Source organism: Cricetulus griseus, chromosome 2, assembly GCF_003668045.3.
Source record: "Cricetulus griseus strain 17A/GY chromosome 2, alternate assembly CriGri-PICRH-1.0, whole genome shotgun sequence".
Lineage (NCBI taxonomy): Eukaryota > Metazoa > Chordata > Mammalia > Rodentia > Cricetidae > Cricetulus > Cricetulus griseus.
Genome location: NC_048595.1, coordinates 362244738 through 362821453, shown reverse-complemented (window position 1 = coordinate 362821453; position 576716 = coordinate 362244738). Strand labels below are relative to the sequence as shown.

The 576716-nt window shown below is 41.4% G+C and overlaps 1 protein-coding gene and 1 non-coding gene across 2 annotated transcripts; one reads left to right on the top strand and one right to left on the bottom strand.

Annotated features, from left to right (window-relative positions):
- Positions 1-102807: 102807 nt before the first annotated feature.
- On the bottom strand, positions 102808-365909 carry Sema5a (semaphorin 5A). The gene is made up of 21 exons (XM_035439159.1): positions 365786-365909; positions 321717-321816; positions 306847-306892; positions 237089-237151; positions 227930-228028; positions 226202-226415; positions 212989-213274; positions 209543-209678; positions 203610-203814; positions 180106-180313; positions 171117-171234; positions 162099-162280; positions 160317-160460; positions 150454-150601; positions 121687-121912; positions 118404-118622; positions 112314-112484; positions 110163-110318; positions 108679-108726; positions 104340-104551; positions 102808-102927 (listed from the first exon to the last, which is right to left on the bottom strand). The coding sequence occupies exons 1-21, from the start codon at positions 365907-365909 to the stop codon at positions 102808-102810; spliced, it is 3225 nt and encodes a 1074-aa protein (XP_035295050.1).
- A 169726-nt stretch (positions 365910-535635) lies between these two features.
- LOC113833961 lies at positions 535636-535706 on the top strand. The gene has a single exon (XR_003482163.1). It is a non-coding gene; the product is annotated as a small nucleolar RNA SNORD123 (small nucleolar RNA).
- Positions 535707-576716: the final 41010 nt, after the last annotated feature.

The window sequence follows — 576716 nt, the reverse complement described above, 5'->3', positions numbered from 1 at the left end:
GCTCTAAAAGCAAGCTAAGGATGCAGATAAATGAAAGGACCAGACACGTGTGGTGGCTACTGCCTTTGAGACTGGCACCAGCATTGGCACGATGAATCCTGTCTAATGTCTGTCCTGAGCCCATGTTCTCTTCTATGCTGTCTATGCTGTCCAAGGTGCCAGGTCCGGGAGTAATAGCAACATCTGGACTAGGGCAGATGTGTCTTCTGTGTCAGCATCACTTTCAGGATGAAGAGACACACCAGAGAGCAAATATGGCAGAGAATGTCCCCTCACTCTAAGTAGGCAGTGGCATTTTGGAGAGTTCCAGGCTTTATGCCTCACAGGAATAGTTCATAGATAGACTCTCTAGTAACTCTACTTGAGTTCAGGGGGTAATGGGCATATTCCTCTCCCAGAATTATCTCTTATTTTAACAAGGAACAATTGGAGGACAGAGGCTGGCATGAGAAGAAACTGATAAGTGGACAGTGAGCCAATGATGCTCTACTTCCACCCATATCAAGGTATGGCCCTACGTGCAACCATGCTCTGCTTGGCATATTGTCCTGATAGGGACAGAATATAGCTGAGTACACCCAGCCTCTTCTTCCCAGAGTTCTCCCACAGTCTTCATGAGTAGGAGGGGTAGAGAATCCAGAAATCTCTCTAATGAGGTGTAAATCTGGGGTTAAAGAACCAGGATGATCAAAGGTATCCCCATTCCCATTTGCTTTATAGTTGGGTTCACCTGACCTTGACTACAGACCTATATCCATTAAAAGGGCAATGCTTGATACCCAGGGATCCTATTTCCTCACAAAAAGTTAGACAGGGAAATTGAGTAAAGGGGCATGGAATATGTAAAATACTCAACAAATGCTGAGCTAGTACAGGAACTGTCTCTCTGAAACAAATTTGTACCTAGTCAGGCATGTCCAACTGTTAGTTCCAAACATGTGAACATCTGCTGGTTACAGTTTCCACCACATTCCTACTGCATCCTTTCCATCTGTGGTTACTCAGATGGAATCTAGTGTCATGAGCAAGGATGATGGTCTGTCTGCAGTTAAGACAAGCATGTGAACCACGACGGTGCCCTGAGCAGAGCTGTTAATGCTAAGATTAAACCTGGAGGACCCACGGGGTGAGTTCCTCTGGAGTCTTTCCTCTTGAGATCCCTCTCCTCGAAATTCTTCTTCTTAGATCTGGTTTTGTGCTCCTCCTCTGCATGGTAAACTTGCCAAGCTGTCCCTTTGATTTTACCCTAGTCAACTTTGACTACTCTTTTGACTTTCTTAAAATTATTTTATACATTTTAAAATAAAATATAATTATATCACTTCCCCCTCTCCCCTCTCCTCCTTCCATCCCCTCCCAGGCTCTGCCCTTCCAAGTCCTCCCATGCCTCTCCCACTCTCAAATGGGGAGCTTCTTTTCCTTTGGTCACTGTCATTACCTGTGTGTATATACCACTAAGATCTTTACTTGTATCTCTGGCTTCAGAGCTGATCTCGTTGTACTGGATAAGTAAGCAGAGGCTGATTCCTAGGGGAGGGTAATCATCCCTCTCTCACCAGTCACTGGTTGCCTTACAGTTCTTGTCTAAGGGTGGGACCCTAGGAGATTTTTCTCCTTCATCATTAGCATGTCCATTTATATTGTTGTTTTTCTGGTTGTGTTTATATGGCCATTGCTATAAGAGACAGTCCCCAGTGGACTTCTTGGTATCCTGGCTTTTACAATCTGTCTGTTCTCTATTCCTCAATGGTCCCTGATCTATACATATAGGAGCTGTGATACAGATGTCTCCCCTAGGACTATGCTACCCATAATTCATTGGTCTTTGCATTGTGCCCAGTTGGAGTTTTCAGTGATAGGTCCATTTGCTGTAGACAGAAGATTTTTCGATGAAGAGTGGCAGCTGCTCAGGAAGAAATGATGAAGATAGTCCAGTCTTTGAAACTCGGTCTCCTCATTACTTGGAGCAACAATGGTGGTTTCCAAAGGAGTGCTGCACCCCAGAGGTGCACCCTGCTAGACACAGGCAGTTTTCATTTCGTGTTTTCACAATGGCCAGCCTTGACCAACAGTCTCAGAATTCTGAATCAAAAATGAAAATTATCAATTGAGCATTTGCTTTGTATGCATTTCCTTCCCATGTCCTGCAGATCCTTGTAGAAAGGGGGTAAGCACGTAATGGAAGTCGAGCTATCATGCATCCCAGAGCCCAGGAAAAGAGACTACCATTTTCCCTATGTTCCCTCAGTCTTTTGACTTAACCAAACCTAGCTTTACCAAGTGCGGCTTCTTCCTTTCGGCTCTCCTGTTTCCTGACTCCTCTACTTCATACAAAGCAAACTCACTCTGTCATCAACTGTGAAAGCCGTCCATCCCAGGTTTTCTTATCATTTCTCTTCCTCATACAGTTGAATGATTGCTACGCTTTCCTTTGCTTCAAATTTCTTTGTGTAATCAAACTTACACAAAGAACTTTGTCTTCACTCTTTTTACCTCCCATTCACTGATCAAATGGTACCCTTTGTTACTTTCTTGAAACCATTTTGATTTTGTCACATTCTTGGAATTGCATTTGCCAAGGTCAACGGTGGATAAGAGTTTATTAATGGAACTTTTCCTGTGAAGATTACAGTTTCTAAGTAGCTTGTCATAATGGTGGTAGTGGGGCATTGTTTGGCCTTTGGCAAGACCCATTCTCTTCTTTGACCTCTTGCTGACAGCTCATCCTCCATCTTGTATTTATGCTCTTGCTCCTCTACTCTTTCTCATCTAGTATTACTCTTAAGTCTGATGTGAGACCAAGTTCTTCTTAGTCTTCCACTTTAATACTCTGGCATTCCCATCTGTTTCCATCTCTTTTGGTACCATTGCCAGCTTCTAGATTTTTCTTCAACTATTCACTTTGTTTCTAAATCATATAGAACACGTTCTTTCTTTTTCATTTTAAAAAAGAAATCAGCTTATTGTAAGCTCATATAGAACATTTCCATAAAAATATTCTAAGACAATCAGTTTAATTTACTAAGACCTTATCTCATATTCAACAACCACACTTCTAAATCCTATATGGAAACATGGTTGTTAATAATTAGTCACTAAATAGTGAGCATTTCTGCAGTTACAGAGTCTTGTAATGATAGTGTTTCCTGATTTGTTTAAAACTCTTGAGGGGGGTGCTGATTGTAGGAAACTACCTTAAAAAGGTGGGCTTAGTAAATTTTTGACATCAGAGTTTTGGGAGCCTGGATACATTTCAGAAGGAAGGAAACAAATAGTATCTGGATGGGGAAGAGGAGACCACTAAAATTTTGGTCCCTGTATGGTATCATGTGCTGTGCAAGGCAAGTTGAGCGTTGCTGGTTAAGTATTCTCTATTTACTTTAGCAAGGGTGTTAGAAAAGGGGAGTAATGCATAGTCTGAAAAGATACCACAGCAGAGAGGTAAGGCCTTCCTTGAAGTACACAAAGGAAACTGAATTCATAGAGGTAACAATTTGAGAGTGAAGAGAAGAAAATATAGACCTGGTTTGAAGGTAGATTTATGGAGTGTTTCAGACTTCTGCAGTTGTTGGAAAGGGGCTAGACTTAATCTTTCTTAAACGTCAAATGGTCAAGAAAACTCCACTGCAATGGGTTTCCTTACAGTGTCTAGTATCTTGGTTGGTGACAGATGCTTGGGTTCCAATTTAGGTAGCAATATTCCTGTTGATGTACCCTCCTCATCCTTCCCCTGCCTCTCTCCATCACAGAGCTGCATTTCATAGCTCCACCTTGACAGGTTGTAGATAGAAGGCAGGTAGAGTGGAAAAAAGAACATCTAGAAAGGAAACAAGAAACTCGGGAATCCTTTTCTTCCCTTACTCTTAGGTTGAGTCCAGCAGCCAGATGGAATTCTGCTTTTACTCCTGCCACTGAGGGCACCTTCCACCTTTCACCCTCAGCCCAAGGGGCAGCATTTCCTTGCTGTGGCTCTATAAGCCACAGCTTATTTTGATTGTGACTTTTTACGCCATGTGTGTAACCAACACTGTTGAAATTTTTCTCTGTTTAAAACCCACAAAATGTTTTTCTTGGTGGATGCACACTGAAATTACTCAGTCCCAAAGCCCTCTATGGGTCATCATGAGGAACTTCATTGCAGATAATGTGTCCCAGCAATACCACTCTCTGAATTTCATATGAGAAGAGTATCTAGAAAATTAAGTATGACTGTATTCCAAACATGTTGAGTATGGAATAGCTTTAGAATATAAAATGTTTTATTTAATATTTGGAAAACCTTGGGGAAAGGAACGAAACTATTCAATCACTCATCTCTCTCTCTTTCCATTGCTGCCTCCATTTATTTAGCAAACATTTAGTAGTGCCCTCAACGAATCAGAAAGAATTCTGTTCTTCTCTTGGGGGCGGATGTGAGTAGGGATCTGTGATATTAAAACCACAAGCAACACAACTTTTTACCACCTCTAAGAGACTCAGATCCAATTGCACATAAGAACAAATGCTTTCCCTGGCTGATACCCTCCCACGAGGTTCTGCATGTGTGCATATTAGTGCCAGCTAGAGACAGAAAGATGACATAAGTAATTTTTCTTCAGAGATGCAGAAATGAGATTTCCAATAAGCATCATCTTCCATATGACTACTGTGACTGCAATTTCATTTTTCCATATCTGCTGTCTGAGGCGACTAAGCCTGTTTGCTGCTCACCATGGATGCCTTGTGTTTCCACAGCTGCTGGGGGACCCAAGCCTATGTTTTTGTGTTAATTTCATTTATCATATACGAAGTGAATGTATTCATTGCAAAATACCAGAGCTTCCACATAGCAAAACCTATTTTTAAATTGACTGACTCATACTTCTTCTCTCCAACTTATTGAATATTTCCCAGAGCAGAAATACATTTAAGTTTGACATTTCACAGATTTATCTGTGTGACACCAAACACGCTACCTCATTTAATTTAAAATTAACTGCAATCTAAGCTGAAACCCTACATCTTTCATGAAATGCTGCAGTGTGAAGCAAGCTTTAGAGAACCGCAGGCTATGATTGATGGCCTGTGAATCACCTCTCCATCTGGGGACACTGGAGAGCCAGAAAAATCCCCATGACCCATAGCTCTGACTTAATTGAGAAGCAGAGGGCACATTTTTAGAACCAGTTATTAAGACATTGGATGTCTGAGTGGATAGAGATGAGGCCACAGACAGAACCAGACACATGACCCACAGTCTGGAACACCCAACCTGGACATCGACAAATCTTCAGTGTGCTCTGGGGAAGTGAAAAACCAGACCAAGGACCTTAGAAAAGAACCTGGGGTGTCATATCTGCAACAACTGAGATTAAAGGGCCAGAACTTGACAAAAAATAAAAAGATTCCTTAGTTTTCATTACTCTGTCCAATTACAATCATCAGGAGAGAGCCAGATACATGCCTGTAAACATCCCACAGGGCACCTTTATGTGGCTGGCCTGCCTGCAACCCTGTACTGGGTAGCTTCATATCAGCCCCTTGCAGAATGTCCCTGTCTCCTGCCACAAAGCTTTCCCTCCCCTCTGCCTGCCTCTGACTCCTTGCCAAACAGTGCTTAGCTGTCTAGCTGTTGTGACAGATGAAGGATCAATAGCTTTTGTTCCTCTCGTTGGCTTGCTTCTCATTTGTTTTCACATACGATTTATCTGCTCTTCTTCCGACATGCATCCAGTTTGCTAGACCTGACACTCAGTGATGATTAGCGCTTCAGCAAACCACTTCTGAGAGAGGCCATGGAACGTCTTAATATACAGACTTAGCACTCAACCAGAATATGTCTAATAAGCCCAATCAAAGTACCAAAGGAGGTTCCTATTGAGTTTAGATCATCTGTGCCAAGAAGACAAGCACATTCTTATGAAGAAAAATGGTAGAAGAATGAGTTTAAAATTTGCCCACAGAGGAACTCTACCATCCAACAGATGTAACAAGAACAAGTACAACACCTTCAAGGAAGTAGACTGGGCATCCCAGTTGTGGGGTGGGGAGAGCACAAGTAGAAAGCACTAGTTAAAGCAGGTGAACCCTTGCCTCCATCCCAAGCAATGAGTTAAACAGCCATATGGCAATGCCTGCATCCAAGCACTCAGGAGGATAAGCATAAGAATTAGAAGGTTGAGGTCATCCTCAATTATGTAGAGAGTTCAAATGCAGCCTCAGGCACCTACCAAAAAGTAAAACAGACCACAGCTTTTAAGAAGAAGGGAGGGGAATGACCTCTGTCCATCCATATCAGAGGTTACAGGATATCTCACTCTCCATCACAGATGTATGGGATGGGAGGGAGGAGACAGGAGATCTTTTAAGTGATGCTCAGAGGTAGAGAATGTGACCAAAATGTAGAACAAAATAGAGAAAAATGCACACAACCTCTTTTTTCCCTGCAATTATTTCAGTGTGTCAGTGAGATGGCTCAATGGGTAAAGGCACCTGTCATCAAGCCTGATGACCTGAGTTAAATTCCCTGGGTCATGGTTATAAAGAGAGAAGTAAATCCCACAAATTGTTCCTGACATCCATATACACTTGGCCAGTGAGAACACATGTGTTCACACTCATACACTCATACACTTTGCTCAGGACCACAAATCAAGCCTTGGATCCTCCTGAAAAAGGATGCACAACAGACGCACTAAACCAGAATGTGAAGATGAAGGGCACTGGACAGAAGGAAGTCAACATCCCCATCACCAAAACAGACAAGTCAGAGGAAGACATATATATTCCTATAAGAACATTCTGCAATTCAGTCATTCCCAAAACTACCAAGGTCATCACAAACGAGGGGAGACTGAAGAACTGTACTTACCAACTGGAATGGGGAGAAGCCCAACTACTAAGTGTAACATGGTATCCTGGATGGGAGTAGGAAAAGTTCTTTGGGTATTCTAGTTACCTGTGACTGCCATCCTGACAAAGTCTAGTGTCACCTGAGATACAAAGCCCCAGTTGAAGAATTATATAGATTAAGTTGGCTTTTGGACATGTCTGTGGGGCATGATCCTGACTACTGATTGATGCAGGAGGACCCAGTCCACTGTGGCACTCCTGTCACTTGGTAGGCTGTCCTGAGATGTTTGCAAAAGCTAACAGTGCATGAACCTATGAGGGAGTCAGAGAGACAGAGAGAGAGGGAAGTGGAAGGAAGAGAGGGAGAGAAGGAGAGAGAGAGAGAGAGAGAGAGAGAGAGAGAGAGAGAGAGAGAGAGAGAGAGAGAGAGAGACACAAGCTAGCAAGCAGCATTCTTCTGTAGTGACCGCTTGGGGTTCCTTTCTTGGATTCCTGCCCTGACTTCCTTCAGTGATGGATTATGAGTGAATGCCAAATAAATCCTTTTCTCCCAAAGTTGCTTTTTTCAGTGTTTTTGCCACAGCAACAGAAAAGAAACTAGAACACTGGGTTAAAAAATTAGAGAGATTGGAATAAAGTTTGCAGTTGCAGTAATGTGCCAATATCGATTAACTATAACATGCTCACCATGCGAATGTCAAAGGAAGTCATGGAGAAACCATGTGCTGTCTTCTCCATCAGTCCTTAAGTCTAAGAAGAGAGCATTTTGCAAAGTATTTTAAAATACAGAAAATGTTTCCTCATAGATTTGAATTCATTTATCATTAGGTGCCTGAGGCACAGATATTGCAAAGGAAGAGGTAATTCTCCATGTCCCCTGGAATAGAATTTGCTTACCAACCTCCACAAAGATGCTGACTCCTCACCTGCAGAGCAGCTGCTCACCACACAAAGCAGCTCTGGTGTGAAGTCACAGATCACTACTAACAAAGCATTGGCAATATTTCATGCCCAGAGCTTCCATGGTTTGTGGATCTTCTCTGCTTAGGGCTGGGTCTGAGAAGACAGTCCATCCTGAAACAGATAATACTGTGAGAACCCAGTGAGTGCTGAAGACCTGAACACATTTACTGAAACCGATGGAATAAATCACTTCTCTCCATAGACGATGAGGAATGAAATGCAGTCAAATTAGATGTCTAGAGGTCTTTAGACACAGTTAATACTGGGACAGTCCTACTGTCACTGTTTGAGAATGATATAGGGATTCTTATCACTGAAATGTTCTAGAATATTGATAGTAGAGCATGGCAATAACAGCGAGAAAGAATGCAGGTCGTGCATCAGATCCAGGCCCCCACACCACTTACTGGGAATGTGACTAGAGCTAAGGTATTCTACCACACAGTTCTCCTGGTTTGGTCTTGATATTTATTTTTCTGTGCAACTGAGATGCAAAAAGCAGCAGCCTCACAGGGTTGTTTTAGCCTTTATCATAATTTAAATTCTAAACACATCTAGAATCTCACTGAATTTTTAAAGTTGGTTGAATTATTTTAAGTTAGTTTCCTTTTGAAGAAACTACAAGAAGAACGATTCAATCATTCACATACCATGTATGCCATTCACTGTCTCCTCCTGGATTCTTAGGCTTACTGCCGGCTTCCTTTCCCTTCAGTCTGAAATACAGCTGCTAACATCTGCAGTGTCCACTGGCTGCTAACAAACTGTCACAGCCCTTGTTAGAGCAAAGATGCACAGCTTTTGTTATTATGCAATGACTATTTGCTGTGGTTTGAATCTTACTTGTTCTTCAAAGGTTCTTGGGACAGCAGCTTAGTCCTGAATGTAACAATGCTGTGTAGCAGTTTCCTAGGTGACAAAATTGGCAATCTTGGGCAGGGGGGAAGTTCCTCAAGTGGGGGATGTTCTAAGGGGGTGGGGGTGGAGCATTTCATCCTTCAGGGGAGCTTGTTAAGCATAAATGTAAGTAACTCAATAGCTTCTGGAGCTCCCCCAAACGGACAAGATTAACCAGGCCCCTCGTTCCCCAAGTATATAGAAGTTGTAAGACGTGCTGAGGTGCTTGGAAGAGGCAGGGAGCAGCCATGTTACCTAGAAGAGGTTAAGATACCTAAGTTTCCTGAAGGAGACTCTCCAACCTGGCAAGCTGGCTTCTGGCTGAACAGTGTGCTCTAGATTTCCAGCTTTTGTAAGCCATCACTCATGGTGGTGATATGGCTATCTGAGACATTTAGGTTTCTGTAAGTGACCCCTCATTCACCCTATTAATTAATTAACTCTAAAACTCATTGGTTCACCACGTTTGGTGGTATCCTTACTTTTGGTCTGTGGTGGTTCCCTACGGGGGTGAGCAGACATGTTTTCATGTCTCTCCAGGAGTGCTTCCCCGCCCCACAGTGTGTCAAGAGGAGAAGGCAGACTGTAACAGGAGGTGAGGTCATTGGTGCTGTGCTTTGAAAGAGTAGAATGTTTCTTGCAGATTCTTCCTAGTTCTCAAGGAAAAATTGTTCTATGAGAACAAGACTGGACCCTCTGGGTCCTCTGGATTCATATCTTGGAATGTGTCCTGCCTCCCTCACCTGCACTGCTGGCATGATACTGCTCCCCATGATGGGTAAGGCACAGGAGCTCCCACGCATGCTGGGAGATCAATGCACACACTGCTCTCAACCTTTAATGCTGTCAGCCAAACTGAGCTCTTTTATTCATGAGTGGGGCATCCCAGGTACGTTTTCAGCCAGACCAGGGAAGGAATAAAAACAGCACAGTACTAATGCACAAACTGACTTAGTGCAGCTCATTCTATATGGAGAGATACCTTGCCCAGCCTAGACACAGGGGTATGGGGGTGGAGAGGTGCCTTGGTCCTGCCTCAACTAGATGATAGGACAGACTTAGTGGAATTCCTAGGGCAGCAGATGGAAGGAGGAGAGAGTGGGGGAAGTGGGAGGAGAGGAGAGAGGAGAACTGGGATTGGAATGTAAAAAATAAGTTAATAAAACAACAACAAAAAGGGCACACTAGTGTGAAGCCATTTATTCAAGGGAATGGTATGGTAAGCCGAGACCATTTGTTTGTATCAGGACAATGATGTCTAAAGTGCATCTCAGCATGGCTACTGAGGACCACTGAGAATTCTCCATGACCCATTGTACATACTTAATAGGATTTTGACTCCCACTGAAGCACTCCACCTCTGTAGCTGTGGTTTAGCTGGAACCCTGGCAGATTACCATGAACTTCCTATTTAAGTATGTTTGTGGTTATGGGACAATATGAGCACATGTATTGATTCTCATTAAACAGCAAAAACTCATATGTGCTTTAATGTGTAGGAGGCTCAGTTCTTTTTCCCTTACAGATGAATTTCTGCAGTAGGCAGCAGTGTCCTTCTGTAGAAGTACCCATACCCAGCTTCCTGCCTTATGCATCACATCCTCCCCTAGTCAACAACATGGAAGGAAAGTGGTGCTTAGTGCCTCCAGGCTTTGCTGCCTGAGCTCATGAACCCTTCTCCGTATTCTGTATTTCGTCTGTCCTCCAGCATTCCAGAGAAAGATGTGCCACCTGGCTGGGCTGTGGCATGAGAATGACAAAGATGCAAGGATAAACAATGACCCCACCCACTGAGGAGTGTGCTTGATCTCTGTAATAGGGTGTGGCTGTCATTTGTTTTAAAGTTAGCACATCCCAATGGATACCTTGGTTTGCATACAGATATATTCTCCAGTTCAGAAGGCTTCATCAGATTTCAAAGTATTTCATTAGATCTTGAGGGGGAGTTTATTAGCTCATAGAATAATTCAAAATAATAGACACGTCTATGTTAATAATCTTCTTCAGGCTCAGAGTCTGTCTTTCCAGTTATGTAAATCTTCCATAGGGCCATCCAGGGGCATTTTCATTTCTGTTACAGCATAATTTACTGCAACCTTTTCCTAATGAACAGTATGTAATTATTTCTATCTTTAATCTATTAATAGCAGAGTAATGAAAATATTTTACACAAATATTTGCCATGACTTCTAATTATCCTTCATTATAATTGCACGAAGCAGGAATACTAAATTAAAGTTAATCGTGATCTTGCACCTCCATCATTTTCAAATAATACACTAGAAAGATTGTGTGGATTTACTCTTGCACTGGCAGTGTGATGTATGCTGTAATCTTAATGCAGTCTTACTCATATTGAAATGTATATCAGTAAAATGTCCAGTGGGTAGACAGTGACAGAGACAGAAACACAAGAGAAGAGATAATATGTGTGCATTTGTCTATACATGTGTTTGTATGTGTGTGTGTATGTATATGCACGAATATGCATGTATGAATGTATGTATGTATGTATGTATGTATATGTATATGCTGGGAAACATCTCTCCAACATAATATATAAGATCTAAACCATATATTTAAACCTACAGTGAATATACAGACCTATACTTAACATACATTTATGTGTTAGTATAGACTTATTTTTTGGCCACCGATTTCTAAGGGGGTTAGAATAGCTGTAGGAATGGAGGGGTTTTGTTCAGTAAAGTTTGACACGATTAATATGGATAATTTTGTACAGTAGAACAGTTAATTTCTCCTCACGCTCTCTTTCAGGCATGTCTCAGATGTCCTGATCACTGATGGAAAGTCTTGAACATGTAGGTAGGTCACACTGCAACTCAGGACACAGTAGTGCAACTAGTCCTTCTTTTCTTCAATGTTTATGGGCTTTTTTTTTGTTCATCTCACTATTTCACTTTTCCACAAGAAAGTAATAATTAGCTTAATCAAGTTTAATTTCAAGGCATTAATATTTATATAGAAATACTTTTTAAATGTACAAACTAATTTGTATAAAATTAGCAGTTTTATTTTGGTTGTTCCCAAATCTCTCCATTGTATTCATCTTGTTTTCATTTTTACTATCATTTTATCCTTTTTTTCTACATGTAACTTTCATATTTTTTTATTTTTTTCTTAAGGGCCATGAGCAAAATTTTCTGCTTCTTCTCCAAACTCCTTCTCTTTCCCAGAGACATATTCAAGTAAGGTGTGGGTGTGAGACTTAATTTTATCAAAGACAGTCAGGAAAGTGAGTTTTTCTTCTTTTTGTTGGCCTATTTAAAAACAAGCACCCTTTACCTATGATCCTAAATATCTCATAGCAGGCAGTGATTTGTGGTCTTGTACATGGTTCTGGAAAATGCAGTTTCCAGCACACATTCTGAAAGCTGATATGAAATTAGGATCTGAAGACACAATCTGACAGTGAGCCAGTTAGAAGGAGTGTGTTGGTGTAGCATGATTTATTTTCATCATCTCAACATGGTACCTCCCTGACCTTTCCATTGTTGTGAATGTGACCCCAGTGTTAATACCATTATCACTTTGTGATATAGTAAAATAATTACTCATAGTTCACAGGGATAAGCTGGGTGCTTGGATGCATCCCTTGGTAAGCACACTATAGAAGTCTTTAATACTGACAATCAGCTTATAGATGCTAATCAACTCTCTACGTAGACATTAGGCCTATAGAGTTTCTTTTTTTGCAGTTTCCATACCACTTACACTGATATCTCTGTGCATTGGAAGGAACATTTCATGAAATATGCATATCTGTCAAAGATCAGGATGCTAAGGGACAGTGAGGTTTTTGAATTTATTCTTTGCTTCATTGAATGACTTATAACAGTAATATGGTAATATAAATAGAAATATGAGTTTCTTTTCTTTTTTATGAAGAACAACCATACTGAAGAACAACAATTATATCTTCCAAAAGTATGGCATTCAGTATGTGTCTGATAACCTGCCTTTACCAGGTAGTGGAATTTTCATTTTATTTAACAAGATTTATTTCTTATGAATGATGTTAAAGTCTATTAGGTATTCAATCTAACTTAATCATAAAGCTAAGACTTAGAATATCTTTTAACATCAGGGATTCATTGTATGTATAAGTCCTTTGCACTCCCAAACACAATTTATAGTAGACTTGGTGTTTCTACAGCAAAACTGAGATGAAGGAAACCTGCTGGGATTTTGAATCCAAATTTATTTATAGGGAGTCAGTAGAAGAGTTCGCTCCAAAGAGGACTCATCCCTTGTTGGGTGGACTTGATATCAGCTGACCTCCAGCCAATCGGGGAAGCTGACAATGGTGACATTCATTATATCAGCATTCTGGTTTTCAATAGCTCTAAGTTCTGGGGTTATTTCTGTTCTGGGCCTGCTTGTGTTAGTCAACTTAACATCACTGTGACAGAATGCCTGTGATAAACTATGTAAGAGAAGGGAAGACATTTTTGCTCATGATTTCAGGTTTCAGCCAACACTTCCTCCACTACTGTGGGCCTGAGGATGGCAAGGGAAAGGATCATGTGTGGAGCAGATCCAATTGTCTCATGGCAGCCAGGAAGCAGAAAAACAGAAAGAGGTTAGGGATGCAATATAATTCCCAATGCCCATCTCCTTCTTCAAGTGCTTTACTACTGGAAACAAAGCCATGACCATATCCCATTCCGGTATGAATGTGTCAAGTCAGTAATCCATTAATGAAGAGACTTCATGATCCAGTCACCTCTTCACCTCTCAGAATGACATCAGCAGGCAACCAAGACTATATCCTTGATCTGTGATGGGGACAGTGTGAGGTCATAATAGATCTAGAAGGACAATGTCTCTGAAACATCAAGGGAAGGCAGCTCTGCTCCCAAGCCAGACTTTGTCAGCCCAATGCTTAGCGAATATAGAGAGACACTGCCTACTTATAGATGGGCATGTCTCAGAAGCGTCTCACAAATGCAAGCCCTATGGCTTTTTATTTTCAAAGAAGAATCCTATTATCTATAATCTGAACCAAGACCCAGGGTCATACCCTTTCCAGAACTGTCAGATACCCTTAAAAAATCACGTTCCGCACACAGATTGAACGAAGGGGTCTTTGTCCACACAGAATGCCACTTCAGCTATTCCTTTACACATGGATTATCTTTTATTTTTACTCTTTGGCTTTATGTGATGAGTTTTTTTTTGTTTTCTGATTTACATGGCAGAGTTAACAGTTTGTCACTACTATACCTTGTTAAACACAGGAGGTTGGATAGCAATTTGGAATTAAACATTTGGCAATTGCCTAGAATTGTGTAATGATGGCAGGTCTTTTAGAGACTTCTGAGTTTTGAGGTGAATGTGATGATTGTCAGAATTACATAATTCATCAATACTTTCAATGCCAGCAGAATAGAGAAACTCATAGCTCTTTATTTTGTGCCGCTCCATGACTCATTTTGTTTAAATCTTCGTTCTTTTGCTTGTAACTAACCAGTGATTTATTTTATTGGCTTAAATATATAAATCTCTTTCCATCTACTTTCAATTTGTATTTAATTTCCAAATTTTATTGTATGTCTTTGCTTGAATGGCTTTAATGTCACCTTAGTGATTTTCTGTTGCTATAAGTGAATTCTACTGTATTAGTTGCTTTCCTTGTTGTCATTATGGAATACCCAAGAAAGCCATGTAAGGAAGCCAGGGTTTATGGGTCACACTTTAATACAGACCCACATGGTGGGAAAGCAGAGAGAGCTGCTCACACTAGATCTGCACTAAAGAAGCAGACAGTGGTGACTGTTCATCTCACTTTCCCCTTTTTCTCCAGACCAGGAATCCAGCCCGTAGAATTGTGCTGGATCTTCCAGTTTCAAGTAACTCAATATAGAAACTTCCTCGCACCAATACTCAGAGTCTCTCTTCTAGGTGATTTTGTATTCTGTCCCTTAATGTTAATCACCACAAGTCTACCCCTTGTCAAACTGGCACCCACACATATCACCATTCCTCAGGAGGCTGTGCAACAGTGGTTCGTCAGGTAAGGAAGTGTCTTTCTCAGGAGGGGAGTATGTATGTATGTATGTATGTATGTATGTATGTATGTATGTACATATGTATGTATGTATATATGCACACATATGTGTATGTATGTATGATTGCTTGCAAGCATGCCTGTATGTATGTATGCATGTGTGCATTATTGCAATTAAAGGCCCACAGTGTAAGCCTGATATCATGTCACTTGGTGGTCAGAAAGCTGCTCTTGGGCTCCCTCACCAACTCATAAATGTGCTCTCTAGAGCTGAAGGAGATTCAGGCTGTGGAAGCAAGGTACTGCACACTGAACATGTGTGCTAATTGATTGCAGTAGTCACTGGGTCACTGGGGAGAATATCCACATGGTCCCTCCCCAGTAGTTGATTTCCAATCAAATGTTTAGCAGTAACATCTCTTCATACACATCTCAGGACACTTGTCTGACATCTGTCTCTGGAGAATCCATGTCTAGGTCAAAGGGTGGGCAGAGAGATGGCCTTTGATTAACATGTTCTCATTTTTGGAAATATGCCAGAGTTCTTTCAATGTTCCAGTTGTTAGGTGGCTTAGATCATTCTCAGGACTATATGGCCTTCCCTTTCTATTTATCCCACCTTCAACTTACCAGGGCTCTCCCCTCCACTTCCTTTCTAGCTCCCACCAAGCTCCCACTGGCTTAACCCGACACCTCACTCACTCATAGCACCCATCCTCTGTGAGCCACCGTGTCCCTCTTTGTGGATGCGGCAAGACGCTGCTCCTCCAGTGGAAAATTATCCTCCATACCACAAACAACCCAGCACTTTATCTGTGGCTAAGAGTATGCTCACACACTTAATGGTCTCTCCTGCTCATTTGACAATGGCCATAGGACAAAGGGCAACTCTCCAAATCTCTGATGAGTTGGGCTTTGCTAACTTTTCCACAAGCAACACTCGATTCTCATAGTGAGTGTGCTCCATAATTTTCACGTTGTCCCAGAAGTTCATGAGTCAGTTGTATTCTAGAAAGCCCCTCATCCCTATGTTGGGTAGATGTGAGCCATTGTTCTCTATCTCTGGCCAGATATGTCACTATGATAGTTCCTAGACCATCCAAACACCTTGACAAGCCAGACTAAATCACTTTCGAAGGTTTAAGACATGATTTTCTAAGTTCTCCTATGATCTTTGTAGCTACATGTCTTACAATGATTTCTGTTGATTAAATTAGAGGCACTGTTTTTCCTTATCCTGTGCAATGCATTTAAGTCTTTCCTTTGGTCAGGAAGAAGAAACAGGGTGATGGGAGCCTGCTGAACTCCACTGGGTTACTTTTTCAACATCAGAAAATAGTTTGAGTCAAAGTCATTAAGAGAGCCATGTTCACGGACTACCAGCTGGAGTTCTCGCCACGCCCCACATGGGTTCTCAGCCTCTGTGTGGAGCACCACTTTCTTTTGTTATGACAGGTAGATATGAGTCAGTGCAGGTTCCCAATCAGGGTAATAAGGGTCAGGCAGGGCTTCCCAGCTGCTGTGTGCAGCAGAGGCTACAGGAAACAGCACAGCAGCAGAATTCTGTAGCCACGAAGCAGAGCTAGGACAACATAATGGTGGCTCATCTGAGTCTTAGAAGGCTCACTGTGGCTTCAGATGTTGGCACTGAGGTAACATACTATGGAGGCTGCCCAGATTCCTGTGAGAAGAGGAACCAAACATCAAGGCAGGGAAATACATCCTAAGGAATTATTGGCTGCTCATTCCAGCTCATATACAGCACTCTGCTGCCACTAGCTACAGCCACTCATCTAGACAAAGTCCAAGGACCCCACATCCAATGGTAGTACCTGTCACAGGTTCCTTACCCCAGTGACACTTGACAGCTGGCATTGCTATTGGTCCTTGATGCATATGGCCTGACCTATCTCTGGTACAGTGTAAAATCAAATACAATCATGCATTAGTTAGTCTGAATCTGGGCACCTCTACTCATGTGGGGATTATACCATGGCTACAGACACTCATTGAGGTCAATGAGTGTCACCTCTTTGTCACATACTCATAGTGGCTCTGAGGTATACTTTTTAATTTTTTGATATGAACTTTAGCTGTAACTGATCAGGCTGGACAAAAACCTATTGTTTGGATTTGGCTTTAAAATGTGGTCTTAGGAGTCATTGTCGTAGTGAGATATCCTGTGACCCTGCTAATGGCTTGAATATGTTTGTTTGCAGAAAGCTAAATAATATTTTGGGGGTGTTTTTCTTTGGAGTGATGATTTGTGGTTTGTTTGTGAACTGAGCAAGGAAATTAGGATTTTGTTATAGCAGGAAGGCATGTAAGCTAGGGAAACTACTCACAGGCTACTCTTGAAATCAGGGCTGAGGTTCAGTTACTGTGAAGACCAGCAACTTCCAGCCTGGAATGCAGTTATGATGATTAATTTGATGGCTGTTCCTTCAGTCTTTATACAGACACCACAAAAACCATATGTTCAGGGATTTGCCCCAGAATCTTGTACCGTGATGGAGCATTCCAGGAGTCAGTAGCTGGATTAATCCCATGGTTTCCATTTGCTTATTTTGAGATCTGGCTTGGAGGTTGGAATCCTAGGAACACACTCAGGGTTGTGGACCTGTGGTTTCCGGTAAAGCGAATACTGAGTAATGGACAGTTGTTCCAAGATTCTGTCATCATAATGCTAAGATAATCCTTTTGATATAAATTTTCTGATTTTCAGTTATCATCAAATGAATCCATTTTCTGGGTTAGTGAGATGCCCTTGCCTTTTTCCTTCTCTCAACACTGGGTTATCAAGACGTTTCCTCTCTACCTGTGTTTCCTACCACTAGGGAGTCTAGTGGCCTATTCACTATAGAGATTTAAGTATGAGTTCTCATGCTTCTTCCTAGAATAGTACAGTTGTGTCTTTCTCCCTTTCAAAGTGGGCTCACATGTGAGTAGATTTGGAATGTGAATGGCATCGACATGATTTCGAGTAGAGTTTTTCACAGAAAGTGCACCATACCCCAAATTTTCACTCACTTTTTTGGCAATTGTGGTGATGTATCCTGACACAAAGCGTTTGTGACTGTGGACATGGAAATATTACCATAGCCAGTATTTCCTCACCAGACCATGTTCTGTGTATAAACCTTAAATGTGTTAGACCTGAGCTTTTGGAATGATTAGAGTACTCAACTCTATGTTTTGTTTTGTTTTCTGTGTGACAACGCTGTATCTATACAGGCTAATGAAACGTCCCTGGGGACATTGAAAGTATCTTACACACTACCATGAATGTATCAGTCAAGCATAGTGATAATCATGAAAAAGATGATTCGAAGGAGTTACACACACGCACACACACACACAAAAAAAAAAAACCTGTTGTTAAATGTGACCACTACAAAACAATGACTTCTTTTGGAAACTTCTAGAAAATGTGATTGACATCACTCAAGGAATTTCAAAATTTTCTGAAACTGAGGCCATAAAATGAGCAGTTATATTTCTAGAATTATTTTCAGGATGTGGACTTTAAGCAATCAACTGAGCTGCTGTTGATATAGCTTAGTGGTGGTCAATGGTTTGGACATTGATGGTGATATATTGTAAGAGAAACTTCATGAGCATTTAATATACCCCTAGTGATTTTATCTTGTCAGGTTTATTGCTTCATGTTTGAAACTTATTATTAGTTTATATTTGCAACAATTAACTAGGTAAATGGCTGAAATTCCAGGTTAAAAATTACATTAAAGACAAAATGATGAGATTCATCTAAGACACCTGCTTGCTATTGAATGCCTTACTAATGAGGATGTTTATACTGTGGGAGGAACTTACCCTTGAGGCTACAGGAATATAGAAGAGGTGGGTAAGCTAAGATAAAGGAAGCATTACTGCCAATTGCATATCAGTTAGGTATCTTCTGAAGCTCACATGCTACCTTGGGGTTTTTTGTTCATTGTGTAGTGAAGGAACAGGTGTTTGGCTTCTGGAAAAATGCCACCCTTAACTAATATTAGTTGAAAATTGCCATTGTAACTTTAATAATATGCCAGTCATCTGAAAAGGAATTCTTGTATTTTTTGCTTCATGTATTCCGAAATAGGATGATTGCTGTTTGAGTTTGGAACATTCTTATATCAAAACCCTAATCAATGCCATAACATTGAGTTGGGGACTTTAGGAGGGACTTGGTATGGGAAGGCTCCTCCTTGATGAGTAGATTACTGTTTTGCAGGAGTGGAGTAGATATTCTGAGGAGGTCTTTCCTAGCAAAGGAATACCCATTCCTACCCTCTCACTCCTGGCTCTCACCATGCAATGCCTTCATCTTAGTCATTCTTCTCTTGTGAAGAGACAGCATGACCAAAGCAACTCTTAATAAAGAGAGGCTATTGACTGGGAAGTGGTGGCACATGACTTTAGTCCCAGCACTCAGGAGGCAGAGGCAGGTAAATCTCTGAGTTCAAAGCCAGCCTAGGTTACACAGTGAGTTCCAGGAGAGCTAGGGCTTCACAGGAAAAACCCTGTCTTGAAAAACAAGAAAAAGAAATCATTTAACTGGGGATTTCTTTACTGTTTCAGAGGCTTAGTCCACTATTATAGCAGAGCTATGTATACATCATGATCTTCAGACAGATGGGGTGGGGGTGGGAGAATAGGGCATACTGTATCTGGCATAGTCTTTTGAAGCCTCAAAGCTCACATCCCAGTGTCACACTTCCTCCAACAAGGACAACCTCTTAATCCTTCTAGTCCTTTTCAAATAGTACTACTCCCTGGTGACAAAGCATTCAAATATATGAAACTATGGAGGCCATTCTCATGTAAACCTCCACAACCTCCCACCACAGTGTTATATAGCAAAAAGACCTTTGAGAGGCTGGGATCTTCAACTTGGACTGTCTGCAAGAAACCCATCTCTATCCCCTATAAATTCTCAGGTACTGTATGTTAACAGATGGGATTAAAGAGGCAAGGGCAGAGGGAAATCAGCAACCACACTGTGATATCAAGTCTGACAGCAAAATGCACCCCCTGTTTTTGTTTGCCTTCTTCTGTTATGGAACTCATCCACTGCTGTTTCCCAGAATCAACGCCATGCCTGTCACCCATTGACAACTAAAGCCATGCCTTTGTGTGTATCACATTGCATTATGTGTACTTGTCTGACAGAAGTGACAGATAAAATTGAAGGGAAAAGAATCTCATGAGTATTTTCAGGAACGCTTTTCTGAGGATCCTGTACAGCGTAGAATGTAGAGAAATTGCATCACGGATGCTCCAAGGCTGGAAGCACCAGAGTGCAAGGGAATTAGGCCCAGAGGGGACATCAGCCCAATGAATAGGGAGAGTCAAATGCAAGGGAGGATGCCCAGCCCCAGGACAAGGTGCTTCAGAAGCTTGCTCAGCTGTAACTTGATGTCATGCACTCTTCGTTGCTCAAACAAAATGATTTTCCTCCAGCCATTGAGTATTATCCACAGTTTTGTTTGAATTATGGTTCTTCCTTCACAACAGTGTAAAGGATGCTTTAAATGCTGATGTTGTACCAGTTCATTAAGATTACTTGTTGTTTACCTATAAGCTAAGAGGAAGAATAAAGCAGATAACCAAGGGTGAGCGCTTTTATTAAAGGAGATAAGTGTGTTTATTCCTAGAGATTCAGGTTTTCTTTTATGGCTTCAGCACAGGTGCCTCACTATGCCTGAGTAAGCTCGGTAGAGGACCACACTGATACCACCCAGATCACACTTCTCGACAAGGTCTTCACCAAGGGAGCACTCCTTAGTTGTAGTCATAGGTGTTACTTACCACATCACCCCATAACGAAATGGATCAAATGAATCATGGAGGTTCTGTACCCTGGCATATTGCCTGAGTGGAGACTAAGGTGTAAGAAAAGACACACAGAGAGAAGAGATGTGTGATGTGTGCTCTCCTGCATCTCTGCTCTTGAGATTAGACATAGTAAGCCTGACATTCTACCTGAATCACAAGCTAGACATGCCTGAAAATAAGCCCCTTGTCAGTCAGGAGGGGCACCAAGAACTGAACAACCTACCCAGACAGTGTTAAAATGAAACAAAGGCAATATGCCTCTACATTGCAGATGAACAGGCATTGTGGTCTCTGTAGTCTGAAGGGCCATTTCAAAGACTATTGCCATTGCCATGGACCATGAAGGTGGAAGAGAACATCAATAGAGGCAGAGAGAAGGCATTTGGCTGACAGTATGGATGTTAGAGGTTTGCACAGTTCTTGGATGAGGAGAAGTTCCAAAGGGCTAGGACTTCAGCACTCTTCATATCTGTCCAGGTTGCCTTAGGCACATGGAGTGAAATATGGATTGGTTTATACCACAGACTTCCTGAAAATCCCACACCAGTGAGGTAGTAATGGGTAGGAAATCCTGGAACACAGAGGTGACATTGACCTGTGATCCTCTGGAACCTTCTCTCTTCTTTCTAGTCTCCCATTTCCCATCAGACATATGACCCTTAAGGGGACAGCGCTGAGCTCCTGCACACAGCAACACTATAATAAACAAGTTATTAGCATTAAAGGAGGGAAATTACTGCCCTATAAAATTTCTAAGAAAATACCCAAGTTCAGATGCCAGGTGACTCTTAGAATAATGGCATAGCATGGTATTCCATGGAGGACTGTTGTTTTTCTAAGGAGCTTTCTGATGTCCATCTAGCAAAATAAACACTAGGAAGAAATTAGAAAGCTCTCTCAATTGCTTCTTCATATCATTTTTTCAAAACACATAACATCATCAATATAAGCAAAGATTTTGAGTTTAAAAAATCCCATTGATTGTTGGATGGGGGTTTTAAAGGTACGAGAAAAAGTAAGGTTATAAACTTAACACAATTCATCTTGAAATATCCTAGTTTCTTCCTATAAAGCATGAATTGACAAAAGGGCAGATTTTCACATTTAATTAAATGTGGAGTTCATCCTTTTTACCTCTGCTCTCACTCCAAGTACCTTCTTTTCTTAACACGAAGCTCAATTTGACCTTCTCAAATAGCCATCCCAGTCACTGGAGGAAGGCCAGAGAGTACAGTATGATGAATGTCACAAGTCACCAGGGGAAATTCACTTCTGGATCTGTAAATCTTGCTAACTCTCCATCGTGTGAAAGGAAGATGGTTGGGTAAGACAGCAGACTAGAGGCTGTCTCTGTGTGAGCTGGTAAAGGAGTATAGACCATATCCTAAAGGGACAGGGAGGAAATGAAAAATGCTGGGAAGGATAGACAGAGAATAAAGGTCAACACAGTCTCAGCTGCCAAGTTTACTGGTTTAGGGGAAGGGAATCAGCTGGTCTTTTTCAGGCTGCGAGTGAAGGGGTGAAGTTGTGGAGAGTGTAAGGGTCCCTGGTTGACTAGCCAAAGTGTGCCCATGGAAGGAAGGCTCAGTTCACACTGGGAAGTGAACTCTGGAAGTACATAAGGAAAAAGAACTTGTCTGCAGTGAGCAGACAGATCACATTAGCTGAAAGTTGGAGCTTGACAGCTCAGGTTCTGAGGCCAGTAGGTAGATCAGAGATACCTATTTGTCCTTCATGGGTGTAGAGCCCAGGAACTCCAGGGTCCAGAGGTGAGCATTGCACTACAGCTTTGTCTCTCCAGCAGGATTGTTGGACTCTGGGGATCTTGAACATGTGGAGTTAGATCTTCCACTTGTAGGGCTCTTAGAACAGTTGTTCCCCACCCTCCTAACACATGGCTAAGATACCACTCAGCTAAAGGATCAGCACCCACTGGGGGTTGTACAATCTGGAGAACCTCAGGAGACTGAGATAAACTGAGGAGCCCAAGATTAGTACTGGAAGAAGAGAACTGCAGTGGTGGAGAGGGATCTGGAAGACATGAGATAAATGTCAATAACAGCATGAAGAACGCATTCCTTCCCCTTCCTACAGAGAACTGCTGTGCTCTCATCTCCTAAGATCTAGAGGAAGCTTTCCCAGCACCTGGTCACTTTTATACCTTCTTCTTCTTTTTTTCTTCTTCTTTTTTTTTGCAGATTTTTATTTACATTAGAAACAATATTGTTTTACATGTCAATCCCAGTTCCCTCTCCCTCCCCTCCTCCTCTATCACCACCCCCCAACTAAAACCCTACTTATCACATATCCTTTTTGCTCCCCAGGGAGGGTGAGGTCTTCCATAGGGTGTCATTAGAGTCTATCATATCCTTTGGGATAGGGTCTAGGCCCACCTCCATGTGTCTTAGTTCAGGGAATATCTCTCTATGTGGGATGGGCTTCCAAAGTCCATACCTATGCTAGGGATACCTTCTTCTTTTTAAACTACACTTTTAGCAGGATTTCTACTTTGCTCTGTTTTTAAAAATTGTGTGCTTTCTCATGTCTTCATTTAGTAGAATGTTGTGGCTTGTGTGTGTGTGTGTGTACTGCATTTGTATGCATGTGTGTATGTGTGCATATATACATACCTGTTACTTGTTCATGTGTGTGCATGAGTGTGCGTGTGTGCATGTGTGTGTGTGCCTGCATTTATATGCATGTGTGTATGTGTGCATGGGTGTGGACATGTATACATGCATGTGACTTGTGCATGTATGTGCATGAGTGTGTGTACACATGCATTTATGTGCATGTGGATATGAGTGTGTGCTTGTACTCATGTGTGCATGTGTGTGACTTCATGAGTGCATGCATCTGCATGTGTACACACATGAGTTGTGCATCTCTCTGTGTGTGCATGAGTGTGTATGTGTGTGTGCTTGCACTTGCATATGGAAACTGGAGGACAACCGATGGGTGTCATTGCTCAGGAGCCATCCACAGTTCTCTTTTGAGTCTGGGTCTCTATCTAGCTTGGAAGTCGCTAAGTAGGCTGGGTTGCCTAGCCAGTCAGCTCAGGATGGCCTCCCTAGCTCTGGTATTTTAAGAAAACATCTCTGCTTACAGGTATGGAGAGAGGTCTGGCACAGGGGAAATGTTAGGGGATCCACAGGGATGACCCCCACTAAGAATCCAAGCAGTGGTAGACATAATGCCATTGATGCCCTTCCCCTATAATGAAATTGGTGTCTACCTTGGTTACCATTCCTAGAGCCTTCATCCAGTAGCTGTTTGAAGCAGAAACAGGCACCCACAGCTAAGCACTGAATCATACTCCTGGAATCAAATTGTGGAGAGGTAGGAGGGATGAGCAAAGAAGCCAAGACAGTGCTGCAGAAACCTGCAGAAACAGTTGACCTGACCTACTGATAGCATAGAGACCCTAGTCACAAAGCTGGGGAAACAGCATTGGACTGAACCAAGCCCTCTGAATGTGGATGCCAGCTAGGAGGCCAAGACAGTCTATGGGACCTCTAACAGTGGAGCCAGTCTTTAACCCTAGAGCACAAATGGACTTTGGAAGCCCATTCCCTATGGAGGGATACTATTGCAGCCCAGATACAGCAAGGAGGGCCTAGGCCCTCCCCCAAACGATATGACAGACTTTGAAGGTCCCCCGTGGAGGGCCTCACTATCCCTGGGGAGGAGTTTGGGGATGGGAGGTTGGTGGGGAACATGGGAGGATGTGAGGGAGAGGGAATGGGGGGATAGATATGTAAATATGAGCAGTAATTAAAGAATTTAAATAAAAAAGAAAAGAAAATATCACCACACTAGATTTTTTTAAACATGGGCTTTGGGGATCACACCAAGGTCTTCATGTTTGCAAGTCAAGCCCTTTATTAACTGCCTACAGCCTTATCCCTAGTATTGTCTTGATTTTATATTTTTGTTTGAAATATTCATATTTTATTTTTATTGTGTTTGTTATAATTCTGGTGGGTTTTTTGTATTGAGAATAATTAGCTAGATTTGGCTTTCAGTTTTTCCAGTCTCTTAGTCTTTTTCTCTTCTACTTTATAACAGTTCTCTCCACTTTTCTTTTCCCCCATTTCATTTATTTAACATTTTCTGCTCTATTTCTCCCCTTTTCCTGTCTCTGTCTTTCTAAAATTGTAGTAAACCATTCTCAATTTTACAAGCATTCTATAGCTGTTTGCCAATGGCCATTGGTGATGTATCAGTTGGCTCTAATTGTTGTAAAGTGAATTTCTATTTCTTTTATGCTTTGATGCTGTTGCTGAAAGAGTAGTAGTTTTCTCAGCAGTGAATGATACTGAGTATTGATTCTTCAAGACAGGATGCTTGATAAGAAATCCTCTCTCCAATATAGAAGAAATAACAAAACCAATAGAGCACACATCACAACAAAGAAATACAAGAAACATGAAAAGTTCAGGCCACACTTCTGCAAGGTCATCCATAAGTCCTCAGCTCCTAAAGTCAAAGATCTTGAATGAGATTAAATGCCTAGTAAATATTTCAAAAGTTTTCAGATTAAAAAAGAATGATTAGTCACCTAAAGAGGATACAAAGAAGTGGATAAATTCAATAAAGGCATGGAGAGGAAAGTCAACAATGTGGGGGAAGCGGTCAGCAAACTGACTGAGGAAATGGGCAACATGGATAAAGATGAGTCAGAAACACAGAATAAATATTCAGCAAGAAAATTGAGATTTTGGTAAAATGTGTATTATGTATTTATACACATCAATTTTGGAAAGAAAAAACTCAATGAATCAAATACAAGCACAGTTGAAACCATGTACAATAGACCCATTCAAAGAAAAAATATCCATGGATTCCTGACAGGACAGATAAAACACTACATTCAAACACTGGTAAGAAAAAAAAACCCATAAGTGAGAATAACCACAGTGTCCAGAAACACTTGAGATACTGTCAAAATAGATATTACTAAAAGAGCAAACCTAAGGATCTGCAGGGAAGAAAATGGAGCTGAGATAAACACTACAGGCATAGAGAATCTATTCAGTAAGACTACTGCAGAAAATTTCCCAAATCTAGACAAAGTAACAGCCACTCAAACACAAGAGGCATTGGAACCACAGATACATGTGATCAGAGAAGAACTTTCCTTGATATTGCAGGGAAGCAAGCAGACAAGCTGTGCTAGGGCTAAGGCTGCATTATCTACTAGATCAGGGTGTGTCTAAGCAGTTAGACCCTTGAACCCCTGCACACAGCACAAGACTCAGCCCCTCCCTACCATCCTGAGAGGGAAACGCTGTCTGCTGAAAGAATTTTCGCTAAAAGGAGCAGAAATACAGTAATGGTTAAATAAAATGTCACTACTTAAACCCATTGTTTTGGAGAGCACACTGACAGCACACCGTGAACTACAATATTATTATTTCCTGTTGTTGTCAGTGGAAAGGTGAATAGAGTAGTGGTCAGTATTTGGATGATAGAAAAAAGTAGAGAAGACAGCAAAGTACATAGAAGAGGGGAGATTAGAAACAAGATAGGAGAGAATGAATCCCTGGTCACCTGCCCTTTCCTAGACAGAGGAGTTGACTGAGGATGAGAACAGAGGAGGTGGTATATATGTAGGATGTGGAGGAGAGGAGAGAGAAACTGTGGCCAGGCTATAAAATAAACCAACAAACAAATAAACAAATAAATGAATTTAAAAGGTAACAGTAAAAAGACAGATCTAAAGAAATATGGTCATCATCTGACAGAGGGCTGATCTCCAAAATATACAAAGAACTCAAGAAGCTAGTCTCCAAAACACCAAGCAATCCAATTAAAAAGTGGGGTACAGAACTAAATAGGCAATTCTCAATAGAGAAATCTAAAATGGCTGAAAGACACATAAGAAAGTGTTCAACATCCTTAGCCATCAGAGAAATGCAAATCAAAACAACCCTGACATACCATCTTACACCTGTCAGAATGGATAAAATCCAAAACACCAATGACATTTTATGCTGGAGAGGATGTGGAGAAAGGGGAACACTCCTCCACTCCTGGTGGGAGTGCCAACTTGTACAGCCACTTTGGAAATCAGTATGGTGACTCCTCAAGAAAATGGGAATCAGTCTACCACAAGATCCAGCAATTCCACTCTTAGGCATATACTCCAAAAAAGCTCATTCATACAAGGACATCTGTCCAACAATGTTCATAGCAGCACTATTTGTAATAGCCAGAAACTGGAAGCAGCCTAGATGCCCCTCAACTGAAGAATTGATAGAGAAAATGTGGTACATTTACACAATGGAGTACTACTCAGCAGAAAAAACAATGGAATCTTGAAATTTGCAGGAAAATGGATGGAACTAGAAGAAACCATTCTGAGCAAGGTAACCCAATCACAAAAAGACAAGCATGGTATGTACTCACTCATATGTGGATTTTAGACATAGAGTAAAGGATTATCAGGCTACAATCCACACTGCCAGAGAAGCTAATAAACAAGGAGGACCCTAAGAGAGACATACATGGTCCCCTGTGAAAGACCCCCGAAGAGGTACTTTCGTAGAGGGAGACCCACACCCAGGAATCAGCGAGGCCACGAACTGGATGCAAAAAACAAGAGGCTTTATTGGAGACGCGGGTACCCGGGGCGACTTAGCTTCTGTGTGGCTAAGCGCCCCGAGCCAAGGGAAAGGGGTCCTTATATAGGGAAAAAGGCGCAAGCTAGGAGCAGGGATTCTATTGGATAATTCTAATGAGGCATTATACAGAGCTATTCCCATTGGTCAATGTATATGAGGCGCTATACAGGGTTATTCAAATAAGGCAAAGTACAGAGTTATTCAAATGAGGTGAAACACAGAGTCTTTCAAATGAGGCGAAATACAGAATCATTTCCATTGGATGGTTCAAATGAGACACAGAGCCATTCCAGATCAGCATATTCTCAAGGTCTGGTGTCTGGTGTCTGGTACAGCAGACTCAATTCCCCCCCCCCTTCCTGATGGCTGACCTTGGGGGCGGAGACCTTGGGACGGAGTGTTTCTCTTCGGGCGGGGGCTCAGGGGCAGGGCTCCAGGCCGGCTCACTCGGTGTTTGTTCTCGTGCCGACCCACCTGGTGCTCGCCCTCGTGCCGGCCCACCCGGTGCTTGTTCTCGGGCCGGGCGTGCGGCGGGTGGCGGGGAAAGGCCGCCGGGGGTGGGGATCGGGGAAGCCGCCAACAGGAGGAAGAGGAGACAAACTTGAGAAAGAAAGGGCTAAGGGACAGGGGTCTTTCACCTGGAGAAGGGGAAAGGGTCAAGATGTCCTGAGCAATTTGGGAGCACCGAAAGAGGGGGGAGGGAGCTAGGAGAATAAGAAGAGGAGAAGAGGAAGGGTGCAGAGAACATGAGGGAGCAGAAACGTTGAGTCAGGGGAAGAATAGAAGATAACAAGAATGGAGATATCATAATAGAGGGAGACATTTTAGGTTTACAGAGAAATCAGGCATTAGGAAATGTCTGGAGATCTACGAAGATGATACCAGCTAACAATCTAAGCAATAGAGGAGATGCTACCTTAAATGCCCTCCCCTGATAATGAGATTGATGACTGACTTACATGCCACCCTGATGGGGGAAATACTTCTGTGTATGTTTATAAATAAAGTACTTGCTTGGCCAATGAGACAGCAGGTTAGGCTGGACTAGGAGTCAAAGAGGATTCTGGGAAATGTAGTAGAGAAGTGGTGTTCCAGACAGGAAGTGACATAGCAAGGAGACTCATATTTAAGAAGAGGAAAAAGGAAGTGTTGCTCTCTTTCCCCTCGGCTCCTGCTCCAGCGGCAAGATGTGATCCACCAGCTAGGAGGGACGCCAATAAGGCGTCCGATAAGATAAGTCTTATAAAATATATAGATGTATGATGATTGATACTGAGCTAACAGATGAGAATCCTAGTCATTGGCCAAGCAGCATTGTAACTAATACAAGTCTCTCTGTGTATTCATTTGGGCCTAACTTGGGCAGGCGGCTGCCATAAAGCTTACACGTGGCGGTGGGGCTCAGCGGCTTTTGGCAGAAAGATTTATCGTAACACCACCCGATAGCCCTCATCCTGCAACTGGTAGAAGTAGAAGCAGACACCCACAACTAATCACTGAACTGAACTGAAGTGGAATCCAGTTGCAGAGAAGGATGAGTGAAGAGCAAAGGGGTCCGGACCAGGCTGGTGAAACCCACAGAAACAGCTGACCTGAACAACAGGGAGGTCTTGGTCCCCAGACTGATATCTGGGATACCAGCATGGGACTGATCCAGACCCCAGGAACATGGGTTTCAGTGAGGAAACCTTGGAAATCTACAGGACCTCCTGTAGTATTTCAGTACTTATCCCTAGCATAGGTGTGGACTTTGGGAGCCCATTCCACATAGAGGAATACTCCCTGAGTCAAGACACATGGAGGGTATCTCAAAGGATAGAAGCGACTCTGATGACCCCCCTCCCATGGAAGGCCTCATCCTCCCTGGGGAGCAGAAAGGATATGTGATAGATAGGGTTTTAGTTGGGGAGAGGAGGTGGTAGGGGAGGAGGGGAGGGAGGGGGAACTGGGATTGACATGTAAAACAATCTTGTTTCTAATTCAAATAAAAAAATCTGCAGAAAAAAAAGAAATGTGGTCAGGTGAGCAAAAAATGATCCCACTCTCACAGCTGGCACACAGAGAAGCCCAATCAGGACAGCCTACATTCTGTGGAAAAATCAAAAGGAAAGTGAGAAAGAAAAGAATAAAGAAAAAAGAAACAGAAGAAAAAGTGGGGCAAAGGAAAGAGAGAATGAGGAAGGAGCAGGGCAGGGCTGGGCAGAGCTGGCTTGTTAAATTGGCATTGGGCATTAAATAAAAGATGACCGAGAGTGAAGGGGCAAGATTTGAATGAGTAGGAGGCAGAGTCTGATGAGTCTCCCTTGCCTGCCTGCTGGTTCCAACATCAGCCTTTGGTATTCTTTTCTTGGCTTCTAGGTCACCATGATGTTTTTCCTCTGAAAGTCATCAAATTAGAATTCAGTGTCCTCTCTTTATGTGAGTATAAGGCTGGGTAAGGGATACTGGGCCAGCAGTAGGAGTTTCATCCCAGTTTGACTCGTGAGTGAATGTTGGTCCTTTCCCTGGGCAGTCCTTCACAGCTCACAGCTTCTTCCCTGCGTTCATCCTCTCCTAAGGATTTGAACCAGGTTTGCTCATCACTGAACACTTCACAGCTCTGATTCAAAGTTTCTTCCCTTTGATCCAGAGATTTTCCACCGGCAGGTTTTTGCATACAGTCCCGTGACGATGAGTTTCCTGAGAGTACAATTCATATAGGGTCTAAGGCCAACAAGCCTGACTCAAGTAGGGACGTTGGTTAAAAAATTTCCATCAACTTTTAAAATGTTCTCATTGTTTGGGGATGTAGTTCAGTGATAGAGTACACAGAACCATTACTTCAATCCCTTGCATTGTCAAAATAATTTCCTCTCAAACAAAAATATTATATTCAAATCAGTCAATGATTATAAGTATGGGGAAAATGCATATCATTAAGGTGTTAAGTTCTTAAATGTTCCCTCATTGTTCCTTTGTGTATGACCTATTCATACAAAGGCAGTGTGAAGACTAGTCTTTTATGTCAGCTTGAGGCTAGAACACTGTCTCTGGGTGTGTATATAAGAGATAAAGGAAGTTTGAAAGCCTGTCATCTAAATTGGGAATGAATTCTATGATGCATTATCCTGTGGTAATCATGGCACTACTGGAAAGTGGCACAAGCAGCAACAGTAGGAAGTAGGGTCCTTAGAGAAAGTGGGCCATAGGGATGAATCTTTGGGGGTATATCTTTCCCTTGATCATTGCCATAGACTCCTTTCCTGCCGTGGTGTCCCGAAACTGTGACAGTTTGAATGAAAAATGTCCCGCATAGGCTCAGGTATTTGAACACATGGTCTCCTGTTGGTTTAGCCGTTTGAGGAGGGTGTGGAACCTTCAGGAGTCAGAGCTTGCTGGTGAAAGTATGTCACTGGGGTGGACTTGAGGATTCGTATCCTGACCTTCAGGCTCTGGTCCTCTCTCTGCTCCATGTGTGTGGATAGAAATGTGGTCAGTTAGAGACAACTGGTCAGTTAACTCACTGCTCCCGCCACCATGCCCTGCTTTCCCTGACACAGTGGGGTTCTAGCCATCTGGGACTGTGCACCCAATGAATTCTTCCACTCTCAAGCTGCTTTTAGTCATGCTGTTTCATCACAGCAACAGAAGAGCAACTTATACAGTGATGTAAAATACATTCCACCATGCCCGCCTTACATGGTGGACTTCCACCTCCCTGTAATTGACTTTTCAGTTCTTCTTTCAAAGTGACACGATGCCTGGCACTAATGGCATCTACTTCTTACATACATGAAGGAAATAACAATGACAAAACCCTGATTTCAGGGTCTTTGAGTTCAACAGTGTAGGAAAAGGAAACACACTTTGTAGTTGGCCTTTCTTGAGTGGGTATAGCCTCCAAGTCATGTTTAACCTAACTCCCTGCGCTGGCATCATGAACTCACCCCCACCTTATACCATCAGCAAATGGCATCCAAAGTTTTCCTGTACTCACATATGTAAGGGAACATATCAAACTGCACTCAGGGCCACAGTGACTTTCCAAAGGAAGTCATCACATTAGAGACAACTGGACCCTTCACATGATGCATTGCTGCTGTGTGGCTGTCCCCTTTACATTTGATTGGCCAGTAAACAAGTAATTGCTGCCTTCTATATGTCACTCAGGTGAAAGCACTACAAATAAGTGAGGAACAGTCCCATTGCTGTAACTCTGATAATGTGTGACCATCAGCCCATGTGACACAGGACACAACATTTAATTTTTCAGGTGATGTAATAGACAAAAAACTATTATACAACCACATTCCTGGTTCCAATCTTACAGCTAACTCATGCTTGGATGATGTTAGTACCCATTTTAATCCTATATCCCACACAACTCCTGGACACCCGTTACATTGTGAAGCCGTGACAGGAAGCCTTGTTCTGTATGAGTAGGAGATGCATGGAGAACAGGAAAATTGTCATCCCAACCCCTTTCAAAATGGCACAAGACTAAGAAAAAATTTACACATAAAGCAGTAATAATGTCCATCTACATATGTTCCTCTCAATAATATGAGACAAAGTGAGGGAGGATTTGTGTGAGTAAACACACCGACTGAGAGCAAAGTCAATATTGGCCTTGAAAATACTGTATTGTTTCTTTTTAAGAAGATTTAAAAAAAATAGATTTCAAACCAACAGAGGTAAGGAACAGGCCAATTTTGTTTAGCCGCAGAGGAAGCTGAGGGGTCATGCAGAAGCTGGGTTAATGAGACAGGAATAAAGCCATTTCCCACCTGTGAAAGTCCTCAGCCTCAGGCCTGGCACTCTGGAGCTGCAAGGCAGGGTGACCTCCTGCTAAACTTTCCAGCAGCGTGACCCAGAGCAAGCTGTGTCCTCCTTCATTTGTGTGAACTACACACCCTCTCACGGTTGAAGACACCGCATAGCATGGGCCTCCCATGAAGAGGCTGTGTGTTCCAGAGCATTTCTAATTGGCAGGACTGCTAGGAATCAGGGAACCATTTGAAGGCTGGTTCCCTTTCTGAGAACTGATGTCCATCAATCTTTCACCTTTGTCTGATGCTGTAACCAAAGGGAAGATGCAAAGCAACAGCAAATTAGGGGACTCTGAAATCTGAACCCCTGCCAGGTTCTGTCTGTGCAGGTGAGTTTCTTTGTTCTCCACAGCAAGATAATGAAGGTCTTTTAACCAAGTGGGCAGATCCTAGTGTTCTTGTAACTGATAACGAACACACTGAAGATGGATTGCTTAGCTGCTACATTGTATAATATTGGAATCTGCATATACTGTGAAGTTCTTCAACAGGAAGTAATCAAAACTGTGAGCAAGAAATAATTCTTGGTTGCAAGGAAGACAAGCATGGTGGCCATGGGAAAGCAAAACAAAGCAATGGGAAGCTACTTCTTGCTCTGGTTAATTGCACTAAGAACTCATGCAATTGGAAACAGGACTCAGAAAAAAGACTTAGCTCTTGAGGTCACTTCATCCTGAAGACCTCCAAGCTACTGAGAGGGTACAGAGTAGAGGGTCTTCCTGGGGCTTTTAAAGATCAGGTCAGAAAACAACATGACATCACTTGCCCATACCCAATTTGATGAAAGTCAGCCATGTAATTGCAATTGACAGAAATGTAGGCATCAGAATAGTTGCACTTTGGAAGTTATACTTGGGTCTTTGGTGGCTTGAGAGGTGTCTCTACCATAGACAACAGATCACCCTCAGAAAATTCATGCAGGACAACTAAAGCAGTACCTTGTTTTTAGGAGTCCAACCAGAAAGTCAAAATACCCAAAATAGTTAGCTTTGATTATCCAAAGATCAACTTTTAAAAGTAACTGCCTTTGGAATAAAATTATCCTCACATTGAAGGAAGAGCAAAAAGTAAAATGTTCATGTGTATGTGTGTGATACCTTAGGTAAGTTCTTATGTTTGTGAGTGAAATGTATAAATGTATTTTCATGAATAGTATTTTCTTTACTAAATGTGATAAATAAAATTTGCACAAATCTTAAGGGCTCATTTCAATGACTTTCACAGCTGTGAAACCAGCCACCTGACCCAGGAAAAGGAACCATTAATCACCACTTGGTCTTATTTAGATTTCATGGGTGCAGCATGTCATTGTTTCCCTGTCATTTCTAGAAGACATCATCTCATTGCAGACATCCTGATCTTCTGGCTCTTATCACTGTTCCAGCCAGCTTTACTGAGATGTTCCCTGAACTTAGGTTGTGTTACAGATGTAGTAATTGGAGGTGGTACTCCACAGTTGCTAAATTCTCTATATTTTGACCGTGTGTGGATGTCTATAGTGTCCTTCATCTGCTTCAAAAAGAAGTTTCTTTGATGAGGAGTGAGAACTAAACTTATCTGTCTGAGCTGGTACACAAACTGCATTATCCAAGCTAGATCACCACAAAATCTAATAGTTTTTAAGCTATTAGAATCCAGAAATTTGTGACGGTGTTCTCTCTCTGAACAGTTTCCTATACTTCTGCTTGGAGTTACATTCTAACATATACACCTCAGACTAGACTCTTCTGCTAATGACACCTAGGTTTACTTCATAGACACCAAATCTATGTTCTAACTCCAGCTTCTTCTGCAGGGGCGTGTGGCCCCATAACTACATTTAAGTCCATGGTATATGAGACTATATAGTGTCTAACGCCTGCAAAAAATGATCTGAGAAAATCTCTTTTGCAAATGCCCCTTATTTCCTTTCTGTCAGCAAGTACAGGACCTTGGAAGCCATAAAGTTCAAAGTGATGCTCTATGTCTAAAGTTCATATATGAGTGAGTACATACAATGTTTGTATTTTTGTGACTGGGTTACCTCACTCAGGATGGTTTCTTTTAGTTCCATCCATTTGCCTGTGAGTTTCAAGATTCCATTGCTTTTTTCTGCTGAGTAGTACTCCATTGTATAAATGTACCACATTTTCTCTACTCTTCAGTTGAAGGGCATCTAGGTTGTTTCCAGGTTCTGGATATTACAAAAATGCTGCTATGAACATGGTTGAACATATTTCCTTGTTGTATGAATGTGCATTATTTGGGTATATGCCCAAGAGAGGAATTGCTGGATCTTGAGGTAGACTGATTCCCATTTTTCTGAGCAACCACCATACTGATTTCCAAAGTGGTCTCACAAGTCTGCACTCCCACCAGCAATGGAGAAGAGTTCCTTTTTCTCCACATCCTCTCCAGCATAGATTGTCATTGGTGTATTTGTTTTAGCCATTTTAGCCAGTATAAGATGGTATCTCAGAGTTTTGAGTTTTGTTTTGAGTTGCATTTCTCTGATGGCCAAGGATTTTGAGCACTTTTTTAAGGGTCTTTCAGTCATTTCAGATTCCTTTGTTGAGAAGGATTACCAGCCTATAATCCTTTTCACCAAAGAAACTAGGAAACATGAAGGACTCTAAGGGATAAATGCATGGACCCCAGGAATGGGAAGGGGCAGGAACTCCTGAGCTAATTGGGAGCATGAGGGTAGGGGAGAGGGAGCTGCCAGAATGAGAGCAGGAAAGAGGAGAGGAGAGGAGGAAATGGAGGAGCAGAAATATTGAGTTGGGGGAAGAATAAAAGAGAGCAGGTTGAGAGATACCATATTAGAAGGAGCCATTATAGGTCCAAGGAGAGATCTGGCACTGGGGAGATTTCCAGAGACCTATAAGGATGACACGAACTGACAATCCAGGCAATGGTGAAGAGGATAACCTAAATGCCCTTCCCCTAAAATGAGATTGATGACTACTTTTTATGCCATCCTAGAGCCCTCATCCAGTGGCTGATGGAAGCAGAGGCAGACATCCATAGATTTACACTGAACTGAACTCTGGAACTTAGTTGCAGAGAGGGGGGAATGAAGATCAAAGGGGTCGGTACCAGGCTGGTGAAACCCACAGAAATAGCTGGCGTGAACAAGGGTGAGCACATCGAACCCAGACTGCTGTCTGGGAGGCCAGTACAGGACTGATCCAGACCCCTGAACATGGATGTCAATGAGGAGGCCTCTGCACTCTAGGGAACCCCTGGTAGTGGATTAGTATTTTTCCCTGGTGTAAGAAGGGACTTTGAGAGCCCATCCCACATGAAGGGATGCTCTCTCGACCTGGACACATGGGGGAGGGCCTAGACCCCGCTCAGGATGATGTGGTGGATTTTGGGGAGCCCCCATTGAGGGCCCTACCCTGCCTGGGGAGTGGAGGGTGGATGGGGTGGAGGGTAGGTTGGGGAGGGGGGGAGGGGGGTGAAGGGAGGGAGAGGGAGAAGGGATTGATATGTGAAACAAGCTTGTTCCTAATTTGAACTAATAAAAAAAATTTTAAAAAAGTTCTAAGTGATGGAGGCAAAATGAAGAAGAAGCTGGGTTTCTGAGCCACTGCATGTAGGAGGCTACTTGCCAAAGAGGAGCACCATCTCAGATTTGTGTGGACATGAAAAACAATATGGCTCTTTACCTATGTTTCAAATACTACACACTATGCAAGCATGTTGGGATAGTCTACTTTGTTTGAGATGTTCAAACATGCTCTTTTTCCCTTTTTCTTTCTTTCTTTCTTCCTTCCTTCCTTCCTTTCTTTCTTTCTTTCTTTCTTTCTTTCTTTCTTTCTCTCTCTCTTTCTTTCTGCAGAAGATAAGGTCTCCTGTACTCTTGCACCTACCTCAGATCCTGTCACAACTGTGTGGGTTGCATAGGCTCTCTGGCCAGGCCAGGTCCAGAACGGGTCCTGTTTCTCTAGCCCAGTAGTTCTCAACCTGTGGGTCATAACCTTTTGAGGGTGGAATGATTCTTTTACAGGGGTTGCTTAAGACCATCAGAAATACAGATATTTGCATTATGATTCACAACTGTAGCAAAAGTAGTTATAAAGTGGCAACAAAATAATTTTACAGTTGGGGGTCATCACAACAGGAGGGATTTCATTCAAGGGTTAAAGCATTAGGAAATTTGAGAACCACTGCTCTGGCTCAACTCAGTCTATTCCACTGCACTGATGGTGTGACCTGAAAGTCAGACTGAAGCCACCCTGAAGTTGTACATCTCTTTAACAGATCTGCTATACCCCCTTCTCATGTGAAGCCCCCCAGTATCTTCTTTAAGTAGTTACTATCTTTCATCTAAACCTCTGTGTTGCTTTTGAGCTTCTTGTAGAGAAAGCAGTTTCTATAGTAACAGTCTGAAGAGTCACTGTGAATTCTTTCAGTGGTCCTTAATTTCAAACTTTGCAAAATGCAAATATGTGAACCTGGTGTATTGCAGCATCTCCAGTATCACCATCAGGGACATCCCTTAGCATTTTTCCAGGACTTTATCATGCTGTCTCTATGCAAAACCAATGACCACATTCTGTGGCCATTCATATTTCCTGCACATGCCATCACAACTGCTTGGCCAGGGCCTTCACATACCAGCATTCTCTGCTTGGCATACTTCATGTCAAATTTCTTCAGTTACATGTGATTCTTCCAATAAGGAAACCTAGATACTGCAGGCTGAACTGTGTTCTTCTAAAATCCATACATTGAAGCCCTAGTCCCCAGAGCCATGATGGTATTTGGAGAGGGAGCCACTGGGAAACAATTCAGAACATAAAAGGTTACAAGGATCAGTCTTGTTGCCTTTATGCAAAACAAAAACAAAAGGAGACACCAGAGCCCACTCTTCCCATTATGTGACAATACAGTCAGGACACCTGTACATCTCAGTCTGTAATCAAGGAAAATGATCCCTCACTGAGAACCAACCATGCAGCACCTTGGCATTGGATTTTCAAAGCCCGGCTGTGAAAATATATCATAGTTATTATTATTATTGGTTTTTCAAGACAGGGTTTCTCTGTTTAGCTTTGGAGTCTGTCCTGGAGCTAGCTTTGTAGACCAGGCTGGCCTCGAACTCACAGAGATCTGCCCTGAGCTCACAGTAATCCATCCACCTGCCTCTGGCTTCCCAGTACTGTGATTAAACATGTTGTCTATGATGTGTTCTTGTGATGCCCCAGGTTAAGATACTCACAGGCATATTAGCATAGTGCTTAAAATACATTTTTTTATTTTTTATTTTATTGTATTTTACTGAAGCTTGCTTTTATCCCTCGTGTTCACTTACCACCTCATTTGTGCTTCACTTTCATGGTGGAACTAGACACACTACTGAAGTGACAGCAGGACAAGAATATTATGGAAGATTATCATGACATCACTGTCAGCCTGGAGGACATGCTCTTTATGTGCAGTACTGTTTTCTGAAGGTTCCTTTGTCTTACAGGGTCTGTAGACATAAGTGTTTAGCACAGCACATCTGAGAACTATGAACTGTGAATTAACGGACCTTGAATTAAACTTTAGTATACACATTGCCCTCAACCCTGGAGCAAGATGACTGATACAACAACAGCACCTGAACAGCATTTGAACGAAGGATTTGAGTCAAGCCAATTGCTTGAAAAATGTGGTGGCTGAACCAGTAACAAAACAGCAGCATAGGTAACATGGCCTTTCTGTACTTGAGCCCTTTAGATACCTTACTAACCCAAGATGAAGAAATACACCATAAACACAAGATGAAACATGGGTAAAAAGAGTAAAACAGTGGCGGTCCAGTGAAATTAGTTACCTCACAGAAGCCATGTGTTGTCTGACCTAGATTGAAAGACATCCACAGATTGTGCCACAGATTCAAGGACTAGCCAGAATGAAACTCATTCCAGGCCACCTAAGGCACCAAGCACACAGCCATAGGAGTGTGGAGATGCACTTCTTTCTTTTATATTATTTTATATAATAATAATTTATAATAATTTAATAATTTAATTAATAATTTATTAATAATTTTAAATAATTATTACTCTTTAGTTTTTATGATTTCATAATGTATTGTGATCATACTCATGTTGTTATCCTCTCTGGTTTCCTTCCCACTCCTGAAGCTCACAGCTTTTTCCTAGTACTCTCCCCACTTTCGTGTGTGTGTGTGTGTGTGTGTGTGTGTGTGTGTGTGTGTGTGTGTGTGCGCGCGCGCGCAGGGGGGTGGTTCTTGTGCAATCTGGCCTGCTGAGTACACTAGTGGTATAAGTGTTAGAGATGTAGTTTATAGGCCAAATGTCACAAGACCAACCCTTGAAAAGGAAGCCAAGGTTCACTCACAGAAGAGCATGGTTCTTAGTGTTGGGGACTTCCTTATACACAAATCTGGGGTTCCTCCATGGACTCCAGAGATACATCTGCCACCTCTGAGTAGCCTTGCGCCAAAGAAAGCAGTCCTTTGTCAAGTCACTTTTATCCTGTAGAAGAGTCATAAAACATGCATACACACACACACACACACACACACACACATATACATGCACGTGTGTGTGTGTGTGTGTGTGTGTGTATGTGTGTGTGACATTAAAGAAAAAGAGTTCAGAGGCTAGAGGACACAAATTTGAGAGATAGAGCAAGGAGGGTACATGGGAGGGAATAGAGAGAGAGAATGGAAAGGAAGAAATGATGTAATTATATTTTAATTTCAAAGTTTAAAAAATTTTAAATTTTAAAAACTAAGTCTCCATGCTGAGAATGTCTTGTTTTTTTCCACTCCACTCCTATTGTCTTCTTCCCCTTTCTATCCAAGTTTCAGCTAGGGTCATATTGCATCCCAAGCAAAGCTCGGATGGTTCTACCTCCAAAATTATTCTTAGTCAGTATTCCATAACTTGTGACATAGTTGTACTGAAAGAATGTCCTATCTCTAGCATCCATGAAATAAGACAGCATGTGCATTTGGTGGCTCTGTAAGTTGCTCTTTTGTTTGCAATTATCCTTGCCCACTGGTGTAGCTCAACCCTCTTTCTTATATCCCCAACTCACTATGTTCTCATGACAGCATCAAGGAAGAGTCAGTTTCACTGGTGAGGTGTGTGTTTCCTTTCTTCCCTGGTTTAGCAGTTAATAGGTTTCAAACTTAATGAACCCATTATTCAATATAAGCAATGTTTCATTTTTTTACATGATTCACACAGACACAGATTAATGAAATAAGTCTAATATTTTTCTACCTCATTACTGGGTTTATTTAGATAATTAGTTTCCAAGAGAAAGGCTGGTTTTGTACAGGCTACATTAACTTATCTTTATAAATTGACCTTGATGTTGTCTGTTTATTTTTTTAGACTGCGGAATGTTCTGCATATTTCTCATCTAAGTGTTATCATGATTTTATAGAGCTGCTCACTTCCAAATTATAAACTACAGAGCCAGTACACAATGGGGAATAGCTAAGTGCTTGTCACATCCACCACACACATACATACTATTAAGAGATAAAAATAAAATATCCATCTCTGTGTTTATAAAAACATGTACATACACCTAGTGATGGAATTGCCATTGTCAGAACAGACATGCTCTAGATACTGATTTTCCTTGCCATCTCCATTCATGGATTCACAGTTTCCATTTCCAGGGTCCTGTATCATGCACAATGATGCTGGGTTCAGGAACTTCCTTCACAGCCATTAGCACATCAGTGGGTCTTGAAAGACTATTCAGGGCATCCAATATACCAACACTTGGCAGCCAAAGCCCGGATGGACAGGAAATGATTTACCAAATACTTGGTTATGACTGTGATGTAAATGCAGTACCCAAAGAGCATGATGTTTAAGAGGATGCAATAGATGGAATCATATTGTTGTGTGTGTATAGATAAATATCTATGAGTTTGTTCAAAGATCATTATATCATGCATTCTTCCCCACAACTATAATATTTAAGTCTGGAAATCAAGTGTGTATGAGGTTCACATATTTCCCCCTCCCCAACGTTTTCCTACTAGCTAGCTGAAAGATACTTTGCTTACAGGGCCTGAGAATTGAGTTTTCAGCTAAGAGGCCCCCTTTCTCAAGGGCCAATGGTATTGCACAAATACAGCAATGGTTCACAAAACTGTAAAATAAGACTGCTATCTGGACATTTGATCTTATATCTCTGAACCAAGACATAAGATGAAGCAACTGTGCTGCTTGGAGGTAATGACCCTGATGACCAAGAGAAAATGCCATTGCTGCTGCACAAGGAAGGGGAAGAGAGACTGTGTCTAACATCTGCTGGTGTTTGGCACTTCCACATCCGACATTAACAGTTAATGGAGAATTACAGTAATTCAAATAGAAATCTTGAAGAATGATGGTTTGGACCGCCTCACTACACAGAGAAAGCTAGCCTGTTTTGGTTATTACTAAGGAGATGAGAAACATGGAAAGATTAGTAGAAGATACACAGAAAAGTACAAACAAAAGACATCAGTCACAAATGAGGCTGATTTTAAGAATGAGGATCACAGAAATTTTCTAATACTTAATGTTGTATGTTACCAACATATTTTATCTTTCACTCTTAAGTCTCTATTATGTACAAGTGGTTTGAAGGATCTTTTGCACCTAGAATTTACACATGGCAGCTCTAACTTTTCAGACACTGAGTCATGTGATCATGCATTCAGGTTTAAGGACATACAGAAGGTTGTAAATGCAAGGCAAGCAGCCAAGGGGTTTGTCTGTCCCATACTGACAATTTACTGGCCTTGGCTCAAAGCTCATCCTCTTCTTTCATGACACTGGATCTGTGGCTTTTAAACATTTGTTCACTGACCCAGAGGGCAGTGAAGGATGAATAGGAACAGAACAAGTTTCTGTCAGGGATGCCCAGTCCTGTCTCTAGCAGATTGCATTTGGAACTCGGGAGTTTCTGTCCAGCCCTACCCTATGGCAGCTTGTCGTACTGTACCATCAGTGAGTCAGGGTGTCTTCTTGTGTTGTGTCCCAATAGAGAGAATGAATACTTTCACAAATATGCTTTGTCAACAAAGTTCGGATCTCAGCCTTGGGGACTATTGCTACTTAGTCTTTCTTTAGATAGTTCTCCTTAGTCCCAGTCCTTCACTTTCAATAATGCATGGAACAACTAGATAGGCAATCAAGGATTAAGATATTTAAAGAGCAAGACAGCCCAACTGGTTCTAATAAACACATTCTTCCCTTGTACAGATGGAGTTTTCAGGATAGGCAATATTAGGCATAAAACAATTCTCAATGAATTTTTAAAAATTGAAGCCATACATTGAAAGGTTGAGATGCATTTTATAAGCACAGTGAACTAAAATGAGAAATCAATAAAGAGAAAAGTTTTTAAAAATATATTCATGTTTGAAAATTAGATATTCATAAATGCTTATCAAAATTTAAAGACGTCACAGCATATGCTTAAGTACTTAATTAATTCAGAGTTGATTTGTGTGAAGAAAGAACCAAACCTTATTCACCTGCTGTGGGCATTTAGTTTGCCCAAAAGTATTCAATTGAAATCAGAAAACACTTCTGATGATTGTAAAGATTCAGGCATTATGCTGGTGTGTCCCTGTCACCTGGCAGAATGCACTCAGGCAGCAACCTGGTCAGCCCAGGGTGTGCACAGGTGCAAAGGATCCCTTTAAAAGATAGACCCTCGCCGGGCAGTGGTGGCGCATGCCTTTAATCCCAGCACTCGGAGGCAGAGGCAGGCGGATCTCTGTGAGTCCGATACCAGCCTGGTCTACAAGAGCTAGTTCCACGACAGCCTCCAAAGCCATGCAGAAAGCCTGTCTCAAAAAAAAAAAAAAAAAAAAAAAAGACAGACCCTCACCCACTTCTACTCTTTCCAGCTCTCTTTCTTCTCTTTTCCCCGCGGTTCCCCCAGGGCAGTCAGGACTTTTCCCATCTCTCTCCTCTTCTGTCCCCTCTCAGTCTCTTTATCTCTTTTCTTCCACTTTCCTCCCCTTTCTAATCAAACTTCAGTGTATTATTCTAATATACTATAATAGGTTTTACTGTATACATGGCTGGGTGTTTTTGTAAGAACTATCCATTTTAGCAGCTTTTTTTCCTAAGTATAAAACTGCTACATAAAGTAAAAGATTCTAATGAACTAAAACATTTTAAACATGAGTGAATTATTTGAGTAGGCATCTCTCCAAAGAAAATATAAAACTAGGTCATAATAAGATACTCAACATCATTAATCATTAGGAAATTGCTGATCAAAACTAAAATGAGATACCAGTTCATATATAATGACTGTAATTTTTTGAAAAAAATGGGAAATAGAAATGGTTATCAAATTTGCAAAAAATATTGGAACCTTCTTGAATTCTTGGTGGAAAAGAGAAGTGATAATTCTCTGACGAACACCAAAATTTACACACAGTTGCCGATGATGTAGCAACTCCACTCTTTCATGGATACTACAATGAGCTGAAAATGTACATTCATACACGAACCTGTATGTTAAAGATACAGTTGTTCATATCAGTGAGAAAATGAAAACACCTTAGATTTCTTTCAAGTGAATAGTAAAGAAGTTTGATATATTTTCCAAACTATGAAATATTGTCCAGATGCACAAAGGAACAGTGCACTGGTACATGCTACAAACAGAATGAATGGAAACTATTTTTTCCCATTTTTTTAATTTGAATTAGGAACAGGATTGTTTTACATGATAATCCCATTTCCCTTCTCCCACCCATCCTCCCGTACCCCCCCCACTAAAACCTTATCTGTCACACATCTTCTCTGCTCCCCCTGGATGGTGAGGCCTTCCATAGGGTGTCATCAGAGTCTTACGTTTCCTTTGGGGTAGGGCCTAGGCCCACCCCCGTGTGTCTTGGCTCAGGGAGTATTCCTTTATATGGACTGGGCTCCCAAAGTCCACACCTATGCTAATGATAAATACTGGGCTTCTACAGGAGGTCCTATAGATTTCCGAGGTTTCCTCGCAGAAACCCATGTTCCTTGGTTCTGGATCAGTCCCATGCTGGTATTCCAGCTATCTGCATCTGGGTTCCAGTTCAGATCGGTGATTAGTTATGGGTGTCTGCTTCTACTTTCACCAGCTGCTGGATGAGGGCATATAAGTCTGTCATCAATCTCATAATCAGGGGAGGGCATTTAAGGTAGCCTCTCCTTCGTTGCTGAGATAGTTAGCTGGTATCATCTTTGTAGATCTCCAGACATTTCCCTAGTGCCTGATTTCTCTGTAAACCAAAAGTGTCTCCCTCTATTATGATATCTCCATTCTTGTTATCGTGTATTCTTCCCCCGACTCAACGTTTCTGCTCCCTCACGTCCTCGGCATCCCTCTTCCTCTCTCCTCATTCTCCTAGCTCCCTCCCCCCTCTTCCCATGCACCCAATTTGCTCAGCATTTCATGAGCCTCTCCCCTTCTCCAGGGGACCATGTATGTCTCTCTTAGGGACCTCCATGTTTATTAGCTTCATTGGCAGTGTGGATTGTAGGCTGGTAATCCTTACTTTATGTCTAAAATCCTCATATGAGTGAGTACATACCATGTTTGTCTTTTTGCGATTGGGTTACCTCGCTCAGAATGGTTTCTTCTAGATCCATCCATTTTCCTACAAATTTCAAGATTCCATTGTTTTTTTCCGCTGAGTAGTACTCCATTGTGTAAATGTACCACATTTTCTCTATCCATTCTTCCTTGAGGGGCATCTAGGCTGCTTCCAGTTTCTGGCTATTACAAATAGTGCTGCTATGAACATCGTTGAACAGATGTCTTGTTGTATGAATGTGCTTCTTTTGGGTATATGCCTAAGAGTGGAATTGCTGGATCTTGTGGTAGACTGATTCCCATTTTCTTGAGGAGTCGCCATAGTGATTTCCAAAGTGGCTGTACAAGTTGGCACTCCCACCAGGAGTGGAGGAGTGTTCCCCTTACTCCACATCCTCTCCAATATGAACTGTCATTGGTGTTTTGATTTTGGCCATTCTGACAGGAGTAAGATGGTATCTCAGGGTTGTTTTGATTTGCATTTCTCTGATGGCTAAGGGTGTTGAACACTTTCTTATGTGTCTTTCAGCCATTTTAGATTCCTCTATTGAGAATTGCCTGTTTAGTTCTTTACCCCACTTTTTAATTGGGTTGTTTGGTGTTTTGGAGACTAGCTTCTTGAGTTCTTTGTATATTTTGGAGATAAGCCCTCTGTCAGATGTGGGGTTGGTGAATATCTTTTCCCAGTCTGTGGGATGCTGTTTTGTCTTGCTGACTGTCTCCTTTGCCTTACAGAAGCTTCTCAGTTTCAGGATGTCCCATTTATCAATTGTTGACCTCAGTGTCTGTGCTACTGGTGTAATGTTCAGGAAGCGGTCTCCTGTGCCAATTAATTCAAGGGTATTTCCCACTTTGTCTTCTAATAGGGTTAGTGTGGCTGGGTTTATGTTGAGGTCTTTGATCCATTTTGACTTAAGTTTTGTGCAGGGAGATAGGCTTGGGTCTATCTGCAGTCTTCTACATGTCTGCAACCAGTTATGCCAGCACCATTTGTTGAAGATGTTCTCTTTGTTCCATCGTATAAATTTGGATTGTTTGTCAAAAATCAGGTGTTCATAGGTGTGTGGGGTAATATCAGGGTTTTCAATTCTATTCCATTGGTCTACCAGTCTATTTTTGTGCCAATACCAAGCTGTTTTCTTCCTTGACCCAGGAATGTTGCAAATGCATGTTGTTCAATTTCCATGAGTTGGTAGGTTTTTTGCATTTTGATTTGTTTTTTATTTCTATCTTTAAAGCATGGTGGTCTGATAAGACACAGGGGATTATTCCGATTTTTGTACCTGTTGAGGTTTGCTATGTTGCCTAGAATGTGGGAAAGTTTTCTTCTATGATTTTGTTGAATATGTTTTCTGCACCTTTGAGTTGGGTTTCTTCTCCTTCTTCTATACCTATTATCCTTAGGTTTGGTCTTTTCACGGTGTCCCAAATTTCCTGAATATTTTGTGTTATGGATTTGTTAGACTTCAGATTTTCTTTGCTTGACGAGTTTATTTCCTCTAGTTTGTCTTCAGCGTCTGAGATTCTGTCTTCCATCTCTTGTATTCTATTGCTTATGCTTGCGTCTGTGGTTCCTGATTGTTTACTAAGCTTTTCCACTTCCAGCATTCCCTCAGTTTGTGTTTTCTTCATTGTCTCTATTTCAGTTTTCAGGTCCTGAACTGTTTCCTTCAGCTGTTTAATTGTATTTTCTTGGCTTTTTTTGCTTTCCTTGATTTCTTGCATCTTTTGGTTTGTCTTTTCTTCCATTTCTCTGAAGGATTTTTTGATTTCCTCTTTTAGGTTCTCTATCATCTCCACGAAGTTGTTTTTAAGGTTGCTCTCTTCTGCTTCTTCTGTGTTGGGTTGTTCATGTTTTACTGATGTAGAGTCCCTAGACTTTGGTGGTGTCATATTGGTTTTCCTGTTGTTGGATGTGTTCTTATATTGTCGTCTTCCCATCTCTGGTTCCAGTGGGTACAGTTGGTGTCACTTCCTTTCCTGGTGTGTATGGGTGTGGTGTTCTCTTCAGGTGTGTGCAATTGACTTTGATACTCTGATGGGTTTCAAGTTGGGTGCAGGCAGGTCTGTGGCACTTGTTCTCCAGGTGGGAGAGAGCAGCACTGGCGCAGAGATGTCAGCAGACTCTGGGTTGTTTGTTCCTCAGGGGTCTAGTCGACCTGTGGAAGATCCCTGGGCAGGGTTTGCCTGGGCAGGCAGGCGGAAGTTGGGCCCAAGTTAGGAGCCCAATCAGCTCACTTCTGGACTCTCTGCACTCTGTGGGGGCCAGAATGGCCCAGCGAACTCAGCAGAGACAGGATCCCAGGGTCCTCAGGGACTGATTCAGTCAGCCTGCAGATACCGGGGCCTTGGAAACTATTTTTGATGAGAGAGTTGAATACAGCAAAGGGAAACTGTGTGATTCCATGACTGTGCAGAGCAGAGGGGGAGCACACATGGGGCAGATGTAGGGTGTGTGGTGCCAGGGTCTGAGCTTGGCAGAGGAGTTGTGTGGAAGTGCATGGCCATAGAAAAGGCTATGTGTGGGGAAATAGGAAGGGCTGCTTGCAGTGACATAGGAGACAAATTTTAGACATATGGAGACAGACGTGCTCAGAGAACATGGGGTTGAGAAATCCCCAAGCAGTTGGATATTTCTGCCTCTGTTCCAGTATAGCTACTTACACTGCAAATATTATTTTACCACTATAACTATGCAATTACACTTTTATGTCTAACTTGGAATTAGTTTTGTATCCATATATATATATATATATATATATATATATATATATATATCATACTGATTAACCAGACTTTATTCCAAATATATTGTCTAGCAAGTCAAGTTTAATAATCTGTTAAACATAATAATGGATTTTAAAATGTTATGAAAAAATATTTCAATAATAGCAATTCATGATTATGATGATGCAGTGAAACTAAGACTTAATCCATCACTGAGGATAAGTGTAGCTGGCCATATTTTTTTATTTAAAAGTTTGTTTTTCATTTTACATAACAACCACAGATCCCCCTCCCTCCTCTCCTCTCATCTCCACCTCTCCCCACTATCCCCTCATCTAATCCAATCCCCCATCCACCCTTCAGAAAGGGTAAGGCCTCCCATGGGGAGTCAACAAAGTATGGTATATCAAGTTGAGGCAGGACCAAGGCCCTACCCTCTGTATCTAGGCTGAGCAAGGTGTCCCACCATACGGAATGGGCTCCAAAGACCAGTTCATGCACTAGGGATAATCCTAGTCCCACTTCCATTGGCCCAACAGACTACCCAGCCCAAACATTTGTCACCCACATTTATAGGGCCTAATTAGGTCCTATGCAGGTTCCCCAGCTGTCAGTCCAGAGTCAGCTGTCTCTGTGGGTTTCCACAACATGATCTTGACCCCTTTGCTCCTATAATCCCTCCTCCCTCTTCCATCAGTTACTGGATGAAGGTTTTATGATGACAATCAGGGTGGTCACTAATCTCATTAAAGGGGAAGCCAGTTCAGGCACCCTCTCCACTAATGCTTGGAATCTTAACATGAAATCTTAGCACAGGAATCTTGTGGATTCCTGGGAATTTCTCCAGCACAAGGTTTCTCCCTAACCCTAAAGTGTCTCCCTCTATCAAGTTGTCTCTTTCTTTGCTCTCCCTCTCTGTCCCTCCCCCAACTCAACCACCCAATTTCCTCATTTCTCTCCCCCCTTCCCTTCACCCCTCCTTTTTCCTCCTACCCTTTCCCCCTCCCAATTTACTCAGGAAATCTTATCATTCCCCCTTCCCAGGGCCATTCATGCATGTCTCTCTTAGGGTCCTCCTTATTACCTAACTCTCAAGGGTTGTGGGTTGTAGCCTTAACCAGAGTTCTTTAACTCACCAGTGAGGCCTGCAGTTTGAATCTAGCTACATGAACTCTAAATGCACAGAATGTATTAAAATAAGAGAGCCTTAGAGGGTTGACGGGAATAAATACTGGCATTGAGAATACAGAAAAGGGAGCTATCAAAGCCTTGTGTTATCCCCAAACACATTGCTTCCTAGCTGTCTTTCTATCCTGTGCCATACAAAGACATATATATGCATGCTCACGCGAGGTAGAAAATTCTTTCAGAGCCCTTCCTTGCCCCAGCATCGAGATATGTTTTAAAACTCCAAGATGATCTAACGAGTGTTAGAAACAGTGGCTACTTCTGGGCAGTTCAGGGGTCTCCCACAGTGAGCAAAGTCCCTGTTGACCAAATTTTCAGGTCAGGAAGAAGAGCTCTACCATCAGTTCCTGGAAACATGTTGGCACCATCTCCATGTACACAGTGTACAGCCTTATGCGCATTTGTGTGTATAAAAGCAAGGGGGCATGGCTTTACCTTGCTCAGGCTAATCTTTTGCTTCATCCCCCTTGGGTGCCCTTATGCGAATTAGTATATAATCTTGTGTAAGGTCACTGCGTGATGAATTAAGATGGAATGAAAATTTTCAAATGCATTTTGCCATCTTACTATATTTAAGAGTGTTGTTCCCTTCATCTAACACAATGGCAAGGAAAATATGGGCAACATATACTCCAGGACAAGTGAAAGTTACACATTTAAATTTAAAAAGTAAGAACATAATGCTTTATGTTATAAAAAGATGGACTACTCATTGAAAATAATACTGCTGGAATAAATATTTAAATTGTTCACTAGGCTGGAAATCTACATGGAAATCATCCACTTTATGTGGCAAAATAGTTTAGATATATTCTTTCTTCCTAACAAAACCATAGTATTCAACACCTGGGTTTTATAAACAATAAATGTAAATTTTTCAATTAGAGATCAGAAGTGCTGTGTCTTGGGAGTCATTAGCATCAAGGCCATTTGTTACCGTTATACAGGTAGTAAAAAATCATCTTCCCACTTTCCTACTAAAAAGTTATTGCTCTGCGATTGAGTAAAAATGACATTTACAGGGGGAAATGTGTAAGAAAAGATCACTAATCTTGGGATTCAGTAACCTAGGCTTAAATTCCTGCCGAAGTCACAAGCTACTCAAGACAATACTCAATTTTTTCATTCTTAAAATGGCTATAAGATTTAACACTGTTCTGAGCAACCGCCTTTCATTTAAACATTCAGGAAATATGTGTGGGATCTGGCGCAATGGGGAGATAGCTCAGTGTACAGTAAAGTGTGAGCCTGAGGACCACAATTTTTTGTAAAATTCCATCACAATCCACCCTCCTTTGTGTGTGTATTCCCATCAGACTTCATGCGTACTGAGCAAGTCATAGAGTATTCGGAGCCCAGGTGCCCTTTAGAGACCCATGTTGGGAGATGGTCACCTTTCCCATGCTGAATCAGGAATTCTGTTGCCTCATTCTAGAGTGTATCCCAAAGGTAGCGAGAAGGCCAGGGTGGTGATGTCAATGTGGCAAAACAAGAGCCCCCCCCCCTTTTTTTTAACTGATATCCACTTCCTAATGCTCAGACATTTAGAAGTCCAAAGGAAGAGTCTCATGAAATAAATGATACATGAAGAAGGGGCCTTGTCCTCCCGATGACGGCCTTGCTCACCACCTCCTCCTCTACCACCTCCACCACCATCACCCCTCCCTTACCACCTCCATCACCCCTCTTCCACCACCTCCTCCACCACCTCCACCCCCTTCACCACAAGAAAAGAGAAATTCTCAGTGGAGTGAGTCTGGGAAGTTTACTACCAGTGAGCTGCTTCCCTTTTAATTAGAGGAAAATCCATTATTTCCCCTTTCTGTACATTGGCCTTTACTCTGTTTTAATGCTCAAGTAGGTAGGAAAAAATATTCCCTGGGACTTGATGAATATGCAAATGAATAGCAATACCAACATAGAGTCAATTATAATTAAATTTATCATGTTTCCAGCTTGGTCTGATTCATTAGGAGAAGGTAAGTTTTTAGGCAACCTTGAATTAATTCTAGAAAACAATTTTGGCTTCTCTTTCCCTCCCTAGAAACACTATTAGGAGTCAGCCTGTGGCTGTGATTTAAAATGCATTTGGTTTGGAAGCCTGACAAGAAGTAAGAGGAAATATTTGGCATTTTCATTGGCCTATTTCAGATGCTAAATCAGTGTGACCCCTTGAAAATGCATCTAAAATTAGCCTTCCAAATCTTGGTACTTCTGTGATCACATTGGCAAATAACTTATTGACCCAACATGCCTTCCAAGGGTCAAACAAGTATGTAAAATTCCAACAGTCTGAGAAGTCATGCAACAGTCGAGTTCAGAATGCTAGGCATGGAGGAGGGTCTGTGTCTCCCACAGGGCTAAACTTACCTGTGTTTTGTGTGAGTGAATTGGGAACATTATTTACAATAGCCACACCTTGACTCTTTCCTAGCAAAGTGTGGCTGTTTTTTTTGCTTTCTTCTTTCTCTACTCAAGAGTTGAAAAATATACATCCTTTGGGTGCATTAACCCATAAGCTTTCCAAGTTAGCTCCAGTGGCACCTTTAACTTCACTGTAAACATTGTCATCCTTCCTTCTGGAACCTTCGGTAACACATTCTCCTGTATTTATTTATTTATTTATTTATTTACTTACTTACTTACTTACTTACTTACTTAGTCCTTGACAGATTCATGCATGTCTGCATTTTAGTCATTTTCATCCCTGTGATCTCATCACCTTCCACACACTTGCTGAACCCATCCTTCTGACCAAGTTCCCTCCTACATCCCGGCCTTTCTGCTTTGTTTTGCTTGTTTGTGGCCCACTCTGTTTCATTAGTGTTGCTTGCATGCACATAGGCAGAGAAAGCTTTTCCCAATGCTGGTCACCTCTGGTGACCTCCCGAATGAATGTGCTACTGTCATTATGACCGTCCCTTCTTAGGTCCACTGTGCTTTACCCTCCCCAGAGCCCAGCTTCTTACTGGTGCACCCCTGGGTCGGCTTTCCTTGCTGAGACTATATCCTTCCTGTCCTGAGAGCCTGGACGGCTTGTTTCGAATGACCCTACTGGTACACCCTACTGGAGGGGGCAAGAAGACACAGCACCAATGAATCTGCAGAGCATGCTGCAGACTCATTTATTCGGGAAGTTAGGCCTGCCTTTATACCCCCTCCAAAGGTCCCATTTATTGATGAATACAAATGGAATCAGAGATAGGTTAATAACCGGTAATTTATTGGGGGATATACTCACACAAGGGAACCAGTGACCAGGTCGGCACCCAGAGCAGGTCGGACCTAGAATGCTTCCTCGTGGCGGCCTAGAGGAAGACGCAGTGCTGGCCCCCACTTGCTCTTATACACCATGCTACATACCTGTGACCACACCCAAACAGGAGTGGTCTGCAGTATCTATAATCAGGGTCTCTCCCTACACCCATTGGCTCAGGCAGCTGACTTTGCTGCATTGTCCTTTCCTCATGGGTGTCTCCCTGGAAGCAGTCTCGGGCATTGAGGCAGGCTTGGGGGCTTGGCTCAGGGAGGAAGCTCCTCCCCCGCATGCACAGGTGGGCTAGCCTGAGACCCAGGGGCAGGGCGATTGCAGCTCAGGTAGGCCGTAGTTTCTCCTACAACTGCCCACATCTGCTGTCTGCAGGGTTGCCTGGCTCCAATTGTTTGACTTCTCCACCAACTGCACACTGTATTTTCTGTGAGCTCATCTATCCCCACTGGAGCCTGGACAAATGAATTAATTTTCTTGAGATATATTTTGAAAGGTGAGCCACACAGTTCTATTAAGTGTGACACTATTGAAAGGGGGAACTTGGTTCTGTGTATTTATAAACCACAAAATAGTTGTGTGATCAAAACCTGTTTCCAAAGTGAGCAGGAGAAAACCGACTTGTGTTTCTGTAAGTCCAGCATTTCTGTGGATGGACACACTATTGCCCTGGGGCTGGCTGTTTATATGGCTAACAAGGGGGCCTGTGGGTCCAGAACAGCTGGGCTTAATGCCAAGTTCTGCCACTTTATCACCCTCTGACTTTGGAAAGTTTCCTCAATTAAATGCACCCCAACTCTGAGCATAATACTAGAGTCTACCTCACAGGTTTGTTATGTGTGACAGTCAAATGACTGGAGTCACCCAAAGCCATCAGCAGAGCAGAGCTTACTTGAGCTCTGCATTGTGAATCTTTGCAGAGAGATTGTCTGCAATCTCTCTGCAAAAGATTGTCCACTAGGAGAGAAGATGCCAACCATCTGAACACTAACAGGTTTAGTCATGCTCCTGTTAGAAGTCACTCTCATTGCAAATTGATTTTAAAAAAAAACCAACAACAATAGATATCAAAGCCAGGACATTTTATTTTCCATGTTACATGTGATATGACAACACCTGTTCAAGTTTATGTTTTAATTAGTGATGTAATCAATCAGGTAATCTTAGAAACTGGTAACTGTTTTAAAATAAATGGTCTCCTTTTAATTATATGACCTGGTTTATGCATAATAGCAGTATAATATTAAGTTGGACTCAATTTATGTAGAATATTACTCACCACAAAACCAGAATAAGTCACCTCCTTACAAAAGCCATATTGCCTGTACTGCAAACACTAGAGATGAACCACACACCTTTATTGGAAGTGTGGGTTAGAGTAGTTGATAAGGAGGTGCAGGAACCCTAAGTCACTATGGCAGTGAAAAGCCCTGCCAGAACTTCAACCTACAGCTTCTTACATATAGTTTCCTTGTGACAAGTACTCAGTGTGTCCAACTGTTCTGAGTTTTCAACCAACTGATTGTCACTTTCATTATGGTGTCTTCCTAGAATCAAAATCAAAGTAGCGTGGTATAGCATGAACTTTCCTTTTACTGATCCTTTAATTATCAATGAGTCAATATTGATGTGGTGTGTGTGTGTGTGTGTGTGTGTGTGTGTGTGTGTGTGTGTGTGTATAGGAATGAAGTACGCTACTGCAGATGTTGCCTATCTGTGCAGACACACCACAGAGAAAAGGCATCCATACCTGCCTGGAAAGGGTCTTCAACTGCTGTCTAGCAAGCAGCAGGAGTGACCAGATCTTGTCCCTAAGCATTTCTTACTCCTCCAGGGAACCTGTTCCCTCTCAGGTTTCTTTCTCAGGACACAAGAGTTACAGGAGTGTCACAGCTATGCATGTCTATGGTTTGCCTTCTGTACCAGGGAAAGGAGGTAAGAGGGTGTGGCAGTAGCTAAATGGTGCAGTTTCTGCTCCTCTTGGGTGCTCCAAGAGCCAATTAACTCTGGATTTCTGTTTTGTCATATAAGAAATGGAATGATGGGACCAACTTTCACAGTGCAGAGCAAACGAGTCAAGTAACACGGAGACTGGGGCTTCTTGGCTGAAGATGGTGGGACTGTGGAGAATGCCCTCTGTTGAGAAAGGACACATCAAAGGGCACATCTTCCAAGAGAAAACTTGCCCTGTAGGCCTGTGTTTTCTGTAAGCACTTACTGTGGAGGCAGAAGTGCCTTCCTGGGGTCAGTCCTGAGAGACCATGGGTTCTGCCTTTTCCTACTATGTGCAGTGGAGCGTGCAGATATGCTTCAGGGAGAAGAAAGATGAATGTAATTACAAGGTCTCCACCAACCTCTGTGGCGCTCTTCCTTTAGGAGGGACTCCTGAGAGACCAAGGCTTGTCAAACACAGAGAGAGTGCCCGCAGTGCAAGGCTGCTGGGTTCAGCACAACTGTCTTCAAAAGTCCTTAGCAGGTCTGGCTGAGGAGAGAAGTAGCTCAAATGCAGGCCCCTCAGCTAGGGATCCTTATTGTAGGCTGGGATGAAGCATAGGATTGTGGAGAGGCTATGGTCTGGATTTGGTTTAAGTGTGTCTTCTCCCAAGGTTCCTTTCTTGGGTCCCAGAGTAGCGGTAATGGAAGATGATATAGAACCTTTTGGGAGAGTGGCCTATGGAGAAGGCCTGCACAGTGGTTCATTGGAGAACAGCTCTTGGAAAGCAACAGCTCTTCCAAGGACCAAGTTGTTAGCCCTTCTGATGACGACCTTACTGCTCACTCTCCCCCACACTCTTCTGTTTTTTTCATGAGGCTGCAGGTCGGAACCTGCCCCACACTATGTGAACTTTGAGCATCTGGAATGTGAGCCAATGAGCCCATTCTCTGGGACTTACTCTGCCTCTAGTATTCACTGTGTGTGTGTGGATGGGGGGCAACCTAGACTTGTTTTTGTTGGTGTACTCGGGATCCCCCTATTGTCATCATCCTTACAACGACTCTCTTCAGGAACTTAGGCCAACCAGGGAATAAGAGCTAGTGGGGGAACACCCTGGTTCCCAAGGCTCAGAATTACTTGACACCTGGCTAATTGGAGGGGACAGTGCAAAGAAATGGCCTCTCAGCTAAGCCACTGAAAGAGTAAAACACTGCTCTCTCTGCCACATGCCATCATAGCCTTTGTCAAAACATTTCTAAGTCAGGTCAGCCATATGTCCTCTCTGCAGGGCTTCCCTGTCATTGCTGCAAAGGCAGAAAAGGAATGTTTGTCTAGTGTACAGGAAGCTGCAAAATGGAACAGGAAATCAGCCAACACAACCACACTCACTTCAAAGTTCGTCACAGAACGATTTAGGCTATTCTGCATATTGTCAGATGGTACTATCAAGAGAAAAATTCTCTTTCTGTTTTAAGTCCCCCTCCCCCACAGCACGCAGTTGTTGGCAGCTATGGAAGTCTTTAAACCAAGGGTAGAATGATTTGTAGCATAGCCAAGTTCAGAAGTCCTGTTTTGATCATGTGCAATCAAAGCCTGCATTGTTGTTAAATATTGTGCCTCCGACGGCTTGCACATCAACACTGACAGCAATCGCGCCATCAGTCCATGGCCATTAAACATTTACTATTGAATTACTGATTTAAATGCATTTAAGTTGCATGCACTGACGGCCATTTCTCATAAATGGGGAAAAGTAAACTCTGCCAAAGTCAGATATTATAGCATAGACACTCTAATAGGTCTACATGAATACTGTGATTTTTGTAGAAATGACATTTTAATGTCACTATAAATGGTGAATACAGTACTTTGGGCATGTTTTATTAGGGTGTAAATACTTAAATGTTAATGTAAGGTATTGGAAACTGGATTACAGGAAGAAAGGCTAAAGACACATTCAGAGAAAAGTGATGGTGCAGGAAACACGAAACCCCATTCGTAAAAGTCAGACAGATGTGAACTTCCTGGACATGAGGCCTAGTGCTGAGACTGTGACATGGCTGTGCCATCTAGTCTTCACACTTGCTCAAGAAAGGCAGCAGGATGCTCTGTGCCTGGAGAAACATCAGGCTGAGCGTGGTTGCTCCCATCCAGACCGTGACAAAGTTGCACAGCATTCTCTGCCACCCAGAAAAAAATCTGAAGTGAAGTGACTTTCTTTTCTCCTATCTCTCTTCCCCTCTTTTCCTTCATCCCCTTTCTCTTCCTACTCTCTCTTTTCTTGAAGTATATTTGGCAGAAGTGCTTCCAAATTTAATTTTTTATCTGCACTTAGCAATATATTACTCTAAACTACAGGATTATTTATTTACCTCAATTTCCTTCATGCTTAAGGACTAAGCATTGACTTCAGAAGATATTGTAAGCTTCATATTTTCAACCTATAGAATTAGTATGTCCTAACATAACAAAAAAAAGGAAAAAAGAAACTGACATAATAGAAACTGCTGAGTCTTGAGAGAAGGGATCAGGTTAAGTACAAGCAAACATACACATAAGAAATTAGTATGAAAACTACCATAATGCTGATGTATAGATGTTGGTAATTTACCACACTGCTCTTATGAAGTGGAAAATTCTTAACAGTTTTATGAGGTCAGGTAAGTTTTATTACTGTATTGAGATCAGATTTTCAGAGCTCCTAGAAAAATGGAGTAAATGCGCTAAACACAGATTCGGTGTGTTCCTTGAGATGCACAAACAGTTACAGAATTCCCTATCTGAGAAGAAATGGTTAACAACACATCTTCCAAGTGGCTATCTGGGTAGCTGGAGCATCTCACCCGAGGATGAGACACCACCTGCATTTTAGCAGGAAAGTGGTCCTGGTTTCCCTTGTGTGTTTTATACTGTGGGACACATGGTGGCAAAATTGTGAGTCAGCTGGTCCTGGAACATCAACCATCAGGAAAGGACTGGAGGGGACGACACAGAGAGATCCACACAGAGAGACAGAGACAGACAGACAGACAGACAGACAGACAGACAGACACACACACACACACAGAGAGAGAGAGAGAGAGAGAGAGAGAGAGAGAGAGAGAGAGAGAGAGAGAGAGGATTACTCATACTTGACTAGCTTTTTCTCTTTTTGTGCAGTTCAGGACCACTTTGTTCACACCTGGTCTGGCTGGGTTCCTTGTGGGTTTGTTTATTATATGTGACAATCAGATGAGGGAGTTCACCCCCAAACCCTTAGTCAGAGCAGTGCACACACAACCTGCTCCCTTAACGTATACTCTGCATTGTGCAATGACATAGACTGTCCACTAGGTAGCAAAACACATTCATTTCAAATATTAACAGGAAATAGGATGGAGATTCGGGCATTTCCTGTTATAAGACACCCCCCATACACCCCATCCCAATGGCAAATATGTTTCCTAAACAATAGACACCCCGCACAGAACATTATTATCTCTGTACGCTACGAGCTCTGACATGGTATGTTTCCCTTTGTATTTTACTTAGGGGTGTAATTGGATCCCATGGAATTATGCCACCTACACTTCAGGTGGGGTCTTCCTACCTTAATTAACTAGGTCTGGGAATTCCTTCTAGATGTGTTCAGAGACTTCCAGTATTTTTTTCCCCACAATAAACCCCAAGTGGGAGCCACTGAGCTTGCCTTTAAAATGCTAATTCCGAAGCTGTTGTACTGGCTGTTGTGCTTACAGTGGTCCAATGTGTTGACCACCAAATGATTGTTAGCAAATATTTTCTTCCAGGTGGAAATGCTGAAGCATTCAAGTTACCAACACCTTTGAATCTTGTGGTTCATCTATCCCAGAACAGTCTTTTTTCACAAAAGACACAGTCGCACCTATAATGGCAGAAACTTGCTCCTGTACCATCCTGTCCTAGACTGTTTCCATTACGCAAAAGAAACACAAGGGTGAGGCTCAAACGTGCTCTGGATAGAAATCCAAACTCATGTGAGCCCACCTCTCAGTGCCCATTCATCTTAAGATATTTTACCTTAAAGTTAGAAATGCAATGCTGTGGAATTACCTGGGGTTGCAAACTATATTAGTCTATTTTTCTGATAAGCATTCTTCATGTTTGAAAGGATAGAAAAATCTGCTATTCAGTGCATTTTTTTTTTAAATGAACCAGTAAGCCATTAGCACAGAGAGAAATAGCTGAAAAATTTTGTGTCCTCTGCTTTCTGTGTTGGAGCCTGGTATTTTGAATGAAAAATTAGAATTTAGATGTGATATTGATTTCCAAATCTCTAAGCAGCCCTTTGAGTGAGATTCTAGATAGAGTGAACTAAGGGTAGAAATCCATCCTAAATATAGGAGGCACCATTCCATGAGAGAGCTCATTACTAACGCACAAAGAGAGAACTAGGTGAATACCTACACTCAGCTCTCTCTGCTTCCTGACTGTTGATGCACCATGACCAAATGCTTCATGTGCCAGCCTCCAGGCCTCTCCCCCCATGATGGGCTGCGTCCTTCAATTATGAGCCAAAGTAAACCCATCCTCCCCCAGGTAATTTCTTGTTAGGTGTTTTGTCACTTCCCAACACTTAAGAGACATTTCTTATCAAACTGGAGGTCACATTGACAAATATGGTTCTTTTTATGTGCATGGCACTTATAATACTACATGCATGACTAAGTGTAATACTTTCAAACAAAATCATTTCTGGAAAATTCACTAAATATTTTCAGAGTATAATATAGTCCTGAAACCCTCTGTTTTGATAAAACTGAAACAGAAGTAAATAAACATGCAAGTGCCACACATATCAATAAGAGTAATTAACACTAGTGGGAACCCTTGGCCAAATTTAAGAAAATTACTCTGACAGTCAACAGTATTTATGTAGGGAGTCATTTAACATGGCTATGAGTGGACCCATACAATGTAAACTGAGATAACATAGGCTCAGTCTGTCCTAGAGGACCCACCCTGGCAGAGTGATGTGTTCTGGAGCAGTTTCAAGCCATGATTACGAAATAAGACACACATAGTCTCTGTATGTCCTGTCTCTGCTGCTTACCACCATGTTAAGTGACTCTTGTCAGTTTTCTCATGTTTAATGTTGGGGTCATAACGATGCCTACAGGGCCATGCACTGCCATGACAGGAACACAAAAAGAGAAGTGATGGTTAACAAGCTCTCCTGCTGATGACACTGAGGTGGCAAGTGAGTCATCATAAAGTCCTCTCTCTGGCATCAGTGGGCCTCAAACACACACGCATTCAGAAACCTCAGAAGCACACTTGAGGCCATTTAGCAACCCAGGCCTGCCTCTATTCCAGCCTTATCTTCTACAGCTGTGTGAGCAGACTGGGATCTTGATAGATCCCATTCCAGCTGTCACCATGCCTAGACTTGCACCCTTCTGTGCCTGTATTCCACACAGTCAAGTGCTACATTCTTTATCTGGCTTATTTCACTCAGTGTTACTTCCTGCAAGTTCATCTATGCTATCACAAACATGGTTTTTCTTTATTTGAAAGCTGTTTGGCACTTCCCTGAAAATATATACCATACCTTCTTAATCCTTTCCACCATCAGTGGGTACATAGGACTCTACAATGATTGTCACAAACAACATGAGCATGCAGATTGTATCCTCAATACACAAACATTACTTCCACCAGCTGTGTCTAGACATAGGATTGCTGGGTCATGTAATTGTTCTTTTGTTTTGTTTGCTTGTTTTAGAAAACTCTATACTTCTCCAAAGTGGCTCTGTCACTGCACATCGGCCCATTTCCTGCTTAAGTTGTCTCTCTCCTTCAAGCTCTCATCAGCACTATGATCTGTAGCTTAGTCTGTGATAGCTTTCCAATAGTGCAATATTGGTCTCATTGTGGAATTGGTGGTCAAAGGGTGCTATCTTGAATTTAGAAAATACACAAGTTCTGGGAACCTAATATACATCACAGGTATTATATATAGGTTTAGTAATTTGATGGGGACTATTTCTACCAGTCACCACCATGGTAATACTCAATATCTATCAATTACATCCTTTAAAGAAATAATAAATGGGTGAAGGAGTGGTAAAACAGGCGGAATGTTATGTATATGACATCAGGAAGCCTCCTTCCCAGACACTGCTTTCTTCTATGGACCATAATTGCAGGAAGGTAGTCTATTATGCAATTATTTGCTTCATACATGTCAACATGCCCAGCACAGTACTTGACACATAGATACCACTCTTAGAACTAATTCCAGAGTGAAGCTGAGAAAAGTTTCTCATTATGGTGATGTATGATCATGGAATAGGAATAATTGGTTCCCTTGGTATTTAAAAGTGCCACTATGAAAATGAGAAATATATTGCAAGAAGTCATATGCTATATAATGGATGTGGGAGAATATTTTAACAAGCAGTCATGCACTAGTGATGTAAGCTCAATGCAATGAGAGAACTGATGCATCAGTAACAAGTAGATTCCTCAAAAGAGTAATGGTTTTTTAACTTATATAAACTTTCAGGGTTACCCTCCAAAGTATGATTAAAGTAGAAACCTATATTATAATGACTAACTTCTGGAGCTAGGAAGTTATCTACAGGCCATTTTTTTATATCCATGAAAGCTATAAAATTAATCACAGCATTGTCTGTCTGTCTGTCTGTCACAGAAAACTTTCAGGGAGGATCATCCTTTCTTGAAAATAGGCAGCAATGGCAGGAGGAGTGGGAGGGGAGAACATGATAGGAATATATTGTATGAAAATATTTCACTTAAAATAAACATGGAAGCAATAAAAATAAATTTAAAGTCTCAAAAATAATAGGAGGCAATAACCATAGCAAATATGAAAGTCACATAAACAGAGATAAATCTTTTTTAAGTTCCTTGAATTGATAAAGTACATGCCATGGATTAATCTTGACCATTCAGAGTGGAAGAAAGAAGCATTTTGCCTCCCAGAGGAAGTATATTTCTATAGACATCAGTGGTTATCACACGCTTCTGGGGGAGAATTGGCCTTGTACTGGGTTGAAGGCAAAGCTACTCTAAACAGTGTTACTCAGGCAGCCTTCATCTATAAATGACTTTATGGTCCAAAATATCTATGTTACTGAGATTGAGAAACTGAGGTATAAAACACGCATTGAAGATTGACTTGGGAAGAAATTTGAGCACATGAATGTATTATCCTACTGACAAGTTTACAAGTAGTCTTAAATTCAATAGAAATGAACACTGAAAGATACATAAGAATTTCATGGTGACATCGTTTATAATGGGAAAAAATGTGAAACTACCTAAATGGACTATCAAAAGTAAACATCCAAATAAAATATAGGCTATTCCTTTAAATTGTGGGATGCTACTTAGCAATCCTGATCAATACACACATAGAAAAAAAAATAATCTAAGACTAAGACAGCCTGACCAACACAGAAGGAAAAAGGCACCTTGAGAAATATGCTTTATGATTGTCCTCATAAAAATTTCAAAAAATGGCTGAAGCAGAGCCAGAGTACACGAAATGAAGATAATATTTTCTGGCTGAAGGAAGGGAAAGAGAAGGAGGAAATCACTAGCGTGTAACTGTATTTGTGTGAGCATGGCAGAGAAAGCCTCCCTCTTGGCTGTCCTGAAGCCATGCTTTCAAATCAGTTTAGCTAGATTGGATTTGATGCATGTTGAGAAAACTGTCTCAGAATTAAATTTACAAAGAAGAATGGCATCATTCACATTTATGTCGCTGTCAGCATTATTTACTTAGAAATTTATGTTCCTTAGAAGAATAGTCAACAGTCTTCTTTTAGGTTTTAATTTTAAGTTAAAAATGTATATATTTACGGGACAACATATACTCATGTAGTTATCCACACATGCAATATATAATGTTCACATTGGGATAAGATATTCAAGCATTTATCTTTTGCATGTCATGAAAGCATTTAAAATCCCTCATTATGCTCCCTTGGAATACTCTGTGCATTGCTGCCAATGGCCATTCTACTATTCAAGGGAGAGCCAGAACTTACTTCTTCTAATTGTAGTGCAGCATCCATGGTCCAACCTTTTTATGATCCTTCCTCCTCTCATCTCACTCAGATGCTACTTATCATTTATCTTGTCCTGTAGCATTTGTCTTTCTGAGCAAGGTTTATTTCACATAATTAATATTCTTAGACTCTAGCAGGTTGTTTTGCATCAGAAAATGAACTGATTTTGAACCTATAACAACATAAATCTTCTTTTTGCACAGTATTTCTGATCTGAGTAGGTCAGAGCACACCTATGTTCTCTCCCATCCCTGATGAGGTATTCCTGATAGAGTGGTCAGAGCACACCTGTGTTCTCTCCCACACCTGCAGTAGAAAAGCTCTCGTACAGGAAGCTTCCTGCTGCTCCCACTGAGCACACCAGAAAGCCTCTCCCTCTTCTTTCCCCCACAATGAACATGAGCTCAGTTTCCCCAGCACATCCTTTCACATATTCAACTTTAAAATACATCCAATTTATTCTTTACCTAAAATGCTCTCATAGAAATTGTGATAACTCCTGGGACTCACTGTATTTCATGTTGACAAGAAAATTACCTGTTTATACGCAGAGCCCACATCCACAATACATGAAACAGGCATCTCATTCTTTAGAAGGCAATTTCGTTGTACTGATTGTGAGAAAGTGGCTCTGTACACTTAGAAATTGGCTTAGGTGTCTTTTAATCTTTGAATAATTTTCTACATCCCCAAACTTTGAATTTGGTGGAAAGATCCTCCCCCTTCCCATTTTCTTCATTTTTTTCACCATGGAGTGAAACTCAGAGGCGAAATTCCCTTTGTATCACAGACATCACTGTTCTTATTCCATCCTCTCCCTGAACAGATTTATGTCTCCCAACAATCACCACACTCCAGGGTCAAAAGCAGCAACTAATTGTCAAGTTCCCTTGTAGAAATCTATGTTGAACTAGCTTTGCAATCAAGAGAATAGAGATACATTCAGGTAAATTACTGCCGTGAATTATCGATATTAGGTTGACACCACTTAAGAGAATGATAAAAATAATATTCAAAGATTTGTCTTTTCTTTTACTTTCAAGGTAGAAGAAAAGATTGCATGTTTGTTTGAGTGATAACAACGTTGCCATTAGAGGGTCTTTATCACTGTGGCAGTTGGTCATGAGGGGATGCTACATGAAGGGGGGTTGAGGTCTGGTCACATGGTTTGAGGTGGGCAGTCACCCTCTTGGAGGGGAAGGCAGTGTGGTGAGGGTGGGAAGGCCCAGACTGAGCGAGCACTGTCTGGAGTCATGTGTTTCAGGATTTCACCTCTGTGATGTGGAGGAATCTTAATGATCCCCCATGAAAAAAGCTATTGGTATGTCTACCAAAAATTAAGACCAGAAAGACAGAATTGTGAAGTTTCCAGTATTTATTACTGAGAAACCAGGAAGGATGCACAAGTGTGCTAAAGCCTGGGGGTCAGGAAATACACATTGGTTAATATAATTTAAAAAAAAAATCTAAAAGCAAAGTCCTTCAGAACGGTAGACAAATCATCAGATTTCTCACCTAGTACTTAAAAAATTGTTTTGTGTACAATCAGTAGGAAGTTGAAGAGACTCACCTATTGAAGAACCCACAACAACTTCCCCAGAATCTTATGAGAAGCATGCAGGATGAGGGGAAGCCACTGGAAGAACCCATCTGAAAGCCATAGTGCCCTTCAGTGGCTCTGTGCCCTTGGTGCCGGAGAGGAGGACACAGATTCCCTTTTTGGTTATCCAGCTATGTAAGATAGCTAGCTTGTAATGATATAACACAACACAGCACAGCAAAGTACAGCATAGCCCAATACAACACAACACAACACAAAACAAAAACAATATTTACCAGAAAAACAAAACTTTTGTGATGAATTCCAGAAGATGCCATGTGTAATGACTGTAGTGTAATGAAAACTAGGAAGCATAAGTTGTATTGTACTGTAACTCTGATATGACATTGTCTCCTAAGGCATTAACCAACTCTTCAACCAACAGTTCAACATGGTTGTCATTTTACTGTCAGTATCCACAATACTTATGGCATTTTCAGGGAGTTGTCTCAGGGCATCTGAGTAGTGATGTCATGGTGTCTGATTTAGACAGAGAATATTCTGAGCCTTCATCCATTTATCTAAGTTCAAGTCACACACCAAGAGTAGTGGAGTCTGTGATCATGATGGGCAACAGGCAAGCTCAGCATGGCTCTAGATCTCTGCTCTCTAATTACCCATTGCTGACCACTTGAAATACTCTGAAGCTGAAGTCTCTAATCTGCCCCTACTGAAGACTTTCTTCATATAGACTAGAAACCTCCCTCTGGGAGTGTCTTTCCACTAAGAGACATTTAAATCAACACTTGTAGTAAGGTCAGCAGAGAGATGTCCACACAAACAGGCAAAGGCAGCATGTGAATTCCTTGACTATTGGATGATGTAACAGCAAAGAGCACTGTACACCCCCCCACACACACATCACATAACACACACATCACACACACATCACATATAAGACACACACACACACACCCCACATAACACACACATCACACACTCATCACATATAAGACACACACATACATCACACACACACACACACCACATACACACACAACACACATCACACAACACATATCACACACATCACACACATATCACACACACACTCATACACCTAACACACACACACACATACACACACACACACATACACACACACACACACACATACACACACACACACACACACACACACACACACACACACACACACACACACGAACTCATGAGACATCACACACACCAACCCAGGTATTCAAAATAACAGTGAAATACAGAGCTCACCAAAATACGGATTGCCCTTGGCTATGCCAGAGGAGCAGTGAGTTGCAATTGAAGGGAATCCTCCAATGAGCCAATCTCATTTAGGCAAGGCCATGGGACTGCAGACGCTGGAATGTCTTTTGCTTCTGTGTTTGCTGCAGCTCTCTTTCTCTGGTATCTAGCACAGTGTGAACTGATGTGGGGAGATCAACATGTTGTGGGAAGCCCAGCCTCAATGGCTACATCTATCTACACGGCGGCTCAGCATCTATAGCTTTAGAAAGATTATAGAAACCAGAAGAGCAGGAAGTCTGTGATGAAATGGTCTCTCTGAGAAATGGCTGCACAAGGTGTGAAGAGCAGCAACATCGATGGGCATATTAACATGGAAGGAAGAGTTTCCATTGGTCCCACCCACCTCCAGACAAAGGACGACAGCCAAGTCATAACTGCTAGGAGAGGGGGAATTAGCCTCTCCCAGCGATGAGCCCCTTACCTGTTTTTCCAGTACAAAATGGTCAGCCCTGAAACCCCCCCCACACACAGATAACAAAAATTAACTCAACATGCAGTATTTATGTATTCGTACATACATATACATACACATTGACACATATGTAACAATAAAGAAAAAATGCTATCAATTTGAGAGTGAGGGGACTTGGGAGGGGTTGGGAGAAGGACAGCTAGGAGAGGCTGAAGGGAGGAAAGAGAAGAGGGTTAATGATGTAATTCCCATTTTAATTAAAATTTTATAAAAGTTATTTTTAAGTGTAAAAATAAAAGAATATCCTTTTGAATAAGTGGGTTGTGCCAGGGAAATATTTCAAACACTTCAAAGGAAAGCTATTGGAGTGGAATAACAAAAGTGTGTTATAATAATGAGTACCAGTGGAGAAAAATTAGCAATGTGAATAGTTCCAGTGAGATGCATTTTTGAGTGCAATTACTGTTATAGAATTCTAAACTTTCAAAGGTTAAAACCCTTTGTTCTCATCTGATGCGGACAAGCTAAAAATGTTACAAAATGAAAAATTGGATTCCAAAATGGATTAATTTATGCTAACTAGGAGAACATTTAGAATCTATTCTTCAGCGTGCTTACTGAGGAAAAATTAATAAGTCTAGCACTATGGCTCATCTGTGTAAGCTGACCATATTCTGATGTTAACTAAAGACAGCTGGGAAACAGATTTCCAGCATTGAAGAATGTTAACACACAATGTAATTGTGGACCTGAGGTTGGCATGTCCAAGATCAAGAGATCTTTGTTGTCAACTTGACTATATCTCAAATGAATTATAATCCAGAAATGGAGGGCACACTTGTGATCCACATCTTAAGGCGGGGAGACAACATGGTCTTTCATCCAGATCTTGAGGCTGGAAGACACAGGGTTTTGCGCTGGGTCTTGCTTGAGTCAGGATGACACAGGCCTTTAATCCAGATCTTGAGGCTGAAGGGCATACTTTAATCTGGACCACAACTTCAACTGGGGGGTCTATAGAAGGAAACTAGAATAAGGAAGGCTTCCTACTTCTTCCCCTGCCTGCTGTCTCCTTGTCAGCAATCCATCCCTTCTGTGGCATTGGAGCCTATGCCTTTGGTTTTGCATCACATACAGAAGACCAGCTGAGAAATGCAGCCTTTCGAGACCGAGCAACTACTAGATTCTTTTCTTTTGTTTTACAATGTTATGTTTTGCTAATTTTTGAGAATGTTACACATGGGTATTATATATTTACATCATGTTCACCTGTCCACCCCTCCCCCTTACTTCACATATCTACCTCCATCTCCCACTGGCCCCTAAATTTGAATTTTCTTTTTGTCGTTTTTTATAAACCACCAAGTTCAATTTGTGACTTCTAGATTCTTGGACTTTCCATATACAGCTAGCCAATGTTGGACTGCCTGTAAGTCATTCCAATAAATTCCTATTGTGTATATACATGTACACACACACACACACACACACACACACACACACACACACACACGCGGAGAGAGAGAGAGAGAGAGAGAGAGAGAGAGAGAGAGAGAGAGAGAGAGAGAGAGAGAGAGAGAACTGATTCTGTAAGTTCTGTGACTCTCGAGAACTCTGACTAGAACAGACTTTGGTACCGGGTGTGGTATATTGTTGTGATAGACCTGACCATGCTTTGCTTTTGTTTGTAGGAATATAGACCTTGGGACACTGAGTTAGAAAAGCAGTTGAATGCATTAAGTGGGACTTAATGGGGTATTCAGATAGGAACATGGAAGACAGTGGTGCTGAGTGTGATTTGAACTGTGGGGCCTGGATCAAGAGGTTTCAGAGTAGGAGAATGTTAGTATGTTGCCTAGAGACTGGTCTAGTGATATTGTGGTGAAGAAAGTGGCTGCTTTTTGCCCTTGTCTGAAGACACTGTCTGAGGCTAAAGTGAAGAGTTTTGGATTATTTCCATTGACAGAGGAAATCTCAAAAGAGCCTAGTGTAGACTCTGATGTGTGGTTATTAGTGGTAACTCTAATGAACATTTATAAAGAAAAGGGGCAAGCTGAGCAGGGTGAATTATAAAGTGTAAAATTTGAGAAGAAATGGAGCACCAGGAAGTGGAATGGAGCTTAATCCTTTGTTCAAGGAGATAAGCAGATTAAGAAATGGAATAAAGAGATTAGTGACCTCAGGGTAAGATCATACCCAGCTAAATTTCCAACCTGTGAAAAGGAACTAAAGAAAAGACTGGAGCCAGGTGTGGTGGTACTGGCCTTTATTCCCAGCACTGGGAAGGCAGAGTCTGGTGGATCTCTGATTTTGAGGCCAGCTTGATCTATAGAGCAAGCACATCCAGAACAGCCAAGCTGAAGCGGTGAGGCAAACCACTGAAAACAGAAAGCTGGTGAAGATGTTATTGAACAAGGGGGGCATGTTCCAGACCTAGGAAGCAGCAGAACTTGCAGCTTTGGTTCTATCTTTGGAGTCAAAGATAGAAGAAAGGCATTATGCCCTCTCCTCAGAAAAGCCACTGAGGCCAGGCGTGTGTCAGAGGTGTCCCTGAATGGAGGCCTAGTAGAGAGGCCAGCCATCTCATGAAGCTGTGAAGGTGAAGCCTAGATTGCCTTGGGAACCCCAAGATGTTGGAGATGCAAGGGCTATGGGATAACTGCTGAGGAGAGCTGCTAACAGGGGGTGGGACCAGCCCAAGAGATAAAGGTGTGTTACAGTCAATAAAGCTGAGAGGAATTGGAAATCTGAAGAGCATTTTGACATCAAACATGGAGATGCAGAGTTTGGAGTTGCCCAGCTGGTCTTTGTTCTTGCTTTAGCCCAGTATTTCCTCATTATGCTTCCTTCCCTATGTTTTGGAATGGTAATATATATCCAGTGCCATTATATCTTGGAAGTATGTGACCTGCTTTTTGTCTTTTGACTTTACAGAGGAATATTAAGAGAATGCATCTCAGAAGAGACTTTAAACTTTAGACTCTTAAATAAGTTTGAGACTATTATAGACTATGGGGATTTTTGAAGTTAGACTGAATGCATTTTTATATTATTATATGACTATAAGTAGTTGTGGGCCAGAGTGTGGAATGGGGTAGTCTGAAAAAAAAATGGCCTCCAAAGGGAGTGGCACTATTAGGAGGCATTAGAGAAAATGTGCCACTGTGGGAATGGGCTTTGAAGTCTCATCTATGCTCAAGCCTTGTTCAGTGTCTCAGACCATTTCCTGTTTCCTGTGAGTCAAGATGTAAGAACTCCAAGCTCTTGCTCTAGCATCATGTCTGCCTGCATGCTTGTTGCCTTGCTTCCCACCCTGACAATAATGGACTAAACATCCACACTGTAAGTGAGCCACCACAATTAAATGTTTTCCTTTATAAGAGCTGCCATGGTCATGGTGTCTCTTCATAGCAATAAAAACCCTAAGACAATATCCATATGAATAAGGGGGTGAAACCATTAGGAGCTGTATTTGTAAATCAAGGGAAGTCAAAAGTCAAAAGTTGTGAGCAAACTAGAAGCTCACAACTTTTGTTGTGGGCTAAGAGCAAGTCACTCATGGGCTTTGACAGAGGCCCTGGAGCTTCCAAAATGATGGGTTCAGAACTCTGTCTCCTAGAATTGCAGGGCAATGATGTAAACCATGAAGTCCCTGGTACTTTGTTAAGGAAGATTGAGGGTGTGCCTACAAAGAAGAAAAAGAATAGTCAGGAAAACAATCGTGTCCACCTGCCTGAAACATTCCAGCCTGCTATAATTATTTCCAGCGAGAGGACTGCATTCGTTGCTCTCACCTTAACGGAGTGAGAAGTATTAGTGCCCCGTTCTATGCCTCACATCCAGCTGGTGTCAAGGATGTTTTCCTCATCTTAGCTATGTGTGAATGGGGGACAAGGACAGCAATGAAAAGAAACACAGTGGACTTTATTCACTGCTGGGTATATAAACTGATGTAGCAACTGTGGGAGTCAGTGTGGGAATGTCTCAAAAATCTTAACATAGATTTCTCATATCACCCGGCTATGCTGCTTTTGAGAATATATCCAAAGGACTCTCTATATATTGCTTTGGTGATTTGGATAAGAATGGGCCCCATAGACTAATAGATTTGAACACTTGGTCATCAGGGAGTGGCACTATTAGGAATTGTGGACTTGTTGGAGGAAGTGGGTCACTGTGAAGGTGGGCTTTGAGGTCTCAGATACTCAGGCTTGGTCCAGTGTCACTCTCTCTTCCTGTTTCATGCTGATCCAGTTGTACAAATCTCAGCTACTTCTCCAGTCGGTCTGCCTGAGTGTCACCTTGCTTCTTACCAGGGTGGTAATGGACTAAACTTCTACATTGTGAGCCAGCCCCACCCAATTAAATCTTTTCCTTTATGAGAGTTGCTGTGATCAATAAAACCCTAACTAAGATGGCTTCCACTCAGATACTTCCATATCCGAATTTATCCTTTCTCTATTTACAAGACCAAAGATGTATAATCAATTTACATGGACCCCAATTAATGAATAGATAAGAAAAATATGGTACATATGCACAAATGAAATTTTACTCAACCCTAAAGAAAAATAATAATAATAAATTGAAGAAAATGCAAGGGACCGGGAAATATTGCATCAAGGTTACACCGGGGCTCAGGAAGGCAATGACCTCATTGTCTTTCTCATATGCAGATCTCAGCTTCTTATGCTTATAGTGTGCATTTGTGGGAGAGTTCTGGGGTAGAGGTCAGGAACCTCAGAGGATCCCGGGACAGTGGAAGAAGGGTTATAGAACATAGGTGATGTGGAAGTGGATAAGGGAGCACTTGGGGGGGGTGGAAGGAGGAGCAGGAGGAAGGAGGAATGAACCAAAACTAAGTATTATAAAAATGCCATAGTAAAACAAACCCTGCTGCTTCTTGAGCTAAGCTAGAGCAAAATATAAATAAAAGAATCCTTAAATGCAACGAATGTCAAGCAACACGTGATTATACTTGATTAATGCTTATTATTGTAAGAAAGAAGCAAAGTGAATAGAATGATATGTAGTACCTTTCACGGTCTTTGAGATAATAAATGGGCATTTATTTCAAGTGCAGGTATCTGCTTGCTTGACTCTTCCTTCAGACAATCCATGTGTGAATGGTTAAGCTTCCAAATTACCCAAGGTAGTGGGCAGAAATGCAGGTAAAGACAAGGTACACACCACTCAGAGCTGTGGCTGAACCTTGGATGAATACATTTCTACTGGCTTGAGAAATGGGCACAAGATTCTAGGTTAATGTGGCAGCTAGAAAGTGAGGAGGAATTGCCAAATTTTGTTCATGAACTTGGCAACCCTCTCTAGCCAGCTGTTCAACTAGCCACATGCAAGGAAGAATAACTACATTGAGGACGTTGAAGACAGCAGAAATTATAACTGATGCCCATTCCCAGTGAGAAAATGAGGGAATATTTTACTAGTTGCCAAGAAAGAAAAAAAACATTAAGGAATATATTATAATTTCATTTCTATAGTGGTTCACTCAGAATATTTGAAATACATTAAAAAAAAAAAGCCTTAAGCCGGGCGTTGGTGGCACATGCCTGTAATCCCAGAACTTGGGAGGCAGAGGCAGGCAGATCTCTGTGAGTTTGAGACCAGCCTGGTCTACAAGAGCTAGTTCCAGGACAGCCTCCAAAGCCATAGAGAAACCCTGTCTCAAAAAACAAACAAACAAACAAACAAACAAACAAAACACCATAAAAGAATCATGGGCAGTGAGGAAAGCTGTCCACTGAGCCTTTGCTGCCTGCAGATGTTAGCAAACAGAATTCGAAGAGGAAACTGGCTCAGTCACAGCCATGGGTTCTCTTGCCAGCATGGCCACCAGGCTCCCTTCTCTTTTGCACAGGCCCCTCAGCACTCCGTGGTTCTTGCTTCATTCCCTCATAGACCCACACATTTGTGTTCCCTATGAGAGCAAGGGCCAGGAGAGTCTGTGAAAACAACGAGAGGCAGGGAGGCAAGCTGTTTAATTTCCATGGTATCTCAGTCCTTTATCTTTTCCAGTTTGATGGTTCAGGGTTTAAGGGAGCTGTTTGGAGAAGCTCCTGGGTTGTGGTGCTTCAGCAGTTCATTTGTTAGACTTGTGTAGGGCTGAGGAGAGAATGTAGCTGTGTGCACCTGCTGAAATGTGAGCATTGTCTCGGCTCACCTCTTGGACTTACTCTAGCTATTCCAAGAACTATAGTGCTCTTAGGAGGTCAATAATTTCATTTCCATTTTCTAAGAATTAGTTCCAGAAAGTTAAATACACAGAGAAGCTTAGCAACACACCATGTCATGATTCCCAGCTCAGGGTGTTTTACACATCTACATCTTCCCACCAATTCCGTTATTAATAAAGTTAATTTTATCTCATGCCCACAGGTTCCAGGAATTGCCCAGAACTGAAGTATGTTAATGAGCATGACAGAAAAGGCCACTGCCTTTAATTTATACTTGCTGTTCTGTCTTGGAAGTTACATATCTTCTGATCTGGAATTATAATAAATTAATATGCATATTAAAATTTTCCTTTATGATAAAAGCATTCCATTTGCTAATTTTCCTGACCTGCTGTCTCCCTAACGACAAATGTCTGCTGACAGTAGTGACAACCAAAGGCACTTCCAACCATTATTTTCTTTCATCTATAATGTCTCTGTCTGTCTTCCACTCCTGTGACAATCAACCCATGGGAGAAAACTTGAAACAATGCCTGCTACATTCTGCTACACAGTTTATATTCCAGAATCCTTTAGACATGTTTTTCCCTCTGCTCTGTACACAACAGAGAAAAAAACACAGGTGAACAGCATTGGCCACTGATCTTCTTCTTTTTAATTTTGTGGTGGACTTCATCATTATCTAATAGAAATTCATTTCTCAAAAGTAAAAGTTTTCTCATTTTTTTCATAATCACTTTTGAGTAATTCGTAACAGCACTTACAAATGCTACAAACATTAAAACTTCATACAGCTAAATTCTAAGTTCTGGCAGTAATTCTAATCACTAAAATCCTATGATTATTATTTAAAATGAATGATTTTTAAGTGTGAGTTGTATTTTATGTATTATATCATCAAAATATTAAAATGGTGAAATGAGCTAATGAGTAAATTTAGTACTCATTTGTACCTAAAAATCATTTATTTAAGTTTGGTCTTTTGTGCTATTCAATACTCAAGATCCAAAGATTAAGTTAGGCAATACTTCAAATGCCTATCTATTATATCACTTTTCGATATATTTAGTAGAAGAGGTTTGTTAAATGAGGGACTGTTGAATCTGCCAGACTGTTAATCTGCATAACAATAGACACAAGCCATTTCTTAGCCATCTTTTAATCAAAAGCCAAGGGTGATTTTAAGATTCTCTTAAAAAGCTATTCTTTCCAATGATTTTAGATTCCTAAAATGAGTCGTCATTTCTGACAATAGAGTTCAGTCAAAAGATTAGAGTGTACCCACAGCCTCTTCTATCTGTTCAAAAGTAGGACTGAAAATGAAGATCAACACTCAAATGCCCAAATAAGGAAGGAACATATACTCACTGAATGGACCCAAATATTTGTGCCCAAAGGACACTCCAACTTGGGACAAATGGAGCCTATCTTTCAGCAGAAGCAACAGGACACACCCACTTTCTCTAGAACTCCCTGGAGCTTGGATTTGAGATTTTTAAAGTCAGAAATGACAATTGCTGGTTCTTGAGGTGTCATCTGGGAGTTATTTTTTTCCTTTTGACAGGGGAAGAATCAAAAACTTCCACACAGCAGGTCCAGGATTCAGTCTGAGGGCTGGCTCCAAGACAGAGAGATACCCTGAGAGGAGTCCCAGAGTCACTAATACAGGAGATGGCTCTGCCCCAGAACAGTGCTGTCTCTACTTCCTCAGCAACAGTGAGTATGAGAAAGAAACGGAAGTCACAAAGAAGAGAGCATAAATGGGAGAATGTCATCCTTAAAAAGGATTGATATTTGAATATTCAATCATTAAAAGCCTTGTCATCTAGAGAATCAGAAGACATATGCAAATGAAAAAGCAGATGAATTGAAAAACGGATAAGGATGTTCACACAGACACAAAAAGAATAGTAATAGAGAGGAAATTAAAGGAGAAGGGAGGGAGGAGGGAGGGAGGGAGGGAGGAGGGAGGGAGGGAGGGAGGGAGGGAGGAAGGGAGGGAGGGAGAGGACTGAATAAGATTTGAAGACCCACCTATAGTACTGAGAAGTTCAAGACAGAAAGGAAATGCAGAACAAATGGGGGCAGAGAAAATGAGCAACAGAGAATGTCTTAGAATTCTCCAGAATTAGAAAACAAATACGTTAATTTTTAACAAGTGCATGAACACTGTCAATACCAAATAGACTTTAAAATAGATTTAAACATACATAAAACGTTAGCTGTTCTTCCTAAAGCATCAGAAATTGAGGCTAGTGAGGAACTGTTTCCAGATACCAATGAAAAGGAACAGTTAGTTATAAAAACACACCAGGCAGTGGTGGCATGCACCTTTAATCCCAGCACTCGGGAGACAGAGGCAGACAGATCTCTGTGAGTTCAAGACCAGCCTTGTCTACAAGAGCAAGTTCCAGGACAGCTCCAAAGCCACAGAGAAACCCTGTCTCAAAACCACCCACCCCCAAACACACACACATACACAAAACAAACAAACAAACAAACAAACAAAAACAAAAAAACACAGTGTCTTGATCACAGAGCAAGGAACTCCTAGCTTCTCCACTGCAAGGCAGAGGCCAGCTTCAGCTTCAATGGAGGTTTGCAACTTCTATGTGTTTAAGGTAAATAGTTGTGTAGCAAAAAATGTTATGCCTAGCCAAACTACAATCCAAAAACTCAAGTGAAATAACGAATTTCAAGTCTGTCAAATGCAGTATTCAATGAGTATAGACACTAAGCTATGTGAGAGATGTATGAGATAATTTGTCAGAAAAAATAGCTGCTAGGAGGAAAGACCTGTCAAACACAGTTTTAAACCTCAACCACTTGTATTTGCTTATCTATGACTAGGCACTTTTATTGTCTGTGGATATTTTTATTTTATAATTCAATAGTCATTTCACACTTTCCCTTTAGCTCACAGTGGAAAAACTAAAGAAATATCAATATACTTCATAGATAGATGTTGGGTTCCTGGGCTTCTCACCCATCACACAGACTTTGGATTCAGGTAAGTAAGTCTCCTCACAGAGTATCTGAAAATGGCATTGTATAAGGTGCAAGGCTGGGCTACAATCTTTCACTTCTCTCTCAACCCAGTCTGATCCTATGTGGCACTAGGCTTGCTCTTAGAAGCCAGCAACATGTTTAAGGGAACCCCAACAAGTCTGCTCCCCCAGTCCCTAACAATAAAAAGACCAAAAGGAGAAGTCTTCATTCAGTTCCTTTTCAGTTTTCAGATGACAGCTAAGAGCTGAGGAAATGAATTTTCAGACAACTTTGACCTTTGGTCCTTCTGAAGGGGGACCTGGATATTATTCAGTAGAGACCTGGACATTGTCCCTGATGTTCTTGGGTTGAATTCCACACTTGCAGAATCCATGGAAACTGTGAATCTTTACTTTTAGGGGGCACTTTTCTATAAATGTGTAACTATTTGTGATTTATATTTCTTTATAATTTATATAACATGGATTATTTTGGTCTCAAGTATTTAGGACAACAACATGATTTATTGCTTTTCTTCTAACACTTTCTTCTCATCAGGGAATAATTTTCCAATGACCTTTACTTTGGCATCTTTTGGCGGAATACATTTGATATTTAACTTCATGTAAATAAATTGTAGGCATTTTTCACACCCATGGTTTGTGGGGATCATTTTTCATTAAGATTTATCGTATCTACTAAGTCCAGCTGGAGCAGCATCTCTTCTCATTTTATACTCAAGCCCAGGGTTAATTCGCTTCTTTTCTGAAGGTGGCTATGCACTGATGCCCAGCCTTCATCCTTACAAAGTCTAGTCTCCAAATAACTACATTTCCACGACCAAAGCCAAGCACTCCAGTTATCAACCAGACACAGGGAAGTAAATGTGAAGTGAACCCCAGTCTGTGTACATGAATATTTAAAATTCTAAAAAATGATTTAAAGGGAGGATTTTGTATAAACTCTAGTTCTAGAAAGAGCCATGCCAAGGTGGTTTGGGCTGGTCTTACTTGTGAGAACAGATTGCTAGAATTTTGTTTATTATGACATCTTCCTTGAAGTCTGTGTGAAGATGCCACCATCTAAACATGACATCAGCAACAGCTCTATGGCTGCTGATCACGACTACATCACACCAGTATTTCCTTTTCATGGTCTTGTCTCTACATCGTTATTTCACACTTCAGGGACTTTTTATTTCCTCACCTGACCTATCAAGCATGCATTTCCAGAAACAGCCTAAGAGCCAGTCCCTTATGGGAGGCTTCAGGGGGTAAATTTTAATGCTGTGCTTCAATTATGATCACTACAAGTTCTGCTGTGGTCAATTAAATTTCTCTGCTGTAACTTAATTTCTTTGCTAGAAATCATGATACAGAATTAAGATCTGGTTGAACACCTGGGGTGCTAATCAGACTGATGAAGATGAAGCATCAAGATGAGCTTGGTACTAGGGAAGCCTGGACAGTTAATTCCTCAAACTCTATGGTGAAAACTTTTCTGTAATGCCCAGTAGTGTTCTTTCTTTAGTGAATAATTATGCTATTTTCAACATTGAGAGATGTATGCATTTTCCCATAAATTCTTCTCTTTTTTAATATAGCTCTAATTTCTTGACAAAAAAGTGTTTCTCCGTCCCTTTACACTTTCATATATGTTTTCTTCTTCACTTTTGCTCTCTTCAACAAAAACTCTGGAAACAGAGTATTGCTGTCCTTCCTAGTTTTAGGTTAGCTTAGCACAGTTTAGATTTACCTGAAAGGATAAATCCATATCTCAATTGAGAAAATGCCTCCATAAGATCCAGGTGTACCAGTAACTGATAGAAGCAGATGCAGTAACGCACAACCAATTACTGGATTGAGCTCCTTGAGTTCAGCTGAAGAAAGGGAGGAGGGATGATGTGAAAAGGGGGTCATCAAGATCATGATGGGGAAAATCACAGAGACAGCTAACCCTAGCTACTGGGATATTCATGGACTATGGACTGACTGACAGCTGGGGAATCTTCATTGAACTAGACCCTCTGAATGTGGGTCACAGATATGTGACTTGATCTGTTGGGTTGTGGCGAGGGGTGGGAGGCTGGCAGTGGCACCAGGACCTAACCCAGGGGCATGAACTGGATTTTTGGAGCCCATTCCTTATGGTTGGATAACTTGCTCAGCCTTGATCCAGAGGGGAGGGGCTTGGTTCTGCCTCAACTTGGTATGCCAGATTTTGTTGACTCCCCAAGGAAGGCCTTACCCCTATAAGGAATGGATGGGAGTAGGAAGGGGAGAAGTGGGGGGAAAGAGAAGGGGAGGGTGGTAGAACTGGGGTTGGTATGTAAAATGAAAAGTAAATTAAAAGAAAAAGATCCAGTTGTACAGCATTTTCTTCATTAGTGTTCATGGGAGGAGGGCCCAGAAAATTATGGGTGGTGCTATTCTTGGACTGGTGGCCCTGGGTTCTATAAGAAAGCAGGCTGAGCATGCTAGTAAGCTGTACTCCTCCATGGCCTCTGCATCAGCTCCTGCCTCCAGGTTCCTGCCCTGTTTGAGTTCCTGTCTTGACTTCCATCACTAATGAACATCGACAATGGGAGTGTAAGCCAAATAAAGTGTCCCCTCCCAACTTGCTTTTTGGTCATGGTGTTTCATCACAGCAATACATACACTTTCTTATTTAAATAACAAGCAGATGCTGCTTGTTATTTCAGTGGCTATCCAAGTCATGCCATCTGTGGTGTGTGAGGTAGGCATGATAGGACACTCTAAACCTGCATGCTGTGTGTCTAGTTAATTACATGGCACATGCAACTTTTACATTATAATGGCATAGCAAAGGTCCTACTATCAAAAAGTGTTTTAAGACCTGTAAATTGCCTTATTAAGGGCTAGGGAGATGGATTAGTGGGCAATAGCCCTTATTGAAGGCAAGCATGAAGACCTGAGGTGGATGTCCCCCACTGGGGGACATCCAGGAGTAGATACATACCCCTCTAACTCCAGCACAGTGGGGGACAGAGACAGGAGTATTGCTGAAAATTGCTGGCTCCAGCTTCAGTAACAGACTTGTCTCAAAGGGATAAGGTGGAGCATGACAGAGGCATCATGTCTTTGCCACTGTTCCACTCAGGAGGCTGACTATGACACCTCTTAGGGCTTATTTAAACCTTCTTCCTATCAGTACAGACATCCTTTCTTGAGCTCTCTATCTCATTCCTCTTGGGAACTAACTGAAATAGCAGGCATGCATCAATTTTCTGAAATTGATGGCTTACAAATAGCGGTAGTTTGCTGGCACCCTCGTTCAGGCAGATCCTTGGACAGCATCAATTTAAAAACTAGAAGAACACTCACAGTGTTGTAGAGAATATTAACCATGGTCTCAAGGAAAATAAATCCAAAGCAAAATGGAAACATGTGCTATCATGTTTTCCTTAGGCTCAGACTTTGTTTTGTCCTTCCTCTACCTACAGAGTTTGTGATAACCTATTCTCTCCTTCTGGCTATGCAAACTGTTATATCAGGAGTCCCCAAGAAAGAATATATTTAAGTGTATTCTTCAAGGTACCATGCAATTTAAAAGCAGCTCATTAGCAACAGAATGTTAACTAGAATATTAAAGAAACATTTCAAATTATTGACTGTACTCACTGTCTCTTAATTTATGCCACTATAAGAAAAGCCAAGTCAATGGTTTCTCTTATAACATAATCAATGATGGCCCATTTATAGACCTGGAAAAATCAGTGAGTGCTAAAAATTGATACTGAATTCGAGAAATATTTAAGGAAACATTTCACATTTGTGACCACATCATTTTTACTAACAAGGGCATGTTTACCTGCTGTCGCCTTAGGGGAGAGCAAGCTAGAAAATTCTGAGCACGGTCTCCCTTCTCTCACTTCTGACAGCTTCACATTCTGCAGAAGCACTCTGAGCTTGCAAATTCCAAATGGGTTAAGGTCACTGTTAGCATTCAGGCATCTGTACTGGCCTATCCTTGGGGTTCTGACAGGATACGCCCTCAGCAGCAGCCACTAAGAGCACATTCATTATGTTCCCTTTTAAAAGGACCCTTACCATCTCTCTTCCCCCCCTCTCTCTCTCTGTTCCCCCCTCTCCCTCTTTCCCCCTCTCTTTCCTTTCTCCTCTCCTCTGCTGCTCTTGTCTCCGGAAGCTGGTCTCTCCCCTCCCCTCCCCCCTTTTTATGATCCCTTTCCCTAATAAAAAACCCCTCTGGTTCAACCCTGTCCCATGGCACCTTTCTCTCATGGGTCATTTTTCTTAAATCACAACAGTCACAATGCATAAACCAAGTTATCAGGTGCTCCTCCTTCCTCACCCCTACCTCTTGCTCCATTCCTTTGAAGGTCTACTCACCTCTCTGGCTTGCTTTTCTGTAAGAATTTAATATGCTTGCACCTATAATTAGTATTTCTTTAGAGAAGAGGTAGGGAATTGGTGAGGGTAATTTTTATATGTGTTCTCATGAAACCCATAGCTCAATTGTTTTAGGGAGATGGGGCAGAGAAGGCTGTGTACAGGATATGGTACCACGTAGAACCCTCTATACTACAGAAGAGCTCCTATTTACTTTTCTCTTAAATAAAATCAGGCAAGGATGCAAAAGAGGAAAAATTAATTTTGAGTTCACCAGGAACACATTGGTTCAGAAAGCAGCAGAGGAGGATGAGCTGCGGAAGAAGACTCAGATGGGTAGCACTGACTCCAAGGTTCCCCACACACTTCCTGCCTCTCTGAGGAGAAACCTAGTCTTCTGCTTCTAAACTCTAGACACACACACACACACACACACACACACACACACACACACACACACACGAAAAAACTGGGACAACACAGGACTGTGAGGAGTTGGAGGTAAAGACATTGGCAGGCTGAATGGGATGATAAGGATTTGTTCTTAGTCACTGTCACAGTCACTGCTGTATGTACTGATGGTGATGTCCCTGCATTAATACTGTGAATATTTGGGCTTCAAAATGGTGGCTTCTCACAGGTTGGCTGGATTTAAAAAGTGTTGTCACCAGGATGAGGTGTCATTTGTCATTAAAACGGATTCCAATGGTTTTTGTGATCACAGGGCCATTCATACTTCCTGGAGAGTTAGAAATTCATATTCAGATTGTCACACACCCAGAGTTACATCCACAGATACTGATTACTGCCCATGCTTACCCTGACTATTGCCATTCCTTTCCCAACACAGTGGACTCTGTTCCTCTGGATCCATGAGCCTGAAAAACCTTGTTTTTGTCAAGGTTTGAAATGTAACTAATACAGCATGATTACATATAGATCAAATCACATGATTGGATTCATTTTGTTTGTTGTATAATAAAATCATAGGCTTTCTCTAGTTATAACCTATCAGCCCACCATTTGTTCATGATAAGCAATTCTTAGAATAGCTTTGATTGAGATGCACTTTAGTAGCATTAGTTGCTTCTATAACCATTACCTGGTATTTCTTAATGGAACAGAGGCAATGTGCATGGCAGTTTTAAAACTTTGCCCATAATATCTATGAAACAATGAAGTTGAGTTTTAGTGACCTGTAGAGAAACTCTTGAATTAGGTAAACTACTAATATTACCTTAAGAAGGGGTTAAGAGAGAAATAAACCATGTCCACCGATAAAAGCTGTGACCAAAGCAATACTGAAGAAGCATGCTCCAGACATGTAAGGAAATCTGTTTCTGGAGAGCCTCAGGAACAAGTGGTTTTCACACAGTTGCCTGCCTGTCTGGAGGATCTCTGGTCGCTATCCAATTAGCAATGGCCATTTGCTTCCATGATCCCTCAGAGATCCTTGATTCAGATCTCCATTCACTGGACATGTGTCAAGACACACATTTATACCTGTGGATCAGTACTTTTCTCAGACCTGGTGAGAGAAGTTTCCTTTTGCAGTAGACAGTGGTTAATGCAGAGACACATAGCTGTCAATGGGCCAGGAGAAAGATGGCAATAGTGAAGTGTTTGCCTCGAAATGGAAGCTGGAGGATGTTGTAAAACAATGTCCCTTGGATGTGACCAGCTTCTGTCCTCATGAATCCACAGCAACTGTAGTGACCTGCACACAATTCATCAGGGATGGGGTAGGAGCTCCCTGAGAGGTTACTGGCAGTTGCTGATTGCTGGAAAAAGTGAGAGATTTCTTCAGTGGTGTAGCCACTTGCAAGTTGCCCATGATCCCCTAAGTAGCCTCCCACCCAAATTATGCAGGAATCCTAATCAAACTCACTGAGTCACAAAGACATACTCAAAAGATGTGGAATTAAGAGGGGGACTTGCTTTTGAAGAAGACAGTTTCAGCAGGGGTAGGGAGGATGGATGGGACAGGGCAATGGAGGGTGTGAATACGATAACTCATTACTTAATGTATGATGATTATGAAATAATTAAAAGATAACAGTCTATATCTATTGTATTGTCCCCATTGCCATTTGAGGTATTATTTATTTATTTATTTATATTATTCTCTCATATATTACATCCTTGCCATAGTTTTCCCCCCTCATCCAGTTCCCAGTCCCCTCCAACACATTCCCTCTCCATCCACTCCTTCTTTCCCTTCAGAAAAGTGAAGGCCTCCCAGGGATATCAACCAAACATCACCCCCAACACCACCTAGTATTAAGGCTGGATGAGGCAACCCAGTAGTAAGAAAAGTAAGCAGGAAGAGTCAGGGACAACCCCTGCTCCCACTGTTAGGAGTCCCACAAGTAGACCAAGCTACAAAATCATAACATATATGTAGAGAGGCTAAGTGAGCCCCATCGAGATGTTATTTTAGTTGAAAAAAGTAAATAAAGGTCAATTTACAACATTTGAATGCTTACAGAAACTGGAATTTCAGGCTTGTGCCACTACACCTGATTTAAAAGGCCCTGGGCTTCCAACCCAGGACTTTGGACACATTTCATAAGCATACGAGCACCACAGCTATTCCCAGCCATAACCTCACTGCAGCGCTTAAGTCATCCCCACTGAGTGCTACTTTTTGACAGCCAGCCACCCTCCTTCCTCACTGTCTTGAGTCATTTATTTCAAGGAAAGTCTACTAAACTCTTCCCTATTGCTGCTCCCTGATTGCCTATCTGATCATCATTCTCAGGGTCAAATGTTGCCACGAGTTCCCAATTTCCATGGAAGGAACTGGTGAATTGAGGACGAACCATAGTACACTCACATCTTTTCAAACCCCTGCCCTGTTTCACCTAGGGGACTCCCCATATCGTTCTCGGTGTTCCGTGTTAGAAGCGATTGAGTATCCTTTACACTTGGACTTATTCCTACTTTCTCAGATTTTTCCTGTCACTCTCGGCTCCATGAAGAGGAGTCTTCTGTGTTTCTGACTCAGATAAAGCTTTCTAATTATCATTCCTGTGATGCGCCTGACCACCACTCACACCTCTGGATTGAACGTGCACATTGGTGTGGTGAATTGGGAGAAAAGGAAAATTTACATTTCTTCCTTCCTTACTGTGCCCTTGGGTGATCCCATTTTATGTCTTTGTTAGAAAATTCAGGATATTATCACCCACCCATTTCCCTCCCATGGATCTGTGGAGAGGATTCACAAAGGGAATGTCTAAGAATGAACCACAGAGGCAGGGAAGCACTTTCAGAGGACCTGCCTCTCTCTACACTGCTTTGTGGTATTGTTCTCTGTGCAGCCCCTCTGGCAGGTTATCACCCCCTCAAAGAAAAGACAAAGATGCTACACACCTTTCAATCACACAACAGAGCAGGATGTGGAAGCAAAAGTGGCTTGTTGCAACCTTCCGTAGCTGTGCTGGGATTGTAGGAAGAATAGTGAAAAAAATAAAACCCTGCTAAATCTTTTGCATAACAGCAACTTTAATTTAGAAGTCCAATATTTGTATCTTTTAAGAAAACTTAATTCCAAGTCAGCATTTGTAACATTAGGAAGAAAAGACATCTGAAGAAAACTCAGCACAAGGGAAAGACTTTTTTTTATGGTTCAAGGGCAACTGTGTGGTGAGCATATGTGGATAAAAGTTTTTTGATTCTGTTACCTTATGATTTTTCTCCTGGATTTCAATCTAGACTAATTAATTTAAATGGATGAAAAAGTCCTCCTCCAGAGAAACAAATAAAATAGCCACAGCCTCACATCCTTATTTCATTGGCAATAACCACTCAGCTCTGGCTGTGCTTTATGTGAACACCTCCCTAAGATGGCTTTCCATAATAAGATCTGTGCTCTCTTTGGGGGGCATTCTGGGCCATGTGGCCCCTACATTACTGTGATGAGCTGTTAGCATCCATCATGGGGAACTGAGGGCAGCTGTGAACCATTGCATCTTAACCCCTCTCCTAGAGATAGGCACATCCTCCAGTTCCTTAAAAACTATAAACTCTCAGATATCTGGTAGATATCAAGATAACTGGTGCTTGTGTCTAGCAGTGTATGTATGTGTGTGCATGTGGGTATGTGTCTATATGCATGTGTATGTATGTGTGTATTGTGTGTTTGTGTGCATGTGTATGTAGGTATGTGTATAATGTATGTGTGTGTGTGCTTGTGTGTGTGCATGTTTGTATGAGTGTGTGTGGTATACCAGAGGATGGCACCTCATGTGTTCCTCCATTGTCTTCCATTTTGTTTACTTTTTGGGATGTCCTCACTGGTCTTGGTGCTCACTGATTCTGCTAATCTGACTTCCCAGTGAGCGCCTATTGATCTGCTTCCCCCAGCCCCCACTGCCACTTGCTGGGTAGAGATGCACACTGTTTCTCCTGGATTTTTATGTGGCTACTGGAGATGCATACTTTGGTCCTTGGACTTCTACTGCAAGCAGTTTACCAACTGAGCCATCTTCCTAACCTCTGTTTCTGACATTTTGAGTGAAGATAGAATCCAATCTAAAGCACCCTTGTGCCTGATATAGCTCCCTTTCCCTCCCTCTCTTACACGAGTGGCAAAGTGACTTCCCACAGTCGGGGATGGCACCTCTGTCTTCCTGTGATCACCAGAATTTCCTCTTCTGTCTTAAGGCATACGATGACATCTCACCATCAGTTTATCAGCCTGTTTGTGCAGGCCCGCTAGCTCTGCTTCCCTCCAATGTTGTCTCTCACACCTCTTAAGTATCCTGCATCCTGTAATCTTCCAAACGCCTCTTTGTCACAACCTGTGCCTGATACTTCATTCTCACGTCTGTTGCTGACATACAAACCCATCCTTTTCTCAGGATTAAGGAGCAGTGTCACCGTTCCTGTGTCTTGCAGTCTCACTCAAGTTCATGGTGCACTGTTACATGATGTTGGTTTGAGGTGAATATACAACAAATGTGCATGTTTATTTGTTTATTCATATAAAATATGCAATTTATATGATGCTTGTGTAAATATGGAGACTGGGGAGGTGAAGGGAGAGGGAGAGGAGAGGGAGAGAGAGTGAGGGAGTTAGATAGATAGATAGATACATAGATAGATAGATAGATAGATACATAGATAGATAGATAGATAGATAGATAGATAGATAGATAGATACATAGGAGAAACAAGAGGGCTAAGAAAAAAAAAAGAATTCTTCAACAGAAGCCGATATTCTGGCTAAGCAGGTCTCCAGGGCTTAACTGTGAATTTTGAAAATAAAATAAGAACACCTTTTCACACCCTGGAAAATTCTGTCTCATTAATACAGCAGGGACATGCACGGGCTGCTATTACCCTGCTGCTGATGGAGCTGACAATTAAATGCCTCTGAGGCTTCTGCAGTCATTTTATTCTTTTCCCACCCAGTAGCTGCTACCAAGATTTCCCATGGGCAAAATCCTTCACCTCAGCTAGGAATTATGTCGGCCAGGATTTCATCATTTGTATGCATTTCAGTAAAAATGCAAGGGGAGATATGATAAATTCCACAAGAGTGGTTGATGTGACCTCCTAGTTCAGGATAGAGGAAGCCATCTTCCTCAGAGATCCACAAGGAGAGAGACAGATGACCACATCTTCATTTCTTCTGAAGTCATGTTTGTGTCTTACTAGTAATGGCCAACTCCACACTTGAACCGCTCCTGCCGCTCAAGAACTTATGAAGGTAAAGAGATCTTCCTGCTTACACTGCATCACAAACATAAATCCATCCTATTCCCTAAAAGTCAATTTTCCACTTGACTATGGTCACCCTCCGCCAATCTAAAATAATGATTCCTGTGAAAGTCTTGTGATAAAAATTTGGTTCTTAAAATATTTTCACAGATATAAAAAGAGGTCTTAATTTTTAAGACTTTAAATGTTAAGGGGGAGTTTGGAACACTAATCTTGATTTGGCTTACTGAGTCTCAAATGTGTAATTTTTCCCCCGTGCTCCTAGGCAGGCCTTCATCCCTTCTTCATTATGGATCCTTATAATCCATAGAGTTACTATGGAATGTAGAGAATTGAAGGGGATGTACAAGGAAGTTTTAACAGATTATTTATGGTCTCTCTAGTTAGCATGCAATTTTCTCATTTAGAGTGCATTTATAGATAAAAACACTTTACCTTATTTTCATATCTGTCATATTTAATACACCTAGGCTATACAACAGGTCTTTAGATTAAAGGGGGTGGGGAAATGACTCAGTGAGGGTTAGAATGCTTGGGAAGCAATCAAGAGGACCCAAGTTAAATTCCAAGCACCCACATAAAAAAGCAGGTAGGTCCTGTAACTCCAGATCTGGGTTCAGAGAAAGGTGGATCCTAGGAACTTGGTGGTCGGCCAGACTAACAAAGTAGTGAGCTTAAGGTACAGAGAGAGACACTTTCCAAAAAATAAGGTGGAGAACCGTAGAGGGAGGTGCCCAGTGTTGTCCACCATGTGCCACACACACACACACACACACACACACACACACACACACACACACACACCTGCATACATATCTATTTGTTTTTCCATTTGGAATCTCTCTCTTTTTTTCCAACTTTTTTAATTTAAATTAGAAACAGGATTGTTTTACATGACAATCCCAGTTCCCTTCTCCCACCTGTCCTCCCCTACCGCCCCCCCAACTTAAAACCTTATCTGTCACATATCTTTTCTGCTCCCCCTGGATGGTGAGGCCTTCCATAGGGTGTCATCAGAGTCTTTCATATCCTTTGGGATAGGGTCTGGCCCACCCCCGTGTGTCTTGGCTCAGGGAGTATTCCTCTATATGGACTGGGTTCCCAATGTCCACACCTATGCTAGGGATAAGTACTGGGCTTCTACAGGAAGTCCCATAAATTTCTGAGGTTTCCTCACAGAAACCCGTGTTCCTGGGGTCTGGATCAGTCCCATGCTGGTATTCCAGCTATCAGACTAGGGAGAAAGAGTTCCTGGATGTTCAGGTCAGCTGTTTCTGTGAGTTTCACCAGCCTGGTTTGGACCTCTGTGCTCTTCACTGGTCCTTCTCTGCATCTGGGTCCAGTTCAGTTCTGTGATTAGTTATGGGTGTCTGCTTCTACTTCCACCAGCTGCTGGATGAAGGCATATAAGTCAGTTTCTCTTTTCCCATCCCGTCTCTGTGTAGTATATATGCCATGTGTGTTTCCAACTATAGATACATGCCAAGGTGATGGGAGCTGCTTCCACACTCTAAACAGACATGTGCAAGGCACATTCTATACAACAGGAAGGAGCAGATGGGGTTTGCATATGCAGCCTTCTGGCTTCAGGGTTCTCTTCAGAGGGAGTCCTCAGAAGGCAGAAAGGATATGATCTTCCTACTGAAGCTGCCAACTTCCAGAGGCCAGCTGGAAGTTAGTTAAATCTAATTTGAAGCAGTGTTGCCGAATATTAGTTAAAGACGTGCTACTTTCTTTTATGCTGTGGAATATTTGTGTAATGATGCAAAGACATGTTGCATTCTTTATGTTGCATTTGTTTAACCCTGTGAAGCTATGGTACTTTGTCTGTTTAAAACACCTGGTTGGTCTACTAAACACCTGAACAGTCAGTAGCTAAGCAGGAGGAAGGATAGGCAGGGCTGCCAGGCAGAGAGGATAAATAGAAGGAGAAAGGGGAGAAGAGAATAAGTGAAAGAGAAGAGGGAGGATCGAGAGGAGGAGGAGAGAGGACAACAGGAGCCTACCATCCCGATGCACAGCAAGGCCAGGAACTCAGAAGAAAGAGTAAATCTCCAATGTTTATTTGGGAGATGGGTAGTGGGTCCTCAAAGAGGAAAGAGGAAAAAATAAACTAGCAAACCAGTTTCTCTAAATTAAAACAAGATTCCTATTTGGGAAGGCTAACATTGTATTCATAAAACAAGGTGTAGAACAAATCCATTTTCCTCATGTGCAGTGCTGGCGGTCTTCCTGGACACATGGTGTTCTTAAGGTCTGGGTTCATTGGTAACCCCCATCTGTGCTTGTTGAAGAGAACATCTGTCCCTCCCCCTCCCTGCATCTCTCACTTGGCTATGTCTACAGAGTTCTCTGCACTACTTCACAAATCGAAATCTCTTCTGTCTCCTTGGAACAATGTCAGTGAAGTAAGAGCTGAGCATACCATAAGTGCCCACAGTTGACACTCTGCATGCTTGGGAGAAGTGAAACTGTGTTTAAGTGCATTCTCTCCTCACAAATGCCCATGGCGTGAGTCAGCTTGAGAAAGGTGGTGACCATGAACTCTTAGTTTGAGTCAAGCCCATTCCTGTTGTGTGATCATGGGTGCTGGTGGGGGTGCTTTCTTATAGAACCCAGCACCACCAGCCTAGGATTGGGCCCACCCACAGTGGGCTGCCCGCCCACATCCATCACTAATTAAGAAAATGCTTTGCAGGCTTGCTTACAGTAATTAAATTCACAGGTGGCTGAAGTTCCAGGGATGGAGCCCACAGACATTCAGACAGACTGTACATCCTTTTTCATGCATCACATGGTAGGCAATGCAGGGGCATTTTTGTTGAGAACTCCCTGCCTCTACTTCTGGCACAATTCCAGCCATGGGTTCAGAAAGAAAAATAGTCTGTTGCAGGACCACCTTGGCCTCGTCGAGAAAAATAAGGCAGAGAGCTCTCTTCCCAAAAAGAGCAGAAGAAGGGCCGAAGGGGTCTATCCTGAGCAGCTCCGTGCTGGCCTTGGAAAGGCAGTTTTCAATTTTCTTCTGGGAGGCCCACAGTCTCTTGTTACTTTAAGCCACCTTTCTTTGCAAATCTGGGATTACCCTCCATTCCTAACTGGCGCATTTTGGCTAATATCAAAGTGCAAATCCATTTGAAACTACATCCACAGGCATATGCCTGTAATAAAATAGTTCAGAACTCATAAGCGGCAGGATGATGTGTCTAGACAATCCCAAGAGAAGATTAACGAGTGCTGGCTGGCTGGCTCTGGCCTCTTAGATGCCAGCCTCTGAATGGCATCATTCCCCTTTCCAGGAAAGCAAGTGATCCAAGTCAAACATCCGTTCCCCATTAGACCTCCCTTGGGTTTGACTACTTTGATTTGTCAGTTTCCCCCCTGCACCCAATTCCTTTCTCAAAAACACAACCTGCACTTCTCACAGTAGAACACAGTGATGCATCTCTTTCTTACCTCTTAAGTCCCATCTCTAGATTTGAGCTTCTGAGCATTAATGTGTGGACCTTCTCTCTTCCTCTGGACCCATCCATTCACCATCAGAGTCTTGTAACAATACTCCTGAAGTTGCTGGTGCACTGTGACACTGACCTCTTCTCAGGTTAGGACTACAGTAATTCCTACCCCACCCTCCATCCTTATACTCTGTGTCCATGTCCTTATTTTCAAAAGGATTTTTCACCAGTCATGTCTAAATACAGACATTATAAGTCCTTAAAAATCTTTAATAAAAAGCATATTTTGATACTGGGAGAGGGGACTGGAATTGAAGGGCATTTCAGGGGCAAGGAAGAAACCTAGTACAAGAGAAACACCATGGAATTTATGAGAGTAGCCCCACAAAAGATTCCTAGTATTGTGGGACATAGAAACTGACCCAGGCAACTTCTGAACCAAGCAAGACCTCAAGTGGAGGGATTGGGACCCCAACCCAGCCACAAAACCTCCAACCTACAGCTTGTCCTGCATTCAGAGTGTTCTGGGACCACAGCCTAGCAGAATCCTCATCAAAGAGACCAGAGAGACTTCATCCAGCAACTGATGTAGTAGATGCAGAGTCCCACACTAAGAACAATTAGGTAGAACTTGGGGGATACAGAGGAGGAGGGAGAGGAAGGATCGGAGGAACCAGAGTGGACAGGGACACCATGAGAACACAGCCCACAGAATCAACTGACCCTGACTCATGGGGGCTCGCAGAGATCAGGGAGCCTATAGGGACCTGACCTAGATCCTCTACATGTATGTTGTGGCAGAGTAGCTTGGTGTTCTTGTAGGACCAAACAGTGTGAGCAGGGTGGACCTCTGACTCTTCTGCCTGCCTGTGGGACCCTTCTCCACCTTCTGGGTCACATCCTCCAGCCTATGATGGTATGTGCCTGGTCTTATTGTAGCATATTATACCATGTTTGGTTGATGTCCCTAGGAGGCCTACTCTTTTCTGAGGGGAGACTGGGGAGGAGGGATGGGAGCAGATAGTGGAAGTGTGGATCTGGAGAAGAGTGGAGGTAGGGCTACTGAGGGAGGGGAGGAAGGGGAAAACCAGTCTAGTTGCAATATATGAAAGAATATAAATGAATAAATAAACAAATTTTGAAAGGGATTTATACATTACCTAAAATCCCTTTGCTAAGTTTAACTTCTAAGCATCTAATTTTTTCTTGCCAACCTAGTGGGCTGGGAATAAAAATCAGGCATTTCTGTGAGCTTATTGATCATCCTGGCTATTTCCAGGTGTATTGTTTGAGAGGCAAAGATGTAACATGAGTAGTCTGAATGCCCTTTTCTGGAAATACAGAACCACTTCAGGAAGCATTGCACAGTTACATCTAAAACTTGGGAAACATCATCCTTCAGATTAAGATAAGAAGAACACTGTAATGAGGAAAAGGAGAATGTATCCACTGGCTGACTGCCCTGACATTTCACACATACATACAAACACTGTTAGGTCTTTACCTTCTCTGTGCCCAGCTGGCCTCCCCCCAGGAATAACTTCCACGCACATACCTGCTGAAGGCTGGAATGTGCTCTCCTCAGGCCACACTGACTTTATTTAAATGTTTTTATTTCAACGGGACTGGAGACTAGTCATGATCTGGCTTTTTAAACAATTGTCTCAGTAAGTTTTTGCACATAGGGTCAGCACCTTCTGTAAAACTGTCACAACATCATTTTATCTTGTCACAGCGAGGACAAAGGAGAAGAGGCTCATCAGTAACGGTGACACTATGGCTGTCAGTGAATGGAGAATGGAGTGACTGAGCAGGCTCACTGAGTGTCATCAATGTTTCTAGAATCTCAAATCATAACTTCAGCATTTCAAGGGTTTTCTTGGAGGAGAGACTTGGCTTCTTCTTGGGAAATATTGAAACTTTGTGTTGATTTCTCTTCCATGCATGAACTCCAAGAATCCAAATAGTAGCACTCACAGGTGCTTGACAGTACAAATCCAGTAAATTTTCAGAGTATTTTTGACTTTGAGATGTTCAAAGACAACATGGAAACTGGCACTTCAAGGAATAATTTTTTTTCTAGTAAAGTTATTATTTAATTACTTCAAAAGCAAACTCTATGCAAGTTCAAGTCCTCTTATGAGTAAGCACCATTGGAGCCCCTCATCTGTGAGGATTCAGGGCAACCAACTTACTGGATACACAGCAGTAGACATGAGATATTATAACATAAATCAGTAGACTGGAGAGACATTATAACATAGAACATTTTATATCTGTAAGGTAAGCCTTAACAAATAGATGTCAAATTTTATAATGGCTCAAACACCTTCCATATTTGTTTGTTGTGTTGATACTGCAAACCCACAAATGAATCTGGAGACAACTATATTGAACCTTTCCGTCCCCTTGTTGGCAGTGCAGGAGCCCTGGTCACCAAGTAGTTTCCAAGGACACAGAAGGCACCTCCTGGTAGCTGGAAGTCTCCCACTGGAGATGCCAACATCATGTCCTATTGCTCACACTTCTTTACCCACTCAGTAATTTGCCTCCCTCAACCTCACTTATAAAAGGAGTATCAATGTGTGCTTGATATTGCAGCACCTTTTAAATTTTATGTTTAAAGGTATATCATTTGTTCTTTCATAGCCCACACTGTGGCATTGACACATACCCTGAGTTTTTGCTCCTAAATGCTTTACTCTTTCCCCCAAATACATAATCCTTTTTTTTAAAAAAAAATTAAACAGATTTAAATCTACATGAGAAAGTCCAAGATGATGCTCAGATTGCTTTTGAACATTGCTTCTCACTGCTTATATTCTCATGTCCACTAGTCAATATATATTAAAACTTCCCATTCTTTTCTCACCAACTCTAAACTTCATGATTTCCATTGGTGTTGAGTGTGGTGTCTTCCTTCAGTTCTAGCTGCTAATCTTTGTCTTCATCACTAATCTCCCGCTTACTACCTAATGTTTGTAGAGATATTTTCCCAGAAAAATTTGTCTTTTTTCCAGATTTTAATGGTTTCTTTTAATTTCCCCTTTACAACTTCCTTCCTTCCTTCCTTCCTTCCTTCCTTCCTTCCTTCCTTCCTACCTTCCTTCCTTCCTTCCTTCCCTCCTCCCTCCCACCTTCCCTCCCTCCTTCCCTCCCTCCTTGCCTTCCTTCCACCTTTCTTTTTTTTAATTTTTGTGGCATTAAGAATTGAATCCAGGGCCTCAGGAATGATAGACAAATATTCTATCAATGAGCAACACACCCAGTCCACACCATCATTTGTTTACTTACTTTCCAGACTGTGCCCTTCCTCTTAACCAAACTTATTGCTATGGTATAATGTAGCTTGTGTCCTGCCCTCACCCTCTGTGATTAAATGCTACCCCAGGGTGGCACTGATGCCTGGCTGTGGAACTTTTGGGATGTGGAACCACCTAGAAGATCCTTGTGTTGTTGAGAGTCTGGGGTAACTTGTGTGCAGCCGCTTAGGAGAGGAGAGTTTATAAACTGAGCAATCTCAGCTCTGTTATACCTAGTTCCTTACTGTTCAGAATCCAAACTATTGGGACTACTCAGTGATGGGGCTTTAAATTTCTACCCTTTGGTTTTTTATTTTTACTTTAATTTTTAATTTGTAAAAATTAAAACCTAATTACATCACTGTATCCCTTCCCTTTCCTCCTTCCATTGTCTCTCATGTCTACTCCCAGACAATGCCCACCCCCACCCCACTCGAATTGATGACTAATTTTCTTTGACTATTATATATGCATAAATATGGAAATACAGTCTATTGAATCTGTGTAGTGTTGCTTGTTTGTGTTTGATTTCAGGGCTGAGCACTTGTTAGTGGATAACCTTTTTTTTTTTTTTTTTTTCAGGGGTGGGTGTTCCTCCTAGGGAGAGATGAATTACTTCTTTGCCATCAACAGTCATAAGGTGTAGTTCTTTGTCTAGGGGTGGGACCCTGTGACATTTTCTCCATTTGAGATAGGCACTGGCATTTTCAGGTCTTGTTTAGGCAGTTGTGCTGTGGAGGTATCATGTTTGTAGCTTAAACATCCAACATTTTGAACTAGATTTCTTTTATCTTTATAAGCTAGCTGCTTCGTGCATTATTATAGTAACACAAAGCTAACACATTTGTTTTCAGTTTTTCATAGAATTGTGGCTTCAAATTATATATAATCTAAGTGATCACTCTGAATCTTGCCAAGATGGATAGTCTCCTTTTTCCCTATTTCAATCGGAGGCTGTAAACCAGGAGACAATTTGTCCTCTTTGGCATAAATTGCTTTATTTTGTTTATGAGGGAACAGTCTAGACTTTTTCTTTCTTACTGTTTTCCCCGTCTTTTTGAGACAGGGCTTCATTTTGTATTCGAGGCTGCCTCCAACTCACTGTTTATCCAAATCTTGTTTCAAATTCATAATCCTGGTTCCACCTCTCGAGTCCTGGGGTTGTAGGCAAACATCAGCTCTCCTAACTTCCACCTGTATTACTGAAATTTACAAATAACACAAGCTAAAATGGACAAGTAAATTTTAAAATAAATTTTAGTTTTGCCAATTTAAAAAATCACAGCTGCGACAGCCTAGTTCTGCTACTGAAAACATTTCCATGTAGTTCTTGTGAAGAGAGAATATTTCTCTCCTCCCACCCCCTGCATTAGGCAAGCCAGAATCTCTTTTCTGTCACCATAGTTTTCTCTCTTTCAGAATGCAGAGAGTCACAAGGCATACAGTTTCTTCTAAGGGAGACTGGCTTATTTTACTTGGTAGAATACTCTTGGCTTCATTTACGTTGCAGTGTGTGCCAGTATTTTTTCCTTTTTATTGCCAAGGCATGTTCCATTTTATGGTATACCACAATCTGCTTACTCATCCGCTAATGGCTGGACATTTGGACCCCTTCCAGGCTTCTTCTTCCGTGAATTTTATCCTATGCATTTGGCGTACAAATCTTCGTGAGGACATATGTTCTCGTTTCTCTCTGAGTAAATATTTAAGTATTGCAGAGCTATGTTATAAACATGCAGCTTGATAAGAAACTGGTTTTTAATGTGGCTATTCCATTTTGATTATCGCCACCAATCTGCATTGCTCTGAGATTCAAATCTCCAACCATCAGTATTGTCACAGAGTTTAAGCGCTGTAGCAGGAACACAGCAGTATTTCCAGTGACTGAATTCACATTCCCCAAATGATTGATGACACCAGTCACTTTCTCCTGTGTGTGTTACAGGTGACTGTCTTATTTGGTAAAGGCTATGTTCAACTCTTGTGCCTTACTAGTTGTATTAAAGAGATATGCTTTTTATACAACCTGGACACAGAGTGTTTACAGTGAAGTTGTTGTTTTTCCAGATCATGGTTGACTTTTCTTATCTCTGACAATTTTTTTCTGGGGCTAACGAGATGGCTCAGGGTTTAAAGGAGCTTGCTGCTTTGAAAAAGACTTAAGTTCAGTTCCCAGCACCAACAAGAGGCACCAAACAATTGCCACTAACTCAGCTCCATTTATTAACAGATATACAAACACAGACACATAGTCAATAAAATATAACAGTATCTTTCATACAGCACAAATGTTTGTTTTGTTTTTTTTATCATAGTTTTCCTTTATGGGCTATGTTTCCTGTATTGTCTGACATCTTTGTATTCCAAGGCCACAAAAACTTTAGTTTGGAAGCTTTATGCTCTCAGCTTCTTACTGCAGATAAGATGCTTTCTGAGCTAATTTATACACAGAAGGTAATGTGATCATTGTATTATTATTGCTTTTTTTGGTTACTGTGATAAAATATCCTGACCAAGGCCACTTAAGAGAGAAAGGGCTCTTTGGCTCACAATTCCTTGTTACAATTCATCATGGCAGGCACTTGAAGGAACTGGTCACACCCCATCCACAGCAAGAGCTGTGGTAGCCTGTCTGGCATTGAATCAATGTGTACATGTTAGTGCAGATATCACGTTCTCCTTGCTCATTCCAGGGTCTCCTGTTAAATGGCTGGTGCCACCACAGTAGGGAGGATGCAGGGAGTGTCTTTCCATCTCAGTTGGCATAATCAAATTAGTCCCCATGTTATAACCACAGACCAACCTGATCTAGACAACCTCCTTCCTCCACACTCCTTTCTCAAGTGACCCTAAATGTGTCAAGTTGAAAATTAAAATGATGGATCACAATTTTGTTTATATATATATATATATATATATATATATATATATATATATTTCAGATTCATATTTGAAATAGGATCTTTACATCAATAAATCACATCTAATTAGCAGTCTCCTGTTTGGAGAACACATTTATTTTAAGATGCTTTAAGCATTTTCTGAGAACTTTCTGAGTGGTGACCTGTTAGGCAGTACTGCTCCTGTCAAGGTATTTTTCTGGATTTGGCTTCAGTGTGAGCAGTGTGGATTATGGGGCTACAGCAGGCAGACTTTTACAGCGCAGTGCACACAGCCCTCGAGTAACAACCAAGCACTGTTTCTAGAAAAGTTCCTCACCAACACACCTCCTTGTTCAAAGACTAACCCAATGCCGTATATGTCAGCCTTTGATCAACCCAGCTTAAAGTGGACAGCAATTCCATTATTTTCTAACAAATCTATTGTGAGTCACAAATCACAAGCTTGAATTTGCTTTATGTTTTGAGAATTTTGTCAATAGCGGTGCCCAGGTCTGGCACAGTATGGGTATGGGATTGAGACTAGCCACAGAATTCCCCCTAAATCTGTTTCCTCTGTTGTTTCTATTAATCTTACCAACCTGGGCATGGTAGTGAGCTGTCACCCATGAGGTTGCCAGAAACAGATACAGATGCATGTCTGCTGAGACAAGGCAAGATCTCATTGTCTCACCAAGCCATTCACAAGCCTCCAAATGTTATTATACCACTGAGCAAAGGGGTTTGTTGTTATCAAGGTTTTACTTTTAGTACCCTGTTGAAACTTAAAGTAACCTGATAAATTATGGAATGTACAATGATGGACTTAAAAGTACACCAGCTCATCACTAAGCAAGATCACCCAACAATATCCTGATTTCCTGGATTAGCAAGCTGACCTTGGCTGGCCCCAATGTCACAGTGTTCAGAGCCAAAGTGCCAGGCTCCTGACCAAGGGGCGTTACTCTCTTTGGCACACCTCTGGTGTCTTCTTCTCACTCTGTAATATTGTGATGGGCTGTGGTTACACATCTGGACTGTGAATGAACAGCCTCTCCCACTGGTGTCCTCACAGATGATTCCTCTAATTAGTGAGAGGATTTGGAGGTTCTATGGAAGATTCCAGCCCAGCCCGGCATCATTGTTCGGAAATAGCCCTCTATACACTCCACCTCTGTGTGATACTGGCCATGGTAGGAGAGAGTCGGCCATTAGGGGATGCATGACTTCTGTAGGGGCTCAAAGAGATCGTGTAATGTGCATGTACTAACAGGAAACAGGTGGTGACTCAGCAGCTCGTAAGTGGAAGAGAAGACAGTGCAGAGGGAGAAAACTAGAATGAGTGCTTTTACTTCATTCCGCATTCAAAGGAAATCTAGCCTGTGGAATATGACCTCCATAAACAACCCGAAAGCATACCTTCACCAATACCTGACTCACTGAAGCCTGCACATAGATAAAAATCACAACTCCGGCTGTCCCTCTGCATTTAACGCTAAAGACTCTGTTTTAAAATATGAATAACATTCCTTGATACTAGAGATTTCCTGGGAGCTCTGGTCGGTTGCATGGGGAAAAGCTTAACGAGGATTATCTCCAAGCTACCTTTGTCCTTATCTGTCTGTAACACCCAGACTGGACTTTGAAAGTGAAACCCTGTGGCTCTGTTCCTAGCTCTGGGATTGCTGAAATGGGGAGACAGCTTCAAGGGAAATGCACAAAAAGCAAATTAACGAAGGAACTCTCTTTCAGGCATTGTTTTCAATGTGATTTAATGAAGGCACCACTTAAAATAATAATTTCATGAAGTGATACTTTCAGAGACTATTTTAAGGTTAATTTGCTCTTCCATTAACTATTTAGAGCTGTGGAGGCCACACATTCCATCATTTCTACCATTCTTTTCAACTGGCCTGAAGAGACACTTTAAATAGAAAATTACATTATAAATTTCCAGGAGGTGCAGAGTTATCTAAATCCTATTTCAACTTTAGTTTTTAAAGATTGAATGAAGACAATTCTAAGAGAGTGTGAATACATGAACAGTGTGAGACTATCTAAATATCAGAATGTGTATTACAGAGATCACAAGTGATAAAAATGCAAAAAAAGAAAATTGAGCCATAATATGTTTTTCCTACTTTAAAAACTAATAGCTAAATAGAAATTCTTCATGGGATGCTTTAAAGTTTAGAATAGTTTATTACTTGGCCTAAAAACAGTTTAATCTTTATAACTATTGATAGCTTGAATTTACATAGCTTTACTGTACTATGATACTATTTGACCTCTATATTAACTGATCTGTCCTGGGGATTTTGATCCATTGAAATATATACACATGTTTATATAAAATAATCGGAGCAATGTCTGTTTATAAGTACATACCATATGTGCACATATAAGATACATAACTACATGTGCATATTTTAAATATGTAGATAAGTGTAAATATACTGAAATATTATATGGATATTGATATATGGTTATCTAGCTATGTTGTGCTGACTGTATGTCATCAGTTCATTCATCAAGACCTCTTTAGGCAGCAGCGAGTGAGTAGCATCTGATGTCAGCCAACCACTGTAGACATCCATCATAGTCAATGCCTGATGATCACGCCTTAAACAGAAGGTTGGATTGACTTTCCTTACCACACAGCTCCAAATTACCACAGGAATATGGACAAATTTTGGTTCCCACATCTGTGTGAGTCTGCATGGTTCTGTTCTGTGTATCATCAAGAGACAGGAGAAGAAGGCCAAACAAGTATGTTGTGCAGGTTCACCCAGCAGGTCATCCACACCCTTCTGATGAAATCCGATCCTCCAAATAGCCTTACCACATTTTGGGGAGACTATGGAAAGAAAAATGCAACTAATTGTTTCCTAAATGGCAGAGTTTATTTCAATACTCACATACAACTGAATGAAGCAAACTATTTACACGAAACATTAAGTACAAAAAATATAATACAATTTATCTGTACATAATTACGACTCTCTTAGTTTCCACAAAATGTTGGCAGAGAGATGATGATGGGAGGGGGTTGTGCTCTTGGCAATACATGGGACCATTTTACGACTTCATTGTTAAAAGAGATGAAGAAGGTGAAGATGTAGAGCTGGGAATGCGCCTAGGGCAGTTATACAAGATGACATTTCCACTGTTATAATAAGTGCAAGTGTCACCTTATTAACATGTTTGCTTAGACAGGTGTGAGTTGGTTTTGGCTGATTGTTTGGGAAGTGCCCCTGTCCGCTGCCCCTTTTTGTAACTTCCTTAATTGGTTTAGTGACAGATAGAATGAGTTCCCTGCCTGGGCTGACACAATGAAGGTCTTAAAGTGATTTCTGAAAACAAGATTTCTACCAGGTGTCATAAGCAACAATTTGAGGCAAGGACCCAGCCGGCTCTAAGGGAGAACATAAAACCAGTGCATTAACAAGTGAAACAAAAAGATGCTGGCCACAGAAAGCTACCAAAGTGTGTGTCTACTGAGTGTTCAGGAGAAATACTGACAGCCAGAAAGGACCGACTAGTGTGGGCTGCCCAGTGTCTGAGGCAGAAAATAGCCACCAGCCCAGGTGCATTGCCAAGAAGACCCAAGTGGCTGCTTTCTCTTGGGGAACTGACTGGCGAATGCAGAGCTACTTCACTCTTGAAATGGCTGTATAGTAGCATATATATATATATATATATATATATATATATATATATATATTGCCTTTGAAGTTTAAATTTTAAGATCAATAATAGTCTGCAAATTTACTAAGGATTGAAGTTGGCATAGGAGAAATTTCAATGAATGGGAAATGAAACAATTCCAATAAGTTGATTTTGTATCACAAAACAGACAAGGAGGCATAGCAGGTGTGAAGTCGAACCAAGTGGGGTAGCGCAGGTTTGGTCCTATGTTTTGCAGAATCTTATTGACAGATGAGGTGAGCATCCTGGTGAGCTGATGGTTGGAGGCTTTCACTGTGCATCTTTTTAAGCAGCAGACCTCAAAGCTGGATGTTAGTCCACAGGGATGGTGTAAGAGATGAGTGGTCAGCTTTAGCATAGAAGATACTGCTAACATTTTAAACCCAAGTGGAAAGTATCAATTGTATTAATTTATCAAGCAGTTCTGATATAGGAGTTGCAAAATAAGACAACCTACACAACAAACAACCTAGTTGGTTCTCATTCCACACTCTGTGTCACTGCTGGTAACCTGCATCTGTTTCCCTTGTACCCACCCCCACACCCCCACCCTGAAGGTCAACAGAAACAAACCTTGACTTCTACATACACCAAGTGGTCTTTCCTACCACAGGACAGGATCTAGCATGTTTCCATGAAGATTTGAACATTAAAGCAACAGAGGTTATTTGTTTGTTTGTTTTTACAGGCTGGAATAGGGTCCCCTCATCTGGACACACCCTTGCTCCTGTTGGGAGAGCAAAACCACATGGGAACATGAGACACTTCTCTCTCATTTTCTGTTTCTAAGTTCAAAGAGACACACAAGTAGCTTTCCTCAAAGCGTATACAACCAACCCTCAGCTTCTGATTGGAACGATCAATAACCAGGAGCAACAACAGCACAGAGCTTATAAAAGTCACTGGCAACTTTGTAAGGAAAGTCAATCATGTCCTGCAGATAACAGACTTCCTTTAGTGTCATAATGGAAGAATAGTTTCTGCTTATCACAGCCCAGGCTTAGCTTTCTGCTTGCATTTATCTAACACTGGAACCATCTGGTATTAAATTACCAGGAAGCTGAGAAAGATAAGGATTATGGCTGACCTACCAGCCTTAGGTTCTTGACTGATTATGAAGGGATGGAGATTTTCCTGCCCAACTTACATTTTAGTGATTTCCAGCTCTGATTTTCTCTTTCTGATCCAAGAGTATCCTTGATTAGTTTAGTTACCTGCACAATGTCTCCCAGTAAAGCATGTTGATACAGGCTCTGGCCATGGAAAATAAGCTTAAATAGCAGAAGATCATGTTTTGGGGCTGGGATCTCATTATGAGCTATACCATTTGTATCAGGCTCCAGATTGGTGTTTAGAAGGCTGCACATAATTTACACATTCTATTTTAAGAGATCTGTTTCCATCAATGATGCTTCAGTAGCACGTATCAAAATTCTGATAATGCAACGTTACAATGTGAATGCAACTTCAATTTAAGTTCACAAGGAAAAGTGACTTTTGCAACTTCTGTCAATATTTCAACATTGTATATTATCTACAGGGTTTCAGTTTCTCAAAGGGAACAGTAGCAAACTGGAAAATAACACATTTACTTTGGTTGATGAGATTACGCATAGAGACAACCTGAAGGCCTCAGTTTAGTGTTTCTAGAGCTGTAGAAACTTCTTACATCATTTAATGATAATATGCTGGAGATATGCTGGAGACAAAGATGATCCCTGGGCTCTGGGCATTAATCTCTTAGGTCAACAAGAACATTAACTTAGCTTTTCCCATCTCACATACATTTCTCAAAAAAGCAGAAAACTCAGGATGTCCTTTAGTGTTTGATAATATCAAATACCCATGGCTAATAAAGGGTTTTGAGATATTGACAATGATGTATCAACCATGAAGTAGTGAAGGTATAGGAATGAATGGATGAGTTGGGGAAATTCAATACCATCTTTAGGCTCTAGAAAGACAGCAGAGAGTTTGCAGAGGAGTTGATCTAAGGTCACTGTTTTGAGACCTCCATGGAAAGTGATTTTGGGGGCCATGAGACTCAGACACAACCTGTCACTTGAAAGAGAGTTTGATTTGATGCTGACAGAGTTCACTATGTCACCCATTGGCAAATGGTGTTTGAAATTTCTGGTTGGGGCTCTCAAACTGTCTTTTGAGACAGTAGTGCTGAACTTAGTGAACCCCAAAATGTGACTTAAAACATGAATGGCTCACTGGAGAGTCTAGGTTCAGAAAGTGGATGACCCTGTGGAAAAAAAATGATGAGGAATTTGGCTAGATCTATTGGGGAATTATTTGTGGCTTATCCTGAAAGCAAGAAAATTCAGCAAAGAAACATGAGTATATATGCAGATTCATATACCAGCAGACTGTATTTAGACAAAATGACCAAATGCAAGCCTGATGCATCGTTAGGGAAACATTTCTTGGGCTATTCAATCACACAATAACGTAGCCCTTAGGTGAAATCCTCTTTGATGAAAAATTGTCCACAGTATTGAAGGCAAGATTCATGTGGAACATTTGTGGACACAGGTGTCAAACTGGGTCATTTCCATCCCTTTGTAGATAAGCAAGGAGGTAACATTACCCTTGACTAAGACTCATGCACCCAGGAAATATGATTATAGTACTGGGTTGTGGGCCAGATCCCTGCCAGGGACTATGCAGGGTATTCATTAGAGAGTAATATAACCCTCACCTTTTAATCTCACATGCCACATCTGTTTTTCTTTTCTTCAGTATCACCAGTGAGTCAATAGCATTCACACCAAACTATGTTAATTTCCCTCCCCAGTGACAGAGGCATCTCAATATCAGGCACCCTCACAAATGTTTACTAATTATGGCTTATCTTCAATTCCTTTAGTGTCTCTGTCACTCCACTGTGCAATGAGAAACCCTCTTCTCTTCCTGCAAGGTCAATGATTATTCTTAGTAGAATCTTCTTTAATATGTGTGTTGATGTATCCAACAGGACCAGGGATGCTTGGATACCACCAGTAAGTTTTAAGGGGCAGAGGCATAAAGATGCCTAGCTTGCATTGGGAAGTTTTGAAGAAAAAGCCTAGAACTATGACAGAGGCTTCTCTGTGTGTGTATGTTTCACTTAATGTCCCAGAGTTCCTTAGAACTCACAGAGTTAGCTTCAGTCAGTGGTGACAGAGGCCCCAGTTCCAAGAAAGTCCCCCGAGTATTTGGAAATGTCTCAGGCTGTGCAGCATGCAACGATTCTGCTTTTCTCTCTGCAGAATGTCAGCACATAGCAGGATTGACGATGGTCTAATCAGAGAGAGAACTCTAAACAACATCAGGACCAACTCCCAAAGTATGCAAGCAGGCGATTGAAGCCAGTTTCCTAATAAAAACCAGCCAAGCATGAACCCCAACTCTAGAAAATAAGCTGATTAATGTCGTTTGACAACAGGTTCAGCCAGATGGAGCATAAAAATATGAATTCCTTCATGTGATTCTTGTATCAAAGGGCAAAGGAAGCAAGGAAAGAATGAAGGAATAAAGGCAGGCAAGAAGGGTCGGAGGGAGGGAAGGAAATGAAATTGCCCATCTGGAATTTAAAACATGACCCACAGGTTGCAGTCTAACCACAGTCAGAGTCCCCAGGTATAGCAGATCTACTCTGAAAAGGAGGTCACAAAGAGGGTGGCATATCCTCTGCATATCATGCATGTGTGTGTGTGTGTGTGTGTGTGTGTGTGTGTGTGTGTGTGTGTGTGTGTGTGCTGTGTTAACAAGAGGCCTGGAATATGGCATGTACTGTACCAGCAGCAACAGTACGCATTTAGAAAAGAAGAAACATCACTGGAGGTGAAAACCAGAATATAGCACATGGCATTCCTAAGCAATTGTTCCAATTGTCTGGCTAAACAAGAGCAAATGCCTGGGTGGTTGGGGATGGAAATTTAAGAGAGAAAGGAAGCCAAAAATGAGGCTTTAAAAAAGCAATAGCAATATCAAAATACAGTCTTGTTTCAAATAAGAGAATTCTAGCTTGGGGTTACAATATCAAACTGATACAGACCAGGTTGGAGGCCACTTGGAAAACAGTTCCTATCAAGTTTAGCGACAACGTCTTGAAACATTTACACCCTCCTTCCCAGTGGAAAGGAAATGGACTTCCACGTTAGGGAAATATTCAAGAAGGGAAGCTTATTTTTAAAACAGGACAATTTAGGGCGACACCAGGAGGATATATTCTTTTCTTAAGAGAAAGTTTTGAGATGAGTTGAGGCATCCAATGAAAATCCACCCTAGTGACAAGGAATAAATAATCAGACACAGCTATCTGTTGAGTGTGGGTTTTTAAAATGTGTGTGCAACGGAGGCCATGTACACTGTAGAAGCACTGTGTGAAATGCCACACGATGTCCCACTGGGATATTCCCATATGCCATTTCTTCACAATTTGACACATCTCCCAGAGCCCATCTGCTGCTTTAATTTCAATTTTAACATAGAGTTATGTCTGAAAAATGTGTGATTAATCATGGGATTTTTTTGGGGAGGAGACATTTCCCGAGATTGCCTCTTTATATTTGATAGGGGAAAACACACTCATAATACCCTGTAATCTTTACCCCCGTGCTATACATTTGCATAGACATGAAAGTTTATTTACTTATAAGAACACGTATGAATGCCTACTCAGGCCTTCATCATAGTGACCAGTGGCACAGACAAACCGTTTTGTCTTCGCTTTTAAAATGCATTAAGTCGGTACCCATATACTCTGTATCAGCTGCTAATGAATCTCCTTCACTCCTCTGAAGACCCCAGGAATGGTCTCACAACATTCCATCATGACTGAGAGCAGGTGGTTCACTAAAGCCCCACCCCTCTAATCTGTTACCTCGCAGGGTACATCTGGACAGCTACTGACTCAGAGCAGAAGTGGGACGGGCTAGGCTGGGTGCACAGGAAGGCAGCATTGAGGTAAAGACACCAGAGTTTCTCCCTCCTCTGGCCTGGGAGCAGGAGGGGACAAACAAGGGGACTGTGGTACTGCAGTGTCACTCCAGTGTGACCATGATGAGCTCCAGAGGGACAGCTGTACACACCTTTAATGCTCTCGATAGGGGCCTATTGATGTACATTAGACACATCAAAAATGCTGAATACAAACAATGCTTGTCATTAAACGTTAGTTCATTCAACACTGCATAACACACACACACACACACACAAAATAAAAATAAAAAAGAGTAGCTTTCAGTTACAGTTTGGTACTTTCATTGTTTTCCATAATTGGCATTATAATGTTCAAGAATTTTCTCTGCAGGGAGGGACAGAGGGGTGGGGAGTCTACCCAAATGCTAAGACTGGCTCTTCAGCATATTCCCACTGCCCAGGCAGGTGGCCTTCAAGCCCACAGCATAGCAAGGAGCTCCCTGGAGTGCCATGGAATCCGAAAGTCAGAGTAAGGCTAGTTTCACTGCAAGCTGCAGAACACTGCTGTCTCACTGTCTGTTCTCTGTTTCATGTGTTCACCACACAGTGATGACAGTCACTATCCCAGGCCATAGTAAAGGGTGGACCATGACTGGGCAGGTCCAGGGCAGGTCCAGGGCAGGTGAAATCCCTGGGCTTCCCTGGGCAGGAATCACTCCAAGTGCAAACAAGATCTGTTCCAAGAACCCACAGACTTGGGGGAGTTGGCCATAGCCATATCTTCATTCTTTGAGTAACTCTGGACCCTGTGTGTCGGGGGGGAAGGGATCTCTCAGATAAAGTGCCTGGCTTTGCTTCTTTGTTTTCAAATTAAAACATCATGAAGTTCTACACTCATAAGCATGAAGATGAAATGTTTCTGAAGACACTTTCTAACATGGTTGGCACATTTATGAAATAAAACTCATGAAACAATAGACCAGTTAGAGTTTTGGATGAACACAATACAAAACTTCATACCATGGCTCACTGAGCAACAATCAAATGTTTGCTACAGACCAGATTATCACAACACCACATTTATGTGTTTATGGGTGTGTGGTTTATTTTTGTAGCAATGGGAAAGTCCTGGCTTGAAATGCACTTGCAATGAATCCACACATCATCTCTGAAGTCTCAGAAATAGGGACAGTCATGGAGCACAGCTTCCAGGAGCAGAGAGCTTACAAGGAGCCAAAAATATAAGAGCGGCTAGTATTCATCATAATTGTTGAGATCTGTAAAGTAGGCGTTGGAATAGGTCTTCCCAGTGAGATGTGGGTTGAAGTATTTGTTTCTCTCCTCTAGGATCAAGTTGTTTTTGTTAAATGCCTGTAAAATATGTTTGAAAAGATTTAGAATGTTCAGTAAGTGGTGTTTTCAAAGCGGGGAGGGAAGGAGAACTCAGGAGATGCTGTGCTGAATTTGAGCTCTCTCTGAAGGCTCTATTAGTTTGGAAGGTGTCTTCTCATTTACTGCCTCTTCAGCTCATTTGTCTCAAGGAAGACTTGGCTAATAACTAGATGAGCCTGGCTGTCTTCAGTAGCATCTGGCCTACTTTAGCACTTTAATCAGGAAGGAACCAAGGGAGACAGGACCAGAAATCCAAAGTCTGAATTTCTAGAATGCCTCTAAGATTCATGCAAATTTATATACACTTCCCAAGTTATTTTCCATACCTGAGGATATACTAATATGTGTCTATACTTCCACAAAGAGCTACATTTATTATGTCAATTTTACTAATTCTTTGAGAATTTTATAAATGTATTTTAGTTATAATCACATCCCATGCCTTCCTATTCTTCTCTCAGATCCATTCCTACCTCCCAAACCCTCACCTTAATGTCTTATATTTAACTTTTTAAAACATATAATCCAATGGTTCCAATTTATGCTACCTATAGACTCCTGGGTATGGGGCCACTCTCTGTAGAATGGAACAGGGGTCACACTCTTAAAGAAATCAGTCTTCCTTCCCCAGAAGCCATCAGCATTTGTCAAAGGCTATAGAACTTATTTAAGCAAGTGAATCTGGCTCAAATGTTATAGTCTCTTTTCACTCTGCACTCATTGAAAAATGTCCGCTGTGGCCATCTGTGACACAGATGCCCTACCTCATTAACTGTCATTAAAGTCACATGCAACTTCAAAGAGATAAATTATACCAAGTAGAAAGTAAATACTGAGATCAACCAAGATAAAGATGAAACAGGGTAGGTGGAAGCTAACTTCAAATAATTAGTTGAACAAAGTTCTTGAAGGATTCATTGTAGACTAGGCAGACACTGGTGTTCTTTTCCCTCGTGGCATTAACATTTCTAGTATTACCTCAGAATGGGAGACTGTACCTGAGGCGAGAACACAAACCAGCTCAGCTACCTACCACTGACTAGAGTATCAAGACCACAGATAAGCTGATGTGTTGGCATCAAGCTATAGGGGCTCTGCAGTTTTGTTTAGAAGGCCAACTGCTCACATTTTCTGATAGACTATGGACAAGTCCTCTGTCTTTCACTTTAACCTTACTCCATCATCTAAAAGGTGGGAACTAGTGAGAGATCCAAGGTTCTGGTTCAAACTGAGTTGATAGGTTAGGCAAACAAACCCAACCAACACCCAGAGGTCTGGGGTACCCCAGCTCTGTCCATCACCAGGGCCACCACCACTGAACCTCGCTGGTAGCTCCACTGTCACATGCCTTGGGGCCTACCTGACTGTAGCTGTCACTGTCCAGTCCTTACCTTGATGGCCTCCACTGAGTCATATTTATCCAGTTTGTTGATGTGGTTAGTTATGCTGCTGTTGAGAGCGGCAGGAGAGACAGGGTGGATGACAGTTGCATCATGAGACTGTTGCTGGTACCGCTGGCAGTAGGTATAGACAAGCAGGGTCAGGAGGCAGCCGAGGATGGAACTGCTGAGCCCCACGGCCATCATGTGGAACATGTTGAACTCTGTGAAACAGGGTCAGTGTCATACTGCACTTGAGAACAGACTACTTGACTCTCAGAGTGTCCCAGTGAAAGGGAAGAGAAAAGGTGGCACAGCTCCAAGGTACAGACAGCACAGTAGTTTTGTTCTTAGAAATGTCAGGGCCATGTAAGAACTTCTTCATACTGAGAAGCCTAGTTCACATTAGTGTTCTTTACTCTTTACCCTTGAACATTGTTGGTATTGTACCCGAAACACATTTGCTTCCCTCTGAAGCCCCCAGAGAGCCTTCGAGAGCACAGTGACTACTGGCCTGTCGGTTTTCCATGGATGGTGTGTCTAGGAAACCTAACAGACTGAGCATCCATCTATCCACCATGACTGCAGCCTACGAAGGGAGAGTTCACCTGCAGCTCTCAGTTGCTGCTCTCCTATAAGCCAGGCTCTTTCTTCCTCTGTTTCATTTTATTTAAATTGTTTTCTATTTACTTGAATTCTGTTGTGCACTGAATTTTTGTAAATACAAATTTTGTTCAATAGTGGAAACTTTTGAAGATTATGAATGAAAGAGAAGTCTTTCTTCTTTCTGTAGTTTTGGCTGTGCCCTTCTAGAGATAATGCAGACTTAATCTCTCTCCCTGTTTCTCCCTCCCTCCCTTCTTCCCTCCATCCATCCCTCTTATTTGTGTATTAGCCTGTGAACCACTTTTTCTAACTTTCATTTAGTAATCATATAAAAAATGTCTTACCCTAAGAAATAAAAGATTTGTGCTAAAGGGATTAAATATAATCTATCTGGACACAAATGATTCTCTCTTGATCCATTGTTTGTCTATTTAATAGGTTTCTACTCTCTTTGACTTTTTCCCTTGAGTTATGGGTAACAGATATTTCAAAAGTGAGCTGCAATGATGTGTCTTGAAAACAGGAGTGGTTTGATTGGTATCCTGGCAGCACACCAAGAGTTACAGAATGCCTAAGAACCATCTGGAAACCTCCATATTTGTTGGGGAAACACTGCTGTTGAAGTTCCCAACCTTTCTGCAGTGTTCAGATGAATGTCACATGAAGCAGAGGTAGCCTCCTTTCTCCTACTCTGCACTGGCACTAGAGGACTAACTGTGTTCAGGTCAGTAGCCTTGTATCTTCACAGTGCACAGAGCATCCACGGGACCCCACTGTCTTCCTATGCATCGCCAGGAAATGTAATGTCATTCGGTGGTCTCCATAATCTGTCAACTCCAGAGCCAAGTGGGACTGAGGTGAAGCTACTGAGCATCAATGTGAACATGGAGTGACATCCTTCACTGTAGAGGAAGCCCTTGAGAGTACTAGAGTAGACAAATAGATCTGTCTGAAATCTTCAGGACCTGAGATGTTTATAACTGACACCCCCTGTCCCTGCTTCCTCCCTGGGAGTCTGCAAAGACACCTTCCTTGTGCTCTGTGCCCATTCAAGGTACTGACAACTCAGCAGAAGCTCCATGCTAGCACCAGGCCAGCTCTGCCACTTGTCAAAAGATCACTTGCTACTCTTTATCAATGTACACTAGAACTATGGCCCTAGGGCTCTGTCAGAATCCCATGTCAAGAAGCCCAGGATGAAGTTCAGCATCAAAATATGATACCACGTGATACATGGTAGAAGTTGAAGATATCTCTCACATGCCCTCTGACCCTGAGTTTTCTCCTGTAGTATACTTCTGTCTGTGTCTGGACATTGTTCTAAGAATGCAGATCCCTCACTGGGTTCACTGTCAGCAACAATCAATACATACTCCTAAATGCACCAATAGTGTAGGTCCTACCATAGAGTCCACAGAACTAACAGCTGGATAATCTATTGAGGACATTCTACAAGAATCTGCCACTTCCTGACAATTGAGTGAAGAGTCAACTCAAATCTTCACTGCTAGCTCACTTGTTCAAAGGTAAGATCATAGAGAGACATTACAAGCCTTGGATGTTTCTTGCTTTGTCATAGAGACTGTGATGGGTCAGGACTTGCATCGTGTGACTGTTATATAAGCCATTTCGCACCCTTTGCAACAACAAACACTAATATTGTGTTGTTTTTGTGGAAGATGGAGGCTGTAGTGAAGATAAGCAGGGCTGATTTCATGTGAGCTCTCCTTTTTTGAACATTTTCACTGCTAGGACTCTCCTGAGTCAGTGCCACACACTGCCAAAAAATACTTTCTACTGTACTGATAACTCATATTTCATTGCTGCATATGGAAGATGTACAATGGTCTCCATATGCAGATGTATGTCATCAGTCATATGAATTATTCCTGCAGGTGCCTGGGGAAACTGCGGCCAGCTGACATCTTTATGATGAGATTATTCAGTCTTTGTGTCTCCTGCAACTAAGAATAGCTAAGCTGAAAGATCTCAATGAGAGCACATTCTCTGCAAAGGGGAAAATAGTACCTATAAAATCTCTTGGGATTCTGCACAGTGTGGCTCTTCCCTAAATATGTGCATTGTCTTTTTTAACATGTGTGTGTGTGTGTGTGTGTGTGTGGTGTGGGATGTGTGTGTATGTGTGTGTGTATCTGTGCATATATATGTGTGTTGTGTGTATGTGCATGTGTGTGTATATCTGTGTGTATGGTATGTGGATGTGGTGTGTGTGTGTGTGTGTGTGTGTGTGTGTGTGTGTGTGTGTGTGCATCTGTGTGTATGTGTGTGTGCATGTGTGTGTGTGTGTGTGTATGCATGTGTATGCGTGTGAGTGTGTGTGCATCTGTACACATGCTCATACATATGAGCAGGTAGCATGACAAGTACATGGAGGTCAAAGACAGTTTCTGGAGTCAGTTCTCTTCTTTCACTACATAGGACCTTGTCATGGCACTCAGGCCATCAGTCTTGGTGACAGACATGTTCCCCTACCAATTTCTGTTATAAGCCCATTTTGCCTGGTTTTTGAAAATCAAAGCTAGAATAGAGACCAGCCATTTAGTTGGTTCAGTTGAATTGCTTTCTGTGCAACATTTGATTGATTTTTAACCAATGGAGATAAAACATCTCTAAGCCTCCCCAAACATTCTTGCTGTAAATCAGTTATGCTAAACCATCAGCTTTAGCCTAGGATCCGTCTAACTTGCTTATGCTTGAACATCAATGCCAGTAGCTTGAAGGTTAAAGCAATCAGTTTCCTAAAAAATTCACAGTAATTACACTTTCTGAGACTTAGCCAATAACATCACCAGGTTAGATGCTGGGCTTGCTCAAGGCCGTTAGAGGACTTGCACAGACCCAGCTATCCTGCCAAATGAATAAAAAGTTGAGAGATTCTGGTAGCAAGCCTGGATGGCCAGTCAACTCCACTGAGGTGCTACCTATGTGACCCTCAGGTCTATCTGGACTACTCTAAAGACAGAACACAATTTCTACACTGTTGCTTCCCTAACCCTCAGTTCCTTAAGGTTAGCACACAGTCTGGTCTGTGTCCTGGGGCTGACCAAGAGTATGACCCAGACACAGCTGCTGTGGAAGCCTTCCACACATCTCCCAGGGATCTAATGGGCCCCTTTTCCTATGATGTTTTTAATGTAAAACCCCTGCTGCATTGTTTTACCAGCATGCTATCCCTGAATCCCATACTTATGACATGCGGGCCTGAACCAGGAGCCTCACCTCATTGAGTTCCATGGCCCCCACCTATTCAATACAGATGAAAACTGATGCTTACTTATTCTTCCTTTAGCACAATGGTCAATATAAAGTCTTTGGAAACTTTTATTCTTTACTCAGCTGGCAGCAGAAAGTGACAAGATGACTCCTTGGATCCAAGTCTGATGACAGCATCCCTAGAGAGGCTAGTTTTGAACAGCACCAGAGCCCATGGTGGTCAAACATGTTCTGTGTCTCCCAACTGGGATCTGAAAGTGTTCACTTCCAAAGCCTGTCTCCAAGTGTCTCACACAAACAACTGTAGACGGTGGCAGCTTTGTGAGATGCTCATAGGATATGTCTGTCTTTAAAAGCATTTAGTAACATGTCTGGCATATCATGACCAATATGAGGGGTTGCTCAGGGGCTTCCCTGCCCAGCCACCCATGTCCAACAGCAGAACATCCCTGGAAGAGGAAGGTGGCAATATGTCAGAATTCCAACAAGAGTTCCATTACACAGAACTCACCTCCACACCTTTTCTCTTCTACGCTGCTGGATCTTGCCACAGACACTTCTGGGGAAAAAAAACAAAAACAAAAACAAAACAATCACTATGCATAGTGGAGGTGGGAGGAAAACTTATATCCATGCTTCATTTACAAACACTAATGATTGTGAATTCAGTATAAATCTACGGTTCAAAAGCTTTGTTAATTATCAAATTTGTTGTCTGTTGCTTTATTTTAATAAACCTGTGGTGGGTTTGGCTATGTCACCTTGACTAAGAGAGTATGGTATTCAATACCAATAACGAAAATGCCATGGTCCCTCAGGCTTGAAAAAGAGCAAGTATTGATTTCTGCTATGACATCAGCTAGGGAGCCCCAATCATGTCATCCTGTGTGGTTTTTCTGCTGTTGCATTCTTTATGAACTGAAGGCTGAATCACCAGAGCTCAAGGCAAACTCTACTCAGAAGCCCAGGCGTTCCCTTTCTTGAGACACATGTGAAATCCACAAGCAGGATGTGAATAAGATGGCAGGCCTTCTGAGTGTGTTATCACTTCCGGTGTTTAGAAATGCCAGACTCTCCCACACTGACTGTTCATTAGATAAGAAAAACTGAAAGTATGCTCAACAAAGAGTAACAACACTCACAGGCTGTATATGGTTGAGGTGCCTTCTAAGGGTAGGCTAAAGCTAACTGTTCTGTGTAAAATGTTACTATTGCTTCCACAAGTCAAAAGAAATGAATGAACTGTGCTTCTATAATTTATTTTTTTATTTGAATTGGAAACAAGATTGTTTTACATGACAATCCCAGTTCCCTTCTCCTTCCCATCCTCCCCTACCACCCTCACACTAAAACCCTACCTATCACATATTCTTTCTGCTCTATAATTTAATCTCATTATTTTACACAATAGTTTGGTCTTGACTTTAGTTCACATTATATCCCACAGATGCAGGGTTGTGGTTGTGTTCAGGGAATTATACATAAGTAGAATACCACCCTACAGAGTCATTGCAACAAGTGATTGTCCCCTGTAATAACTAAATGTTGATTTCCCATAAAAAAGACTGTGGCAAGAGGAGCCACCAACCTTATTTTCAAGGTAACATTAATGACAGACACCCATATTCACCAGTATATTGAGTTACACAAAGACAATGACCCTTTTCTCTGTGCAAACAAGCATACAACATTGCCATAGTAAAGTATTTATGCTGATATAGAAACAAGCAATCAGCTGTCAATTTTTGCAATGAAATCCTCACACCACCATAGCATCAATAAACTATATAAGACATGGTGGTAAATTCCAGTCTAACTCTGCAGGTACCTGGGAATCTATATCCCAGTCCCCTTGAAACCACAACAGTTGATAGGATCATTTTTAACTCAGGAGAGGCAGCCTTAAGGAGCAGATAAAAGTCTGATCCAAGGGGTCATTTCCTTTCTGGGTGTTGCAATGACTCAGTTCACCCTGATAAACATCTCTGCCCTTACCTGGGATGAAATTAGAGTCAAACACACATGGCCGACTCTCAGTGGTATTTCCAGAACACTGGCTGCCCACAGGAAACAGAAGAATACACTGCCGAGCACGGACTTGGATGCCAGAGGCATCACACACAGACCAATCGGACCACTCTGACCAACTCTCTACAGAGATCAGAAGAGGAGGAGAGGTGAGGTTACCTAATGATGTCAACAATCACGGTCAAGCCACTCTGTACTCCAGACTTTCACATTGTGTTTTTAATGGCACTATGAATAAATAAGATGTGGTCATAGCTTCTTAGCAATCCAGTAAATTAAATTCACACAAGGATGAGTAAAAGTGCTAAAAATTTTAATCAGATATAATATTTTAAAAGTAAGTGTTCTAAGTCAATATCATTTCAATTCTGTGAATGATTTTATCTAAAATAGTCAACAAGGTAATTCTTGAGACAAACATGAGCTCTGAGAGTCAGAAATCATCAATGCAGACACTGTTTCTTACAGAGTAGCTCCCCTCTCCATTCCAAAGAGGCGCTCTGATTATTTCCCTGACATTAACCCCAGGACCCATGCTAAAACCCCTGATTTCTGAATGGGAATTGAAAGTACCCCTATTTCCTCAATAAAACCAACTCTGCAAAGTGACCAGGCCAGCCAGGCAGAGTTCATTTCACTCCAGGCCTACTGACATGAATCAAATCGAATGCTACATCCTTGGTCAAGGCCAAAAGAAGAGCAATTACAGGAAGTTCTTCCCTAAGGTAGAAGACTTTCTGGAATGCTTTTCAGCCCATCCAGGTATACAGATGCCTAAGTCTCATATATTAAGTTAAGGACTGAGCTCGCCATATTATTTATTCACCAATGTAAGGAGGATATTTTTCTTTTTTAAAATTTTATTATTTTTTTAAAACCTAGAAATTCAAGTTTTGCATTGATCCTCACAAATGGAATGACCTTTTCTCTCAAAGACATAAAAGAATGATTTTTGGAATGGTTATAAGAATTCAGTTTTGAGGCCCATTTTAAATATAGATGGAATTTTCTAGAAAGATCTGTGCATTCACACTGATAAAGTGCTTCACTATCAAAGTTAAATATAGAAGGGCAACTCTTTTTCATCCTATGAGGTCCTGTCTGTCAGAATGCCAGGTTACCTCTTGGGTAAAGGGCTGCCTGGAACATTCTACATCAAACACAGGGCTCAGAGCTCCCCCATCCACAGTCCAGAAGAGGCTCACTTCCTGCTATCACCACTTCTGGTTGCTTGCTTTGCTTTGGTCCTCTGATAGCTGACTGGACTTCAAGCCTTAAATTTTCTGCCCTGCCTTTGAGAATAGCCCTGGCCCTGAGCAAAGTATCCACCTGCAATGCCTCCTGCAATGTCCTCCCAGTCCCTCCCCACCATCTCCCCTTTCTCCTAGATCTACTCCTCCTCTGTTTCCCTTCAGAAAAGAGCAGGCCTCCCAGGGATATCAACCAAATATGGCAAGAAGTTATAAGATTAGGCACACATCCTCAAACCAAGACTGGACTAAGCAACCCATTAGGAGGAAAAGGACCCCCCAAATAGGCAAAAGAGTCAGAGGCAGACCCTGAACCCCTGTTTTTAAGGTGTATTATATTTTCCAAATCATGTAAAATAATAGGTGCATTCCAGGGGAACACCCTGGAATATTTATGGGCTAATCCCAAGCATACAACAAGTGCTGTGCCAAGATAGGCTGTGAGACAAGGAGCCACAGGTGATTCTCTATGCACATCAGGTGGGGGCTCTACAAGTGTTTACTTACTTTCCATTTCTTCCAATCTTCTCTCTCCTCCAGCAAAGCAAGGTGCCACCTGAGAGTCATCCGTGTCACTCATTAAGGTCAAAGGTGGGTTGGGGTATATTTCCCAGGAAGGTAGTATAGATAGATACTCCAACATGTATGCACTTTCTCATTTGTGATGAAAACAGACTACAGTGTGAAAACCATTTTGTTGTAGAGCAAAGTGCTATTAGATCACATTGGGACAACAGTGTGAGATTGACTTTCCATCCATTCCTGTATTTCCAGTACCTACTGTAACTTGCAGTCTTTAACTTCATCACTCATAATTAAGAAAGGTGAGTTTGCACTAAAGCTATACAGTTCCGAAGGCTTTGTGTACCTGGACAGGTCTGTGTGTTGCAGAGGGCCTCCTCTGTGTGCAGTCCCAGGCAGATGTCTCCTCCATAGGCTGGGGCTGGATTCGTACATGAGCGGGTTCTCATGTAGTGTCCACCTCCGCAGGTTGCTGAGCATTTTGACCAGGATGACCAACAGGACCACATGCCATCCACTGGGAAAGGACACAAAAACAACATGTCTAAAGTCCCCACCAGACCAATATGACACAGCTAGAGATAAGATAAGACACATACAAGACAGTGGTATAGCGGGGCATTGGTGGTAAATGCCTTTAATCCCAGCACTCGGTATGCAGAGGCAGGCAGATCTCTGTGAGTTCGAGACCAGCCTGGTCTACAAGAGCTAGTTCCAGGACAGCCTCCAAAGCCACAGAGAAACCCTGTCTCAAAAAAAGCAAAAAAACAAAAACAAAAACAAAAAAACAAAAAACAAGACAGTGGTATACACACCAAGAAGCCACTCATGGTGTGGGGACATCCGAGGTTTCCTATTTGGTGGCAGATGCAGATTTATAGAATCCTTCCATTATCTAGTACCCTTGTTTGTTTTTCAGAAAATATTTCTAAACATATGATTATAAGCAAAGGCATGGCACAGACATTCAAAGTATGTGACTTGAAACTTTTAGTTCAGGAACCATGAATTATGTGCTGTAATAATTAATATGAAACACTCAGCTAGTTCTCACCTTGGCTGGTTTTACTACCTAACTGGCTTGAAATGACCTAAAGCTAACAATCAATAGCTCAGGCAACAGACCTCCCTACAACCCGCATCGTGTCTGCCATCCATGTTGGATTCTGCCCAGGGCTTGAATCACCATTTAATATATCCTAAGTAAGACTGGTTCATGAGAAGATCAAACACCCTGAAGCTCTAGATGCTTATTTCTTCCAAGGAAAGAAAGCAATTAGTTACACAGAACTACTTTTGCTGAAATGAAATTTATATATTAAATAGCTCCATGGACAAGGAAAGAAACTCACTGCCTTTGCAATTCTAGCTAGAAACTCAATGGCTGCCATAAGACAAAAATAGTGATGAAGGAGAGCAAGATAAAGCTGCTTGATTAACCCCCAAATACCACTCACACTGTGGGTGGTCCAGGGGACAAAGTGGAGCATTTACAGCCTCTCAGCTCATGGGAACATGTGGTGCTGACTCCTCAGCCTGCTGAGCCTGGACCTCACAGGTCTACACTGAGGAGCAGTAATGCTTTTCCTCCTCTCAAGGAACATTGAGCAGTCTCTTGAACTCTCTGTCTCCCCCTGTGGACACCGAAGGATACTGCAGATAGAAAGCACACTGTCCTCAGGGTACCATAGGTCTCTCTGTTCTTCTCTGGAGAAGTCACATCTGCCAGAGTCCCCAGTGTGATTCTCTGTGCCCTTCCATCATATGCTCAGTGTTCCTTTTCCCTGGGCCTTGACGAAAGACAAATGGAACGCGCCCAGTTAAATTGGATCAAAAGAACCTACATTTACTGCGCTGGGTTTTATGGGTGTATCAGTACAACTCAAAGTTGCATTTGTCTTATGTGAATACACTTGGCAACAAAATTGCAGCTATTGTCTCTAGCTTTGCCAGGCAAGGTTTGCAATCTAGAGTCTTCACTGATGCATCAAATGTGCCAGGAGGAAAAGTGATTATGAGAAACAGTCACATGCCTCTCAGTTTTGAGATAAATCGTGCAGGAGCAGGTTCAGAAGGGGAAGAATAATCATTTTAGCAATCACTTGTCTTTACCATTATTTACTTGCTTCTTTACTTAAATTAGTGCCACAGGCAGACCCAGAGCATCCAGAATTTGAGATAAGCACTCCATTGCTCAGCTGTATCCCCAGTCCAGCTAAACCCTCATGGGCATGCATATAAAGACCAGAGTAGGAAACTGGGTGTCTTCTACTATCATACTCTCTCTGTCTTATTGTCTTGAGGCAGGGTCTCTCACTGAACCACCATGCTGCCTAGGCTTCCTGGTGAAGGAGCTTTTGGGACCTGCCTATCCCTGCCCTCAATGTTGCTGCTAGAGGAATATGCAGACATGTCCATTCATGTGGATGCTGAGAATTCAAATGCAAATCCTCATGCTTTCATAACAAGTGTTGTGACCACCGATCTGCTTGCAATCTCTGAGAATCTTTTTAAAAAATGACAGTGCGCCTGGCAGTCTGTGGTGGCACGTGCCTTTAATCCCGGTACTCAGGAAGCAGAGGCAGGCAGATCTCTGTGATTTCCAGGCCAGCCAGTTCTACAAAGGGACACAGAGAAACCAAAAATAAATATATAAAAAATGACGGTGCTTTTTTGTAATAGTTCATTAGAACCCAGTACAGTTGAAAACATCACTTTATATGCAAGATGTGCTCTAAGTTAGGTAAAATTATCCTAAATATGGCTTCCTTTGGCCATATAGCTCAACCCCCACAGTGCAGGGGGGTTTCCTACCACCTCATACCTGAGTTACAGGCTATCACATTTTTAGGAATTTTATGGGCAGGAGACGAGAAAGCTGATGCTCACATATGCAACCTCGAATTTGTTAGTCCCTTGGGCAAAGACATGAACAATTCTACAAAGGAATCTTTGCTTTTAAAAGAAATTAGGACATAGTTATTTTAAGATATTCAGGCCATGTACACATAGTCCTGGCTCAACACAAGTCAACAACAAAAAATTTAAACTACCCACAGATGATGCTATCTGAGTGTCCTAAAGATGGACAAGAAATATTTACCCTCAGGGACCAGGACCACATCCAAGCATCTCTAGGACTCCACATGGGCTACTAATGGGCACAAGAAATTAAGTTTGGAGTCTAAGGAAGACAGGGTGATAGAGGGAACTTGGCATTCCTATATCATTCTCCTTGGCTCCAGTTCACAGCCCTGATTATTGTGATATCGCCCACGCTGCCTCCAAACACTCAGGGGAGGAATTTTTCTACATGGGCTGTGGGAAAGAACAACTCTGTGACCTTTCCCAGCATCTTAGCATCAATTTGGCTGGGAAAGTTGTGCAGTCTGAAGAGGAATAGCCTAAGGCTAGAGAAATTCAAGCATAGAGGCCTCTTGGGAACAGCACAAATGCAGAAGCAAAGACATTGAGAATCTCGGCAACAGGTAAATGGAAGGAACTAGAAAACATCATGTTGGGTGGTGTAACCCAGACCTAGAAAGTCAATGTTGCATGTTGTCTCTTGTCTGATGTTCTTAGCTACAAATTGTTAGATGTGAGTGCATAATCTGCAGTAACTATAGAAACCAAGAAAGTTAAAAAGGGACCATTGTGGAGTGGTTGTAATGGGGAGCAATAGGGAAGGGGATCTAGAGTACAAGTGGGAGTGGGAAATAGGGACTTTAAGTAGGGAGAGGGGAGGGAGACAAATAAAGAAGGAATGTAAAATAATAGTAAGATGTCTGAAAAACTCATAAGGAATCATAACTATTAGCTATGTACCTACAAATATCTGCAATACAGGTAAGTATGTATACATAAAATGCAAACGAAATTTTCCCAGATGGGCTGACAATATTCCCTCAGGAGCCATAGACTATCCAACAGAAACCCAGTGACAGGCCTTAAAAACAAAACAAAACAAAACAAAACAAAAAAAAAAAACCCTCTTTTGAGTTGTTGGTCAGGTTGTCCAAGATAATTCCCAAACATTATAGGCTGGTTTTGTTGACCCTAGTTGCCTTCCAGAGATGTAACATAAGTCCCTATTTCTGAAAATACCCATTTACTTCAGACACAGGATCCACAGGATCTGAGCTGATCTGACCCAAAAGCCTGCTTCCTCAGAATGAGTTTTTATGATACCCAGAAGGTAGAAGGGATGTGTCCAAAAGAGACAAGTAACCAGTAGTCCTACTCATCTACGATGCCTATGAACCACAACAATGACTTTAATGATTCTCTCATCCTTCGGGTACAGTAGTGGTACACACACTTTAACAGTTACCGACAGCTCTCTCATTGGACGTCAGGCTGACACAACAAGAGGGAAATCAGGCCTGGTATTGGAAAGCTAGCCAACTACCCAGGACTAGTGAAGTCAGGGATCTGGAGAGTAACATACAACTGTTACTTTATTAAACCAGCATAATTCCCAACTATATTCTAAATATATATACTTAAAGCCATAGATGAGTGCAGTTCACTCATCAAGGGTATTTCTCTTTGTAACAGACAGACACTTGATGGGCGAGGTCCTTCTTTGTATATGTTTGTCTTATTGATTGATAAATAAGGCACTGGTTGGCCAATAGGGAAGCAAGTTAGTTGGGACTAGGAAAGAAGGAGGATTCTGGGAAATGTAGGAAAGGGAGAGAGTCGCCATATGATTCCAGGAAGAGAGGATGCATAAGGACGGCGTCCTTGGTAAGATAGGTCCTTATAAAAATATATAGATTAGAAGTTATGGTTGATAATTAAGACTGAGCTAGCAAATAAGAAATCCTAGTCATTGGCTAGCAGCATTGTAACTAATATAAAATTTTTTGTGTTATTTGGGGCCCTAAATCTGCAGCAGAACCCAGGCAGCTGGCAGAAAGAGTTATCGTTACAGGCACTATTATAGAAAACCACAAGAGATGAAAATACAGAATTGTGGAGTCCAGTCATAGTGGATAACATCTACAATACAACTGTGTACTCAGGCTCAGGTAGAATGGTGGAAGAGGAGGAATATAGGCTATAATAGTAAGATGATTGGGAGTTAAGTATGAGATCGGGAAGTTAAGTGTGAGATCTGGGAGTTAAGCATGTCCTAATAATTTTACAAATTACATCCATAAAATCTCACCAACAAAATGCTATTCACAGGGACAAGGCTATAATAGCTTTAGGACTCTGTGTTAAAGAGCCTGAGACTATGAGAAGGCCAGATGACATACAGCCCTACTAATCACCAGAAGAGAAGCCTGTCCTTAGAGGGTTTCATTCATGGAAAGGTGGGCCCCTCTATGCAAAAGGTGAGATGGAACAGAGCTGGCTGGTGTCACTAGTGTAACACTGTGGCAGCCATGACTCTATGGACTTGGTAGAGGTCATATTGGAAGGGCCCGGTCTATCTGCATCCTGGAAGTAACTAACATGTATTTTGGGAACAACACATATTTCTGAAAACTAGTTACCAGGCTTAGATTGTAAGATCTGCGTATATGCTGCATAGTTTGATGTCAGCTTGACACAAGCTGAAGTCATCTAAGAGGAAGGAGCCTCAATTAAGAAGCTGTTCCCATAAATTCCAGCTACAGACATGCCTGTAGGGCATTGTCTTAATTAGTGATCGATAGGGGAAGGCCCAGTCTATCATGTGTGGTGGTGCTATCCAGGGGATTTTAATCCTGGGTTTTATAAGAAAGCAGGCTGATCAAACAAGGGAGCAAGCAAGGAGGCAGCACTCCTCGAGAAAGCCTCTGTATCAGCTCCTGCTTCCATCAGTTCCTGGTTCCAGGTTCCTGGCCTGTTTGAGTTCCTGCCATAGCTGCTTTTGGTGACAAACTATTATATGGAACTATGAGTGAAATAAACTTGTTCTTCCTCATCGTGTTATTTTGATCATGGTGTTTCATCATAGCAATAGTAAAGTGGTTTATGGGAATTTGTGGTTTCCTGTAAAAAATCAAAGGAGCATAGACATAAATCATTCTACATTTTGTTTCTCTTTGCACATGGAAATATGGGAGGGGAACCTTGCTAGCACTAAGATAGATGCATGCGTGCCTAAATAGAGACCAGAAGAGAATTTTAAACTAGTAGGAATGATTTGGGACTAGACATCAAGGGTGGCTTAGGAATCTAAGCCTCTTCAGTTATACCTGCTTCTATCATCCTGTCTAGTTACCAACAGGTACCACCATCACCCCACACATTTTCTTAAGAACATACCTCTCATATATATATATATATATATATATATATATATATATATATATATATATATATGAGAGAGAGAGAGACGAGAGAGAGAGAGAGAGAGAGAGAGAGAGAGAGAGAGAGAGAGTTCTCCAGTGGCTACATGCACACGACTTTCCCAGTCTTTTTTACACCGTGATCCACTTACCTGGGCAAGGTAAAATGTTGCATTCCTGGAACTCCAGGGATGGGCCAAGGCATGGCATGCCCCCATACTTGGGTTCTGGGTTGTTGCAGACACGCTTCCTGTTCCGAATGCCCCTGCTGCAATCTCGGCTGCATTGCGACCAGGAAGTCCAGGCTGACCAGGCCCCGTTAACAGTATGGGCAGAGTATCTGCCAGCTCGTAGAAAGTCTGCAGACAGTCCTGCCAAGGAAACGCAAGATGTGACTCGCAGGAGTTCTTACTCCTGTATAGTCTGTGTGCTTCATATCTAGAATTACTCTAATAGTCACCTGAATCCTCTTCACACCTCACAAGCCCAACACCGCCCCCCCTTTTAGCAGAATGGCAGCCTCCTGTAACTCAGGCCTCTTTCATAAGTTACTATCTAATTAGGATGTGCATGGCATTTCATCTGAGTGTGCTACACATTTGTAGCCTGCAAGTCCACACTGGCAATTCTCCTCTTTGTAGACACCTCTAAAGAACGCCCCCTGCTTCACTTCCTTTGGGAGTTCTAGTGAAAACTATCTTCATGCATCATGGGGCTGGTGCTACAGGAAAGACACTCATCTGGAAAAGGGACACAGCTTAGACTTGCTCCTTCGCAGTTAACCTTTTCAGTGTGGAGCCATGCTGTAAAGTGAGCAGAGTTCATCCCTCTTGAATCACAGGCCATGGAGACAATGATTTGCCCCTGAGAGCTGACCCAGATCCATCCCTGAAGAAGCTTGCCAGGTGTCCTATGATGTTGCAATTATGCTTGCTAACAAAGAGGTACAGTAGGGAGTCGGGTGCTGGTGGGGGGTGGGGTGAGGACGGATGAACATTATAAGGATACATGAATTGTTTTTTGAAGACCCTTTGCATGTCAGGACTGCTCTGAGCATTTGAACCTATTCAATCAGACTCAGTCAAAATTTGCTTAAAGAAGATGCAGCCTGACTTACAATATTAAACCCAGTCAATGTCTCTCAGATAGTGATATTTTCACACCTTGTTAGCTCTTTGGTGAGGTGTTGGGAAATTGCTCTCCCAAGCAAGGAACACCCAACACCCATAGCCATTCCTGAGCAACTCTCTGGTTTGGTGAAGTGCAAGCAGGATGATCTTCTGAGACAAGGCATTAGGAGCAGATATCTGAAACCAGCCAGTGTCTTGTGGGTTATCAATAAACAAACAATGATGGACAATTATGTCTCCTCTTTTGTGGTCAGAAGCACATGAGTCCAATTTTCAGTTTTCAAGACATCAATAACACCATGTGAAGATTAATAAGAACTCAAAGCCATCAAAACATAGACTATTTGCATTTCTGTATACCATAGTCAATGCTTACAGTTTTAATAAAATAGAAGCTATCTTTTTTATAAATGTGCTTTGACAAAAATTTATACATTTTTATAAAGTTTTTTAAAACATAAAATTTTTCATGAATAATCTATGTTATTAACATTTAAATGTACTAGCTTTGGTTTTATTTGTATCTGAGAATGAAAAGATTAAAGAAATACATGTTTGGAGAGGAAAATAAAGTCAATTGAAAAGATATACCATGCTTCATTTTCAACATTTCACTTTGGTGGCACAGTAAATAAATGTCATGGCCTGCATATAACGGTGTAAGTAAACTGGTAAAAAAAAGGTTGCCATACTCAACAAGTAAAATGAAGGAAGATCAGTTAAATAACTTAAGATGAACAATCAGTAATATTTTAGGATATATGTGTTTTCCACTTAGACTTCACAAGACTTTGTAGGGCATAGCTGTTTTTAAAACATTATATGTGATATAATTAAGATACTATTTGTGATATAATCATAGGATATAATGGGAAAACACTGAAATAATATCTGAAATTCATCTTCAAATTCTCATATTTTATCCTGCAATCTTGATTAAAATGAGATGACCCTTTACAGAATGTGCATTTTTCACCTGGGTCTCCTGTTACCCTTCTCTTGGAATTTCTAAGTAAATCTTTTCTTCCAGAAACAGCAGGTTTTTATAAAAAGAAGCCAGAGTGGATGTTATTTGCTGCTCCTATTTCAGGTGATGGTTTTAGTTTTAAGTTGTGCATTTATTTCCACAAGACCCTTCTTCAGAGTAGAACATTTCCCTTTTAAGAAACACCTGTATTCTGTTGTTCATTAAAACAACCGTGTCAAGTTGAACTGTAGCATGGGCAATCTGAGACATGTCAATACCTTCACATACAGAGGATGGAGTGGGGGGCTTTGGAAGTGACTAGTGCTTGATAAGAAATGTTGCTCCTCAGGTAGCCAGGCAGACTACCTGCTCACAGAGAAGACCTGGGTACCTGAGACACAGGATGGGCAGTGTGGCCCATCTCTTAGAGCTTGATTGGGACAGGACAAACCCACAGAGTCCTCTACCAATGCGACTTATCCGACCCACCCTGTGTCTGAAGTCAGTCTATGGACACCAGCACTCATGCTGGGAGAATTAAGTAAGATCACACTCACGGAGCACTAAGAAATGTTCGTGAATGTTTTGTCATTGATGTAACTGTCTTTCTTACGATGCCTTCCTCTGGACTCTTTTCTATGAGTGTCTCTTTCCTTTTAAGAACTAGAATATATTTTGTGCAATGAGATAAAAGTATGTAAAAGAAGGAAGAAGAAAGCAAATAATGAAGCATGGGGAAAAGGCTCAACCATTCCTGCAGTGTCCAGGAGTGAACTCCAGAAGAGACCTGCTGGAGATGCTGTCATGGGCAGTGTCCAGGCTAGGCAGGGCACAGGGCTGGATCTGCGTTGGCTCTCCACACCCACATTCCAAGCATTCACAAAACCACAAGGACAGAGAATTATCAGCATAGTTGGATCCAATGTTCAATTTAACAGACAAATTACTTTATAGTCTACTTTAGCATCCTCTTACCTGTTGTCAGAACAGGGTTTCTTAGTATAATAGCCTTAGCGTCCTGGAACTCACTCTGTAGACCATGCCTGCCTTGAATTCACAGAGATCTGCCTGCATCTGCCTCCCCAGTGCCGGTGTTAAAGGCATGTGCCACTATTTCCTGGCCTTTTTAAAAGGGGAAAATCTAATTTTCAGCTACTATTTTTATGACAACTATGCTTTCATCATATTATCTTATACTAAATCAATCTCACAAAACTATTCTGGATCCACCATAGGCAAAACATTGTTTGATCTGGGGCTCCCCCTAGTCTTCCATTTCCTTAGAGACAAGGTCAATGGCTTTGCATGGAGTGGCCAGCCCCCACAGAGCCTCCTTACCATCTGTGGAGCAGCCGCTGGTGCCATCACTGGAACAGTACCGCATCTCAATCCTCTGCCTCCCCACTTCCAGCAAGTTTGGGTCTGGCAGGCGAGCTTTACAGGTGTATCGGAACCGTTGCTCATAGTGACCACCATTGTCCGAGATGTTGACAGGTGTCCATGGGGTCCACGGTGTGGTCTTCTTCAGCTCTGGGCATGCATTGGTGTTACAAGGCTGGTACTCCTGGAGGAGAGGATGGATAACACATCTTACCCTCCCTTCCCTGCACCCAGCACACAGCTAGCTCAGGGGACTCCTTTTATGGTATGCCCTGGGTCTTCAGAACTTTGGGGCCTAAGACACTGGAAGCTACTTCACAAAATCAAAACCGTATTTATGTTAAGCTGTCACTTAACAGACAGAAACCTGTGGTTTCTCCTGTATAGATAATGAAATTGAGAAAGTAAACAAGTTTGCATGTGAAAATAAAAATAAAAAACATGGCAACTACCTAAAATGACATGTTCCCTTTTTCTAAAAGTTACTCAAAATGCTTTTTGTCTCGGTTTTGGTTTAGCTGTCTTACTAAAACCTTAGGACCAGAATATGCTGTTTGGACTGCAGGTGATTTAATTTGAGAATAATGGACACTAGAAACCTTGGGAGAAGATTGACAGCATTGTAGTGTGGAAGTACCCACGCAGCACAGGGCATGCCGGGCACCCGGTAAGGTTTCCTTTCTACTCCCCGTATGACTCTGTGACGTTTCTCAGCTTCTCCTCCATCCTGCCATGCCCACATATAACCACAGCTTGAGGGGTTTGGGAGCTCAGTGGAGATTTGAAGATCTATAAAGTGAGACGCACTGTGGGATGGGGTGTAAACAGGACACAGGGGATAGAAAGGTGTCTGGCGTACTTACTTAGGCACTGTGCAATAAATACTATGGATACCGAATGCATAGTAAGGGTAGACCCTTGAGGCAGTTCTCTGTCCCAATTCCTCCAATGAATACTAAGGTTATTTCACCAGGAGAAAACTAACAACACAATGCATCTACTTATGGCCATACTGTAAAATTTCAAATTTAGGTTAAATTAAATATAAAGTAAGAGCTAAGCCATTTCCAGGACATAACAGCAGCATTGCACTCACAAACTCGCAGTGGCTGTGGCTGTGTGCATGAGACCTGCACAAGATCAAGCCAGAATGGATAACAGAGAGGCTAGTGAAGATCTATTGGAAACTGATGGCTGTAGGGGGAAGGAGTCAGTTTTTTCAGGGATGTGACTCTTGAGAGGCTACCCATGTTCCTGTGGATGCTCCTATACTCACATGTATGTAGCAAAGTCCACATTAACTGGACACAGCAGGCTTTTCTAAAAATGGAGCACGTGAAATTTGGGGGTAGAATGAGGTGGGGAGACAGGAAGAAGTGAAGGGGAGGGAATTTGGGATAGATTAGATAAAGAAACATAACTCTCGTATGAAATCCTCAAAGAAAAACCAATGGACAAGCAAACATAGGTACATTGTATGCTCTGTATTTCTGGGCTAGGCCTTCCTTTCATTTTTATTTCTTGATGGGGACATCATCATTTTTTCTTAGATGGCTTCCTGTTTGCTGCAGTAAATTCTGTACTGGCATTCTTAAGTAAGGTCACCTTCAATACAAACATCCAGGCTTTGTTACCCTCACATAATATCTGCATGTGTTAATCTATGCGTAAAAAATCCACGGTAGAGATTTTAGGTTGAGAATGAATTTCCTTCAGAGAGGAACATTTCCTGTGTTCCTATCTTCCAGTGACACAGCTGAGAAGTACAATGTTAGCTGATCAGCTACCTGTGTTTGCATCATTTTGCAAAACTATTCTAACTTATAAACTGATTTTAATTTATAAAACCTTATAATTTTTTTCATGTTTTAGAAATTTTCTTCATGGCTTTGATATGCAATCTCTAGCCCCCTCCTTTGTTCTTGTTGGAATTTCTATCATCATTCAACTTTGACTATCTCATCTTTTATCTCTTATTTTTTTTTTATTTCATTATCCCCGCTTACATTTTAGGGGAGTTACGAATTCATTCCTTTCTGTACTGTTTCCATAAATAGTTTGGACATAGAGAGCCAACTTTTCTTATCAGCCTGGACATTCCTGAAACACAGTTTCTAAATGCCAACCAATAGGCAACTGAGGAGCAGGTCCCTCTAAACTCGAAGTCTGGGTTGGTGGCCATGTTAACTCTTTTCTGCACAGGTCCATCTCTGTCAGTCTAGATTCATTTACTTTTTCAGTGAAAACAATGAAGCCTGGTTCTTATTTTTACTGTGTTTCTGGGGTTAGGGCTTGGAAAACCAATCTCCCTAATATAGAACTAGTGAGTTTCTAGCAATGGTCACCCCTGCGTGCCCGTGACAGTAGCTGAAACTGAAAGGCTAATACACTCTCATTATTGTTCTAATTATTCTAAGTAGTCTTCTCATCATTTTCTTCCTTGTCTACAGTGAGAAATACTCAGGAGGTATGCTTTTAACACAAGAGGAATTTAACACAGAATGTTTAAAACCACTATAGGTGTTTCTCTGACTTGATCTCCATATCCATTCCTACCAGTTCACATCAGCCTCACTCCAACCAAACTATAAAGATGGATGACTTAACTTTTCTCTGTGGATGGAAAATTTTGGATGCTGCCTCTTAAACAGATGAATAGACCCAATGAATTCTCTAAACCCACTTGGGCAAGGAGGTGGATGCAGCATGTGCAAGTTCTGTCTTGAACTTGGCATAGAGGTTGTCAGACAATGGGGAATAAGCTTGGTGCCTGTCGTTAGGGGTTGCTGGATCGAGAGAACCATACAACACTATTGTCGGATGCCTCATGTCAGCTTGGCTGGGTAAGCATTCAGGAATTACCTTGACTTAAAAAAAAAACATGGGGGTGTTGACTTGTGACCTGTGCAGTTCTTAAGCATTAAGAGCTTCAATGCTGCTTGCAGAACAGTTATGGTTTTATACCCATGAGATTACTCCCAATCAATAATCCCTAGCTTCTTTTCATCAGATGATATTCAACCTTTGAAATCGGTGCCTGGCACTTGCATTGGAAAGTGAGTGCCGGTGTCTGGGCTGGCATGTGTCATAAGGACAGAATGCCACACATCCGTACAAGTGAGTTTGGCTGCTCAATTTGGATTCATTATACCCAAGTCTCCAACAATGCATCTGTCTCCATGTTTGTGTCTCCTCAAAAATTTAGCATGCAACTCAGAACTTGGCTCACCTGCCTCTGAGGCTGGTTCATGCTTTGCATTTTGTGTGAATTATCTGATTATAAAAGGCTAGGAAACAGTGAGACCAATCTGTTTTATCTTAATTCCCCAAATTAGCCAGCGATTCAATTTAATTGTAACCCTGAGATGGTTTAACTGAATTTGCATGCTACAGTTTACTATGGCAATGACTCTCCAAATTTGAAGGCAATGTGAATGGCTAGCATGCCAGCAAACAGTAAAGAAATATTGACTGTTTTAAAAAAAACAATTTAAGGAGTTGTTATTATTGGCCGAACACCAGTCTTACCATTCTGGTAGAAATTAATAGATAGGAATAGCTACTAAGGCAGTTTTTAGAAACTCCTTCTAATGTGCCCCCCCCATGATTCTCCCAGTCAGCAAGAATAAAACCATCCATTTAAAATTTTAATCCAGAAATCTGTGAGATACTCAGTGCCCTCTGCCCGCTTGTCTGCTAAGTCTCATACGAGTAGCCTCCTGAGTTCATTTCCTGACCCCATCCTAACCACCTCTCTTCTCTTTCAGGAGAGGATGACCATCGCTCATCACTTCAGGTTCCTGTTACAGAAAAAAGGCATGCACTCCACTAATCCTTAATTATCTGTCTAAATTCTGCCTCCATTGCTACACCAAAAGTTTTCAGGGAAAAAAGAACCTTAACATTTTTATCTCACACTACCAGTTTCAAGCAATTAGACAATTTGCTTGGTGAATGGGCAAACCATATTGAACATGGTTCAGACAAGCCTATTCAAGGGGGAATTTGCATAAATTTGGGGAGCAAATACAGATGGTTAAGTGGAGCCTCCTGTTTTGCTGTTTACTTTTCCTTTGAAAAATCTAAAACAGCTTACAGATTAAAAGTGAAGTAGAAAGATGGAGATGATCCAAGAAGCAGTTTCATGCCGTATGCACAGCACAATGCAGGAGCAGGATCCTTGAAGTCATTGCATCAGGTGCTGAATATACAAACCGATTCATGCTCGTGTGGGATACTTGTGGTTTCTGTGTGCATCTATCAAGTTCTCATTCAATAACTTAACTTGGCATGCAGACACAGAAAGCCAGCCTTCATAAAAGAAACAACAAATCAATCCAATTGTGTTAACAAACTGCCCAAGTGTGGGCACCTATGCAGGCCAATAGACCTGAGACCACAAAGAAAAGATTAAAAGGGAGTTCTGAGAATTAGTTTAGTGGTACCTAGGATGGTAGGCAGGTAAGGAAAGTCATTGATTCAGACAAACATGGTCACAGAGTGGCCAGATCACCACCAAAACAGAGCAACAGAAATTAAGTCTTTTGTCAACATAGCCCAAGGTAACATAAAACAACAATTTTTGGAATGCTAGGTATCAGTGAATGTGAGAATTATTACCACATGATGGTAAAAAAAAAAAAAAAAAAAGGAAGGAACTTCAGGTGGACAGCAACAGTCCTGAAGATGTTTCCATATAGGGGCACAGGAAATGGAAAAGAATCTCAGGTTCAGACCTGAAAAGAAGTGGAGGGGATGGAGATGGGATCTGGGAATGCTAAAATGGCTATACCTAGAAAGGAGAGATATGCCCAGGAAAAACAAAACAAAAACAAAAAGCAAAAGCAACCAACCAAAGAAACAAAAAACACCAGAGATACAGACAGCTCCTCTTCCAACCATTCATTCAGATGAGTGAAAATGAGTAACAGATGGTAAGAAAGATCAGAGGTAAGGAAGACCTAAAAAAAAAAAAAACCCTACCTGGGAAAGAATGGCATATCCAAAAAGATTGAACACAAGCTGGGGTGGATAAGTTTTGACTTCTCAGGCTATTTAGGTACCAAGGAGAACCTATCTTCTTCAGGGAGGAAAAGTTCCCCGAGACTAAATGTTGCCCTGCTCCAATGAACAGTTGTAAAAGGAAGAACCCAAACCATCAAACTGGATTTGCATAATTTAACTATATCCCAGCAAAGGACTCTGGTAATTTTTTGTAATAAAAACAGCACAGAAGTAGGTCAAACTCATAATATCAAGCATCCATTCCAAAAATTAGGGTTTAAAACAAGTTCAAACCCCACAACCTATTATGAAAATCAGTCAGTTGAAACTGATGCAGAAACAACGCAGGTGACTGCACTCGATAACACTGATGGGCTCTTAACTTTGTTCCACCTGCTTCACATGCAAGGAGAAAGACTGAACATATTAAGCAGTGAGCTGAAGGGCATGAGGAAGTGTGATGGCGGCATGCTAACTGCTTACAGCACTTGCAGATTATTGCAAAGGACAGAGAGAACCCTGGATTACTTCATCAGAGCAACTGTAATATGACATCAAAACCAGACGGAGAGTCTGCAGAGAATGAAGTTTCAAGCGTGCATCATCAAAGATGCAGATGAGAAAGTTCTTAACAAGACTTTACTAAATCAAATGCAAACATGCCTGTGTCTACATACTGTGTGCATGCATAGCAATTCCTTGCACATGCTGACATCACAGTATTTTTCATGTCTTTAGTACTTGGATGTTTCCAACTGAATAGACCCATTAAGTCATCGTAGGTAAATGCTTCATAAGTATAAAGCCTTGACTATCCTTTCCACTGTCATTTGGACAAGCACCTTTGGTGTGTCATGTGTGTTCCAATGATAATATCTGACCTTACATAAGTGGCACTGTTTTCCACCACCTAATCAGCCAGCATTGCAACTTCATGCCACAGCATGTGTGTGTATGTGCATGCATGAGTGAACACATTCCTTATCCTTTAAGATCACATAATTCCTTTGTAATCAATTTTGTTGTCCACTGTGAATTTGCATGCTGGTTCAGGCCCTGAACACGAAGGAGTCACAATCACCTTCCATAGGAACTGGAGTGCCACACAAGTCACTGAGTGGAGGTAGAAGAGCAAGCCTTCCGGTAAGTTCTTACTCCACATATAATATTCTTCTGTCATTAGACATTGGGAACTCCTCATCACCTGCCAACCGAGGACTCAGGCATGTTGGTCTCCTAATACCTAGAAGCTTTTACACACCAAGTCTTGGGTTTGGATAGCTGCTCCAAACACCAAGTGCATGCCTTTTCATTGGGCTCAGAACATGAAAGGACACCCAAATGATCAACACTAACACTAAACCCAGTGCCCACTGGTCACACACAGTGGTGATGTATAGAGCCTAAAGGCTGTTCAAGCATTCTTGCTACACTGTTAATAGCCATAGAAGCACAATGGAAAACAAAGAAACTGTGAAGATTGCATTGTGGCTGAAGTGAATGGTTTTATACAGGGAACAACCCACACTTTGCCTGTCCCTCACAGCAGTGACATTTCATTGTAGTCTCTCTGGGTAGCTGTATACCTTATAAAGACTCATAGGCTTTATAATTTAAAATCAGCACACAAAGTGTTAGGTGTCATTATGGCATTTTCAAATAGTGTGAATTAGTAAATTCTCCACCCTCACCCCCCACATACCTCCCATTTGTATCTTCCCCTAGTCTCAATTCCACTTTTAGTGGAACAAACCCATAGTCAGCACTATTCTAAACAGGGGAAACATAAGCTATTTGCTTTAAAAGCAGGAAAGAGAACTGAGTGCCCATTCTGATTTCTCTAATTCAATTTAGTGATTGGAGTCTTAGGTACAACAGTAAGGCAAGGGAAAGACATGAAAGGAGAAACAAAAAGGGGCTTGCTAACAAAATAATTTTACTGTTAAGGATTCCACAAGAAAACTCTTGAATATAATAAACATCTTCAGTAAAGTTGCAAAACAACACACAGCCTATACCACACTAGCCCTCCTAGGTCTTCATTGTGTCACTTATCTGCAAAGTAGTCTCACTGGCCTGTTAGCTTCCATGACACAACTGGGGAGGGATGAGCCTCATAGCTATTCAAGCATGCTACACCCACTTGAGAGTCTGAATTGAGCCTAACATCTCAGGGGCTTCCATGGTAAAACCTGGGAGTGATGGGTGTTACAATGGCCCCGAAACAGGTATGATGTAGCCTAGAATTCACTTCCTACCAGCATCCAGTCTGGATTCTTTCAGGTGCAGAATAGCAAATAATAACTGAATTTATTTCTTACAGAGAAAGGATGTAGACTGTGTGTGTGTGTGTGTGTGTGTGTGTGTGTGTGTGTATCTGTGTGCAGCAGAATATATATGTATGCACATAACAGTAAGCTGGTTTTCGTTCTTCCACAATGCTTTAGACATTCTTTTCTGTACTACTGTGGTAGACAGATCAAGAGAATAAGAAAATCAATGATGCTGCTGGAATCCTTCTTTATTGCTAAGGCTGTGATTTGTAGGTGCTTTTGCTTCTACAAAGTTACATCTCAAATGAGAAGATCTATCTATCTACTTTATTCTCTCACTGAAATGGCTTTAAATTCTTAGTCTCCAGGAATGGAAGTCAAAGATGCAGACATCTTGCAATGAGGTGAAAAAGTCCCTTTGGGTAAAAGTGAACACCTAGCCTTGAGGGAGGTAATTGGTGACCTTGAGCTCAGTTGCCCGTCCTTTCCTTGGATGCATGTGTTCTTTCAGGAGAAATATTTAGCATGCTACACCCACTTGAGAGTCTGCACAAATTTTAATCATTCATATGCAGAATCTTGAGGACTTGTGAATGAGATAAGGTGAGGTTGCGTTAATGAGATGAATCTTTGACAGGAATCTCTTGGATCTTATCTTTAAAAGAATACCTAGGAACCATCATCCCAGATTATTATACGGAAATAAATGAACCCAGACCAAAACAAAAGCTGTGTAGTTTCTTACCAGAAAAAAAAAGATGTTGGCTGTTCATGGTTCAACATACTTAAAGCCTTCTTCATTTATAAAGTTGTGAATGGCTGTATGTTTGGATGCAATGGGTTGGACAATCCCACATGAAACCATAGAAACAGCTTGTCTATAATAGTTCATCTGCCATAGGCCCCTTGACAACCTGATTATTGCACCACAGCTCTGATCTGAAGAGAGCTTTCATGGTGAGCAGCCACTCACACAGTGTGAGATGCAGGTTCTAAGAAGCCTTCAGGGTTCCTATTCCATAGGCCCCACAGTCTGCATTACCCTCTTCCCTAGAACATTGGTGAGATCTGTGAGATGATGGTGGGTACTAATGTCCTCTATTAGGTCATACAACCTATGGTCTCCTAAGAGTAGACTGGAGGGAGATTTTTCTGCTTTCTGAAGAACCAAGCTTCCTTTAACAAAGCTTTTCCTGATTTGTGTCTCTATACAGAGCTAATTGGTGCCATAGAAACACTCAAAAAGATTTGCTTTTCTGACTTTATTTGAATTTATCAATTGTAAGAAACATTTGTCTTCATTATGGACATCTCACACTATACTCTTACCATCTTAAATTCCCTATTGTCATATCCTGTCTCCTGCCCCAGCTGTTCCCCTTCTTCTACCTCCAAGCCCCTTCTATCCATAAAGACAACTTTTGTTAAGAAAGACCAAGAATGGTGGTGCACGCCTTTAATCCCAGCACTCGGGAGGCAGAGGCAGGCAGATCTCTGTGAGTTCGAGGACAGCCTGGTCTACAGAGCGAGTGCCAGGATAGGCTCCAAAGCTACACAGAGAAACCCTGTCTCTAAAAACCAAAAAAATAAAAAAAAAGACCAAGAAACTCTGGCTTAAACAAAGATACATGGGATTCTTAAAATGAGAAATAACAGAGATGGCACAGGAACTGTTGGTTCTCAGAGACACCCATCAGAATCAAATCAGGACCATGACTACAGCAACCCAGCTAAGAGCCCCCAGACATAATGCTATGTTAGGATAAACAAGTTCTCCAAGGGACCAGTGATGCTGTTGTAGGGCTGATTTCATTGGTTCAAACAAAAAGTAGGGCTATAGCCCTATAGAGTGAGATTGATGGAAGTTAGTGTTTTCTGCTAAATGCATGTAGAATTTCAATATTGAGAATGGAGCCATTTCTTTATAAAATTTTTAGCCTATTAACTCAACATTGTGATGCGGAAAGCCATCTAAATCATCTTCTCCTCCTTCATGACTTCCCAGTGAGTGAGGGATGTGCAGGGAAGTGGTAATCTTTCCAACCAATCGGTTTTCTCTTCTGAGTAAGTTTTTTCCAGTTTGCCAAAGAAGAAAGGTTGGCCAGTCTTTACTCTGAAATTTTGTTCACGTGTAAGTTTATCTATGAAAGGCAGGAGAGCTTAGCAGGTTCTATCCAGCACTCTATTCCACTAAAACCTCAACATCCTAAAAAAAGTATTTGTGATTTTTATTTGTCAAGTACAATAATGATTTTATACTAAACATCAGACTGCCCAATATATATGGTGCCTTTGCTCTGCACAGCTGCCTGGAAGCAGAAACATCACACAGAATATGGAACTATTGGATATTCTCTAGACATATTGACTAGAGAAGCAACTATCTCAAGAAACTGTAGGTTAGATTACCACAATAACACAGATTGTCCCACAAGGGTTACATATCACAAAATGTATTTATCTAGCTGGGAAAGCAAGTTTACATTTAATTTGTACCCAAATTCTTCTGAGAATCATTTCGGTCTATCAGTGATGGGATCATGTGGTAGAAATTGATTGTCTTCTAAATTGACTCTCATCTGGGTTTACATAAAACTGTCTTTTTATGGGTTTGTAATTTGGATAAAGATTTCATGCTCTAAGAGACAGCAGTAGGAATATTTATTTAATCTAGAAGCCCACATCATGAATGATGCATCTTGAGTATACACAGCTAGGGTCAAGTTCTTGTTACACTTCATTTCATTGTTGGAAAACACTTAGAACTTTTTTTTGATGCTCTAAGCTAGAGTAAATTATTTGGGAAACTTAAGAACATACTTTAAAAATCAACATATTTCCCCATTAAAAATTCTGTGGAATTACATTCCTTTTTGTTCTTTAGGAAATTTTACTATGTTCTTTTTAAGTAAGAATATTTAAATGACCTTACTTTTATAATTGACATTGATGAAATATACTCCCACCTCCTAGGCAGTCTTTCCTGCCAGGACTTACAGATAATGATCTAAATACATAAGCTTAAGCTTTTATATTTTTTCAAACTAAAAGCCCAAATAATATTGCCTACATAATACTTTCTTTAACAACACTTAAGAAAATAAAAGTTCATGCTTTCCAGGAATAGACCCATTATACGTCTCTCTTTCATCATTTTGGGAAGCCTCTATTATGACAAATGCTGCACTGCATACTCAAAAGGTTTTAAATATTAACAATAAAAAATTTAAATATATGCAGGTGAACTGCCACACGAATGTGAGCATGGAAGATCTGGCCCTGCCCCTCATCTGCCTTATGGTGACGTGGGCTGGGGAGAGATGTCCTCTCCCCACCACCCCTCACCACCTATGGCAGGTGGGAGAGCTGGCCCTGAGGTCATAAGAGTGAGAGAGCTGTCCCTGCCCCTCACCAGCTGCAGTATTCTGGAGAGTGGGCTCTGTACCTTGCCTGGGAAACACAGTGGAGCTGGCTCTGAAGGTGTAGGTATGGGAGAGCTACCCATAAGGATGTGAAAAACAGAGAACTGTCCCTGCTCCTTCCTCCATGCTGCTAGGGGTGAACTATCCAGGGTAATGCAGGAGAACTCACCCTGGTGGTGAGGACAGGGGAGAGCTGGTGGGCTAACCAACCCTGCAGCTATGCAGGCCCAGAACCAGGTATATGAATTGACCTACTCCAACATTCATCCCATCTGTCATCTGCTGGAGCACATGAAGGGACTTGCAGACCCAAAGCTGCAGCATAAGTAAGAAGGAAGTTAATATATTGTATATTATGTTTCATTGTTATGTTATATATTATGTTCACTATATGTACACACACACACACACACACACACACACACACACACACACACTCACACACATATATATAGTGTTCCGGGAACATGTGTGGGAGTGTGGTGAGCAGCACAGGTATGTGTTAAGTAGTCAAGATGGAAGAAGCCTTTGCTATTGTAGTAATGAAAATTCCAGAGAATCCCATGCAGTACTTCTCCCAGGACTGTGTATTTAGCAGGCAGACCTGTTTTCATATTAAAGTGAAAAATTCTTCCTCAATCCAAACAGCCAAGATGGGGTGCAGTCAATATTTTATTTGCCTTAAGCATCCAGTTCTAGGTAAGCAACCTTGCCATGACTGATACTAACAAAAAAAAAAAAAAAAAAAAACTAATGGAAAAACCTCATATAATCTTTGGCATCTTGAGAAACCTTAATGTCTTTATCTCAGAAAACAGGTTTCTCTAACTGAGGTCAAAATAGTTGAGATTAATTATTACTTTTGTCCCATAAGGATAAAAGCATTAGGGATCAGATTTCTATAAAAATTCAGGTTGAGGAATGTCCATGCAGAGACTGTAATGGAAACTCTGAAGTGTGAGGGTGGCCCACCCTGGTTACAGTCACCACAGAGAGTCATGGTCAATTCCAAGACCACTGTTCTGGGCGGGACTCCCTCTCTACATCTGTGAGATGAGAGCAGATTATGATATGCCAGCAAGAGATGTTTTTTTGTTTTTTTTTTTTTGTTTTTTTTTTTTTTTTTTTTTCTTGACATCAAGTAGTCTGCATCCAGGACAGGACAGCAGGAGTGTGAATCTGGTGTGTGCTGAGGGAGCAGAGACACCACATTTCATGCCTACACAGCAAGCAGAGAGAGAGAGAGACAGAGAAGAGGGAGTGGGGTGGGGCTACAAAACCTTAAAGTTAGACCTTGGTAATGCTTTCTCCAGCAAGGTTTTGTCTCCAAGAGGCTCTATGGACTCCCAGATAGCAGTACCAATTGGGATCAAGGGTTCAAATACAAGAATCTACAGGGAACAGATTCCATTCAAACCATCACACTAGGAAAGAGATGCTTAAGTCTACTGGAGGAAGATTCAAAAGGAAAGCCAGGTAGCCAGATACGAGGGCACCTGTTGAGTGAGTCGGCAAGATTCCTGCCAATCACCTGCTTCGCTCACCTAACTGGTGACAGCTGCCATGTTTGCTGCAGCTGCTTCCCCACAGAGGATACACCATATGTAAGATGCTCAGGATGCCTCACTCAAATTTATACACTAAGCACTTCCAGACTTTAAAACACTCTGCATATGGCGATGATATAGATCAGCTTATTGATCTTGACATTTCCTATATGGTAATTGCTCAAATTAGTATATAGAGGCTATTCCACAAGGTGGATTTTTATGTTTAAATATGACTCGGAAAATTTTCCACTCTATTCTCCTAAAAGATAAAGTGGTGATTAAATAATTAAGTAAACTCCTTCCAAATCCATATGCCAGTCACAGGTATCTATCATGTTTGCTTTAAGTATGTTCCTAATTTTCAGATGTATATGACTTCTCCCTTATCTTTACTCTACACAAACACACACACACACACACACACACACACACACACACACACACGGGGGTCGGGAGAGGGGGGGAAGGGAGAGAGGGAGAGAGAGAGAGAGAGAGAGAGAGAGAGAGATGCATAATACAGGAATTGGTTCTAATACATGTCAGGCATTGGTGTCAGTATTTATACATCTCTGTGGCTTCACAAAACCAGTGAGGCATAACCCAAACTGCTTAACAACCAGATAATTCAAAATGTCTGCTTAACTACATCCCAGTCTTTCCTGCCCTCTTGACCAGTATGTGCACTGGTGCTACCATCAAGAGCTCTAGGACATGAATGCTGTGGTTTCAGGCCTCTGAAACTCTGCTGGTGTTGCTGTCTTCTCTGTACTCCATCCCTTGCTTACATTTACTCAAAAAGATTGTACCTTCTGCATGCTACCACTGCTGTCTAGACCACTGGGAAGAAACACTGCTCAGTGGTCTGTCTGGACAGGCATCTCCTTCGTGGATTTTGGAGATTCAGATAGTGACAATCTGTTTCTCATTCCTTTAGTTCTAGCCAAGCATTGCATACTTGCTATTTATCAGCAGACACTTGGCAAGCATCGGCACTCACAGCTCTCCCTTCCTCAGTCCAACATGACAGTAATGTGGTCCAGACATCAGCAGACAAATCGTAGTTCAACGGGTGACTTATGATGACTTCACAATGGTACCCACCAGCTTGGGAAATACTGAATAACTCTTCAGATGATCAAAAGAAACAAAGACAAAGCTCCTGTGGGTCAAATAGGAAGCATCAAGAAGCCCTTCCATTCAGAAACCCCTTCCAAACTGTGACATGTTGAGGCTCAGCACGTTCCTATTCACCAGAGATTACAATATAGAATGACACATGGCATTTAATGAACAGCCATTACCTAATACTCTCCGACCTTTGTGATAGGGTAAGAGAGCTAGCAGAAACCTCTTGGATATGCTATGCACATCCATCACACTCTTACTCCTTTTAGTTTGCCTTGACGTACTGTGCTATCAGTGGTCTCCAGTGTTAGCAGTGAATACCGACAGTGCTAGCAAGAAACGGCATCTCTTTCTTTGCTTGAATTGAAAGGGTTCTATTGCTGTAAACTTCTCATAGGCATCCTTCAAGAGATAGGAGAAGCTGCTTTCCCTCTTTATTGTGCTTCTTTGGAACTTCTTATGAATGAGTGTTGAATTTTATCAACTGTTTCCTCTGTGTTTATTTAAATTAGCACAGAATTTTTCCTCTCTTAGTGTTCTTGCTAGAAGATATAGTCTTCACAATAACACCCATTTGTCTACTTGGTCACCCACAATATATAGTGTGGATATGACTACATGTGAAATGTGAACATATTCTGTGTATGTATGTATATACACTTTTGTGTGTGTGCAAAACCTGGTGAATTTGTTTTGTACAGGAGATCTACAGTCTGTGCACTGCATGAAAGGAGATCCATGCGGAGATATATGAGAAGGCAGGAGCTAGAGAGCCATGAGATTTGTGTAGGTCCATGTGCACTCAGAGGACAGCGCATTTAATCTTTGTTCTAGAACATGCTGACTGCGGCCAAGACCTAGATCCAGGATGTTGGGACACTTAGCAGAAGAGATGTTTTAATACATACAATCTTGCAGATTAGGAGTACTCCTGACCCTATCTCCTTCTAAACACCTGGACCAGCATTATTTACTTAATCCTCATGCCTCAGTCACTGGCCAAACCCACACTTGTTATAGAAGCCTTTGCTTTCAAACACAATTCTCTCTGCTCAGGCTCCTGCCACTAGCTTTGTTAATTGACAATACTAGTTTTTCAACATCTAATACATTAAGTCCAAAGGTGACCAGACAAAGGCTTCTAACAAGGTAAACAAGGCAGCTATGCAATACAATTTAAAATGTTGCAGCAATTGCTGTCTGCAAGCCTTCTTACAAAGACAAAGGCTGCTTGGATACTCTGGAAAGACAATGGATTGGCTCTACTGGTCCCATACAAGGGGCATTTTGGCCTTAACTGGAATGATGTCACCTTCTCATTTGATCCACTGTGCAGTTACCTTATGCTAGGAACTGGGAGATGCTATGGGTGTTAAGTGAGCCATGGAGACCAGGTACCTGCACCTGGGAACCTGCACTCTCTAGGTGGTCCTCACCTAGTGGTGAAGAACATCCCAGAGTTTGGCTCTCTCCTACCTTCTGTATCTCCACTTTCTCCAGTGAACTAACCTGGAAACAGTCAAAGGCACAGGGTTGTGATTTAGAACAGACAAGCAAATGCCTGTCATACAAAGAGCCAGGCTGGGAAATCAAAGTTATAGATGTTGCAAAATCAAGTTATAGATGTTCAGGTAGAAAGTCCCTCCCCTGTTCCTCTACATTCCATAAGTACATACACCTGAATTTAACTCAGCTGCCTTCCAAAGAACAGCAAAGGAAGGAGGAAGTGCAGTAAACTCAGGTATCCTGACAGACTCCCTTACTCAGAGGCCTCTGCTTCAACATCAGTCAACAGCAATGCCATTTGCTTAAGTCAAGTTACAAGGCCCATCAGTTACATTTTTGGCAAAAACAAAACAAAACACAACAAAAATCAACCAAACAATCAAACAGTCACAAAAAACAAAACACAACAACAGCAAACAAATCCCCCAGTCAGGAAAAAGTATCAGGCAGTTGGCAGAAGTTTACACATTTACTGCTGTGTACCATTGAAATGGGCAATTCCCCTGGCCATGCTGTGACTATGGGCTGAAAATGACAGACAAGGCCTATTGTAGATCAGGGGAGCTGTGAGTACTGGAAAAAAAAATCTAAGTCAGCGTGGATTACAGAACATAAAACCAGTCCCAATGGGGTAGTATTTGTATTTCCATTTTAAGCACTCATTTGTTAAATTCTGGCTAAAAGATATTTTGTGATTTGTGTGACTTGTTTGTTTTCAGCAAGATGAGCAGAACATGGGAAACCTTCATGAAAATTCCTATTCTGCAAACCAGAGGAGTTTCTCAGTGGACACTGACTGGACCCATAGAGGCAGATTACCCTAAGAGATTCCTGGTGGAATACTAGTGATGTAACCACCTGGCTTCCAGTGCCAGCACCTCAAGGGGCACCAAATGCCTGAGCAGAACATTGTGGGAAAGACCCCGGGGAGCCCCTGTAGTAAAGAATCTCAGCCCTCATGTAAATGCAGCAATGGGGACCTGTTTCGTGCACTATAAATATGAAGGTTCTAACTTGGACCTTCCGGCCTTACCTGGGAACTGTGACCTGCACCTGTTCTCAGCAGGTGTCCCTTTCACTGAGTCCCTGTTATTCTTCCTGCTCCCTCAGTGAAGACACCTTCAGATCAGAGTTGACCTAGCCATACTCCACGTTCAAACATAGGTATGCTAGGACTTGTCCTTTGGTTGGGTAGCTGTACATGGACTACAGTAAGGGAAGGTGATGATCCTCTTTGGAGTGGGACTAAGTTCCACTGCATATGATGTACGCTAGAGGAGTATTTACCGTAATTTTTTCTTTTAATTTTCAAAGTACCTTTTAAGGAGGCAGAGATAGAAGTTGTAAGTGAAATTGAGAGAATGGCGGAGATAAAGTGTATATTGCCTACACGTGTGTGCCCAAAATGAAAGTACACACCCATTTATATATGCAGACATGAAAGTACCTATGACTACATGTACACCACCCACCCACCCACACATTTGATAGGTTCTTTTAAATCCAACATGATTTTGTAATTACTAAAATTACATTAAAGATAAGACAGCTTGCAAATGCTGAAAATAGGAAAGAAGTTATACTCTAGAAACACTAAGCAGGGAAAGCTCCAATGGTGTAACTGCAAGAGTATCCTTGCTGTGGGCAGGTAAAGGGCCTGCTTGGTACCTTCATAAATGTCGTGAATGACTCTCCAAGGGTGAACATGGAACATTCCATTGTGTATCTCAGAACTGTACATGAGCTATAGCTCGTGGCCTAAATCTCAGGGTGGACAGACCCTGCCCACACACAGGGTCCTTGACTCTTCAGCCATAGGAGACCCATCCTCTCAGCTCTCATGCATCTCTCTTAATTGTTCCACTGCATCTGTGACTTTACTCTTTTCAAACTGTTTGACTTGTAATCTTTTCTCCGAAGCTGGAAAGGATGCTTCTCGATGCCGAATAACCTTCTTTTATCCACTAGCATCGATCACACAGCACCAATTCTTTACAAAGAGTCAGTCTAAGGACTCTCCTGGTGATTAAACACAAAGAGGCTGATCTCAACATTATGCACAGCACAGGACCAGGAAAACTATTTATAAGGGAACAGTAACAGGGGAGGTCACTCTGAGGAGTAGATAATTTAATTTTCAAAGAAGGAACACATAGCAGGCTGAGTTCTTTTCTTCCTTTTTAGTTTCAGGTGACAAGGCCTTATCACCAAAAGCTATTAGCAGTTGCAAAAAGATAAGAGGAAGAAATCCATTAAGTAAGCCTACTGAAACTGCCTGGCAAATGTGAGCGCTTCCTGCTTGACATCTGGATTCTCTTTGCTGCTACTCTGCTACTCTTGGCCCTCATGCTGTTAGCTTTGAGAAAGCTCTGAGGCATAGGCTTCTGGCTTCAGAGGTGTAATGAAATTCTGGGAAGATTCCAGAATTTCCTTTCTGAAGCTACAGCTATTTCTTTCTCCCACAAGATGACAACAGTGTCCCTTCCTCCATGGACTGTTTTCTAATAGCCTTAAATTGAGCAATTCCTGGGATTAGTATAGCCTAGGGCCGATGTGGAAGATGTTTCACCTCATAACAGAAGCAAGATGCCAAGTCACCAAGTCACCCTGTGTGGACGCTCCCATCTCACACGGCGTGACTTATAAAATAACGCAAGAATGTAATGTGGAGTGAGCCAACTCCATCTCCAAAGGTCTTTGTTGCAGCTGTTTCTTTCAAAGCAGAACATAATGAAATCTTGCCAGTAAGACCTAGAATGCCATGGTGTGAAGTGACACAAGGAGACACCTGATCTCAGAAACCTGGGTATCATGACACACCACCGGGCCACAGAGTAGGTCAATTAATCATTTGGATTTTAACTGACAAAGTTTAATTGCTTCTAAAGGTTAACTGGGTATTCCAACTCAAAAATATTAATGACACAAGCTAAATAGAGCAGCTGTTGCTAGACTCTCTCTCTGTGTGTGTGTGTGTGTGCATGTCTGTTCACATTACAAATATTTGGAAGCAACTTTGGGTTGTTAGAATACTTTAGGATTATTAAAGTCAAGCATTAAGAAAGAAGAAACAATGGCATCTGTGAAAAATATTCAGTGTTTTATAGCATTTTTTTTTTACGATGCAACATCTGTTGCTTCCTTCTTTAGTTAATTATAAGTTGCTTTGAAAATTATTATGTATGTGAATTACTTTTAACAACTGAAATTATACATGTTAAATAGTAGCACAAGAGGCACAGAAACGAAATAAAAACAAAGATGAAAACCTTAAGCAACATGCATATTAAAGTGTATTGTGGTTGTAATTAAACTTTGAAGTTACTTCTACAACAGAAGAGTGCTCTGCCCCGAGCCAAACCTAGACCCTTCTACAGTGTGATCAAACTTATTTTAAAGACCTCTGGGTCCACCTGCATTTATGGGCATGATTGTCCAGCATGACCTCATCTGTACTAATTAAAACTAGTTCTAAACAACAGCGCTCACACAAAACCTGTCAAGACCCTACTGTTCCCTGGGCCACTTTAGTTGAAGATCAGGAGTGGGTCTTTCTCTCTTATTCACCCTGGTTCTAAGCCCAACTATTTCTGGACAAACAGCTTAATATCTATTGTGTGAATGACAGAGAGAACATGGGGAAGAGTCATACTGCTCAGAATGTAGGCACAGGAACATGAAGTTCAGGCAAACGTCTACTAGGATTGTGAGACACACAGGCCTTTCCAAGAGGAAGTTGAATTCAGACTACAATGCAGGCAACACAGTCTCACAGGGGGTGACAAAGCTCTTATCAGAGGGATGGTTGTTTGCTTTGCTTATGCTTGGTTGTAGGGATGTGTCCATGAGGTGATATGCTGGCCCCTACAGCTTGGACCCTAAAGAGGTCATAACTTGCCTTGTCTACCTTTTCTGTATGTTGGTTGAGCAGAGTCAGTATTCACATCTCTGATGGGACCACACAGTCCAGGCTACCCTAAAGGCATGAAAATGCAGACTAGCATCATGGCCCCTGTGAGTGTAGTGACAGGATGCACTGAAGTATTTAAAGATGTAGTCTATTGAGAATGAATTCAGAAAGCATCCTCTGTATTATAAACAGAACTTCCTGTTCTTCTGAACTATGCACAAGAACTAGTAATTGGAGGTCTACTTGTGATGTATGAATGATTTCTCAGATACATGTACCAGAAGCACTGCAAATGCAATCTTTTAATTTAATTAACAAATACTCAGTAAGGACAGAAACAGATGAGTTGAAAAAATAAGCTACCAACTTTGACATGAGACATTAAATTGACTATAAGGTCCAGTGAGTGGTCTACATAGATCATCTTCAATCAGTGTGGTATCAGCAAGGACTATGTCAAAAACAGAGGACACAACTGGAAAATAAGATAATTTGGAGGTGTTTAAAATAACTTCTTTAGGGCACTTAAACATAGAACAAAAATACTTCACCTCCTCATGTAAAATAGTCATGAAATCCCACACATTCTTAAAAAGTTATTGACCGTTGATGGCTGCTACGACAGAGACACTCAATTTTCTTAAAGGGTGTGGTCCTTGGTAGGTCAGTCATGTTCTAGATGTTCTAGTGGATGGCCTCATACCCACACATATATGAGACAGGGGAGGGATGACTAGTAGAAGGAGTTAAGCGAAGAAATAGATGAATATGATCAAAATACATTCTATGCATGCATGAATTGATAAAAAGAATGAATAAAGATTATTTTAAAATAATATGAATTCCCTTTAGCTGAGCATTGTATTTGTTATGCTTTTATAAGAATCTATTCACTCTGTAGGTACTAGGTATGCATGAGACCTCAAATAGTACTCAAACATGAGGAAATACTGTTGGCAGGCTTTTGCAACTGAACTTTAGGTATTTTAATATTAAGTATTAGAAAATCTGTACCACATAGTTCATTGGTGAACTCTAAAGAGGAGGTGTGTGTGTGTGTGTGTGTGTGTGTGTGTGTGTGTGTGTGTATGTGTGTTTGTGCTAGCATGCACATGCAAATGTGTGGGTGTGCCTTTTGTGTGTGTGTGGTGTGTGTGTGTGTGTGTGTGTGTGTGTGTGTGTGTGAGTGTGTGTGTGTGTGTGGTTTATATCTTGTATACACTGAAAAACATTTTCATCATGAAAGTCTTTTTAATTAGTTTTTCCCTCAGTATTTGGATCATGGTAGACAGAAAAGAAAAAAAAAAACAGCTTTTTTTTTTTTTTTGCAGAGTGAAATCTGTTCAACAGAGCTTTCTAACTCTATAAATAAAACATTTTTTTTTTGTGTGTGAAATACTCCAGATCTCAGTACCAACAGCAATTTCTGAGATTGTAGACAATTATTTATGTGTCCTCCAGGCAGAGTTGTGATGGATTAATTCCTGTAATCCATCATTTTTCCTTTTCTCTCCATCTGTATTATGCATCATTCTTAAACTTGATTGCCAAACTTGGAATGCTAGATTTGAGAAAACATATAATTCTGTGGCCATCTGCCCCACCACTCAGTTTTGTGTACTGACATTAACTTTTACAAAATGCTCAAGCCTCTTCTAACAACACGTGGCAGTTTCATTCTGACAATCTTTCATATTTTTAGGCTTTTAGCTGAGCTATTCCCTAATAAAAGGAAGCAAGTTTTACATCCCCATGCTTATGAAGATGCAATTTTCAGTTTCAGCTAGGGATGTCAATCATTTCTCTTGTGGAGAATACTTGCAAGAATAAGTGAACGCCCTTTACCAACAGTACAGTGGAATAGTCCATCATCCGATCTTCATGAAGGGCAAGACCATCCATTTGGCCTTCTTAATAACACATTACGTGAAGATCCTTGCACCAGCCCATTCAGTTACAGTGGTTGTGAAGGAACCACATGCTTTGTCTTTTCAGTTATTAAGTGACATGAGAAGGGGAGCTTCTTTTAAGGGAAAGAGAAGGACACAGCAGTTAAAATGAATTGGATTCAAACCAGCTGAAACCACAAAACATTTGACCTCAGAGGTCAAACTTCATCCTGTGCATAGCAAGGCCAGCTTCTAGGAAGAAAGGCCCCTTACAGCCCTCTGTTCCATCTCCCGGCTTTGCTCCTGACCCCTTCAGGATGCCAACGAGTGGGCAGCAACTATAGTTCCACTTCCTGGCACCAGCTTCCAGAATAAAGGAGCGTCACCTTCATGTGTCTCTTTCTAAGACCAAAGTGACCTTGTCTGGAAACTCTAAGCAGCTTTTGTTTTTCATGTAGTCAAGGAAAAGAAACAGTTCCAAAGGATGGAGAGAATCACTGTGATGCATAAAAATGTCTGCTGGAAAATGAAATGATATGGCCTAATAGTAAGTACTCACAACTCTTTGATGGATGGAAATTTCCCAGGGGGTCTATGGGATGTCTTGCAAGGCAGGAGAGCCCCGGCAGACTTTATTAATTCCAAGCATTGGATAGTAGTTTCAGGAACTCTGTTCTCAGTGGTTTGTTCCAGCAAGCTTGGAATTTCATTTGATAAAGTCAGATGTGGCAAATAACTTGAGGCACACGATCTCTCTCTACTGCTTCAGGAAAGCAGTGGATAGTTTACATCCACTCTCATCCACTAGGATACAGGTGGCTCTTCATGTTGGGTTTTCTCTCCAGTTCCCGGAGACCATGGGATGCAGCCCGGTAGCATCCTTCATTCAAGTGATGCATGAATCCCAGTAACTTTTAAGAGGCACTTTTTGGCTTCTCTGACGCAAAAGGCAATCAGGCCTTTGCTGTCTACATCAGTGACCTCAATAACAGGCACCCAAAGTGACTTTTCCTTCCTTATTCCTCTCTCCCTTTTTTCTCACTCTCTAGTGTAATTTTATCTCTCAAATAACCTTTCTTCTCTAAGAGCTTGTCTGGTGTCCTGTTCTACTTTACACAGAGCTCAAGCCGAGATGTGATACTTGGCACCTCACAGTAGCTAACTGTGAACCATAATAGGATTGTAAAAGAAGGGTGGAGCCAAGATGTTTCTGAGGATTTGAAGAAGTCAGAACAGTACTGGAGTGGCACCCTTGCACACTGTCCATCTTCAGGGTTCTGCTGATGTCCATGCCTCCTTGGAACTATGCACAGCATGCCTGATGCAATTCAGTAGCTTCTGGGAGACTGAGGAACTCAGTACCCGGTGGTTCCTGACATTGATGCTTTCCCTAGGAACCCCAGTTATGGGGATGATCTTTAGCCACTGCATGCTTAATGGCCTTTCAGCATTTAACATCGCCCACCTCATCAAATTAGGTGTTGATCATACTCAAGAGGCAAAAGTTGACTTCTCTATGTTGGATCCAAGAGAAAATCCAAGTTCTTCCCTCAACAATTACTTTTAAGATATTAGACGAGGTCACGCAGTGCAGAGGAGAAACACGTGAGCTGCCAGCTAAAGTAGCTGGTCTTGAACCTAGACACACAGCAGGACCCAAGCCACTTTCTCTTTTGGTACCAAGCTTCAAGATACTTAAGATAGGTATTCTAGCATGAATTCCGTGTCTCTGAGTTATTAAAATCAGTAATAAAATACCTCGCAATTCCATTAGGTAAAACCCACAATAGCAATTATGATGACAGATAATAATAGAATATTCTTTTTATCTGTAATTTTTGTTTGAATAGAATTAGAATTAACTAGTTGACTGTGGGTATCAAACTTTAGGAAACTTGCCTTTTTAGGTTTATAAAATGGTGCTGTCCTAAATGATAGATAAAATTTGTTATATCAAAACCAGAAAAGTCTTTGCCCTGGTTGCTAGAGGCCAGTGCTTACAGTCTAGGGTTGAATCTGTAAAGGTGATCCAAGCAAAGAAGTGTGTAGGAGAATACTTGCCAGGCATCTCCTTGCAGGGCTTATCTTGTCCAAGCCAGGACCAAGATTCCCTGGGCAACCAACGATCAAGATGAGGAAGCACCTAGCATCATACAAAAGACTCAGCTCACTTTCTCCTATTCCCTGGGATAACCAACTGACTCAGAGCAAGGGATTATATTAACTCATAGTTTCAGAGATTTCAGAGCCTTGTTAGCTGGTCACTCTGGGTCCTGAGGTGAGGCAGCACATCTCAGCAGAGCAAACAGAAGAGCAAACTTCATGTCACCGAGGGGAAGTGGAAGAGGGAAGAAAAGAGGGGTCCCCAGTATCCCCTCCAAGGGCACAACCCCAAAGATCTAACATTGTCTCATAAGCCCCACCTCTTAAAGGTTCTGACTATGAGCTTGGGGATGAGTCTTCATGACACTGACAATTTCAGGGTATTTACGACCCAAATTATATTACTGAACTCACTAAAAGGAGCCAACCAAGCAATGTTCAAACTCTGTTTAAGTGTATAACTTCAGTCTCCCAGGTTCTCTTCCTGACTATCTGTGACACAGGGAAGTGGCCATGTCCTAGCTGAAGAAAAATAGATAATGTTGCAGAGAAAATGTTGTAACTCGATGATATTGTAGCCCCCAAATGTAAACAGGTGCTACCAACCATTTCAGCACCCTGGGAAGAAGGAAGAGATTTGTCTTAATATGGATATTGACTTGCCTGCACAGCACTGTATATAATGTTGCTTCCTGATCCAGGTACCATTGTCCCTGACATCAAAATTCTATCAGAGTTTAAGAAACTATACCTAAGAATTCTTGGAAAATATCTGATGAAATATACTATAAAATACTCAATTCATACTACCAGGTTATTTACACCCAGCAAAATGTTAGTAGTGTCAGAAGTTGGGATGAAAATATTTCAAAAACAAAATTACAAAGATGGTCTCTAGTGTCCTTTAGAATATTGGCAACTTGCAGACAGCACAATTACCTTATATTTTTAAGGTACACAGCAGGTGGCCTGGTTGTGAACCCTAACCCTGAACAAGCACAGAAGACAAAGCTGGTGAAAAGGTGGCACTTCGTGCAACTCAGATTTAAAACCCAATCACAAACATCTAAAATAATTTCTGCTCTGATCACAAGGCCCCTTAAAACTGAACTGCTGATATATTTCCAGCCTGAGGGAAAGTCTATGGACACTCAAGAAATAAACAAAAAACTAGAGTTCATGGCAAACCTAGAATGTGTCTATTTAGGCCCTTTTCCCTGGACTGATGGGGTGGGTGTGGGATAGGAGCTAACACCCCCCCCCCATCCCCAGCCTCAGTGATGTGTGCTCTGGAAGGACCAACACACACAGGGAACTACTCAGGAACAGGGTAGAAAGGCTAACAGGGTCTTTCTCTCTCATCTACTGGATTTCCATGGTTCTTGATTTTCTCATTTGGGAAATAGCGAATATATGAGGTGTATTTTGTAGATTCCTGTGTGCTAACACAAAAACAAGGGATATGTAATCCTGTCATCATTTTGTCCATCAAAACCCACCTACGTTCCACTTGCCAATTTCACTAGCTTCCAAATTTATTCACAGTGACATTCCTGGATAAAAACACACCAGAGTGTGTTCAACCATCTCTGATTAACTGTCACAGAATCTCTTTGGATGGTATTGATTTCAAGGCCTTTCTTCTAGACACCATAGGCCCTTTGTGACCCCTGCTTACATCTCGGACATAAATACGTCCTTTGTGCCCTGTTGATATTTTAGATCATAGCTTCTGGCCCATTGCTTCATTCTTTGTGTGGTATTCCAGTAAGAAATACAATGCCGGCTACACTCAGTTTGTTTTACTCTTTGAATTATTTTTGCTGTATGTGAGGCTGCTTTTACTTCTCCCTTATAAAGCATTTACTTGCTCTTTCAGGGGATTTGGGTTGCATTAACTTAGGAAGCGACTGTGCTAACACAATACTAGCCTTTGGCACTTTGTAAATTCTTTCTTTCCTGTGTTTTAACCTTTAGGCAGACCATCAGATTGATATTTTTGATGTGATTTCATTTCTTTTTCATTTTTATTCTCACAGTAATCTCCTTATAATGTTGGTAGGAAGGGAGAATCAGGCCACTATTATTACTAAAACTCAAGAGTGTCTAAGGCATGGAGTTATTGGAAGTGGGTAGTTACTGGTAGTTTTCCCTTACTCCAGTGGATGGCGCCACACCATGCGCATATGGGCAACAGTGACTGAATTTAGTAGGCTACAAAAAAAAAGGACATAATTTTGAGAAATGAAGTGTATTAGGGAATATGGGAACAATTGGAGAGGATAAATAAGGGGTATATATTTTTCATTGTACATGTGCATGAAATTCTCAAAATAAAGAACATATTAAAAAAAAAAACAAGGGTGCTTATAAATGATAGATCAAAACATAAACACAAACCAAAAAGAAAAAAATCCCCTTTCTTTCTTTTAAGAACAAAGAAAAGTCAGGATTTTTCTCCCAAAACATTATGTAAATGAAGTCTTTAAATTCTATTTATGTCAGAGCATTAGATCTGGTCTAGTTATCTACTGATTTACTGGCATCTTGTTATTGGGCAGGTTCATTAACTTTTCTCAAGTTGAGCTTGCTCATCTCCAGGTAGAGGCATTAATGAAAACCACCTCTCCTAATACAGCAAAAATAGAGTGCATTTTATTTACCTTTAGTGCAATGCGTGACATGTGGAAGGTGCTTAGTAAGAGAGAACCATCTTATTATACAGCAAGATTTCAGGTAACATTAGATTCTAAAGAATGACTCCAATGTGTAGAGTGTGATTCAAGGTATATAGTTACCATTTAATTCAAAGGTGTCCTAGTTACCTTTAGCTGTCAACTTGGCACACATCTAGTGTCACTTTGGAAGAGGAAACCTCATCTAGGAAGAATTGCCTAGAACGAATTGGCCTGTGGCCATGCCTGCGAGGTATTTTCTCAGTAAGTAATTGATAAAGGAGAGCCTAGACACTGTGTGTGATACAGGTAGCAATGCACAGGTAGGACTGAGTGGTAAGGTTTCTAAGCAAGCCATGGGGAGCAAGCCAGCAAGCAGCATTCCTTCATGCTCTCTCCTTCAGTCCCTACCTTGGCCCCGACTTCCCTCAGTGAGGGACTATGATCTGGGAGTTGTGAGAGGAAGCATTATCTTTTCCTTCCCAAGCTGCTTTGGTCATGCTGTTTATCACAAAAAATATGATTAAAATGGGAGTGTACAGTAGGCTGGACTTTGCAAGATATGAACTAAAAATATTGTGATCACTAGTCATTATGAAAACACGTGGACATAAGGATAAATATGGGAAAGACAGTCAACACAAATTGTTACTATTTGTGTATTAACAAAGTATTTATATGTGTATTAGGTTGAGATCATTTAAAATGAAATGACATATAAAATGTGTTCTGCTGTTGTTATAGTATTAAATGACACATTTTGTTTCTTTTCTGATTAGTTGTTGCTGACAATAATGGTGTTGACATTACTTTCTGTTTGATTGATGGCTATGTTGGCTTTGGCACTAGACAGAACAAATGAAAACATGGTGTATTATATGAAATCAAACCTCAGTGTTTCTCAGATGCCAGAGGCCTATGGTTCAACAGGAGATGCCTACCTGAATGTGCACACAGCAGCACTCAGTCAGGTCTCCAGGGAATACAGAAGCAGAGGCTGGGTGGGAGGGCTCTAGGCATACACTTAGCTCTCTCACTTGCCTTGAAAGGATCAGGCATGTAGAGAGAGCCCAGGAGCCCCAGTGATGCATTGGCCTGGAGTGGGGTTCTAACTGCCTACTGTCCTCAGTAAGTGTCCTAGTGTCTAAAGTTACTTCACATTCCAAGTTCATCAATGAGCTTAGTCACCAGAGAGGGACACTGTTGGACATGGACAGTCATTCTGCTGGAAATGTGTGCCCCAGGGTCCATAGAAGGGGTGCTGGAGTCACAGAAGCATTCCAGACACCGACTCGATCCTTGAGGATACCGAAACCCAGAGGCCAGTGTGCATGACTCAGGTACACACATGAGGTGTAGGCCTCCTCCTTGCATCAACAATCTGTCCCTCAAATATTTCCAAGTTTCCATGACCACCATGCTGTACCATACAAATAAACACATGCCAATATTTTGGAGAGCCTTCAGTATTTGCATTTGCAATCAAACCTACCACATACACAGGACCCTTCACAAGGGGTGTGCTTTGCTTCCATCCACAGGCCTTTCTGAGGATCAGTCTGTCTGTTACTGTCATTATTGGCACCAACCTACAGTAAGAACGCTGTACACTGCTTTCTGAGTTCTTGGGTCTGCAAAGTGTTTGGAATGTAGTTGCATGATTAACTCAGGGCACTCCTTTCATGCTTTTCTACAGCAAACATTATGTGTAAGGACAGGTCCACATTGATGGCACAACAGGAGATGAGTCAGTGCAGCAGAGACTGAAGGTTTTCCATCAGACATGCAAGTCTTCAGGGATTTCATTTATGTATAATAACTAGTTTTAAATTTTACCACCTGGTATGAAATCTATCTATCTATCTATCTATCTATCTATCTATCTATCTATCTATCTATCTATCTATCTATCTATCCATCCATCCATCCAATCCAGTCATATTTATCAACTGTATCTGTCTGATCTATCTATCTATCTATCTATCTATCTATCTATCTATCTATCTATCTATAATCTATCTATGCAACTTACCTATACTATATGAAGAGTTTTATGGTCTCAAGTGAGCTCAGGATCACTTGCATATTGGTTAACATCATTACAATAGCTTTATCACTGTGAGGGCAAAGACACTTACTGATAATCCTAGTAAGCAAAGCCTCCTTGTTTGGTGTAAGACCTGATACAGCACCTCATAACCTTCTGTCTGTCCCATTGGCTCTCTGGAGTTTTTCTGGTTATATATTTCACAAAATGAACTTCACCGTAGCATAAAAGATATTGGCTAGCTTCAAGACACAAGGGGTGGAAGTATCAAAAACCTAGTGCCAAGGTCACTCAGAGTACACCAAGACAGCACTTCCCATAGTGAGTTTCTCCACCTAACACTCCCCACCACACCTCATCCAGACTGTGGCCAGCAGGGACTCAGTGCATAGCCACCCTAAGAGAAAAAACAGGGTGCACAACAATGGGTCTTTGGAAAAGAGCCCATGCAAGTTAAGTTTCATTTGTCAGTTTAAAGTGTTAAAAGAAATACAGGCTCCTAAGGCAGAAGAAAAACAAAACCATTAAGTGGTCTTTTACTCCCTCTGATGTGTTCCAACTCACCTTGACAATGGTGCCAGTTTCTCTGTCACCACACAATGTCATGTCCACATTGTATTCTGTGTGCCTGGGAGCCCAGCACAGGGTAATCATTCCTTTCCTTAGACCAATCAGAGTGACCAAAGTTTGCTAGGTGCAAGATTTTTCCAGCTCTGTATTTAGAACTGGAAGGTTTCTCAGTTTATTCCATATGTGAATACTTGATTCAGGAACTTTAAGTTTCCACCATGCCCTCCAAATTCTCATTACCAAGAGGTCCTTGTACACCCTCTAAAATTTCAGAGCCTCGGGGACCAGGACAAAACTGATCTAGTATTTAAGGAACATTTAATGTTTATAAAATATATAGTGTCTGCAGCAGAATTGACATTTAAAGAGGAGCTGGTGTGTGAGAACACAAAAAAGAGCATTCAATGTCTGCCCATTTCATGCCTATACAACACGCAGGTTCAGCAGAGCACAAAGGTTTGCAGGCTATCCGGTGTAAAAATGCATCAGTGTTGGCAGTGGCTCAAGTGTGAGCATAGTCACTATGAGTGCAGATGCTTTAGTGCTAACATCTAGTGTGCTGGGAGCATCTCACAAGAATAGAACTTCCAGGAGGTTTCAAGTTTGGGTACGGGCTCTGGAATGTGGTTTGGGAGGGAGGTGGTAACTTACCACATTACATCCTGCACAGTCAGGCCCATTTTCACAGGTCCTACGGCGGGCTTGAATGCCACCCCCACACTGGGCCGTGCATCGTTCCCATGGTCCCCAACCTGTCCAGAACACGTGTGGCGGGCAGAGCAAATGTTCATTGCAGTATCTGTAATACGGAAAACCCAGAGGAAAAGGAGACTGTTGAGTGCCACAGGAGGCCACCGGTCATGTTGCTTCCCATCCCTGTGCCAGATGTTGGACAGATGGGCATGCTCTGCATGAGGGGCTTTCTGTGTCTGGAGTGCTTGCACCATACAGGAGGCAGAGGGGTGCTGGCCATGCTGAGTGTGCACAGACAATGGGAGACATGGCAGACGGCAAAGAGAATGCTGAACTCACAATGCAGGATGGAACTTCCTGTGCAGCCAAGTAAAGGAGAAACGAGACAGAACAAAACCCTTCAATAGACACCCCAAAATAGGAGCAAACAGAAAATATCTACGTAGGGTATTCATCTTCTAGGCATAAACATCAAAAGATAATGTCGGCTATGAATTCGAAGTCAGAACAGCTTTACTTGGAATTTCTTATCTTTCGGTCAACTAAGTTGACAATATTCTGAAGACAAAGAAAGCATAAGCTTGGTCTGAAGGCCCATGACACTGGCTATTGAGCTTATGTTTTTAAGTTTTTCGTTTAGGGTCTCAGAATTGATTTGATTTGACTGATTCAAATTGAACTTGAATTGATTTCCAGTTAAAAGAGCACAGATGACTAAATATCTGATTATTATATTTTTACAAATGCTAGAACTATTTTACAGTAGCTAATTTCTGAACTTTTATACAGACGTCCACTTTGCCAATTTTGAATTTAAGCATCCCACTTCTTCTCTGGTCCTGTGATGACTTAATTTTTCTGAAGTCTTTGAAATTGCATATGAAATGGAGTGAGGTGAAACAAGCAAACAAACATGAGAGGAAAACGGACTGGCATTCTACAAGTAGTAGCACACATGGAGGAAGAATTTAGCTGTGAATGTAGCCAAATTTAATGACAACTTTGGCGATTTACGGGATTATTTACATTCATTTGTCTGTCTACCGAATCTAACTTAGCATCTCAGGATTATCAAAATATAAGACTTTCCGCACATCTTTTTCACTTACAAGGGCATCTTCCTTAAGAAGTAGGCAACAAAGATTCAGATTTTGGGCCTACGCCAGTGACCTTCATGTCACCATTGTGAGTAACAATCCGATGTTGTAGAGTGTTATGCACCACGAGTCACGGAGAGCTTACTGAACAGGTGCTCACAGTCGCAGATGAACAGAGAAAGCAGACACACTCTCAAAATGTGCATGGCATAAGACACCATCATGCTTCACGGTGATACTTTTATTATTTAATGTACATTGAAACTGAACTTGACACTCCAGTGGAAATGCATTTAGAAGTGGAAGAGATGAGAAATGGTGAGAAGAAATCATGAAGAGGAATTGTGTGATTTCTCAACAGATACTCTGGTAAGGTCCAGTTGTCTTCCATAAAACGGATGGAAGCCTGATGGAGGATGGGAGACTTTGGCAATGAGCACACAGTGTGAGGAGGAAAGGTCAAGGTGGAAGATGAGGGTGGGATGAGGTGTAGGGAGTACTTGCTGGTGTTTGGGATTTTAAAGGCACAAAGGGGAGTCAAGCAAGATAGGGTAACAATGGTGAGAGGAGAACAGAAAGAGATGAAAATAGATGGGATGATCTACCTTTGCCAAATAGCAAAAAACTAAAGAAAGCCTCACAGAACTCCATAAGTGCAATAGCACCATCAGAATGAGACCCAAGACTCCTCATCTATGACTGGTACCTCATCCCACTGGTGGCCAGAGCCCCAAGACTTGAGAAGCTCTCTGAGTTCATTAGGAGTCTGGACCTCAGGGGAGGTCACAAGCAGGAAGTGCCAACATAGTAAACACTAACCATTGGAGACTGGGTTGCAGCAATGAAAACGAGAAACACTCTAGGTTAGATAGGGTGGTGTGGACAGACGGAGAGGATGAGAAATGGTTGCCACTGGGCATTGTGGAAACATCATAAAGCCATTGTGTGAATGAACACATAGAAGAATAAGCAGTGGGGTCCAGAGCCAGCATTTCACTTCCAGGGAGAGGCAGTGGACAACGTCATGAATGGAGGAGCCTCTTCATACTTAAGTACAACCCACCAGAGCAGGTTAGCATCTACAAACTTTGACATATCGAATAGCCAATGGCTCTGTGTATTTGTCTTCTCAGAGAGAGAGAGAGCGAGCTCTGTAGTTATGGTAAGTAGATTTTCATGTATATGCTTGTCCTTGAAGAGTCCCAGGAAGGAGCTGATATTTATTTTGAGAACAGGTTTTGAGAAATCAAGAAAATTCAGAACATTTCACATTTAATTCAAAATATCCACATGTAGCTCACAAGAGGGAGAGCAAGAGAATGAGGACATCTCATATTAATAAGCCAACTCACTGATATTTTAAATGTATGGTCTCTTCACATTGCTTTCCCCTAGTTTATGTTTTCAGTGAACACAGATGTGGGTACATGCACACACACACGCATAAAAACATACACACATACACACACACACACACACACACTACAACATACACACCACAACACACACACACACACACACACACACACACACACACACACACACACAAGAAGGCAAAGGAAATCCTGCTAAAAATGCCTATAAAACTCTTGACTTTCAATAAAGAGCACAGTAGCTGTGCTGCCACATCCCCAGAGCCAAATAAATCAGCGTGCACAAATACTTTCTTGTATTTGCTTGCAGCAGGCTGCCTCTGAGAGCGCTCAGCTTGTTATTAAAGTTAAAAATCTCCACAAGGTTACCTGTACATGGAGCTCTGGACTTTGAACCAATGTTAATCAACTATCCCTTGGGCTGGGGCTTAAGGCCACCAACAACCCACCTCACATTTCCTCTCTTTCTTGCTCTACAGTTCTCCTGTGAAACAAGTCACATGGAGATTTGTAGAGACAATGCCCCTAACAGGAATGGTCAGAAGGAAATAAAAATGGCTGGGCTATCTCTTTACGAAGAATTCCAACTTAGTGGGATTGGCTAGAGTCTGGACTCTGTCAAAGCCCTCAGTCTGGATTCTCTTCAATGATGAGAAACACATTTTCTTTCTGAGCCCCCTTGTCTAACCCATACAGGCAGCCTCCTTAGTGAGTTGTACAAGCAGCAGTTATGGTGGTATCTCTGGTTGCTTAGACCATTATTAACTATGGATAAATATTGCCCAATGGGCCAGCATTTGGTTCCCATTTCACCAGTATTCTGGCTTTTTAAAACAACAGGCTAATGCCTTTAACATATTACAGTCTCTATTGGGTCTTCAGTATCTGAAAGTCACAGGCACATTTTATGATGCATTAAAAATTAAGATTTTAATTTTTCTCATGACTGCTGTTATTTTACATTTAAAATCTAACTAATAACCTAACATTGTCTTCCTATAAATCATCCATTTTTCCATAAATGGATGATTCCCACTTCCCACTTTCTCTAAAAATGCTGGCATTCTATAATCCCATGGAGGCTAGATTTACAGTACCGACTGTCTTCTCATATTTCCTTCTATTCTGGTTGAGTCTATGCTAGTTCCTCATGACAATCTGCTAGCCCCACCTAACTGCGGCCTATGGGGGAACTATTTCTCTTGGTTCACAGGACCATACTGGAAGAATTAAGTCTTTTATGGTACCGGATAACTGTGTACTCATTAAACACACCATGCTCAAGATAGCGCACCAGGGGAGAGTAGAAACTTCCATGTTAGGCATCACAGAGCAATAACATTTCCAGTAAGAGTAGAATCAGATACAATCTCCTTAGTCCCCGAGACCCTTAACTTGATAACATATTGGGCAATCTCTGATATGAGCCCTTGCTGTTTACCTTTCGGGACTCAACTCATGGACTCCCCTGAATATGGGTGTCACTTACAGGGATCAGGACAAGCAGATGTCACTTCTGTGGTTATGGTTGAACCATAAGGTTGAGATAGCTTTATTTCAAGAATACCTCCTTTTCTGACTTCAAGAAAGCAGACAATAGGGTAAGTCAAGGACCTCGTGGTGGCCTTGAATTCAGATGTACCAAGAAACTGAGGCCCTCAGTCTGACAGCCCTTCAGACATGAAGGCTGCCCACAATGGCACAAAGATGGAAGCAAACCCTGGTCGAGGTGTTACTCAGAGGACAAAGCCATGGCTTCTTTACTGCAGCCTCCTGACAGACTGCTTCCAAGGAGGTGGGAAGACTGTGTCCAGACTAGGAACTCACAGACGCACAAACAATTTACACAATCAAGTGTGTAGTCATAATGTGCACTTTGAAACAGACCAGGTACGGTGGAACCCAGTGCTAGTGTAAGAGGCACCAAAAAAAAAACAAAACAAAAAAAGCACTGGAAATGGGTCTGAGACCCAGAAATAGGTGCAAGTGGGAATTCTGAGAAGCAGAGGCAGAAAAAATTCTAAATCACTTTATATGGAGCATTAGAAACTTACACATTATAGAAACTGATGGGAGCGGGGGGCATAGAAGGAAATAGAATGAAGAACTACAACAGAACAACAAAAAAGATAGCTCAGTTAGAAAGTAGGCAAACAAGAGGAATAGAGATATCTTTCAACCAGATATACAGCAAGCACAGGATAGGATGCTTAGAATCGTGTAGATGCTGGTGGAATCCAAATCCAAACTCTTCTTCATATCAAGTAGAAAAGTACAAACCTTACCCAGACATAATAAGCATCAGCAGGAGTGTGGAGAAGCCAGGATTCTTGTGCTCTGCGGTGGGAATAGGCAATGGTGAAGCCAGAGTGGACAGTAGCCTGGCATCCTTCTAAAGCGGTACATGCAAGCATCACTTCCACTCATGGATATTTGTCCAGAATAATTGAAACTTCAACAAGTCAGTGTTCATTCTAACATGGCTTAAATAGGCAAGGGAAGGAAATGCCATGAGTGCATTGATGGGCAACTGAACACATGAAATGCAGCTGTATGCCATGCAAGAAAAGGGACTCCATTCTGATATAAGATGCAACATTGATGGAGTGTGAAAACATTATGCCAAGTAAAGCAAACAAGACACAAAAGGGCAGGCATTACAGATTTCCAAGTACATGAAATACACAGAATATGTAAATGAAGGGACTGAATGGTCAGCACAGTCTCCAGGGGGCTGGAGAATGATGGTATGGAATGTTATTACTTAGTGGTAATGAGAAAGTTTTGCAAGTGGGGAGTTATGATGTTTTTGCACAATAATGCAAGTTTAATTAATGTCAAAGAATTCTGCACTTAAAACCGCTAAGTGGCTAATTTATGTTATTTATATTTTACCATAATAAAAAATGAAAAAAGAAGATGGGACAGGTTTTTTTTTTTTTTTTTTTTTTTTTTTTTTTTGTTTTTTTTTTTTTTTTTTTTTTGAGACAGGTTTTCTCTGTGTAGCTTTGGAGCCTATCCTGGCACTAGCTCTGGAGACTGGCCTAAAACGCACAGAGATCCACCTGCCTCTGCCTCTCGAGTGCTGGGATTAAAGGTGTGAACCACCAACGGCCAGCGGGACATTTTTTTTTTTTTTTAAGTAAGTAGTTAGTAGAATGTGGCTACAGAATGCTATAAAGCTCCCAAAATTATTAGCTATAGGGATATGAGAAATAAGACGTAGAAGTGTAGAGGAAGTTACACAGATAAGGACATTTCAAAGCAAAGTGTTAAGGCATTACTGGCTTCTTGCAGCTCGCAATACAGAAAGAGTAAAAAACAAAACAAAACAAACAAACAAAAAAAAACAAGGGGTAGACTGTGAAAAGAACAAGGGCCAGGTGGTACTTGAGTTAGACTTTTGCCGATGGCAAAAAAAAAAAATCTAAAATTAAGAAATAGCTCCCAAGCACTGAAGTGCTGTGTCTTAGTCACTGTTCTGTTACCAGGAAGAGACACCATGACCAAGGTAAATTATAGAAGAAAGCACTTAATTGGGGCTGGATTGTAGTTTTAGGGGTTTAGTCCATTACCATCATGGTGGAGAGCATGGCAGCATGCAGGTAGGCACTGGGGTCATAGATGAAAGCTACATCCTGATCCATAGGCAGGAGAGAGAGAGGGAAAGAGAGAGAGAAAGAGATAGGCAGGAGAGAGAGAGGGAAAGAGAGAGAGAGAGAGAGAGAGAGAGAGAGAGAGAGAGAAAAGAGAGAGAAAGAGAGAGAGAGACAGAGACAGAGACAGAGACAGAGACAGACAGAGACTTAGCCTGGCATGGGCTTTTAAAACCTCAAAGCCCACCTTAAGTGACCAACTTCCTTTAGCAAGGTCACACCTCCTAATCCTTCTAATCCTTCCAAGAGTTCCACTCCTTGGTGACTAAGCATACAAACATACCAGTCCACAGAAGCCATCCTTTTGCAAACCACTATCTGGTGTCAGGGAAAGCTGGGGCATGCCTGGGCAAGACTGAAGAATGGGGGCATGTGTGAGCATGCACAGAGTCCAAGGGAGTCCAAGAGCAGGGACCTTCTAAGTCACCCAGAGAGAACCTAGCAAGCTGCCGGCTGTGGTGTTCTAGCCACTTCAGCAGGATGGCAAGGCAGAGAAAGGCTGTCTCAAAAAGATCTGAGACTGTCTTTGATTTAGAAGAGCAAATTCCAAGGAGGCTTACATAAGTCTTTTAAAGTCAATGAGAGTAATTTAAGCAATATGGATGGAAAGAAACATGGGAAATGCAAATGAAGTGCTCTTGTGTAGCCCAAATCTACTGGTAGGAACAAGGCTGATGCAAGTTTCACCAGCTGCAAACATCTGCCTTTATGGCAAAGGAAAGACATTTCAGGAAACCCATCTAAGAGCCCACAAGGCCATGGAGCAGGATGCCCATATAATTAGCAACTCCCAACAGTCACTTGTCCACACTGCAGGATTCCTGTGGAGAAAAGATTTAGTGACTTCCATTTGCACTTTGTTTTTTTAAAGGAATGGGCACAGCTGTCATCTCTTGACCACCCTGACTGCTGTATAGTGTGAATGTTGATGGCAGGTAACTTATCTTTTTGGATGGAGACTGACAGACCAAGAAGAGCTACTGCAAGAGAACCTCATGCACATCTTACTTAGGCAGTGGCACTTTGAGCTTTTGGGGTATCATTTAGCTGGGTATGACACTAGGAGCCCTGCCAATAGATGAACAGCATTCTGCAGATGAGAATGGCATCAGTGACTTGAGGATAGAGAATTGTCCATCATAGATTCTAAAGTGACACCAGTGACACCAGCTCCATTGCACTACAATCCCCTGCACTGGAGTGTGGGCAGAGCCCATGATCTCCATCTTACCAAGCCACTATGGCCAGATGAGGTCGTGTCTTATGAATATGGTAGTTAGTCCATGAGTTCAGTTTGGGATGAGATGGAGGCCACACTTGGAAGGCTCAGTTGTCAAGGGCTTCGGGTAGTATCTCACTGAGAACTTCGAAACCTTGTCATGAGGCTCCTCTGACAGAGTGGGGGCACTAAATTGCATGTTGTTTGTGTTTGAGTCAATGGAGCCACAATGACAGAGCATTAGAAAAAAAACCTCAATTGTATTTTGGTACTTGTACCAAGGTCTCTTTCATCCCACCTTGTTGGTGACCTCTGAACAAATGGTTGCTCTAGTAAGCTTTTGTGCCTCAAGCAATCCATTTCAAAGAAATACCAGAAACAAAAAGAGTATTCATGCATTCTTTAACATGTGTAATAAAAAGTGATGTGGAAATCCAAGGAGATTTTTCTTGAGGCTAAGCTCCCATTGGATTGAGTCACACACTGAAAACTTTTTGTAGAAATCATTAACTATGTTGCTATCATTAATTGAATTTGTGGAGAGAATCGATTCATTCAGATGCTGCCATTCTGGACTTCTTTGAATTTAATGCTATCTAAATATCATAAAATGTAATAATTGTTTCATAGGCCTGGCCCTAGAATCCTGTACCCAGCCCTCCCTTAATCCAATCATCAAATATCTCCACTGCCTGGATCAGAATGAGTTTTCTCTGATGTGTGATCTCCCCATGTAACAGGGCAAGAGATTTAAGAGCTGTTTGTTTAACAGAGACCAAGGTACATCAAGTATTTGGCTTTCCTGTAATTCCTGGTAGTCCTCTAGAAAGCATAGCCACAGAGAGGCACCAGTTCATATAAACAATATACACTACACATCCTTACTGTCCATCTTTTTATTATTTGAAGTAAAAAAAATTCCTCTAGTAAACTATGTTATCTAACACCCCATAATATGTCTCCTATAAATGAAGAACCTAAACACTCTAGTCCTAGCTTTTAAAATCCTTTTCTGAAAGTGTGGCTTTATGAAGTCAAGTGTACAGATGGAACATGGTGTATTTGGCCATAGAAGTATGCCACCTCATTCAGCCTGGGGAAGGAGAGGGTGTGTGCAGAGTGTCTAGATACCAGAGAAGTGTTTGTACACAGCCAGAAGTGGCTTCATCCAAATGGGATACACAATGTGACAATTTACAGTGTTAAAAACCTTCCTACTAGTTTAAAATCCTATAAGCCTTGGGAAAAGTACTAAGAATATTTTTCTATATTCAGCTTTCTCACCTATCAACTGGTGTTAGATGGAACACTACAGACCGGCCCAAGACTGTTTCAGGGGAATACTTCAAAAGTGACAAATCCGGTCTGTAAGTGACAGTAACCTTCCTCTCTTTCTAGTCAAAAGGAATGCATTCTCAAGTGGTAGGTAAGAAACTGGGTGGAAGAAGAAGTGAACTGGTCTTTCTAGTTGCTTTTAAGATGTATTCAACACCTTAAAACTACATGAAAACAAAACAGTGAGTCTATTCTCTGTTTCCAAAAGTACATGCCCACATAGGGATAAAGAATTCTTATGGGACTCCCTGAATCTGTGACACTGAATAGGAGCTCACATAGTTTATTAAAAAGCCCTGGAAGTCATTCAGTAGAATGGTGGGGAGGTATGTGTGTGTGTGTGTGTGTGTGTGTGTGTGTGTGTGTGTGTGTGTACATGTGTGTAAGTGTGATGTCCTAAAAGTGACAAGAACTTCGCCTACAAGTTTTCACTCCCAATAGTGACACAATGGAATACACATTCAGTAGGCAAGGGAGAGAAAAAGAACAGTGAGTAGATTTTGGAGTCAGGGCAAAATGGTTAATTCTATAACAAAACAATAAAAACACCTTGTTGCAGTCAAGTCTAAGGTGAGATGTCCTGATAGAGCCCCCAACAGTGAATGTCTTCAAGGAAAAAGCAATTTCTTCTGTGGCTGGTACTGCCTGCAGCTCAGGTGGGATGTCTGTTCACAGACGAGAGGGTAGACAGATATAGCCTTCCCGGCCTTTGTCCTTGCTTGCCTGCACCCCCAGCCTGATGAGAACTTCTTTATTTTACCTGTCCTATCACCAGGACCTGCTGGGATTTGCAGCCGCAGAACCAGGGCTAACCTAATATCTCAACAGTCATCCTCCAGCGAACTCATGTTCTGGATGCACAGAAGCCCAGAAACAGAGGTGCCCTTGGCTCCTGAGCATCCAGTGACTTGAGGACGGATTCCCTGAGCCAGTTCAAGCATGCAGGGACACAGGACCAGCATGAGGCTGGTTCACGGGAACCTTAGGTCAAAATGGAAGGATGTCAGAAAAATAAGGCGCAGGTTAGTTTAACAAGAGAGGAATGCCGTAGACAAACCAACTAGATCCCAAAGCGAAACTGGCCATACTGGGATGGCGGGGAGCATGAGGATGCTGGTGCAAGAACACGGCTGGCACCTACCTTTCCTCCCGGTTCTGACCCACACACACGCGGCCTCCATGCCTGGGTGTGGGGTTGCTGCAGGAACGTTGACGCACCTGGAAGCCAATGCCACAAGTGGTGCTGCAGGGTGACCAGGAGGTCCAGGGCGTCCAGCCTCCATTCCTACAGAAGAGGAAGTGATTCAATATCTCAGTTAGGCCAGCTCAGACTCTGAGCCCCGCCTGCTCCTATTGCAAACAGCCCTACATACTGTCAAAGTAACTCTCTAGATTACTAGAACTTTACAACTTAACTTCGACCTCAATAACATATTTCAGCTTTTAAATTTTTTCTACCTATGAAGACAATCGTTACATAACACAGAAATTCACTGATTTTAATATTACTTTTAAAGTTTTAAAGTTTTACTTTCCTAAGCTTTTAAAAAAAACACATGGAGCTTTATGATGTATGCAATTTATAACACGAAGAACATGTTGCATATGCAACAATAAGTAAATAAAAGTGTCTAAAGCTGGCAGGACTATATGAAATTGGGAAATAAAGGAGGCAAGTTTCTAAGTAACTCTTTATTATATGAACTTAGCTCTGCATACTTGTGGAAGCTGCTGAGATGAACTTTCAGGTAATCACAGAGCCCCATGCAGTAATGACAGAGAGGGTGGCAAAGGCTTACAAAGGAGTCAGAACATGGCCACCTGCTTACACTTTCACAGCATCAGTGAAGCAGGCTGACTTACTGATGATTTTAATCTGAAATAAGCCACACTGTAAGCTTGTTTAGAGGGTGACCCTCCAACAGGGACTGCAGCCTGAGGGACAAACAATTACAGCTCCAGTCTTTCAGTAATGAAATAGCAAGAAACAGAATCCTTGTCATCTTCAAAATTAAGTCCAGTAACCTGTATGAGGTCCCTGTCAGGCACTCTTGGAATCCACCTCCTTGAATACAAGTTATATGGAGCAAGATACAATGTCGACACACCTGAGCTCTCTGTTTTATTATACAGTCTTATCATTGTGGCCCTTGTTGATTTCTTTAAACTTTATGGGGTAATTGGACCCACCCTATTTTTGTCTGCACACACTGCTCTGACCACCCTTCCCCAGCATTTTAGGTCTTCCTGCCTTTCATGACATTCAATTACCCAAACCTATGGTCAGTTAGTGACTCCATAGACAGTTTTTCCCTCACTGTTTCTGCATTTTAGGCTTCTGAGAAGCAGGTAAGATTTTAAGAAATGTCCTGTTAAGAATCAAGTGAGGAGGGGACTTGGTAATGAGCTTACGAAGCTCTCCTGATGGTATGGTGTACAGGAGAAGCAGGCAAGACAAGCAAGTGTGGTGAGAAACGAGCATGAGGAAACTCAAATGATCTCAGTGGATCATGACATGTGGATTGTACAGGTTACCAAGGGTCTGAAGTCAGTAGAACTGGGGTATGTTGAGCTCTGATCTACCACTGAGTAGACCAAAAATTCCTTTTAGTTAATGCATCATGCTTCACCAGTAGGGATTTTTGGTCATATATTTCATTTCCCTCAAAGAAGTCAATTATATTGGGTAAGTTAGTAATGTTTGCCTATCCAATTGTGAGCTGATAAGCAATTTTAGTTTACAATTTAACTTACAGTTTAAAAATTTCTTCCAAATGATTGAATAGATAAGTGATGGATATCCCTCCCTTTCTGCCACCTTCATCTACTAAAGGGGTGGCTTGTATTAAGAGTGACTGCCCAGATCTCACAACAATATGAGGTGACTTCATGACTTCACATTACAGCAATCTGAGACACTAACCTGGAACAGTTGGTGATTTCCATTCTGGGACCCTCACACTGCCAGCCACCACACTGTGGAGCTGGGCTGTCACAGGAACGGGACCGACAGAGGCAGGATCCCACAGCAGTGCCATCCGTGTGTGTACATTGTGTCCAGGAAGACCAAGGGCCAAAGCTCCCATCCACAGTGAGGTTTCTGGTCTGGAAGGCAAATTCAAACAATGGTGTTAGAAAAGGTAAAGCTGCCAAAAAATGACATGAAAACACAAGATCCCATCCCAAGTGGCAATCATAACGCTTTCAAAATATTAAAAAAATTAAAATTGGCAGTTTGTGTGGGAATATTTTAAAGTCATGTAGCATAGGTCACTGGAGAGATGATTAGAAAGATGGAGTAGAGAGGAAGAGAAAGAAAAGGAAGAAGGAATGATAAACAGAGGGAGAGGAAAAGAAAGGAGTAAACAGAGGAAGTGGTGAAGTAAAGGCTGATGACTCCAGAATGGGGATTTGGCAGAATGGCCCACCAATGTGGGAAACCCAAGGAATAAGGAAACCCCACAGATGTAAACATCTGATACATGGTTTCATACACCTTAAAAACAGCAGAAGTCCACGAATGATTTATTCTGGTTTGGCCCAAATGTTACCTGAAAGTGACAATGGTTGATGCCAGGCACATCTTACTGGCTCTGAGTAATGAGACAGCTATAGTTCACAGGCTTATTTTTTTCCAAGGCTATGCTGTAAGCACCATTCAGAGTTTATGTGCTGGCCAGGATGGGCTTGGCACGTATTTATGACCATATGTGACAGCTGCTAAGGGCATTGGAGGGCTGTGCTGCCAAGGATGGACAACAAGCTTGTAGGGTACTTGTGTGGAGCTGTTCAGAGTGGAAAGGGACTGGTAAGGTATCTGGACAGGAACTTGGACCCCAAGGACAGCTTGGGTAATGACTGAGGAATAAGCATGTAGGAAGATCACAAGGGTGGGCTATTCCTTGTCAGTGAGAGTCATTGGTAGGTGCTTCATTGTCATTGGGGATGTAAGAAGGAGTTCAAGGCAGTGACACTGAAAAAGAGCTGAATGCACAGTGGTGGAGACTCTTGCACAGTGGTGGAGACTCTTGCACAGTGGTGGAGACTCTTGCACAGTGGTGGAGACTCCTGCATAGTCATGGAGACTCTTGCATAGTGGTGGAGACTCCTGAACCATGGTGGAGATGTCTGAACAGTGGTGGAGAGTCTTGCACAGTGGTGGAGACTCCTGAACAGTGGTGGAGACTCTTGCACAATGGTGGAGACTCTTGCACAGTGGTGGAGACTCCTGAACCATGGTGGAGACTTCTGAACAGTGGTGGAGACTCTTGCACAGTGGTGAAGACTCTTGCAGGTCAGTGAAGGCAGAACACTGGGCTCTGGCCTCATCTGGCATGTGATGATGTGTTCCCATGTGGCTGGGACATCAGTGCCCTCAGAGAAGAGTGAGCAACTTTTTGAAACATGCTATAAGAGATCCCTTGAGAAGAGAGACTCATGGGGACAAACATTAGGCTCCTTGTCTAAGTTCTTCTTTCCAAAACTGAGTAGAAGGAACTAAAGTCCTAGCCTCTTCATTTTAGTACGAAGACAGATGAGTCGTTCTTTGCAACAATCTGATGATGAGCAAACCGTATATTGTCTCTTAGTACTCTCTCTCTGGGTCCTGACTGTCTTCTCAGCCAGTCAATATGTGAAAGGTACCAGCATCAGAAGGAACAGTATTTTGATGCAGAATTTCTTTAAGTACCATGGGAAATATTTACACATTTTCATGGTGGTTTTCTCTGATATGTTGGCTAATCACAATCTATTGTAACAGACATGGCTCCACAGTGTAGTTCTCTATTCCTTCTCCTTTTTAGTCAACATTAATGGTTTTAATTTCTTAAGGTGGGTAGAATGAGAGCCCCCCAATTTCCATTGTTTCTATATTGGCTGTAGCCAAAGGGAGGGCCTGGAGCTGCCCCATCTGAAAGCAGGTTTGAACATGAGTAAATAAACAAAGGCATGTTTCCCAAAGGGAAGCTCCTTCCTCTCCAATGTCCCTGTAACACCCCTGGCCACAGGCTCTACTTGGACCATTGGGTTCCATGGAAACCATGCACTTCAGAGGAGCAACTTGCCTTGTACAACAACATGACTCAGACCTCTGAGCTGATAGACTCTCTTGCTAAATCAGCAAAGGCCCTCCTTTGGATATTTTCCACATTCGTACTCGAACCTTCTCCTTGTACCCATCCATTATGTAACTAGGTCTATGCTAATAACCTACACAGACTCTTGCCTGCTACATAAACACTGATTCTTGTTGTTAATGTGAAAATCCTAAGTCTCCCATTCAGGGAACAGGCATTGACTAAGCGTGGTGACTGTGCCATTTCTATACACACAGCCCACACTATCCTGACTATTCATATAGGTCACCGTTGGCATTTCTAGAAGGTACTGACTGAGACAGGTGGAATGCCCTGGGAGTCTGCAGAGTCAGCCTTCTCCTCCACTGTGCCCTAGGGCAATGAACAGGAGCGAGCATCTCACTGACTCTACCACATGCCTGCCCAGGTGGGGAGATTCCGTCAAGAAAATGAGAAGTGATGACAACTATCTACCCGGGGGGTATGCTGGGGGCTAAAGGAAGTGGCACACATGTGTTTGCACAGCCATTAGCCCATGGCTTCCCTGAGTAATAGACACATCATCAGGAAGACGGCTGCTGTCCGTCCTGGTTTTGCAGATGAATGAGGAATGCATGCTTCTGCACTGGCATTTCTGTGAGCGTCTCAAGGCAGACCAGAACTGGATGACAGAAAACTCTTCTCAAGTGTTTACAGAGCTGGCTAGAGGCATTTTCTGGAAGGGGAATCCGGGACAAAAAAATGTTACTGTAGGTAAGATAAAGGTAAGATAAAGCTATCGTGGGTATTTTCACGTTGGAAGTATTGTATAATTTTAGAAATCATGGATGGGTTTATGCCATTGGCTAGCATTGTTCAGGAGTGGAACAGGGGGCCTACTGAGCTATTGGTGAGCAGATAAAATATGAAAGAAAGACCTGTTGAGTCAGAGAGCATGATGCCTGGTGGGGGTCTAAGACTGCTCTGTGCATGACAGACAGGTGCCAGGCCCTCTTAGAAATATAAAAACTATACCTGAAAACAGTATGTCATAGCTTTTCAAATCGGATGTAAAAACCTAATCAGTGAATCTAAGCAAATGTATAAGTCAAGACAACCTGAAAAGCTACAAACAGTAATTCACAGAGCACCAACATTCAGGCAGTTAAAAAAATTACCCCAACTATAACATTTTATATAAAATAGCTCTTCCTTGTGTAAGGCCTATTTTTCCATTTATTAGACTCTGACCTAGTCCTGCTGTGGGAAAAGGAACAAGAAGTCTCCAGAACATAACTTCTATGTCAGAAAAAAGCAAGCCTACAAACAAATGAACAAACAAAAAAGCCCAGAAAGTAATGTAGCTACATGGTAGGTGGGGCATCACACTGAAGAATACACACATGTGACATCTGTCATGACCCTGCCAGGAAATAGAATGACAGGGAGATGACAAGACCAGAGAGATTTAGGAAAATATCAAGAGATGCTGCAAAACCCAGTACCAGCTGTGCAAGGAGATTCGGCTATCCTAAGCTTGGGCATTAGAATGTGGGTAGGACTGATGGAGCCAGGTGAGAGAGCTATCCAGGCACTACCGTGTGTGCACTTGGGAGGCAGAGGCAGGTGGATCTCTGTGAGTTCATGGCCAGCCTGGTCTACAGAGTGAGTTTCAGGACAGTCTCCAAAGCTACAAAGAAAAACCCTGTTTCAACACCCTCCCACCACCAAACATGGATGGCACAGAAAAGGGGTACCAATGAAGCACGGTAGTCATTTTCATAAAACAGTAGAGGGGAAGGAGTTGCACTGGGCAGCCACTGGTCAGAACACACAGGAGGTAAGAATGTAGCTACAGTGACTAATCTGCAAGGAACGAAGATGGCTTTAGTTCTGCCTGGCAGTGAGGAAATGGAAGACAGGAGAGGCCACATCTTCAATCCAGAGCTGTTGGAGTTTGTCACATTACATTCTGGAGTCAGAAGAACTTGCAAGCCTCAGGGTAGCATGAGAGCAGTGAGTGAATTCCTTGCATGGCAGTTAGCCACATGCCTGGTTGGATTCTGAATGCCTTAGATTGAGGATCTGCCTAGAAGACAGGACTAGGAAAAATGGTGTTCATCCTGGGCACTCAATTTTGAAATCATGATATTTTAAGATCTTCATAACCTTCCTTAAAAGGATATCTGGCATAAAGGCATATGTGCTGGCGGTTGTTACCATGAGCGGATACTTGGCTAGCATAGACCAGGCCTGGGGCCCATCCCAGCACTGGGAAACATGAAGTAAAAGAAAGCACTCTAGAATGAAATGTCTGAAATTCTCTCTGGATTTCTCCCAAGTGACTTTCTTCTGGAAACCTGTGCTTCATGCTATCAAGTACTAAGCTAGAGAAAAACATGCACAAGGCATCCAAGGACATGAGAACCATGGGGGATTCAGTGTGTTGCCTTGAATTCTCATCATACCCCAAGTGAGACGTGTGTGTAAAAGACCCAAGAATCAGTGCAGCAAAATTGGTTGGGGAACCTGTTATGTGCTCTCAGCTATCCTTCTATAATATGGTTTCTGTTTATCCTTTTCCTGCAAGAGCCTACAGAGAGTCAGGTGTATGCAACTTTACCTTCCCGGATACTGAGGAAATAGTTTCCAAGCATTAGCTAGAGAGGATCCATTTTTGTTACTGAGAATTATCCTTTTATGTTGACTCTTTCATTCACTAGTTCTCCACTGGAGCAGTGTGCATGCACATTAGTTGATATCACAGGTACATCTTTATATTCTTACATTTGACCAATATTCCTTATTAGAAGATTTAGTTTTGTTTCTTATTAATGTGTGTGTGTGTGTGTGTGTGTGTGTGTGTGTGTGTGTGTGTGTGTGTGTGTCCATGTGAGGCCAGAAGAAGATGTTGGATCATTTGGAAATAAAGTCACTCATTCAGATATGGGTGCTGGAAACCAAGTTCACACCCTCTGGAAGGGTAACAAGTGCTTAAACCACCGAGCCACCTCTCCAATCCCTCCTACTATTTTTCTTTTATGGCAAAACTGGCCTTAAGTGTTTATCTGGACATCTTTGTTTCAGAATTACTAGAACTTGCTTTATTTCCATATTCATTTATATTTGCTTCCAGTGTCTGCATGAAGCAGGATATTGGATAAGCTCCTCAGGAAGCTTTGCCTCATGTTAGGACATCAATTTAATATCTACTGTAAGCTTATCTCTTCAGATGAATTATAAGGAAAGAGTGTACCTTTCCAAAGGACTTGGCTGCATTTCCATATGACACCTAGGGCTGATCTCTACCTAGTGCCTGTGAGTCCCAGTTAGTTTATCAGTAAAACAAAGCAATAGTGCCTGTCTCTGGATATCACCATGGACATGAAACAACCCACCGGCCAAGTAGGAGGCAACACTTGCAGAGTCAACAGCACAGTTCCTAGAAACAGAATGACACTTAAGGGGAATCCCTACCCAGGAACACCACAAAAGATCTCAGTATCTGGGGTAATGAAAGCAGTGAAGGAGCATATGGGTCCTGTCCTGGGGGTCACACCTTAGAAAAGGCCATTATCGAGACGTGCCTTCCAAAGTTGGTTGTGATCAGGAGACTGGCCCAAGCTCAGGCATAAGTAAAAAGATGGTTTACATGAACAAACTCCCTTTCCTTGGCCAGGGACAGATGTATGTCTCCTCTCCTCTTCTCTTTTTTCCTTCCCTCTCCTCCCCTCCCCTCCCTTCCCCTACTCTCCTCTCCTCATCTCCTCTTTGTCTCCCATATGAATTTTTATTGCAAAATGCATAAACGATGTCTCATCTGCTCTCCGAATATATAGGGCAGGTTGGGCCATTCTTCTCTTTATCATTCCATCATTTAAGAAGAGGCTGAGATCTGGGAAGTCTTATTTCTCTATATCAGAGCCTACCAGAAACTCTAGATATGAAGCCTGGCTTCTTTCCTAATGGTTATAGACCCCTGGGGAAATACAACACAAGTTTATCTGTTGCCATCTAAATGTAGACTTTGGTTCCAGCCACTGCCTAAGTACTTTTTGATCTAGGTTCCTAATTACACAGTTGTCCTGAGTAGAACCATCAATGGGAGACACTGAGAGGCTTATCTGGTCCATGGGTTTTGCTGGTTCTTGCAGGGCATATGTTGAAATCAAAGATTCATTGTATTGCATCACATGATATAGTGCATCTACCCCAAAGGACATAAGTGAATTTCAGGTAGATTCCTAAGACTACAGGACCCCTGGTTTACAACATTGCAACACAGGCAAGGACATGTACTTGATCTTGGTCTGCATATGACAGATTAAGTACATTACTTAAGCACCTCAACTCTCTTAACTGGACAGAAATATTTCTAATTATATTTCTTAAGGAAATAGCATATTCTACAGCATGTCAGCAAACTATTTCACAGTCTTTTAGAGTAAAAATGTGTAGGCATTTTAACACTGGTCCTCTTTAGTGGAAAATAGGTGTGCTTTTCAAAAACAAAAGCCCTAGAGAACTCCTGGTATGGTTTGAGGTGCCTCTTCTAAACTTCAAGTGTTGCCATGGTGATAGCATAGTTCTGCTTGCTGTGTGTAAAGATGGAGGCAAGCATCCTTCAGAAGGAACAAGAAACATTAACTGATTGCAAAATCCTCTTGGTATTTACTATGTCTAAAACCATTTGGCATCTTAGAACCCATTCCACACTGCACCGACCAGGTCAGACACACCCTGATGACACAGCCCTAGCCTACCAAGTGTGCATTCCTGGGTGTAGGCCTCAGTATGGAAAGTTCAACTAAAGAGACTATATTAAAATGACAGCAACATATAAAATACACACTTTAGAATCAATATCCTACCAAAATCATGAAATGTGCATATCACAGATTTATCTTATGAATGAAATCTTTCCTTTTATTGAGATAAAAGAGCAAATAACATAGAAGTATCATTTAAAAGTAAAAAGTTTAAAACCTAAGTAAGATAATTGTTGATTTTTCCCTTTTAGTATTCTTCCCTTGTCAAATCCATTGGGAAGGAGGATGGGATTCCATAAAATAGACACACCCATGTCTAGAAAAACAGATCTCGTTATGTGTAACTGACACTAGGAATGTGGTCATATCTTCGGGCTGTGATTTAAGTACAACGGCATGTCCACACTGTCTTTAACTATCATTTTGGTCATGCCTCAAGCATTGGATCCCTCCATTTCACAGTATTTTTCCTGTAGGACACCCAAGACATTCAGCTATTATAAAGCAAGTACATGGGGGTAAATTTCCTTCTGCATAATTATGTGAGCTGGAGATTCTCACATATCTAGCCATAGGTGCAGGAGAAATATTCTTACTATTAAGACAGACTGCAGTTATGTTATCTGCCTCTTACATCCTCTTTAACCATTAAAAATCCAGGACATCAGGCTGCAGGAGGATGCACTGACTGACTATCCATGAGGACACATCTGCACAGACTGACATTTGGGATGCCACTCATTGCATTTTTTGCCTTCTACATAAAATTTAAGTTGACTGTCTTTGTGCTCTTAACGTGTTTAAAACTGAGAAAGATTTCCTCAATTCATGGTATTCTTTTCAAACCATTTTCAAGAGATATGGAAGAGAAATTCACTTTTAAAATCAAAGACCTAGCACTACAAAGACAAAAGGTCTAAGTCAATGGTTCTCAACCTTCCTAATACTATGACCTTTTAATAGAGTTCTTTATGTTGTAGTGGCCCCCAACCATAAAATTATTCTCCTTGGCATTTCATAACTATAATATCGCTACTATTATGAATTGTAATGTAAATATCTGATATACAGGCTATCTGATATATGACCCCATCTTATGACCCCTTCAGGGGTCTCAACTCAGAGATTGAGAACCACTGTTCTAAGATTAGAATCCCTGTTGGGAGCACTGAACGCCTAGACACTATGATGTCCACACAGACTCCTTTGTATGAAGGACTCACCACCCACAGGAATGTTTTGGAAGGAGGCTGATCTTCCACGTTTTACTCTGCTTCATTTCCTTACAATCAGAAGGAAGGACAGACTTCATTAGCACATGGTTTAGATAAGGAAGGGGCACTTTCTGCAAGTTGTATTGGCCACTGAGAAGCCTGAGGTGCATTTAATGTATCCAGGACAAGTAAAACCCCTGCCTTCCAGTGGTGCTCAGAACTAGGTGGAAGAGACCCACAGCTATGTGACACAGAATGAATAATGGCCCCAGCACTTGGAGTACATTAGTCTTGGTAGTTACTGATCATATGCTAGAATGTCAGAAAGAAGACAGAAATAAAGGAAAACTGGTTTCTCCAAGTGGTGGTCCAAACAGACACCCTGAACAAACAGTGAGATTTGCTTTTCTTGGATTCAGGGCTTGGCTGTAAATACAGGCCAGTTTCTCTTCATTCCTCGGGGTCCCATATGGGAATGTGCACAAGGCTGCTTCTTCCAGGCCTTCCGGTGACCCTGACCAAGGTCTATGAATCTGCTCCACATGGGGCCACAGTAATATGCTTTAATTTAGTCTTCAAATCTTTACTTATGTCAGCTTCTGGAATTACAGCCCCCTGGGGAAATGAAGGGGTGCGGAAGTTCACATTTTATTGGTATAACAGGGACAAGCGTCCACACCGAACTCTACCAAAAAATAAAAACTGTAAAAAGCAGGATCTTATCATGCTCAATAGTGCTGTTGTATCTTAAGTACTTTAAATCAATATAAAGTGGGTAAGATCACCTGTGTGTCCTATCCTGCAAGCCAGGAATAGAAGAAAATTAGAAAGCACAAATTCGTTCCCAGTTTACGACAGCAGATCCACTTGCTTTTGGAAGCTGGATGGGGTGGGCACGTACCGGACAGGTAGTGATGCTCTGCTCCCACTGTGTCATGCTCAGACTCTCCTCCAGGCTCGTGCACTTCTTCATCACCACATCCCAGCCACAGTAAGGGTCCTGGGCACCAATACAGGCACTGAAAACACACATGAGGATACACTGACTGTGCAGATCAGTTACTGTCGGAGAACACCCACAGGACATTTCTGGGGATATGGAGGTCTTTCAAATGTGAACTATGAAGCAGACATAGGTGAGGTGGGGACTCAGGGAGGGACTGAAAGTCCCATGCTTCCTGATTTGACGTTACCTGGCTGTGGTGGGCTAACTGGGATTGAGCTGGTATTGAACTAGCTCAAGTGGACACACCATGACCCTAACCCTAATCCTAACCCAACCCTAACCCCGTTTTCATCATTATGTGTGACTACAGCACAGCCACGGTTAGAGAGCCATTCAAAGCACTCAAGTTCCTTCTTCTTCTTTTGTTGTTGTTGCTTTTATTAAAGTAACATGACCACCAGGTAAAATCCAGCTTCCCTAAGGGAAGACTTCTGATAGACTTCCTCTTCTGCTCAGGAACCTCCTCTCCTGCAAAGTCACAAGGTTTCTGCACTAGAGTGAAGGGTTTGGGCTCAGAAACTCTGCCTATAATAACAGCCGTCTTTCTACAGTGCTGAGTGTTCTGGTTGTTTTTTAATGTTCCATCTCTTTACATATTACAACTGCAGTCCAAACACAAATACCCATTCAGTAGAAAGTCACCAAATTATAATTTCCTCCTTTTCTACCCTAATCCGATCACTATGACTTCTTATTTTTGGAAGGTGAATGTTTTAAAGAGGCCATATAGAAAAGATGAGTTTCTGATGGATGTAGTCCAAGTGGCATTTCTTTTTTATATTTTCATTTCTTTATTCTTGAACTCAATAAGAATACAAGAATAAAAATTAAAAAAACCCAATGTGTTTGAGGTACTTGATTGGAAACAATCATATCAACATGATGAAAAACTTGGGTAAAACCAACTATTAGTATGATTTTATCTGCTCTTTTGACAATAATTTTGTTCCTTAGATTTAAATACTTGCTATCCTAAGACAAAAAATATTAATGTTTAATATACTACAACATAATTATCAAGTGTAGAATTGTTACCGGGCAAAGGAAACCATATCAGCAGAATCATTTTAAAATAGTTCTGTCAGTTATGAAAACAGTTATGAAAAACTGTTGAACACAATCATTTCCCCCAAATCTTTATTCCTCCCTGCTACATATAAAAGACAGAAGGTTCTGGAAAAGTCTCATTTGGGAAGTGCTCATGTGGGTGGGATACCAGAATTTGAAGCAGTAGAGGCTAGTCTCCAAAGCCTAATGGGATACCAGAGTTTGAAGCAGTAGAGGCTAGTCTCCAAAGCCTGATGGGAATACCAGAGTTTGAAGCAGTAGAGGCTAGTCTCCAAAGACTGAGGACCAAGTCAAGAGCTTTTGAGAACCATTGAAGATTAGACTGCCCTGAAAATCCTATACACCTCAAAGGGCAAATCAAACACTGAGAAGAAATTATTTTTTTTGCACATATTCGAGCCTCTTCATTTGCTCAGAAAGATAAAGCGCTTGGCGAAGAATTTGTGGCAAAGAGCAGAATCTTGTCCAATTGGTGCAGCTGTGTAAAAGCAATCTATGAACCTGCCAATTCATCTTCAGTTTGGCTCAGCCTGCCTTAACTTACCGTGTTTTATGTGTTTTAGGTTGTCTATATGTTGCCAAGCCTGATCTTGAATTGGATATCCCAATTCCTCAGTATTCCAGGTCCTGGGACATTAGCAAAAACTGCCACGTCCAAGTGGCATGTTTGTTTTTTGACTTGCAGGTAAAAGACAGGAATGTTTTGTAGCCAATTTTCAAAGGAGTGTTCCTATAGTTCAAAAGATCACTCATGGGCAATGTCATTGCAGAAGGACCTAACCCTAATGGACAGTAACACTTCAAGGAAGAAAAGGAACCCTGTTGTCCTGAATTCTTACCATGTGCTAAACTATCAGTCTCTGCTGTCACTGTTATGACCACAGACCCAGAGATTCTGCGAGTTCTTGCCCACTGTCACACACTGATGGCTACATAGGGTCCAAATGAGTCCCAAGTTTATAATGTTTTCATACTTAAGATGTTTTCATGGGAATGGTTCTATCCTTAAAATCATGAGTTCAGTAAATTATACAGCAAAAAAAAAAAAAATCTTAGTGGGAGCTCGATCACGGCTGCTATTGACAATTGTGGAGCAGGTTGGGAGCCAAGGATGCTGCTGCAGCTTGGGTTTTTCATGGGACTGTTTGCACAGCTAGAACCTGAAGCTCAAAGATAGGACGACAGTGGGGTAGCCATTAGGTGGACATCTGTATTCTTAGTAGGGCCTTTCAGCTGTGTTTTTCCACTGACGAATGAATGAAACTACCTAGATGACTGGTTAGAACACACTGATTGCTTAGATTTCCATTTAGACCAGCATCATCATGTCTTTATTTTTTTTTTGCAGTTCTTTTTTAGTTAATTTTTTATTTATTTTACATACCAACCACAGATTCCCCTCCCTCTTCTCCTTTCGCTTCCTCCCCCATCTTCTTCTTACCTCCCATCTACTCCTCAGAAAGGGTAAGGCCTCCCATGGGAGTCAAAAAAGCATGGCATATCAAGTTGAGGCAGGACCAAGCTCCTCCCACTGCCTCAAGGCTGAGCAAGGTGTCCCATCACAGGGAATAGGTTCCAAAGAGCCAGCTTATGTACCAGGGATAGATCATAGTCCTACTTCTAGGGGTCCCACAAACAGACCAAGCTACATAACTGTCACCCACATGCAAAGGGTCTATGTCGGTTCCATGCAGGTTCCCTAGCTGTTGGTCTAGAGTCTGTGAGCTCAGGTCAGCTGTCTTTGTAGCTTTCCCTGTCATGATCTTGCCCTCCCCCTGCCCCTCCTCTCATATAATCCCATCTGCTTCCATCAGTTACTGGGTGAAGATTCTATGATGACAAATTATGGTAACCACCAATATGATTACAGGAGAAGACCAGATCAGTCACCTTCTCTACTAGAGCTGGGGGGTTTTAGCTGAGGTCATCTTTGTGGATTCCTGGGAGTTTCCCTGGCACCAGTTTTCTCCATAACCCCCAATGGTGCCCTCTATCAAGATAGCTCTTTCATTGCTCTCCCTCTCCATCCCTCTCCCAACTTGGCCACCCAGATACCTCCTGTTCCCATCTGCCTCCTCTCCTTTATGCCCCCATCCCAGTTCCAGTTTACCCAGGAAATCTCATCTAATTCCCCTTCCCAGAGCATCTTTAAATATGCAACAGGAAAGAGAACCCCAGAATGTTGGCTAGCTAAAGCAACTAAGGGAAACTCAGAGCCTATAGGAGTCAATTTTACCTGTAGAGTATTTTTAGCACACTTGACTGCTCTTAGAAACCTGTTTGCTGCCCCACAACTATAGCAGTACCATGATCACACAAAAATAGTTCACAAATAAGAGACAAGGAAGAAAATCACTTGTGATTCAGAGATGTAGGGAGGAAATCTTGGTCCTGGAGAAGACAGGTAGTCCACAGTGCCTCTATATGATGTTGTGCATACATTTGTTTTCACTGTGAACCTGGACCAATATTTGTTATTGTTGCTGGAGGAAGATCCATCTAGAAATGGAGGCTTACTTCATGAGACCCAGTAAGGAGATCAGTCCTAGAAATTTTGCATGTATAACACTACATTACTTTTAGTGAGATGACTATTAAATAGTGCATGCTTCATATCCCGCTTACATCAAGTCTGTGTCTTTTCCCAATCCCAATCACAAGGCACGATAAGGTCATGTGTAATTATTAGCACTGGTGGAGGTCAGAGAAGTGTTTTTTCTGGTTTACAACACATTTTGGAAACTTCCTTTTTACTTTGGTAAGGTTCATGGGGTGTTACAATAATGCTAAAAAATATTTTGTTCCAGCATGAACCGACCTGAGATCCATCTTACAGAGAGCTTTGTGCCACTATAAATAGCATGTGAGTACATGTGACTTCTGCCCCCCTCTTTATTTAGACAGTTACAATCATGGCAGGCATAGAGAAGTTGCCACAGTCATGATTTAATGGCTTCAAAGTAACACACTGTGTGAAAAAGCGATTGAATGTGTCTGTCATGTCCTGGTGCTTAGTTCTAGAATCTGAGAAAACCAGTTATAATTCAGATATGGCTTAGAAATAATTGGACGTCAGTTGAGAGGATTAATTCCTAGCATGGTCTAGGATCAGGTTTAATGATAAATCCATTTTGAAATAAAATGTAATACAACCCCAAGAACCTTTGACTCTGTTCTACATTAGATATTCAGATAATTTTATTTATGGCAGAATTTCTCATTAGACTCCGAGCCCTACACAGGCAGGGTCAGGGATGTATCATCTGTCATCATACACTCCGGAACTGGCTTCGTGTTTGGAATGGATTAAATGCTATAGATACTTTGTGAATGAACTGCTGAAGGAAACACACAGATCTTACAGGTTAAGCGAATGAATGCCACTGTAGTTAAAACTTCAGGACACCGAGACTTGGAAATCAATAAATTAATTGCAGAAGGAGAGTATTTACTTTGTAAAGTGAGTGTTCATCAGAAGGTCCTCCTGGATGCTTGTACAATATGCAACCTGTTGACTGAAGACGTATCACTGGGCCCATGGAGGATGCTGTTATTTTTCTCCGCATGCTATATGCTTTCCCACAGTGCACATAGTGTCTTCAGAGACCATTTAATTAATAACAGTGACAACCTATTAAGTCTACCTTTGCAAACTTTGTCCTTTAAAGCAATGAGTGTCCTATAGTATTTAATTTCCATACTAATTTCCTTAATGAGGTATTAATCCTTTAGCTTAATGACACTATTACACACTAACTGAATTAATAGTGACCAGATACAAGCTCTGCCCAATGAAGCCTAAGACTTTTTCTTAATGGTCCCATCTTTCTTTCTAGTTTTATCCAGTACAATTCTAGAGGTGTCCATTTATCATTTCATATATGAGCTGTGTCTGATCCTGGGCCGACTTTTCTCTTCTCCACAATTATGTCATACAACAGAAGGACCAAAGGGTAATGGCTTCCATTCTTCTTGCTATTTGTATCACCATACCTTTCGACAATTTCAGAAAATGTACCCCCCCTCCCCGCGCCCACTAGGTTATGAAAAGAGCAGAGGAGGCAGAAGCAGGGTCTATGTGTGAATTCATCAAATACATACTGAGACTCTTTTAAGGTGCACATAGAGCTCGAGGCCAAAGGAACCTAGAACCAGAGACCAACCAGGCCTTCGGGTCAGGCCTCTGCAGCAAGATAGAACCTGTGCTCTTCTTAGTTTCTGCTCCAAGACTGCAATCATTGCTGCTTACACACGTTCTCTTTGATTCAGATGGATCCCTCAAATCCAGAATGCAAGCTCTATGACTGGTGGGCTAATCTTATCTCACAAAGTACAAGGAGTGTCAAATTAAAAAAAAAAAAAAGCAATGCATGGGAGTTTCCCAAAGTTTCAGGATTCTACAAGATTCAGTGTATATTAGGTTTTGTATCCACAACTTTATCATTTATTTACTAAGTTTAGTAACACACATATATATATATATATATATATATATATATATATATATATATATATATCATCCAGTCAAAAGACATGCTGCTTTAACTGAGGAATTAATGAATGAAAGTCTATAGACCACATGTACCCTGACGAGAAGGCGCCATATGGAAGATGGTGCCAGCATATGAGGGTAAGAAGATATGAAGATCTCACTGCCAGCAAGTTCTATGTTCCTGGTCCTATACTTTCTGTCTTGACTCCAGCAGCTCCACATGAAATCCACCCCTATCTGTGGTGACTTCTCTGCACCAAGAGCAAACCGTCAATATCACATAGTTTTGGGGGGCACACAGGCTGGCCCTGATCTCCATGTGTCACTGAAGGAGGTATGTGACTTTAAGCAGGACACTGACAGCTAGACTTCCACAACTTCATCTGAACAATGAGAATGGAATAGTGCTTTACTTTCAGAGTTGGCTCAATAATCAAGGAAACTGTGATAGGAATGCAAAACCTACTGTGAAATTGTATGAATTGTCTTTGGAAAACAGAGAAGCAATGAAGGGAAAATATAAAGATTTTCTGATGCACATTTCCTCTTCAAAATGTCATATTTACATTTCAGGCACATTATTTACATAATCTGACTTTCTCTTTTTAAATATTGCAAGATTTCATTTCTGAAATTGATTTCCTAAAGCTAAAACCAAATTATTGATATTTTACTACAGAATGGCGTTTGGCAAAGAAATTATCACATAACCCTGTTATTAGTCTATTACCAATCAGTGTACTTCATTAAGCATATTTCTGGAAAATTAAAACTGTTTCTCTAAAAAAATTCTATTTTTCCTATAATTCATTAATAAATTCCCAAGCATGTAGTGTTTACAAAACAGAGTCTTCTTGTGAGTTTTAACTGGGTAGGCTTTCTCATGCTTCCATATGAAGAGGACCCTTAGAGAAGCCCGTTAGAAGACACACAGAGGGATGCTTGGTTCACAGTCTTGAGTTTCCTTCTCAGATGGAATACTAAGAGCCAAACAAAAGCCTCCCAACTGTGGCACACAGAAGCCCAGTATATCAGCTCACAATGGAGCTATGATCTCTTGCTGTCTCACTCTGAGCAAGTGAAAAATAAACAGAGGAGAGATTCAGCTAAGAGAGAAAAAAGAGTGTGTCCTCTCCTGTGGGGACTGATGAAGACACACACGTGACCTTATTCTCCTCAAAGGAAGCAATAACTGCTCACTTCTGGCACCTGCACCTGGTGGCCCCAGCCTCTGAGGATTCAAGATGGTGTTGATGGACCATGGCATGAAAGACAGTGGGCACCATACCTCTCTTGGTAATAGGACTGTCCTTTAGGGGTTTTAGTGCTATGAAGAGACACCATGACCATGGTAACTCTTATAAAGAAAACATTTAATTAGGGTGGCTCACATATAGTTTCAGAGGTTCAGTCCATCATCATCATGGCAGGGAGCCTTGCAGCCAACAGGCAGATGCAGCTGAGAGTCCTACATTTTGCAGGCAACAGGAAGTCAGTTGAAATAGTGGGCAGTATCCTGAGCATAGGAAAACTCAAAGGCCACCCCTACAGTGACACACTTTCTCCAGCAAGGCCATACCCACTCCAACAAAGTCATGCCTCCTAATAGAGCCACTCCTTGTGAGATTATGGGGGCCAACTAATATTCAAACTACCACACTGACCCACGATTTAGTTTACCGAGTTGAAGAGAGCTGAGGTGACCTAGACTCATTTAAGGCAAGTGTAGAGAAAGCAATAGATTATGTCATGCTTTGCAACTGCACTCCTATTTAGTGCCAGAAACATCTCACATGACACAGGTCCATGTTGTCCTGACTGTTATCCTGTTCTGTCCCCAACAAGTCCCCAGGAGAACTTCGTTCTAACAAAGCAATCAAGGCTTGGAAATTTGGTACCCTTTCAGCCATACTCATCTAGAATATTGCTCTGGGCTAGTCCACAATGTCCCTGTTATCCACTGAATGCTCACCATTTAGGAAGTAGTGGCATCCACCTCAGACTAGACTTAAAGAAATTTACACAGGAACAAGTTTCAGATGACAGCCATTGGTTAGAAAGTTAGAAATCAGACATACACAAAAGAGGGTGGCTGATAAATGTCACTATCCACTAACAAGGTTCACACTACAATTGCTCAATAAGAGTACCCTGATAGTATTCTTTAACTCTTTCCAATACCAAGGAATGTCATACAGATTTCATTTTATGAAGTAATCCTGGATGGAAATGTGTAATAGTTACACATAAAAATAAATAAAAAACCTTTCTTCTACATAAGAACATGCAAAGACCTTGAGATTTTACAATCTATACATCATCCCATTTGATTCTATAGAAAGTCACATGTGTGAGGTGAGACAGTGAGGCTAAAGTACTTTCGGAGTCATGGCCAAAACTATCTACATCAGGTATACTATGAATTTCCTGCCTCAGGCTCCCTGTATAGAAACAGAATGACCTGTATGTGGCAGAGTCTTACAAGAAGTACAGTAAAAATTTCACTTCTACATAAACCTTCAGGTATGCCTTACTCAGGGGGATGGACATGAACAAAGCTTCCAAGCCCCCCTAGAGCAGAACTGTGCCAGAGGCCAGGATACATTTCCAGTTACCAACACGTTAAACATTACAGTACTAGTTAAGTTTACGAAGTTCACAGTCCCCACCATTTCTAAGAATCCGGGCCTGCATGTTTCCAAACAAAACTTCAGAGCACACTGTGGTCAACACTGGACACTCCTTAGTGAATAAGAGGACAGGGCATGGGGTGTGAAAAGCCCCGAGGACACTTGGCTTTCCCTGTACCTCCGGGATCTCCATCCCTTCACTGCTGCCTACATGATGATGGAACCTGAGGAATAAACTGAAGCCAAGGCTGCAAGCGAGCAGGATGATGAGCTGCCGATGGTCTACGAAGATGAAACTTTTTGGACCAGCATCAGTGCTACTTCCCAGCAGGCTCTAAGAATAAGAGCACCGGCTCCCTCTATCTCACATTCTCTCTCTCCTCCTCCCTCTGCCCACCTCACTCCTGCCCCCACCCCATGTGTGTGCAGGCATGTGTCTGTATTCAAATAAAATATTAAATTATGCTGGGACATTAAGGGTTATTATATACTGACTAATTCTTTTTCACATCTATGACTGATGCCAATTACTACCTGCAGGTTTCCTCCAATGACAACCAGGGATTAGCAGAATCAGAGTAACCCATTTCCACGAAAGACCCTGTATCCTGGAATGTAAGATGCACACACTTCCGGTTTTAGGGTATTCAGAAGGCTTCTTGGCAAAAGTGTTCCCACCCTGGGGATTCCTCACCTGCGTGTTTGGTGGAAGTAGCACCTCTTCAGGGGGATCTTGGCCACATGCTCCTGCAGCCCCACGAACAGGACACTCTGGCTATGGAGGATCTGCAGGCTCCTGATGGGCTCCCTCCTCCTCTCTGGGAAAAGCTCAATTTCTTCCAGCAAGCAGCTGCCCGAGGTCTGACTCAGGGGAGCCCGTACTTTCTTAATGGTACCATAATCTGCAAAGACAAGACCGGAAGGAAATAAGGCTTGCAGGTAGCAAAGCCATGCTCGGATAAGTGGAGTATGCACACAGCCATGATCATCAGCCCATGACATCATCTGAGCATCTTTCAATAATGCAGAGACCACTTCAATGGGCTGATGACACGGATATAATTTCATCACTAGACCCAAGATAAAAGAGAAATGGGTGTTTATTGGGGAACAATTACACAGAAAAATGCAAAGAACCACCTGAGCATTTCAATGCCCTTCCTACTGGATCCGCTGACATCAAAAAGAGTGGGCAAAGGAAGGCCACGCCTGAAGTTCCTCTCTTTGTGCTTCTGTTTGCCTGAAGCCACACCCAAAGGGGTGTAGCCACTGTTAGAGGTCCACAGACCAGAAGCCTACAATGGGTCCCTGTGGACAAAGGGTTCAAGGTGTTGTCAAAGAGCTGCAGTGGTACAGTGTGAGAACAGCTCATCTACCACTGAGCTCATCTACTACTGCCTCCTCAGTGGCAAGCCCAGGAACTAGGGCCATGCTAACCCTCATAAGAATGGAGAGGAAAGGAAACAACATATATTTGTTTGGAATCTTTTTACATAGATCGAGTCCTTGGCCTGGTTTGTCTAAAATGTTTTTGTTCTGAAAGTGCAGGGAGAAAGGCAGATTATCTCTCCAACTATCTGTTGTTAGTCACTGAATGCCAGCTGAGAGGGAAGAACCTCTGGTGAATGGTGACTACTCAAGACACAGCTGAAGCTTAGTTTGGGGCCTGTGCTTGTCTCTGGAACTCTCTACAGGAAGAACAGACACTCCTATGATGCCAACCCCAGGGCATGTCTGACTAACCCATGGGCAAACGAAGCAATCAAAGCAAGAAAACCACTTCAAAAAGAAAACAAAGAATAACACCACCACCCCCAAACCAAAGAGAACTACTTCTATGTCATTGTAAAAAATCAAAGACTTAAAGATTTGTATAAATACTAAAGTTTACAATAAAATACAGCCTTTATGTAACCATTTGCTCTGATACATAAGGTGTAATGTACAAAATTTAATTATTAGTGACAGATTTAATTGTATTTTTGCCTTTGGGGGAAAAAGCAGATCTTTTCTGATTTTCAGTAATTTCAAAAAGATTCTATTTTTCACTTAGACAGCATTAGCCAATTTAAATACAATCAGTTGTAACCATCTCTCCCTGGTGAGCAAGTATGGCTTTTAATAAGTCAGGGACTTCTATGAACCCAGCTGCATCCACCCAAAGTGATTGAAGTCTAGGTTCTCTGTACCTTGGGATCAACTGTGTTTGGAGAGACAGTGTTTTAAGATGTAATTGAGATAAATGTGCTCAGTGTAGGTCCTCCTCTGATGTGACCAGTGTCCTCACAAGAACAAGAGGCCAACACACACACACACACACACACACACACACACACACACACACACACACACACACACACACACACACAGAGGAGGACCATGTGAGGACTCAGAGAAGAAGGCGTTTACATGTGAAGGATACAGAGAATAGGATAAAGGAAGCCTGGGGCATTTCACCATTGACCCCGGGCCCCCACAGCTGTTGTCACACTACAGAGTCTCTAGGATTCCTTCTGGTGATCCCAGAAGATTCATCTATCTATCTATCTATCTATCTATCTATCTATCTATCATCTATCTATCTATCTATCCATCCATCTATCCATCCACCTATCTATCTCCAAGTAAAAAGTCAAGAAACACAAAAAGTAGAGTTGGTTATCCAGATAATTTTTTCAGAGCAATTTCAAAACTTTATTATTTTTCTAAAATACTATAATTCAAATTTTAATCCACTTTGTAAAGTTTACATTAGGAAATGGGAATACAACATGGTGGTAGACACCTCCTAAACATGCACAAGGTAACCCCTGTACAGCAGAAAGAATAAATAAATATGTTAGATTAAATTGTTTTAACCTTGTATAATCACATGATTCATATTGTAAGCAGACTCTTAGTTTTAATTATTTTCATATTACTGCATATATGAATATACACATAATACATGACTATGGATATATTGACACATACATAAATTACACAATTACACACGCACACCTGTGACATAGAGAAGTTATAGTTATATGTAGTTATAGGACAGGTAAAATTTTGATAATGTGTTTGGTTTAAAATATAATAATTCCCATAGAAGATGTTATTGTTCAGACCTTTGTTCTGATGTCTCTGCTGGGCTTTGGGGAGAAATCAGTACTAAATGAGTACTCACCAGTGAAATGTGAAGAACCCAAGGAAAATGTCTGTTTATAACATTTGTGTGCGTGCATATGTGTGAGACAGACAGGGGTTGCGTGTGTGTGTGTGTGTGTGTGTGTGTGTGTGTGTGTGTGTGTGTGTGTGTGTGTGTGTGTGTGAAGAGAGAGAGAGAGAGAGAGAGAGAGAGAGAGGCATGAGACAGGGGTATATATGCATGCATGTGTGTATGTGTGACAGAGAGAGAGGGGTGTGTGTGAGTGCATGTGTGTGAGAGAGGGGGTTTATACACATGCATGTGTATGTATGAGAGAGGGTAGAGTGTGTTTGTGTGTGTGTGTGTGTGTGTGTGTGTGTGAGAGAGAGAGAGAGAGAGAGAGAGAGAGAGAGAGAGAGAGAGAGAGGGAGAGAGAGAGACAGAGACAGAGACAGAGACAGAGACAGAGGTGTAGGTCAGCAAGCTCATGGGCACATGCAAGGAGGTTATTAGGGGATCGGCTCTATCCCTGTCTGCTTGCTTTCTTGAGTCAGGGACAAGGTTTCTCACTGAATCTGGAGCTAGACTGGCAGCCACCAAGCTTGAGCGCCTCTCCTGTTTCTGGTGACCCCAGTGGGGTTACAGACATGTGTGACCACACCAACTTTTCACCAGTTTCTGGGGATTTGAACACAGGTCTTCATTCTTCTGTAGTGAGGACTCCATTTCCCCATCCCTATATTGAACTTTTTAGTGCAGAGTTTCTGGGATTTAGTTTTGCAAGCATTTCAAAAGTAACATAAAAACATATTTTGCAGCAAGGGGATGAATGATGGAGAGGAAAAAGGTAAGGAAAAGAAACAGTCAATAAGCAACATTTGTTATCATTGTGTGGAAACAATTCTTGTCTTTTATTATTTGGGCATGATCACATAATCTTCAACTTACTGCATCTTAACCATGATGAAATGGAAGCTCAAGGCATACATGAAAGTCATATGTTATATGAAAAAATTGCCTAATCTTAATACACCTATGATGAAAGATGACTCAGAAAATTTAATATATTTTAAGAACAGCAGCCAAACACTCTGCTAACGCACAGGAAGGATACACATGTTTTGCCTGAAATGTAATAATGATTTTAGAAGACAGAGATGTTCAAGACACAGATGCATGGCTTCACTTTATAAGTAAAGGACAATATTCCTGCCAACAAATAAAGGTAAATTTTTCTGGGAAGATGGATAAAGATGGAGATATTCTCACAAAGTGCTAAGTCTATTATTTGTGCTCTGTTCTTTATCACATCTCTAAAGTCTGTCATATTTTAAGGGGATGTGTTCTAGTTAAGTTTCCATGCACTGAATACAGAACAGACGTAAAGGCACGAGGCATCTTGGACAATAGACCCCTGTGATGGACAGAGATTCACTGTGGACTCCAGGACACTCACCCAGGAAGCTAAGTGACTTTATTTCTCATTGTACTCGAGGCCTGGTCTGCTATTATGTCGCTGTAATGCAGAGGCATTTTTGTCTGTGTGTGTTTGTCTCATCGACCCAGTAACTGCAAAGATACAGGAAGCCTTTGTATTTGCATCTGCTACCATCCAAGCATTACCAGTGCGGTAATGATGAAATACCTCCTCCCACTCACTGGGCAGCCTGTTACTATAGCAACAGATCATTATATAAAGTTCATTAATTTAGCTAGCTGCTATCCCAATGTGGCAGACACCTAATACATTACCAAAGTTCTTTCTCTTAACTTGAAATCTGAGCAAATGGATTAAATGGCTGTTGGCACTAAGAATCAGTATTACGTTTATATAGCAAAGGGGAATTCAGGCAAAAACATAGGTCTTGGTGGCCAGTACAGTAAAATCTGTCTAAAAAACAGATTTTAATTAACTTTTTTTAAATCAGATTCAAATTACTTTTCCCTAAGAAGAATATGATCACCAGCCGAGACATTTCAATCATGTATTACATGTAATACTCGTTAATTTCAAATAATTCTATTCAACCACAGTCTACAAAGCCAGATGTCACAGCACACAGGCTACCTTATTCATTGTATCCTTTCTGACTTGCAGAACAGTGCTTGACACACAGTAGGTACTAAGTTAGTGCTTGAGGCTCACTAGGTGCAATAGACACCAACTGCCCAGACTGGTCAAACAGCTCTAACATTTATAAGCCTATGTAACCCCTGTCTCTCAGCCAGTACCCATTCCACAGTGTTGGGGCCACTAAGTGAATTTATAGAGAACACTGAGCCATCATGCCTTCCTTGCTACTGCCTGGCCTGCTGTGGAACATACAGCCCAGCCAGCTACCTAAACCCATTAGTACTCACTCCACATAAGCAGAGGGAAATGATATTTCTTTTATAGCAACTTTGATTGCCTTGCAAAACACAACTTCAATGGCCCTTTCAGTAGACTGAATCATAAGCTGGTGCTCACAGGAAATTTACCACTGGAGTTTCCTGTGAATAAAAACCATATTACATTTAAAACAAGAATGCAATTAATGGAGTCCCACGGGTATCCTTTCTGAAGCTCTCATCTAAGCTCACAGCTTAAATCTAACTCCAGCCATTCTGTTAAGGAAGCAATTCGGGTTTCTAAGAGGAAATTACTTGCCTTGGATTTATTGTATCTGAATTACCAAACAACCACCCAGTTGGCAGCCCTTGTCTGACATGGACCAGGCAACACTGCAGTCTAAATTATCCCCTCACCCCCAGTGGTAAGATTTACACTGTGTCTGCTCCCATTAGTTATCGATTAAGATAGTTAAGAAAATCTGTGCTAAGCGTTTTTGCACCTATGAAACATTAATTTAAAAGAAGAATGATAAGCCTTTCCTCAACAAAATCGGAAAATTGTTTTGTCATTCTTCTCAGTTGCTTCTTTACACTCATTATAAAATAATGCCTGATGGACCGAGCGGTTTGGAAGCTCGAGTCTGTGATCTCTCTTCAAGCATGGTTGTATCCATCCCTATATCTATAAGACAAGCTGAGGTCTCTACTACTGGACTAGAGCTCTCCACCCAGGTTCAAAGAATTTGTGCCTCACACTGAGACCGACCATGCACAAGAGCTCAGGATACAAAACAGAACTAAGGGTCTCTTCTTCATACCTAATGTGTCTCAGCACCAGAGGGTCTCCCCTCTGTACCTAATGTGTCTTAGCACCAGATGTCAAAGATTTGGGTGCTAGGATGAAATGCTCAGTGGGGCCATCCCACCTTTCAGCTTCATCTCCTCCCTCCCCAGCCACAGTTCCAGTGGCTTGATTGCCTGAGCTCAGCTTCCCAAACACGCAGACCCTCTTCTCCAGCCGCATGCATTGACTATTCTGCACTTTCCCGAGAAGACCCTCCCTCCGCTCTTTCTCAGGGAGCACCTCTAGGAGATGGTACCTCTCATCTCTACTCCAAGCTGCTTCTGACCTGTAATCTGGGCACCAATGCAAGGTAATTCTTGATTCAATGCAGGCAGTTTGTGAGATCAAACCACAGAACAGACATCTGTATTTTTCTATGGTGTCAGCTTCCCTTGACATCAATTGGTGACCTTCTTTCCCATCACTGATATCCTGTCTGTTGAGCACACAATAAGGTGCCAGGTGGGATTTACTGAATGAAGGAATCTTCAGGGTTTCCTATTTCTTCGCTAGAAGACATTCCTCTAAGTTCAGCCTAGAACTTCCCATACTTCTGTTGTTTTTAATCCTGGATAATAGCAGAGAAGCATGTAATTAAAATTCTGCCATTTGTTTGAGGAACTCTGGTAAATACATTGTCCATTGATTTCTATGCACCTCTTTTGCTATGTTTGTCCCTGAAACACAGCAGAAAGGCAGAGAGCTGATATGCTTATGGGGCAGGAATTTGAAAGGGAAGTTGTGATGAGAGCAGCCCTCTAACTGTAGTAGGTTGGTTCCCAAGGCTTATAATATCAGCATGCATACTCAGCTGTTCTTAAAGTGGATATTTCCAGTGCAGCACTGGATACTGGGATTCAGGAAGGATGCAATATGGCAAAGACCAAAGTGACTACTGCCAACTCCAGGTGGACCTATGCAAGGAGTCTAAGATGGAACTAGTGATTAATGGCTACTGATTTCAGGCCACGTTACTATGGATGGCAACAGGAGAGTCGTTCAGTTGAGGTCAGGCTTCTAGAAAAGAGATTTCTTGGACATCCCTGTGACCCCAAGGAAGCATCATATAAAGCACTGGGCTCAATTATTGTACCTTCTGTATATTCACCATAGTTATGACACTGATGATGGGGAGGAGAAGGGCGACAGGGCCAAGAGTATTCCCTCTATTCCAGAAATAATGTCTTGTATGTTAAAACTCCCACAGAAACAGGAAGGACCAGTAGGCAGGGTGTGACCATCTAGTTCTGGGTGGCAGGAAATGGACAGGCATCTCTTCATTCTAGTGAGAAACTGTGCAGCAGACAGTGTGGCGTGGATATCATCCACAAGCTTGTGTGTTTGAACAGTTGGTCCCCAGCTGGTGGCACAGTTTTGGGGAAGTTGTGATGTTGCTTGGATATGAGACCCAGCTGGCAGACATAGGCTTCTACAGGTGGAACTTAAAGGTTAAAGACAAGCTTCATTCCAGACCAAATTCTCTCTCTGCTCCCTGGCTGCCACAGGGTCTCCCAGATATGCACTGTAGCTCAAGCCTCATGCAGATTTGAGAATTCTTACTTCTTTTAGGTATTTTGTCACACAGTGGTTATAACATTTCCCATTGACCTCTAGCTCATAAAGGGGAGGGATAATGTTAACTCAACATATGCTTGAAAATCAGGCTAAAATCTTACTCCAAGCCATGTGTCCATTTCTTTTCTATAAAGACCTCATTTAGTACTAATTTCCTCCTGTGATTAGGCACATTAGCTAACATCAGAAGAGTTGTATTTAATGTGGATTTGCCCCATTATCCAGAGATTTGTGGCAAATCTCTCTGCAACTCAGCTTGCAAACTCCTTCAAATCAAGGGACCAGTCTTCAGTTGCACTTAGTTGAAGACTTACAACAATAATTAACAGTTGGCTACTTGCCATTCCTCAAGAAGCTAAGAATCACATGTTCTCACCATTTAACCCCCAAAGAAAAGGCAACAGGCATATTTATTATCCTGATGGTGCAATTTCACAGTGCACAGAATATATACATGTCAGAGTATCAAGTGGTGCACCTTACACACAGGTTTTTCTAAAGTGCTGCAATGGAACCTAAGGCCTTAACCATGATAGTAAGAAAGTGCTCTGCCACTGACCCAGATGTCTAATGCATATAAAATACTCAGGCATGCAAAAAGTTCACTCTGTAAAAATGCTTGCCATACAAGCATGCATTCCCCAAAAACCACTTTAAAAAGCCGGGAAGGAAGATGCTTGCTGAGAATCCCAGCACTGGGAGGTAGAGACACAAGGATTTCTGTGTCTTGTTGGCTAGCAAGCCTTGTTTGACTACCAAGTTTCAGGCCAATTGGCTTCTCAGAAACAGAGTAAATACCACTTGAGGAAGAAAACGAAGTCTGAACTATGGCATCTGCATGCATATTCATGGATAGATGTACACAAACACACACAGATATCTCCGACATAAACATGTGTACCCCACATGAACACACACACACACACACACACACACAGAGAGAGAGAGAGAGAGAGAGAGAGAGAGAGAGAGAGAGAGAGAGAGAGCGAGAGCTTAGGTGTCAACTCTGATCAAGACTGATAGCCTAGTTGTCACACCTGTTAGTATTTAGGCATCTGTACTGGCCTGCCTTTGGAGTTCTAACAAGATAGGCCCTCAGCTGCTGCCATTAAGAGCACCACCTGTGCCTATTCAATATGTTCCCTTTATGGGCCCAGCATGTTTCTGCTGTGCCACCCTGCTGATACAATATGTTCCTTTTAAAAGGGCCCTGCCCACCTCCTCTCTCTCTCTCTCTCTCTCTCTCTCTCTCTCTCTCTCTCTCTCTCTCTCTCTCTGCCTCTCTTTACTCTTTCCCGATGCTTCTGTTCTCCAGAGGCTGGTCTTCCCTCTCCCCTTTCCCCTTCTGATGATCATTTCCCCCTAATAAAAAACCCTTCCACTTGAACTCTGTTGCATGGCATCTTTCCCTCTCCAGTCGCTTTTTAAAAATTACAAGGAAAGGACAGCACTGTTCTGTAACAAAGGACCTATAGATTGCTCAACTCCTCAAGCCAACCACTCAGTATTGGTTCACCACCCAACAAGGCCTACTTCATTTCTGACACAGAATGGCCAAGCATTTGCATTACATAAGCATCAACCAGTTCATTTGTTTATTTACTGGTGGTCTGGGTCTTGCAACTGCTACAACAACTTCAACCTACGGAGTCTTCCTGTTGTTTGAACCCTCAGGTCTGTGCCTCCTGATTTCTTGGAAGCAAGAAAGGTGTCACCTGGCAGAATTACTTTTCACTGTATGTGGGAGGTGTGAACTGCAGTGAATGTGTTAGACGGTGGTGTGGGGGTCAATAATGGAGCGGAACAGTTTTTATTATCTAGTCCTTCTCCAAAGGTTTCTGAGGTCCATATGAACAAATGGTCCCTAGTGTTACCATTGCCTGCAGCTCAGTACAGTACTGTGTCATTGTCAGGGTCTGTGGGCCCCATGTGTAATAGGCTATTCCATCCAGGTTAATCTATCTACTGAAGGATAGTGTATAATAAAGTGTGTATATTCTTTGCCAGTTGTCTTCCTAGGACACTACCAGCTTTGTATAATATTGGCATAGAGTCCCCATACCCCCCCTCCTTTCTCATCTTCAGACGGGGATTTAGTTTGAGGGTAAAAAGTTTTGAGGCAAGAAAAGGCTCCATATGGAATATGGATTGGGATTTCATTGTTGTCTTTCTAAGAGGAACAGGACAAGGGAATGGAAAAGGTAGAAAAGAAAAACAAGAAAAATGGCAGACAGCTACCCATACCTTAGGAAACCCAATGTGGCAAAGGACTCATCTTATGTGTGACCTTCAAAGAAACACCTTCACCAAATGTGCTGGAAATTCTGAACACAAACCAGAGGCTTAATTAGTATAAACTCTAGGGAGCCTTGTGCACTTGCTAGGCCTGGAATCAGGAGCTTCCAGAGGTGAAATGAGGATCTGAGAGTCAGGAAAGCCATACCGCTCCCGGAGGACAGGCATGACACGTGAGCTTAAACACATCATGTGCAGAATAGCTCTAAAGTGTGACCCCACTACCAAGATGAAAAGCTGGGATGTTGACCCGCTGCCTACTACCCACAGAATGGACACAATTTCCTGGGCTCTTCTGGCCACTGATTTCCGAGGTGATTTCCAATCTGGTTCTGTAAATCTTTCTATGTAACTCCAGTATGTGACACTCTAAACCAGGAGCACTTAGAAGGCAAGTTACAAAGTCTTAAACAAATTTGCTGTTTTCTTTAACCAAAATGTGCAATTTAGGTGGCTGTTCAAGTTCCTTTGATTCAAATCAGACATATCTGGGCATCTTTAGCATCAAGGCAGAAGAAAATGGACCAGGAAATAAGATGTAAGGGTCAAGAGATGGGACCGGAAGGGTGGCATTTCCCACAGGCTACAGGAATGGTCCTCTGCTAACTGACATGGTGTGAACCATAGTTCAAAGGACAACATGGAATTCACAAGTACAGAATTTTCCACAGGCCCATAGTACACAGGGCAGAAGTCAAATCCAGGTCACTGGAATTGGGTAAGAAGTCAGAGATGAGTGAAGACAAACGTTGAGTCAGTGCTGAGTCTGGCATCTACTGTATACTGTGTACCGAAGGCCAGGAAGGTTCTAGAATCTGAGGAACTTGACTGTAAAGACCACAGAGTCCCTGAAACCAGCTGCCAGGACCTCTGACACATGTCAGATCTTTAATAAAGCCCTACCTAGTCAGCTCTTAACTCAGGCAGAGGAAGGTGAGCCTCCCAGAGATGCTGTGAAGTGCTGACAATATTTAAGCAATTCTGAATCAGAGGAAAGAATTATACTTTATTTCAAGGAACAGCCACTCGTTGTAAAGACTGGCCTTTAAAGACCCAATTTGCCAAGGGCAAGTCCAGACCTCTGCAATGGAAACATTTCCTTCCACTTTTAGCAGGTGCTCTGATAAGCGCAAGGTCAGAGCTTTAAAATTAATCAAATGATCATATCACTGAGGGCCCAAGGGAAGCCCTGGCCCTAGTAATTAACTTAGGAGATCTCTTCAAATGCTGTGAGAATTCCATGAGGATGTTCGAATGTTCAGATAATGACCAGATTTTCATTATTGTCTTAAATAGATGGGGAAAGTCACACGAAAACCCCTGCTCAGTTCCGCAATGCAAACACTTTTTTGTTTGGGTTTTGTTGTTGTTGTTGTTGTTATTTGTCTATTTTTCTGGGCTTAGCTAGGAATCACTCTCATGGACTTTAACTAACTACAGACAACTGTGAGTAATTGATGTCCGTGTGGTAATAATGCCACTCATTCACTTATGATTCCTAGAGATTTCTTTACTTACTGGCAACTCTGACCCAAAATGAAATACTCCTCTTCAAGTTTTAATTTTGTCATTCCATTCTATCACAGCAACAACAACAAAAACAACAACAAAATAATGAAGAGCTTCTTTCATTGTTTTCCCTGTTCATAGCTCCCTTTTGCCTGATAATTTTTTACTTGTCTATAGGTGTCTAAAATATGTATATGACTCAAACATTTGCTGGTAACAAATCATGAAGATTTTTGGAATGTGACTCCTTGGTATACATATAAGTTTTACTAATTATTAATTATAAGAGTAAGATTTGCATAGGATGAGTTAGATATGCTTGTTTATTTTTTATATAAAGTACTAAACCATAGCTGAAATTTTCTGCTACATCTTCATTTCCTCAGATATTTTGACTTTATAATTATCCATTTCTAGAACATTGCTTCTCATAAATATGCAGTACAAAATGGAAGAAGTATGTTTAGGGCCATTTCAGAAATTATATTTTAATGGTTTCTTATAAAACCCCAGTCAGCAACTCAAATAACAATTTTTCAAATATTCTATCACAATACAAGCCAAAGATGTACTGAAGAAGGCAATGTGTAAGAGAGAATTAAAATAATTTGCTTTCCATAATTAAACCATTAGGTTTTCTGTATGATCAATGCATTTCATAGATATAGCAAGATCACTATAATTTATAACATCTAATATTCTCAAATCTATATGGCAGTGTTTTGGAAGCATTCATGGTTGTATATAGCATGGCACAGTGCAGCGCTCTCAAGAGATGTGTTTGGAACCTGGGTTGTATTTAAGCTGTATAATGTGACATGGCAAGTGCTGACGAAATAGGAAATAGGTCAGGTTCACAGCACATTTGATTTTGAATTAAATTTTGATTGCATGTTCAGAAAACTTTTTATCATCACAGCACTTTCTATGACACCTACATTCAATTCTATGGTGCTACTTATAGTTTAAGAAGCTAGAGTCTAGCCATGAATCAGGAAACGGAGAGCGAACGTATCGCTAAAATGTACCTCAGTACTTGGAATACCCAAGGGTCACCTCTTCACCAAAGAGTCCAGTTCAGATTGAGCAGAACTATCCAGTCAAAGTGATAAAGGCTTGCTTCCCAGGGTTTGGATCTGGGAGTAATTGCCGTTCCAGCAGCAACAATGACAAAGTGACAGAAGCTGAGCCAGGAGCCAGGAAAAGAATTGCTAGAATCACTGGAATAACAGTGCTGAAACTCTATTTGGTCAAATAAATAGCCATGTAAAAACTGAAAAAAGAAATACAGAGCAAGTAGAGATGGGTCACGTATGTTTTTGGGCATCATTATTCTACAGAGAGTTGAGAGTTGAGGATGTAATTTCTATGGTAAAAGAGAAAGATGAGAGGGTGTGATGGTTCCCTTTCCTGGCAGCTTGGGGGGATGGGGAACTGGCTAGGGAGGTGGTGGAGCACAGCTCTGGCTTTTGAGGCCACTCCCACAGGTGGATCCTGAGAGCTTTGACCTCAAGGGACTAATATCCCAAGAAACTCAAGACACCACAAGTGTCCAGGGGAGGCAGTGAAAAACGCGAAGTAGGGAGTGGAGGAAGTATGTCAGTAGGGGAGTGTCCTTGGGACTCCATCTTGCCCTAACTTTATCTGGTCTCCTCCTTTTCCTGTTTCTTGTGTGCCAAGAAGTAATGGGTAGCCTCTGTCTCAACAGGGCATCCTGTGTGTGCTTTACCTTACAGATGCTCTCATCAAACTATGCCATGCATACTCCTGTCTGATCAGAGGCATATCAAAGGGAAAACAAATCATAAAGCAATTTTTAAAACATGTCAATATTTCCCATGGAAGAAACAGTCACCAAATGCTGACCATGGCAAATGGACTAATGGGACCTTTTACTGGGACATCCTTGCTACCTTTGAGAACCTCTATTCTCAAGAACGTGAAGAATCTTTTCATCATATTATTTTGTACATTCGTCACTAATAGTTTACTGGGCCTTCTCTTTGAATTATCTCAGGATAAAACATGTACTAAAACTTCTTGGTAGTGTCTTGCCATATGGACTCCAATAACTGGTGCATTGGAGTGGAGCTACTTTCTATAATTTCCACAAGAAAAGAGCTTAGAATGGCCTTTCACAGAAGTAGAGATCTAGATTAGGCACATCAGGGAAATGGGGTTGTGGGGGGAGCTGGGACATTGTATGAACGTCATTAAAACTCTTCAGAGTCATGACATCATCTCACACAGAAACACAGCATGCTAACCAGGTGTGTTGATAAGCCAGGGACAACTGTTTTGGAAACAGGAAGCCACCCCTCTCTACTGCTTAATTTCTATCAATATGCAGTAAGACTAAAAGGGTTGTATGAAACTATCTACCAAGAAAGATCTATAGGAGTAACAATTTGTATTTTGATTTTTTTGGTTGTTCAAAGACCAAAATCTTTACTACTTGAGGCAATACTCAATCAACATTGACCATGTGAAACATGAAAGATACCAAGCACCTGCCTTAGGCTGACCTGAAACGCAAGGAGGGAGAAAGCAGACCACAAAGAAAATAGCAAAAACGCCTTTTCCATAAAGGTAGACATTATCTACATCCTGTATAGAATAATACACTGAGAAAATTACTAACTTGTAGCTAACAACTTCATATTATTCTGTTGTTAGGAAACTAGGCACAAGCTACTAAAATTATATAGGAAACATGCCTTTAAAATCAGACATTAAAATCAAACGAGTAATGTCTCCATATTTAATCAAAACAATTATCTGTTTACATAGTATTTTAAGTGGTTTGGCATGTTTTACACTGTTTTCAGTAGTAGAGTGTTTGTTCTAATTGGGCCTAACACAAACTAATTTTGTTCACTGAGTGTAGGGCATTGTACAATACTGTGGGGCAAAGGGCAAAGAGGAAAAGAGAAGGAGGACAGCCAGTGTGCACTTGAAATTTGCCTCTAGGGACAGTTATAAAGTGGCAGTCTTCATGGACCTATCAGTGTTAGCTTTGGTGCTGGGCAGATGGCTCAGCAGGCATATTACGCACTTGCAATGAAATCATGAAATTATGAGACTTCAGATTCCTAGTCTGTTTGTAATCCTAGTGTGTGCAATATAGAGGTGGGTCCCTGAGGAAGATGGGGAGCTTAGCCTAGTCAGCAAGTTCTGGGTTCAAGTGAGAGACCCTGTGTATGAGGGATGGGGTAAATATCAAGGAAGACATCTCATGTCTCTGGCCCCCACTAGAGCACCCAAATCTACACATGGCCCCTATATGCAAAAATGCATACACACCCATTGCCATCACACACAAGCAAAACATACCAAAGACAAACATACCACATTCTGGGGGTGTTAGTGTGACAGATACTTTCTCTCACAGTTCTGGATGCAATGATATGGAAATGAAGTCTTCAAGGATTCATTTAATTGCCCTGAAGCTCTCATTGTCATACACTGGTAGTGTTCTTGCCCTGTAGCTGGGACACTGTTGCTTGAATCATGTTGTTTTTTGATTCCATCCTGGCCCTCACTTATCCTGTAAGCAATCCAGTCATGTTGGATTAGAGGTAACCTAAAACTCATTTAACCTCATGCTGCCTTAACTGAGAACATCCTCAAACACCCCATTTCCCAGTGAGGTCACACCTGAGACTGTGGGAGTAACGTGTGTGTGTGTGTGTGTGTGTGTGTGTGTGTGTGTGTGTGTGTGTAGAAAACAATTTGACTCAATCCTTTTTTACTAGGTTTCTTTTCTGTACTATTAATTGGCAAAAGTATTCTCAATAAATTCAGTCTTCTCCATAAAATAGACACTCATACCAAACAGTGTCTTCTTTTAATTGCTAAGAATCTCTTGCATAAAAACCCATAAATAATACAAATTATTTGTAGATTTAGAATTTCTAGTATAAAGGACAGAATTTTTAGCCCCTTTAGAAACTAATTTCAGGGTGACTGTTGAACAAACAAAAGCTCCTTAAGTAGTTGTCAATTGCTGATAAATACTAAGAGTATTTATCTCAGCAGTAAAAGCAACAGTAAGTGAATTAGTTAATTTCTGTTACCCCAAAAGAGAAGGGAAGGGAAGAGAAGGGAAGGGAAGGGAAGGGAAGAGAGGGGATGGGAGGAGTGGAGGGAAGGGAGGGAAGGGGGGAGCGGAAAGGGCATGGAAGGGAAAGGAAAAGGGGATGGGAAGGGAGGGAAAGGGAGGGGGAAAGGGCATGGAAGGGAAAGGAAAAGGGGATGGGAGGAGAAAGGAAGCTTGGTCTCCCCCAGTGAGGCCCAGGCCAGGCAGAGCTACACAGAGAAATGGTGACTCAAAAAAGAAAAATAATGCATGCAATGGTCATTTATTTCACTGTAGCCTAGCTGCTAGCCATGCCTCGAAAACCCACTTCCTCCTATATTGTTTAGTTGTGAAATATCCTTGTTCACTATCTTGTTTTCATTATCCAATTCAGTATAGGTACATCTAAAGTGCCTATTTATTTTGCATAATATTCTAATTATGGCAAAATAGACTGGCAGACTAGAAAATACTTAGCAGCTCTATCCCACAGTTCACTTTGTGTCTACAGTTACTGTTCCTCAACTTTTTTTCCTGGGGATTACAAGTAGTTGCCAGACTCTTTCTTTATAAAATTTGTCAGTTATTATTAAACTTGGGTGAAAATATAAGTTTATTAACATGAGTATAAGTCATATGTTATCAACCCTGTTCACATAAGAAGCTATGTCACTCTACAGGGCCGCATGGCTTATAGCCATTTCTGGATCCCTTATTGAGACTACCTGTTGCTGTGCCAATATTAATGCAAGCTTAGGGCTGTATGAGTGAACAGAAAAGGGATACAGTACAGGAGAGAATGGGGAATGATGCTACATGCCTGAGTATCCACCTAGATACTCTTTATGGTGAGCTACAAGGAGGCATTCCACTAGGAATTTTGACTAAGACCACACCTTGGGAGAAAAAGAGATGTACTTGCTGGTCTACCTATCATTTGCTCAAGATCACCTTATCAGGAATTCATCCATGTCTTACATATCCCATGCCCAGTGTGCTGGGGTGTTTCATCTTTGGTCAAGAAAAGCCAGACTTCTGGCCACCAGATAGCCAGCATCATCAGCTGGAGAGGTGTCATTTTTGCCAGTCCACAGTGGAGGCAGAGCAAATAGCTGAGGGTTAAAAAGAAAGGGATGGAGAGAATCTGAGGACACCCTTACAGTGAGCTATGCTTGGCTATGCTTCTGTTTGCACTGTAATCATGCCAGCCTGCAGTCATGATCAAACACAACTCCTTACTTCTTTGTCAGATGCTAAAACAGACTGAGCTACCAACCATCTCCCTTCTTTCCATGACTTACTTGCTGATTGTTGTTGTGTTTTGTCTAGAAATAGAGACTTCCTGGCTTTAAAGGCAGCTATAGGACAGGTGTTATGTCCATAATTTCTCAGTGTGTATTTACTTTTGAAAGAAAGATTAGCTTATAATAAATCACTTGAGAAATGTTCATTTCTGTGCTTTGAAATGTTCTGTTCTGCTTAAACTCTGGGGCTCAGTTCCCTTAGTCTTGCCTCTCAAATCTCCATTTCTGGCTGAATTTAGCCACTAATTAGTCTCGATTCATGTTCCTAAAGAAGATCTGGATATTGCTTTGTTTAAAATTTAATTTTCCTTCCTGTTCTCGTTATTCTTGGGGTGATCAGAACATTTTTGAATCACATTTTGGTTTTCTTAGAGATTTTTAGATGTTTCGTGGACTTAGGCAGCTGCAGAATATTCTGAGACCCCTCTAAACTGTTTTTTTCACATTGGTAAGAATTTTATCTCTTAATGTGTCTATAATTCTTTACCCTTCGAATTTGAAAATCTCTTCATTTACTTGCCATCTTTATTAGTGAGATGTGGTGTGTATTGATATACGAAGACTCAGTCCTTTTATCTCAGGGAAATTTTTGTTAATGATGACTTTATGGATAATTTACTGGCTCACTATGTGGATGGGGTATACATTCCAGAGAAATGACCTAAGCAGCCATTTTTTCAGTCCTAAAGGAGTGAGCTTCCCAACTCAGCAAACCAATGTAGAATAATAAATAGCAAGTAGCAGGCAGGCAGGGAGGTAAGCAGACAGTTGTCTCTATGGACATGGCTTTGAAGGAGAATGTCTACCATAGTCCCATGTACTTGAACACATGGTCCCTAGTAGATGGCATTTTGGGGGGAGGCTTAGGAAGAGTGGCCTTGCTGTAGGGAGTATGTCACCAGAGGCAGGTTTTGAGAGTTTAAAGCCGTGGCTCTCACCCTTCCTAAAGCTGTAACCCTTTAATGCAGTTCCTCATGCTGTGGTGACTCCAACCATAAAATTATTTTTGTTGCTACTTCATAACTGTAATTTTGCTACTGTTAGAAAGTAAATATATAGAGACAGAGGTTTACCAAAGAGGTTGAGGACCACTGATTTAATGACTCATCCCAATCCTAGTTTGCTGTCTCTGCCTTGTTCTTGTGATTCAGAAAGGAAACATCACATTCTGCCTCAATCACCATGACTGCCACCTGCTGCCTCTGCTCTGCCACCATGACTCTAATCCTCTGGAACCTTAAACCCAAAAAAATCATTCTATACATCATGGTGTTTCACCACAGCAACAGAAATGTAACTCAGTCACCAAACCAGGCACTCAAAATATTCATCAGAAGTCAAGTGGGGAGGACCCATTAAGGCATTCAGCTCTGATTCTCCATAGAGAGAGTCTCAGGCATGGCACAGCATCCCCTCGGGTTGTCCCAAGTAAAGAACAAAGAGCACCAAGGGACACATAATAGACACTTCTGTGGGAAATGGTGCACTTTCTAGCTGCTCAAGGGTACATTTTTTTCCCTCTGCAGCTGGTCTCTCCTCCATGTGAGAGTTATGAGGGAGTACCACCCATCCTCAGATAAGGTCTCTTAAAAGACATGTAAAGACAAACTTGCTTAGCTCTGAAAGAGGGTGGGGACAATCCCACCCCCAGAGCCAGCTTTTCAGGAAGTGCAAACAGAACATGACAATTTGCAATGTCATAGACATTACAGTGTGGTTTTCCAGGCCAGATACACTGACTGTTCTAATGCCACTTGGTCTTTGTGTCCTTCCTGTCTAGAATCTGTGTTATTTCTCATTGTATCAATTCACTCCGGCCATCTTCACCTTTGCATCTGTTGCGATGGTTTTAGGATAGAATCATTTACCTCCACAGTAGAATAGACATTCCCTTCTCTCTGTGAGCTTGTTTTCATCTCCTCCTGTGTGCTTTATCATTCTATTCATGGTTTTTCTCTCTCTCTCTCACCCTGTCTTACATATTTAGCAAAGTAAATTTGTGGCCAGTGGGCTTTCAATCCTTTAGTGGAGGCTTGGGTTCAGTCTATTTTTTCCATAGCCTGTTGAACTCAGGCTTTCTCTGTTAAAGGTGTTAAAGGTCTTAGGCCAGATCTGTTTTATCTTCATTCTGAGACAAAAATCCACAGCTGGAGAAAGCAGGATTATACTGCTAGTACTCAGTTAGAAGCATTTAAACCTGTGTGTAGAGGCCTGGCGCTTCCTCTTTATGTCCATCTGTTGCCTGCTGTGAGTACTCTAAGGGAATTCTGAAAGTTCATAATGTTAAAAGAAAGTTTGAAAATGTTTATGTATTTTCTTAATTTTCTTTTTTGGTGGGGGGCGTTTCGAGACAGGGTTTCTCTGTGTAGCTTTGGAGCCTATCCTGGCACTCGCTCTGGAGACCAGGCTGGCCTCGAACTCACAGAGATCCACCTGCCTCTGCCTCCCGAGTGCTGGGTTTAAAGGCGTATGCCTCCAACGCCCGGCCTTAATTTTCTTAATCAGGGTCTTTTAAATAAATGCTTGTGAATAATCCATTAATGGAGTACAATTTGCATGCCAGGAAATTGAATCTGATTTTCACACTATTCTGAGATGTACAACAATTACTACAATCTAAATTTAACCCATTTTAAAGGTACCTACAATTTAACTTCAGAATAACTTGAAGACACCAGAACTGAGGTTAGATAAAAATAAAATGGGCACAGCCAATCCTAGAAGGAAAGAAGAAACCATGAGACTGAGAAGCATCGTCTAAACGAGGAATGTGGAATGAGAATACCCATAGGCCAAGGCCAAAGCTGAGCATCAGGTCAGCATGAGACAATAGGCAAGTGAGGTCTGCAAAGTGCCTTCAAATAGTGGACTGGGTGTCAGGGTGTGTGGTGTGCTGTGCCCAGGGGAAGAGGGGATTCCAGACTACTGTACCCAGGGGAGGAGGGGATTCCAGACTACTGTACCAAGGGAAGGAGGGGATTCAAGACTACTGTACTCAGGGGAGGAGGGGATGCTAGACTACTGTACCCAAAGGAGGAGGGAATTTCAGACTACTGTACCCAAGGGAGAAGGGAATTCCAGACTAATGTACCCAGGGGAGGAGGGGATTCCAGACTACTGTACCCAGGGGAGGAGCATGTTAGAATACAATGCTCAACAGGACTTGGAAGCTGATGCACTCAAGACTTAGCCAGTTAAAGAGTTCCTATCACAAGTAATCTAAAGGATCTGCCATCAGAAATGTACCCTCAGCTCCAACATAGACCACCTTCAAGGAAGTGGTTTGCCGTCCAGTCAGGCCCAGGTAACAGGCTTCCCTTTGGCTGAGGCAAAGAAGGAAGAGATGAGTGCACAAGAGACAGACTATGAAGGAGCCTGGGGCGCAAGGCAGCCAGCAGGGAAATGGCATGTGGGATGTACTGCTCAGCATCATGAAGAAACTTTGTGGATCTCTGTGGATAGCATGATGGGACTAAATGAGTCAGATTCTCAAGTGGCCACTGCCAGCAGGAGGTCTATTTACTTTTATTTGAGTATATTCATGCTGGGAGAATATGAACTTCCACTATCAGAGTCTGTTCTCATTTGAAGGAAGAACTCAGCATCAGCTCTGATACTGTGAGTGGAGTAGCCATGTTCTTCCCTTGAGAATCTACTGTCATGGTGAAGTAAGGGAAACCTCACCTTGAGGACTCTGGCTTTCCTGTCCAAGTACACAAGTGCCCTTGTCTTCACACATGGGCAAGGCATAAACAAGACACGATATAAGCGTTGCAGCTTGCTTTATAAATAGTATTTCTAATAATCCATTTATATGTTTCATTACCATAGAAATAAGAGCAGTAGCACACTAGAATATGAAAATAATATGCATTAAAAGTAACTTTTATTGTGAATTAAAATTTTAAAGTTTGAAAATACATAGGCATGCTGTAAGAGTTAACAAGCCTTCTCAGAGGTTAACAGAACATCTTTGCAATTCATAGAAGTTCCAAAGCTAAACTTGTCCAGCTAATCTAAACAGACCTTTGTCTTTTAGTGGAATGTTCCATGATTCTTCCTGAGTTGTGTGCAAGGCTTAGAGCAGGATTATCTGCAGGATCCCCTCATTCCAGGCTGGCTTCTTACTAAAATTGTCTTCAACCACTGAAAACTCCTTCTGAGAGAAACAACTTACTACTGCACAATGGACTCTTCAAGATCAGTTACAGATATGGTACCTTCACCTACCAACAGGACCTGTGATTGCAACTAATAAAACTTAGTTACACAGGAGGACTGGGCATTTAGATAGCAACAGATTAAAACAGAAAAAAAGTAAGGTCAGTAGAACAAAAAAGGTCATCACAGTGTGCGTCATTTGGTACAAAGGAGTGCACTTGGGTACAGAGTCAAAGCCTGGGCTTTCAGCAGCCCACAAGCCTAAAGATATTATGGGTTTGGGCCCAGACAATTCACTAAGGAAATGCCACAATACAGCAAGTCATAGACTCATGGTTTCCCACGAGTCTATTATTGTCAAAGTTGTATTGCCCAATAGTCTGCTAAGGGTACAACAGCACTTGTCTTGAAAACGCATAAGCTTAATTAAAACACTTTATATGATGCTGTTAATCATATGAACTGTGAGAACAAAGTCACAGGTAGACTCATTCAAGGCAGGACTGCCAAAGATAATCTATCTGTGGGTGTAAAATTAAAATGCAATTAAGTGAGGTACATTTATGACATGGGGGTGATGGGGGCTGGGAGTAGCAAAATCAGGAAATTATTCAAATTAGACTTCTGTGTGAAAACTTCTAGAAACAGTACCAACTGCCTTTAAAACCATTTAAAAGTATTTAATAACCAAGTGATGTAGGCTATGGTTTCATTTCCATAATTTCACCATTTGGACTGTTTTCACTTGTGTTCAAAGATTTTATTTGTAATAAAGATCCTCAAATATCATACTCTTTTGGGCAGGGAGTTCTCTGTGCCACCTGAATTCATATGTTGATAGTCTCAATCCTAACATGATGACATTAGGAAGCAGAGCCTCCCAACGGTAATCAATTCATACGATGAAACTTTCATAATCAAATTGTTGCCCTTCTTATAAAAAGATGCATCCTGGCTCCTGGGAAGCTGGGGCAGGAGGATCACAAGTTTGAGGTCAGCTTAGGCTATGCAGTGAGCTTGAGGTTTGCCTGGCTATACCAGACTATTTTTCAAAACATTCAAATAAAGAGACACAACACAGAACTCTCTCTACTTATAAGGATGGCATGAACAAGTTACTATCTCTGAACCCAAAAGAGAGCCCTTCCTGGACATCATATAGCTGACACTTTACTGTTGGACCCAGCCTCCAGAACCAGGAACTAAGGGTTCCGGACATTCATCCTCCCCCATCAGTGGTTCTCCACTATAGTCAACAACCTGAGATGATGGAGGCCCCCCTCACAATCACAGTGGGATTCCTCCGAGTCCTCAGGAGAGCTCACAGATGGCCATAGTGAACTTAAGGAAAGAGAACAGGTCAGAATTGCCTCCTTTTGGGGGGAACAGGACAGGAGGCTCACCCTTCAGCATCTCCTACCTCAGGGACAGATGAGCACCTCAGCCATCTCTATAAGGCCAAGGAAAAAATTCATCTACACCACATTAACCTGAAGCTTTATGATGGAAAACCAGGAACACCTTTGGGAAGATCCAGTCCACTTACTCTACAGATCTACCATGTGTCAGGCAGCATTCTGGCTTTTAATGACAAACAACACCATAAGGAGATATAATCCCTCAGGGCCAAGGAATTTCTTTTATTCTCTTAAGACAAACACCAAGAAGAAAACAAGTCTTATCTTGGCTTCCCATGAAATCTAGGAATCAGTCACCCTCTTCTGAGTCAGTTCTGCCAACTGCTGCTCCTAGCTGCATGACTTTCTCTTTAAGATCCCTCTGATACTCCCCAGTCTTCCTCTGACTGGTGTCTACCCATCCATGTCCCCATCCAATGGTGGCATCTCTCTTTGTGTTACTGACCACTCAACAGGACTGATCCATGCTAGCCAACCCTACATCTCCTAGTGTTCACAGCTTCTCCCTAAAGTGTGAAGCATCCAATGATGCTGGCACTGCGGGACACTGTCCCACCAAGAGACAGGAGCCTCCCAGGCATATCCATCACCACATCCCTCTGCTGGCACCCATCTCATCAGCTCTTCGTCACATCTTTTTGGTGATGCATTTTACTTACCTGCATGTCCCTTTAAGAGTGTGAGCCCCAAGAGCAGGCTGACACCAGTCAGCTCACCATGTGCCCCAGTGTGCCAAATGAATTCCACAGACAGTGGAAAAACAATGAGTCATTACAATTTCGTGAATACAATAAACCAAACTATTAATACACAATTGCAAATTGAGAAATCCTGCAAAGGAATGATACAGTATTCATAACCACATAAAAAGGTAACCACGGTTTGTGAGGAATTGCCAAGTATACATGACACTATACAAAGAATGGGAGGCACCCATTCCACAGTGAAATTACACTGTCTGGAGAAAGGCAGGTGGAGCTGAGACAGCCCCTGAGGCAGGGCTGTGCACCCTGCACTGTCAGAGTCATGTAGCGAGTGAGAGCATGCTGCTATTCCTTACTTAATTTGAACTCTGAAGAAGGTTCCTAGTTATCTACAGTTTGATAATCACCATATCTTGCCCTATATATGAAACACTGTGCTTTGTGTGCTCCATTCCTCAAATGTTTCTACGGACCTTTGTCAGGAACAGCTGGCTAGGAGCACTGCTGTGCACCCATCAGAAATCAGCATGAAATTCTCCGGAAAACATTTCACCCGGCAGTATCTTCTAACAAAACTTCTATAGTCTTAAACTAGCCAAATGTAGATAAATGGTCATGCCAAGAACCCTTGGAGAGAAAGAACAGCTAAGAAAGAATTGCCTCTCTAGTTAAAATTCTAGTAGCACAGAAAGAATGAAAGTAAGATTTCCGAGAGGAATAATAATAACAAGAATAAGAATAAGAATACATTATGGGTTTTGCTTGTGACGGAATACATGGCTATGCTTGGAAGTGAGCATTGGACTTTAAGACATGGCATGAGGAGAGGGCAGAAAGAGTTCCTACCTGTGGCCAAATAGATGATGTGGACAAGTGTGTCCCTGCCCTGCACCACGTCGACTGCCACATGGGAGAAACGGCTGTTGTCCTCCATGAAGGAGGGCACCGTGGTCACCGGCTGTACCACCTCATGCATCAGAATGAACTTCTGAGCGTCCTGTAGGTTTCTTTCTGTCAGGTTTACATACAGACCCTGGTCCATGGTGCCACACTGTAAGGGAAGACAGGCCATGTTACAAAAGCTGGCTACCAAGATGCCCATAGCTCATGTGCCTACCAGACAGAGAGGTAGACAGACAAGCTACAAGACAGAGTAAGCTGTGATGCACGAGTGAGTGTGCAAGTCAATCAATCCCTCCATCTCCCTTAACCTTCTCATCCCTCCTTCTCTCCCACTGTAGATGGAAACTCATCATATTTGGAATTTCTCAATGGATGGCAAAGAGAATTATGAGACCTTTTAAAAAGGAGTGGGCACTGTTGTTGACCCTAATTTGAACAGCAGATGCAGAGAATCTCTTCATGGTCTGGGAGATGTCTGTTGGATTGTAATAATATCTGGTGGAGGAGGGGAACTGACATTGACTATGAAGCGGGCGAGCACATATAGACGTATGTAATTTCTTGCTATCAGAGTGGGCTCATAAGCAACCGTGAACTCCACGGCAATGCTCTGGTATTTATCTTAATCTGCAAACAGTATCACTCACAGGGGCTACACAAACAGTGTGACTTGTCTAAATGTATTTGGATTTCTTGTTAGAGGAGAGTTTCTAGGGATAGGTTAGAGCCTGAGAATTTGACACATAAGATGGCCAATTGTTAATGGGAGAAGAAGATAAAGGCCCCGAGGAAAAGAGGGGTGAGAAAGGGAAAGAGAAGGGGAAATGGAGGATGAGGAGAGAGGAAGTGAAAATATCATGAAGGTGATCTAGTATACACAGCAGAAAGGGCAGGCCAGAAATTGCTGGAAATTAAAATCAGAGTTGTGCTGGTAAGAGGGCAGGTAGGAAAGACAGCAGGGCATTCTCAGAGTCCAGCTCAGAATCAGAAAACTACCAGGGCCTTTCTCAGTTTCTTTATAACCCTTAAAGTCTGGTACACGGAGTGAGGCTCCACAGCAGCACTTCATACAAGCAGGTTGATGGGGTCCACATGGCCCGAAACTATCATTTATAGCATGTCACTCCCAATACTTGGTTTCTATAACAGGTTAGAGGTCCAGAATATAAGATGGAAATTGCTTTTTTTGAAGGTAAATTATATTTTTGTAGCATTTGAGAAAATACCCTATAGACCATAAAATGATAGGGCAATCGCGGAGTTAGAGAAACCTGGCGTTAAATGGACTGCACACAACTAGCCTGGTGATTAATTTAATGTTTCATTTGAGTTAGGAGCAGCTGGGCATCATGTAGAGGAAGTGCTCAAGGTAACATAGGGTCTGCAGCAGATGACCTGTGGCCTCAAGGGAGGCCTGGCCTCTCAGCTTGTTTCTTCAAATGCTAAAGGACTGCAACACACCAGCTCCGCTCCTGTCTTCTGTCTCCTGATGTGAAGACTGAAGTAATGAAAGGAAGCAAAGCATTTAGAAATTACGTCCTTGTAAATGCCAGGGAAAAGACAACATTCCTGACATCAGATTGCAAATGCATTTGTCTAAAAGCAGGCAGGATGTTCATGGTCTGTGGAGCTTTGGTGTCCAGTGGGAAATAAGGGGATGAATAATGGGACAGACAAATGAACAAGTAATTCTACATGCAGTCGTTTGGGGTCTGGGAAGACTGTACCAATAGATTTTTATATAAATAGTATTTAATAATAATACTCTGAGCATAGACACATTGCCTATCTGGAATGTGCGGGGTTTTTTTTAACATTTTAATTATTATTACCTTTAAGTGTGTGAGTGTGTGTGTGTATGTGTGTGTGTGTGTGTGTGTGTGTGTGAGAGAGAGAGAGAGAGAGAGAGAGAGAGAGAGAGAGAGAGAGAGAGAGAGAGAGTTTACAGGTACCCAGGGAGGCCAGAGATGTCAGATTCCCACTGAAGCTGGAGTGACAGAAGGGCAAATGGGTGTGGGCTACTTGATAGGGGTTCTGAGAAAGGCAGTGTGTGTTCTTAACAGCTGAGCCATCTCTCCACACCCCTAGGCACATTTTTTTTTTAAAAGCAAGAAAGATGGCCACCTGAGCTTGGTCTGAAGCCTTTCCAGGTGAGTACTAGTTCTGAAGGTGACTGTGTGTGGTGGTCAACTTGTATTGACATCAAAGGCAACACTTGAGGGATGGGTGGCAACAATGACCTACTTGCTGGCTTCAATTGCATAAAGCTACTGTTTATATTGCTGAAAACCTGGAGGTATACTCTAAAGGCAATGACCTCCTACTGCCCTTGTAAAACAGATATAGGTGACCCAGGGGGCAATTAGAGTACTAGGATCGACAATAATTTTTTACTATATGCAACAGGGCCATGTTTCCTGTATGTTGTCTGACTTTGTTGTCAGGGACTGTATTTGAAGTATTTTCTACCATTTTTTCCTTTTGTCATTCTGTAATGAATATCTCACCCAAGGATTCTGTTTCCAGTATTTTGAAAACTATTCAGATTTACTGGATGTATTTCTTGCGGTAAAGCAGCTCACTGAGCTCCCTAAGGGCTGTAACTTCTCTAGCTGAACCTTATACAGAGACTGGCCTCCCCTAGTTACAGTCAGGTACTGTGCTACCCTGGGGACCGTGTAGAAGAAGAAACTAAAAAAATGGAAAAAGCATAGCTTATGTCCTCATATGGCTCACAGCCATCAACAGCTGTCATACAATGCATGTTCCAACAAGACCAGTAATTCTATTAGTTGGCTAGGAAAATAATAAACGCTTGCGTGTTATCTGTTTCAAGCACAGTAAATCTATCCTTGTTCCAGCACATCCATGCTTGGTGGTCAAGCATAAAATGGGCTAGCTCTGTCCTTGACTACTTATCTTCCAGGGTCTCCACCCACTGGTTCCCCTTCTCCTTCACAGCTTGCTGCCAAGACAAGTGTGTTGTTCATGAACCCCCAGGATGCAGCTAAATCTCAGCCTGCATTTCTCAAGCAATCTTCTCACCTGACTGCTCCTGCCCTCCCATGTTTCCATTTTGGCTGCTTCATTTCTGATTTTTGGTAATAAAACTCGTGAAAGGTTCTGGAGCCTGTAGCCGAGTTGTTCTGCAGCTGCATCTGGCTGTGTTTTAAGTGGCTGAAGATCTTATGGGGCTGAAGATCTCCTACCTCTACCAGGGCAGACAAATATGGCTGAGGGTGTGGAGATTGGGGTTTGTCAAGCAAGGCTGGTGGTTTCTGTTGTTTTGTGGGTTTTAACTGAGGTTTCTATTGATCTTTTTCCTAAACCAGTGACTCCAGTTAGTTTTTTTCCCTATTGTATATGTGCTATATAGATTCTGATTGTAAAGAGGAAAACCAAAATGACAACAATAATGTTAACAATAATAAATATAAATATCACCATTGGTTATTGTCAGTGTTGGGATACCTATACATGTCTAATGGAGGGATCTCTGGTACAAGATGAGTTTGCGCTCTCTGCCAGTCTAGGTGAGTGCTAAAACATCAATCAGACACCTATGACAATGGGGATATTAAATACAATCTAGAAATGAAGCTGTCTAAAGTAGGAGATGGACACACACAGACACACATACACACACACACACCACACCATACCACACACCACACACACACCACATATATACCACACATACACACCACACCACACCACACCACACACACACACACACACACACACACACACACACACACACACACACACCATAGTTTTAAATCTATGCTCAGGGGATGATGTCAGTTGAGCTAGCATCTTGCCTGGCATGTGTACCAGCTCCACACATGCTTCCTTCACTAATCAGGAAGGATTTATTTTACCAATAGATGAAAGCATCCTCTCGAGGTGGTGTGGGCATTGGGACACTAGGACATGAGGAGGCTTACTATGTGTTACGGATATATCTAGATGCATAGCCTAAGATACACAATGCCTGAAGTATGAAAAGGATCATGGAGCTGCTTGACTCACTCAGTTCATTGTGAAGAGTTGCAATCCAACACAATAATGCAATGGAGGGTGCTATAAATATAAGTGTCTTTGTTTTTCTAAGCTTCAGGACTTAAACACTTTTTAAGAAGGGACAATATGTTTCTTCTTTATCTCAAAAAGAAGTAAAACAGTCAAAACATACAATTGCTCCACATGGAGGACACAGAAAACTCCGGAGAGATGTCTCCCGTGGGTCCTTCCAATCAAACACTCTGTACAGTAATGAGGCACACTGACTGATAAGTCCAAGTCTACTCGTATCCCTCCTTCCCCTTTCTATCAAGGAAGTCATGAGAGGATGCCAACAGTTTGCCCAAGGAAAGTAGTAAAAGCCAAATATGACATGCAAAGTAGTTATCTTATTCTTAATCCCATAATCTGTCAAAAAATCTTAAAAATACTGAACAAACGAAAAAAACAAATTTCAATTGTAATTGATAGATGCTTACCAAAATCTAAGTGAAAAAATTTGAATGTTTCCTTAAGCCCACTTTCTTGGAAGTCCTGAGTTTTATGGTTTGGGATGACAAACCAACCAGAGCTGGAAAAAGGACTCAGCTCTATCACTGATCAGTGGTTGCTACCAACAGAACTCGGTTGGATGAAGTCAGGGTTTTTCCTCTTTTGGTAGAGGTAGGAGCCCAGCTTGGTCTCCAACCAGATGTGGCCCTGGCTATCTTACCTGAGACTCCATGCCCCTCTCTGCACATAGAGCCATGTCACTCATGTGGGACTGATGCCACATGGAAAGTTACAAACCTGACACATTAGACATAGTGTCCAGAATTGGTGATGGTAAATGTTATGACTGAGTTGATAGTAACAGGGCCTACAGGGAAGGCTGCTCTTGTACATGCTGCAGCCAAATTCACATGTGCAATCTATCTCTTAGGATGGCAGTAGCTGCAGTTGCTGTAAACAGGACCTCTAGGAAGCTTTCAATGTCATAGGAGTCATGCACTAACCCATGGGATGGAGGAAGAAACACCAGGGATGATTCTTTCTTCCAAGGGAGGAAGCAAGGAAAGCTGGTCATCTTCAACAGCCCATCAGAGGAACAATAATCCTGCTGGCTTATTGCTCTTGAAGGTGTAGGATACAGAATTGTGATAAAATATGTCTCTCTCTCTCTCTCTCTCTCTCTCTCTCTCTCTCTCTCTCTCTCTAAGCTATGGAATTCTGTTACAACAGCCCAAGCAGATGAATACACCTGCTGTCCTGATAAACAAAAATAAATAGCCTCATCCCCAGGTCTCTGCTGCTTCTGGACATGGGAGCTGGGATGGCTCACAAAGGCCATCACAGCTTGACCATTCTTATTGGGTGACTGAGAGATGAATTAACACCAGCCAGGCTTCTTTTCTCAGCAGCCACTGCCACAATCCACCCTTCCCAACAGGAAGCCTCACCATACTTGCCAATTAGAGCTCTAATTCTGTTTGTCAAGACCCACTGCTCCATGCCCTGGGCCCCTATTCATTGGGACATCATTCATTAGGGATCAGAGATTTGGGGAACACAGTACATCATCATTAGCAGTAATTGAAGCCTGGATTCCTAGCACACTGCAGCAGATTGGCCTTTTTCAGTTAACTATCCGTCATCATGGCTCACAAAAGGGCCCCTTTTCTTGTCTGGGCGCCATAGTCCACAAAAGGCTGTGTTCTATTGACATTAGCTAAGCAGAGGGAAGTGGTGTCCCCAGGGGCCAGGAGACTGCAGCTGCACTGCATGCAGCCAAGGTTTAATTGCTTAGGCTCCTTATGTTGGTTTCTACATTCTTAATGGAGGACACTCACGATGCCTTCTTCCCCTGAAATTACCTGAAAATTGGGGTTGGGGTTGGGATAAGGCAGCCAGGCTGAGCGAGAGTTCTCTTGGTACTTGAAAGGTCCATTGAAGGCCTGTGAGATGGCACTCAGGTTGAAGACACATACAGCAGAGGCCGCAATGCTGTTCCTGGAGAATGAGAAAGGAGAAGGAGCAGGCTGGTCAGAGCCCACGGGCGACCACTGACCTCCACTGATCACAGGGCTAGCATCAACCTTTAGCTTTTTCAAGTTCAAGAGTCTTATACATACCAAGGGGATGGAGTCAGGGCCATACCCTGGACTGCCTTGTTATTTCTTCATGTAAAAATCAAACATTCAGATAATGAAATAAGGTTAAGTATATGACCCTGCCAGCAGGGGAATGAATTCATTCAGCTACAACAGGAGCAACAAGGGATTTTGAAAAGCTTCATGAATTTCCAATTCTAGAGGGAAGGGGTTTCATCTTCTGGTGGGAGGAGCCATCCATCCATCTTGCATGGCTTCTGCTTCCACCTATCTATCCAGTTGCTCAGGTGGCTGCAGCCAACCGTTTTTTCTTATTAAATCTATAGGTATTTGTGTTTGTCACTCTTTAAAAAATAATAATCTGAATGTATTTGGCAAGGAATGACTGTCAGATTCATCTTATTTATTATTTAAAAAGGACTTTAAATCTAAAGGGTCAGCAAGAAGAGGAAAAAAAAACCAACTAAAAGAGCACCGACATGAAATTCTGAAGCCTTGATTTAGAATTCACGTTCTATTAGAAAACTGTAAGCAGAAAGCTCTGGAAGGTCAGTGCCCTTTGACTAAGCACAGGCCCAGCAATCGTTTTTTCTCAAATTTGCATTTCAAGCTGAGCTATGGTTCTCACAGGAAAATGTAGACCAAATGAGGGGTGGGAACCTATTTTGCATATTAAAACTCTGAGCCAGTATTTTGTCAGGAATAAGTCAGCGTTTTCCCTACTTCATAAAAAAGTAAAGTCACGGGGCTTCTAGAACTTCACATCTAACTTGTGTTTACCTGGCAAACAATGAAGATGGAAGGACACCACCCTAAAGACTTCCCTAATCCCAATACAGTCTTGGAATCTTCAAGCTAAAAGACATGCCCATGTAAGAAAGTGAAGTCTGCTCAGTGAGATCCTGACATCTGGCCATAGACATGGGGCAGTATCCTGGCTACTTTGCAACCAAGGTCTGGATCTGAGTCCTTTGTGAGAGCTCTGTGAGAGGCAGATGGCACGAAAGAATGTCTTATAAAAGGTGAACTTGTTTCTAGGAGTCCAGCACTGAGAACAGAGTCCCATGTGAGACCCAGGTGCTTCTGCTGCAGGACGTTAAAAAGAAGTGGGCGCTTAATGTGGATGTATTCATTCCACCACTTTACCCTTCTTCTCATTGTCTCAGGGAAAGTAGAACATGAAAGTCTGCTATGTCCCTGTCTGTCTGGAGAGAAGCTGATGCTGGGGTGGGGGCTTCTGACACAGCAGACATTGGTGATCCTGAGGTGCAGTGACACATTTTCACTTCTTTCTAAATGGCTCAAGCATAGTACTTATAGAACATTTGAAATGGGAGCTTTGGCTGCTGTTATTTCTGGCTTAGAGCCAACAAACGGACAGCTAAGTAAGCCAAGCTCCCATTGTGTATAAGATTGATGTCAGCCGAGCAACCGAACATTCCTCTTGTGCAGCCAACACTATTTCTTAAACACGGTTTTGGGGAGCAAATCAACTTCAGAATCCATAAATTGATTTTTTTATATATGAAAGAAAAATCCTCAAGTAGTCCAAACGACCTCTAGGGTTGAAAAGCAGATCTACAACAGGAATGGCCACCGTGAAGGGGGTGATGGCAAGCCATCCACACTACAGTCTCCTAACTTCATGCTGAAGGAAGACAGTGCATGGAATGTTCATAGCCAGAGAACATGAACACTCATCAGTAGTGGCCAGAGTAGAAAAAAAAAAGGCTGTTGTATAAGGGACTCTTCAGGAATGCTATTTGTAGGCAGGTTTCTGATACCAAAGTGATGTAGACAAAAGAGTATGGTTTGGTGGATGAAGTATTTGCTGACCTAGTATGAGACCTGGAGACTAGAACCCCAGAACCCATGGAAAACCAGGCAGCCGTGGTGGCCACCTACAATTCCAGCACTCAGAAGGTAGAAACTGGGATCATGGGGAGAGACTGGCTAGCTAGAATGCCTAGGATTGGCTTATTCTAAGTCCAGTATGAGACCCTGCCTCAGCAAATAAAGGAGAGCAATGGAGGGAGATATCCAACATCAACTTTGAGCCTCCAAACTCATATACATACACACAAAGGAACACATATGTACCCACACATATGTGAACACATATATGTGCATGTATATACACATACCACACATACATATATATATATATATATACACACACATAAATATTCAAGGAAAAATACAGAGACAATGGAGCGAACATCACAGGATAACCCATTATCTAGTTTGGATAGAAACAAGATTTCCCAGGATGCCATATCAGCTATCAACAGTGAAACAAGAGTGAGGTCAGAGACATGGGTCAACACCCCACTCTTGAGCAATGTTTCCATGCATCTATCTGACTTGAATCCTTTGCTTTGGAAAGGATTGCTTGACCTTTGTCTAAATTGTTGGATCTCCAGGTTGGAGCTCCAAACCAGAACCTGTACTATAGAACTAAACTGTCACTGCTAATAGAGGAGTACATCCCAGCATCCCCACATGGTCCCTAGTTCCCAGACAGGCAGGAGATGCTCTTATGAGGTCTTCTCACAGTATAACAGCCGAGGCCTTGGAAGCCAATGCGGACTCCTGAGGCATTCCACCTAGGAAAGACTGAATGAGAGCGCTGGAAACTCCCCAAGCTTTGCTCAGTCAAACACTGTTGTTGAGGCTAGGAGCATCTTCCCAAAGAAACACAAGGTACTAAGAGGGGAAAACAGCAATTGCATTGCAAGTAAATGCAGAGGTCCAGGGAAGAATGATGTGATTGCAAAGCTCAGACTTTCCAGACAATGTTGTTTATATTATGCAAAAATGCATGAGTTTTCCTACAGAAAAAAAATGCATCTAACATATATGTGCACTTCACAAGGAAGGAGCAATTCATAATACAATAATCTGATACTACTTTTTCCTGAGGACAAATAAAAATTTTTTTTTGAATTAGCTTTCCTGAAGGAAGTCCAACAAAGCATGTATCTTTACTTAACATTTAATTCATACTGAAAAGACTCTTTCTGTCATGCTTTGGCTGTTAGCCCAGGAAAATAAGAAAAACTTTCTCTAAGGCAACTTTAAACTCTCAGAGGTTGAAGAACAAAAGGCTCATTCAGGAAAAGTGGAAGAGAAGGGAGAGAGAGAGAGAGAGAGAGAGAGAGAGAGAGAGAGAGAGAGAGAGAGAGATCACATCAGCTACAGCTACTTACACGTTGGTGGTGAAGATGCCATAGATCAGGTCCAGCTCAGGCAGGAAGAAGGTGCCCTGTAGCTCGTTGTAGTAGAAGGGCACCTCACCGGGCCGGGAGCAGTTGAGGCGAGCCTTCATGAAGGTGGTCCAGGTGTCCTCCAGGAGAAATCGCCCGCCAATGTCGTTCTTGCAGACCCGGGCGGCCCTGGAGAACACTGTCTTCCCACAGTCATGCTCCACAGCATTTTCTCGGAAGAAGAAGTAGGTGAAATTGGCAATGTCATAGGAAGACACAAAGTTTGGTTCTAGAAACAAGAGGAGAGAAGAAAACATCAACATCATATGCTACACCTCTCTTGGAAAGTCTCCTCTGATAATGTTTTCTTCCAAGGAAAGATGATTCTGTTTGACAACAACTAGACCTTGCAAGAAAAAAGAGAAACATGAAAGATTCTGCAAGCAGCTGACTGATAAGTGCTGCAAGAAAATACATGGTTGTGCATGTGTCTTAGTAAAAGATCAACAGTGTGGTTCTACCATCAATCACCCTGCTAAATCTATGCTCAAGTTCTCAAGGCAATAGCACCATTAAAAGCTCATGTATTTAGAATATATGCATACACATGTGCACATATACAGGCAACAACAATTAATGACAAAATAGGCCATGGATTTGAAAGACAGCAAGGAGGGGCATATGGAAGAGCTTGCAGTAAGGAAAGGGAAAGAGGAAATGATCTGATTGCATTATAAAATAAAAAAAAAAGAAACAAAAAAATTTCAAAAATGAAATAAAACAATTTAATAGCATAGGTTCTCAGATCAGTGAGTGTTGTCCTGTTTGAAAATCCTTAAACTTTAGAAAGAAGAAGAAAATAAGGTACAGAGGACTGATTGTGTTGGGGAATATTGGGCTCTAATAGCGTATGAAACTGAAACACACTTGCATGTTACTGGACATAATCTATAAGCTTTCACTAAGGTCCATAAAATGACTTTTGATGGCAAAAAACAGAATCAAAACCTCATACAGCAAGGTTGATACCCTGAATTAGCTTTAGCATCCGCTGTTACTATGGTGACCCTGCAACTGTGACAATCAAGCCTTGTTTTCTGATTTCTAGGTTACCAAGGGAATCGACAGAGAGGGACAATGAGTGTTGAAATAGAGTCTGAAATCTTTATAGTCTCAAAATCAGCTGAAATATAGGCATCTAGAAATGCTAAAATCAAGGCAAAGCCTTTATGTAACCGACAAGCTTATTAGGACATTGGGAATCAGAATTTTACACGTACCATTTAGAGTGTTATCTTCTTAATTTGAGGCTGAGCCTAATAATGGAGATGCTAGGTTTTTACACACTTACATGCCCTAATTCTTTTCCTTAAAAACTCCAGTAGCCAGTTCCACAACCCGATCCTTCATCTATTTCCAAGGCAACTCAGTTCATTCAGTAAACATCAGAATATTGTGATTACAATGACTATGGCAATAACCTTTGATGTTCAGAATGAATAGGAAGACACAGCAGTTACATATACAAGGATTCCCTTTTAGGGACAATTTGCTTTGTTGTGGGGAAACTCACCTGGACTTGTGCTTGACAATAATTGATTGATTGCACCAGTTTGCCTTCTATTGACAGAATGGCTGAGAACAGCCCTGCCAGCAAGATAAGCCTTTGGATGTTAATAGGACACAAAACAGCTCACCTAGGATCTGGGATAGTCAGGACATAACATCAATGCTGATCCTACCTTTAGTATGTCCAGCAAAACTGCCACCAATTTTCAGTCATCTATCTCATCAAAAAAGTCTTAATATGACTACATTTTAAAAATAAATAAATATCATAAATAGCATATCTATTCTGCTTTTCCCTCTAGTTTTCTTCAGTTCTCTTATGCTAATTAAGTAAATCAAAGGATACATAGAAATCTTGACAAGAAATGATTATAGTTTCTATGCCACCAAGCATTTGTTTTCTAGGTCACTGCTGCTTTAACCTGAAACAGATACATTAGCAATAAACAAACTGAACTGCACTAGAGCATATGACCTGGATAAAAGATGTGTGCACAGTTACTGTATGTACACTTCAGGATCCTGGAGAGATGCTCATTAAGTCAAGTGTCTGCACAGGACACAATTAAAATAGTGAGGGATTTTTTAAGTGATAACAACTAAGAATCTCCAAGAGAGAACTACTGCAGAAACAGACACTAAAATGAAAGATAGGGACTGATGACAAAACTATAGTTAGTGTTTAAAAAGTCATCTGCAGAGCTTCACAGAAATGACTTCTAACTCATTTCAGAATGTATCCTGCATCCAGGTTAAATGACCAGATTACACTTTGAGAGTTACAGCCCAAAACAAGCAAACTCACTCATCACTACCACCTTCACCACCACAACTACCATTATCACCACCACCACCACCACCACCACCACCACCACCACCACCACCATCACCACCATCACCACCACCATCAATAACACCAATAAATCCTGTGTGAACTGGAGGAGATATGGGCTGGAGAGAAGGCCTAGCATTCTGCTCTTCCAGAGTGTCCAAGTTAGGCTTCCAGTATCCACATCATGGAACTCATAACTACCTGTAATGCTAGCTCCAGGGCCCTATAGCCCTCTTCAAGGACTTTATTACCACTGCACTCACATGTAAACATCCACAATCATTCGCACATAACTAAAAACAAAATGAATGTTAAAAAATAAACTTGATAAAATACAGACAACACTAGACCAGAATGTGTCCTGCCTGGGGCTAAGGTTAACAGTACTCTACTGGAAAGAGTGTGGTAGAATTCACCAAGATTTATCAAATACACTCACAAACAGTCACTTCTGCCGTTAATAAGAGATGAATGTGTGAAAATGCGTGCTATGTATCTCTAGTACGTGAGAATTGTCGAGAAGCAGAATAACAGCAAAGGATCCATCCTTGTTTTTGCATTTGAGTTTATAATAAAAATAGCTGCACTCAAAGGAACTAGTTCTTGAGCTAAGCTATTTCTGTGCCACTGAACTCACAAGGACCAGAGAGATGGGTGACATATTAAGATGCTACTTCATAGTGGAGGACACTAAAAGGTTTAACAACTCATCCAAGCTTACAAAACAGCATCGCGGGTGATGAGAGAGCCAAGGAAGCCAGGAATCAGGATGTCTAGGGTGGTGAGAGAGTCTAGGAAGCCTGAAATCAGGATGTCTAACATTAGAACCTGTATATTCATTAATAGTTACAAAGGAGTGAAAAAGAAACACTGTTAAAAAACAAAACATGTTATTCTATAAGCTCTTCAAAATTGTATTGGGGGCTGAGGAGATATCTCATGGAATAAAACACTCATTTTGAAAGTAAGAGGACCTGAGTTCAAATCTTAAGCCCCCCTGAAACAGTCAGATATGGCCATGTGTCCATTTGAGGGAAGAGACAAATGGGTTCCATGAGCTCACTGGCCAGGCTTCCTAAACAAAATGTTGAGTTGCAGGGTCAGCAATAGACCCTGTTTCAAAAACTAAGGTGGAGAGCAAGAGAATAGACATTCTAGGTCTATTCTACACATGCACAAATACAGACCTGTGTAGCTTCACAGTTATGTGCACACACACTGCACACATAGTGTATAAACACACACACACACACACACACACACACACACACACACACACACACACGATAATAGGAGCAGATTTTTGGTCAGCACTCTTGTATGAAGAGCCACAACCTTCAACTGATAGTGCTAAGTAGGTTTAATTGGGCACAAGCTGAAGAGGATTTAGAATGAACTAGAAAAGATGGTGAAATGACTAGAGGAAACACTACCCCTCCACTCTCAGGAACACTATGGATGAAAAAGGAAGAAGGAACTGTGTGAATAAGAGGTCAGCTGTTCAAGGGCTTCATGAACAAGAATGCCACTGGGAATGAGTAAGCAGCCCCAGAATTGCAGGTTTCAAAGGAACATCTACAGCTGGCCATTAGGTGCTCTGCTAGCACACTGTCCACTATGTCTCATGCAGTTTTCCCATGGAAAAGGTAAGTATTTTGGGCCACAGCTTCCTTTTTCCACAGAAACCCCCACTAGTTTTCCAATCCTGAATGGCAGTGATGCCTACAATTAGAAATGCTCAAATGCGCCTTTCTTTCTCATTGGAGGAAACAGAACTTGTGTTGAGCCTGAAGTAACTGTTACTCTCAAGTTTGCTACCTGCAGGTCATCTGGCATGAGGACTGAGTCCATTTGGAAACAGGTCCTGCTGCCCTACAGCCAACCTGGGGACAATGATGGGCACCAGTGTAACCAGCTGCTAAATTAGGAAGCTCCATTTCTTGGAAAGCAGGTATTTTGAAATTCATTTAGCATCCTGTTCCTTTTCCAATCACAATAGAAACACCAAAATACTGATCAGACAGGCAGCCAAGTATCTTCTGTGTTTATAGAAATAGATCAGAGAAGAAGACACCAATCTCACCAGGCAGAATCGAAAGGTGCACATTGTTTTTCCCACCCTTGTCTCTTGTTAAGACACAATTCACTGCAAAGTAGTACGTATCATTCTTGAAGGAAGTGGAACAAGCCACAAATCAGACATCACTGCCTTGCTTATGATGGTTATTACAAAGAGCAAGAAGAGAGATCATTTACATGTCATTACTCTCAGAGCTACAGATGAACAGATGCTTTCCTGTTGACTCATGCAGAATAGGAAGAGACATGGCTCAAGGTGAGCATGTCTATAAATATGTAAATGGAGAAGTTGACTTTTTTCATATTTTTAAAACAGTGAACTACAGATTACAGAATATTATGCAACAATATTATGCCAGACAAATGAAGAGGGTTAGCCATCATGATATAGGAAGAGTGTTACATCTTCCAGAATGATGACTGTAGCAAGAAAAGACTCAATATAAACATACATGGGTGATAAGAGGAATGGCACAGCAACAAGCATCTCAAATGTGTCCGGCCATGTAAAGTCAAACAGTGACTGTCTGGACGTCTCCTAACCTATACCTCCTACTCTAATGCACTCACTTGGGAATATAGTATTCCCAAAGGGCATAATCTGGGGATTGCTACACTGGTAGTTGCTGCCATAGAAGAATCAATGAGAATAGATATGAAAGACATAAAAGAACTCTAATTTTTCAAGCTTATGAAATTATTACTAGACTCAAAATCCATGAAGAAAACCACTTATAAACAAAATACCACCCAGAAAAATTAATGCCAAAAGCAGAGTTGGTATAACCGGGGATATGTTGTGGGGCACTGCTCTGGACTGAAACATTGGCATGTGACATAGTCTGTCACTCTGAATGACTACTGAGGGCACTGAAGATAGAGTCTGGTACTTAGGAAGATCACATTAAGTGGTGGCCAGTACCATTGCACCATCCTTTATTTTTTTCTGTTCCTTTCAGACTAATTTGCTTTTGACAGCACTTCAAATGACACGAATGATGAATGAGCCAACATATCCCACATGTATCAAGCTTAAAGATGATCAGGGTTTGAGAAGCATAAATTCAGTTAGGTTGCCTTTTACCAACAGGGGGGCAATTTCACAATTAAGAAAATGCCTTAATGGAAACACTCTTTACATATGACAAATAGCAAATTGCCCTAATCTATAGGTGTCACTCATTATAAAGCTATTTCCATACCCTTTAGATACCCCCTTATTTTTGCCTTTGTTTCCTTCGTCATAAGTACAACAGAACATCCTGCATAAACTTCCAAAATAAAATTTATTTTTTTAGGTATTTAGACCAGTGAATTTCATGTAGGTACTTATGTAACTCAACTAAAACTTAGCTAAATGTTCCTTAACCCTTAATTAGTCACTACAGCTCTTTTCCTGAGATTTGAATTAAATCACAGATAGATTATCCATGGAAGACACACATCTGTGCGCGTGTGTACATGTAGGGGCATGTGTGTCACATACATGCAGCACTGAGGTGTATATATACACAGCTCAATACTTCCACCTACTGGCTGCATGAACTGTTTTTTAAATTTAGTTAACTATTATTTTCTCTGGTTTAAAATGGCAATAATGATATACCACTTGAAATACCATTGTGAGATTCAAAGGGAATGTATGTTAAGTGCCAAGCACTTGGTTGGCAACAATCAAAATACAGGACAGAAACTATAACTATCTCATTATGTAGACTGAATCAACACATACATCAGTGAACAGATCATTTCTGTTCACTTATCAGCCTTACTCACAAAGCAATCCTTCTGCTTATGAAATTAGGCCCCCACTGCTTTCAATTAGTCTGGGGCAATATGGTGGCAGGGACTGTGCTGTACATGGAGCCTTCAATGTCAGCTGTAGCAAACCTCCCTCACTAGCTTGCTGAATAGCTCCCATCTGTCCCAGGTAATCCTGGGACCCTCTGTAAAGAAGTAGACACTGCCCATTTCCTGGAAGAGAGCCAAGGAACCAGCAAGACAGAGCCCGGTGAATGATTGCAACTAAACTGATAACTAAGTCCCTAAATATCAATAGAGCACTATGAACTCAAGGATTGACCAGAAGGAGGTAGGGGAAGGGCAGGAGTGAGGTCAGAAACAACCACAGACCAAGGGCAGGGTGAATATGCACACCTGGATGAGGAGACAGCTTGAGGGAGGACAGTGAGGGTGGAGAGGAGCCCGAGTCAGGACGGAAGGTCTGGGACAGAAAAGCAGGACAAATGAATAATCCAGAATGAAGAGTTGGGGCTTTAGGTTCATGTGGGAATACTCCCATTTCTGTGGACTTTGAGGCCTCAGTGAGGTGTGGAAGCCCAGAGCAAGCATATCCTTTGTTATCCTGTCTAGTCATGTGACCACTGCCATCTCAGGAGCTCAATCTCAGAAAGCAAGTAAGAGAACTGAAACTCTTCTCTTCCCCTTCGCGGACAATGTGACCCGCTGTAATACACTGTTTTCAGGACATTGCTGATTCCAGGAGTGACTGTGCTGCCTTCTTACTAAGGAAGAGTCACACACACCTGAGGCCAGCCATGGAGAGAACAGCTGCTCCTTCCTGGACTTCCCCTTTTGGTGCTGGGATGGGAGCCTCAGTATCTGGGTATTTGCTGAGATATTCCTTCTCAAACACAAAGCTAGTGGGGTCCACTGTGCATCTATCTTCAGTCCAGACACATAGCCTCTGGTGGCTTCACCATCACCCTTATCACCAAGTCACATGTTTTTGGGTTTATTAGCTAGAACTAATTCCATGAATAGTTCTAAACACTTAAAGTTGAAAATTTCTATTTGCAATGTCCATTTTTTCTGATTTTTTTTTTTTACTTTTTGGATTCAATTTTTTAACAGCTGATAACTTAATCTGCAATGTTTACTTGGAATGCTTAGTTGAATTAAAAGACAACGGGGAATATGCCCAAAGTAAAACACATGAAATTCATTTGGAAGATGATCTCTGCTGCAACATTGTGCGGTTTTTTTTTAATCAAATTTCTTTCTGACAAACTACAACAGAATAAGTAATACCATATGATGGCTCAATCTTTGTCTCCTGATTTGGTTGGATCCATGGAAAAGCACAAACAAAAACAAAGATAAAACCACAAAGGTTTAGCTGTCTGATACGTAGCTATGAGTTAACTAAAGCAAGAAGCCATCCACCAGGAAAACAAAATCCTTAACAAAATGAGACGATTTTCTATAACTGGCAGATCTATGCATCTTACATCAAGAAATAACATGATTTGGATCTAGGAGATGCTCCAAAGGAGTACCCTTAGCAGATTAGAAAGGAAGCAATATTTACAGTCAGCAGGGGAGAACCAGGAGACCATCACAAGGAAGCTGCTACAACTGTGAGACAATGAGCTTGCAACATTTCTGTGATTTATATCAGTGCTGGTAAATGTCTACATATTTTCTCTGGAGAGAGATCTCTTTCTTCCAGTGTGGATTCTAATTCCGAGTTCCATGTAAATCAGCACGCACTGTTTGTGCCTTTACTGAAATATATCACCCTTTCTCCTTTGAGATGTGCAAATCAAAACCCACAGGTTCCAAGTGACTTGCTGGCAAGTAAAGGAACTCCCGAGGCAGGCAAGGACTCTGAGACTCCTCAGCTTTCAGACACTCGGTGCTCAGTTAATGTCATATTATTTTCAAAAAGCAGTATCAAATTGATTTCTTACATCCCATAAAGGACTGTGTTAAATCAACCTGCCAGCTTGTCTTCTTTGGTTGGGTAATTTCAGTTCATTATTATCTTTTTTTTTTCTTGCAGTGCTTCAGCAATGAAGAAAATTCTCAACCTTTTCTCAAAGTACATATGCCCCTCTTCCATGGCAGTTTCGCTTGAAGATATATGTATCCCTGGAGAGGAAGAGCCCACATATGTTTCCTAGTGTGTAGTCTAGTGTTTCCTAATGTGTAGTCTAAGCACAAGGGAAGATGGTATCACGTGGTGGGCATGGGATACAGGCTATGAGGTGGGATCTGTTTTCAAATGTGAGGTTGTCATTGGTTGTGGTTCAGGTGTCATTTCGACATCAAGGGCCAGAATCTCCTTTGAAGATCTGCAGGGAAGACTGCCAATCAGAACGATGTGGGGTGTCCCTTCTAACTGGAGTGTTCTATCTAGCCTTTGGGATTCTCTCATGTACCTAGTGGGGTATCAAGTTTTCGGCAGGTGAACACCAAGAGGCAGGTTGTGTGGAAAGAGAATCTATTAAGGTATTTGTGTACGTTATAAGGATAATCATATATAATTTGCAGGAATTTCCAAAATATACAGATTCTGCACAGCACATCCATCCTGCTACATTCGCCTGATGAATAAGATTAGGCATGAACATTAGAAAAATTCATTGTATTGTTGTGTGTCACATATGTGGCATACATTGAGATCCTCACTGCCTAGTTTAAGTTTCAGGAGTCACATGGCTAAAGATAGAGCCCTGTTCACAGCAAGGTCCATTTTAAACCCTTCCCTAGGCATACATTAACAACTCTATAGGTGACTATGGGATCTGTTCTTATTCTTGCTTTACAGTGTTTTTCTTTCCCTTGACAATAACTTGACTTTTTCATTTAATTTTACCCAAACTCTCTTAGTCTTCATGTTACTTGGTTTCTATACTCTGCTCTTTTGGGGGATTTGTTAGCTGCAACTGGGGACGTTAATCTAGAACTCATTCGAACACTTCACTGTGTAGACACTACAAGGCAGACCTTCATTGCTCCCAGAATGGAGCCTAGTCTACCCACACTGGCTACCAGGAGCTGGTACAGAGTTTAGAGGGCAGGCATTGATCCTTTTCAAGGGTAGGCAGAAACTATTACTCTTTGACATATGTATACAGATCTCCTTCCCCAAGAGAATTATCTTTGATTATAAAATTTAATTGCCATCTTTAAAGTCTCCAACGGGTCTCCTGAAGGCCTGGTAAGCATCATAAATGTATCCCAATGGAGAGCATCACGGATATATACCAAACCAGCATGGCTCAAGACTGTTACCCAAAAAGTTTTCTGCACTAGAAACATGGCACAGCACAGAATATGATACTCTCTCTTTGAGGATATTTGTGGCTCTCAAGTGAACTCTCCAGAGGCAGCAGGCTTAGTTATCTTAGATCAGAGGAAGCTCAGGAATTTGCATGTCTACCAATTGGGGCAGGCAAATGGCTCCTCAGAGGAGGAAAACCAGTAAGTCCTTGAGCGTTAATATGATAACATCCACACGGAGCCTCCTGGTGTCTTTTCAAAGCCCACTCAGGAGTTTGTTTTCCACGTTCTCACAGAGGCACTAAGCTCCACAAATACACAACTGGCTCAGTTTACAAACACAATAGCATGCATGGTATTCTTTTGGACATACCCTCTCCTTTTCCTAGCTTTCCTGTTTCCCCAATTTGACTGTCACTTTCATGAAGGCAAGTTTTATAGTTTCTATTTTAAGCTTTGGCTATTAAACATTTATTGCCCTGCCTTACAGTAATCATTTAATAAGGGTTAGTAATGATTAATATTTTAATGCATTAAAGCTGTTAAGAAATTTCTCTAAACACATAAATTTGTTTTAAGAGTAATTCTGGCACAGAGGGGAAAGAATCTGGTTTTGAAAATCATGTTCAGTATGAAGCACATAATTTAATGTTCCAGATGCCTGCATATGGTTATTCAGCCAATTACCCTGGCTATGATAAGGGAAGACACAATGACTGAAGCAGAGACAGATGAGATGTGGGTGAAAAGGACCATCTTCCAATGTTTGTAGCTGAGTCACTTGGAAACATACAAGTCTTGTTTTGATTGTTGTTGTTTTGTTTTGTTTTTAGTGTTTTTTTAAATTTCTTTATGACTGTGGGTTACAACTGAGATATGTTACCTATGTAACAACACCATTCCTTGTTCTCCTTGACAAATGTTCTTATCTCCTACTCATTCAACAAGCACTGACTAAGCCTGAGTTACTGAGCCCACAAAGACAACGCCTACCCAATCCTGTCCCTCAAGAAAGTCACAAACTAAGCTGGGCATTGGTGGTGCACACCTTTAATCCCAACACTCGGGAGGCAGAGGCAGGCAGATCTCTGTGAGTTTGAGGGCAGCCTAGTCTACAGAGTGAGTTCCAGGATGGGCTCCAAAGCAATACAGAGAAACCCTGTCTCAAAATAACAACAACAACAACAATAATAATAATAGTATTAATAATGAGGGAAACAAAACAGCCAATTATCCCTTTTACTTTTCCAGTCTGTCCGTATTGCTATGGCAAAAACAACAAGTGGGGTATTATAAAGAACAGAAATTCTTTTCCAAAGGTCATCATCCAAACACTCACAGTCAAGGTACCAGCATACTCATGATGGATGGCGGCTTACTTCCAAGTTCATAGATCTCACATGATGAAGAGGTTAGACAGCTCTCTGCATTGTAGTTTCTTTTAAGAGGGCACTAAAACCTTCATGAAGACCCCACATTCAGGACCCAGTCATCTTGCAGACATTTCACATGGGGGAGGGAATAAGATTTTTATCTGTGAATTCTAGAACATAGACTATGGCATCCATTAATTTATGTATTCAAATATCATCAACCAAACATTTATTACATGTTTCTGCAAGTGAAAAATAAATCAATACACAAGAGAGATTAACTCCAATGATTGGCAAATGCACCTTTTGTTGAAAGATGGAAGCAAAATGGTAAAATACTATAATGGCTAAGGCTAAAAGACAGACACAGTAAAGAGTCATGAGGGCTAGAGAGGAAAGGATGTGATTTTTAAATAACATGGAGAAGGTGATGTTTGAAGAAAGCAGCTGGCCAGCAGGAAAAAGTTAACTGATTTTCAACTCTATACATTGTTTAGCTAGTAAAAATTGCCAATACATGGGAAAGCAACTTTAAGACATCCCATCAAAAGCTTAAGGGACAAGAGGGGGCTTTCCACAGGGAGGAGGTTGGTTAACTTGAAATAAGTTCAAAAGAAGAGGTGTCAATGAGGGAAGTCCAGTTACTGTTTCAGTTCATAAAACCATTCTCATTGCCCTTTGGAAACAGTAGACCAGCCAAGCTTCTAGAGGCAAAGTGATGGTGGCACAGCTTTCCTATGAGGATGCTCTAAAGGAAAACTGTGATGCTAGGCTTGACTGCCTTATACAGCAATTACTTGTGAGAGATAAATGGCAGACAGATGATGGATGATGGAAAGATGATGGATGGATAGGTGACTGGTAGATGATAGATATATAGATACACACAGACAGATGGATGTTAGATATTCCTAAGTAAAAGCCTATAGTTCTCAAAAGGAAACAACATCCCCTGGGCAATGTTTGAGAATGTATGTATTTATTTTTGTTTTATAGCTTATAGGGGGGGAGGAACAATTACTAGGCTATAATGAGCAGAGATCAAAAATGACACTAAGCCACCTTCACAAAGACAATGCCTTTCCCACAAAAAGAATTGCCTGAACACATAAGTAGCATCAATGAGAGGGAGAGGGACTCGTGTGTATGTGTGTGTGTGTGTGTGTGTGTGTGTGTGTGTGTGTGTGTGTGTGTGTGTGTGTGTGTGTTTGGTTTTTCGAGACAGGATTTCTCTGTGTAACAGTCCTGACTGGCCTCGAACTCACTGAGATAGATCCTCCTGCCTCTGCCTTCCAAGGCTGGGATTAAACGTGTGTGCCACCCCCACTCCCCAGGTTAGGGAGAGGGACTCTTATTTACATATATAATTTGTGGAAATGAGTGGAAAGAAGGCCACTAAATATTCATAGATCTTGAAATAGTAAAAAGGAGTATTATACTACAAAGTCAAGATTACACCTTTGTGCAAACTGTCAAGTAAAGGCTGAGGTGATGAATTACACAGTGTGCTAGACACCATCCTTGTGAGCATAGCCACATTATACACATGAAGTGTTTATGCTGGCACCCAGGACTTTCATACAAAAACCCACATCTGTGCAGCTGCCTCTCTTCATCCTTTGGCTGGTTACTTAATAGGTGATTTGTTTATTGCCTGTAATTGACTGGTCCTTTCCTTTAGTTCCCAGTTTTTTAAGAGACAGATAGACATAAATGTGGTACTTCACCCAGGTGGTACTGCCAGATCTAGAAATAAGTCTGAGGTTATAGTGATGAGCCTGCATCCATGAGCTGAGCAAAGCTGCTCTGATGGTCAAATGTCATGCTGTGGTTGGCAGAATCTCAAGTGACAAGACTTGGGTCCTGACGAACTCTCAATGCTCTGAATTAAATTCTGAAGATGCTTACCCCAAAGTGATAGACACATACATTTGACGACAGTTTTTAAATTGTCAAATTATTTGGAGTTACTTATAGGCAAAGGAGTTCTTTATACTGTCTGAAAATGTCATGAAATAGTACTAATTTCTAGTTCAAAATATATTAAGTAGACATGAAGAAAGAATACACATGAGACTATAGCAACATAGGCAGAGACAGCTTAACAATGATGAGTAGTCTTGTCAGCATCAGCTGACAATATAGGCCTATTATTGTGGCTTATAATGTTGGGGATATCACTCCTCCTCCTAGTACTAAAGAATATACTGCTAATTATCAGTCCTAAATGTGTTATACCTTGAAGATGAATGTTTTGTTCTTCTTTATTTTAAAGCAACAATTAGCCAGGCATCACAAACACAGCCATTGGAAGCTAGCTGAATGAAGGACTTACCGTTGAGCCATTTGGAGTTGTACTGTGCAGTTCGAAGAGGAGGTAAAGTGCCCAGACTTCGGTAAATGGCTGGATCTCGCCCCGGGAAGTCCATGGCTGTGGCAGCATAGAGCTCCCCACTGGCTGTGAGCAGAGCTGTAGAATTGTGCTGGGGGCTGTAGGGACAGCGGGCCATGCCACTGATCTGATCGTGGATCTCAGTCAGGTTACTTAACTATTGGTGAAAATAAGAGGTAAACCAGTTATCCTTGGGAAATCCCATTCAATGCACTCATGACCTCTGCTTTATGCCATTGCCAGTCAAGTGTGTCCCAGGTACACTGGGTTTTGTGAGATGAGAAAAGATTTTCTAACTCTGACTTGATAGAAACAGTTCTCTACCAGAGACTCCATTCCTGTAGTTAACAGAATTTCATCATGCCAGTGATACCATATCTTGCAAGATTATATATATATATATATATTATATATATATATATATACTTTAATTTAAGAATTATATGAAGAGAACCATGGAATCAACTTTAAAAAAAAAAAAAAAGGCTAGTGTTCAATACTAGTGATGAGCATATGCCAATATTCTGTACTATCGAGCATGCATGTCTTTTTATTTTTTTAAATTTTCCCCTTTTTAGTCTTGAGAAAGCTGAATGTATGTTAAGTATCTGCTTGGCTTGCCAAATGTTGGTTGCCAGCAAATACAACATGAGAAGAACTGTTGTTTGTTTGTTTGCTTGTTTGTTTGTTAGTTGTTTTGGTGTTTTGATGAGGCTCAATTTCAATTTGATTCTTGACTTTTAACTGAATTAAAAAAAATAGTTAAGATGACTTATGTAGGAATATCAAGCTCACTCTGTCCTCTGCTGTTGGAAACATAGTCCTGGGAAAGTTACATGAAGTCTTTATGTCTCAGAATCTTCCCTCTTCAATACTACTCCCCACGGTAACAACCTCATATTTTGGATGTTGGGGATGTGGTGTTTATAATGGGGTCACATGCTGACAGCTGCATATGGGAAGTAGGGAACTGTCTGTGGCCACCACTTAGCACCCTCCTCCTGTTCTTTATGTCCAATAACTGAACATAAAATTTAAAATAATGAACAGTAAGCCTAGATGATAAGGTAAGGTTTTAAGAGAAGTTGTACTATCCATAAATTAACATAATGGTGTTTCCTACTTATATTTCTCAAGGAAGATTAAATTAATATCTTGAATTAAGAAGATAGCATGCATAACTAATGACCCTGTCACGCTTCTACAGAGGGACTTGTTAGATGACACTCCCTGTCTACAATAATAGTTATACCGTTACTTTGCTTATGGATATGTTTGTTTATTTTATTTTTGGCATACCAACTATGCAGTTTATATATATTTTCTTCCTATATGAATTGTGATTGTAGAGCATTTTGGTACTTGATAATATTTCAACCACAATGAAAATAAGAAAGAAGTACATGTTTATGAATGGTGCTAAAGCCCATTCATTGAAAAATGCTGACTGAAATAATTTCAAAGCATACCCAAGTATGTAATATGCAACTAATTTCTGTTTCTTCATATACATGACAGTCATGACTGATTAGAAGTTAACAAATCAAGCATTTACTCAATGGAGCAATGTTGCAAAAGGTTCTTGCCTTTGGTACACAGGAACACATTTACATGGGGCTTTGAAGGCCGCTCCTGGCATAAGTTTATTGAAGTCTAGCGTGAACACCTTACCGAGCGGATGGTACAGACAGGTGTGAACGCATTGGTCCCGCAGGTGAATAGCCGGTCCCCGCCCACTAAGAGCACTCTGATATAGTTCTGACATTCCTCCTGAAAATCAAAAGCACAAGGAGCACTTTGAGGAGTCCTGAAGGCAAGAGGGATGGTGAGCACGGATACACAATGTCTGCCAGGAAAAGAAAAAAATTAGTCCTTCCCTAGTGTTGACTAAAGTCAGCAGTGAAACTGCTGACCCTGACATTTGCTTAGTATTTACTAAAGTAACCATGTATTATTTTATACCTTCCAAAGATGTCTTCTTTTGACAAACATGAATTCAGTTTTAATTGTGCCACAAACTTTAAATTTTATTGGATACATAGAAGAAAATATATAAAATCAACCTGTTTGATGCTTCTCAAGAAAGCACTAGCTGCCTTAGAAAGATCAACCCTATGCAAAGAACTTTGTGCAGCCAATGAATACAGAGAGAGGGAGAAATAGTCTCCCCAGGAAAGAGCACACCAATTGGTTGCCTGATACCAAATGGTCAGTCCTGAACACATTTATGCCAGTAACATCACATGGACTAAGCAGGTGGTATTTATGTATTTAGGAATATACTCACACACAGACACAAACACATATATGTAAATGAGTTAATAAAAACTGGCCATAAATTTGAAAGATAGGAGGGGTACACATGAGAGTTTGGAGAGAGCAAAGGGGAATGGGAAATGGCATGATTATAATCTCCAAAAAAATAAAAGAAATAATTTTAAAAAGAAAAGAAAATACACAGGCCTTTATTAAACAAGTAGTTGTAACATTTTCTCACTAAGACGTTGCATATAGAAACTACAAATTGGAACATGGTAATTTTGCTATGGACTCAGACTAATCAAATCATGTTATGTTTATACATGAAAAGTATTATAATGAAATCCATTTTTGTATAATTAATATATATTAAAACTACATTATGTAGCAAATATCCATGAACACTTTCAACTTCTTTACAAGTAAACATAATGACTAGCAAGGAGGTGTTGTTCAGAACATTTGGGACAGAAACCCGGGCTGAGGAATGACCCTCAGAGCTTTCCTAGCAAAGATCATCACAGTCCCACATCAGTGGCACGTGTTTGAGCAAGTGGTAACTTAGCAGAATTAGAGGAACAAGGGAAAGGTAGAACAGTTGGAGGAGCAAAACCAGCTTTGTTCCCAAAGGGAACAGGTCAGGTCGGGAGAGTTCCATGGAGCAAAGAACAACACTAAAGACTTCAAAGAAACATCCCAGGAGTGAGGGGACCAGGAGTTTGCAACAACAGTATCAAAGGGAGGACTAACACAGGAAACCAATGCCTGTCTGTATGCAGCACCTCCACCAACACCTTCCAGAACACAGGGCTGAGTGTCCTTGATGGAATTAATGGGTACACTGCCATGATAATGACCCTGTAATAAAGACTGGGATGGGAAATTGCAAATAGTGTAGAGGGTGGAGTGCTGCCTTTTAAATTCTTTCCAAGAACAATGTAAAATGTAAAAGAAATTTTCTTCTGGAAGCAAGAGGCTACCCCAAGGAGTGAGTCTCAAGACAGGAAACTGCTGTGCTGTAAAGAACAAGCCAAGGGGAGATTGTTCCCACTGAAGAGGAGACCTGATCCACTGCTGATTCCTTCAGACCTGGCAAGAAGAAAGCATGCAATCCAGTCAATTATGAAAGAAAAGGCAACAACAGAGATAACAAGTGGTGTTTATGCAAATCTCCCAAATCAAAACACACTGCCAGTGACAGAGAAGGTGCCACCTTCTTCAGGCTGAAGGCATGTCACAAGCATGACAGGGAAGTGGAAGATTGGCAGGGCTGTGTGACACAGAAATGTGCAGAGAGGCACAGAAAGCTCAAGTGGTCCTTTAACCAAAGAATCCAGGATGAGAGAGCACAGGGCATTATTTCAGATGGAGCAGCAGGCAAACGAGCATGCTCTGATAGTTAGGACTATCACTAGGCCTTGACCAGTTTCTCCAACTGAGTGTTGGAAAGGGAGTCATGGAAAGGACCAAGATGGTCAGAGAAGGAGCCACATGTATCATCTTTCTGACAGGATTGGAAGACTTGGACATAGCTTCTAGAAACCTCAAAGGGCTTGCGATGAGTGGAACCTGTTGAGGGTAGTAGAATATGTTCTAGAAGACCCCAGTCATATGGATGTCCATCATCATGGAATAGAAAAAGGTCAGTGAGTAGTCCCCAGTTTGGCCAAATCAAGTTCATCCATAGGTCCTTCAAACATGACACCCAGAGGAAGTCACTGCATGTCTTTGTCACCTGTGGTTTACTTAGCTCAGCTCCTGACCTCACTGTGTGCCTCCCTTAATGATTCTCTCCTCTTCAGATCACACACTGCCACCTCTGATTCCAAAAGAATTGGGAATGAAAAATGTATTCTTGAAACACCTCATTTTCTTAAAGAAAGGCTGGGGCAAGTTCAAACAAAATAACACACACACACACACACACACACACACACTGGAAGGAACACAATAGCGATGCTTAGCTTTGGGGTGTAAGACACATTTTGGTATTGGAGAGTTGCATTTAAGAATAGACAAGTTGGCTAGAGTGCCAGAGTGGTAACAGACAGTCCTGTGACAATGATTCTAAATCATATATTATTGATGTTAATGCCAGTAGCAAACTCAGTTTTTTATAAGTTACTTTGACTTGCTCAAAACAGTGTTTAGGATCACCACTTTGAAATATGGCAGATGTGTGGGTAAAAGACACTTCAGGGGGTTCTCTTACAAATAATAATATTTAAATATTTATGATTTCTACACTTCACCTCCTTACCCCCTCTGATCCAATTCTGTATTGTGAAAACAGACGAAGATGACTTATTGAATTCTGACTCTCCAGCTGTCATAGGGTACAGCTCTGAGGCCCCTGGAAGCCAGCTGCCACATGGCCTTGTGGTTGGTAATGATAGTCATCTATCTATGTTTGGATAATTCCACTTCAACATTAAAATGACCCATATGTGCCTGTAGCCCTCAGGTGGGTCAACTTGTCCTTCACTTCCAGAAGATCCCATTTCAACTGATAGCTGAGAATGAGATCAAGTCGCAGAAAAGACCTCCTGATGGCAAACAAACAATGCCTACTTGTCATTATGGACACATCCTCCAGCCTCCAAGAAAGAAAACACGTGCTGCGTTTTAGGGACTTTTATTTCTATTTACCTGGTTTTGCCTTACAACATTTCATCATTTCCTCCTCCCCTATCAAATATGTTCTGTTTATCAAAAAATTTGTAGCTATGTGCAGATATGACTATAGAGCAGGATAAACCCTCCAGTGTCTCTTAGCAACACATGGACTACTCATCAATTTCAGGGCAGTGAGAAAAAGATTGGGATGTTGACAGCTTTATGCTACCCAGCATGATCCTGGTAAAAACACTGTGTCTTCCTTTTAATGATACATTACCTTTATGCACATCTAAGGTGATGAAGAGGAGCAATAGATGTGTGTGTATCCATATTGGTGTGCATATACAGACAAACATGTATGCATGTTTATGATGCAATCCAGAATAAATCCCATGTTTCTGTGACTCTTTCTAGCCAACAAAATATAAGGATGCTCAAACCCCTCAAACAGAAATACATAGAATTTGCCTCTAAGCTGTACATATTTTACTATGTGTTTTTCATTATCTGTAGATTAGTTCTAGTACCTATAGAATGCAAATGCTATGCAAATAGATCTTGTGTTATTTAGGGAATAATGAAAGGAAAAAACTTTTAATTAAGAAAAAAATCACACATACACACAGTATCTTGTCTAAGATGAAGGGTCTGAGTTCCCAAAGCAATTGTGCAGCATACAGGCACATCTTGAACATCCTTTGTGAGCTGTTAAATGCATAACCATTCTAAACGTTGACATTATAGGTAAAAATGTCAAGCTCTTGCCCTCCAGCACCAGCTTCCCAGGCAGAAGGCGCCATGTCTTTCTTTCCTTAGTCACTAGAGTTGACCTGTTTACAAGCATAATTTGTCAGCCCTGGAAGTAGGACCACAGGACACAGAATGAACAATAATACACAGAGCCTTAGATTCTAATCCAAATTCTTCCACCGAGTAGCACAACAATTCTAGGAACTTCGTGTCAAAAGTACTGAAATAAGATCATGAACAAGAAGGTTTTGAAAGTTATGAAATGCCATAAAAGCACAAAGCCATTCTTTCATTCCTTTAATAATGACTTATGCTTCTTCCTTTGTGTGGTCCCTAAATACCATGTGGAGGCAGCTGAGTCCAGACAGACGAACCAACAACAGACAAGGCACTCTTGTTAGATGCTGAGACAATTAGCTATTTGTGTCTAAAATAATATTTATGTGAAATGTATTTAAAGTAAGTGTTCTAGAGTTTTATTTCAATAACACATATTTCAAAGACAGTGAAATGTAAAGGACCTTGTTGTACTGTTTCTGCATCAGTAAAAATGGATTATTTCCCTGGGTTTAATGCATTTGGATATTTACAGCCTTTCAGCCATAGTGGGCAGAAACTTCTAGAAGTAAATTAAAACCTGGACCTTACTTAGGATCCTTAATCTCAGCACCCACTTTTCTTGCAAGCCTTGATCAAAGGTTTTGGTAACTTCTTGTGGCCTCGACTCCCTAGGTTATAGATTTCATGACCCCACCACACGAAAGGACATGCTTGCACTTGACCCAGTAACACAGGAGGAAAGTTAATCCATTTATTATCCCGAGCTCTGCAGCCAGTCAAGGAATGCTCTCACTAGACAAGAAGTGAGTGCAGGCAGTAGCCCCCCTGTAGGCTCAGTCACCTCATTCCATGCATCACATCTTAATGGCCAGGCAGTGTATTCTGTATAGAACACACAACTTTCGAGGATGGTAGGAAAGAACTGAGCTCAGTTAAAATGTCTGCATTGTTCGCATTTTTAAAATGTCACATTTCTGCATTGTTCTTTTCATTGTAGTGAGAAGGAAGACTTTGGAATTCTGTGTACATTCTCAGAATACCACAGCACAAGCAATTTATTAAGTATTTGGATTTTCCTCATAAATTCATGACCACTAAGAAAAGCGTGAATCCATTCCTCTGAAGAGACACTCTATTCTAGTCAAATTGAAACATTACTTGATTTGGATTCTAGGAGCTGTCAGCCTGGGGATCTTTGGAACGACTGAAATCTGACTTCAGGGCCTGCCTATTTTCACCACTCTTGGTGTGCTTTCTCCTATTCTCACAAATTATCTTGTTCTCTCACTTTTTTGTGTCCCAGGAGCTGGGCTTGGGTTCCCCACTGGATGGTAAACATTCCAGTGCCCCTTTGAGGGAAGAACAAGAGACAGGAACAAAGGAAAGAGGACTTTGAGGTGCAGTAGGGAAAAGGCATCAGTTGCTGTCACCTCCTAGACCAGGCTACAGTGTTATCTATGTTATCTAGAGTGTTCTAACATGTTAGTGGAGCTAGCAACTCATTTTATAAACATGAGTTCCTATTGTACACAGTTCCTGATCTCTTGTTTTGTTTTTGAGATAGGGTCTCACTGTTACACTAGGCTATCCTCAATCTCTGGAACTCTAGTCATCACCCTGACTTAGCCTCTCCAGAAATTAGAATCATATGCAGAGATCAACTCAACAAGCAGCACCATTAACTAAATTCTATTTCAATGGAACACTGCTTTTTAAAGCTCTAGGTAAATTTATCATTATACTTAATGCAACCTAAAATAAAATGTGATTTATCTTGCATCCAATATATGGTGTTTGAAATTTATCTTCATTTGTTTCAATATATTAATCTTAAAGATCTAGCACACACAGTTATAATTAACTTAAAATTACCAAGACTTAGTTCTTAGTTCATTAAAAACCCAAATCATATGTGCTATACAGAGATGACTTAATATGTGGACATTTGTTTCCTCATTTCCATTTTTGTATTAGAAAAACTCAATTTAGCGTGTTGACAATTTGTCCCTTCATTGGATCAGGGGTATATTATGCACTGGGCACGGATGATACTATTCAATCAAATTAATTTCTAAATACAAATTAACCAAAGGTCACAGCTTGAGGTGAGATGTAGATTGACAGGTTCAGCTGAGCAATTTCCCCAGTAGTCATAATACACCAGGAAAAGAAAAGTGCCTGGATGCTTTGATTAAGGGTTTGTAGACTACACTACAGAGAGACCTCTGGATGGCTGAGCAGGTCTTGGTGTTCTAACTCACGAGGACCACAAAGAGCTGGAAATCCAGGAAGGCAAATAGAGTTAGCATTTTTTTTAAAAAGGTTGGAAGTGAAATATGTAAATAGCCTCCTGGTGAAATACAAAACTACTCTCAGGGATTAAAAAAAATGAGCAATGTAAATACTGTCAATGTATATATCACATGATAGATTAAAGCACTGATTCTCAGGAAATGTCTAGAGCAAATTTGGTTATTTTTGATTGCCATGTCATGGTGGTCAGAGGCGGATAAGCTGCTAAACCTACTGTATGAAAGAAAGAAAGTCCCCTTAAAAATTATCCCACTCCTACCATCAAAAGTGGTGAGGATGACCAGCTGATCAGATCCACTGGAGTGAACTTAATGTGTTCATTCACTCACACAGCACTGCCAACTTCCACCCTGCATGCTTCAGGAAGGCACTATAACATACAGAAACCATTGGCATAGCTCCTGCGAGGTCCAGGGATGGATAATTAACACAGCATGAGAGGGCAAAGACAGATGGCTACAGGGGCTTTCCAAGATGGAGTGAGGATCAGAACATATAGCTGTGCCCAAAGAGCTGAACAAGGCATGCTGGGAGCAGTAGTCATGCCAAGAGGACAGTATTAAGGGGATGCTCTCAGGTCTGAGAGGTTAGCAAAATCTAAACAAACAAACAAACAAACAAACAAACAAAAAAACAAATTTACAGACCCAGTCTCTTGACAAGTATCAACATACTCCATTATAGGGTATCTGCTTCCCAGTGCAACTACAAGTCACAGGAAATAAGAATGGAAGTGAGAGACACTAGCCAAAAGTAAAGCGGAAATAAAAAGGGGAGGGGGGAGGAGTAGAGGGTCACATCCCTATGGAAGAGAAAGAGCAGCCAGGTTACCAGCCAGTCTGAAAGGAGCTATGTCACGAGGCCAAGCACTGTGTTAAAGCTGAAGCCCTGGAACAGAATTCAGTGTGTCCCCCAGTGAGCAGGGAGTCTTGCTATTTCACTAGCATTCTCCCCACCCTGTGTAACCTGCCTCCCTCAGAAATTGGTTGACATGATTTACCAAAAGATATTTAATCATCAAAAATACCACTGAACTAAATCATTAAAAATTTACCAAACTATACTGCCAATTCCAGGTTACAGATTGCTGCTCAGGATGGGGGGTTCAGGGAGCTTTAGGAAAAGGCACCTATCTCCTGGAGATTGTAACCTTCCCTATTCATGATTCCTCCTTGTAAGTGACTCCTCATGCTCCTAAAGGGAAATTTAGGATTACCAAGTGGTTTGGGTGAAATCATTTCTTCTGTTTGTTGATGGCTCTCTGTCTAGGGTGAATGGATGTTTGTTCATGACTCCTCAGGAAAAAAATCACACAGGAGAATAGTGTGTCCCTTGAATACGTGGTTGGTAGAGAAGAGTAAGAGTGTTGGGATGCCTCCAATGCATGGAGCCTTTAAATCACAGAGTGGCAATGGCGATGGAGACGTCCTATCTCCAAACCTTGCTATATGTTTTACAGAACTCACCAAGCAAATTAGAAAGTTCTCTGGTATTTTTTTATTTATATCATTATACACCCATTTATTTGGGAGTGTTTCATATTCTGGTTCTTTGTAACCTGGAACTGCCAGTATAGTTTGTTAAATTTTTAATGATTTAGCTCAGTGGTATTTTTGATGATTAAATATCTTTTGGTAAACCATGTCAATCAATTTCTGCGTTCTCTCCTCTACTCCCTCCCCTTCTTCTCTTCCTTTTTTTCTCACTCATTCTCCCAGTCCTCCCTTCCCTTCTGTATCCATGTGTTTCACTTTAGCTAAATTTGTAATTTATTACCACCTTTTTCCTTCTACACTCTGAGATCTGCAACATCACCAATTTCTCAGAACCATTCTCCTCAGGGAGAGGGATCAAGCTCTATATCCTGAGGAAAAGACAAACCATCACACTCGTTATCAACACACGGATGAGGGCCACTTGCTACTGCTCACTCCACTTGCTGTATTATTCCACATGCTCTTGGCCCTGAGGCCTACACTGCTCAGCCTCCACCCCTCCGCATGTACCAGCATTTCCCTGAGGACCAAAGTGCAGTCAGCATTGGGAAAGTTTCATGCTCCTCTTTCTGTCACTGTGATCTGCCTTTACTGGCATGTAGACTTTTGCAATGCTCACTGCACTGTGAGCATCTGCAAGGGAATTTCCTCAGGGAACAAAGGACACATTTCCTAAAGACAGACAGAGTTCCTGGAAAGATATAGTCAGGTGTGTGCTGCCAACTTGTGTGAAAGGTCTGTGTGTCAGTACTAGTGCACACCCCTATCCTCAACCATCGGTGCTCTTTTTAGGAGACACTGAGAGTATAGATTTCAGCATTGACAGAGATAGAGCAAATCACAAGGACATGCTAAGGCCATCAAGAGTACATCTCATGTCATTTTGGTGCAGTGATTTTATTGGGCAAATGCTGAATATTTGTTTAGTTTGTACAAGGCCCTGGTTTGCATCTCTGGTACTGCAAAACACAAGATAATACAACTACTGGACTACTGTCTGTAGGAAACTGCAAAATATAGAAGAGACAAATTAAATGCTATTTCAAAATTATTTCCTATATTTTCCTAACCATGTAATAGCTAGTTTGTTTTGAATCTTATAAAGTGATTCAAAGTACAAATTAGGTCTTAGTTTACTTTCTGACCCTTTGTGAAATGACTGTTTGCTGTGACTCATTTTCACTGAATGATAAAACATGGAACATTTAATCTTCACATACATCTAACCTTTCAGGGAACCCTCCTATCAGGAATCTAATGTTTTATGCACAGTTCCCAGGGCAGGGTGGGGTACCTGTACCCACCCCGGCACCCCTCACCCCATTCTCCTTACCTTTGATTTGCCCTTGCTGTAACAGGCCTTCTTGGTAGCTTCATCACACTCCCACTCCACAGCCTACAAAGAGAACAAATACAAATCTTTAGGGCTTTGAGGAAATAAGAAGGTCCTGGTGGCTAGATCAGATCACTGTTGCATCCCTGTGCCAGCCCCTTCACAGTGGTATAGAATAAGCACCAAATACACGATGTCAAGTTGTGGGCTTGCATTTAACTTTAAAATTAAGACATTTAAGAGACTTGTCCTTTATAATCTGCTTCATAGTCAAAACAGCAGGGCATTCAGATGCAGTTATTGGTAAACAAGACTGGTTACTAGAGGGAAACAACCAGGATAAACACCCAGCTTAGGAGAACTGAATCATTCAAACCCACCATGTGTCATGCATCAACACTCATGGCTAATGCCAGGGAGGACTCTGCATATTCTAGCTACAACAATATACACATACATGACAACCAGTATGATTGGTTCAGGCACAAAGCACTGTGACTATTTCCCTTCTCCACACGGCTACTACCTCTATTAAGAACTATGATATTTAATATTTTTCAAACTTTTCAAACCTAACCCATGCTAATCCAGTTGACAAATGTGTTAGCACATCTATTCACAAAGAGAACCTGTGATACTTAAGATGACAGTGCTGTTTCACAAACAGAGGCAATTCACAAGCTATGCTTGCAAGTCATTTAACACCAGTTTAAGCATGGAAGTACTGTTCTTTTCTACTACTTTCTGGTGTGTCGACTTTCCCATGGAAAGTATTTCTTCTATTTTTTTCATATCTACTTGTTGTAATATTTTCCTAACTACTAAAATTAGATTTCTGAAGATTCAGAGTTACGGGCCAGTGAAATTATTATTAGGAAAACACGTGAGGAACAATCTTGTTAGATTAGAAAGTGTCAAATAATAAACTAAACTCAATTTCAAGCAAAGTAAAATAATATGTAGGAAAATACCGCCTCTACCCCCTGAGCACCAGGTAGAGATGTTTCCCAGTTCTCCAAAATGTAGAAGAATATACAATCAGGCCACTTTGGCTAAACACTGCTGCATAACAGGGAAGTCATAGCAACTGTGTGCTGGAAAGCTTACCCCTCTTGACAAACATGAGACCATGAGAACGTTATCCATAGAGAACCACCCTGGTGTTCCCCCAACAGCAAGTGTCATGTCTGTTTATGATTTTGTGGAATTGAGTCAGTATCGACCTCCAATAAGAGGATATGTTGATTCTGTGACACTTCCTGGGTCAATATTGGGTGGGGGCAGTGAAGGTACAGCTAATCCATGTCTGATGCAAATAACTACCTGGAATTCCATCCTGGATGTCAAGTATTTCCACAAACAGTGAAGACACCACACAGGCAAGAGCTTCACACGCTGCACTGTGACATGCAGATTCAAAGAATTAAAATATCTTCACTGTGAACCCTGTCGGACCTTTATGTGTTCCTTTCTTACATCTGTTTATAAAAAAATCTCCCTGTGCATCTTTGCTCTTATTTAAATGTAAAACAGAATTGATACACTGACACATTCCTTCAGCAACAAAGAACTCATTACCAACTGAAGCTTACATTACTAAAGGGGTTGGTGTCTTTTAACAGAAAGAGGTCAAACAGGGATAAGCACATCTGTACAATGGAACACTTCAGCTGAGGAAGTACTCTCAATGGCTCTTGTTGACTTGGTGATATTGTTAAAAGTTAAAACTTAGGGAATGGAGTGACAGATATGTTAGTAAAGTCCTTTGTGTGAAGCCAAAAGGGCCTGAGCTTCAGTACCATTTCAAAAAATGCTTAAGGAGCACAGATCTGAAGAAGTGGGGCAGGAAGGACCCTGGAGCTGCTTCTCTGATGGTCTAGCCTCATAAGTGAGCTTCAGGCAAGTGAGAGACCCTGCTGAAAAAGAACCAAGACCCACCAAAGTTGGCCACACAAAGAAATGATAGCCAAGGTTGACTACACACACACACACACACACACACACACACACACACACACAAACACACACACACACACACACACACACGTTCATATGTATATACACACATATGTATACCTGCATACATCTGATTCATGTGCACATCGGAGACACTCAAGACTTAAACACTAATATACATTAGGCCAGAAGGATCATGCGTTTCGAGTCTACCTGGGCTGAACAGGGGGTATGCTAAGCCTGGATGACCTAGTGTGTCCATAAAGCACAGAGCTGAGGATGGAGCTGTTGCCTACCAAATGGGAAACCTGAGATTCGATGCTCAGTAATGCAAGAAAAAAAAGTAAAGTATTCATAGTCTCCTGAATAAGCATGGGAGGTCTGGGTAGCAGGGTGAGCCCCAGGATTAAGGGAGAATATTAATCAAATGCCATCAATGTTGTTAGACTTCACTGCTGCTGCCAGTAAACAAACAGTTTCCCAATTCCACCTGGTGCCCAAGTAGCCTTCACATTCCCAAGATAAATATTGGCCAAGGACCAGGAGTGAAAAGAAATATGATAAAAGAGAACGAGTTTTCATAAATATTTTATTACTTTATTCAGAACACTGAAAAACAGCCACTGCTCACACAAGTTTATTAGATGAGTAGTGAAGCGGTCCACATCTAAGGCTTCTCTTATTTTAAGTAGAGGAGTGACTTCTGGAGTCATTTCACCTCTGTATCACTAGCATGGCAACCATATTCAAATCCAGAATTAATTTCAAATCGTGACTGTTTAGCTTCACATTATTCAAGAAAAGAAGGAGAAGGAAATTTTATACTAATGGTAGGATTTTACCAAGAGAAGGTAGTGAGGGAAACATTTTGCTAGGTATTGCAGAGCTGTATGAGAAATGAGTTGGTAAAAGAGACTTTTCTAGATTTACTTGAGAATTAAGAGCTCTGGATTAATCTAACAACATTTTCCTTCTCATCCACCAAACCAGACTTTGCCTTGTGTGTCTTCTGGCAGCTATGAAAACATGTTTCCACAAGAGAAAACCACAGGGGTTAATGGAATTATCTTGCATTAGATTTGACTTTTCAAAGTTTCTACTCTTTTGTTCCAGTACAGCTTTCTTTTGAGCTCATTTATAATGCCCTTTGTGTAAGGAACCATCTTTGTCGATGAAAGGCTTCTGACTCAAACTTTATATCTAGTCTCATCGAAACTGGTTATTTGTACCTGTATCATTATTTTGGAGCAAAACCCACAATTGGCTTAGGAAGTGTTCTATGTACTTGTCTTCACATTCGTTCTACCTACTTTTCAACCCACTCAAATCTATTTTTCAGGCAGGCAAAACAAATACAAAGGTGCTGTACATTTCCAATCTCAGCACAACTCAGTCTTACCACCTCAATTAAAAAAATAATCTTTACTTTTTTGTTATCCTTTGTTTTTCTACTACAGGAGAGAAAAGAAACATGAATATTCTATTATTCAGCACTTAATATTCAGTAAACACATCAGAAACAAACATAAAACTGTAAGAGTGGTTACTTGAATCCTTAATGAATCAGTGATTTTGTAGATAAATCAATCTACATTTATAAAGAATAAGGATTCATACATGTAACCCATTTTTATAAAGGCACATAAATATCTTCTGTGATATTAAATAGGTTTTAAAAGTTTTGCTATAGTTTTTACATGAGACCTCTTTTCATTTAATATTTTACTAATTATCTCTTAAGTGTAATACATGGTTAGACAATGATGGAAGAAAATAGAGAATATTTACATACATCAAGTATTAATTTGAAATAAAAATATTTTTTCAATATCTTGAAATAAAATCATTTCAAAGTTTGAAAAAGTGTTTACTGCAGGATGGATCAGATCACACAGCAGCACACGTACTCTTTTCTTGGTACAATAGCTTCAGGGTGGTGCATTTCAAGTCCAGTGAAATGCTTGGGCATTCTCAATATCTGGTAAGTCACAGTGCTACAGTCACGTCAATAAAGAAGCATACAGGACAACAGAACACTGCTTTTAGAACTACAGACAGCCAAGGATGCACAGGACTTCCCATTGTTTCTTGGAATACAAGGCATGCCTCACCATTCTGCAGGAGGACATGCTCCAGTCATGACAAATGAAGCTGTGATCTCAAGAGTAAGTCAGATGCTGGAGAGAAAAGAGATTGGCTGTTTTTATGGACTTGATGCATACATATAAATCCACAGTTCTCAGAAGTGTATAAACAAAGCTGTGTATTACCACATTCCACAGCAAGAGAAGTTAATTAGGTGGGGACTAGCAGTGGCGGATGCTTTTCATAACAATGAAGAGAACAACATTCCAGGCAGATGGGCCACTGCTCTTTCAGCAGATGGCTCTGCTAATTAGATACTGGCAAAAGATAACATTTTTTAAAAAACTAGTTTAATTACACAGCACCAAAAATTAACAACCACCTGAGGGCTTTTGTTTTTGTTGTGGTTTTTTTTTCATGTGTTTGCATTTATATTCTTATGTCATGTTTTTCTGTGACACACTGGAGAGTGTTACATTGTCACCACCATTATAAACAAATTGTCAGGGAACATGAGGCCATATCTTTGTTCAAAAGAAAAAAAAAGTAAAACTCAAATGAAACCCAAAGCAAGTGGGGATTTCATGGTGTTTGAATAGATCGTCAGTCTAGACAGCCTTGAATATGGCTGTCTTCACTAGTTACCTTTATTTGTCATTCATGTCTGTTACAGAGTGACACAGAGCTCATTGTGCAAAGGTAAAATATTTTAGTGACTTTGGGAGAGCTGTTTAATGCTCATCATCATCATCCTTATGTCTCATGCTAAATGCAATTGTTCATTTGTCATGTGCATATGCAGGATACCCGCCCTCCTGATTATGGCAAGACTCCAGTTGTGTCCTGTGGGCAGTCTATCAAGATCATGAGGCTAGGAAGGAACTTCCTTGAAACTTCACTAATGTATATGTGTGGTTTGTTTTAATTCTTGCTATACAAACACCAATATGTAATTCACTTATATATCTTAATCTTAGAGAGCCTTTAAGTCTTAAAATATTTATAAGCACTATACTAAGATCTATATTTTTTTTTCACATAATACCAAAACAAAGTCACTTTGGATAAATGTGTAGTGCCTCCAAACATGTTGACTGTCTTTTGTATATTTGGCTTCTTAATTAGAATAGATAATGCTGTAGTTTGCTAGGGCAGTATGACAAACTTTGATTTTAACAATATAAATGAATTACAGATTTGAAGGCTGGGTGTCTTACATGAGGGCAGTAAGAGGTAGCTCCTTGAGAAATGGGAGGACTCTGTCTAGGCCTTTGTCTTTGCTTTAAGTAGGGAAAGGGTTTTGATATTCCTTGGCTTGTGCTTATAGCAAGCCTCAGATATCACAAGGGCTTCTCCTGTATATGAAACAAAATTCCCTCTTCTTGTAAGGTCACTAGCCACTGGATCAGGGCCCAACACATACTGAGGTTGACAACTTAGTTATAATGCACATACTAATTATAATACCCACACAAGATTTATTTCTATGGTGACACATTGTTTATAATCTAATAATGCTTGCCTAGAGATCAGAATGCAAAGCTAGCCACAGCCATAGAGGCCTGGCAGTGGTAAGGCACACCTTTAATCCCAGTACTCAGGAGACAGGCAGATGGGTCTCTGTGAGTTCAAGGCCACCGAGAGCTACATGAGAGTGAATCAGTCTAAAAGAGAAACAGAGTTCACGCCTTTAATCCCAGATTTAGGGAGAGTATAAGGAGCTCAGTGCAGACTCAGGAGCAGCCTGGGGTTTTCAGTAGAGAGCAATGCCATCTGGAGATGCAATCTGAGGACACAATCGCCCCTTTGCTCTGAGCATTCATAGAGGTGAGAACTCTCTAGTGGCTGGCTGCTTTGCTTTTCTGATCTTCAGCTTGAACCCCAATATGTGTCTCTGGGTTTTTACAATTCATGCTACATATTTCTAAATAAAGCCACAATTGAGATTCACGGTTGGCTTGATTGGGATGGGCAATAGGAAACCCAGTACTTACTGTGTCACATTTGGACTGACAATGGTACACCCAGGGCCATTGCTCTGGGTGAAATTAATTCTTAAATCTAATGCAAAAAAGAGACAATTCTTTGAACTTGGGTGTGTTAGCTACAGTAGCAAGGTTTTTGTTCTCGAATTTATCTCACTTAGTTGTCTGTAATTCATGTGATAAGTAAAATTACTTAAGATTTCAGATGAAGATAACATTTGGGTATTTGCCAAAGCCCTAGTGATTGCACATAATTCACTAACTCTGAAACTTCATGGCTTAGATTTGTGCCTGTCTTATCCTGCTACTGAGACGGCAAAGTTAAGTGCCTCTTGATTTCTTGATTCTTGTGGTTTCTTTGTTTCCCTTTGCTGTGATTCAGGAAAAACACACACCCGAAACACACAGATTTGTACATGTCGAAGGCCAGAGCTGTTGGCATTCAGTATATTATTAATCACAAAATCCATTGATTCACATGTCATGGAAGGTATTCATTTTTAAAAACTCTGGACCCACTCACAGCCTGAGTATTGATTTTAAGCAGATCGTGATTCATGTAGTGCAACAACTGCACAGACAGGGTGTGACCTACGAAAGCTGGGCTGGTTTTGAGAACTCAAACCCAGCCTTCTGTCTACATAATAGTAGAGTTCTATTTCTTCATAGACTGGAGGTCACACCATTGCTGTGCCCATGCCAGCAGCAATACAAGCCAAAGATATCTAGAACATTCTATCATCTTTCCTACTGCCTCTGTTGACTCTGTTCCAGGTGGCTTATGATGTTTACCATAGTCATGAATGCAGACCTGATTTGGATGGCATGATATGTGGCTCATGGACAGCCAAAGAAGCCAATCTAGCCATTGCCCATGCCTCCTGTACACCTGTGCTCAACTGTTTATAACCATACATGCAAATTTCTCTCTAGGATGGGGGATTTAGCATAGTGTTAATCACTGGTGAAACTTGTGAGAAACCTTTAGTTCATTGGGGGAAATTATCAAAAACAAGCCCTAAATCCCAAAGACAAACAAAACCTGCCTCCCCTGTCTTCCAAGAAGCAAACTGGACAGAAGGCCTGTTGCCTGGTTCACTTAATTGTTAAGTGGCCCATAGAACAATGATATATGCCTACAACCGGCAGATACTGTACAACGGTGAGAAAAATAAATGGATATCAAATGTTCTACATCGGTGACCAAGCTGGCTCCAGAACATCCCACCAACTCCCAACCTCCACCACAAGGAAGAAGCACATGGGACTTGAAGCCTGGGAACTGGCTGAGTGAATTCATCACATACAACCACCAAAACAGTTCCTTCTGACTGTGGGCAGAGAGGACACAGGTAGCTCCTGTATGAAGGGGGGCGCAATGATAAAGCAGTAATTTCATTTATTTAAATAACATTATAAACCACTGATAGAAAAGAAGACGATAAAGCTAGGATAAAGTTGGCCTGTATGTCTTGAGTTACAATAAATCTCTAGGGAAGTGTGGGGCTAAGATGGCACTTTTGTGTCACTTATGCTCTCCACTTACCGGTTTGCTTTGTTCTGACTGACTACTCTTGAAAACATACACATTTATACCCCTCAAGGAGGAGGAAATAAGGCTACCTTGAATCTCATTCATGTGGGGGTGAGATCCAAGGAGATATTAGAGTCACTTTCCACAGGCAGTACAGTAAAGAAAGGCCCCCAGATCATGCGACCAAAAAACTTACTGAGGGATGCCTAAGTTTAAAATTCTGTACAACTCATCCACGGGTACTCCTGGAAGCACAAGTGATAAAGCAGGGCTTTTGGAAACAGATGCCCCCAGTGACTGACATCATCTGTGTGGACTGGACTAGGAGCCAGAGGAACGGAAGGATACAGGGTGAGTTCCACAGAACCTCCTAGGGTGGTGCTGTGAAGGAAAGCAATAAGTAGATAGCCCCACATCAGAAATCCTTACACTCTCTAGGATAAAATCTGACGTTATGGTGGACAGACATGGTGGCATCAAACAGTTGCTGCACTTTGGAAGTAGTGCCATTCGTGAAAGCTGTATTTGGAGGTAAGAATGCCAACAGAAGTGACTCTTGGCTACAGGTTCACAGAAATATTCTTAGCTCCAGAGTTTCAAATAAATTATTTCCATGGATTCAAGTAGGAGTGCCTTGAAATATGGCCTTGTCCATTCTGTAAGCTTTAATTTAGTGAAAATCCAATTATTAGAGGAACGAGTAGCTTTTATACACGAGTTCCTGAAAGTATTACCAGGTATATAACCCAATGGGAACTCAATCAAGCATGGACATAGTACTCACATCGTTGGGTACCAGCGACAGCTCTGCTTATCTTAACAGTTCTCAACTATATCTGGTTGTAGAATCATAGTTTCTAGTACTTTCCCTTAAAACATTTAATTATGCCCTATGTTACAGATAGTATAATTGTGATATTTGTTAGAGACTAGCAAATGAAACTCTGTTTTATCTGAAATAATATTCTGCATTGATGAAGAGGTATCCTGAAAGGATTACCTGAATACGACAACGGGAATGAACACAAGGCCTCTAAAACAATTTAAAAAAAAAAAAACTACCCAAAGCAGCATATTGGAATGGGATGCTTTTAGGGACAAGTAACTTGGTCCAAGGAAGCCTGCAACAGGGTTGTGTTCACAAAGGTGTTTGTTGGGTGGTTTTGGTCAACAATTTCTTTTGCAAATCTGATGACTATCAGCAATCACTATCTAACACTGTCAAGAAAAGAAGAAATAAACCACTTGAGCCATGTGATGAGGTTCATTTCAGATATGGGTAAAGAGTTTCAAAGGGACTATATCTAACAAGAAATCTAGAGGACCCTTGTTGGGAGGCCAAATTAATGAAGCAGACATGGGAAGGGATATGACAATGTACAACACGGGGACAGGGTGTCTGCCTGCCTCTGTTGGTCTTGATGTTTTATTTTACTGATGCTATTAGAGTGTCTTGTGTTCCTAGGAGGATTGTCTCATTTCTCATTTTGTGTGATCATTTCTCAATTGAAATGTAAAGTCACCAAAGCTGTGGCCACCAGTTTGCTTTTTTATTATCAAATATCCTGGCTAAATCTTAGCAAAGTACTTCTGTCATGAACTCTCAGATCAATAGCCAATATAGATGCAAATATATGGGGTTTTGTCTCTAGCTTTTCTGTGAATCTCCTATATTCTTCATTTTGTCTGTGTCTGACATTGGTAGCAGGCAAACAAACAATCCTTGGGATCTCATTAATTTTTCTGCAGAGATCTGGGGTGGAGTGGGCACTCCACATCCACCAGAGAGAGAGTGCCTATAAAGACAAAATTATGCAACTTTACTGGGGAATTATTTTATGCTCAGCTAACCACTCAGAATTCATTATTCTAGTCCCGCACACATACTTTTTGAGACACATATTCTACAAAGATTGACTTTACTTCCAGCTTGAGAACATATCGATCTACTTGCTCTCCGGATATTTGGAAAGTATCTCTCATGAGCTTTATACTGCATTGTTTATTTGCTTTCAGCTAAGAGACGTGAACACTGAAAGGTGCCTTCTGGTTATATTTGGCAGTCACATTTTACTCTTGTTTTCTTTTTTAAAACAATACATAATGAGTGACACATTTCTGTTAAAGGAAAGCATTGGTTACAATTATGTAACAATGTTAAATGAGAACTTTATGACAAATGTGGATATATCCATTACCAAGCTAATATTTAAAAAGTTTATGAATATTCACTTAAGCTTACTAAATCAAATGAGTCAAGTACAATTAAAACAATTTTGTCAGTTACTTTATCAAATATTTTTTTTTCTTTTTTGTTTTTTGAGACAGGGTTTCTCTGTATAGCTTTGGTGCCTATCCTGGCACTCGCTCTGGAGACCAGGCTGGCCTTGAACTCACAGAGATCCACCTGCCTCTGCCTCCTGAGTGCTGGGAATAAAGGCGTGCACCACCAAGGCTCGGCTTCCAAATATTTTTTCATTTATATTGTAACCTGATTACTTTTATACCATGTCTTAAAATATTGCTTCTACTAGCAAATTTTGTTCTGTTTTCAAAGAGCACTTAAAAAACAACTGTTTGAGTCAAAGGAAATTAGGACTTGGTGATTTTTTAATATTCATGTCTATTATATTTCTATTGACAATACATACACTTTTGTTAAATTAAACCTCTCTTTCCTTCTGTTTTTCAGTTGATCTTCTCTTATGTGATGGGTCATATTTGACAATTAATTGTCAAATTTCTCATCCTTACCCAACTTCCCATGAAATGAATTTAATTTTGGGGTAAATGAATTGTTTGGTTTAATGAACTTTGGTGTGTGGATAGGAGTAGACTCTTAAGGAACATCTACCTTAGGATCTGAGAGTGTAAAACTGTTGAGCTAAGTTAATGTCTTCCCCACAAAACACCCCCACCAACAGCGTGGGTCTATGAATGGTACTGAGAGGGAAAGGGAAGGCTTTGCAGATGGACTGGAATACACATTTTGAGTTGGGACAGTGAGAAATGTAATTTGTATGTAGGAGAAGGCAATGTGGACACAGACTGGTGTTCAGATAGCCACATTCAGAGAAGTCTACCAGGCACTCAAAGCTAAGAGAAACCAAACAGGAGCTCTACTAAAATCTCTGGGGACACCACCCAGCTGCCACCTGGGCTTTTTTACCACAAGGATCATTTTTAAAGGTCTACTAAGGTCTACTAAGAATCCGTTCATGTTGCCATAAGCTTCCAAATGTGTGTGATTTGTTACAGCCACTCTTAGACATGTGGGCTATGATTGTTTTAGAGTCAAGCAAACCTTCCCAGGAGTCACTTAAGACCATCAGAAAACATAGATATTTACATTGCAATTTATAACAGTAGAAAATTACAGTTATGAAGCAGCAACAAAATAATTTTATACTTGGGGGTCTCATCATTAGGAAGGTTGACAGCCACAGGCCTACCCACTTACATAGGTGTAGACCTTGAATTATATACAATAGGTATTAACACAGTTCTATGGATACAAAGTAGGTGTGTTTGCCTTTGTGTTTCTTCCAAATGTCAAAGGAATCCCTGCTACCAATTAAAATATGTCACTCTGAAGATGTGCCTCTTTGGCACATAAGTATTATTTTGAACTAGATATTTTGGAAAAAATTGAGAGGAATTCTGAAAGCAGAGAAACTGTTCTTTTGTAATAAGAACTTGCACATATCAGCAGTCGGCTCTTTGCTGGGTTTAGATGAAGACACTTTCAAAACTCCAATCCCCAGCCATTATTCAGTTATTCTTTCCAGATACCTCCCATGTATACATGGGTTATACTTGGTGCTAATCTTTTTGTTGCTGTTTTTCAATCTTTATTTTATTATAGGAATTCCAGGAAACAAATTGGAAAATTAGAAGAGACTTTATATTTTTTCTTACTTACACTATAAATATGAAAGACAAAGTCACTGGTATGGAGAACTCCTACAGAAAACTATGTCATGAGGTTGAGACAGATGAAGGGGTATCTAATGCAGATGGGAATATGTAGAAAATGGGTAGAGGGCAGTTGTTTTTTTTTTCAAGCAAGTATGATGATTAATCTCAATTATCAGTTGGATGGGATTTGGAATAACCATGGAAACAAAACCCTGGGTGTATCTAGAATTACCTAGATTAGACTATTTGAGGTGGGGAGAGGCCAATCCTAACTGTGAGCTACATCATTGCACAGACTGAGGTCTCTGAAAGTTGATTGTCAGCTTCCATTACTTGTTGCCCCCTAAGTTTAGACACATTGTTACCAGATGCTTCAAGCTCCTGCTGCGTGATTCTCCCCAGCCCCACCCCCATGACTACTGTACTCTAAACTATGAGCCAAAATGAATCCTCCCCTCCTGAATTTGCTTTTGTCAGGTATTTCCTCATAACTATAAGACAGTTAATTTATACAGCAATAACCAAAGTGTCCTAGTTAGAGTTTCTAGTGTTATGATAAACACTAAGTACAGTGTAGGGAGGGAAGGGCTTATTTCTGCTTGTAGCTTGTAGTTAGGGGAAGAACCTGGAGGCAGGAGCTGATGCAGAGGCCATAGAGGAATGCTATTGTCTTGCACCTCCTGGTTTGCTCAACCTGTCTTCTTATAGCACCTAGGACTGCCAGTCTAGTGATGGCACCACGACTGTAGGCCCATCTCACCCACCGTGGTCATCAGTCAAGAAAATGTACCAATACAAGCTTGTCCCAGGTCAGTCTGATGTAGGCATTTTCTCAATTGAGGATTCCTTTCTCAAAATGGTTCTGGCCTGTGTGGAGCTGACATAAAGGCTAGCTATTGCAGGCTTGAGAAGGTCTAAATGACCTGATCAGAGAGTAAACAAATAGAAGGGAAATTGTTTGAGCAAAGAATTCAGCCATTGCACTGGGTTGAAATGAGCAATAGCCATGAGTGTGCCACCACAGGCAGGCATGAAGCCTGGAAGAAGTTGCTGGGCCATTCAAGAGGTGAGGGGTGTGTGTGTGTGTGTGTGTGTGTGTGTGTGTGTGTGTGTGTGTGTTATGTATATGTGTGTGTGTAGGAGAAACTGCAGCCAGCCTACCCAAGCCGCAGGTGCCCAGGCCAGCCCATGTGAGCTTGTGCAGCAAGCAGTTCCTTCCTGAGCCAAGCCTGCCTCTAACACTCAGAGACTTCTGATGAAGAGACACCTGACCAGAGACACCAGTGAGGAAAGGACAACATGGCAGAGTCAGCTGCCTGAGCCAGTAGAGCCTTGGGAGGGGGTATAAAGGCAGGTCTAACTTCTTTAAAAAATGATTCTGCAGCAGACTCTGCTACTCAGTGACTCCCAGTGCTTGAGTCCCTGGTTCTGTGTCTTCTCACCCCCTTCCCCAAGGGGTATCCAAGCAGGGTCACCCGAAACTGGTGTGTGTGTGTGTGTGTGTGTGTGTGTGTGTGTGTGTATGTGTGTGTGTGTGTAATGTGTATTTGTGTGTATGTGTGTGTGTGTCTGGGGTGTGTGATTTGTGTGTGTATGTGTGTGTATATGGTGTTTGTGTGTGTATATGTGTTTGTGTATATATATATATATATATGTATATGGGGTGTGTGTATGTGTTTGTGCGTGTATGTGTATGTGTATAGGGTGTGTTTGGGCATGTATATGTGTTTGTATGTGAATGTATGTGTATATGGAGTGTGTGTTTGTGTGTGTATATGGGATGTGTGTGTATGTGTGTGTATATGTGTTTGTGTATATGTATGTGTATATGGGGTGTGTGTATTTGTGTGTGTATGTGTTTGTGTATGTATGTGTGTGTATAGGGTGTGTTTGTGCATATATATGTGTATGTGTATGTGTGTGTATATGGAGTGTGTGTTTGTGTGTGTGTATGGGATGTGTGTGTATGTGTGTGTATATGTGTGTGTGTGTTTGTGTGTGGATGTGTGTGTATATGGGGTGTATGTGTGTGTGTGTTTGTGTGTGCATATGTGTTTGAATATGGTGTGTGTGTTTGTCGGTATATATGTGTTTGTGTGTTTGTGTGTAAATGGAGTGTGTGTGTATGCATATATGTTTGTATATGGGGTGTGTGTGTTTGTGGGTATATATGTGTTTGTGTGTGTGTGTGTATGGAGTGTGTGTGTTTGTGTGTGAATATGTTTGTATATGGGGTGTGTGTGTATCTATGTGTTTGTGTGTGTATGTGTGTGCATATGGGGTGTGTCTGTATATGGGGTGTGTGTGTTTGTGTGTGTATATGGGGTGTGTCTGTATATGGGGTGTATGTGTTTGTGTGTGTATATGTGTTTGTGTATGTGTGTGTATATGGTATGTGTGACAGTGAGAGCAGTAATTGAGAGAGTTTCTGGAGAAGACCTGGGACAAGGAAGGGTAGAGGTAAACAGGAGCTTGCATTGAGGCCACAGTGAGACATGGAGGAAGACAAGAAGAGGCAATAGTAACAGACCACTAGGTACCTCAGGGACAGAGGGGAACTGTCTTTTGAAAAGCTAGAAGCATGGACAGAGTGAGAAAGCTCAAGTCCAGCAGACATGAATTCCCACCCCTCCCATGCCCAGCTCTGCAGACTGGTTCTGAGTGACAAGCACACTGTGCCGTCCCTCCCCATGAGTAACACACCTCTGGTCATAAGAAACTACCTTGTAATTCTTTCTATAGAAAACCCGGTAGGAAAGCAGACCTACTTCCAAAATGCTTAATTGAAAAAGACCAAATTCAAACATATTTACCATACCTTTGGAACAAACACACTTTAGTATTTGGTAATAAATTCCAACTTTCAAGGAAATGGAAAACCATATTAATCACATGACAGGTACCTCTAACATCTCAGGAATTCAAAAGAGTTCCACACAAGACCTTTTATTCAAAGTCACACTATAGTGATTTATTTGCTTGGAATTTCATGTCCTAAGTCAAGCAAATGAGATGATATAAAAAATGACACAAACCAAAATGAAAAATGAGGGGAAACTTGTAACTCGCCATCTAGGACATGTAGCAAAGCTAAAGAGGTTGAAATTTATGAGCAGAAAAATAAGGAAAGCCGAGCAGCAAATTGTGTTTTACATCTGTGAGTCTTGCATTTCTCTTGAAATTCTGAAAAGAAAATGTTACTAAATGCTAATATTACTTTCTTCTGCCTCCAATCTAGTCAGGAAAGGGCATTTGGCCTTAGCCAGCCAAAATCACAGTCCTCACTAGAATTCAGGATTTCAGCTAAAGTATGTCCCCGTGACAATCCTGAATGTCAACAGCAAAAATTCAACGCTTGTTATGATCCTGGGAGTTACGCTGACTCTCAAATTTGGACTATGAATGGGATTTACCTCTATCAACTTTCATATCAACATTATGGATTTAATCAGATTCAAACTACAGATTGTGAGACAGAAACACCCCCACTTGAAGATACCCTTGCTCTAAGGGCAAATGGACAAAAGGAATAACAGAGGCTGGCTACCAAACTAACAGTCCAACACCAGACAGTGCTGGTGGAAAGATGCACCAGAGAAATTACTCCAGACTGCCCTTGTATCAGAGGACTAGAAATGACACAGGTGTCCCTCTGCCCATCTCCATATCGTACCCTCCCACGTCTCCTATCTCCATTCAAATGATGCATGCAGGTGGAGAGATAGGCCTCAAGGTGACTAGGCTACTGTCTGAAAAACAAAGACCTCTGACCAAGGCCAGTCTGGCTCAAGGATCTGTTAGCCCACATGCAATAGCCTGTTCATCAGTGAATTGCCTGGATATGCTTTGTTCCTAGTTCCCTCCCATTTTAAGGAAGTCCCGTTGAAAGGTTGGGTGTGCCGGCTTTGAATGTGCTTTAATAAGGAACACATGCTGCTTTCTCTTCTCAGTAAAAGAAAGACAGGCTCCAGCTGAGAACGTGGCTAGGGAGACATGTGCCTTCTTGTGCTTTCCTTTCTGAGATTTTGACAAAATGGTGGTCATGCATCAATGTTGATTCCTCCCCACCCAAGCTCTCAACATTCATGTAAAACACAAAAGTAAACTTGACTGAGATCATTTTGTGATGACAATTCTATGCACTTATCCAAAACATTGACTTGATATGACACCCAGCTCCAAGACACAGGGAACCTATAACTGTGGCTTTGTGGGATAGTTTTGCTTATCCCTTCTAATGATACATAGAAACTCAGTTTGGGAATAGACTTCAGCTTGATTTTCTATCTTAAGTTTTGTAATCTTTTCTCAGACATGACAGGTCATCAGATAGGATCCTAATTGGAGCTGAAAGGATGGTCAGACAAAGACAGCCCACTGGAGTTGCAAGTTCAGATCCTGAGACTTTGTATTCCTCCTATGTGATGAAAGTCAGGTGTCTGCATCCCCAAGGGGAAGATGATTGCCACATCCGTTCTCGAACAGCACAGAGCTTTGATACCCTGGGGCTGTTGCAAAGATGTTCTCTGAGAAACATCTTGTTCCTCTGGCATTTGCAGTGTTTCTGCCCTCCACACTGGAAAATCTCCGGCTATCATGCCAATGATCTCTTAATGCTCTGGGCAAGTGCTATTATACTCCACGGCTGTAGCTTGGGGATGCTGTAGAGACCCAACAGAGTCTCTAAGAGTTCTTTAATGCAAACATCTGTCTGCCACATTCCCTAAGAGTGACAGTCTGATTAAGATGGATCGTTAAGAAAATCTGCATAAAATTCTCAAAAATAAGAAGAATAATGTGCATTTAAAAAGCTAATTTTTATGTCCAAATAAGATAACTTTTCTTACATATATTTACATATATATTTTCACTCAGTAGGAATAACTTAATGAATTTTGATGACAGATAATTTGGTTTCTCAATTATACATACAGAATAGTTGTAGCTATGGAAGGCAGACTGTTCATACATAGGATCAAATATCAACTATGAGATATTTAAATGCTTTTTAATTTGTTTTCTTTACTTTAAGAACATCATACATATATTCAATGAAATATGATCATGCCTGACCCCATTCTCCTGTTCCAAGTCTCTGCATCACACTCCTCCCAACTTTGTGTCTTCATGATGATGAGGATAATGAAGACAATGATGATGATGGTAATGATGACAATGATGATAATGATGATGATTATATGCTAAGTCCAGCTAGTGCTGACAATAAGTGCATGTGTGGGGGACCAACCACTGGAGCATGGGAAACCTACTGGTGGCCACAAACTCAAGAAAAAATGATTCTCCCTCTCTAGCAGCTATCCACTGCCAAAAGCACTTCGATGAGGTGTGGACCCTAGACATTTTCTACCCTGTTTATGCTGGGATTGTAGGTGTGATGCATTGGGTTTATGATGGTCTTGTGCAGCTATCACAGCTACTGTCACTTCATGACTGGGATAGTAGTGTCATGTGCAGAGACAGGACTTCACAGCACTCCCCCCCCCAGTACTCTGGTTTTAACATTCTTTCTACCTGCTCTTCCACTGTGTTACCTGAGCCTTGTGGTGTGTTAGGGTTAGTATAGAAGTCTTGCCTAGGGCTGAACACTGACTCTCTTAGTCCTAGAGCTCTCACCAGTTAAGCATCTTTCTACAGGCTATTGTTTATTGTAGAAGGAACCTCCTCGGACTGAGGGTGAGAGATTCTCCAGTCTGTGGGCATAAGCAAAAAGATTTGGGGGGTGATTTAAAAGCATTGCTGTTTAGCTAAATAACAATAATAGGTTCTAGCCTAGAACCTAAGACCTCCAAAACCAGGGGCTTTTGACCAGAATTATAGATCCAGGCATGAAATTGCTTCCTGTGGAGTGGACCTCAAATCTAATCAGAAGTCAGTTACCTCATAACAACCATGCCACTACTGTACCAGTGAGTACACACCGTACCTGGAAAATTGGTATTGTGGCAGGAAGGGTTGAGCATTGGATAATGCCCTGCCCCACTTTTTTGCCGGAAGCCTACATAGTACCTTCATGGATCCAGGACAATTAACCAGAAGGGAGGAAATTCCAAGTCAGTTTAGAATGACTTCTCTATGTCTCACAGGCAGAGCATGTGGTGTCTTCAGTGGAAGAATTTCACCATACAGTTATAGTATGTCAACTCAGGGCAGTGGCAACTCGTTGTGTTTTGGAGACCTCTGAGTCTTTTGAAATGATGTCTGGTTTTGCAAACTATCTCGGTCCTCAATGTTTTCAATGATTTCCTTTGAAAAAAGGCTTTCCAAATCTTTAACTATTCTGATCAGTCTACCTTCTATGGTGTTTGGCCAAACACCATAATCATCTACTAGATTTATAGTCACACTAATATACAATCCATATGCTCAATTGCCCAATTTTAAATGAAGCTATAAAATAGAGATCTGGCAATTCCAAATGTGGCATTGAGGAAAAAAAAACATCATAATCTCACCATTCTATATTTCTGATTATGGCTAAGGCTAAAATAACCTTCCTGGGCCATCTCTGTCAATCTCTGCATGTCCTTTAAATAATCATGACTCTCGGAGAAATACATTCTTAACATGACAAAGTGGGTTAGGCCTTTATGTCAGTGTTAAAAAATTATTATAGTGTAACACTCCTAAGATGTAAAAGCAAATCTAAGCTTTACCACAACAAATAGCAATAAAGACATTCCTTGAGGCCCATCTATGTTTAATATTAAAATACACTATATGAAACATAAATAAAAGCCTATGCCAACCTTATCTCATCATTTTATGAGTTCTATGCTGAGAAAATATCACAAAACAGGCACTGTTAGCTATTAGTGAGTATGGAAGTGTGTGTGTGTGTGTGTGTGTGTGTGTGTGTGTGTGTGTATGTGTGCTCCTCTCCAAACTGGAAACTGCATTCAGCTAGTATTTACCGAGATCCTATTATGAGAAAGGATTCAGGACTTTACAAAAGCCATCTAAAGCCTCCTGAATTTTAGAAATTCTCAGCCTTCTGAAGATAACAGACAAAAAATTCCAATACAACTTGAAAAGTAAAGATATAGCCTTGTCCTTCGGAATCTGAGGCATTCCAGATTCCCTGTGAATATCCAAATATGCAGATGCCCAGATCCCTAGATAAAACAGTATCATAGTTCCATGCAGTTACATACTTCCCCTTATGTTTTAAATGTTCGTTAGGTGACTGGCAGCACCTATGGGGTTGCAGTAATTGTTACAGTACATTGTTTAGGGACTAATGACAACAAGTCTGAACACATTTAGGATAGATGCCCTTCTACAAAGGTGTTTTCAACACTCGGTTGAGTCTAGTGATGCAGATCCCACAGACATGTGGCCTGGCTGCATTTCATGAACACAGAACACTCTGCAGGAGAAGATGGCAGATACCATAAGTGATCTTAGGATGAAAACCATCTGAGCAGGACTGGAGGGACAAGGGATGCTGGTAGAATAAGAATGCAGATAGCTGCTGTAAATTTAGCAACATCACTGGCAAGGTCTGAAGAGCAGAAAAAATATGTCACATTCAGAGAAACAAAACATATCCATGATTGAAGCTCAGGCAGGATCGGATGGTGGGGGCATCAAATCTTGAATCTGGAAAGTCATGAAATGGGAGCCCCAAAAATCTCTTACATGATGTACTACTGTAGAATTGGATTTTAGAAATTGTTTAAGGGTTTTAAGCAGTAATGTGATAAAACAGTTTTCATATATTAAGTCAGCAAACACTTTGTAAGGAAGGAGAAACTGAGGCACATCATGCACAATTATCTGGGTCAGAAAGTACTAGGAAGAGCCAAATTTCTAACAGAATAACGGAGGAAATTTATAGGGAAAGAGCTGTGTTCAAGAAACAGAGAATGCAAGTCATAAGCATCTGCAGATGAAGTTCCTGGGGATAAAGTAGGAAGCCTATGAATTTACTCTGTTATTCTGTTAGAAATTTGGCTCTTCCTAGTACTTTCTGACCCAGATAATTGTGCACAATGTGCCTCAGTTTCTCCTTCCTTACAAAGTGTTTGCTGACTTAATATAGGAAAATTGTTTTTATCACATTACTGCTTAAAAGCCTTAAACAATTTCTAAAATTCAATTCTACAGTATTGGGGGTGTTGGTGGGGAACATGGAAGGATGGGGAGGCGAGGGAATGGGGGAAATGGATATGTAAATACGAGTGGTAATTGGATTTAAATAAATAGATAAAAAGAAACTTCAATGAGACAGATCACACACAGGCTGGGCAGAGTGGAATAAGGGCACAAAAGGTAGCACAGGTTGCAAAGAGAGCTGGCAAAGGCATCTGTTGTTCCAGAAAGAAGGGTCTGAATCCCACCTCTGAGGTGAGTTTGAAGTATTCCATCCAAATAGGGTGGAGGTTTAAACTAGCCTATAGTTTAGGAAAGAACCTGAATAGAAGATATTGGTATACTGTTGATTATCTTCATTTTATTTGTACTTTTGCTTGAGAACAAAGAAAGTCTACTGATGTACATATGGCTCATGTGGTGTTTATTTGGCTTTATGTTTCACTCATGTTTGGGGGAGATGGAAAAGGAAAAGAAGTCAGTCAGAATAGCTCACAGATGGATGAAGTTGCATCCACATGGCTGATCAATATATAAGCCTTACATCAAGGAGCTGCCTGTATCAAGCACATAATTAATCCGAGAATCTCATATGAAACTCTTGGTCAGAGGGACAAACGATTTATCCAAACATCTATCATTAAGTTAAAAAATCCATTATCGTCATCACCACCATCATTTTTTGAATCCTGGGGAACAGAGAATGATGTGGAACCAGGCATTTGACTATAAAATGAAACAATTTATTAAGGATCTCTTTTTTCTCCATTTTTTATTTGAATTATAAACAAGATTGTTTTACATGTCAGTTCCAGTTCTCTCTCCCTCTCCTCTTCCCCTGCCTCCCCAACAAACACCATAACTATCCAATATCCTTTCTGCTCCCCGGGAAGGTTGAGGCCTTCAGTGGGGGGTCTTCAGAGTCTGTCATATCCTTTGGGATAGGGCCTAGGGCCACCCCTGTGTGTCTAGGCTCAGGGATTATCCCTCTATATGAAATGGGCTACCAAAGTCCATTCCTATGCTAGAGATAAGTACTGCTCTATTACAAGAGGCCTCATTGATTTCCAAGGTCTCTTAAGTGACACCCACCTTCATGGGGTCTGGATTAGTCCCATGCTGGTTTCCTAGCTATCAGTTTGGGGACCAGGAGCTCTCCCTTGTTCAGGTCAGCTGTTTCTGTGGGTTTCACCAGCCTGGTCTGGACTGCTTTGGTCATCACTCCTCCTTCTCTGCAACTGGATTCCAGTTCAGTTCAGTGTTTAGCTGTGGGTTTCTGCTTCTACTTCCATCAGCTGCTGGGTGAAGGCTATAGGATAGCATATAAGTCAGTCATAAATCTCATTATTGGGGAGGGCATTTAAGGTAGCCTCTCCTTCCATTGCTTAGATTATTAGTTGGTGTCATCTTTGTAGATCTCCAAACATTTCCCTAGTGCATGATTTCTCTTTAAACCTATAATGTCTCCCTCTATTTTGGTATCTCTTAACTTGCTCTCCTCTATTCTTCCCCAAACTCAACCTTCCTGCTCCCTCATGTCCTCCTCACTCCTCCTCTTCTCCCCTTCCCATTCTCCTAGCTCCCTCTCCTCTTCCCCTATGCTCCCAATTTACTCAGGAGATTTTATCCCTTTCCCCTTCTCCAGGGGACCATGTATGTCTCTCTTAGAGTTCTCCTTGTTTCCTAGCTTCTCTGGTGGTGTGGATTGTAGGCTGGTAATCCTTTGCTGTATGTGTAAAATCCATATATGAGTGAGTGCATAACCTTTTTGTCTTTTTGTGACTGGGTTACCTCTCTCAGAATGGTTTCTTCTAGTTTCATCCATTTGCCTGTGAATTTCAAGATTCCATTTTTTTTTCTCCCACTGAGTAGTACTCCATTGTGTAAATGTACCACATTTTCTCTATCCATTCTTCAGTTGAGGGGCATCAAGGTTACTTCCAGGTTCTGGCTACTACAAATAATACTAATATGAACATAGTTGAACAGATGTCCTTGTTGTACGAATGTGTTTCTTTTGGGTATATGCCTAAGAGTGGAATTGCTGGATTTTGTGGTAGACTCATTCCCATTTTCCTGAGGAACCGCCATACTGATTTCCAAAGTGGCTGTATGAGTTGTCACTCCCACCAGCAGTGGAGGAGTATTCCCCTTTCTCCACATCCTCTCCAGCATAAACTGTCATTGGTGTTTTTGATTTTAGCCATTGTGACAGGAGTAAGATGATATCTCAGAGTTGTTTTGATTTGCATTTCCCTGATGGCTAAGGATTTTGAACACTTATGTGTCTTTCAGCCATTTTAGACTCCTGTATTGAGAATTATCTAATTAGTTCTGTACCCCACTTTTTAATTGGATTGTTTGGTGTTTTGGAGACTAGCTTCTTGAGTTCTTTGTATATTTTGGAGATCAGCCCTCTGTCAGATGTGGGCTTGGTGAATATCTTTTCCCAGTCTGTGGGCTGCCGTTTTGTCTTGCTGACTGTGTCCTTTGCCTTACAGAAGCTTCTCAGTTTCAGTAGGTCCCATTCATTAACTGTTGATCTCAGTGTCTGTGCTACTGGTGTAATGTTCAGGAAGCTGTCTCCTGTACCAATTAATTCAAGGGTATTTCCCACTTTCTTTTCTAATAGGTTCAGTGTGGCTGGATTTATGTTGAGGTCTTTGATCCATTTGGACTTAAGTTTTGTGCATGGCGATAGGCTTGGGTCTATCTGCAGTCTTCTACATGCCAGCATCCAGTTATGCCAGCACCATTTGTTGAAGATACTTTCTTTATTCCATTGTATTACTTTAGCTTTTTTTGTCAAAAATCAGGTGTTTATAGGTCTGTGAGTTAATATCAGGGTTTTCAACTCAATTCCATCGGTCTACCTGTCTATTTTTGTGCCAATACTAAGATGCTTTCAGGACTATAGCTCTGTAATAGAGCTTGAATTCAGGGATGGTGATGCTCCCGAAAGTTCCTTTATTTAACAGGATTGTTTTGGCTATCTTTATATCCGCCATAAAAAGTTGAGCATTGTTCTTTCAAGTCTGTAAAGAATTGTGCCAGTATTTTGATGGGGATTGCATTGAATCTGTAGATTGCTATTACTATATTGATACTACCTATCCAAGAACATGGGAGGTCCTTCCATTTTCTGGTATCTTCTTTAATTTCTTTCTTTAACACTCAAAGTTCTTGCAATACAGGTCTTTCACTTGTTTGGTTAGCATTACCCCAACGCATTTTATGTTGTTTGTGGCAATTGTAAAGTGTGATGTTTCTCTGGTTTCTTTCTCAGGGCATTTATCATCTGTATATAGTAGGGTCACAGTGCAGAATTCTACCAGAAATTCAAGGAACAGCTAATACCAATTGTCTTCAAAGTATTCCACACAATAGAAGAAGAAGGGTCATTGCCAAACTCTTTTTATGAGGCTCCAATAACCTTGGTACCCAAGTCACACAAAGACACAACTAAGAAAAAGAACTACAGATCAATATCCATCATGAACATTGATGCAAAAATACTCAATAAAATACTGGTAAATCAAATCCAAGAACACATCAGAGAAATCATCCACCATGATCAAGTAGGCTTCATCCCAGGGATGCAAGGATGGTTCAACATACGAAAATCCATCAATGTAACCCGCCATATAAACAGACTGGTAAGGATCTCTTAACTATAGCATCTGCCTAGGTTTTCTTCCTCATCCTCAGGGGCAGCTTCCCAGCCTCCTTGGCCTGTGGCATGCCCCTGCCTGTGCCCAGGACTCTTCTTTTCCACTTTCTCTGTGGCGAGCATCACTTAGTCAGAACTATCAATTCCAAATCTCTCCTGGACACATCTCTTGGTATGTGTATCAAAGCATCCCTCCATGCTTCCAACTTGTCTCTCCCAAGAGTTGATTAGATAACCATCCCTTCCCTGGTTGTTAATCATACCCTAATAACTCTTGATACTCTTGTTTTTACACTGCCAGCACCCCTCCCATTATGTCATTCTTCCTTCTATCTACAATTATTTCCTTTCTGGTACCCTTCTTCCAGTCTTCCTACATGAAAACACTTTTCTAACTTCAAGTATGCCTTGTGTATGGAATTTAAATGATGTTCAAGGCCTTCTAGCAACTTTCCACCATTTAGAGATGAAATTCAGAACCCTCAGCTTCATTCACAAAGCCTCATATTTCCGTTTGATGGCACTCCTCTGCCACGTTAGCACAATGAGGTAGTATTGAAAAACCCTTTAGATGCTTTCAGATCACCAGACTCATTCCCTGCCCCATCCTGTGTATTTACTGGTTCCTTCCCCAAAGGGTTCTTTCCCTCACCACTGCCCAACTCACTATCATTCAGACATAAGCTCAAAAGCTATATACTGAGAGTAGCCTTGTAGCATTAGCCTCTTTAAGAGATACCAGGGACATTCCTGCCAATTTGCATTCTTGGCAGCATGCTCACACTCATTACTCATCAATGCTTTTCTTAATTACTGTTAATTGATTAAATGTTTGTCTGACTATACAACTTCTCATAAAAGAATCCTGTAATGTAATTCAACAATTTATTCTTGAATGTTAAAGATCTGGCCGCCCCAGAACACAGCTTTGCTAAAACCATTCTGAAAGAAAGGCAAATCTGGTAGCTTGAAAGGACCACAAAACTCTACCTGAAGGTGGGTGGCAGAACCTGAAGACTTGAAAATGAGAGGTCTACCACATTGCTCAGTAGAAACATTGGGTTTTAGAGTTCACATTCAAGCTGGGTGGTGTGAGGTCTGGGTGAATCCATTTCCATTTTTGAACTCACCTTGAACTTCTACAGAGCAAGAATAAAGCCTGCACTTGTTTCCTAAGGTCCTCGTGGGACTTAACAAGGTGCAACTGGTTGTACTCTATAAACTCTAGGCCAGTGTATCGAAGGAGGAATCCTCTAACCTAGAATTTTTGTTCTTGGCAGATGAAAAGTTCCATAAAAGGACTGGTGGATCTACTTGTTTTCAATAGATAAACGGTACATGGCCTATTACACTGGGGAAATGGCCACACACACATAGCTCTTCTAAAGATGGAGCTCTGCCCATCGGACAAAACAGTTCAAGCTACTTATACACTGTTTTTACCAATCCTTGGTTAATTTTATTCTAAATATTCAAATAGGATATAAACATCATGCTCTTCCCTTAAAATACACATCTGAACAGCTATGTGAGGGGGACTCTGGGGATCTAAACAACTGGGAAGTCTTCTTGCTGCACAGGCAGCCAGTGAATAACAGTGAAAATAAACAAAGTTCTTCTCACCACCTTACTCTCTTTCCTCTCTGATGAGAGGCATCACAAGTGGTTCAGAGGCCAGTTCTAGAATTAGGTAGCAATGTGGGTGTGGTTAGGGTTAAGGTTACTTACAACAACAATGAGAGGGATACAAGGTTCAAAAGCAGCTTGGAAATGAGCAAGGGAGGGGTTCCCCTAGATTTTTCCATACCAGAAACCAAGGCCCTGGGGACAGCAAGAAACTTAGGCCCAGGTCAGAGATTGCTTCTCCATCAGAGGCTGCAGATAATCCAGGAGTGCTGGAAGCCAAGCAAGAAGCAGACTCCCTGCCCTGCAGACTGTTTATCTGGACTGAGTGTGGAAAATGAACTGTGAAGGACCAAGAAGGGCTATTGGGGAGATGAAATGCCAAACAGATGTTATGTCACTAATGGAAAATAGAAAGACTCTTATTGATTTGCAAGGAACATGAAAAGGATAAGTTATAGACATTTCCATCTTCCCTTCATATACATCTACTTGAAAAAGCTACTTTGAGGCATAACCACATTTTCATGTACATTCTTAAACTAAAAGGCTCACTGAAACAAAATTTTACTATGTAATAAAAATTTTGGCATCTCAGATAAAAATGCATTGATCAGACTTGTGAAGTCTTGAGACTGGTTTTACATTATCTAATGAAGATGGATAGAAAATTGGGCAAGTTGTTGATAAGGAAGGCTTGTTGATCAATCATCTTCTTCTCCCTTTCAAGCTCAATAGCCAGGCCACTAGCATCCTTGGGGACTTGACGTTTATAAAGGACATGGGAAAAGAAATGAGACCATAGGACCCTGGGGTGACTGTGGTTGGAGGGTTCGGCTAGATACCAACTAAAAGGATTAGTCTGATCTTTTTTTTTTTTCTGTTTCCATCACATTTTTCTCATTGGCTGCTGGATACAATGCATAGCAATGACATGGAAGGGTCTTGGTGAGGACTAAGGAGACTATACTTAGCATTTAGTACAGGGTCTATACATAATAAGCTTGCAAAGTTGTTAACCATGCAATTACTTTAATTGTTTAAAGAAAAACCCCCTTTAATCCCAGTCTAATCCTTTATTTTATCTGTCTGTAACTTGGAAGCACAGCTATAGTGGGAGGGAGAAAGGCAAACTGCTACTGGGAATGATTTGGTTTTAATATTCACAGAAGGTCCATAGTAACAATATCTCCACACGTGTTCACTGAAAAATTAGTCTTTGCTTTGAGGGAGCTTTAAAAATAAAATTCCAAATAAACGCCTGTGGGATTCCAAATGACTTGAAAAGCTAAGTCCATTCAATCAGGAGGGGGTGGGTATGCAGATGTCTGCCAACCAAAAAAAATCTTTTTGGAATATTAAGTTCCTTATTGCAATATTTTGAGAAAGCTGGAATACTGCCATGCATTAAGAATTTCTAAATTCTTTGCTACCCATGAAAGGAATAGAACTGAATGCTGGGTTTCTTCTCCATACTCAAGGTTCTTGAAGTCATTAGGAGACTATATAATATATAACCCCCCTCCCTCTCTTGTGTGTGTGTGTATGCGTGAGTGCGTGCGTGTGTGTGTGTGTGTGTGTGTGTGTGTGTGTGTGTGTGTGTGTGTGTGTGCACAGGTGCACATATTTGTGCATCTTGAAGCTAGAGGTCAAGCATGGTCACCATTCCAAAGGAGCCAACATGGTTTTTTTTTTTTTTTTCAAACAGTCTCTCATTAACTTGAACCTCTGCAAATAGATGAGGCTAGCTGACTAGCAAGCTCCATGGATGCCCCTGCTTCCATCTCCTCAGAGTGAGGACTGTGAGCGCACACCACAACTAGTTGTATTTTTTTATGCCGATACTGGTAATCAAACACAAGTGCTCATGGTTGTGCAGGAAGCATTTTACTAACTAAGCTACTTCCCCAGCCTCCAACTCAGTCTTTCCCTATGACTTGAATTAGGTTCTAGCAAGACTCTAGAACAGTGCTCTTTACCAACAGTGATTGCAGGATTGCTCCAGATGCTTGCATGATCAGATTACGTCATCCTCACAGAATACCTATGGCCTTTAACCATCACAGCTGCTCGGAAGCAGTGGCCTCCCTCAGACTAGCCTTTCCCTATTTCTGGTGGTGATTTCTCTGCATGTGTCCTTTTGAAACAGTGATCACAAAAGGTAATGATTTATCTTTTCTCAAACACATCCTTGCCTCATCTCAGAGGGAAGACATCTCCCCTGCAGAGTGTGATAAGAACCAAGCTTAGCTGGTCAGTCTATTTTTGTGGTTTCTGACTGTTAAGCTAATTTTAAAACTGGAAACTCTTAAAGGGTGGCTTTGTGCCTAGTTTCCCTTTAGGAAATGTGGAATTACAATGGCAGATATAAACAAACCTAAACTGAAGACTATTTGGAAGAACCATGTTGTACATACAACCTGAAGAAAATAAAACATAGCACTAATAGCCCATTACTTTCAGTGTGGTTCCATTGTTTCCCAGTTAAGAATAATGTACATTTGTGGAACACACTTCCATAGCCTAGAGTAACCCAAGTTTTAAGACCACTAAGAACAAGTAAGGAGGTGAAAGAGGAAAAGAAGAGGCTGGAATGACCAGTAGAAATGGACATAGAGAAAGGAACAGGGTTTAGGGAATTTGTGAAAACATCAAATCCTCTCACGTCCAGTGAAACCCACAGTTTGCTTCAATGATATTCTAGGTAAATCCCAGAACTGTGCCCCAAGGTCTTATGATTAAAACAAGGCCATTTTATTTTATTTTTTAAAAAGAGGTAGTCGATGTTTGTGCAAATGAAAACATTCTCAGGCTTGCAGCCTCAGAGTGTGGTTGGGAATGTGGTTTCCTCACACCGGTGCCTCCCACCATGGGTTCAGCTCAGGGTATGCTCATTACAGGATAAGAATGGAATCACACAAAAAGAAAGCACATATCTGAGTTCCTAATTTTGTACATATATTGGCAGACAGGGAAATCTAGATATTAAGTAGATTTTAAGTAATGGTAACACACCTAACCATTCACTATTACCGGATGTGTGATCTGCTGTAAATATTTGCAGCTTTGGGCATGGAGAAGGACAAACCAAGATTTCAGGCAATGTGGACAAGAATCGTGTAATGTTCCTTATTTTGAGCCCTAGAGAGGGAATTTGAAAATTCCCTCATCTGAAATTCTTTCTAACTTACTTCTTGGGATTCTTCTATATATGCTTGCGAATGTCAGGAAGAGCAAAGGGAAATACTTATCTGTGAGCCAAATAACTGAAGCTGTTTCTGTTATGAATATAAAGAAGCCTACCCCCCAACACTCAGCTCTGTGATGTGTGCCTAGGATTAAGGCCCACTGCTAGGTGCTGCTTCATACTTGTGAGAAGCCAGGAGGATCTCAGAGCACGACCCGTGGAGGTCCTTCCTAACATTGATTCCCTCTGCATGCTAATGTCTGTTGACCAAGTAGTTCTACTTGTCCAAGGGACAAAGTCCAGTTGATTTTATTCATGAGTAGAGAGCTTTGGTCCTGACCCAAAGCTGGGATTTCTCTAAACAAATGACTTACATCTCCCACTGGAAATGAAGGCCTGCTCACAGAACCTCTTCTGCAGCTCCTGGGTGTCCCCGGAATTTTCAGGTATGACTGGCATGTGTCCACGCATGGTGTATCTCCTCTTCCTGCACCAGGACTCCAGGCAGTGTGACTAATAAAATGTCCATCTTACTGGTTCAGGGTTGGAGGTCAACTCATCCATCCCTGTGACCTGAGCAGGTGACTATCCCCACATGACTAGAGGATCAAGTGAGCTGCCTGCTTGGCTTCTCCTCGGCTCATGGCAAGAGTGCTGTCAACCTACTCTGCATGCCCAGGATCTACACAAAGACTCCACTGAGGAGCGAGGTTTGCCTGGTAGGCTGTGAAGCACTTGTTGGCCATGCCCTGCTTTCATGTTCAGGCCTGGCATCTGAGAAATGCTGGTAGGAGAAGGGCAGATTTTTGTGGAGGAAGATTAAAGAGGAGTCACTAAGTTTTAACATTCTTTGCCCTCCCCCGTGCCCCACCTTCCAAACCACTCCCACATCTCCTACCCTCACAAAACGTCCACTCAGTGCACACTTCCCAATCTGTGAACAAGAGGCATCAGTGCCCTGTGCCACCAGGAGAGAGCTCTATACACCAATGGCTCACATCTGCCCTGGGGGTATCCTAGGATACTGGGGATCTCTGCTCGGGATGTAAATGTAGGTGATGCTGCCGAAGGAGAGAAGGCATGTGTGTGTTTCTACATTTGCTCTGCTGTTTCACACCACAGTGAATCTTAGGTGATGAGGACTCATTTTGAAGACATGGGCTCCTCTCCTTCCTGAGGATCCTGTAAATAGAATGCCTGTGCAAACCTCTATCTTGAAGCTCTATTAATAAAGAGAACTCACAGAGACATGGTTCAGGAGAGTGCTGTGCTATTTGTAGCAATCTCCAAAGGGCTGTGGCTCCACAGATTTTAAATGACTCCGTCATTATAATGATGTATACTTGGTTGAATAAAGCATCATTGTTAGTGTAAAGTTATATTAAAATAGACATATTTATTAGGTCAGTTAGGGTAGTACAAGAAAACAATGTTTCATATTCTATGAAACCCCTTCCTTAAGAAAAAGAATGCAAGATACTTAAGAGATACGCAATAATTATGACTGTTCTCCCTCAATGGAAAGAGGTTGGCATAGTTCAATTACTTTCACTAGTGTAATGAGGAGATAGCTATCTCAACACAGAACCTCTAGCACTGTAGAATAAATTCACTGAAATTCATCTAGACCAAAGGAGTTTCAATGTGCGGATCTTGGGAGACTCCAGCTGTGAGCATGCAAAGGCTGAGAGCCACCATGAAGCACTGATTGCAGACCAGAGGAAATGAGGGAGACTTTAATTATTGCTCTTAATTTAACATCCAGACAATTCCTTAAAAATCCCAATTACAGATTAGGGAGCTGAGATTCAGTGAGCGCTTATGCTTCACTGAACAGGGGCAATGGTAAAGCTGGCACACTGCCAGATTTAGGGAAGTCTCAAGGTTATTGGCTCAAGTTCCAGATTCTTCAGGCAGCACCCTGTCTTCACACCACAGAGACGAAGGCTTTTTACATGATTTTAATATTCACAACATTCTAGATTCTTCACTTTTATAAAAACTGAAGACTTGAAACTGAGCCAGGAGATTGGATGATCAAGGCTTGCCAGGGCTTCAGCAAAACAAAGACCTCTGGGCAACTTAGTTGAAGCCTTGTTTCAAAATATGTGAATTGGTTATCCAATACCAAATGGACAGGCCTGAAAACATATATACAAGCAACACTATACAGACTTCCTGTGCTGTACTTATTTCACTGTGGAAATCAGTATGGCGACTCCTCAAGAAAATGGGAATGAGTCTAACCACAAGATCCAGCAATTCCACTCCTAGGCATATACTCAAAAGAAGCACATTCATATAACAAGGACATATGTACAACCAAGTTCATAGCAGCATTATTTGTAATAGCCAGAAACTGGAAGCAGCCTAGATGCCCCTCAACCGAAGAATGGATAGAGAAAATGTAGTACATTTACACAATGGAGTACTACTCAGCAGAAAAAACAATGGAATCTTGAAATTTGCAGGAAAATGGATGGAACTCGAAGAAACCATTCCAAGCAAGGTAATCCAATCACAAAAAGACAAACATGATATGTACTCACTCATATGTGGACCTGCTTTGTGATACATAGTAGTGACCATGCTTTATCAGAGCTGTTTTTAATGATGTTGCTCAGAATGGTTTCCTCCCAGATGATGACTGAGAAGCTAATTAAAAAAAATGGTGCCAAGTACCACAAGAATAACAGAACTGCACTGATTTCTCTGTTTTCTGGGATTTTGTTTTTTCTTTGTTGTTGTTGTTGTTTGTTTGTTTGTTTTTTTTTTTTTTTTGCTTTTTAAATGGAATGTGCTGGCTGTCTCTACAATTTTGTTAAAATGACTGCAGAACATCGACCCCAGATGCTGTCCAGGAGGCCTGTACAAGACTGATCCAGACCCCAGAACATAGATGTCAATAAGGAGGCCTCTGCACTCCAGGGAGCCTCTGGTAGTGGATTAGTATTTTTCCCTGGTGCAAGAAGGGACTTTGAGAGCCCATCCCATATGAAGGGTTACACTCTGGCCCTGGACACATGGGGAAGGGCCCAGGATCAGCATAGGAAGACTTGGTGGACTTTGCTGAGCTCCCGTTGAGGGCCCTACCCTGCCTGGGGAGTAGTGGGTGGATGGGGTTGGGGGGATGGGCTGGGGGTGGGGGAGAAAGTTTGGGGGTGAGGGGAGGGAGAGGGAGAAGGGACTTGAAATAAGCTTGTTCCCTAACTAGAACTAATAAAATAAAATAAAATTAAAAAAAAATGACTGCAGAACCTGGAAAAGCTGTTGCTGCCATTGATGCATAACATACTGCCATTATTGCTCTCTCTCTCTCTCTCTCTATATATATATATATATATATATATATATATATATATATATATATATATGCTAATTGAAACTCAAATATGTGATGAATCCAAGGTGTTTCAGAGAGTGCTCACTGTGCATGTAAATTTGATTTCATCTTTAGTAAGTAGTAAAGTTATATGCTTGCCAAAAAAAAAATAAGTGACACACTGGAAGACAAATGTCACACAATTTCAATTTTATGTGTAACCTAGAAATGATGAACTTATGGGAACAGAGAGCAGAATTGTGGCTATTAGGCTTCAATGTGGGTCTTTTAACACTGGGGAAACGATTGGTTTAAGGATATAAAACTGCAGTTGGACAAGAGGCATGGACTCTGTGAAGTCTTAAGGTCTACTGAGAGCATGATAAATATGGTTGATAACAATGTGCTATATTTTAAAAGTTGTGAGATAGTATATTTTAAGTGTTCTCAAAGCAAATATGATGAATATGTGTGATATATCATGTTAATTGGTTTAATTTAGCCATGCCATTGTGAACATACTGTATTGTGCATCATAATTGTGCATGACTTTATTTATGAGCTAAATAAATGAATGAAAAAATATATGTATAATGTATATAACAACAATTAATAAAAAGGAGCTATGAATTTGAAAAAGAGGAAGGATGGTATATGGGAGTGTTTGGAGGGAGGAATATGAAAAATGATAATTATATCATAATCTGAAAAATTAAAAACAAATGATGTATGGGAGAGGGTGACTCTTAGCTGGACTCAGTAGAAGCCAACTCCTTTACTGGCTTTTGGGAACCTACTCCTCATACTGAGTCACCTTGCCCAGGATAATAAATGGAGAGGTGTTTAGTCTTACTGAAACCATGTTTTGTTCATACCATGAGAGATCTGTCCTTTCCTAAACAGAAATGGAGGAAGAGTTTGGGGGTGGGAACATGGGGTGAGGGGGAAGGACTGGTTGAAGAGGAGGGAGGGGAAACTGTGGCTGAGATGTAATACAAACAAAAACATTGATTTTTTTTAAAAATCCCAGTTATTTGAAAACACTAGTTCATCATTACTCTCCATCTTGAGATAAGCAAGCACTTTCTTACCAGAACTGGTATTCACTGCTCATGCTTTTTACTCATGATTTCTCTTCCTGTGCCTTGAAGATACAGATGAATTCTTTACCCCCACCCGTGTTTATGTTCTCTGCTCATCTGTGTGTCCTTAAATCATCCTCTCTTCCTCCATCTAAGTACACCCAGGATCTTCCTTGAGTTTCTCATACTACAGCAGCAATTCCTGCACCTGTCCTGACTCCTTCAATCTGATTGCCTACACTTTCAAGTACAGAGGCCAAACACACAGTAAACCAAGCAATGCCATGTCATCGCTGATGTGTTCCTGGGTAGCTGGGGACCAAGGGTGTGTACAGAAATGAGGCCAGATTTGCAAAATATGACATTGACAAGATTTTTAACTTGCTGCTGAGTACATAGACTTTCAACATAGATAATATTCATTTTACTTCTATGTACATTTCTTAAAATAGTAGTCTTTGGTGTGTCATTCAAAAACATGAATAATCCTCCAGATCTGATAGGTTCTACTATAGAATTCGAACATAGCATATTCAAAATCACAATAAGGTACTTTTTGTGTATATAAGGTGTAGGCAGAGCTGGTTCTATATGGAGGATGCTTGGACAAACACTGATAAGCCTATGCATTCATTGAAGAAAAATCAGAGAAAATGGGGTCCCGAGACTCCCAGACAATGAAATATAAAACATGTGTTTTATCACTTTTATTTTACAATGAAGTCTAGACTCTGTCAGTAGATGGTAATATGACAGTACCATACTGGAATGTGAAAGGAGCTTAATTACAATGGGAGTAAAAATGTCATCATAATAAATATCATTGTCCCCAGCAGTTAGAGTCAACACAAAAGTAAGACATATTGAATACAGAAGCAAGAGAAAGATAATTGGCTATTAATAAGGAATTTACTTTCCTTCAACTACAGTGAGTTTCATTTACATCACACTTCATAAATAATCACCTCCAACACTTCAAGGGATTACAGCAATTTATCACAGATTCTGAAATGCTACTTAGTATAGATAATTAATCAGCCACAACAGATTGATTTGTAACCATTTAATACGTTAAAGATAAATTTTGTTTGTGTTTTAAGCATCGTAATTTATTTTTCAAGAAGGTATATTTCAATTCGTTTAAGAAGTGATGGTGACTTCATGGTACAGGAGTGAGTACAGTGTGCATTTACACCCAGAACTATCTTTGTGGATATTATATAAAAAGCACTGCTCTTACTCCCACTTGAAAGAACTGCATACTAAAGGGACCAAAGAAAATCAGCTAAAAGTAGAGAGGGGACTAAGCATATGGAAGTGTGCCATAGACTTAGAACACCTCTCCTGCAGCACATCCGTTTCCCCGCAGCCCAACTCTTCCTCTGTGTGCACACAGACATGTTGGTGCTTAAAGACAGAGGAGACACGGGTAGATGACATGGTGGGGGGCAATGCCAAATGATTCCTGCAGGGGTTGGTTTCAGGATCTTGAAATATAAGGATGCTCAGGGCCTTTATATATAATACACACACACACACACACACACACACACACACACACACACACACACACACACACACACACACACACACACAGGCACGCACGCATGCAACCCCTTCCTGCACACTCTGTATTTTAATTTATCCTCACTGCCGATAATTCCTATAATGTACTTGCTATGTAAATGGCTGTCATCTTTTCCTCATCTGCACTAAGGAGAAGAGAATGATCCATACATAGTCAGCACAATTCTGTTTGTTTGTTTTTATTCTTGAGAATTTTTAGTCTGAAGTTGGCTGAATAGACAGATGTAGATTTTGAAAATATAGAAAAGACCGATTGTGTGATTTTTTGTGTGTGTATACTTGGGAACAATGAAAAATGTGTACCGAGGAAAACAACCCACTGTGTTAAAGGTATGGCTTGTGTCTTTCTCAGAAGCCAGACTCTGAGAAAGCTGTGGGATTCATAGACATAAGAATGGTGGCTGCATTCTGCTTTGCTTTGATCAGCTACACAAACTTGGGGCAATGAATTTCTTTGCTCACACAAAAATATGGTGAAAGTAACAAGGAATGTAATGTCCTTGAAAATGTCATAACACAAAGATGGAGCAGAAATACTCTCAATATAATTTCCCCCAAATGGTAACAATATAGGTATAGATTTGTCTGATAATAATCTCAAGGTTTCTTTTGGATCTATCTTCTTACATACTGGAAGTCAATAGATTTTAAAACATGTTAGGGCTCCACAGACATAAAATAAGGATTGGGTCTGAGGCTCACTTTTACTGTAGGAAACTAATCCCATCAATAACACAAGACACTGAGCTCCAGCCATTAGATAGCTGTGGAGCATTGTCAGAAGAGAACGCTGGTACTGCAGTCCTGCTTGCACAGCTGGCCCTGAGCTGGTACCTGGAGCTGGCATTTACAACCCTGTCTGTCTAAATGCAAATTAGATGGTTCTACAACATGAAAATTTAATACCTTCCAGGAAAAGATTTCCAGTGGAAGTCCTGGCCATGGGATATACCTGGGAGACACTACTCTAATTTTGCTACTAGAGGCACAGAGTACAACTCTTTGACCATACAGCAAACTTGGAAACTTGAGCCTGTTTCTTCTTCCATCACCCAACTTTTTCTTCATCACCCACCTGTAAGACCAGTCATAGAGATGTGATCCATGCTAAAGTCTTAAATTCTCTAGAGAATCATTAAACTGTGGCATGGACTCTGAAGCTTCCAATGCTCCCCAAGACAAGATCAATCCACATGAAAGAGAAATTTTCAGAGAGAGATGCTCCCAAAATTGTACAGAATAAGTCCCTAAGTCCACAACAGCTCTTTCTAGACTTTGGGCAGAGGTGAGGAACTGTTGGGACTGAGGGCATTGAAAGTGGACAGTGGGCAAAAACACAGCACTCAACCCTTGGTTCCTTCAAAGTTGACTGGAAATATTTGTGATCGGGAGCTCAAGAACAGCCCCTGGTGCACGTGAACCCCTGAGAGAACTTTCTCCTGGATGAGACTATAAAGTATTGTTTAATCTGGAACTTCTTGTTAGAAGAGAGAGAGAGAGAGAGAGAGAGAGAGAGAGAGAGAGAGAGAGAGAGAGCAAAGTAGGAGCCAGAATGCACACAAAATTGAGTGGGAAGACTTTGCACCATGGCTCTTGCAGCAAATATGCATTACCTAACTATTTTTAGATTGCCCACTAGGAATGGTTTGAAATTTAAAAATCATCATTGAGGTCTTTGTATAAACTGCCTTCACCTTTCAGATAAAGAGATATCTTTGGTTTTACTTCTTGGTTTTCAACTTCTGCAATATTAATGTCCTGCCCTGGAAAGGGTCGAGGGAACCCTCATGTAGCCTGACATGTGACAGAGGGTCAGGGTTTTTAAACTGTTTCTTTCAACATGTACCTTCTTCTCAGAGGATTTCCAGGTGAGGAATAAGGAGGCAAGCACACATACATCCCAAACCGGTCCTAATTTATGCACTTTCTATATTGACACATCTCAAGTTCAGGATTGCAGGGACGGGCCTTTGTTATACCTGCTATAACAGGTATTCCCTATTGATATTATCAGGTACATTGTCAATGGACTTATCAAGCACTGCCCACTACTCCACATCAGCTCTTCCTAGATTCTGGCCAGATATGTAGAAATTTCTTGTGGTTGTCACTTGGAATCAATGAATTATGGAAAATTCAAAAAAGAAAAGATCTTTAGGACCACCAGCCAGCACTAGTTTCTCCTAGTGAGAAAATCAAATGCATTTTCACATGATCTAGGCAGGTCACAGAGCCATGCTCAAAGCTGAGACACACTCGCCTGAGGCTCTGCCCTCATCATCACCAGTGTCTGGATGGAGGATTCAAAGCCTTATCTATGGGACCAGCCTCAAAACATGCCAGAGATAGAAATATAAACATATCACCCAAAATCTAATCACCAATTGTAAAAGTATGAAGTGCCTAAGACTCCAGTAACTTTGGTGGGCTTGTAAACCAGACACCGCTAAAATACACAGAAATTAGAATACAAGAAAGCAAAATAAGATTGTTAGGTGGAGAACACAGAATTTAATTCAGTTTGCTACGATGAGATGTTATCAGTCAGAACGACATCTATCCATCTTCCCCAGACCTGGATATCGTTCATCAGATTGCTAAAAAACATACTTTTAAAAATAAACAATCCATCTGTGCAGTATCAACATTTATAGTATGTGATTTCCTTATCACTCTAACTCAGTTCTTCATGATCAGTATTAGTTATGAACTGAAAGCTTCCAGACACCAAGGAAGAAACCTTAAAAGTCTTGTTCTAGCTGAGTAAATATCCCGTGGGGTATGCGTCATTATCATCTCTGTTTTCATAGAAGGCCAACTAAATTTATTAATACAACTGAATTAAGAAGAGTTATCAAAATTTAATTTCTAATATTCCATGCTCCATGCAGGATTAAAAATACATAAAACACAGAACAATAATTGTACTTTGATATTGTATCTTTATTAACATAAAGATAAAATTTCCATTTTTCCCTCTAGCACAGACTTTATCTGTACTAAAAATAAGTACCTTGACTTCATTGAAACATTTAATTCAACCCAGCTGACAGCTCCAATTCAAAAATCTGCTTTCTCTAGATTAAAATTAGGTTTATACTGGTAGTCCCAAGAGTAGATAGGTGATTTGTCCCTCCCCAAGAAGATATTTGCCAATGTCCTCATTTTGTTGTTGTTGTCACAGTTCCAATGACAGGTGGATACTGCTAACAGTATGCAGTGCTGAGAAAAAACTGTACAACAGAGGATCAATCAACCTCCATCGTGAAACTGTCCTCCTTTAACTTTGAAACTTAGGCTGGTTCATCAGGTGGGTCCAATGTTATACAGATAGTATTTCACAGCAAGGCAGTTTGTCTCTTCAAGGTCAAAGGCAGAGTGCCCGCTAGGTAGAAAAAACCTACCCAGAAGAATCAATCCTGATCATCGAAGTGTAGTATCAAGCTATATTCATTGGTTCTGCTCACACTCAAGGAAAAGAACTCTAGATAGCTTATCCAGCAAGGGCTAAATCCTGGACAAAGTCAGATTTCTGCACGCCACACTCTTTAATCAATTACTTCAACTCATGCAAGTTAGTGAGTTCTATGTTCTGACACAGACATGCTCAGTGTCAGACAGAACATGTTCAAATAAAGGCATACCTCTCAAGCCAGTGATCATTCCTCAGTTACTCTTCGGCCACCTCTTAAGTTTCTAAGAGTAATAAAACATTACCTCATGGTCACAGTAAATAGCACAGAACCCCAGAGGTCATGTGACTGATTGTTACCAAGAGCAGTGAAAATAAATCATGCTGATACATACTTGCACACACAGACAGTATACATACATACCTACATGTATATGTATAATGGCTTTATTTTTCTGAAATTTATTTTCCTGACTGAATACTCTGACTCAAATGAAATACATTTCAATGAATATAGCAGTAATTTTCAGTTGACTATAAAACAGTAGCTAATAAAGAAGTCTGAAGGATCTAATTGTGACAAGGCCAAAGCAAAGGACCTTCATTTTCATAATGTAAACTCAAACCCAGATTGGCTTGCTTCAAAATTCTCAATGTAGACACATCCTGAATGTATTACGTTAAAAAAAAAAAAAAACTACCATTTGCAAGTGAACAAAGAGCCTGTGAAAATGGAACTAGGAGACTATAATTACTTCCATTCCTTTTAAAAATTAATTATTATTTTGATTTAAGAATCTACCCTATACATCAATTAGTTTTAACAATCATCAGTGGTTGAATTTTTCCCCTATATTTTAAAACTCAAGAACTCTTTCTTGGGGTAAAACTCTGAGACAATCACAAATGCTAAGGACCTAATCTCAGACCAGGGTCAACACAAAGTTCTCTTATAGAAAAGTAGGAACAGCTTTCTTTTGTTTTCCCAGTCTTAGCTACTTGCACACAAAGGATACACTTAAATGAATGGCTATCCTCATGTCAGTCCCACACATTGCTTTAATTACTGTTCTATTCTAGGAGTGGGGGAGGGAAGGTCACTGTCACAGCCTGAATCAGGAAGCAGGACCCTGGCACAGGAAAGGGCACTCTCTTTCAGCCAGATGAACTCTATCAGTCTAGGGCATAGTGCCCATCAGGACACTCATCTCAATCCTTCTATTCCAATAATAGCACCAAAGCAAACAGAGGAGGAAGAGCTGTCTGATGCTGTGTGCTAAATTCCTTGTGCTCCCAACACAATTGAAGACTTCTCTCTGCAATTACAAGTATTTAGACATGATTCCATAGTCTCCTTTTCCTTCCAACTACTGTCTAGGATGCTTTTTGATGCAGAACACATTTTGTGTTGTTTCTTGTTTGAAAATATCCCTGCCACCCAAACCCCTTCAATTTACAAGACAAGTGACCGCACTCTAGGGTGTAGGATGGCATTCTGTACCACAGGGACCTCATGCATCTTCCTGGGCTGTGAGCTGACATACACCATCCTCTGTGAAAGTCCCTTAAAAGATGTGAGGTACCTGGAGCCCTTCCTTCCCAAGGAGGCACGCCACTAACAAGAGAGCCTCTCAACAAACACACTAGCATGAAAATTAAACACAGCCTAGTTAAAGCCAGCCATGAGATTCAAAACACCTAGACTCTGAGCTTCAACTTACTAAACTGAAGCAGTGCTTGGCACATTCCCATAACAGCTGTTTCCAGACACCTGGTCAATTAGGGGATGGATCATGGTACCTTTGGGGGATTCTAGAATGTACATCTGTAGCACAAGATGAAGACCACCAAGATGGGGAGGGAAGCTTCTCGACTAGCATAGGTGGGTGGGACCTTATAACGAACCTTGAGCTAAGTGCTTTTACAGACAACACAAAAAGTGACGATGAAAATGCACAGAAGTGGCCAGGAAAACTGAGGCCGAGGTCCAAGCTTTGAGAGAACCACACAGAGTACCATTTGATGTCACTTACTTTTTTTGTAGAATGCTTACAAGAAAAACTGAGGTCTGCTCCACCTCCTGACCACTGCAAATGTAAAGGTAAGGTGTTGACATTCGGCTAGAACATCATCGGAAAGACAAGTGTGAGGAGTGCCTACGGAACCAAACCTGACAATGTGCTATGCATATCCTAGGTGGGCAAGTTACTTCTGCTTGGGAAAGATGCACTCTCAGATCATAACATTCTAAAGATTGATAGCCACACTTATATTACACTGAATGCTTTCTTTCTTGCCATGTATGGTTAATTTATTTTCTTCAGACTCTGGGCCCGGATCCCATTCTTTCCTCTGTCTATCTAGAAATACTAACTAGCTTCAGCAATATTTACATGTCATCTGGGTTCCATCTCCCATGTGCTTCCTTGGGCAAAGGAAGCAGACTTCCAAGGTTCTCTGCACAAGTCACAATACTCAAGGCCGGGAGATGCTCCTCTCTAGGAGCCCCTGGGTCATGGTAGCACAGCTGGCTTCCTTGCTCAGCCCTGGGAAGAGCAGGTTTGCTCATCGAACTCAGTATCTCTCACGCATATGGGTCAGGATCTCCCCCTCCTTTACATACATATTCACGAGAATATGATTAAGCACCACGAATACTGAAAAACAGGAGATTAATTTCAGCAAATATCCAAAGTAAAACCAGACAGCCTAGAAATCCTAGTTCTGAATCCCAGCAGGGGCACCGCCTGGTCCTCACTCTTAGACTGTTCAGTCTTTCAACACAGCTTGGCATGCTAATTGCAACCCAAGTAACAACGAATGGCTGCATATTTCTGTTTTCCTTTCTACATTCACCTTATACAATGAGGATGATGGTGTGTTATCTCTGCAGGCTCTCATTTCAGAGGACAAGAATCAGTTACCAAATTCTTCTCCTTTCCCTCTACTCATTCTTCATACAGAGACATAGGCAAATGTTCACACGTACATAGACCCTTACACACTGTCACACACATAGACATATACACACACTCACATGCATACTCACAGGTACATACAGAGACATGCACATACACATGCACATACACAGACACACATACTCACACACACTCACACACACACACACACACACATACACACACACACATATATGTATATATATGTGCACATATAATCATCATACCATATACATGTACACAGTCAGAAACAAATGCACAGACAAGCACACACACTCACAATGTACACATACACATGCATTTGGACAAACCTTCATGCAACATATGCACAAACTCACACTTGTACATACATATGTACACACATTTGTACATACACATGCATACATATGCACACAGACACACTCACAGGCATTCACACATAATATACTCACACATTTCACACACTCATACATATACACATACACACGTGCATACATGCATAAATCCACACATACACTCATACACATGTGTGTGCTGAATGACTATAGACATCTATTTCTCTGCAAGCTTAAGTATTAGTACAATTTATAAAGTGCTATGTAGTGATACTAGCTAAGGTTAATTACGGACTTCCTAAGTATTAACTGTATCCAATCTTCTTTTAATACACAGCCTATGATTTAATTCGGTTTAATTCACAAAATAGTACTTAATTCAATCACAATAGAAATCTCAAGTCTTGCCAGGCGTTGGTGGCACACGCCTTTAATTCCAGCACTCGGGAGGCAGAGGCAGGCGGATCTCTGTGAGTTTGAGGCCAGCTTGGTCTCCAGAGTGAGTGCCAGAATAGGCTCCAAAGCTACACAGAGAAACCCTGTCTCGAAACCCCCCCAAAAAGAAAGAAATCTCAAGTCTTTTTATATACAATATATTTTACAAATAATTCACACAATATGATATGTATCTGCTGGCATATTTTTAGTGAAATATAATATTTTTACTAACTGATTTAAGTAATTTAAGTATTACAGGATTTTTAATTTTATTCATTGTATAGATTTATGATATATACATCTTTAGAGAGACATGCCCATTTTTTTATTCTTACCTCCTTATAGGAATTGGCAGAGCTTAGCCAGGAGGAAAACCCTGCCCACCAGCTATGACAAAGTGTTACTGAAACTCAACCTTCTCTACTCATTTACATGTTGGCTGTGTGGGTGTTTTTGCCTCATTACAGTTTAGTTCATCTCAGATCATGCCACTTTCAACATACACAACATGTTCCTCTACAGATCAAATACGGTAAAGTGCTTGGAAAATAATTTTCCCTCAAAGTCTAAATAAAAGATGATGCCATCTTGTTAAAAAATGCTGCATTATTTCTGAATGCCTCTTTTATTTCTCTGCAGAAACATTGATGGAAAAGATATTAGCAAGAGCTATGAGACAAATTTAAAAGCAGCACATAGCATGTATACCACCTAAAAACACTTTCAAAAACCTAGGGCAAATTAGAATATATTTATAGAATACTTCACTGCTCCAGGAGCCTAAGAGCATCATGAGATGATTTGAAGATGTCCTAACAAGAAGGCAATGCACGAAGATACAAGTGGGGAGAAGGAAAAACAAAGGTTTCCAGGAACCCTATGGGACATTTGGAGGACTCTGGTGCCTTAAGAGAGGGGCCAGGCAGAGAGCAATCCAGGCCTGCACCCAGAGAAGCCGACCAGTTAGAGACCACAGCAAACTTGAAGTGCATTTGTCAGGGAAGTTGGGAGGGATCCCAACCTCCAAGGAGGCCACAAAACTCCCCATCTTTCTCTATTTTTCCTATCCAGAAACCTGGGGCAGGATCAGGGCCATGGCCATAGAGGTTGTGTGTGGAAGAGGGAGAGGGACAGAAGAGGGGACATTGGGGTGAAGGTATCAGAAACAGTAAATGTGAAACTGTTTCGGAGGTTTTACATTTGCAAACAAGTGCAGTTTTGTGGATGAAGCTCATTTTCCACAGTCCGGGTAGAGGGGAGGATGATTCTTTAAAATATTAAAAATAGAAACAAATGTAGCAAAAGGCAGTTGCAGGATGAATAGGCTGGATGCAGAAGTCCTCGCAATGCGATAGGGATTCAATGGATCCAGCAGCAGTTAAGGTGGCTGTTTAATTTCACTGAGGACACACAATGCTGAAACTGAGCTGAAGTGAGAAAACAAGGCAAAAGCAAACCACTCAAGTTTTTAATCATACTCTCCAAACAAAGGCTGATTCTTTTTCTCTTTTTACTTTCTACAAATTACATACATTTGTGCCGGAAAGAGATTCTTAGCCAAGTGGCATTTTCTGCAATTGTGAAAGCTCACAGGGGACAAGTTGATGGTGGACATAACACATCATTTTTATGAGTCCTGTTGCACAGATATTTCCTCAACTCCATGCTTCACTGCCCTTCACACTTGACATTTGCTTTCAATCAATCTATATTTCCTTATCGACATAGCACATGTGCCTTTAATTGTATAGTTGTTCAGGTACACATACAACCGGGCAAGTATTTGTTCATAACCTAGTGACAGTGCATGCCACTTTAAAAGAAAGATAAGAAGATAAAATGGAAGATAGTACAACAACATAAATATTACTTTAGAGTCTAACAAACCAAAAGCTTTTTAAAAATGTTCACTTAATAGCGTGATAGGATGATACAGTGACTTAAAATTCTACTTAGTAATTTTGAGTTTACAATCAATTTGAGTTTAGTTTAAAAAGCAATTACAAGTAGATGCCACAAACAGACATGCAGATGTAATTCCATTGTTGGCAGTTTGCCTTACATTACAATAAACTAATTTCTAGTGTTATCTACAAATATATAATTCTTCTTGTCTAAAAATGCCTAATGTATCCCAATCCTCAAGTGACATCAAAATCTTTAACATCAAAATTTATCTGATTTTTACAAAGATGAGTTTAAGATACACAGAAACATTCCATTTGAGCATTAATAACACAGGTAAAAGCTAACATGAAATATTTGATACAATAATTTCACAAATTTTTAAATGTGGTTTTCAAGATTGTTATTATCATAGCACCTGCCATTTTCAACAATGGATTCTTTTAAGTCTTGAAACCACTGACGGCTGTGATTCCTCCCCTATCTTGCTCTGCCCAGCTGCCTAGAACGCAAAGGTAGTTAAGTGACATCAAATGTTAAAACAATAATATAGTTTGTGAGCCCCATCTCTCATTATCAAATGTTATTCCTCCACGCTTGCTCATCCATTGTACAACTTTAAGCCATTCACCACCCCTTCCTGAAAGTGAATCAGGGGACTCCACACTCAGCAGCGGCTAGTATAAACCTCCTAGATGAAATTCACAAATTTAACAAATGTACTGAGGACAAAACCGCACAAAAGTCTTTATTATTCCAAAGAAACAGATTTGGTGAGTTTAAGAATTAATAAGCTGCCAGGCGTTGGTGGTGCATGCCATTAATCCCAGCACTCGGGAGGCAGAGGCAGTCAGATTTCTGTGAGTTGAAGGCCAGCCTGGTCTCCAAAGCGAGCGCCAGGAAAGGCTCCAAAGCTACCCAGAGAAACCCTGTCTCAAAAAACCAAAAAAAAAAAAAAAGTTAATAAGCTGTCCAAAGCTATGTGCCCAAGAAATAGAGGAAAAGGGAACTCAGGGAAGAAACTGTGCTTTATTCTAGTGCTTTCTCCCCCCCCCTTTTGTGTGTGTGTGTGTGTGTGTGTGTGTGTGTGTGTGTGAGTGTGTGTGTATGTGTAACATGCACAGTGCACCTGTGGAGGTCATAAAATAACATTGTATGTCAGTCCTTGCCTTCCATCTTAGCAGAGACAGGATCTCTTTTTGTATCCCAGACTAGCCATCCTGCAAGCTGACAGGAATGCTCAGGTCTCTGCTTCCCACCTTACCTTCTAGTGTTGGTATTAAAACCTCAATGCTACCATGTCTAAGTTTACATGTTTTCTGGCATTCTGAACACAGGTCCTCATGCTTGTATGGCAAGTTCCTTACCCACTGAGCAACTTTTTCAGTCCTCCAATGCTTTCACTTTGATTGTCTCTTGTTATTAGCAACACACACACACACACACACACACACACACACACACACACACACACATACATATATATATATATATATATATATATATATATATAAATGACAGATGAATTAAAATTGCTTCATTCCACAAACCAAAGGGAATTTACAGCAAATTAACTGCAGCAGAATTCTAGACTGGCAATCTGTTTTCATGGTGATTTATTAACAGAAGCTGGTGTGGAAAATCATATTTGTTTGAAAATTTACACTCAATTCCTTAGCAGTGAAAAGAGTAATCATCTGTGTGAATTAATTGTATGGATAACTGAAAACAAAAGATTTCTGGTGTTAGCACAATTCAGTGGCTCTCAAACAGGGGCAACTTCATTCTCAGGAACACATGGGCATGTCTGGAGGCGTCTTTATCAAGGTAAGTGTAGTGAGGAATTACAGGTACCTACTGGATAAGAGCCACAGATGCTGATAAATATCCCATAATTCATAGGTATTCCACGAGAGCCAGGAAACTTCAAGCCACGATCATTTGAAAGGTCCAGGCTCTGGAGAGTATTTGAGCTACATCTACCCTGCCCCACCATGACCAGTCCTGCCTGTGACTACAGGCTGTTCTCCAGCTTCTATGGCACCATGTCATGCCACACTCTGGAAGTTAACCACAGAGTGCCCATCAACAGCACCCCCACTACCACAGTTAGTGTCTAACCTCCTAAATCTTGTTTATTAGGAAAAGGAGTGGCTTGCTGCCTTAGCAGAATGCAGTCTATTTGCCAAAACAACTTACTTTATAATTCTTACATTCTGGAAGACTGCATACAAACAACTTAAAGGAATTCAGGAAATCACTTCCTTTTGAGAAAACACCTTTTACTTTAAAAGTTACCATTTACCCGACCTCCTTGCATAGGGCCAGGAGAAAAACAAATGTTCTCTCATGTCAAATTGCAAGAGAAAGTTGCCACAAGGAGGAACACAGATGTGAACTTTTGAACACGGAGCTGTCAACATTCTAGTTTCACAGTGACTGGGTGTGTAATCAGCAATTGCTGCCTTTAGCAACAGTGTGAATCTAATTTGTGTTTTTAAATTCAAATTCTACATGAATCTGGATCTCAGTTGGTCACAGTGTGTATAAGTAGATTTTTGCCTCCCTATCTCTTGGCACTGTTTAATTTTATATAATACTTTTTACTATATTTCTTTCTTTGTTTCAGTAATTAAAACCAATGCAAACCTGCTACATGTACATTAGCTACAGCTCATACTGAATCCATAAGATTTAAAGAGGTTAACCTAGTTTAAAGTATCTCCAGAGAATCACATCATATATATTCAGAAGATTTGAATGGAAAGCAATTTTTAAAAATCCAAATATCACCCCATACTTTCTATGATTACATGTAAAGCCAGAAGAAAAGATCATAGTCTCCATTTGCTAAATAACAATCTATATCAACCCATGAAATACATGAACACTGACTCCTATTAAAGGGAATTTCAATGGGAAGATTGTTGTTGTGAAGTGTTTAAACTTACAAATACCACCATGGTATTTTTAAAAGGGTTGTTACTGGGACAAGAAAACAGAAGAGTAACACATGAGGAAATGAAGTTTACAAACAGCAACATTTCCAAACATTATGAAAATACTAGCAAACAAAATAGTCATTTTCTAATCTCTATAGTTATATAGAGGCTATTAATATCTTTGGGAATGTCCAACTGATCCTCAAACACATTAGCTATATAATATATGGCCATCTGCATCAAACAGATTAGGCTGAACTGGTAAGATACCATTTCCTTGGAAATAGATGTCAAGATCATGATGGAGAAATCTAAAGACAGCTGAACCAAGCTCATGGGAACTCATGAACTCTGGACTGACGGAAGTAGGCCTCCATATGTGGGAGACAGTTGTGAAGCTTGAACTATCTGAGGAGTTCCTTGAAATAGGACCAGGACCCTCCTGGTGCATAAGCTAGCTTGTTAGAACCCATTCCCTATGATGGGATGCTATGCTCAGCCTTTATGCAGGGGGTGGGGGAGGCTTGGTCCTGCTCCAACTTAATGTACCAGACTTTGTTGACTCTGCATGGGAACCCTTTACTAGTTGGGAGGAGTGGATGGGGACTGGGCTGGGGGGAGGTGAGCTGGGTGGGAAGAGATGGGGGAGGGATAACTGTGGTTAGAATGAAATTTAAAATAAACAAAATCATTAAATTGACATATTTATAAACAGAGTCCTCCTAATATCAGGCTAAGTGTATGTGTGATGAAACTCTAATTACGATGTTCAGAGTTTCTTTGCAAGTGAAACAATTCTTTGTATTCTTATAAAAATGTTCTTTCTAATAATGTATTTTTCAAAAATTAAAGTATTGAAATACTCAAAAAATAAAAATAAATGCAAAGAAAAAATCTTTTAGCCAAAAATGAGCTCTCAACACACAAACTCTACTTTCATGTTGAACTGTCTTCTTAACAAATTCTGAACTAGTTGCTGAGGAGTTAGCAGTCACTAGCCACTAGCATCTTATTAGAGTAGACCTAAACCACCATGACGAGCTTCCTTGTGTAAAAAGCAAGTTGGAGGCAGATGTACACAAGACAAGATGGTATGGAGACACTCTAAAAGGAGTTGGCAGAGTGATGGGAGTTCTGGGTCTGTAAGTCATACGAAAAGCAAAAGCTTGCAGCCACTGGTTGAAGGACCAAAGGACTGGCCTGAAACCCCCTGGGAGGATGTGATCCTAAGTGAGACCCAAAGTGGCCACCTGGGTAATGAGACAGTGAATTCCCATATAAGTGATCTAATTTTTGTTCCTTTATTATAGCTTGCCTAGGATCATAATATAGATGTGTAGAATAGAAGAATCATAATCCAATTGTGCTACTTTAATCCTTATCAGCACTTTCCCAAATAAAAATATAAAATCTAGGATATCAAACAGTGCTGTGGTAATGGTGGGCATTAAATATGAGGTCTGTTGTATTTGGCACAGATTTTGAACAGGATTTTAAATAAAAATATCTGAAGATTAAAGTTCACTTTTAAGATCTCTGGGATAGTAGCTGAAATGTGTATATAGCATAGGAGCTTTAAAGAGAAATAATAAAATTCAAATACTTTAAAATTGCCTTGAGACATGGTCTTCAAATGCCATTATCATTAATACCTTCATAACAAACTTCTGTTCTGCCCAGTATTGAAAGAAAGCTACTAGCCCAGGTAAATTCATCCCTTATGGAGCTACTCAGAGTGTAGAACACATTCAGTGAGCCATTTAGACAAACGGTGTAAAGCCAGCCCCAGACAACCAGCCATTAAAAGCACACAGTGAGTTAGAATTACTTTAAACTTCAACATTAGTTAATCATTGATGGTGACCCTGACTGGTAAAGGCCCGAAGGGAGGGCACACATTGATAGCACCTGGACACTCACGTCTCAACTAAATGGGCCCTTAGAGATCACCTGGCAATCACAGTTAGCCTTACTGGGGTACAGAAAAGCTGATTAGAACACGGACCAGGAAAACTCATTGATTAACCAGTCTGTCAAAAAAGGGGTTAATAAACAGACTGTGTGGCAGAGCTATCAGCAGGGTGATAGCCGAAGAAAGGCCAAGGAAACACAAATTTGAAGCCTGAGTGTAGTGAGATCAGGCAAAAACCAGGTCAGAGTCAAGGTGGGAGGGAGAAACTTAATGGAGTCTTCAGTGAAAACTCTAGGTCCCCTGTTGGTAGCACTGCTTAGGGGAGGTTATGATACCTTTAAGAGGTGGATACTTGCTGAAGGAAGAACATCACTAGGGGGTGGGATTTAAAGATTGAAGCTTTATTCCACTCCTTGCTCTGTCTCTGTTTTCTGTGCATGGATAAAAATGTGATCAACCAGCTTCCAGCACCTGCTACCACGGCAGGCCTTCCCCACCATTGTGAACTGCCTATCCTTCTGGAACTGCAATTTGAAATAAGCCCTTTCCCCCTTAAGTTACATGCTCCCACAGGAGTTTAATGGGGGGTTGTCCTTCTATATATATGCTTCTCTTATTGGTTGATGAATAAAACAAAGGTTGACCAGTAGCCAGGCAAAAAGTATAGGCAGGGCTACCAGATGAGGAGAAAGCTGGGGAGAGGACCCAGAGAGAGGCCGCCAGGAGACTCCATGTAGATGAGGAAGGAGTAACATGTCCAGACCCTTCTCTGGTAAGATAAGACCACATGGACATAGTTAGATTAATAGAAATGGGTCAATAATTAAGAGAGAGGTGGCCAATAAGAAGCCTGAGCCATGGAAGAAACAGTTTATAATTGGTATGTCTCTGTGCGCTTATTTGGGGCTAATCAGGGGACCAGGCTGGAAAGAAACTCCATCTACAGTAGTTTATCACAGCAACAATGTAACTGATACAGCAACCTTGCTGGTTGGAATTTTGTTAGAGATAACCTCTCTTTATATCTATATGGACACTGAGCAGGAAGTAGGGAGGGTCTCTGCAGGAGGAGTTGGCAGGAGAGCTCCGCCAGTATTTCAAGTCAACCTTGGCAGGAGCCAGGCTCCAGTGTCATCAATGGGCACCCCTTTATGTACAGACTCTGGACAAATTGCATTATTTGCAAACACTTGTCACTAGAACAGATTTGGGGAGGGAAGGCATTGCTGGGTGACACGTCTCTCTGCCCTCTTGGCTGAAAATGTAACAAGACAGCTGATTCACAAGGAAGACCCAGAGATGTTCAATGTGAAGGTCACAGACAGGAACACTGAATATGCACTTCTTCCCTTGTGGGCCTTAGCTACAGTTGCTCAAAGGCAGGTCAAATGTCACTGGAGAGTTCTTGAGACCCATCAAGGGCCCTGTTTGGGTGATAATCAAAAGTTCCCAATACTGCCACAGTATGGAAGCAACATTCAGAGAGAAAAGGGAAACTTGCCACTGCCAAAGGCACTTAATACAGCCCCACCCTATCTCAGAGACTGGGAAATGCTGTGGTACCCTCTAGGTTGTAGATTGAGCCCAACCTTGTCTCCATTGTGAGGGCCTTCTGAATCACGTTCCAAGGTGTGTGATGCAAATAGGCTCTGAGACATCATTAGTCAGAGAATGCATCCAAAGAAAGGTCCTGGGTGGGCTGCAGTTACACTCAGATTCCACAGCACTCTGGTTTATCCAGACTTCATGCCTCCTACTTCAAGTCTGAAGACCACAGAATTCATATAGAATTCACATAGATTCCTGTGCCCTCCAGTACCCTGCCTCTCTTGTCTGACTTTCTCCCAGCAAGCACTTATTGCCTTGGTGATGGAAGACCCACACTTCACCTCCAGGTGTTGCTTTGAATAGACACTGACTATATCTGTACAGATAATTTTTTTTATGTAACAATGGCATGAGGGATGTTGCCTCCTCTACCTTATATCTCACAGCGCACACAAGAGTCCCCAAGAACAAAAGAGTTGTCATGCATGTTCATGTTGGTGAGGGGACATACAAAGAGGAAAAACTTTTATGTATGTTCTTGTAAGCCTGACCCAGAGAGAAGCCTCAAGTCACCAGAAGTTGCTCGGATCTCTTTCAAACAGGTAAGCATAGAGCCAAGAGAGGGTTCCTAAGGACTGTCCCCCATATTGTCTGAACCAGTGTAGAGAACACCTCCCAAAGATCCACTCATTTGGAACCTGTCCATGTGAGCCTACTTTGAGGAAGTTGCATGGTAGTTATACAAATGGCCCCACGGTAAGATTGTTGTGGCTTAATCTGATAGCTCTGTCTCCAGTGACTTGTGTCCTAAAAGGAGAGGAGGTTTGAGATACTCAGACACAGGTAGAAGTTCCTGTGAAGATGATAGGAGAGCTGGTCCAATGAATGAAACAACAGGCCAAGGAACACTTAGAGCTGAGCAAGTCAACGACAACCTCCATCCCGACGTTAGACTTCTAGTGTGTAGAACTGTGAGAGAACAGGTCTATGTATTTGTTAGCCACAGACTACGTGATATTTGTTAGGGCAATCGTAGGAAAATATCCCATAATGGACATTGTACTCAGATTTAGTTTGTATTATTTCTTAAAATCAAAACTAGCTTGAATATGATTTCCAAATAAACTATATTTACATGCTAAGTGTGTTGTTATGAGCTAAGTGGCTCCCACAACTAATGATGGATTCCAGGGAAAGAAATTCACACATGGCACATAGATCAGACCCAGCAATGAAGACAAGGCCTGATTTCAAAGAGTTGACAAATTACAGGGAGCAAACTCACATTTCTAAGTTATGTGAACAGTGCCAATAAAAAAAACCACCTTAGGGAATTTTAATGTGAGTGTCTTTCAGAATAAAAAAACATATTACCCAAGCCCTCAAGCATCCCTTTCTGGCAGGTGTTAAAAACTTCAAATGGAAATAGCATAAGCTAATAATAATAATAATAATAATAATAATAATAATAATAATAATAAGTAACTGAAAAGCAGAACTCATGAAAACAAGATTCAAGCCCAGACAAACCCTTGTAATTCAAAGTATCCCTCAAGGATTCCTAGTGGCCAATTCCAAGAAACAATGACCTCTGTTGAGTTTGACTCCAGAACAGACTCCACATGGTGACAAGAAGGCTGCAAGTTGTCTACAGCTGCTACCAAAGTTTCAGCTCAGGTGGGCGACACCAAGAGAGCACTCCTGGTTTTGAAGGGCATGTGGCAGCATCATTAACAAGAACTGACTAGGTAATTTTGCATCATTTACAGCACCCCCAGACCAGGAAAATCTGGGTAATGCTTTTTTCACTGACCTATCCAACTGAAAAAAAAAAAAAAACATGAATGTGAGTTGACAGTGGCCTCTGTGATAAATTACCATAATCATGATGTCGTCAGTGAAAGTAATTATAGTCTTTTGCAGTTCTGGGGAGGAGAAGTCAGAAATCAGTATTACAGTGGCAAACTCAAGGTGCTGACAGAGCTGTATTCCCTCTGGACACCTGAGATGATGACCCTATCTTGCCCCTTTAGGGTCTAGTTGCTACTGGGGCTACCTTAATGTGGACCTATGATTCCAGTATTCATGCAATGTCTCTTCAAGTCTCTGCTGCATCTTCTCCATTTTTGTGTGTAATTCAGTCCTGCAGAGCTTTCAGAAGTACTACTGAACCATACTTAGGGGCCACAGAGGTACCCCAGGATGCCCCTTGCATCTCAAACTCCTTAATTGGGTCCTGACTGGCCCACACACAGTCGAATTCCAGATCCCAGGGACTTGGGCACAGTATATGTTGGAGAGCCACAATTTTCCTGTCTGCTTTAGTATGTCCTTGGTAATACTTGCAACAGCATAGGAGCCTGAACATCCGGAGACAGGAAGAACAGACACCCTAGACAAGCTGAGGCATGTGTCTTCACTCAGTTAACCCTACTGCTGCAGTCTTCCAGATACAAGGATATCCTTACAGATGTGAAGCAGCCCTGGGGGCTGTGCTGAATTCCATGCTTTCTTTTCCTTTGCAATAGGGCCAGAAAGCAGATGAGTGAGAAAACACATCTCACACCCCACTCATTTCTATGCTCCTAACAGTTGTGCTCACGAACCTTGATCATTCACAGTACAGATGTCACGCACCACCAAGACATGGGTCTCAGAGCAGAAGCAGAAAAACGACCATTGGTACTGGAAACATTTGGACAATGTGAAACCTTTATAAACTACTGCAAAATCAATTGCTGCAAAGATTTGAAGACTCAGGTTGCTTATGGAGGGGGCATGGGCTGGGACAGTAAGAGGCAAAAGACACATATTCATTCAGCATTTTTGCCTAGAACTAGATGAGAGGACATGAGCCTCTGACAAACTATAATTGTAATGCATAAAAAGGTTTCAAACTAGGCATGAAAATTTTGCATTTCTTTATAAACTTGTAAATTATGCATCCATGTGCATATATAACAACACAGATGGATGACAATTTGAGAAATTATAACAAAATATGAAAAGAAAATCCAAACCATGGAAAACATGGACATGGCCTCTTAACATTTGCTTTAGGAGAAAGAGAGGGAGACAGGGAGGAAGGGAGACAAGGAGAGGAAGAGGAAGGGAGGGAGGAACAGAAAGAGAGAGCGGGAGTAAGAGAAACGGTGAATACACAGGGTCAAGTCGACAAGGGACTGCCTTTTGTATTTCTTAATCATACACATCAGGTCCTAAAAAGTTTCCATAAAACACAGTAAACAAAAAGAATCTGACACATAGGGGTTAAATCATCGAGGACACAGATGATTTTTTAATCGCATTTCCATATAGCATACATTTATAGTTGATATTCAGTTGGTGTTGAAAGAAGCCAAAAGCAAACATTGACAACTACATTTAACAAACCCTGTAGACTTACAAAAGGAAATACAGAAGCTTGCTTGCTCTTAGCAGGATGCTGAGAGAGGCACAGAGGGGAAGGCTGTGCCTGGCTGAGGTAACACATCCCATTCAGAAGACAGAAATCACTTGTTGGGGAAAAATAAAGTAGACATCATGGAAAATTGATAGCATCACAAACTACAATAAAGCCCAAGAAGCCACACACAGATAAATACTGGAATCTTTAGAATCTGCACAAATTTGCTCTCTTTGCTTATATCCAAACAAATGTTGAACATTAGCACCTGTGAAATTTGCATTTGGGGCACACTTTTCCAGTGTGTCTACTTTCTCCGATATAGTTTACCATCCCCATTTTCCCAGGGTAATTTCTAATTGCATTTCTGTGTTTTGTATTGATAAAAATAACCTTTATATAATATGCTGCTCTCACATTCTGAACCTAAGACAACGGTGAAACATACTTTCTTCATTTCAGAAAGCATCTAATTTCTTTTAATTGTTTTGATGAATTGCATGCATTAGATATACTTCATTTTCTGCAAACCCTTCTTGGATGTGTTTGTATCATTTCATCTCAGTCTTTGCATGTCTTATTGATAGAATATCTTCTCCATCTTATTACTTTCACTAATGTTAACCCTGTAGTTAATTGAAAATTAATCTACATGATTTAGAATAAGCTGTGGTTCATATATTATTGCTTCACAGTACAAACTCTGACTATTTTACTGTTTAGTTTTCATATTTTTCTTGAAATCTAAACAATAATGCCGGCCAGTATGTGTAGGTTTTTATTAAGTTAGAAATATCACTTACTCCTTTAAAAATCAATTTCATTTCCCTATAAACACATTCTCCATTTCCCAAATTCTCAATACTGATCTATCTTAATTCTGTTTATACACCCTGTGTTTACCCACCTGCAATGATGTACTGTAAATATTGCACACAGATGGTCTTGGAAACAAGGCATGACTGCATTCTTCTCAAAATAAATTTTCTTCCTAGAGTTAATATCCATGCTGTATGTGTAGTCACTTCTGGTCTGCCTCACGATGCCCACTTGTGAGTTGCTTTTTCCTGAACATGTGCTAAATCCTCAGGTATTTACTGGTTCCTGAGAGTAGCCCTAGGTGGTTCTGCCACCCATGGTGTCCTAGGGCCTACAGTGTACCCCTCTGACTCCATCCTGTGTACAAGCCAGCTACCTTCTTTCTTTGCCAATGGAGTCTTTATGTCCTGGACTTAATATCTTAATCACACACTGTTCATACAGGTCCCTGCATTTTCTTTACTTTTTTTTCCATTTTATTGACAATGTTTTTTTTTTCTCACCTTATATATCCTGACTACAATTTCCCATCCCTCTACTCCCTGTTCCTCCCCACCTCTCTACCTCTCTGGATCCTATTTATGTCTCTCATTAGACAAGAAATGGGCATCCAAGAGGTAATTAATACAATAAAGTAATATAGTATGATATAAACAAAACTAACACGTTAGAATAGGAAAGAACAAAAAGAGCCCAAGAAAAGGCATAAGAAACAGATATAGATGCAGAGAACCACTTATTCCCACACTCAGGAATCCCATAGAAATAATGAATTTGAAGCCATAATTTACACACACACACACACACACACACACACACACACACACACACAGAAAAAAAGAAAAACAAAAGCCCTGACTGCGCTCTTTTTCTCTTGGGCATCTACTGCTGGGCAGGCAGTCTATCTCAGGAGTGGTTAGTTTCCCTACGAGACACTTTTAGAGAAAACTAAATTTTCACTTGCAGTTGGTTATCAATTGGAAATAGCTCTTAGGCTAGGGATGGGGCTTGTGCCCACTTCTACTTTCGTCTTCAGGATCCCATCTGGTGCAGACCTATGTAGGTCCTGTGCATGCTGCCTCAGTCTGTGAGACTGTATGTTTGCCCATGGTGTTGATTTTCTTGGTGTCCTCATCCCCTCTGGCTCTTACATTCTTTTTGCCTCCTCTTCTGCCAAAGTTCCTGAACTCTAAGGGGAGGGATTTGATGGAGACATTGCAAGTATAACAGGTGGTTTTAAGGTCTTCCACTCTGTGTCCTTTCTGGGTGTGGGTCATTGTATCTGTTCCCAGCTGTGCAGGAGGGAGCTTCCCTGATGAAAACTGAGCAAGGCAATGATCTGCTTCCTGGCTGGAGTGGAGTCCCTTGATTTCCTGTCCCACAATTTTTTGTTCCTCGTTTGCAGTTTTATTGAATTCACTTTCTACATTTGCCATCGGTATTGTCAAGCTCATGCTCATATACTTTAAATTGGTTTCTGAAGGCTTTTCAAATAAACTGAGTCTTTAGTTTTCCCCCTTGCTTCATGAATGCATTTGACTCTCTCTCTCTCTCTCTCTCTCTCTCTCTCTCTCTCTCTCTCTCTCTCTCTCTCTTTGTGTGTGTGTGTGTGTGTGTGTGTGTGTGTGTGTGTGTGTGTGTGTGATACTTTTCTGGTGAAATTCTCCATTTTAAAATCAGTTCTGTCTAAAATTTACTTGAATATGTTGAACGATGTCATTTGAAGCCATTTTCTGCTGACTTTGCTGGTTGAGTTGAATGCAAGCATTGTTCTACTGTTTGTTTAAATCTGACTGTCACACTGTCTGCATGTTCTTGCATCCATTCTGCCTTCCTGCACCAACACAGTAAAGATGAAACACAATGATACATTGACTTTTCTGGGTGTGGGTGAGCTGAAGATGGGGCACAATTACCTCAGTCAAGTAGGTGCTGAATGAACCCCAGGCCAAGGGTTTTAGTTACATGAAATCATCTGTGGTTTGAAAATATTAAATTGGAAACTTCTAGAAATACAAATTAATGAGTCTTTAAGGAATTTAAAAAACCCCTTTTCTTAAATTTTAATTTACTTTATAAATTAAAATATAATTTAATTTTATATGTACATGTGTAACCTGTCTAATTAGTGTTGCTTATATGTAGAATTTTAAGAATTTGCAGGAAGTCTGCTCCAAGACTGTGTCTACTATCTAACCATAACCAAAAATTCCCAATGATATGTCTGCTTAAACAAGATCTCACCAGTGACAGACAATACCAGTGACATTCTGACATGGGTGGGGAAAACTTCATCAGACTGAGCCCATATGTGCTCTTCCTCTACAGGAAGTTAACAAGTGCTCGTGGGGGGGAATTAGACTTCCCCAGGGATAAACCCGCTACATGAACACAATCATGAAATCCACGCTTTCTCCCAGGATGCTTCTATGACATGATTTCTCCTACATACATGGGAGTATTCTCCAACTTCTGAGATGCTTTTTACATGTCTCAGTTATGTCACCCATGAAGAAAGGGAGAGACCATATACTTCACATGCTTTTGTCACTGCATATCCTTACAATTGTATAGATTCTCATCTGGGTGTGTATGTAGACTAGTGTGTGATGTATCCATGTGTGTGAGGGAGTGCAGGGGAATAGAACTTGATATGCTCTTAGACGACAGAACCCACTATCGGATACCCTACTCCATCACTTTTCACCATGTTGTATTATTATTATTTTGTTTTCTAAGCTTGGTTGACCTGGGTTCTCCCTGTCTCAACTATAAGTATTGGGATCATGAGCACATGCACAAGCCCAACTCTTGTGTGGGGCCTGGGGTTCCAAAGTCAGCTCTTAATGTCCATACAGCAAATACTGTAGCCTTTGGGTGATCTAGCGAGACAACTGCACTATTCTGTCAGTGCTTCTGCTAATCACTTGCTATGACGAATTTATGAGCTAAACTTGCTATGATTGTGTACATGTGGGAAAGCATGTACTTGCAGGATTTGTCATGTGCAGGTCAGGCACTCACTGGGTGATTCAAAATGTATTTCATGGGGAGAAGGCATGTTAGTAATGCTTTTCATTCACCCTAGTTCCTAAGGTCTGGCTTTTCAGTTTTCAATCAAGAATATGCTTACAATGTATATTTTCAGAATCTCAGTAACATGGCTAACTAATTTTACCCTGTTTTAGACTAGAAATTCTACAGCTGAGCACTCATCATTTCAGAGTTTGGTACTTATTACAAGAAAGTGACATCATGTGTTCATGATGAATTGAGATTCTGGTGTACAACTTTACCTTACTGCCCCTGTCACTATATGGTTTCGCTTTGTCAGAGGCAGCAGGCTCATCAAGGCTTAGCGTCTAAGAAAACTCAATAGTTTTATTCCGTTTTTAGTTCCCTCAGTAAGGTAATGACCTTTAAATCTTTTCTATTGCTCCAACATGACACATCTGGTGAGAGCCACAGTACTCCCTGACATTCCATCTTCCATCTTGCACTGAATAGCTGGAGCACTTTGCTGAATGCCATGCAATGCAGGGCTTTTAATTTGTGCCACTGTGTATTCTTTATGCTGTTTCTCTGTCTTCTGAAGTAATTATCTCTAGCTGTTATCTAGCATTCTTAATGCATTTTAGTTTACAATTTTCTGCATTCCATTTACAAAGAGAGGATGCTTTCTGTTCTTGAAAATCTTCACATCATCTATCTGTCTATCATCTATCTAGCTGGCTAGCCAACACCCCCTTCTCTTTCTACATGTATAGTGTATATACTCAAAATGTGAAGACTTCTTGAAGGATATACATTCACATATGTCTATATGTAAACATATGTAAACATGTTCCCTTTCCTATGTTCCTAGATGATTCAGAATTAAACTACTTGCTGAGTGGTCACACATTTTTTGCACTATCTTCAATCATAGATATATTTTATTGAAAATCATATATATATATTTTAAATTTAGCCATCTCTTCAAATAGTGATTGAGATTATTTTAGTGAAGAGCTATGTAAGTACTCCAAACTTTAATATAAAACCCTCTAAATATTTATGTCCATGTTTGGACAGAGTACACTACTCTCAGTAAGGAATTTCTCCATTCAAACTTCTCTGTGTGTTTTCTAAAGTATACCTACAGAAAAGCTGAGTATGTCTAAAAGTTGAATATGACTTTATTAAAATAAAAAGTTAAATTGCTCACTCAAACCATATAACATCATGCGGTATTATTACTCAGTGTCTTAGTTAGGATTACTATTCTTGTGATGAAACACCAAGATCAGAAACAACCTGGGGAGGAAAGGGTGGATTTCACTCACAGTTCCACAGAAGAGTTCATCATCAATAGCAGTGAAGGCAAGAATCTGGAGGCAGGAGTTGATGCAGTGGCCATGGAGGAGGGCTGCTTATTAGATTGCTCACCATTCCTTGATCAAGCTGCTTTCTTGTAGAATGTAGGACCACCAGCCTAGGAATGCACCACCCACAATGGCCTGGGCCCTCCCCTATCAGTCATTAATTAAGAAATGCCCTACAGCTGGTCTTATAGAAGCATTTTCTTAATTGGGGTTCCCTCCTTTCAGATGACAGTAGCTTGAGTCAAGCTGACATCAAACTAGCCAGAACACTTGGGGAAAGGCTGATAGCGCTTAAGACAGTGAGAGTTGGTGTAAACAGACCTAGAATTTTTATCCAATAAAGAAATAGTCTGAATAGTCTTAAAGCATCAATAGAACATATGGCAGAAGACCTATTTGACAGATGACCTAAGAAAGAACAGTGCCCAGTACAGTTGTGTCCACAGTTGCTCTCTGTCCACTTCTATCATAGTTCTGAGTAAATATAGGATGACCAATGACTCATGTGTTCTCAGTCATCAGATGAAGAGTTTCAATTCATTCACTCTAAAGAATGTGAGGACCATGGGACCCATATTTTTTCATTTATTTTTCTCTGGGGCTTCCTTTTCATTTTTTAACTACCCTCTAGGCAACAGGAAACCTCTAGCTTCCACAATATATAGTTTCATACACATATAAGATGTACATTATTTAAGTTGGAAACAATGAAGTTTCCTTATGTGTCAGTTTATCTATCAGTGTCAGCATTTGGGGAGGGGCAGGACAAACAAAGGAAATGGAATCAGGGTAGAGAAGTCCAAGCCTGCACACCCTTTAGCAGTTATATCAGGTACAGGGTCATTTCTAAAACTGAAGCAGAAATGCATTCAGATAACTGAATCAACCCTCTATCTACTGCCTGGGGATTGTCAGGCAGTGTTTTCTATTGGCTTATAGACATTTCCTGACCTCATTTCATGAAACTAAAACATTCACATATATTCAACTTATCTATCTATTCATTTGCTTATTTGTTTATTTGAGACTTCTTGAAAATCAGAAATTCAAAAATGGTCAGAAACAAAGACATCAAAACACTTCATTGACTTCACTTATTTTTTTATATATTTGAATTATAAACAAGATTGAATTACATGATGATCCCAGTTCCCTTCTCCCTCCCTTCCTTGTTTTGATGTGGGCAGTTTTATTCTTTTGTGTGTTTGTTGTTTTGAGCACAGGTGACTGTGTCCTCAGGGTCTAGAATACTGAACAAATTTAAATAATATTCCTGAAAACTCTGAGCAGTATCCATCATACTGGATGAGTTGGCACCCTGTCATTGGCTGAGACTCCTCCTTTTCTGGGGAGCCACTCTTGTCTGGTAAGAGTCAGGGCACTGGAAATTTGTGTCAATATGTCTCCAAACAATGCAGGAAGTAGGGTTAATTAGAGGGCATCAGGAACTGGGGCTAAATGGCTATCCTCTTTGCCTCAATAGCATGAACCTTGGGAAGATTCTGGATACTTAATTCTCTGTGTGATATGACCAATGGTGAGCTCCAGCTCCGAGAGCAGTTTGGCCTGTTCTTTTCTTGGCAGTCTTCTCCAGTTCCCACCTCCTGAACCCTTACTTTCAACAGACCGCACATTGTGAATCCTTGTGGTAGCCAGGGCTCCAGTGAACCTTACCTTAAACTACAGTCTAAATGACGTTACAAAATAACATCTGTAGTCATTTATAAAACAAGGGTCAATATAGGTAGTATCACAGACAGTTCCAGTGAGTAAAATGCTAAGTAGAGATGGAGCAGCCACTTTCTGCTAAAGTCTTCCACACCCTGGCTGAAACTGAGCTCGACCACATATGAATCGAGCTACCTGTGCCCTGAGCCTGAACTAGTCAATGATTTTAAATTGCACCCAAACCTTAGTGATTTTCTACACCCGAGACATTGCTTTCTAACAGCTGAATGCAGGGGAGGGGTGCAATAAATGTGTGGTGTTGTTAAATAATTTCTTAGTGTTGTTATTGGCATTATCATTTCACCATGGATTACAACATTAAAACTCCACCAAATAAACACCACACTGAGTTAATATAGGGACCACTTTTCTAAAAGATACAGAAGCAGGGGCCATTGAAGCAATGACTGAAGGAAAAGTAAGCAAGATGCTTAAAATTCCAATTCTGACAAGGACTTCAGGGATAATCCACAATTCTTGAATCTTGTCTTCAAAATAGACTAGACAAAATTGAGGTCCAGAGAGGTTAAGTGGCTTGATCAGAGTATCATGCATATTATTCAGAAAATATCTGAGGCATGAATAAATCTGTTTGTATACAGTACAAAAATTAAAACAGGTAGGTATTTTGGAGGAATGGAATACAGAAAGACATTCTTGGGGTCTACCTTGTTCTCCTAGCTCTGTTGTTATTCCCTGTTCATGTGTGATGCCTGCATTTTCTGTTCATCTTAGCCAGTTAGAGAAGTGACATTTCCCAGCCTGCCTTGCAACTGTTTCAGAACATGGGGCTGAGTTACAGCCAGTGGAATTTGATTGAGAAAGGACACTCATGCAAATATCTGTTCACTCTTCCAGGCTACTCTGAAAAAGGTAGGATGAGGATGGTGTCACTATCAACTAAAACTCATGGTGCTCCCAAATGGCAACATGAAACAGCTCCACAAAGCCTGCCCTGGGATGTCAGACATGGGGCAATGCATCTTATGTGTATTCAGTGAGTGAGGGGGTAGAGGTTGTCTGTTCATGGGAGTTTACCCAACTTGGTGAGCATATTCTGGAACTGGTGAAAGCTAGACTCCGTGTGAAGCACACTTACTCAAAGGCAAATCTTCCAAGAAGCCACAAAGGGAGGGGGATGAAAGTATTTGAACAAACTGGTAAATGCATAGTGTTTGGCAGGAATCCTGACCAGTGAGCAAGACAAAAGAGACTAGGAGCAGATAAGGAAGGAGGGGCCACTTGGATTCCAGGCTGCTGGCCAAGGTCTTCTTCTGAGTCTCTATCATGGAAGAGAGCTCAAAGAAACTCATCAACCAAACACTGTGTGAGAACGTGAGGCAACAACAGCAAAAGCATAGGACCCTAACTCACATTGCATTCACTCAGCTCTCTAGTCAGTCAGGAAATATCCATTGAAAACTTGGTCTCACTCAGGAATGAGAATAAAACACATTGTTGAAAGATGAAAACGTAAGTTCTTCAGGCACTCATGATCTATGCTGGGACTGCTCAAGCCCTCTGATTAGTAGCCTCAGATAGCCAAGATTCCATGCTAATGATATGCAAATGACCTTTGCAAGGATGTAATCAAATCCTTCTGCTTCCAGAAAAGTATGATTTTTAAGAACATGTAGTAAAGAAAGACAAATGGGAGATGATGCTTTTGAATCATGATTTCTCCAGCCATGGGGGAGATCAAACTCTCCCAACTCAATAAATACAAAACATAATTTAAAAAATTAATCAATGTGACTATCTCTTTGCAATAATTATTCTAAATTATTAATTAGTTAATCATTCTTTAGATTCTAGAGCTTCCCGGTGGAGGGTAGTTATATCAGAATATTATGACCCATTAGAGTGCATGTTATAAATTGACTTAATTCATTTTAAAATCTACTCTCATATTTATAAAAGGAGGCAATTTAAACCCAAAGAATCACAAGAGATTCTTTAGGCATGGTCACCAAGGGTTTAAACATGTCTTGGATTGTATATATAAAGAAAATCTAAAAAGATGAATTTCCCAGACGACCATAAATCTTCTAGATGCAATGAAGTAATAGTCATTGATTGATGGATCAGAAATCTGGCATATTCAAAACATGTGATAACTGAGGTAGCAGCCAAGGGGTGCAGTGTCGGCGGTGAGCCACGCAGAATGAAAGAATGCTTTGATGGGTGGGGCGGCACTGCTCTATGCAGAGCATGATTTAGACAATCATGACCAGGAAGAGTGATCCTAGACATTGTCAAATACCTCAGCTGGCTTAGATATTGACACAAGTTGAAAGTCAATTTCCAATCACAGATACACAGAAAAAGAAGTGAACACCTGCCATAGCTTCTGACAATGTTTTCTGCCCATAGTGACTTTGGAGTGAGAGAGATCAGACATTAGAAGTCATAAGAGGCCAGTGGTGAGACAACACACAGATTTCTGGTTTTCTGCCTATCCTTGATGTTGTGAGAAACAGCCAGGGAATTTGTTTCTTTTGGAAACCAAGGTCACAAAAACAGATTTTGAGCTATTTCCCTGAAGATGATGAGGGGTGAACTGATCTTTCCCTTTGTAGTCTTTTGGACCTGTCCAATGGGACTCCACCACAGGCTGTGGTGGCAAAATTCCAGACTGGCAAATATAGATATTCAGTTCTCAGGGAAGCTGCATTTTTCTATTTTTCTGAAGCAGTTCTTCCCCTAAAACAAATGTCATCATTGAGGCAAGAATAAACATGATGATATAATATTAAATCTCTTATGACAACACAAAGTGGAAGAGACAGAAGCATATAATGCTAGACTCTTCCAATGCCAGGGAATGACTGGTCTTCAACAAGCATGGCTGAATAACAGCATGCCAGGACATCTGCCACCATATCTAGGTTGAACAGGTGACCTGTAAGGGATATAACACTAATGCTGGATTCTCAAGTCACTGTGAAAAACAGGTTTAATTTCTGTGATTAAAAACAGCTCTTGGTTGCTTCTCTTTGTATATTAAAGTATGTATGCTTGAACTAATAGCAAACAATCCACATGAAGCAACTTCTAGGCATATATATGTATATATGGATGGATATTCCTGTGTCAACAGTGAAGATTTCATCAAACACACCATATTCACTCAGAGTATGTAAAGGAGTGACTGTATCCCCATCTCTACTAATGGTTTTCAAAGACTTCATTGCTGATACCTCTGTTAACTGGTGCAATGAGGCAGAAGTGTCCTCCAATTGGCAGTATTTGTTTACTCTGTTCCAGATCCCTGGTCCAGACCCTGGCATCAGGTCTCTGAGGAAATATGAGCTCATAAAGAGGTTTCTCGGTGTAACAATCCCACAGAATACTTAGAATTTCATCAGGGGTCCACAAAGCTAGATCAATACCTATAACTGTAATGAGTCTTTTTCTAACTAGCTTCCAAATAATTAATTATGAAATCTTCACCTCTTGCTTAGACATGTTCCTCACTAGTTCTTATAACTTAAATTAACCCATTTATATAAATCTACGTTCTATCACATGGTGTTTCCTCTCTTCCACCTTGCCCCTCCTATGTCCTCTCCATGTCTCCTGGCTTCTCTTGTGTGCCTATTCCTTTCTCTCCCCAGAAATCCTGCCTATACCTCATTCCTAGCTATTGGTCATTGAGATTTTTATTACACCAATCACAGCAATACACCTTCACACGATGTAAAAATATCTCACGGCAAATAATCATGTTTGCCTGACACCATACAGTACAGAACACCCTGCCCCTGCTGGAGTTTCTTGAACTCTGTGAAACTCACTCAAGAGAGGAGGAGAGGAACATCCTTCCACAGATGCTGGTTCAGCATTGATGCTTATCCAATGTCAAGACTTGACTGGAATCTGAGATAGAGGAACTGTATAGAAGAGGGGAAAGCATAGAGACTGCAGGAGCCTTGTGTCAGGGAGAACATTTCAGAGCCTGTTCACCCTAGTCCTGAGATAGCCACAGAGCTGAGAGAGGACATTTTCAAGTGTGATTTAGGAGTATTTCTGAGTCTACCTTATAACTCAGTAATATGAACTTTAAAAAGACAAAGAAGGAACTGGCAAAATGGATCAGGGCTTGCAACCATCTCTGAGGATTGACTTCTATCCCTAGGACCCAAACATCAAAGGAGGAGAACTGACTTCCTGGGATTTCGTTCCGATATCCCCATAAGTCATAGTATGTAAGCAAATACCCCTACCCTGTACACATTGTAAATAAATGTAACTTAAATAAATGTAAAGAAAGAATGAAACACACTGCATGTCAAGAGGTTAGAACATGTGTGATAGTGGTTTAGATGCTGTCTGGTATCCTAACATAGTGAATAAGTATACTGAAAGAAATAAAGCCCAGAATGATTGCCACATGATGAGTGAATACTGATGAGAAAGAAAAGCTATAGTTCTAAGACACCCTTAAGGCCACCAGCCAGCCTTTCCTAGGTGATGGGGGAATGTCCTTCGGCATACATGTTTCTTTTATTGGTTGATGGATAAAACAATGCTTGCCAGTAAGGCAGGAAGATGGACGAGACTAGGAGATGAGGAGAATTCTGGGAAATGTAGACAGATGGATTTGCCATGTGAAGACCAGGAGGACAGGCATTCTCTGGTAAGATAAGGCCATGTAGATATGCATAAATTAGTAGTTATGGGTTAATAATTAAGATGGAGCTAAACAATAAGAAGCCCAAGCCACTGGCCAACAGCTTTATAACTAATATAGCATCTATGCATTTATTTTGGGCTCAAGGGCTTCATGACTAGCTGGGACAGAAAGCTGAAGCAACACTTAGGATGATGGAATCCAAAGCAAATGACTGAAGTGAGGATGGAAGATCCAATTATTTTTGTCCATGAAGAAGGTGAAGTCAAGAGAGGGTTGCAAGGAAAGTTACATGAATGTGGGAAACACTAGTGTTTGGGGAACCAAGAAGCAGCTTGACACCATCAGAAAAGGTAGAAGTGTTGAAGGTAATGGGAGAGATGAGTAAGAAACCAGCCATGTGAAGGAGGCCATGATGTCTAGCAAAGGGAGCAACAGCGAAGCCCTGCCGGGTCATGCATAGAGGCTGCAGAGGAGCCAACTTTATCAGAATCCCCTTGACCTTGACTTTTCTTTTCCTTTCAAATTTGGTGTCCTCTATGGTCTCAGTTCTCTGTTTTTATAGTGCTGACTTTTTAAATCTTTGGAGAGGAGATGGAAAAAACGATTAACCTGAGGCATAGAATTCAATCCTGTTATCCCCTAGCAGAAAATAATCTTTGTATAAAGTAACCAAAATCACAGAAGTTATAAATATCCTTCCTCACAACTGCACTGTCCAACAAGAGCACCGAGCGCCCAAACATGGCCAGTTCAGTTGAAGTAGGCTAGAGACACAAAATGTAAGCAAGCCTCAATACTTACAACATGAATTCGGAATATGAGTCACTTCCTATAATGTTAGAATGGCAATATTGGGTTAGTGTGTGTCTGTGTGTGTGTGTGTGTGTGTGTGTGTGTGTGTGTGTGTGTGTGTGTAGATTTGCCAAGTGATTCCTGAGATCAAACTCAGGAATTTGGGTCCATCGGCAAGTGCCTTTATGGGCTGAGCTATCCTCAGACTTCTCAGATGACCCATTCATAAGAACAGTGCAGCCCTTTGTTTGCCAGTGTTTATTCCATTATTATTTTTTCACCCTTGGAAATAGTCATTTAAATAAGAATAAAATATTCATAGAATTCAACAAGACCTGTTTCTTGGGGACACACGAGAAACAAATAAGTGTTGAAAAGAATTATTAGCTTTATCTCTAGTAACACTAAATAAACAACAGGCCACTGTCCTGTGGCATAGACACATTATAAGAGAATTTCACTGTGTGGCATGAGCTACTGGGGGTAGATGGAGGCTCCTGTTATCAGAGCAGCTCTGTGAAAAACACCATTCCGATGTCACTGTCTTCCCCAGTCTGTGTGAGCAGACTGAAAGTGCTGCAGGTGACAAGAATAAAAAGCTCTACTTTTTCAGGAAGACTTTTCACTGCTGTAGGCAACATCTATGCGACCCTGGCAAAGGTAGTCCTGGCAAAAGGAAGTGATGGCTGGAAAGACAATTAGTCTGCTGGCCCTTGTAACATTCTGCTCTCAGTTTAACAGTAACTACATGCCTGGAGCTCTCAGCATTTATTATGACATAGAGTCAAGAAATCTTAAGAACACTTATGATTTTTATCCCAACTTCCCCATTATTACATTATGAAAGTATTCACTTTGTACGTGTTTGCAGAAACTGCATACATACCACTTAAGTCCCTCAAGAGTAACTTACAAATGAAATGCTCTTTTATCCCTTGATTAGTTACTTTTCATTTTGCTGTGATAAAATACCTAACAAGATGAAATTTAAGTGAGAAAGGCTTTATTCTGGCTCACAGTTCAAAGGACCACATTCATTCCCTCATGGACCATGGCAGGGAAGCCTTGGTGGCAGGACCAGGAGGTCTGCAGTTCATGCAGCACCCACAGTCAAAAAGCAGAAAGTAAACAGAAAGTTGAGCTGGCTTTAAAAGCCCCACCCCCACCTACACCCTCTAGCTCATTGTTGTGGCTTTCTTCCTCTGACAAGGCCGCACCTCTAAATATTGCACAACTTTCACAAACAGAACCACCAACTGAGGACAAGTGTCCAGACACATAAGTCTACAGAGGGCTCATCATATTCAAATCATAGCAACCCTACACATTTTGTTACGGTTTTCCAAAGAATATGGGTATTCTCTTCCATAACACTTGCCATTAAAATTTTAAAAATTAAGAGAATAACATTTGTATAATTATAAAACAATAAGATTCTATCTTATCTACTGACCTTCAAGTTTTTGAGTTGTCTCAAAGCTGTCACTTATGGCATGAAAATGTATGTTTTAAGAATCAGTTTGGACTAAGAATTCACTTGATAGACATATTTATATGTTCTCTTTTTGGGTGAAGAAACTCTTTGTTCAGACACATATACACCACATGACTGTAGTATCTAAAAGGTCAAAACCTGATTTTTGTAAGATGTTTATCTGGGCTTGAGTAATGCTTCTATATGATGAGATTGGTTATAATTTTTGGTGGGTTGTCATGGAAACCCTGCTGCATCCTCAGTATAAAAAAATCATAGACACTTGGTCCATTATTATTGAAGTCATGATACACTGCTTGGTTATAGGTTCTTAGTAGTGTTCTTTAGTGTCAAGGTGCAAGTTTTCCACGCAATTAATAACTATTATCTTGACAAATGACTTGAAAATGTCAATGTCCTGGTTGTCATCAAATCCCATTGATACATTTACCACCCAAGGATTATGTTTATGTCATGGAATTTTCAGTGTGACAGTTGCTAAATCCTAATTTTCTATTAGATTTCCCATCAATATTTTAGCTGCTTTTTTGTCTCATTTTTTAAATTTTAATACCAACATATGCTCAAGAATTCTTATCTGATTCAATGTTCAATAGTCTGCTACTCTAACCATCTCCTGGCAATCAATTTCTCCATTTCTGCAGGGAGCCCACTCCCAGATGGTTCCTGTGCCCTGACAGATCGTCATCTGTCTTCCACCACCTCCTTCCTTTCTAAAACTAGCTCCTTCAATCTGATGGAACATCACCCTTTCTCCATCTTAGAATCATCACTTCCCTAATAAATACTGGCTTCCCACAGTGGGGGCCTCTGTTGGTAGTTGTGCTCACTTTGCTGGAATTTAATGTTTCCAGAACTCCTAAAACCGAGAGCCAGGAAAGGAGGAAATAAATGAACAAATGCGTTTGTTTCTTGAATGTTTCTCTGCACACAACTGCACACCTGTGCTAGCATGTTTATACATATTCATGCCTGGGCAGATATACAATTCTGTGAGAGTCCATGGTTTCATGCGTGTGTACGCATGTGGAAGACAGGGGACCACCACAAGCAGAATTCACCTTTTATTTTTAACTGGCGGCAGGATCTCTACTGGTCTGGAATTTGTCAAGTAGCCTAGACTTTCTAGGCAGCAAGCCCAGGCCCTGCGATCCCTCCACCTGACACCACTTCCCTACCATTGAGATTACAAGTGCAAACCACAACCCTGCCTTAACACACTGGCTCTGCAATTGGATGCAGGTGTGAATGAGCCACTTCCCCAGCTCATGGCCCATGTTTCACAGATGAGAATCTAGATACTGTAGGATGCCATGAGAATAGAAATAGACATAAGATTATTGATAATACTTAAAAAATTCTGTTTAAATTCTTGTTGTAAATTGTCACTTGGTTTTCAGTAAAAAAATAAAATTATATATATATATATGTATATATATATGTTATATATGTATATGTATATGAATAAAACATGATTTTATTATATGTGTACACATTGGGGAACAGCTCCAAGCTACATAATCTGGTATTATCTGACACATTTATTATGATTCTGTGGATAGAACAGTTAAAAATCTGTTTTCAACAATTTTAAAGTACACAGTACAGCTATGAAAACTTCAGTTATCAAGCTGCATGATGTGTCTCTTTAGCCATTCCTGCTGTCTACCTGGAAGTGTGCACTCTATGGCCAAAGTCTTTCCAACTCCTTCTGTATCTCCCCCTAGCCTTCAGGAGCCACCATTCTATTCTCTGCTACTTTGAACTTTTCATTTTTAGATCTATATATTGGAGATATCCTTCAGTCCCTGTATTTCTGCGACTGTTTTGTTTAACTTAAGAAGTGCCTATAGCTTGCTGATCATTCTGGTTTCCTTATTAATAACCTCACAACTTTAACAGCCTATCAGCTCAGCCAAAGTTATATACTAAGCTGCTGTGCGCAGGCAATTTGCTATCCAGCACTATAAAACTTTTGTAACAATTTATCCATTGTTACCACTTAAAAATCAAAAGCTACACACAACTGTGGGATAACAGCAGTGCTCCCCTTCTTCCAATGATTTCCGTCATTCTTGCCCAGATAGCACATGGGTAAGGTAACTTTCCATTTTGTCAATGAAGAAACTGATAATTTCTGATAAGCCTGGATCTGAGTGGCAAGTCCAGGGATAAGGTTAGCGATATCAGCTGCTATGGAGTTGTCATATTTTAAGATTCTGGCAAAATGAAAGATAGATCTGTTTTGGAATGTTCACAAGAACCAACATTATAGATGGAAAGGATCGACTTCTCTCCAGTAACTCCTTAGAGCCTATGATGCTAGAGTATTGCTAAAATTGTTTCAAGCCTCTTTTTTCAAACGATGCAAATCCCAGGGATTAAAACACAGTATTCAGGAAGCCACAGAACACTGCTAGGGGAGTTGTGTGTATCTCCCTCATTTTCCTTTCTAGAAGACCATGCCTGGCACAATTTCCTAAGAGACTGGAGGGAGAAAAGAAGCTTTGGTGATTAGATCTGTCACTAAAATAAACACCCAAGCACAAGGACATCAAGCTCGGTTCTCCAAGTGACAACAGAAATAAATTTCCTTTTTAGTAGTTAATATTTTCTCTTCACATTACGTGGCTTTTAAGCTGTGCATTTGTAGTTATGTAATGATAAACAATGGCAAAAAGGTGTTGCATAAGGACATGATAGCTAGACACATCAAGCTGAGCAGTCAATACCTGCTCTAACTAGAGGGAAGAGAGGCTTCTAGAACTCGAGGGATGTGCCTTGTGCTGTTATCATCTAATGAAGAGAAAGTCAGGATGATGTCCAGGGAGTGAGAAGCCCACATGCAGGAGAAAATGGCTACTTGGAAATTAGAGGTGGTGACCACACCAAGCAAGGCAACTGGGAGTCCTGATGCCTGACCACTGAGAAAATGAACCCTATTCACTGTGATTAACAACTTTGCATGCATCTTCCTTCAGTTCCTTGAGGTAGAAAACAAAAGGTTAAGAAAAATAAATTGCACCTACCTGGATGAGAGACAGATCCTCAAGCTGTAGTCTGAAGAGATAGTTTCTGCAAAATAGAAATAGAGGACAGGTTACCTTTAATAGGTCCCAAAAGTCAAAGTCTGTGAGTATCATGAGAATGACAGGTTAAAAAAAAGGTAACAATATGGGGGACAAAACACCATCCTGTTACCGACATGGGAAACAACTCTCTGACTTCTCAAGAGATGTGCGTCTGAGACTGCTGAGAGGGCAGTGGACTGAGCAGTGTGTATGTGAGAGACAGATGCATGCCCCCATTGCCTGCTAGAGTTGATGTGAATTAGGAGGAAGACGTGGGTACTTGATTCTGAAGATAAGTTTACTGTAAGGAAGATGAGACCCAGCTCTCCTTCCAGGGTCTACTCTCACCTCTCAACAGCATTTACTGGGTTTTCTTCTTAGACTCTGACTCCTATCTGTTCCCCAGCATCTGCTTTGCTGGTTGGGTTCAGCTTAAAGGCACAAACTTATCAATTTGCCCAAGGAAACGGATACTGCCCATAGTTCCATCAGCTTTGCAGTTCATATGTGATATAGAAATCGGAGACAAGAGAAGTACCAATTTCAATAAGGAATGTGCAAGGGACACAGCAGAGCACAGACAAAGGACAACAGCCATATGAGGTACCGTAGCCTCTGGATTTGCAGTTTTTGGACAACAATTGATTGGCCTCTATAACAAGTGGTGCCTCCAGATAAAATCATGAGAGCCTCAACAGTATCAGGAAGAGGAGGCACTGAGGCAGTCAAACCATCATGAGGAGAAAAGATTGTCAACCCAAGCATAGCTCAGGAGAAAACAGAACACAAAGGAAAGTCCCCCTTAAGATGTAAAAGGTCAAGAAGACTCAGAGAAGTCAAAGGACAAAGATGTGTAATGACAGCTTGGTTTAAGGTTGCTTCTGTGGCATGAAGAGAAAAATAAGAAACAACATTCGCTGTTGGGAGGGAAGAGTGTCATGTAAATACAAGCTATAAGAAATAGATACAACACTCCAGAAACGAAGACAAGTACCAGCCAAAGAAGGTCATGGGTATTTTGAGAGGACTGCTCCTGAAACTGTACATAGAGACAGGTAGACAGAACACTGAGGAGGAAGGCATCCAGTTACATAGGTACTGGGGGAAGCAGGGGCTTGGGCTACTGTCATGAGTGCCACACACGAGTCACTGACTGCTACCAGGGTTTTCAAATGGTTTCTGAAAACTGTTCTTCAAAACACAACAGTAGCCTGTTCACTATTTTTCTCTAGATATGCTGTGGAAGAAAGTTCTAGAAACCTTGGGTAGTTTATGCGCCCATAAGCAACATCAGACTTGAACATTTTTGAAGACAGGGAACACCATGTATGTGCTATGAAGAGACCAGAGACCAAAAGGAATGTCCTATGAAGGGGGCAATGAAGACATCCTGCATATGTGTAAAAGGAAAAGGACTATGGAAACATTCAGATATGCCAAGCATATGATCTCATGTAGTGACAGTGACAGCAGGACAACAGTCCTCGGAAGGAAGTTGGGAATCTACACAGAGTTGAGGATTTTAGATGAGAATTTTAGGCAAGGCCCAGCCGTACCACACCTCTGGCCTCTCTAAGCACTCCCACTCTCTGCCGAACAGGATCTCTCAATTGGTGCTCTGGCTGAAGAAGGCTTCCCTTCTATTACTGAAGTAACCTGTGCTTTAGGAATGCTTACACTGCGATCAATCAAACTTGCCAACAAAACTGAATGACTGCTCCAGTCTCCTTGCCTATAAAATGAAGTCAATAATCATCTTCAGTCCTACACTTGGGAAGTTTTAAGCCCAGACATAAAACAAGAAACCACGACTGATCCTTTGTAAGCATACAGTTGGCCGTCCAAATGTCTAATCTGGTTATGAAAGTGATTAATAGTTTTCAAAGCATCAAAGTTCTCAGCATATGTCCCACTGTGCAGGGAAATGGAGGGGGATCAAAGGCAGAGGACTGGCAAAGCCAACAGTCTTCTCTGCCTGGCTCCCTGCTGAGTTGTTGGTCAGAAGGGCAGTGGTATTCTCTTGCCATTGGTCTGAGACTCACCAAGTTTTTTTTCTTTTTTTTCTTTTGTCAACTTAGCAGTCATTTTAAGAAATAATTTCAAGTAAGTATCTTCAAGTATTAGTAATATTGTGAGGATCATCATGTACACAGACATCTTCATGTTCATAGTGCAGTACTGATCTCAGAGGATGTTCCCGAAAATAGCCCCATACCCAAAGAAAAAGTGACACATATCCTTGGGCCAGGGAAAAATGCAGATGGCGGTGCCCATCTGATAATCTGAAGTTTTGGGCATTATGGCTGGGAAGAAAAGTCCAAAGCCTTTCTCTATTTGAGGTAGGGATGAGAGGAGTACCAGGATGACTCACTACAGTCTCTGGTTCTAGTTTTCAGTGTTTTCCATATCAGAAGACACCCAACATAAGATGATCACCCATATTACTCCAAACAAATTCAAATTTCTAACCAGTGTTTCCCTTGCTTCTCACCTGTTGGTAGTCTTTAAACTTAGCCCAACTCCCTTCAGATACTGCCAATTTCAGTATGTATTTTCTTTCAAAGTGCCTGATGACTATGGCTCCCTCCCAACCATCTCCTAGATAATAAATTTATATGGTAGAGGCACTCAGAAAGTGATGTAAGTAGGGGCAGAGAGGAGATGATGTCTCCTAGGAACAACCCCACAGTCCCTGTAAGTCCCATCATCATCACCACCTCTACTCTGCTGTTCCGAGAATTCATTGAGGAAGAAATGACTTGTCCTTGGGTACATCCTGAGTTATAACATGAGCACTGATGATTTTTAACTCATTTTCAATCTAAAAGGTACCCATTGACTACAAATTTTCTGGAAGCAAGCCACTAAGGGATAAACACCTCTAATTTGTAGAGGAGAGGTGTTCTGCAAATGGAGAGATGCAGTACAAATGGCTCAAGGTGGTAGAGAGTCAGAGAAAGACCCCATCTTTATTTATATCTGTGTCTGGTGGCCTTGACAATCAACCATCCAAGTTCCTCTTCCTCATTTTACCTACACCAAACAGAGACCAAAGTAGCAGCCCTTAGGATGTAGTCAATTCTCATCTCCAATTCACACCCACGGACACATTGACACATCACTGTAAGATGATCAGGCCCCAGTGCTGCTCATAAATGCATTACTTCTAGACCATCGACCTTCACCTCTGTGACTATGGTCTGGCTGTGACATATGTCTCCCCATTGAAAGAGAACAAGTTGGCCTGACTGATTTGATTACATGGAGCCTCTCTCTACCTTCATTATTTTCTTGAATTCTTCTCTAAACTACCTGCCTACGTTTCATTTCATGAAGGACCAGGCTCTACACTTACAAAACAGGAAAGTAGAAGTATACAATCTGCCAACAAACTCAAATAATTGACAATCTTTAGATGTTACTTTTTTTTTTTAGATTAAACTATAGCTGCACCTTTTCACCTTTCCCTTCCCTCCATCCCAACCTCCCCTTATATATCCCCCTTGTTTTCTTTCTGATTTGTGTTTTTTCCTTTAATTGTTACTGCTGTTGCTGATTTGTGTGCGTGTGTTTCTTTATTCCTAAATCACATTCTTTTTATTAAAAGGAACCATAGTGCATAGGTATAGGATGGACAAAGTGTCTGTTAAAGTGCACAAGCATGAAGACCTGGGTTCAGATTCCCAGCAGTCATGCAGGGACCTGGGTGTGGGACTGTATTTCTACAGCTTTCAGTTGGTACGGGAAGGGGAGGAGTTTGGAGATGGGATTCCTAGAACTCATTCATCAGTCTAGCCAATTGGTGAGCTCTAAGCTCAGCGAGATGCATAATCTCAAAAAATGAATTGGAAAGTAACTAAAAATAACTTCCTATCAGTTTCTGGCCTTACATACTCGCACATACACACATTACACACACACATACATACATACACACACACATACACACACACACACACACTAATTAAATAAAATTAGTAACTAAACAACTATTGAAGTGACTGAGTTAAGGGGTCACAGAGTTGTATGAACATCTCTGTAATTGGGACAGGAAGTTTATTCCTGGGCCCATGTGCTGAAGCCATGGTCACCAGCTGTGGCACAATTGTGAAATAGAGGAACTGTTAGGGAATGTGGTCATGCAGTAAAAAGTTAGGCCACTGTGGGTGTGCCATTGAAGGAGCTACTAGGACACTGGCCAGCTTCAATTCTCTGTCCCTTTGTTTCCCAACCAACAAGGTACAGAAGTATCTACTACAACCTCCACCAACACAAAAGGTGAAAATGGGCACAGCTGAAAGTTCTGAAGTTGTGAGCCAAAGGAGAATTGTCCTTAAACTATATTAATGATTTCAAGCAGTTTGTTATAAAGCAATGGTGGGAAGGTAGCCAACATCTATCTAACAAAAATAAAATTAAAACTAAATATATCAAACAAATTTCAGTAACTTCTGACTAGTTTAAATGGTTATATTTCCCTAAACCAACATTTAAAAATAATATTATCAGATATTATTGAACCTTATGATCTAAAACAGGGAAGATGCCTTTATTTGCATAAGTTCACTTAATAAGTACTAATGACAATATTTATAATCCATAGTGTTTTCTTTTGTGTTTGAAATGGTAATATAATTATAACATTACCCCCTTTCTCTTTCCTCCCTCCAAATCTTCCCATTATAGCCATCTTTTCTCCCTTTAAAATCTGTATGGTCTCTTTTTCACTAATTTCACAAATTATTGTTGTGGTTGCTGTTGTTGTTGGTGTCTGTGTGTGTATGCGTACCCCTAAATATAACCATAACCTGCTTAGTCTGTATAATGCTATTTATATGTATGTTTTCAGGGATGACCATTTGCTACTGGATAACCAACTGTAAACTATATTCTTGATAAAAAAAACAAAAAACAAAATACAACCCGACATTGAGAATTTGAAACTGATGTTACCTGAATTATGTGTAGCCTTGCATATTACCATTATCTACTTAAATATATATTTGTATGTTAGTTGATTGCATTTTGGTAGGGTCTATTTCTTTTATTGTGCTTTTTGTTGTTGTTTGTCTGAAAGGCACAGTGTAGTAGTTGCTTTTAAATGTTTGTTTAATAAATAATGGATTATAGGAAATCCAAGTAATTACTCAAATACTGTGATGGTTCTTTCTATCCTGCAAATATGTATCTTTGCGAATTTTAGTGCTCTTCAACAACAATGCCCAATTATTTGAAAGACATTTCATCAGACAACTCCCAAGTGAAGTGCTGATGGGATTCCTTTAATCCCTTCCCCCTGGACCAAAGGATCTGAAATAAACACTTTGGACCCTGCTAACCTCCAGCCTCTTTCTCAAACTACTTTTCTTCAAGCATAGACTTAAGTCTATGCTTTTGGCTGCACAAAATTCCAATCCCACTAAGCATCAAGAAGGACCTTAAATCTCTCAAGACAGCTTGATCTATTACAGTTTAGGTCAGTGACCTATGAAGTTAAAGGCTACGAAAAGAAAGAAAATCTTCTAAAAGGAATAAAAAATTGATACTCCCAGATGTTGGGCCACTCACACCACAAAGTAAGATCTATGTCCCCTGCAAAAGGCTGTTCTCCAGGGCACTGCCGAGGAGGCACACACTTCATCTTGCAATTGTGTGAGCACAGAGGTGGGAAAACAATATATGTGAGGTCCAGGAGAAAGGCCACCAACCTTTCCAACACGAAAGAGTAATGTGTTGGGCTCCCAGCCAAGCAGGGATGCTAACCAAATGTTGCTCTTAGCATCTGTTTCTCTAATGGGGCAATTTGTGAGAAGCTCAGGGCTTTAAGTATCTCCATTGATCTTCATAACAACTCTAGATGTAAACGGACAGTAATGAAGACCTCGGTTGTTCTTCAAGGGAGATGAGCATTGGCACAAAAGATGAAGATGTTAGACTGTCCTGTGTGTGGTGACACAGTTTAAGGGAACTTTAGTTCTATATTTTCTACTCATGATAGAAATAAGAAGCCCCAGTTTGCTAAGTGGTAAACTTGGTTTGGTTTTTATGGCCATACTAGATAAAAGGATGGTATTTCCAGAGTAAAATTAGACATTTACTCCCAAGGTCTTGGAATAAAATTAGATATTGCACATTGAAATGCAGTAAACCAGATCAGTTTATAAGTAATATTGTTGGAGGAGTCCATAGATGCAGATGACTAACTCAAATCACAAAGCCATTGCCTTTGACAGATGGTAAACAGCAAAGCCAAAGCCTGCCCATCCTTTCCCCCAACTAGATGTCCAAACAAGTTTTCTTTGTCGCTACTGGAGCTTTTATCTTATTGACTCTAGGACTGAAAACTCATCATTGGGCCACATCTCATCACCCAGTGGAACAAATTAGCAACAAATCATGAAACACAACAATCCATTCTCTGAGGAAATAGTGCAGTCCCCAAAAGATGAAGTTGAATGGGGTCATCATGTAAAGTACTGCGATTCAAAGGCCGTTAAAGAAAAGGTTGAGCCAGCAGGAGCATATTAACTGAACGACTCATTTCATCTAGAGACACCGTAAAATGTAACTGTGACCTCCATTAATTATGAAAGACACAGGTGTTTTAAGATGGCATTCTTCTAGAATAACTCAATTGGCCTCTGATGAATATGACTATAAAGGCAAAGAAAAAACCGTCTAAATTCTTATTTAATGTGTTAAGGCAGAAGTTGGCTTGTAACTGAGAAGACAGTGAGTGAGGGAAGAAGACATGGGAATTCCACTAAGCAAAATGGAGACTGAACTGCAGACGCATACATAGAAAACAGACTAACAATGGGTGCATGAAACGTTTGCTGTTTATCAAAAGTTTAGACTGAGGTTGACCATGGAACAATTTGAAGACCAAATGCATGTCCTATAAACAATAGAAATACCAGTAAAGTCTGAGAAGCTACTGTTAACTGAAACTTCTCCTGGCCTGGACCCAGGTCAAGATCTGTGTTGGCAACAGCACATTTTCCTTGGAAAGGCTGTCAGTGACACACCAGTGCATGGCTTGATGCTGTGTTATTTGACAAGATGCCCAGATTTTCAGTTGTATTAATAGATGTGAAGTTTTAAAAATGTGCAGTGGCTTGAAGCTGAAGACCAATGGTAGGTATGCAGTATGAAACACAAATGATCCATAAAAATTAACTGGGCCTCACATACAACTCACATATGTTCACATGCAAACACACACACCAGAAAGAAGTAACAAAATAATAGAAGGTGCAAAAAGAACGAATAGTTAGAAATCTTTCTTAAAACAGACATAACTTGTCTAAGCACATTCTGATAGGCCGCATGAATTCATAGAGCCGGGACTAATTCAGAGGAGGCTGAGTCTTGGAGGAATTTATCTTTTGGTACACTGATATTTAGTAAATACTGGATGAAGGATAATCAAGTCAGAAGACAGACAAACAGAGAGAGAGAGAGAGAGAGAGAGAGAGAGAGAGACAGAGAGAGAGAGAGAGAGAGAGAGAGAGAGACAGAGACAGAGAGAGAGCGCACAGGGGAGCAGGGAAGAGACAGGGGGAAGGAAGGAGGGAGAGAGAGAGGGAAGAGTGTCCAGAAATCAAAGCTGGGCATCTTTAGGAAGAGTCATTTATAAAAATCATGAGTCTACAGGTGAAGTTAATCAATCAAACAGATTATGCAGAAAAAGAAAGGAATAGGTGCAAAGGTATATAATTAAAGTTTGTTGGTTTAGCTGGCTGGTTTGTTGGTTTTTCTGTCTGTTTGTTTGCTTGATCTGGACAAGACAAAAATTACTCTTTGTCAGGAGAGTGTGCTCGGGAACAGTGAACACACACCATGACAGGGAACAGGAAGTACAATTTTTTTTTTTATTCTAGCTCAGATAGTGACTGTATCTTTTCCCCATTGGATGGGGTCCTACCTCACAATCATGCTCAATCAGGCTTTGGTGAAAGAAACAGGCACATAGGAAATGGAGGAGGAAAGGGAAAGGAGTCATTGCTCCAAGGAGAACAGAGTCACTAGTCCAAACCATTGAATTCCTAGAACAGAGATGGAAACAAGGGTTTTACTGGGTGGGGATGATTAAAACATTTGAATAGAAATCTGACAAAGTGGGGGATATAAAAACGATTTTAATTTCTTGTCCCACACATGCGTTTTTGGTAGAAAAGTTTCAAATCTGATATTTCTTACAAAACCTGTCTCTTTAAACAAACAAACAAAAAACTTTCTTTTCTTTAAATTCTTCAAGACCTTGACTCTTTCATTTGCTCCTATCTTCGAGTAAGAAACTACAGTGGGGAGGGAATGCCCGTGTGGTGACTCTTGGTTTAATAACCCAGAGTTAGGTCCCTAGTACAAAGAATTAATTATCCCACTTATCTCAAGCTCAAGTCACCCTGAAAACTAAATCCTCTGCTGGCCTCAACAGTACAAAAATAAATTAATTTTAGCCACCTGCATGGTCTTAAACCCTCAACAGCAAAATGTAACTAAAGACTAAGAGAACTGGTAGTAATCCAAAATATTCTACTCTGTAGATAAGTCTACACAAGCTGTCATTTAGACAACTGCATCTTACTAATATCACCTAGATAGAAGTTTTCAGAACTTGGTGCAATGGAGCACCTGTGTGCAGCCAAGTGGAGACAGACCCTCTATTAGTTCAACCTAAGAATTAAATGATGGATCATCTTAAACCTTGTTAATGAAGTAAAGCATCTTAAGCCCCAATGCACGTAATACCAGCTCCAAGGAAGAAAAAGATAGGGAATAAATGCAATTAAGTTCAAAAGTAAAGGTTCAGGTGGGGTCATATAACAAAAAAAGGGTAGGAATGAGCGGCATTGTCCCTCTTTCCATCTTGCTTCTCCTAAGTCATAATTAATGTGAACACAGCATCCTCACAGTCATCCCCTCCCCTCAGGTTTCCTTGCATGGTAGCACCTCTGCTTCTTGGATTCATGCCCAATCACTGATTTCACCCTCTTGGCACATTTTACCTTTAGTTTCATAAGCCTGACTAAAATGCTTCCTTCAAAAGCAGGAAGTGATTCTGCTGCTGGAAGCTGAACTATTGATCCTATAAGCATTTCTAGGTTTTCTGTTAATGGCATCTGTGCTTCCAACAGGTTAAATCTTGCATAAAATTTCAAAGCAATCAGGGATCATTGCTACCTGAAAAGTTGAGAAAGGCATTAGGCGGCAATTTTGGAAAAGTAAAGTTTATCTGAATCTAAAATACCCCCCCACACACACACACATACCTTGATTTTAAGCAGTAGAATATTTTCTTTGTGAGGGAAAAACTTGTTTTAATTCAACAGAAGCCTGGCTTCTTATTTAGCACAGTCTCAGGAGAACAGGAGCTCTTTCCAAACAATTCATGGTGAGGTCATTAGGGAAAAGCAACTCCAGAGTCCTGGCTTCCTATTCGAACAAGCCAGAACCAACTCAAGGCAAACCATCAAAGGAACTGCTCAGCCTTGTAGGAACTACAAGGTAGCCACTGTCTAGGAACATGCAGTTCAACCAACTATATACATTGTTTTCTTGCTTCAAAGAACAACTTATAAAACTGCTCTTTCATGTCTCCCCAGCCACACACAGGGAAGAACTAACTTGGTGGTCTGTGATGCCCAAGGCATGAATCTATAAGTGTCCCATGCAAACCCAGAATTTGAACGCCTTTAAGATTTTCAGCAGGTCTGAAATTCAACAGCAAGGAAAGTGTGTAACTCTTTCCTTGCTTTAATCCTCAGGTTTACACAGTTAAACATAAGGAAAGGGTTAAAAAAAGTACACGGAAATTGTTCAACAACTTCGCTCACTGTGATTTCTGAAGAAAACTGAGCCCTGTGTTGGAAGCACTTGGTTTTTTTAAAACTAAAGTAATACCTATTTAGTTCTCTTATTAAAAAAAAAAAAAAAACCTATGAAACAAAACAAAAAGCCAGGCTGATTTTAATCTACACTGTTTCCTTGCAGGAATATAAGGACATATCACCTGCTACACAGGAAAATGTTTGCTGGTGAGAATGATGAGATGATGCAGTGGTTGGAATGATGGAGCAAGTGTGTAAAATATGTAGCACTAGCAGGGGTGCTACATCAGTCCGGTGCACAGCTACGGATGGACCTACACTGAGGTCATCTCCGTAGGCTGTGGCATTCTTGGCTGGTCCTGACTCATACATACCCAGTATCTGTCTACTTGGCATAGTCATAGTGTCACCATTTTGTGCAAGATCTCTGATAAAATTAAAACCAGATATTTCCATAAAAGTAAATCACTAAACTCAATCGTTAAATCATGATCATTATCTGACCCACATATAAACACGGATGGTTGAGTCATCTAGACTGTGGGTTGGCCTGTGAGCAGTAACAGGGTCTTTCCCGAGTAAAACACCACAGGCTACAAATATGCCCATCACATAGAAAACTGTCGATGAAGAATAAGAGAGTCAGAAATTAAATATGAAAAGAAAATAAATGACAGCACAGGAAACAAGCAATTTAAAGAAAAGACATCTGGATACGTATGGAACTGTGCTTTCATTTAAAAAGTCACTTTGAAGACAAATGTCCAAATATCCCCCAAAGGAAACCTCAAATTCTTCCCTGTTGTTCTTTGGCAAAGACACTTTGGGCACTTTAATGAGGCTCTCTTTCGTGACAAGGGCCCAGCATTTTGTATTATTAAATGTAGCTCACTTGCAAATGACTGCTTCCACACATCATGCTGCGTGCACCAAGTTAGTTGTCATTTGCAATCGTCGTTCAAATTCAACACATGGCACAGATCCCTGTGACTCGGGACCATCGCTTGCCATCCCTAAGATTGAATCTGAGGCACAAGAACTCATTTGCAAAAATAAAAATGTTGTCTCTCTCTCTCATACATCTGTCGCTACGATTCCATCCACAGCAAACTGAGGCTTGTAGCTTCTGAAGTATTGTCACTGTCATTCATTTTCACAATTACCCACACAAAACCCTAAGCAATCGCGTGTTCTTTTGCTTTGATTTTCTTTTCGTCTTTCATTCCATGCAACTGATGTAGGTGGGTATTGTGACAAGAAGTACACAGTCGCTTGAAGCATATTATCCCAAGAGTGGAAATGCATGGGAGTCAAATACCACAAGCAAATAACTGAAAGGTGGATAGCAGCTGTCTCTGTGAGTGTTGATTTCCTTGTGTCCCTTAAAAGGAAGATGGCCAAGTGTTGTGGCTGTAAACATGAACATTATTACATTTTCAAGGAGCAGGAGCAAAGCAGGATTTGAACACCAATATGTTTAAATTCATGTGAAAGTCATCACCATACACTTTGAAATGGTAAAGGAGTGAACCCTTCTAGAAATTGCATGGATTTCGATTCAAATCACTTTAGGTACTGCAGAAGCACAAATAACCTGAAGAGGTATTTTTTCTTCCCTTACACCATAAGCTCTCCTTACCAAAGAGTGCTAAGCATCTTTAACCAGCTTCACTCTGGGGGACATGAAGCAACACTGATAGAAAGAGAAACTGGCCTGGAAATGGTCTCAAAATACCTAGTGCCAACTATGAACAAAATAAAGAGACCTGTTCTATTTTTTTTCCACAGCTTGTATTTTTAAACCATTACTGGTTTCTGAAAAAGACAAAAAGACGCACATGTTATCCAAACTTGTCTTGCTAGGTCATGCCTTCCCGAAAAGAACCCGAGGGCTGGGCTATTTTTTATAGTTTTATAAGGGGTCAGACTACCTCTCAAATGTGCTGAGCCTAATCCCACCAAATTTCCTAGATGAATACAAGATTCCTGCCGCACTCCTTACCTGCCTGACATGTGTATGTGCATGAACATGGATTCATCAGGAAAGTGCAAGCTTCGTCACACTGTGGGTTTGCTGGCAGTGTGTTACTGTGGCAACAGTATGTCATGGACTATTTCCTTAATCTTCACAACAGCTGGACGGGGTGAAACTATTATATCAACTTTAAAGATAAAGAAAATGACACTCAGAAGCAGGCTCTGGGTCACAGTTTGGGAAGCCCAGCCCATTTCTTCCTTCCTCATTTATCAAGTACAGACAATGTACTAAACATTGTTCTAGAATGGGAGATACACCCTGTGTCTTTAGAGTCTCCAGGCTAGCAAAGCATGTTTACTATAAAACATCATGGTTTGCTTCTCTGAAATTCAGGTGTCACCGAGAGTACTGCATTCTGTCTGTGTTCATTCTGGATACCACCTGACACTGCCCACCAGGGTGACTCAGGCACTGGTCTGTTCTCTTCCAAAGGAACTGGGCTTAGTAAGCAATGCTATCAAGACTAGCACAGCTGCTCAGACAGGGACACCTAAGGACAATTTTCCATAGAGCACTGTCTCTAGCTACTACTGCACCAGAATAGGCACAGGAGACAGCCTATACCATCTTCAGTTTACTCCGTGTCTTCTTACTTCTCTAAAGGGAAGCTGGTTTCTTGACAAAATGCCCAAATGTTCCAGTCCTCCAGAGATGGTGGAGAATCTTGAGTCGAGCCAATGGAAAACCCTTAAAAAAGGTTTCAAAAAAGAGTGGGAGATGCAGGATCAACACTGGCTGGAGCCATGTTTGCTCCTGCTTTTGAGGACGTGGCCTCTTCCCATTGCATCACAGTCAGAGGCAAGCCGTAAGGTGTACAGACTGTCACCTTCTCATGCTCATTCCAAATGTAACTATCTGGAATAAACCTAAGGTCATTCTAATCCTGTTTTCCTGAAATTTCCCCACAGATGCATAAAGGAACCCATCATGTCTTAAATTAATCATGTTGGAAAGTCTGATATCTTCGGGTTTCTACAAGCAGGAAGACACTATGCTACATTTTAATGAAAGGAACTAACAAACAAAAAGGCCTGCCGCATACTCTGCTACCTAGGAAAAAGATGACTCTTGTGAAGAAGCAATACAATACCCTCAACAGTGCAGTCATCACAGTAGACCCTTGGGAATAGTAAACTGGGCAAAGTGGGCAATGTTCGTAATCAGTACAGGATATTGAGTCAGGCCCTTCTATGTGAGAAGGATGCATCCAAGAAGGCAAAATTGGCATGGGTTGATTGAGGAATTAGCCAGTATTAAAGAAAAAAATTAAACCTGATCCCAGAGGAAAGAAAGTTACTGCATAGCTATGATGGGAAACCTGAATAATTCCATAGGCCTAGACCATATGGGAAATTATGAGACATGAGACACAAGGCAGTGTGTTGGCAGTCACACTAGAGACTCAATTCATGTCCAATGGGGTTCCCAATGCAGCCATTACATAAAAGGAGGATGTTAGTTATGGTTACAAAAGGAGATGAAAAAATCTAGAGACCAGGAGGCCGATTTAAAACCCTTGCCACGTACAGCCCACATTCTGAGCAACGGAATTCGATAAGATCAACATCGGAAACCCCCTTGTAGTATCAACCATTCAAAGTGAGAAAAAAAGACACTAAGAATCTGTCTGGTACTGTGACACAGGCCACCATCTCTCCAGCATTGTGACCCAGTCCACCTCCTCTCCAGCACTCTGACCCAGGTCACCTACTCTTTGGTACTTCACTGACAGTTATATTTGCGTATCATGCTACCTGCATATTGAAGGCATGCCTTACTTAGGTTTTCTCACGAACCACAGATGAACTGTGGTCTATAGAGTTGAGTCAGTGACCCTTTATGCCCTCCCCAAATGCTCTGACAGAGGCTCTAGGAGACATTCTATGTTTATCTGGAAGAGCCAGAACACAATTTAAATTGAGCTTCACTCCAGTTTATGGAGGAATTTTACAAATTTTCCTTCTACAAAGTATGTGTTTTATAATGTAGAAATGTGCCTGATATAAAAGATGCTCAAGGTGCCTTCCTCAGGTTCCAGAGGCATCCATATTTACATATGGCATGTTTCTGAATATAGGAATTACATTTTGGTTGTGAGCCTAGCCTTTAATGGCTGAGCCATCTCTCCAGCCTGGGAATTATACACAATTTTAATTAATTAATTATTTTTTTAAACTTTGGTTTACATTTCAACCACAGTTCTCCATCCCACTCCTCAGCTGCCCCTACTCAGACCTCTTCACACCCCCATCATTTTCAAAGCATTTATCAGCCAAATGACGGAGACAACTCTAAATCTGTGGGTTGGGTCCCTGTGCCCAGATGCACACAGGTGTTGACTACATGCAGGTGTCTGATCATCCCCAGGAGAGACAAGGTGATATCTCCCTTGAATATCAGCTTCCTGGCAATGGGTTATTCAGAGTCATGAGCGTGCATGCACACACACACACACACACACACACACACACACACACACACACACACACACACTACCAGTAACAGTGGGTGTTAGAGGCACAAACCAATGAAGGCTTATGGTCTCTTGAACTCTACTGAAAAACCTACAGCAGTCAAGAACATATTTTCTTAGATCAACATGTCTGGCTTTGAAACTGGGGCCATCTTTCACAGGGTGTATGCTTTTGAACAACAAGTTTATTTATTCACTTTCCTCATCTCTAAGGTAAGAACAGAACCCAAAAAATCCTGCTTGGGGATTAAGGTCTGAACAATTCCATGAATTCAGGTCTGAAGACTTGCTGCAGCAGGGAGGGGTTGACCCATGCTTGCAGCAAGGAGCCCGCCCCCTCCCTTTCTTCACATAACACTTCATTCTCAGATGAAATCACATTATTCAGTGCACATTGATTTCAGCCAAGAAACCAGGGTGTCACGGCACAGATATACAGTGAAGTCAGAACATATCTGTGGAGGTAAAACACGACGACTCTCACCTCGCTCCCACGACAAGTTCTTTCTGTCCTGGGTCAAATGTTAACCGCGAGAAATCCACAGCGTTTTCTGCTCTGAACTCCCGTAACCAGGGGCCAATTTCTAAACATGAAAAAGAGAAACAAATACAAAAGGTAAAAATGAATGATCTTCCTCCACGATGACATAGAGGGCAGATCAGATAGCAAACAGAGCAGCAAGGGCTTGGGGAGTCCCCTGGTACAATCATTAGCTGCCACTGGAGGCTTTTTATCAAGATTTCACATAATCCATATATTAACCCTGAAATAACACAGAAGGCAGCCAGCACTCAATAAAAAGCATTGCAGACTCTTGGTTTGGCTGTGACTTAGGATGGGCATGTTGCTTTTGATTGCAGGAGGAGCATCCACAGTTCACACCACCCATCCAAGGAGTAGGGAATGATAAGGACCATTTGCCAAGACTCCAGGGTGGAAGCTAGCACACTGAAAAGCCCCACGAGGCTTAGAAGCAAGGACAAAGCACGGGCACCTCTCCCTCTTTCAAATGAGTATTTCCATTCTGGGCCAATTAAATTTCTATTTTGGCCCTGTAAAAATTAGACTCATTAAACACATTTGGTCCTTTATGGATGAGAAATTTGCAGCTACACCTAGGGCTCATTGGCATTATTTCTAAGGAAAATCCAGGGGCCAGGCTCTTTTTTTTTTCCAAGCACTGTTAACTCTTATTAGAAGTTAACTTATCAGAGCCTATTGTGATGAAATGACAGTGTGTGAAGAGAGATGTAACACTGCTTCTGACATGCCTCGTTCCTGGCACTGAAGAAACACTCAGCACATTGCTTGCCAGTTTCAGGGTACCTTCTCCTCTTCCTTGGCAACCAACCATATAATCAGATGTTCTTTTTCTTTGCTTTAGTGTTTGAGTAATATCATAATGACTAAATGGACATATGCTAACTGTCAAACCAATGCTGTTGTTGGTTTAAAGAAAGGCAAGAGTCTCTTTGAACAGACACTGAAGATAAAAACAGGTCTAGTACAGGAAACTCTCGTCACATAACATGTGCAACAGAAGTAACCTCATTCATGGAAACCAAAATGTCTTCATTATCAGTTACTGGGGAATTGACTGGAAGTTATTTTCCTCTTAAAGAAAACCAGGTCTAAGCTTATACATGGACTTGTTTTGAAATTTTAATATATACCCTACCCTGGTTTCTTCTTGGCATTTTACACACATTTTTTTCATATTTACGATAAGTCAATTAAAACAACTACTCATTTATAACTATGTATATACAAGACATCGGTGTTGCAATATGTTATTAGTAAATGATACTTCTAAGAAATATAATGCCATTAGGGCAATAGTGCTAATGTCTCTATAAACATAAATATAATTCATACATGTCTATTGGGCTATAGGAATTATACAGCTACAGAGAGGAGAGGCTTGTGGGAACAATGGGAGGGAAGAGTCATACAGAATCACAGGATAGATGTCATAAAGGAGCAGGCAGGGGGCTAACATGCAGACCACAGAGCCTCTATGAACCAACTTCATAGGAGACCACACTTTTTAAAAACATACTTTGCTCTTGTCTTGATTATCCAATTTAGTTTTATTTTGTGTGCATTGGTGCTTTGTCTGCATGTATGTCCACATGAGGGTGTCTGGTCCCCTGGAACTGGAGACAGTTGTGAGCTGCCATGTGAGTGCTGTGAATTGAACCTGGGTCCTCTGGAAGAAAAATCAGTGCTCTTAACCACTGAGCCATCATCTTCCAGCCCATCATCTAACCATCTTTCTTCTAACATGAGAACTGTGGTTTCCCTCTAGCCCTACTCCATCTAGACATCCTTATCCAACATGAAGACCGACCATGGTTTCCTCTCTATATCTCATCCTTGCAATGACAGTACCTCCAGGTGATGGGAGATGAAGACAGAAGTTCTGCTGCCTACAGCACAGAAGTTGTGCCTTGATTGTGGTGGCCACTAAGTCAGGTGTGAAAGTTAAAGGTTAGGAATTTGTGATTCCTTTCCAGAGACAATGAATTAAGAAGGAAGGGAGAAGGAGGAAGGATGAAGAAAAGGAAAGCTAACAGCAGCTTAAGAATACCTGGAGTGAAAACAGAAATGCAAGAGGAGCTGGGATGGTCTTAGTCAGACTGGTGATTAGAGGTGAGATCAAGGATTGGGGAATTAAAGAAAATAAATATTTTTATACAAGGAGTCAAGAGTCAGAGGGCATGACTTGATTCACTGTAAGGTCATGGATTCAAGTGCAACCAAAAGAACATCTCCAGCTAAAGCAGACATGTAGCAGGTGGACTGTGGGGATAGATTTACATATCACTCAAACCAGAAGAGCTGATATAATGCTTAAACTCAAAGACATCACCATTTAGATGAGAAACCACAAACAAAGAGCCCTGATCTGAACTCCAGGCTACAGGGAGTGCATCTCCAGACTGACTCCAGGCTGCAGGGAGTGCATCTCCAGATGGGAGTGCATCTCACTTCATTCATTACAACTTGCAGGCTCCAGAGGTGAGAACTCAGGTCCTGTTCAAAATGCAAGAGGGAAAGATCAGGGAGCCAAGGCTGACCTTGCTTGCTGGTGGAGAAATGCAAGGCATGTAAGAGCAGAAAAAATTGTCACCGGTATCAGAAAATAATCAGCTAGCTTGTTCAGCATGCATTAAAAGGGAGAACAGTGGAGACAGCAGGAGGAGGAGGAAAAGAAGCACTTCATCTCTAGGCTTCTATTCTAAGGAAAACCAACAAAATCAAAACAAAGGTGCTTCTGAAAACATCCCCAAGAAGTAAAAAGAAGCTGAGTAAGGAAAGGAAAATGAAGTAACACTATAGTGGTCAGTGCTGTACCATTTCATTAATTGAAATTCAAATGTGCCTCCCCCCAAAAAAAATCCTGTGTACTTTTATGAGGGTAACAGTTAGTCAAAACTCAACCAAACTATAGAATTATTTCATTTAGAATGGCTGTTGCATTCCTCATCAATGTTAGTCTGCCTCAACTTTTTGTATCATACACCCTTACTTCTTACTGAATCTACAAGGTCTCCTTGTGACAATTTCTACATAGACCCAACTCTCCAACGAAACCCCACATGCATAAACCACAATTCTCAGGGTTCTCCATCTCTTTACCTTTCTTTATTCTATTTCCTATGTCATCCCCTTTGCCCTTAAAAGTCCCCAGTATAACCAAGTCACCACCCTTGAAAATACAGAACTCATTAAGAAATGTTTTCAAGCTTATTTGGGTTCACTATTTTGTTATTAAATGCACACAATCTAATTGCATAATGAGATCCAACATATGCCATGCTAGAGAAATGACAAGATTAGATTCGTGTGTATTTTGGCCAAATCCATTAGGAATATATAATGTAAGCATTTCATAAGTTATTTCAGACAAAAAGGGAAAGCTTCCCAACTCAAGCTGAGGTTGTAATTATCATGAAAATCTAAGTAGTAAGGTTGAAAGAGTAACATTATAAGAAATGAATCTCAGAGATCAACTAGAACATAACTTAAATTATGTTAAACAAATGTACATAGTATCAGCAAGTCAGATACATGTGTGATGTACAAATACACATGGAAACATACACATATTCATGGACATGCAAATACATATATTCACATGTACATATATACATGCATGCGTTGATATGGGACATAGGTAATTAGTCTTATCTCAGAAATGGGAGAAGGACCCTGTGATTCCAGCATCAGAAAATATGTAATTTGCCTTCATGATAACATATGTCAATAATAGCAGTAAGTCATTGTCAATATTGCCTTTCAAAATTCATAAAATTAACAGAAGTTGTCAAGCTAGGCAAGTTCAAATTGAGGAGGGGCAAGAGAGGACCCTCCAGAAATGGGAGAGTTGGTAGAAAAACAGTCTCTGTGGCTGGTCAAGAAAGGTGAAGAATAGAAGAGACTGATGAGGTGGTTCAATTTCCTTCATAATCTCTATGCTCACTAATTTTCTTTCTTCCTCCTCTGATACTGCTGAAAGATACTAATGATGGAAGGGACCTTAAAAACAACAGCAAACAAGACCATTGCTTGGAAGTGAAGTGACACAAAACTTGAAAATTGCAACCACATACTGGTATATCATTTATGACACCTGAAGAACACCCTGCAATATCCAACCTTTGCACAAGCATGGTTATTGACAGATGTAATGATTTTCTGCCATGAAGACAGGTGAGTTGACTTTTGAGTTCTTAAGACAACATGAGTTCACACATTGTATTTTGCCAATATTTTACCAAAAGTATACAAATTCTGCTTTTAAAAGATATGTGGCTTGTACTTTTAGGATATCTATTTCATCAGTGTGAGTGATGGTTAATAAATTTGGTCAAAAGCAACTGGGAGCTTTAAGCGGTATGCTGGCTGGATAGATGCAAGTCAGAGCCCCTTCCTTATACAGGAGAGGTAATTGGAAGAACTCTTATCTCAAGCAAAAACATTCTAGAGATAGTCCAGGAAATAATGCCTTAAGCTGATATCTGAAAATATGACCACAAGGGGATCTTGTTGCTAAGGGACAAGAGTAAATTCAGAGTAGGTGGGCTGTAGCCTGCAGCACCAACTCTCAGCAACCCAACTTGGCTTGATTTGTCAAAGTTGTTAAGGATGGATAAGGACTGGCATGGCATAGTTTCAAAATCACACCACATTCTTTCACTCTTCAGTGGGGATTTGAATCCACACTGAAATCAGAATCACAGTGTACAGTTAGTGAGGACTGGAGATGGTAGGAAAATGTTTCTGAAGCCACAGACGGAAAGCAACGTGCATCAGACAAAGAAGTTGAAGCACAAAGCAAAACCTACTGTTTCTATGTCTCATGAAGGTACATGGCTAATTCTCTGCCATTGGGGCTATGCATGGAAAATACACAATAGGACCACTGTCTCCAAACGGGCTAATACACAATATAAGCAGGATGGTGTGGTTCTAGGTTCAGATACGAGCATCTCACACATCTGAATCTCCACATTTCTCTTCATCACAGGTGAGAGTATTGAAGCATGCTGAGGGGAGTCAGATCAAAAGCCAATGACAGAAACTCAAGTAGTCATGGAGCTGTATTATGAAAACTCAATATACATAAAGATGCAGCAGCCATTTCCAAAGTTGCAAAACAAAAGGAAAAGCAGCAATGCTGCATTTCAAGAATAAATTTATTCGTATTGATATATTGTTAAGCAAAATCAATACCCTCTTGGTTCTCAACTGCCTACTACAGAACAATGAAATGCAACCTTAGAAAGCTGAGCTCACCAAGCCAATATCCCCTCAGCCTGCACACAGCATCTACTGCTTTTGCTATTGTTAATATTAATAATGATCTGCCTATCAATTGTGATCTGACGGGGAACAGTCCCAGAGCTGCGGAGAAGGTCATGCAATTCTGACAACCTGCATTCTTCTGACTCCCAGAATCCACATGAGAATTCCTACACATCAGGGCACCCATCTACTGTGCCAACACTCCTACAGGAAGGCAAGAGGGAGAGGCAGAGAACCTCCTGATGTTTATAGGCCAGCTTGGCCAGCAAACAGTGTTAAACACAGGAGACACTTTCTCAAACAATATGGAAGGCAAAGACTGACCAAGGTTGGACACTGATCTCTACATAAATGCCATGGCACACACATGCACACACTCGTTCATACACAGGAACACACACACACACACACACACAAAACAAGAATGCATACACACACCCCATTTACCATGTCCACTAGCCAGGTTCTTGGATCCAAATGTCTTTTATAAATATTAAGGATGAAAATGCCAACCATCTGAGGATCTGCTTTACTGTGAGGAAGATTCCACAATGAAAAGGTAGGGACTGAATGATTTGAGTTGAATGGCTAAAGATCTATGCAGTCAGCCATGAAGTGCAGATGTGTGAATGCATATGAGGGTGTGTGTGCAGTCAACCACAAAGTGCAGATGTGCATATGAGTGTGTATGGGGGTGCATGTGGCAGTCAACCATGAATTGCTGATGTGCATATGAGTGTGCATGTGTGAAATGGACACTGTTTTGAAGAAGTAGGGGCTGGCTCTTGACTGTTGTACATGGTGGAGTATATAGAACATTTCTTTTACTCCCTTTTTCTAAGGTGTAAAAAGATAATTTTACCTTAAAGTTAGTTAATACTCTTTAAAGTTGCCCAGCCTTCCTTGTGGGCTTTATTTACAGCATTATTGCATTGCACAACCTTCTCTATCAACATAATCTAAGACTATGATTAAAAACCTGGGGAGTGAAATATTTTAAGCCATACCAAGGATAGGGTAGCAGGTCTGTACTGGTTTGCTCCATTGTTTCCTGCTTGATAAATTTTACCTATCTTTCCCTACAGCCCCCTTTCTAGACATCACCTTGTGTCATATGCAAAATTCAAGTTCCCTTTGAGTAGCGGCCAATAATCCATGCCAAGAATCAATTAGACTCACAAGGATGTCAGTCCCCAAGTTTCTTCTCAAATTCTTCAAGAGACTACAGAATATTTATTTCAGACCCCAACCCTCATGTGTCTGTATGTCTAGCACCAAGTCAAAACAAAACATTTCACCAGGGCCCAAAGCATTCATCACCGAATCTACTGCCTTCTGCAGCCACTCCAGCTCTGAGATTCCATTCGTTTCTGTAATTTCTCTGCCCATATGGCAAATACTTGAACTATACTCAGAGCTAAGGGTCAATAACAGGAGAGTTCCAAGAAACTATTGGCCCAGGTACTTCTGAGTTATACATGGTTCCCTCGGACACACCTGGTAAAAAGTAATAATGGGAAGTTCTCAGAACAGGGCTTCAAGGAATACCTTATGGATGGGTGTTGCCTTTTCTTCAGCTTACAATGGTTAAGACCTTTGTAATTTTCTAATTTACTAAATCCTTCATCGAAATTTCCTTAAGATAAAGACCAAAGTGTTTGGTCAGCAGCCGGCTTTTATTGCTGGTAACTCTTACAAGAAGCAATGTATGCTCCGCATTTCAGAGAGAAGTGGCAAGGATCCACATGCAATGCAAAATCTTGAAATTCTAGGTTGGAGTCATCTGGAAACACACACAACCCCCATGACTCTAGTGCCCAGTCCACTCTATCTTAAACTTGTGAGTTTGTCTGGCAGAAGGGTCTTCATCTTGCATTGTGACCCATAACATATGACTGTAAGCTATAAAACCTAATTGCAAAATCTTAATGTTGTGCCAGGGGACATTAAAAAGTAATTTCATTTAGATTTATGACTTTAGAATTACAAATGCTGGTAATATGACTAAAATCAGGAAAAATGAGTACTTTCTATTCAATGGGGACTATCTTCTCGGCCACTTCTCTCCCACCCCCGACCTCCACCCCTAGTGCCAAAAGTAGCCAAATAACCTGCCATGTTCCACGGCCATGTAAGCTACAGGAACTTAAAAGTTTGGGAAGTGGTAAAAGAGGCACTCAGCTCTAGGTAATATTGTGGATTGCAGAAAACTGAAGACTTCTTAGTTCACATCATCTTCTGGCACATTCACAAATTTGTCAGATCTTGGCTTTAAAGACAAAGTTTAGTCATGTAAGCCATGGTGGTCTTCTTTGACCCCACTTAGGACCTTATGCTCAGTTTCTATTCTTTCTTCTGTTACCTGAAAATCACATTCTAATGTAATCTCCCACCTCTGCAGAATTTAGAAGCCAGCTATGAGAACTCAAGAGACATGCCACATTATTAAAAGGCATCTCCCTGCTTGGAGAACTGTCTAATAAGTCCCAAGGTGGCCTCTTTGCAGGAGTAGAGACTCCAGGCAAACAGCAGAACCAGAACATGTTTTCCAAGACAGACTCACATTTTCCTCAGAACTTATCATTACAACAATGTGCACCAACAATACTGGGAGCCCAGTTATTCATTTATGTGGCCAGGAATATTTATTAAGTCCCTGCACTTACTGACTGGGAAACAAAGACATGTTTATAATTTAGCTTCGAAAGAATAGACACACATACACACAAGAAGGAAAGAAAGAAGAAAGATAGAAGGAAGGAAGGGAGGAAAGAAAGAAAGAAAGAAAGAAAGAAAGAAAGAAAGAAAGAAAAGCTGAAGAAGACATTAATGAGTCCCATGAGGAAAAATAAAGATAATAGACTTTGGTGACCTTTGTCCAACAAAGATCTTATACACATCATTTGGAAAGTTTTAGTGACCACATTTAAAATGCAAAAATGTAGGTAAATTATATCCTATACTTTAACTCAATTTACTATGTTATTTCTACTGCTTATTTACAACATCTTTGAATTTCAATGTGTATACTATCTGGGAGAAGAGGGAGAGAGCACGCTTGTGTGAGGGTTTGAGGCAGTGCACCTGTATGATGGTGCATGTTGACAGTAGAGGCCAGCCTTGGTTGTTGTCTCTTAGGAGCCATGCACTATTTTTTAAGGCAGAGACTCTCAACAGAACCTGGGATTTTCTGATTAGGCTAGGCCTACTGGTCAGGAAGCCCCAACAATTGATTATCTCTCTAGAACTGGGATTAAAGCACACACCACTATGGCCAGGTTTTCACACGGGTGCAGGAGATCAAACTGAAATCCTCATGTCTGTACACCAAGCACTACCGACTCAGCTGTCTCCCCAATCCCATCTATGTGTTTCCTGTACTTCTTTAATTCTTCAGTTAGAGTGGCTGCATCTCACTCAGCACATAGCTATTATCTTTCCTGTGGCACAGCACACATCAAAGATTCCAAAAGCAAGCTCCCTTGATAGCACAGTTCTATTATTATATGAAGGATGAACCAGGCCTCCTCTGAACCAACTACCATTGAGGCCAATACAAATGAAATAGAGGCCGATGCTAATCATAGTTTGCCCCACTCTCCACCCACATTGTTGAAACAGTTCATACAGATGCCCAGGTACAGAACTTTATATCTGGGGGTGAATTAATCAAATTAGAAAAGGTTTCTTAACATGCTGGCTCAACAGATCAAATGAACTAAAAAATAATCTACATGTTTTAGATTGAGTCCTTGAAATGGCCTGCCTGCTGGGCGTTGGTGGCACACACCTTTAATCCCAGCTCTCGGGAGGCAAAGGCAGGTGGATCTTTGTGAGTTCGGAGCCAGCCTCGTCTACAACGTGAATTCCAGGACAGCCTCCAAAGCCTGTCTGTATGTCTCCTGCACCCGTGTGAAAACCTGGCCATGGTGGTGTGTGCTTTAATCCCAGTTCTAGAGAGATAGTCAATTGTTGGGGTTTCCTGACCAGTAGGCCTAGCCTAATCAGAAAATCCCAGGTTCTGTTGAGAGTCTCTGCCTTAAAAAATAGTGCATGGCTCCTAAGAGACAACAACCAAGGCTGGCCTCTACTGTCAACATGCACCATCATACAGAGAAACCCTGTCTCAAAAAGCAAACAAACAAACAAAAACATAAAGAAACGAAAAAAGAAATGACTTGCCTGATGTGATCTTTTTCCTTTAATTTACCTGAAAAATTAATCTGATGGGGGATGTCTTTCTGTATATATGTTTCTCTTATTGGTTGATGAATAAAACACTGTTTGGCCATTAGCCAGTAGAGGCAGGGAGATAGGAGGGGCTAGGAGACGAGGAGAATTCTGAGAAAGGAAGGCAGAGAAGCCATAAGAGTGACACCATGAAGAGACCGGGAGGATAGGATGCGCCAGGTGTTCTCTGGTAAGATAAGTCCATATAGACATACATAGATTAGTAGTTATGAATTAATAATTAAGACAGAGCTAGCCAATAAGAATCCCTAGCCATTGGTCAACAGTTTTATAATTAATATAGCGGCTCTGTGTGTTCATTTGAGGCTGAAGCAGAAGGACCTGGAGGGACAAGAGAACCTCCAGGTACATTAATCCACTCTATATACCCTACATTAGCAAGATGGACATGGTGTCTTTGGCCATGTTGTCTTAGTATGGCCTCTGGAGGGGTTCAAGAGATATGAACATAGATCTGTCAGGCAGAAGCCCCACGCACAGTAGATAGACCTTCACTGAAAACACAGGCTATCAAAGCAAGATGGGTCTCTCTGTTTGGCATTTTATAAACACACTGTTAAATGTAACTTCTGGGAGAATTTAGTGCTGTGTATAGAATTCTATGTGCATCTCCTGGACATTGTCATATGTGTCTGTGCTATTTAGTATTTCTCCACAAACTGAAGAAACTCTGAAAGAAAGAACCTCCATGAGAAGAATTGCCCCTCAGACTGACCTGTTTGCATGTCTGTGGGCCATTTTCATAATTACTGATTTATATGAAAGGGCACAACACAGAGTGGGTCATACCAGCCCAGGACAAATGGCTCTCAGAGGTGTAAGGAAGGTAGCTGAATGAGACAAGAAGCAAGGTAGCAGCATCCCTCAACAGCTTCTGCCTCTGCTCCTGAGTGAGATCCTGAACAGTCTTTCCTAATTTGTGGACTGTGATGGGGACATGAAAGAAAAATCCACCCTTTCTTCCAAGACTGGGGGGTGGTCATGGTATTTATCATAGCAATAGAAAGCAAACAATAACAGTAATTTTTATCTTCAATAATTTCAATCAACATCATGTCAATTTAGACATGTTTGAAAGATTAACAGCTTTTTCTGGTTTTGCTAGTCCTTCTAGTCAATCAAACACAGAAGTCTTGGAAATTCCTGTAGGCCACACCTTGTTTATATGATAAACACAATACATAATAAAAACTGCACATGAATTTCTGGATGATATGCAAATAGCAGTGATTGGTTTAGATGACTCAGAGAGATATACAAGTTACTAGCTCACCTTAGTGATTATTTAAATTATAAAGAAGAGATATAAGTTCTCTTAATTAGAATCACCTGGAAGATTATCATGTTAGGGGACATAAGCCAGATGCAGAAAGACAACTATTGCATGTAGAATTACTTTTTTGTTGTGATAAGGGACCACGATCAATGCAACTTGTAGAAGGAAAGGTTCATTTGGGATTATGGTTTCAGAGTGATAAGAGTCCATTGCTATAACTGGGAGGCAGAAAGCATGGCAGCAGGGATGGAGGCTAGAGCACCTGTCTGAGAGCTCACATCATGAATCCACAAGCACAAAGCAAGAACATGGGCTAGAAATTCCAGTCTTTAAACTCTCAAAGGCAACACCCAGTGACATTTTTCCCTGCAAAGTCACAATTCCTATATCTCCATAAATAGTGCCACTAACTGAGTACCAAGTCTTCAAATACATGAGCCTATGAAGCACATTTGCATTCAAACCACAACATGGGTTTTCTCTCACATAAAGGACAGGATATATGTTCAAAGGAAGGGAGTTAAGGGGGTACAAAAGCAAGTCACAGGGGTTCAAAGCCTCAATATCACACATTTTCTTTCATTTGGAGATTATATATATATATATATATATATATACATATATATATATATGTATATATATATATATATATAATAGATGATGATGAAGATAGACAGACAGATGGACAGATGGATAGACAGACAGACAGACTGATGGATAGATAGATAGATAGATAGATAGATAGATAGATAGATGATAGATATATGACCGATAGATGATAGACAGATGCAAACATATATCTATGTATGCATGCATACATACATAGACAGAGGGACATAGACAACATGAAAACAATATGGTGACTGTTTGTGAAGCAGAAGGATCCAGTAAGAGGTTGGAAGGTAGAGTTGGAGAGACAGCTCAGAGGTGAAGAACACATATTACTCCAGCAGAGGACCTGAGTTTGTGTCCTAAAACACAGCCACATGTAACTCCAGCTCCAAGAGACCCAGCACTCTCTTCTAGTTTCTTCTTATTTAATTATTGCATTTTTTATTTAAACTTATGTTTTAAGTTACATACCAAGCCCAATTCTCCTCCATTCCTTTCTCCCCCTCCTTAATTTCCACCTCCATCTACTCTTCAGAGTGGTAAAGCCTTCCTTGGGGAGTCAACAAAGTCTAGCATACCAAGTTAAGGCAGGACCAAGCCCCTCCCCCTGTTATAAGGCTGAGCAAGGACTATCCTATCCCACCATAAGGAATAGGCTCCAAAAACACAGTTCATGACCCTGGGTTAGGTCCTGGTGGCCCCCCACCATCTCCAACAGATCAAGTCACACAACTGTCATCCACATTCAGAGGGTCTAGTTTGGTCCCATGCAGGTTCCCCAGCTGTCAGTCCATAGTGCCTGAGCTCCCACTAGCTCATGCCATCTGTCTCTGTGACACATTTTCCCCATCATGATCTTGACCCCCTTTGTTCAGCATATGCAGTCTCATTGCAAATACCGGCATACTCATACACAAGCAACTAAAAAATCTTAAAAAGAAAAAGTCAGATAGGAGGTAGTACAAGTAAAGACCAATATTATGTGTGTGAGAAGATGACAGAGTAAAATCTTTTATGTTGAACATTTTAAAAGATACAGAAAAGGAAATATTTTTAAAATTAAAAAAAGACTAAATCTTAAGTGGCTAGTCCATAGATTTAAGAGACTCCACTTTCTTTTTTAGGCCCAAGGTTGCCACCTTCTTTGCAGGGGCAGTAATAGGTTTGTTACTGGAAACCAGGGCAATGTCATCCACCATGTACTTAATAGCATTCATTGTAATTTCTCTTCACATAAATTATACAACTCTGGGTTTCAGGAATGATGTATGGCGGATTGGACATTCATTTTTACTTCAGACATTTGCATTAAAAACCAGTAAATTACACAACAGACTACACAAATTAACAAACACTCCATTCCAAACACCCGTTATTCTCTTAAGTACCACTAAGACTCAAGTAGAGCAAGCCAGACTGCAGGCTGAGATGGATAAATCTTTCAAGGGAGTTGGAAAATAATCCCAGTGACATCCACGGCCATGTGGGTCCCAACTCACTATGGAAGCGACACAGACAGAAAAAATCACATTCCAGGAGTCTGGTTGCCCCATAGACCCTCCTGACATATGGACTTACTCAAGACAGCCAATCCCCAGCAGCCAGCCCACACCCTCTGCTTACACTCTCTTTCTTTGTTCTCCCAGTTCATGCTGACACCACTGTCTGGGGTTCAGTGACTCTCACAGCTTTATGTCATTGCCTTATAGGGTAGTTTAAATGTCTCTTGCACCACCCCCCGCCAGAAGACCACTTATACAAGCTAGACGGTAAAGCATTCTACTATTGCTACTGCCTGTTGCAGTTATGGCATGGGTGATAATGTGTAAGTATCTGGTTGTTGGGACTCTTTCTGACTCTATAATGATTCCTTACTGTGTGAGTTTTTAGTAAGCCCTCATTTCTATCAGTCACTAAAAAAGGAATTTGAGTACATATATTCAGAGCTCTATTTATTTATTTATTTATTTATTTATTTATTTATTTATTTAATCTTGGGCTCTGTTGCTACAAAATCAATTATCGGTCACAATACATGTAATTACTCAGCAATCCTGCATAGTAAGAGTCTGTGGATGTGCATCCTTTTCTTGTTGTTTTGGTATAAGATTAAAATAGTAAATTCTAGGCTTTGCATACCAGAGTATCCCTCTAACGTAGTATAAACATAGCCATGGCAATCTATGGGCATGGCTGTTGTCTCCATAAAACTCACTCAGTGAGATGCCACTATAAGTCAGTTTAGGAAGACCCTTAGTCACCAGACACATATGAACTGTCACATACCACATGCCGACAACTGGGAGTGGCAATGCAGAATCCTTTATGCCATTGGTTTAAAGGCATAAAGATTGCCTTTAAGTAGTTTTAAGTGTCCTTAATCAGCTTTGAGGAAGACATGGCCAGAATCATTACTCTTTTCACTTAAACAATTGTTGAGTGTCCTCCACAGTCACACACAGGATCATTTCAAACCTCAGTTAATTACTATTGTTCCATTTCTTCTGGGAGAAAATAGCAAGCTGTCTGGGGCTCCCAGTTTGGCCTGTTGGATATGTTATATGTAGTCACATGAGCTGCATGCTTTGCTCCCAGGTTTGCTTGGCAGTAGCAGCCACAAACTAAACACCCCAGATGCTTAAAAAAATTTTGAACATGAAACATAAAGCTGATATTTACAACTTCAAAAGTTTTGTTTCCAGGAGGGGTAGATTTCTGCCATTGCTTAGCACCCCCAAGAGAGCTCTCTGACTGCCCCACACCTTCAAATGAATGACTACCAGAAAGAGATGTGGAAAGTAAGTGGGATTTTGTTTTTGCTCTGCTCTTTAGGTTTATTTTGGTGAATCTGTGGTTGTTTTCATTTCCAGGGACTAACCTGACAGGATCCATAAGCCTGGCCTTATAACAGCCACTCATTTGTCCCAGCAGACCACACAGCCATTGTGAGGACCAACTAGAGGCTGTATTTATGGCATCCTTGAGCTCTTTGGGGTGCTGTGAATTCAATGTCACAGTCTCAGTCCAAAGCTTGTGTTTAGTACCTTGACACACTCCTGTACTTATGTCCTGACATATCTCAGAGGATGCCACAACTCCAAGCTTCTTCTTTTATTGTGCTTATCATGGTTACTGCCCCACCCCAGTACCATTTGCTCAGTAGACCAGGCCCCACCAGACCTGACAGCCAGGCATGCTTCCTACTTTCATGCAGTCAATTCTAACCAACTCTAGGAACTGACATCACTGTAGAAAGTAGAGACAACACAGGGAAATAAGTAAAGGCTACTGTTCCATTCACAGCCCCAGATTCCTAATGAGGGAGGCAGCTCAATAATAGACAGCAATTTCCACAATAACAATGAGGTAGGATGTGAGTTCACAGTGTGCCTTGGATGAATGTGAAACAGTATACAGGGAGGGCTTCTGCAGGTGACACTCAAGATGGAATGAGAATGGGAAGGAATAGCTGAACAGAGGGCTGAGATACATGATTCCAGGAGGCGCCCCGGGCAAGTGGATCCAAGGGGAATTGAAGAAGTGTAGGAGCACATTGAGAGAAGAGCTGAGAGGGAAGCAAGGCAGTCCTTGCCTCATCTTACCAGCCAAAGTGAAAGTCTCTGGCTGCTGTCTATGACAAAAACACAGCCTTACTGCTACAGGGTTATGTAATATCTTTATGTAACAGGGATATGGTCATGACCATGACTACTCAATTATGCCGTTGCAATCTTGAATGGCTAGATCTGATTTCTAAACAAAAAGATTCATCATAACAAGCAGCAGGCCGGGACTGGCCATTGGCTGTGTATTTGTCTCCTACTCCTGCTATAAGTTTCTGGGATGTCAAGGTGTGCAGATGAGGACAGGGAAGACCTGAGCTGCATGGCATTTTCAATGGTTCTGATGGCTCTCCTGTGAGGTATAATCACAGAAGACAGGATGAGGGAGGTGGAGCAGCAAGGAGTCTGGGGAAAACATGAGGGTAAGGACCAAGTTTGGGTGTGGGGTTACTCTAGATAAGAAGAATGGAGATTTATGGGTGGCAACAAAGGTTTGCAGTACAACCTTTCAACCTACAATCTCTCTTCTGAGATGGGGCAATAAAGGGAGAACAGGTTGGGGAACAATTCAAAAGCTCCTTCCTATAGAACTAAATGGAGCATCCTTCTAGAAATACCAATAGGTATATAACTTACAGGTGCAGGCTGCTTCTGGAGCTCCCGGGTAGAGACGTGAGGAAAAGATTTGATAGATGCCAACACACAAATGGCCTTTACCAAGGGACTACACAGGCTGTCCATAGGGGTAGTCTAGCATGAGGACAGACTTGATGGGTCAGGAAAACTGACATATGCATCACTCAGTAAAGAAACAAGGGAATATACACAAAGATGAATAAACAAACCCCATACTCTTCATGAGAGGGGTCAGTTTATCCTCTGGAATTATCCACAATGTCTACAGTCCACAGAAGAACTTCACAATGAATAATCACCATGGCATTGATCTAAGAATTAATCCAATTGTGTAATCCCACCCGCAGACCAGTATGTCATTTATCTTCATATGTGCATTTACAAGCCTCCAAATTGGATCCTGTTTCTAAACATAAAAATTCTGACATGCTCCCTCACCCAAATTATTTCTCCAGGAGTCACATTCCCAGCCAAGTCCTAGGCTACCTTTACAGTTGTGTTTCTTGCCCCCTGGGCTCCCTTGAAAGGCAGGCTCCAGTGGTGGTAATTAGATGCATAACTAATAGCCTTTGTGAACCCATTGCTAGACATTTGTTCCGATTTGCTTCTGTCTTTTAGTCAAAGCAATTTTCTATACATAAACAAAAAGAATTTGGGGGTTTCAAACACAAACTCTGGTTTCTTCCTCCCAGTGCCTCAGGATATGAAATTCAACAGATAATTTTTTGCAGTTTAGAAAAAAGAGCAGGTGAGGTGGGCTGACTTGTTGACACTTTGGATCCCAAATCAAACCCAGAGAAGAGTGGGGAAAAAAGAAGAAAATAACTCCATACAGAGTTACAAGAAAGTATAAGTGGAAACGAACCCCCATGGAGTTCAAAGGGACTTGTGTTTAATCAGACAAAAACAATTTTTATAGCCTCAGGAGCCCATGTGGTGTGCAAGAAAGCTGGGCCCCAGGATGGCTTGGGCATACAAGCCTGCTTGCATTGTGCTATTTTCTTCTTCCTTTGTTTGCAACCAGCCTTCAAAGAAAGTCGAAGTACAAACCAGACCCTGAAGTAGATCAGACACACTAATTAAGATTATCATGAAAAGCAGCTCCATATTATATGCACAATTACAAGTGGCCCATCAAATAGAAGTATTGAGTAACAACAGAACATCTTTCTTCCAGGGATTCCAGGATGTCACCTGCTCTGCCTCTTTCGGTGACTCTGGTGACTTGGTAGGGCCTCAAAGCAGTCTCCTTTCCTGGAGGATGGAAGGCAGATCTAGCAAGGAGAGACTCCTTTACTTCTGCAAAAGAATTCTCCTCCTGAACCCATTCACAGACAATTTTGTATTCGTCTTACCTGAAGGTCACAGATATGGCCAAATCCCCATCTCATTAATTATAACTCTTGGCAAGCCATTAAAAAATCTCATTTCATTTCACCATTCACCCTCCCTTTAACTGACTTTCCATAATTATAATTCTATTTTTGATATACTAGCCCTATTAAATTTAATGCAACACAGAGATCTGAAAACTCAAGTAAAGATGAATTCTGGATTGTGTCTACTGAAGGCGAAAGAGAACTCGCATAGGACCATGACATGGGCAAAACTGCTGAGCATTCTATTTTCATGAAGAGGGAGAAAAGTCCGGTTAATTACATATGGTCGGTATAATAATACAGCCCTTGCGCAAAGACTATAATTAGCAAACATCTTCTTCACAAACAGAACCAACCAAGCCGATGACTCCAGCCTGCATTTGTTATTTTTTCCTTTAGCAGTTATAAACATTTCTATTTTTGTTCTTTTCAAAACATAAACATGACTACGCTAAAGATGTTTGGGGTCAGAGTATCCTGACAATGTGGCTTTACCCTTTGAGGACAATGACAGCTAGCTTCTCTGCAAATCCTGGAGCTGTTGGCAGGATCAGGTAGACAAAACTTGGAAGGAACTGTTGCCAAGAAGTAGCCCCACATTCAGGTGAAAGTGTCCAGCTGAGTGAACTTCTGAGGCTGTGAGCAGCCTGACCCATAACGGACAGACAAGCGAAAGCTGTGTGCAGTGCAGTGAGAAGACTGACTTTCATGTTCACAAGCAATTCATGGGAAAGTTATTAGACCATAGTTTATGTGGCACATTAATGATGAATAATGGAGAAAATTGTAGTATTTTTTTAAGTGACATTTCTAACTTGGATTATTTGGGCAGGGATTATGAGAACTGCCCTTTCTGGGAAATTCAATCACATTGGACTGAGGATATAGATGGTCCTGAGCATATCTCAGTGATACTCCAGCAACATGCATGTATATGCCTCTCTATCGCACTGCCAAGATGGTGGTTTAGGCCATCTATACTCTCATCACACACTGAGCACCAGACTGCAATCAAGAAACTCTTCCTTGGTGCCTTGGCCCTCTGGTTCCCTATCTCTGTAAAGTCTCCTTAGCATCCCTCTAGGTGAAATCTCCCCTAATCCCACACATAGGGCTTCTAATACCCATTCCTCCTCATTGTCACCCAGGGCATGCCTTCCTTCAGTGATATCAAGTAACTTGAGGCCAGAAACCGCCCAGAGAGTCCTTCAACTCCTGTTCCTTACCTAGTGCTCCATAATCTGTTATTCAGACACCACCTAGCATGGCAACTGCCATCAGACAAGCCAGACAGACTGTAAACATCTATATAAATAAGAGACAGTCAGACAGACAGACAGAGAGACAGAGACAGAGAGAGACCCTTTGATACACATGAAGTGCCTACAATTTGTCTTACTGAGCCTAGAACGCAGTGTTGTGTCCACTTAGCTGTTTGCACACATCATTTTCACTAAAGGTGAGACGGACTGCCATGCCATACTTGCCCAATAAATAATAAGATGGGATCAATAAGATTTCTATAAAACAGGCTAGCAATGCAGCTGCATTTCAAGAGTGGCTTTTAGGCTGTACACATTTGTGGCTCAGTGGTTAAAAGAACATAGTTCTCTTGCAGAGGACCTGAGTTTGATTCCCAGAACCCAGTTCACAATGGCTTGCCACTCTGACTTCAGAGTATCCAATGCTCTCTACTTTCCTTACGGAACACAGCACAATGCCCCTGCCAACCCCCACACACATGATATGCATAGATAAAATCTTTAAAGGGTGAATGGATACCATCTCAAAGACAACTATATAAATGCATATTGACTACATGGATGACCAGTTGGCATTACCCAGGGAGTCCCCACTGTGTGAAGAAAGAAATGAAACTGGGTGTTGGGCCAGAGTGCTTCCAACTAGATTTTGGAATTTTTTCCTGCAGTTTCACTCATTCATTTGTAACCCAGAAAATGGTATCTCTTGCCTTAGGCAATGAGGTCTGCCAGACCTGTGCAAGGAGCAAATCACTCACTGATTTGAGTTCTCTTGCAAATATTTCAGCCCACGGGTAAATGGGGAGTCCTGGGAACCTGAGGGGTGAACACATGTAAGTTGATTAGGGTTTAGTACAGTCACCTTCTGAAACATGGCCCTGATTACCTACACCATCAACAACACCCTCTGCTACCCATCTGCACACACACACACACACACACACACACACACACACACACACACACACACACACACACACACACCACAATGGCACAATGGCAGCTCCTGTCTATCACAACTAAATGGCTTTTGAGAACCTGGCCATCAGACAAGCCAGTATTTTGTACCCTGTCCCACTGACAGTATACCGTGGGCTGGCAAGCAGATAATGACTCCTAGTTTAGATTCTCAGCTACATAACTGGAGCAAAAGACAGTCACCGGGGCACAGGATAGAGAATATGCATTCACTGGGGGAGGTGAAGTTATAGGAGTGTGGGCATGTGTGTATGTGCACACATTGTAAATTGTAATAGAATAACTGTTAATTTTTGTGAAGTTGTTTACAACTTCATAGTGATGCATGGGACTTTAGATCCTGACCCCTCCTTTATTTTTCTCTTGTGTGACAGGTAGCCAAAGAAGGGGTTTCCCAGTGTGTTCAGACTTAAGCTGAGCTGGCAATAGGGCTGCTGAGGATGGAATCAGAAATGACTCAATCTCTCCTCTCCTGGAGGTTTTCATGTAACTTTTTAACCAACAATCAGTATCACCTGCCCCCACTTCTAGTCTTGCCCATCCCTTTAGAGAATTCAAATCAAGTTAGTCACAACTTCCTTGCTCTTTTATATCTTGTACCATACTGTTGCCATGTGGGTGAATAAAGTATTCATGTTAGCATGCCTTTTAAATGGTTACTTCCTGGGCAGTACAAGAGGGGATGAAACTAGTAAAGTTATGTTTTAAGAGCCAAGGGATAACGTAGTTTCAAGATCGACACCACCGAAACGAAAGGAGAGAAACGCTGTGGGAACAAGAACTGTGTTGACCTGAAACTTCTATTTTGGATAATGCTGGGGAGTTCCTTTTCCTAAGATTATGATGGTAGGATTTAGAGTTTCTGGGAATCTCCTTCTGCACAAGGATAATGAGAGGGTTCTGTTTGTTTATTTTTAATTCAAGAGAAGCAGTAAACTCCACTATGACACGGTCTCTCTCAGGAGTAGTCATTGAGCCTTGTGTATGTTTCAGTGAGAACCCTTAAATGAACCTCCATTTACTTCAGTGTTGGGCTCTCCTGTCTCACCTGGGCTGTGGCTCATTCACCAAAGGCAAGCATTAAGCATGCATACTGCCCTGGAGGTAAGGCAGGAAGCACTATGCAGAGGGATGGGGTTTGCTTGATGCTCACTGAATGCAGCAGGCGATCTGATGAAATTTCCCATGGAGTATGCTGATATGCATCTAATATTCTAAAAATTGGTAAAAGTGTTTTGCCAAATACATATGGTTGGAGAAATTAAAGTCACTATAGTAAAGGGAAAGTAGGTTAAGGAGTAACAAGAACAGTTGTGGCATCACCGCCCCCCCCAATTGAATTTTTATCAAGTTCTGCGACTTGTTACAATAACTTTCAAAGAAACACATAAACTTTGCATCTCTACTTATGAGGGCTACCATTCAGATTATGGTAAAGGTAAAATGATGATGAACATAACACCAGCAATCACTGGATTGAGCCCATGTGGAATTCAGAATTCAATAACCACATGGGTCATCTACATGTCAACATTTTTGGAATCTTCACCCATGAAACAAAAGGCCAAGAGGAGCAGGAAACACACTGCAGACTCTTGCATTTTGTTTGATAATTTTGTTTAAAGGCTTATGATTTATCTTGTGAATGCCAAATGTCCTATGTGCTTTCCTCTATTGGAGAGAGCAATATGTTTCTCAGCAGTGGATAATTTAACATGCAACCATTCTTTCCACTTACATCTATGAAGAATGCCTAGAGGAGAGCAAATAAGACAGGAATCTCACTTATAAGTCAAACGTGCAGATCTAATCTAATCTGTGTACATACTTTTCTCCTTGACATGAGAGAATTATGGTTTTGTTTGTAGAGAAGAGAGAAGTTATTTAAAATATGGCATGGCCTCTCCCTTTTCCAGTGTCTGGAACTGAGTCATTTATTTTCACGAGTGGTGAGACTTAGGTAATGATTGTGTAAACATTGAACTCTATATTCATCTACAGGCTAATCTGTGCTTCTCTAAGTGCTTCACGCCAAGACTCTTCAGCAGTTTCTTCCAACTCACGAAACGTGTTTCCCTGGGTTTGTTTTCATCTGCATCTCCAATGACCATGGCTCTGAGGACCCTGATTGTACATAGGTATGTTTTGCACTTCAAACCTATTCAGGGCTGGTATACCACGATGGTGTTCTGTCCTCGATGCCTTTCTCTCTAGGACATGTGCTGTCCAATAAGCATATAGTCTTCAACTTTGAGCCAATCAGCACAGATCTGTGCTACCACTGTCCCAGACCCAGGAACCATGAAAGCACTGCCATTGTGGCATACACTAGAGGGCTTGCTCTCATTCCACAAACGTGTTACTCCTGGCTTGGTCCTCCTTCCTGGAGAGCACACTGGCTTTGGTTCCCTATGGGGCTCCACAGAGAACTCACAGTGGCCCAGTTTCTCTGCATGTGATAATTTCTACTACAGTCATATTCCTCTCCTCTTCTTAGGAAGTCAATAGGCAGCTCTTGTAAACTTCCAGTTTGCAGACAGAACAGTCAACTGTGGGTTGGCATTCTATAGAAAGGACTGAGTTTCTACTGTCTGTGGATGCCATGCACCCCTCCCCCCCACACACACATACACAGTCATACAATCATGGACATACATGAACACACATGCACACAAACACATACATGCACAGAAAAACATAAATGCCAACACACACACACACACTCACACAAACACACACACATTATATATATATATATATATTATATATATATATATATATATATGCACATTCTTTGTGGTTATGAACACACACACTCACACAAACACTATATATATATATATATATATATATATATATATATATATTATTATGCACATTCTTTGTGGTTATGAACACACACACACACACAATGCTGCTCTAGTCTCTAAACATGTTTTAAAACTCCAACCACTAAAGTCTTTGAATTTGTGTTCCTCCAGAGATTCTAGGCTTTCTTCTTCTCATCTTTGGGTCTCCCAGGACTTCCCTTACCAGGCGTTTTGGACAACTCTTTACATTTCTTTGATGACTGTGATTTAAGAGATTCCCCCACTGCCTTTCTGGCTATCATATATGAGAATTGCCTCCTTGTACTTCCAGTCAATCCCAGAGTCAATCCCAGAGTCACTAGCACAGTGTACCAAATGGATAGAGAGAATTAATCCCCATGCTATTCTAATGTTTTTATGTTGATAAATAATCACATTTTAAACCTCATGGGAAGAGATACATGTTTTTTACTCCCTACTTTCTATTTCATAACTGATTCCTTAAAATAGAGCATGAGCTATTAATAAACCACGGCTAACAGTTCATTCTATCTCAAAGGGAAAACTGAAAAACTACAATGATCACAAGTGTGTCTACTTATCTCCTTGAGATCCAGCCCACACATTTTCCAGACTCTTTGGCATGTCCCCATGCTAGAGATAAATGTAAACTATCAGGTGATTTCTGTGGTCCAAAGTTGCAGCTAAAGCAGAAATGGTTATTCTCCACCCAGGTACCTATAATATCCAGCCAAAAATTTGCCAGGTCTCCTGGAAAAGATCAAATAATTCAGGTGGCCCCCAGGGTTTCCTGGTAACTGTCTCATCATTTGGGTAAGCTTATTTTTGAACACAATAAAAATTTTGGTTCATTTTTAAAAATCATTTTATTTTATGCATATAGAAATTTTGCCTGCATATATATCTGTGTACCACACCCATGCCTCTGGGGGCCAGAAGAAGGCATTGAATCTCTTGAGACTGGGGTTATAGACAGGTGTAAGGCTCCATGTGGGTGCTAGGATTTGAACTTGGGTCCTCTGGAAGAGCAGCCAGCGCCCATCCCTGCTGAGCCATCTCTCCAGCCTTGTGTTTCCATACTTACAATGTTAGAAAGCTCTCAAGTAAAGACTGCGGTGTTCCAAAGCACATCGGACATTCACAAGCATTTATTGTCATATTTTCTTTGCACACAACCTCATGTGGTCAGGGAAGTCTGGTTTCTGACTACAAAGGGAGTAAATCGTTTATTGTGTGAATGAACACATACAGCAAAAAGGGAGAACCATTTTTGCTTTTACTCTATCTGATGAAAACCCCTGTCCAATCCACACACACCTAAGAGCTAATGTACAAATGATAAGAAAAAAACAAAACAAAATGAACACAAGAAGCAGATTCCTCATGAACTGATCTGCAGTTAGGGACTGTTACCCCTGTTACCCCAGGGCAGGATTATTCTCTTAGGGGACAAAAATAAGTCTGAAGCTAATTCCACAGATGAGAAAAGTTCTAGAAAGTCACATGGTGGGACTGACTGGGAAAAAAAAAGAATTTCCAGAGCATGGAAATATTTTACTTTGCTCAATGGCATGGAAATAGTCACTGCTGCACAACAGAATGACACATCCTTTGGGAGATACCTTCCTCTCACTTGAAGTGTGAAATTCTTGGTGATATCAACTAGAGCTTCACAAATATGTGGGGGCAGAGGAAACTGGAGACTCTGAGAATTACAAAGCAAGCCACAGAATACCATCCAACTGTATCTCTCTCTCCCACCCCCCTCAGGCAACAGTTACAAGGCCCTTGCCAAGAGCCACAGTGCTGCAAAGGGTCAGTGGCTCTGTTGCAGCCAAAACTATTTTTAATTTGTGCACTGGGTGGCTGAATCAAAGAAAAACAAAAAAGGCATCTCAAGAGGCCAGGGGAAAAATGGGGCATATGGAAGTAGGCAGGGTAAAGCAGGATATAGCTAGAGAAAACACAGTATTTCACTGGCTGCCTTAGAATTGGTGCTAAAAAAAAAAAAAAAAAAAAAAAAATGAAAAAAAAATCCCAGGATGTCCACGTTTGGCTCCCGAGCAAGGGAAGTCTTAAATAAGAATGGTAATGATAACCACGTGTGAAATTCACCATAGACTTTCCACTCTTATTTTCACTGCTGTGTAAGTTAAATTTTTTCATAGCAGGCATCTTTAATAACCAACCATATATATTTATTATTTCCATATGTTCTCCTTTTTCCTCTAAATTCCAAACATTGCCACTCTCAAGAGCTTTCAAATTTAATTAAATCAGAGAAGACAGGGAGCAATTTTGCATAAACACCTTGAGAATAAGAAATCTACATGTATAAATGGTGTGAACAATGCATCTGATCCCTCATACAAACGTATTTCATACCTTGCATGTAATTCTCCTTCTGTATTTGTATCAAACAGGCCTCACAAATGTAGGTAAAATATTTTTCCTATAAATCTTTCTTGAGAGAGCATCATATATTCACAAGGATTATCCCAATAGGATTTTGAAACTTTTCCAATAAGAAATATCTTGCTTTTTAGCATACCCCTTGGGGGAAAAACAGCTTAAGAGGTTTCAAATAAATAGCTTATCAACATCAAACAGTATTTAATCAGATCAAAGATTTAAGCGGTAGAAAGGGTAAATTGCTTTGTATTGGCTTCCACATTGTTTAATGATAATATCCACAGTTTTATGCCCTGAGATCTTTGAGAATATGCTTAGCTGTTTTCCATGAGTCAAATTCCCAAAATCCCTTTCACAAGACTGCTGAAAAGCACCCCCAAATCATTCTGTTCTATTCATGTATAACCATTGGAATCTCCAGTCATTCCTATTCATTTTAACATATGATAAAACACAAGAAGGGGAAACTATTGCTTTTCTTTTGGTGTCTCACATTTAGTTGTGAATCAGCTGGCTGGGTGGTTTTCTGGGTAGAGTTATTTGTCAGTCATTCAGTGAAAATGTACTAAACTGTCTTCTCAGAAAAGATCCTGTGTGAAATGTGAGGTACGGTGTGTTTTATAGACCCACCAGGGTTCAGAAAGAAAAGGAGAGATGTGTGTATTCCAGGAGACAAAAAGACACTCACTATGAATATTCACCAATCAGGGACACCAGAAAATACACACACCAGCACAGGGCTGGGAGCCAAGCTTAGGGGCCTCAGAAATTATCTAGGCTGATAACAGAAATCAATTCAGTTAAACAAACTGGGCTGGTTTAAAAGCAAGGCTGAAGACTTCATCCAGAGGGTACCATGTAGAGAGTGCCCCCAAACACAGTGACCAAGATAAGCAACATTGCTGTAATATTATAAAGATGGGCATTAGTGCATGAGGACCACGCTGAGCAGTGTATGATGAAGGTTTATGGGGCCCTGGAGCTCGGTAGGGCTCGGTAGACACCTGCACTGACCCTGTCCTTAGTGAAGTGGTTCTAGCACCATCAATTTTCTCACATTATTTTTCATTCTAAATAATGCTTAAGTTAAGTTGCTGGGTGTTTTGGCACACAAAACAGTGCAGCCAGGGAACTGCCTCTCCTGTCTCACCTAAAGCCCAGACTACTTGGATTTAGAAGACACAAGAATAACTATTCCCATTCCTGCTTAGCAGACACATCCTTTCTACTTTACACCTAAGGGCAATCATGCATCATAGCTCTGGCCACTTCCAAGTAAGCAATCCTGTTTCCAGGGGAGATCTAGCTTTTGATGACTAAAAACATTGGTGATCCCCAACATCTGCTGATGACTGGCTCCAAAGGCTGTCAGCCCCCATCCAAATTACAGAGCTCGAGACCTCCCTGTTGAAATTATGATCTAACCACAGACACACTGTCTTCTGTTCAGTTAGGGGTCCACCCCTATGTATGTGATTGAGATTGCTGTTAAATCAGTTACACATGACTACAGCCAAAACAGGTCTAATAGATATAATAGCTCAGAAGCCAGAGGGCATGCAGGCCAAGAGTTTATAAACTTTACTACATTAATGAATTAAAACATATGTGTCAGTACTTCAACAATGTATTTTTTGAGGCTAGATAAAAAAAAAAGGATGGACTAACTTTAGAGTGGAATTTGGATCTCTTTATATGTAATTAATTTGAAAATGCAAACAAATGAAAGATCAAACAATCTTTCATATACAAGACCTTAATTTCCTATTAAACATGCCAGTATCAACAATGTTAATAAAATAGAAATTTATATTTAATTTTACAGTAGAGAATCTTGCTGGGGAGAAAGAGATGAGGGAGTTTTATTACAGAGACAAGCTGAAGAACATTACAAATATCCCTTGAAATTATTTCCTTAATTTACGAACAATAAAGCATTCAAGGTGGTCAGTCCTTTTGCTGTAGTAGTGAATATGCTATTGCTTCCTCTAAAAAAGGAGACACCAAGAATGAGAACATGAGATTCCCTTTAAACCAGAGGAGACATGAATAGCAGACACATAGCTATCACCCTTCCTTCTGCCCAATACAGAACTATGTAAACATGAATCCTAAATAATTCATTCAGAAGATGTCAGGACACGGTAGCCCCTAGCCAAACACTGAAAGAGAAAGAGCCCGTCAATACTCATTGAATAGTTCTGGTGGAAGAGGTCTCTATGCAGAATATGGTTCCTGATGAGCAGTTGATGACTATTTAAATTTAATTAAAATTCAATAGAAATAGAGTAGCATTCAGTTAAAGATCCATTATGTTAGTTAGTTCTTTAGCCACTGAGAACAGTCAATGACTGCCATGTTTGTCAGTGTAGACCATGAGCACCAAAGGGTCACAGGGATTCCATTGGCTGGTGCTAGTCTACACCAATGACTCCTCTTATCAGTTATTTTCTATTAGCTACTTTCCTGTTGCTATAATCAAATGCTGAAACCTGGGAAGTGTATAGAGGAAGAGTATATTTTGTTGGCACACAGTTCCAGAGGGATAAAAGTCCATCCTGGTAGCAAGTGGCAGGAACAAGCAGCTTAGATTTCACACCTTTTACCACCTAAAAGCAAAGCTAAGAGAGTGAAACAGAAGTGGGGCATGGCTATGGACTCCTGAAGCCCACTACTATAGATGCATGTCCACAAGCAAAGCTTCACAACGAACCTAAATAGTACTGGAGATGACATGTCCAAAAGCCTGAGCCTACAGGAGACATTTTCATTCAAATCCCACATGGCCCCACTGAAAACTCAAGAAATTAGAAGCAATGAAAGCCTAACTACTGAAAATGTGCTCCTCAAAGCCAACAAAGAATCATCTATTATCACTACTAAAGATCACCACTGAAAAACAATAAATAAATAAATGTGTGTAAATGTATGTGTATATGTGTGTCCTTGTGTGTCTGTCTGTGTGTGTGTGTTTGTGTGTGTCCTTTGCAACTATTTTAATGTCTAGCTTGATTTCCCAAGCTTGAAGAGCAAATATTTTTAAGAGTAATGCCATTAAATTGTCAAATTTGATTTTATGGAATTCTTAAAAATCAAGCTAAGAAATCTTACCTATCCCATAGTTTAGAATAATTCTCTTATGTCTTTTTCCAGTTCTATAATTTCAGTTAATTAAATCTACAGTTTAAGCCAGGCAGTGGTGGCACATGCCTTTGGAGGCAGAGGCAGGCAGATCTCTGTGAGTTCAAGGTCAGTTTTGTCTGCAAAGGGAGTTACAGGACACAGAGAAATAAATGCTGTCTCAAAAACAAAAACAAAAAATCTACAGTCTACATCAATTGAATTTGTACATTGAGTTGGCATTCATAGACCACTTTCTATATATATATATATATATCTGAATATATATTCAAGAGTATATATGTGCATATATATGCAAGTGTGTGCTCAATGTTCTAGTATCTCATTGTTAAGAAAATGAAACTCTTATTTCTTCAATGAATGACCAATGAACACCACTGGAAATTAATTGACAACACGTCTATGGCTCTATTTCATGTCTTATTGTTCTGTCTCATAATCATCTTTCTGGAACCTGTCACACTGTGTGTTGCGTTGAGAGAAGTGGAGTGTGGGCTCCAACCTCATTATTACTGTTTTCTCACCTAAAAGAATACCGACTGTATTGTGACATCATAACAATTTCACAGAAATGTTTAGGTCATTTTGCTATTTTCTTCCAAAGGTATTGGGTCAGGTTGGAACCCACATATTTCCCTGGAAGTTTAGCAACTAGCATTTAATTTCTATAATGAGAGCATAACAAAATTTTATTTGATTTACAATAATCTATGTAACACAATGCATAGAGTAGGTCTTGCTGCCTTAAGTCTTAGCTTATCAACTGTGTGCTCATCTCTATGGATCAACATCATTTTCAGTTTGGTTGGCACTTTATGACTTCAGTTCATAGCACCTGCACACACCTTCATGAATTCACACTTGAGATGCCAGTGAAAATGATTTAAGTTGATCTCTATTAATGCTTGATATCATAATGCAGAGTAATTGAATATCTTATGTGTACTTTGTACTCTGGAATTATGAAAAGCTTATTTGCTTCAAAAGGTTCTGAAAAATGTCAATTAGGATATTCCATATAGCAAATCTTTTAAAACAAATCTTAGCTTTAATGTTTCCTTCCTAATCTATTTTCACTTACTTAATTATCCACGATTTTTATGTTGACGGTAACAGCAAACATTAATACCAAAAGAGGAAACTCTGGGGAAGGAATCAGTTCCTCTACATCTGTTCCTGAGACCCTGAGAGTTTCGTAAGGGCCTTTCCAACTATCATGGCAACATTTCTGATCCTTGGTTTCACTACTTATGTGTTGAGAATTTTAAGTTTTTCATTGGCTGTGATGAATTTTACTATAACTTTAAGTCAAACAAGGTATTAATTGCATTGGTTTCATTCTCAGATATAAATCTTTGAAATACTGCCCATCTGTGTTTTTATTGAATGAAACCAACTTGGGAAGGTGCATGGTCCTTTGTACAAATCTCTGGGTTCAGTGGTTTAAATGATATTAAGGATTTCTGTGCCTAAGCGGATAGGTGATACTGCTCTGTGGTTTTGCTACTTGGGGTAACTTCTCTGTCTTGGATATCAAGTCAACACCATCTGCTTACCATTCTGTCCCTCTCTGTACTCTTGAAGATCTTGTGGAATTGATGAGTCTTTCCTCTAATTTCTAGGAATACCCATGATATAAGTAAGTCATAAGAGTTTTAAGTTATGTCTATATTTTTTGTGGTATTAAAGTTGAACCCAGGGTTTCACACTGCTAAGCAAGTGCTCTATCGTTTAATTATATCCCTTGCTCTAATTTTACATTTTATTTTGAGACATGGTCTTACAGACACACAGTGATCTCCTATTTGCTCCTAACAAAGGGCTTGAAATTAAGCTCCTCATGCTTCAACCTTCTAGCTTCTTGGAGAATTCTGAAGTATCAATTTATTTCTTCTAATATATATTTAGGACCACTCTATTGTATGGGATCAACTCAAACCCCTGGTTTAAGTGATCCTCCTCCTTCAGCCACCAATTAGTGAAACTGCAGGTGTCGTTAGTGAAACTGGTAGACTATATCTTACAAAGAATTTTTCAGTTTTACCTAAGCTGTCAAATAGTAAGTGACAGGTTTTGCTGACTGTTTTCTATCACTGTCCAGTAGGACTCCATCCTGGTGCCTCTGGGAATTCCTAATTTTAAATAACATGTCTCTTCCATGTTTTTGTCTCATCAATTTGGTAAGAAATTTGTTTATTTTTCTGGTCTTATCCAAGAAGTGTTTAAGTTCCTATCTCTCTCTCTTTCTGTATTTACACTTAGCTGGTTTATACTCTTACATTTGGTGTGTGTGTTCCACATATGTATATGAATATGTGTGCATTGTGTGCATATTGGTGTAAGTACAGACACATATGGACTTCAGAGGACAACCTCAGGTATCAGTCTTTGCATCCTACATTAATTGTAATAGGGTGTCTCTTTTAGTTGCTCACTGCTTTGCATTCCAGGCTGGGTGACTCTCAAGCTTCCAGGGATTCCCTGGTTTCTGCCTTCCTTCAGGAGAGCTGGGGTGACAACTTTGAGTTGTTATGACCTGCTCTTCAAGAGTTCTGGGATTTGAACTTGAATATTTACATGAGTATTGCAAGCTCTTTACCCACCAAGTCACCTCTTCAGCCTTTGCTTTACTTAAAAAAAAAAATTCTTCAGTTTACACGAGTTTAATTTGCCTTTTAAAATGTCTCGGTATGGGAGCCTAAAATCACTGATAGAAGCAGCTGACATTGCAGACCACAGATTTGGATAAATGATGTTCCTATTGTTATTCAGATGGGAACAATTCAGAATTTCCCTTGAGATTGTGCTGAGCGGTGAATTATTTAGAACCATACTTATTGTGAGATAATTGCACACTGTGTGAAGATATATTGCTGTGATTGGCTTAATGAAGAGTTGAACAGCCAATAGCTAGGCAGGAGGTATAGGCTGGACTTCCAGGCAGAGAGGAATGAGGAGGAGAAAATCAAGGCATAGGGACTCACTCAGGGACAGAGAGAAGAAACAAGAAGTACAATGTGGAAGAGATGTGATGTCACATGATAGAATGTAGATTAATACAAATGTTAATTTAAGTTATGAGATCTAGTTGAAGCAAGCCTAAGCTATAGGCTGAGCTTTTTCATACTTAATAAGATGTCTCCATGTCATTGTTTGGGAGCTGGCTGATTGGTTAATTGTGAAAGTGATTTTCACATGCTTCTGTGTAGTTTTAATCTGACTCTAACGTGGTCCAAACGCATGGTTCCCACCCACTTGTGGTTCTATCACACTTTCACATCCCAACAGCTCACTTCCATGTTTCTCCTCCGGAGTGATCAAGACTCCCACTGGTCATGTGTCATCTGCCTGCTGCCCATGGTCTATACTGTTTAGTTTCTAACATTTTCTAGTTTCCCTTTTGTTCACAATACACTAAGGTGAGACCCCTCTTTCCATCTCACCCAGATGATAAAGTCCCCTACATCATTTTCTGACTTCAAAAATCTACATACCAGATAACCAGATCTTGAACAAATAAGAGGAATGTGTTATGGGATTTCTCTGACAGTCTGTCCTCAATTTCCCAAATACTACTTAGAAAATAAAAGATTCTGCCACACACCCACTCCCCAAAAGGAATTCACACTTACATATACCCTTCATTTTACATTTGTGCACCCAAAGCTAATAATTTGGGTTTTGGTTTGAAACTTTGATCATAGTTTGCATATATTCTGTAAGAATTTGTTTATCTATTATGGAATGGAGGACTAATTACCTTCATGCTTGATTATTGTAGATATGCTCTTTTTAAATGATAATTTATGCTTTGGAATAAAAATAAAACAATTCAAATGAGTTTTAAATTAAAATAAACATGATTATATTACTACAGCCTTTTAAAAAATTCAGGTATTTAGATAGATCTAACGACCTATGCACACAATGATTTTAAAATTTCCCTTTACCACTAAATGAGACATCTCCAACATATTGTTGTATTTGAGAGTGACTAACATTGAAGCACACAGAAAAGTCATTAAGGCAAACCATATTCTCCAGTTTCTCTTCCTCATCATCAGTGATGGGTTCTCAATTTATTGCACCTCACAGAGTTTTCAAAACTTCTTACCTTTAAGAAGTGGCTCCATGTGAGATCAGCGCTTTCTGGTTTTAACAGAGAGTATACAGTTGTCTGTTATATCTTTTCTGCCTTTCACAAATGCACAAACAGATACAGTCTAATTCCACCTACTCAATGAACTGCAAACCTTATGTTCTCATCTTGTTTTTGTTTTGTTTGTTTGTTTGTTTGTTTGTTTGGTGAGGTTTTCATTGTCTGTTAGGTTTTTATAAGTGTAAATCGTCAAGCAGAACTCTTATGTCACTGCACAAGTTCACACTCTGACTAAGGCAGAATATAATTCTAATACCTCCCCTCCTAAGAGCATATTTTTCACCACTCCTTAAGATCAGCTTAAAAGTGACAGTAAGTGGCCAGACCAACATCTTGAGATTATTTACAAATAAAGATCAATGGCCTGACCATTAGCAACTAAAGTATTTGAAAGATGTTCATCTGCAATAGAGTTCTACCATGGAGGTAGACCCATTCCAGGCTTAAAGACTGTCAGGCAGGCACTTTAGTTCTCATTTCCATCAGGTAATCCTTATTGGCTTCCTGTTTTCTCAGGCTGAGATCCAGGTCTCCCGTTTTTAGCATGGTGAAAAATGACCCAGTTATGCTTCCTCGTCACATTTGCTGCCTCATATCTCCAAAATCTATCTTATGAATTGGACCAGGGTCTTCTCACCTCAACTTTTCTCACTGATCTCCACTACTTTCCCTAGGTACCACAACCAATATTAAGACTTAAAATGACAAATATCTCCCACAAGTCTATCTCTAGCTAAGATTGCTCTTCAAAACTCCAGGTGTGTTTGTAGCATCTTGAATTTAACCCATCAAATGCTGAGCTCTGAAACACTCCACACAATACCTCATTCAACATTCTGTGGCTCAAACAGAAAAGGCTAGAATCAGTCCTGCCCAACTTCTCTTACAGCACACATATATAATGAATGCTAGTACTTTTCATTCTGCCTCCCAAATAAACACTACAACTGCTCCTCATGGTGCCCTCTCATATCCTTATGTAAACCAACACCATCTCCAGCAAAGATTAACTACCATCACCCAATAATCTCCCTGCTCTGCACCCATTCGTGATGGGAGATGTCCTTCGGTATCTATGTTTCTCTTTTTGGTTGATGAATAAAACAACAATTGGCCAATAGCCAGGCAGGAAGATAGGTGGGGCTACCAGACCAGGAGAAGTGGGGAGAGGAAGGCAGAGGGAGGCCATGAAGAGATGCCATGCTGCTGAAGGACTAACATGCAGATTTATGGATAAGCCACAGGCCTCGTGGCAATACATAGATTAATAGAAATGGGTTAATAATTAAGAGAGAGCTAGCCAGTAAGAAGCCCTATCCATCAGCTAACAGTTTATAAATTAATATAAGTCTTTGAGTGCTTATTTGGGGCTAATCATCTGTGGGATCAGGCTGAAAAGAAATTCCAACTACACAATCATCTTCATGCAATCTGGTCCATCTTTAGCAGACCATGTGATCCTTTAAAAATCTCAAAAAGTACAACATTACATCACCCCAATTCTTCCATGTAGTGTCGGTCTTTTTAAAAATAAAAACCAAAATAGTGAGCCGGGCGGTGGTGGCGCACGCCTTTAATCCCAGCACTAGGAAGGCAGAGGCAGGTGGATCACTGTGAGTTCAAGACTAGCCTGGTCTACAAGAGCTAGTTCCAGGACAGCCTCTAAAGCCATAGGGAAACCCTGTCTCAAAAAACCAAAAAAAAAAAAAAACCAAAAAACAAAATAGTGAATGATCCCAATCAACAGGTCCAGAAATTATAAGCACTTCTCTGCTAGTATTTTCTAGAGATTGTAACACAGACAGGAACTGTTGAGTCTAGAGTCAGCCTGCTCCCGGAAGCACACGGTCTATGCCTCTCTGTCCTTGTCAGCTTATGTTGAGGTCCCACACCATTCACAAAGACCAACAGGAACCCAGAAGGTATGGAATCCATGGCTAACGCCCTTACCAGCTTCCAGAGCAGAAAAACAACTGCAAAAGGGTGGCACAACAATGGACCCTGTATTGTATAACAAAAAGTGGTTTGCCCAAAGACATGGTAAAAAGTTTAAGGAGAGGAAAAGGTTAATCACACACTATGAATTTTTTAAATTTTAACACAGTACACAGATATGTACAATAACTACCCATCAGTTTTAAGGAATGAATAACCAAAAGAAAAGATCAAATGGAGGCTGAGAGGCAAAGGGAAACCATCTGATACACCTAGTTACCATGGTGACAGCTGCAAAGCCCTCTTTTTAACCCATCACTGCTTTACATTCTCTCTCAGTTACACAAGGGAGTCCACTCAATATCAGCCTATTATTGGCTGTCTCCCTGATAGAGCAGAAAGTCAGTGTGGGCCAGGATTTATCTCTACATTGCTGGCTGGGATAACCCCCATGACTAAAACAATTTCCAGGACATAACATACACTCACTAAATATCGATTGAATTATTAATGAAATGGACCTCTGCTTTTATCTCCAAACAAGCAGAAGCTAAAATGCTCCCCGTGCTAAAACCAGAGCATTGAGTGAAATAAAAATCAAAACTGCAAACAAGAATAATAATCATTAATCACATTCTGATGGCCACTAGAAGCACTCATCCAGGCCTCTCTGGGCATCAGGGTCTCACTCCATTGATTTTAGCTAATAGGCTTTGCAGTCTATATAACAGGCTGTCCAGCAATACTTCCAAGGTGAGAATGGTCAAATAGCAACACACAATCTTTGTTGATCTTGAGACGGGAGGAATCTGTCCATTTGGCTCGAGAGTATACATCGTCATGAATGTTCTCATGGGCTAAGTAATGTTCTCCATTATGAGTAGGGCAAGTCCCTCTCTGAAAGAGGACCCTGACATTATAAAAGCGAAACTTATTGTTTCCAAAACAATGAGTCCACCCCATAACTCTCCTTCATTCCGATTTGAGAGAGACCGAAGGATACAAGAGTTAAAGTCTTGACTGAATTACACAACAGGCTAGCAAATATTTAGGTAGTAGCTAGCTAGTCCTTTCCTTGTCATTCTGGTAACACGGACTTTCAGCACTGTGGTGGGCACAGCGGAATAAAGCTCTGACTCTCACTTGCAACCACAGCTGCTTATTTTGTTCAGCTATTATAAGAAGAATGACAGGATCCAAGAAAGGTACCTAATTAAAGCTTCCCCTCATTTATCCCCAGCTCTGCCCTCACAGAGCAGGAAGGCTGTGTTTCATCCTTGCTAAAAGAAACAATCCAGCTGCCCACTCGGTGCTTAGAAAGCGCATAACGTGCTTAAAGATGAACAAAATGCAATGCTGCATCTAAGTCAAGGGAAGTCCTTCTGAATCAGAGTCCTGATGACAGCAATTTAAAATCTTCATCCCAGGGCGCATTCGATCGGGAGGAAACAACTTCACTTACAAAGCAGTGTATTGGACGTCATAACATAATCCAAACTCTGTCCTAGTGATAGGAAGTAACCAGCTATACCTCAAATTGTGTCTGAGGATGGAAGAGAGAGGCTTGGACTTAGCAGTTACTCATCGGGGGTGAGGGGCATCAGATGCAAAGTAACGTGACAAAGATCAATCATCTTCAAGACTAAAGCCTGGACAAGTGGTTCTTTCATCCAACGCCTCCATGGTTATGTCTCAAGTGCTGGGTCTGAGAAGCTGCTGGCTTTCTGATACTCCGTTTCTACAGACAGAATACTGACATGTTTGAACATCAGACGCACTTTCCAAATAGCTTCTCCAAGGGCGGTGCACTTATACCTTAGTGTCTTCATCTGCTTTGTACATGTTGACTTCGTGAATTTGACATGGTGTCGCATGAAGCATTCAGTACTGCACATCATCACAAAGGAGAACCTATTCCTGGGAAGAAGGGCTTCTTAAGGGTCCTTAGTGATTGTGCCCCACTCTTAGCAAACACTTACGTCCTGTACTGACACCAGAGAACAAACATGCTTTATGAAAACTTCATTTCTACAGGGAAACAGTTCCATTTAGGACAACTGTCAACCTTAAGCAATCTCATATTTTAATTCACTTCATATGAAACTGCTATGTTATACATTTGGAGAGTCAGAATTTTGTTATTCATCACAAGATGGTCTTAAACCTTCAATTCTCCTGCCCCAGCCTCCCGAGCTGTGAGGAATGCAAATAGGCGCCACTACTCCCAAGCGTATACAAATGATAAGGCATTAAAATCTAATACTGTGATACATTTTAACCAAATAAAATTCCCAATTCCTCCTCCTATGGAATAGCATCATCATACACCCTCCCACCTCCCCATCACACACATACTTCTAAGGGCCTGAGGCTGAACAGGGATGAATACTGGCTGTAATCTCACCACTGGCTTATCAATTATCAGTTTCAATGTGATGAAGCTTGTGGTACAACATAGGGGATCTCATCTGTGTCAACCCCTTTCCTGGCCACAAAGGCATTGGATTCTATAAGGGAGGCTGAACCCAGGCAAGACCTTAGACTCCAGCCATATTTTGTTTTGGCATTTTTTTATTTATTTGGTTTTATTTTTATTTTGTTTTGGAAAGATAGAGATGAAGAATATGAAGAGTTAGTTGGGTGTACAGGGAAGATCTGAGAGGAGTTTTGGGAAAGAAATGGATATGATCAAAATACGATTTTATATTAAAGAAATAAATCAGTAAAGACTCCAGCTACCCAAACCCAGTGAAAAAACAGAGCATTGATGGATACATTGGGAGTTGTAAGACATACATAAAACCATGGGTTATTCAACAAGACACAGAAAACACAGAGTCAAGGAAACATGGAGATGAGGAAGTCGGCAGGTATGGACTCATGGAAATATGGAGCCAGTGGATACACAGGGACATGGAGTCCAGGAAGCAGGAGAACATATATGTACATGTGGGACAAACATGAAACCATTGGACACACATAGATCCAGGAACACAAACAGAAACAGGGAATGTGCACAGAACATGGGACACACAAGGAGTCAGTTGGGAGCAGAATCAGGGACACACATGGAAGTAGGGTACATGCATGGAGCCAGGTTATGGGAATGGAAACAGAAGACACACAAGAAGCTGGAGCCATACACGGAGTCAGGGGACACAGAGGGAAATAAGGCTCATACACAGAGTTAAAGAACATTTGTGAGCTTCTAAGATACACATAAACAAGGAAACACATGGAGCAGGACGCTCATGGAGGCCAGCACAAAGCATCCATCTTCTCATATCTGCTATTCATACTCCTGTTTGCTAACAGAATAAATTTTGTTTTACTCTTGAGTGTAACTGAGACTAACTGGGTTACATCTTCTCAAGCCATAATCGGAAGACAAGGCAGGTCAGCCAGTGCCAGCAGTCAGTAACAAAAGGCCAGCCAGGACCAGAAGCTGAACAATCTATGGTGATGCCAAGGCAAGAATAGGAGGAGGTGGAAGAGTGGGCAGCAAAGTTAGTTAATACAGGCAATGGTAACTGGAGCTCAGAATCATGGGGAAAGAGAAGAAAGTAGCTCTCAGAGGAGGAGGGCAAGAGCCTCCCAGTCACCAAGCATGATAAAAACAATGCTCTGTATTTTTCTCATTATCATCTAACAAAGCAATGCTTCCAACACATACAAAAATAGAAATAGAAGTATGATGATTCAGAAAAAATACAGGATCCATGAAAAATAATCACCCTCACTGTGGTACAGGAATAAAAGTCCAATTTTAAAAACATTTGACCACTTAAGGCCTCATGCTAAGGCAAGGGACAATTCATTCCCCAGCTTGGTTCCAGTAATGACCATGGCTGGAAAAGACAACCCCTTATTGCCCTTCCGAAGCTCTTGGGGCAAAGTATGACTAATCCTCCATCTAGCATCCATAGGCGTTTCTATAAATTCTGACATAATTTTTAGCTCAATCAATACATTTGTAAGTAGGAAGACATTCTACAAGATCACTAAAGAGTTAACGATAAAGATCGTAGGGACCTGGGAGATGAAATCAATAGTACCCTGCCTGGTACTGCAGGCAGAAGCAATCTGAGCCATTAATAGCAAATGCATCCAACAAAGACCCTGACAAAATGCCCCGAATCAGTCATGATTTTAAGGCCTGAAGCTCTGCAGAATATGGAATGTCTCACTCATCAGTGGTCTTTCTTCTTGTATAATGGTAAATTGCTTGCCGTAAGTCCATTTCAATCAGTAGATCTCACTCTCTCTATAGCTAGCATGCTGGGTAAACTTTAATCAATAAACAAACGAAAACAGAATAAGGTACAATTGCCTCAAGTCAACTTGAAACATTTAAGGCTAATTCCGATGATGGTTATGGTTCTTGGGGAGCATGCTGAGAAACATGCTGCTTGAAGGGTCACTATTTTTCCCATTTATTGGAACAGATGTTTAGGGAAATGACAAGCACATCAATGTGAATGGAATGTTGGCAATCGGTCTGGGTATTTTAGTCAACACTGAATATTCGTGGATAAATCTTGTAGAGCATGTGGGGGGGCAGTCTTCAAACCCAGAAAGCCATTAGGTCATGTGAAGCAAAGGACTCAGTGAGAGAGGAGTGGGAAGTACTTCACGGAGGCTGGGAAATAAAATTGTATTAGAATTTTCAGTCTGTCCAGATACTTCCAATCAAGACCCTGACAAAATGTGCTTCATGACATTAAGCATGAATCAATGTGTTGGCCTATGATTCACTTCACCAAAAGCCTCTTAGGCAGAAATTTCCCAAAGTATAACACTAAATCATGATGTTTAAAAGAGCCATGTGAAAGTCAAGATTTTAAAACAAGACTATCCAATTCCTTTTTTTTCTCCCTGGTCAATGTTTTGGGACAAGTTCTCAAACTTTCATGCACAGTTGGTCCTACATTCCCAAAATGGATTCATGTGATAGATAAAGTGGTGACCAACTGTCATCTCCATTCTGAGCTATTCTCATAACATCCACGGGGCATCTTTTGTGTGTTTTATCAGCAGTATTATCCTTGGTTCAAAGCATCAGTTCCTTCCGGGAGCCCCCAGTCTCTTGGGCATCACCTGTCTACAATGCAGGAACTCTTACCCCACCTCAACCCACTCTCTGTCCTGTATCCTGGGTGCCTGGCCCCCTCCCTCCCTCCAGTCTAGCTCACTGGAGGTGGAATCTGTTTCCAACTAGAGAACCTCTTGCCTGTTCCCAGGACCCCGCCCACTCCTACAGCTCAATGCCTCAGCCACACTGATTCTCTCCCCCTCTCTTTTCTTTCTTTAGCCTCTTCCTTCACCTGGCTTTCCCCCCATCTTCTCTAAAGGATTATTCAATAATGCTCTTTTCAAAGGTATTTCCTGTCTTCCTGTTCCTACACAACTAACATTTTTTCTCTCTTTGGAGCCACATATTTATCTTTACATGAAATGTGTTTTACTTTCTCCTACACAGCCCTGGCTAAGTAACACAAAATGGGCTGTGCTGGGGCCACACAACACCATCTACTTGAGTGTTAAACAAAGGCTCCTACAGATGTGACACACTTTGAAAATTGCTTTTTCCAGATGAACTGTTTGAGACCAGGTGATGGATTTGAGTTATCCCTAATACAACGAGACATGGTACAGCAAGAGAAGACAGAAAGATACACAGGGAGATTGTGGAGAGTATATGCCTAGGAGACTGAGCAATGCAACTGCAAACCAACACAGGTCACAAACTGCTGCTGAGTGCAGGAAATGAAGTCTTCTCTAGAGTCATCACAGAGAGTATGGCCTCATTCACATTGTCACAGTGGACTTCTGGCTAACACATTGTGAGAGAAGACAACATGAAATTACCCAGTTGGTGGTCACTTTGCAACAGCCCTAGGAAAGCAATACCCAGATACACCACTACTATGAGAACTGCTGGAACACTTATCAACTGTTCAGCTCTTCAAATGCACAAACTTCCAACACTGAAAGACCCAGGACAATAAGGGCAAGGTGCCTCCTCTGTCTTCTCACCCATGCTGAACTTGGACACTATGTTATCAGACTTCCATGACCAGCCCTGTCTATAAAAGAATCTATCACTGAGATCTGGAGTGTCTTGCTCTCAGCTAGATCCTTCCTTCTGGGGAATCACAGGCTTCTCAGTCAACAGGTATTATATCTCTCATTCTGTCTCCATTGTTGACCATACTTGGAGTAAAGATCCAAGATCCTAGATATCAACAGAGCTTCCCAGTCTATTTGGTTCTCTATCTATTATGCCATCAACTATAGATCTCTCCAAGTTCTAGAACCACAGCCAATTATTCTTTCCTATATTTGTGTTACCATCTGGAGCTCAGTTTCTCCTTCTTGCTGCCTTTGATCACAGCAGCAGCCCCAGAATGATCTTGCCTGATGGCTACAACATTTCCTTCCTCCCAGTGGAGGCTAATCTTCAGGTATGTCACCATGCCATGCACATCTCTGCCCTCCCTATCTATGATAGCCTTAGCCACTTCTCCTCCTCACCTTTAACCTAGAGTATGTGACTCATTCTGTACTGTGTGTTTGCTAGGACCGGTGGTGCAGCGTCCCCCACTGCATCACTTAGCTCTTGTTCACTTCCTTTCTTTGGAATATCTCCCCTTTGTAAACTGCTCATAAACTGCTGACAGCCATCTGGGACTTGGCCCTGCCATAAGCTTTTCCTAGAAACCTTCTTCCATAAATGGTTCTGAAGCGGTGGCTTCCTCACTTCCATGTTCCTCTCATGGGTTCCATGTACATGACACAGACACCTAACAGTGTGATGTGAAGGCCCTGTGGTTCTAAGGGATTGGACCTTGGCTGCTGTTGAGTCAAAGTTTAGAACCAATGTTGGTGGCAACAGGCACTCATTAAATGTTTGTTACATGTTCACCCAAAACAAAAAATAGACAACTAAGAGTTGGGGAAATAACCCAGTGATGGAGTGCTTGCCTAGGACTGGGTAAAAGATCATCTACAATAGTCTGACGTGTCATTTGTCAGCTGTGGGGTGGGCTCAACTCACAAACCCTGAGAGCACACATACCCCGCTGGCAAGGCTGCAGGAAACAGATCCTCAGGCAATGATACATCCATCAGGCAGAATCTGAAATGTACATCCAATGCACCCAGGCATTTTCACCCTTTAACGTAGAATTCCAAATTCATGGAAAATCTTCCAATGCATCTCTCAGCAATGGGATTTTAATAGGACTAGAGCACATAGCAGAGAACTGCACCACAAGAGGAACAATGGTGTAAATGTGGACGTTCTGATGCCAGGGTTTTCTACATTGTGCGGAATTATACACACACCACCTTTTATCAAGGATTTCGAGGTTTGATTGTGTTTGTATGTGTCTGCATCTCTGCTTGAGATATGAAAGAACAATATACCGCGAAGTATAAGGAAAGCTTTATAAAAATGTAGAGCAGGAATCCAGAACAGAGAACATATACAAAAGTTAGATTTCTGTGGACAACTCTCATTCCATTGATTTTACTTTACTCCATGAGAATCAAAAGCAAAACCTAGGAACTTGAATAAACTGAGCTCAGGTATGCTGGCACAACTACATAGAATGAGATGGCTTTCTGGGACTTTGCAATGGTAATTTGGCTTAAATTCCTCAGTGAGATACATAACCTGAAGACCAAAGAAAAGAATGAACTATCATCTTAAAGGGTTTTCAATGACTCCCAGGAACTATGGGTAAAATGGAGCTGCTACTGTGGAAAAGACAGAGTGGTGGAGCATTCATTGTAATGCAGAGTGCAGTGATTCGGTGGTGGGGCTAGCACTGTATGATGAGTGATGGGGTGAGCACTGTATGATGGAGTGATGGGGTGAGCACTGTATGATGGAGTGATGGGGTGAGCACTGTATGATGGAGTGATGGGGTGAGCACTGTATGATGAGTGATGGAGTGAGCACTGTATGATGGAGTGATGGGGTGAGCACTGTATGATGGAGTGATGGGGTGAGCACTGTATGATGGAGTGATGGGGTGAGCACTGTATGATGAGTGATGGGGTGAGCACTGTATGATGGAGTGGTGGGGTGAGCACTGTATGATGGAGTGATGAGGTGAGCACTCTATGATGGAGTGATGGGGTGAGCACTGTATGATGAGTGATGGGGTGAGCACTGTATGATGAGTGATGGGGTGAGCACTGTATGATGGAGTGATGGGGTGAGCACTGTATGATGGAGTGATGAGGTGAGCACTCTATGATAGAGTGGTGGGGAGTGCACCAGAGTGGTGGAGTGGCAGGGCATGCAATATGTAAAAGGAAAACAATTAAGTGTTGTCCTGCAGTGGCACAAAATTTCTGTGCACAGGAAAAAGAAACAGAGGGTAAGGTGGCAGATTTTAAGTTCCTAGAGCCTAGAGATGACCGGGAAGTAGCAGACATCCATAGGGCGTATGTTCATACGTCTTTTCCTTAGTGCTGTCCATTAAGGAGCCCTAACCGCTAGTGCTCCAAGCAGCCAGGAAGTACCATTCCCAGAGTGGCATGAGGAAGCAGGTAATAGAACAGCAGCATCTTGCATCCAAGAGACTGAAAGTTATCACTGAGCTCAGGACCCAACTTTAAGATTCTGTCCTAGGCTGCAAAGGTATCATTCCAACAACCACAGGAGCAAAAATGTGGCCATCAATTAAAGTCTATCAATTACATTAAAATGCATGTAGTGATATCAAGCTGGTCAGCAGAGAAAGAAAAACAACAGAAAATATAACTTCTCAGATCCCCTGGAATGACAAATGGATGAACCGCCAGATGCCAGGGAACCCACTAACCAGAGTAAATACAAAACAGAACAAAAGCTGGCAGCAGCAGGGAAACTCAGCTCAGCCTTCCTCTCCCAGCTGCACTGCAGTGGTGTTCAGAGAGCAGGCAGAGGACTGTTGGTTTATATGGAAGTGTTCTAACTATGGGATGAAGAAAAGGTGATAAAAAGAGAAAATGGGCTTGCTCCCAACAAATAACTGCCAACTGCCCACTGGACACTGGACACTGCTTCACAGTGAGAGTCCACAGCTACTGGGAAGTCAAAAAAGATGCGAGTGTGATTCTCCTCAGGACTCATGTCACTTCAGAATTACAGGTTTTCATGGACACAGGACAACTCAAATGACACAACCAGGATGCAGTGAGCAGAGGCCACACTGGGTGAGTGATTCCATTTCTTTAAAATGGGAAATGAAAAAATAAAGCAGTAAGAGATTTCAAAACATCCAAGAACTACCCAAGAAAACTGTATTGTTTGGAATTCAGATAGATCCTTGGTTGACCCTACAGAATTCACGTCTTCATGAGACCATGCACTTCATGGTTTTAGGATAAGTTTTATTTGGCCACTTCTCCATGTCTGGTATAACAATAATATCATAAAGTCCTTTTCATTAACAGCTACAGACTGAAATAGCACAGATAAAATTATATAATATCCTGAATTCGGGTCAATATAATTTGCTAAATGTGAGACAATTAAGAGGTAAAAATGAGAAAACAGTGTGAAAATTGGTAAATGTGGTTCTTAGATAATTGTTCATATTTCATATCAACATATGAAGTCAGTGACACAAAGCTTCAAAACTAATGAGAGGCTGTTGAAATGAGTTAATGACATTCGATGTCTGATTTTGACTGATAATAGTGGCATTCTGAGGACAGACACATGGTATTTTGTTTTGTTTTGTTTTGTTTTCCTCACTGTGAATTGTTCAAGTGTTCAGGCCATAAAGACCTTACATAACTTTTGGTAGAAAACAGAAGAGTGAATATGCCTATGAACTAATGAATGCCACTACACTGAGAAGGCACTGCAGACACTAATGGATTCCACTGCATCATGATGTTAATGAGGACCACGGCACCTGTCACGGCAAGACCTTGACTTCGTCAGGAAATGCCAAAGAAGAATTTGTTTTCTTTCCTGTCTTTTTACTGTTTACCGCAGTGCCAGTGCCATAGTTTCAGCCTCTGACTTGAATGTCTGTGAGCCTTGAAGCACCTGTTCAATGAAGATGGTTCAATAACACAGTTAGCATCCACAGCAATCCCATCTGGGATCCTTCATGAGTAAACACTGCTGCTAGACCTGAGATTCTTATGTGGAAGAATCTTCATGTTTGTCTTCATCCCAAACAATTACCAGGTGAAGTCACAGAACAAAAAGGAGCATCCATCTTCTATTGTCCTGTGTTAAACATGGGATTTGAATTCACACTATGGTCTTATTTCTTTCCCTTTATTTCTTATTTACCTTTGTAGGATACTACAGGATGCTCAGCCCTCTGGCACTGGGCTGGATCCTGGGACTCAGGGCGGGCAAGTCTCCACACTCCCAGGCTTGAGAACAGCCATGCAAGGATGCAGGCTCCCTTCATGGTGGGCAAGGGGTCTCTGACTCTGGGACCGTGTCTTCTACGAAGTTCACCTTCTCCTCATGTGTGAAACGTACCTACAACACACAAAAAAATGGTCTCGTGAACATCAGTTCATACTTTATTTCATGGTGGATAGCATTTTGTAAAAGTCCCATCACTAACTTTTAAGGTTGTAATAAGTGAAGACCAGGGATGTTACAAAATACAAACAGATACCCTTGATAGTAGATTATGCTTCAGAGAGTGTGGGGAGGAGGTGTTTGTACATGCATGTAAGGCTCTGTGTGTGTAAGGGTGTGGGGGTATATGAGGATGTGTAGGTTAGTGTATTGTTCTGTTGTAGTTGTGCATGCTTGAGCCTATGTGTAGTACAGATTGTGTGTATATGGGTGTGAATGTGTGTGTATAGGTATGGGTTGTGTGTGTATTATGTGTATATATATATATATGTGTGTGTATGTGTGTACTAGTGTGTATATATTGGTGTGTGTGGTAAGTGGGTATGTGTGAATAGTATAGATATGTGTGCAATGGTGTGTTGTGTATGCTGTGTGTGTATAGAATAGATTGTGTGTATGGGTATGGATGTGTCTGTATATTAGTGCATTTATTGAAGTGTGTGGGGTGTATAATATCAGTGCATTTTATTTGGGTGTACCTATATGTATAGTGTATATATCTATGTATGTATATAATTGTGTGCATATGTGTGTGTGTGGTGTGTATATGGGGGTGTGGGCATGAACATATTATAGACTCTGTGTGTATGAGTATAGATGTGTGTGTGTGTGTATGTGTGTGTACGGGTGTGTGTGAACAAATGAACTAAATCTGAGGCAATCCAAGTTTAAGCAATTCTAGGTCATACCCCTCCCAAACAATGGTGATTAATCTCTGTGATCATTGTTGGGGCTTTCCTTGTAGGTCTGCCTTGGCCTACTTGTGCAAATCAAGAGTTGACATGCAGTGACTCCATCACTCTTTATCATCCCTAAGACCCTGCTTTATAAGACTATAGCCTTTGCCTTTTACCAACAATCTCATTAGCATTATGGCTCAAATTTCTGCCAATCATTCTAATGACAGTATAAATTTAAGGATAATCTATCTGCAAAACCTGTGACCAAGGGTGAGTCAAACAGAGCATAAACTGAGCAATACTAGGCAGAATAAAAGGATGAGGCTAGAAACTGAGACTTTCGAGACTATGAACAAAACACTCTCTAAAACAAGACAAGCTTGTATAAATAAAATAACCCAGGCTCTTAGCTTTAAAAGAAGTAGGAGTGCCTTGGGAGTGAAGGGAGGGTGCCCTGCCATTTAGAGGGATCAAGGATAGGCTCACAGGGGGTCTGATTTGAATTTAATATTGAAGGATAAAGAGGATTTCAAAAGATAGGGATTTCTGGAAATACATTCTATACCAAGAGGAGAGGATGAGACAGTATCCTGAGGAGTAGGTTAGCAGGAGAGAGGCAGCAGCAAACATCTGTTCTAGAAGGTTTTACTGCACTTGGTACAGACACCAGGTAATACAAAGAGGGCAGAGGAAGAGTTGGGATAGAGGTTGTGGCAGGGAAGTAAGTTGTGGAAAGTAAGTTAGACCACAAACTACTATAGTTTATTCATCATAGGAGGAATATATAAGGAAAAGGAAAAATAAAGAGGGAATTGCAGAGAGAACAACAGAGGGGCACATAAGTTGACTTAAAGTTACTGCAGCTGTGGCTTTAGGCTTTGTCCATCACGAGCAAAAAGCAGATGCAAAGCATAGCTAGTGAGTATGATGGGTCAGAATGGTCACAGAGTCCAACTTTCACCCCTGCCCCATCAGGATGGTGCCCTCTACCCTGTGAGTCTGGGCTGCTCTGTGGTGGCACTACTCAGCAACCACACAGCAGAAGTCACAGCTTCTAACTACCAAGCCAGGAACTACAGCATGATGGCCATTTCCTGCATCCAGAACACATTCCTCAGAGAATAGAGGCAGTGGATCAGAAGTCTGACTCCCTGTGACTGTCTCAGGAGAGAGACCAGTTAGGTGGTATGGAAGCTAGAACCGATAAACCCCAGCTTTGCAGTCATCATTGCTGAGACTGACCCTGAATCACACTGAGGGTCTTTAGCATTTGTCACAAGCACAGCTGAGCCCTGCCCAAATCCCTGAACATGAATATGTGAAATATATTAAAATGGTGATGGTTTTAATCCATCAGATTTTGGCAACAGCGACAAATAGACTCAAAGTGATCTAAATGACTATCAGGATATGACTTATTCATTTGAATAGTATCCACTGAAGGACTGGTGTATATGAAACTATGATATTTGGTATTGTACATGCTAGGATTATGATGCTGAATGGATCATTTGGAAAATCTTATAAACTCCAGGTCAGGTGATGAGGAAATTAATCAGAAGGAGCACATAAAGTTTGGGAAGGTTGAAATGATAAATGAGGTTGATCTTCACTTAGGGGGAGGCCTGAAAGGAAAGGAGGAGGCCACATTAGATGAGAAAGATCACTGGATGCTGCCCAAGGATAGTTAGCAGGCAGCAAGTGGGGTCTTCCGTCGAAAAGGAGACAGAAGCCGCAAATCAATAAATTAGTGGACAGAGAGACGTAGAGCAAAGTACAGCTCCCTCTTATATAAGGTGGTCAAAGAAAATGCAATGAAAGTAAGATTAGCAATAGAAGATTTAGAATTTTTAGGCCTGAGAAAGCGATTTGGCAAATAAGCCTATGCTGGCAAGGTGGTGCTCAATGGAGCAGTACCTGAATGGTCGTTCAGGAGTAATTAAGGCTGTTTTCATGAGAGGAATTGGTTGCACTGCCAGTGGGCTGCTAGAGAGGCCACTTAAACCTCTGCAGCATTCTTGCCTCAACCTCCCATGCATGCCACCTTGCCAGGTTATGAACGCCACAGTGAGATGATGTAGCAGAAGGGCCCTCATCCATCACCACCCCTTGATTTCAGTCTGCCAGCCTCCGGCACTGAGAAAAATAATTTATTTTCTTGGAGATGTGTCACCCAGTTTCTGAGATTATTTTACAGTGAAGGGGAAAAGACTATGTCACAGATAATTACAAAACAGTCTGCTTTCTGAGAAGGTTGAATGGAGAAGAGCTTTTAGATTTAAGAGGGAAAAAGTGAAGGTGGCCCCTTCCTGCCACCCTAACACTTAGGAATCTTGGTTGGAGGATTATGAGGTCAAAGCTACCATGGGCTGCATAGTGGAACCCTGTTATAAAGGAAAAATAAGTGAGAAAAAGGTATCCTATGGTAGAAAACCCAGAAACACTTGAAATGCAAAGCTATTAGAATAAAGAAACTGGTTATTAAAGGGAGGAAAGGTTTCATCTTTAAGAAGAAGTACATATCTACATATTAAATACACACATGTTATACCATATTATATTAAATGATTTAGAAATAGAGGGATATATCCAGTGGGTAGTATAGCCAATGTAACAGCTCCTAAATTTTTAGTCAAATAAGAATTATTTCTGAGGGCTAAAGAAGTGAGGGTGAGAACTTTAAGCAGCAGGAAATGTAAAGGCATTGACCTGGTGCTGATAAAAGTAACTAGATCTGAGTGTCTCTCAATCACTCATTGTTTACTGAATGCCAACTACACACACAATGGTCCATGCGTGTATGAATGTGTAGAGGATGCAGAGAACACAATGGGGAGGAGGCAAGCCTTCGGGCATCAATAATGCCAATGGGGACATAGACATGAGAAGACATAGCAGTAAGATTCATGAGACTAAGAATCCAGAGTATGTAAAATGTTAGGGTCAAAGGTTAGGAAATGTAAAGGATTCTAGATGTTCTCTTTGGATACCATCCATAGGTAGAGTGGAGAAGCAAGTGGAGAGACTACAAACCAAGGCAGTGAGGAAAGAGCTACTGGGGAGGATGAGGTAAAGAAAATGTGTAGGGACATAGAGGCGAAATGGGTAGGGAAACAGGCAGCCAGAAGCACAGCTGTCCCACAGCTGATGATGCCTCAGACACAAAATATTGTACTAGATATGGTCCATAGCTGCTAAGTTTTTCTTTGATCTTCAAAATTTACAAAGAACTCAAGAAGCTAGTTTCCAAAACACCAAATAATCCAATTAAAAATTGGGGTACAAAACTAAATAGAGAATTGTCAATACAGGAATCTAAAATAGCTGAAAGGCATATAAGAAAGTGCTCAACATCCTTAGCTATCAGGGAAATGCAAATCAAAAAAAAATTCTGAGCTAACATCTGACTCCTGTCAGAATGGCTAAAATCAAAACACCAATGACAGTTTGTGCTGGAGAGGATGTGGAGAAAAGGGAACACTCCTCCACTGCTGGTGGGAGTGTCAACTCGTACAGCCACTTTGGAAATCAGTATGGCGATTCCTCAGGAAAATGGGAATCAGTCTACCACAAGATCCAGCAATTCCACTCTTAGGTATATACCCAAAAGAAGCACATTCATACAACAAGGATATCTGTTCAACTATGTTCATAGCAGCATTATTTGTAATAGCCAGGACCTGGAAGCAACCTAGATGCCCCTCAACTGAAGAATGGATAGAGAAAATGTGGTACATTTATACAATGGAGTACTGCTCAGTGGAAAAGAAAACAATGGAATCTTGAAATTCACAGGCAAATGAATGGAACTAGAAGAAACTATTCTGAGCGAGGTAACCCAGTCACAAAAAGACAAACATGGTATGCACTCACTCATATATGGTTTTCACACATAGAGCAAAGGATTATCAGCCTACAATCCACACCACCAGAGAAGCTAGGCAACAAGGAGGACTCTAAGAGAGACATACATTGTCCCCTGGAGAAGGGAAAAGGGACAAGGTATCCTGAGAAAATTGGGAGCATGGGGGAAGGGGAGAGGGAGCTAGGAGAATGAGAATGGGAGAAGAGGAGGGGTGAGGAAGACATATGGGATCATGAAGGTTGCATACGGGGAAGAACAGAGGAGAGCAAAATAAGAGAAACATCAGAGAGGTAGACAGTATACATTTAAAGAGAAATAAGGCACTAGGGAAATGTCCAGAGATCTACAAGGATGACACCAACTAACCATCTAAGCAACAGTGGAGAGGCTATTTTAAATGTCTACCCCTGATAATGAGATTGATGACTAACTTATATGCCATCCTAGAGCCTTCATCCAGCAGCTGATGGAAGTAGAAGCAGATACCCACAGCTAAACACTGAACTGAACTGGAATCCAGTTACAGAGAAGGAGGAGTGATGAGCAAAGGGGTCAAGACCAGGCTGGTGAAACCCACAGAAACAGCTGACCTGAACAAGGGGGAGCTCTTGGCCCCCAGACTGATCACTGGGAAACCAGCATGGAACTGATCCAGACCCCATGAATGTGGGTGTCAGTGAGGAGACCTTGGAAATTTACGGGACCTCTTCTAGTAGATCAATACTTATTCCTAGCATAGGAATGGACTTTGGGAGCCCATTTTTCATGGAAGGATACTCCCTCAGTCTAGACACATGGGAGAGGGCCTAGGCCCTATCCCAAAGGATATGACAGACTGAAGAACCCCCATGGAAGGCCTCACTCTCCCTGGGGAGCAGAAATGGTATGGGATAGGTAGGGTGTAGGTGGGATTTAGGGGAGGAGGGGAAGGAGAAGGAACTGGGATTGACATGTAAAACAATCTTGTTTCTAATTTAAATAAAAAATGGAGAAAAATATTAAAAGTATGTTTTCTCCATTAGAGGACAGACTAGAGCGCCACTGTGAAACAGCCTATCTTCACTTTTCTTCCTGGCATGAGACTGAAGCCATGAAATGTCATCAACTGGTGGATTTTAAGATAGACATGACTGAGTAGGCGTGCCCTAGGAATCGGCTAACCTCAAAGGCCAGGGTACTAGGTAGACAAAAAAGATCTTCACCTCTCAAAAGCCAATCCCCAAGACACACACTCAAGAAGACTGCTTACAGAGTCTCCCTTTCTGCCCCATCTCTAGCATGACACACAGATCTAATCCACCAACCTTCCTTCCCCATCCATTCCTTCATTCCAGTCTTCATCTCCAGCAGGCATCCCATGGGACCCTCTGGCTACACAGGCCAGGAAAAGAGGTAGGATAACTACAGATCTTCACCTCTGCCCCCCCTTACTCCAAATCCAACCCTGCAAATTCACACCCAGCACAGTGACAGAACACATGCTTTAGCATCATTTCCCCTTGTGCCCCATCTCTGGGGAACTAGATCTTCCCCTTCAACCTTTCTCCCCACACGCCGCTTTGTCTCAGCCCCCAATTCCAGCAGGCTTTCCATATGAAACCTCCCGCCAACCTTGCCAGAGAAGAAAGTACGTTCATGAAACAGGTAGGAGAGTTTCAGATCTTCACTCTCCCCCAGTGCCTCCATAACCAAACCCCTAGTGCCATCACCAACAAACCACCTGATGTGTCCTTTCCAATCTCTCTGCCTCCATGTCCAGGGTTCTCAGCAGATCCTAGTGGAATACCCTGCTTCCCTTCCTCCTGTGAACCCTCTTCCAGCCCATTCATATTCTCATGAATCAGCCCCCAATATGCAGAAAAACACTGTACCCAGAACCAGAACCCACAGGAGAAACACCTAGCAAAATTCCAGAAGCATTCCCTACCAGGTAACACACAACCACCTTATCTTCCTAAGAACCAGAGAGGGCAACAGAAACCAAGAAACAAAATGCCCACACAACAAAGAAAAGAACAGGTAGCCGCAACTAGAAATACAATCATCTCAAACCCAGAAGCCTAGATAGCAACGTATAAACACAATAACAGCCAGGACAAAATGTCCCCACAAGAGCCCAGAAAAGCCTACTACAATAGGCTCTTAGAAAGACAATATAGCTGACGCACAAGATGAGGACCTTAAAATAGCCTTATGAATATGATAGAGGTCCTTAAACCAGAGCTGAATAAATCCACTAAATAAATCTTTGAAAACACAAACAAAATGTGGAAGGAAATTTTAAAAAATAGTTCAAAACCTTCAAGTGAAAATAGAGTCAATAAAGAAAACCAAAATTGAGAAAAATCAGGAAATGAAAATTCTCGGAACTTGAACAGGAACCTCAGAGGTACCAAACCTCACCAATGAGCCACAAGAGATGGAAGAGGGAAGTGCAGGCACTGGATATAAGACAGAAGAAATGGATATACAACTCAAAGAAAATTTTAAATCTGAAAAACAACAGGCAAAAAAAAAATACAGGAAATCTGGGACACTATGAAAGGACCAAATCTTTGAATAGTAGGGATAGAGGAAGGAGAAGAAACCTAGGCCTATGACAAAGAAAATATTTTCAACAAAATCACAGAAGAAAATTTCCCTGAACTAAAGGAGATGCCTATTAAGGAATAAGAAGCACACAGAACACCAAATATACAGGACCAGAAAGGAAATTCTCATGGCAGATAATAATCAAAACACCAAACATATACAACAAAGAAAGAATATTAAAATTGCCAATAGAAAAAGACTGAGTAACATATGAAGCCAGGCCTATTTGAATAACACCTGAAAACTCAATGGCTACTCTAAAAGCCAGAAGGTCCTGTATGGAGTTCTACAAACTCTAAGAGACCATAGATGACAGCCCACTATAACTAGAAAAACTTTCAATCACAATAGATAAAGAAGAAAAGACATTCCAAGGGAAAAAAACAAATTTAAACAGTATCTATCTACATATCCATCCTGACAAAAGGTACAAAAAGAATATATCAACCTCAATGCAAAGGGATGTTAAAATGCAGCCGTTTTAATATCTAACAAAACAGACTTCAAACCAAAACTGATCAATAGAGATAGAGAAGGATACATACTCAACAATGGAAATATCCACCAAGAGCAGATTGTAATTTTTAACATTTGTGCACTAAGCATTAGGGCACCTAAGTTCAAAAAAAGAAATGCTACTGTAGCTTAGATTACACACTGACTCACCTATAGTGAGAGACTTCAATACCCTATTCTTGTCAATAGAAAGGTCATTCAAGCAAAAACTAAACAGAGAAATGCTAGAGTTACCTGATGTTATAAACCAATTGAACCTAACAGATATCTACAAACACTTCCCTGGGACACAAAAGAATACACTTTCTTCTCTGCACCTTATCGAACTTTGCCCAAAACTGACCACTTACTTGAACACAAAGCAGGTTTCACCATTTACAAGAATATTGAAATAACTCCCCACATCCTCTGTGACCACCACAGATTAAAGCTGGATATCAACAATAAAAGAAACAATAGAAGGCTTACAAACTCATAGAAACAGAACAACTTACTACTGAATGAAAAATATGTCAAGACAAAAATTGAGAGAAGAATTAAAACCTTTTTAGAATTGAATGTAAATGAAAACAGAACACACCCAAACTTATGGGACACAGTTAAAACAGTTCTAAGAGGCAAGTTCTTAGCACTAAGTGCCTCCATAAAGAATTTGGAGAAATCTCATACTAGTAATACAACCGCACACCTGAAATATCTAGAAAAAGAAGAAATCATGCCTAAAAGTAGATGGGGAGAAATAATCAAATTCAGGAATCAAATCAATAAATTAGGAGCAAAAAACAAAAATAATACATGGAATCGATGAAACAAAGAGTTGGTTCTTTAAGAAAAATTAGTAAGAGTGACAACTTCTTAGCTAAATTAACTAAAAGAGAGAGAGAGGAAACAAATGAACAAAATTATATATAAAAGGGGGAACATAACAAAAGACCCTGAGGAAATCCACAGAATCTTAAGACATACTTTTAAAAACCTATATGCCACCAAGTTGAAAATATAACATAAATGGATAATTTTCCTGATAGATGCCACCTGCCAAAGCTAAATCAAGATCAGATAAGTAATTTAAGATGTATAACCACTAGTGAAATACAAGCAGTGACTAAAAGTCTCCCAACCAATAAAAACCAGGACTAGATGTTTTTAGCACAGAATTCTAACAGACTTTCTGAGATAAGTTAATATCAGTACTCCTTAAATTATTTCACAAATTATAAACAGAAGGAAGATTGCCCAATTCATTTAATGAGGCCATAGTTACCCAGATACCTAAACTGCATAAGGATCCAATCAATTAGGAGAATTACAGAACAAATTAACTTATAAACATAGATATAAAAATTCTCAATAAAATACTTGCATCCCAAACCCAAGAACACATCTAAAAGGTCATCCATCATTACCAAGTAGGCTTCATCCCAAAGAGGCAGGAATAGTTCAACACACATAAATAATAAATATAGATCACTGTATAAACAAACTAAAAGATAAAAACCACATGATCACCTCATCAAATGCAGAAAAGGTGGTTGACAAAACTCAACACTCATTCATGATAAAAGTCCTGGAGAAATGAGAGATACAAGGAACATACTTCAAGAAAATAATGAAGAGTTTACAAACTACCCAAAGCCAATATCAACTTCAGTGGAGAGAAACTCAAAGCAAGTCTACTAAAACCAGGAACAATACAAGGTTGTCCATGCTCTACATACTTATTCAATATAGTAATTGAAGTCTAAGCTAGAACAACCAGACAGCAGAAGGAGACCAAAGGAATACAAATTGGAAAGGAAGAAGTCAAAGTATATTTATATGTAGATGATATGATAGTGTACACATAAGTGATCCTAAAAATTCCACCAGGAAACCCCTACCTCTGACGAATATGTTCAGGTTACAAACTTGCCTCACAGAAATCAGTAGCCTTCCTATACACAAAAGATATACACAAAATGGACTGGGAAAGAAATCATATAAGCACCATTCGCAGTAGCCACAAAAATACAAAATATTTTAAGGCAACTCAAAACAAACAAGTGAAAGACTTTTAAAAATGTTAAGACATTAGGAAAGAAATTCAAGAAGATATCAGAAAATGGAAAGATCTCCCATACTCATGGATTGGAAGGATTAATACAGTTAAAATCACTATCCTACCAAAAGAAATCTACAGATTCAATACAATCCCCATCAAAATTCCAACATAATTCCTTACACAGTTTGAAAGAACAAATTTTCACTTATTACAGAATCACAAAAACCTCAGAACAAAAGTAAGAATCCTGAAAAATCAAAAATCTTCTGGAGGTTTCACCATCCCTGAACACAAATTTTACTACAGAAATATAGTAATAAAAAGAGCACAGTACTAGCATAAAAAACAGACACATTGATCAATGGAATCGAACTGAAACTAAGACATTTAATTCACACACCTATGACACCTGCTTAATTTTTATAAAGTCAAAAATACACACTGGAAAAAGACAGGATTTTCAACAAATAGTGACAGTCAAACTGAATGGTTCAGTGTAAGAATACAAACAGATCTATACTTATCACCCCGTACAGATCTCAGCTACAAATGGATTAGAGACCTCAACATAAGACCAGATACATTGACCCTGATACAAGAGAAAATGGGAATAAACCTGAGCATAATGGCACAGGAAAAAGACTTTCTGAATAGAACATCATTGGTAAGGGCACTACAATGAACAGTTAATAAATGAGACCTCCAGGTGTGTGGTGGTGGCACATGCCTTTAATCACTCGGGAGGCAAAGGCAAGTGGCTATCTGTGCATTTGACACCAGTCTGGTCTACAGAATGAGTCCCAGGACAGCCAGAGCTATGAAGAAAACCCTGTCTTGAAAAATAAAACAAAAAACTAAAACGAAGAAGAGGAAGATCAGGGGGAGAAGGGAAAGAAGGAGAAGGATGAGGAGGAGAAGGATGAGGAGGAGGAGGAGAGAAGGAGAAGGGGAGGAGGAGGAAAAGGAGGAGGTCTCATGAAACTGAGAAGATTATGCTTGTTTGGACAAAGTGGCAACTATAAAACAGGACAAGATTTTTACCAACTACACCTTAATGGAGTAATATCAAAATAATATCAAAAATATACAAAACTCAAAAACTACACAGAGAAACCCTGTCTCAAAAAGCCAAAAAAAAAAAAAAACCTCAAAAACTAAAAACAAATAACCCAATTTTAAAATAGAGTACATATCTAAACAGTGAATACCCAAAAGATGAAAGTCAAATGTCTGAGAAGTATTTAAAGAAATGCTCAATCTATATCATCAGTGAAACACAAATGAAAACTACTTAGAGATTTCATCTTTTACAGATCCGAATGGCCAAGATCAATAAAATAAGTGACAGGTTATGAAGGCAAGAATGTGGAATAAGTGGGAACACGCATCCATTGCTCGAGGGAGTGCAAACTCATACAACTACTGTTGAAACCAGTGTAGCAGTTCCTCAGAAAGATAGGAATCAATCTCCCTCAAGATCCACTTATAGTACTCTTGGGCATATACCCAAAAGACACATCATCCTGCTTCAGAGACACTTGCTCAACCATGTTCACTGCTGCTGTATTCATAATAGCCAGAAGCTAGAAACAACCTAGATGTCTGCAAGTGGATGAATGGACAGAGGAAATGTGGTATATTCACACAATGGAATATTACACTGCCTTCAGAAAAATAAAATCATGAAATTCACAGTAACTGGATGAAACTAGGAAAAGTAACCCTGAGTGAGGTAACCCAGACACAGAAAGAAAAAAACATGGTATTTGTTTATATGTTTTCATTAGCTGTTAAGTCAATGATAAGTTCTGTAGAACCACAGAGGTTAGACATAGAGTAAGGGACTGGGGAGGACACACACCCTAGGAAGAGGAAATAGATGTTGATGGATAGGTAAGAAGTGTGGACTGGAAGGGGAGGCAGGGAGGAGGAGAACAAGAGAAAGAATACAGAGAGGGACAGCTAAAATTAAGGACCATTAAAGAGGGCATATGGAAACCACACGAAGGAGAAGTTTTCCTAAATTATATACATATATAAAGGTGATCTAAATGAAATTGCCAAATAAAAGGGAGACATGGCCCCAATTCGACATCTCTCATCACCAAATGAAGCTTTGGCACTAATAATGGATTACATCTAATCAAGTTGTTACCCACAGGGATCCAGTGGGAACCTCCAAACAGTCCAGGCTGTTATCAAGGCTATAAGTTGTTCTCCAAAGACAGAGAACAAAACCTTATTTCTGAAAATAGCACCTACACAACTTGCTGAACACGGACAAACTGAGCTGGTCCCTGTCTGGAGTCTTCACCCCTACTGACTAGTATACTTGGTAGCAGGATGTACTCTACTCACTATCAAATGAGAAACATAAACACCAACCCAGCTTCAAACCCTTCTGCTTACAAAGGTATCCTGCTTCAAGAAATGCTAGTGCAATAGTGACACAAAGCTTAGAGTAATCAGCCAATATTTGATTTGATTTAAGGCCTACTCCTTGAGATGGAACCCATATTCAATTCTGTTTGGTGGTCAAAGAACATGAGACTACATATCTCAGAGACTTGTGGTAAAGCCAAATAATACTGCTGTACAAAAAGAATGTAGGAATGAAATGACTCCTAATGACCTTCTACTATACTCATAGATCAGAACCTAGCTCAGCCATCATCAGAGATGCTTCCTCCTGTATTAGCAGAGGACATACACAGAGATCTATTGCCAGACAATTTGCAGAGTGTAAGAGACTTGGAGCATTCAGCCCTAAATGGGATGTCTCCATCAAATCCCTCCCCTCTGAGTTCAGGAGGCAGAAAGAGTATAAGAACCAGAGGGGATGAAGAACACCAAAGAAACAAGACTTTCTAAATCCAAAGGATCAATGTACATGTGAACTCACAGAAACTGAGGCAGTATGCATAGGGCCTGCTAGGGTCTGCACCAGATGGAGTACTAGGTCTAAAAACGAGAAGTGGACACATGCCCCAGACAAACCCAGAAGCTATTTCCAATTGATAACCCCTTGCAAATAAAAACTACATTTTCTCCAAGGGAGTCTTCCCAGGAAAACAAACAATTCTAAGGGTAGACAGCATGGCCAAAATAAGATGGCCAATAGAGAATGAGCTCAAAGGCATCTTTGGAAGTTCTTTGTCTCATAGTGTGGTGTCAGAGTTTTTCTTTTCTTTTTTTAATTTTCACTTTGATTTACTTTTTACCTATATATATTTGGTTTTGTGTTTTTATAGGATTCCTGCATGTGCAAAAGAGTAGGTCTTGGCATCTATATCTATTTCTCCTGACTTTTCTTGGGCTCTTTTCTTCTGTTTGTTCTGTCTTTTCTGGTTTGCTTGTTTTTGTTGTTTTCTATTTTACTGCATTTTATTATCACCCCTTAGAAGCCTGCTTGTTTTCTAACCAGAGACAGAAAGTGAGTGGGGATCTGGATGAGAGGTGAGTTGGGGAGGAACTTGGAGGAGAGGGGGAAAACCATGATCTGAATATAATATATGGAAAAATCTATTTTGTGTAAGTGAAAAATAGACATGATTTAGACATAGCTTGGTTCTGTTAAGACCAAGGATGTTTGGGGCATCTATGGTGGCTGCCCTGCAATGGTTGCAAGGAGTTGTAACAGCTCTGTCTGAAAACAAGCCCAAGTTAGCAATAATAAGCTAAAACAAAGGAGATGCAAGTGGTAACAACCCTCAGTCTACTCTAACACCATAGTAGGTATAATAGCATTTATAACCATGCCTGCCACACAAAAGAGGGACCTCTCACACAGCACACTCCTCATAGCATTGCCCTTTTTTACCTCCAAGATGGAGCTTAACTCCATGAAATGTTAAGACCACAGCTGGTCAGTCTGCCAAGTCTAAGCCAAAATGCAAGCGTTTAACTGTTAGGTCAGTCAACATCCTATTATTATGACAAAATGTCTGAGAAAATCCACATAAAAGAATAGTATATCTTGTCTCGTGTTTTCAGTGGTTTCAAGTCTGGAGACTCAGTTCTACTGCTTTCATTCTGTGACAGCAGGACACCTTTTGGTATGAACTGCTAATAGAGAGGACTTCTGACTTCATAGCAGCCAAGATGAGGCTTTCAAGAAGCCAGGGACTAAGATCCCTTGTGAGGATGTATACCAGCATTTAACTTCCTTCTATTAGGTCCCAGTTCCTGAAGGTTCTACCACTCCCCACTACTGTCATGGGCAGAGAGTCAAGTCTTTTATGCATGGGACTTGAAAAAAGTCAGGATTCCAGCTCCATCAATGAACAGAGCAGGTTTTGAATATCTTCCATATCTACCGGCATCCTTTGTGTATAGTAAATCTTACTGAGCTAAAATGAGCCTTAAAATCTTTGCCTCCTGGATGAAAAGTAGGACAGCAACAACTTAAGTGGCCACATACTGTTAGAGACTTGAGGAGTGAGAGAAATTGCATGGAGATGAGAACAAAGCTGAAAGGAACCTGGAGTAGGGGATAACATGATGAGAATATGAGCTTGCCATGGCAAACTGGAGAAACACTTTCGATAATAGGTACCCTTTGGGGGAATGTGATTTTCAGAATTTGATGTCCCCTTCTTTTTTCTAGAATAAACTGCTACACATTATCAAGTGGTAAAGTGACAAAGACATTCACCATGTTCATGTAGAATTTGAAATTTCTGAGCATCCACTGTAGAAAGCCAACTCCTGAGAGATCTCATGCTGGGTAGCCCCAGCTTTGAGTAGCAGGTAGGTCTTCCTTCCTAAAGGCTGAAGTGTCATCTAATAAGGAGCTATAGGCTCTCTTGCCTCTGTGATTGGAGTGCTGTCTGTTGCAGGGTGCATTAGTTCTACTGACATTGCAGCAAAATGATTCTCCATCCAGGGCCACTAGACACATTAACCAACATCCCATGCCTCTACCCATTTTTGCGAAGCAAAAGCACTTCCAAGCATTGCAAAATTGTCCCTTGCTCATGACCCCTCATTTAGATTTGTCAAACCCCCTCTTCTTACAACTCAAACTATCGTCACTGCACAAAATATACTTATGTACATCCCCCAACAGAATTTGTATTGCATCATTTCAGTACTATGTCAGGAAAGTTGAAAGCCACGTTAATTATAACTATTTGCCGCATTTTGAAAACTTTATTTTGAAAGCCTTTTTAAAAATTTCTGTCAAGAAAAGTTTTTCCCTTATACAACACTACCAACCCAAGAAAATTAAATAGATATTAAGCAAGTTAATAAAAATGGCTTTGTTGTTATGACAATGTGTTACAGAAGACAAATCTTGACTGTGACATCCATACATTTCAGAGAATTTACTTCCAAATCCCTGAAGCTTTTCTTTGGTTTCCTGGTGTGGGAGGATCGTTCTATAAGCTGGATCTAAATAAGCACAACTCTGTATAGAAGTGTTTGTGCACTAAATAACATTTCCAGATCTCACCCACACTGCAGCTGAATAGACATGGGGGACAGAAAATAACTGTTCCTTTTAGAAAATAAAAATGCTGTCAGATCAAAAAGAAATCAAAAGAATTGAAAGCTTGCATGGGGAGCTTTCCTTAGGGAATGGCATCTAACCAGTTATTAATAAAAACAGATTCAACACAAGCTCAATGTATGTCCTTTCAGGAAAACCCAAGCAGCCTTTAAACCATATTGTAAAATTAGATGTGGCCAGATCTTCTGGCATGATTCAGAGACATGAAGCCCTCTGTGACATATGCCTTACCCAGTAGCATCCAGCATCTCCCTGGTGAGAGGACAAACTAGTCAAGATAGTGAGTTAACCCAGAGAGGTGGCTTCAGCAAGGACTGAAGCCATGCCCTAAGCTTGTCCAAAACACAGCAATCCTGTCACCAGATATTTGAAACTGATGAGTGAGATTCTGTCAACCCCTGTGGCGCATAACTGCAAAGCTACAGATCTTGTCGCCTTGGAAGCACAAAGAGGCAGATGGATAAAAGGGGACAGAGAGAACTGCTGAAGTGCCTACATTTCAAACAGTCCCTTGGCCATGTCCAAGGGGATTGGGTGAACTGTCCATCATGCACCGTCCAAAAATGCCTCCCAGTACAAGCCCTATGCCTGTGTCACAGCCAGACATGGGGACTCTTGCAGTTGGCAGCTGCTGTTAGGGCATGAGCCTGCCCTATCTCAAATCCTCCAAGTTCCTCTCCTGCTTCTTTGAACTTTTCCAAAAATTTTGCACCTTTCACTAATAACCACATCCCTGCAAACTGCATCTCATCTGAACATCCTGAAAGCCTCTCTAGAGAAACTCACAGGAAAAGGTGTGTCCTCCTTTGTGTGTTGCTGATACCATGCAGCTCACATCAGCTCAGGTTACCTACGGGACAAGGAGAGAATCTTCCACCTCCACATGGGGCACCTGCCCACACCAGTCAGTCGAGGTGCTCCCATCTAGAACCCCATCATAACAACTCAGTGCCTGGCACTTAACCACCAGAGATTTATCTGGACTGTCTCAAAACAGTTATGTATCTATGCTTCTATTCCTTTTTATCAGAAGCCATGGTGTTGAACTCATGGTCCGGGTGCCAACTTCACGTGCTCCTGCATGTTGAATGGGCTGCATGGGCAAGTCAGACAGAACTATTCTTTAGTTAGGAGTCATGGTGCCACCAATGGAGTTGCACTGTGAGATGGCTTAGTCTCTTGGTCCACATGAGACAATAATGAATCAGTCACTCCCAGAAGTCGGGAGGTCAAAGGAGAATTCAAACACACCTGCTTGTCCCATTCCCTTTGTATCTGATAAAGCCAGACCTCAACCACATTCCATAATACGTAAGATCAGATGTGAGTGGCAAGTCACATCAGAACGGGTCCAGAACCCAGCGGCTTTGTGCTGATTAAGCTGGCCTCTCGGTTTGAGCCTGTAAAGCTACCCACTTATAACCAAGAGTTTAGATGGACTGAGTCACTTTGGTCATGTCGGCAAAGTAAATACCAGGAGGTGAACCATAAGCCCAGAGAGGAGAGGTACTCTGGGGGTATTGTTAAACCAGGTGGCCATATTAAAAATGTCCCCTCAGAATTGTACTCCAGGCCTGGGGTGAGGGAGAAAAGGACAGTGTCTCAGTACTCCCACGCAGGGTTTACAATTTTGTCAAACAGGTGAAAATTTGTTTATTAGGTTTCGTCTTCATCTTTTTAGAATAGTTATTTGTGCATACTTTGGTAAATATTAAAGTTCGAAACAAAATCTGTCCAGAAAGGGGTCCCTTTGAATGTAAACAAAAGACAGAAGCTGTGGGGGTTTTGACAAGATTGAAATGAAAGCTTGGGGCAGTAGGAAGAAAGGAACCAGGAAACTCTTGCTCTTCATCCTCAGCATAGGAGGACGATATCAAATGTATCCAAGGATTCCCTGCTTTCTCTTTGCTGTGGTGTCAGATATTCCAGGTACTCAGCACCAATCAGACTAAATGAAGAGTGCCAGAAGCATAACACAGTGTTCAAGCCAATAGACATCCTAGCACTTTCCCAAAATCGTGACTGGACACGAGTACTGGGGAAATTCACCAACATTAAAGATTCTTGTTCCTTATTGAACCTAAACGGGGAATCAACACAGCCTTCATACATAAGATCTTCAGTTTTTATATCCATATTTTAAAATTTGTATTGCTTTAATCCCCATACTCTAACTGTCAGGGTTCAGCCAAAAGCAATTTATCATATGTGGATTAGTGCAATGATTTTAAGGATATGATAATGAAAACACTTGTCAGAGTTACATGGAGATAGACAACAGGCTGCAGCTCTCAGCTACTGAATAAGAGTCAGTTGTTATTTGGAGTTCCACCATATCTGAACTCCGATGAGAAGGGATTTTATAGCTGTATAAAATGACCTCATGGTATAAAATGAGGAAAAGCAAACATTAAGCTATTTTATACAATTCAATAATAGTTCAGCTCCAGTGACCTTATTTTATACCTCTCTTCAAATGGAACTGTTATTATGCTTTTGCCTTCTTCCCCCTGTTTGGCTCCAGATTGCCCTGAGGAACGATAAAAATAAATGAAGTCCATTAGATAAAATTATTATTTGCGCAAAGACAATATTAATTTTATCTGTCAGCAGGTTTTAAAACTAAGTGAAAGTTCATTCATTTTATTTCAGTTAGCTAAACCAACAAGAGCGCTTCCTACAGGGAAAAAAAAAGTATACTTAAATAATGGAGCCTTCAGGCAATGCGATTATATGAACGATTTCCAAAGGGCTTACATGGAGACATTTCCTAAGTTGAGAGACTCACAAGGCACACTACAGTAGTCAAGTTGTGACTCTCACTCGTGAAATATTATAGATCACTGGTCACATTTTTTTCAAGTTAAGACAGCATTGGGGACAGCACCTTCTTTTGACAATCACTATGTATATTCTCTATGGGAACATGCATGCCCAGACAGCCATGTTTGGTAGAAAAGGCCTTTGTGGGGTCTTTAGGTCATACTATTGGTTACTGACCTTCCATCCAGTGGCCTTATGCAACTGGTCATCTCTACGTCCTGGTGATGTTCCTTTGCTGAGAGATAATTCCTAAACCTTTAGCTGGTATTCACAGTGCCATAATCTTACTCTCCTCCTGCTAAGTCTAAAACTTCCCTTCTCAGCTTCTCAGCCCTTCCTTGAATGAAAGTACATACCCAGCACTCCCTTGTAAGGTGCCTCTTCAAGTTTTGGTGGCTTTACATATACTGAATAACTAGGAACCCAACTATAACCTCACTCCATATAATGCATGCCTATAAAAGATGGGGGGCATCTTTAAATAAATGTGCCAGCAGGACCTCATCTACTAAGGACCCTCATGACACTATTTCTTTCACTCCTGCTATACATAACAGACAAGAACATGTATATTCAGGAATCCAACTCACCATCCAGGAAATCACCCACCATTCCCATTCTTTCTCTTTCCAAAACCCCAGCCATGCCCCTCTGTCTCTTATCGCTGGAATTTCTTCTGTTTGCTGGGATTACTTCCTCTGGCTCCAGTCCTTAAGTGTCATGTCTATGTAGCCATTCCTGGTGTTACTCTGCTTTTTTTTCTCCTTTTTTTGCTTCACCCACTTAAGTACATTAGCACTTATTTCTGCAATAGGCTTCATTATCCTGAGCTACAATTCCTGTGCTGGCCTCATTCTAAATCAAGGCTGTGAAGCCTCAGTTTCTGGGCAGTACTGAGTAGACACTCAGCATCTGATGGCTGAGTTAGTGGAGACATACATATAACCATCGCTAGGATGCATATGCTTCTATTAAAAAGCTATGCATGCTTGCTTTCTTCCATGACTCTGCCATTCATTGTCACAGATGTTTTATACCCTATTAAAATACTCTTAACATCTGGTCCAAATACATGAATTCCCATGGTTTTGAGAAATGTCCTTTCTAAATGTCATAATTTTCCAGTTAATGGTCAAAGGGATGAAGGGATTATTACAGGCAGATGAGCTAAAAAGAGGAGTTCTCGTGGGGGGGGGTTGGAACTGTGAGAACAGAAGGGAGCTGTGGCCATGTACACAAGCCCTTGGGGTCCAGAGAAGTAATTCCAGTTCTCATCCTTCACCAGAACCACATGAAACAATGGGAACAAAGAAGAGACATTAGCATTCAGGGCACAGTCACTTTATTAAAGTAATTATTCTAGGTTGGAATATAAATATCATGAAATATTATCAGATAAAAACAGACTGCTAATGCACTTAGAAAAATAGACTATTTAGTGAAAAGTCACCTTACTTGGTGTTTTCAGATTTTACCTAGGAAGGACATTGTGCCCACCTGATACCAGACATTGAAAGTTGATACATTGTTTATTTGAATCTGCTAACAATCCTGTCTGTCAAAATTAAATCAGACCTCAATAGCATTAATAAGCTTTTGGCAAGTATGAACAGAAAGAATAAAATGTGCATCATGAAATGAAAACTGATGATATCTTAATCAAAGTTGGGGATTCTAGTGGCTAATGAATAATAATGTGTATGAAATGGCAAAATAGGATGTAGGTGGAATTCATACATGTGTTTATTATACATACTCTTATAACGTGCAGTCACCCTTTCTTATTTTTCAAACAGAGATATAAGTCAGTGAAGTCTCACAGCTAAACAGAAAAGCTGAAAGGTTTAGGAAGTATGTCTCCCGCCATGCTGCTATCCTGAAAGTGTGGTCCCCATTTCCACAGTCAATATTGGTTTCACTGAGGATGGAAGTAGCCACAGGATCATTCATTGATCTGGAACCAGAGACCTACTTGACCAAGCTTCAACCTAGAGCGACCTTCCAGAGTTCCAGCCCTTGCAGGGTCCTACAAGGGCTACCTTGTGGTGATAAATTTATTTATAATTTATTAAAGCTTGCCTGAGGATTCAGAAGCAAAAGTCAGCCTCAAGCTATAGAGATCAGGCAGTGGTGATACACATCTTCAATCCCAGCAGCCAGACACTAGGAGGTGGTGATACACACCTTTAATCCTAGGACTCGGTATTAAGAAGTAGATGGATCTCTGTGAGTCCAAGGCCACCCATATATACACAAGATTGATCGGTCCTAAAGAGAAACCGCTCACACAAAGATGATCTCAGCACCTGGGATTACAGGCCTTTAGTCCCAATACTAGGGGATATAAAAGATAGGATCAAGATTTTAAGTAGTCAGTCTCAGGCATCCATTCTCCAGGCACATTGAGGATAGGTCAGACATTGAAGTCTCAGGATTCTCCAGCTACACTGAGGAGAGGCAGCAGTCTGAGGTTTGGTGGATCCAAGATCTCCTTTCAGAGTAAGTGCTAGTGCCCCTCTGTTTTGCTTTTCTGATTTCAGCTTTAAGTTTGAACTCCAATATCTGTCTCTGGGTCATTAATTTATCATGTTACACTACCGCAGTGTCCTGCTACCTCCTATCATTTGGTGACCTATGCCTGAAACCATGCCTATCTACTTCTTCACTTGTACTTCCTGAAGACAAAGGGGCGTCTCCAAACTGACCCAAACAAGCCACTGATACCACCACTCCTCAGCCCAGTTTTCTGCCCAAGTCTCTCAACAGAGTTGGAGTCATATTTTTACTGTTCTAATATGCCCTCTAATATGCTAAACCGTGAAGAAACATGGTCATTATTGCTCCAAATAGACACCAAACTGCACCCTTTGCTCACCTCTGTGGCTACAGTCTCACTATGACCCTGTTCTCTCACTTTCACTCTCCCAGGTTTGTAGAAGCCTTTTAATTTCTCACTGCACTTTTTACTCCCCCCCACACACAAAAATGCTTCTTTGTTTTTGTTTTGATGCTAAAACCAAAGAAAAACTACAAATGAATTTGATGAAGTGATTATAGTTGTTTAAAATCCCCCAGGGAATCTCCAAAAAGTAGAAATTGTTGACCCCAGCAAAAGCCCCTTTCTGTGGCCAGCCCAACCATTCCTGCATCTTTTCCATGCCTCTCATTCACCCTTGGCTGGTCATACACCTCCACATATATGTACGTGATCCTCCTCTTACCTCTATGTCTACTGGTCTTGCAGAAACACTGGTTGATTCTTAGACTTAAGTCAAATCTTGTCTAGGCTCTCCAAGTTTCTTTCCTCATGTGACTCAAGCCAAGCAACTTAAACCTTCCTGTTACTCTTACCCAACTTGGTTAATATCTTAGTCTCATATCATTTGAAACTATATGAATCTGCTTGCTTGATGTATCTGTAGGGTATTTTACAACCTGTCACATAATATTTATTTAAAAAGAGGTCATAATCCCCATACTTTATCCACATAATATATGTATATTAAAACATTATTAATAATATATGTATTTTAAAACATTATTTTCCAAATCAAATACATGCAATAAACAATAAAAAGATTAAAATATCTCACAAGGACATAAAAAAAAACTACTCAGTATCTTCAAAGAAGGAAGATCAAGCCAGGAAGGATACAATTGAGAGAGTAAATCAGAATAATATAACAAAATATTTCCCAATGGCCTTGTCCTTAGACATATCAAGGATGCTGAGAGGATCTATGAAATTTACATTTGGAAATCAGTTGATATCTTCACTTATACACTATTTAACACACTGGAATATAAACAAGGGGATGGGGACAAAGACTTGCTTTTATTCTTTGTAGCTCTCTAGGTCCTAGAGCACAGTAGCACACATGTAAGTATTATGAACTGATTCAGTAGTAACTGAAGGAACTCATTATCAAGATATCAAGCTGTTGGGTTATCTCATTGTGAAGGTCTATGTTCTACCAGGTGAAGGCAAAGAAACCTGGTCAGTTTATTTCAGTCAATGGATTATACTTACAATGAGTTTCACAGTAGATTCTACAGAAAACTGCCAGATCTCTAATGGCCTAGAGGTGAGACTTCAAAAGCAGGTCAGACAGCCTGAGTGGCTACAAAAACATCTAATTATTAGCCCATTTATGCAGTGCTATGACATCTATATGTGCTGGGACATAAGGCACTGTGTTCTTCAGTTATTATCCTGGAATGTGGAAAGGTCACATGGATATTGCACTAAAGGTCATTATGATTTAAAAGTAATTCCCAAGTATTTTTGCATCCATATTTCAAAATATTCAAAGCCAAATGATGGTGTAGAGGTTAATGAAAATACAAAAAGGGTAACTCAAAGATCTAATTCTGGAAGAGGCGATGAAACAGTGCATGGATTGTAAGGGGTGGGGCATAAACATTGCTGCAGGATGAACGACTGCCTATTTATGGCACCTAAAGGTTTGGGACCATCGATGGAGTAACATAGTCTGCAAAGCCTCCTGCAGTACACTGCCCTGCTTGTGAAGATTGGTACAGACAATACCAGTGAGAACAGACAACTTCAGGTGCAAGGTCACTGTTGCTGCTATCCTCCAGTCTCAGTACCCATCTCCTATAACATATTTTTAAAGAACACGTAATTTAAAATTGTATGAGCCAACTTTTAAAAAGTCAGGCTACTCCTTAGCAATTAGGAATCAGTAAAGAAGATTTGATAAATATAAACAAGAAACACTATGGGTGGAAAAGAAGAATTCTTTATAAATTTCCTAGGAAACAAATTAGTGCCCTCCTAAAAACAGACAATAGGAGCGATTTGGTGTTTTGCAGCAGCTGTGAGTGTATACTGTCTTAGTGTTGGGAAAATTCCACATCTGCCCAAGAAACACATAGAAATTCATAACAGTACTGTTCATAACAGCAAAATCTTAGATGCAGCATCAGAGTCCCCCATCCACTGGAAGCACAGACACTGTTTTGGTGTGTTACACCACAGTCAAAGGATGGGCAACAGCTCTGTGGCACACATGTAAATGCCCCAGACATATAACTGCCAGAAAAAAATAGTCACACATGATACAACAAATCAGTAGTTAACAAAAATAAAAAGAGCCGGTCATTGGTGGGGCACGCCTTTAATCCCAGCACTCAGGAGGCAGAGGCAGATGGATCTCTGTGAGTCCGAGGCCAGCCAAGATAGACTCCAAAGCTACACAGAGAAACCCTGTCTAAATAAATAAATAAATAAATAAATAAATAAATAAATAAATAAATAGAACAAAAAGCTAGTAGTATTTGAATTCAATAGAGCTATACAAAACCAGAGGGGATGCAAATAAAAACTGAGTTTGCTATAGGAAGAGATGTGTGCTGTGTGAACAAGCAGCAATGATCAGAATGAGGCACAGTGACAATGCTGTCCTGATAATGGTTCTCAGGTCTCTCACTCTCCCTTCTGCCCAGGAGACACACCACCAGGTCTATAGCCATTCTTGGAGGCCCAGATCAGGCACAAACTCCCCCACCTCCATTAGAGCTCATCAAGCACCCCAATGAAAAGTTTTTATGGAACTAATGAAGGAGATGCTCTATCCTCTGACCCGTAGAAGGTGCATCCATGTAGCCCAGCTTCTTCTGGCTTGTGACTTAATGTCTTCTTAACATGGGAAGGGCCCACTCATTACAGTGAACCTCACTGTTCAGTATTTGCTGAGAGAACCAACCACACAAGCCTCAACAAAGACAGAAAAGAAGGCACGGACTAACAGAAAAGGAGGGTGTAGAGCCAGTCAGCTTTGTAAGTATGGGAACCATGTCAATGGGCTGAAGACAAAAGTAGCAGACTCCTAGCAAAGGGAAGCCGTAAAGCCTCAGGTCTGAAGTTACTGGGGTAAGTGGGAGCAAGCACACTTACTTGTTTGAAATGAATAGATCAAAGTTCCAAGTAATGAGATCCAATAAGTTATGATATATCCATACCATTAAATATCATGCAGTTTGTAGAACCAGTGCAGTAAAAGTCGACATTCTGGCATATAAATCCACTAACAATATAGAGTGAAAACAAAATGTGCACATTTATCAACAGATGGAGAAAGAGAGAAAGAAAATTCCAATTTTTTTGGACTGAAAGAAAGCAAATAAATATTTTACATTTATAGGTACAAAGTCAATCATGGTTACTCCATGGTAGCAAGAATATGCTTTAAAATATTCTTATATATTGACTGAATCTCAGTGAGCATTCATTACTTTTATAATTTAAAGGAAAAAATTATTTACTTACAAATTAAGTGAGTGAGGAGAGATTATTTTATGAGACAGCTTAAGGTGATATTCAGATTCAGTTCAAACTTGCCAGGCTAGTATGGGAAATTGAGTCATGGAATGAGACTTACTGAAAGAAAGATGAGAAGGCTGAGTGGCTCTGGAGAAGAGTGGCCAGTGTTGACAGGGCAGAGGCAAATCATGCACTCTCCAGACAGAGTAGGGAATTCCCACTTGCAGCTAGGTGACAACTAGTTTAGAGACTATCTACCATAAAGGTGGAAGCTGAGTTCCAATGGACCATATTCCCAATACCAAAACCTCTTTCTCCTTGCTCATTAGCTTCATCCTGCCTGAGTGAAAAGTTCCCCTTTACTGGAGGAAATGAAACTGGTTCATCAGCCTTGTCAGATCAACAATATTATGTAAAGCCCTGAGGTCCTATGAAGACACACACACAGTCATACAGGCACACAGGCAGGAACAAGCATTTCCACTGACATGGCCATACCTTGCTTTGATGCTCAGAGTTGCCCCTTCGGCATGGTAAATAGCAAACTTGCTGTAGAAAACACAGCACACAGGTTTACTTTATCTGTGATGTAGGCTTCATTTCCATCAAAAAGGTAGTTAAAGGCTAGGCAAGGCAGCATGACTTTAATCCCATCACTTGGGAAGAACAGGCAAGCAGATCTCTGTAGGGGAAACATTAGCCACGTCCTCTTGGGACCTGGCATAGGTGAAGCAGACCATGCACCTTAGGGCGTGGTCAGTGACATAGCAAGACCTTAAATATGAGGGTGGCATGAAGGCGGCTGTCTCTCTGTTCCATGGTTCAGCTCTCTCTCTGTTCCATGGTTCCCCTGGTTTAGAGGGCTGACTTGTTGTGTGAGTACTTTCCTATTAAAACATCTGTTCGTCAAACTTGGTCTGACTCCTTTGAGGTATACATTATTTGTGCCACATTTTAGATCTCTGTGAGTTCAAGGCCAGGCTGGTGTATATAACAAGTTCCAGGACAGCCAGGTCTAAAAACCATGTCTCATAAAAACAACAATAGCAACAACAACAACAACAACAACAACAACAACAACAACAACACACACACACACACACACACACACACATACACACACACACACACACACACACAAAAAAAAAAAAAAAAAAAAAAAAAAAAAAACAGCAAATTAAGAGCCACAGTCACATGCCTATTAGAACATCTGGTTAGAAGGTAGAAAGAATGTTGGGCTGAGTCTTACCCTTCAGGAAAGTACCTAAAATTTCCTTTGATTATGGCCACAGCTACACAAGGAATGACTTATTAATCACAAAGAGGACAGTAGACACAATCGTTTCTGCTTTCAGGGGAGGCTTTTACTCCCACAGGTCACATGTTTCACAAACACAAGTGTGACCCTATGAGGTCACTCCTTGAACAGGCAGATAAATTTAGCATCCAATCCCAAGGCATCTGCCTGCCTCTCTCACTTCCATTCCTTAGAAAGCCTGATCAAGGCTTGGGTGATGGTCTATTCTGTGCTGTTTTCCTTCTCAGTGGTCCCTTCCCCGTGTGTCCCTGCATGGACACAACCCTATCTCCTGTGTCTTCAACCTTCCCAACAGTCATTTCCTGTCTCCTGTCTCACGGTAACTGATTAAAAGCAAGCCCAGGAACACTTTTCACACAGATGCCAGCAAATACTTAAGCTGAAATATATCCATCCTTGTCCAATTACATGGTGCCAGCAGGATCTGAAAGCATCTGAAAGTTCAGAATGCTGATGGTATGGCAATGACTTTTTAGTGCTACAATGGTACAAGAAAGACATGGAGTGAAAAGAAGGGAACTTTGTATTTTGAATTTAGATTTTTTTCCTAGCTATAGACATTTGGTCCTATCCTCTCACAAGATGCTGGTAAACAGTAGTAACCTGTATGCCTAAGACAGCCCACAATCATCGGGGGAAACAACCAAGATGTTATAGTGTACATATTGCTAAGTGATGGTGCTCATTACTTAGGGGTATTGAATGTAAGTTGGACTGACGCTGTCTTCAAACACAATGGATTCACTGAGCCCTGAATACGCAGAGGAGTGACTAGGTGAGGAGGCACATAAAGACAGATACTGTTATAAGATAAAAATATTTTTTGCTTATACTCAAGATATAGTATTACATTTTTAAGTTGGAAAGCAAACACTGTATACAGCATATAAAAAAATCTTATTCTGGATGGATGGTTCAGTAGGTAAGAGGGCTTTCTTTATAAGAAAGAGGAGGTGGAATCTCCTACACCCGAATAAGAAGCTGTACAAAGCCATGTGAGCCTATAACCAAATGCACTGGGAGAAGGGTGAGAAAGGGATGGATTCCAAGAGGCTGATGGCCTATCAGCCCACTCCTCCCACAAAGAGCACAGTCCCAAGTGACCCTGTGCTGAGGCAATAATGTAGAAAGTAATAAAGGCATGTCGAATAGCTAGCTGTCTCTTCTCTGGCCTTGGATGAGTACAAATGGGCAGATACAGCTGCACACTCAAGTATGTGCAACACACATACACATTAAGATAAAGATATCGTCATATACATATCCAGATGCCCACATGTGTATGCATATACAAACATTCTTAAAGAAAATTTACACCTATGAACAGCCGGCCTCAAGTCTGTAATACCAGCACACAGAGGCTAAAGTGTGCAAACTCTTTTAAGTTCTAGGTCAAGGAGGATGACAGAGTGAGTTCCAGAATAGCCTAGCTAGAGAGTGAGACCATATCTCAAAATCCTAACAACAAATTCTTTTGAATCCTAGAGTCCTGGTCTTGGGCAAATTCCAGCTCAGGCACTAAGTGGTTGGGTGTCTTCTGTTTCCATCTCCAAACACAGATAACCTTTGAGCTTTCCCCTGAGCATAAAAGGATCTAAGTAACAAACCAAGTGAAGCACAGACGTGCAGGGCCCACTGGAAAACCATAGTAACTGTTAGATGTGACAGGACCTTTATTGTTTTGATTAATTTCGGAAGAAAAACATGCCTGGCCATCAGAATGTTTTAGGATATGCAATTCTGTATAAGTTTTGGTATTTGGGAGTGTTTTTGCATATTTACTCCAAGTGGAAAGGAGAAAACTATTATATTTATATGTAATTATGACATAAAATATATGACATTGTGTTTCTATGAAAATGCTACAAAACATAACCGTGAGATAACGGGATCCTATGTACACTCACTAATTACCATTAGAAGGTGGAAGACAGTGCTGCTGATTTTTTTTACAAAGAAACCGAGGATTCCATTATCTTTCAAAGATAGATCATGAACCCAAAGAGATCATCCTAACTCAATGACACCCAGACAGGCAGGAGCTGACAGCTTGGTTGGTATCTAATCGTTTTGAATCTGAGGGGGTGCGGGTCCATTATCAGCAGAGAGGGGTAAAATATAACCACATGTTATGTCCTCTCTCAAGAAATCCTGCAGGAATACAGTGGGAAACTGGAATTTAAATTAGTGTTTTTTTCACCCAACAAGCACACTGATCACAGACCCACTCAGAGAAGTAAAAGTAGAAGTACACAAATCAAGGGGAAAAAAAACATTGCGAGGCTCAGAAACCTAGAAAAAAATATGACTCCTGTGTGGCATCAAATTCCAGACCAAATTAAGTACATCAGTGGTATCTATTTGTAACTCCCCTAAGTAGAAGTCAGAACTAACTTGCTCCAAACACCACGGCCAGCATCTCCATTTATCATGTGAGTTTTCCCTACACATCATGCTGTAAATAAAACACAATGAGATCAGAAACCTCAAAAGTATTTTATTGTCCAGCATCTATCTCCAGTGTTTAATGGTGATTCTTACAGATTAGGGGGGTGAGATTAAAGGAAAAAAATCAAGGCTGTACGTGTATCGAGAAACCAATCTCTTATAAGAGTTAGTTACAGTGGGTACAGACGTGAGTTGTGGCTGCAACTCAGGTATGTCAGCTATAAACACCTTCAGCCGTCCAGGAGAAACGTTTCCTCCACAGGAATATTAGAACATTATCATTTTATACACAAACACACAAATAAATAAATACATAAATAAATGATAAGTAAAATTTTTTAGGGGGCAGTCCCTATAAACACAAACTCTAATGGACCCATAATTCCACTCCTACGTCCATACCTAAAAGAAAGAAAATATTCCTGCAAAAGCTTTCCTATGGATCTTCATAACAGCTATTGATATATAAAGCAGTAAGATGGCCATTTAAAAGCCAGTGCAAACTTGACAGCCTTATTCAATACTTTTAGCTCAAAGTCCTTTTATTTATTTATTTATTTATTTTTGGTTTTTCGAGACAGGGTTTCTCTGTGTAGCTTTGGAGCCTATCCTGGCACTCGCTGTGGAGACCAGGCTGGCCTCGAAATCACAGAGATCTGCCTGCCTCTGCCTCCTGAGTGCTGGGATTAAAGGCATGCGCCACCAACACCTGGCCTCAAAGCCCATTTTTAACTGCATTCCATCAACCAGTTTGTTAACTCATACATATTCATGAAGGAACTGATTTTACCAATTAGTTTAAGCACCTTGCAGTACTTTAAATTGCCAAGTATGTTACAATTTATATTATCTGACATTAAACATTACTTGATAATTTATGTTAGCTATTTTAATCTTTTTCTTAATAGTTGTGCTGCTGGAGACCAAGAAGCTTTATGCCCAAAAAGTCATCTCTCAAACAGGTGCCATACAAAGCCTATATGCAGACTTCTCCATCAAATTCATTGCAGTAGAGATCTCCTCTTTCCTTCTGGCCTTTTTCCTGGGTTCAAAAAATTAAAGCAGATAGGTAATATAACCATTTTTTGGTACCACATGAAGAGCAAAATGGGAGAAACAATAGGTATAACAGCGGAGAAACTGTACCTACAAAACTGTACCTAAGTCTCTAGACATACAACATCTTGTATGAATAAATCACAATGCCGGTCTTTATTGGTACAGAGGACACAGTGCCATTCATTAGGCAAACAGAATGTTTCCTGCTGTGGCTACTTTTGAATCCTACATAAGTTCTTCCGGAATTATTGAGCCATCACAAGAACCAAATGTTTTTTCTTCTTGATTCAAAACCCAATCACATGGCCTATACATGGGTAAGGGCTCACAGATGTTCAGGGCCTTCTGTCCAGCTCTTACCCATGGAAAACCACCCATCTCTCACTCTTCCCACCACAGGAGGTTGCAAAGTGGGTCAAAATGCCAAGAGTAATTCAGATCATAAAACACACATGCCCTAAATCACCAGCCTATGAATCCTTAAATAGCATCTCTTCACAAATTAATGCCTTGACCACTGGGCAGGATTTCTGGCTGTATGGGAATATTTCTGAGAAAGACTCTCATCCCTTGAGAATTTTCTTGAGGAATTTAAAGGATGAGAATTGACCCAGAGTTTCTATCTAAGCCAAATAGAGTCACAGTAAACAGCTGCCTTTCTCCTGTCTCTTGACATCTCCCACATACCAATGCCTCTGAGCGGGTCAGCAAACTAGCTGCCTGGTTTGGCATTTAATAAAGTCAAATGTAAGCCTGCTTCATTAGGATCGAGCCTCATGTATTAATTCTTTAAGATAGTTGTCTCTCCTGACCTATAACATGGAAATCATTCACTTATTTGTACAGGCTTACAATAATTAACCCTGCGTCTCTCTCTCTCTCTCTCTCTCTCTCTCTCTCTCTCTCTCTCTCTCTCTCTCTCTCTCTCACACACACACACACACACTGACTGACTCGTATACCCTTATACCTCCCCCCCACAAAAACTCCCATGTCTTCCTCTTCTTTACTGTTAGTCATGAAAGAACACAGATGAACAGCCTAGCTTTCCCACAATAAAAAAGGTGATCTAGGTCATGGCACGGACTAATTAAGTGCATTATAAACATAAAAACAGAGATCTTAAAGGAACTGACTTGAATAGTTTCTTGTGCATATATAAATACTATTCTCTAAGTTTCCCCAAAGTGTCATATCTTAAAATTAATTAGCTGGAGAGATTACTCAGTGGTTAATAGGTCCTCTTCCAGAGGACCCAGGTTCAATTCCCAGCACCCACATGACAGCTCCTTGCTGTTTAGAACTCCAGTTCCAGGAGACTCGACAGTCTCACACAGACATGTATTCAGGCAAAACACCAATGCACATAAAATAATTTTTTAAAAAAACTAATCAGACATGGCTTAAAATATAGCTTGTTTTCATCTTTTCTGTCTTGGGAGAGTTACTAATCTTTGCCAAACCTCTGGCCTCATCCAACTATATGGACTTTTGTAAGGAACAAATAAACTCATGCTGTTAATAGTATCAACCTCCCCAAAAAAGGTGTGTAGTAATTTACATAAATATATGCTATGTATATATGCTATTACACTTAGAGAGTGACATCATAAAAATATTCTCTGCTGCTGTATCCCTTCGATCACAAAAGAGCTCAGGTTCTGAATGTCACATCCACACAGTGGATGTTTGTAAGACAGAATGGAGGACAGGAGAGACTGTGGAGGATAGCTGTCTATCAGTGCAGCTAGTTTAATTCCTTCATTGTCTCTTGCTGGACCTGTGATATGCATGTGTTAATTCGCTTTTGTCAAGCTCAGTCGCCTGATTATGAAACTAGGATATTATTTCTCTTTCCCTGTAGGCTGCTGGACAAATATAATAGTATTCTTCACATGCATCATCTCATTGTGACTAGCATGCAGTGATTAACCCACTGCCATAGTGCAGTGAGGATTTGAACCTTTAATTTCAAACTCAGGCCCTGCTTGCTGGACAAAAAAAAAAAAAAAAAAACAACCATGGGGCATTTCTCTTTGAAAAACTCCTTGTCAGTGTGGAGAGGGTTAAGCCTTAGAAACAAACAATTTAATGAAGCACAAGAAGAGATTGGATCAGGAACTACACACACAGCTCTCCTGCTTCTGTAGCTGGTAAAATCACTACCAAGTCCAAGGCATGACCATGTGGTGTCTGTCTATGCAACACAGAACAGTCTAATATTCCCAACATGTGTATTCATTAGCTACCCAACAGGAGGCTAAGCCAGAATCAAACAATGATTACTTTTTTGTAATTTAAGCCGAAAAATCAAATAGTTGAAAATAAATTATTTGTAACATTTATTATATTACACTACATTATGTTAACATTTCAAGAAAAATAGACTACAAATTGTAGTTTAGAAGCCCATAATCTCCTTATACCAGCAATAAATGTTTCAATCAAGGCTAACCATTTACAGGCTCAGCAACACAGATCAAACCTCTAAAACTATTATCATCAAGATCCTTTTTTTTAATCAAATTACCTCAAAATGCATTTGCAGTGGTGAGTGACTAGAAACTTCTCCTTATGGAAGACCCTTTGAAGAGCTACTGGCAGCTAAGGAGTGCTGAGAGCGTAGAAATAGCCTTTCCCGAGGAAGAGCACACCAACTGGCTACTGAGTAGCAAATAGTCAGCCCTGAAAACATATATACGAGGTAACATTATATAACCTGAGCAGGTTTGCATTTAGGAATATGTATGCATATACATAAATGCATGCAATAACAATTAATGAAAGGAGAGGCCATTAATTTGACACAGAGCAAGGAGGGGCATATTTAAGGGTTTGGTAGGAGGAAATGGAAGGGAGAAATGATGGAATTACACTATGTCCTCCAAAATGAAAGAAATCATAAACAGAGCATGTGAAAACAATTTCTTGAGGTCAGGCTATTCTGACAAGCCTATGTGACAGCAGCTTCTCATGGCTAGGTCACAGGTCACAGGGTGGAAATAGAGGAAGACAAATTAAAAGATGCCATCTAGGTGACTGGTCTAGGTGATACCAAAGGCTAAGTAATGGAGGTAGACTATTCTTTTATGACTACAAACCCACAAGCCATAAGCCTCCCTCTCTCTCAACAGGTACCAAATTCCAGAACAGACTATCTAGCCACCCAAAGAAAGGGTGACTCAGGTAAGCAGTTCCCCAGGGCATGCTCTCTCACCCCATTTAATGAGGAGCCCTGTGGTTTGGAAGCCAATCCTAGAGTCAGAGAATGTTAGGCAAGATACTATTTTACCGTTCTATGAAACAACAGGCCCCAACACTGAGTCCCGGAATGTTCTCTGAGACTCTGTTTATGCATGTCTGGAAACAAATCAGTATGCAAAACAACCTCCTCACTAAAGCATTTCTGTCCTTTGCTCATCACTGGCCTCATGGAAACATAGACTCCCCAGGGTCTGAAACACCCACCCTTTGGACTGCACAGGAATCCTCGTAAATGTTGTTCATGATTGTTAACTCCCAGCTTCCCAGGCTTTCCATACATCCACAACACGTTTCCGGATTTTAACAAGAGTTAAAGTCCAGTTTTCTGAATGGCCTGGGGTAACATGTCTGCTGGTCTGGGCCACATCCATCCTCATCAACCTTGCTGGCTACAGGAGATTATGTTCAAAGGCTGGCTGGCTGGGTGTGCAGCTGATAGTCAATATTTTGAATCTGTTTCCATTTCCCTTTTAAAGAGAGGATTTCAAACATGCTTGTTTTGTGGATGAGTTGTTTTCTTCTCTGTGACAGAATACCAGGATCAAAAGCGGCTTTATAGAGGAAACCTTTTGTCCTGCTTTTGGTTCACAAGGGAAAAGCCACCATGGCTTGTGTGAGAAGCTGAGAGAGTGCATCTTCAACCACAGCAAAAGCAGAGAAAGTGGACCATAAGGGGGGTGAGAAAAAGATGCTCAAAACCTTCCCTAAGTGCGGTACTTCTCTCAGCAAGGCTCCTTGCCCCAAAAGTTCCATGACCTCTCCAAACTGCAGCACCAGCTGGAGATCAGTTTTCAAACATGAGCCAGTGGGGGACATACCTCATTCAAACCACCCCAACAGATCACTTGCAAGATATGTGGGACACAGCCAGAGTGAACACGCTGAGCCATTGTCAGACAAGAGAGGCCAGTAGAAATGCAGAATCTAGGGGTTCACTCTGTGCCCGTCAGGAAGCAAAGGAGTTTTGGCTTTCAACTCCCACAGACAGTGACATTGTTATATTTATATTGCATTATTTGGCCAATGAAATAGTAAGAACTTGCTAGAATGAATAGAACATAGCTAAAGCATCATCGGCAAATAGGTTCTGTCTCAAAGGATCTGCAACCATATCAACAGTATTTGTCAAAATGTTAATATTTGCCTAATAGCAATCTCTTATTGTCAAGTTCAGCAGAGAAATCGATATTAATTTAAAACATGTTAAATAAGATAGCATTGGCTTCTGCAAGGTTGGCTATAGGGAATATTCTTATAGATTGTACTCTGGATTTATCTTAAACTAAATACAATAATTAAAGTCCAGGAAAGTCTAAAGTCAGAATTATTTTCTCAAACACAAAACAAAATCACTTTCATGTCAGTAATCAAATCCAGTGAGATTTGAATTTATTTCTGCTTTAGGAAAAAAAAAGAAAAAGAAAAAGAACACCAATTTTTCTTCTCAATGAAGAGAATTCTAGATATAAAAGCAACATTCTTAAGTTACATATATAATGGACTTAAGCATAAATATTTACTGGCTATTTAATGTATGTATAACACTAGGCTGCATGTAGTGTAAAGGTGAGGGATGAAAAGATAGCTTGATGGTTAGGAGTTCACACTGCTCTTGAAGACTTCAGTTCCCAGCAGCTCACAAGAAACCCTTAACTGGCATAGAAGCCTACAGGAACCTTTTAGTTTTCTATACTATCTGAGTGGCAGGTACTACAGAAGTCATTAAGGGGAAAAAGGAGAATCTTCAGTCCCTCCCATCATCACTATCAGCATCACCAAATGGAATACTATCTTTATCTTCATCTCCATAGCCACTGTCATCCGAACCATCACTGTTACTACAATCACTTCTACTAACATCATCACCATCACCATCAACAACACCATTGCCATTCCCGCTGCCACCATCAGCATCAATATCATCTCCACCATTACCAATACTGCCCCCATGGTACCAATGTTACCACCATGACCATTTCTACTAAACTACCTCCACCATGACTATTATCAATGTTGCCATCATCATAGCCCTCACTGCTAGGCACAGCATGAACCACAGCCCAAACACACCCCTCAATGCGCATACATAAGCACTCAACAGCACACGGTTCCTAACTGTGCCACATGCCTCACTTCTGGGACATCTACACCTCTAAAGCTTGTCCAGTTGTTCTGTTGGTTCACAACAACATATTAAATGCATCTTTAAACATATTGGTTATGCAGTAAACATTTGTGCTGCTCACATATCCAGACATTATTTCATGTTGTGACATGAAATAAGACCTTCAGCAGATAAACATATATCTACTTAGCTCCTATATAGTGTTCAATGTATGCAAACACAGTTCTAAGTACTTTATCATTATCAACTAATTTAACCCAATAACAATGGAATAAAAGGGGTATTAATAATGTTTTTGTCATACTGATGGAAAAAATCAATGTCATGAAGCTTTAAGAAGCAACACAAAAGTCACAGTTACTAAAACAAAAAGCAAAGTTCAGGGCCAGGCACCTGAACCATCAAGCTATCTTTTCATCCCTCACCTTTACACTACATGCAGCCTAGTGTCTTCTAAACTTTGGAATCATTAGATTTATAATGTAATCAAATTGCAATAACTACAAGATCAATTAAAATGAAAACAAATTTGGTTTAAATTATGTCTTAATAAATAAGTGTTTTTAACAAGAAAAAATGTTGCATGCCCTCCTGGAACAATCTGTTCTTGACTTTCGACTTTCTAATAACAAAACCCCATTTTCAAAGCCCTTGGGTCTAACTTGTCTTTCCTCCAAGCTTATTTATAGAAAATCTGGGGCTATGTTAAACATCATTTTAAAACCATTCATTTGACTGAAATAGGCCAGGTGTCCTGATTCTAAACGATGCTCTCCAATTAGCCTTTGACAGTTCTCAGAAGTATAGTCTCATCTCTACCACTGAAGATAGGTAAAGACACATGAAATTCACCAGGAAAAACAACATCTCTCTCTCTCTGATTCTTCAGTGCAATATCCCATGTGGAAATCTGAGATGTAGATTGTACCTCTCGCAGCCCTTCATAGAGAGAACCATGGTCAACAATTAATTCACTAGGCAAGTTGATATAAAAGACACTATGTAAAAAAATCATTGGTAATCTGCCAGGAGGAGCAGAGTTAAAAACCCAAGTCTGTGTCTGTGTACTCAGGTGCACAACTCAGCCTCATCTTCTCCCTCCCCACCCTTACCTGTAAAAGGACAGTCATCCATATACATGCATACATAGAGAATACCTCATCTTCTCCCTCCCCACACTTACCTGTAAAGGGACAGTCATCCATACACACGTACGCATACAGAAGAGCTCATCTTCTCCCTCCCCACCCATGGCTGTCAATGACAGTCATCTATCTGTATGCATGCCAAGGAAGCTCCCCACTGGCAGATCTGTAACTGATTTTCTGGCTGACCTTTAGACCTTAAATTCAGTGACTAAGTTTCTCCCTGTGGCAAAGCATACTTCTCTCTCTGGGGACTGAGAACTCATTAGTGCACCTGGATGCAGATTAAGACTTGCTCAGCCACAAAGAGAAAAATTAAATAGAGACACCCCACCCCTAGCATTCAAAGGGCCACCCAAACCAAAGCCTCCAGGCGGAGAAAAGGCTTCTGAACACTGTAATCTGAACAAGAGAGATCCTCCACTGCTCTGGTTTCATATTAAGTATGCAAGGCTACCCTCCACTCAGTGTTCTTACTGCTCTCAATTCAGGTACGCGACAAACCTGACAAAACAGTTTTCCTAGCTGTCCTAGGAAATACCAGTAATAACACTTAATTGGGAAAAGATAGTTTAATTTTAACTTGAGTTTTTATTGTGAGAGTTTTAATCCTCCAAAAAGAAGTTAAAAGTTAACACTTGGACTATTGTTTACCAGTTCTTTATAGCATTATTTCCTTTTGGGATTCTTAAATCTTAAATTTTCAGTTTTATACAAGTATTTATTCTACAGGGAATCCCCCCTTTCCCCACCTTCCCTCTATCTCCTGCTCTCTCTATCCTTCTGTCTCTCTCTGTCTCTGTCTGTCTGTCTGTCTCTCTCTCTCTCTCTCTTCTCTCTCTCTCTCTCTCTCTCTCTCTCTCTCTCTCACACACACACACACACACACACACACACACACACACACACACACACATCTCCCTGTAAAGAACAGACAGCCCCACAAATATCCATTATAATTGGATGCAAGATGTTACACAATGGGTGGGTCTATTATGAAAGGAAAAATCTAATGAGGAGAATAGTAGCAATACACCCCAGCTAGCTACTGAGAGAGGATTAAAGATACAGAAAATATAGCATGAAATTTTATTTGATGACACATAAAATTTAAGAGTTGGGTCCTTCGTTTTATTTACTTTTTGAAAGCATTTTGTTCCATGCGCCGGAAGCTGTTTTACTGACTGATTTCCCTGGGCATTCAATCTCCAGACCAGGATTTTGCTTTTTCATTTCCTTGGTCTTTAACTTGTAAAGAATCCAAACTCCTCTTTTCCATGATTATAAATAAGTAAACAAAACAATCTGTAAGTACAGTGGAGACATACGCTCTGCCTAAATCCCCACTACAGAGCATTCTGCACCTCCTCACTATATTTATTTTTGAGTTATTAAGAATGACAACTTCCATCTGGACTTTTTTTTGTAAAGGCATTTCTCATTTCATTCTGTGATAATTTGAAAAAGTATGTATATTTTGTAACCATAAATAAAGTAACTTGCAACACTACTCCAAAAATTATTCTCAATTTCCATGCATACAAAGCTAGTTATTTCTGTCCAAAAGAAACAGGATTGGATGGTAGCACAGTAGAGATGCTGAGATCAAATAGCGTGTCTAGCATGTTCTCTGAGCTACTGATTATCTGGAAAGGCCCCCGGATTTAATAAATCTTCTTAATTGGAAAACCACTTAGCTCAAACATGAGGCTAAAACAAACACATAAAGTGTGATTTGCACATGGGCTCCATACTCTGTCTGTACTGCAGTAACCCTTACTTCCAGCCTTGACAAAGGCATTGTTTCTTGGTCCACAGTCAGCAACCTTGAACTGCCTTAAGTACATACAAAAGTTGGTCCCTAGCTTCACATCCATGAAGCACTTCCAATACCCTTTACAAAGTCCCCAATCTATATAGTGTCCAGCTCTCCCAGATCACCCACAGAGTCAAGTGCCCTCTCCAGAATGCATAAATCATTGCTATGAACATGCCTGAATGCAAGTTTAATGATTCAAATCCTACTTCTGAATTATTATCAAGGAAGTGGTGGAAGAAAGAAGAATCTAGATCCACAGAAGAGAAAACTCAAATTAAGTATGCTGGGGTTGTTTGGATAGGTATAGCCCCTGTAGACCTATGTGTTTGAATGCTGGGTCCATAAGTAGTGGCTCTATTAGGAGGTGTGGCCTCCTTGGAATAGGTGTGGCCTTGCTGGAGGAAGTGTGTTACTGTAGAAGTGCACTTTGAGGTCTTCTGAATTTAGGCCTAGTGTGACAGTCTCTTTCTGCTATCTGTGGATTAAGATGTAGAACTCTCAGCTCTTTCTCCAGCACCATGTCTGCCTGCATGTCACCATGTTCCCACCATGATGATAATGGACTAAACCTGTGAAACTGTAAGCCAGCCACAATTAAATGTTTTCCTTTATAAAAGTTGCTGTGATCCTGCTGTCTCTTCACAGCAATAGAACCCCAACTAAGACTTATGCCATCATGATTAGCAATGATCGCCATTTGTAACTCATAGGAGGGCAATCTGAGTCCATCTGATTAACAAGGAAATTCTGGTGTAAGAAATTTCTAATATATGAGACAGGTGGTCTGAGCTAAGTCCTGGCAAAATACCTTGAAAGTTATTTTCTCATCCAAGAAGGTAGCATCATGTCCCTATAAATCCCAGGCAGAAAAGCAAACTTATCATGGATTCCAGGTGCCCCCCTCTCCTTTTCCTCATACTTTTTAATGACTTCTGTAATTAGGCTTATAAAGCTATTTCAACCAAATAAGACATTATTTACCATTTCCTAGATTATCATATATAACTATAAGCACAGTCTTTTGCAATGGTTTCTTTGATTGACATAATGTTATTTAGCCTGCCAGATCAGGAAGTCTATAAAGAAAAAAAGGCCTATTTTAATTATTTATTTAATATATTGCTTTTTCTTCATCCAGCACACCAGTTTTTTTTCCCTTTTAGAAATAAAGCAAGTTACTCTAACAGAGCACCTGTACAGCCAAACATCAGCAGTATCTGCTGTTTCAACCTTTTATCATTCCAAATAATCCGCCATGTGAAATTCACACAAATTGAGTGTGGGCGTGACTTTAAACAAAGCCAGAAATCCCAGATAAAGGATCATGGTATAGGCTCCTTGGAATAGAGGCTTTAGGAACATTGGGAAAACTGCCAGGAATGTTCCAAGAAAACAAGACAGGAATTAACTAGATACACACCATCTATGGCAGAAATAGACAGCTCTGCCCAAGATACATACAAGGCAAACAAGAAATGGGGAACTGAGCAGGGGACCAGTAAGAAGGATGCAACTGTGTACTCAAGGGTTATGGAAGATTATCTTCTAGGTATCTCAGTGTACAGATGAAATCCTAGCACTCGGAATTGTAACTTCCAGGCCAGCTAGAGCTATACAGTCAGACCCTTATCTCTAAAAAATAAAATAAAACATGTGAGAGGGAGTAGAATGGAGAAAGGGAGCTGGGAGGGGTGGATACAGGTTGAGAGAGGTGGGCAGTGTTTGAACGTGTATACAAAGCGATCCTAGTGTTGGCAGAGCAGAGTGAGTAATCTCTGTAAGAGACTGGTGCACTGACTGACAAGGGCAGAAACCCTCATGGTGCATCAGAGAGGATCTTCACAGAGAAAGTTCTCTAAGCCCTGAAGTAGCAGGAATTGAGGAGAGTGGTAAGCTTTCCTGGAGTGTGTGGCTGAAGCCAGATGAACATGGTGCAGTTAGGAGAAAGTCCCAAAATGAATGTTTGAAATAACTACATAAACTGGGAGAGATTAAATTGCTACCTGTGCTTCCTTTTAACTAAGTTTCCACAGTGACAGGAAGGGGGCATATTTTACAGGACAGGATTTGTCACACTGTCATATATGGACAACAAAAGCCCAATGTGCTTAATAAAAATGCAATCCTGCATATTTCTGAAACATTCCTGTGGTCTATGTAGTCCTGACAGCTTAGCTATCACAGGAAGTTCCGTCTCTGCTCAATTAAATGAATCCTGATACGGTCAAATATGACAGATACTCAAACAGCTGTGTGAAATCCTCACAAAAGCAAGGGGACCCATCAGAGAAAAATAAGAGCAAATTTGTTTTCTTAATCTAAAGGATCGGGTTTGTGATTATCATCTACTCTATTTCTGACCTAAATGGGTGAAAGTTAAAGAAACTCTTGAATCTTTCCTCACTGTGATATGGAAATTGACTACGTAATTATTTTAAGAAAACACATGTTATATTCATAAACACATCTTAGTGTAATCATCATATATCATGCTAATAATATTTGACTTCCAAGGATATTCTTGAGCTAAATTAATTTTCTTTATAACAAATGAAACATGACACAGAAAATTATTCAGCTGCCTTCAAGATCTAGTTATTCAACTGTATGTAAAATAAAATGTTTCATATATGATCATTTTTCTTTGGTTCTTTATACTGATATCTAGGCAATTCAGTCGCACTACATGAGCATCAAATAAAAACAGGGCCCCTCTGATTAGATTATGAGATCTATGTCAACAGAGCACTGGATATAGATCAGTATCAGTTAGTTCAAATACTGGTCTATACTCAGTGCTCTAACTACCAAGGACTTTACATAAATATCAGCAGAAAGAAACAGGTACATTTGCAAATTATTAGAGGACATTGACTCTGCCCCTTCTTCCACTTTCAACCAATCACACTATGAGAACCTTGGGTCTTTCTTAGAAATATCCATGCACATACAACAAAAGCCTTATCCAGAACTTTAGTATAACCTACTAGACCTGTTAATCAGAACAGAATATCAACAGTGAATATGTCAGAACCAAGAGAATCGAAGTGCTGAGCATCTTCCATTGAACCAAGAGCACAGCCCTAGGGTTAGCAGACAGAGGGATGAATCCCTGCTGTGCAGGTCTACCTTGTGAGTTACCCGACTTTTGTGCCACAGCTTCATAGATTAAGGACAGAGCATCTTTGCCTTACTCAGTTTCCATGATGACTGATCCAGGGCATGCATGAGGCACCTGCACTATATCATTGAATCTTTCACAGACAATGACTTTTCCATCTCAGAAATGGCTCCTCCTGTCTGTGAGAGCCTTGACCTTTTTTATACTTGATTAAAAAAAGACACAGGTTAGATGTTTAATCAGGTATGATATTTGACTCAACCGGTTATTAATTTCAAATGGTAAGCTTACTATTACCAAGGAATTCTTGGACAGAGTTACTGTGAAAACACAGGGTTCTGAAGCCAGTTTTGTGTCAGAGAGGACAAAGAGTTTCTGTGCAGAACAGAAGCTGCATTGCTCCACGCCTGGACTCTCAGCTGGACAGCTGAGGCTCTTTTGGAAGACAGAGCACACCTACCCTAATAAAGCAGCTGAGCTGACTAAACACAGACAGATGTGCTGGGCACTAGAGGTGTGAATTGAATAACCCCAGCAAGGAAAGGAATTCAACTGCCCCTTCACATAAGGAGGACAAGTAACTACATCAGAAGTCTTAAGGCAGCTTAATTCAACTCAAAACATACTCTGGAAGAGGAAAAATGCATTTCATTTTTACATTAATTGCATTAAATCAGTATTTTTTAAAATAATTTTCTTAGCCCCTTTTATTTTTGCTTTTGGCTGGCCAAGTGTGCAAAGTCAAGAAAAAGAAGTATTTCCAGATGGTTGATCTAAGCAAATTGAGTGGAATTTTCCCTTAAAGAAATGGAAAATATATGTAATAGAATCCCCACTGAACACCTATCAAATCAAAATGACTACCGTCGGCATCGTTATAATTCACTTTCTGGTTTATAGCCTCACTGTATTTCAAAGAGTTCCCCCAGCTTATATAAGGTTCATAAAATGTTCTGTGGTGCTGGAACTGGCATTGGATCCCAGACTTAGCTGGGAGATACAGACTGTGAAAGCTTCTATTGTTGTACAACTTTCTTCTTTGGGGCATAATTGAGGAAGTTGAGCAAAATCTAATGTGCCACATCAAAGGCAACTTTAAGTTGCACTCAAGTTCAGTAAGAGTCACTACCTCAGGGGTAAGAGAATGCTTTCCATTCACTGATCCAAGCACACACTTTTCAGGATATGGTGTGGTGTTTGACAGAACTTTCAGACAAAGATGGCAAATAAGGTACAGCAAGAGGTGTCATCAGACCATAAAATTAACTCAAACTTCCAGAGTAAGCCTCTGGACTCCTCTCATTAAAGGTGGACTCCATTTGTTCTGCTTTCCCACTGCCCAGGAAACTAATAAAGAGCTATGAGCAGGTGCTGGGCAGTGATGCTTTGGGGTCTAGGTAAACTTACTACTGATTACAGACAACTTTAGGAGAGAGCTTGGAATCATCCATCAACGTAATGCAGCCTTCACTCTTCCCAGCAGTGAAGTCCAGAGGGAGGGCACCATCCACAAACCTAAGAGCAGACTTCACAGGGAGACCCCACTTCTGCAGCAGCTCTCCCTGCCTGCCACTGTTGCACAGTCAACATGACAGATGTAGTATCTCCAGTCCATGACTTGGCCTTCACAGGTATATGATAATCCAAATACATACATCTTCATGACCAGCATCTTCCCTTGTCTTAACCTCATAAGGGCACTTAGGCTAATGGCTCAAAACAGAGACTTCTACTTCTTCTCCAAGAAGAGTTTACAGTATCTAGAAACATTTGTGTCTTGTCACAAACGTGGGTGCAAAGGCAGCTAGTGAGCATGGGTTGCAGGTGCTGAAAAATAGAATACAGAAGAAATTTCCACACAAGAAATTATATAACCAAAAATGTCAACAGAGGAAGAGTTAAAAGCACTACATACATGCACACACACTCATGCACTTGCAAAAGAACACTCACATGTGCACACACTCACATACATGCACACACACACACACACTCACAGGCACACAAGCACTTGCATGCACATAAACAAGCAATGTGGGTAATATTTTGCTGTATAAGAATGGCGGGAACTGGAAAGGCCAGGCTCTTAGCCCTGAAGTTTTTTCCTGGCTTCTAAAATCAGAAGCCTGGCCCAGTCATTGAACAGCTAAGACGCTGCCTCTCTTTATTCTCCTATGAAAAAAATAAGAAAGTTGATACTTAGCATAAGAACTCATAGTGTGTGGTTGAAACATGCTACAACATTTACTTGTTATCCAGAAGTTTCTGTAGGATTTGTGACTGGATGCAATTCTCAGACAAATGATATAAAAACAGTATTTCTAACATTATGTTCTATAAGTTCTAATTAAATGTGTAACCACACTGGCTTTTATATGCAGAACTTATTTACCACCTACTTATACACATCATCTGCACTGCTTTTCCTTTTTCATTTCTCATATAAATCCACGTCTTTAAGAATGTACATTTTTTAACTTACACACCACCCTCAATCGCTGGTTAGATCTGCCTCTAATTTGCTAGGTAGGTACCAGGGATTACTGATGGATGTTTGCAAAGACACGGGAAACAAAAGTGGTCACAAAGGTTCAGTTTATGACTCCAGAATCAACCTTTCCTCTGAAGACACCCCCACTTATCTTCTGTGCCATGTCTTTATCATGGGTGTTAGGGTCTATAAACCCTTTGCCTGTCCACCATTCTGTCAGACAGCGGTATAAGAAGAGCTTCTGTAGCAAATGACCACAGACTGAGTGGATTGAAGACATAAATGCACTTCTCAGTTCTAAAGATTGAAAGGTCTAGGTTCAAGGCACAGGAAGATTCAAACTGTTGCTGCCAGGTTTGGAGTTGGATGTCTCCTTTCATCTTCACAGGGTAAAGAACAGACAGCAGACAGCACAGTCTCTCTTCTACAGGTGCTGTTCTTGCTATGGAAGTGCACTCTCAGGATCAAATCACAACTAAAAAATAAAATTAAACAAATATCCACATCTCATAATTATCAGACTGAGTCTGAGAATCTCAAAGTCTGCCTTCTGTGAGGACAACAGGCACTTGATTCACTGTGACCCTACATGCAAGACAGCAGAATAAGGGTTTGCTGTCCACTTCCCAGATGCTCTCCCTCAATAGCAGCAGTATTTAGTCCCAGCTAATCATAAGCTTCCCTTCCCCATGGTGAGTCAAAGCCCTGGATCTTGCCAGCAATTCCTACTGGCCTCTAAAAAGTATTCTTTATCCTGTACATCTGAAAATCCCTCCACAGTTCACAGATACCAAGGGGATACCAACTGTAAGTTCCCCATATTGAACTAGAACAGGAGTTCTCTTCTCTTCTCTCTCTCTCTCTCTCTCTCTCTCTCTCTCTCTCTCTCTCTCTCTCTCTCTCTCTCTCTCTCACACACACACACACACACACACACACACACATCAAAGAGAAAGAAAGTTGAACATGGTTTTGATATGGATAAGACAAGTCACAGTACATTAAGCTCCCTGTGTCTTAGCCAGGGTGTGTGCCCTCAGTTATGGAGGAAGAGTAGAGGCAGAAGAAACATGCAACCACACTGAACAACATAGTCAGTGAAGAAAAAGTTGCAATTCTGAGTCCAGAAGAAAAGGGAACCAGGAAACAACAATCACTAGGTGCTGACTGTCCAGCTACTGTCCCTCACAGTACCCACTTAAAACATGAATACACCTCTTCCAATGGTGCAAACCTCCAGGTCCTGCTGGCTTCATCTCTCCCTTTAGATGTTCAGATACACACAAGCATCCAGGAGACAGGTGGTATTATAAATGACACCTGGGTGAGTTTGTGTGTACTCATCTCTGAGTTCTTCATTTTTCTTAAGAATGGAGGTGTGGCAAGGATTCAGGTTGGTGGAATCTACACATCACTGATAAAGTCAAACCAAGGCAAAGACACATCAAAACAACTTCCATTCACCTGTGGTGTCATGGAGAGAAATGAAATGTCTGGAGAAGACACTGTTTGATATATATCCCCAACATCCTATTGGCACATTTGTAGCCAGACCAACAGCCTCAACACATTCTCTGTGGGGCCCTTGGTGGCCACATTGGTTCCAGATGCTAATGAATAATGAGGGGTCTTTGTAGCTGGGCCAAGGCATTTTGCTACTCTGTGTTACTTGCTGGGACACATGCACACAAGATGCCCCTGCAGGAGTCACATGAGATACACAGCAGCTTGGCAGAAGGACCTGTGTCAATCTAATAAGCCTCATGGGTTCCACCCCTTTGTGAGCTATAGCAGCAACATTAGCCAACGAAAGAGCTATGATCTGGGGTAAAATTAGAGTCAATCTTCCTGTTTATCTATCTTTTGAGTAAACCCTTAGGTATTTCCATTATAATTTACTTTAACGATAATATTCATCACTACCCATAACATGCAAGAGAAGGTCAGAATGTGACACAGGAAGCTTTCTTGATTTGCACAGGGCTGCTCCTGTGAAGGAAGGGGAAGTATCAAATATCTTACCCTTAATCCTCTGGGATGACTTGGTCTTCTAAGAAGGAAATGTTCAAAGGAGAATGCCTGTTGTCAGAAAAATGACTCTTGACATGGAAGCAGCAAGAGTCAGAGTAGAGTCTATGCCCCTTATGAAAGTATCTCAGACCATCCGAAGAAATGGGAAGGCAGTCTGGCAAGCTCACTTCTAGCTAGGCCTCTCTGAGCCAGAGCATAGGTAGAACCACAGCCCCTTGCTTCCTATGCCCTCATGTGTTTGCAACTTCTCTGCCTAGTTCAGGGCCGTCTCTTGGAAATCACTTCACCCTTTACCCACATAAGACATGCTTAAAGCATAATGGATACCTTTTGAGATGTTTTCCAAGTTCATGTGGTCACATATAAATGGAGAATACATACTTAGGGAGAGAACTCATTTGTAATTACCAAATGGGAAAATGCAACCCTTTTCAGGAAGTCCTTTCCTTTGCATGTATCTTTTAGGGTACTGCTTACATTTTCTCCTAGAATCTTTACTATTCCAGATGTCAGAGTGAGGCCTCTGGTCAACCTGTACCTAATCTTTGTGCAGGGTGATAAGTACAGGTCCGATTTTATTCTTTTGCAAGAGGACATCCAGGTTTCCCAGAGCACCATTTATTGAAGATCCTGTCTTTTCTCCGGTCTGTGTTCTTTGGTCTCTTTTCAAATATCAGATGGTTATAGTTAAGAATATTCACATTTGGCTCTTTAGTTCATCCCATTGGTCTACATGTCTGGCTGTGTGCCAGTAACATATTGTCTGAATTACTACAGATACATATATTGAAATCTGGAAATCCCTCAAGTATTAAATTTTGTGCTCAGGATTGTGTTGGCTATCTGTTTTCTTGTACTGTTCCAATGAATTTGACAAGTTTTCCCCCCAATTTTGTAAAGAATTATGTCAGTACTTTGATTGGGATTGCATTGGATCTGTAAATTGCTTTTGGTAGTAAGGTTATTTTCCCAGTATTAATTCTACTGATTCATCAACATTTCCTACTGTCTTTGTCAATGTATTTCTCCAGAGACATGAAGTTTTATTTTAGAGGTCGTTCATCTCCTTGGTTAGGTTTATTACAAGGTATTCTATTATTTTTGATGCTATTGCAACTGTTTTCTTGTGTAATAAAGTTAGGACCAATGATTTAAACTATTTTTTAATGGATGCATAACTTCTAAAGCAGTCTTTTAGTACGCCTACTGTAATTTATTGATAGCTGTTCAATGTAAAAGGTAGATTTGGGGAGACAGAAGAAAATACTAAACACAAAACTACCAGACATATTCATACACACACACATACATGCATGCACACACACAGAGAGAGAGAGAGACACACATGTTTCTCTTGGAATGTCTAGCTTTATAATCTATATTTACATATACAGGTGTTATTATTTCTGTGGTCTGTATGTTTATAGTAATCATTGGTAAATAAAGGACATCATAGGTATTATTAAACTGCTTTTCCAAAAATCTAAGGAGTTCATATTTCCATCAGTTTCAGGACAGGATTTTAGTAAAATGGGGGCAAGCAGTAGGTGCTTGGCTGTTCATCTTTATGTGTTCGTTTTGCTTGTGTATTTGTTTTGACCAATGAGAATAACAACCAGGGAAGTAGTAGATCCTGAAAGACAAGAAGGTAGCCATATGTATGAACTGAGATGAGTCTGGAGCCAGCCATGTGTACAAACTGGGATGAGTCTAGGGGTAGGGTGAAAACTAATTTTTAAGGAAAAATCTGTACACATTTGCATATCATTCTTGCACAGGGCTCATGATAATCTTTCCTGTAGTGTTCCCATTTCAGTATAGAGTCTATTTCTTAAAAAGGGCTACGTCACAACAATGCTTTCTCCACTAACAAGAAGGCATGTGGAATTCAGTCAACCAGGAAATCGACTCTCATGTGTTCATTCCATCATGTAGATCTGTTGCCTCCCTGGACTTTACAAATAATAAATGCTTTTAGTAAAGTGGAAAGAACAGGGCGTGGGTTACTCTTTCTCTCAGGTCTTCCCAAGCATATTGATGTGCTGTTCCCACATACATTCTGTTGAATTTTTACCAGATTATTATTGATAGTAACAAGAAAGAGGTAGCCTGTGGTATTTGTGATCCCAAACTAGGAAAAAAAGTAATCTTTAAAAGAATATTGAAATCCCCTTTCCTTTCCCTGATCCCATTCAAAGGAATGTATTAATTCCAGAATCATACTATGAAGAGAAATCAAATGGGATTCACCTTCTGTATCTCATAGGCAGTAGAAAAGTCATTACCCAAACCCTGGCCAGTGGAGGCAAGTTCCATCTCCTTCATCTTGTCCTCAGTGAGTTCACCATCACCAGTGACAACCCATCAATTTCATCTTGCCCTCAGTGACCTTCACACTTGTCATTTGTGCATGCATTTTCTGGGACCTGAATGCCTCCATGCAGTAGAGACGGGGAAAAAACACTTTGAAAAATCAGACTAGTAAACATAGGACTGCCTCATATATATTCATCCAAATGGATTTGCTTAATATGATTCTCAATTTCTAAAATATTAGACATTAAAATATTTGTTTTATTTTCTGTGTATGGGTATTTTGCCTGAATGACTGTCTTTTCACCAATGTATATTTGTGGTGAAAATATATAACTCAGGGAAAAGGTGTTGGATAACCTGAACTGGAATTTGATGAAGTGAACCACTTCATTGTGTTGAGAACTGAACCTGGATCTTTTCAAGTAGCAACACTTTTAACCACTGAGCCATCTCTTCAGCTCCATGTGTCATGAATTTTTGAAGGAGATCTAAAAAGTTAAACTCTGCAATTGCCTTTATCAATGGCATTATCCAGTTGAGATAAAATTCACTTAATACTTCATTGTCTTTTGATTGCTTGGTTCACTAATACTTGTTTACATCTTTTTAACTGACACATAATACCCTGAACATGTTATGGGGTATAGTACCTTAATACAATTCTCATAAACGTATATAATGGTCAAATCATGTTAATGGACATTTTCAATTTTTCCCAAATGGTTTGATATTTGTGTACTTGGAATCTAGGTCTTCCTAAAATACATAATGTTGTCAATCTTAGATGCCCATAGTATTGCAGATCTTATCTGCTGTAACAACTGCTGTTAATGGATCATCCTATATTTCTATCTCCCCACCGCCCAGTCATCACTATTGTACTCTTTTTTGAGTTCAAGCTTTATTGATTTTACAGATGACTGAGAATATACAGAATTTGTCTTTGGGCCCTGAGTTACTCCACTTAATATCTTCTAGTTACATTCATATTGTCACAAATGAAAAGATGTCTTTCTTTTTTCATAGCTGAATAATAATGCACTTCACATTTTACATATTTTTCTTTATCTGTTCTTCTGCCACTAGACATCCCAACTGATGGCATGTCTTGCCTTGTGAATGGTGTGGCAATCAGTAGGGATGTAGGTACCTCTTGGATAAGCTGACTGATTGTTCTTTGGCTTTCTACAAAGGACAGAGGTTGATGGATGAAGTCATAATTCTATTTCACCTTCTTAAGAAACATCCATAATGTTTGATGTTATGGAATTTAGATTTGCACCTATAGTATATAAGTTGTTTTTTTTTCCTTATGACTCTTATCCATTTGTATATTTTCTTTGAATTTCTTTCTATTTTTATCATTTGTTCATTTTGAATCAGATTGTTCATTCTATTGTTTTCATTGTTGAGGTCATTTTATATTCTAGTACACCCTGGCTATGGGCCCCTTGCCAGACTAATACTTTCCCTTTGTTTTTTCTTCTAGTCTGCCAGTTGTTGCTTCATTCTTTCAGTTGGCTGTGTAAATGCTTCATAGTTTGATTCATCTCATTGTCTACACCCATAATTCAAAGTGTTTCCTCTATGTTTTCTTCCAATGCTTCCATTTTTGAGACTTCGAATGTAGATCTTTGAACAACTTTGAGTTTATGTAACAGGGAAGAGATATGGGGACCCAGTTTCATTTTTGTGCTTCTGAACATCCAGTTTTCCCAGGGATACTAACTGAAGAGCAATCACTGCACCGTACAAATGAGGCCTATCCTATTTTCAGAGCACTTACTGTGGATTCTGGAAGTTCACAAGCCATTACTTCCCATCGCCCTATAGTCTACTTCACTGTAAAGTCCATCTGTTTCAGGGACTCAGTGGCCAGCACCGAGTCTCATTTTCACTAACAATAGGAAGTGTGGGACATTGGCTTTACACTGATAGAATGGATTCTGTGATAGGTTATGCACCACTGATGAAACCCAGGTGGCCTGGCTTTGCAGAATTGATCTTCTTATAAAGGTGTGGACAATGTAAGCAGGGTTAACAAAAGCCCTTGTAAAAACACAAACTCCTGGCCTCCTGCCTGCACTGCCACGTGCTACATTGTATTAACAACACTAGACAAAGCCTCCAACCCATCATATTAAAGCACCTGTGGAGATTTACAGAGTCAGCTGCCAGAAAGAAGATCACTGACCACACTGACAGCATTCATCAGACCTTTCCCCACTACAGGGTAGTTTGCAAAGGAGGGGAGACACAAGAGGTCAAAAAGCCATACTCGGGGGCTTGCCATATTCAGGGGCTTGAAAGATGGCTCTGTAGTTAAGAGCACTAGTTGCTCTTACAGAGGACGCTGGTTTAATTTTCCATCATCCTCTTGGCAGCTCACAACTATCTTTATCTTCAGTTGAGGAATAGATGTCTTTTCCTGGCCTCTGTGGTCACCAGGCAAGGAAGTGGTGTACTTAATTAGGGTTTCTGTTGCTGTGATACAGCACCATGGCCAAAATAAAGGTGGGGAGGAAAGGGTTTCTTTCACTCAGACTTCTACATTATAGTCCATCATTAAAGGAAGTCAGGTTAGGAACTCAAGCAGGGCAGGAAGCTGGAGGCAGGAGCTGATGCAGAGGCCAGAGAGAGGCTACTTACTTGCTCCTCCATGGCTTGCTCAACCTGCTTTCTTATAAACCCAGGACCACCTGCCTAAAGGTTGCTCCACCCACAATGGGCTGGGACTGGGCCCTCCTCCATCAATCACTGATTAGGAAAATGCTGTACAGACTTGCCTATAGCCTAATCTTATGGAGGCATTTGCTCAGTTGAGGCTCCCTCCTCTTCAGTGATTCTTGCTTGTGTTGACATAAAACTGGCCAGCACATACACAGACATACAAATAAGCAAAACAACAACATATATATTTTTTATTTAAAATTGAAAACAACTATAAAAGAGTGGTATGCACTAGACACTGATATATGATACAAATGCAAGTTGATAACAAGTTGACTGGAAAGGCCGTTGAGCTTGGGCCTTACCTTCACCACTGTCTCTCCGGACACAATGAGAGCTGATTAGTAAAAGGGGGAGCGATGCTAAAAGGAACTCGCATTAAGATACTCACTGTAAGAGCCTGTTATGTCCCTTATAACCTGAATGGGATCTAGTGGTAAAACAAAAGAATCCACTACCAAGTTTTTGAATGACATCTCTCAAGAAGAGAGTTACTTCTGGGGCTTTCTGTCATGTTTGGGGTCACTTCAAAAGGACCCAACTTCAAATAAAATGTTATCAAGAGCTTTCGAGCAGATGTCATGCTCTAATTACAACCCCTAATTCTAATCAAGGCACAAGGCACACTGCTCTTCCACAGTGACTCCTAGATGAGAGGTCAGTGTGGTAATAACCACAAATATGTACTTCAAGCTCCAATAGTTTCACAACAGCCCACACTCACTTGCCCTAAGTGCTTACTCCACATGGATGAGAAATGAACACCTTCAAATCAAAACTTATCAAGGCCCAGGAAGAACTTTTATCTTTCTTTACAAAATCTGGGCTTTTCTGTACCAATAAATGGTCTACATTTTACTCATTTGAATCAAAACTTAACATTCTGAGGGGACCCTGCAGGTAGTCACAGCAAGCAGGGAAGTGAACAGTGAAGAGATGAGAAGAGAAATTGAGTTCAGATTGACTTTGTCAGCCTGGACAATACTTCACAGAGTCTGATGTCAGGCAGTACATCATCAGTCTATTTAAAATATTGTATAATTCAGGAGGGGAATTTTCCTGGAGTAATACAACTCCTGGTGCATAGGAAGCATAATTACTCCAAACTCAACTCAGGGTACATGTCATTTCTTCCATGGTTCTAGAGGTAGGTTACCTGTATTAGATTAAGGGCCTAAGGAAGGGTATAGCATGGTCCTGGGCATGAAGACAGTACAGAGGTCATTTGGGCTATTAGCCACCAAAGGTCCTGGTTGTGGGAGCTTAGAAGAGTCTCTCGCTGTGAGGGTCTTTTAGATTCCTAGGTATCTCTGGTCCTGGTTGTAGGAGCTTGGTATAGCTTGGCCCAACAGGTATTGCAGATGGCCAGGCTATCAATCACTTAAACACAGCATTCTGTGTGGAAGAACAAACTTTTTTGCATCTTTCCCTTTGGAAAGATAATCATGCATACTTAACATTCCTGGTACCTCCGGAGATCTGTAGGGGCAAAAACCTTCTTGTGCTCCCAACAACATTCCATGCTTTATTTTCCCATCTGAATACTCAGCCAGAGTAATACAAATTCAGTCCCTAAAAATGTCAACACTCACTTTCTTCCATCTCCAGCAAGACACACATCCATCTTCTGCCATGCGGTACAGAATGAACAAACTGTGTTAAGACTTTCCCTAGGTCATCATGCTTTCCCTCCTTCTACTTTATGAACCATTGTTCCAGGGCTAACCATGACTATTTACATCACAAATTGAAAATGCCAAGGATTCCTGTCCAACCACCCTATGCAAGCATTTCCCAAAACAGTAACACAGTAAAAATCTTAAGTTTCATGTCCTGGCTGACAAAGTCCTCCATACTGTGAGTACTTCTTTTTGGTCTAATTCAGGTCATTGCCTCTTCCTTCTCTGTGAGAAGATGGCCTTTTATTCATGCTCTACCACTCAAATCCAGATATGATGCATCTCTTGTTTATTGCAATTTTTACAACTGTTTAAAGCATCCTGAAATCCAGGAGTCCATCAGCTTCACTCACCACTGCATCCCCAATGCCTACAGCAGACTCTTACAGAGTGTGCTCAGAAAACATCTGTTTGGGGAAAAGGGATAACAAGGGTTATTTCTCATTGTGAGTTTGCCTATAATTTTCAAGAAAAGTGGTTAGTGGTTTACAGTAATAACAGAAACCTGATTTCCAACCAGACATTAATTGGGATGCCTGCAAGTCCTTGGTGACCCCCATGTCCAGGAAGAGATGGGCCAGAAGCATCATTTGTTTACACAGATGTTTGTGCATGTGGGATTTTTATGTGAAATCAACCACCAAACTTATGTCTTCTGCAATATAATTATGCAGTAAGGGTGAGGTCCAACCCTCGAAATATTTGCAAGCTCCAAGAAATAAAACTAGAATTCATTTTGTAGAAATCTATAGCTGGCTTGTTTAGCAACAACATTTACAACAGTTGTGTTTAATAGTTTATGGTGGCTTTCTTATCATAATACTCTCCCAAGGACATACCATTGAGAATTTTTGAAAGTAAAACCAGTGAAATACATGCCAGTTTAAGAAGTTAGATAATTTTGACTGGGTTCAGCCATCTTGGTGACCTTGGCATAACCTTGGCACATTACTTATGATTTACATAGCTTTTCCCAGTCATTTCTGAAGAGAGGATAACATTAGTTAGGATGAATGATGCTTGATTGTTGAGAAGCCAAATATATGTAGACCAGTCAACCAGTGCTTGGGATGCTGGGAGCACTCAAATGCCAGCCACTACTATGAACAACTTAGCAGTCTTCCACTGTTTCAGAGACTGAGATTCTAAAATCCTCTAAGTTTGGATTGTTGTTACCATTAATACACCTTAAGTTAATTTCTCCATGTGTACACGTGTACATACATGCATGTGTGGGAGCACACATGTGGTGGTCAGAAGGCAACTTGCACGAATTGCTTCTCTCTCTCCACAGAGTAGGTTCTGGGGTAACAACTCTTACCATCAGGCTCAGCAGCACTTGTCCTTACCCATTAAACAATCTCACCATCTTGTCATTGCTACATTTTTAGGAGTCCTTTAGCAACCTCTGTTCATGAGCCTTTTCAACCCTTCTTAACACAACATGGGTGACTGCAGCAAGGCAGGGGTGACAAAGAATACCTATACTTGTACTTTCTATGCAAGGGAGAAAGTGCTGTCCCCAGATCAATGATATTTTCATAAATCATGTGTGGCCCATTGGAAATGTTAGCCTGGCATGCATCTGACCATCTAGGATTTACTCCAGAAAATGGTGACTAAACTGCCCTAAAGACCAAATTCACCCAACACTCCCTATGAGATTACATACAAACACTTACATTACGATTGAAGGATAACCTAGTCAAAATTCACTTTTTATTGTCAACACTATAAGATGTTCTGAAACACACTCTTAAGACTTTATTGATACATTTTACAACTGAATTATAGCATAATATTAAAAGAACAAAGCCTAATATCTAAAGTATAAAGTTGCTGGATGAAAGACATTGATTAAAAACTACAGTGGCAGAGGGATAGTTTATTGTGTCACATTGGTTTAAGAAGGAAGAAATTCTAAGAAAATACAGAAAAGTAACGGGTATTTGGGTCCTGAAAAAAGAAGAATTGGATAAACAGCAGGCACAGTGTTATATGACTGTAATCCCAGATCCAGGAAGCTGAGGCAGGAAAATTGCAGCAGGATCAAAGCCAGTCTGAATAACAGTGAACTCCTGGCCAGCTTGGACCAGATACCCAGCCCTGCCTTCCTCTGCCTCACACTCCCCAAAAAGTACATGTGTCCTCTTGAATAAATGCTAGTGTCATGGCAACATCTCAGAAGAGCACTTATAAAGGAATTATGTGCCTTTCTATGCCTCACCAGTGTTCCTTATTATCTAATGGACACTGTATGCTAGACTGGCAGATACATCATATCTATATCTCACTATTGTGGCCCAGTGATAAGCTCAGGAATGGCTGATGAGAAAGAGGAGTGGCTATATAAATGTGTATATTAGTATATACATATTTGCCTATGCAAATGTGTACATATATATAAGTCAGGGAATATCATTTATTAAATAGGTACTGTATAGCACTGATTATTCTACAGCAGTTTATTAAATAATGTGCCAGGAGTTCATAACTGAACTACCTAGCTGAGTTAGATAATATTTACTGATTTATGCAGGCATCACATTGGTCCTTGCTATCTCTATACATTATCCATTTACACACATACATCTTTATAGTTAATAATAAATATCTACCTATGCCTATAAATACAGCTGCTCTAGATATTTATCTAACCATCGATCTATTTATTAATAACTACCTGTCTATGCAGTTGACCCCAGAGCGTATGTTCTCACACTTCACATCGCTGTTGTTCTCTAGACATGAAAATCCAGGTAACTGTGCTACAGGAAAAACAACTTCAGAGTTCTGAGCTTGGCTCACCCTGTGGCCTGGCAGTCATGCCATGCTGTGCTATTTTTATGTTTAACAAGATAAACTCCTTGAAGATGATACTGATGAAACTCTGCTGTGACACTGATAGTAGTCCAAGCACTCAATTTATGAAATGTTAAACAGCCAGAAGGAATGTGGTAGCACACGCCTTTAATCCCAGCACTCCAGAAGCAGAGGCAAAAAATAGAGTAGCTGGGTGTGGTGGCACACACCTTTAATGCTAGCACTCCAGAGGCAGAGGCAAGCAGATCTCTGTGACTTCAAGGCCAGCCTGGTGTACAGAGTGAATTCCAGGTCAGCCAAAGTTACACAGAGGAAACACTGCCGCATAAAAGGAAAATCTAAAGGTAAAAGGAGTAGAATAATAAAAAGCCACGTAAAGATGGAAAATACAGAGTCTGGATACTATATGCTATATTGTTGGGTTTAAATTGATTGATTGCCAAGGAAAGAACTACAGCTGTTACATTTGATTATCAATGCTGCTGAATTAATCCAACTTACACATTTTAAAAATGCATTGACTTCAAAATTTAAGTCTAAGGACAGGCCACTTAGAAAAAGATTTTTTGCTTGTGTTTTCAAAGAAAATGAAAAGCTGTGAATTCCTTCCAGACTAATATGGTTTGACCAAGCAAGACGCCCTGAAGCAGTGACCCTATTGATCCAACACCTAAAACAGCTGAGACAATGCAGCCTTGCACTCTACAAAAACAAGAACCTGACCAGATTTCTGTGTTTTATCATGATCCCCCATGGTGTGGACATCACCCTCAACCAGCAGGAAGCAGTTTGGAATGCACAATGCCCATATTCCCATATATTGTTTATAAATGTTGGTTTTCATTTGAATGGGGTTGGTTACAAATGATAATGATCACAGTCAATCTCTTTTTAAAGGAAAAAAAGGGGGAATAGGATATGGAGATGAATACTTTACATTGGTATGAATTTTCATTTATTGAAACAAATTTAAGGTCAATTTTATGATATGCATAATTAAATACAGATTATATAGTTCTGACTATAATAGTCAGAATTTATAATTAGGTTAGCTAGGTTTTCTAGATGTACAGAGATGTATTTGAGATGGGTACATATTCTTCAAACCTTTCAAAGACCTACAGAATATATGACATTTAAATGGTTTAGGGTTTTTCTTGACAGTATGACACAACTGCTCCTGGCACACCAATTACATCAGAAAGGATGATGGCCATCAAATAAACTCGTTATGGAGTTTGCCTTCAACATGGCAAGATTAGCCATTTGGGCAAGAAACTGTTCTTGCCTGGACTGTTTGTTGATGTATAAACTGGACATGCAGGACCCACAAGAAAGTGACTGCTGAACTTACAAAACAAGATGAATAGTCCTAAAGGGTTCCTGCTGAAATGGAGAAGTGTGCCAGACAAACTGTGATCTATGGGCTGAAGATGGATGCTCCAACGTTACAGAGGAACTTTGGGTGACTGTCCAGATAGCAAGATGTCTCTGTCAATTCTATAGTTTATATATTATCCTTTGATGGAGTTGAAGACAGATAGTTATTGTTATAGTTTTCTTCAGTTATTATAAAAGATAAGCTACCCTTCTTTTTATTTAGACAGAAAAGAGGAGATGATGGGCAAGTCCTTCTATGTATGTTTATCTTATTTATTGTTGAATAAAGCACTGTTTGACCAATGAGGCAGAAAGTTAGGCAGGACTACAAGCCGAGGAGGATTCTGGGAAATATAGTAAAAAGTCTTGAGACACATGCAGGAAGTGACATAGCAGGCAGATTCATATACAAGCAGACAAACAGGAAGTCATTCTCTTGCTTTTCCTCCTTCTCTCTGTGGAGCCACCATGTGAGCCTAGGAAGACAGGACGCATTCTGCCGGCTTCCACCATAAGATAAGTCTTATGGTTATGGTTGATAATTAAGACTGAGCTAGCAGATGAGAAATCCTAGTCATTGGCCAAGGAGCATTTGTACCTAATATAAGTCTCTTGTGTTACTTGGGACCTTAACATGGACACAGGGCTCAGGTGAATGAGTAAAGACTTATAGTTACAAAGGAACTTCCACCTGACCCTATAGTGACGGCAGGACCACTCTGGGCTATGTCTATGTGTATCTTAAACCCCACCTCCTTTTCATTCCCTTTCAAAATGAATAGACAAACTATGCACAGTGGTCTAAGATTAAAATCCCAGCACTAGGGAGGCTGAAGCATGAGGACACGTGGTTACAGTGTCTCCCTACAGGAAGATGATGAGTTTGAGGGCAGCTCAGGATACAGAGCAAGAATTCTACTCATAATCAAATCAAAGCAATATTCATTAAAATAAGCGAGACAAATACTTTGGAAGGATGTGAAGGCCACCTTACCTTTGATATGGCTAAGAAGGGTGCTCACTCATGCTGTAAAGTAGCAAAGGCCATTCACAAAGGCAGCAAAAAGTTCAACAATGTGGGGACAAGCCTGAGATGCCCACAGCAAACTTAACTGATTTTTAATTGTAAAATCATATAATAAAAATATCACAAGAATGGTAGCACACTCAGGAGTCTAAGAGAACACATTTTACTACACTTCTAATCATTAGATAAGACAAGATTTCCAAGACTTCATCTTGGTAACTTCATTAAATAACATGTGTGACACACTTCAGCACCTGCTGCATTAAAGAGTGCTCAGGATTGAGGAGTTAAACACAATAAGCAAGCCAGAGTCAAGTGGTTTGAAAAGAATCAAACAGATGTATATACAAAATACGACAAAAGCTACAACTTTAAATCCCCTTTGTATAAAATTGCAAGGGCAACACACTGCAGATGGGGTACAACTTAATTCATCTGGGCATGAAGAGAGAGGAAAAGCCCATGGAGGATAGGGAGTTGAGAACTAAGGATTGGTGAACAAGCAAATATCCACCTGCTAGACAATCTCGGGGAAATCACACCAAATGGGCTAACTTGGTTTGGATTAGGGAGGAGTCCCGTTCTTCCTCTTTCACACAAGCTGACAGATGTCCAACTGTGCATGACCAAATTAGAAACAGGCCTTTATCCATTCAGCTTGGAAAATCACCCCCCCCCCGCCGCCGCAATGCAACAGTTATCCATTTATCAGTGAACCAATCCATACATTAAATAATTACTGACAGCCAATTATGTTTTGAGGAGGTCATTCTCATCCAACAAAGGATGGAGCAATATGTGACTAAAATATCAAAACACCCTTCATTAGTGGAGCTTACACTAGGGGGAAAACAGAAAGTAGAGAAACTGATAAAAACAATATATTGGATAAATCAGAGATGGCTAAATTCTTGTAGGAAAAGACCATAAGTAAGAAAAAGAAAATAGCGAGAGTGTTTAGAATTAGCAACTTGGTCAGGAGTAGGCCCAAGGAATCATGATTAGGAAACCTGAGATGGGAGCTGCCATAGCAGTCATGTTCATGCTCAGATACTGGATATACCAGATACCGAGCGCCATGGTCAACAGAATGAAGTTTGTAAACAGCCAGTGACATATCACACTAGAGAAAGAAAAGAAGATGGAACCAGTGATGGGGAGAAGGGTGAGGAAGTGGATGAAGAGGAACACAGAGCTTTACAGGCAAGGAAGCTGTTTTCACGTGAATGGAATGGAGCCACTGACGGAACCCTAGCATATAGCACTGCAGAGACAACCAGGAGGCAAGAGGAGGCAGTCAGACCATCAGGGTCTGGCAATGTAGCAGAAGAGGTGAGGAGACCAGGAGGCACAGAGGTGAGGATAGGAGATCATGAGGAGTCTATTTAGGTCACTAAGAAAAAGATGCTTGGAGGAGAGAAGACAAGGGTAGCAAGGAGAGTGCTAAATGATGGTGGATTTTAGATAGGTGGGGGGGGTTAATGATGAGATTTATTGATAGCTTGGATATAGTGTGGGATGCAAAGGGCAGAACCAAGCAGTATTTCACACCTAGAGCCTTCGCAGCTAGAAGAATGCACTTGCCTTTAGTATAATGGAGAGCACACAGAACATGGGATGAAGGAAAGGAACTCGGGTTTGTTCGGCATGCTCCACCAAAGCATAATTTGTTATCTAATCTGGGAGACCAAGTAAGCAGTTACATGGACAGTTTAGGGCTTGGGACTGTAGGTCCTAAGAAGGGTAGTATACAAGAGAGAGGAGAGTCATCAGCATTTATATGGCACTAGAGCAACTAGACTCCATGAGATGCTGAAGCAATGAGAACTGTAGATAGAGTTAGTGAACCACATATGACTCACGTGGTCTCGTGGCAGAGAGGTGAGACTGAGACAAAGACAGCAGAGATGAGAGGTTAAGACCAAATTGTTAACAGTTGTTTGGGAAGGTGGGACGGCGTGCGCCCCTCCCCCCCATAAGATTCACCTGCTCTGGTAGGTGATCTCTCAGTTACAGTTCAAGCAAGAAACTCTAATTGAAAATAGGAGGGGGACTCACTGGGAAGGATTCTATCGGGGGAGGGATGGAGATTAGAGAGGCGATTGAAGATAGGAGTGACGAAAATTCACTGGAAAACAAATAAGATTTTTAAACAGATGGGGAAAATACTTCAAGGAGGGACCAAGGGCACAAATACTGCTGACTACTGCACTGAGTGGGAAGCCAGCTGAATCTGGAGTGCCAAATTTAGCAGCATGGCAGTTTGGCCTTCCACTGCAAAGCAGTGCTTGCAGATGATAAAGGGTGGGCTCCAGAGGAACTGGAGAAAGGACACAGCATGAAAACACAAGGGGCAAACACTTTCAAGGAGCTTTTCCTGAAGATATGTGGGTTATATGTGAGCGGGGCCCATGGGCTAGAACTACACAAAAATTAGGGTTCACAGGTCAAAGATTAAAGTTGAGATGTTTCCACTCTTCCTAGAATGGTAACAGGATATGGACCATAAAACCTGATGACCTCCAAAAGGGGAAGAACTGAAGAATGATGAGGACAAATGAACAAACACAGCTCAGTTACACGCAGGTAATCACCTCAGCTAGAATATATAGGCACCAAGTGGGCTGTTGTAGATTGCACAACTTGATGGCTGCCTGTCTTCTCATGACACCTGTATCAGTGAAACCTCCTGCATAGAAGGGAGAAGCAATGGCCTTCCTAAGGAATATGGTCTCTGTGCAAAGACCAGGCAGTCACCCAAATTATGTGTACTTGGAAAAAAGTCTAAAGATCTGAGGCATGTCAAATGCCTTACTTAGGTCTACCCACTTCATTTCCCAGTGATGAAATGTAAGAGCTAAATATCCCTGAACACTGTTATATGAAATCACTGTTATATGAAATTGCAGTGATGCTTACTTCCCAGAATCGACCAGCCATCTTTCCAACTGTTGCTTTTTCTGCTTTGGCTTCCCGAGCATGATCTTTGCCCAGGCTCTAAGCAAAAGCAAATGAGGTAAAATGACATCCCTTTGTGGCCTGATTGACAGAGACACAAACACACAAAAAGCCACTTGAAAATGTTGGATAGGCATGAACTGTTCAGGACAGCACCCCTGCAGCAGAGAGGCCTCTCCAATTGTCTGGTGTGGAAACCCTGCAGGAAATCCCTAAGGGCCTTGAAACCCAAATACCCAAACACAGGCAATTACCCTTTGGGCACATTCATCAAAGGGTCCTCCCACACATAGTTCAACCAAGGAGGTAGTGCCCTCTCAGGCACATGTAAATCTTCAAATTCCAGCAATTAACCCCACACAATCTGACCTACTAATGGGTATCTGAGAATAAACAGCACACACACACACACACACACACACACACACACACACACACACACACACACACACACACACCCCCACTCCCTGCTTGCCTGGAGCAGTGTAACACAGAATGAAAATGGATAGTGGACTTCACAACACATCTGTGACAATTCACAAATGTTTAGAGCAACATTAAATCTGGTGACCTCCAGGCAGAGAACATGCTTGGGAGATGCTCACATAAACACAAGAAGAAGAAGGGAGCCACAAGCACAAACAGAGGAGACCAGAACAGAAGGCCAGGCTCACAGGTGCCAGCATGGGAATTCTGGGGCACTCTATTGTGGATAATGAGAGCAGACAGCCCTCCTGCTAGTGACCTTTGGTAGCATAGAGTGGAATGCATGTGACTAACAGACCAGTCTGCACAGGCCTCTCAGGATCACATCACAGAGATTTTCCACTGGATGGACAGACAAAAGGACAGGCATAATAAGGAGTGACATTATTCAGAATGGCAAGCTAAATCTCTACCCCCAAATGCAATCATTCAGCATATGTAAGCAAGAAATGTACCCTGTCCCAACAATGTACACGCAAACTCCATGAAATAAAACCCCAGCTGGGACAAGGGCATCAAAAGAAATATCTCCTTCAGTTCAACAAACCAATTTTAGTATTTACTATCTTTGTCAGTGCTCTCTCTGATATAAGCAAGTTATCACCTACGTCACAGCTATGAAGCCTGTATCCTTTCAATTCCCTTGTCTTGCATCCAAGAAACAACAAAAGAGGTAAGATTCAGAGCTGTGGTCTACTCAGAGAGTCAGCCTCCTGGAGGCAAATGGGTCTATGTTTCAACCATCACCGAAAGTATGTCATTGGTTAGCATCATAGGTGAGTGACTGAAACCACATGGGTGATTCCGGCTTCACATATGAGGTTCACATCTTGGTCTTAGTGTTTCATACATGCCACATAAACACCAATGGAAAGTTATACGCAAGACAGAGACAAGAAGCAAAGCTGGGACAGTGACTTAATCGGGATTGAAATACACACATGCATGCATGGAAATTTCACAGTGACACATTGTGTATCATTAAAGTATGCTAACAAAAATTCAAAACTGATGGCCAGCATAATGAATTATATATTGATGTATATTTATATTTACTTTATGCTTAGACTTATGGTTTTTAAAATGATAGGTAAGGATTGGAGAACACTCCAAAGTGTAGAATGTACTCTTTTCTGAACCAAGGGGAATTAGAAAATACTGAAGGAATTTCAACAGCCTGTCTCTAACATGGGTCTCCACCTTAAGACAAAGGAAAGTAAAAGTTAATCCATTCCTACTTGCACAAATATTTAAGTGTCCACAATCCTTTGACACTAAAATTGGAGATTGATAATGTTAATAAAAAAGAGAGAGTCTGGAATGATGCCTGAGCAGTTAAAAGCTCATGTGGAGGACTCCAGTTTAGTTCGGAGCATCCACACTGTGCAGCTCACAACCCCCTGTAACTCCATATACAATATGATCCAACATCTGTGGCCTCTGCAGGCACCTAAAGCAGGGCACATGCTCACACCCACACCCACACACATACACATAATGTAAACTAATACAATAATCTCTTCCCCTGAAAATGAGACGAGTGGGAAAAGACAGGGAGAACAACCTAAAAAGCCTCATCTATTGTAATTAACTTCCTCTTGAATCAAAACATGAAAATCTTTGTTTTCATCAGAAAAAAAAAGCAAAACTAAACCTCAGATTTCTAAGCAGTGACTAAAGTAATTATAAAGAAAGACTGACACCATTAAAATAAGCTTCAAGTTAAAAATGATAAAGCTAATGAGCAAGAAAACATAGGAAAAGCCATTATCGTGTGACTTTAAAAAGTTAAGCAATAAAAAGAATGTAGCAAACAATCACAATGAATTAATATGTATCCTTAAGATTTTCAATATGAAAGCTCCTCACAAAACATTGGAACTTACTAACTAGACATATCCTAAAGCATCCCCAGATCTGCTTGTCTCCTGCCTTCTTCCTAGTGCAGCTGCTAATTAGCACTTAAATAACATCAACAAAACAAGAAATAATAAAAATACAAAAAAAGGATGAATGCCATCCTCCTGAAACAATTATTAAAGATCCGACTCAGCGGGGGTGATGTTTTTATCAAAACAAACTCTCTCAGATATTGTTCATGAAGTGTGATTATCTGTTAACACTTCTAAAAGCCAATTGGCAGTCTTACTAAGACCCTTATTTTGAAATACTAAATCAGCTGCACTTATTCTGAATCAACCCTCAATTAAATGAAGACTTTATGTGGATTGTCAGTGCTCATGTACCACTGCTTATACACCAAATATCTATGCTTCTCAGATAAGATGACAATGCTGCTTGCAAATATTGGAATAAATGCAATTCAGGCATGGGGGGGTATGGACCACTAGTCCTCTCATGCTCACTCCAGTAGAAACTTGTTCAACCAAACAGAAGCATCAACTTATAGGATAGTCTTTTCATGATAGAATACTATATACACATTAAATTAGGTTTATTAACAATCTGTCATACCATGAAGCATGCATATTATAATAAGTGAAAAGTTTCAACCAAAACTGTAGGTCTATGCTACTTAACTCTACAAATTGCTCACATTAAATACTAGAGGTTACATTAAATGCTAGCAGCAGTCAACTTTCATGTGGCATTACTGGAATCTGTCCCTTTCAAACATATATTCCACAGTCATTATTCACTTCACTAAACTAATCGGTTCATTTTATTGAAAATATCTGTAAAATACAAATTGCTTAGGGTTCTGCAAAATGGCTCAGTGGATAAAGTCACTTCCTACCAATTCTCACAATCTGGTCTCTCAATTCCCAGGACCCACATGATAGACAGAGAGAAACTGATTCTACAAGTTGTCCTTTGACTTCTGCACAGGTGCTGCATCATAAACACACACACACACACACACACACACACACACACACACACACACACATACACACGATAAATAAATGCTATGAAAATATTTTTAAGAATACAAATTCCTCAACTGTAGAGATACCATATTCAAAGCATAACTATATACAGTTCACTAGGCTTTACCAGATACATGAACTGAGTATGGAGATTACATGAGTATAAACACATTTTAAGATGAATATAATTAATCTAATTAGCATATTGCAATTTACTTTTCCTAGTTAAGAGGATGTCATAGATAGATATTTTATTTCTATAGTCAGAATTTCAGTTTTTAATCAGTGCTACTAATATCAAAAGCACATTTCCACATTTATGGAGTTAAGAATCAAGATGTGAATGGCTCCTTGGCAAAGGCATGTATACAAAAGTTGCTATATCAGGGTTTAAGAGTGAGTGAATTAATGAATAGTAAAAGCAGAACATGACTTAAACTCCTCCAAGAAGCAGAGTAGCTGGGATTCCAGTAATACACTACAGACAAATACACCTTAAGGTTTATTAAATTATCCTTTTAAATTATCCCTTTACTCTTTTGAGATTGTGACATTGCATCCTTTTGCACTCTCTAAGCCCTCCTATGCCTTATTTTCTTTCAAAGTAATGGTTTCTTTTTTTCATTTATTGCCATTACCTGCAAATACATGTCTAGCCAAAGACATAAACAAAACCTGCTCAGTTTGTATAATCCTACTTGTATGTGTGTGTAGGTGGTTTAAGAAAAAAAAACTAAAAACAAAAACACAAACAAACAAAACCCATCTATTTGGGTGCCTATGTAGAGAGTATTTGCCAAGTTATTTCTTGTTTTAAAATATGCAATATGTAGACACCTTCTTTGCTCTTAATAAGTACAACTGATAGCTCAATATAATTAGACAGCCATAAATAACTGCACACTGGTCCTACATGTATGCATAGCAGTGGGAAGAGAGGGCAGATCTGACATGGCAGGAACACATTTAATAAAAAAAAGAAATGGCCTGGAACTTACTTGCCAGGTGTGTAACACAGCATGCCAAGTGAATAATGTTTTTTTCAGGTCTTAATTTGAATAAAGTTATGGTTTACGTATCAAAATTTAGCTTAACATTCTTGGGGTATGTAGACTATGTCAAGGGAAGGATCCCCGTATGCCTGTATTCCCAAGTTTTACAGGCACAGCAGGGACTTCATTAAAATATGTGATAAGATTCTATGCGCCCAAGTTAAATTTTGCTAAAGCACTTTATGGCTACAGATATGTTCTCATCCTCTCTACGAGGAGATCTTTAAACACTCCAGACAACCCATAGATCAAAGCTCAGCGAACTAGAGCCTTGGGGACCACATCCAGCTTCCCGCCTGCCCTTGTAAATAAAGATTTACTGGAACATAGCCAGACTCATTCATTTGCTTATTGCCTGTGGCTATTGTCACATTGCAATTGCAGAGAGGAGATGACATAACTGAGAATCCAAGACCTGTAGACACTAACATGCTTTTTCCCTGTCTCTTCGAAAGAGGTTTGTCAATTTCTGATTTCGAATTATGCTCAGAAAATCAATTCCTTGATACTTGTGGTCTACTTTCCTTTAAGAGCCCTGGTAGTTCCAGAAGAACAACAACAAAATAATAGTGTATGTCGTGTCCTCATTCTAGAATGGCATGCCCAGTGCTCAGTCAGCATCAGCTGATAGAACTGAGAGTCCTAAGTCAAACTTCTCTCTATCTCTAACTACTTAGTGAATTTCTGACTCTTTCTGGGGGTCAGTTTGCTCAATTTTAGAGTAAGGATCATGGAAGCATCTTCCTCAAAGAGTGGGAGCAAGAGTTGGATGCCTTTCCCTCAGCATAGAGCCAGGTAACCCACAAAACCAGCATGAGCTTATAATACCCTTCCTATAATGTATTGGCCATTGCACATACAAATCACAACTACACAAACTATAAGATGTCTATGGCTCTTCCTAGCTCTTGGTCTCTGTGGTTCTCCATGAAGGAGAGATTGAGATGCCCAGGTGCTGGAGTAAGTTGTACTTCAGTCACCATGTGAATCTGAATTTATGTGGGCTATGGAAAGATACAAAATGTAGATCCTCAGTTTGCCATTCTGTCAAATGCAGGGATTGGAGAGTTTGTCATCTCAGCCAAGCTCTTCTACCTATCTCAAAGCTGAACTCTTAAAATCTACTTAATAACCATCAGGATATAAGACAACAGGGAACCGGCAATATTGTCCCACAACTGTGATAGTCAAAAAGTACACAGATTTTATGTAAGACACTGACAATTTTTTGTCATTGGAAAGCAGAATAAAACTGCCCACAGTGACACTTAATTGGGTTGAGAGATAATCTAATAAAGTGGCAGGTTCCCAGTGACTAGCATATACAGGGAAATTCCTTGTCTCTTTTCATTCATGGTTCTCATCCCTATTCTCTTCCCTCCCTCTCCTGCTCCTTCTGAAAGGTGGCCACAGGTGTCACAGGAGCAGTTACCACTCAGGTCTGAGACGCTTAAGATGATTTCCCACAAAGGTAGGACATTTGGCTGGATTTTAGAGGCTCAACAGCAGGACTGGTGAGTGGTCATTGACTTCTGGAAGGTGAGACTCTGGTCTCCATGCTACAAATGTGCTACTGAATACAGAAAATGTAAGAAGACTAGATGAAGCAAATTCCTGAGGACATCATGAGGAGTTGTGGCTTTTCTCATAAGATATAGGATACCTCAGGAAGTCCCACAATAGGAGAGTAAAATAACAGTAGGACATGGCACAATATAAACCAGGAAACAGCTCAGAGACAAACTGAAACTTGGTAGGAGTTGCCATGAGTCACCAGTGCTCTTCCTGGTCTTGAGGTTCCCAAGTGACTCCACAGTATGGTCAGACCCAAATAGCTTTTCCTTAAAAAAAAAAATTCTCTATCTGGAAGCTGTCATTTACTGCCAATTTTAACAGAGAGACATCTACATGTGTAGCACTCTCAGTCTCAGCACTTTCCACTCAAGTGTCTCACTTACCGAGGAGAGAGAGGATAGAGCCTTGTTCCTTCCGTCATGAATCACACTGAACGGCACAGCCACATGGGCACCCAAGCCCAGTTTTCACACACCAGCCCTTCAACAAAGAGAGAGAGAGAGACAGAGACAGAGGTCCAGTTAGTTCATATTAAACCACTGCAGCCTTTTCTTATAATGACTAGGAAGTTCCATCAATGCTCTAATAACCAGTACAAGAATCTCCAGTTATGGAGAGAGAGAGAGAGAGAGAGAGAGAGAGAGAGAGAGAGAGAGAGAGAGTACAGCTGGGCAATCACCATTGTCAGAAACCCAAATTAGCATGGACACCACTTGGTAGATAAACTAAAAATAAACAAACAAAGAAAAACAACCAATGCTGATCACTTTCTTCCAAGAGTTATTTTAGTTTGAATTAATTGTCTGGGGGTGAGATGTATGTGTCAGCGAGTGTGAGTGCCACAGAGGCCAGAGGCTTCAGAGTTCCTACAACTGGAGTTATAGGCAGTTGTGAGCTTTCTGATATGGGGGTTAGGGACCCAACTCAGGTCCTCGGCAAGAACAGTACACTCTCTTAACTGCTGAGCCATCTCTCCAGCCTGAGAAAATAAAAATTTTAGTGCTGTTCAACACATGAAAAAAATCTCATAAAACATCCAAAGGGGCCATTATTTCAAAGTCACCGGAATTACTTCAAGCATTTTGAAAATAAAAATGTGCCCATTTTAATGGCTCCTTCATTGCAGATCTTAGGTAAAAGTACCTAGAATAAAGTGTTCCACAAGATGGTAAAGGTAGGCACAGCATGAACTACACCCAAGTCTCTGTTTGCACTGTTACATATCCTTGTGGTTCCTGCACCATTATAAGATTTAGTAAGAAGTTATCCAGTATCACAAAATCAATTCGCTTCACCTAAAGCCAGAAAACATTTTGTATCTCCTCATAAATGTATTCTATTAAAGCAGGAGAACCATATTGTAATGCCAAACATGTACACAAGAGCTTGAAGTGGGTGACTCCCCACTTGTCATCCAAGCAGTCACGTGTCTACTATCGGTGAAGGACATCTATGACTTCCAGTGCTGAACACCAGCTCCTGCACGTCCCTTCCCCTGTTCATCGTGTCTCCAGCTTTCCCCTCCTCTTTTCTGGCCGTTGTACATGTGAAGCACCCTGATGTTCTCTGTCCTCACCCGCACAACTAGAGAGCAGCTGTGAATGACGATGAGACAATGAGACCTTCCAGAACATTCTGCAACTCTTCCACTCAATGAGCCCCATGTGGCATATGTCATCGATGATCAAAAGCCAACCAGCCTCCATAAAAGAGCCCAAATTTTAATATAACTGCTGGAAGTTTACAAAATGTAATCTGTTGAAATGCCCTTAAGGGTGTCCTGGGTTTCTGGGGACACAAAGCTGGGGCATAGTGACAATGACATTTTATGAGGCTTCCAGCTTTCTTGGAGAGGACTTTAGAGAGTATAGAGAATTAAAGAGAAGCATGGAAGTGACTGGAGGCAGCATTTGGAAGTGCTTGCCATGAAGACTCCAGAGCAGACCAGGTGCAACTCTGCCCTACAGCATCGCCAACTCCAAAGCCTCACTGGGGTCTTCATGACCAGTGACATCATCTGTTGGAAGGGATAAGGTACAGATGCAAATCTTTGAGGCCAAAGGAAAGGTCAGGGAGCTTTCCCTGAGGTAAAGAGGCATGCTCAGTCAAGGAAAATAATGTAAAACAATCCATTTATTTTTTTCTCATCACCAATAATATGTCCTATGGGTGCAGCAATAAAGTGCTGATTAGGACATTATATTAAACAGCATGTTTGAATAAAGGAGTTGCTTCTCTCTGCAATCTACTTTATAACAGTTACTACAAAAATTCCTTCGCATTTACTTGTTTAGAACATAGTCTAGGTTTAACTAACAGAATTGGAGAGATGTACTGGCTCCCAGTCTGGCTCTGTGGCTATGTCTAGTAGCTAAAACACCTGAGATTTTCAAAAATAGGTGATAAGTGAAGACTTAGCTTGGTGGTAGAGTGCTTGCCTAGCAAGCATCAGGTCCTAAGTTCTGTCCTCAAATCTGGGGAGAAAAAAAACTACATCACAGACTTTCTAACCAAACCCCTTTAATGGTAATGGGACACTCCTTTAATCCCAGCACTTGGGAGGCAAAGACAGGCAGATCTCCATGAGTTCAAGGCCAGCCTTTTCTAAAGAACCAGTTCCAAGATAGCTGGGTGTATAAAAAAAGCTTTGTCTTGGAATCCAAATGTCTACATATTGGGCATCCAATCCTCCCCAAGAAAAGTCACAGATAAGTTAATACAGAGCCTCTTTTGGACTTAGAAATGACATTCCCCAAAAGAAAGCATTTTGTTAGGTAAAGAAGATGAAGCAAAAAAGAACACTTTGAGAATTGAGGACTGGTGGTACAAACAGAGCAGATAACACAGAAGAGAACATCTCCGCTTAATCTAAACAGGGACATCCATAGCCAGGACAGACAGTCCCAGAACAACTCTTCCTGTCAGATCTGCCTCTTTCCCCTTCGAACATTCAACTGTGATGGACAGACCACGTGTGATTAAGAAAAGCACAGCTCTCTTCAGAACCTGACATCTGAATAGAAAGACCAGGAACTAGAATGAGGCACAACACTAAAGCATCCAGACTGTGTGCAAGTTTACACCAACAGTGAAGAAGATAGCTTTATACCTGATGGCTAAGGTAGGAACAGCAAGACTTGCTCCTGAAGCTCAACCACTTTCCAACCAGGCTTTTTGAACCACTCAGGGAATCTATGCAGCTCAAAGGAACACCTGCATAGGCAGAGGTGCAAGGGTCAGGTGCAGCAACTGCAGTAGGATTCTAGCCCTTAGCAGAAGCCACATTCTAGGAACATTCCTACAGAGGGAGAGGGCCAGCTTGCCTATGGGACTTCATCACGGTGAAGATATTCTTGAAAACTGAAGGAGTCCAAAGTAAAGAGGCTTTACTGTCCCGGAGGCATGCCTGCCTGATTTAGCAACATCAGTTTCCTCATTTGTCTCAGTTTCTCACTGACATCACTTTTCTTCTTTTTTTCATGGCATTGACCTTGATACAAACAATCTCTGAAGTTGAACAGAACCACTATGGGGAAAAACATAAATCTACCTCTAGGAATATAAGTGCAGAATTATCACTAGAACTCTTGTTGATGCACAAATAATTGTTCCCAGAAGTTTCATCTCATGACCACCTCCATGGGTTCTTAAAATGTCTCCAAGTGAAAATGATGAAATGAAATGTAAGAATCAGTCAGAGCTTACTCAGTGCTCATCAGCACGGGGCTTTTAACATAAATATGCTTTATTCCCTCTGGTCACCCTGCTCAGCAGGAGGTAGTGTGGATTTACAAATTCTTGTGAAGACCAAAGTCCAGCTAAGCAGCAGCCTTTACTTTACTATTCCCAGAAATAAATTCACATTTTAGGCAGAGTTCAACTTAGGGTTTCCAGAACACTAAAAATCACACTGGAAATCAAATGAAAATAGAAATCAAATAAAAATAGACAGACTTTACACTTCATATTATAATGTCTAAAAGAAACTCTACCAGATGGAGACTTAAACCTAAAAATGGCCAGGCTAGGATTTCCCAACTGGGAAGATGGCAATGACAGGTCCCATAGCGTCAATGTACGGCACGTCCTGATGGCCATGTTTAGGAAGGAGCTAGAAAACAATCCAGGAAGGATCCTCATTCTCAGGAGATCACACAAAACACTCTGATTCTTCTGTTACATAATTCAACAAATACCATGAAACTGGAGGGAAGGGAAGTCAATGGCAGTGAGGAGCACAGCAAAGAGAAATGTGCTTCTCTCTTAGCATCTTCATCGCAGGCCCAGCCTCTCTCTACTAGAGAGGAGTCACTTCAGCACATAGCAGCTTATACACAATAAACAAAGCTGAGAACAAACACAAAAGGGAAGGCAGAAACAATTTCCTTTCTGAGAACACTGCCCAATCCTGCAAACATTTGGGAAGAAAGAAATCCAATTGTTTTCCACTTAATCTTCCTGGAGATTACCCTTCCTTGAGTATTTGGAGCTGATGGTAATTGCTGACCCTGGAAGCAACGCATTGCCTCAATAGCTGGGATAAAACTAGAGAAAAACACTTGCTACTGAATGCTTCCCAACGGGGCAATGCAGTGAGCTATGTTCTTGGCTGCAAACAAAAAGGGCATGGGAATAGGCAGAAAGAGAGGGGGCCAAAACCACTATTGAAGCACACAAGTTCCCAAAGATCAACCAACAGTTCAAAATAAGAAATTTTCAGAATTGACTTTCTGAGGACAACAAGGTTTCATAATGGTGGATGTGTCCTTATTTAGGTTACTATATGCCAGATTTTCAAAGAGCAAGCTTGCTTTTCATGCAGGCAATTCTGAAGTGTTTGCACAAAGTGGTTAATTTGCATGGGCAATTGGGTTCTCAGCTTTTATTTTGACAGCTAAATTGATTCATCCTTATAGGCTAGTATCTCAACACTCAGAAAGAGAAGAGAAGTTGAGGTCCTTCCACGCTGTGGCCTCTTTGAGTGTACAGACTCAGAACAACACATCCAGCAAGGCTCTGCCTGTGAACATCAATTTGCAGCAACAGGAGACTGTACCATCAAGAGCCAACTCTACAGGGCTGAGGGTTAGAAGTCACTGGTCCAGCATCCCCCTAGTACGCACAAGACTAACAAAACTCAACACTGAAAATCTCAACAAAACTCTGCCTAATGGAAAGACAAGAGCCGGGGTTTGATCTTGATAGCAGGCCCCTGTAAATGCATAATGTGCAAAGCCAGGCATAAGGCAGACAGACATATGCTGCAGAGGGTGCTGAAGGAAAATGGAGGCTTATTTAGCCTTGGGAAGTTGGCTAGCTGTGAGATTTCCAGTGAATTGTGAATGAAATGACAAGTGTTAAATCATTCAGTTAAACGTTTTCCTACAGAAATAACAAGTAGGAGGTTTTTAAAGAAGTTTCTTGATACAAACTCAGCATAGAAAATTAAAAGGATGATTTCCTTCAACTCAGGGCAGAGCAAGACAGTCCAAATCCAGGAAGACTCCCTGGCCCTGTGTACACAGTTCTGCTCTATCAGTAGCGCCTTTGTTTTTCTCATAGGTGTGAACCCAAATGTCACTGCTTTATGTAGTAGATAAGTTAATGTGAGCCTCACAAATTGTTTTGCCTGGAAGACTGTACAACGTGATGCTTCCATACACCCAAACACACAGTGAGGAGTCTTTTCAGAATATTCATCTCCCCAGACACAGGAAAAATAAAACTCTCAACATACTTTAGCATGGTTGCATGCAGCCAAGTTGCTCAGGAAAACAGCTATAGCACCCCAACGTTCACTCCCATTTTGTCGAGATGGTAACCCTACATGGGGGTCTTGCCTCACCAAAGACACCAATCTGTTCTTTTTGTCACCTCTGAATGCAAGCTAGTGATAAAAATAAGAAACAGGCTGCTTTGAAACAGAGCAGCCAATGTCTTATCTTCCTGTACACTGCTGTGTTTTGAGTTTATACTCGTTGGGGAACAACAACAAAATCAAACAAACAAACAAACAAACAAAAAACATTTTTTTAATTGGCTCTGAGTCATGCCATCGTTTTGGCACCAGTTGTACTGAAGCTTCCTTTCCAGTGAAGACACCAAGCATCTTCACTAGTGTTCAAAATCGCCTATGTCACCTGCCTTTGATGACTGCCATCCATCTGCCCCTGCAACAGAACCCGTCTTGGGGGTTGTGAGCAGAGCTAATACCCTACCTGGAAGCCAAGGCTGCAGGTCTGGATTCAAACATTCTTGAGGAAGGGATGCTTTACTATGTGACTCAAAAGGATTTACATATTTCTTTCCTAACTTCAGCCCAGGTACAATCATTATAAAATATCGAGTGGAGGGGCCTTAAAACTAGAACTGCCAAGTGGCCCAGGATTCTCAGTTCTGGCCTAGCATACCAAGGGAAGGGAGGCATTATCAGAGAGGAGACATCTAATCCCTCACATTTAGTGAAGCAACTTTCATAACCACAGGAAATAGAAATAGACCAAGCTTCCATCGATTCCTGGATGGTTAAAAGAATACAAAGCGTGTATCCAAGAGTAGTTACTATGTAGTCATTGAAAAGAGTGACATCCTATCATTTGTGACAACCAAGATGGAAATAGAGGGCATTGTGTGAATAAATAGGCACAAACAGGCAAACATCACACATTTTCCTGTGTGCAAGTTTAGAAGAAAGCTAACTGCAAAAATATGGGGTAGAGTAGTAGTTACCAAACAGTAAAAAGGAGGAGACATACAGAAGTTAGTTAATCAGGGAGAGAGACCAACACAGAGTTGGGAGGACTAAGCTCTAGCATCAAAAGTATGGCAGGTGACAACTAACAGTCATGGATATAACAGTTGGAAGAAAAAAGGAAACAAATGTTCCTATATGCTAATAACCCTGATGAGATCACTATATGGTGAGTACATATGTGAAAAGATCATGCCATGTTCCATAAATGGAGACACTTACCATGTATCAATAAGAAAAACAGTTGGAGCTTGAGTTAACAGTAAACTCTTATCTTTGTCCCTTCACTCAGCCTTGTTGTAGTGCAGGTTAAAATACAAATACAATGACAAAAAGTTGAAGTGGACTCACAATTCACCCTAGGAATCTTCTTAGTTTAACAGTTATTACAGGAGCCACAGTGACTCTTGAACACACATAATTGAGCCATGTCTCCTCTACTAAACGAAATGGAAGCCAGGCGGTCCAGCAGGCAGCACAGAGGACAATAAAAATACAGAAGGGGTTTCAGTGTTTTTAATGAAAGTGCTCACACACATTACCGACACCTGCCAGACACCTCCTGGAACTGCCCCCCTCCTGTGTTGCTCCCCAGCCAAGCATTAGGATAAGGAGGAGCTGTCCCATCTTGAACTGTACATCTTCCTGGGGTGTGCAGCAGAAACTGGTCTTTGGTATTGTCTTTCCTGGTTTTTTGTTTGTCTGTTTATCATTTTCCCATGGACTCTGCAGCAACAGGGAGGGGGAGTTGAAGCCCTCAGTGGTACAGTGAAGCTTGTACACTGACTGAATTCCCAAAGTCGCCTTTCCTGCACTATCAGTTGCATCACACCGATTCACTTCATCATGGAAGTAATTCTTCCTGCCAGCCCTTCTGGCTGGCCCCCTGAAAGCTGCATGTCCCCAGAATTGTGGTGTCAGGCAGTTTTCTCTTTTCTGCAACTAATGCCTCTAGAAGCTACAGTGCTCATTCCACTCTGTGATCCCACTGACCTCCCAGTGAAGGAGAGGACCTTTCCCTAGTCACCTTTGGATCCTGAAACCAGGCCAATAAACATGCGTGTTCAATGAAGACAGCATGATGGGAATGCCCCTTTGCTCCTCGAGATGGATGCTCATATTCACAGCATAGCTCACCCCTGCAGTATACCTCTAAAGGGATCCTTCCAGTTGAACATCATTTTATCGACTCAGATCTCTGAATTCATAGATAGACAGAGAAAACCTGGTGGAATCTAAAGATTTTCTTTTCTTCATGCAGGTCTTCCAGAACACACTGTTCAGGTAGTTATCCAGGCAAAAGTTGCCACATGCGGAACATGAACTACTTCATTACAGAAGATGAGAGAAAACCCAAGTCTCAGTCTCAGAGGCACTTGACTCAGCTTGGTCCCACCTTGGCTTGAAGGAAAACTTTCCTATTGCCTCGTGCAAGTGTTTCTAGCCTTCAAAGATGCCTTTGGTGCCATTTATTAGGTGCACCAGCTTTCATTAATGCTGGGCTGTGTCCTAGCCACTCAAGAATGAAATCCCAGCTCCCAGCAGGCATTCCAGTACAGACATTGATGTTTCCCTCAGCTCATCCACAAGTCTGATAAATACACACATGGACCCTCCCCCCTCGTGCTGCTGGGGACAAATCCTCCTTGGTCTGAGAGTCTCTGTGACTAGAGGTCTTCCCAGAGGTGGCACGTGAGTGATTGAGGGCAACTTTATAGCCCCACCCCCAGTAGGAAAACATGTTCTTCCAGGAATATAAACACCAGCTTCGAAAAGCTTTCTTGCTCAACTTTTACAACTCCCTCAGCAAATCCATTTGTATAAATATCAGAGTTACCGATGAAAGCAAATTGTTCCAGTTAATGATACTCAATGTCACAAGATTAACTCCATAGTGGCCAAACCTCATTTGTTCATGTTTGCAACTCTGGAGTTAGAACACACCCCTTGTACATACAACAAGCATACCAAAAATCACCATCAACTCTGTCTCCGAGATTCTAACTTGGCTTCTGGGGCTCCTCACACACAAATGTTCTGAAATCATCCAACCCTTGTTATCTGGGTGTCTCTCCAATGCTGCTCATCTTCTACATTCCTCCATTCTTCTTCCTAGCTAGCCATACATAAAAAACACGTTTTTACTGCTTCTGGTACTTTTGGACAAGACCAAATATAAAAGTCTGGAGATAGTACCTGCTCACAGTCCAGTTCCAATTTTACATGTGGCTTTAGGAGAAAGGCATGTGTTCTTGCTAAAACTGAACAGGCATTACTGTATGAGTCATTAAATAAAAAAGTTCTTGCAAGTATTTTAAGTACCCTGTACTTTTTTCCAAATGTGTTTACGAATCTTGACTTTATTATGTGTTTGAGTTGGTTCAGTCACAGTTGACAATGCTCATCAACCACTTTTTAGATGTAAAGACACAGCAGCACTCCATAAGAGTAATAAGCCTGAGCCTGGACCCCAGAGCTGCAAAGAAAGACTCATATAACTCTCTGGATGAGGAGGGAACAATCATGGGGAAATAAAGCCAAGCTGCTGCAGTCCAAACAATTGCCTTTGCTGTGGGGCCGCTGCCTCAAACGCTGCTTCCTCAAACTGTATAAACTCAAGTGTTAAACTACAAGGCTCCAGCCACATTATGCTTCTCATCCATCTCTTCTTTGGGACCAGCAGACATCCAGCAATTCAGCAGATTGCTAATATAAAACCTGTCCATCTCTCCTCACACATCCCCTGAGAGAAACTAGGGAGTCACAGGCCATCCTATTGTTGTGGCAGTCACAGAAAACACTGGGGGAATTACATAATAAACAAAGGCTCATATTTAAAAAGAAAGCTGAGACAGGGAGGAAGGGGGTGGGAGGGGAAAGAAAACGTTTGCCCCCTGGGCTGTTTACTCCTTGACTTGCATCTGATTGCAAAGGAAGGCATTGCTGTTCTTACTGCTTGACTATACCTAACTCGTGACCTATTTTTAAGTGCTGCACAAGAGATACAGATCTGGAAAAATAGCATGAAATCTGGGTCACAACTGCAAAGTTCAAGGCCCTCTAAGGTAACTGTTGGGTCATGAGCCATGACAGGGTGTTTGGCCAACCGTTGATAACCCACCTCCTACTCCTCCAAATCTGCCCTCTGCTATTTTCATATTCCAGGGCACATAGAGTCCTCCACCAGCATCTGACAGAGAAAACTGAGCATGGCAATTTTGAAACGAATGAAGAGTTTCCTGAGTCCCCTCTGATAGGAACCTCAGACAGTGCCAGCTGTCTTATCCCCTTCTCTTGCTTGGTCAAGGGTGACAGACCTGTCACTTTCTGAGCAGATAGGAAGATAGGATTAGCAAGTATCAGCCATGGCTATAACTAGTAGCAGAATAAGGACATAATAATTTTTTTAGGAAATACAGTGAATTGGAGGTTAAATCATGAACCTGATCCACTTGGTATCACAGGACAAACTGACTATAAACGAACTCATCTTTCACCGCCTCTGTGTGCATGTCCATCACCTTGCTGCTGTTTGTCACTGCTACAGCTCAGGGTGGCTTCCATGTCTCCTACAGCAAAGACAACCCTTTAAAAGTAAGCAAGGACAGCTGAGTCTCAATGACAAGGGCTTTGTTCCTCCAAGGACACTCACTCCAGACACTGTCACTGCTCAAAAGACAACTCCATTGTGGCTGAAACGATCAGAGGGAGTCTCCCTTTCTGTCCAACTCCCCTATGCTTTGGCAGAGACATGGTTGTCAAGGAGAGCTCACTGCCTGGGGATGGATGCCGTGCAGGAACTCCAAAGCTGTCCTTGCTGATCACCAAAAGTCAGGGTTGTGCAAAGCGGCAGTTGAGTCATTGTCAGCTTTTTACTCTACAACCCTTGATAATACTTGCTGTCTAAGCCAAGCACACCTCGTCTCAGATCCCCACCCCATCTCTGCCCCTAATTGCTCTGTGCAGGTCAGAGAGACTGGCATGGTGTTTTGGAAGGATGTCACAGGGCTACTTGAGATCAGTCATGATGGGCTTCCATGAGTTTGGCTGCTGTCTTTACACTGAACTAAGCCAAACTTTCTTTTAGCTTTGCCCACACTCCCCTTACAGGAAGCTCTTAAAAAGAGAAACAGGAAGTACAGTATTAAAATGTAAAGCAAGAGGTACCCAAGTTTCATCACCCAGTCAGCTCCTGAAGATCCTACAAAGTTCACCACTGTTCTTCAGGCCAGTACAGAAGCAATGATGCTCTAGCACAGTGGAGCCTAGGAAGGCAACAGTAGAGCTAGCACTCCACTCCACAGAGACGGCATCCATCATTCAGGGAGAAGGAACATGCTCAAAGTGAGTTGCATACAATCCTTCTCAGGTGATGCTCCAATGACCAAGGCTAGGGTTGGATAGAGAATAGCTATCTTTGTTCTCCTACATATGAGCACAACTTCCCACCTTGGTATCTCTAAATGTGTCTTTCATAGAGGGACTGAACCTCACGGCAGGAAAAGGCAACACAGCGGTTCCTCCTTACTCACAGATTCTATATTTACAGAGATTCATCTATGAACCAAGACAAGGATGTGACTTCCCAATCAATCCAGCTTGAACCCCTTCCAGGCAGTCACTGAGAACCTCAGAGCAACAGGTCTGAGTCTCCCAAGTGACATCTGAGCTGAGGTCTAAGTGCAGCTCCCTGCCACCTCATCCGTTCTGATAGAGAAAGCCAGGGCCATGAGATCTGCTAGGTGACTCATTAGTTGCAGTGTGTGTGTGTGTGTGTGTGTGTGTGTGTGTGTGTGTGTGTGTGTGTATCCTTGTGTTTAATGTTAACACTGAGCATCATTCTTCAAATGCTGTCACCTTATTTTTCAAGACTGGGGTTTTGTTTGTTTTAAGACAGGGTCTCGCTATATAGTTGTAGCCCTCCCTGACATGAAACTAACAGAGATCTTCCATCCTCTGCCTCCTCAGTCCCAGGATAAAAGGCATGCACCACGAGGCCCTGCTAAGTAGGGTCTCTTAATTGGGCAGAAACTCATCAATTAGGCTAGGCTGGCTCCCTAGCATGCTTCTGCGATTTGTCTATCCCCTCCTCCACACAGCTAGCATTACAGGCAAACATCACCATCTCGGCTCTTGGGATCAAATTTGGGTCCTCATACTTGCATGCCAGCATCTTATTAACAGAGCTAGCCACTCAGACTCATGGTAGTATTTCTTTGTTACTGATTAATCTATTTAATGGCACCAAAACAGTGCTGATTAGTGCTCTAGTACTTCTGAGTACAAGCTTGTGATGACCCTTACCAAGAAAATTCATGTTAGGCAAGCATCATTCAAGTAGTAATTATCATTCAATTGTCCATAAGATTTTATTGAAGTATGTAGGGCTGGAGAGATAAGTCAGTGGGCAAGAGGCTCCCAGGTACAAAAATGCCGGTTATGGACATGACACCTGTGACCTCAGCACCAAGGGATACAAACACAAGATTGCTGGGTCTTGCTGGTCAACTGCTCTACCCTAAACAAAAGAGCAAACACTAGGTTTAGTGATAGACTCCATCTCAACGGAATAAAGGGGAACCACTGTGATAGAGGAGAACATCTATGGATTCTTCTGGCCTCCACATGCATGAACAAGGGCACAACAAGCACTATATCTGTGAGTATATACAGTGCCTAACAGAAATATCCACAGCTAGACTACTCAGCGGTCAATTGGTGCAAATTTTGTGGAGAATCTAACCCCACAGTTTCCCTGGAAACAATGGCTCAGTATTTGCTAGTTCAGGATTTGAAGACACTTTAGAGAAAACAGCACAGAGAACAGAATGGCTTATGCACGCTGAAGGGCACGGTGGCAGCTGAGAAGCAGCACCTGCTCCCCAGCTCTGCACAGAACATCACAGGCAGATGAAGGAAGACTGCAGGACTGAAAATAAAATGGAGTGCAGATCATACAGAAGAGCAGCCAGCTCCGATGCACAGTGGGGAACAAAGGGTCACAGGACAGAAACTCCAGAGGCACAGCTGCCTACATATTCTCAAAGCAGGCTGTGGTTCCCTGCCTCAGAGGGACCCATAACTCACCTTGCTAACAGCAAGCTGGGAGAGCCCCGGGAGCCTGACTGTCTGGCACTAACCACCATGGGCAATGACCTTTGTGAAGTCATCCTGCAGCGAATATGAGGCTCCTCAGAAACAGAAATCCAGACAGTTAATAGGCATCTGGGAGGATGGGCTGGTGGCTAAGGTCACAAGTGGAATAAGAGCCCAGGCTTTGGCTCACGGGCCTTCTTATGGCTTTAATTACACCAATGCCATGTGAACCACCTCTTCTAGTTCTCATTAGAGAAGGGCAATCTTTGTTCCCTGGATTTAAGCGATGATTACAATCTAAAAGAGTTGATTGTGCCTCATTATGCCAGAGATAATATATTCCTGATGATACAGGCCATTAACTTGAACCTCTAAATACCAACACAGGTCATATGGCACCCCTTTAAGGTCTTCCCATCTGTTGAGCATCTGATAGGAAAAGGTGTTCCTAACACACCATGCATGAAAGAGAAACTGAGAAAGCAGAAGAGAACAGCAAGAACTGTCCTTTTGTCTTCCTCTCCAGGAACAGCTTATCTTAATTTAACTGAGCCCTGAGACCCTCTGGCACAGCCAGATATCTAACACTTAAGCAAAGCAAAACAAAAAAGCAAGGAAATTCAAAAATGGCACAGAACTTTGCTTCACCGCTTCCCGGTCTTAGCTCTTGCGTCTGTCTCCTCTGCGTCACAACCTGAGGGACTGGAACCAGGAACCACCATTTCTGGGTGGAACTGGGTGCTTTGTAAACCAACCCCTTCCATTATGGGGATTAAAAACAAGATGAACAAGCAAACAGAAAAACTGGGTGTCACTCTCCACTTCCTCTTCCACACTGTAAGTTTCCAAAGAAGTAAGGCGAGGTAAGGGAGGGAATTCACGGGTGTCAAAACAACTAAAACCAAGGGGCTGGGCTCACTCTTCTTCTGTGAATAAGTAATTAGGATTGTGACTGCTAAAACAAAACTTAGCCATGAATGTATTCGTAAAGGGAATCAAACTTTACCAAATATCTAAATAACACGTCAAATTCTAATATTTTGGACAGGAATCAGTTGCCAGAGTTTCATCCAACCTACAACACCAGAACTGGCTTTTCCCAGTTGCATCAGTCCCCACGGCTACAATTACTGCAAACTGCCACTTCTCTGGGGTTCCCAGTGATCATTTCAACACACAACTGAGCTACAGAATGTTGTTACAAAAGGGGCTGAAGAGGATCTCCAAGGTTTCAAATTAGCATCCAGCAGTCCTGTATAACAATATTTTTAAAAGTAAGCCTTCTATTTGACTTTTCCATCCAACCTGGCACTAAAGTTTTCTCAACCTCTAACACCAGATGTGTAGGACCACCTGTTAAAAGGCCTTTAAACAGATTTGGTGACAACACAAAAGGAAGGTTTCAGCCCCTCACACTAAAATTTTGTTCTGAAAAGCAGTGGGATGGTAGACAATCTGACTACAACCTACCAACAACATTTCTTTCCAAAACTCAAGGGTGAGTTGACAGCAGATGCATTGTCTGATAGCCTCAGCGCACAATGCATAAGGAAGAGGACCAACAAAAGAACTTGAGGACAAGCAGAGGAAGACCCTACATAGGCAAATCTCTACCTCCTATCCTTGCTTATGACAGCAAGAGTGAGCATCTCTTTGTCCCAAAAGCCTGAAGTTTCAGTGTTTATATGGCTGCATCATCCCAACTAAAACAAGTCTCTCTGGGCTCCCTGAAGAATTTCCACTAAGGGGGATAGATGTCTCCATGCAGCTTGAACAAAAGGCTATTCTTTCCCTGGCATGGTCGGGGAGAGAACTGTGTGACTCTATGACACTCTGCCTCTTGGGAAGTTAAGGTACTCTTCTAAAAGCAACTGTCAATGATCTCCCAGAGAAGCATCTGGGTCTAGATTCCAGGTAAGAATTAGTGCTGCTATGAGGACCAGCCTTCATCAGCTAAGGAATCTAGGGGAGCCATAGAATCAGCAGACATTCTGAGGGAGTAGATTTAATTCTCCAGGGTCAGAAAGTGGGGCAAAACTTAAATTTCTAGGGTCAGCAGAAAAAGGGAAACACACACACACACACACACACACACACACACACACACACACACACAGCTTTAGGGTTTTTCTATCATCTCTCTCATCTCTTTCTATCTTTTCTTACCTTTATCCAGATGTATCCCTTCTGTCTGTTCTTAATTTTTTTTTGTTAGAGCTTATATACTCCAGCAAAATCTTTCAAGCAGTCTAAAAATTACAATGTGATTATATTTGACATTTTAAGTGAATAATTACAATGAATACAAATAAAAAATAACATATTTTCCATATCCCTTACATGATTAACATTTTACTTACATATTGCAGGTGAAAAATAAATTTTCCCCAAGAACCGACATACATTCATGTCCTAGCAACTTGTTACAGTTTAACAGAGTGTACACAAGCAAGGTATTTTTCTCAGCCAGTTCTTTTACTGGCGGGTTGTATTTTGCAATTACAGAGAAAGGACTGATTATTATTTATCTCAAAAGCTAACCTTATAAAAAATCTTAAAAGAATCACAATGCTTGGGAAAAGTCAATCACTATTATTGTAAGTACCAGTAACACGGCACAGTGAGGGGCTAGAACCCCCTGAGAACCACAGATTATGAGGGACATGGTGACCACAAAGACAACAATTAGAGCTATGCTCACTAACAGTAGGAGCTCCTCAGGACACAGTTCTCAGGGCTTTGCCTCTCCAAGGCTCATCCAGGTGTGGCTTTGCCAGCTGACCAACAGTGTTCCATAAGTTCCAATGCTTCCTCTTGATCTCCTTGAATGGTCCCCAACAAATTACAATTTGAGGAGCAGGGAGTTAATTGGAACCAAAGTAAAAAGCATACCAACACTAGGAAACAAAAAGGAAGAGGGCAGAAAATGGGGATAGAGGGGACATTTTTGCTGAGCAAACCAAACACCATGAAGGGAGGGCACCTGTGACTTTGGAGCAAACCAATAGCAGATGTGTCCACGGTTTTGGACTTCCATCCTTTTAGCCCAGTCGTCATGCAGCCAAACTGGACCTCAAACCACAAAGTGGCTGGAGGAGAAAAAAAAAAAAATGGAGGGCTGAGTCAGTCAGTCAGCTGCAATAACAAAGGCAGAGGCTCAAACCACAAAAGCTTTTAAAAATAAACACTGTAATTCAAGGCAAGGGGCAGCAGAGGCCATAAGCAGGTCTGAGGAAACTTTGAGACGCACCGGATCCCATCAGACATCATTTCACAAAGCCACTGGAAATTGCCATTCAATGTATGCTTTTAAGACAGCGGAGGAGCCTCCCTTCCTAAGGAGGACAGCATTACAGTGCTCTTGCGAAGAGCCCTGCCTGCTCAGACTGCTCCGCAAACCCCCTCCCATCTCCCAGTGAATATGTCTGTCCTCAAAGTCCCAGAACAGCTTCTAGAGTTGTATATAATACCTATTCCCCCAAATTTGCTAAATCAATCCTAGTGAATTGACCGAAATATAAGTCAATTTCAGAGCTTTGAGGGAAAGAATGGTCTAAAAGCCCATTGCTTCTAAATTCTATACAAACTGAAATTTCTTATGATACTTAAAAGAAAGGGAACATGCCAGCCAGCCAGCCACAATGTCTCTGAAAGGAGCACTCTCTCTTATTGAAGGATACTCTGGAGAGCTTTGCAAAAAAAAAAAAAAAAAGAAGAAGAAAGGGGTCCACAACCTGAGTTCAAAGGTCGCCTGTGTGTCATGGGCAGTGGAGATGTTTCACTGACTTCCTTAGCTTTTCCCTCTACAGAAAGGGAGCAGCAGCAACCAGGTCCACGTTATGGGGGTTTCAGAGCAAGCATGCCATGTTCCTGACTCCAGACTGTGGCTCACTAGGCCTTCAACAGATTCTCAGTGTACCAAACAGAATTGTTTGTGACACTGGGAGGCAAAGGCCAAGGGTGTGAGAGTTACCTACTCTAAGGGGTGTGTTCCATGGCTACCTTGAGCCCCCCTTGATTATTATTTTAAAAAATTAGACATTTCTTTAACTGAGAATTTCATTTCTTCCTTGGTGTTATGCGATTACCCAACCTGATTCAGTTGCTGCTAAGAACCTTAATTCTTTCTCCTTTATGAGATGAAAATTAGAAACATCAATTTGAAGCTCTTTTTCTTCCCATGCTTTAAAAGTGTTACGGGATAAGACTTTGAAATGAAACAAAAGGAAAGAAAATGTACTATCTGAAAGTCAGTGCTTTTATTATTTGAGGACGGACAAGGGTGTAATGGTACAGAGCAGATGACATGTTCTTCCTTAGTGACAGTGCCTTTATCCCGAATCGTCAAGCCAATGTGCTTCAAAAAGTTTGAGCCTTCCAAGCTTCTCAAGGTTTCAAGACATTGGAAGAAAACACTCTGAGATTAAGATATGTGTTTGCCAAATATACCCTTTCCTTGAATTCTAGCTGTCCAATTATGTAAACATGTGAATGTGTAAGTAGTAATAAACTTGTTGTTAGCAATATCTGAGTGCCACGCACTCAAACACAGGGAACCCAGCTCATCCCTATATCCCTTTCTGGGGATGGATAAAGGACTGGACCCTGAAACTCCAAGAAAGGTAGAGAAAAGAAAAATTCATGTTTGCTGTGAACTATATCAGAAGTCCTGAACTGCCTTGACATCTTGGGCGCACATGAGCATCAATGTGTTTGAGATCCAATGAGCTCTAACAGTGAGATGCCAAAAGCTGAGAGGCATCGCAGCAAAAGTTATCATTTTATGATTGGATCTGTATTGAGTGACATCCCATAAAGACCTGATAGAAGATTTGCAACTTCATCTGGGAGAGGTAAGCTATGTCAGATGAAAACTAACACCAGGAATCTTAGAAGATTCTCCTGTGAATTAATTATCAATTTTCTTAATAATATATGGAGGAATAAACAACACCAAAGACCTACTCTAAAACCTAATATGGATACCTACATACACAATAAGTGTGTGTGTGTGTGTGTGTGTGTGTGTGTGTGTGTGTGTGTGTGTGTGCGTGTGTGTGTGTGTGTGTGTAAGCGTGTTAAAATGAAGTTACCTTATCATGGGGCAACAATGACCCTACTAGACACTGGAGAATAACAAATTACAACCCAAGAACCAGGAATGGGTAACAGTTTTGGAGTTGTTGGCCAACAAAATACCACAGACACCCAAAGGTCACAGTCTATTGTCATTGCTCTTGGTTCCCCTACAAAACGTGTCAGTAAGATAAATATAATACTTCTAAAGAAACAAAACATCTGAGTCATTAAACATGGAGAAGTCACACTGATATTGATCTGAAAACTGCATCTCCACAGGTTAGCATTCATAGTGCTGGAAGGCACCATGCAGGCTACTAGAGAGGAAACTTGATCATGAGTTCTATCCAGCTGTGAACACAGTGAGCTGCAGTAACTACTGGGCCCACTAGTGCAATAGTGGTACCAATATCATAGGAGTCAACAAACACATTTTTAAATTGGGTTTAAGTTCTACCCAACAAGCTAAAACCCATTATTGACACCATTATCTGGCTAAGAACCAATGGCTAGACAGGTCACAGGCTCTAGGGCAGAACCTATTACCATTGTTCTGCTAAATGGACATGGTATAAAACTGACTCCTGGTGACTTACTGTTATAGCCAAAGATTGTACAAAGACTCTCCTTTTTAAACAAGAAAGTTTTGTTCAAGAAAGACATAGTTAAATAAACGGATTCTCAAGAGTAGAGTTTCATATACAGCAACCACAAATAAAAGTTCCCTGAAACAACCAGGTGAAGGGAAATTTTGTTATAACTACACTGAAATAGTGGCTTAGAATGTAAAACAATAAAAGTAAATCCTATGATAATAACTGCCACACTAACAGATGTCAAGAAGGTAATATACTAGGAATCACAAATTATTTTCATAGCAAGTTGTTTCTTTTTTTAAGTAGACTTGGTGGCAATCTACCTACCAAGGAAGGATCTTTTATTCTGGGCCTGCAGTCATCATAATTGGGTCACTACAAAAATAAAACTGGCATAATGTAAACTGTATGAAGCAGAAAAATAGAGGGAAACAAAACAAGAGATCTCTATTGGGCTAAACATGGATCCTCTCATTTTGCAGCAAAATTATGGGTTCAGCAGGTGTTCCAAGCCACCGAGGCTGCCACTGCCAATGCAGCTCTGCTCTGCCCCAGAGCAGTCCTCCCTCTTCTCAGAAAACCAAGGCATGCACATGATGTGAGGTGCACTAGCCTTGCTGGTGACAGATGCTGAGTGTGCTAAAGTTCTTCCCAACCTACAGATGGAATGGCCCAGCCTAGATGCAATGTGTTCCCCATCTGGCCCAGGGGAAGGGGGAGCACTGAGTTCAATGGTGTGAATTTTGTGGCAATAAGGGGAATGCTGTACATGTTATAAACAGGGCTATCAGCCACACACTGAGGTGGATCCAGAGCGGCGTTTAAAATCACCGATGTTCCAGCCAGGTTTCTCAATCTCACACAAACCAAATAACGTGACACCAGATAATTCTACCATGGGTCTCTCCTGCGCACTTGAGGTACTAAGCAGCATTTGTGGTTTTGATTGCTGACGTGCCAGTAGAATGCTTCCCCACCCTAATGACAGCAAAAACATCATTAGACATTGTCAAAAGTCCTGCAGGAAACAAAATTGCCCCTAGTTAGAAGGCACTGTGTTTGGCCTGTATAATAACAAACCTTCACATGCAGCACAGGGACAGTCTGTGAATGCCCTTAAGCAGTTATGTGAGAAGACAGAAGTCAAAACAGTGTCTGACTCCAGTCTTTTAAAGGGGTGCACATCCCACCTGCTTCCAAAACCTGCAAACAGGTAAACCAATAAAACAAACAAATGGGCATTGCTAATACTCCTGTCTCCAGAGAGAGACATAACCTGCATTTTTCTGCTCTGAATTATTTGCCCTCCTCCCATGCCCCTTTTCTATCATTTTTAAATAATTCTAACAACTTTACACGTTTTTATCATCATGGTCAATGTATTCATGTGCAATGTATTTTTAAACACTTTGTGCTTTGTTTTGAATATAATTTTTAGTAAATTACGGTGCACTCCATTTAAAGTTCCAAAGCCTCAGCAGAGGGAGGCTCCAGTGCCAATTGGCCAGCTGCAGCCTCAGCCCTGGCACTGAGGCATTTTCCCATCACGGCCTGTTCTGAGTGGAAGCCAGAACACAGGAGACATTGCCAGCAGGAACACAGGTGAGCACTTGCTGTTTGCTGATCTATTCTTAGTCTTGAGGGATCAGAGTTGTCTTTTAAACAGGTGGCATGTCCCACCTGTCAGTCTTCAGCTATTGGTGATGGCAAGTGTTCATGTGAATGGATGGTCTACTGGAGAGAGGGGTGCCCGCAGTGCTTATGTTCCCAGGAGATGCCAAACAGTTTTCAGCACACTGTTAGTTTTAAAGCTCAGCTCTTTCTGTCCAGAATGAACTACAAAGCCATATGATGGGTTCTGGCCCTCATCCAAATCTCTAAGGAAATATCAAATCCTCAGAGGGCTACCCTGGGCTCACTGATTCAGGAGATGGGAGAAAGAGGACTGTGACTCTTGGTGCCATCAGATTGCCAGACAACCTGTGACTCGGCTTCTCTGTGGGTCCACATCAGAGAATGTCTTGAATTTGTGAGAATCAGAACCTTGTGTAAAACAGAATACTACTACCAAGGATTGAAGTTCAATACGTTTTCCAAATAAATGCCATGGTTAGCTTGAAATTGTTTGTAGAAATGTACTCACTTAAAAAAGAAGTATTTGCTGACTCCATGATGTGTCAAGATGTGGTGAATATATTCAACCATAGCTAATGGGCTGACTTCAGGGAGGCATGGCATCACTGTATAACATGCTATATCCTGAGATGCAAGGGTGAGTCAACCCCTGGAGTGACAAGGTGACACGTGACCTGTCTCTAGAACTAGGAAAGGAGTGAGCCCAACCCTGAAGAGAAAGAAGATGAGCTTCTAGAACTTGAGTGTGAAGCTCTGTGTGATGGAACACAAAGGGTACTTGCAGGGGGAGGAGGAAAAGGAGAGGGGAGGGAGGGAGGAACAGGGAGAGGGAGAGGAACAATCATGCCCCCTACTGATCAAGATGGTCCCACTGTTCCTCTCAGCTTTGATGAACTCAACAGAATATATTCTTAACCCCAAGCCCCTGACTTTTCTTCTCTTTAAGCCCTTACTTGAGAAAGATTGCCATTGCAAATCCTTCCTCTTGTCCTCAGGACAAAAACCTTTCTTAGCTTCTTGCCAGGTGTACAGCCTACATCTCTTTTCCTTGTGGATCCAGGATCCACCACTATGAGATGTCAATCAAAAAAAGCTATCTCAGCCCTTATCTCACCCTTAACGGGATGGCAGGACCGACCTTTGATTAAGTACTGGTAGCAAACACAGATGTTGGATGACAAGAACCACACCTGCAGACAGCTTTCCCATTTTCCATCAGTAAGCTAAGTGCCTCAAAGAGTTGGTCTGCGCATTTTGTTTCTGTGCAACTGATGTTGATAGCTCCCCTTGTTCAATAGTCCCGAAGTCTCCCAACTCTTTACCTCACCTTGTGCAGTTTTTCTTGATAGCATTAAAGGGTTATGCAAACAAGGAAAGTACATTTCTTTATCTACAGGGGAAAAGTCAGGAGCTGAGGTTACAAAGACTGCAGTGTTTGACCCAGGGATTATGTGCACACAAAAGTGGGCTGCCACTGGGAAGCAGGGATGAGCCAGCAGGAGAAAACAGGCAAATAGGTTCAAGGAGGAAGGAATTGTGACACTGTGAGCATGGTTGAAGAGGATGGGAGAACCTCTGAGGTACAACTGGGCATCTGCCTGATCCATAGAGAAGGAGCAGGGTTCAAAAGCAGGTTCTGGTATTTCCCACTTGGGAAATTCAAGGGAATTCAACTAGCAAGGAGTGATTAAATGAATACAGCCTGCTATTTAGTTACAGCAGAGATTAATTTCAATGTCTATCATAATACTCCATGGCTAATGCTCTAGACTTAGTTTCACCTTCATACTCAGCTAAATTTTCTCATTCCTCCTACTGAGCATTCATATCAAAAGAGAGGCTCTAAAACAGTGTGGTGTCCGAGACGAAGACTGCATTCTGAGGTCAGCGTGTTACAGGTTAATCACAGAAGTGGGTAGATGAGGGAGCAAAGCCAAGATGACTATTTTTTTCTCTTGCTAAGTACTTAAGACCAGAGGCAAAGGCACCTTCATTGGCCAAACAATGTTCTTCCCAGAGACAAAATGGGAGCTATTCTTACACGAGAAACAAAAGGATTCATGTGCCAAGAATAGAAATGCAAGTTGCTCAAAACTTTCTGGGTCCTGGGTCCTTTCTATTTATTTCCAGGTTGTTGACGGAGCAATAGCTCCCTCCAAGGCATTCACAGGAGGATGCCAAGGTGACATCTGACTGTGCTTCAAGAAGATGCTCTACAGATGGCCACAGGAATCTACCTGCAGGAAGGGTTTCCTGGCCTAGACTTGATGACTGCAAGCCTGGGTGGCTTTTGCCTTAGCAGAATCGAGTAAATAACCCCCTGGAGCCACTCAGAAAGATTCAAGTTGGGGCAGGCAGCAGCAGTCCTAAGCCTAGAGGCAGGAGCCCAGGTGGGTGTAGGGTCTAGGCAGGCCCCAGCCCGTCCTGGCATTGGGCCTGCAGCAGTCTGGTTCCACCTGAGGAATTACTAAACACTACAAATAGGGAAACAGTGAGGTTGAAAGTTCTACAGCTCTATTAGTAATAACAGCATTCGGGGCACTAAGACTTCAAAGGCCTTTGACAAGTTCACTCTAACTGGTCCTTAGAACACCTCAGGGTGCCAGCTGAGCAGCCAAGGAGGACACACTCCCCAGGAGAGAGCAGGGAACTGTAAGAAGCTTCTTCAGGCAAGGGAAAAGGCCAGTGACTTCTCTCTCAGCCAAGACTCGAACAGCAAGTTTCCCCTTGCCTCACAGCAGTCCGGAGAGAGGCACAGACAGAGTGGAACTGAAGAGAAGTAGCATTATGTTGAGGCCTCACCATCAGGAGTGGTAACTCACGAACTGAACCAGAGTTGAACTTGAGATTCCAGCATCCGGATCCAGCACTATCACTGCAATGTGGACTATTTGATTCTGGCTAGACTCCAGCATCAGCCTGGCCTCCCTGAGGCACCTGACAGGCTTTGTCCTTCCAGCACAACTGATAAGTTAAGTGTGGGTAACAAACAATCCTCAGTGTATGGTTTTTGTAAAATTCTCCTTTAAATCAATTACAGTATTTTCTGAATGCTTATTTATTGTAAAAATTTTCTGGATTATAAAAAAACTAAATAAAATATTAGTGAGTCACTCTGTGGTGGCATCTGATATCAGCCTACACCAGGACATCAGCCCAACTGGATGTTTTTATTGTGTAGGTACATCTCTATGTAAAATTCCAAGTACTCAAGTTATACCCAAAATTTTGAATAGTATTCAAATGTCTGGTTTTGAAGGCAGAGTGAAAATCTATGAAATGGCAGCATTCACTCACTCAGCCAGTCTTGCCCAGCATCTCAAGCAAGCCCCAAAGCAGCCATAAACGGAAGCATCTCAAGCTTGAATCAACAGTGATCTGAATGTCATTTTGACGCTGTGACCTGACCCAGCAGCACTGATGTGCATATGAATAGTTTATCATCCTAGGCCAGCAGAACCGCAAAAACAATCATAGTTTTTAAAATTCAAAATATTAATTATAAATATTATGATGAAAATACCACTGGTTAGAGTAGCTGACTGAGGACAAAGACAATGGAAAGTTGAAGAGGCAAAGTGTTCAGTGAGAAACTGGAGTCTGGTTTCTGGTTGGACAAGGCCAGGGCTAAGGTGGTGTCTGGTTTACAAACCAGGAGAAGCGCTTGCTCAGGCTCCTCTTTCCATACAATGGCTGAAAGGAGAGCCTTGAAGCCACAGGAGATAAGGTCTAACAGAATGTGCTGATTTCTCCATCATATTGATGGCGGCCAAGGAAACATCCAGAGACACATTATCGAGGGGTCCCTGGAGAGACTACACATGCCTCTGCCTGGCACACTCACCCAGATTCTCCAGGTCCACATCAGGGACTGGACCAATGAGGACAGACATAACACAGACCCTACATTCCAGGAATCATTGGAAAGACTAGAAGGTTTCTGTGCCAGTGAAAGTGAGAACAGAGGTGTCGACCACTCTAGATTTCCTTCTGGGAAATTCAAAACATTTCTGTCAAAGCCTTAGCCGTTGTTTCGATTAGAACAAAAAATATGAGACTTTTTGAAATATCTAAAACATGCATCATTAGGCTTAATAAGTCAGCGGTTTTATGGTAAATAACTGTTGGTGCTAAGAGGCTTCTCAGCAATGAGTCAGTGTGGATCCCCTCTAACAAGTCTCATTACACACCATGCAGAAAGACATAGTTATGAGCAAACTCATTTGCTCCGAATTAAATGCTCTGTGGCATGTTTTTACTTTCAGTTTTGCTTGAAGGAAGAATGCAGAGAAGGTAGAAAAACAGCTCCAGCACCTTTAAGTGACTAGATGATGCCCAGGGATGGAAGACTGACGATGCATATTACAAAGAACAACTCATTGTTTCTGCCTCTAGAAATGGAAACACCAGCCCTCTCTTTCCCAAAGGTGCCCATCCTGTGAACACTACTGTAAAGCATAGCGGTTCCTGCTTTGTTTTGCCCTTGTTGTTTCCTGCCTGCCTCTTGGTCATTGGGGACAGGAAGGTTATCACCTTGTGTTATGGAATACTTTTGGTTTAGTTTTTGTTATTCCAAGACACCCCTGGTAGTGTTGTGTTTTTCTGGAAACTAATTCTGTGCCGAGATAAGGAATGCAATGAAAAGCTCCTGCTCTGGGTTCAAAGGACACAGTGAGCTCTGTGGAGTCTTTATCATCTCCCTGTGTTCTAGCAACACTGACAAATTCTCAGCTCAGTTGAGGCAACTGCCAATGAGAACAAAGGATACAGCAGATCCAAGAGGGACGAGGTTGGAGGCGACCAGAAGCAATGCTGTGCATCAGTACTTTCTATTCAAATCCAGGTATTTTATTAATGTCTTCCTAGCTCTATTTTCCTTTAAGTGTAAGAGGCCTGTATACAGATAGAGACTTTTTAAAATGGAAAAAAATTAGAGTCTTCCCAACAAAGGCAGGTATTATCACTACTATACATTTCTTTGTCTGTTCTCTGTTAATAGTCAGTTGTAGAAATACATGTGTGTATGGCATACATAAAGTACATTTATGTTAAGTTTGTGTTTAATGGATGAGATTCACATAGGACACAACCCATGCATACACTGTGAATCCTTCTAAAGTAGGATTTTTAATGTCTACACAATATTCACATTCCATGGCATTATTCATCTCATCATTCCCCAACAGTAGCTATTCTATTTGTTAAATTGTTCTTCCCCCCCCCCATCTTTTCTATTTCGATAACAGCAAGAATGACAAAAATCAACAAGAAAAGGAGCTGTTATAGCAGCTACTCATATGGCATACATAAAGTACATTTATGTTAAGTTTGTGTTTAATGGATGAGATTCACATACAAAAGAAAAACATTAACTGCAAATAAATAGCTTTATTGGTGAACTATATGACTTTAACTAATGCAACCTATTGGCTAAGTTTTGCCCTTGTTGTTGTTACTAATCTCCTAAGTATGGAAATTAGTAAGAGAAATGGAAAATACTAACAAAGCAATAGGCCCAGTGAAAACCAGGAAAGCCAAATGTCTCTCCATGCCATGTAACAGGACATGGGACAGCTATCCCATGTCCAGTGAGAAAGAGAAAGGCAGTGTCTTACCTCGGGGGTAGAATGGGGTGGGAGAAAAGGAAGACATAGAAGAAAGGGTGACAGAGGAGACTGAAGAGAACATTCATAGGCAATGGTAAGATAAGCTGAGGAAGATAGGCTCAGGACACGGTCATCATTGTCTAGGTAGATTGGGATAAAGATTCCTAGAGCAGATGAACATCAACACAGCACGTGGAGGGAACATCCCGTGCTAAGAATTCCAGGTAGCTGGAAACTGTTTTGAAAAAGACAGCAAGTTAATAGAACATCGGAGAACCACACTTTTTCCCCAGGTTATTAGAAATCTGATATTTAACCAGAAAGGTTCTACACAATTTTAGAAACACACTAGGGACTCAGGAATGTAGTACCAACCCAACTATGGACAAGGAAGAGTGGGACCCATCTTCATTATCTCAGAGTTCATGGGGTTTTGACAGTCATCTAAGAACTTCCACTACCAAGAGAGAGATAGCCACTCCCACCCTGCAGGGAAGTCATTAATGAGCAATGAAAATCAAGCTAAAATCCACTGTTTCCTGTCATGTGGCATCTCACTCAAGACACTCCCAGGCCACTGCAGTTTGTTGTTCCTGCTTTTGTTTTTCTTTTCTTTTATTGGGGTTGTGAGATAAAAATCTCACTGTGTAGCCTTGGTTAGCCTAGAACTCCCTATGTAGGACAGGCTGGCTTTGAACTCACAGAAATCTGCTCGTTTCTCCCTCCCAAGTGCTTGGATTAAGGATGTGCAACTACACCATGTCCAGCAGCCCACTGGCTTTAGTCAGTGAGCCTTCTCTTGCATAAAGAACTACACCTGCTGGAATTCACTCCTATTCTTGGACCTCTAGCCTTCTTCCCCTTCATGTCCTCAGACAGACCTTCTTAGGCTTCACTGTGAGTATTGTCACCAAGGACATTCACCAAGCACATTCTCTCACACCCTGTGTCTCAGGTTTATTTGCTGTCTGTTTCCTCAAGTGCACTTCCAAATGTAGACAGGATCATATCACCATATCCACCAAGGTAGGCACTGGCTGACAGTCTTTGAGCTGAACATTCCAAACCAGGACATAATAGATATGTTTAATAAATAAAATAACTTTAAAAATGTTTACCTAGAATATCACTTTTTTTTTTGGTTTTTTGAGACAGGGTTTCTCTGTATTGCTTTGGAGGCTGACCTGGAACTGGATGGAGCTGTACACCAGGCTGACCTCAAACTCACAGAGAGAGGGAGGAATGAAGAACGAAGGGGTCTGTACCTGGTTGGAGAAACCCACAGAAACAGTTGGCCTGAAAAAGGGAAAGCTTATCGACCCCAGATGCTCTTTGGGAGGACAGTACAGGACTAATCCAGCCCCCTGATCATGGATGCCAATGGGGAGGCCCCTGCACTCCTGGGAGCCTCTGGAGGTGGACTGGCGTTTTGCCCTGGTGGGTGGGAGGGACTTCGAGAGCCCATCCCACTTGAAGGGATTCGCTCTGTCTCTGAACACATGGGGAGGGGCCTAGGCCCAGCACAGGAAGATTTGGTGGACTTGGTGGAGCCCTGGTTGGGGGCCCTACCCTGCCTGGGGAGTGGCGGGTGGATGGGGTGGGGGGTAGGTTGGAGGTGGGGGAGAAGGAATGGGGGTGGGGGAGGGAGAGGGAGAGGGAGAGGTACATGTGAAAATATTAATAATTTAATAAAAAATGCAAATAAAATAAAATAAAATAAAGGCATGTACCACCAGTGCCCAGTGCATATCACAATATTTTAAAGTGGTTTTAGAACTATGTATGACTGTTTCCCCTCTACAAAGCCTTTTCACTTAATATGAACTTAATTGTCAAGAATGAGAGAGTAACTAAGGATCCTAAATTATAAGATGAGGCAAACATGGATGATGACTATTGCTAAAAGCTCCCAACGTCTTGTTCGTGTGTAAGCAGAGGACATAGAAATTAATGAGTGCTCAATATGTGAGCTGGAACCAATGAGTTAACTTTAAAGATTTAACCTAAGAAAATTAAAATTAATGTCATGTTCCTTCATCCTCTCAAATCCAAATCACTTTCTAGATGCAGAAAATGAAAACAGCTTAGGGTGCATCCTTTCAGATCCCGACACCCCTACTGCATGTATCCACCAGACTTTTTTCTTTGGAGCCACCAACCAGCTCCCAAATCATGACACTGAGATTTCTTATTAATATTCAATGCTCATCCTAACTTAGGCTTACTTCTTGCTATCTCTTATAACTTAACCCATATCTCTTCATCTGTGTTTTGCCTTGGGCATTTTACCTTTAATTTCTGTAGGTCCTACTCCATCTAGCTGGCAGGCTGGCCACTGGAGTCTCCCTCTCTTTCTCTCTCATTCTCTCCTTCTTCTCTTCCACATTTCTCCTCCTACTTATTCTCTCTGCCTGACAGCCCTGCCTATCCCTCTCCTACCTATCTATTGGCTGTTCAGCTTTTTATTAGACCAATCAGGTGCCTTAGGCAGGCAAAGTGAAACAAACCAAACACGCCTTTACATATTTAAACAAATGCAGCATAAATAGATGTAACACATCCTTACATCATTAGCAAGGGCAGCATAAACAAATGTAACACATATTTACATAGTTAAATATGTAAACCTTTACATAGTTAAATTACACAACACATGTATGTGCAGCCAAAAGTATCCAAAGAGATGTGGGGCTCCGGTGCTCATCATACATGGTGAGTTCACCAGTGTGCCTCTCCACACTTCAATGTTCACAGAAATAAGTCTTGCACTCTCTATAAGGGATATGCACTTCTTACTTAATTTAACCAGGAACCTACTTTGTGGGCGTTTAGGATGCTTTTTAGTAGTAAAACTTTAAAAAGTTTGCATAATTAGGTAGGTATTAACTCAGAGTTAATCCCATGAAGCATAAGTTAGGCTCCAATAATGTCCATCAGTGACTGTGACATGCACACCAATCCTTGCACACACTGATCATTTCTGCAGGGTTTTTTTTTTTGCCTTTTTTTTTTTTTTTAACTTTTTGCCTTTGCCATTGGTATAGGTGAAAGATAAGTGACAATGCCTGTTTCTTTATGCATGAGGCTGGCTGGCTTTTCCTGTTGTCACTTGCTTTGTGTACTTTGTTTTGAATTTTTTAAGGCCAAACTTCATGCATAGATTCACATTTATTACTTCATGCATACTTTACACATTAAATAACAGTATAGGAGAGTGATTTGATTAGATTTAAAAGGGCATAAATCTACAAATACAATGCAAAATTGAATACCCGTCAAAATTGCAACACCATATTTCACACACACAAAAAAAAATCCAAGAATTCATTTGGAATCACAAATAAGTAGAGCAATGCTAAGGAGTGTGAACACAGCTGGAGTTATCACTATTCCTGATGCCAAATTATACTACAGAGCTAGATTAACAATGGCATCCTGGTAGTGAACTAAAAAGAGATAATGAGACCAATGAAACATAATAAAAGAAGTGTAAATGACCCAACAATGCTATGGACACCTAATTTTTAACCAAAGTCCAGAAAACCTGCAAGAGGGAAGAGATGGCCTACACCATAAATACTACCAGGAAGACTTAATATCCTCTTTTAGAAGAATAAAATTAGATTAATAATGTTCACCTTGTACTGAAAATTAACTCAAAATGGAATAGAGGCTTTAACTTAAAATGTTAAAAACTGTAGTGAAACATAGAGAATGTTACTCAAGACACTGAAGTAGGCAAGATCTTTCTGAACAGAACTCCAATGGCACCGGGTTCATCCCTAAGGACTAGGAGATAGGGCTATATGAAATTTAAAAGTTCCCTCACAGCAAAGGAGACTATCAGCTGAGCAAGTAGACACCCTATGGGATCGGAGAAATCCATGACCATCTATACTTAGACAGAGACTTATAATCCAGAATTTACAAAGAACTACAAAATCTCAACACCAGCAAATAACAATCAATAAATGGGCTATTAAACAGATAATTTTAAAAGAATAAAAATAGGTGGCTGATAATTACAATGTTTTCAGGTATCATAAAAAATGAAAATTAAGCCACCTTGAATAATCTTACCCAATTCAAAATGGCTATCATCAAAAAAAAAAAAAACTGTATTTGTGGATCACAGCTAGTCAGGGAACTCTCCTTACTAAGCTTTGAAGGGATGTTGAAAAAGAAGCCTGTGAACAGTAGGCTATGCAGGATTAGTTCTCTGGTCACATACTGACCAGCCAACCCAGAACCTCTGCCTGTCCAGCCAACTGAGTCTAAAACTTCCCTGTGTAGTATTTCATATTACTTTTTAATGTGCTCATGACTAGAGTTGATATACTTCATAATTCTTCACCATAGCTTTCAAGGAGCATAATTAAAATGTCCGTTATTAATAGCAGATGAGTTCCTTAGTCAAGAATGGAGGACAGCAGAACTCTAGACAGAGGGACAGACACATGCCTCACTGTTTCTGAATCTCAAGCACTTCATTGCAATGAACACTGTAGGGATGTTTTACGGTGAGAAAACTTCTTATCAGGTGAACTGCTAATATGACCCAGAATAGAAATGATTATCACTAACAATGACGCACCTTCCTGACAAGGGGTAAAACTCCTCTTCAGGTATAAGTTGTGCATCCTTTATCCAAATTGCTACAAAACTGTTTGGGTATATGCATGGTATCACAAGTGGGAAACTCTACACCAGACTCTGTGTTACAGGGCATATTCAAAACACCAGTGCACAAAAAATATCATATCAAAGCACCTTCAAGCTGTAGATTTGAGGTGTATGTAATATCATATTTCAGAGTGGGTGCCATCCCCAAGATACTTCACTATTTTTGTTAATATTCCAAAGTCCATCAGACACTGAGTATTTCAGATAAGGGATACACAACCTGTCTGCTGCATTCCCCAATAAGAGACATGAACATAGGAAATTTCCTTGTATCATACTTCAGGTTGGGGAACAACCTGGTGATGCTGCCTCTTCACTAGCACTACCTCCATCAAGAAATGCTGAGAATGGAGAAACAGAGGGAAAAAACATTCCACACCCTATAATGGGTACCCATAAAACACTGCTTGATGGGAGAACTGGCCCCACCCCTTGCTCATCACTGTAAGGGGTGAACTAGTAAGGGCAGTGCAGGAGCACTTGCCCTGTCAGTGAGGACAAGAATGAACTGGCAGGCTGACCAACCCTGTAACTACCCAGGCCCAGAACCAAGGTTACCTTTTGGCCCACCCCAACATCCACCCCATCTGTGATCTGCTAGAACACATGAAGGGACTGGTCCTGCAGACACAAAGCTGCAGGATCCCCACACCCAGGGCAAAAACAGGATATCCAAGAGGCGTCCCAGTGAGGGTCCAGCATTGATAGTGTATCAGAAACCAGAGACCTCAGACCAGACCAATGACTCTTTGCAATGAACACTTGGATGTAAAGATGTATAGATAAAAGGGTTCACTGCGTGACTCACTGTGTCACACTACAGCTTCCAAGATGAGATGGATTTTTCCTTTTCATTTTCCTCTTTTTTTCTCTTAAATTTTATTTTATTTTCTTTGGGGGGGTGGATATAAAGGGATGAGAAAATGAATGGGATGGAGACACATGATATTAAAGATACAAAAAATAAATAATAAGAAAGTTAAATATTAAAAATCACTGCCTAAATCAAAGAATGAGCTAAAGTTCATCTTCTGTCTTTACAGTCAACTTAAATGAAGGTTCTCAGCCCTGTAATTGCTGATGTGCAAAGCAAGACAGTTTCCTCTTTGAGTTTTTATTAGTTGCTTTGGATCTTTGTACGCTGTGTTTTGATCATACTCACCTCTCCCCAACTCCCTACATGTCCCCCAACTTAGAGTCTCCCCACCCCAACCCTACCAAGTTCTCTGTTATGGAGGACTATCCAGTACACTATCTGCTGGTTAGGAGTAGGCTTGTAATCTACTCATTCACTGGAGACTATTACCACACCCTCTCACCAGCTGTGACAGTTAAAACCATCTCCAGACTTTTATTTCAACATATCTCTTGAAAAATAAGCCCTGGGTAAGAACTATTGGTATAGACTATTAGAAAACATCTAGATATATTTTACACCCAATACAAAAAAAAATTACAATGCTGAAAATAGCTTAATTTTTATGATGCTCTTGAATCCCCAGCTGTTTTGAAGGCTGAGCCAATAATATAAGCTACAAGTTAGCAAAGTAAGTCATCAGGACAATTTACAACTGATTGGAGAATATTAACCGCTAGAGGCAAACCAGTCATTAGCTGAGGCTGATCTAGAGGGGACACAGTATTAATAATTCAATAAAGGAAAGGCTGCAGGCAGGAAAACTTGGAGTTATTTATTTAGCCAATTAGATGCATTTTTTTGGTGGTGATCCTGCTTTGGGGAATATGAATAAGCCATGCCTATTCTTCAATTAATCAGGAAAACTGTACATCACAAATCTGTTCTTCCCTGCCTTCCAGCTGGAAGATGTACAGTGCAGTGGCCCTGGAGCCTGCAGAGGCACGAGATATGGACTTCTGAGAGCAACGGGCTCATAATTCACACTCTTTCCCTGGAACAGATCGACTCTCAAAGAGGCCTGTAAATTAAACCTCAGGCTGTGGTCTTCACTGTTCCTCTCCTTTCCCATTCTCCATCCTCAACACAGGCCCAGGTAGGGATGAGTTATACCTGGCAAAATTTAGAGCCATCAGCATGAAGGAATTCAGTGTGTTACTTTTAGTGATGAGTAATCCCCTGGCAACTCTGAGACCTGGATGAGGTGGCATGAAATACCCACTGCAGCAGCCTCGCCATCACTTCTGTGTAAACTTGGCCCACAATTTAGGAACCCTACTTGGTGCTCAGTTTTGTCCAGGGTCATCCCAGAGAATGAGTCCCTGTCACCAAGTTAATCAACCTGACTGAGTTCTTTGTGCAGGGGGTGGGAGATGGGGGTGGAGGGATTCAGGGTGGGGAGTGATCCCCACTAAGAGGAAAAAACTATCAAAACTTGGTTAGTCCTGCTCTTTGGGTCAGACCACCACAAATTCTAGAGACTGATGCCTAAGCTATTGAAAATGGTTTTTGTTTTTATTTATTTTTTGTCACTTGGAGTATCTATTCCTCCATTCATTTGTCATTTATATCTTTTTCTTTTCCTTTTGTGTCTCTCTCTCTCCTTTCACTTTTTACTCAAAATTTGTTCCTGTTTTGCTTTGTGAAATCCTTTGTTCAGATGCCTGATTTTTTATAATAACTGGAGTTGCCTACAAGGTATCTGGTCAGATACCTAGACCAGAGACTCATTGAAAAGCCCTGCCAAGTGTCTGGAGACAGAAATCCTAGACTGTGCCTGGACCTCATAAACACACAAAGTGTAGACCTCCCATAGGAAGAAGCATTTCTGATGCACCTGCATATCTATGTCAGCCTCTCTGATGACCCCAAATCAGTCAGATGATGCCTGCATTGAAGTGACGGAAACTGGTTTTGAAAACCATGCTCATTTCACTGACATTATATGACTGATTCCCTAAATAAAACACAGGAGCTTCAATCTCCTGGATATGTCACTGACCCTCTAACTCTTCCTCTCTCTCTCCTTGTCTCCCTCCTCCCTCTCTTTCTCCCTTTCTCCCTTACTCACTCCCTTTCTCTCCCTCACTCTCTCTCTCCTCCCTCCCTTTTCACCTCCCTCCTTCTCTCCTTCTCTATCCATACACTCAGTCACCTAGAAATGAGGTGACTGATTAAACCAGGAGGAGCTGAGGACCTGAAGTTTCATTCATTTACAGATTTATCCTACTGGAAAAAACACAGGAAACCCCTGTCTTCCAAAGGGGCGATGGGAAAACCATTCTGTTCTGTCAGCACAAACAATCATGGTGTCTTGGAAGGATAGTCAGATGTCTCCAACAAAGGACAGAATCTTATAGGAATGGAAACCAAGGCAAACAAATTCTGATTGAGGAAAGAGTAAAATAGAAATCAAGACTTCTCCTGAAGTGGGTAATCCCTGTAGATTAATGTTCATCTAGGGTCAGATACTGGCCACTGGAAGAGGTGTCTTGTTAATTATTAATAAATGGGTAAAAGTGCTTCTTTCATCTGACATTGGTGTGCTATCTAGGACGATGATACTTTTGTTTTTACTCCCCAGGAAAAATCACTCATCACTCCCAGGAAAAGTCACATGACACACGTTGGCAAAACTGATAATTTATTCTCAGAAACTGAATGAAGTTGCTTCCTTTCATCCTTCTAATCAGCTTCATCAAGTCATAGGGATCAACACTTCTCAAAAAGAGCACAGGGTAACTTCAATCTAAACCCTAAATGACGTATTTTCCCCCTCGGTAACTCTTATGTTAAATACTACATGGAATTATCATGCTAATATCAATTTATAAACACAGACTGTAGAGATGACTCATTGATACCCTTCACTGACAATTGTCCCACTCTTGTTCTCAGGCTCTATCAACTGTCCCTATGGCCCCCTCTTTTCTCTACCACTATTTGCTCTCTCTTTTCAGCATCGCTTACCTCTTCCCCTCTTTTTCACAGCCCCTGTCTAAATGCTTCTCTCTCAACATCTTTATCTATTTAGTGCTTCCTATCTCAGTGATGCAAATAGCTCTAGATCTATCCTCATAAAACATCTAACAAACCAACGCTTGGCTTCTAATCCTTTTTAAAGGAGTGACACGTAACAACTATTGCCAGGAAGTGACAAAGAAGCCCCAGCACAGAAAACATCTCCCTGCACATAAAGGTGGAAAATATGCATGAAGGCTCCATGCTATGTACTTAAACCAAGTGATGAAAACAGTCTAGAAGCAGGTAATGACAAGCCATCTCTACAAAAGGAACTGAAAACTGGGACCTCACAAATTTACTTCAGAATTTCCCTTCTCCTTTAGTTTCCAGTACATGTTAGCTAAGCCTTGGGAGTCACGCATTTTTATACATTACAGAAGTAAACCAAATCTGAAAATAACATAGGGAAAGCTACAAAACAAATATAGTTTAGATAGATAGATAGATAGATAGATAGATAGATAGATAGATAGAGCCATAAAGACAAAATACAGCCCAGGGTGTGTGTGTGCACGTGCACCATGACAGGGCACAATGAAAAGACCCAATGTTCCACATTCTGGGTATACAGCCAGAAGAACTAAACCCCAGAGAAACTGTCATTGTCTTCACCAAGTCAAACTATTGCAGTCAAGATATAAAATCATTTGAGGTGCCTATCAACAGACAAGTGGATAAAGAACCAGATACATAAATATACATAAACATATACATACAACCAGGCATCAAAAGAGAAATCCCACACAATCTCACTCACACACGGAAGCTAAGTAAGTCAATGTCACTGAAGTGGAGAATAAAGCATGATGTCACAATGATGAGTCAGGTGCCTAAAAAGGAGGTCAAACAAGAAGTACCCAAACTCAAGCAGGAGGGATGAGTGCTAGTGTTTTGCTGTTCAGAAGGGTGAAAGTCATTTAGTCTCCATCTTATAATGAACTAAAAGAGGAAAGTCTAAAGGTTTCCAAGGCAATGACAAATGCTAAGATAGAAATGTTATTTGGCCTAATTTGGTCATGAGACATTATATACGTATCAAATTACAGCACGTCCCTAAAGGAAAACATCTACACATTCCACCTGGCACAGGTGGCATGGCCAATCTGTGCCTGGACAGGTCAGCCACATCAGGAGTTCAAACCTGAGCTGGTTCCATTAAAAGGATCAGATTGGTAAGGCAGAACAATCCCTGCCATGTCATGTTGACAAAGAAAAAAAAAACTGTCAGTGGCCATGGTTTTTACAGAAGGAAACTGGGAGTTCCAACGTGAAATCTTTAAACATTGGCATTCTTTTCAAAGATTCAGGCAAAGGATATGTTCCATGGTCCCTTATTAAAGAAAACCAAAAGCTTTGTTTATAGCTTTTATAATCATTTGACAAAGATGTCAACAACAATTAGCTGTAACCACTATTTTTCATTGGCCACCCACAGTCAGGGCAACATAAAATTCCTTGTGAGTGTTCCATTTTAGCACACTAGTTCTCACTCAGTGTGACACCAGGAGGCTATAAGCAAATAGCTAGGTTTCTAGCAGTCACACTCAACATGCAACAGCTTTGAAGTCAATGACACTAAATGGAAATGTTGTACATATAATTAAAGAATGTGTTTTAATAATGCCACAGAAGAAATAGTTCCTATTCCAAGCTAAGCCCCAACTCAGTAGACTCTGTGACATTTTAAGTGTTACTCATGGTAAAGTGTCAGTATATTGTTCATAAGAAATTAACTTACAGTCCAATGTTATGAGCAATCTCTGCAGTTCATTTTGAAGTTAGCATTGAGAAAGATACTCATCTATATCAAGCAAATCAGCCTTGGTTGAACTAACATTTCATAGTCTCAGGAGGGTTCTATCAATAGGGCTGCAGGCTAGGATTCTTTGAAGACCCAAAAACACGGTCCTCCCCTCACCCCAACCCAGCACAAGGGCCTGTGGTGTTGTCAGCATCTGTTCCACATCTGGTCATGGTTGCCAGACTCACAGCAAATAGGAATTCAGGATTTGCAAGGGGATTTGAATTTCAGATAAACAACAGCTTTTGGGGGGCTCAATGTAAACTTTAGAGAGATTTACTTAGCATAAACAAAAGTCAGCTTTATACTAACAAAATTATTCATTGTTTACGGCGATTGTAAATCTGAAGACTCTGTATTCCATCTCACCTCATGGAGACTAGGGGGATCCTTTCTAGTCAGAAACCTGACCTGGGGGGAGGTAACCATGGCTATCTGAACACGTATGACTTACTCTTCTCCCATACATAGGACCCTGGAAGTGACTGGAAGGATCTATGATTTGAGAATAAAACAAGGAGGGTAAAAGTAATTTCTGAAAGATGCAGAGAGTAGAATGCTCAACAGAGAAACCACATCCTCATACAGGAACTGTAAAACTGCTAGAAAAAGCTGTACTGCCTCCAAAATGCTCCACATTTAGCCACATAGGAAGCAATGACCAAGATAAATAGTCACTATAATTGAGGAACCGCACCCAGAACCCCTAAGAAAGGATGCCTACTACAGGCCTCTGGACATAGAAAAATGTCCTCTGTCCAGGTAAAAGCTACCAGGGTAAGTACCTGGACTGAAACTGCAGGGTGGCCAGTGATGAAGGAGGTATGCCATGAATACAGCTCCCTCATGCTAAGTCAAGGAACACCATGCATGAAAAGTAAAGCTGCTGCAGAGATAGAAAAAAAACTCAAGAATTTTAGGAAAGTCAATTCGAAGAGGTGATAAAGAGCTAACATGGGACTAGACAGTTGAAGCAGATACCAGTAGGCTCCAAAAACAGCATGTTTGACATGTTCAGATGTGTGAGACACCATGTTGCATATGGGAAAGACAAAAGTGGAGGTAAATGTGCTAAAGAATCACAAAATGAGAATATCGACAATTAAATACAAGGACTTCAGGGAGTTAAATTAAATGAATGTCGATAAATGTCAACTTGACTAGCTGCAAGATAAAAAAGACCAAGAGACAGGGAGATGTATGAGCCACCCAATTCACGGGATGGATGGCCAGAGAGAAAGAACAAAAGGAATAGGTGGGAAGAAATATTACAATAAAAGCACAGAGGAAATAAATACTAGAGTGTACAGAATAGAGGCTTCGGAGTACAACAATAAGCAGGATGTGTGAAGAAACTATGTGGAAGGTGATTAAATTCTTCAACTAAGAAGAGGAAGCCTGAAGAGTCTTCTGAAGGGAGAGAGTCAGTAAGTCCCACTTTGATTGTTTCATGTCAGATCATCCGTGTTTTTCATCCTTCTTCACACAGTTCAGATCTTCCCCCATCAGTATGGCCATGAGCATAGGAATTGCAATGAAAATATAGTAACCACACCCCAAGATCATGTCTCCGCACAATATATCCTAGATGCATGAGAGCCACTTAAGAAATATGGCTCCACATCACCAGACTGCCTTACCCAGGGAAGTACCCACAGAAGAAAGCAGGCCTTACTGTTGATGTTTTATACTCTACTTTCTTTATGTGAAAATGTTATACGCTCTTGCCCTGGGGCGACATGAATCAATGACTAATCTTCACCTTGCACGTGTTGACTGTGGACATGTACACAGGGCTCGTATGAGCCTGCCACACACCTAAGAACTGATCCTAGTGAAGGTGAGACTGTCTCGCAGTTTGTTTGTGTATCTCCACATCACACATGTACTTACTATGATGAAGAATGAAATTTGCACTTGGGGGTCTCGTCTGAAAACAGAACATTTACAGCATCTGAAATAGAACATTGGGTATAAAGATTGTTGGAAGGAGAATGTTAGACTTTGATGGAGACACTTCTGGACTGAACTTTAATATGAACTGTTTTTTCTCGGTGCCTTTATTTTCTGAGTCTATACACTCTTGTCCTTGAAATTCCATCTTAGAAATACCCAAAGGTTAGCTTACTTGATTGGTAGTTGTCTCTAGTTGATGTTTACTTTATGGTTCATTACAGAATAGGATCCGTTAACATTTTCATAACTATTGGGCCTTTCTAAATAACCTGAAATCATGGGTAAATGTGCGTGCCATTTTCTGCAAGGCTCTGTGGGCATTCAGTAAACAGTCATTACAACAGAGGTATGTCCTCCAGCAGCTTTGGCCCAGGTGGCAGAAAATACATGGGAAGGGAGAAATGAGCCACCAGTGGGTTCCTTGAGTTCAAGTGAAAGGTGTTCAAAATAGAACAAAATGTTAGCTTTTCATAAAGCCTGTTTTCAGAATGATTACTGCATAGCCGGGGTTGTGTTAGGCCTGGGACACAAAAGTATCTTTCATCCTAAATAAAATGGGGCAAAGGGTAAAAAATGTCAGAATGTCAACAAGGCATTTGCCCTTAGAATTCTTCCTAGGACATAGCCCCTATACCAGGACACAAATACAAGACAGGTAGAAGCCCACAGAATTTATGGAGGTCATGACAAATGTTTTTTTTTAAAAAAGGTGCCAGAAATGGTCAATTTTGCTGTGAACATGTTGAGTCTTCAATACTCACCATCAGCATCAGAAATTGTGAGGAAAATTGCTCTTCAAATAGCATGGTCAAAAAAGATTCAGATGGAATTGTCTAAAGTGACGTAGGTGTTTAACACTTAAAAGCAAAAGGATTCCTGAAGTGGAACTTGGAGGAGGCTAGAAACAGCTCTGAGTGGGAACGGCTGCTATAAACTGCATATTGATGGGCACATTATTCCTAACAGTGCCATTCAAAGTACAGATTTCTATCTACCAGGATACCCAAGTGAATATTAGCTTAAGTGGACCATTTTCAAGTACCACTCCCAACTTCTGCTTTTGGGCTGCGTGATACTGAATGTTCATTAGCGACACCCTACGCTCATGAACTTGTGCTTCCAGCTGTGGATGCTGTCCCTCTTCTTGCTACAATACACAAGTAAGGCAGTCAACACGCTATCTGAAAAAACCACACCAGGGACTTACAACTGGAAATGGGAATAAGTCTCATTGCTCCCCAAACAAACTGAATTTCCAGCTAATCAAAAGTATGTAAAATATCTGAACAATTTTTTCATGATTAGAGTGTCTTTCCTTCTGCTGGCTTACTTACCAACTTAGCCACGTTTGCAGTTGGCACACATTATTTAATGGGGGAAAATGTCTAATTCCACATCACAAAGGACCACACACAGAAAAGAGAAGTGAAGACAAGAAGAGTAAGCCTAATTTAAATCGACCCAAGCTTTGTTTTAGCATAGCTCGTCCTTACGTTGCAACTTTTGAAGAACATAAATACCATTTCTAAGAATAAGAGAGGTGAAAATAGAAGAGGGTCATTTTCTCCTTCTGTGGAACCCACCACTTCTTTTACGTGGCTTCAGAAATAAAACCCTTCCAACCTTGCTGTCTGTATGCAACTTCATGCGCTATCAAGTGTTTGTTAAAGCGAATACAAAATAGACAAATGCCAGTGTGTAGTTATTGTACTCCCAAAGGCTGGGGTGACAAATTCATGTGCAGCTCTCAAAATAGTCTGTGAAGTTCTGAGGCAGCCGGCTCATGCCAGGATGCAGCCTGAGAAAAGGATCCTCTTCCCTAGGCTCTACCTGCACCATCTCAGAGAAGATCAACTCACAGGGGAATAAAGGGCCAGCCCAGGGGGCCAGGATTCTCCACATTAACCAAATCCTCTAGAGCTGGTAATGGCAGCCAGTCTATGACCTGTACTATGGGCATCTCCACTGCCACATCAGCCTGCCTTTCCACTGTTTCTTTCTAAAACACGAGGTTACAACAGACACTCCACCTATTTTTTTTCAGCATTATGAAATAGCTCATAAGCCAGAGAGCTGCCCAAACCCATTGGCAGATCAGCAGGATAGAAACAGGAGATTGCCACACACAGTATAGCTAGCCTGTGTAGACATCCAATGACAGGCTCACCACGTTATTCTCCATGGTGGCCTCAGCTTCCTTTGACTCAGTTTTCCACAAGGGACATGACTGAGACCTGAGACCCATGTGCATCTTAGTGTGTGTCCCACTCCAAAGATCTGCTCTTGGCAGCTAGGAAACACACATTGGCACGTCTAAAGGTGCTAACTTTATGACTTCATCAAATGTCCACTACATACACTGGAATCCATGTAGACACAGGCAAAAACATCTGAGAAGGTAATGGCAATAATAACTATGACTTAAGCCTAGATTAGTCTCCTACCATCACCTTTATTTTCTGTTCTAATCTGATCATCTTTTCATCAGCATTGCCAAAATGATGGTAAAATTAATAATAAACACAGAATAATAACAAAGACTTAAAAGAAATCTTACTGCCACTGCCTTTCATCCATCAGAGAATGGTATGCCACCCTAATGTCCTAATACACTAGATGGTATTATGATCACTAGTGGATATCTTTAATCAATATATTCATTGAGAGAAGGAACCACAGATAAAATAAATTGGCTTCTCAATGGTGGTTATCAGTTACTAGACAAACACTTGTTGCTGTCTTTCAGGGTCTCTGTGGTCCATATGCCTTGGATTCAGTGGAAGGCTGAGAGAAGCTCCTGTGCAACCCATGAGTTCATTTGGAAAGTTCAGCCATTCAACAGCTACCTAGCAAGAACCTACTGCATATGTGATCACTCAACCTTCAGTGGCCAAGTTTTACCCTGCAGTAGATGGGACCCACAGAGACCTACAACTGGCCAACATGAAGGGAGTATGGAGTGCTCAGCCCTGAATGGGATATCTTTATTATGCCTCTTGCATCCAGACTCAGGCATCTATGTGGAAGGGAGGAGTCAAGAGATGGTTAGAGCCTTAGGTCCTTGATGGCTTTAAGGACATTGCATTTTCTAGACACTACTGGTCTGATGCACATATGAAATTGCTGAGGCGGTGACAGCATGCACAAGACCTGCACAAGCTCAAAGCAGACATATTTCCCAGCATAAAGGAGGGAAAGAGGGCACAAAGTCCCACACTTAACTAAGAAGTGTAGGGAGAAGCCCTGATTATAGGTATCTCTGACCATGCCCACTTGGGTGTGGTCAGAGTTCTGTAACAAGGGTTTAAGAAAGGGAGAGGCACACACACACAGGTCTCTCTTGCTTTGGCTGAGCTGCCTGGGGAGCATTTCTGGGTCCATCCTGCTCAGGTGCAAACCTGGTCACTGGTTTCCTTGTGTGAGTATTTCCCCCTAATAAATTACCATTATTAACCTATCTCTGACTCCACATTGTAACCGTCAATAAAGAAGCTTTTCACAAATGATAGATTTTGGAGAAGGGAAAAAACAAATGTCTCCAATAGAGTAACACAGAATATACTAACCATACTCCAGGGTGGGCCCCACACTCAGGAGTAGCCACCACAAGTCAGACTTCATGATTTCAATAGCTTTTTTTCTTTTTCTTTTCCTTCTTTTCTTTCTTTTTTTTAAGAGAGAGAGAACGTGAAGTTGTGTGGGTAAGGAAAGGGAGCAGAATATAGAAGGAGTTGGGAAAGGGGAAAGAATATAATAAAAAAATATACTGCATAAAATTCTCAGAGAAGAAATTTTAAGGGGGGCAGAGGAAGAGCCTACTGCAAGCATGACATTTTTCTATGTCCTAGGGAATGAGACAGAGAAACACATCCCCCTTGGATTTTTGTTTATTTAAGAGATGGGAGAGATTTAGGAACATTTATAATGAAGTGGTACAATGTGTGAAAACTGTGCTTCATGGACAATCACAATTATTCACTGACCCATATTGGCACCACAATAACAGATATCAATACAACATTAAAGAACTCTCTGAGGAGAGAATGCAGCAGTTCAGGAAGATTTGGGAATTTTCTGCATTCAAATAACTGGAAAGAGCCAACAAGGCTTCTATGCTAGCAATTCCCTGACTATGATCATCTCCTAGATGGTTCTAAATTCCATATTACAGTATCATTGCCTCTGAGACTGTGATGTCGTGCCTCCAATTTATTTTTCAGTTTTGCAAAAACTTTATTTTTTTAAAAAAGACTCCTTTTGAAGGATTCCATTGCATTCATGAGTACCAAAGTAAGAGAGCAAACAAGGTGCCCCTCAGCAGATGGATGGAGCAAATGTACTCCATCCAGATTATGGAAGGTTATTTAACACACACACACACACACACACACACACACACACACACACACACACACACACAAATTAACTATCAGCAAAGACATGATGTGACCTTAAACTCATATCACTAAGTGAGAGAAGCCAATCTGAAAAGGTTACATGCTGAACGTGTCCATTCTAGTGACATTCTAGAAAAGGCAAAACCATGGAAACCGAAATATAAGTTTAAAAGGCCAGTGGTAGTGAACTACAGAGTGGTAAGGAGGGACAAGCAGGTTCAATCCGAGGACTTTAGGGCAGTGAGTCTGTTCTGTAGGCACTACAACGCCAGTGTATTCCACACCAAAACAAAGTAATAGCAAATGTAACACCAAGATCAAAGACTAATGTCAAAGATGGTGCTAGAGGATAATAGTGCCTCAATACAGATGAGCAACAGTAACAGTGTCTCAATGAGGGTGAGCATTAGAAACAATGTCCCAGTGCAGGTGAGCAACACTAACAATGTCTCAGTGCAGGTGGGTAACAGTAACAATGTCTCAGTGCAGGTGAGCAACAGTAACAATGTCTCAATGAGTGTGAGCAACAGTAACAATGTCTCAATGAGTGTGAGCAGCAGTAACAATGTCTCAGTGCAGGTGAGTAACAGTAACAATGTCTCAGTGCAGGTGAGCAATAGTAACAATGTCTCAATGAGTGTGAGCAACAGTAACAATGTCTCAATGAGTGTGAGCAGCAGTAACAATCTCTCAATGAGTATGAGCAACAATAACATTGTCTCAATGCAGATGAGCAAAAGTAACACAACCCAGTTCCAATAGAGGTGTGTTCAGAAACAGGGAGATACAAGTAGGCATTAGATAGGCATTATGATAAATACCTGGACTTTCTCCCCAGTTGTTCTGTGAACATAAGACTGCTCTCTTAAAATGTCTATTAATAAATGTGAATATACACATGACATCAAAAACTTAATGGCATTGCCATGAATTCACAAAATTATAGACTCACAGACTTACATTTTTATTCAATGGCTTCCCTCTGTCTTACTCCCTCATGCCTAGTTTGATCACTGTAAGACCCCACAAGAATATGCCCTGGTAAGATTAATTATTAACTGTTAACTGATTATTTCTATGGGGAGAATGTTAGTACAGTCTCCTATTTATAAAACAGAATTGAAAGCTGTGGGGCAAGGGAATACAGAAAGAAAATCTAATTAGGGGCCTGACAGCCTTTGATAATGGAATTAAAATTATATTTCTCCTCACTACAAATATGCAAGGCTGATACTGTTTTTTGTTTCTTCTTAAAAATGTGTGTTACCCATTGCCTGCCAGTAACTTTTCCCATGCCATATTGTCTATGACTCCAGGGAAGCCCAGGCATTGTCTTTTAGTAACTAAGGCTGAAGTGAATCAGATTCTTGATCAGTTAGAATATCTAAATCTGTGAATGTTCAAGATGCTCCTTCATACAAAATGGTATCACATTTGCATAAAATCCACACACATCTTCCACTGTACATTAAATCACTGCCCAATGACTTGCAGTGTATAAAGCAACAATTTGCTGTACAGAGAGCTGATTTGTGTTATTGGAGAATAGTCACAGGAAAGTAGGCCTTTTCCTTGCTTAGTATAGATTCAGCTTTGCCCAAAATATTTTCAGTCCACATTTGGTTGAATTTCAAGTCCAGGAAACTGCAGATTCAGAGAGCAAAGTATATGATGTCTTTGTCACAGCCAGATGCCAGCTTTACAGAAAGTGACACACACCAGTAGCCATTTAGAAATGACCTCTTAAGACACTGGAAATGTTTTCTAGCACAAATTATCTGTTTGAGTTCATTTCTTAAAATGTCCACATTCAGTACAACAGATATAAGGTTACTGTAACCTTAAGAAGGAGAAATCTATTCCCAGAATGCACCAAGTAGCATACCTGTTTGTAGCTGAAGGGTTCATATTCTTTTCTTGGTCTGCACTTACAAAAGTTCTCCATAAAGACTGCACTTAATTAATCCCTTTTAAATAAAGCCAAGTTCAATCAGCAACTCTCTATAATGCTCTTTTGCATAATTAGTCAAGTGTTGTGGGAATAGCAATGGCTAACAGAAATTCTAGAGGTAGACCTTGAACTCAAAGTGTTTATAAATTATGGAGGCAGCAGGACAGACTAGAAGAGTATAACAAAGTCTGTCTGAAGCTCAAACTCAAGACAGCGATAGAAGTGGGGTTTCAATGCAGTTCAACATCCATTCTAAACCCAGTGAGAAGCTGACCTGTGCCTGCATAGGAGTGTGATCTCTGCTCTCCATGTGAGTTTCTGAAGATCAGACACTTAGTGAACACAGAATCTGTCCAGTATACATGCTGATTGTCAGCAGCTGAGTGGTCTCCCAGCCAGGCTGCTCAACCTTGGCCCAGCTCCAGCCTCTGTCTGTGCCACACATCACCATGAGTAGTAGGCTTCAGACAGGTTTCTTCTTCAAAGCCTCCCCAGCAAACCAATGTTTACACAGCACTTTAGACTTTGCAAGGCGTCCTTGATCCTTCTCTCTTTTGGTTTAGTGCACGAGATTTATTGCACCTTTTAGATGAGAAAACACAGCTTTTAATAATAAATATGCAGATTAAAGGCCTACATATCTGAAACCTAATTGTCGAAAAGAGAAGCACCTGTTATCAGAGGCATGAAATGAGTTGTGGTCGATGGAAATCTGGCCATCTCTTAGACCTTACCAGGTCTAGCCCAGATTATCAATTGAAACATAAATTGCAAATATTTTAAAATAATTTTCTGTTAAACACTTTTATTTATTCATGCATATGTAGTGAATAATATAAACAGTAGATGCTCCAATTTCTCTTCTTGATACTAAAATTCAGGAACACACTCAGCAGTGCATTGAACACACATGTATTCTTACGAGCCTGCTAAGTAGTAAACATGGAATTGGATATTGGACATGAATGGCCTGGGGGTGTTCGTGGTGCATAGTGAAGTCGAATAATCAGTCACTTGGTATGAGTAAAAAATGAGTATGGGCACAGGGTAAGGGCAAGATGAGAATGGTGATCTGTGAGGAAATAAACTATTTGAAAAAGTTCAATAGGGATGATCAGATACATTAAGACAAAAGTGGATGAAGTATCAAGTCATCAAAGAGAAACTGTGACACACTCAGAAAAGAATTTTTCAAGGCTGTCTTGCCCTGACCAGAGACACTTACAGCTTTTGTCCCATATTATCTTTTCAAGGATGTTTGTTGAGTACACAGCTTTGAAGACAGAAAAGGAGACTCCCTGCAATGCAAAGGGCAGATTTGTTTACTGCTTAGGAAAAAAAGTGAGAGAGAAAAGGTCTCATGCCTGAGCAAGCAGTGGATAGGTAGTTTATTTGCAGCCATTATGAAAGACTTTGACTTTTGGAAATTGATGTTTCTTAGTTTGTTGTGGTGCCATCTCCTGCACATCTTGGACATTTGGGGAATACTGACAGTCCATGCAAGAGATGAAGTTCTTTACATGTGGCTCAGTAGTCTTGACTACCCTGCCAGTATCTATGAAACTGTGGTAGCTGAACAATGCAAGAGGAAGCTTCTGGCAGTGACTAGTGCCTGCATTCTCTCTTTCTAATTTCGTGTGTGTGTGTGTGTGTGTGTGTGTGTGTGTGTGTGTGTGTGTGTGTGTGTTTCCACATGTATAAATGCAGGTAACCATGTGATAAAGTGTACATGTGGTGACCAGGGGAAGACTTTAAGGGGTTGGGTATGTCCTTCCACTGTGGGGTCTGAAGACTGAACTTGGATCACCAACTTGCTAAGCCATCTCACTGGCCCAGTGATGGACTTCTTTAGCCACTCTATTCTCATAGCCATGAAGTAATAGACTAATGGGCTGTCCTCGTATCTATGAAGCTGGTTGACAGCATTTAGCTAACCCAGGTTAGCTCTGTCACAGCTAGTCTGTCATATGCGCTTGAAGCTTTATTTCACCATGATATTAGTGAAGACTTTTAACACATCTTGTTTATTAAGGAATGTAAGATTATTTAGAAGGGAAGAAAGTGAAGACATAAAGGATTTCTTTCTTCCTCGGAGTACAACAATAACAGTGTAGATGAGAGACATGGTCATACATAAGATCAGTCAGACAAAAACACTGGGCTTTATTCTGTATGATGTTTGTGTGCAACTCACAACATTTGTACTGGTGCTTAAAAATGAAGGAATGTGGGTGTTTTCAAAGCATCCTTGGTTTTGGAACCAGAATGCTTCTACTCTGTGACAGAATCTTAGACATATCCTTCCAAAATGTCACAGTGTTTGCACAGAGGAACAGTCATCTTTAAAAACCAGAGGAGTCTATCCAGGCTGGGAGATGATGGCAGCTTTGCTAAAGAGGTCCATCATTTACGTAAATATATTTATTGAGTAATTTTGTCATTTGACAACCTCATGTATTTATGTAACGTTTTGTGACCACTGCATATGTATTTATATAATTTAAATAATATGATTGCTGCCTCTTCCATTCTCCCTCTTACTCCCCTCTTACTGTCATCAACCCCCAATAATTCTACCAGTCCCATCATGAAAATCAGGCTTTTTGTTTTGATTTTGTGACCTGTCTTGTTGAAGTGACCATTGGATTAAAACTATCTATTGGAGATGGATGGGTCATCAAAGGATACACAACTGAAGACAATGATTCTCCCCCCAATATATTAGTAGCAAATAGTACAGCAGTGGAGGTCAAGGCACCATGCCCCCCTGCATCCATGCATGACTACTGATGAGCCAGTTCCTACACAGACCCAGCGGGAATATTTTTAAGGCCCATACCAACTACCAAGAATGACAAAGCTCTGAGCAGTTCATTTGAGATAATCACTCCTCATTTGTTTCTTGATATGCATGGATAAAAAGGTCTTAAAATAGCCCTGCATGTGAATTCAATATTTGTCTTCTAAATTGGCTTATCCAGTACAGTCTTCCAATGTAATGCCTTACTAAAGAGCATATCTCATGGAGCCTGTCTCTGGCTCTCTTTAGTTGAGTGTACTGGAGGCTTCCAGGGACATAACTTCTCTGGAAACTCTAGAAGCTATGATACTACAATGATATAGACCATCAGCTTCCATGGCTGATGGAGAAGGATAACTGACCTGTGTATATCTGCCATCAGTGACTTCTAATGAAAGTGTCACTGTCACCCACATTCCTTCAACACTTACTCTCAAGCATCTTTTCCTTTAAAAAAGTGAAAGTTTTGCACACTTCCTATAATTGCTGGCTTCCTTTAACATTCTCAAGTGCAGGGTCCAGCTGCTGGGACACACTTGCTGGAAGTAACTGCTATGGTGGTGGTGACAGAACAAAGCACTTTCAAGTCCTCTGTCCTCAGGCATCTTAATAATGAGCACACCTTGAGAAATCTGAGCCATGACACTCAATATCCCAACACTCTCTGAAAACAGGTGCTCCTCAAAATCTGTGATCATGTGGCTGGAACATGAAGAGAGTGGACAGCTGATCAAGGTAGAAAGCTCACCTTCAGACAGCCCTTCCAAGTATTACCACAGACGAGAGGCATGAGCCACCTACAAGTCATATTCTTGCCCATAACACAGCAAGTCGGGAGGTGAGGGTGGAACAAGGGCTTGGCCACGAAGGTCTTACTTTTTAGCCTGGAGCCTTTGCTAAAGAGGCACATGAAATGTGTGTCCTATTTCTTACCACCCGGTATAGCTGTTTGGTTCCTGGTTGGTGCTCAGAGGAGAAGCCCTGTGTGGGTTCTAGTATGATACATTCTGCACATCTTAGAGACAGAATACAGGTGGAGTTGTCCACAGAGACAACATTCCAGACTCCACATCGTCCACCTGAAGTTCCATATAGGGATACAGGTGAATACTTCTCTCTGTTATATTAGTTGTCTTAGAAAATTTTCTGGCTGCGAGAGACAGGTCTTCCCTGGGCTTGTTAATTATTGTTGTAGCATTCCCGAATTTTTGAACGGAATAATCTAAAGCTATACATCCACCATCCCTCCATACTCCAGGGATGGCACTTCTCAGAATTAATCACCCCAAAACCTAGTAACTAGCTAGTATCTGTCCCCACAGCCAAGAGACTATAAGTATCGAGACCAGCCAATCCAAAACTGTGCCTCCTGTCCTGACTTCCTTGTTGCTTCCACCGAAACACTAGTAGAGTTTTGATCCTCCTCTTCTTGTTGTCCTTCTCATCCTCATCCTGTGACCCTGCATGAGTGTCTGTGCCTACTGTCATTAGGGCTTGTATGTATAACAAGCTGTGTTCCCTGAGACACTCCTGTATCTAATTAGGTATACCACAGAGACTATAACATTTGAGCGCAGTTAATCCCAAGATGAAACTAGCCATTAAAATGAGGCTTTATCTTCCTCAACTGAAAGATGCAGAGGATTTTAAAACTGTTGGACAACTAAAAATAAATTTGGTGTGCTTTAATTTTGTTGACAGTTTCTCTTAATGTTATTTTTTAAGTGAATGTGTAGCTGAGGCAACTGGGAAACATTGCATTTCTGCCACTACTCTCAGGTGAAATTCACAATCCCTTTCTTGTACCAAGGGCTCCTTGGCATCCCTCTGCCCCAGCTGTTACTCAGAGGACAGTGGAGCTGGGCAGCCATGAAGAACAGCAGTGTTCACATCCACGAGTGTTTTAAGTGGTTGTGTTCTGGAAAAGAAGGACCTCAGCCTTCTCCCAAAAGTCAGATGCCAGGCACAGGGTGGAGGCTAGCCCCTGTGGGGCCACTCCATCTGGCCAAATATGGGCTCCTGGGCTCCTGGGTTCCTCTCCCTCTCTTTTGGACCAGTGGGGAAGCTTGGTGTCTACTGTGAGGCAGACAGGTCCCAGGCAAGTGGGCTGGATGGCCCACACACACAGTTTCACCTACCCCGTCTTCGCAATCTTTCATTTAGTGCAAGGTGTCTTTTTTATGATTGGCAAGGTACAGGAGAAGATCTGAATGGAGGTGGAAGGAAGGAAGCTTAGTCTGCTCTGGTACCGAGACGTCGAGATCATACTCCTTCAACTGATGCTGCCTTGCATTGATTGATACAGGATAGACCAAAGGAACAGGGGAGGCTTGCAGGCAGTGGGGTAGCATTTCTGAGATGGGATAAAATTCTTGCTGAGATTAAAGTGTTGCTTCATCTGGCCTTGGCTTCAACTCCTAGTCCTTCCAGAAGAAATCCAATGGCTGATCCTTTTAAAAGGGATTCAAATGTTACTAAGTCCCTTTCCATCCTCCAGTACACCAAGGGTTAACAGGAAGTCAACCCTGATAAAATAATCTAACCACTTATCTGGACTTGACCATTCTGGAAGCTGCATGCAGCCACTGACCGGACAGCACATAGCCTGGGCTCATGTTCAAGCTGCATCTATTTCCTCCAGTGCAAGGCAGTTCCTAGAATAACAATACATTTGTGATGAGCATCGCTATCATGAATAAACAAAGTGTCGGAAATATTGCAATGACTCTGGAGAAAACACAAAATTTTATAAGACATGCATATTTCACTGTGATGATGCATTTTTAAAACTTTCATGCAAAATTTCTAGACATTATAACAATTTTAAAAGACAACTTGATAGGCATTTTTCTCTTTTATTTCTAAAAAGGGTCACACTCCATAGCCCAGGCTGACACCCAGCTCACTTTGCTCCTGCGTCAGCCTCCTGAGTGCTGGGATTAGAGACATGAGCCATCATGCCTGGTATGCAGGTATTCTTCTACTTGCTAAGAACATGATTTGTCTCATACAAGGAAAGAAGTGGCACCAGAGTGATAACTCTATTACAAGCTCTCAAGTCTGTTTCCCAGTCCACAACAATGCAGCAGGTAGGAAAATAGAATGGAAATACTATCACACTGGTACACACCTTTTACTTGCTTGTTTCCAATGGGTTTATCATACAAGGACAAAAGTCACCAAATCTGACCCAACATCTTGTCTTACCTGGAAGCATTAAAATTCATGACTGGATATCTGAATTGTCCCTGAACCATGAATACTTCATGGCATTTTATGCATGGCTTGCTTGGATTGGATATGGAATAGTCAGCATGTGTTTGTTTCTGAATTTATCTCATTTGTGTGTGTGTGTGTGTGTGTGTGTGTGTGTGTGTGTGTGTGTGTGTGTGTACAATGAACAATTACAGAATTCACTCTATCAAACTGATGTATTAGTTACTGCAAATGATACAGAATTCGATGACAAGGCATACTTGCTACAGTTACTATGAACTGTGATGACGATGGATGCACACAACAATTATGTGAACCTTTAACTAAATGAGTCCACACAAAGCAGAGATATAAATCTCAGCACAGAAGTTCAGGCTGGATCCCCAGGATAAGGAGGATGTTCCTGCCACTTTCTGGTGCCACTGCTAGAATAACAGAAAAGGCAGAAGGGGGCCCTAAAAGTGATGGTTGGCCTAGTGAGACTTTCAGAAATATTAAAGGTTTATGTCCATAAATCTCTATAGAATACTTAAAATTAATTCTAAGGGAAAGTATGAAACTACTTCAAGTTCTTTATTAACTTTCTATTCTCACCAAGTCCCCTTTTTTCACAAGAAATCACTTAGTTTTTAAAAAGTGAAGAATGACTGACAATTGGATGTAGTAGGTGATGAATGCAAGCCAAGGTAATGGAATTTGCACTGTTAATGATCACACAAGAGTTTGCTTCCAAGGGACCATGCAGAATATCCCACTGGCATATCTATGCCTTCTTCTCACATGAAGTCAAACTTTCTGGGATCTGAAAAAATGTCTTCTCTTGATTCCAGGCCAGGACTTACATACAGAGTATGACACATGGACAAACATGGTGGAGGAGTATGGAACATGTCAGTGGGTATCTTCACATAACACCAAGAGTCAGACAGAAAGTTTGTGTATTAACTTTCTGTTATCAACAAGGAAGCTATAATTACAGCGATTAGCAGCAGCCAGGATCATTCATCAATACGCAGCTATCACCATTTACCCAAAGAGCCTTGGCTGGTGATGAACTATTAACTTTCCCAAACCAAATGTACAAGGAATGCAGAGAACAGGAACTCTCCCAACACCCAGTGATGTAACAAGAAAAAAAAACTGATATAGAAGGCAATGACCAAAATGGACAAAAAACACAGCCACCCTTAAAAGAGTTGACTTGACAGTAATCTTTATAAATAAATAGAAAACAAGAAGGAGAAAATACACAACAGAACAAGTCATCAGCAAACATACACCTGTTATTTCTCTTTACTGCTGCCTCCATCACGCTGCAGCACAGCACACACCTCTTAGAAGAAGTGTTGCTATGGTTCTGTGGGATGAGCTATTACCATCAGGTCCAGCCTGACACCAGCCAGATGTAAATCCCAAAGTCAGTTCATCACCAGTTGGTGAAGTCTAGATTCGGAGTCTGTTATTTATGGTGCATGGTTAAATGTGGCTAAGGCATTCATCTACAAGTTCACCACAGATGACTAGAGTAAAGAGGCTGTCAACCCTGGAGGGCTTGCAAGGGGATATTCTTTCTAGATAGTGAAGAAACTTCTAGTGCTAAGACATGGTGAAGGGCAGTCTAAAGGAATAGCAGAATTTCCAAGGTTTCAACACAACAACTTCTAACTTGTGTCTTCAAAGCTTGTCTTGCCTTAAAACCATGATGCACATTTGTCACAATTGATTCGGGTATTTTACTACCCTTTTAGTGGAGATTGTTACAGCAGGGCCCCATGCTGATGGTACACGGCAAGGTGCCCTGAAGTTAGGACATCAGCTAAAACACGGGCCCTATTTCAGTCTGCACTGCAGATACTCAACAGGAGATGTGTTAGGATAATTGTAATGCAACATGGAGAGCAAACTACATTCAGAAGCATGCTGCCCTAGCTAACTCTGGCTACCTCCATGCAGAGCTGCAGGCTGAGAGCACTGTGTGGAGCTTATCTACACTGTATCTGCCTCGGGGCAGGAGGGAATTCCCAGGATAGTCCTCAGAACAATTGCTCCACGGTCCTTAGGCTCTCCAGACTTCCCGGAGTTTGCCTGCATGTCCTTCTATGCAAGCTCTTCACTACATGAGAATTTTCATCTCTTGTCTTCAGAAGCCAAACAGCTAATTAAAGATCAACCTAAATTATTACCACACTGAAAGAATTAACTTTTAGTGACTTTGGGGACAAAGAAACCAGGCACTGAATTAATAGTCATTGTATGGGACTATAATTTCTCACAGATTTTCTTGATATTTACAATGCTTTTTATAAAGATTATGTAATTATAAAAATATTTGGAATAAGACCAATTTTCCCAATTAAAATGTGCCTGAGGCGCTCACTCTCTGTCTCTGTCTCTGTCTCTCTCTCTGTCTCATGATCAGATGAGAGCTCTTAGCTACTACTGTGGCACCATGCCAGCCTGCCTCCACACCCCCTGTCATGATAGTCATGCACTAACCCTCCAAAGTTATAAGCAAGGACTCCATGAAATGCTTCTTTTTATTATTTTCCTTGTTCATAGTGTCTCTTCACAGAAACAGGTCACTAAGTCTCAAGGATATGACAAATAAAGTACCAACAACTTATTTGTACTAAAAAGACACATATCAAAGGGTCTCTGCAAGAGGTGGGTGTTTGTGTAGTACTTGTCTATTGAGAAGATATACATTAGCACATACATTCTCCATTTTGTTTCCCTATGAACTAGGCAAAGGCAAGCATCCAAAAGTTAAGTCGTCAACTTGAATAGTTGAGAAACATGGAGCAGATGCTGCTGTCAACTGCTCTGCACCCCTTCTCCTGAGAAAGCCGCAGGATATTCTTCAATTTCCTTCATCCACTGCCTACTTCACCTGATGAAATACAAACTGGTAGAGATGGCTCTCACCCTCTTACAGCCAAGCATGAAGACAAAAGCCACACACCAAGACCTCACAAGAAACAGAAAAGGAGCCTCATTTCTAAAGATCATCCCAAGGACTCTGCACATGTGATTGGATGCATGACAAATTTTACTGAACTAGTCCCCCATAAGAGAGCCTCCAGGTACACACAGATAAATATTTACCCAACTCTCACAAAAGAACAATATTCCCATTAACCCATATATACAAAGCATGGTTTATTTAACTTCTAGATTGTCCCTGTAATTACAAGTTATGAAGAAAGAATGGATGTATCTACATGGGGCAGTACTTTAAACTACCAGAGCTACCACAGAAACCAAAGTTTCTAATTGTGAGCACTGTGGGTCAATTCTCACACTCTGTCTCTATATTTTATCAGTAAAACAATATTTAGAAAAGTCTGAAGTATCCAGGTTTCTTGAGACATCCAATATATCCTGGTACTCACCAAGGGTTGTTTTCCCCAATCAGCAGTTCATGGTGGTGGAGATTAAAGGAAGACAGGAAGAAGTTCCATGCCTAGTTGGGCTCACACAAAGCAGTATACATTACCTTCCTCTGTGCAACAGGAACCAAGTGTTCCTTATAGTTAAGGAATTGTCCCATTGATGTGTGGCCAAGCCAGAGGCACCATTTGCACAGTAAGAATGCATGGCCATGCCAAACTGATTGGTGCACTTGGGATTTGCACTTGTGATTTTAAGTAACTGATAGCTATAGTAAGATGGATAGTATCCAGCTCACCCAAGATAGAGAGCACTGGCTGGCCTGGAGCCAGGCAGGCAGACCAAAACTCTGCATCTCAGGCTTACAGAGTTTCTACAGGCTTCCTTATCCAATGAGCCCACTCCTACCTAGCAATGCATGCCTCATCTGTCACTTGTCACTTGGCCTAGTCCCAGAGAAACCAGAAAGCATGTTCCTGCTGAGAGGCCCTCATGCTACAGGCTTCAACTTCAAGGAGAGCAACAAGCCTTTGAAATCTATCAGATGGGATGTGGGCTACAAAGAAAAAAACAGAGGTTACCCCTCTGCCTTTGAATACCCTTTTCTGGAGGGTTCCGACTGGAGGAAGACAGAGAAGGAGATAGAAAGGAAGTAAGGCTGGTGCCTGGGTTTGCTCTTACTTCCTGGACTGTCCCCCCACACTGTGATGCTAGATCCAGTGTGACCAGAGCCCAAGTGTTAACTCTGGAGAAGCCACTGCCCTGAACTTTCTGCACTGAACCCAGTGTGCATTGTATGTCCCAAAGACAGTGCAGAGAACACAGCAACAGCTGGAACATGACTGCAGGTGAAGCTGCAGCACCTGGCTGGCTACAGTTAGCTTGGGTTTGGGTTTTTTAGTATAAATTTTTGAGAATTTTAAACATGAATATTGTGTTTATATCATCCTCACTTTCTCCTGATCTCCTGTTCTCTTCAAGTACTCTCAAAATATTGACCTCTTATTCTTTAATTATACATACATAAAAATATACAAATAGTACATGTTACATATAATATTATACATAGAATATAACCTAATTAGTCCTTGTGCTATTGAGAGAGAGAGAGAGAGAGAGAGAGAGAGAGAGAGAGAGAGAGAGAGAGAGAGAGATGAACATGTTTGGTAAGTAGGTAACCTATTAGGGACTTGTCCCTGGAGAAGACAAATTCTCCCTTTTCAGCATCCCTTACTTTCCTGTAGTCTTTATCTAAGGGTGCTTTTCCCCATTTGGGATGGTATGGCAACTGGTGTAGTCACTATGCAGGTTTTGTTAGGTAACCACATTGTTACAATTTGATAGGTGCAGCTTCCCTATCGCATATAGAAGACACGATTTCACTACACACTTCCTGGTACTCTGGCCTTTACCATCTTCCTGCTCCCACTTTCACAATGGCCTCTGCTCCTCTGGTGTAGGAATTGTGTTGTAGATGTATCAATTGTGGCTGGGCACCCCATAGATGCTTATTCCCTGCATTAGGACCAGTTGTGAATTTTGATAACAGTCTCCATTTCCTACAAAAAGACACATCTCTCCTGAGGGATAAGACCTACACTCATCTGTAGGTAACAGGATAAGTTTTTAGACTTCAACTGGGAAAATGATTTAGGAAAATGGCAGTAATTTGGTCTCCTTCAGGATCCATGACCTCACCAGCATGTTTATTCCACTGCCATGTGCTACTGAGAAAACCACCCATAGGTTAAGGCTAACTTTGAATGGGTGAAGTCATGATCTTACATAAATAAAATCCTAAAATTGTTATGTTAAAATTTGTTAATTGAACAGTTTCAACACTGGACACTCAAAGATGGAAAAAGGCCAGCACTGCACGGCCACCCTTATGACATCAACCTCGTCCCTGGGGATAGGACAGCTCATTGCCTCAAATGCCGGAAATGCTGTGAATGGCTTGTTGTAATGAGAAAAAAATAAATGTCATAGATGTTTTTAAAATCCAAACATTTACCATCATTTAAGATCTTAAGTGTATGGAATTATATCTAGCATGTAGACTGGGCTTGGTAAATGATAGCTGGCATTAACTATTGCTTTTCATTGTTAGAAATTTTTCAGTTTATACATTGTAAATTATGATCTTTCCCCCTTTGCTAATGTCTAATGTCGGGAAAGCAATAAAACATGAATCTTTGTTTTGACATGTATAATTGTCACAAAGTGTAACATCAATTCTTTCCATTGTAAGTATTTAACAAATGCAGGGCATTCATTAATCCCTAGAAAGTGCTGGAAGCAAAGGACATCAAGACAGAGTCCACATTCTGCAGAGAAGAATTCCCACGAGGAGATAGACAATAATCCAGAGCCACCCTTATGATATCACTCTTGTCCAATGCTATGTAATATAATAGCAGGTGTCAATAAGTACTGTGGAAAACAGAAAATGGATGGGACAGAGAGATCATGTGTTATGGCCTTAAACACCGCAGCCAGTTCAACTCTCCAGGAGGTCTGAAGAGATGGAAACATTTCCAGAAGGGAAAGCTGCTATCAGACTCAGCAGCTGGAAAGAAAATGTCAATGTGCTACAGAATCCCATCTGTAGGTGTGGCCAAAGCAAAGACACAAGGGAAAAATCAGTGAATGAGGACAAGGATGGAAGGAAGGTATGGTCATGTCACCCACCATGAAAGAGATCTCCTGTTACATCGATTATGTTGCTGGATGGCAGCACAAAGTCAATAGAAAGATGAGGGACAAGCTGGTCCCTTCACGGGCACACACATACTTTTCCATCTGGCATCTCTTACAATGCTTTCATGAGCATAAATGAAATGTTTTCCATGTTCATATGCCTGGTTTCCAGACAGATGTCCAACTGTCTATCCCTAGCAGTTCCCTGTGCCTGGTATGAAGACAGATGTCCAAACATCTATCCCTAGCAGTCTCACAAATGAATTTTTGACTGCACATAAATTGTTATTTGGAACAAAAAGAGTCACAATAACTTGGAAGAAATTCTCTGGAAATATCCAGTGCTAGCACAATAATGATTAACAAATGTCATATTAGGGAAACTAAGGATGTGTTTCCTCTTCCTCTCCTGGATCAAGTTAGCTCACAGAAACCAAAAGTAATAGCATTTCATTTTTTACAAGAAAGATCATTTAGGATTGGTTTTTCTAAGGAGGAAATGCACTTGACATTTTTAAAAATCATACTTTACATGTGTATGACTGAAACCTTTATATACCCATATTTTAGCACTTATGATCATTAACTGCCAGTGGGTGACCACAGATATAGCCTGTTTGAGAAACAGGAAGTAGTGTGCTGGATTACATCACTGTATTCCCCTAGGGACAGGGATGAGATCTACAGGCTGGGAATGGATGCTTTGTGATGACATGGTGGCCCTTGTAAGCCTCCTTGACCCCTCTGACTTCTCTCCAGCAGAAGGTAGGGAATTACTCAATCTGCTCTTTTAATAAAAAGAGAAGTTAGAGTCCCAGTGACCAGACACAAGTCATCCCAGCCCTTGAAGTAAAAGGTCGCTGATGAAGCAGTGTCTTGGAGGTATAACCAAAACTTCTCTGCCAACAGATTTTTCAAAAGACCAGCTTGCTAAAGCTCAGACAGTGATTTATTTCCACTGCCAAAAGGAGGGTCAGTGCTGGCTCCTGTAAGGGAAGCATGTTTTTTCACTACCTTCGGCTTTTTGCTTTATAATTGCAATAATCAATATTAAGGACAGTCTCAAAGTGGGTGCTCAGAAATGTGTCTTCTCATAGACCAACCCTCACCAAAGCACAGACTTGTCCATAGTCACAAGACAGGGTAGGGTGAAAATGCCAAAAATGAAACTAGAAAGTACAAGGAAAGCTATCAAGAGGACCTGCCCTGTAGGCTACAGGTCTTCAACTTCACACAAAAGTTTTCATTATAGTTCAGTCAACACATCTACCTGGCATAAAGTACATGACAACTGCAGAAAGACAAATGATAATAACAGAAAGACCAGATAATCCAGGCTCCCTTTTAGCATAGGTTAAAGGCGATGTAAAATTAGAGATAAGCCAATTCATTTGGAGATGTTTCATTTTATATTAGGCATAATGGAGACATTGTGTTAAGCAATCATATACATTGGTTTAACTTCTAGCCAGTTGTTAAGAGTCCTGAAAATTATCCAATTTCTTTGTTCATATCTACATTTAGCTGCCATAAATGTACTAATATATACTTAAAGTTTAAATAGGCTGTTAAACAGCTCTAAAGCTCAGGAAGATTTCCAAATTATTAAAAAATAATTAATATAAAGGGTAATTGAAACCTTTTAGTTTAGGTCACAAATAACTACCCAGAGACAGTATAGCAGTTCAGTTGTTTGACTGCTGCTGGGAGTCAAACAAATTTAAACAGGAAGCTGTATTTAAGATGTCAATTAGTGCTTGCCCTTGGAATAGCATGTCCTGCACCATGAAAACAGAGATAGAAGAGGTAGGCCAAAAAAAAAAAAAAAAAAAAAAAAAAAAAAAAAAAAAGAGGTGGGAAAACTCCATAAACTCCATGTGTTGTGCGCTGTTATTGATTCCAAACATGTCAAGTGAATGGATATGCTGAGAACATGATAAAAATCTTCAAAAGCCAAGATAAAGAGGGTACATCAAAAGAGCAGAGCCCAGTTACTGAGTCCCAGAGTACAACCAACATCAATTCTGAGATCACATTCACACTGAAGTCATGCCCTATGCCCTGGATGCCATTTATGGTCTCTGTAGGGAGCCCGCTCCATAACTACCCACACACATGGGCTTGTACCAAAGAAACCTGAAAATGAAATAATTACAAACACATGTTAAATGCTGACCTAGGGGTGGCTAAAATGAATAAGAAAATCAAGTGGGTGATTCTTCGTGACATGATGCCTATTCTTGCTAGAAAGATAAAAACGAGAGTGCAGCCTACGTGATGTTTATCTAGGAAGGGGATAATTTCAGTAAATTACTAGGGTGTGTTGAATTAATCGTGTTTTATTACTGAAATATAGGCACAGCTGCATCCAGGGGAAGGGTCAACAGTGGCCTCTCTACTTCTCAAAAGGGGCAGTAGTCCTCGCTCTGCCTCTGCTACCTTCAAATTGGTTTCAGCTTACCCTTTAGTGGGGATTTCCATGTCAGGAAACTCCTCAGAGACAAAGTGTGTGCACACTCTTAGAGACAATGTGGTATATGGCACAGAACGACTCCCCACTAACAGTTGATCTGAATGTCAACATCTTGCCTTTCCCACACAGGCCTTAATTACCTTCTCAGGACTTTATCAACTCTCACATCAGACTTGCTTTCTGTGCCTTCTACACAATATGGCGTCAACAGATCATCATTCCTTGAAGGACCATTCACTGCTTCTCTTTCTCATTTCTGAGCTTCCACAAGGCAACTCCCAAGAAAGCAAATGAAACTTGCTAAAGTCAAAGAGCAAACCAGACAGAACTTGGATTCTATCCTAGAAGTATCTTCCATGATGGTGAAGATAGAAACTTCAAAAACACAGGACCAGAAAGAGATTCTCCATGCTCTAGCAACAGATGAGTCACTGAGCTGAGTCTAAAGACACAGAGATTTGAATTCATGCCCCATTCCTCACTACCATCCTGAGCTCTCTTTCTCCTGCTTTCACCTTGGACACTGAAGTATTCCTCCTTTACTAATAACGCAAAAAGAAATATGAGTACCCTCAGTCTTCTGTCTTTGTCATCACATCACAGTAAGAAACAGAGAGAATAAACACATGGATAATTTCTAGCTTGCATGCTGTCAGTTAGCTTTCTTCTTCCTTACACTGCTCAGGACTGCCTGTCTAGGGAATGGTGCCACTCACAGTGGGAAGGGTCTTCCTTCATCAATTAACAACCAACACAGAGTACCACAGACATCATCACAGGCCAAACTGATCTAGGCAACCTCTCACTTGGATCCTCTTCCTACTGGATCCTAAGTCAAGTTGATGGTCAAAACTAGGCAGCACGGATTGATGTCTTACAGTGAAAATTCAGTGTTGGACCAATCAATGCATCAAAATGGTAATGGAGATCAAGTATTGTACAGTCATTCAATAATTCTTCCCAAGAAGGTGTGGGTGGAAGGTGAAAAGTACAGCCAGCTACTACTCTATAGGGCATAATTATTAAAAGTAGAAAGTAGGCAACCTCTAGGACCTAGGGCAGGAGACAGGGATGGAGGATGGGATTTGTTTACACAGCTTCTATGAAGCACTAGACACCCCTTGTCTGACCCTTAGCAGTCATTCAACCTGAAATTGAGTGGATAGATGCTGATTTTAATGTCCTAGGAGCTCTGTGGTATCAACCCACTGTTGCTGCTGGTTTCTTGTCCTACCAGGTCCTGCAGCTCCTTCAGCCCCAAATAAGCACACAAAGACATAATAATTATTAAACTGTTGGCCAATGACTAGGGCTTCTTATTGGCTAGCTCTGTCTTAATTATTTAGGCCATTTCTATTCATCTATGTATTTCCACGAGGTCTTGGCTTACCAGAGAATGCCCAGGCTATTACTCCTTTGTGGTCTACATGGCCACCTCTTTTCAACACTGCTCTGCCTACCTTTTCCAGAAATCACCTTGTCTCCTATCCCTGCCTGTCTTCTTGTATCTATCAGTCAAACTGTGTTTTATTCATTAACTAATACATAGAAGGACACCATGCATCAACCAACCCTCATGGGCCCAAAGTTTCATCATGCAAGTATTTTAAATTCTTAGAAAGATTTAGACCTTTATGTTAAAGTTTAGTTTAGGGTAAGGCCACAGGCAAATCAGCTCATCTCTCACTAGATCGTGACTCTTAAAATTCATTCAAGACATATCTGTTCAGAGCCTACTACATTGGTGCACTTTTAGTCACCATGACAAAATACCCAAGATAATCAACTTATAAAGAGGAAAGGGTTATTCTGGTCTGTTGCTGGGAGATTTTGATCTATTGTTATTAGGCCTATTGTATTTCCTCCATCATCTTTCTAACTAGTATTTTGGCCCCAGAGTTATTTTTCTAAATCCTTAGAGATTTGTATTTGGGCCTCAACACAATGCATCATGGAAATTGTTAGAGAAAAGTTTTAGAATACAACTTCAAGGGCTGAGCTCAATGACTTTGCTATGTGATCCCATCATAGAAATTGTCACAGCAAATGAATTGTAGTCTGTGTGATTAGATGTCAACAGGTCCTAAGCTCTTTCACACAGCAATGGATATGCTGCATTTTTGAGCATCAATCATAACCTTTCTAGAGACATTCATCCCAGTCAAAGAGCCTGGAAGCATCCAATGCACTGAAGACCTCTCTAGCCAGAAAGATTTCAAAATAAGAATTTTACTTTGTCCCTAGGAATATCTTCAAGCAAAGCTGTCCTACTGTTAGTAACCAGTAGACAACATGAGGGGAGAAAAGACTAAATAATAGCAACAAAGTTCATATAAACAATAGCACCTAGTCAGGGTTACTTCTCTGCTTGTTCCTTCCTTACAGGGACATCTTATTCTCAATGACAGATTCCACAGCCTTAGGAAGCTGTTGTTCTGCACTTTGGGAATGAATGAAGGCACAGTTACACTCATCATCCTGAGGTTCCCAGCATTGGAGCTAGAAATTCACAATTGTGGTTTCCAGAAAGGAGAGGAAGCTGAAATAGCCCTAGACCCATTTTGTGTTTCACAGAGTAGGAGTGAACACTGGTTCTCAGTGATCCTACCAAGGAATAGAGATAGGTACCAAAAGTCCCCAAGCCCATTGTGCCAGCAATGATGAAAACAACTTCCTAAAAGAGCACTCCCATTGTTCATGACATATTTTACTATGTCCATGCTGCTGATTGTTGAGCCCTCCAGAAACTCGAGTGGTAAGCAGAGTAGATAGAGCTACTGGCAGAATGAGACACTGAAGCTCAGTGCATCAAAAGGACCTGCCTCAAGTTACATGGCTAGGTAATAATGGCCCAACAAAGAAATCTTGTCATTTGATTCATAATGCAATATTATTTTTCATGTTTTTAATTAGGTGCTTATAGTAACTGAGCTATCTCTTAATGCACACAGAATGGTTTTTTTAAGTCAACATTCAGGTTCAATTTGGCTGCACTCTGCAAAATATTCTGGAAGACTCTCAAGAAGAACTTGGTTCCATGCCAGTAGAAGCTCTGCTATGCTCCTGCTTTTCCTTTTAAGGCACTTAGAATTCCAGGATGCTTCAGACAGCATTTCTCTATCCCACCAAGAACCAAATCTCTCAATGAAACCACCAATTTCATCAGCAGCATGTTATTTTTATCTAATTTTGAAAGTCACATAAATGTAACCTGAACAAATGTGCTCTCCTGCATACTATTCCTGAATTCCACTCAAAGTTCTTGAGTAGTTAAACATTTTTTAGAGTGCTGAATATCAAGCAGTGTTTGTGAGCCAAGGAGGCAGGTGGGTCATTAATGAAAAATGAAAAAAAAAAAAGGAGCCCAAAATCAAGTAGGAGAAACACAACCTTGATTCACAGAGAGAAGGGAAAGTAAAGTATGGGAGCAAAGAAACTCTGATGTTATTGGTGTGAGTCTTTCCAGTGATGTGTTTGAGAAGCAGATCTCTAAGGTCAAGAAAACAATTCACACCATCATCAGGGTGACAGGTGTGTCTCAGTAGCTCTAAGAACTTTAGAGAGTCCCTCTTGCAGAGTATTATCTGGAGTGCCTCATTATCCTTCAAGGGCAGACATAATCAGGCCTGCCTTTCATCTAAAACGACTCCAGCTCCTTTAGAATCCCATAAAGAGTTAAAGATTCTTGTTTGTCTCTTCTTCCAGGATTCACCATAATCTTTCACTAAATCAAAAAATATGCAAAGCCTGTAGAGTGGTCTTTCAGAAAACTTGAAGTAGCTGAAAACCAGTTTTGTGCTTGGGAGAAAAAAAGAGGGAAGTGACAGGAAGAATTGGGCAAAGAAGGGGAGGGATGGGAAGATAAGGGGAGGGTTGGGAAGAGAAGGGGGAAGTTGGGAAGAGAAGGGGAGAGTTGGGAAACAAAGGGGAGGGTTGGGAAGAGTGAGACCAGAAGGAAGGCAGGCAAATACTGTCATTGACTGTCTGATATCGGGGTACAGTAGCTTCGTGGTTAAACATTAAGGAGCTACAGAGTACAGCAACACCCTACTTCTGAAGCCATTGAAAACAAATCTATACCGCAGAGTCAACTGCAGCAGTTTCTTGCATTTTAATTCTCCCCTTATTTGATAGTGAAGCTATTAACTTCACACAGGCTTTTTATACACTTGAATATTAAGAGTAATTTAAAAAATTTAATATCTTTAACCCTAAGTTTACTATGTAGATACAAAAGGAGTATATTACTTTCCTGTGTAACAAATTAACACTCTTGGTATGGACTTAGCAGCTTAGAAAAACTCGTTTATTCTCTTGCACTCAGAAATCCAAAATGACATTCCAGATGTGCTCATGTTCTGTCCAGTAGCTCTGGGAAGGATGTCTGCTCCCTCATGGCCTCAGCACCCAGAGCTGCATTCTTGGACCCTTTGTGGGGGATACTCCTTCGTCCTCAAGGCCAGCAGTACAGCATTGTCAAAGCTGTCCATGACATCCCCACACTGTCCTCTGTCATCCCCACACTGTCCTCTCTGTCATCCCCACACTGCCCTCTGTCATCCCCACACTGTCCCCTCTGCCATCCCCACACTGTCCTCTCTGTCATCCCCACACTGTCCTCTTTGTCATCCCTACACTGTCCTCTCTGTCATCCCCACACTGTCCTGTCTATCATCCCCACACTGTCCTCTCTGTCATCCCCACACTGTCCTCTCTGTCATCCCCACACTGCCCTCTGCCATCCCCACCCTGCCCTCTCTGTCATCACCTCTGCTCTCTTCTACCAAGTGTGCCTGTGGTTATACTGAGGACAGAGGTAATACTGGATAATATCTTGCTTCCAGACTGTCAATCACATCTAAATAATCCCTCTTGCCATGTGAGGTCATATTCTGCAATTTCATGAGTTGGATATCTTTGGGCCATTCTTCGGCTCCCACAGCAGAACTGGCTTCTCTTCATGTCAACTACTTTAAGCTATTCCCCAACCTCCTACGCAAAAGAAAATATGGTTTTGAAAATCTCTTTTAAAAATCATCTTTGTAGTCTTTTGTAAATACAGATTCTATCCAAACTTAAATTTAATCCTTATGCACCATGAACCATTGGAAGGAAAAATGTGAGGTAAGATTCTCAGTTTTTTTTTTCATTCTTCCACCAGAGATATAAGATTTCAAGTGATATTCCTGAAAATGTTCTCTTCTACATTCAAGCAAACAAATTACAAATAGAAATTGCCCGAATTACCTACCCTTTGCAGGGTATACTTAAAAGCAAAGGTTAACTAATTTAGCATCATCTCTACTTACAAGTAATTGACTAAATACCTAGTTAGCATGCCTAGACAGGACAGGTCTCTGCTACAGTGTACTAAGTAACAAACATCTGCCTTCAGCAGGTTGGTGGTCCATCCTTCAACCCACTGAATGCTCAGATAGAACAAAAGGTACTCTGCCTGAGCTGGGGCATTCACCTTCAACCCTGTGTATGGGCTCACCTGGTTTGGGGGCTTAGGACTTAAACTGAATTGGACCAGCACCTTGGCTGGCCATGCAGCATAAAGAAAGCAGCAGATGACAGGGTTTCTCACTCCCCATAACCACACAAGTCAATGCTTTATTTTACATGTGCATGAGAGATATCTGTAAATCCTATCAGCTCTGTTTCCCTGCAAATGTTGGTGATGAATGGGTTTGGGGAGTATCATCCAGAGCATCAAAGCCTTGAGGCTAGGGACATCCCCCCCCTCACGTGTCCCACATCACAAAACCCTATTCGACTGTGTACATCCTTTTTGCTCCATACATTTAAGGCACGGACGTCTAGAACTCATGCATTCAGGGCCTGAGAAAACCCAGTGTGACTCATGTGAGACTAGTTTCCAAAAGCCATTAAGTCCATTAAGCAACTGAAAATTAGCAACTCTTTAACAACTCGATGGAAAGCAGCTTATGTAACATTGGGAGTGTGTGGAAAGTCTGACAGAGATCCATGAAATAAGTGTGAAAAACGCATGCCTAATAGGGCTATGGCAACAGAAGAGGGACTGGGAGAATGTGCAATGTTCCTGACCACTCCTAGATGATACAAGGACAGCACAAACAGAAGAAGGCTCATCTGCAGACAGCAGGACAGACACAGGTTATCACAGCCCAGGCTAGTACCCACGGGTGCTGGCGGCCAGCCCAAGGCCATCCCAAGACAACAGCTGTCTACAGGGTGCTCAAATTGGCTCCTGAAGAGCAACTTTCACAAAAAGAAAAAGAAGAAATGGTTCAAAGAAAGTATGAGATCTTAACATCATGGATGGTGTAGTTTTAACTCTTTAGGCTTCCTCAATGCAGCACAATGGAAATCCAGATGTGTCCCTGAAGCAGAGGTGGGGTCCTCAGAGGACATCACCCCTGATTCAACAGTAACCAAGGGTCTCCCACACATGGATACTGACAGGACCTCTCTCTTACTGAACCATTTGTACATTTCTACATGCAGTTGCCTGACATTTATGAAATCAATATTAATACAAACTTATTTTCCTACCACACATACTACTCTTATATCTAATACAATTGAATTAACAAAAATAACTGTCAATGGTGCTGTATATCCACTGTGGATGTCACAACACTGAATTCAACTCAAACCCTGCCTTTACAGAGGTATACAAACACATACACAGATGACACCCACACATGCCACTTCATGCACACACTTACATCCATAACACACACACACACACACACACACACACACACACAAACACACACACTCATCTCTATACACAAATACATATAGCAGAAGTGAACACACTGTTCAGCACATAAACACACACACGTTTTTTTCTTATACTGAAAATAGAACTTTTTCATATAATATATTTTGATTACAGTTGGCCCTTCCTCTACTCTTCCTTATTCCTCTCCACCTTCCCTCCTGCCTAGATCCACCCCTTTCTGACTCTCATTAGAAAACAAATGGCCATCTAAGAAATAATAAAATAAAACCAAAAGCACGTGGGATAGGACAAAACAGACAAAAGGAAAAGAGCCTGAGAAAAGGCACACACACACACACACACACACACACACACACACACACACACACACACAAAGAAAAAGAAAAGGGAAAAAACAGATATAGATGCAGAGAGAGGCAGAGACTGACTAGTTTGCACATTCAAGAATCCCATAAAAATTCAAAGCTGGAAGGCTTAATATAGAGGGTAGGGTAGGATAGGGTAAAATAAAAGGAACATAGCTGTTCATGTGAAATCTACATCATACCTCACAATGGCAGAATACGCATGCTATGTTCTAAAAGTGAACTGGTCCTCCCAATCCTGACGCTGTCACTTCAGCTTCTTTCCATGAACAAGGAAAATATCAATGATAACACAGTTCACTTCGCTCCTTTCGTATCAGCTGCTGGCTGTTTACTTTTGTATCCATTACAGTAACATAGAGGTGCAGCCAGAATAAGTTCTTCTCAAACCTTAGTGGAAGGAAAAACATGCCCTCATGTCATCAAGAGATCAACTAGCCACAGGCCAAAGGAAAATCAGATCCTGTGAAACCTATTGACAACTATTGATGCCTATTGATAACTATCACTTTTTTCCTCAATAAAGATCCATGGATTGAGTTTAAATATTTTAGAGCCTGCCCACCAAAAGTCTATGCAAGAGCCAATTCCAAAGAGGATGTGGGCTGCTCCCAAACTAGTGGTAGCATCAGTACTTGCTACTCCATCTGAGATGCAGGAGTAGCAGTAGCACCTAAAACCTCTGAGAATTTGGGGATCTCAGGCCCAGTCAAAGCCTGAATCAGGATCTGCATCCTCATAGCATCACCAGAGCCTGTGGACCTCACAGTGGGAGAACCTACAAACAAGACCTAATGGTGAGATAACCTGGGGGAGAGGGCAAACAAGACTAAAGGTCTCTCCATAGTCCCCTTCTCAAAACATTGGCAACTCCATCCCATAACTAATGAAGCTAAGGGTGACTTGTACCTCCTTGTCTATCCAAAAGGTTTTTTAATGCAATTAATATGTGAAAAGATCATTACACCTAGAAAGTCTACAGTGAGTGACTCTTTCCCCAACTCTTTCTAAGGAAAATGTCCCCAAAGGATCTAAGGGTGGGGCTGGAGGGATGGCTCAGTAGATAAAGTATTTTTTGTATTGTCTAGGCATGAAGACTCATCTTGAATCCCAAATACCTACATAAATGCTGGGCATGACTGTACCCTATTATAACTCCAGGCCTGGGGTGAGGTGGAAACAAGTGATTCCAAGCGCCTCACTGGCCAGGCAATCTAGCTGAAAGATTCAGTTCAGTGAGATAGCCTGTCTCAAAAACTAAGTTGGAAAATTATTGAAGAAGATACCTGACATCAACTTCTACATGTATACACAGTCTCTCTCTCACACACACATACACACTACATAGAGAGAAAGAGATTGAAGATTTCAGCTTAGCTATGTGCTGATTCCCTCCAAACTTGTTTTTCTGTAACCAGAGCAACTCAATTTCCAGATTAGAACACAAAAGAAACAACAAACTAACCTAAAGGGTCTTAGTCTTTCTGATCATGGCTTTGGTACCAACAGGTAGGAAAGGCTGAGAGAAAAAAAGTTTTGCATCATCACAAGGAAAGTGTTTGCTGCCTCTTCCAAAAATAAGCAGTAACTATGGAAACCAGACAAAACTCATAAATGCCTTGCCATTTACAAAGGGCAAAGCAACTCTTTCACTTGCAAAACAATAAACCTGGGATGAATCCTCCCCAAGGAGGAGCCCAATATGCAGAAGATAATCACACAGACCTGTTACCCAGGCACCGTCATGGACAGTTCAACTTGCTTGCTGTGGAATTAACAAATTACATGTTTTTATATGTGGGTTATGAGTCAACCCCAAGCTACATTTTCATGTAGCCAGAAGATGAATCTGTTGTGGAATAGAATGTATGTTGAACTATGTAAGGATGTGTTGCATTTGCTTCTGTTGAAGAATAATTGTTAACTATTTAAAAACATGTTGCATGTATTTATGCTGCAATTGTTTGGCTGTGTAAAGATGTGTTGCTGTTTCACCTTGTCTGCCTAAGGCAACTGATTGATCTTATGAAAAGCTGAATGGCCAATAGCTAGGCAGAGAAGGTATTGGTGAGGCTGGGGGTGGGGCAGAGAAAATAAGTAGGAGGAAGAATGTAGGCCTTGAGAGAGAAGAGAATTAGGAAGAAAGAGAGGGAGACCCCAGAGGCAAGGCCCAGCCAGCTAGTCAGACACAGAGGAAACCAAAGCCAGAAGGAGGACATACACAAAGAAAGGCAAAAAACCCCTATGTTAAATGGTTAAATGTAGATGAAGATAAACAGGTTAAATATTAGAGCTAGTGGGACAAGTCTAAACTAAGCCTGGGTATTCAGAACAAGTAAGTCTCCATGTCATGATTTGGAGGCTGGTAGTCCAAGAACCATCTTTGAGTCAGGTAAATTGTTCCCTGAAAGACACTTCCTTGTGGAGGTGAATTAACTACTGAAAGTCAGGAGGGTGGAATATCATGTGCTTTAGACAAGAAATTTCTAAGGTATGTCAATGACATATAGGGAAGATGAAAGGCTTCCAAGATCTCAGCTGCTGTGCGGACAAACTCGGTCCTCTAAATTTCCTATGGAAAAATCAAATAAAGGTGGACATTCTTTCCAGAGAAAAGGAAGCAGAACCACCTATTGAGGCCAAACTCTATCCAGGGATCACCACTGGACCCTGCCTCCCCAGTCACTCGTCTGTGTGCCTTTCTGGGTGCCCATCCTCCTGCTCCGTTTACCTGCTCATCAGCCTCCAGCTTCACGTCAAGTGTGGCTGTCTGTTCATACAGACATGTGTGCTGCTTAGTGTGTAACGGGGACAACAGGGGAAAACAGCCACTTTGTTTCCAAACAGGCAACACGATGAGTCTCAGAGGAGAGGAGCAAAGGGTTATTTCAAGTGTGAGCCTCTAGGACAGCATCATAGTCAAAATGACATGTTTATCTATAACCTACTTTTTTATGTGTCACAAAAGAGCAGGAAATGCTTCTAAGATTCCATGGATGGAGGCTCATTGCAAAGAATTAGCCACTGCCATGGCTAAATGAGTAACTCCGGCATATTATAGAGTTGTAAGTTAAATTGTGAGTTCCACTCTTCCTAGCATATTAGATGAGTTTTTATCTCTTTCTGTGTGTCTGCTTGTCTTGTCTCCCATTCCATAAAGCATGTCGTCAATGGTCGTCACCTCATTGCTGCACACTGACTGGCAGGGAGAGAGTTCATGTCATGTTAAGTCATGTTCCAATCATGACCATCTTTAAGCAAGTATCCCACTTTGAGCTGAAATCAAATTCAATGCTGAAGCTTTTGCAAAATGTTGTATAGAGCATGTTGTTAACAGAGTGGTCAAAAATAAACAAACACATGTTAAGTATGTGAGCACATACGTGAGTGTATAAATTTGATCTGGGTCCCTCAAGCAGTGTTTGAGGAAGAGGATATACATACCATGCTTCGTTACCCAACTCTAGATCCAGAAAACCAGCTGCATTTCACCAAAGCTGAAAACCAACTTCAGTCAGCTGCCTTGTCTGTTTCAGCTGCGTTTTTATCCAGTGCTAATTCTCTAATTTAACCATTTATTTTTTCAAACCATGTAATTAATGCTGAAGGAAGTCTTTTATGGGCTCGCCACTGGGCACTCTGTGTCTTAAGTGGAAGGGAAAATTCCTTAGATATGTTTCCAATCAGTATCATGTATTGAAGCCAGGAACTAACAACCCAGCACAGTAAACTATTACAAAGTTCACACAATTACGGGCTTGCCAGCAAAGGCCAAGACTGAAAAGACCAAGTTCAGACCAGTACATGCTTCCTTTTCAGGCATGCCCACCATCCTGTGCTCCATCCATCCTATCGCGTGCCCAGATCCCCCTTCCTGGGTTCCCTCTGATGCATTTTCCCTATTAAAGTGCCTGCTGATTCTTGTACATCATGTGGCTCTACAGAGGTTGTTAGGACAGTGGCCATAACCAACACTCAAATCTCTGTGAAGAAATGTGCTAGAGGGAGAAACGTGTCTCCTTACCCCACAATTCTTGACACATGAGCCATGAAGAAAGAGAAATGCAAGTGCCAAGTAATACTAGTTCACACCATGGCCCCTCAGGGAGTCCTATGGGAGCCAAGAGTGAGTCTACATACACACACAGAGAGAGAGATGGGGAGGGAGGGAGAGAGAGGGAGACAAGGAGAGAGAGAACCATGCTGTGAAGCTGTGGCCTCCGCTCCTACAGCCCTCAGCTGTTCAATGTCTCCTGAGCACCTGCTCACTCCAGAAGAGTGTACACCCTCCTAGTACAGACTCCAGAGGACACAAACGCCAAATAGGTGACTTATTCAAGAGTCAAAGAAGCATTGGGAAAGGAGTGATGGGGGTAGAGAAGGGAGGGGTAGCTGAGAAAGGACTTTTGAAGAGGACACTGAAAAAAAAAGTAGTGAACAAGGTTAGAGTCAGAGGGACTTGGGAAAGGTCAGGCAGGAAGTGGAGGCTGAAAAGAGAGAGCTATTAGAAGCTGTTCAACACCATCAGAGAAGTCACACTGACACTGTGCCCCCACACTGCTGTGACCACAAGGATGATTTATGCATGTGTATGTGTGTGCACATGCAAATGGAAACCCAAATCAATGTTAGGTATCTAGATTATTGTATGAAGGTGGGTTCTCTCACTAGATCAATGTTGGGTAACTAGTTTATTGTATGAAGATGGGCTCTCTCACTAAACCCAGAATAACTGGCTAGTAATCTCTAGGAGTTCTCCTGTGTCTCTCCTTCCACCAGTTCTGGAATTACAGTCATGCATCACCACACCAAGCAGGAGACATGCTCATGGGATCATCCATTTATGGCAGCTGAGCCATCTCTCTAGCCTAGGTGACCTGGAACCCCTATGGCAGAAGGAGAGAACTAACTGACTTCCACAAATTGTCTACTGACCCATGTCAGACATGACCACACATGTACACACATGTACAGAAAAATAAAGATGAATGTAATTCACTTCATTAAAACCATAACTGCCATCTAGTCAAAATGAAAATTTCATACAAACCCAACTGTGAAACACTGTGCAAGTTTCCTGATCCAAGTTCCTCCAAACCATCAGGGTGACCAGAAATAAAGCCTGGGAAATGATCAAAGAATGGAAGAGGCTGAAAACTTGGTGGGTAAAACCCCCGTGATGTCTTGGATGGCGTCCTGGACTGAAGAAGGGTGTGAGGGGAAATCTGAGGAAGCTGAGTGAAGCATTGACTTCATTAATGATATGCCATCAGTGCTCAGGCCAGCAAACTGCACTATCAGAAGGAGGAAACAGCAGAGAAACTAAGAGTAGAGTGAACAGAAATTCCCAGGCCAACAGTAGCTTTTCTACGTGTCTCAGAGTACTACAAAATGTTGTTGACATTGCTTTTTCCTTAACATATCCAAAATCTTCTGCCCACGATACTGATTCTAGATTTAAAAAAAAAAAATGTGTTCAACAAACAGACAAACAAAAAGATGAATGCAAAACAACTTCAGAGATTAATCATTCAGGAATTAATGCCATTCAGTGTATTCCTGCTAAGTGGGTTATCAAATCATTAGAGGATTCAGGGCCAGTCACTGCATTTCCTTAAGGCTCTGAATTATTAAGTGCCCACACCACCACCATCACCACCGCCATCACCCACTGATTCTAGCTCTTTTCTCTAGCTCAGGAAGTACTAGGGAAACTTCCTTTCCTATGAACTGTCCTTTTCAGCCCGAGCCCACAACAGTCCTTCCTCTCCGTCATGCCATGAGTCCCTTTCATCATTATGCAGTGCTTAGGTTGGCCTATATCCCAGAAGGTGACGTGCACACCTTCCAGAAGCACTCATCAGAGGTGACAGCTTTATCTGGTGACCACACAGGTCACACATCAAATTTCATATTGAAGTACTGTTCTCTGTCACCTGTGTCCTCAGGCTCCTCACTCTCTCTGTGGGTTGAGGCATGGGTGAGATGCCACCTGTTTCCTGAAGAACTAGGCTAGTTATACTCCAGAAGGGTCCTAGGCAGCTTCTCATGCAAGTGACCTCATCGGCACTGCAAAAAACTCTTTAACAGAACACCTTGCTTCCCTCTGTCATCCCTGCAGCCTCACATACCATACACACCCACAGATTACTCAGAGATGGATGCTGACAGCATGGACAATCTGGCTAATGTAGTAAAGGACCACACACCTCCGGAGCACTCAGGCTTTGTGGACTACAAAGGAAAGAAGGGAAACTCAATAAAAGGAGGCCAAGAAAGATAGTCTCCACACCCCTCGACTCCAGGATTTCTGCTTCCCACCTTCAGAAAAAAAAAAAAAAAAGACTTTCAATTGAATATTCAGCCAAAACCTCCAGTTCAGCATAAGCACCAAATTAGTGACATTTAATGGACACATTAAAGGTACATATCAAATGGTTTCTGAACAAAGGCTCCTGTGTGGCTTTATGTCACCCTTCTGTATTCTTTTTTTTTCATTGTTACAAATATTTTTTTATTTGAATTAGTAACAAGACTGTTTTACATGGCAATCCCAGTTCACTCTCCCTCCCCTCCTCCCCTACCACCTTCCCCCAACTAAAACCTATCACATATCCTTTCTGCTCCCCCTGGATGGTGACGCCTTCCATAGGGCCTAGGCCCACCTCAGTGTGTCTTGACTCAGGGAGTATTCCTCTAAGTGGAATGGGCTCCCAAAATCCACACCTATGCTAGGGATAAGTACTGAACTACTACAGGGGTCCCGTAGAATTCCGAGGTTTCCTTACAGAAACCCATGTTCCTGGGGTCTGGATCAGTCCCATGCTGGTATCCCAGCTATCAGTCTGGTAGAGCTCCCCGATGTTCAGTTCAGCTGTTTCTGTGGGTTTCACCAGCCTAGTCTGGACCCCTTTGCTCTTTACTCATCCTTCTCTGCAACTGGATTCCAGTTCAGTTCAGTGATTAGTTGTGGGTGTCTGCTTCTACTGCCACCAGCTGCTGGATGAGGAATATCGGGTGGCATATAAGTTAGTCATCAATCTCATTATCAGGGGAGGGCATTTAAGGTAGCCTCTCCTCTATTGCTTAGATTGTTAGCTGGTATCATCTTTGAACATCTCCAGACATTTCCCTAGTGCCTGATTTCTCTGTAAACCTAAAATGTCTCCCTCTAGTATGGTATCTCCATTCTTTTTATCTTCTATTTCCCCCCCCAACTCAACCTTTCTGCTCCCTCTTGTCCTCCACACCCCTCTTCTTCTCCCCTTCTCATTCTCCTAGCTCCCTCCCCCCTCTTCTCGTGTTACCAATTTGCCTCAGGTGATCCTGTCCCTTTCCCCTTCTCTAGGGGACCATGTATGTTTCTCTTAGGGTCCTCCTTATTTACTAGCTTCTCTGGCAGTGTGGATTGTAGGCTGCTAATCCTTTACTCTATGTCTAAAATCCACATATGAGTGAGTACATACCATGTTTGTCTTTTTGTGAATGGTTTCTTCTAGTTCCATCCATTTTTCTGCATATTTCAAGATTCCATTTTTTTTCCTACTGAGTAGTACTCCATTGTGTAAATGTACCACATTTTCTCTATCCATTCTTCAGTTGAGGGGCATCTAGGCTGCTTCCAGTTTCTGGCTATTACAAATAGTGCTGCTAGGAACATGGTTGAACAGATGTTCTTATTGTATGATGTGCTCCTTTTGGGTATATGCCTAAGAGTGGAATTGCTGGATCTTATGGTAGACTCATTCCCATTTTCTTGAGGAGTCGCCATACAGATTTCCAAAGTGGCTATACAAGTTGGCACTCCCACCAGCAGTGGAGAAGTGTTCCCCTTTCTCCACATCCTCTCCAGCATAAACTGTCATTGGTGTTTTTGATTTTAGCCATTCTGACAGGAGTAAGATGGTATCTCAGAGTTGTTTTGATTTGCATTTCCCTGATGGCTAAGGATGTTGAACACTTTCTTATGTGTCTTTCAGCCATTTTAGATTCCTCTATTGAGAATTGTCTATTTAGTTCTGTACCCCACTTTTTAATTGGATTGTTTGGTGTTTTGGAGACTAGCTTCTTGAGCTCTTTGTATATTTTGGAGATCAACCCTCTGTCAGATATGGGGTTGGTGAAGATCTTTTCCCAGTCTGTGGGCTGCTGTTTTGTCTTGCTGACTGTGTCCTTTGCCTTACAGAAGCTTTTCAGTTTCAGGAGGTCCCATTTATCAATTGCTGACCTCAGTGTCTGTGCTATGTGTAATGTTCAGGAAGCGGTCTCCTTTAACAATTAATTCAAGGGTATTTCCCACTTTGTCTTCTAATAGGTTCAGTGTGGCTGGATTTATGTTGAGGTCTCTGATCCATTTTGACTTAAGTTTTGTGCAAGGCGATAGGCTTGGGTCTAACTGCAGTCTTCTACATGTCTGCAACCAGTTATGCCAGCACCATTTGTTAAAGATGTTCTCTTTATTCCATCGTATAAATTTAGATTGTTTGTCAAAAATCAGGTGTTCGTAGGTATGTGTACCCTTCTGTATTCTAGGTGTAGAATTTTTGTCCACTCTTGACAAAATTGTTTTTCAATTGAAATGGAGTCTGCCCAGATGTTTATACACTTGGACAGATGCAACTTCTTTTTGCTTGTTATTTAAATGGGATTTTTTTTTCTTTCCCAAAGACTATGCAAGTGTACTCTTGGAGTTTTTATATTGTATCAAATTTGATAAAGCAATTAGTGAGTGATTAAAGTGATTTAATTTGCATAGCTAATCTGAATGTTTAATACCACCTCAAGAAATCCATTCTTTATTTATATAACAGAAACTAATGACTTTAATCCAGGGATTAATGAGGTTGAGAAGTGAAGCTCAGAGGAAGAGTGTTTAGGTGGCCACATGGTCCCAGAGGTCAAGGGGAGTCCAGCAGGAGTAAGCAGAACAGTAGCTGCTCACGGTGCCATTTTAAATGCTGGTCTACAGTAAGTTCTAGGACAGCCAGGGCTACACATAGAAACCCTACCCCCCCAAAAAAAAAAGAAAAAAAGAAAAAAATTTAAAGTAAAAAACCTTCATAGCATTTTCATGTTGTAGCTAAAATTACAACATTACCACACTGTAGGTGAAAAAAATTACTTACAGAAGCACAGAAATCAAAAGAAATGAGATATAAGCCCTGACACTTTATACATATATGTAAAAGGCCAGAAGAAGGGCCAAGGGGAAGGACACAGGACTCAGTATTTTATCAGCAAGTCAGAAATTGCCACTGAATAATCACCCTCCTTAACAGTATCTGACGACAGTTGGCAGGAAAAGGAGCAGACACACAGGCAAAGACACACTGAGGAATGCTTAGTAAGCAGCAGGCATGTCATTCTTTGAACCGTATCCAGTGCTAGGAAGCCAGGAGGCTCCCTGGGGACAGGGACGATCCTAGACCCTACCAAGGCTTACATCAAAACGCACAGGGTTCCCACCTCCTCCACCAGGGACATGACCATCTGATTAAGGAGGTTCATGGAGTCTAGTAGTACCCCCCTACACACACACCACATTTAGGTGCACTGGGAACTTCAAACACCATGCTGTTTGTAAATGGGATTTTTGCAGATGTGATTAATTAAATTACAATGAGGTCATGCTGGATTAATATGGATCCAGTGCTGTTGTCTCTGTAGGGAGGCCATGTGAAGACACAAGCCACACACGGAGATCTCCATGTGACCACAGATGCAGAACCTGCAGCCGTTTTTTCTACACGCCAAGGAATGCCAAGGACGGCCTCCAACCACTTGAAACTAGGAGAGAGACCGGGGGTTGTCAGGAACTCAGAACTGTCTTCTGAAGGAACCAATAGGCAACACTTGATTTTGAACTTCTGATATCCAAACTTGAGAGAATTGATTGCTCTTACAATCAAATATGGGAAAATTTGTTATGGTAGCCTCAAGGAAAAAATACAGATATTAAAGATAACCATACAAAATAAGGAGGACCTTTTGGTCAGATGAAAAGGATATTTCACACTCTCAACTATTATTAACACAATTACAAACAAATAAATATGAATGTGTGTGTGTGTGTGTGTGTGTTTGCATGTCTGTGTGTGTTGGATGTTCAAATCACTTGTTGTGTATGTTGAATGTTCAAATCACTGAAAGCTTTGGATTAAACATCAATGATGTCTAAAAGCAAGTTAACAAAACAGAGAAGAGAAGGATGAGTAGAAATGGCATACATAGTTCAGATGGTGATAAGACTCACAGCAAAGTAGCACATATTAGTGGGAATTGACAAAATGCCAAGAGTGTGCCATTACTGAACTACTGAAACAGATTGTTAGAAGGTTTAAACAAGAATAGAAAACTGTGGTCTGTCAGCAAAATCTGGCCTACAGCTGTTTGTGTAAATAAAGTTTTATTGAAAGATGCCCCCCACACACACACACACATATCTGCAAGCTGCCGATGGCTGCTTTCATGGCACAAAAGCAGAATTTAGCAGTTGTGACAAAGATCATGTGGTCCTTGAAGCCTGAAACATCCCTGGTTTAATTCAACACTTACATCAACTGACTGGCAATAACACAAAGAGCAGAATTTAAGACAGGATGAAATTTATATAAAATAAGTCCTTAACTGTGTGTCCACTGATTCTTCAGAGCTGACACAGAAACTGAGAAAGAGCCTGGGGACTGATGGGATAGGTCATGTGCTGGTTCCGATGTAAAATGCCCCCCACTGACTTGTGTTCTGAAGGCTTAGTATCAAGCTGAGCTGATGGCAGCATTTTGAAAATTGTGGGACTTGTGGAGCTTGACTAGCAGACAAGTCGCTAAGGAGAGGTCACAGAATACTGTACTGACCCCTCATTCCTGTAGTCTTTGCTTCCTGATCCAACATGAGAAGAGGGGCTCCCCTAGGAGCTCCCGCCACCTTGTCCCCTAAGCTGTCTCTGTTTGTCTTCAAAGTCACAGGTCCCAAGGCAGCTCACATCAGCAAGGGTGGTAAATGATGATAAAGGCTGTGCATTTCTCTGCCACAAAAGCCAGCGACACTCAGGCAGTAGGACACCAAGAAGGAACACACCCACTTCCTTATAGAACCTGTCCTCCATGAGAACATTTGAGGGGACTTTGGAGGTCAAATTTCCTTGGGCAGGAAACTGAGAAATACCACTTTTCTTTAAAAGCAGGACAATATAGGGATGGACACAGGAACTCTGGAATTTAGAAAAGTTTATTCGTGTGTGTGTGTGTGTGTGTGTGTGTGTGTGTGTGTGTGTGTGTGTGTGTTTATAACAGCATCTCGAGAAAAACGTGCATTTTGCAATCTCTAATCTTGAATAAGGCTTGAACAGAAAGATGAAGAACTATAATGACTGCGGGAATCCCAATTTTAATAAATATGAAGAGACCTAAAAGTCCTGGAATCCCTTCAAATTACTGCCAGACAGAAAACATGAGGAAAGCTGTTTTTCTTCATTAATAAACCACATGTTCCATTAAAGACACGACTGTTACAAAGCTTGGACTGAACATCTCACAGCAATGCTCTCCCTGTTGAAAGCCAATTCCAGGAGTATGATGGTGCAAAAAGGCAGAGAAGACTGAATCCAGGCAGCTCCCCTATTTCCATTCCCTCCGACTATCCAAAGCTTATCAAAATATGGGATTAAGTTTACGATTAGCTAAAAGCCAAGTGGGATGTGTTCACATTAACCAGGTTCCAAGTAGATATGTGTAGGTTTAGATAAAGGAGATTAAATGTCTCTTAGGTTGCACTTATGAGGCCTGTCATCAGGTAACATAGTTTTCCCACTTTATCAAAATTAATTCACACAGTGCCTTCAATTATGCAAATATCTATCCACTGTCTGATAAAGATGTCAGCTTGGAAATAAGAATTATCTAGTTCAGGGAGACTAACCAACCACACCCATGCTCCTAACTTCTCAACACTATGCTGGTATCTGTCTCCTTTGCCGATTTCCTCAAGTGGCCTCTTGATGGGGAATGTTCTGTGTATGTTCATCTTATTGATTGTTGAATAAAGTACTGTTTGGCCAATGAGGCAACAAGTTAGACAGGACTAGGAGTCAAAGAGGATTCTGGGAAATGTAGTAGAGAAGTGGTGAACCAGGCAGGAAGTGACATGGCAAGGAGATTCATATTTAAGGAAGGACAAACAGGAAGTGTCCTTTCCCCCTTCACATCCTACAGCAGCACCATGTGATCCACCGGCAAGGGAAGACACCAATAAGGTAAGTCTTATAAAATATATAGATTTAATGATAATTAAGACTGAGCTAACAAATGAGAAATCCTAGTCATTGGCCAAGCAGCATTTGTACCTAATACAAGTTTCTGTGTATTAATTTGGGCCCTAACTCAGCGGGCAGAACTCAAGCGGCTGGCGGAGACCACCCATGTGGCAATAGGGTTCGGGCAGCATTTGGCAGAAAGATTTATCACAACAGCCTCTGCAGCAATAGTCTTGAAAGCTACAATGGATGGGAGGCTCCAAGAAGTGCTGGGGTGGTACAACTTGACACTGTGGGTTCTGGTCCCTGATTCCCTTCTTGCTGATAGCCAGAGAAGAGTGATGGATAGGGATCAGTCAGAGGCCAGAGTTTGGATCCTACTCAAAACACAGGAAGGCTACTTACAACAGGTTGACAGTGGCTGAAAGATAGACACCTGTCAACCTCCTCACACACGAGGGAAGAGTGGCATTCTTCCCATCCCCCTTCCTTCCCTTTGCTTGCAGGACTGGATGCCACCAAACCAATAGGATACAGATGCTGACATTAGTCAGCCTGCAGGGGAAGATGGCATGCCACACTCCATGAGTATTGCAGAGTATGCCATTCAAGATTTGTGTGAATGCAAGGAACAATTCAGAGTCAGCTTGAGTGACAGGGCTTAGCAGCCACTTGGACTGCAGGTGGATGGAGCAGGAAGATCACTGACCAGACTTTGAATGCGCTGAGGCTTTGGGTAAAAGGATCCAGCTACACCCAGCTGTGGGGATCCCTCAAGTCAGGAACCCATTCTCCTCCCTTCCTCTCTACAGCTTCCAGTGGGGGAAGCTAACCAGAATGTGCTCCAGAGCCTGGCATCACTGGACGACCTGGTAGGGCAGCAGTAGATAAGAAACCAGGAGGCTGCCCTTTCCCTAACATTGAGCTGTCTGCTCTTATGCAAAGTGGAGCAACATCTCCCAGCTCTGGTTGTATTTTTAGCAAATGTTCCTGCCTTCCTCCCACCCCTCCCCTTTCTCTGTGAAGGTGTTCCTGTGTGCAGTGGACCTAGCCAGGGAGGCAAACCAGCTGCATAGTGAATGTGTTTCTAAGCAGAGAAAGACATCAAACCACAGTGCAGAGATAACAGTTTCTATTCACTGGCTCATGCCAAGAGTCAGACCCACTGGTATTATAAACTACTCGCTGTAGAGGATGCTAACAGGCTAGATAACATACATGAACAGTTTCAAATGATCACAGAACTAGCACAAGCCAGGAACGACTTAACAGATGTCCAATGTTCCCCTTCAGGATGCATCAGGACTTTGCTTCAAATACAACTTGCATCCGAAACCCTCTCTCATGACCACTACAGATACATTGTCCTGGAAGGCAGCACTGTTGCAGGAAAATAAGCAGCTAATATTCATGAAGCAAAAGCCACCAGAGTAAAAAAGGATTCCCCATTCTATAATGTGTAAGCAAGGCATTCAAGTGTGGTGTGTGGTTGAGTTACCCTGTGTTAGCTCCCACGCCCTGTGTGCATAGACAGGAAGGTAAGTGTGACTGACTTAAGGATTGGATGACACGTAATCTTCTCAGTTCCCAGACACTGCACATGGGGAATGGAGTGGCAGATGGCCTTTCCCACAGATGGCCTATGCACAGTCACCACTCCCACACAGTCCTCTGCAGCGTGCTTTGCCCATGTTCATCAGGGCACACTTAATTTCTCCAACCTTGCACATCTGGGGAAGCTCTGGAACTGTGTAACCAAAAATATTCAAAGGAAATAGGCCTGTGCCAGGTTTGGGGCAGAGCCTGAAAAGTTCCATTTCCTGCATCTTGGACCTTTCTGCATAAAGTAGAGAGACCATAGGCTGGTCTGGAGCCATATGTGAATGAGGCACATCTTACACCCAGCTGTGAGAGGCCAGCTGTGTGGGTGCCAGGGCCAGCAGATATGTGACTGCAACTGGATGAGACCCAGGAGACTATCCAGTGGAGTCTAGGCTCCAAAGAGGACTGTGCAGCATAGTAATAAATGATGGTAGCTTGAACTATAAAACTATACTTACAGGTAATTATTGATTTAAATTGTTTTTCAAAAAGAGTAAAAAAATATGAAGGTCCTGCTGAAGAAAAGAAGTGCTTTCACTTAAGCTCTAGACATCAACACAGGGTTTCAGGACAGTGAAGATGCCAAGCTGCAGCAAGACGTCAGGCTGGAGCAGTGTTTGGATGTGGTGCTTTTATTTGCAGAACTTGGTACTTATGGAAAAGCCATCGAGTGCTGAGCCTGTTGTGGCACTTCCCAGATGGTTCAGGTTGTTACTGTGCTCACCCCTCCAATTCTGAAAGTACAGCCAGCTGTCAGCTACACCAAGCCTCAGGAACCACTGACTACAGTGACCGTGTGCTATGGGAATGGCAGGCAAGCCTTGGGCACAAAGGGCTTCCCATTCGAGCCCGCCAACTCCAGCTCGTGCCATTTCCTCTTTGCTGTACTGAAGCAAAAGTCCACAGCCTCCTCCCTGACTACCAGACCTTTCAGCACCTTTGCAAGAGGTCAGAGGTCCACTTGACCACTTAAGCGTGCAGTCTGCCCTCCTGGTGAGCTGCGTTCATGGCCTGCCCTTGTCCTGTAGCTACACAGTCTCTCCCAACAGCTGAGCCCTGAACTGAAATTACTTGATAATTTTTAAAACTTAAACATGTAGAAATCTGACACCAGGAATCTTCCAGACATTGGCCCATCGGCCTCTGCCAATGGTAGCAAGGTATGGACCCAAGTGGGCCCAAACATTTTGGCCACATTATAAACTAATCACATGTTTTCAATTACTACCCTCCTCATATTCAAATCCTTGTAAAATCCCACAAGTATATTTGAAAGTGACCAGGAGCTTGGGTTATTATTATTCATTTATTCTGTTTAAAGCTTTTCAGGAACAAGCTTGCTGGAGCAGAATGGATTTTTGAATGGAAGTCTTTTCGATAAGCTGTTGCTAAGCCAATGCTCGGGCAAGCCTTTTGTATTTGCTGGTGTCATTTGGAACTTCAAGATATCACTTGGCGTGGGTGTGCTTTGTTCCCATCAACATGCAGACTGAAATTTAACTGACAATGTGATGGGGCAGAGGGGAGGTGGCACTTTTAGGAAGCGATCGGGTTTATTTTTTAAGAAAGATTTATGCAACTCTTCCACAGAAGAGGCTGCCACTGATTGTCTTTTCCACCACGGTCCCTCTTTCCCACACTTTGTCTCGCATCACCGTGAAACCTCAGTAGATACACAGTAGGTGTATCTACTACAGGGCACCATAATCATAGACTTTCAGAACCCTGAGACGGAAGAAACCTCTTCCCTCTGTGAACTACCCAGCTGCAACAGAAAATCTGCACTGTGCCTTCTGAATGGGTGCCTGAAACCCAAGTATCACTAAATCCAGAGGACGTCACACTCAGATACTCAGCAGCTATTATCTTAGGTGGCACACTAGCCAGCACCACTTCCAAAGAGAGAGCTAGTGCCAGAAAAGCCCCAGGAAGCCCCAGAGGGAGGCATCGTATCAGAGGCACTTGCCAGAACAAGGTATGTATGCCCAGTTCCCTTCCTCGCTCTGGAACTCGGCCTGAGTTGAATGTACCTAGATGTGCACATCACATGCAAAACCTTTAACTCCTCACTATGTTTGGCTTTTACTATGAAGAAAAGAACAGATCTGGATGTGTCCCTGGCAGGGAAGGGAAAGTTAAGTACACATATGAAGTATACATAGCTAGTGCTGATGCCAAGAGAACTGAGACCCTCCCATCTAAATGACCCTGCATCATATAATAGACCACATGTATATATGTCTTTCCAGGATGAATATGATTTGATTGATAGTTAGAACAAAAGTGTATGTGTACAAATTAAATGTCCAACACTAAAACACATACGCAATTGACTAACAAATCTTAAGTAACAATGCCCCTGCATAAAGAAGAGTAATGATCTGTTCCTTATTTTATAAAGACTGGCCAAAATTTACCCCTAAAAGGCCCTCTCTCAGTTTTCCATAAGGAGACAAAAGGAAGGGAAGAGTGGATATCACCTGCCTTGCCACCCTGTTGTAATGAGTTCACAACTTAGGAAACAAAGGCATTTTCATGTTGCACAATGACACTGAGCTCAACATGCCCCTTGGGATCTACATACAGGGACACCTTGGGAAAGACAGAACCGGGTCTTCTCTATAGAGAGCCTGGAGATTAGTTAGGGATCTTGACCCCACACGGAACTCACTTTCAAGAGGAGCCTTCCAGTTTGCCCAAACTCCCTGCTAAAGAGCTTCAACACAGGTGAGGCCTGTAGGCAGGGTATGCTGCCCTCAGGTAGGGGCTCCACAAAAGTGCGCTTCAAGCAGCTCTAGTTTTTCATTTCACATCCTGAAGCTCTTCCACTTCTGGGAGGCCATCCTCTTCCTCAACCTGGCTGCTAACTATCTTCACCCTGGGAAGGACATCCTGCCACAAAAGTGCATACGAGCTCTTTGCCCCCTGAAAGACACTAAGAAACCTGTTGTACATTTGGGGACCATGAGAGACAGACAACAATGACACAGAGAGATGAAAAGCCCCAAACATCCTTGTGATCCACCAAAAAGAAGCCTAGGAACAGTAAAAGATTTACTTAGTAACCCTGAAGCTGTTTTTTACTTAAGGCAACCTCCTCATGCAGAGAACTGCACCATCAGTTATAATGTGCTCTCTTGACAGACAGTGAGCAGAATGCCAGAGAGCCAAGCATTGAACATACACAGAGCTGCCTTGTGCGATAAAGCCCCCAACCATTTGTTATGTTGGCTTATACTGTAAAGGACAGACTATATATTAAAAATGAATAAACAAGACTGGGTGATTACCTCAGGAGTAGATCATGGAGCAGCTGAATAGCACACACAAGGTCCTCAGTTCACTTTCTAACACACACACACACACACACACACACACACACACACACACACAGAGAGAGAGAGAGAGAGAGACAGAGAGAGAGAGAGAGACAGAGAGAGAGAGAGAGAGAGAGGGAGATGGGGACAACACTTCAGAAACAATACTTCAGGGAGCTTCCTGAAACACTAGGAAAGCAGCAACCTCATGTTTCTGCCACTGCTCGCATTTCTCTGCATGTCACTTGATCCCAGTGAGAAAGGCCACATTAAGGACAGCATCTATGCTCCCCTGCTTCCTCTCTCTTCTTACCACCGTGACCCTGCCTTAGGCTCCTGGCAACTCCACAATGTTAAACTGAACCTGGAACATTGATTTATGTTCTCAAGGAACACTGCAGGAAAAAAAAAATGGCATCTGTGCCAGAACAAGGGATGTCCCCACTGGAAAACTGGTGTAGAGAGCAGAAAACCATGCCCTATTCCTGCACACTGTCTTCACAGGGTATAGTGCCAACCTAGAGCAGTAGCTAGGAAATGTTCCTTGGAGGCAAGATAGTCCCCTCTGTTCCAGTGTCTTCAGGGGGGCTAGGCCAAGTAAAAAGAAATTTATAGTCCAGTTAATAAGACCCCAGTGTGAGCCCCTCTTTAAAACCAAGAGAACAGCACCTCTCAGGGGAGGTTCAGAAAAGCCTGCCTGGACATAAACAGAACTGGAAACTCTCAAGAGTGAGTGTCCTCCAGGCTCAGGGGCCCTGTGGAATGTCGGTAGCAACTAGAGGCAGGCAGAATTCAACAAACCAAACACAAATGTGTTCAATTCAACCCTTCTGCCATGCCAATTTACAGAAAGACAACAGAAACTGTCAGCATAAAGCTATTGAAATTAAGCCCTTATTTTTGTAAACCATTGATTATTTTACAAACAAAAGAAAACCTCGCCAACTTCTGCCTGCCCACCCTGGGAAATCCCGCCCTGGGGTCTGCAGGCAAACTGAATCGGTTCCTGAGGACCCTGGGACCCTGACTCTGCTATGATGGCTGGGCTATTCTGGCCCCCACAGAGTGCAGAGGCAGTGCAGAGTGCAGAGTGGAGAGAGTTCAGAGGTGAACCGCTTTAGCCCGACTTGGGCCCAACTTCTACCGGCCCACTCTGGGAACTCCTGCTCAAGGGTCTGCAGACAGAACCACTTGACCCCTGAGGACCAAACAACCCAGAGGCTGCTGACATCTCTGCCCTAGCCCTGCTCTCATCCACCTGGAGAGCGAGTGCCTCAGACCTGCCTGCACCCAACTTGAGACCCATCAGAGTATCCGAGCCAATTGCACCGAACCCATACTCTCTAAAGAAAGAAATTAAAGACGGTACCAGAAAATGGAAAGATCTCCCAAGTTCTTGGATAGGTAGGATCAACATAGTAAAAATGGCAATCTTGTCAAAAGCAATCTACAGATTAAATGCAATCCCCATCAAAATCCCAACACAATTCTTCACAGACCTTGAAAGAACAATTCTCAACTTTATATGGAGAAACTTTATATGGAGACCCAGGATAGCCAAAACATCCCTGTACAATAAAGGAACTTCTGGAGGTATCATCATCCCTGACTTCAAGCTCTATTACAGAGCTATAGTCCTGAAAACAGCTTGGTATTGGCACAAAAATAGACAAGCAGACCAATAGAATAGAATTGAAAACCCTGATATTAACCCACACACCTATGAACACCTCATTTTTGACAGACAATCCAAATTTATAAGCTGGAACAAAGAGAACATCTTCAACAAATGGTGCTGGCATAACTGGTTGCAGACATGTAGAAGACTGCAGATAGACCCAAGCCTATTGCCTTGCACAAAACTTAAGTCAAAATGGATCAAAGACCTCAACATAAATCGAGCTACACTGAACCCAAAGAAGCACATCGTACAACAAGAACATCTGTTCAACCATGTTCATAGCAGCACTATTTGTAATAGCCAGAACTAGAAGCAGCCTAGATGCCCCTCAACCGAAGAAGGGATAGAGAAAAACATGTGGTACATTTGTCCAATGGGATACTACTCAGCAGAAAAAAAAAAAAAAAAACAAACAAAACAATGGTGTTACAATAAATCTTTCTGCCAAATGCCGCCTGAGCCCCACTACCACGTGTGAGCTTTACGCCAGCCGCCTTCCCGAGTTAGGCCCAAATGAATACTCAGAAACTTGTATTAGGTTCAATGCTGCTTTGCCAACGACTAGGATTCTCATCTGTTAGCTCAGTCTTAATTATCATAAATCTATATATTTTATAAGACTTATCTTATCGGATGCCTTATTGGCGTCCTTCCTTGCTGGTGGCTCACATCCTGCCGCTGGAGGAGGTGATCAGCACTTCTCTACTACATTTTCCAGAATCCTCTTTGTCTCCTAGTTCCATCTAACTTGCTGTCTCATTGGCCAAACAGTATTTTATTTAACAATCAATAAGATAAACATACACAGTACATTCCCCATCACAATGGAATCTTGAAATTTGCAGAAAAATGGATGGAACTAGAAGAAACCATTCTGAGCGAGGTAACCCAATCACAAAAAGACAAACATGGTATGTACTCACTCATTTGTGGATTTTAGACACAGAGTAAAGAATTACCAGCCTACAATCGACACTGCCAGAGGAGCTAATAAACAAGGAGGACTCTAAGAGAGACATACATGGTTCCCTGGAGAAGGGGAAAGGGTCAAGAACTCCCGAGGCAAATTGGGAACACGGGAAGAGCAGGGAGGGAGGTAGGAGAATGAGAAGAGGAGAAGAGGAGGGGTGTGGAGGACATGAGGGAGCAGAAAGGTTGAGTGGGGGGGTGAATAGAAGATAACAAGAATGGAGATACCATGATAGAGGGAGACATTTTAGGTTTACAGAGAAATCAGGCACTAGGAAATGTCTGGAGATGTTCAAAGATGACACCAACTAACAATCTAAGCAACAGAGGAGAGGCTACCTTAAATGCCCTCCCCTGATAATGAGATTGATGACTGACTTATATGCCACCCTATATTCCTCATCCAGCAGCTGGTGGCAGTAGAAGCAGACACCCACAACTAATCACTGAACTGAACTGGAATCCAGTTGCAGAGAAGGAGGAGTGAAGAGCAAAGGGGTCCAGACCAGGCTAGTGAAACCCACAGAAACAGCTGACCCGAACATTGGGGAGCTCTACCAGATTGATAGCTGGGATACCAGCATGGGACTGATCCAGACCCCAGAAACATGGGTTTCAGTAAGGAAACCTTGGAAATCTACAGGACCCCTGTAGTAGTTCAGTACTTATCCCTAGCATAGGTGTGGATTTTGGGAGCCCATTCCACTTAGAGGAATACTCCCTGAGTCAAGACACACTGGGGTGGGCCTAGGCCCTATGGAAGGCGTCACCATCCAGGGGGAGCAGAAAGGATATGTGATAGGTTTTAGTTGGGGGAAGGTGGTAGGGGAGGAGGGGAGGGAGAGGGAACTGGGATTGCCATGTAAAACAGTCTTGTTACTAATTCAAAAAACAAAAAACAAAAACAAAAACAAAACAGAAATTTGTGCCAAGATGACCATAGACATTCTTAGGAATCATTCACCAAATAAATAGTAACAGTCTTAAAATTAAGTTTTACATTACTCATAGAAATTGTCTCCTTGCAGAAAGGATATGTGTCAGGTAGGGCTTTAGTTGGGGGGGGGTGGCAGGGGAGAGGGAACTGGGATTGTCATGTAAAACAATCTTGTTGCTAATTCAAATAAAAAAATCTGCAAAAAAAGAAAAAGAAAAAAGAAAACCTCTTGGGGGTGTTGTTTCAATGCGTATGGCAGAGGGGACAGCACTATGTATCTGTTTGGTGGTGGTGCCTGTCCCTAGACACAGGAGATACATACATGCTTTCACAGAGAAGGTCATGTGTGTCTGGGATGACTGGGAGCCACATGTGAGTCACAGATATTTTCTCCCATGGGTAACAGTGTCCCCTTCCCACTCCTACACATGAAAGGCGGCCATGACAACCAGGTTGTTTCTGCCTTGGAAGGGCCCACCACCCTTCTCCTTGTACCTCTCTTTCATGTACATGGGACAGAAGAAGAAAGATGATTCCAGATGTTCTGCATGATCCCTCCCAGTGTCACAGAATGTCCCCACCTTGTATCTAACAGCCTTCTTTGAGGAGCTGGTACAGGCTCCAATCATGAATAGCACATGATCCGTCCAGCTCCTGATTTCACGACATCAGTTATCTTTGTCCATGCCTGCAGATTAACCCTCTGTCTTCCCCCAGACAGTTATATATTAGCTTTAGCAAAACCTTCCATGCTTGAGTTGGATTTCCATTGACAACCCAATGATGTTGAACATGCCAAACTGTCTGAGTGTTCAACACTACGATAGTCTAAGATGACATTACTAACTTTGGATCATTGGCAGTCACCCAGCACTGAACACATTTAAACCTGATTTAAAGAAGAAAAAAAAAAAAAAACAGTCCAGGTACCCCTAGAATACTTAAACCTACTGTGAGATCAACAGATGTGCTTCTAGTTAGTTAAAAACTGGGTAGCACATCCGGAATGCAGGAAAGAATTCCTTAAGTGGATCTCAGGAATCTTCCCCAGGTTATTTTTTAATAGATGCCTCACTGGGAGTCAAAATAGATAATAGATAATTAACACAGGGTTTAATGTCTACCTTTGTAAGCAGAGGGCTTAATATAGCTTAGGCACCAAGTTGTCACCTGAGACAGTCACTATGAAATAATACAACTTGACATACTCCTTGAGTCTTCAGCTACTGAAATGTAGCACCTTTGGTTAAATGAATCCAACAAACCTAATTAAATTAATTAATGTTGGGAAACAGCTAAAAAATTACCAATCGTTCAGAAGGACAAAGCTTGTCAGATATTTATTTAAAACGCTGACATATTCCTTCAGCTGTCTACCAGTCCCTCAGTGTGCTCCATTCTCTTTTATTTAAGTGCATCTATGATTTTAACTTTGCCAGCATCTGCAAAGACACAAAAGATGGATCTGACACTGATGCTCCTTTCACTCCATGATTTTCAAATACTTAAAATCAACAGTATTGTGTTTGGGTCATGCTACAATTATCAGGCCCAACAGCCAGCTGACAGAGGTCAATATTGGTGGCCAATTTAACGAGAGGGAAAAAGCTAACTGTAGGTAATCCTATAGACTCTCCAGAAAGCAGTCTTTCCTAATGTGTATGAACTTGTTTTCATAAGGCTAGCCCCTGAGGCTTAATTAAACTCACTAAGCCAACTCTGCACTCATTCAAAAGTGCAATTAAAGAACAATCCAAGAAGGACACTTGGCCCTGAGGGCCTCCCAGGGGTTCCTACCATGAACAATGTGCTAATTACCCCTCTGTCCAGGTCTCTTAATGACAATCTGCCATGCTTCCAATTGCAACCCTAATTCTTCCATTTAGGGCCATCTCTAGCAGCCCCAAGGCAGGAAGATTGGCCTCAAAGGCTAACTCTTCAGGGAATATATACTTTTAATTAAAACACAAAATGCCAAAAGATCATTGAAAGGTACTTAACAGCAAATCTTAAAACTATTAAAAGTGTGTATATTGCCACCACTAATTAAAGACACCCTTGATTATAGATTGAGGATGAACTTGCAACCTTAGTTTACAGGACACAGCAGAGCCACTCTGAGAAAGAGGCTGCCAATATTCCGGATCTAGGTGCCAAACTGGATAGTGATGTATTCTGGCTCTTCTGTAGGTAACAAGATCAAAAACATCTAGATAGATCCAAGCTGTAATACGCCCCTCCCTTTAAACAAACCTAGGATGTGCTTGGAAAGCAGAGAACAGAAGTCAGTGTGAGTGAACCAGTTTTATTTAACTTTACAGTGAGATGAGACTAAATGGAGCTACCATTCTGCATGGGGGAGCTACCTAATTTGGGAGGACCAAGAACTTCTCACATTGACCCCTAACCATCTTGCAAGTAAGCAAGCAAGGAAGAAAAGGAAAGTGACTCAATGGTACTGGGTGGCATGAGGGACAATAACTAAACAAGAGCCAAGCCTCATCCCCACTAAATTTCCCTATAATATGACCACTGGGAGAATATGATTCTTTTCCTAGTAGAAAGAGCAAAAGAACAAGGTTTTTAGACACTAGGGGAAAACAAACAAACAAAACCCAACAACACTACTTTAGGTTTCTAGAAGATTCTTAAGAAGATTCACACAAATCAATTGAGGAATACCTGTCAGGTCTTCCATGTTCCAAAGTCTCTCCTGCTCCACTCCACCAACCAGAACTTGCCAATCATATGAACCACTGTACATGCACATGTTTTCTGTTACAATCTACATAAGAACATCTTCCATTTTCCATATATCGACACTGGGAAGTGCCTCCTCCCATCGAAAATCCAAGATGCATTCTCCAAAGGCAAAGTAAGTCCATTTTCTCTCTACCCTTGGTCGTTTGGTATAAATTAATAAATATTGAAAAGTCAGTACATATTCCTTTAAGAAATGTCTTCTGGGTGTTTTTACCATTGGGGTACAGCAACATGATGTCTTAATTTGTCCTGTTTAATAGTTACAGGAACTAAACTCCAAGCATTTAGATGTTGCTATGGCACGATGAAGTGGTCACCCTAGGGATCACATTATAAGCATGGTCCTCCTCATGGTTGTGTGAATGATGTAGGAGCTTTAAGATGTATAGTGGGTGGTTGCTATTGGCCCCTCCCATGGCTGTAACTTCCTGTCTAATTTTCTCCCACCATTATGATGCCACCCATGATGAGGTCTCACCAGTGCCAAGCTTCCCTGGTGCCACTCCTTATACCTCTAGAACTGTGACCCTCTTTTCTGTATTATGTTACCCAGCCTTGGATATTACATTATAGCAATGGAAAACAGACTAACACACACTGACTCTGTGAAGTTTTAGCGAGCGTGGAACCCTAAAAGCTCATCCTGCTCATCTGGCCTCTCAGATGTGTCCTGTTAAGTTTCCCACTGTGAGTCCTCCACTGGTGTTCCAATGTACCAAAATAAAGTTCTGGGGAGATGGAAACTCAGCAGGTGGGCCTGGAGAAATTGCTCAAGTTAAATAACATTTGCAGGCAGGCATAAGCTTTCAAGTGAATGAGTCTCCTCTACTCCTCCTTGCCAGCCTGCACTTTCCTGAATGATATCTTTTCACAAGCTGGTGATGGGACCGAGGAATTCCATCACTGCTGGCAGACAGAAAGTATATTTGGCTCCAGGCCTGACTTCAGAGTAGACTTGGAAACTGCAACAACTATGCTGTCTGGACTTGCACAACTCTGCTAAATTCCTCTTCCTCCTCCTCCTCCTCCTCCTCCTCCTCCTCCTCCTCCTCCTCTCCTCCTCCTCCTCCTCCTTTCCTCCTTTCAGATTCCTCCTCTACCCCCAGAACCACTACCACTACCACACAGCTTACATTCAGGGCGACACCCTTGGGTATAAAAAGCATTATGGAGACAATGATTTTAGCTGTGCCCAGGACAAAATTGGGGGTAGGAAGGTGTAAGAATTCAGGCATTAAGCTGGCCTGCCCGTGTCACCTGGCAGAATGCACTCAGGCAGTACCCTGATCAACCCAGGGTTCCATGACTAATGTAGTCTGCAACAGGGGCAAAGGATCCCTTTAAAAGACAGGCCCCTGCCCACTTACACTCTTTTTCCTGCTGTTCCCCTGGGGCAGACAGGACTTTTCCTGTCTCCCTCTTCTCTTCTGTCCTCACTCTGTCTCTTTGTCTCTTTACCTCTTTTCTTTCCCTCATCCCCTCCCCTTTCTAATAAAACTTCTCACTTAAGCTCTGTCTGCCTGGCGTGTTTGTCCCTCTGCCTCTGTCACCCTTGCCTGCTATGGGATCCGCCAACGTCCCCCACATGCTTTATCATAACAGTAGGGAAGGACATCAACCACCAGTCCAGCACTACCTGGTATGATCTGGAGCAAAAGAGGAATGATTGGCTGGAGGTGGGGAAACAGTGAGGAAAGAGGTGTGCACAACCCTGCCCCATAGCTCTCTTCCAGGAGCAAACAGGGCTGAAGAACAGGGTTTCCATTGCTCTGCAGCAAGCAAAGGGAATGTGATCCTGGAAACAGATACCTCTTCCCCATGTAGGCAGCATAACACCAGCATGTGGTACACAAATGAGACTGAATGGCCACTGCACTCCTGTCATGACCATAATGGACTTAAGGTGAGTTGACATAAGCAGCCCCAGAGCTTGTCACACCAGCTATGAAAGTTCCCAGGTCCCTGGATCCTGACAAACCTGGGCCAGCAAAGCTAGCAAACCCCATTCTGCAGAGTTGGGTAAGGGAAGATGGCTGAGACAGATGCTTTCTGGTGAAGCTGGAGCATAATTAATAAAAGACTGAATAGGGCTGCAGAGGAGAAGCCTCAGACAGTCAAAGTGCTTGTTTCACAAGGCTACAGACCAGAGCTCGATCCACAGAGTCCCTATGAACACGCCAGAGGTAGTGGTTTGTGGTGTGAACATATAAGAGCAGCACTGGGAAGTTAGAGATGAGCCTCCAATAACACCTGATGTTGACATCTGACTCCCCACATTCGCACACAGACACAAAGACTGAAGGCCACCTCGTCATACTGATAAGGAGGGTATGTCCTCAACCTCTGGTACCTAAGCTCAATCCCTGGAAAACATCAATTCTATATTCTATGTAGGGCTTGGAAACATTAAACTTTGAACAAATGTCTACCTTTAATTCTTAGCTCAGAGTTAAGACATTTTCTTTGGTGACACATGAGCGGGAGCTCATGTGTCAGGATGCGACAGGACCTGGTTTAGCCCAAGCTGGCCTCCAAATTGCTATTCAGCCAAGAAACTGCTGACCCTTCTGCATCCACATCTCAAGTGGTGGAATTACAGGTGTATGCCACCACACTCTCAGGTTGTGCAGCACCAGTGGTGGAGAAGCTAGAAAAACAGTCTACCAACAGAGATGCACCCCCAGCGCAAACTTTAGGAAAAAAGTGGGAAGGAGGTGTCTACTGGTACAAGAGAATGAACTCATTCACCCTTCAAGCTAGGGAGTGATATCCGGGGCCCTTTCTGATATTTCAACATGCAACAATAAAGTTAGGATCCCACACATCTAGTATCCAAAAATCAATACTTGATGTGAAATCTTAGATGCTCTCCAGAAAAGTAAATGGCTGGAAAAAAGTAAAATCCTTCCAAGGTAAAAGTGCTACCCCCTAGCCAGAGCAATGTCTCCACATCACACGGCACACAATGCATGATTGTGATTAGTTCAAGTTATCAGAACCAAAACAAGCCAATGACTGCTCCAGAGGTTTTAAAATGGGAGAAACCCGCCTTGTTTGCTTACTCAATAACTAAAAATCTGACCTGACAACATGGAAATCTCTCTGATCATACAATCATTAGTCAGCCTACTTAACAAAATGTCTAACTGGCTCTCTTAAAATTCTAGAGAATATTAGATCATTCGAAATAAAAGGAAACAAAACTAGACCAAGATGGTGCCTACATAAATATCATTCTACTGGTTCAAAATGGGCAGAAAGAAGGGAATATAATTCAGTCTCATGAATATATCCTCATCACTTGCCAAGGCAAGAATTCAGGGCTCGTAATAGAAAGCATGGCCATTTTGTAAATACTACTCATAATTTGTCTTGAGTTGGGCATATTTATGTGAGAGGAGACAGATTCAGAATAAATCAGTGAGAAACAATACTCTAAGAGGTCTATAAAAATACTGCAGTGGAATTTTGGAGAGCCCATCTCAATTTCCCTGCAACCACGGGGACTGAAGAAATGAGGTGTTGAAGAAATGCAGTGTGCATCCCTGCCCCATCATAGAGTTGAATAAAAATGCTTCCTTACTCAGGGAAAGACGTCGGTGAGCTAGAGCACTGTCCAGCCTTGTCCAGATCCTAAAAGCCAGGCAGGGTGTCTTGGAGCACAGATGTCCTGCACCAAAGCAAACACTATGTCAAAAAGTCACCTTATGGGACCCAATGGGTGTGGGGAGAGCATGGTACCTATAGGGGAGCCGGGCAGCCTATGGCAGGAGGCAAAGGGAATTTTAAGGCAGTAGACAGATGGAAGTCATGATAAACAAGAGAAGAGGGCTAAACTCACTCACCTCCTTCAAAAGACAACCATTGAGAAGGAAAGAAACTGCAGGCAGCAGGCAGTTCACATGTCTTTCTACCCATATCCTCCTATCAACCATTGAGCAGGGAGGGATCTGCAGGCAGTAGACAGTTCACATTTATTTCTACCCATATCCTATTCTCAGCTTTGCACTTTAACCAAAAAGAATGTGTCAAAGCAGAAAGCAGAATAGAAAGAGCTAGAAATGGCCCCACGACTCATAAAAATAAAAGGTGTCCCAGTTTGTAGCATTTTGAAACTTGCCTTCCAGCCAGGCGTGAAGCCCTTCACCTGAGGACATGGAAGTGGAAGGCCCACTTGGATTCAAGAGTTTGAGATAGCCTGGGCAACACCTCCAGGACCCTATAACAAGAGAAAAAGGAAGGAGGGGGGAAGGGTATGTGGAGTAAAGGAAAATGCAAAGTGATACACAGTATAAAATCTTACATTCTGGTTCAGATATGGGTGTTGGAATTTACCCACCACTGGGCTACATGACAAGACCCTGTCAAAAAACAACAGCAACAAAAAGTTACCTGCCTCACCCACCAAATGAGGCAAATGCCAACTGTAGGTGAGTGCAGAAGCAGCCGTGGTGAACTTGACACCTCACTTGGAGAAGAAGCTCTGTCCTGTGGGTTACACACCCCAGATGAAGCACTAACAGGTTCTGTTCTCCACAAACCCAAAACAACTGGACCACCAGCAAAGATCCATAATAAACCTGGGAGCTACTGGATCCAAGAGTCTCCTGAAGTAGCTTAGATGGCTAAGTTTAGTTGATTGACTGACATGCTTATATGGGCTCATGTGTAAACACCCTGAGTATATGTGCACCCCTACCACAGAACACACTGCCACAGACTTCCAGAAGGAAGTTCTTCATATCAAAGGAACTTGGTACATCTCAGGGCCCAGCAGCCTTGACACTAACTCTATAAAAATTTATGGGAACCCAGAATAAAACCCCCAGTAAGTAAATTCAGTAGGACCTATGTTTAGGTTGCCAGCAGTCTAATTCACTCTAACTTTAGAAATTATGTCCCAGATTTCCATTTATAAACATATCACCGAGGCATGTTGAATGCTTTAAAACTGACTCATTGTAAGTGTTCATGTCAGTGAACGTGAGGAGATGCCCGCGTGGGTGAACACCTCCACAGCGCACTGCCATTCTCTGGGAAAGAGCCTGCCTGCCCATTTGTCTTCTCACTTCCAGTTCTCACTGCCAGCCCCAGGCAACCACTTACTCAATTTCCATCTTTACAGTTTTGGCTCTTCTAGAAGTTCCTATAAACGGAATCAAACAATGTGTGGTCTTCTTTCACCCAGCTCCAGTCTTGAGGCCCACAGATACTACAGCAAACATCAAGAGCTCAGTGGGGTCATTGTTGAGCAGTAGCCCATTGCACAGACACAACACGTTTTGCTTAGCAGCTTACCTGCTTCAGCTTGTTAAATATATACATCCAAACAGAAGGCAAGGCTGATTGCCCTGTTCACAGGAATGAAATGAGAATGCCTGGCATATTTCTAAAATTCTCTGAAGTCATAATGTGTGAAAAATATGTAATGAGGATACAATTTGTTCCCTGGAACTTTGTGTGGGTAGGGAGTGATTTTTAAATAAGCGAATAACATCCTGGAGTTTCATTTTTTATGTTTTAATACACACCAAGTATTTTATGCTAATCCCAAGCCAAGCAAGGTCATCAATTCATTTGCCAAATACCTACTTAATGTATAATTAGCATATATTAGAATATATGGAGTACATGGTCCCCCTGGCTCCCGGCTTTCAAACACAGCTGAATTGTAACAATGTAGTCATGAATCAATTTGAATGTACAAGACTATGTTTCTCCCTATGAAAAATACACAGTTCTCATCATCCATGTTACCTGTTTATCTTAGTAAGCCAAGATCATATGCGGCTGATGTTCTACTTCAGGCTGTAGTTCATAAAGGAATTTGCCCATTTATTTACTGATCCATTGCAGCCAGAGTGCCCCATGTGTGCCAGATACCATTCTAGGAATGGGAGTACACAGATATAAATGAATCAATCCCACCTGTCTCGTTTACTCGCTGCATTGGTGAAATACATTAAGAAATATACGCAACACGTGGGGCAGTGCTAAGCACAATAAAAGGGAAAAGTAAAATAAGAAGACTAAATGGAGGAGAAGGAAGAGGGGGCATTTTAGACTGTGTATTTGGAGACTCCTTTCAAAGAGGGAACGCTTGAGTGAAGACCTCAAGGCAGCCGGACCTGAAGGCAGAAAGCCTCACAAGGAAATTCAGGAATGGGGAGACCAAGCTGCTAGAAGCAGACAGCAGAACTGGAGTCTGAAGGGGCAGTGGTGACAGTGAACAGGACTTAGAGCCATGCCATGAGGTCATAGAGACAGTTGCACCCTCACAACCCTTCCTGGAGATCTCGGGCTTTTGGACCCATTCTGAATGCCAGGGCAAGAGTGTGACAGTTGGAGGACTTGAAGTGGGCAAACAGTCGGGCAAGCTCACATGGCTCTGCTATTGACTTCAAGATCTGGGAGCCTCTTTCTTGTGTCCTCATGGACTTCTCCAGATCATAACCTCAGCCTAGTATTTTGTTTTGCACCATCCTTTCTGATAAGCACCTACCAGGCCCCTTATAGCGTGCCGGGTATAGTGTGCGCAAAGACGATCCGTCTGTAAGGCTAAGATTTCTTTATTCAGATAAACACCAGCCAAACGCAAGCCAGAGCGTGCCCAGAGGCAGCAAGCTAGGAAGGCCAGAGAAAAGGGGCTCTCCACTGTCCCTGGTCCCTTAAGAATCCAAACCCCTTCGTCCTCCACCTCCCTGACCACGCCCTCATGGGCGTGGCCAGGCACACTCGGAGGCGGGGCTACAGTGTCTCCCTACAGCCCCTCCTGCCAAAGAGTCTTCCCTGCCTGGTCTCCCATCTCCATCTCCCGTCACCATGTTTTGGGGAGATTAGCTCTTCAAGGGCTGTACACAACGAAAATGGATGTGGGGTTCTCACCCACTATGACTCTTAGGCATCTCGAAATCTGCCTGGATGTTTCAACCACTCTCCTGAACCTCATAAAGCTGCTACCTGTATCTATGAGCCACATGGGGACAGTGGTGCCGCCATTCCTGCTCTACCTATGACACCCATTGCCTGACCCTCTAGCCAGGCATTTCCTCACTACCACTCTCCATCACAGTAGGTGAACCGTTATTTCAGGATCATGCAATGTTGGCAGCAAACCCCAAATTAAAGGTAAAAGCTTCCCCCACTCCACTTCCAGGCAAGTTTCTTCCCTAAACCATGAACCTCTGGGAATTCTCCTAAAGTCAAGCACAGGGCTAGAACATGTAAGGATTTAAATGACAAGACAGTTTAAAAGCAAATCCTGTTTCGCTGACACATTTAGGCCAAGCAGAATGAATGATGGCTGAATTGTTTGTAGCATTGGCTAAACCAAAGAAGTTTAACATCTAAGGCAACTATTTTTCCTCAATTTACTTATTTGTTTTTTGCGGTGTGCCACTAGTAACAACTTCCTTAGCATTACAATCAGCACAGAAAGTTTAAATATTCCCTCTCTAAAATAAATTCAGATATCAGTCGTGTTTCTAAAATCCATTTGGCTTCACCATGCTTCATGGCAAATGTCCCTAGGCATTTATCATGGCACAACCAGCTTTAGGGACCCTCTTCTGATACAAAGCAGCTCCAGCTCTGTCTGTCTGCCTATTTTTATAGAAAGAGATTTTCTTTGTATGGAATTGTGTTTAGATGGAGTTTATGAAGCTCATCTCCCCTATGATTCAGAACAGAAGTTTTAGTGAGGCACTAACCATTTGGCGAATGCAGGCAAAGCTGAAGAAATTGCTTTGTAGACTTCTCCTTATTGTCTTTGACTGTTTTTGTTTCCATATCTGTATTGTGCATCATTGCCAGACACTGGATGAATGTGAACCAGATGAAAGGGACTCTGCTGCCTATGACCAAGTTGTCCTTGTACAATTTTGGTTGTCACTTGCCTACAACTTTTTTTTAAATCTTACATCTCAGCAAATACAGTATTATTTCTCCAATAGTGCTGGCTGCTGATAATATCACTTGGCTGGTTATTTATCATATATATCTGTAATTGAATTACCCACTGCAGTAATGGGATTTACTCTCAAATGTACATAAAAATGCAACACAAAGTAGAATTGTTCCACTGTGTGCTTCCTTGTCACTTGGCTTGAACTCCAGGTCAGCCAATTCCACGGAAATGCGGAGACAGAGTGAATGAAAGACTGTGAGATAAAAAGGCAGGTGGGTTCATGACCAAATATAACAGAAATCCGTCCTGCCACAGAGGTATTCTCTTTTGAAATAGTTTCTCAGCTGTTGTTAATCAGAAAGCCAATCCTAAAACATGCAAAGAAAAAGGAGTAATGGAGTGACTTACTTTTACACGTGAGGGAATAGTGAGCATGCGGAGCAACATTAGAGAACTCAAAAAGGGGAATAACTTTCTCTCATCTTTGATCTTGTCAAATAACCATAAATTTGGGCACCAAAAAAAAGAAAAAAGAAAAAAAGACAATGACAGCCATACTTTGGGCAAAGCTTTTCGACTGAGACCACTGCCGCATTGATCCTGTTTCAATGGTATGTCCCAGGTGAAATACAACTTCATCTTTGAAGCAGTCTGGCTTCAAACTACCCTGTGAAATGGAGGCCAGACTTCCTACTTCTAGGATCTTCCACATGACCCAATGAATTATGTCAGTATCTCTGTGCTAAAATAAATTAGACAAACTCAAGGGAAAGGAAATCTGTGCTTCAAACAATTACACTTAGAACTGCTTTTTCATGGAAATCAAGCATGCAGAAGAAATTTGAGTGGGCAGAAAGAAATGCACACTTCTTTTGGAGTAAACACAGGAAAGAAAAGTTGCTTTGGTGATCTACAACAGACAGTGTCTGCTTAAGACTTAAGCCCTAAGTGGAGCTGTGAACAGCTTCCTCCCAGGAAGGGGTTTTTCCTTCTCTCAAAAAAAAAAGAAAGGAAGGAAGGAAGGAAGGAAGGAAGGAAGGAAGGAAGGAAGGAAGGAAGGAAGGAAGGAAGGAAGAAAAAGAAAAAGAAAAAGAAAAATCGGCAGTTAACTCAACGATCCTAACTGGGTGTTTAAACAAAAAAAAAACTTTTGCTACTGAAGTCTAGTTTTGTCTTTCTGTGTCTCCTTTTAAAAGACTAACTCCGTAATTAATAATACATCTGCTCTTCACAAACTTGGCCGTTATGCCAGGGCCCTTCCAGATAAGCTGGACACAGGGCTATTTTAAAAATAAATATGAATAAATAAGCTGAAATAATTTTAACATTCCATCGTTTTAACCAATGCGCTCCTCGGGAGCCGAACTCTGATATATTTTTCACGCAATTTCAATTGCCTTCTTGTCAAGTCCAGTTGTCTAAGAAGAAATTTGTAGGCAGATGCATAGACGGAGGAGTTTGTAGGAATTTGTCTTCCTGTTAGATGGCTCCCGTCCAACTTTTCTGTCGCTTCTCCTAACTAGGCTGAAAGCTCTCTATAGTTAACAGAACAACTTCCTCCGCCCTTTGCCTTTTGGGGCGAGATTACTGCAAAATGTGTGTTTTAGCACTACCTAGGATCCCTACCTTCTCTCCCAGGACAGAAACACCAACAGGCTTTAGCCTTCACCGAAAGCTCTCTCTTGGCGCCCCCTGCCGGGCATCTCCCGGATGCCGCGAGCGCAGGAAAGTTAAAGCCCAACTCCAGGCAACCGCATCCAGGTACAAACAACAAAAAGACGAGGTGAAAGCGCTTCCCGCCAAAGCCAGGGAAACTGGAACCTAATCACACTAGGCCGGGGCCAGGGGCGATCGCAGGATCAATCCCCACCCCCAACAGTTCCTCCAAGCCCAGATCTTCGCCTGGCCCCAGACCCTGAGTTGGGGTACGAAATGCGTACAGCGGAGCTGCCAGCGTGAGTAGAGCCCACCCGGCTGGCGGGTCCCCAGGTCTCACCACCCCTGCATCAGTCTACCGCAACAAAACCGCTTGGTGGAGTTGAGCCCTAGTCCCACGATCCCCAGATTCTCGCCAACACCGCAAAGCCCCTGTAACCGAGAGCAGGAGAACGTCCCCGAGTCCACAGGGCTGGGAAGCAGGCGATTCGGACTGCCAGACCCGGCTGCAGCTCCCACCACCACGCGAGCCTGGCTTCTCGCGGAGTACTCGCACAGACCTCCACGCGTACCTGAGAGGTGCTGGCCGAGGTGCGGGCTCGCCCACTAGCCGGTCGCACACCCGAACACTACTGCTTTTTTTCAATGCCCGCTTGGATGCGGGCAAAGGCTAGGACACAAACTTCCAGCCTGTGCACTAGATCCACTGAGACCGCCTCCGCACTGACGGTGATCCTATCCCTACTCGCGCGGCTGCCAGGCTGTCCCCACCCAGGTGCCTGCAGAGTGACCCGAACCGAGACCTGCACCACCCATAGACAGACCAATGCTGCCCCAGGTCTAGTTCACCCGCGCAGGGTCTCAGCCACGACACCCAGGGACGCGGCGGGGAGCGGGCTCACCAGATGCGGGGAGCGTTCCTCCTGCCAGTCATCCAGTGCCTGGGGCCCGAAGCGGCTCCAGGGGTCCTCTTCAGCTTGCTGCCGCTGCGAGGGAAGTCGAGGCAGCAGCCACCACTGTTCTCCGCCACTTCTCCAGAGCTTTCCTCCGCTCTCAGTGAGCCAGGCTGGGGACAAGCTCTGCCGCCTGGGGTACGGACTGTCCAGTTGTATGTGCAGCTGAGCGAGCAGGCTCGCGCTAAGCGAGGGCGACCCTCAAGGTGGCAAAGTTGGGTGCCCTCTGCTTGATAGCCGCGCGTGGGAACACCCCCAAAGAAGGGTCGCACGTGCTGGGGCTCCCCCGCAGTGAGAAGATGGGATGCAGAGGTCACCTCTCCGCAGGGGCCGCGACCGGTCAGGGGTTGAAGAGCCCACCCGCGACGGGAGCGCAGCGCCCGGGAGTGGGCACAGCGTGAGCAGCCGCCGCCACCGGCGCCGCCTTCCCGGCGAGTAGAGCGGCACTGGGTGCGCGGGCCCGGAGCAGCTCGGGGCGGGGAGCACAGGGCCGCCTCGCCCCGCCCCCGCCCCGCCTCCGCCGCCGCACCTCCCCTTCTCCGCCCCTCCCGGGTGCAAACTGAGCGCCCCACCCGCCCCTGACCTTCCCAGGCCCCTCCTCTGGGCCCGCCTCTTTCCGAGACGAGACCCCTACACACTCCTCTGGGGGCTGTCACCACCGCACGAGTCCCATTTGTGCCTCCCGAGTGCAAATTCACCCAAGTAGTGACTTTTTAGGGACTCTCTTTCTCGCCTCGCAGAGACCTTCTGTGGCTACCCGCCCCCTGTCCAGTCTCTCCGACGTGGCTACTTCGCGGGCTGGGCTGTATAAAGGGCTGGAGGCAGCTCGGCGCAAACCAGAGACGTGGCGCTTCTACTAGGCCGGCCTAGCCTCCAGGTATGTGCGCGCCCCTCGGCGGATCACAGGTGGGAAAAGGGTAGGAGTTTAAGGTTCAGTTCTTCCGTGACATCCTAAGAAGACCCAAGGCGGCGGGGGGGTGGGGGTAGAGATGGGACGAGAGGCTCGCCCCGATTCTTGCAAGCGAGTTGGGCCCAGGAGGCTCTCAGCTAATTCAGGCTTACTTGAAGGGGATAGCTCAGACAAATGAACATCCAGGGAGACAGAGCAAGAGGTCCCCACGTGGCCCTGATGGCATTAGGAGAGGTCTCTTCATGGGCAGAGCCAGCCAAACTAATTTGCACTTCTGCAAGGATATTTGAGCCTTGCCGAGTAAGCATCCCGACAAAAAGTTCATACTGGAACAAAATGTAAATCGCCTTGGCAGAGCAGTTTTATTGATGCCTTGTTCAGTTCTCCTTCTAAGGAAGTGATCAACTCGGAGTTTTAAACAACATGTGTGGGTGCTGAATGGGAAAGTTACAGGATAAAGACAGCCAGAAAACTTGCATCCCTGCCCCTGTAGCCACGTGTGACCCCTTCCCTCGGTATTAGAATGGGCTGACAGGTTTTTCCCCCCATCTTGGGCCTTGTTGGTGGCTTCAGGATGTTTTGCACTAAAGAACCTCATCAGTGACTCTCTTAGCTGAGGAACCTAAAGATGTCACCATGGGCCACATTCCCACCCTGGTAATTGGCAGGTTGCAAATGTGCTGGGGGCGGGCAGTTAAGAGAGTCTGTAAGGGCACCATTGTGCTAAAGGGAGCCTTGGTAAGAGCTCTGTGGTCTGTGACCTTCCAGGACCACAGAGATTCAAGAGGAGGACAATAGAAGCACAATTTGCCACAAATTTGTCTTTTCTGTCACCTCAAATGAGCAATTAAGAGTAGATATTGTGAAAGCATCCCTGGGAGCCTATGTCAACCCCAGGGTGTATGGTGTCTGGAACCATGTGCCTGGAGGGTTCCAGAGGCCCTACTCGGGGCTCCTTAGGGAAGCATGTCTCACAGTTGTTTGGCTGGCTTCTATCTCTCCTTAGCAGCTCCTGGTTTCTGGGATTTGAAGGGAAAAGTTAATGGGTTTCCTGTGCTTCTCCCTGCTGCTTCAGAAGTGGGTGGGATCTGGCGCCATTCCCAACACTCCCCTTGCCTTGCCTTGCCTGCGTGGCACAAGAGCCTCAGAGGCTCTTGGGAGAAGGAAGCCCGCCAAGGGCCAAGGTCTGGCTGAAGAACCTCAGCCTTACCAACACTTGAACCCTATAGCCTTTGTCTGGAAGCTGGAACCTAACAGGGTGAAGAAAGACAAATTAAGACTCCAATGTATTTAGTTAATTCTTATCCTTAACCCTCCATGCTACTCTTAAAAACAATTAACACGTTTTTTATTAAGAATGAAAAAAGTGAGGTGTATCATGCCTGTGTGCCCAGCACTTTGGTGCTGAGGCGGAAGTATTGAGAATTTAAGGCCAGCTTGGGATGACCTAGGGAGACCCTATATACAAACTCACAAGCAGGCAAAGAAACTCCCTCCTAGCTTAGAGACCTAAACCTTGGGCACCGTGAGAATTATCACATAGACTCTCACCCTCTAAATAAAGTGACTTTTGTTTCATTGGAGCAGGAAATGGGCTCAATTTTGCTGTTTACAGGCCACACTGTACCGTTGTTAAAAATCCACCATCACTGATAATGAATTAGAAATCTCTAATAAAAAGAACAGAAACCAAATCCTCATTTAGAATGCGGTCTTGGTTAAATGTGAAATAGTTCTAAGTCGAGGGTAATTTTTGTCACTGACTTGCAGGAAGTTTGTGAACTTTTTTGAGCTGGTGTCTTCTTGTGCAACTTGACCCAGCTCACCAGGAATGTCAGCCGCAAGCACTAAAGGAGAAAGGAGCTGTTAAACATAAGATATCTGAGGCTCAGCCCCAAGCAGGCACTCTGAAATCAAACTGCTTTAAAGTATATATAAATATTTACTTTTCTTAGTTTAACTTTTCAAAAGCCTTTCTTGGTAAAGTATTCAAATCATCAGATTGTAAAACTGAACATGAACACTATTTTACCAAGGATGTTTTGCTGTCCTTACGATGAAAAAAATCTCTCTCTCTCTCTCTCTCTCTCTCTCTCTCTCTCTCTCTCTCTCTCTCTCTCACACACACACACACACACACACACACACACACACACACACATTTCCTCTCTCTGTCCCTCTGTCTCTCTATTTCTCTGTGTCTCAAGCATGCATACACACACTTGCTCTCTCTGTGTGTCTCTATGTCTGTCTCTCTGTCTCTCTGTCTCTCTGTGTCTCTTTCTATCCCTGTCTATCTCAAGCATAAACACACTCAACTACTGCAGATAAGCCTTGTGTACAGGGTCAAGCTGACAAAAGCTGTGGTTCACAACTGTTGGTGAAAATGATGAATTCTGGGGCGCTGATCCATGTGACTTGAAAAAACGCCATCCATTTCCTGACTCACCTCAGATTCCATTCAGAAATATGAGGCAGCACATGACTGCAAACTAATGCAATGATTTTGTGTTATCTTTATATTCCCTCCCAGGGCCTGATTGCAGCCAAAGAATGGAGCAGGGAGGAGCTGAAGAGAGCCTGGCCTAGGAGACTTGAAGACAACTGTGGGCCACAGTTGGCTTTCCCAGGAAGCTCACTAACTGTGGACTTTGAAATGTAACAAAACTACTAAATTACTTTTTAAAAAATGTCCTGGAATCATGACATTTTATGTTTTCCTGTTCATGAGCCAGGTAGATGTTGCAATTACCACTTGACAATTTTTCACACTGGTTTCCAAATTTCCAAGATTGTCTGGTCCTTTATTTATTTATTTATTTATTTATGTTTGTTTGTTTGTTTAGCAGGGTTGCTCTGTGTAGTCCAGGCTGTCCGGGAACTCACTCTGTAGATCAGACTATCCTTGAACTCAGAGATTTGCCTGTGTCTGCCCCACAAGTGCTAGAATTAAAGGCACGTGCCAACATTGCCCAGCTAATCCCATCCCTTTTATCACAGCTAAGCCCTGGTTCAAAGACATGAAGCTTGACGTCACTGTAGCATTGCTCAGAGCAGCTCCAGGGTTACTTACTTCATAGGATTCTGAATACCCACAGTTGTAGTTACAAATTACCCATGATGGCCAGCCATGCAGGTTTTCACAGGCCAAGGCTTTTGCACATCAGAAGAAGGCACCAGATCTTATTACACATGGTTGTGAGCCACCATGTGGTTGCTGAGAATTGAACTCAGGGCCTTTGGAAGAGCAGTCAGTGCTCTTAACTTCTGAGCCATCTCTCCAGCCGCAGGCCAAGGCTTTTGAAATAGAAAGGTTGAGTGAACTTTCAAAGCCTTCTCTAGTCTCTTGAGCTTCACCAAAGTCCTTTTAGGGTTCCTGTGCCCCAAGAAAGCTCCCTCCCCTTGAGTACCCACTTCCCTTAGTGGTGTTAAGGAAACTAGATTTGTTTGAAAAGAGCATTGTACATGTCTGTAAGTTGTCATCACACACACACATACACATTCTTATACACATACAAGCACATATACTCACACTCATAGACAACAGACACTCATACACACAAACTCACACATACACACAGATACACACTCACTCTGTGTGTCTCTCTCATACACACACACACACACAGATACACACACACACACACTACACTCTCTCTGTCTCTCTCTATCTCTCTTATATACATACACAGATACATGTGCTCTCTGTCTCTCTTTCTTTATCTCTCTTATATACACACACAGCCACACAACCACACTCTCTCTGTCTCTCTGTCTCTCTGTCTCTCTGTCTCTGTCTCTGTCTCCTCTCTCTCTCTCTCTCTCTATCTCTCTCTCTCTCTCTCTCTCACACACACACACACACACACACACACACACACACACACACAGAGCATAAACAGATCTGATACAGCAGATTATTCCTGACCCTTAAGGTGAAGTTCCACCTGTTCCACACTGCTAGGGTGTATGAGGGCGCTCTCAGCATGGCCCACCCTACAGTCTCTACCCAAGGTCTACCTTGGCTTCCCAGGACTGATCAGAGAGATATGACCATGAACTTTGTCCCCAGTTATTCCTGACAGTTGACACAGAATGACCTACCATCACCCACCCCAAGTGAATTCTTCTTACCAGTGACCTCTCAAATTCAACCCACACTAAGCATGGCATTCTTTCACCTCATAGCTATGTTCAAAGAAGCAGCCTGGTTAAGTGAGAAGGAAGTAGCTTCAGGGTGTACCCAAACACCCTTAGGAAGACATGCTTGCTCTCTGAATGGCAGTGAATGTCATTTTCAAGTTATTTTTTTCTTGACATGTTCCCAGAAACTACAAGCGTTCAGTAGGGCATCACAATTTACTTCTGCTACATTTACAGAAATCAAAGCATTCTGGAAATCTGCAAGATTTTGTTTCATATTTGTGTGTGTGTGTGTGTGTGTGTGTGTGCATATGATAGAAATCATAGCTAGATTTCTAGATATTTTTTCTGGCAACCCAGTATCCTTCAGATAAAGCTGGTGCCCACAAAGCAGTTCCAGTTGTCTTTTAGAAGCATGGTATGGGGAGAAGAAAAATGCTAAGTTTAAATGATTTTTTTGGATTATCTACAGGAAAGGCAGATGGTCTCTGGCATGAAGATAAAGCATCCTTTTAGTTTCCTTTGAGTTATTTTCTGACATTGAGACTCGTATGTCTTGAGTGTTTATAAGCAAAAAAGTGACTGTACTTACTTAATTTAAAAAAGATATTTTGACTTATTAGCTAATATCTCCTACATTTTTCTGTCTCTGAGAAACAGAATTTTCAGGGGACATAAATAGTTTCAGAAATACATTTTTAAAAATATATTTAGATTTTGAAGCACAAATTTCTGTGTCCCAGTTTATTTCAATATTTACCAGCTAAATTTAGCATAAGGACCTTGAATTCAATAAAAGGGATATTTGTAGAATTAATCCAAAGGGGGCATGTCTTGTCAAGCAAATAGGAGGAATAAAGGCTGTTGGGATCTTGTGGCTCTCTGTCAAAATTCATTTCTGACCTTTCTTTCCATTCCTGCTATTAATGCCTTAATTCCATATGTCAGTTTCTCTCACTCCAAATACCAACACCTCATCTAATACTGAAAACAGTGATTGCTCCTCAAACAGCCTCACCCCTCAACCCAAAGAGGAACATCGAGTTTGATGACACAGGACTGATTTTATGTGAATTGCAAAACACCTGTTTTTAAAACAAAAAACAAAACTTTGTTGCAGCTGGATGGAGCCTTGCTATTCAGTTGGAGACAACAAGATGAACACTGGGTGAGGTTCCATCATGCAGATGTTAACTCACAGATGTGACTTCCTACCTGATTCTGCTCAAAACTTAAGGCAGAGGCCGAATTACAGGCACTGTTTTAGTCTGTAACTGGATATGAGTAGGAGCCAGGATGATAGTGAAAAGGACGCTTAAATCCTGGCTGGGGCCCCTAGTAACTGCTCTTAACCATGATTGTTGAGTTGACTGTACTGAGAAGAGATGGGAGGGGATAACAAAGTTGACCTATGGGTGTGTCTGTGGTGGTGGGGAAGGGGACATGGAAGTTTTGTCAGATCGACAAAAACTAGAGTTGCCTGGGAAGAGGACACCTCAGTTGAGGAACTGTCTCCCTCAGATTGGCCTGTGACATATGTGAGATATCTTAATGTCAAACAAGAGTGCAATTCCATAAAGAGGGAAATTTCTATTGAAGATGACTAAGGTTGGTACAAGCTATTCAATAGTTAAATAAGGTAAGACACTGAAATACTGGTGCAGGGATCAACAAAGAAAACAGCATAGTAGAGAGTCCCACAAATGGCCAAAGTAGGCTCTTTAACAGAGGTGTCATATAGCTTGCTGGGGAGAAAAGAGACTCAACACCAGAATCTAAGGCAATTGACCAAGTCACTTCCCGCAAGTCATTCATTCAAATAGCTTCAAAGTAGATTGAAGCAAAAATTAAAACAAAACATTAAAAACACTCAGGAAAACTCATAAGCAGCTATCCACATGACCTCTGGCTAGGGAAGCAGTTTTTAGAAGAAGAAACAGAGACTAGCCATAAAGAAAAATCAATGCAACAAACCACATTAAAGTTTAGAACTTCCAAGCAAGGATACACAACTTAAAAGCAAATAACAAAGGTGGCAGGCAGTGTATATTCCCAATCTCCAATCAACCCTCTCGGAAAGAATTAAGCCATACAAAAATGGACAAGTGTAGCAAGCATTCAATGGTTAATAGGCATAATAGTATCATGAAACCCCTTCCCCAAATCACAAAAGCCAACTAAAATAAGGGGGCATTTAATATCAGACTGGCTGAAATTAAGAAGTCTGGCAATATAAACTAACATCAGATATTGGCGAAAAGAATTCTGGAAGTGTGAGTTGTTACAATCACTTGGATTTTTGGGCATTTTGGGGGTCTCTTGTAATGTTGAAAATGCACATTCCATTACACCCGCTGGGCAAGGGAGATATGGAAACTACGGTCAGTTTATCAGTTAAACACTAATCATAAACAACTTACCTTGAATAATTTATGGAGGCATGCACAATAGCTAAGTGGCCCAAACATGATAAATGCTAAACTCATGACTTCTAGTTCTGAAGCGAGGGAAGATGGTAGAGAGGTAAACAAAGGCCACCAATTTTAGATGTGATCTTGTTTTTCCATTAATATAAAAATAAGAAATAGTGCAGATATTGAAAATGTTAAGATCAAACAGGGCAGCTTTGGTAGATGCTCATTAGATTAGCAGCCCTTTCTGAATCCTCAAAAGATTTCCTAATTCAATAAAGAGGGTTAACGGGAAGAAAGGAAGCACAGTGAGCTGGTACAGGAAGCTCATTAAATGGTTTTGTCCTGAAGAAAAATAGTCTGTAACAGCTGGAGGGACATGAGCAAAGAGGGCTGCTCTATAAGTGGGTCACTGGGAGAAGGTTTTCACATTGCTTGGAAGGCTTCTATGGACAGGGTCAGAGTATCAATGTAGTAGGAAAACAAGGTAATCCCAGGACAAAGGCCTTGCTGAGCTAAGAGACCATAGGATTTGTGTTTAGAGGGAGCAGGGTCCTCCTAGAATTACCAAGGGAAAGTGGACCAGAGCTAAGGTCAGGATTGAATCTTTATGGATGCACAGGGAGACCTGATCCTCTGGGGACTTCTGTTTTCCTAACATTGCATGAGCAGACCTTTCGTGTGGAGCAGGGAGCAGATATGGATGTTAGAAAGGAAAAAGGGAACTATAGAGTAAACACAATGCACGTCAGGAAAATTAACTTCCTAAGGAGCCTGTTCTAGAGTCTCCACAGCTCCAGAGAGACCCATGTTCTTAACCTAAGATGCACTCAATCAGCAACCTGGTGGGTTCTGCCCAACATCTTTAAGCATCTCCAGTACAGGTGGAAGTTGGGGGATGGTAGAATCCATGATTTACTCAGATAACAGGCAAGGGGAGCAGGGACACTGAGGAAGTTTGTGAGAAGTACTTTTGGGAACACCACGTCATGTGACCAGCTTTTAAACATCCAGAGACAAAACTGGTGATGGCATCCATGGGCTGGAATGTGGCACACTAGCTGCGATACAGGAACCATGGTCATGGGAGCCTGGTTTTCCAAGGTCTTCCCCTGCCATGGGAGTTATAAAGGAGAGGTTGGTGTTTGTTGAGAGTGATAGATAAGAAAGTGTTCTTGGAACAGAAGATGAAAATCTTAGATGTAGGATCAGTGCTGACATTAAGATCTCAAAATCTTTAATGAGTGACTATGGCATTGAAGTTCAGCATATAATAACTATAAAAAATCATGTTGTAATTTTGAGTGTCTGATTAAAAGGAGGGAAAAGACATCTATGAAGTAAATCATGAACCCAAGGAATAAAGAAGCATCCAGTCCTTACTCCAAACCATACATCCTTGCTGCTATAGCAACCTGCATCTGCAAGTCTCAGCATAGTAAACTTTAACAAGCAGACAATGGAATCAAATGTTGATCTCCAGTGCCTCCTTGGCAGAGATAGCAGTAAACTGTAACCAGTTGGACTGATTAGAAGTATCTAGAGACATTTTCCAAACTTTAAAAGCCATAGCTGTGCTTGCACACATTGAGTCCGTCTCCGTGGGGTGGGGCCAAGACCTGTGACTGAAGAATTTGACAAGCACACTTGTTTAAAAACAACCATAACTTGCACAGGTCTGCACTAGATGGGGTCCTGGTGCTGAAAGATGTGAACATAATCCCCCAGCCCTAACCAGAAGCAATCTTGCCTTGATAATAACCATTCACAAATGGAAATTTAATTTTATCCAAAGGAGTCTCACTGGGGACAAACTACTTTTAAGAGTAGGCCCCATACCCAGTAGTAGATGCCCAACAGAAAAAAAAAAAAAAAAAAAAAAAAAAAAAAAAAAAAAAAAAAAAAAAAAAAAAAAAACACAATAGCATTTTTGAGGTTCCTTATCTTATTCAGGCTTTTTATTTTATTTTTACATTTATTATTTATTTATTCATTCATTCATTTTTACCTTACAGGTTTTTCATTTATATTATGGCTTCTTGTTGTGGGGTTTTATGGGATTCCTGAATGTACAAAGGAGTGTGTGTCTGTATCTCTATCTGGTTTTTGTGACTTTTATTGAACTCTTTTCCTTCTGTTTGTTTGTCTAGTCCTATTCCAATTCACTAGAATTTGTTTTATCCTATTGTGTTTTGTTTTATTAGTATCCATTTGAAGCGTGTCCATTTTCTATTGAGAGACAAGAATGGGATTGACCCAGATGGCAGGGAAGATGGAGAGGACCTGGGAGGAGTAGAGGGAGGAGAAACTTTTAATTTTTAATTTTTAAACAATCTTATTTTACATACCAATCCCAGTTCCCTCTCCCTCCTGTTTTCCCATCCTCCCAACCATCTCACCATCCTACCTTCCCATTCACTCCTCAAAGAGGGTGAGGCCTCCCATGGGGAATCAAAGTCTGTCACATCATTTGAGGCAGGACCAACCCCCCCCCCCCCCGCGCGCCATTAAGGCTAAACAAGGTATCCCTCCATTAGGAATAGGCTCTAAATAGCCAGTTCATGCACTAGGGTTAAATAAGGGTACCACTGTCAGTGGCCCCTAGACTGACCAAGCCCCCAACTCTTGGTCACATTCAGGGTGCCTAGTTCGGTCTTAGGTCTTATGCAGGGTCCCCAGACATCAGTCTGGAGTCAGTGAGCTCCCACTTGCTCAGGACAACTGTTTCTGTGGGTTTCCCCAACATGGTCTTGACCCCTTTGATCATATTATCACTCCTCCCTCTCTACAACTGGGAAGGGAAAACTCAATCATAATATATTGTATGAAAAAAATCTAATTTCAATAACAGAAGGATAAATAAACAATAAATAATGAAAAAGACATGAAGTTAGTATGGGGTGCTGGGGATGGATGGACAGGAAGTTAAAGGAAAGAAATTATGGTATATGGTCATATTGCATTTGTCCATGCCTAAAATTCTCTAAAGTTAAAAAATAATTAAAAAATAATTAAATGTCAACTCTCTTGTATGGTACTGGCAGCCCCGAGAGGACAAAGGTGGCAGTACCTAGCTGTCCTCTTGTCCATCTCTAGTGTTCTCCTGCAGGGTTTCCTACTTCCTGCAGAGTGCCTCTTGGCCCCCAGGCTGCGCTGAGACAGGCTTCTTAGGAAGAATCTCACACAATCCAGGAGACTTCTCATACCTGATCCCTTGTTCAGAGGCTCATGAAAATATTTACTTTATCAATCGACTTATAGCATTATGCTTATTAATAATATTCTCTGAAAATGTTTAATTTATTTCTTTAGGGGATATCTACATTCATATTATCCCCCCTTTCTCTCTCTTGCTCCTTTTTTTTCTCTTACACACACACACCTCTCACACACACACACTTTTTCTTTTTATTTGGATCAGAGTTCACCTTTTTATTTTGTTTTGTTTGTTTTAAATTGAGACAAGAGCTTGTTGCAACAGTGATTCTTGGTTGTCAACTTGACAAATATGGGAAGAGGGAACCTTGCTGATGAATTGCCTCTATCAAATTGGCTAGTGGCATTTTCTTGGTTGTGAACTGATGAAAGGGGCCTAGCCTATTGTGGGCATGGAGACCTTGAGCAGAAGGTCCTTGGTTCTCTAAGGAAGCTGGTTGAACAGAAGAATAAAAAGCAAGCCAGTGAGCAGCTTGCCTCCGTGGTTCCTGCCCTGACTCCCTTCAGTGATACAGTGTGCCCGGATGTGTGAGCCAAAATAAACCCTTTCCTCTCTAAGTTGGTTTTTGTCTTGGTGTTTGTTACAGCAGCAGAGAAGCAAATCTGGATTCCAGGCTAGCTTCAAACTGAATCCTCCTGCCTCAGCAGGAGGCTCTATTCCAGGATTACAACTGCACTCAGAAGCCAAAGAGAGCTAGCTCTAGGGGTCAGGAGTATGGCCAAGAAAGGATTTCCCACCGAGTTGCAAGCATTAATACATTCTGACCATTGCTCACAAGTCTCTATCCGAGCTTCCCAGCTGGTTGTCTGGTAGTGCCAGCACAAAAGGTACAGTAATGTTTATTTTGTCAGAAACTGCCCAGAGGGAATCCTGTCATTCTAGCATACCCTGAAGTCCTATATGAGGATCTTAGGCAGTAAAGGAAAATCTAGTGATGCCGTCCAAGTTCTACCATATGGAGCACTGTTCCTCTCACTACTTGGGGGAAGTTGTCTTCTACTTCACAGGACCTCAAAAGTTTCACAGAAAGAATGTGGAATTTGCTCAGAGATGGGGATGGGTCAATGCAATTATGAGTTTCAGAGGATTATAGCTATGCCAGTGAAGTGCCAGTGCATTGCTTCTTTCATTTATTAATAGCAAACATGCATGGAGCATTCTCCAGTGGTCAGGCTATGATATAAAGGGTTACAAGGCTGACCTCCCACATTGACTGATTGATGGGACCTTACACCTGTCACCACCTTACAGATGAGTCCACTGAAACACAGACAGGCTTATGTAATTCCCAGCTTAGACCCTGGGAGGTGTAGAGAAAAGCAGTCAGTCACACTGCTGGCACCAAGGATCGGGTCCTCACCACCACCTCCTCTGCCTGAGATCAGGGCTGGCAAATGTTTTCTATCAAGGGCCAGGAAGTAAATATTTCAGGCTCTGTGAGTCAGACAGTTTCTGTTGCAACTCTAGACAGTCTGGAAACAAATTGTGTTCTAATAATAATTTATTTTTTGAAACATGACAGATTTGGCCTCTGGTCACAGTATGTCGATCCCAACTCTACATCAAAGATTCTGAAACTCAAGTGGACTTTAAAGATGCAGGAAGGGCTTATTAAATTCAGATTAGTGTCTGACAACTTCTCCTGCTTCTGATGTATTAGGTCATGGACAAGTCCCCTAATTATCTGTCTTTAGCATGTCTCTAGGACATGCTGAGGCTCAAGGTGATGCCTGGCTTTTGGAAGCAGGGCGTCTGTTCTGGAGATAGAAACAGGACTTGGTTCCTCTGTATTCGAAGGCCTCAATACAGTGACTCCTATGTGGGAGGCACTCAGGATTTACTTAAAGAAAGAAAATAAAATGAATGACCATATTGCAATGTTAGATTGTTTCCAACTACTCCAAAATGTGCCAAAAATACGAAGGCTTTGAGCAAACTATAACTCAGAGAATGGCATTGCCTAATGGGAATCCTGTCATTCTAGCATTTAAAGAAAATCTGAATTTTCCATATAGTCTTGGGACTTGTTCAAGTGGAATTTAATATGCAAAGCTATGACTGTATGAAAGAAGGCTTTGCCCATAAGACGTCATTCCTGACAAACTGGGGAGGAAGAGAACCGCAAGTTACAGGATTTCACAGAAGGTATTACTAGGACAGGAAGACGGGGATTTTCAACTTGTTAAGATTCCAATAAGGCTAGCTGAACACATCTACAAACAGCTTAGTGTCAAAAATGACCTAGGGCACCTGTGACCCATGGTTCATTTTATTTAGAAAAATGGGTGAGAAATTAAAATATTTTTAACTACTTTGATTTAGACAGAGGAAAATGTCATTTGCTTTCAAAATGTGTGTTCCCCTTTCCACTCATTTTCAGAAAGACTGAGCATAGGCATAGAGTGAAAAGATAGCAAACTATCTTTCCCTCACGCAGATGGGGCTTTCCTGCATCTGAAGCTAATACAAACTGACAAAACACACCCAGCATTTTAATTTTATTTTATAACAAAAGGGGAAACTTAACTTCTAAGCTTGTTCATTCCGAAGTTAATGGGTTATATTCTTGAGGTCAGCAAGCAGATGGAACTGAAGATGAAAAAAGAAAATTGTGAAGTTGTGCAATTAATATTACTTTGTCAAGGTGGGATTTGAGCACTAGGAGGGACTGTCAAGACTTCTGATCCTGAGTTTCATCACTCCTGCAAGGGCATCGAGGTTGGAGAGAACACGTGTCCTTCCTTGCTTTGCAGACCTAACTAGGGGCAGAGTTGGATCAGACACCAGATGCTCCTCCCTTGGCCCTCACCACTGTCCTCATCGATGCCTCATGCATGCAAGCAGTTCCGTCTTTATCCTTAGTGCTTGCTATTTTAGTTACTTTCCACATTGTTTTGATAGTGTAACCCAATAAAAGCATATTTAAGGGAGAAAAACATTTTTTGGTTTATGTCAGTAGGAACCTGAGGCAGCAGGTCACATTGCATCAACAGTCAGGACACAGAAAGGGGTGAATGCCTCTCTCAGCTCATCTTCTCTTTTCCATGCAGTCTGAGACCCCAGTCTATAGGTCAGTGCCTCTCACCCCCACCTCAGTTTACCTGGTCTATATAATCACTACCAGGTGCTCCATGGACTTGTCTTTCAAGTGATTCTAGATCATATCAAGTTGGCCATCAATGTTAATCATCATTACACTTGATAATATAAAACTCTAAGTGTATGAGAGAGAGAGAGAGAGAGAGAGAGAGAGAGAGAGAGAGAGAGCAGAAGGAAAGGGGGAGGAGGAAGAGTAGAGCCAGGGTTGTTGTGGTGTAAGGGACCACATTCAAATATCCGTGCCTACCCTTAGATGTATGTAAAGAACTCAGCCACTCCTGCCCAAGGTAAATGATCCTAAGTTCACAGCTAACTACTGTTTTCCCTCCAAGTGTGTCATCTCCACATGGAAAGCAGTAAGCAGTGTCCCCCACGAGGTCTACAATTGCCCTTCTCAGTCTCGGCACTACAGACTGATGCAAGGATTCAACCCAGCCATTAAAACCATTATACAATAGTCGGGGTGGGGGAACCTTAGCTGATAATGAGATTTTGAATAGACCAATACCAGAGGTTTGCTTAGCCCATCAGTTCTGTTACCTACCCATCTCTAATGGAGCTCTCTGGAAGAAGAAACTTTTCTACTACTGACATCCATGAACTCCCACTTGGGTGCTGCATGTATCGTGTGGGTCTACTGGCCCTTGGTTACCTGGCCATACATACCCTTTCTCTTCTCATCTCAATGTATCCTTCGCTGCCCACTGCCCCAATGCTTCACTTGCTTGACAAAACAGGAATCAGAAGCAACTGCTTATGTTACCTTGCAGTGAGGAAACAGAGACCTGACAGGAAGTAGGGCCAGGCTGTATAACATCAAGACCCACCCCAGAGATTCACTTCCTCTGGCAAAGCTCCACCTACTGAAACTTCCAAACCATAGTCACCAGCTGGCTCCCAAGTGTCCAAGCACAGGAGCCAATGGGGGGGGGTACTGACAGTTGTTTTGCTGGCTGGCAACTTCATCATCCCCCACATTGATTGCATTACACACAATAGGCTAAGCCAGATCGAATTGCTAGTATCTCATATGGTTTTACTTTTGCAGACAGCACTTTCATGAGGTTTGACCCACTTTGTTATACCTAAGTTATTCCATTGGACAGAAAGCTCTTCTGCCTGGTTGATCAAAAATAAGAGTTGACTTTTTACCCCGTGTAGGCAGTGGGGCTGTGTAGAGATACAAGGGCCTTAAGTGATATTTGCATTCGGAGTGCAAGCTAGTTGACTTTACAGTTAGTTCTTGATATTTTTAGAATAATGTCTCTGCAGTAGTCAATCTAAACCATCAATTTACAGAGTCATGCTAGAGAGCTGACCTCAAAATTCTGTGTGTGTGTGTGTGTGTGTGTGTGTGTGTGTGTGTGTGTGTGTGTGTTTCTTAAACTATCGGTTAAGTGCAGCAGAATGTTCTCAAAAGAGAGATGATGACATCAGCTAGTCACCAACCCCTTTGCTAAATTTTGGCAAGAGCTGCCAAAAGCTTCAGCTGTCATTTCTGGGTTTCATTCTCTATCTACTCTGAGAACCACAGGAACAATTGAGAGATGCATTTCCTCCACTCCAATATGAAGCATATATTTTAAAATTGGGTATGTATCTTCACACAATATCTAGTTATCTATATAGCTGTTGGTATTTTGAATTAAATTTTATTTTAAAGGTACCTAAAAATTAAATCACTTTATCTGTACTTTGTGAAAGTTCCTTTTTATGCTTAATATTTTTAGATGAAACTGAGGAAATTCTGCATGTGTGAGAAATATATTTCACACACGAGGGAGCATGTGCGCGAGTGTGCTCGAGCACACACACACACACACACACACACCACACACACACACACACACACACACACACACACACACACACACACCACACACGTCACCAGGGAAGTGATGGTGGGAAGTACTCCTTGGGCAAACAGCTGGATGTACAACTCTGAGTTCTGAATGAACATGTCTATGCAGAGGTGGAAGTCAGCAACACTGATGCTCCTGTGAAGTTAACCAAACAGAGAATGACCCATTGCAGGGAATCATGCTAAGGTCATTGGTGGCCTTGGCAAGACCAGCTTTTGTGGGATAAAGGCTAGCAGATGATTGATGCAGTGGGAAAACCATATTCTCAGAGTTCTGCCACAAGCTCAGTGCCAATATTTAAATCTCAATTTGTTGGAACCGAAGTCAATGCAAAAAGAGGGCCATGTATCTAAATATTTAAGCAGTACAAGAAATTAACCTGTTACAGAAGAGTACAATAATGTAAGAAAAAGGGTGTTTCTTAAATGGGAAGAGGGTTGACAAAGGGTAGCTGAGATTTTTGAAGCTTTTTTTTTTTTAACTCCATGGACTAGCTCAGTTGTCTCAATATGTGTCTCAACTTTATCATCACAAGTAACTGAAGGGCTACAGAATGACCTTTGTGTGAACAACCAGGAAAGACAGGTTTGAAGGTGAATTTCTTGGAATTCCTTTGAGATCAGGGCTGTGTGGTAGACTTGGCAAGCAGGGTAGGAGTGTTGGTTCTCCCCACACACACACACCAATGATAAAGCATTTCAAAAGGAAGTACTGAGGCCCCGTTAATGGCACCGGCTGTATGATCTCATTCCAGGAGAGCTTGGAGCTTGAGTGATTTCAACTTCTCCCTGGTGCCACCAAGCAGCCACCTGCAAGTGGGGCTTGACAGCTGTCGGCAGCTCCTCGTCAAGGATGGAGACAGTCCTGACAACAGATTATAAACCTCCTTCGGTTCTATCTACCTGCCACCCTCTCAGTGATGCCTACCCTATTGTCTGATTTAAATGTTCACTCCCCTCCCAAACACCTAGTTCCCTTTCTGAACTGTACTCCAATATCCTCTTCCCGGGGCACAAATTGTCTTCTAACAAACTACAGGTATGTCTTAACTTACACACTGCCTGTTACTGGGAGTTAGAGAATAACCTTAGTCCTTTGGCAAAATTCCCTACGGTTAAGACATCTCCCCAGCAAAGATAAGCAGAGGCAGGAAGGGAGGTTAACCCAGCTTCAATGAAACAGGAGCACTGCAAGAAGATAGGGCATAGTACAGATGCCAAGAGAGATAAAGAGGGAGAGGAACAAAGAACCACTCTCTAGGGTTTTGTTCCTGGTGGCTGTTTATTGAGGGGAAAAGTAGAGTTGGGGTAACAGGCTCTGAGCGTGAACACAGTCCCATGTGAGCAGAGTCCATGCTTCTTCTTTTGGGCAAACAAGGAAACATAATGTCCTATTAACTGTTGGCTTTTAATTTTGCAGTTCATCAAAGGCTCTTCTGTAGACCCTAAACTCAGATGTGTTTAGATATGAGGGAAAATACAACCACACCATCATTACCTGCTTACCTATTAGTGGCCAGTTCAAAGCTGCTGCCGTTGGTTCACATTTAACAGTTAAAAGCCCCAAGCTGCTTTTCTAGTTCATGGTTAACTACATGGTGACAACTGGTTGAGGGTGGCATGCTGAAAGGCCTGTGTCAGGAAGTTTTAAGATACCTTTGAGAACCTGTCTTCTTTATCAAAGTCCTCACATACCTTAACACACTCAGGCCCACAGCACACTGTAGGGTGTGGCCTCAAAGTATGGGTTCCACTAAATGCATATTACTTTTCAATATATATTTTGTGTGCATGACAGTCTTGCCTGCCTGCATATCTGTGTACTATATTCATGCCTGGTGCCTATGAGGACAGAAAAGGGTATCAGATTCCCTGGAACTGGAGTTATGGATGTGGTGCTGAAAAATTGTTGGAAACAGAACCCAGGTCCTTGGTAAGAGCATCAGGGCTCTTAACCACTGAGCCATCTCTTTGGCCCTGCATATTTCTTTTTAAGCTTCATAAAATTAAAAAAAAATGCCAGTTGAAGTGTTGTCAGTCAGGGACCATCTGTGCAAACTTCCCTTTCATTACGGCAACTGCACTCTCGTTTCACTATTAAGTAGACTCTATAAGCCAGGGATTTTTATCTTCTTTGATTTGGAAACACAGAGTGTCACATCTGTGTTTAATGCTCAATAATATCTGCTGGCTGGACAGTAGATGATACAGATGACAGGTGATATGTTAGCATTCATGTCAATGGTTGCCCAGGAAGGCAGGGAATTCCTGACTATAGATACATCTCTTCATGAATGTGGGTCTTCAATTGTACAGTGGCATAGTCACAGTCCCCTTTTAAAATGCAAACAGTGCACAGGTTTGACATTTTGTAACACTAAATCCAAGTTAGCATGTTAATTATTTCAATCATTAGACCATAGACCAAAACAAGAACGTCACCCGCCTACCCTCCCCCAAAAAACGTCACCTTAGCAGAAAACTGCAAACAACAGAAGCTGAAGAGCCAGAGGGGGCCTGGGTAGAAGAATAGTCGACATTTTAAAGGCTGATTTCATAAAAGCAGTCATCAGTCTCCAGTCTCCGTGACTGCTGTGTCATTTTAGCTTAGGATTCTCAAGTGGCTCTCACACTGATTGTCAAGGGAGATAATGACTGGCTTTGAGATGCTTTGCTTCTCATGGACTGAGACTCAAGAATTGTCTGGAAGGAAGACCAGAGTGTTTGTGGAGTGGAGCGGATTGGGTGAGGGACTCTAGGGAAAAGGGCTCCGGAAAGACACTGTGCTGGTTTGTTTGTTGTCAACACGTGCAGCCTATGCATACCTACAAAGAGTGAATCTTTATTAAGGAATTACCTTCAGTCAGGTTGGCCTGTAGGCTGTCAGTGGGGTATTTTATTGACTGATGATTGATGTAGGGAAGCCCAGCTCACTTTGGGCAATGCTACCACAGGACTGGTAGTTGGGGTTGTCTAAGAAGTCTCAAACACACACACATACACACACACACACACACACACACACACAGAGAGAGAGAGAGAGAGAGAGAGAGAGAGAGAGAGAGAGAGAGAGAGAGAGAGAGAGAGGGGGTTAAGCAAGCTTTGAGAAGCAAGGGAGCAAGCTATTAAGCTGCATTTTAAATGGCTCTTATTTCCATCTCTACCTCCAGGTTCCTGCCCTGCTTGAGTTCCTGCCTTGATTTCCCTCAATGGACTATGACCTGGGATATGTTGCTTTTGACCATGAGTTTTATCAGAACAATAGAAACAAAGCTAAGACAGACACAGAAGATGGGATGCAGTAGAGAGGTGCTAATATTAGGTGTCATTGCTTTCCCAGCATCCCAGGTGCCCTGACCTAGCCTGACTGAGCATGGCTAGGAGCTCCAGACTCTGGGCAGCTGTTGTCAGCCTTGTGATTGTTAAACTTCAGAACTGGGAAAGGGACAAATGGGGACCTACATTTTGTGACATCTCTGCCCTTTATGGTCCCATGAGAAAGTTCTAGCCATCCCTCCACAGAACTTAACCTTGTTTCTTTTACTAGCACACTGAACCAACATTATGTGTGACTTATGAGCTTCCTATGGCTGCCTGCTAGAGCAAGATAAGAGAATAAAAGACATTGAAAAGAGAAAATATAAAAAAGGAAAAGTTCCCCAGCCCTGATCCCTCACTCCCCAACACCCTATATGTCATCCCTTGCTTTAACAGTCTTGAGTCTGGAATTTGAACATTGTCCCATTGCCCCAGTGGTGAGGAAAAACTCTCCTGCTCTATTCTGGATCATATCCTCAGTTTCTCTGTCCCCTGCTGGTGAGGGAGGCAGCTGTGCCTGCATGATTCCACATGTGGGAAGGGAAACCCATCAGAGGGAAAAATGTATTAAAGAGTAAAAATAACCAACCACTGCTTGGAAAGAATCTGAACATTCACCTTGGGATGTGGGGTTGTATAATTGATTGATTGTGCTGTGCCCACCCCAGATTGGGCTTGGAGTTGCTGTAGCTGTCAGATCTTCAGCACAGCCTGCTCTGCCGCAGACTTGTATATCAGGCTGAGGACTTGGGAAGTGGTGGTCACACGTGTTAAGGAGTTCATCCTCACTGCAAAAACTTTGAAAGAGTGGTAGCAGAATTGAAGAAAGAAACACAACAACTCCCCCACTCCCTGGAATGGAGGACCATCAGGAGCAAGGTGACTCAGATTGAGGGCTACAGTGTGCTCCCTGCCATCTTTTGCTTTGACACATGGAAGCATTTACTGTGCCATTCTTCTCCAAAGGTAACGTCTATTACTTCTGCTCATGTATTGTTGGCAGGTCTGTGATTTGGAATAGACTAGATGTAGGAAACTACACAAACCCATGATCTGCAGATTTGGGGCCTCTCTGAATCAAGATGGTGATGGTTGTTTGTACAGGGTAGGGAATCAGTGTACTGTCACAGCTGTTATCACTGCAAACTCTGGGTCTCTCTTCCTATAGCACTATCACACTCTTTTTCTGCCCACATTCAGACTGGACCTTATGACTTGCTTGCACCAGCAGGTGTGACTGTTTGCACAGGCTCCACCCAAGCAGAACCTTTATGCTCTATGGGTGGGTTGTGGTCTTGACCCTCAGTTGTCCTATTTGATAATGGACACTGCATCATCAAGTCATCTGCTGCACTGGAATAAGGATGTATAATGCTGAAGAATGTCACTTGGAGATAAGCCTGAGATTTGACTAATTTGTCGTTGCAACAAAATACAGTGAAGATGGACAACTCTGGAGTGAAAACTCACAGAGCAAGGGTGACGAAGGATACCACACAGGGAAAGCATCGGGTCACTATGGCCAAAAAGAAAAGCCTGGCAGCACCTCCACAAGACAACCTGATTGCTGACAAGCCTCCAAGGAAATGATGTGCCTTGCCTTAGTTGTTTGACCACAGCCATCGTGCTAGAAGAAGCCTTGCTGCCCTTGGCTTTAGGAACATCCTGGTCAATAGAAGTTACTTGGACATCACACAAATAGAACCAAATATAACATGCCTTGCATGAGACCTTCCCAGGGAGCTGTTGGAACCTACTCAACAATGAGGCAAAGTGGCTGATACCTGTACATTTAGGAGGGATGCCTCATGTAAACGATTCAAGCAGGAATTGACTTCTCTCATGCTATATGTAAGTTAGTTTTGGAGTGTTTTGATGACTGATATTCCTTGTTCAATTTATCACTTCTCTAAAAATACCCACATTTATGTACACACACACACAAGAGAGAGAGACAGACACACACATTCATTTGTGTTTAAGTCCCTAGGGTCACGGGTGTTGGAGAGAGAGAGAGAGAGAGAGAGAGAGAGAGAGAGAGAGAGAGAGAGAGAGAGAGAGAGAGAGATTCACTAAATCTCACTTTTTCAAAGTTATTGTGCATATTGCATGGAAAACATACGAAGAGCAGCAGGTTATAAGCAGAAGTTCAATACAGCCTGTCTCTGTTCTCATTAGAGCATCAATAAACTTGGTTTTGGGGAAGGAAGACTGAATGGAGACAGATATGTGGAGGGTGCGGGACAGCCTAGCTCCTCCACTGCCAATTGTGGGCACATTTGCATGACCCAAACTCAATTAATAGATGCTGCAAACAAAGCAATTCTTCCACAGCTCACCCAAGCTATCTCTCTGACTTTGCAGGTAACTATTAACCATTTGGCTAATGTGACATAGTACTGTTTTGTTTGTTTGATGCATGCTGGAATGACAAAATTTTCAAAAAATATTATTCATAATGTTCCAGATAGACTCCACCCTTTGTGTTTAAGTCCCTGGGGTCACAGGTGTTGGAGGGCTAGCTTGAGTGGCAACTGATCGGAAAAGTGATGTGTTCAGATTCCCTAAAGCCAGTTTGAAAAAAAAAGAAATGGTACACATGTTAGGTTTCCAAAATATACATACTCTGCATTCCTTTAAATATAAAATAGTTAACTGACATCAATTAATTTCCTTCAATAATATTTGGTCTGTAGAAATTTTCAGTGTGTTCCCATGTTTGTTATAGCTTCCTAATTCATGTAGCAAGCTCAACATTCTGTTGTGTAAAATAATGATTCCAAGATGATTATTGCTCCATCCCATGAGAAATCTCCCAGTGAGTAGGGAGCTTTCTACCAATTCGTGATTCAAAGTTCCCAAAGCTCCCATCTGTTGTTCTCCATCTTCTGGAATTTGGAGCAGCCCCAGGTAGTCCTCTGTGTTTAGCCTGCCAAATGAAAAATGGCGAGAAAGGCATATCTGCTCCTAGGTCCCCACTTTTGAAATAAAGGTATCAACTCCTCCTGTAGCTCATTGCAAAAGATAATAAATTAAATAAATAAATAAATAAATAAATAAATAAACCTTGTTTGTTGCCAGATGTGGATGTAAATTCATCTGGGAAATGTGGTCCCCAGTTGAGAGAGTATTTGTTCCAAACATCTTTATGCTGTGGAAGAAAGGGCACCATTTTGGAGGAGTTAGCTTCATTTGTATAAATACCTTATGGAGTGATATTTTTGGTTTTCTTCTTATAAGACATGATCTATCTATGTAGCCCTGGCTTGCCTTGTCATAGACCAGGCTAACCTCAAACTCGCAGATCTCCACCTGCCCCTGCGTCCCATGTGCTGGGATCAAAGCTCTGTGCCACCACACCTGGCAACTTCCTAATTCCTTGTCCACGTATTTCTATACCTTGCCTTCTCTGAATGTCCAGGTTATGTCAGTGCTATTTCAAAACTCAGGATGCATCTCTAACAACATTAGCATTCTGACTTCACCACTCCACACAAATCATCTGTATCCCAGTTCCCAAAGCATTGTTGTAAGACACCAAGATTAATTAATATTCACTTCATTCTCCTGACCCCACTCACAGAGTTCCAGAGTGCAGCCACTATTGGAGCTGAGAACACATGGTATTACTCAAAGCACACACCCCTTCCCTCAGAGAAAATACAAATATTAAACAGATGACCCCGGAAGTGAATTCCTGGAAAATAATTCATATCATTTCCCCAAGGCTCCTTTCATCCTTACATTCATTCTGGATTTTTTTTTTGAACTAGATTAGTCCTCAGTGAAATTCTTTTTGTTTCTTCTTCTTTTTCTTAATGCCTTATTCATTTCTTCTCTAAGCTCACATGTCCCCTGATGATATTTCTTTATTTCTAAGATGAACCATTCCCTTTTTAGATGTCAAATGTGAAGTCCCATTTTACATCTCTCTACTGCTGTAAAATTGAAATTAGCTACCCATGCTTTTTACTGCAAAGTTGTTAAGGACTTTCTGAAAGCTGAAAAGAAAAAACCCTAGGTTTAATGTAATCTTCTCCTTGACATGTTCACCTGCTTCTACAACTCTTCAAAGTACCATGGTGATGGCTGGTCAGGCATGGATCCACCTGAAACACAGTGAGAGCATCTAGACCGCTGGCTGTCCTGTTGTAAACCAGGTCACGGTGCCTCAGATATCAGATTAGGATCCTAGGATTCATCATTACCTGGAAGCAGGACTTGGGGGGGGATATTTTCACAAAAAAGCCATGTTTCTCTCTCTGACTCTCTCTCTCTCTCTCTCTCTCTCTCTCTCTCTCTCTCTCTCTCTCTGTCTCTCTCTGTCTCTCTCTGCCTCAAGACGGCTTCTCTGTGTAGCCCTGGCTGTCCTGGAACTCACTCTGTAGACCAGGCTGACCTCAAACTCAGAGATTCATCCACCTGCCTCTTTCTCCTGAGTACCAGGATTAAAAGTGTGTGCCACCACCTCTCAGTCCCTCTCTATTCTCAATCACCTCAGGGGAGAAAGAAGTCCAGGCTGTTGGCTCCATGGTATAGTCAAACTGCATTCTGGCTTTGAGATTTGTTTTCAACCAAATTGAGGGAGAACTTAATTGAATTGTCAACTGATAGATCATTAAACGTGAGTTTGGGTGATGGATCTGCAGTGTGACTCCTGAAGCAGTGTTTGCAAGCAGTTCAGAGAATTGAGTGACAGACCTATTACAATTTGATTCTATTTCCATCTCTTTATATGGATGAATTTTCTAAGTGCTTGAACTTACAGAACTGAAAAATAGGAAAAGAATTGATGCCTAATCCACTTTTCATTTTAGCAATAAGTAATATCATCCAGGGACATGTGAGCTTAGGGAAAAATGGAATATGGTATAAAAAAAGAAACAAAAAATCATCACTAAGTACATATCTAGTTCAAGAAAATACTGTGTTCTCATAATTGCCAAAAATTTGTGAGAGAGTTTTGCATTTGTTCTATTATTCAATGATGATTATTTTAATGATGACTAAATCCAGAAATAATTATTCAAAATGTAGAACAAGACATTTTAAATATCATATGGTATTTTAGAAAATTAAGCTTAAATATATACCAGGATTTACACTGTAGAGAAGCATAATAGAAATGCAAATTCAATGAGAAAAAGAAATGGTGTAAAACTTCTGTAAAAGAGGGGTTGCTTGGGTAGTTTTAAAAATAGTCACTAGTGGGTAACAGATTACTTTAGAGTTTAAAATCCATTGGATATATTTTCTAGAGAAAATATATGAGTTTTATTTAAAATTTCTTTTGTTTTTAGAACATTTGAAATTATGTCCATGCAATTATTGTAACTTATGATCAAATATTTTGGATAATAACCTAAAGTGCAGTTTTTCACCGCAGCAGTCATTTTGAGCTCAAAAGACATTATGTACCAGATGGTGCAGGTACCATGTTCCCTTTGGGAAGTCTGAAGTTGGAGAAACATGACTTTCCAGAGGGAGTGTGGAGCCTGCATCATCTGTGAACAGCATCCTGGCTGGGCTAAACATAGTGACGTATTCTTTTCTGTTTCTTCCATTGAGACAAAGATCCTATCTTTCTTATCTTCAAGATGTGCTTTGCCCTAACCAGTCAAAGGCCCTGGAAGCGACACTTTGGGGAACTGAAACATTCCCTTAGTATTAAAAAAAATTAAGAGCAATCTCTATCCCACCTCAAGTAGAGAGAAAATAGTCATACATGTATCTCGCATGGCTCTGGCCCCCCAGACAGGCACAGCCACATCTAAAACTAACTATACACCACTTGAGTGGAACAACTTTACAGCTGACAAGCCTGCCATAGCCCAGCATCACCTGAGTCCTCAGCCTATGAGAGGATTCTCAGTTGTGGGTGTACATTCTTCAGGCTTTGACCAATGTACAATGACATGTTTTCACCAGTATGGTACCACACAGGGTGTTTTCACTGTCTTCATTGTAGATAACTAGCACAGGTCACCCTGACTTTGCTGTATGAGAATGAGCTGGCAATGAAACTTGTTTTCACACAACAGTCAATGCATCTCCCAGACCTTCACAGGGCATTAGAGCAGGGTGCTTGCTCCTCCAAGCGATGCATATGCAAAGGTGATCAGGTACTCAAGGCAATCACTCAGAAGTCAAATGGATGAACACACAAACTATTGTTCAGTTCTGCAGAACCTGAATGCATTCATTTACACTCTTCTTTATAAAGAAAACAAAACACGTTAGGGCACAGAGTAAGAGAAATCTCCGTTTTATCAGCAGGGAGCTGAATTGTGCCAGATAGACATTAAGCTTTGCCTACCTACATTCCCTACTTTGGCTGAGTCATCACCCTTTCTTCCCTTCCAGGATATTGTAGAGTCTCCATCCTACTGCTGCCTGCAGAACCATGTCCCCAGAAGCTACAAAAATGCTTTCTCCTCTTCTTTTTTCTTCTTGCTGTTTGTCTGTTTGTCCCACCCAAACTCTACAACTCACATTTGGCCCCTTGTCATCTTCCCTGTTGAATGACACTGACTCAAAACTCATTCTTTCAGGTGAACAGTTTTTAGAGGAGTCATTGTCTTCCCACTGAATGCTTATTATCCAGCAACACCAACTGGATCCATTTCAAGTGATGCTGAATGGATGAATTCTGCCGTGGCCTCAAACTAAACATGTATACATTTAAATGTACCACTTGGCAAATTTTCCAAAGTCTATAAATTTGACCAATTATGAACCATTGACCTCCTTATTTTCAGAGCAAATACTTTTGAAGAGACTATCCATTTATCCAGGTCATAAAAAAGAGAGCAGAAAACTAGCTTATTTCTTTGTACTACAACCGTGATTCCTCACCATTAAAGTGGAAGTTGTGAGAGGTTGAATTCTAAGCTTATCCTTTTAAACTAACATTAATAGAAGCTGGAGAGGCAGCAAGATGGGGACCTGAACTTAGTCTCAAGCACAGAGGTAGAAACATGGGAGTGGCAGCATAAGCCCATAACCACAGCACTGGAGAGGCAGGGGCAGGAGGGTTCCGAGGCTTGCAAGTCAGCTAGTCTTGTTGAACTGGTGAGTTCCAGGTCTCAAAAAATAAGGTAGAGAGAAGGCATTTTATTCCCAATACACACACTCATACACACATACGCACACACAAACATGCATACACATATATCATACATACAAAGTAATACAAATAAGGATAACATTGGTGCATATAGCATAATTATCTGTACATGCCCACTTTTCACTTACATGGCTAACATCTAGGTCACTATATACAATTGCATTTGTGTTCAGAGAGAAGTCACACACTGAGCTTGTATTGTTAAAGTATGTTTTATCTGGAATTCTGCTTCTGAAGCCAGTTTTCACATTTCAATGTGCAAATATTTAACTGTTTTGTCTCTAGTTTTCAATGTATCAGAAGCCCTCTCTCATCTTACAGGTGAACTGTGTAAACAATAAAGATTGCAATGCCACAGGCATGAGGTCATCCAACTGTCTTCATTTTAATCAACATGTAACATTTATGTTGTTTTACATGTTTTACAATGTGCTTTGAGGGACCTGTACATTGTGAGTGGCTGCATCTAACTCACCGAGGCAAACATATCATCTCAGGTATTTTTGTAGAAAGAGCTCATACCATCACTCTTTGTACTTTTGGAACACAGCAATGCCTAATTAACTGTACTCTTACTGCAATACTATAGATCCTTCAAAAGTCATTCTTCCCAATCGACTCAAAGCCATGTATCCCTTTATCCACATGTCCTTGTTTCCTTCACCTTTTCCCCTGTGTCCTTGTCACACTCATTCTGTACTGCTCCAATGAAACACAGCTATTATTATTGTTGTTGTTATTCCATTCATCAAGTCAGGCTTTTCGTGTGTGGCAGAAACATTTGTGCCCTGCCCTGTGAGCTGTACCTGTAAGATACAGAGTGCCTGGAGATTGCTAACACTTCCAATGCCTGGTCCAGTCACCTGCACATTTGCCCTAGGGTAAGGACACCTCAGAACTTTGGCTTGCACTGGGAGACGAAGTGAGTTTGTGGGGCACAGGCTCCATGACAAAGTTACTCAGGAAGTTAGGTCACTCTGTAACATTATCTATAATACAAAGACAACTGTCTCCATGTCTCCAAAACAGCCAGCCTCATGAGGGCCAGGATGCATCGTCCTCTGTGCACCACATCTCACGGAATGTTCTGAAGATAGAGCTCACTACAACACAGTGGAGTGGTTTTCAGACAAGGAATGCACCCTATCTGTGGTATGCAACCTGAAGTCAGTAACAATCATGAATTAGCTGTTGTAAAACATGCTGGAGTTCAGGAGCCAGAGATTGCTTCCCTGCTTGGAGATGGCACTGTGATAAAGCACATGTCCATCCCCACACCAGGGAAGCTAGCTTCCTGGGAATATATCTTTATCAACACATTGCAGAGAAGACTACAAATTCCTGTTACCTGTTCCATGACTAAATGCCCATGAGAGCATGTGAAACACTCTAGGCAGTAACTGTTTGTCAGTATGGATGAGATGGACAGTGTAGAAAAGTCCAGATTACCCATATTCTTCCCCAAAGCCCTGGAAAAGTTAGCTTTTAGCAGACTAATCTAATCAATAACAATAACACCATTGCACGTATTGAATCAGTTAGGTTTAGGTTCGGCTGCATGGGAAAGGAGGCCCAAACTAGCAGTACTCACAAAAACAGAGAAAACACACTCCACTCACTCCCAGTAACAGCTCAAAGGTGGCATTCTGGACACACATGGGCCTGCACTTGCCCAGTTCATACCCCTAGTCCCAAGAGTGTGTCTCATGCTTCAGCATCCAGAGAGAGTGCCAGAGCTTCATCTGTCACAGACATGGTCCATGGTGGAAGAAGGGTATTGTGCTGTATTCAGAGCTACTTCTGGGAACCACACAAAACACTCCTACTTGTATTGCGTTGGCCCAAACACATGTTCCTTTTAGAGACTTGAGAAAGCAGTCCTTTGACTTGGTGGCAAGGAGAATGGAGGAAAATTGGATTGTCAGTGCTAAGGAAAAACAGGGTTATGAGAGGCAACTGGGAGTTTGGGGCCAGTGAGATGACTCAGCAGGTAAAGGCACACACAGTCAAGCTATGTGACCTGAGTTGAATTCCCAGGCTTAGCACAGAGGATGGAGAACAGACTCTCTCAAGGTATTCTCTGACCTTCACTGTGATACACACTGTGGAAGATGAGAGAACACACACACACATTCACACACACACACACACAATGCTGTCACACACACACAAACACACAGGCTGTCACACACTCACACACAAACAACACATGCTCACACAACACATATATACATACACACATACACACACACACACACACACACACACACACACAAGTACCTCTAAATAAATGTGAATGAAAAAAAAAGAATGCCATATAAGTTTTTTTTAAGTTAGGGATTGCTTTTAGAGAATAAATTTTCTTTGAAAGCCACCATTTCATATAACCATAGAAATAAAATGGATAAAGGATATTTGTCTTCTCTTGATAATATGTGGATTATCTCTTGACTAGAAATTATTAGAAATTCAATAAATGTGCACTCATTACATATTGCTTCACCATAAACCCAAACAGGGTTAAAAGAGGATTCTCATCAAGTTGCAGAGAGACATCTTTCACCATTGACATGTATTTTGTTAAAAAAGAGAGACAAGAAAAAAAGACAAAATTATGTTCAGCACTCTAAAAGTTTTAGAACTCAAATCCCTAAAGCTTTTGCATGTGAGGGGTCATATTCAAGTCCTACAAGAACTAAACATTGTTCTTGGGCAGTGACCACCACTATCTCTGATTTCTACAAACACACACACTCAGGCATGCATGTGCACTCGCGCACCCACGCACACACAATCACAATTTTACTTCCAAGGAGACAGGGGTGACAGAGTCCTGACGGAGCAGCCAGCAGACAGGTTTCTATTCTTGGTTCACTGCATTGATTTGTGGCCATAAGTTAGTTACTTACAGTCTTTGGTTTTTGTAATGCTTTCTACAAAGTCTAGTGGTTTCCATTTGCCATTCATTCCTCATAAGTGGTAGGTATCAGCTGGGAGGTTTACTGTGAACCTCGTGGTCTTTGCCAGCGCTCTCTGTCCTTATTCCCCAGACAGGGTATTCCTCTATACTACACAATCCAGATGGCCCACGTGGCCATGACAATGGAATATTCTTTTCTTGGCATGCCTTCCTGCTCTGACATTTGAAGCATTGCAGACTCAACAGCTTCAAAACTTCAAGGCATTGCTTGCATTGAGATGTACTTAAACTGTAAGAAACCCATTAATAACCCATTTGCAGACAGGGCACCTGGAAGCCAGTTTCTCTGGACACTTTGTGTGGAATGAGACAAGACTTGTAGAGTTCAAGTCAAGCTTTGGGTGGCTCAGTTCCAACTCTCAGATCTGGGTACAGATACGAGTGGGGAGCACCTGGGCGCATATGTTCCTGACACAGAGCAAAGATGGTCATCTGTCACACGAATGTGCCTAACAGGCTTTTTCTTCTCATTCTGAATTGATCTCTTGGCACATCTAAGCATATGGTGCTATTGTCAGTTTATTGCTGTGAAATTCTGAGGAAAACTACTTCTCTCAAAATAAAGCAGTCTTCTAAGAATGTTTCAGATCATCTGGAAACTTTGAGATTACTTCCGATCATTTCCAGGATGGAAAAATCAACTGTTTAAAGAAAAATCCTGTTGAGTGAGTAAAACGTTTCAATCAGACAAGAAGAGGGTACATAATGACCCACCGGGCAGAGGGCTGGCCCTAGCTAATTAATGCTAACAATGTGTCTCAAAATTATTAAAAGTAGATTTTGAATGTTTTCAACATGTAAAATTAAAAAGCAAGAGTCTTAGCTCCCTTTTGTGTTACTCTGATAAAATAACCAGACTAAAGCAACCTGAAGGAGGAAGGGTTTACTCTGAGTCAAGGTTGTCATGGAGGGCAATTCAGGACAAGAGGGGCTTGCAGAAGATGCTCACGTGGCATGGAGAGTTGGGAAACAAGGAGGATAAATGCTCTCAGCCTTCCTCAGTTCCCTTTCCCATTTATACATCTTGAATTCCCTGCCCACGATTAAGATGGATCTTCCCAAATCAAATATTGCAATTAAGGTAACCCCCATAGACATCCATCTTCTAGGTGACTTTAAACTCTCTCACATTAACCATTAGCACTAGCCATCCAGTAGGCAAAGTGATGGATATGTTAATTAACTACACACACACACACACACACACACACACACACACACACACACCATCATCATCATCATCATCATCATCATATTGTACCTATATAGTTGCTAATTTTCAATTTAAACAAATTGTGAATTGTCAAACCGAGAAAGTTTTTAAGAGATTCTAGCAGAAAGGTGGATATGTTAAGGGCCAGGAATTGCACAGTGCCCTTTAAAGCTATTTGAGAAGGAAATGATAGAATAACCCACAGGGTTAATTAAAGCCTAATTCTGGAGACCATCATTACATTTGAGAAATTCTGCCTTCACTTACAGTGTATACCTTCAAGTCAGACAAAAGAATCCATATCTGTTTGCATTTTACTATTTGTGAGGTTTTCTACAAATGATTTTACCTCTCAGCCTGATTCCTCATGGTAAAACGGAAATAATATCCATTCTCTCGGATTACAGGGGTTAAAAGATGGAGTCTTCAAGGACTATCCAGGAGCATCGTAAACCCTTAGGAGGTTATTTCCCTCCAGCTTCCATTGTCTCAGAGGAAGCAGGAGGCTCAGAGTTGGCAGGTAGAGAGATTTTGGGCTGCCCTGGAGACCCTCTGTCCAACCTGTGTACAAGTCCACAGTGTGCACAAAGCCCTGATGATGCTAGTGTCTAATAAGCACTACCTCAGGCTTAGCTTTTTTTCTCTCTGCTTGCTTAGGGAAGTTTCTTTATTTTCTGAACATTTAGAAGGAAATGTCAAAGCACCTGACATGGAGTTGAGATATGAGACAATGAGAAGAATCAGGGTGTGGCTTTGGTTTAGGTCTACAGGACAAAGAGATTCCCTCTACTTCCTGTCCCCCCAACAAGTCTTTGTCCTTTCCCTGTCTTTGACCACTCTAGGAACTGAGGGATTTAGCAGCTAACTAGCTAGTGTGGGGCTGAGAGATGTGTTTTCTTGAGTTTAATTAAAGAGTCTGTTACATCTGCTCTGAAAACAAGGCTTCATTTCCAGTCAGCTTTCTACAAGACCCAACAACCATGCTTTTCATATTTTGAACAAGGCATAGTACCTCTCTTCTACAAAATATATTAATATTTCTGGTGATTATAAAATCCATAGCAATTACACCACCCAGCATTTGGTGACAGAAGGCAAAACGCCCCTGCTGATCTCTGTCTCCTCCTCCTCCTCCTCCTCCTCCTTCTCCTCCTCCTCGTCCTTTTTCTCCTCCTGCTCACACTGCACAGCCCAGAACAGCGCATACTATGGAGGTGGTGGAAGAACTAGTGATGAGTCTTGCCAAAAATTCTTTTTAGGGTATTGGCAAGGATCTCAAATGTCAGCATGTAGGGGCGTGACAGGGAGATGTTTGTGGGTGTGTGAGAGAGAGAGGAAAAGATGTGGCAGATAGGGAGTCTGGTCTGCATGCAGCCTGAAGATCATTTCTGGAGCGGGCAGCATCTGTCAACCTCCTCACACCCCTCCCACAACTGGGAACTCCCCCATGGCTAACCAACACCAGCCTCATACTTCAAAGAATCACAGTTCACCAAACTGCCGTTCTCTTGACATATTCCCAAGTTCCCCAGAAAACTGGCCACCTGAACACCTCTCTCTTTATCTGGGCTTAAGGAATGGCACTTTAAATCCTGACAAATTATTATTTTCTGAGAAGACCCTTGGCCCTGTAGAACACATATCTGTGCAAAGGGCACCCTCTTGGTCATGGTCACTCTTGCCTGTCTATAAGCTATGCCTTGGGCAGGGGTACAAAATACAAAGGGTTCTGCTAGCCACTGAGAAGCCTGGCAAAGTGTTTTTTTTTTCTCCTGAAAAGGATATAAGTGTACATGCATGAGAGAGAGAGGCAGAGACAGAGTGAGAGACAGAGACACAGAGACAGACAGAAAGAGAGAGATAAAAACAGGTAGACACACAGACAGACACAAAGAGACCAAAATGAGAGAGACAGTGATAGAGAGAGAGCAGGAAAAAACAGATAGACACAGAGAAAGAAACAGAGACAGAGAGAGATAAAGACATGTAGACACAGACAGAGACAGACAAAGAGACAGAAATGAGAGAGATAGGGTGAGAAAGGCAGAGAGAGAGGGGAACAGAGACAGAGAAATAGAAGTAGAGAGACAGAGGTTAGAAGGGAATGGAACTCTTAAGCTGGTACTTAAAAAGAAACTGCACCTACCTCACAAATTACAAAGGGATGCAGTGCATTGGAAGAGCAAAGTGCATCTCTGACATTTACAACCCCCGTTGTTTGGGTGTCTTGAGTGAAGCAGTAGTCCTCCAGAGGCCCAGTTTCCCAACATGGGTTTGTTAGTCAACAAAATACCCAAGGTATGTATGGTTCAAATCTGAAATGCCCCCCCCCCCGACTCATGATTCGAGCATTTGTGCATCAGATGAACCCAGAGAACCGCTAGCACCATTCCTGGTACATAGCAGAGGAAACAGCTAAGGTTGATGTCTTGGTGACAAGCACCTCATTTGGTGCAATTGTTTAAATGATAGACCCAGATGTCTAAGAAATGGAAGACAAACTGGTAAAATAATAACAAGCACTGTTGGGCCCTTTGCAATCTCTTGAAGGCTTTTGATTGCTAAGAGGCTCTATTAAGCTTTTCCTTTGATACAATGAGTCTTTCCAAGTGGATTTGTATCCAGAAAACAATTTTAAATAGGATATGCATCATATTATGATGCTGTGATGACACATGTGGGGGCAGAAATGGTCCCTTTTCCAGTCATCATCCTTACTCATAGCAAAGCCGGCTTAGGAGAGAAGATCAGAACAGAGGGGCTCCATCTGTTTCACACGGAACAAGAACCTCAGAGTGAATACACACGGACAGCTGATCTTGTGTTTAGGTTCCAGGAAGCCCTTCTGCATAGAAACACCATTGGATAGAAAGGGTTCATGAAGACAGAGGGTGGGGGACTCAGAAAGGTGTGTCTGCTTATACTCTTCCCACCCTCTGTGCACCATTTCCTGCTCCAGGTAGTAGCAGGGGATTTTCTGGCTTTGATCTTCCCCTTCAGTGTTGGGGATTGAACCCAGGGCCCAGTTCATGGTAGGCAAGAGCTCTGTCACTGAGCTACAACACCTGCTTTGCAGGAACCCTTCTGGAACGGGATCTTAGACCTACAATCAAATGAGGGAAGTCAAGATTTCTTTACAGCTATTACACATAAAGATAAGAAAAGTTAGAGGAATATTTTCAGTTTTCTTTTCAGTTTGGAGGGAAAAGATTGTTGTTTTCCCAAGTCCACTTGCAGAAAGGAATTCTAGTTTCTATGGACTACTTCCAAGGAAAATGAGGGACAAAAAACAGGCCTGTCATTTTCTAAGATCCACTAAAAGATAGAGCCTGTTTAGATTGCTGGATAAACACATCAGAATAGAAAGTCTAGATGCAAGACCCGCATACACACAGTCCATAGCTGATATGTGACTGAACGACCTGGTGGGCAGAGAAGGCCACAATGTAGAAAGAAAAGCAATAAGTCTTACTCATAATCATATCATAGGCTCATATTTGTTAAGTAGTACCCACAAGTCACTAATCATAAAGGGACAAAAAACAAATAAATTAAATCCACATTAAAATGAAAAGCATCAGGATCTAGAAAAGTGGTACTTGCCCACAAATCCCAGAATCGGAAGGCTGAGGCAGAAGTATTTCAAGTTTGAAGCCTGTTTCAGTTACAAAGTAATACCTTGTTTCAAATTAACAAAACCCAACCTTAAACAAAATATACCCCCAAGCCCACCATCAATTGACACCTTCCAGCCAAATCACAACATACTAACAAAGCTGAAAAAGAATCTCCTCATGGAAACCTGAGGAGGGCTGTGTTTATAAAAATCAGAGGAAAGGCCAACAGCGTCTTCAGGTGGCTCAGTAAAACCAAGCTCTCACCCTTCTTCCTCAGTAGGAAAAGAAAACCAGCAGAGCCAGGGGAGATGAGATGGCAGAATGGGTGGGCTTCATATGTTACACACCAAGGCCTTGGCAAGGTATTAAGATATGAATAAATGAAGCATAAACAAATTAATTTCAGGATTCTGTTTCTTACCGCTTCAAATTTGGAAACACTTGGAGGCCTTATTCATTTTGTACTGAAGTCAACTTCATCAATAGGCAAGGTATACTGAGCATATGCATGATACTTACAGTTCTGTGAAGTTTAGAAGAAAACAAAATCAAAGTAAAGTTTATGCTGCAGATTGTAGGGGCTGAATACAAACTCTTAATTTTATTGAGCAAATTATTTTAGCATAAAAGTAAGCTCACCACTTGCCAGAAACCCTCATTTTGCCTGGGGATCTGATAGACAGTCCTCAAATCCTCCACAGTCCAGCTTGCAGAGAGAGGAAGAGACGGCGAGTGGTGGTACATGCTTGTGTATCCTGGAGGGGAGGCAGTTCAGCTTTGATGCCAGGTCTGTTATGGAATAGAGAGTGCCAGCTCCACATTCCAGGGCCTGTTTCCAGTGAGGTTAGAGAGTGTTTTCCTACCAGACACCACCCCTGAGATAGCAGGATTTTCTCTGTGAAACAAGCACATGTTAAATGGCATACCTGATTTCAGGGGAGCCCAGTCACCCCATAGTTTCTGTTACGATCATGAGTTCTGGGTTTCTTTTGGCAGTTTCTTTCTGTAGTCTTCTCCCAAGTGTGACAAGCCTGTCTCCAGAGGTGAACTCAGAAGCTGATTCTGGGAAGGAAAGGGTTCCACTGTCCAGTCGTTTGTGTTTGTTTGGTTTTGGTATTTGTTTTTTCCCCTTACCACATTACACTAACTACATAGTTACCAGGAAAACGTTTGACCAAATGGTTTCAAATTGGATGAGATTTCACTCACCCCTCCCATTGACACAAAGCAGAAGGCCACAGAGGTGCTCCACTTTAGAAATTTTTCTCATTATGTATGTGTGTAAGTGTTTGTCCTGTGCATGGGAAAGAACACTAGTGTGTGCATGCAGTTCCTGAGGAGGACATGGACAGTGTGGGATCCCCTGCACCTGGAGTGATGGACACTTGGGAGCTGCCATGTGGGGGCAAGGAACCCAACCTGGCTGCTCCAGAAGGGCAGCTAATGCTAAGTCATCATTTTGCTACTTTTTTTTTTTGCTCTAAGTTATTTTGTAGTAAAATTAATCACCTGTATTTCTTCATTGTGGCAAAACACAGGAAACATAAACTTAGCATCTCAATCCCTCTAAATCGCCTGATTCCACAGCAGCAAGCACAGTTATTATGCTGTACAAACACCACTCCCCCTTGTTCCAGAACTTTATGCTGTACAAATACCACTCCTTCTTGTTCCAGAAATTTACTAAACTTTATCTGCTTAATGGTTTAAAGTAATCCTCTTCCTCCCCACAGCAAATGAATGTGCACTGCCAAATGATGTATTACCAAGTCCTTTCCCACAAAATGACTGCCTAAGAGTGGGGACTAGAAATCAGAGAGGGGTTTGCCTTTGTGAATTCCACCCCTACCAAAATCCACAGCTAGGCATCACAGATGACCCAGTGTTCCCATAATCCGTAACATGTGAAACCAAAATGTGGTTAGAGCCAGACAGACTCGCACACACCTTACAGGTGCAGGAACATACCTGTTTTTCTACACCCACTCTAATGTTTGCTGCAATTGCTGCTCTTTACTGTGACACAAATTCTTACCTAGACCTGGAGGTGTGGCTCAGTGGTGGGTTGTTTGTTTGTGTGCACCAGGTCCCAGGTTCAATGCTCTACAGAAAGCAAATGAACATCCTTTGCAGCACCCAACTTCAATCAGTCTTCCCCTCAGCTCATCACACCGATGCTAAGTCGCTTTAATAAATGCTCCAAATCCTCCTCACTTGGAGGCTGTTCATCTGTGTCCTGTTCCCTATCCTGCTGCACCCCAGCCTAGCTATTCATCACAGCCGATCTCTAGTGGCACTGGGCTGTCTTCAGGAGGAATCTTGTTAGGCACATTTAACCTAAGTCCCCCCTTTTCCCTAATGGTGTCACTCAATACTTTCTAATCCCCTGTGTTGCCCCAAGCCTATAAGCCCTCTTTCCTTGCATTGGTAAGAATTGACCCTGTCTACACCCCTTTCTCCTCTTGTCCCAGCTGTGTTTCCACTGCCTTTTCCAGTGTCCCCCTCTGCTGTGCTCTTTCAGAAGAAACCATTCTGCCCCTCCAGGGAAGCCATCTCTGCATCCCTATGCTGGCCTGTAAGGGACAATGCCAAACAACCTGACCACAAAGGATGGAATTGGATGATAAAGCAGCTCACTACACTGACAGACTGTGCCTTCTCTACTGAGTCCCTTTGCCATCTAATCTATAAGGGAAATATGGCAACCTGCCCTGCCATTCAAAGTGGAGAATCTAGACTTTTCAGTGAGATCAATTACAAATAATGAAGAGCTAAGCATACCTTAGTATGGGACCTGGAGATTTTAATTCCCTGCATAATAATGCCAATAACTGTTTTCTGACAGTCACCAGAGGAAGATGACATCTGGATTTGATTGTAGGGGAAGATGAAGGGTAGAGATGATGAAGTGAGTGTTTCCAAACATAGCCATTAGGATGAGGAATGGTTTGGCTCTGCTCCTTATCCTCCTGTGTGAGCCTCAGATCAAATCGCAATCCTACCCAGCTCCTTTCCAGTGTAAAATAAAGCAGTCATTTATACAAAAAAGTAGATTTTCAAGTTATTCCTATGAAATGCAAAAGCTTAAGGAAGCGGTGTTAAATAGTCACCATTTGAAACACAAGTCCTGGAATACTGTAACGAAATGCACTCTTCCTCAGGGGCCTTGGAATATTATCATGGAATGTCCTGTTTCTCATTGACCAAAACTGTGTCTAAGGCTGGGACCTCATCAGAACACAAGCCTCAACATGTGTCCCTGGGACCTGACAAAGGACAGACAGCCATCCATATTGTTGAGAGAAGTTCTCATTATGGAAAGCAGTGACTTGTGGGTAATGCCAGAAAGATGGACATCAAAGAGGTCCGAACCACGGGGCTCTCCTGTAACAGCACCCATTGAAGTTGTTCCCCCTTCTAAGCAACTCCTCTCTCTTTTCTCTCTCCATTTCCTGCTGGATTTTCCACTCTTAGAAATTCCTGTCATATGCTCAAGTTTTTAAGACTTCTTATAAGTGGACTTTTATGGATAATGGAAAATTTTTTCTCACGTAACTGTGTGTTTGTTTGTTCTCTCTGAAACAATTTAACCCATGGAAGGGAGACAGCAGCTGGTTCCTTTTTCTGTGTGCCTCTGTGGGTTCCCTTCTTCTGGGTGCTCTAGATCCAGGATTTGGGAGTGAGTCTCCCTGTGCCTCCCATATGCCTTTGCTCTCCCCTGTGGCTTAGTGAGTACTCATCAGAGATAGGTAGGCTGATATGTCACTTGAGGACTCTTTTGTGCATGTTTGGATGGAGAGAAGCTGAATAATCGGAGAACAAAGAGGAAAGAAAATAACACACTTCATCATTTCTATAACCTTTACAGTGAATTTTCTTTTGAGGCCATAAATTCATTTCTTTTGAATACAAAGCTTTGCTGAATAAAAATATTTTTTTAAAATCTCCTTCAATTACTCCCCCTTTCTGCTCAAGATGAACCCATTAAACACTTTCTTTATTATAATTAAGCCTGATACACTGTGACTGGAAGCACTTATGTGAATGCTAAAGATTTGTTATCAGCTTAATATGAGGCAGCAAGCCAAAGAATAGATTACATTCCCTCTGCTCCGAAGAGCATAGTCTTGCTTTATTCTGATGTCAAGGGAAGGCAGATGGCTCAGGCTTTGGACTGTCCTTTTGTCCACATCACATTGTTTACTAAACTCAGTTTTGTTCACATGTACGGATACAATCATAGCTGACTAGAGACCATAGATCCTGCAGCCAGACAGATATCCCGTGGAGAAGAGCAGAGGACAGGGGAGGCCAAGGGTAGGGTCACAGGGAATCTATCCTTGCTAATGGACTATTAGGTAAAGAAAGCTAGAGATTCTGTGGTCTCTTGACTCTGCCCAGGAGGTCTTAGGTGAATTTACAATTACATTGCCTTCTGTGGAGGTGTTTATCCACAATGCTACCTGTGGCTCTGTAACTGTGACTTTTTGAGCAACACAAAGATTGATGATGAACAAACATTTGTGTCCAATGAAAACTACCAATAGTTTACTATGCAATGAATGTGCATCTAATTTTATATTCAGCTGACTTTGATGACAAACAGGGCAGAAAAACACTATTTGGAAAACTAATTATTTGCTCATAAAAACCTGATTTCCTTTTCTCTATTCGAGCAGAAAAGTGACTTTTGGAAGGCAAAAGTTTGGAACTTGAAGAAATGCAAAAGGGGGTAACAGGTATGAAAAGGAGAGTGGGAATTCTACTTAGAGTGGGATTCACTGGTGAGTATGGGAAACCCTCTATGAAGTGGAACTTACTGGAAGCTTTTAAAAATACATCCTTAAGGGTTATAATTCCAAGGTATAATCCTGAAAACTAGGATATTACCTTGGTTTGTAGAACGCCATTCCAGCAGAATGGAGCTACTGGGGGGAAGGAAACCTACTTCTTTGAACGAAGCTATGGGTCCTTGATTCCCTCCTCTCGGTCTCTAATTTCTGAGCCTAGAGTAAGCAGTTTTTCTCTGTCCTTCACCAATGCCATGATGTTCCATCACAGGACCAGAGCAACTGACTCAACTGGCTATGGACTACAACCTCTAAAACTGTCTGTCAGAGTTAAATTTACATATCTCTCTGTAAGTTGATTACCTTGTGAGCTTTGTCATAGTGACACAAGTCTAGCTGAATCCAACAATGTATTGATTGGTCTTAACTGTCAACCTGACATAGCCTATAGTCACCTAGGAAGAGGGAATCTCAGTAAGAAATTATGTAGAACAAGTTGATCGGTGTGTTTGTGTGTATGTGTGTGTGAGTGTGTGAGTGTGTGTGTGTGGTATATGTGTATGTGTGTGAAAGAGTGTGTGTCTGTATGAATGTGTTTCTGCCTGTGAGTGTGTGTGTCTGTATGAGTGCCTATGTGTGTCAGTGTGTGTATGTGTGTCTCTCTGTGTGTGTGTGTGTGTGTGTGTGTCTGTGTGTGAGTGTGCCTGTGTGTTTGAGTGTGTGTACGTGTGTGTGTGTCTCTGTATGTGAATGTGGTGTGTGTGTGTGTGTGTGTGTGTGTGTGTGTGTGTGTGTGTGTGTGTTGGAATTCTTTTGATTATCCACTGAATTAGGAAGACTCATCTTGAATGTTGGTGGCATAATATCCTGGGCTGACCCCAGACTATATGGAAATGAAGAGAGCTAGATGAACATAAGTGAAGTCATTGCTCTTCACTTTTGACTATTGGGATGTTTCTTTGAGTCCCTACCTTGACCTTCTTGTGACAATGGAGTGTACCTGGAATTGTGAGCCAAACAAGTGCTTTCTTCCCTAAGCTACTTTTGGTCAGAATGTTTTATCATGGATACAGGGATGAAAGTAGGAGATATACCTTCAGATGCATGTGGTTTGGGGCATGTACCAGAAAAATTCATCTGGATAAACCACCCAAACAGCATGTATCCCAGCAGGCAAGTCGCAAGTCACTGAGAATAAGACATTGTACAAGTCTCTGTACAAAACAAGGGTGTTTCCAGAACATTGTCAAGTTAGAACTTGAAGCTTCTTTGTAACCAAATGCCCTTTTCCCTAAAACAGGCCCAAGGACAAGCCTCAGCAACTCCCATCTTATTACATCTACCATGGTGTGCAATAGTTTGAAGGTCTCCTTAACCTTGTTGCCTGTCATGTATCCTGGGGAAATTGTTGAACTCTTGTGGTAAAATAGGTCATGTTTTCTTCCCCTAAACATGGAAGCAACTTAGGGCTTGTAAGGAAGACCACCTTTCCTTCCTAATCTACTCGGACACAGTTGCCATCACTTTCCTGCCTGTCACTCCATATGGCACAGAAAGATTTCTGTGGCTTTCTACTTTCCACTCTGATGCCCCTGCCACTGGTAAGGCTAACTCAGACAATTATCCTTCTCTTCCTTCAAAACTAGGTCCTGGGAAAACTTCCCCCTTCAGCTCCCAAACCTAAATACCATCATTATGTTGTGCTCATGATTTCCCAGGCCACAGAGTCTGTGTGGCAGAGATTCTTCTTTCTCTTCTCTCCTGTGATGTTATACTGGCTGTCACTGTTGAATCAGTAATGGAATGACATTCCTTTTGTTTTCCTTGCCTAATAGAATTGCAGCATCAGAAAGCAGTTGGCATCAAAAGGTGGAGCAAAATAAGACATTCAATTTGGCTATCAAAAGGGTGAATGAAACACAATGGAACACCATGTTTGGAACAAATATTTACTCAGAGGTATAGTCCAGCACCAGCTCAGGTGGAGCTGTTTGGTCTTCATGGTTAGGCAAACAGGTTTTCGTGAGACTATATGCTTTCAGTTGCTCGGGGTGCATCTTCAGGAACGCATCTCTTAGAAACCATTTCTCCAGGCAACACAGGTTACTTAAGTTCTTTCTTTCCAAGTACACAAAACCCAGGACTATTGGTTGCAGATAATGATTGGCTCAGATCTCCAAATCTGAGACATCAAATGTCCTCAGAATCTGTCTATAGACAGATAAGCAGTCATCCACGTTTCTGTCCAAGAACAGAACTCAACTATACACTCCTATCTTCAGCCTACCCTTTCTTGTTAACTGCTCATGATGTTGCATAGCACTGTGTTGGTGTTTACTTACCAAACCCACTATTACAGACAGTTAAAAGATTCTTTTCCCTTTGCATTTTTTATATATGGGAACAGGGAAAACCTGAACATGTTTATGCTATAGAGATTTATAGTTTATGTAAGGATTTCTGGCAGTGGGTTTCCTGATGACCACATATACGTACAATAATTTCTAATGTATAAAATCATCTATTTTAAAACATCAGACAAATTTAAACACTACAAACATAGGATGAAGTTACTTTTCCTACACTCTAGGATTTGATGTCATCAGTAGTTTTTGATACTGCCATTTTGAATTGCAACACTATATCTCATCTTAATTTCTATCTCTAAAATAATGAATGAAATGGCATATATCTTCACACATGTCTGATTATGCCCTTTGTGTATTATTTTAATTAGTAAGCAGGGATCAAGTTATATTGCTATTTATGTGTAATAGGTTTAACTTATATTACACAGTATATGATTTCTTTAGTGTGCAAATGTATGAAAATGCATATGTATATGGGTGTAAAGGCCAGCCACTGCTCAATATTGGGGATCTTTTCTAGTCACTGTGCACCTTATTATTTGAAACAGGGTGTCTTAAAGTTTCTCTTTCTGTGATATAACACCATGACCAAGAGCAACTTAGGAAGGCATTGTTCCAGTCTGTGCTTACAGGTATCACTCCATCACTGAGAGATGCTAGAGAAGTAACACAAGCAAGGTAGGAACCCGGGGGCAGGAACTAAAGCAGAGACCCTGTAGAAACACTGCTTACTGACTTGTTCAGCCTGTCTTCTTATAAAACTGAGATCACCTGCTTAAGGGTGGCCCCACAGACAGTGAGCTGGCCTTCCCACTTTAGTCATCAATCAAGACGATAGCCCACAGACTTGCCTAAAAGCCAGTTTGGGGAGGTATTTTCTCAATTAATATTTCTTTCCCCAGATATGTGTAGGTTTGTGTTGAGCTGGAACTGACAAAACCAACCAGCACACAGTGTCTCTACCTGAACCTGAGCTCACTCCCTACCTGGCAAACAAACTCCAGAGAGCTCCCTTCCCAACTCATGGATGCTGGCACCATGTTTACTTTTCACAGAAAGCCTTGGAATGCAACTCAGGGAAGCTCATGCTTACACAGCAAGAGCTTTATTCCCTAAGACATCTCCCCAGCCACTCACTAAACTGCAGGGTTTCTATACCATGTATTTTTCTAAGTCTCTTCTTTATCTTTGAATATTAGTAATGGTATCATCTCTTACCTCAGAGGTTTACTTTTTTTAACACTTGTTGAAATGACTCAACTTTGAAGAATGTAATGAAATAGAGAAGTGCATCAATAAATAATTTGAGTAAGGAATAAGTATATCACATATAGAAGAAGATAGACTGAAGAAGAAACTTGTGAGTAAAGGCATTCAATAAAAGAACATTTCTTATCAGATATTTTAATTAAAAAAAAGTTAAGTAGTACTGGAAGCTATCAAGATGTCTTATATCAAGTTCCAAAGTCCAGAAAGCCTATGGTGGTGGAGACAGGATAAGAAACAGGTTCTCCCACCAGCCAGCCTTGTGGAGAGGTTTCTTCTGATGAAACACAATAGAATCAAACATCTTTCATCTTTGCAGATAATAGGATTTCACTATTAGAAAATTGAGAAGCTATAACTAAAAGAAAAGCTTTCAGAACTATTTCTCTTTTAAAAATCACACAAAAAATATATTGCTATCTAAATATTTGGGGGAAAAAACTCAACAGTTTTCCTCTCTTCATAACCAGGCATCTCAAAACTAAAACAGTGCGAAATTCCATTCACGACAGCTACTAAAGCTACACATAACTGAAAATATACTTATAGAGGAAGTCATGAGTCTGGAACATATATTTCAGTATTAATATTTCACTGAAGGCATAAAACAAGATTTCTGCAAATGGAGATGTCATCATGTCTTTGAGCAAGAAGAGTCAAAGAAGCACTTCCAACACAATGTGACTCCAATCAGGAAATGGATTATAAATTACACATGGAGGAATACACTCGACTTCTGTGAATGCCCTGGAAAAGACACAATGGCCACTGATGTCCCAGGTGTGTGAGTGAATGTCAGAGTTATCCTAATCAAAACAATGCAATTGTTGCAAAGAGATCAGTGGACTGATAAGCTAAAAGCAGAATTGAGAAACCAATAAAAAAATGCTTGAATTTCTAACATAAGATAAACATTACTTGGGCAGGAAAAAGTATAATGCATTTATACAAAATTATAAAATGGCTTTTGATTGCTTAAAGATCTAGGTGAAGGATGAAATCATTTTAATAATGTTATAATAAAATTCAAGAGTTATTCTTTTCTTTTTAAACCTTTGAGGAGGGAGGCTGATTCTAGGTCTTGCAATCTAGATACAATAAAAATATATAAGAAATAAAAACCTAACTCCCTCCCAATCTCTGATTACATGTTGACTCTCGAATATCACAGGTTAAGATGGAAAGCCTAACCCTGAAAGTAAGTAACTCACCCAAGGCCACTGAGCTCAGTGCAGACAGAGAACAAAGGACTACCTATAATGTGAGGGTATTTAACCGGTGTGTCATAATACATACGGCTTTATTTCAGTAGTTCTTACACTTGAATGAGCCAACGGTCGCCTAGAACATTTGTTTAAACACTACCTGGGCCCTACCCTTGGCCTCTCCTTTACTAGATCAGGTTAAGACCTGAGAACTGGAATTTCTAATAAGCCTACAATGTCCATGCTTCTAGGTGTACACTCACTGAGTCATGCTTTTGTATGCAGCTTCTGTATGCAGAAGACCATGGTACTCAAATGTGCAGTGTACTGAAAGCCACCAAAGAGCACACACTTTGTTCCCACTTGCTTTAGGGATGCACTTGTGTAACAAGGTGTGGAAGCAAAACGCAGAAAGGTAAACAGGGATTGAAGGTCAAAATCAAACTGTTGAGCAGTGACACTCATGGACCAGACCGAAGTTGCCTAGGGGCAGCATGATTAAGACACACAGCAGAAGAAAGTGCAAAAACATCCAAGAATTCTATTCAAGAAAGTGAAGGAAAGAGGTGGCAAAAGTTGTCAGAATCAAAATGTTCAGAATTCTGTAAATTGCCAAGGACTTGGATAAACTAGGGAGTGGATTTTCAAGAGTAGGTTGAGGACATTTCAACTTCCTTTAGTCCAATTTGCTGCTCTCCACAATAATCAACTCATAGCAACTTTGTTTTTAAATCTTCAGTCCCCTCAGCAGGGCAGCCACTGAGGATGACAGCTGGAGCTCTGGCAAAACTCCACCCCCACTTCCAAAGTATTTTCACATGACTTGTTTCACAGTTCCCTAGAGT

Bases quoted from the DNA above. Each gene is read 5' to 3' on its own strand.
- Sema5a (XM_035439159.1), bottom strand. From the start codon at position 365,909: ATGAAGGGAGCCTGCATCCTTGCATGGCTGTTCTCAAGCCTGGGAGTG. The intron at 203,815-209,542 runs GTAATTTCAGGG...CTTCCCTTACAG, and splicing joins ACCCCAACCCCAATTTTCAG to TGTGGCACCATGGACCAGGG. The intron at 104,552-108,678 runs GTGAGTTCTGTG...CCTGTTTCACAG, and splicing joins AGAAGAGAAAAGGTGTGGAG to AGTTCAACATGTTCCACATG.